Raw genomic sequence first — 466,223 nt, 5'->3', positions numbered from 1 at the left:
ATGCGCTGAGTGTGGTATTTTTTTTTTTACCAATACTTATATAATAATATTATAGCCTTGAGATACTATTTCAGCTTCTTCTTGCCGTGTAGGTGAGCTCACGGGGCTCAAACCGGAGTGTTGCTAACACTAGCCCTAGGAAGAGCAATGCTTCGCAAAATCTACCATCAGATCGGAAACGCGACCCATTGAGAAGATCCGGCGAGAAACTCAGCGGGCTGTGTCTATGGGTTAATTTACTCGTCGAGCCCTTCGTCGCAAGCGACGGGTCCGGCGAGAGCGGTGACCGGATTATCCTCTAGGTCACCGAAACAACAACTTAACATTGAAAACCACGACGAGCATTCTACCTTAGAGTACATACGGTTCGAAGGGTGGAGTAGCCGTTGTAACTATACTGAGACCTTAGAACTTATATCTCAAGGTGGGTGGCGCATTTACGTTGTAGATATCTATGGGCTCCAGTAACCACTTAACACCAGGTGGGCTGTGAGCTCGTCCACCCATCTAAGCAATAAAAAAAAAAAAACATAAATATTATTCAAAATACAATTTAAGTTAAATCGTTTAAAAAATAATATATAATAGGTATATTTTACTATTTAATTTTTTATAAACCTTCTTCTATAAACGCCACAAGTTTTAACTATGGTATCATGTGGTTACCGAAGCTTATGGACATAATTGGGCCAAAGCCGTGTCCACAGCAGACATACCGTAACGTAGCTTTATTCTATCTATTCCTGTTTGCTGAGATGGACTGGGACCTCATGTGTCAAGGTGAGCCGTGGTACTGGTACGGACCACAGCTGTACTAAAATACTCAACCGTTCAGTATCTTTCGTTTATTGATACTGTTACTCCGGTAAGATTAACGCCATCTATCGCCGAATAGTTGAACGAATATCGAAGGATAGTAGTACCTAGAAGGCTCGAAAAGTATCTAGTAGTACAACGCAAAATTGATGAAAAACACAGATTTTCTAAAATTATTCGAACACCACTAATCGTGCATTGAGGATAGTGTGACAAAAACCTTAACAGAAGTGCCTTAGCTTCGGTCATGTGGTGTCGGCATAGATTAGCACTACTCCATGAGGTACGCATGATGTTTTAAAATGACCAGCTACCACGAGACGTGAGGTTGAGCTCTCAATAAAATTACATATATTGTGTAACAGCTGTTTCTCCCTCCAAGCACGAACGTACGACTGATTCGAAGGAGAAGGAAGCAGGGCGTGCTGTTGCGTGCGGACGTATGAGTACCTTTTCAGACTCAGTTTTTAGTTCAGCGAATAAGTTATCATCAAATCGCTGAATTTCCACAACGTTATAAACAATTCTTGAATTAATAGAAAAGATTGGCTGCCACCGAAATAGACTAGAGCATGGCACTACCCGTCCATGGTCAAGAAAAGTGGTTGCCGCAGACTTTTTATTGACACAGAGGGCAGGTCAACTAACAACGGTCCTTTGGATGAAAATCGGCTATTGTTGTTCATACAATTTACTAATTTTTTAACTGCCAGGCGTATTTGTGTCAGCTGAACTCTTTCTTGCCTTAGACACCTTAGCACATGGTTATGCCCACTGAGTTTCTCGCTGGAATTTCTCAGTGTGTCGCGTTTCCGGTCTAATGGTAGATTCTGCGAAGCAAGCAAGAACATGCTAGGGCCAGTGTTAGCAACATTCCGGTTTGAGCCCCGTGAGTTCACCTACACGTCAATGAGAAGCTGAAATAGCCTCTCAAGGCTATCAGCATAGAGAGGAAAAAAAACCTGGCTGGCTGCTACCGAAACTAGTCTACATCACAATGTGAATGCCATATCCCATTTTACATAAGGTCCATATATCAATTACGTTGTTATAATTTCTGTAAGCTCTACCTAAAAGTCAAGCTTACGTTTCAAGTACATTTCCATTTACGACTTTCGTCTTTTATACTTCAAGTACTCCAAAAAGTAATGTATTTCAATAATGACTATTATTACTTCAAATAGGAATTATATATTATGTCTCCTTCGTGAGAGAAATAAGTAGGGTAGTAGCACCTACTCGAGCGGACTTACAATATGTCGTACCGCATTTCGTTGTTTGTTGTTGATTTCATGTTACTTCATCATATGAATTGTCCACGGAGTTACCAGTATTAGGTATTAGGCCTATTTGGAAAGAATTGGACCTACAAGTAAATTTTATTCTTGGCATATTCGCATCATTCGACACGAATACACCGGCCACAGACGCCTGTAAATATTTGTAGGGTTTCTTAATGACAAAGATGTATTCAAAGATAAATATGTAGTCTCACTGTTTCATTAACATAAAATGAATAACGTTGATAATGTAAAGCAATAAATACCTTTGGGTGATAAGATAAAGAGTGCAGCAAACAGATCAAAGCTATCATTTATTGTAGAAGTAGTTACTATATAGACTGATGTAGTTCTAGAGCATTCCGAATAAAATTGATGATAACACCAGGATGAACTTTGAACAGTTTATTATAAAATATTAATAATGCTTTTTTGTATTTTTGTCATTATAAACGTACTTAATAAATAAATAAATAATAATTTAAAAACACGCACAACGTGTGTTTTACAGTATATTTAATCTTACTTTAGTATGTACAGTCAAAGGTAGAAAGTTGTACAAAACAGTTGATATTATGTTGTTCGTATAAAAAAAGGGGTTTGTCCGTATCTAAGATGTTATACGGGATGTCGACGTGGCTGGGAGCGCGGGCTGGCTGCGGGCGCCACCGGAGGAACTTAGCCCTCCGCGGGCGCTTCCGGCGCCGGTTCCTCAGTCCCGGGCTTCGGTCTTTTAGGGTCCCAGCCATCGCACATTCGTCGCAGGAAAGCTGTCACAATTAAAACAATATTAACATCCAAAAAACAAATTTGGAACATCGCGTTATCGGCAAAATGAGTGAGTTAATAATATCGATTTTTGAAATCTGCTTGAAGATAAAGAAGCTTAGAATCTTGTCGATTGATAAATGATATCCGACTTAAAATCGCAAACATTAAAAGCTGGAAATAAGAATAAAAGATAAAGACAGAGAAGCGTAAGCATAAGTCAAACTTTGTACTACTGCCGCGTTCCGACGCACTTACTTACGATCTTATAACTAAAGATATGACGAGTTGTGATGTCTTCTACGCCATGACCTTCTTCAGGAATGCTGTAAACGTATAACAAGTGAATGAGGGAACACACAAACTAAGGACCGTGCCTCACAATACAAGTTCATAGGATTTTGTAAAGTATCGGGTAATCTTTGAATACTAGGGATTAGAGAATCGACAATACATTTTTGTTAATCAGTACAGGAGCAAGACAAGTGTCGTGATAAAGGAGCTTAGAATTCTCAGGGTTTTCACTCGTATTTAAATACAAGGGAAACATTACACTAACTACAAAGGGGCACATGACATAAAATGTATAATTATGCTTACGACTGGATTTCTGGGAGAATAAAATAAAACAAAAATTACCTGCGTAGGGGATCATGCCGTCATCGTCTTCAGGGTCCATGCAGTCCTTTGTGACTTCAGCGACTTCACTGTCGTCAAGCTTCTCACCTGGTTAATTGGTATTATATCTTTAAAACTACTACTTTTGTATTGATATACATATGTAAGTAATTGATATATTATGTTTAGCTTGTTTATGTTTTATTAAAATATAATAGCGTAACCTATAGGTCAGGAAACTGTACAGGGCTTATTACAGTTTTGAGCAAAAGCTGAATCTAATACTGGAATTAACAGTATCTCGAACTAAACTGCGACTTTGCTACCTTATTATAATTAATTTATAAATTACTAGCTGACCCGGCAGACTTCGTAGTGCCTCCTACAAAACCTAAACTTTTGTATAAAATAAACTTAAAACAAACAAAAGGAATCCGTCCGACGGGGGACACATCAAAGGAAAAACAAAATTGTTATTTTTATTTAATTCCGAGCATTTTCATATTTATTTACCTTTTAAACCTTCTATGGACTTCCACAACTAATTCAAGACCAAAATTAGCCAAATTGGTCGAGCCGTTCGCGAGTTTTAGCGAGACTAACGAACAGCAATTCATTTTTATATATATAGAAGATAGAAGATAAAGAACGTAGTTTAGAACAAAGTTTAAATATGTTGAAGTGTGACATGAATTTATGGTGAAAAATTAGTACCTAGTGCAAGAAGCGTGTGTGTGAGCTCAGCGCCAAGCATGAGACCGTTTTCGTTCTTGTCATACAGCTTCAGACATTCCAGGAAATCTTCATACGCTCCCTGGTCTTTGTCTTTCTTTGCTTGGCTGTAGATGGGAAGGAACTCTTCGAGCTGCAAGTTAATTTGATTTATAAAAAAAAATACAATGAACAGCTAAAATATAACCAAAAGTATGTATTTAATTTTGATTAACAAACGCTGGAAGGCGCGCCTTGTTATTAACTACACAAATAAGGTTTTTAACAAGCTAGTCTTGAGCACTCGTATCACGCTTCACGTTTGTGAGATTTTCAGAAAAAAAAAATTATATATTAATGATCATGTAACTTGGAATTATGTTGTATGTATTTGTAAGGTCATGGCTTGTTGTGGTAATCGGTTACGGTCAACAAACCGCGTGGCATTAGATAAGACGTTACTCATAGTCTAATTAAGCTAATATAAATAGATACACACCGCTCATGCTTTCATTTTCCAACCCAAAACCTCTTTGGGAAAAATGTGTCAAATGATAGCAACAGTGACAAGCGGAGCTAGGTAACTAATAAAAAAAAAAATTAGAACATACTGTGAGCAGCTTCTCGCCCTTCTTCTTTGTACCACCGAGTTTCTCGATGGTTGCCAGTGTGGGGTTTGAGTTGAGCGCTCTCAGGAGATCGCCAAGGTTGAAGGCATCGATCTTACCTTTGCCTTCAAAGTCGTAGATTGAGAAGGCGAAAGACGCCCCTGAATAAACAGATCAAATTAAGATAAGTTTTAATCCATTTCGGTAAAATGTCATTTTATAGATTAAGTGCTTTAATGTAACGATGATTGGTATCCGGGACATTCAATAAGATTTATTCTTTTCCATAGAGCAAGGAATAAAATTTTCAAAGTTCCAAAGTTTTCAAAAGCTCCAAAGAACAAATACAGTTTCAAATTCGATCGCTAAGCTATGCTTAGCATCAGGCGTTTTATGTTGAAACCCGTATTGAATAGCAACCGATAAAGTAAATTTTCTCAAACACTATAATCGATCAAATCATATAGGTATAAACTTTTAGTTTTGTAATTACCTTATCTATTGTTTGAGAATTAAGTGTAAGCTCCATGGATGTTCAAATTATAATTTGATTTTATAAATACACTTCTATCTTGTATAAATAATCCTCAAAAACCTCTCTCTATTGTTTATACGAAATCGAATCAGAATAATTCATTCACAGCGTATTCTGAATTATAGTATTTATGAAAACGTTCCAACGAATTCTCGAACATGTTCCTGAAAACGATTGCCAGGTGCTTCGGCGCCGTGTGGGAACGTGTGGGCGGACATTCTTGCCCAGAATAATACTTTTCCACGCTGTGTTTCAATATTCACTGTACAATGAGTCACAGTCTAATATTAGAACACGACTCTGCCCCAATTTAATTTGGGTGCCAAATCCGACTGATTTGTAGATCATTTATTTTCGTTTCATTTCTCAGTTATCTAAGTTAAACTGCTCGAAAATCTATCGACGGCACATAAATGGATAGAAGGGCGTTTAAAAAAAAATATATTGGAATCTTACAAAAGCCAATAGAAACCGACAATCTTACTTGATCAAATCTTATCATAAAGAAATAAGGGCAAATTAGAAAGGAGAGATGAGTCTTATTTGATTTTTTACCAAATTGATTGGTAACGTTAACGAACCCATCGAATGAAAATTAAAGCAATTAGATATTAGTGTTATGCAATTTATCAGTTTAAAAAGTGTTATTTGAGATTTAATAAAATATAGCCCGATATTGGTACCGTACGTACGTATTTGTAATGTGTATGTATCTATTTGCAAACCAAAACGCAGCTGATCCAAAATGACGACCTTGATAATGATAAATATTGTAGGAAACCTAAATTTACCAAATTATAATCAACGATATAAGATGTATAGAAATATATCGATAGATTTATTAATTGTTTTAGTTACTACGCCAAGAACGCCCAAATTTTTGTTTGCAGTGAAATCCGAGCACGGTTTCTCTGTTTGGGCGGACGGCGGTGCCGGATCACGTGACGCTTCGGTTTAAATTTGGAACGTTCCGCGCGCGTCGAATATGAACAGTTGCCGCCAACTTTGCTGACCCGTCTACCACCGCCAATAATTCTTTAATTTGATACCATTTGATAATCAATGATACCATTTCATTTCACAATAATACATATTTAAATGTGCAACATGTAGAGATTCCAAAAACTTTTATATTCACAATGATTTTGAAATAATAACGTCATTAGTGTACGTTATTGATAGTTGATTAACTTCCAGAAAAAAAAAAATTATAATAAATTCAAACAATCAAACAATACTCACTTTCAACGTCGTTCTTGCTGAGGTCGCTCTGAAAATGACCAAAAATGTTTGGTTATTCCATGTTAACAGATTTCTTAATAAAATAGTTGTGTGGTGAATATTAATCTGTGTGTTCTTTTACATATTTGCATGTGTTCGTGTTCGATGATTAAAATGAAAGAAGTCATCCTTGATCGTAGCAGAAGCACAACACTTTTGTACTGCATAATTTGTGAATTCTTCCGAGTCGCCCGCAAACATTCGGATCACGAGGATTTGATCCGCGTTATCCGTCACTGATCTCGTTTTACAGTCCATAGTTCACACTGTACACATTATCACGTTTCCACTGTCATCAGTAACTCACCATTTTGTGTGGTGTTTGTCGGTTCCCTCCCGGTCTTCACTGGCAGACGTTCAGACAAGAAGTGGGGCTCCGTAACTTTTCGCGGGACGGTTTTAACTCGCTTAGATGGCGCACTCGTCTGGATATTTGAGATTTAGCCCAGGAATCAGCCACCGTTCTATTTTCGGCGAAGTAGATCCGTTTCCATGGTGTCTTCGAGTATACGTTCTTGATGCGAGTCGGAGCGAGATAAGCGATTTTCCACCTGCGCTGTTGCGGGGTATCGGGCAACACCAATCCAAATCGTAAATCTACATATACGCTAAACTATTTCGATCAGATCTGAGAGGTGTGATCTCCCTATTATCAAAATGTCGTCTTTAGTGCCAGCTGATGCTTGAAAAATTGATTAATAGCAACAACAAAATTGAGACATAGCTTTATCGTTTTGAAAGTGAATACTGCGCAGATGTCACTGTATACGAATCTCAAAAGGCATTTGCATAACAGTACATTTTGATCAATACATTACAGTCATTCATTTGCTAAAAATATCTCTTCGTTCAAATTTATTTCCGCATACATAACAGTGTTAAGAAGTAGTCCAGCGTTATCTAATGAAAAAAATATTATTCAAAAGCAAAATCAGCCACAATCTTATATTATGCATCTTGAGTTATATGAGCTATGTTTTTGTAGTCCATTTCGAAGCCAAAATAAAAAGAAGTATGGTTCAGCTTGTGTTCATATTTGGGTACGTCGATGGGTATTTTTTTACTAATCTGCTATATGGACTAAGTAATGTTGTCATGGTCTTATTTCTAGATGTTAGTGTAAGAAAAGTCGTCGTGCCTTAAAGGATAAGACGATCGGTATATTTGTATCGAGCGGCCGTGGTGTTCAAATCCCAGAGGCAGGTATCAACATATGTAATGAAATATGTACTTAGCAAATGTTTATCAAAGACTTCCATGATGAAAGAGCATCGTGCAATAAAAATCAAACTCATGAAAACTATAACTTGCAACATTACTGGTGGTAGAAGGTCTTGAGCCCGCACGGGTCGGTACCACCACTTTTTTTAACGCTACGGAATGCGTCTACGGATACCCTGTCGAGGGGGTAACAAATCGAGAAATATCGGACTTTGGCACCTCAGGGCTGAAGAGGGAGAAGAGGAAGATCGATGTTCTTCTCTTGTTCGAATTCCTCGTAGAAGACTATGCCTTGAGAAAGGCGCGCGAGAACCCACCCCATGGTATCGACTAAGCTCCATAAAACTTATCGGCTAAAATAATACCGCATAGTGCGCGTCGAGAAATAAATATCGCCGTTATCCGTCTTGATGACAGGATTTCTTCTCAAGAGAAATCCCAAAAGACATCCGGAGATACACCGTGGCTGGCGCACAGATCACACCTTGCGCCGTCTCACCACTGAGTCAACAGCTTAGCCCCGGACGTCCCCGCACCAGGCACTCGTCAGTCTCTACGGGAGCTGAATGAGGAGTTCCCTTTCACGTTTCTTTTACCTCACGGAGCACACTGACCGGGTTGCAGAGCACCACCACGTCCTCCTACAAACTCCGGGCCTCTAACGTGCAGGCGACCACAGCTCGCAAGGAGAGGTATTTCCCCAGCACAAGCAACCTACGCCTTGAGGGCGTGCTGAGCGTCATCATTCAGGGGCTCGCACTGCTGCCACCACGGACTTGATGCCCTTGATGATTTCTGCCGTGAAGCAATTGAAAGGTGAATTGAAGTGAAGGATTGAATTTGATGGGTGGGGCAGCCGTTGTACTGCAAAACTGAGGTTTAGAACTCATGTCGCAAGGTGGATGGCGGCATTTACAATGTTTATGGTCTTTAGTAAACACTTAGCACCCGACGAAGAGTTCGACGAGCGAACTAACCAATAGAAACAGACCGCTGAGTTTCGAATTTCGGAGTTTCGGAGTAGCCGGTCTTCTCAATGGGTTGCGATTCCGATCCGGTGGTAGATTCTGCGAAGCACTGCTCTCAATAGGGCTAGTGTTAGCAAATTCTCTGAGGTTCAGCCCGTAAGCTCACCTACCCATCCGGGCGTATCTGGAATAGCTTCTTAGGCTACCAGCAAATAGGTAGAGAAAAATAAAGACAACACCAGGTGGAATAAGAGTTCTTCCTTCCATGTAAGCAATTGTTCATGGGCCGCAAAACCAGTTACCTCGTCTTCCGTCAATTGTACTTTAAGCACTGGTGATATAATATATAATGGAATCTATATATATAAATATAAATTGCTGTTCGTTAGTCTCTCTAAAACTCGAGAACGGCTGGACCGATTTGGCTAATTTTGATCTTGAATAATGTGTGGCAGTCCAGAGAAGGTTTAAAAGGTAGATAAATATGAAAATGCTCGGAATTAAATAAAAATAACAATTTTGTTTTCCCTTTGATGTGTCCCCCGACAGACGGATTCCTTTTGTTTGTTTTAAGTTTATTTTATACAAAAGCTTAGGTCTTTTATTTATCGATAGAGGCACTACGAAGTCTGCCGGGTCAGCTAGTTTATAATAAAAATCATAAGCTATGAACATTTTATTTAAAAACATAAAATTTAAAAGTAAGACTATGTTTTACAAAAAAATAATCACTAATATTCTGTGGAAATACTTTTTTATCAAGTTTTAAAGCTCGGAAGACATAGGAGCTCCAGATGTGTGTTCTATAATAGTGTGGTCGAGCGCAAGGTTCTGGGTTACACTACGGGTTGCACTTCGTTTCTTTCTTCCCCACCACCGTCTTAAAGAAGATAAAAGCTTCGAACTTTGAAGGCGGCATCGTCGAACTACGCTACCTCTCTGCAAACCTTTATTAACTTCGGAAGTTGTAAGAGTTGAAGCTCGATTTGTGCGTTCCTGTTCAAGATATTATAAAGCTTTGTACTCAGAGCTTTACAAAGTTTAATTGATTTGTTAACTAGCAACAATATAAATGCTTTTTTTTTGCTTAGATGGGTGAACGAGCTCACAGCCCACCTGGTGTTAAGTGGTTACTGGTGCCCATAGACATCCACAACGTAAATGCGCCACCCACCATGAGATATAAGTTCTAAGGTCTCAAGTATAGTAAGTATATAGTTGCAACGGCTGCCCCACCCTTCAAATCGAAACGCATTACTGCTTCACGGCAGAAATAGGCAGGGTGGTGGTACCTACCCGCGCGGACTCACAAGAGGTCCTACCACCAGTAATTACACAAATTAAAATTTTGCGGGTTCCATTTTTATTACACGATGTTATTCCCTCACCGTAGAAGTCAATCGTGAACATCTGCTGAGTACGTATTTCATTAGAAAATAGTGTTAGTATTTTGTTTTACATTGGATATTAATATCTTCTTTTTTTAAATATGCTAATAATCCATCTTAATAAATAAAATATCTTAATAATTTAATAAAATCTTTTTAGTTTTAAACATTTTTTTCGTGAACAACGAATAGCCCCCACTGTAAGTTTACTTTGGGACCATCCTACGACTAAACATTCAACGGACATTAAAATTAAATAGTCATAACTCCAATGAAGGCCACTGTTCACTGAAATAACTTCTGTATGAGTAATATTGCACGTAATAGAAATCTACCATGCAACTATGAAATCAATAAAAGAGGTTCTTAAAACACACGATCTTATGATTACCAGCTTTATCGTTACCCGCTCGTAATTTTAGTATAAAATATAATTATGGATACGGAACCTTAGCACTTGGATAAATATTTTCAACAGAACAAGCGGTGAGTAGCTCAACTTCCTGAAATGTTAATCCCCTTGTATCTTTCAGAAGGGGAAACAAACCATCAGCATCATCCTCAGAGAAATGTTCATAATCACCTAAGTGGAAATAAAATTAAAATGCTTAGTTTGATAGGCTTCTGACCATGCCGGCGAACATCGTCTTAAAACTGTGTACTGGGGGAAAGGAATCTTGCGTTCACACTGGAAGAGTAGCCTGCTGGTATTTTAGAACTATTGAGGATTCCGTGACCCATCTTAAAATAGCATTGCAATGTCAGTTGTGAGCTACGGCAACCGCTTAGTACGAGGTGGCCATAAATTCGCCTCCCCGTCTACGCCCATGGGCACAATCAAAAATATAATTTAATTTAAAAGACTTTTACTGCCGTCGAAGGCAGTCGTGGCGTTGAAAGGAAATGGATGGTTATGTCGTAGCGCTCGAAAAAAAACCGAACATATGAATTCTTCTAAAATCCTGTCGCTGCATAGTAAAAATTATATCTTAAGCATTGTGGGTCAACGGAGTCGTTCAAATAGGTAGTTTAATGATAAAAAAGAGGTGGGAGCAACACTTCGAAGAATCCATCACAGCGCTACCAACGCTCATAGTTTTGTATTTATAAACCTTTATTTTTCCTACCTAAGCTGGTAGCCTTGAGAGGCTATTCCAGCGTAACCTTAACTAGTAGGTGAGCTCACGGGGATTAAACCTGACGACGTTGCTAACACGAACCCTACCTAGCAAGAGCCGTGCTTCGCAGAATCTACCACCGGATCGGAAACGCGACCCACTGAGAAGATCCGGCGAGAAACTCTGTGAGCTGTGTCTGAGGGTTAATTTACTCGTCGAGCCCTTCGTCGCAAGCGACGGGTTCGACGACGGTGACGGGTGCTTGAGGTACCTAAAAGCACCGTTAGTGGATCGGGAGGATCCAAGATGACGTGTTTTGGGCGACGTCGACTGCTTTCCATTCTTTCCGCAGGATCGGGAATGTTTATAAACCACACACATAAGCAAAGTCCACAAAGTTCGAGATTCAAAATGTACCTAAAACGTGAATGAATTTAGTCTCTAAAATGAATGTGTTAAACTGAATTGAATGAATTTACGATTTAATGTTAAATACGTTTCTTCATAATTACAAACGTCGTCTTTCTTAGTGACAGTTGATGTTGCCTCGTCATGATTAATACTCTGTAATAAATAAATATACAATCATTAACAAATCACACACATATCAGCTCGTTCAAACTAGTTTCCAACTATTTCTGGCCAATAAACATCGACGCAAAGGTCATCATGCATCATGATTTCTATGAGTATACCTAGCGCATATTGATGATGGCCTAAAATATTTTTTAAGTGTCAATAAGTGAATCCGTTTGCGGGATACCTTCAATAAATGATTTCTCATAAGCTGATTCTTAATTATCTATAATAACAAATTAAGCTTTAGCACAGTAATACCTCTTTTCTATATCCGTCCTTGGTACTATAATAATGTCTTTGTTTTACTTACACTACTTTCGTTGTTATTCTGGAAGCATGATTCTATACTCGCTGCAATATCAGCAACATCGGTTAAGAATGAAAAATCCGACAGATTTATGCTTCCAGTTGAACCTTTAGACGCTTCATTCAATTGAATATCCAAAGCGTCAATCTTCGAAATTATCTCGGATACTTCAGCCGGTTGAATTCGTTCTGTCCCATCGAAAATAGCATCGTCACGGCAAATATTACAGTCGATTTGACTCATTTCAAAAAAATTGTTGATTAATCGCGAAGTCGAATTACTAAATTCATTTCTTCCCTAAAAGTTGATTTTGAACCATTTATGAATAACATTATTTTAATTTAATTTCTCAGATTCTATAAAAGAAGAATACGCACTGTATTAAATTCATCCCCTCTTTCAAGAAAACTTTGGTCTACGTTATCTAAAATTGTAAAAACATTATTATTTTAAAATTTTATGGCAGTTTCGATTTGATAGTCTGTATTACGGTAATGTGGGATTCCCATCCAGAAGGTGATGATGAGAAAAAAGTTATAGAAACACGCTGAATGTAGACTGCTTTGTAGTCTGAAAACTTACGATGTACATTAATGTTTAGCAGTGGATGTCGTTAAACTGTTATTGTGATTGATCAATAAAAACGCACTGGTAGAATTCTCATGATCCCAAACGCTTACCGTTTTCCTGACAATGACAAAACAAACTATCCAGATTTCCTAATATGTATACGGGTCAGAGGATACAACAATGAGATTAGCCTGCACGGCTATTCATCATGGGTACAACTTCAGCTATCTCTAGCTACTGCTACTCCGTTCTCTTAATTCGTTAATTTTAGCAATATTCTAATTATTCACTAATATTAGAGAGATGGAAGGCGTATGGTAATCCCATACGAGGGTATCACCATCTTGTCAGGCACCAGGCATGAAAAATCGGTCACATAAGTAGGTGTGATAGGATAGCGCGAACAGCCTAATTACAATAGTATTGAGACCTCCACCTCAATATGGGAAACTGGGTGGCATCAGTTGAGTTATGATCCCTGAAGTTATGATCATATTAATTCGCGGTAATCGTTTACAATGTAAAACAGGTTTAAATATAGAACTTATTTTCGGATGTACAAATTAATAGTACGTATCAAAACATATTATATTATAGAAACAAGCGTTTAGCTATTAGATAACAAGTTTCGTAAATCATCTTTTATAAATCGCATGAGGTCTTTGCACCTGTACCTTTTTGAGGAGTTGATGTGGCAAGAACGTTGGCAGACAGCTGTGTTTTATTTTCATTCGCGTAGCTGTCGTCTTTCAGAACTGCTAACGACGTTTCTTCATCATCAATATTATTTTTGCAACGTTTTAAACTTTTAATCATTGAAAAATAGAGCCACGGTTGACCTGCACACGATGTTTATCGTTTTGTCAGAGAAAACTCACACTACATTGCATTATTGTGACCAGTTTAATATACTTAAAAACCCAATAAATTAATGAATCTTTTCTAAATATTACTATCACTCCAAATACTACAAATTCGTCACATCGAATCGTGTTACATATCGCACCATGAGAAGAAGAGCCAGCCATCCTTTAAAAAAAACTGTATTGTCATTAGAGATATTCAAAGTTTTATATTAAACAGTAATTATTAGTTCAACACCAAAAATAATAAATAAAAATTTGAACTACAAAAACAGATCTGTTTGCAAAAAGCTGTTAGAATACTTCGCGCGTTATGAGTTGATATCACTATCATGAAAATAATATTATGTCGTATAATGACAGTCTTCTTAACAACGCGTGATATATATTTGTTGTGCTAATTTTGAGGATAATAAATCTAAAAATATTTGAAAAAAATTATTAAAAAACCTGAATCTTTGGCAGCATTTGCAATGCAATAGGCTTCATCTAATACTTGACTCACAAGATTAACAGCCGCTACGGCAGTCGCCTTTGATTTACCCCGATCTCCATCCTCTTAAGAAACATAATTTGGATCACTTACATCCAATTAACTTACAATAATACATTTGATTTAATTGAATTTAATCTTTATTTTCGTACCTTTATTCGTCATTTTTTATACTAAGCTTAAAGATGCTCTAGTAAATTAGAAAATCAGCAATTCAATAACTAAATGAACTTAGAGAGAAGAGAACTTAGAGAAGTCAAACGCGATATAATGCTGAGAAATGAGAACGCAACACAATCATAAGTTTTTTTTCTGATGTTAACTTATTAATGATTAACATACAGACAATCGAAATGTCAAACTACGGTTTTGTTGATATTTTTTCAGCCAGTATTTAAAAACAAAACCTTTTAGTTGCGAAGCAGTCATTGATAAGCTGATGCATCAATGACTGCTTCGAAATGCATGAATGAGGGTGCAGCATGTCATTTTTTAAAGGCAGCGGCTTGGCTCTGCCTCGGCATTGCTCACGTCCATGGGCGACGATAACCACTCACCATCAGGTAGGCCGTATGCTCCGTCTGCTTACATGGGCAAAAATGCACATTGTGATATCTGTTACCTACTTCGCACTAGAGGGTCCATGTTTTAATTCACAAGTAGATAATTAAAATATCATAGTTATTGGATATATACAAATTATATACCCATAAACGATCCGCATAACGTACTAGTCATTCGATAGTCTAGTGAAGATCAAAATTAAAAAAAGAAAATTTTAAAAGGACAGGAGATCAATGCATAATGTGTATTATCAAATTTAATAATATTTGAGAGCTATTTTTTCAGGGCAAACATAAACTTTTCATTAAAACAACTGTCTATTTTAGTAACGCCCAGTCAAGTTACGTATATTCTAAGTCTTCAACCTCGGGTTTATTTTCGTGGTTTCGCGATTGTATCCCACAATAATCGTTGCAGTACGAGAAATAAGAATAAGAAATAAATAAGAAGAGAAACTAATATAAATAAGTCGATTTATTGAAACCGGAAATTACTAAGTGAACATTGTCACTTACTTCCTCATTCCATCTTCAAAATTTTCAGTACAAATTCCTGAATTTCCATATTTTTATAATATGCGTTTTTTTACTGGCGGTAGGACGTCTTGTGAGGCTGCATAGGTAGCTACGACCCTGCCTATTTCTGCCGTGAAGCAGTAATGTAAAAACGGAGACCTTAGAACTCATATCTCAAGGTAGATGGCAGCATTTACGTTGAAGACGTCTATGAGCTCCGGTAACCACTTAACATCAGGTGGGCCGTAAGCTCTTCTACCCACCTAAGCAATGAAAAAAAATAGTTTACGGGAAATGAAACTTACCTGGTTAATTTTTAGATAAAAGATAAGTTTAGGTTTCTTCATTAAACCTGTTAGTAATTGTTATCGATTGAATAGAAACGCGTTGTATGCGGTCACTACCATAAAAAGAACAACATTTATCTATTAACGTCGTAACGTGTGCCACCACACCCTTAGTCTATTTACAAATTGGCTGTTAGTGTGAATGCTGATAATTATTACGATTCTGTTAAGTTAATTAAGATTCTTTGTATATACTATTGCAAAATACATACAGATTTGTGAGTAAATTAATTAAACTCTTTTTGACTTCTTCTAAAAGATAACTTCAACATAGAGTAACCAAGCTCAACAGTTTTGCCAAATCATATTCCTTTTTCGGTTTCCATGGTCCAAAAGATTTTATCCAAAAATTATGTAAAAATGTATTTTAATTGGCGGAAATGAGCGGATAAGCTCGTGAGCACAGCGTGAATATCACCCTCCTTGACACATGGGATCGAAATCTGAATTGCATCTAACTATTATCCACACTAACCTTCCAACGAGAACAGACAATTGGCTCGCCGTAGAAATAGAGAAAGCCTTTTAAAAGAGAGAAAAACAGATACAGGAATGGCGAGAGATTTAAAAAGAAAAATAGCTAAGGAATATATTATTACTCTCACACATCAATACTGGTATACTTTCACGTGTTTTTTACTTTCAATGATTTCATTATTAAGAAAGTTGCAGTTTTCAACTCAGTTCAGTAAATTAAAAAAAAAACGTTTTTTTTTTATGAAACCGTTATATCTATAAGGACCTATTGTTATGTGTATAATACACTGCTTTAATGCGTATTTTTCAAGGCTACATAGATCATTTATTTGAGAGAAAATTGTAATAACATTTAAGTACAAAACAAATGTAAGTTGCCATACAAATAAACGACAAGTACCTAAATAATCATTCCAAAACTTCTAGACTTAAAATAATATAGAAGCTGTGTACTCTGTGTCAGACATTTTGTCGTTACCATGGCAATCGGAGGCTGCCTCTTATTCAGAACCAGCGATCAATGTTTAATAAGGTTGCCTCATATATAACGAAACAAAATTATTAAGTTAAGTAAAATTTTCAAAAGATCTCCTTACTTCTTAGCATTCTGTGTAAAATATGCTATTATTGTATATAACAAATGAAAAACATCAAAAATTAAGACGTATTTACATAATACAACGAAAAATACAAAACAAAATCTTAAAACTAGTATCCAAAACGAAGTAAATCAACATTTATTTGTGTTTAAATAAAATTACTAAAAGAATCCACCAATATTTACTTAACATCGACAGCCCTGAATCTCGGCTCGACCTGAATGCGCAAAGGCTCACTCTCCGTCGAGCTTCCCTCCGGAAAAGTGCGCGTTTTCCCTCCGTCATCCGTCATAGCTGTACCTCAATATACTTTTGTTTCCAACCCCAGCCTTTAACGTAAACAGTGCTCTTCAAACAATATGACCACTAATGACAAATACATAGGTACGTTTTACAGATCTTATGTACTTAGTTATAAATACTTATCGAAAAGTGGTTTTGTCAATAATTTAAATTTAAGCTCTGTTTTATTTTGTATTTATTAATAAATTTATATTTTTCTAAATATATTTACTACTTGGAACATTAATTATTAATTTGAACCTGAGATAAAACTTTAACTGCGCAATAGACTTATTCGTATTTGACCTGTAAAAATCAACCCCTAAAATATTAAAAATACGTTTTTTATACAATTACGCAAGTGCCAATTGTATTATTTATAAATATAATTTTATTAGAATGAAATCAAAAGATATGACAGAAGATGAGTGCAACGGTGAGGAGGTGATTCCCATACCAGTTCAAATATTTCTATGGAGACAGACCACACCTTTTGTTCGACCACGTCTTGGAAAATTACATGACTCTTCATGCATGGTAAGCAAATAAATTTAAAAAAACAAATCAGTTTTGATGTTTCAATTTTACAGTTTTTAAATTCAACAAGTAAGTAATAATGATTTCGTTAAATTCAATGAAAAAAATTAAAGAAAACAAAGCATTACAGACAACCTTACTTGATCAACGGCATTTGTAAATACGCAATGTTTTTGTTAATATTGTGAAATAATAATTTTAATGAACGTTTATTAGAACTAAGATTCGTATCCGCTTGTCGAGTGTCAGCAAGCTTGAGTCTGAATCAAAGTGCTACGAGCTAAATTACGTTCACATTTCTTTTTGTACTCGCACCCTGTTGTAATGTGTTAAATATAAATTACTTATTTGTTCGTAAACAGTTCTGTCAACGCGCTCCAGGACATCATGTAAGTTCACGTTATGCATAGATGTTCAATAATGCACGTTAGTTAATTAAATGATGAGATCTATGAGGGCTAGTGTTTTTATTACTATATTTTTTTTTACAAACAACGCTCACGTCTGCTTTTATTTTACCAGTAGCAGTATGTTAGCTCTCCATCTACTTGTAATACGTCACTGTTATTTAAGAAAACTCTGTTTAAGTTTGAGACTTAGGTACAGTATAGTGGTTCTGCGGGCTAGATAATTGTTCTAGGCCGTGTTCTTCCACCGCGTTTCTGCTTTTTTTTTTTATTGCCTTGATGGGTGAACGAGCTCACAGCCCACCTGGTGTTAAGTAGTTACTGGAGCCCATAGACATCTACAACGTAAATGCGCCACTCACCTTGAGATATAAGTTCTAAGGTCTCAGTATAATTACAACGGCTGCCCCACCCTTCAAACCGAAACGCATTACTGCTTCGCGGCAGAAATAGGCAGGGTGGTGGTACCTACCCGTGCGGACTCACAAGAGGTCCTACCACCAGTAACAACGCAAATTATAATTTAGCGGATTTGATTTTTATTACACGATGTTATTCCTTCACCGTGAAAGTCAATCGTGAACATTTGTTGAGTACGTATTTCATTAGAAAAATTGGTACCCGCCTCGGATTCGAACACCGATGTATCGTTCAACACGAATGCACCGGACGTCTTATCCTTTAGGCCATGACGACTTCCAACGACCACAACTTCCACGACTGCTTTCATTTTTGCTATTGGTTTGCTTGACTATGCTATAGGTATTTTCGGAACTTTTATCTTATCCTTAATCTTAATCCATCAGTAGCATAGACAATGGTTGCAATTAACGGTAGCACATTCAATGGCGCATTAACACCTTACTGTGTATATAGGTACGAAGAAATTTCGATGTTTGTGAAACAAACGTTCTTTTGTTTTTTTTTTAAAGTAAAATAATTGGCAGTCGCTCTAGATGTCCCCTAACCTAACAAAGGTGGCGTCAAAAACGTCAAGCTACTTATATTGTCTGAATTGTTTTGTCATACTTAGGTAGACGGCCCATCTAGTGATTAGTGGTTACCGAATCCAATATACGCTATAATGATAACTACCATGAGTCTTGAAATTGAACTGTTGAAGTTTCAATTCAGTTGCAGTAAGCTTAAATTAAATTACTAAAACATACTCATGATTAAACTTACTCTGCTATTCTCGAACATATCGACGCTTGAAAGGCAAACGTGACTAAACGACAATAACTGCTTTATACATAAATGATAGGCAATAACCATATTCAATGCGCAAAAAAAATATATTTCTAGGTCTATTTAAATCATTTCAATCCTACAGCTAGATTCGTTTAAATTTTTTTTTTTCAGGTATTTCAACTTTAAATTAGTCTACTGTAAAGTTCACGCATTGTCGCTTAGTCACGTTTGCCTTTCAAGCGTCGATATTTTCAACGTTACCTCACCTAGTAGATAACTTCACTTTTGGTTCGTTATGTACTTAGTATTTATCATTATGAATCTGCACATGTATAGTTAGCATTTTGTTGCCTAAATAAAAACACAGTTTAACGCATCTGTACTTAGTGGTACCTTTTTTATGTAGTAATGCAAACACTGGTTTATGGTATTTTATGCGACAGCTGGAGAATTCAAGACTTAGGATAAAAAAATATTTGTTCAGATTTTAACGATTTTAACATGTGGTAAAAGAGTTTCCGAAAGAAAACTCCCATGTTGGTTAATAGAATAAAATCACTCTTATGTACCAGAGTTCTTAAAAATTATTCAGTTCTTAGGAGGTTTTTACGTTAACATTTAATTTCCGTCTATTTCATTTTATTCTAAGCCATATAGAAAACTAGGCTGAACGAGCTACGTTCTGTTTGCCGTTGCCTACCCAAGAGGACACAAATGTTAGGAGTGGGTGATATAAATCGTATATAGATTCAATATCTATATATCGCAGCAATATCGTTGAATCCGATATCGCCCCTCACGAAATCTATATATCGATATCAGCCGATACACGATATTGCTCGATGTGATGCGCATCGGCATATCGTACCGATTCGTGAATCGAAATCTATATAACGATATCAGCCGATACACGATATTGCTCGATGTGATGCGCATTGGCATGACGTACCGATTCGTGAATATCAGCAATATTCGTTTGGTTCGTATCGAATCGGCCAGAGTGAATGAGCGCACGATAGGGATATCATGTGATGAATGAAACAGAAACAGGCATTATCCATACAATTGTAAACCTTATATTTAAGTCCATATGTCTGTAGATTATTCTTAGCGTATCAGCAGGATACAATTTAGGAAAGAAGTTTCAACTTTCGACCCTAACTTGAATGCAGTATAGCCTATTTGCATCGTTGAATTTAATTTCACGCGCTTTGACCTTAAACTAGAATTTTTGGACAAGTGTTTATAAATACTTAAAAGTTTTTTGTGTTTGATTTTTAAAGTACACATTTTTCTATTTTTAGTTGAATCCAAATAATTGAGTTTATTTCTTGTGTTTGTATTAAACTTTTGAAATCTACACTCTTTTGGTATATTTTGTAATTTTAAATTAAGACACAAAATACTAAAAATAATGTAGCCAGTCCTAAGCCTGGTAAAAGCATGAAGGAAAGTTTTTTTGATATTTTTATTTTCATGTTCTTTTTATTACTTTAAAATCATATTATAAATTGATATCAGAAAACCAACCGTATAACGTTGACTTAAATCTATATCTACTACGATATTATATCAGCGTATCGTTTCAAATCTCAAATATCATGAATCGAGAAAATCTACTAGTATCCATCAATATATAGATTCAGAAAATATATAGATTCAATATCCGATATTGATACTCGATATATAGATACGATTCGATACGCGACAACACCGATATTACCCACTCCTAACAAATGTCATAATAAAAAAAAAAAGACAATGTTATTGTTTACATTGTAAACCATCTGTTTGATCAAAAATTATAGTTTTGTATATAGTGCATTTGTATGTTAGAGTCGACCTTTTAAATTTAAATAAATGGCTTTTGGGTACTATAGATAGGCACGATTTTTTTCATACATAATAATATGATTAAATAATAATTTTGCTTTTACAGGAACTGAAGGAAGCTTGTAAGGTAGGTTTAGTTGTATGTTAATAATATATAAGTAATATAAAGATATATAATAATAAGTATTTTAAAGCTTTACTAGTTTCAAAAGTAAAGAAAAGATTCTCAGTAAATATTAAATATTAACTGGGTCTCGTTGGATGCAGGTGGCAATGGACCGGTCGCACTGGAAATCTATTGGAGAGGCCTATGTTCAGCAGTGGACGGCGATAGGCTGAAATGATGATGATGATGATGATGAAATATTAAAGTGATTTTATCAATTTTTATTTTACAAAAACAGCTTTGCACATTTTTTTGTGTGCTGCTGCTAGTAGCTGCTACAAATAGTAGGAAATCTTTCTTTGATAAAAGAGCTGTTTTCCTACCTAACTCCTAATACTTAAGCCTCTAGTCCTACCTTAATTACAAACAATAGAGCATGTCGCAACCCCATACAAATGAGTACCACTATCCTAATAATTTGGAAGAGTAGAGCAGCAAATGCACTGATATAATTGAAACTTAAATTTTATGTCTCGATATACATAGCAGGAATAACTATGGACTCTGTGAGATTTACCTACTGCTTAACATCTGACCACATATGTTAGTGTAGTAAATAAAAATTCATCTAATGAAAAACTAAAATGCGAATAATGATAAAATATTTTTTAATATTCCAGTCGTTCGAAAAAGTACTAGTTCAAAATTTGAGATTAGGTCTCTCAAGCAGTCTCACTGAGGCTATTGAATCAATACCACGATGGCGCCTCATACAAGCAGCACTGCCTCATGTCATGCATTCCTTGGCATCAGTGCTTCACACAAGGTATGTGGATATTGACCCTTTGCACTCAAAAGGTGACTCTCACTTACGTAAATAAGTGGTAATCATTACCCTTGAGTGCAACATGCATACAATTTCTTAATGCTTCCCCTTAAATATACTTAGAAAATACTTTTATATATTTTTGGCTTTTTATATTTTTATATATATTTTTTATAAATATAAATAAGCTAAGATAAAATAGATAAGTAATATTTTCTCAAAAATTTATCAAAATTTTTTTTTAATGATTGTAGAAATATTACTGAAATTATTTTAGGAAATAGCAACTTTTTCAATAACAAACCAGTTGATTAAAAGTTTTCTCTGATATCTCAAGAATTACATAAATGAATAGAACATTTTTGAAGAAAATAATACAGTCATAGCATAATATACTATTAATACAATAATATTATGATACAGCTGGAAGTAATTACTGAGTATTTTGTAAAGCTATTAAAAAGTGAGTTTAAATTTAATTTATTCTTAATACAGTATTATACATTAATTACCATTTTCAGAGTAAAGGACAATATGCAGTCACTTGGAAATGTGGAAACAAAGCTGTTGTATACTCTTCACTGGATCCTTCTCGATGCTTCCGATGAATGTGCTGACAATGACTATGAAAATGGCGTATTTTATTCAAACCCATTTCACTATTTGTTTTCAGTACCAACAATGACGGTGTGTTGCAAATCTTGATTAAATTGAAACATTAGAATTTCTGACTGACACTAAATTAGTTTTTTTTTCCTATGTAATACAAAAGAAAAGCATGCCTTTGATTCTTATAAACCTATGTCAGTAGTGTGTTTATTTACTTGAATATCTTAGGTTAATTGATCAATTATTAACTATACATAATATGCTATAATTTTAATTTAATTAGCATACTCAATTGTATTGACTGATTAAATTAAGTATCTAAATTACCTTATAAGTAACACTAGTCTAACATCAAGTTATAGATTAAATAAGCTAAATATAACATGCAACATCACCATTAATATTTTATTATTAGTACTTGCGCAAATTTATTTTTATTTTTAAACTAACTTAAATAACTGTTTTCAGCTATTTGTATTTCTGTTTGCACCACTTTCGCACCACCTGAAAGAATCAGACTTCACCAATAACTATCGCTTAGAAAATGGTCTAAAGATGTGGCAAGCGATGTGGGAATTTCGGCATCCTGATGCGCCTTGTTTTACAACACTTGTGAAACCAAAACCGAAGCCTTTGGGTGGAAAATATTCGAAAAGGCCACAACACAGCGACGTATTTCTTGGAAGTAAGTATTTTGATTCGAGAGCTATTTTTATGTATTATATTGAGGAATTGCGTAATTACTGGTGGTAGGACCTCTTGTGAAACCGCATGGGTAGGTTTCTGCCCTGAAGCAGTAATGCGTTCGGTTTGAAGGGTGGGGCAGCCGTTGTAACTATAGGTACTTGAGACCTTAGAACTTATATCTCAAGGTGGGTGGCGCATTTACTTCGTAGATGTCTATGGGCTCCAGTAACCACTTAACACCGGGTGGGCTGTGAGCTCGTCCAGTCATCTAAGCAATAAAAAAAAACTGAATTTAAAATATTTATAAACATACGTATTTGTCAAGGGAAATTTTCAAAAGAAGAAGGCACGGTCAATGGTAGTCCACCAAGTCAGAATGTATCCCTATCACAGTCGGATGTGCCATCCAAACAAGCCAGCACTGAGGAGGAGCCGTGGCTATCATCACCTAAAGAAACTATTTTTCCAGAAACAATACCCGAAGAGAGTTCGAGCACCGAAGAAGAACATGTGGTATAAAAATGTTACTAATATTAGCAGTAAACAAGATTTTTTTTTTGATAACGCCATCTTGTTGTGACTTTAAAGCGGTTAGTTGCCCTCAATTAAGAAAAATAGTATTATTATTCACCAATAGATGTCGGGAAGAGTTCATTATTGAAAACACGAATAAAACAACATTTTCTGAAAATAAATAATTTTTTGTTTGTAGTTTATATACCGACTTCCCTCCGAACAAAATTTTGGTGGTTCCGTGAAAGAGGCGTATACAGTTTACGCAGCCGATCCAAGCATTTTCCAATTTCGAAGAACGGACACGTCTAAGCAGTCGTTACCAGGGATAAAACCACTGCCTCAAATAACTAAGATGAGGTACCTAATGATAATTATTAAAATTTACTATCTAAAGATTCTAGTTTTTTAATTATTTATATATTAAATTTCTAAATGACGGAAGAGTTCTATTATGCTCAGCCAATTAGTAATCACTTAATAAATTTACAACGTAAATCCTTTTCATTACTATTTATTTTTTGTTGTGAATACAGCTCATCAGACAAAGAGTCTCTTTCTGACAGTGGAGGTCCTGGCCCAAAGGATACATCAACAACAGCAGAAAAGCCGCAACCAACAAAAAAAGTACATGTAAGCGTTTTTTTTTTATTTATTGCTGAGATGGGTGGACGAGCTCACAGCCCACCTGGTGTTAAGTGGTTACTAGAGCCCATAGACATCCACAACGTAAATGCGCCACCCACTTTGAGATATAAGTTCTAAAGTCTCAGTATAGTTACAACGGCTGCCCCACCCTTCAAACCGAAACGCATTACTGCTTCACGGCAGAAATAGGCAGGGCGGTGGTACCTACCCGTGCGGACTCACAAGAGGTCCTATCACCAGTAATTACGCAAATTATAATTTTGCGGGTTTCATTTTTTATTACACGATGTTATTCCTTTACCGTGGAAGTCAATCGTTTTGCGATAACACCCAATATTGATAAATTTATTAAAAAAAAACACTACTCAATTTCGTACAACAAATTTGCCAAATATATCGCTCTAAAATGAAAACTTGCCTGTATTTTCAATTTGCTCTTATTGTTCAGCTATCTGCCGCTACATTTTTAGACATAGCCACGTTGCGATGCCTGTTTACTTCGCAATGGCAAGAGGAAGGCGTATATTGGGCGCTGCATTACCTGTATAACCGGTATGAATGAATCATTAAATTAATTTTAAACACAATAACAGAATGAGTATGTGTATTAACTGCAACTTATAATCATCAGGCTCCGGGACATATGTGACGACATGTCCAAACAGACTCAACCACGTAAAAGAAGCAATTCTCTTCCGATACCGAAAATAGAAGTATCAGTTTACCAAAGTCCGGACGTAAAAGAGCGAGATTCCTTGAAGAATTTCATAGAAGTCCCCGAACCTAAGGACATATCGCCAGTAACGGAGCTACCGTTTCCGGTACAGCCAAGAGTCGAGGAAGAAAACGTTATGAGCCGGAGGTCGAGTGAAAAGATAAAGCGTAAAATGAAAATGGCCGATCTGAAAGCGTTTGTCGAAACAAAATTGCTCTCGAAGTCCGAAAAGGCGTTAGAGAAAATCGGACAGGAAGATCAAAAGTTCACGTTTCACACAGCCGTGAGGATGATATCTGTATTTACTTTGTTGGAATTTAATGGGGAACATTCGGTCTTCAACACACGCTCAATAAACCGCGGTCTTACAGGAGTACCACAGGAGCTTGGACAACGCAGACGACAGGCCCAATTCCGCTTTGGCCAGCAATTTCCCTCGAGCCGGTCCGCGCCTTACCGGCGATATGTTTCCGTGCAATCTCATCAAAGGGAAAAGTATGCCGAGTCTGAGGTAAGCTAAACGTGTGTAAAATACTATATTTATTTATTTATTTTTACTATTTCATATATTATTCTAGTACGTACGTACCAAACTTAAATGTTGTTGCGTAGAAAAACTCGATCGATATTCGAATTGTTTACTAACGATTTTGATTCCTCTACATAGTTTCAATTTTGATTTTAGATTAATTAGGCAATCAATGAAGTCGTTCTAGATTAAAATAGAAGGCAGCCGTTTTTTATATTATTATAAAGTAACACTACTACTCGTAGTAACTCTTCGTCTGCTATTAGAAACACATGACAGAACAATACAATTATCAAGAAGACAAACTACAATTATGATTAAAATTACTATGATGGTTAAATCTCGACTTTATTATTATCATTTTATTATTTTGAACGCTTTACATTTATCGTGATCACGGAAGACTTATTAAGTCGTAATAAACTGTAAAAGTAGTTTTAATCATGTCTAGGACTCGCGGAAACCGTATAAAATATTATTAATCTACAAATATTTTTGTGATAGTATCTTTCAGCTAGTTGAATATTATATCTTAATGCAAGTATAGTATTATATTATTGTCTATTTTTTTATACTTAATAGGTACACATTTCCATTACAAATTTATAATATTTTAAAATATCGTCGCACAGCATGATTAATTTCTTTACACGTTTTCTAAGTGAAATATTATTCTATTTAAAAATTATATTTTCTCTTTCTCCCGTTTTTTTTAACGCTTATTCCCGTGCAATATTATAATGGATATACGATCGCTAGCTGTTTGATTGATGAGCTAGCGTCGAACGGGTAAGTTTAAAGGAATGTAAGAGGAGCAAATTAACTAGCTAGCTTTGTAACTTAGACGCTAGATAATCGTTTCGGACTTTACTTAATGGATATAATCGCATTGCACATGATATTATAAAGTATTAAACAGCTTATGAGATACTTTGAGATCAAGAAAATTTATTGTCGTACACCGATCTTTCGGCTTTTAGGTAATATTAACACGTTGACTGCCGTGTAGGTCACCGGTGCCCTACGTGGGGCACTAAAGTAACTATGTCGATTTTTGTTACTAAGGAGTCTGGATTGTCCAAATTTGCTTTCTTTTGTTTGTTAATTTATGCTTTACAAGACCTGGCTGTATGGACTAAAGTCCTTTACCTTTCACATTAGGGATAAATTAATATCATCATCATAATGTATGTTTTAGTCTTTTAAGTTTTAGAAGAAATAGATTTTTACTCGGCATCGTTCGAATTCGTCATTCCCAGAGTCTACTAGATATTCCGGCGCCTTAGTAAGACGATTGAAGAGACTTACTTTTCTTACTGGTGACAGGACCTCTTGTGAGTCCGCACGGGTAGGTACCACCACCCTGCCTATTTCTGCCATGAAGCAGTAATGCGTTTCGGTTTGAATGGTGGGGCAGCCGTTGTAACTATACTGAGACCTTAGAACTGATATCTCAAGGTGGGTGGCGCATTTACGTCGTAGATGTCTATGGGCTCCAGTAACCACTTAACACCAGGTGGGCTGTGAGCTCGTCCACCTATCTAAGCAATAAAAAAAAAAGTAGGACACCGGTGACCTACATGCCAGTTAACTTGTTAATGTACAGTATACCCACCGAACAAAACACATTCAAGCACACATATACAAACAAGTAGAAATGCACGCACGGGGCTCCTTAGACGTAACACGACATATACATAGGCAACTCAGCTTAAAACTCAATAATTTGTAATTAATGTAGAATTAGAATTATCGATTTTTACCATTTAATTATTGATTTGTTTGCTTCAGAGCCATTCGTAAAATTCGATTAATAAATATTTGTCATCTTAAATGTAGAATTTAAAGCAACATTCGCATAAAATGTATTATAATATTGAATAAATAGCGAGTCAAGTTTAATAGAAAATACGGTTTAAGGCATGTTTGTTTTTTTTTATTACTGATCCATTGTTTTCTAGTCATATATATACATGTAAACAAAAATATTCGTTACAAGTTAAAATTGTGAACGAAGTATCAATATTCCATTAGCCTGATTCAAAATACATAAGTATTCGTTTTATTTTAATTACTACCTAATTTAATGGTAATCAGTATACAGTTTGCAGATGTCATATTTAATTACGAATTTAAGTTTAAATAATAATTGTATAATTCGAAACATACATAGAAATAACAACTGATTATTAATATCTGGATGTTTTCTTTTTATATTATTTGGTGTATATTATTTCAAAGAATTTATTCAACAATCATCCATTTAAATAACAATAAATTACAGATATTAGGTATAATAATGCATTATTTTAGATATATCGGTGAAGTGAAAACTGAACGCGCTCAAGGCCCGTCGAACACAGTACCCTCTAACGTGCAAAAAAAGAAAAATCCCATAATAACAGTTACGGAACACACACCAACACCATCTCCCGATTATTTGTCGAAAACACAACAGGTCAGTGTGTTAATTCTTAAACGTAATAGTAATAACAAGTGCAACCCGATCTCGATCTGCTGTGTCTATCACTAATTGTATAAAAACATCGATATCTTCAAATTACTCACGCGTACGATGATGGTGCTGTAAGAAAAACCCTTTTCATGGATTGCGAACCAATACTATATCAACTAAGTTTCATCACAATCTTATGAGAGGTCTTTTTTTTTTCCTATGCTGATAGCCTTGAGAGGCTATTTCAGCTTCGCCCTAACGGTTGTAGGTGAGCTCACGGGGCTCAACCGAAGAGTTGCTAACACTGACCCTAGCAAGAGCAGTGCTTCGCAGAATCTACCGCCGCGCCGGATCGAAAACGCGACCCACTGAGAAGATCCGGCGAGAAACTCAGTGGGCTGTGTCTATGGGTTAGTTCGCTCGTCGAGCCCTTCGTCGCAAGCGACGGGTTCGACGAGGACGGTGATCGGTGCTTGTGGTGCCTAAAAGCACCGTTAATGGATCATGAGAGGTCTAAGAACGCCTAGTGAACAAACAGATATCGATTTTTTTTATAATAAATATAATTTTACAAACTTAAAATATTAGGAACATATTTTACATGTGTTTTACCTATCTTAATACAATACGATTAAAACTTCAACTTCTAGTATTAAGATGAGCATTGTCTATGTTATTTGTAAACTTATCTAATGGATTAATAACAGATGAAAAGATGTAACCGTGAGCCTATCTACCAGTTTACAGCAATATAAAACCTTTTACGTGTAGCAATGGGACCACTGCTTTAAAATTTTGACCTTTGCGATTTAGGGCTCGATGGAATCTCAAATAGATTCGGTAAGTATGCAAGGATCTCAACACATACCGACGCCTGAACGTAAGCCCAGTTTGACGAGATCTCAGACGGATTCGAACATCACTTACATAGTTGAAGAAATACAGGAGGCGCCCGGATCTGTGAACTACATCACTAAAGAGGGCGACATTAATTTCCAAGTTGTATTGAAAGTAAGTTGAGTCTACAAAAGTGCTACTCGCAAATTTTTTGTATTTACTTTAAATCGGACGACTTTGCGGTCCAACTATTAATCTTTAGCCGTTACCGGAGTTCATATACACCACAAAGTGATAACTCACCATGCGACAGCTCAGAATGAAACACTTTATAGTTTCGCGGTATATTCAGGAGTGTTACCATCCCAAGCAGACTGACAACACGTGCTTAGCAAGAGCAGAGGAAAGTAACGCACGGATATGAAATTCATAGAGCGACGTTTGTGACGATAGTGCAAGTTCATAGGTTCCTAGGTTCGTAATGTGGGCTGTAATTGCCCAAAGAAGAATAGATAATATAGGATAATAGGTAGAGAGAATAGATAATATATTAGGAAGAATAGATAATAGATAGAACCAACTATTAAAACTACCTATTTAAAACTAACTTTAAACAAGTTCTTGTGTTAGCTCCTTCAATTCCAATTGAATTTTAGGCCATTCATTCCGTATCGACGCTGGACAGCTATTACATAACGCTTCGAGTAATGGAGGTGATGCTAAACTTGGTTGACACGTTGATGGAAATCGGTGTTCATAAAAACTGGCAAAGCAATACTCCTGATGACCCGCAGCCCGGGACAGTCGATCCGATGTCGGACTTCAACAAAGAGAAGGAGAATAAGGTAGCGATAGAACTGAAAATTATTAGAGGGCTCAAGAGAAAAATTTATAATTAACTAAGAATCTGTTTGTTTTGCGAATCTAACAGGAGAGGGATTCCGGTATACCTTGCGCACACAGTCAAGAGTCGACGAACGTAGAAGGAGGTGAAAGTGCTAAAGAACGGGCAAAGGAAGAAGAGAACCTAGATTGTCCATATTTCATGATAATGCAAATAATTTTAAGGTAAAGGTTTCATGAAAAAAAATATGTATGGTGTCGTGGGACACCGGATAGAAACGAAGTTCCTTATTATAAAAATATCACTTTTAAGTTCTATTCGAGTTATAAAGAAAATAATTATTCGGGTATACATTTTTTATCATGATTTTTTATTGATTAAAAAAAACTTCTTTACAAATTTATCAACTTTATTTTATTCACAATGATTTATAAAAAAATATATAATAATAATATACAAAGAAACAGCTGTTTATTTGAATAATAATAATAACCGTCATCATGTAGACTATACATTAGTCACTGTATAGCCATCATACTAAGACTATGCATAAATAATAAAAATCTTACGTTATGGACGTTTTTTCCCAGTTAGGGTACCCCTCCGCATCGCCCCATAAGGAACTTCGTTCCAAAAAAATACATATAAAAATGGACTTTATAACATGCCAGTAATGTTACGTTTGACTAAAGCACCGTCTTATAGAAGCGTCGTTTTGATTTCGTTAGGATACTTCGTCAATTGGGATGTTCGCACGGCTGCACCACGGCGCTGCGCGGTCCGCAAGCCGAATGTCTCCGTGTTCAGGCCCGCAACTCGCTCCGTCAGCTTCGAGCGGCCTCGATACCAAAATTTACGATCCGACTAAAGGATATGACAAAATTCTCCCCGATCAGAGAAGTCCTGGACAATCTACATGCCGCTATAGGGTTCTGCGCTGAACCATCAGCAATGGTTTCGCCGATGAGTAAGTTGCGAATTTATTGTCTAGCCCCGTCCATATAAAAACTAGGTTTTTTAATTGTTCTTCAATATTTCGACCAAGCAGATAATGCGCTTCAACAAACGACAAATACTGATGAGCTCTATCGACCGTAACAGTAGTGAAAGTTAATTGAAACAAAATTAATTAATGCATTTACAAAATAGAACGAGTAAACTAAGTGACGAAATTGGGATAAGTTTTACAAACTCGTCGATTACAAAGAATAGTTCGACGAGCAAACTAACCCATAGACACAGTCCACTGGGTTTCTCGCCGATGCTTCTCAGTGGGTTCTGATTCTGATCAGGTGATAGATTGTGCGAAGCACTTCTCTTGCTAGGTCTAGTGTTAACAAATTCTCTCAGGTTGAATCCGTCAGCTCACCTACCCGTCCGGGCGTATTCTAATAGCTTCTTAGGCTACCAGCGAATAGATTGGGATTTTTTTTTATCACAAACAATGTAAGACACCATAAAAGTGTTTTCAACACATAATTTAATTCGACTTCACAATTTGAACAGATCAACAAAAGCGAAACTACGCGAAGTCGCCGGACATCGCTCAACTACAAAACGATTATGCGACGAATTTCGGCCAAGGGCAAGGTCCAAACAGAGCCATTGAGATCTTCATCATAGAGGCTACCTTTAGAGTGCTCGTCACTAGATTTGCAATGATGCACAAGGAGTTAAAGAATCTAGATAATTCGGTAAGAAAATTTTCATACTTGTCCATAACACACTTAATTAAGTCTTTCTTAATTTCAAATTGAGAATTAAAAAGTAATAAAGTACTAAAGTAGTAAAGTATATATGCCTAGCAATATTCATTATCTATCTATCTATATATATATATATAAAAATAAATTGCTGTTCGTTAGTCTCGCTAAAACTCGAGAACGGCTGGACCGATTTGGCTAATTTTGGTCTTGAATTATTTGTGGAAGGCCAGAGAATGTTTGAAAGGTAGATAATTATGAAAATGCTCGGAATTAAGTAAAAAAAAATAATTTTGTTTTTCCTTTGATGTGTCCCCCGTCGGACGGATTCCTTTTGTTTCTTTTAAGTTTATACAAAAGTTTAGGTTTTTTATTTATCGATTGAGACACTACGAAGTCTGGCGGGTCAGCTAGTATTGTATAAAAATACATTAAATAATTTTTGAACTGTACTTATAGACATTATACATGGAAGTGCGTCTACTTTTGAGTTATGTGAGAGAAGCCCACGGCACCGAGTATCGTGTGGTGGCCTTCAGCGCTTTGCTCGACACGGCAGAGAGACCAGACAATCAACAAAAGGACTCCAATATGCAGACCACTAGAGTTATACGGTGAGTCTATTTCACCTTGCTTAAAAAGAAAACTTAAACTGAAAAAAGTCCCATCAATCAAAAATACCGATTCACTTAAAAAAAAAAAAATTATTTGGGGCTTATTAAATCAGAATACATACTTGATATTGTGTATATCTAACGTGACCATTTTTTTTTCGTGTCAAAGCGGGACTCTTACCGTATTTTGTATATAAATAAATACATATATGTATAGGGTACTTCGGGGTAAGATGTAATATTTATGTGCAATATAAAAAATATGGTTTAAGAAATGACTTGAAATAATTTATTATGGTATCTTACCCTCATTGACATCTTAATTCTTACACCAACTTGCCCTTAAAATAATATTTATTAATAATTTCGCAACAAAAAAGTACTTTTCTACAGCAAAATTAGAGTTACTTTAGTATGTATTTTGTAATAGAATAAGGATTTGAGATAAGTAAGTATTCGGTAAGTTTCTAAAAAACACATGCATAACAGATAAATGAAAGCGGGACATTTTTGTTCTCGTTGAGGACAGCGGGACAGATAGCCTGAAAGCGGAACAATCCCGCCCTAAGCGGGACGTATGGTCACGTTATGTATATCGGACTTTATGCCTCTGTACATTGTATGTTTGTTGAGGAAGTCGCTGTAAGAACCCATAGACCGAATCAGTCGATTGGCGAGCACAACATGCTGGTATGTTACTCGGAGAGTACTGCTACCCGTCCTTTGGCGAATCCCTTAGTCACCACGGAGCGGTACTATTCTAAGCCATCACACAACCAAGAGTGGGTCGAAGTCTTTCTGGATAAGCTATAACAAATAAAATGATATAATTCCTACGATCTTATGCAGTTGTTAATGACTCTCATTTGGCTTCTATCATCACCCATGACCAACGAATATCAGTAGAAATGCGAGCTCCCCCTGAATTTCTCGTCGTATCTTCTCTATTGTTCGCGATTCCGATCCGCTTGTAGATACTGCAAAGCGCTGCTCTCGCTAGGGCCAGTGTTTGCAAATTCTCTTAGGTGGAGCCCGTGAACTCACCTACCCGTCTGGGCCTAGCTGGAATATAAGGGGCTATTCCACCAATAACATACAATGGCTACCAGCCAATATTTTTTACCTGATGGCAGGACCTTTAGTGAGTCCGCACGGGTGGGTACCATCGCCCTGCCTGTTTCTCGCGTGAAGCAGTAATGGGCTTCGGTTTGAAGGGTGGGGCAGCCGTTGTAACTATGCTTGAGACTTTGGAACTTAAGGTGGGTGGCGCATTTGCGTTGTAGATGTCTATGGGCTCCAGTGACCACTTAACACCCGGTGGGCTCCGAGCTCGCCCACCCATCTAAGCAATAAATAAAAAAAAGTAAGCGAGGGAAAAGCGCGCGTTATTTCAATACGAAATATTCAAACATAATATATAACCTAACGTGCGTCACAGCACCATTTAATTATTAGTGTATTTTCAGACATATCTCTCGTGCGTCTGAAGAAGAGCGCGGTTCGGATACAGGCGCGGACTCGGGTTGCGCTGCCGACGAGCGGCTACATAAGAAGTTCACCTTCAAGAAACGAAGCACGTCATCTACCGGCGCACATGTTAGTACCAGGACTATTTGAACATTATTATAGACATTAACAACCGTTGAAATAACGACAATGCCTCTCTTTTTATATTTTTTATGATAAACTCAAGTTTCCTTATAGTGTAAGTATGTAGTAAGTAGGTAAGTCTTTATATTCGAAAATAAATGATCTAAAAATTTCTTTTCGATGTTTTCTTAAATCCGCTTAATAATTTCAAATAACACATAAATACATATATAATGATTAAATTAATTAAAATGAAAATTTAAAAAACCCAAAAGTTTTCACTTTTTCAATATAATAACAAAAAGAAGTCAAATATTTTGTCATTGTCGAAAATAAAAACGGACCATATCATGCGTTGGTCTGAATAGACGTAGTGTGAACTATGCGTTCAGATACAAACACATAATGTTATTGTTCCAGAGCCTTCTCGACACGGAAGGAGGCGACGAGTCCGCTAGTCAGTCGCCACTGTCCACCCGCACCCGCCGCTACCAGCTGACTCCTCGACACTCAGAACGCACTATACCGGCCACCTCCTCAGCCGACATCACGCCTCATCACAAAATTCACCATTCGAAATCCATACCATCCAAATTTCACATCAGTGGAATCGGTAATTGTATTTTGATTTATGCTAGGTACACACACTGCTATTTAACTTGTAACTATTTAACTTGTTGTGTGCGCGGGGACCTCGTAGGAGGTTTGGCCTCAGGCTCGAAAAAAAAAAAAAAAAGACGGTGGCCCAGCTGATGGTGGATACATTGAACAGCGCCGATTCTCAGTCACCCCCGTTCCCCTTTAGTTTATTGCGGGGTTTAAGCATAGGCACGTGTGTAGAGACTTAAAACGTAAATAACAACAATCCAATCCTCTTATTTTTAGTGAACTGGTTCCGTCAGAAGCCACAGTCTCAAGCGAATCTCATACGCAACGGAGCGGGTTCGGGGGAGTCGCTGCCGATATCGGGCAGCATGGTGTCCCTGGCGCGCCCCGTGCACGTCGCGCAGCCGCACGTCAGCCGCCCCGTGCACGTCAAGCGCAGGGTCGGATACACTTTGAACAGGTGCCGCCTTCACTACACTCGGAAGCTAAGAGCTTTTGAACATGTGTTTTTTTTGTCCCTGTTAGCCTGTCCCGCCCAAAATGAAAGAAAGAGAGAGAGTATTCTTTATCGTACATCAAAAAACAAATAAACAGTGCGATACATTAAATACAAAAAAGTACAATTGGCGGTCGTATCGCTAAGAGCGATCTCTTGCGACAACCATCAGGTGGACAAGAATCATTTGGAAACGAATTACGCGCAAAGCCAATGAGCCGCCAAGTTTACAGGTGTAGATTGCTGACTTGGGCTGGCGGTGGCATTGTCAGTGTCCACCAGACTGATGCTCAGATCTCTGAGCTTCATGAGTCGTTTGAGGGCAATTGATTTCAGGTCTGACTCCCAAAAGGGCTTTTTCCACTTGGGTACCACTAGTATGTACCGAACTGAGGCTGAGTTGAGGTGGTCCAGCACTCTGGGTATCAGACTGAGCGGCGGAAACGGCTATGCTAGTCAGTAATGCCAAGATCTGCTGAACGCGTTGTAGAGGCAGGCGTTCGAGTTTTACTTAGATGGGTGGACGAGCTCACAGCCCACCTGGTGTCAAGTGGCTACTGGAGCCCATAGACATCTACAACGTAAATGCGCCACCCACCTCGAGATATAAGTTCTAATGTCTCAATATAGTTACAACGGCTGCCTCGCCCTTCAAATCGGAACCGTTCAAACTGCTTTACACGTAAATCGTTTCGCAGGGCTCGGAAACGTGTCGAAGATCGCTTGAACAGGTTCGGTCTCCGAAAAATGGGGAAGAAAAGAGACGGCAGTATTGAAGAGAGCAGTGGAGGATGTAAGTTGTTTGTCTTTGTGTTTTATATGAACAAGACGTAGCTCATATTAAGTGGTTACCGGAGCTGAAGCAGCAGTGAGATGGGTGGCGCATTTACGTTGTCGAGGTGGGTGGCGCATTTACGTTGTAGATGTCTATGGGCTTCAGTAACCACTTAACATCAGGTGGGCTGTGAGCTCGTCCATCCATCTAAGCAATAAAAAAAAAGTACACAGTGTACTGGTAAAAACTCGAAAAAAGCGAAAAAAAAGTATATTAAGATTTTTATTTAGATTATTCAAATCCTCGTTGTCAAACCAAAATCTGCTATGTGTACGTTTTGAGATTTTTACTTTTTGACCTTTTCGTAGTTCACAGCCCTATCTACCGTATGAAAAAAACTGCTATGTGTCTATAGCTTTAATATTTATCTATAGCTTTCATTTGATATAGTTCTTAAACTTTCACCTTCATATAAAATTTTATACAAAAATGTTTTTACTCGTTAATTCAAAATAGAATTTTTGCACATAGCAGATTTTGATTTGACAGCGACGAAATATTCGATGTCCTTACCTGGTCTGTCTGGCGACTGAACATAACATAAAGCTTAGTCCATCTCATTATCGGTACGTAACAATACTATTACTTATTAGAAAGAAGACTAATAAAACAAGCGATAAGTTGTAAAGCAATCACCATTTTTACACCTGATTTATCGTTCAATTGTTTAAAATGAACTTAATAAATGTTCAGACATGTCACGAAGATGCTCAGCGGAAGGCGGGTCGGGTGGTGGTGAGTCTGAAGTGGTGGTGCTGAAGCGGAGACGTCTGGTGGCGGCGGCGCCCCTGTACGCGGGGCTGGCGCGGTTCAGCTTCATGCTGGACGCCACGCAGCCGGGGGCCACGCCCGACGCGCTTTTCATGGCCGCACTCTTAGATTTAGTAAGTTCTATCACATTTGGTTTTTTTTTATTGCTTAGATGGGTGGACGAGCTCACAGCCTAGCCCTTAAGTGCTTACTGGAGCCTATAGACATCTACAACGTAAATGCGCCTCTCACCTTGAGATATAAGTTCTAAGGTCTCAAGTATAGTTACAACGGCTGCCCCACCCTTCAAACCGAAACGCATTACTGCTTCACGGCAGAAATAGGCAAGTGGTGGAACCAACACGTGCGGACTCACAAGAGGTACTACCACCAGTATTTTTCAACTGCAGTATCAACTGCAGTTGGCAGTAATAACAACGCATATAATATCCAAATCTTTATGATATATATATAATAATAATAATAATAATAATAAGCCTTTTATTTCCCATCACCTAAATATTACATGTAAATATTCTCAACCATATATAACTCCCACATTCAGATCCAATTACATTGCCGTTCAATTTTCCTCGACAGGAACCCCTATTTGGGTATAGGCCTCCTCCAGCTTAATCCAATTTTCTCTGTTCCGAGCCTGCCTCATCCACTCCTTCCCAGCGGTGACTATGATATCATCACTCCATCGTTTCATAGGTCGTCCTTTCCTTCTTTTCCCATTAGGCCCTTTCCATTTTGTCACTTCAATTGTCCATCGTTTGTCACTGTAGCGTGCTACGTGGCCAGCCCATCGCCACTTTAATCTTTTACTGAAGTTTAGGACATCAATTAATTTTGTCTTTTTTCGTATAAATTCACTTCTTACTTTATCTTTTATTTTTATTTTTAGAATGCTTCTTTCCATAGCTTTCTGGCAATTAACCATTTTTGTTTTTATGGTGGTGTTGAAAGTCCACGATTGGCAACCATATGTGAGAGTTGGTAAGATGCATGTATCCATAACTGTTTTCTTCAGGTGGAGTGGATAGTCTCCTTTCATTATCTCTTTGAGTGACCAATATTTTTTCCAACTCATATTTATTCTACGTTGTACCTCTTCTTCTTCGCTTCTGTCTTCAAATGATATTTCTTTTCCTAGATATATGTATTTGTTTACGAATTCTAATGTTTTTCCTTCAAGTTTTATTGGATGTTTGACGCTGTTTGTCATTACTTTTGTTTTGTCTTTATTCATTAATAGGCCTACTCTTTTACTTTGTACATTCAATTGGTTTATCATTTTTTCTAGTTTTCTACTGTTATCAGCTAAGAGGACTATATCATCTGCAAATCTGAGGTGACTCAAGTATTGGTTACATATTTTAAGGCCTTCGTTTTTCCATTTCAGCTCCTCAAAAATGTTATGCAGCACTGCTATAAAGATCTTCGGGGAAAGTGGGTCTCCTTGTCTCACTCCTCTTAGAATAGGTATTTCAGGTCCTCGGTTCTCTAGTTTCACACAACTGGTGCTCTTGTCGTAAATGTTCTTCAAGACATTTTTGTACTTGTCGTGGACCTGACATTTGTCCAGTGCCTCCCAGATGGCGTCATGTGAGATCGTATCAAATGCCTTAGCGTAATCGATAAAACCTATATATATTGGTCTGTTGAACTCCTTGTACTTTTCTATTATTTGCTCCATTACATGAATATGGTCTAATGTTGAAAAGCCTGACCGGAACCCCGCTTGTTCTTTTGGTTGTAGGTTTTCGATTTTGCTACTGATTCTGCTTAATAGTATAGAGGTAAAAAGTTTATATATGCTCTGGAGAAGGCTAATTGGTCGGTAGTTGCCTATATCTCGAGGGTCACCTTTTTTATATATCAAAATGATATCTGCTTTCTTCCACTGTTCTGGTATTAATCCTGTGCTTAGAATTTTGGTAAACAAGCATGAAAGTGAACGCGCTAGTAAAGTAGTCCCAAATATTAAAGCTTCATTGGATATACCGTCTGGCCCTGGGCTTTTTTCTGACTTTAATTTTTTAATATGCTTTATTACTTCCTTCGTGTTGATCTCTACAGGCTCGTCTTTTACGTCTTTACACTCTATGAAATGTTTACTTTTACTTATACTAGTTTTATACTTGCTATTATATAGCGCTTTGTAGAACTCTGTAGCACTATCTATAATATCTTTTCTAGTGTTAGGTCTTGTACTTCTCGACTTTAAATTTTGTATCCAACTTTTGTGAGTATTTAATTGTCTATATGCTCTTTTTGTGCTCCTGTACTGTTTTATGTTTGTTTCTATTATCTGTTTTCTGTAGTTTGCATAGTCTTGTTTAACGGCTTTATTAGTTTTTTTGAATAGCATACTTAGCTCTGCCTTCATTTCCGAAGTTTTTTGTTTTATTTTCAATAGTGTCGAGCGTCTGGTCATTAGTTTTATTGTTGATTGTGTAAGAATTTTGTTTGAATTACTTTGTTCCTCTTTGTGTTCGTTTGTTGATATGCTTTTTTTAATGACGTGTTCTATTTTGTTGTATAGGGTCTGGACATCGTCGTCTTCAAAAGGTTCAAGTTCTTTTATGTTGTTTTCTAAATTTCTAGTGTACATCATTATTTCTTTTTCAGTTTTGAATATATTTGGGGATGATTTGAACGATATCCTACATTTTTTAGTATTTTGTAAAGAATAAGTTGCTCTAACCAGTCTGTGATCGGAACTATACCCTAAGCCGTGCAGTACTTCTATTTTCCTTATACTTTTGGGCTGGTTTGATAGGATATAGTCTAATTCATTCTTTACTTTTCCATTTGGTGATTTCCAAGTCCATTTTCGATTTTGTCTCATTTTAAAATACGTATTCATAATCGACAGTTTGTGTTCGAAGGCAAATTCTATGAGCTTTTCACCTCTTTCGTTTCTTTTTCCATAACCAAATTTACCTAGAATCTTATCTTCTTTTGTTTTAGCTATCCCTACTTTGGCATTGAAGTCTCCCATTAACAGTACATCTCCGCTAGTCTGCGCTTGCGCTTCTTGCAGTGATTCGTAAAATTTTTCCATTTCTTCTTTAGAAGCCTTTTCAGTTGGTGCATACACTTGAATTATTGATATTATCTTTTTGTTGAACTCAAGTTGAAGTATTGCAACTCTTTCAGATAAGCCTGAAAAGCTTAATATATTGTTTTTGTATTCTTTTTTTATCAAAAATCCTACTCCATGCAGGCCAGGTGTTTCTCCTTTGAAGCAGAATATAAAGTCTTGATGCTCTTCGATGCCACTGCCCATTCGTCTAACTTCAGCTAAGCCTAATATATCAATTTTTATTTTTTCTAGTGAGTATACTAGTTCTATATATCTTGTTGTGGATGCTAACGATCTTACGTTAAATGTTCCAATTTGTAGTGATTTTTGAGGTAGTGTTTTGTTTACTGGAGGGTTATGGTCATTTTCCCCCACGGGGACCAGCCGGCTTGGGGGAGTGTTTTTCTTGGTTGTTTTTTGCAGGTTTGTATTAAAATGATTGTTATTATTCCGGTTTCGAGTGTACGGTGATTGCTATACATTTGTTTTCTCTCTTAATGAGTTTGATTTTACGCGTGCCATGTATTCGTACGCATTAGTTGTGTTTACTTTTTTCGGAGCTACGTACAATTCATTTTCTTTTTGTGGTGTGCTGATATTGGGCGGAGAAGGTGGGTCTCTTTTCCTTTTTTCTCGATTAGCATCCGTTTGGCTCTTGATTATTAGTTTATCTAATTTTAAGTATGCTATGTTACCCTTCCTTCGTTCCTCTTCAAGTTTTGGTTGTAATGTTTTGCGTGCTTCTAATATTTCTTTAGTATAATCTTCCTTCACATAAATACCCTGGGGTAGCTTATGTTTCGATCTCATTATTTCCATTTTTCTCCAGTACGATACAAGGGATATTAAAATAGGTCGAGGCGTATTTTTTATCTTTCCAATTCTATAGGTATTCATAATTTCGTGCTCTTGTATGTTTAATCCAAGATGACAATTAAGTTTTTCCGATATGTATTTTACCAAACTTAACTCTTCTTGTTTGTCTTCCTTTATTCCAAAGAGTAGTATGTTAGTTTTCTTTTTAGCCATTTCCAGACCTTTAATTTTCTCCTTAAGTTCTTTGACTGAATTTTTAAGTTGTTTGTTTTCGTCATCTATCTTTTTAAATCGCTCATTAATTTGTTGCACAACATTTTTGGTTACGGCTTCTGTTATAGTGATAGTCTGCTGTTTCATTTGCTCTTGAATTTTTTCTAATAATTTTTGCATTTGATTATCCATTTTTCAGTGAAAATTTTTATTTAACGTTTTTAGTAAATAGTTTTAAGATGATTCTGGTATAATTTTAGAGTAGATCTGTCAACCCCGACTGTATAGTAACTTATCGATTTCATAAAGTGGCAACACTTAAATTCTTATGTATCGATATTATTTCTTTAAGTTGCCTAGCTTGAATGTAAATTGTTAGATTGTCTGTGGTTTAAACTGTGACTTACTTCACTCTGTATTTATCATAATAAATACCCTCAAAATAAAAATATTAAAGTAATAATCTCAAGAGGTTATTTCTTCATTTCTCATTGTTAGATTGCACATTAACACTGTTCACAAACTTTCTTGATTTATTTTTGTATAAAGTATCTTCTATTATCTTGATTTGTGACTTTTTACACTTGACATATATGAGTATTAAGGTAAAACTTGATATTATTTTAAGAGCAAACGAGTACACGTCTATATTATTCTGTCACCGGAACCGGAACTCAGTTCAATCAGTTTATAGCGTGGTGAATCCGAACGTTTATGTACTTGATTTAAATAATGAAAAAAAATGATTTAAATCTTTATGATAGACGGCTGTAAATTATTAACAATGGTACTTTTTTTCAGCCACACACAGCGGTCGTAGGAAGAGCAGCTATTATGTTAGAATGTGCTCATTTAGTACACAACTGTAACAAAGGGCAATGGCCGTATTGGCTGAAATCTAACGTGAAGGGAGCAAGTAAGTTAATGTTTGACAAGTATCTTAATTATGTCATTATAAAACAATTATTTTTAAAAATATGTGTACATACATATATGTATTATCAGTTGCTATATTAGAGTTGTCTCGCTTAATTGTTAATAATAAAAGGCTTTTTTTTATTTATTTCAGCTTCATTAAGCCCCCAACTCAGAAGACAACGGCTCGCTGGTAAACTTTTCTATCAATGGGCTGAAGTAAGTACAGAAAATTATGGAATTTTCATAGGATTTACGTAACTATAAGCCTCGCGATTATTATTTTCATTTTATTTTTTCCTATGTTTTGAATACTTTACAGGTTTTTTATATGTTGAGTATTTTAAATGTCGACACGATTAACAACTTGGTCGTCCGTGACCCCGTAACCTGTAGCATTCGAGACTTCAGAATAATAAATAATTGGAAATAGTAAAAGTGAGATTAAACTTTAAAACTCATTTTAATTACAGGGAATACAAATTAGAAATGATATTTGAATATGGAATGTTTTATTAAATTTGCAGGCTATAGGAAACCGACTTGAAGAGATGTTGATTGAGGACAAGAAACACATCGAAACTGTCGTTAATTTGGTAAACGACCCGGATGGACAGCGCGAGCTTCTGCAGCAAGACGAGGAAGAAGACTTTCTAGACGAAGGTACAGTACAGTACAGAAGGTGCTTATGTTTTTTTTTTTAAGAGATTTTATGACCTGGTAACTAAGACCTTTAAGTCATGTCTCATTTTACTTTATATTCTTAATTTTGTGAAAAATGATAATATGGAGTGAAATGAAATGAAATGAAGATGATTAATTTGAGACATTAATCAACTGGGATGAATTTAATGAAATGAGATGATATGGGATGAAATATAATATAATCGCAGTAAAATGGTGGTCATTTACTGAGATTTTTTCAGTGGACTTTTTGGAGGAACCCGAGAAGTTACGTCCAGCAGCTTTGTTTCATTTTCCCACATTTGTGCACTTTCACAGATATTAAACAGTTAATAAACCACCATTATTACACATTTAAACCTGAAGAAACACTAAATAGACAAAATAAAACAAATCACACAACTTCACTCCTCGCGTTCCCGCCAAAAAGTCAGGTGCTTATGTTTATGTATATGTAACCTCTATATGATTTATGTTGTTTCTCTTTATAGAGCAACTCAGTTTGTGCTATAGTTTTACTAGGATATACTTTATTTTTATGTGAATAAAATAATACATTATAAAACAACATTTAAAGCTATTACTTCACCAGTTTTATGTTTTTTATATTTCACAATTCAAAAATGTTTTAATATTTCTAATGTTTCTTCTTCTAATGTTTCAATATTCAAATTAACAAATATGTCACCTGTATAACATATTAACCTCTTTTTAAGATATATCTCATAAATCATATCGAGGTTACATATATATTTTATATATTTCACTGGATTGGTACACCGCGCGTAATTGGTTTCCAAATGATTCTTGTCCACCTGATGGTTGTCTGAACGAGAGAAGATATCGCTCTTAGCGATAAGATCACCAATTGTACTTTTTTGTATTTAATGTTTCGCATCGTTTATTTATTTTTTGGTCTACAATAAAGAATACTCTCTCTCTCTCTCTCTCTCACTCTCTACAGTACCGGTTTCTGTAAGCAAACATACAATATATTTTTTTTCGGTCGAGTAAATATTTCAATGTCTTTACAGCCAGTATTCGTTTGCCTGGAAAACCGATTGGCGCCGATTGCCCTCGAGCGCTAAGAATCGTAGCCTGTGTGCTGTTGTTCGAAATCACTGCCTTTCTTCGCGAGACTTACCAAAGCTTGCCCAAGACATTCCGATCGTCTTTGAAAGAAAGAGGACCTTGGGACAGAGTCTACAGGTACTAAAATCCTATGTGATATATTTTCCTTATATGTTGGTAAGTAGTTGATATGTGTCTTGGTTGTATATCAATTTTTATTTTTTTTGTCATTATGTTATGCGAAGATGGATGGAAAAACGACGATTGTTTTGTAACAATAAGTGAGTTCATAATTTTCAGTTCACTTCATATATTGAATTTAAATGATTGTATTTGACACTGCTTTTGTTTTGACAGGGCTATTAGCAGTCAACACACATTAATGCCAGTCGAGTATGTTCTCTGTTAACATAATGCATGTATCCATATAAACGCACTACTCGTGCATGCTTCTAATGTTTTGTAGAAGAAATTATCTTATAACGACACTACATTCAATGTGGTGTTGTTTAAAAAAAACTTGGTGAAAGGTAGAAATATACGCACAATTATCGATAATATCACGTAAGGTTGAAAAAGTTAACATATCCTTTCTATAGATAAGTGTGACTGTATTTTGATACGACTACAAAGAAGCCGCCTCCATAATACGAGCGACATTACGCTCTCGCCCGCCAAACCGCATACGTACATTGTGTGCGTAATGGCGTATTGCCAACAGATAAAATTAAATGTTGTCATCAAAATTTTTGTTTCTACGATTATTTTAATAGTTAATTAAACTTTCATTCAAAAGTATTTGATCAGCATTTAAAAATGTTTTCTTTATTCTTATTTTAGAATCACTAAGGAAAAATCGTGTGTTAAAATTGAAATGTCATAAATTGGTGATTATCAATTAATTTTTGTTTTAATATCTTAAGTGTCTTACGGTCGAGCATAGGTAACATTTAGAATTCGCTTAGATCCGACTTTGCTTTATTCTGTGGTAGCGACGTGTGAATACATAAATTCACTGCAGTCATAAAAAAAATAAACAAAAAATCATCCAACTTTTAATACAAAATAAAGGATATGTTTCCTATTTGTTAAATTCACAAAGTGTAAAATAAGTTTAATATAATTTTTTTATTTAATTCAAAACAACAAGTACACAATTACTCTGCATGGAGTTTTAAAATCCACGCTAAAGTCAATATTGTAATAAAAACACGAATCTTAAATTTTACACATCAGAATATTAATAACGTAATCTCAAAATAGAGTTGATATCTGAATAGTTTAGTTCAAATAGTGTTTAAAATCGCTTTGCTACATTGGCATGTCGATACAACTTGATTTTTTATTTAAATTTAAAACTCGATAGAATCGATCGATAGAGCTCACTTAGTTTAAATCGGCCCCAATTAGTGAGTTCGATTTCCAAAATTGATTCTGTAAAAGCGTTTACATGTTTGTTAGGGAAGCGAATCGTCGATGGAGTATGGCTTTATCGAGCATGGGACACTCACAAGCGTCCGCACAAAGCCTCCAGTCGATTGCAGGAGCTGAGACTGAAAGGAAAATATCTTTTGTTCTACATGAACCCGAAAATGTCTCTGGAGGCAGTAATGTCACTGTAAGTATCTTCCCAAAAGAAGAAATAGAATGTTAGTACTTATATGAGGTATTAGCAAGTGTGGGCCATTGTTTTAATGTAAATATTTTAGTTGGCAGATGCCATACCACCGATACAGGATGAGAAACGAGGGAAACTAGGGTCGAGGGGGAAGGGGGGAATGCATCGTCGCAACACACAGCAGGCGCATTCCGCCTACGGATCCTTCAAGAGACGCTCTATCAAACTGAGGCAGAAGGACAACAGGGAGGTCGATGAATGTAAGTATCGCGTTTAAGGAATGTTGGCATGGAAAGTGACATTACTTCACAACAATGAGTACAGGTAATCCGTTTATAACACGGTATTTCTACAACACGACAAATTTTGTTTAAGAAAATTACATTATGCACTACGAACACACAGTATACGGGAATTATCGAAGTCTTACTGCTTATTTTTTATATATAACCAGCTGAACCGGCAGACTTCATAGTGCCCCAATCGGTAAATAAAAGACCTAAACTTTTGTATAAAATAAACAAAAGGAATCCGTCCAACGGGGGACACATTAAAGGAAAAACAAAATTGTTAATTTTAGTTAATTCCGAGCATTTTCATATTTACCTACCTTTTAAACCTTCTCTGAACTTCCACAAATAATTCAAGACAAAAATTAGCCAAATCGGTCCAGCCGTTCTCGAGTTTTACCAAGACTAACGAACAGCAATTTATTTTTATATATAGAGAAGATAAGTAAAAAAATAACATTCCGGCGTAGTTGAGATATTTCATTCAGAAAAATTACTCTCCTTTTTGTACTGGCTTCTAGTCTCATATAACACGGTTTCGCACAACACGGCACTTTGTGGGAACGTATCTACCGTGTTGTAGGAACGCTACCTGTACTACAATTACAATCTTGTACATTTAAGTAATATGAGTTTCAAGAAGTCTTTCATAATTTAGTAGTACCACTACAAAAACTTTTCAGTCTTAAATAACTTTTTTCGGAATAAATTAATCAGATTTGAATATATAATTTAAATAGAACACTTTAAAAATAGTTTATTTTCACGCGCAGTTATCACAAGAAGATCAGATTCCATACAAAGCAAACGTAAAGTATCGTCTCTCTCAGACCGGAGCGACACTTCAGAAGTCTATCCAGGAGCTGGTAAAGTATCAAAATTAATCGCTATTGTATTCCGTATGAGTGCAAGTATCATTTTCGTCCATATTAAAGAAATTCGTACATTATTAATTATGTGAAATATATGAGTTGAATTATCTGCAATAGTATTGTACTATTTAGGAGGTACTGTAATAATGCCCAACGAAGTGGATAGCGGTGGTGAAGAAAGTCCCGGGGTGTTATCTGATGATCACGATCACCCGCCCGACAGTCCCGACAGCAACTCCACTGATCCCCCGGATACTAACAAGGGCTTCCCCTGGCTTAAGGTACTTGCTACTCTTTCCAGTCCAGTATCTCGCAAATTCATTGTTATTTGGATTCAAAAAGTCGAATCGGTTTCTAAATCTTTTTAGAAGAAATCTGGTTGTAAAAGTTTTTGAAAGGTAATGAATGTGTTATTATAACCCTACAATCAGAAAAGAACACTTTTCAATCAATTTCCAAACCTATAATGTGTCTTTTTAAATTTTCCTAGGTGATGGTGAAATTTTTGAATTCCTTCAATTACGTTTGCTGCCATCAAAACTTCTGCCACCCGTATTGTTTCCGGCGCAACATGCGAGCGAGTACGAGACTTATGAAGTCAGTACTTAAGGTAATCATTTATAAAGTGTTAAATCACTACATTCCATGGACGATCAAGAGGACAAATAAGTCTATTCTAGATAAGTTTCGCATCCGAGTCAGGCTCTCGCTACCAGAGGATCCTCAGCTACTTCGGTCACATTGCCCACCGACAACCGGATAACTTAGACAAAATGATTGTGCGGGCAATGATTTGAGATTGTGACAGTTGTGACAAATTGTGACCAAGTAACCACCCTAACTGAGCTACCAGTTGCAACCGCCTACGAAAAGCTGAGGACAGGACGGATTGGAAACAGCTCACGAGACAGGCTATCGTCAAGTTTCAAGGACACGACCTTCAGAAATGAGGAAAGCGACGAAAAACAATAATAATGAGAGTTTGTGTTAATAGATTTACGGAGAGAAGTTTGGTCCAGAACAAAACGCGGCAAGTTCTGAAGAATGTGTCGGCGAAGCTCGTCGTGGTAGACGAACACGGAAACCATCCGAACATTGCACTGATAGGTGAGCTGGATACACAATAATATGGCAACATATGTACCTCACTATGAACTACGCCAATCTATGTTATTTATAACATTTTCACATTTTCAAATAAGTAAACGATTCTTGTTGCATTATTCCATGAGAAAGAATCCCGCTTCTGACACTGACTCAAAAATATCGAATTCAAATAATTATTCACAAGTATTACATTGAAAAAAGACAATCTTTGTAAGTTTATTGTCGCACTAGAGTATGTTTTGATTGTATTAATTAATTGTTATGACATACAGTTGTGTGTATAGACAATTGCTAATGTTACCATAGATAATTAAAAATGTAAATTTATTATAAATTATGAGGGTGGTCAGAATCACCGTTATATTCATACATAAATAAAAATACTAGCAGTACCCGTCCCCTTCGTTGGGCATTGAAAATTAAAATTATTATTTCTCACCCCCACAAAGATTCTCATCATTAACGCCCCCGCAACTGGTACAGGGAGTCCAACGTTCATATAAATATTAACCTATCCATTAAGTACATGTATTTTCTACATGGATTCCAAGTTTCAAGTCAATCGGATTCATGGTTCAGTAGTTATAACGGAACATCCGTAAAACATCTGTAGATTTATATATTAGTATAGATGTCACTTAATGTGTCTTCTAAAATGAGCATACGTTTGACAGGATTGACAGATCGGTAATAGAGAGCGCTGGTCTCGCGTACAGAGCGGCGGGGGGCGAGCACGCGCTCCCGCACGCAGACGCGCCGCCCGCCGCCAAGCCAGGAGCTGTGCCCTATCCCCCTGGCGACCCCCCAGCCATACTGAAGTATCTCAAGGGGCAGGTACGACGCTCTTTAAGACTTTATTTTTGAAATGAAACTTCTTTAGGCGCGTTGAGAGTAAAATTTAACCCGCGACACATTCGTTACGGCTAGAGAGAAAAGATAGAATTTAAGGCGAGCGAGAGTGAGAAAATAGACAAAGCGTTTCGCGAACCACTGGACCTTGGAGAGAAGGAGAAAGCTAGGTCGTTTCTCTTATACACATTCTATTTAAGGGCGTCGGCCACTAGATGGCTTGTTATTAGTTTCTCATTGCTCCTGTAGATGGCAGTAACATATTAACTATATTATATTTGTAATAAAGAGTTTAAAAAAAGTTTTTTTTAATTTTATTTATATGTCATTTAAAATATATATAAATGGTGAATAGGTCGTTATCTTATATACAGCATTCCCTATTAGAAGAGAAATTTGATTTATGTATGAAAAATGAATAAAACCACAATACTACACACCGTAAAAGAACCTTTACTTCTTTCACGTGTACCAATTTGCACGAAATTTTTTTTTTCAATAGCATCACACATGTAATATGTTAAATCTCTGACGATTTGACAAGTAACACTATGATCATCGCCTTACTATAACATAGTGTTGTTTAGGTTCGTGAAGCGTATCACACTCCACTTGCAACGCTAATCAAAGGAGCGACCACGATGAGTGAAGAAATGTTCGCCGAATCAGCTCGAGTGGCTTGGCAGCTGCTGTTAGAGTCGGACAGGGAACTGAGCTCGTGTGCGGCGGCGCTTTTTATATTGGCGGCCGTGAAAGCCCCTCAAGTTGCCACCGAGATAATGCATAATGATCTGAAGCACACCGAACCGGGGATAAGGTAAGAAAAATTGTATTATTGTTATTCGTATTTGATTTCACACAAAACAAGATAAATATGGGTAATAGTATACGGGCCTGACCATGTTGCTAATATTAACCCTAGCAAGAGCAGTGCTTCGCAAAATGGTAGATTCTAAGGTAGACCGGATCGCAAACGCGACCCACTGAGAAGATCCGGTGAAATACTCAGTGGACTGTGTCTGTGGGTTAATTTACTCGTCGAGCCCTTCGTCACAAGTGACATGTTTGACGAGAACGACGACCGGTGCTTGAGGTACCTAAAAGCACCATTAATGGATCGGGAGGATCGTGACGTATTTTGGGCGACGTCGACTGTTTACCATTCGGTCCGCAAGATCGGGAATGAGAATCTATCGCTAAGCTATTATTATACGCCAATCTATTATTCCTTTTGGATTTTAGGATCAACGCTATTCTAAGGTTCCAAGTAATATGGAAACTCCGTTATCAAGTCTGGCCTCGTATGGAAGAAGGAGCGTCCATGACGTTTAAAGTTCCACCACCCGGCATCGAGTTTACACTGCCTTCGCCGAAGATCGGTATAGAGTCTTTAGCCGTTGTTGACCCACCATGGAGTCCACTCGTCAAAGACAAGGATATGGAGATGACGCTAAATCAAGAAAGACATGTAAATACATTAGAATTTTATGCATATATTTCGGTGTTGGTAAATTAAACTGAAATTTTATGAATACCTATATGTTCCGGTGTTAGTAAACTAAACTTGTTATTTTGTAAGTCAAAATATTGTCTGAAAAAAAAAAACAATTTAATTTTATTTTGTTCTGTTCACGGCCGGATGTGCTTAGATATACTTGGTATTCAATAGTTTTCAGAGTCCATAATACGAATATATTACAGCATGACTGTCGTCAATGGATTGCATGATTAAAGTGGTAGTAGAACATATAGCCCATAGGACTAAGAAGTTTTCGATTGGCTACCGTGTACCGGGAAACGCAGCGAGGGTAGGACGACCACAAGGTGAATCGATGTATTGAAGGTCGTGGGACACCACTAGATACAGACAGGTCAGGACCGGTCGTTGTGTCAAGCCTTGGAAGAGGTCTATGTCCAGAGGTGGTCCGGAAAAGAGACAGTGAGACTATCGCCATCCACTTTGAGCATGGCAAATCTGCTTCGGAGGCGCTCGGGCGTATGATAACAAATCCCACCCCTCCTGTTGAGGAGCCTGTGTTTGTTTACTTGTTCTGGTGTAGCTGAAAAAGCCTCTGGGCCACCAGCAATCCGTCCGTTCCAAAACAAGTAGTGATACAATAAAAAAAAAATCGATGATTTTATTTTGGTAGCGTTCGTTAGTAACAGCAACGAAAACGCGCAAGAAACAACAGACCGAAGCGATGAAACTGGCACTACAGCAACAGAACGACAAGAAACGCGCCGAAAGAGAGAGCTTCCTCATCACCACCATACCCATCACGAGACAGGCCGCCAGGGAACCGGCTCTGGATCACGCGGCTGATGATCATATTGAACGTGAGTCAAATATTAATGGTGTATAGTCTACCATAAATAATATGTATTATACTAGTCAAACCCTGCCTATTAAGCTGGCCCTTTTTGAATTGACCTCGATCTGATCGCAAACGAATTTCACATATCTCACTCTAGACACACATCTATATATCACACTCTTTACTGGTGGTAAGACCTCTTATGAGTCCGCGCGGGTAGGCACCACCGCCCTGCCTATTTCTGCCGTGAAGCAGTAATGCGTTTCGGTTTGAAGGTTGGGGCAGCCGTTGTAACTACATATACTGAGATCTTAGAACTTATTTCTCAAGGTGGGTGGCGCATTTACGTTGTGGATGTCTGTGGGCTCCAGTATCCACTTAACATCAGGTGGGCTGTGAGCTCGTCCACCCATTTAAGCAATAAAAAAAATAAAAAATAAAACATATACCCATCGACTTTTATAAATAGACTAGTCATTTTTAACACGACATTTCTATTCGTTTACTCTGCTATGTAATTTAGATCGAGTCAACAAATACAACAGCTGGAAAAATTAATTCAATTTAACTTAAATTAAATGCTCTGCATTCAACGGCTCCGATTTGAGATTTGGTCCCATGTTGTTAGGTTTCTTACTCACGTATATCGAATCGAGGAATAAACCCAATTCTCGAGCTTAGTGTGAACTTCACTATCCCCTAGACCAGGGGTGGGCAAAAGCCGGCCCGCGGGCCGGATCCGGCCCTTTTGCTAATTTTATCCGGCCCGTTGAAAAATTCCGCACATAAATTTTTTTAAACTCTTTTATGAGATTTTGTTGACATCAGCATTAAAAAAGCATATGCGGTAAAAAAGCATATGCGGTATAGTCCTCCGGCCCGGGAGACATTTTGAAAATTTCATTTTGGCCCGCGCTTTAAAGTATTTGCCCACCCCTGCCCTAGACGAACGATGTCCATGTTTTAACATAACATAATTTTGAAATAAGTATTGCTGAGTACTTAATAAATCTCTAGAAACGTATCGAACGAATGAAGACCCTCGTGTCCATGGATGAGACAGAGAGAGAAATAAGGAGACATATGTACAAGTGCAAGTGAGACAGACACCAATAATAAATATTTTATTTTATTTTCTCTTTTTGAAAAGCACTAGTGAAATCCGGTACTATTGATAATTTCATTCAATTATTTCTTCACTACGTACTATATTATTTAGGTGCTATTCTGAAATGAAAGCTATAACATTGTAAAGTTTGATCTAAATTTGTCCAGTAATTTTACATGAAAGAGAAACTACCTAACATTCCGTTCTTATAATTTTTCATATATAATAAAACCGGGGTTCCATTGATCCAGCACCAGCCGACGAAGAGATAGTAGAAGGCGTGCGGGGCACTCACCACACTCAAGCGGCGTCAGCTCTGTTCCCTTCTACTCTGTGCTCGGCGGTGGCGGAGATAGTTGCATTGTTGGACGACGCGGCTGTGTCCAGAGATGGATGCTCCGTGTATGAAGTTGCTTATCAGGTACCAGCTTCGGGCACAAATCACATCACAATATTTCCAAATTAACAAAAAAATGTAAATAATCAATATTTTCGGCCATGGCCTTTAGTAGATTCGGCCCCTAAGCAGAAAATAAAATATAATTATATGGGATATATGGTGAGCGTTCGCATGTAGTTATCACTATCTTATCTATGTCTGCAGCATAGCAGCAATGTTTTACTACAACTGAGACTTCGACCTCTTGTTTCATTTTGAATTATCATTGAATTCTCGAGAATATTCCACACATCTCTAGTAGTAGTTTCCGCTATCTGTCAATAGATGTCGTTGTAGTTCTCGAGCGTTCTAGGCGCTTCTAAGTCCTGCGATATTCGTTCGACTATTCGACGATAGATGGCGTTACTCTTACCGGCGTAACAACAGCATTCACGTTCATACCTCTGTAGCTGTTTGGTACCCATTTAACACTTTATAAGAACATATTAAGAAGCGACCCCATTTGCTACTCTAATTGGCAGGTGATCTGGTGTTGTCTAGTGGAGGACTCTGCTTTATTCCTCCGTCATGTCCTCGAACGTCTAACGAGAGATCACCAGGACGAGATGTTCAAACTGCTCCGGCACCTGATAAGATTCATACCGCGCCTGCCGCAACAGGCGGCTTTCGCTCTCTATAACTACATCATTGGCTACGTCATGTTTTACGTGAGGAGTCCGCACGAGGAGGGACAGAGGCTGGTCGGTGCCGCGCTATCTATATTATGGATGGTAAGTGTTTATTAATATGGAACTCCACATTGGTCTACGATATATCTTTAATGACAGTATATATAGGACTATAATAATATGTATCGGCAGCTTTGTTTTTATATTATAGATTGATGAGCTCTCAGTCCTCATGGCCTTAATTGGTTACTGAAGCCCATAGACACCAACAACGCAAAAACTGTCACCTACCTTGAGATATGAGTTCTAAGTCTCCGTTCTATAGTACAACGGTTGCCCTACTTTAAGAACCAGAAAGCGTTACTGCTTCGCCGCAGAAATAGGCTTATCGATCAATAGCACTCGCTCGGTCAAAGATTTTTCTTTGTTGTTTTCTACATTTGACCGTTTGAAATCAACAGATGTATTGGAGAATGCTGATTTGAATGGTTTTATTTCCAACGTCTTTTTGCTCGATTATCTTTTCAGGTAGTACACAGCGTGCATGGTATAATGTTTAAGGATTTGAAGCAAATCTTACGTAAAGAACAATGTGACGCATCCATATTGCTAACGGCGAACGTGCCAGCTGCCAAGAAGATTATTGTTCATGGTCCATGTGAGCTTATTACTTAATATATAAATCACGTGTCACGTTGTTTGTCCGCGATGGACTCCTAAACTACTTAACCTATTTTAAACTAAATTTGCACACCGTGTGCAGTTTGATCCAACTTGAAAGATAGGATAGCTTACATCTTAATTTATAGCCGCAATATTATTTTATTGCAAATTATTTGTCTTATTTGACATTCACAATTATCTGTTAACTCCAAACGATTTTAACAGACGGCGATATCTGTTGACTGGATTGAGTAAATAATCAATAGATAGCGCTGCTATGTTAAACCTACAAATGTGGCATATAGGCTACAATTTAATAGCGTAACCACCACGTGTTATTGAGGCGAAATTATAAGTGATTATAAGTGATTTATTTCGTAGTAAACGCAATACAGTGAAATCCAATTGTTCTTACTTTTTTATTTTTTGGTATTAGCATAGCCGGCCACGTGTTATTTAGAAACAAAAACCTTAGCCACAGCAACGTGTGGCCGGATCTGCTAGCTACTTATATAAATTCGAAAAAGAAAGAACAAATCTTTCGCATAGCCTAACATAATCATTTTGACATTATCCTCAGAAAATGTTGAATTTTTAACTTTTATTAAAAAGCAAAAATGTACCGTAGCACCTATCCAGATATAAAAACTTCATATCACGATCCTTTGCTGCTTCAAATTTATTTTATATGAACATTTTACAGATACAAAAAGACACTTTAAATGTACAATAATTTAAACATTACAGCTGATAACGAAGGAAGCATCCCATCACAATTTCCTGTCCAAGAGGATACAGTGTTTGCTCAAATTTTGAAAGAATCCTTAGACTTCTTCAGTATACCAGAAAAATTGCACAAGGAACACTTTCTTGTTGATTTCAAAACGCGTAAGTGTTTTACACGTATGAAAAGATACAATATTAAAACAACGACATAATTCATACCTTGAACATCTATTTTAGGTCAAATCCACAACCCTCAGAATTACGTGCGTGATCACTATTTCTTCAAACGTTCGCAATATCCTCAGCTAGGCCTAGTCCACATGGAACCCGAGGAGGCGTTCAACAAACTGCAACAGCAAGAATTGCTTCTCAAGTTCATAGAAATAGGAAAAGTTTTGCTCACTTGGGCGATTCTCAAAAATGTTGATATGGTATGTAAAACCATTGAACTATGTGCTAGAATCGATCGACTATCACATCAATTTGTTTTTCTGTTTTTTTTTTGTTTTTTTTAATAAAGAAATAGTTTTGTAAATTATTAATAAGAGTTAATTTATGTCCGGCCCACCAAAAAAAATTTTAATTTAATTTAATTGGCCCATTGATTACATGGTTGCTCACCCCTATGCTAGAATGTTTTAATTCTAAAAATTCAATTATAATGCAACCATGCTCTAAATAAATGTCAGGCAAAGTTCCCGAAATATAAAAATCGCTGCAAATTTTCACAGGTGGTACAGAGAGTGGTATTCTTGCACGACGAACTTATGAAACTACCCTCGTTTCCTCGCAAAGCACTCGAAGCCGATCTAACGTTGTACAGTCGGGGACACCTTGGCACCACTTTATTGGGACTCGATGTATTACACAAATTTATGTTAGTATAATATTAATTAAATCAATAATAAAGCTTATTTTTTTTAAGTGGTCATTCAATTAAAAGTTTTAGTAATTTTATTTTTAGAAAACAAAGAAATTTTATTTTTCGTATAGATGGGCTGGCAAGTTCACAGCCCTTTGCCGATGTTTATTAATTACAAAAACAGACCTCTATATCTGAAGACATGAACTCAAAGCGACACTATCCTACTGTCCTGTTTCTCACCTTATCGGGATTTTTCAAATATATTTTTAATAAATCACGTTGTTCATTCGTTGATGGTATGGGCCATATGAAGTTATACAATAAATAAATACAAAAGAGTACCTCCCAAGATCGAAGTATAGCAAAACCAAACTACCAAGGACACATTATCTTCAAAATATTAATTTAAATTATCATTTTGTTATTAGGTGGGTTCGTTTGATCGCACGCATGTTCGAAGCGATGGCCGGAAACTTCACGTCTTCACGCGACATACATTTGTTTTTGAACGTATTGAACGGTGCATTAATGCTTCACAGTGAAGACGCATTAATATTAAGATACGTTATTGCTACGTACGTAAACGCTGCATCGAACTTCAAAAGTATATTCTCAACAAATGGGTAAGTTCCCGATATCTATTTACACCATTGTGTAACCATGCTGTGCTTTTATTTGTTTTTCAGATGTATGACCTACATATTATGTCAACTTCCTTGTGATTAGTAGGGCTGAGTGGGTATTAGTTTGGTGCAAGGATATGATTAAATAAGATTGTGGGAAGGTAAGAGCGCCACGACTATTGGGCCCCTAGGTCGCGCACTTAGACGGTGCATTCAACCCCATTGTTCTATCGCAAGACGCGTGTATAGAAACTTCCAGGTCATTTCAACTTGCAACCCTCGCCAGTCCCAATCCTGACACATAGAAATAACCTTTTGAGATCCACCCTCGGAGCTTTTAGACTTTACAAGCACCGGTCACCGTTCTGGTTCGAGTTCAACGTGCAACCTAATACAACCCACTAGTTTTCTCGTCGGATCTTTTTAGTGAGTCGTGATTCCGATCCGATGATAGATTCAGCGAAAAACTGCTCTTGCTAGGGCAGATGTTACCAAATTATTTTAAACTGAGCCCCTTGAGCGCGCTCACCAGTCAGGGTACAGCCAGAGTAACCCGTCCAGGCTACTGGCAAATAACTAGATAATTAGAGACGAATCGAAACACTTAAGGAGCGATATCCCTATCTCGAACCATATCTCGATAATGATGGGATGGTGCGCGGTGTCGCTTTCACACCCCAGACCCTGTTTCTGCAAGAATGCACTCGCAGAAATGGAGTATCACTCGTTACCACTTCGTACCGAATTGTGCGAAAACAGTTGCACCAAGTGGAAAGTGAGGCGTCAACAGTCGCCATTCACCCAGTATCTGAAAACCAAGCGAATGGCCTAGACAATTCACAGATCAGCCCGAAAATCAATCAATGCTTCAAGTAAATACTAAAATTATTTTTGGTTTCATTTTCAGGTATTTACTGATCATGCCAACACTACTTCAAATCTATTCAAATTTTCAAACAAACAAACTTGTAACAACTACAATTGAATACGCAGTGAAACAATTTTACTTATTGAATAGAAAACCATTTATACTACAAATGTTCGGATCAGTGTCGGCCATATTGGATACTGATGAAGAATCTATTTACGGGGACGCAAGCAAAGTAAGCTAAATACAAAACTGTAAATAAAAATCATTTGACACAGATACGTCGTAGGATCACTTGAGAAAATTTTGATCAATTTGATTCATTTTTTCGTTATAACGTAAATTTTTTTTAAAACCGCATCCAAATTGTCGATAGTCATAACAAAGCATGAACGGGCTTCGTTAGTTATAAAGTAAAAAAATTCACAAAATTAACATAGACGAGTTCATTGTTCTTGAGAAACATCTATACATTTTGCCTCATGATTTGTTTTAATAAAACTAAACACATAAACGGTAATGTACATGAAGCAATTTATATTACAATTATGTATTTTTGTTAAATGCTCCAAAAAGAATAATTTTTTTTTATCACCAACGAAACAAAACGTGCTTTGATCTTAACTTGTGACTGTAGCTGATGGACTTGACATAAAATTCCACAGAGAATTTTCAAAAGTGAATAAAAATCACTATTGAGTTTCTTTCCTTTTAAAAGTATATTTAATATTTGATATTAAACAATAAACTTAAACGGTATGGAGTTTGCACATCATTTCAAAGATGCTGCCTATGATTGCTCATTAATTCATCATGGAAGTAGTTTATAAACACCATGATAGGTACAGTGTATAGAAAAAATGGATATTTGGTACGGTACAGTCAGCTGATCACACTAAGCCCTTTCAATTATGAGCCCACAAAGAGTTCTCCAATAAAACAATTGTTTCATTTTCTCAGGTGCAGTCCAGTTGTTTGTTCAACTTGCTTCTCAGCTTAGAAACGCCGTCCCCGGATCCACTACACATAGCCGAACTAATCAAAGAGGACAAACCTTTGAAACCAATAGATTTTTGCTACCGTGACGAAGAGGAGATGGTCAACGTACTGGACTGCATCAGTTTGTGTGTGATGGTCGTATCATATTCAGCCGAGAGTTTCAGAGGGTATCAAATGTTGGTAAGTCTAACCTTGAACCCTAATTGCATAGAATATAACAATAAGGCCAGTTTAGACTAAACAACCGAACTTGATTCAATTTAGCTAAACTCTACTGATACGCTAAAATTCCTGTATACACAATAATAAAAAAAAAAATTAAGTCAATAATAAAATTTGCTCATAGTTATTGATCTGGGATCCTCAGTCGTACATCACACATTCCATGTTCGTGTCGTCGTATTTTAAACAGGCTGTGTTAATACAATAGAGAACCAAACAAAAAAACTATTGTAATAATATTCATTATTTTTATTAGATAATACTGGAAGCAATATTGCCTTGCTACGTCAAGCAAATAGAGTCTCCCACTTATAACAGAGAAGGTAAAACGGAGAAAGAGATTATTCAACAGCTCGCCATTGCCATTAAAACTCTGGTCAACAACTGCGAGGGATTATCCAAGTAAGATTAATAATTACAACAAATGTGAACTTAAATATAAATCAGGTCGAAGTCTTGTAAAACATAATAATTATCATCTATTGTTTATTTTTTTTCGATCCAAAGATCGTACAATGGGCCGTATCGGACATCGCCCGAACATAAGGGTTCGTCCCAGAGAGCCGGTCAACGTACCACGGCCGCCACGATCATAGCTTTTGAAGAATCGCATTCAAAATTCGACAACTCCAAGCTGCCAGTGCAAGAATACACTGGTACCGAAGACTCGGAAGTAAGTATTGCTGCTTAGTACGATTTTGGACAAATAAGAAATGGTTATTTAATTCGCTCAGACGTCTGAGAAAACGTCTTGAATGCAGTCGTAACGCGTGTATATTCTGTTTAATATTATTATAATGTAATTAATTTTACTTAAAATTTAATTACATTCACTTTTTATTAGTTTATGATATATTTACTGAACTAGCATTTAATTAAGCAATTGCTTATTTAACGGCCAACACGAAAGTAATATTTTTTTGTCTGTACGGTCACCATAACTATGGACATACCATATGAAATATACCATGTGAAAATACCGTGACTACATAGCTTCATGACCACATCTAGAGACGTCAAATTTAAAATTAAATTAGGCTGATTAATCTTAATTGGAGAATCCCATATTTTTATTCATCTGAGCTTGGATTCTAATGACAGACTAATAGACATTTTATTATTAAGATAATTGCGTACATACAGCTTACATACTTATACTAAATGTCGCTACTGCCACTTAGTATTAGTTTTTTTATACACCCTTAATAACTTAATAACACTTAATAACCCTTCCTGAAGATCACCATTGACTTTAACATTCTCCATGTCTACTAGCAGCAGTGACTAAAAAGATTGACTATTTGGCAGCTGGTGCGCGCAGAATACCGTCGTCCTAGAGACGTGCTGTTGTCGTTGGTCGGCAACTTCATAGGGCACGCCACCGCGCGCCTCATTGAACTGAACGGGTCCAAGGGCAGCGGCGGCAGCGAGGGCAAACCCGTCGAACTCTTGGACTGCAAGTCACACGCTGTAAGACGTCATAGAGTTAAATAATTTAAGAGTCGTGATCAGTGACGTCAAGTAAGAAACGAATATTGAGGAAGTTTTTTAAGTCGCCTAATAAAGTGCAGTGTGCTTAAAGCTATTCGTGGAGATAGAGATGAGATATTCTGTCTCTTTCCCGCAAATCGAATGCTGGAAGTTTTGGTATGACGCGCGGGAACATTGTCGCTCTTATCCAATATAGAGCGTACTCTGTCTAGCTAATAAAATAAAAACACTTTTAACTTATTTCTGAATTATATTTACGATCGCTTGTAATTATCGCTAGTTTTTGATGAATGAAAAAAATGTAGATTACAAATACATAATAAAATCGGTCCTTTTTACTAAATTGAAATGTATTATGTAACCTAGCGACGTGCTCTACCAACAGCAATAATGCAAGCTGAGTTATTTTTCAAGTGAAACCCATAGTATTTCGTGGTATGTGGAAAATAGCTCGCTCCCATTAAATATGGTATATAAAATAATTTCGTTCTTTGTCCTAACCTTTATACTAGATTTTTCCGGTTAATTATTCACAAAAACGAAAATAAAATGCCTTTTTTTGGTATAAAGTTTGCTTTTATCATAGTTATAGTAATAATACTCATATTTTTTTTTTTTTATAAACTTTAATTAATTTGTTTACGTTTACACAGTGCTCAGAGTAGTGTCAGTGTAGAGCTCAGTGTAGAGTCATAAACAACTATCAGGTGTTTTGTACAAGCCCAGAAAAACTTAAAATGTCATGAAAGTGTAAATACGATGCTGATGCATTTTGTTTCATATGTGGTCAATTTATTAAAGTTCAAAAGCAATCTGTTTTATGCCATGTATTTTTTTTTCGTCTAATTACGATTTAAAATATCGAAATTTTATGCTTTGCAATCAAAGTTAAATTTGGTGTTGTGCTCTATCCCGTGTTATGCTTTGATGTTGTACTATTCCAGCGCTTAGCCGAGATAGCCCACTCCCTGCTGAAGGTGTCGCCGTACGACCCCGAGTCGATGGGCTGCCGCGGGCTGCAGCGGTACATGATGGACGTGCTGCCCGCCGCCGACTGGGAGAACGACGCGCTGCGGCCCGCGCTCAACATGATCCTGCGCCGGCTCGATAAGGTCTTCCTGAAGATCGCCAAGAAACCGAGCATACGGGTGAGACGAAAGCTATTAAAGAAACGGACATCGCTCACTGAAACATCATTTAAAATGGATTTTTTTTTATTTCCAGAGGAATACAGCATGGGATTCAGCAGCGACATTACTGAAAGGCGTGTACGAAACGATGACGCGATGCACGTACATAATGCAGTGGCCACAAGTGAAGACTCTCCTCAATACGATCCAAGTACGTTAGCGTACTAAGCACTATCTACAGTGTGTCATAAACTCTATATCTTAATTAATAAAAAAATATTTAGTCCAAGGGTTCCTGAAAACAAAACGAGTTGTTTTTTTTTAAGGGATTTTATTACTTTGTAACTAAGACCTTTAGGTCAAGTCTTATTTTAATTTTAATGAAAACTTTTTTATATGTAAAATGATATTATGAAATGAAACGAAATAGAACGAAATGGTATGATATGATATGAAATATAATCTCAGTAAAATGATGGTCATTTACTGAGAATTTTCCAGTGGACTTTTTGGAGAATCCCGAGAAGCTATCTTCAGCGGCTTTGTTTCATTCTCCCACATTTGTGCACTTTCACAGATAATAAAAAGTTTATATACCACCGTTATAAGACATTTAAACCTGAAGAAACACTAAATAGACAAAATAAAACAAACCACACAACTTCACTCCCCGCGTTCCCGCCAAAAAGTTAAAACATGCTTAAACAACGTGTATGATACATTGTTTGAATAAAACTAATAGTATTAGTACAGTTATCAACAAAGTGTTTATGATATTCGACATTTCGCTCTTTGGTTTTAGTTAAACGATGTTTCTGTATACCATACATGTGTGAAAAGTAATGTTATAAATCAGAAAGATTCATTATAATAAGTTCCAGTTTTTTGGTACCGGGGTCACACAGTTGAACGGTCCACGGTAATGTCGATGTGGCGAGTAGACATCCCAGAAGACAAAATATTTGACAGATGCCTGAATCTCGCTTACGACATATTCAAGATAATCTTACATATATACAAGTTCCGTAGAACAACATTTGAACCGTCGGTCTAACGAGTAATATCACCCGCTCGATGGAAGATCTTTCCTTTGTCGAATAATTACATTGACGACGACAATTGACGATAAGATTGCACCAAACACGTGCAATCCCGTCGCGTTCACGAAACACAATGACAAATTTAATGCAATGTACCAACGAATGTCGCCATCAAATTTGCAGCTTATGCCAATTACGGCCATGTGAATGCCGTTGTTAGATTATCGCAATGAATCGTGGTTACAACTATGACTAACGTTCATCGTCGCTATAACGTGTGGTCCCCCATAAGGCCGTTCTTTAGCTTCCTTGTCCTTCTACAGGCGTTGATAGTGTCGGATAACAACAGCGGCGAGAACTTGTCTTCCGCGACTGCCGCGCTGATGTCTCAGCCGCCACCTCCACACTTTTGCAGCACCGTCGTCCGACTAATTGCACTGCAAGTCATTAACACCGGGGTAAACATTAATTTGGACATAACTGTTTTTTTTTAAAGACTACTTTAACTTTTATTTTTAATTAAATTCTAAATGTAAGTAATTCTATTTTGAGTCTTATGTTCCAGGATAGCTACTCTTTAGAACAAATGTGTGGTGGCAGCGCGATATTTCCTACAGCCGAGAAAACGGAGAATATGCTTATGAATCTATTCATGCCTCTGTGCTTAAGAGTCGGCAGTGGGAGAAAAGGTAAGATACAAATGAAAAAGTCATTATTTAATAGACAATACTATTCCACTAATTTCCGGAGCAAATAGAAGGCGGTTGCGGTCACTTACGAAGTCGATACTTTGGCAACGACTTAATACAAGGTTTGAGGTGGTAAACGGCGCAATTAAGAACTGTGAGGCGGTAAATGATGTCTATTTATTTCGTTTTTGAATATATATTTTTTTACGAAACCCTAATAGTTTGTATGATTTTTCAGACTGACATTTTGTTCTATGACGGCGACCACATGCTCGTGCATTTGTACTCTACGATTTGTACACATGATCACTCTCGCCTTCCGACTTCAATATTTTACTAGAATTATTTATGCAATCTATATATTTCAGGCTCAGGCCGGCACGTTAAGGTATACTACGAACTCGTCCGCCCACTTAGTTTGCTAAAATAATAATAGTAAACTTAACATAATAATCAATGAGGAAACTACCTTTATGAATAATTTAAAAAAAATTGCAGATTAAAATTTACAGGACAACCTATACGAACGTGCTTATAGGATGCAATAGAAAACTCATGAAAACATCCAAAACAAAAAGATCGCTATTCTTGTTGCGTCAAAAACCGTATTGGATGCAGACGTTCTTCCGCTGCGTCAGTCGGACGTGTACATGATAATTTACGAAAATAAAAACGCCAAAACAAAAAGATCGCTATTCCTGTTGTGTCAAGAACTGTATTTGACTGCAGACGTTCCTCCGTTGCGGCAGTCGGACGTGAGCTACTTGGTGTCGGTGGTGCTGAACGCGCTGTGCCCGCCGGCGCCGCCCGGGCAGCTCGCGGCCGTCAACGCCAAACTGAACGCGTCCGACGCGCGCGTCAACTCGCTCACCTTCACCGGCAGCAGGGACACCAGGAACACGACCAGGCTGTCCAACCAACTCTACCGGATCGCGTTCCTAGGTAACCTGGCCGGCTTCCTGTTTCGGGCCTAGTTATCCCACAGGCCCATCTGCAAAACCATCAATTTAAGAACCGATCGTTGCCTCCCAGGCTTCTTATAAAAAACTTTATTATGTTTTCGAACAGCTATCTTACATTTAGGTATTAACATCTATATCATTACGTCAATCTTATTCGAAAAAAATAAAAACATTTGTATTGGTGGTAGGACCTCTTGTGAGTCCGCAGGTAGGTAGGTACCACCACCCTGCCTATTTCTACCGTGAAGCAGTAATGCGTTTCGGTTTGAAGGATGGTGCAACCGCTGTAACTATTTTGAGACGTTGGAACTCATATCTCAGGGTGGGTAGCGGCATTTACGTTGTAGATGTCTATAGGCTCCGGTAACCATTTAACACCAGATGGGCCGTGAGCTCCTCCACAAACCTAAGCGAGCGAGCACAAATCGATCGCTTTGCTTAACTACAAAATTTTAAAAAAAAATTGAGACTCCTCCATTACTCCAGCGTTGAAGGTGTTGTGCGCGTGCTTCACGAGCGAGCTGTGCTCGGAGTGGGGGAGGATAGCGCGCGCCATGCGGGAGCTCGGCCGCCGGAACGAGGCAGCGCATCACTTGTGGGACTTCCTCGAGCACGTGGTCACCTACCGCACGCCGCTCTACATACTGCTACAGCCCTTCATCGTGCACAAAGTCAGTCCGATTACCGCAATAAAAAATAAAATTAAGACACGAGTGGACGAAGGGGATATGATACAATTTGTAAATTTTGAGAAAAGAAGAAAAGGGAGAGAAAAGATAAGGGCTAACAAACTTTTGTTACTTATTTTTGAGATATTATGCATTAGTGGCTGTTATCTATATATTAATACGTAAAGTAAAAACTTTGTAGCACTTTTTGTGAAATCTATCTTTAATTATGTTTATATTTGAGCGCGTCGAGTAGCTTCTGTTATCCCGTTGACTGCCAGCAGGTCACCGATACCATACGTGGCACACTGAAGTAATCGTCGATTTCTAGTACTAATCGCCTGGATTGCCGAACATCGACTTCTTTCTTTTTTTAAATCTATGTTTTAGTGTTTTAGGTGTCTCAAAAATAGGTTCATTCTCAGTATTTTCAGGTTCTTCTTTCCCACAATTTGTACTAGATACACCGGCGCTTTAGTAAAAACATCGTAAAGACATATATACTTAAGCGCGCCACGTAAGGCACCGGTGATTTACACGGCAGTCAAGGAGATAGATAACAGAAGCCACTCGACGCGCTCTAATATAAACATAATTAAGGATGGATTTCAGTTACTGAACGCATTAATTATTGAATATTGAATATCGAACATAGAATTGACTATATCGATCGATTATAGAATTGAATATAGAATTGACATTGAATATAGAATTATTGAATACTAGCGACCCGCCCTAGCTTCGCTTCGGAAACTGTAATTTATTATTGATTTTTCCCCTATTTAATGGATGTTACCTTATGAACCTTCCTCTTCAATCACTCTATCTATTAAAAAAATCGCATCAAAATCCGTTGCGTAGTTTTAAAGATTTAAGCATACACAGGGACAGAGAAAGCGACTTTGTTTTATACCATGTAATGATAAAATATTGAACGCACGTCGTGTGTGACTTGTCGGTACAGTTGTCCCAGCCGCCGATCGGCGACAACGAGCGTCACATGCAGTTCGTGGTCCGCGAGCGCGTCCGCGGCCTCAAGCTGCCCGCGGCCCGCGCGCGCGGCGCCCTACTCGCGGAACTCGCACGGGAACTCCGCAACATGAGAGAGACACACGACCAGTTTAAATTCGGTAACGGCACATGCCAAATTTCGTTCCGTATACAGGTCGTAATTAAATTGTCCCCGAAAGCGAAAACAAATGATAGTAGGTGATTCCCCTACCTGCTTTCACGTTACATTGCTAGCTCGAGTTACATTGCGGACTCTTAAAGTTTTAATTCCCTAAAATATCAGTGCTCCTTAAAGTGCTCAGTTTAGTAAACAGACAGATAGCATTTCCTGTTTATATCACGATAATAGTATATTGGCCTATCGGCATTGCAAGCAGTTTTTGTCACCCCCGTATATAGAATTTCATTTTTGTCTGCTCAAAAAGCCTCAAGAACAAACAATAGCAGTAGACGATTGGTGAGCCAATACTTACTTTTAAAAAAAATTTGTACAGACAATTTTCTCCTTTATTCTATGCACAAAAAATTTAATAAAAGTCTAAGCGAATAGGCGTTTAAAGTAGACTTAAGTAAAAATCGGTTTGACAGATCCAGGAGTTGGCCTGGATAAACAAATAGACGCAAATTTAAACAATGCATGTTTTCGATTTAGTCCAGTGCAAACAACTGCAGAAGTCACAACATCTAAAAAAACCTATATATTATATAAACCTAAATAGACACTTCAATTTTATTTATATGTATAGATCAACATTAGAGGCATACCTTGTATTTCTGATGTTGAGATACCCTCTCATTCAAAAATACTCAGATAGTTCTAGCATAATCAATTATTTCGCCCAGAACAAATAGCTGAAAATCTTGGACAAGCGGGGGGTAAGCGCGCGTCTGAAGTGTTCCCGCGGCCTCCAAACATGTCGGACAAACATCAACAGCACCGGCCCTCGTTGATCTCCATGCTGGTGGGGCGGACCGGCGCGAGCATTCCGCGCACCCCCGACCATCCCTCGGCACCCCTATCTGCCCAAAGAGGTACCTCCCTGTGCCGTTATATCGAAAGAACCACCCAAAAAATGTTCCGAATTGAACAAATGCAGTTCACTTTATATTCTTTGCGAAAGTAACAATCAGGAACGAATGAACGAAAGTAACAATCAATGTGGAATGTTCAGCGCCTCTGCTCATCTTACACTGTATATAACAACTGTATTATAGAAATTAAGACAGGTACAAATACAAAAAAATGTATTCGATAATTTAATGTACTGTAAAAACTGAGACCTTAGAACTCATGTCTCAGGGTGAGTGGCGGCATTTAGATGTTGATTGTTCACTCATTGAATCAATAAAAAATGTCGGTATTGTTGTATACATTTCCGCAGGGCATGTATTGAGGACATCAAACAATTCTAACCAAACCATAAGTACAGAAGTATCGTTGTGACATGGGATTTTCAACTTTATGTCAAGATTGATGGTAACTCGTTTAAATTCGCATAAACAGCGCCTAAGGTCAGGCGTAAAAATTGCTACATCAATTTTAGCCGTTCTTTCCAAATTTTTTTAAAATCTTTGTCATTCGTTGTAGATACAAAGCTCTAAATAGTCTCGCATTGTTTGCTTATTCCGATTAATAAAAAAGTGAATACTAAAAAAGTGAATACATGTTTTCTTTTTAAAATAAAACTTCTTTACGCACGCTAGATTTGCGGATTAAGCTGATGAATGCGTGACGAGTGCGTTACGATAATTGTGATCGAGCGAGACGTACGGAAGTTGAGAGGAAGATATGAGTTAGTGAAGATAGAAAGAGAGACACTTACGTTTCGTGTATCTACTAAAAACACTGCAGGCTTATTCTCTGTAGCACACTGTAGGAGCAAGAGAAAGCAGTGCGCGTGAGAGCTTATTATCTGTTATCTATATATATAAAAATGAATTGCTGTTCGTTAGTCTCGCTAAAAGTCGAGAACGGCTGGACCGATTTGGGTAATTTTGGTCTTGAATTATTTGTGGGAGTCCAGAGAAGGTTTAAAAGGTAAATAAATATGAAAATGGTCGGAGTTAAATAAAAATAACAATTTTGTTTTTCCTTTAGTGTGTCCCCAGTCGGACGGATTCCTTTCGTTTATTTTATACAAAAGTTTAGGTATTTTATTTATCGATTGAGGCACTACGAAATATGCCGGGTCAGCTAGTATTTATATAAATATATCTCTTTTTTATCACACAACTCACTAATTATGCCCAATATATTCCCGCAGACATTTGTTACCCAATGAAACTGCAATCGAATTCAAACGTATCACACAAGCACGATCGTAAATCATAAAATTTTCCAGCAGCTTTTGTATATTCAGAGTCACTGTCGAGCAGTTCAACGACCAGCCAACAGATGCCCACTTTCGACGTGCCTCTGATCAGTGGACGACTCAATGACAACGGCACGAACAACACGAGCAGCATCAACTCTAATATAGGTAAAGAATTTGAACGTCCATTATTTCAACGTCTATTATAAACACATTAATATTAGGTATATATGAGTCGTCTATTATCAAAGGTGGCAATCTGTGCATTTGGACAAAAAAAAATTATTGATATTTCAATACAGATTGATTTGAATATAATCGTCTCCTTCAAAGAATACGGTTCAAAACCTGCATTAAATAAAGGTTAATAGTTAACCTGTTATTTATCTAAGATGTCGTTCTGAAGAGTTTTGTGACTGCCGATGGAATACAAAGTCAATAATTCGTTTTTCTGATTTACCAATCATTGTCCAAAAGTCAGATTGCCGCCTTTGATAATAGTCGACTCATATAGAGACATATTACCACTTTTAATAGATATAGACCATTACTGTGTAGTATAAAGAAATGTTTTTTTTTATAAGGAATTTTATGACCTGGTAACTAAGACTTTAAGTCATGTCTTATTTTAATTTATATTCTTAGTTTTATGAAAAATGATAATATGGAGTGAAATGAAATGAAAATGATTAATTTGGAACATTGATCAAGTGGGATGAAATTAAATGAAATGAGATGATATGGGATGAAATATAATCTCAGTAAAATGGTGGTCATTTACTTAGATTTTTTCAGTGCACCTTTTGGAGGATCCCGAGAAGTTACGTCCAGCGGCTTTGTTTCATTTTCCCACATTTGTGCACTTCCACAGATATTAAACAGTTAATAAAACCATTTAAACCTGAAGAAACACTAAATAGACAAAATAAAACAAATCACACAACTTCACTGCTCGCGTTCCCGCCAAAAATTCTTAAAGATATATTAATTTTATATCATGTTGCCAATGCCTAAATGTGGTTTATAACTTTATGTGGCATTTAATGCACTATAAATCTAACGTGGTGGTAGCCATCATGGAATTATGGAGGGCGCAAGTAAGGATTGTAATCTGATTGTGTTAAAAAGTGTCCGCTGAAATAGGGCCAATCAAGGTGGCGCCACAGTAGCAAGTGGAATGATTTTGAAAACAGCACCATAAACTATGTACCACATTTAACTTCAATCCAAAACAATATAAAACTGCTATATTTATATCATTTCCACTTCTCACACTAGCGCAATTTCGGTAGGTCTTCCAACAATAACTTGCTATTTACAAGTATATTTGACAGATACCTGAATCTCGTAACGACATTTTCAAGATAATAATATTGTGTATACCTAAACAAGTTCCGAATAATAACATTTTGATCATCATTCGTCGGTACACTGTGTAATTACACCCGCTCAGTTTTCTCTTTGTCCATTAAACCTCAAGTCTTGATCACCTAGCATTGAATATTATTTTGCAATATTATTATTTGTTTATTAAAAAAATGATATTTTTTTTCTCGAACATATCACACAAAATTTATTAAATCGTTTAGGTTCGCTGAACAATTACGGCAGCGATACAAAGCTCGCGGTGAGCACACCGTCGTACACGAGCGCACCCGCCAAGTTACGGTTCGTTCCTTCCGTCGAGCTGAAGTTCACGTCGGGTGAGTCGTCGAATACGAGATACAGTCGAAATAATGATTCCCGAAATTTGTAATTTAATTTGAGATAGTATTTTCTCCAGTTTTCCTTAGTCGTAAATGTCTGTGATCAAATCCAATTTTAACGGGTTGATCTCGCCTTATTTCATTACATTATTTTCGACGACACGGAAATGATATAATAACAACAAAAAAAAAGTGTGTGTGTCCGCTCCGACGCACGACTGGAGTTTACTGGATATAAAAAATTAAACGAAACAATACAATAATATAGAAATAGTTCTATATTACGACAACACGATACACTACAGATTATTAACAAATTAACGAGACACAAAACAAACGACTAACAAATATATGAAAATACAATAATGAGAGAAACGCGCGATCAGTACGAGGCTTTGTGGCGGACTGCCGGCGCAGCAGCCCGGCGTCACCTGCGATAACGCGGCCGCGCGTTGGCTCCTGATTGGCGCGCGCACGCATCACGCAATCAGGAGCCAATCAGGCGCATAACGCATTTCGTGTGACATGCTAGTACGATTTTGGTCCCCATAATTTTCATACCCCGGGCCTATATATGTAAATCGATTCTAAAGGAGTAAACTCCAAAAATAATGCGGTACACATTAAACGAATCTCTTCATCCGTGCATTTTCCCGGGTATGTTCCCACATTTACACGATATTAATATGTCACTTAATTTATGTATTCCAAACTGTAGAAAAATAAAGAAAAAGTCAATAAAAGTATCTCTTTTTTACTGGTGGTAGGGACCTCTTATTAGTCCGCACGGGTAGGTATCACCGCCCTGCCTGTTCCTGCCGGGAAGCAGTAATGCGTTTCGGTTTGAAGGGTAGGGCAGCCGTTGTAACTACACTGAGATCTCAGAACTTATATCTCAAGGTGGGTGGTGTATTTACGTTGTAGATGTCCATGGGCTCCAGTAACCACTTAACACCAGGTGGGCTGTGAGCTCGTCCACCCATCTAAGCAATAAAAATATAAAAAAACAAGATGGCAACGTTCACATTAACAAAATTTTGTAACTATCTACCCTACAAATTGTCATAACCGTTTGAATCACTCATGAGCTAAGGTTGGCTACAACTTTGTGTTCGAATGAACAGAGCAAGGCGAAGGGTCCAGGCCGTTCTCGCCGCTGTCGCCCGGAGACACGTCGTGCGGGGAAGCGCGGGGAGGAGGAGGCACGGACAGCCCTGACGACCGGCCTCGTCTGCAACGGGCCCACGGGCCTTCAAAGAAAACATTCAAGTTCCGCCGCAGCCGACACACCAAGCCGGACGTGAGTATTAGAGCTTTCAGCGTGACGTCATCGGCTCGCATCGGTTCAGTACGATGCATATCACTCCCAATGTATTTTGGCCCGTTCAGTAAGTAAGGTTCTTGACTTTTCTTATCAACTCCCCCTAGTTAATGGCCAGTATATCTCAAAATTTTCCTTTACATATTATATGTCATCTTAACGCCTTAAGGATTGTTTCTGATTTTTTTGCGTCATTTCTATTATTCGTTTCGCGGTGTGATCAAATTATATTTTTCACGAAAATTAATCTTCTAGTGTCGACCGTTTACTATTTATCACCAAAAAAAATTTTCTAGTCTTTACTTTTGTCGAGCCCATGCAACATAACCACAAATGTTATCATGTTAGCATGTTAACAGTTGATATGTTTTTTCAACCTAATCGCCGGTAGCCTCAAGGGGCTATTCTGACTTCACCCTGATTGGCAGACGAGCTCACAGAGCTCAAGCTGAGAGACTTTACTAACAGACGCCCTAGCAAGAGCAGTGCTTCGCCGAATCTACCACTGGATCGGAATCGCGACCCACTGAGAAGTTCCGCGTATAAACTCGGTGGAAACGGTAAAATGGTATGATTTAACATATATGATGTGATGAATGCCAGCAGGCTCGTCTGGAATCTGACGAAGGTTCATCTCCCGGCGAGGGGAGACGGCTGAGCGTTGCGCCGTTACTGCAAGCCCAACCATTTCCGGATACGTCGTGTGACAGTGAACCTTCGCAAACTTCCTCTACGTCCGGATACAGGCAAGTCGAAGGAATATGACATTAGGAATGTTAATAATTGAATGTTGCAGATATGCTCTCCTTTCTTTTATTAACATGGAATCGTGAATATTCTATTAACATTATACTAAATAGCTTGTGGGATCGTGACACTAAATAAGACCAAAGAACTCTCTTTTCATATATTTGAAGTCATCGTGGCCTAAAGGATAAGACGTCCGGTGCATTCGTATCTAGCGATACACCGGTGTTCCAATCACGCTGGTAACCAATATTTCTAATGTAATACGTACTTAAACAAATGTTCACGATTGACTTCCACGACGAAGAAATAACATCGTGTAATAAAAATAAAACCCGCAAAATTATAATTGCGTAATTACTGATAGTAGGACGTCTTGTGAGTTCGCACGGGTAGGTACCACCATTATGCGTATTTCTACCGTGAGCAGTAATGCGTTTTGGTTTGAAAGGCGGGGTAGCCCTTGTACTGTTAAAAAAAGTGAGACCTTAGAACTCATGTCTCAGTGTGGGTGGCGGCATTTACGTTGTAGATGTCTATGGGATCTGGTAACCACTTAACACCAGGTGGGCAGTGAACTCGTCCATCTATATAAGCAATAAAAAAAATAAAAAAAATCTGTGGCGTCGTGGGACACCGGATAGGAACGAAGTTCCTTAGTATAAAAATATTAATTTTAGTTCTATTCGAGGTATAAAGAAAATAATTATCCGGGTATACATTTTACTGTGATTTTTTATTGATAAAAAAAAAATAAAAAATTAGAAATTATGTTAATCATCCAACATAAAACATGCTTATAATGTAACATTATAATACGATATAACGATGCATCGCAACTACAAGGCATCCGAACGAAGTGAATGATGACCGTAATCGTGAAGGCATTCCAGGGAGAGCTACAGCCTGCAGGCCAGCATGGCGGAGTCCCCGGGCGGCACGTGCCGAGCGGCGCCCCGCAGCGCCAGCACCACGCCGCACGCCAGCCCCGACGGTAATCTCCCCTTTGTATGTACTCGCGATTATATACCACTACCTAACTACCTTTCTTTCTTCTTCCTCTATTCCTTCTCCATCTACATATTGACTAGCTGACCCGGCAGACTTCGTAGTGCTTCAATCGATAAATAAAAGACCTAAACTTATGTATAAAATTAAAACAAACAAAAGAAATCCGTCCGAAATGTACACATCAAAGGAAAAACAAAATTACTATTTTTATCTAATTCCGAGCATTGATCTACCTTTTAAACCTTCTCTGGACTTCCACAAATAATTCAAGACCAAAATTAGCCAAATCGGTCCAGCCGTTCTCGAGTTTTAGCGAGACTAACGAACAGCAATTCATTTTTATATAAATATATCTATAGATACGTGAAGCAAAAACTTTGTACCCCTTTTTACGAAAATTGCGCGGACGGAGGACTATAAAATTTCTCACACTTATAGAGAATATAGAGAAGGAGTGCACAATCCTAATATTTTTTTAAATAATGTTATAAAAGATACTTTAAATCAATAAAGAAAACATTACACACACACTACCATGTATTTGACACAACACATATGTACATAAAAATATACTCTTTGCTTACTGTCAATTGGGAAACTTTTGTTATTGTTTAAAGTCTGTGGTCGAATTGAAAATAGATTAATATTGTTTGTCTTTAATATTATTGATCTATAGTGCAGTTTTGGCGAATACTGTGATTATATTATCGAAATATAATAGTGTTTAACAATGGAACCATAATAATGCTTAAACTTATAATTTCAATAATTTATAGTCGAATCTCGACTACTGCGGGGCCACTAGTCTATACTTCTATATTAATATATAAATCTACAGTGGTTTTTACGGATGTTCCGTTATAACTACTGAACCATGCGTCCGACTGACTTGAAACTTGGTATCCATGTAGAAAATACATGTACTCAATGGATAGGCTAATATTTATATGAGTGTTGGACTCCCTACACCAGTTGCGGGGGTGGAGAATCTTTGTGGGTGTGAGAAATGATAACGTTAATTTTAAATGCCCAGCGAAGAGCACGGGTGTCAGCTAGTCGTATATATAAGGACATAACCGGGAACGCTTACGCCTTGTCCATCATATTTAGCCCTGTCTTCCAAAATGTATATTAATGTATTTTCTTATTAGTAACAAAACAACGCACATTTCGGATCATGTGTAGAAAAAGAAAGATTTATTTATTTATTTTACATAAGTAACTTTTCGGTTGAACTTTCACAATTATCAGCGATCTTCAACACTAATAGTAGGGTAACCCTCCTATAACATTCAATTTTAAAAACACGGTCCGACTTTAACGCAAAAGAAATATATTGCCAAAACCCTCTTAAAATTCGTTTTTTTTTATTGCTTCGATGAGTGGACGAGCTCACAGCCCAGTTGGTGTTAAGTGGTTACTGGAGCCCATAGACGTCTACAACATAAATGCGCCACCTTGAGATATAAGTTCTAAGGTCTCAGTATTAACGGCTGCCTCGCCCTTCAAACCGAAACGCATTACTGCTTCACGGCAGACATAGGCAGGGTGGTGGTACCTACCCGCGCGGACTCACAAGAGGTGTAATTACGCAAATTATAATTTTGCGGGTTTCACTTTTATTACACGGTGTTATTCCTTCACCGTGGAAGTAAATCGTGAATATTTGTGAAGTACGTATTTCATTAGAAAAATTGTTACCCGCCTGCGGGATAACACGATAACAAGCTTTGTGTTTAAATTTATTTAGAAAATTATATTGTGTACTATTAACACACAATATATGTATGTGAATAAACGAAATTTTACTGCTTATTTTTCTATGTTTAATGGGGAAAAAATACATGTATGGAGGTATAGTTGAGATTTTTCATTTAGAAAAATTACTCTGCTTTTCGTACTGACTTCTAGTTATGTACCGTAACGTATCTACCGTGTTACAGGAGGGTTACCCGTATTAAATTACTAAAACCACAATTTGCAATTCACATGCGAATTCAAAAGTGTTCTATTTCATTCTCTATTCTCTGTCTATAAAAGTCTGTTTGTTGATTAAATCAAAAAGGTGCTAAATAAGTTTCTATTTACACAATTACGTGTATAACACTTGCGTAAATAACAGTTACTTTTGAAACAATAATAAGGCATGACTACGTTTTTCTATAATATATAATATACCTTGGACTTTTTTTTATTTATTTATTTAATAAGCCATCAAATACAAATGTTTTAAAGTTAGCAAAATTTACAAATTTCATTACCTACGAGTAATACAAATAGTACATTTGTAATTTAATTTACAAATATTATTTAAAATTCCAATTTAAAGCAGTATTTTAACAACCAAGTAGATTAGACATTGCATTATCTATACCTGCTAAAGTAGGTATTGGCACTGTCATATCTCAAATATATTAAGTGTATAATCTATGGTCATATCATAGTGACGACAATATGGGATAACCGCGAAATTTGAGAATATTTTTTAATAATCTAATTATCGCGTTTTTTAGTTGACTAAGTATCACGTATGCAATAAAATTAAATAAAGGAAGTAAAAATATTAACATTTTTAATTTCAATAAATCGAGTTTGCATTTTTTTTTGTATATTAAGTTTTAGTTACTATATTAATTATGTTTATTTATTAGTCGATTGTTTTCCAGCATCTCTAAGTTATGAATCTGGAACATCATCCGCTGAACGTACCGCGCTACTCGGAGCTGCTAGCCAGCGTTCCCTTTTGCTAAGTGGCGACTTAAGAGATGAAGATACTTTACTTTAAATTCATAAAAAAACAGATCATCATAGTCATTGTAGTATAAACTATAAAGCAAAACAATAGACATTTGCACTTTAACTATAAACAATATAAAATAGTATAAAGTAAAAAAAAGTGTGACGGTGTTAGTAAGCGCCACTGAGCAAGTAATCACTACGTTATAAGCGCCTGATTTACCTTAGAGCGAGCAGAAGTATAGTCATATTTTACTGGCAAACACTCCTTCAGACAGCTCACATTTAGGCGCCCTGGCTTTTAAAGCCGAACTGCTAAAGCCTGAAGTTCCACCAAAGCAGTTAAGCCTAAGCATAGGACTTTAAACGATAAGTGTATCCTACTTATCTGTTGATACAGAATTGCCAACTGATCACTTCAAACCATTACAGCAACATCTGTCATTTGCCAGTGGAATTATGACAAATTTTCTGCTGTATTTGTACCTTAACTTCATTTGAACCATTTCATTTTAGTGCTATTATGACTTAATTATATATTGAAAAAAAACTGCACAAGCAGACTGTGAGCTTGTCGGCACACCTATGCTACCAGTGAAGTGACCTAATGGTCTGGCTATCTACATTAAAAATAAAATGTATCATGTAATCAATTTAATAGTTTTATTTGATGTCATGACAATATAACATTAGTTTTGAAAGAATTGTTTTATTTTAATGAATTATAATACACTGTAGTTGAATTGTTAAATTAATAAAGAGATAAGTATAAAAACTCTGTACAATATCAAGCTTCTTTACATATTAAAAAAGGTTGTATTGCTATTTGCACATCAGGATCTAATGGAATTTCATGTATATACTTCGAAAAAGTTATCACTATCTTATAAATGCTTAATTTTACTGAAGATAACAAAGCTGATTTCATTTTTAAAGCAAAAGAATCATTCAAGATGTGTTTCCTTGGGACAAGACCAGGTTTTGTTAATTTATCTAAGTTTTGTTTTAAATTTATTAAAGTTGATATTACAATTGGCAAATCAGTTTGCACAACACCATATTTGTCTTCTTTCAGTGATGCAGCTGCAATAAAAGCAAGTCCCTCACAAGTCCACATCACTGGCTGTGCTTGCATCAATAAGAACTTTAATCTTGTATCAGTCAGCTCCCCAAATAAATAACTAATGCCTGGTTTTTGGCGAATTCTTTGTACTAGAATATTAAACTCCTCTTTTATAGCACTGAGGAGAGTATCTTCACTTTTATTTTTATTGTGTTCTTTCAATTCATGTAATTGTGGAGAATATGCCATATTTCTCAAGTTCCCGGTATACAATGTAGACTTTGGTGTGATGCTTGATCCTGGTCTTTTTGGCAACATTTCTATTTCAACTGGTTTCATATCACCATTTATGCTATCCAATTCTTTGCTAAAATCATTTACAATCTTCAAACATTCTTGTAGCAGGTTATTCCAATTTCGAGGGTGTCCTCCTGGTTGTGATAGTGTGAAAATCTCTTTCCTTCTCACAGTGTCAGTCAGAGACATAATTTTCAGATCTTGTGTCCCTAAATACCCATTAAATTGTGATTTCTGAGCAATTGCCTTGTGCAAAGTTAATTTTTTACTAGACTCTATTGGAAACTTCATTGGCTCCGTTAATACTATATTGAAAACAGTTCTCATGGCATACACAGATATCAAAAATAAGCTGGTGTAAAACCAAAGTCCAATCCATATACCAGATCCAAACAAGTTTAATATATTATCAAGAGGTTTATCTTCCAAGTACAAACCATAAACATCGCTGACTACATTTCTTGGTTTATGGCCCCAAAAGTAATAAAAAATGCAATAATAAACCACAGGAATAATAGAGTTTTTAAAACCACATGACAAAATACTGTGGATGGCTAATTTAATCTGTTGAAACTTGTCTTGATAAATATGTGGAAATGTCAGGGTTGTGGGGCTGAATATATGAGCGTTAAGAAAATAATACAAGCCCATCCACATGCCACCCATTTGTAGGAATAAGCTTTGTTCTAAGAGACATTGTCCATCATAATTCTCACATATTTTCTTTAATGTATTAAAATTACTTTTTGCCAATGAAGAATAGAGACTCATAGTGAAATAGCCACTCAGGGCGTACAGAATGCTAAATATAATATTTTGAGTGCAAAATAAACTCAGGAACATAGAGAACCTGGTAAAATACTTTGGTAGTGGCTTTACGTAATAGCAGCCGTAAATATAAGCCTGAAAAAAAGACACGAGTCCAAGCAATACGATATTTATGCTCATTTTCCAGCCAAATACATCATTTATAGATGACGATATCCAGGATACGGGATGAAGAATATCAATTTGTATGAAACCCACCAACATAACAGCAATAACAGCTTGCAGTCCTATATTCCACAAAACAGATATAATAAGTCTTTTTGAAAAAATATCACACGTTACATCCATTCTGTAGGTTATTGAATTTCATTACAAAGTTCAAATCTATGGAATAGGCCGGTAAGTACAAAGTTATCACGAAATGTTACTGTAATTTTTATATTAATTTATAAATCCTCAAACTACCGCTACTAATATTATTATCTCAACAAAGTATACATACATATTTTAAAAATTAACTGATTTATGTAGCATGTCATTTTGAATCATTTTATACTTGTTAGGACAAAATAGAAAGGCAAAAGGATTATAGTACATAAAACGCAATCTTTGAAGTAAAAGACTATAATAATGCTCTTTGTACGAAAACTAAAAGAAACTGAAATAAGGAATGAGACAAACATTGACACAATTAGATGCGATGAAATGCAATAATCTCTTCACAAAGTAATGAGAAGAGAAAACTAAAAAGGTTTAAAATTTCAACGTTTAACGTTTATTTCAATATTTTTCTAGAACCATAACATGCTACACCACTTTTTGTAAGTCTTGTGTAAAGTCAGAGTCCAGCTTAATCGAGTGCAGACTTCATGAATTTCATGAAATTTCAGGAAAATGAACTTCGTGCTTTTTGAGGCTGACGGTAATGAATTTTAATGTAGTCTAGGATAATCAATAAATAAAAATAAGTCCAATTAATTCTGTGAATCATAACAATTTTTTTTCATAAAAGATTATCTTGTAGTAACTTTTTCAATTTAAAAAACTTTTCAGTTAGGTAGGTAGGTACATCAACTCCTAGTCGATCCACGCTGGCAGCACTGAAGTGAATTTATTGGTATTGTTTGGCCTAAAGGTCTAGATTAGAGGCCATAAACTCAAAAAAAAATTATATTGGTGTTGTTGAGACGAAAGACGTGTTTGAAGTCTTGAATTGAAAATCAATTAAGTTATTAGTATGTCCAAGGAAGTGCAGACGATTCTAAAAAGTGAATTAATATGTTCTTTATGTAAACAAACAACTTAAAAGTGTATGTGTTGTGGACGTCTGCAGTGCCCTACATTTTAGACTAGTCAAATGGAAGAAAGTTGTATGCCAAGAGCGTTTCATTTCAAGGGAGTGACCTAATATTTAGCACATTTAAGATGCTACCTCCGTGATGGAGTAGTATTTCTGACTTAAAAAAAAAAAAGAACTCTTGTTATGTATACTATAGTAGAAATTTTTTTAAGTGTAGGGGTGCTAGTCACTCTTATAACAGCACTATCAGCCTGTGTCTGTGGATGCAAGAATTCTAATCAAAAGTAAGTGAAAATAAACGATAGAAATTTAACGTTATTTTTTTAACATACCACTCAATGTCATTTAAAACATAATGTTACTGAAATTCGTTTTTGTATAATTACTGTTAATATAAAAAAATACAATGTAAAAGGATTTACTCAAGATATAAATAAAATGATAATTTTATGAGTAGAGTGATAATTTTTTTACATTTAACAGAAATGAATTGCTTGGGACAGCTGGTGTTGTCAAAATACATTTTGATGAGGAGGCTCCGTCTCCAACACCTACCACTCCCGCCTCAATTAAACGGTTTGTCTTCAAAATTGGCATGCCCTAAACTAGAACTAAAACATGGGAATTGCAACTAAATGTTTTATAGTAACATTTTTATTTCATTTTAAAGTTTCATAATAGCATGCTAAATGTTAGAAAAAATATTTATTTTGTTTTTAACATTTCTATATGTAGTTTTTAGGGCAATTAATTGATATCCCATTTCGGGATTGTTTAGTGGTTTTCATTATCCACATATTATAATTTTGCTTGGAGACCTATAGTAGATGAAATACACACCTTATGGAAGGCTGGGCTGGTCAGGTAGGATGGACTTTCGACTGGGTGCAATAATTTTTTTGCCATGTAGTTAAATCTTTAATAATGGTCCTTAAGGTAAATGATTTGAATTCCTGACATTTCTCTAATCAACCAAACAGTTATGTTTCGTTAATTATAGATTTGATGGTGACTTGAATTTTTAGTAAGTAATGTGATAAAATTAATGAAGAATATTTTCATATTCATATTATTTCCTGACCCGTTTCCTAATTGGTTAAGTTGGTGCAACATGTATCCACATTGTAGTTTGATTTGTCTTATAGGTTAATTACCAACCACCCTAAAACAATATATATAGCCACGTTGATTACTGCAAGTTCTTCTACTATGATTTCAATCAAATGCCACTACTATTTTAAATTCCACTAAATATTCTTCTTTTTATTTAGAATGTTCGAAACATTCTTCTAAATATAAAACTTTTAAAAATAATATTATTGATAATAATTGTAAAAATATCGTGGATGTTTTAAAATTAATTTTTTTTTTTAATTATTTTATGGTTGGACGAGCTCACGGCCCGCTTGGCATTAAGTGGTTACTGGAGCCCGTACAAAGTAAATTCCGCATACTAGCTGCCCTGCCCTTCAAACTGAATCACATTAATGCTTCATGGCAGAAATATGTAGGGTGTTGATACCTACTGGATTACTCACAAAACGTCCTACCACCAGTAATATTATAATGCCTTTATTGAATAAATAAATATCAAGACAATCTAATCTACATTCAATACAGTGTTATGTATGCAAGAAACAATTTATGAGACAAGGACACTGGTCCATACCACACCAAAGTTGTATCTCAATTCTTGGTTTTCTTAAGTTCTCATCACTCATCTTTTATGTTGGAAATTATCTAATCTAATGACAAAAAGAAGTGAGATGAATGGTACAAATATCTTTAAAATGATAAAATGCTAGGTTTGGGCCATTGAATGTAGAATGTTCATTAAATTTAATTGATTATACTTCCAACTATGGGAGCTTGATTGGTCAGTTGATGACACACTACATTTAACCAGAATGTCAGTGACTAAATTGTTTGTTAAACTAATTAGACCTTTGAATATGGTATATACTGCATTGTACTGCTATTATTCTTGGGATTTTCAGTGTTTTTATAATTATAGTCTGTCTGCCTATCAATCAGATTTATATGAATATATTCTCATCACAAATACATATATAACGGCCGTCTGGTGTAGTGGTAAGAGACATGGTCACTAGACAAGGGGGTCACGGGTTCGAATCCCGCCAAGGGAAGATATTTGTATGATAAATATAAAATGTCTTTTCCAGGGCTATGGATGTATATTAAATATATGTATGTGTATAATAAAAATCTTATATTTATTTCCGTTATCTGGTACCTGTAACACAAGTTCTTTACAAACTTATCACAGGACCAGTTAACGTGGCGTGATTGTTAGTAGATATTTATTTATTTATATACACAAAGGTGCATTTATTGCAAATCAATGAAAAATGAACACTCCGGTGCCAATAGTTGGATAGTGCACAGTCACTGTGGATGCGACTTGGCTAGCCTGTCGCGGCTTGCCCGCATAGGGGAGCGCCGTGTATTCGTCGCGCAAATCACTACCGATTAATGACGAGCGATATTCGCAGAAGATTTACGAGAGATCTACGCTATCTTGCAGAAACAGGCAGTGCGGCGGAACATGAGAGAGAGAGAGAGAGCTCTTTTCTATCTGCACCAACTCGTCACTTATGGGCCTATATATTTAGGATATTTACGAGTATCTTTGGCTACCTTGGTTGGATACTGTCACACCCGAGACTCAGCCGCGATTTGTTGTCAGCTGAACTCCAATATACCGCTCATATCGCCCCCACCGCGCAGGTGCTATGCGACGATTTCATTATGACCGAATGAAAAGAGCACTTGAGTAGAAGAGTCAACAGTAAAAAATTTAATGTTTTCACTGTACCACCAATATTTATTTTTTGTTACTCCACAAGACTTCGAGCCCCGAGCTCTCCAGTTGTTAAGTCCTCATAGATATAAAAAGGTTATTGTATTTCTGGTGTCCAACTCCATCTAACAATGGTTAAAAAGAATTGGACAGAGTTGTATTTTTAAAAAAAATGATGGATCAACGAAGCTCGGCTGCAATCGCACTTGAGTTGAGTTACGAGAGGATCACGAATCACGATTGCAAAATCTCGAACATTGGGTCCCGGGATCGATGGGCAGGTGGTCCTAAAAACATCCTAGGGCTCGCGGTCTGCTCCTACCTAACATCCGGAGACCGTCGAGTCCCACATACCCCGCGTACCCCCTAGGCGCGGATACCTCGAAATCGGTTCTCGATACGAGTCTACGTGAGCTCCTAAGAACGAGCGACTGAATGAACTCACGAGTTCGGTCACTAGCAACAATTGAATGTCTCGGTTAAGTTACAGAGCGAACCGATTGTATTTTTGTACCAACTACGATTATTTCGCATCGAACTCGCCTATCACTCACTACATTTAACTCTGCCGTGAATAGATCCCGAAGGAAGTAGTGGTAAGGTCTAAGAAATTTCTTGGATACTTAAGAGGATCCAGATTAAAAGCCCCTTTTAGTGAGTGACTTAATTAATACATACAGTGAAAAAATAAAGTTGTAATATTTTTTCTATTGCAAATCAAGAAAACCTTTAAATCTGTTTAGTGTAATAAAATGATAAAATACATAATATTATGTATGTATCTATGCAGTATAGTGTATAATTTCACATTTGTTAAACCTGAAAGGTTGAAAAGAAATGAAAGTGCTCACTTTCATTATTACCTAAATCCAGTAGTTGATATCAATCTCTAGCTTTAGTTCAATTTTGGTTTTAATTAAGGATTCTTGTGAATGACCATCGTCTCTGGTCTGTCTTCTTTGAGTGATCAACCAGTTTTTATATAAAAATAATTTAAATTTTTATCATTTTTTATTCCCATAACAATAAAAATACATTAAATAAGCAAATGTGGTAAACTTTTATGTATTAAAGAAAATTCATAAAACTTTACCTTAATGACATTAGCTGCATACATACTAATTTTACCGCTCGAGTGCTTGCATATAATGTTATGTATTAATATATGTTAATATATAGTTAGTACATAAATAATATGTTATTAGACAAATAACTGCATAGAATCTCCTTATAGCTTTACGTATTTCAATTTCTAAACAAAATTTAAGTTCGGAATCTAATCAAGCTTTGTTAGTGGCGCCTACTAATGCATGCAATAATTATCTTACACTACGAAAGGATTAAGATTAATTTTACGTAATCAGTGCGGGGGAATAACGCCGCCGAATTTAAAATTATTCTTAAAGAAACAATCAATTCAGCTTTAGAAGATAACTCTTGATTACACGGCTATAAACAGTGATACATAATTATAAAATGTCGTAAGTAATTAGTACAAATGATAAACTTTAAGCAGAAAATCGCAGTTATCGATTCCATTTCCGCTATTAAAATTCCTCGTATGAGGTACTTATTAGGAATTTTGTATTCATGTTTCAAATTCAGAAATGAACATCCTTCATTTCGCCGTATATAATTTCTAGACAGTCTACGCGGAGACTATTCGCAATAACAGCTGTAATGGAAATATTTCATCAGTATAATAATTTTACGGTAAAACTTTGCGTGACCCATGCGAACTGTAACTGACAAGGTTATGACGTGACATGCTACAAAAACTAACTGACGCTAGAATGCTTTAGGAAAACCAATAATTCTTGAAATGCATACTTGTAGATTCTTTCTTGCAAATAATTCTCGTAGCAGGCTCGCGAGTAAAAATGTAATTAAGGCTGATACTACACGGGTGGTTCTCCTGCCGCGGGAATTCGCACTACAAAGCTGCCGCAGACCATCAAACTACACGGATTGTGGTTTTTAGCTGTCTTTTGTTCATTCCAACATGGATCCGCCAATGAAAACTGCCCTTGCAGCTCTATTATTAATAGAATTATTAGAAAATAAAGTAAAGCGCAATGTTTGGGTGGAATCCGTGTTAAATAATCGGTTAACTTCGGGAATATTTCATTCATTGTTTAGTGCACACCGCGATAACTCTCATAAGTTCTTCTCGTACTACAGAATGTCTGTGAACTCATTTGACGAACTTCTATCAATGTCCCGTGCAGAATGACGCAAATAGTGGGAAACCGCCCGTGTAGTTTCTGCATGCGGCAGTCGTATTTCGCCCACCTGTGAACCGCGGTGGGAAATGGCGCAGTGTAGTATGCAGCATACAACTTCTATATTAAACTGTGTCTAGTGCGGTTCAGAAGCGGATTCCCGCGGCGGGAGAAGCGCCCGTGTAGCATTAGCCTTATATTTTTATCGTACTTTTCAAAGTATTGGGCCGCACATAGCACACTGTTAACTTCATGTCAATATTTTATTTGAAGGGCATCGACGCAGAATAGTCAGCGGAGCCTACCAGAAATACCCCAGCCGGTCGGCAGGCACGACAGCGGAGACACGGCATCTGAAATCTATGCTACGGTGAATTTGGTGGCTGGTGAATAATTTCTTGTTTGAAATTCTAGGCTTGCTCTTTAAATTTTCTTAAAAAAACATGGTATTATTATTTTAACAGTTAGTAATGTTATTGAGAATTTTAGTGTGATTTTAATGTGGATACTAAAAATTGATTTATCCTTGTTCGACAGGGATAATTAGAAACTAATATATATTACAAATTGACGAAATATCGTACAGAAATTAGGGAGTTATAAGCATTCATATTGGCCGTTTAAAATAAATAGAAACGCTGCTTGTCCTATTGTTGTAAAGGATCTCAAAAAGTTATATTAAATTATATTAAGAAGTTTTCAAACATTTGGCACTTTCTATAGGCTTTGTTTTTAGGCAGTTTCCCGGCACCCCGAACACAGCTATTCTGCTTACAGAGAACCACTTTTCATTATACTCCAACGGCATTTCCTTTGCACGAGGCAATCGGCTTTTTTTTAAACTAATTGGTTCAATAGCGCACTATTATGAGTAAACTAACGTCAAACCTTGACGCCAATTCCCTGCCTAGTAAATGTTCAGTACAAAGACGATTAAATCATTTATATTGATATTGCGAACTCTGTGCTTGTCAAATGTGTGAGAATTATGAATTAAAAAAATAGTATATTACACCTTTTGGGAAGGAAAATAAGAAAAGCCTCAGACCACATGTAATTGTTGGCGGAGGCGAAGCCAAGGTCGACAAACATGTGATCTGAGGCTTACTTTTTTACTTGCCAAGGGCTGTATACAATTTTTTTGTCCGACAAAGGCGGAAAGCGCCAACTTTGTTTAGCGCAGCGGGACGAAAGATGCCACTTTCCGCCCGGAGGGGAAAAAAAAACAATTATGCAATATAATAAATATTTTAATTGTTCTATATTTTATCTTAATTGAAAGTGTGGTATCTTCACCTAAATCCTTAATAGTTTGTCCAATTCCAATTATTTACTATTCCAATTTCTTTAAGTTCATGTGTGCCTTAAACCAAACCAACTAATAAGTTTATTGTGCAGTACCTTCGGATAAATTGACGTAACACCTTAAAGGCCAAGGCAGTCATGACTCTGTTACTCCTTCGGACTTGATAAACGATTTTGTTGACGCATACAACGATGTTCGCCTCGAAACGAGTACAAAATTTACATCAACAACATTGTTAATCATTTGTTATGTCAATTTTACACTAGCGCCTTTATTCATCATATACATTATTCATGAGCCAGAAGAGAAATACTAAAACGCTCGTATCGAATTGTAGGTGAAATATTGTCCTCATAAAAATTTGCATTTTACCGAAAATTACAATTGCAATGTACAATTATGTACGGTTCGAGTACATGTGATAACTATCAAGATTTTAACGTTTTTCGTATCTGCAATATTTATTTTTTTGCTACCGTGTCACCCTTGAAATATGTTGATCAGATAAGAAGCATTCATGAATAAGATTTATTTCGATAGCATAATTACTCCAATCATGTAATAATATAAAAATTGCCGATACACAGAATTTAGTTCAATCGATCAATCGGCAGTTTCAATTACTTTTATTTTTCATAATCAGTCCTTTGTTATCAACAGCTAATAAGACAGTAGCGACGGCGTCGACAAGTCGGGATAATCCCTATGAACACGCATATGCCAAATTACAGAATGAAGCACAAAACGTGTAAGTATATTGAATTGAATTTTGAAGATATTACAGGTTGCAGGCATGCGTTCCTCCGCACGGATCGAATAGTGATGATGTACTCTTGCGTTCCGACATGATAGGATAGTTTTTATTCCAATGGTATTGAGAGTTAAATTAAAATGTCACGTATTAAGCATTTAATAAACACTAGAGATCCCGCAGTAGTCGAAATTCGACTATAATTAATTAGAATTGTAAGCTTGTACACTATTATGATTGTATTTTACTATAGAAAAATATTAATAAAGACAAACAATATTTAATTTATTCTCAATTTGACAACAGACGTCAAGAACAAAAGTTTGACAATAAATAAATAGTATGAATGCGTGTGTGCGTCAAATACATGGTAGTGTGTGTAATGTTTTCTTTATTGATTTAATGTATCTTTTATGCATTGTTTTAAAAAAATATTAGCATTGTACACTTCTTCTCTATATTCTCTATAAGTGTGGAAAATTTCATACTCCTTCGTCTGCGTAATTTTCGTATAAAGGGATACAAAATTTTTGCTTCACGTATTAATATATAGATTAAACATTCCGGAAAAACAAGGATGTGGATATTAGAGCACATCAATGACACGCGGGCCTCTGGTTCGTGTCAGTCGCGCAGGTGGAACTTGTTTGGGGTTCAAGAACAAACCAGTAGTAAACATCCAGCAGTTTATTGATGGTAATCAAGCGGACAGACAGTACAATAATATTAAATAGGAACTCAAAGTACAGCGTGCAGACCGTGCGACGGCACCGAGATGAAAGAGAAGAGCGAACCATAGACACCTGCATTTATACACAATGCAGGGCATTCAATATCAAGCCAAGATTTAATGCATACCTATTCAATAACATTCTTAATAGTGGAGAGGCTTTTTGGTGAGCCAAATATTCTGGGGGAGAAAAAGGCACGGAAGCTCGAATGGCTGGGGCATGTAGTGCGTATGGAGCAGGATCGTGCTGTGAAACGCGTGTACGTGAGTGTACCGAAGGGACGCCGCTCCGTAGGGAGACCTAAGTACCGCTGTAAGGAAATTTACATGAGCTCCAAGTGTCGGACTAGCAAGGTGTTGCGCAACGCCGGCATGAATGACAACGTTTATCGTCGGAGGTCAAGACCCACTTCGGGGTCATAGCGCCAACGTAGTAGTAGTATTAGGCATTCACGTTGTGATATCCATGATATTCATAAACTATTTAACGCCGTGTAGTTCAGTAAATAATATGTTACAACAAAATAACATTGGTTATAGTTTCATTGCAGTTTGTTCAAATCTGTCATTATTGAAAATCATTAAACGTCTTATACCGTCTCTGCGAGCAAAACGGTTTCAATAGGAATCGAACCAACTGCTTTCAACACGCATTGCAAAATGCAATGTGTGCATCAAAGAAAAAGACTGATAAAATGATTATTTTTCGTACCAGTCCGTTCATTCCCTACATATACGATTAATTGATCTTCCATTGCCACAAGAAACATATATTACTGTCTCGTAATATCTTACATTCGCATCGCAAGTAAAGTAGGCCGCTTGTACTGTCCAAAGTTCTCCGAAAATGCAGACGTGCTAATAAATTGAGTTAATATCGATTTTTTTTTCCAGAACTGTTGAAATAACCCCAGAACAGAGGTCTAATGATGAATTGCCAATAGACGAACGAGATGCGGCACAAAATACAGCTGGTGCGTTGACTATACATATAATACAGTTTTATTATATTCATTAAAGCTTTCTATCACTTAAGAAGAATCGCGTGTAGGCGAAATCGCGGCTCATCTAGTAGACGGTAAACGAAGCTCATATCGACAGCAAAGCAAACACAACTGCTCACGTCGAAATAAATATCGGATAAAACATGTATTGCACTGTCCCAACGCCTGCCCTAGACCTGAACGGATGATTACTTAGTCGCAAAAACAGGCATGGTGGAAGTACCTACCAGTGTGGTTTCTCAACATACCTTTAAAATGTCTCTCATTTCTTTAATAACGAACGAATCATATGCATACTAATGTTATAAATGCGAAAGTGAGTTTGTTTGTTTGTTACGCTTTCACGTTCTAACTACGTAACCGAATATAGTAGAGTTTTACATACACATTGCCAGGGGCACAGAAAAAATAGTTGGGGCGGGGTTGGAAGTGTTACTTCTCATCCGAAGGAAAGGGCTATTCTATCTATAACGTAAAAATACATATTTTATGAAATTTTTTTTACACGTATGGAAAACAAATGATAAATATTTACGTACTTCGATAAATCACAGAAATTGTCCAAAATACAAATCGCTTTGGCCATAATAAAATTAGCATGCGCAAATACACCAATGGACACGATATTATTATCTTGGATATATTAATTAATATGTATAAGACTTAATTAGATCAATACTGGTGACGCAGTAGCAGTACCTACTTGTCTCGTTTTCCATACTAATTATTAACTTATAAAATATAGTTAATTAACATTAATTCTAATGATATCAATTGTTTTGCTTAATATGCAACGCACAAATGATTATGCATGTTCTACTGAAACTTCGAATTCATGTCTCAATGTAGGTGGCGGTATTTACTTTGTTGATGACTACGGGCTCCGATGAACACTTAACAACAGACGGGCCGTGAACTGTTCACCCATCTAAGCAATATATATATCGAGAGGCTATTTGGTTTAAGATACATTTATGTAACTTTATAGGATAGCTTAAAATTTGGAAAAAATATCGTAACAAAAAGTTGGAAGTTCAATTAAAAACATCGAACCGTTGATGCTAATATCAAATAAAACGCAGCTTTAATTGCAAAGATAAATGTTGCGTGTTAACCGAAATATCGCTTAAGCCAAATAGCGTTTTATCCGTCTATATATTATTATAAACTATTGCAACGTTATCAATTTGAAGTTTTGTAACGTTTGCAGAATCCGTTGTGATATCGGCTTCGGTAGCTATTAGCGGACAGCTGCCGTCTAGTCAGGAACTGCCCTATATAACCCCGCCGTCGCCACGACCCAGCGCGGAAACGGCGACACACTTCAGTGGCGATTCAACCGATTCCGCAAGTAAGTAACAAGTGATCACGAAATACCACTAAGAAAGAAAGAGAAAGCAATAGTGTCGTTTCATTTGATTGAATTTGTACATTCTAATAGACGCTTTATTTATTTATGTACACACAAAAAAGAAAACATAGTACAGATTAATAGGAAAATTATGTACAAAGGCACTGCTTATTTAAGAAATCTCTTCCAGCAAACCTGCGAGAGGATTATGAGAATAATAATTAAAAGTGATGAGTGTGTAGAACAGCTAAAATAACAAATACAACATGAGAATTATAGTAATGCACATACACATAGCAAATATTGTTAAACTTGAATACAAAATATTATAAGTAACACAGTATATACGAAGAGTATAGAACAATGATCATTCTGTTGATGAGAGATAGAATTGTTTGACCTGTCGCTTTATGATTTTATGTTTTGTAGTTCAATAAAGTTATTAGTTACAACCGCATTGTGATTGATGTCAAACGAGACATCATTTATTATTGATAAATAAGTATCATTAGTGGATAAGTGGATTTAAGTGCAGGTGTAATGAAAAAATCTCTGTCTCTTTCTCGCATGCTGTCTTATATTAGCGGTAAAATCAAACACAATGTAAAAGCATCATTGATTGCTAATTTTTTTAAATATATGAGGCTACTTTACTTACTTCAAGATTAGATTTTGGAAAATTGATTACAGTGATGTAGTACACTACGCGTTAATACAGGTGGATGTCATACGAGCAAAACTGTGTAGCATCATCACTTTAGAAATTATTTTTAATATTGTTATTAATTGTAAACAGATTGTAATGAAACTACCGTAATATATTGTCTGATTAACAACCCAATTTTTTTATGCAAACGACATTCAAATTGGCCGAATAATTATGAGAATAAGTGTGCACAGAACCACAGACAAAAAGTCTTTTATTAATTTTTTGTGTATATATGTACAGATAAGATGCAAAAGTATAATAAACGTCCTCTAATGATAAGATCGATTCGATTCTAAACGATAATGTAGGCGGCATGTTTATGCATGTATACGCATCTATGTATATACGTATAAATATACAGAATTATAAATGAAATCAATTGTAATTCTCAGAAATCAGAAAATTGCATTTCAGATAAAAATCTGTATAATATGTGACCGGCGTGTTTATTGTACACATATCTTAATCTTTCGATCTCACTTATTGATTTATTTCGATTCGTAGATTTTTGTAAAAAAAAACTTTTAGTGTAAAAATATAGAGTGAACTAAAAGTTATGAATATTAATCTAGTATCTTTCTATTGCTATTGTAGGAATACGAGCATACGGCTCATCTCGTGGTGAGTAGTCGCCGTCGCCCGTGGACATCACCAATGCAAAGGGCACAGATAAGCCGCTGCCTAAAATTGCAGTAGTAATCTTTCTTATTATCCAATAACAAGAATGACTGTACTTAAATAAGAGAAATTGATAACATTATTGTTTGTGAATTTTTTTGTATTATCATATATTATGATGTAAAAAAATTATTTACTGAAAACTTCTAGCAAGACCGAACTGTAGCTAAGATGGTATAGAAAGTTTTTTTTTTTGTTTTTAAAACTCTATGGCCTGGTAACGAAACCTTTAAGCCAAGTCTTATATTTTCTTATATTCTATTATAATATTGACCGAAATGAGATGAAGTTGACTTTAATGAAATGGTATAAAATTAAATGAAACAAGATGAGATGTGATGAAATAAAGTCTCGGTAAAATGGTGGTTATTTATTGAGGCTTTTTCAGTGGACTTTTTGGAAGAACCCGAGAGGCTACGTTCAGCGGCTTTGATTCATTTTCCCACATTTGTGCATTTTCTCAGATGCTAGACAGTTAATAAACCACTGTTATTTTACACATTTAAACCTGATACTAAATTTAACAAAATAAAACAATTTACGCAACTTCGCTCCTCGCTCGCGTTCCCGCCAAATAGTCTCTATAGAAAGAGATATATCGTACATAATGGTACTTGATACGTAAGAATGCGTACAAATGACATTCAGGTAAGAGGCTAGCGATTGTGGTACCTAATTAGTATCGTACTCATGTCATTCTTACTGGTGGTAGGACCTCTTGTGAGTCCGGACGGGTTGGCACCAGAGCCTTGCCTATTTCTGCCGCGAAGCAGTAATGCGTTTCGGCTTAAAGGGTGGGGCAGCCGTTGTAACTATACTGAGAGCTTAGAACTTATATCTCAAGGTGGGTGGCGCATTTACGTTGTAGATGTCTATGGACTCCAGTAACCACTTAACATCAGGTGGGCTGTGAGCTCGTCCACACATCTAAGCAATAAAAAAAACACTTGTCGCATGTGGGCCACGATTGCTACGCGTAACATTTACAGTTTGTTTTTCGTTTTTGTTTTACAGAGGGATATACAAGCATATCAGTACGTGAACCATTAAGCAATATCAGAGCTCAGAGCACGAACAAGCCGCCAACACAGCCGCACTACGCCACAGTTTCTGATGATTCTGGTGGGTCTAATAGTAATTAAATAATTAATTAAAACTAAGCTTACGGTTTAATCTCGGGTTTGTTACTCTTGGTTACTATTGGTTTTGACGTTTCGTAGCTCTTTAAGGTTTTCGTGGCCACGAACATGTATCAGTCGTCTGTAGTATAATGACAATTAAAGTCGATACACGCAAACCGAAGACAATATTAATTAAAATATTTCCGATGAGTCGAATTTTTCTAATAGCAAAATACGATTTTTTTTTAGTTGCTGCTCGTATTGTGAACCCGCACGGGTAGGTACCACTGAGTCCTGTCTATTTTTGCCACTAAGTAAACATATCTTCCGGTTTCAAGTTTCGACTTCACGTTTCATTCACGAGTTTCTACCTAATTACTACCAGTATCTAGATCTACTTACTACTAGTCGGGCCGTGAGCTAGTTTACTCATCAACGAAATCAAGAAAAGTCATTACAATACGTAGGTAGTAGTTTAGTATTTCCTAATTTTTTCTTTGCTTTTATTTTATTAGATAAGGTCTGCGCAACATGTATTTAGTTATGTAATTTCATTTGACTTAGACTTGTATTGCCGGCAACTTGCTAGATCTCAACGCTTCTTGGAATTGGTCAAGGCAATGTCTGAAGGTGTATTTATTGTCTGTGCAGACGAGACGTACGCTGCCATCGAGGAGGCGAGCGTCGGTGAAGGTTCGGACACGTACGCGCAGATCGCGCCCGAGCCGCGCCGCCGGGGACTCGCTGCGCTCGACGCCGCGCACACCAGGTCGTACGCACGCACGACATGCACACGCGCACGAACTCAAACCCACGCGCACGCACTCACAGCCACGTTCACGCACTCACAGCCACGCGCACGCACTCACAGCCACGCGTACGCACTCTCAGACACGCTCACGCACTCCCAGACACGCGCCCGTACTCACAAACACGCACATGCACTCACACACACTCGCACGCACTCACACACGCGTACGCACTCACACCCACGTGCACGCACTCTCAGACACGCGCCCGCACTCACACACACGCGCATGCACTCACATCCGCGTGCTCGCACTCACACACACGCGCATGCACTCACATCCGCGTGCTCGCACTCACACACACGCGCATGCACTCACATCCGCGTGCTCGCACTCACACACACGCGCATGCACTCACATCCGCGTGCTCGCACTCACACACACGCGCATGCACTCACATCCGCGTGCTCGCACTCACACACACGCGCATGCACTCACATCCGCGTGCTCGCACTCACACACACGCGCACGCACTCCCGCGCACGCGCACGAACTCACACACGCGCACGCACTCCCACGCACGCGCACGGACTCACACACACGCGTACGCCACATCGGCGTCCCTAGTTAGGCATAGTCTGGACATGAGAGTCGCTTGGTTGAAAATATAAACTCGCTTTAGTGGGTTCAACTCCCACACTCCGCACTTAGATGTGATCATTCAAATAACGAACAAAAAATCGAAACCAAAATGGGAGCAGTGTTTTTTTGGTGGAAATAGTGTGAATAGAGATAGTTTCACAAATATGTCTTTAATTAAGCAATGCAATTTCAAACCTTAAAATTTTATCATTACTTGTAGCGCGGTATCGGGATTTTTGTCGGATCTCTTGTAGATAGACAAAAAATCGGAACGCGTTAACTCAACCTTGTTATTTTTTTCACTTCATAACAAATTTAATTAATACATTTCAGGCGAAGCGCACCGCCGGAAATCGGAGCGACGCCATCAAACGCTACACATTCCAGACAAGGTAAATACTCAATATCACTATACTAATAATAAATACAATAGACCTACTATTTCTTGTATTGTTTTCAAACTAGCATATCCGCTTGATCTCTGTCTGTATGTCTATTGTTTTCTTCGTAGTTTACAGACACAAAATGTTATGAGGTAAACAGTATAAAATCTAAGCGAATACAGTAATCCCCCCTGTAACGTGGTACTCTTATAACGCGTTTTCATATTACGCGATTTCAATCCCCCGTATAGTGTTATACGGGCATTACGGTAAATTTATAATGATTTTTACAGTTCATAATTAGCTTCGCGTAGCTTTGCACGTGTGTCAATTGTGTTATTACAAAATTAAATTATTTTTTGGATATTAAAAGATGCAGGCTAAATTTTATTTAAAATAAAAACCATTAAAAGTTAAACGTGATAAATCATTTATATGTAATGCGTTATACTGGAATACCCCTATAACCAGATTTACTATAACGCGGAACCAATATACCACGTTATAGGGGGGATTACTGTATTTTTTTAATCCTTACATTATGTAAGATAACCATTTAGCTCATTATATTATAATAGAACTCGCTACGGACTACGGTTATTGTAGGCCCCCAGGAAGCGTTTCGGTCATAGTGCTATCAACGTACGATAGGTGGCGCTCGACAACTCAAGCAATTTATATTTTTAATACAAATATGGAGTCACATCAAACGCGATCACAGCGTTTCCCGAACTATTAATATTTTTGCGACGCTGGTCACCCCGAGTAAGGACTGGCCACGGCATAAACTTCTCCGGTACGTGGTATCCTACTACTACTACTACTATTATTTAAATTGCCTCGATACGCAGATTGATGCGAACTTTCGATTGGAAAGACGCCGCAGTTACTCATTGACAGTGTCAATGTCAGAAGTTCAACCGCCTATCTAAAATTAATCGGTCGTCTTCTTCATTTAATTCTGCCGTATGAATTCACGTTTTACTGTCTAAAGATACAAGAGACCGTCCTATACGAGGAGTGTTGTATCCGCTCAGTTATGGTGTAGGTATAAAAAAAAGTTTAAAAAAACTAAACAAAATACGCTTTTATAGAAAATCCAACTAAAAAATAGAAAATAAAATTTCATAAATTTGAATTAAAAATAGTGTAAGAAATTTTTTTTTTATTGTATTAAAAGCGTGGGGTGCATGGTATCAGTAGTTATAAATATTTTATGAACAGATATGAGTAAAAGGGTTATTTTGATAATAACCTAAAAAGCACCGCACGCTTTTTTACAATAAAATCATTTTTTCTTACACTCACTATTTGTAATGCAAATTTGTTGAAATTTATTTTTCATTTTTTTATTGAATTTCAATTTTTCATTTTTTTTTAAATACTGAATTGTCATCGGTTCTTAATAAGTATACCAAATTTAGAGTTAATCCGACGTTTTGAAGGGGGTCAAAAATCATGTTCAAAGATTCCGTTACATACTAACATACATAGGTCTGAAGCTAATAAAAGCGTATTAATAAGTTAAATAACGAGAGCTGAAGTTAAATTAGTTTATGATTCCTCAGCTTCGTCGTCGTCGTGCTCGAACTCAACGGGCGCGCTCGGCTCCCCGAAGCCGGAGAAGCGACAGGCCAACTCCCCGCTCCCGCCGCCGCCGCACCCCCCCGCCGTCCAGCCACAGCGACACCACAGGATATCCAGCACCGGTAATCTGTTCTCGATATTCTAGAGGCTTGAATAAAATTAATACACGGAAAAAACAAACGGCTGAATCAAACCATCTAGGCTGCTTAATTGATTAATAGATAGAGACATGCTTACCTACGGAGCCGAAACGTGGACACTGACTGTGCGACTAGTCCACCAATTAAAAGTTACTCAGCGAGCTATGGAGCGAGCTATGCTCGGTTTGTTATTGCGAGACCGAATACGCATTGAGGTAATTCGGGCAAAAACCAAAGTGATCGATATAGCTCGCAGAGTTAGTAAGCTGAAGTGGCAGTGGGCTGGTCACATATGTCGCAGAACCGATAACCGTTGGGGTAGACGTGTTCTGGAGTGGAGACCGCGAACCGGCAAACGTAGTGTGGGACGCCCTCCTGCTAGATGGAGCGACGACCTGCGCAGGACAGCTGGCAGTAACTGGATGCGTAGAACCGAAGATCGGGTTCAGTGGCGAGCTTTGGGGGAGGCCTATGTCCAGCAGTGGACTGCCGCAGGCTGATGATGATGATGAGATAGAGAGAGAAAGGAACGAAGAAGAAAACTGAAAAGACAAATTTCTTGTTGAATCCGCCAAACTTACGTAACATACCCATATTTAAAATGTAAATTTTGGCATCATCTAAAAACGTTGATTAGATTTAAGATTTTATTAAATATTTTTACTGGCGGTAAGACCCCTTGTGAGTCCGCACGGGTCCGCACCACCACCCTTTTTTTTTTTTTTTTTTTTTAACGCTGGGGAATCCATTTACGGATACCCGGTCCGGGGGGTAACGAACCGGGTTATGTCGGACTCCGGCGCCTCCTGAGAGGAAGAGGGGGACGAGAAGGTCCTCCACCTCCCCGAATCCCTCGCAAGAGACTACGCCTTGAAAAAGGCGCGCGAAGCACTTGCCCCGCAGAACGACTACCGACTAAACCCCATCGAGCTCCACCACACCGGCTACACCAAACCTACGGTACCGCAGTGCGCGCCGAAAGTCCGCCTTCGCCGGTACCCGTCCTGATGATAAGACGGGATTTCATCTCCGGGAAAATCCCGAAGGACGTCATTTCGGGAGATACACCGTGAGCGGCGCACAGGAGCCACCTTGCCCCGCCCCACCACCGGACCGACAGTCGAGTACCGGGCGCCCCCGCACCCGCCACCTGATAGTCCCTACGGGGGCTGAGCGGGAGCTTCACGCCCGCGCCGGCCATCCCGCCTTCTGCGCTGAGGTGCTGAAGAGGGATCCCACTCCCTTTCACGCACCACCACCCTACTTATTTCTGTCGTGAAGCAGTAAGGCGTTCCAGTTTGAAGGGTGGGGCAGCCGTTGTAACTATACTGGGACCTTAGAACTCATATCTCAAGGTGGGTGGCGGCATTTACGTTGTAGATGCTATCTCCCGTAACCAATTAACAGATGGGCTGTGAGTTCGATAATCCATCTATGCAATAAAAAAATATAATAAAAAATATTTTCGTTATGACGTTTAAAAACTGGTGTGCTTCAAACCGGTGGATACGATTGCTTCCGTTTATGTACGGGTTACAGTCATAATTTAATAATTATACGCATTAATATGCAGACTCGGCCTACATAATCCTTATTATATCTCTGCAGGCGATCTCCACTTCAACCACGACAAACTTCGCCGCAGCCTAAACGAGAAGCACCAACGGAACAACAGCTGCGTCAGCTCGTCTGATTTCTACGGATGCAACTACCCAGTTGACAAGCACCGGTTTAGTTCCGGCGATCTCGTCCGACCGCTGGTGGCCAGGGAACTCAACTTCGACATCGACAAACAAGAAAACAATCCCGACAACTTGTACAACTCTATCGACACGCCCGCCTGCAGCGACTATTCGTCAGCCGAAGCTAATACTAGCCTGAACTCGGAACGGGTCACGGAGAGTCCCTCGCGTAATGTCGAGGAAATGTACGCGAAAGTCATGAAGAGAGCCAAAGCGAGGGAAGAAGCGAGACGATCCAAAGAGTTCCAGAACGTCGAAGGTGAACCGCACCCGTCTAAGTTCCGCGGAGATGATCCCGGGTACGAAACCATCGACCGCCAGAAGTCGGTCCACCACCAGAGCCACGGCTACGAGACAATAGCGCACAAGGACCGAAACAGTTCACACAATCAAGACCCCGGCTACGAAACCGTAAAGGATTTAAAGTTAAAGGAAAAGGCTGGACCGAGTCATAATTTATTGAAACTGAATCATTTGGTGCCTGATAGCGGTCCGGACAGCATCGTGAGCAGTGACATCGGCTACGAACATATCTCAAAGGCTGATGCCAACGCGTCGGATTCTGATCCTAATTATGAAGTATTAAGGAATCAACCCCCCACTCCACCGTACGCCACGATCACACCCAACTTCAAAAAGCAACCGACGTACTCCACTGTAAATAAGAAACCCGGGAAATACAGTAACTGGCCGGCCACTAACGAAGAACCGAACGCAGAACCCAATTACGAATCGATGCCTCACGAATCTATTTACAACACGGGCAGTGAATCTGATCCTAATTATGAGTCGGTTCGACCGAAGGATTCGAATTACGAAACTCAGGATTCGAATTACGAATCTTTGAGATGTAAGGATCCTAAATACGAATCGGTTAGATCGAGAGATTCGAAATATGACTCGGTCCGATCCAAAAAAGATCCAAATTACGAAAGTGTTAAATATTTCGAACTGCCCAAAAAAGATCCACCATATGAAAAAGTTGATAATGAGGCAACGGACCCTCCTAACAACGTGGAGAGATCGGATTCTTCCGCAGGATACGAAAGGATAAACGTGCCGACCAACAGGGGTCCAAAAAACAGTATTAACGGTACCGACGCCACTGTTAGTGATTACTTTCAAGTTTAAACAAGTCGTCAAGAGTATTCCAGTACGAATGGAGAGCTAGTATAAATTATTATGAATATAAATGTTCTGTAAACAGTATTCTTGTATTCGAGATTGTGTGCTTGATATTTATTTATTTAGGAGCTTAGAAAATGTCTAGGTGTATAATACCTCAACGAGAGATATGACCCATAATATCTTCCCTAGGTATCTGTGATATAAGAATATTACGAAATATTTTACGTTATTTTTTAATGAAAATTTTATATCCATATTTGTAGGCATTGAGTATTTGTGTTTTGTAATCTCCAGTTAAATTATAAGTGTGTTCAATTTGTAAGATTGTTTTACACTTGCCGTTGTATTATACAGCATAATGTTTATGCCTATTATAATGTGTACAAAATGTAGATTGTGCATAGTTTTAAGTAATTTATGATTTTATTTTAATTATTTTATTATAGAAAGAATGACGCGCAAAGACAAGTCAAGTAAATTAACATCGAAACTCTTGTCTCGTTATAGTCTGATCTCTTCTTCATGATTTATAAGACAATTAACCCGCTAAGGAACAGTCATAATTCTAATACAAAAATAAATAGTACAATGTGTTGAAATTTATTGTAAACACCAAACAATTACTATCTCTCTTGTAAACTGTAAACGGTAAAATTGAAGTGAAGACTGTTTTTTTGACTAATTTCTGTTATTGTTTTTGTTAAATAGGGTGCATGTTTTGATTAAAAAAACATCACATCTTTAAATGTTCATAAATATTGAATATGTTCAAACATACAAGATATGTTCATTTATGTAATTATTTTTTTCATTATTGCATTGTTTGTTATTTCAACGAACATTTTAGGTACTATAATTGTTTTGCTATTAACATGAACTTTAGGTTCATAATTACCTGAATACACTACCACTACCCTAAACATTAGTTTCAATACACAATAGTAACATTTTATTACCATTATTACTATGTATCCTAAAGTGATATTAATGAACACCATTTTAATATTAACATGTAATTAACTTTTATATAAATTGTTTAACATTATCCGTAAAAGCTTTAAGTGTTAACAATGTTTCTTAAAACAATTATGAAATTAACTAGTACTCTTTGTAACCATACATTCCTATGCCGACATATGATTCCGTATTTCATAAAATAAAGTACACACCTTAAAATGTTTGAACTATATACACTTAAAATTGTTTCATTATAATTACCCAAATTTTCTCAATACCGGGTACTGTCTCAAATTTATTTCTTAAAATCTAATGAACAAGTTCTTTGTTTAAATATTTTTGTTCAACGTCCCAAAGGGTTTCTCCTGCATTGTTTTTTGTGCTCGAAAGAAACTTACGAGACAGATTTTGATTTCGAAAGGGAACCGAAATAGGGTTCTATTTACCCTATTTAGGTACGAACCGAAATAGGGTTCTATTTCGGTTCGTACTTTTAACGCACGCTCGGTTCGAATACGAGAGTGTGGAAGTTTTGTAGTATCTCCTTATTACGGAGGAGCAGTTTTGAAATATAATTACCCCTTTGCTGCCTACCTAAATGCTGGTAGCATAAGCTCGGATGGGTACGAGAGTCTACCAAGGGTAAAGCGGCGCGACCGTGAATAAATCATAAGTGAGTATGGAAGGTCAAGTTATCTAAGATCACTCAGATACCTGACCTTGGACAGCTTGCAGCTTAGACTGACCAATGTGATGTTTCTGTGTTTAAAATGGGCGGAGTTTCACGTCGTATTCCACCGTGTAGCACAGTTGTGCTTTTCGCAGGTTTCACTTCGATGTGCTACTTGCTAAATCATTGTTCACGGCGTTCCGGTTGCAGTTTAAAGTAACTCTAAGTTAAACTATGTGTGATTTGTTTCTACTGAATTAGAAAACCTTGGTGAGGAGTTAGCTGGGTCCATGGTTGCCTTGGGTAAAATATCAAAACACTCAATGGTTGAATTTATTGTCTATTCTCTTCATAGCTTAAGTATAGCGATTGGCTTCTTGCGATGCATACGTATTCTGTTATATGAATAGGAAGCGAAATGAGATGAGGTTGATTTATTAGAAAACTGTCAAATCAATTGGGATGAAATTAAATGTACGAGATGAAACGAGACAAAATCAAGACGTAAAACAATTAATCTTTAACGTTCCTCCACAGACATAAGCTCAGAGAAGCTGCTGGTTAGTTTTTTTGGAATTGACGTCTGGCTTAAAAGTTTTATTACCAGGCTATAAAATTCTATAAAAAGTAATTGACGTTGACATCTCAATGACATATCAATGCCGTGTTGGTGAAGTTGTGGTTGAAACTTATTTTTGAAATATTATAAATAAATATTCAATAGAATTACACACAAACGAAATTAGCTAAGACAAGACTGTTTCACCGCTTCCTCATGGCTAACTATAACAATCCCAATGAATATGCATGGCAAACGCAAAGCGACAGTCAGAGTTATTCTTTTGATTCATCAAATACTTTTGGAACAACTGCCCAGACTTTAGGTAAGTAAATATAATACATTGGATAACATTCAAGAAGACAATATAAATTTTTAGCGCCAGTGAAATTAGTGTCTGTATAATTAAAAAAAAGTTTAAAATAATACATTCCCCTAGTTGTATATAAATCAAGTAGTTTTAAATTTGGATATAATCTAACTCATCTCGAAGGTTTCCTTTTTTTTTGTTATTTTGTCGTCCTAACTTACTTATACTATGTAGATGACAGTGGACAGATTTTTTTAATTATTGGTTTTACAGATTTTCAAACTTTTCCCACGGATCAACAGAACTATTCCTTTGATCAGACGCAAGGCACAATTCCAGCAAACAACAACCAATACTACAATCCAAATTTTTTTACACCTGCTCCCATACCTGGAGAAGCTACAAGTGAGCCGAATGAGTTTGATGAGCCACCCCTCTTGGACGAACTTGAAATATACCCTGATAGAATTCTGGAGAAAACATTAGCGGTTCTCAATCCTTTCCATGGACAATCCAAAGCCGATGATGCAAATTTTTTACTTAGGGATACTGACATTGCTGGTCCCATAGCATTCTGCCTAGCCTTGGCAGTTTGCCTTTTTCTATCAGGCAATAAAGCCCATTTTGGGTTTGTGTATGGACTGTCAATGATGTCTGTTATATTGATGTATTTTTTACTTTCACTAATGAGTCATACAGAAGGTGTTTTTACTATTCTTAGTGTTGCCAGTGTACTGGGTTATTGTATGCTTCCTATGGTTGTCTTAGCAGGTTTAGGAATATTTATCTCTTTAGAAGGTACTGTAGGCCTCAGTATATCAGCTGTTGCAGTAATTTGGTCTGCTTTGTCTGCAAGTCGACTATTTGTCACTATGTCCGGAGATGCAGAGCAAAGACCATTAATTGCATACCCTTGTGCGCTGATTAATGGGGTCTTTGCATTACTAGTTTTGTTTTAAATATAAAAAAAAATTGCATTCTAGTTAACATTTAAAATTTATTGTACAGAAATATATTTAATAAATGTTTGTATGTGAAAATTTTTACATGTGATTTTGTTTGACAATTTACTATCTAACTTATATCCTGATGTAGTGAGTAATCAATTTCTTCAAATACAAATATAATTCTTAGTGATGTGAGTGCTATAAGTAGCAATCAGTTTTTTTTTAAATTTTGCATGCTACATTTATTTGTGTAACAATAAAAAATTGTGTGATAGAGACAATGGCTACACAATTAATAAGGAAGTATTTAATAAAACTATTTAATAAATCAAATTCAAATAAACAGAAGAATTTTAATAAATTAACTATTTAATTACATTATTTACAATCGGTTGTATAGAGTAGGCTTGTCACTAAAGAAATTCTTTAGTATCATAACTTGTGTAAATGCAACACAAACAATAGCCAAGGTTTCACCCATAGACCACCAAAATACTTTTTCATTCAGATCTTCAGCTCTTTTACGTCCTTGAGCCTCTCTTAATCTATGATGAGTTTGATGATCAATGATTCTGTTGAGTGCAGAATGAATTTCTTCGGCAGATGTCTCCAACTAAAATTGAAAAAAATTATTATAATCAGTATAAAAAAACATTATTAAACTACATACTAGTGCTTTTTTTTTTTTTTTTTTTATTGCTTAGATGGGTGGACGAGCTCACAGCCCACCTGTTGTTAAGTGGTTACTGGAGCCCATAGACATCTACAACGTAAATGCGCCACCCACCTTGAGATATAAGTTGTAAGGTCTCAGTATAGTTACAACGGCTGCCCCACCCTTCAAACCGAAACGCATTACTGCTTCACGGCAGAAATAGGCAGGGCGGTGGTACATACTGTGGCGGGTACCTTCCCCAAACCTACCCGTGCGGACTCACAAGAGGTCCTACCACCAGTAAAATACAAAAAATATATATTTAATTATAATAAAAAAGCATAATGAAATGCTAATGCCAAAAAAGGTAGGTAGGTAACATCAAAATCTAAATAGTTTTAGATAATTGATACAATCCATTTGATTTCGATCATTGTTTTCTATGTTAATTTTTTTATGTTAGGGGTTAAATCAAATGTTAATTGGTAAGAGTTTGAGATTGATGTCATGAATGTCATAAATATGTTCAATTACTAATAAATTATAATTACTAGTTCATAAATGTATGATAATTATTTATTTATTACATAATTTAGATTTGAAAAGCCATTTCACAGGCATGTTGATCCAAATGTATTTGGAAACTGTAAGGTCAGCTCTTTTATTGCATTTTATAACTTATTTGCATGGGTGTGGGTCATTCTGAATTTTTTTGGCGTAGAGGGCTTGGGGTCAAGCTTCCTTGCTTGGACCTGATATAAATTGTAAGTATTTACCTGTGTAAGAACAGTTGCATGATCTCCTACACCAGGAAGAGGCTGCTCCGGTCCAACATTTAGTTCCATATACACAAGTTTATGTGAAAATGTACTAAACTCATTACTAAAACACACTTTGTAATCACCTGAAAAAAAAAAAATTTTAAATTATCACTTGCTTAAAATATTTAAATAGATAAAATAGATCAATTATCAAGATATTATTATAATCTTCATTATATCTGCTCTGAGTTATTGTTTAATAATAAGTGCTGCCTGAAATTTAACTCTGTTGAACAATGATTCTTAGTTACTTATTTCAATATTTCAAAGACCACTATCAATATAGGTACTCAATATAAGGCATTAATTATCTTTAGAAGAAAAAGAATGCTTAATTAGTATTACAATAATGAAGTTATATAAGAGTCATTCAGAGCTTTATATTGTTGTATGTGGTATATAAGATGCTTTCTTCTTCTTCTCAATCGTGTCACTGTTGACAGACTGATCGTGATTGTCATGTAGTGCTGGATGATTGGATGCTTAGATGATAGGATGCTTAGTTGTTACTATTAGCAGTTTTCTTTATAGCATACCAGACGCCAGAGCGGTGAACTGGTGTGAATCATATTGCATCTTCTCTTGCTGATATATAATTTGTCTGTTAGGAGCTTCTATTTTTACGCTTACGTCATACTGTCCTCCAGAAATTACCTGAGGATCAAAAGTACAAGAATATATTATTGTTGATAAAGTTTTATAGGTTAGAATGGAACGACAGAGTAAGATGATTTTTGAGTTTGTCTATAACTTGTTTAGAATTCATATAAACACGTTTGTTACAATATTGTAATTAGTACTAACTTGGTACTCCAATGAAGCAGCCGTATCCTTGTCCATTGTTTGATAAAAACATTCTTCGGCACTATCAGGAAGTTCAAACGTTAACTCGACACTTTTCGAAAGAACACCATTAATTATTGTAATTAATATTGTAAATAAAAGCGGAGCCGTAAACATTTTATCATTAATTAAAAAACCTTTAAAAGTACAAAAATATTTTATGATTCGCTACTGCATCGATTGACAAATGACAATTTGCCACAAATTTGTTATAAAACCACGTAATTGGCTGCGTTCAGAATTACAACCAAAAAGATTACACGGCCCTAACTGTGTCTACTTCTGCCAATGTTCATCTGAGAAAAACATAGGTACACATTTCTTAAATCCGATTAATTAAAATTCGAAATCACAATTTATTGTAACACGACAATTCTGAACGTGGACGGCTGTATGCCTAAAAAGGCAGTCTATGGTAGTTTTCCAATTACAGCACAAGAGCGCATTATGCGGCATAATGCTCAACTAAGCTTCAGCATAATTCGGCATTGTGCGTCACTGAGTCGCATTATGCTCTGTAATTGGAAAACTAAGGTACCTAATTTTCCAAAAAACTACCTTAGTTTTCCAATTACAGAGCATAATGCGAAAACTAAGGTAGTTTTCCAATTACAGAGCATAATGCGAAAACTAAGGTAGTTTTCCAATTACAGAGCATAATGCGACTCAGTGATGCACAATGCCGAATTATGCTGAAGCTTAGTTGAGCATTATGCCGCATAATGCGCTCTTGTGCTGTAATTGGAAAACTACCTATAACTCAGCTGATGATTTGGGCCGTCTCGCATCGTGACCAAGGATGCGTCATCCTCCGGATAATGCTAACAGACTATAATGGTTTCGAGAAATATCTGTATTGGATCGAAGCTGAGCTGGTGGCAGAGTGGCACCGCAGCGAAAGCGACTAGCAGACGCTCACGGCCTGCTGCACGAGAGGAATGATGTCGTGTGCTCATTGCACAAAATAGAGACTTTAGCGACGAAGTCGATCTAACTACAGTGTCTAGGTGAGATTTGGGTTTTTAATAGTCCGCTGCCGAAGAGACCCGGTGGTCATTGCGCCGATGACCGCCGGTTTAGTGTCCATGAATTAAGGCGGCCGAAGACGTACACAGTGTACATACGTTCCACGCGAAATGCGTTTTTTGCCGCTCGCCTGCCTCGGTTAAATTCATTCAAGGCTCAGACTTAGGTTATATATAATCTTACTCTATGGCTCAGACATGGGTCGTTGAACAAGTGAGTTCAACGTCGTCGCCTCGCTTATTTAATTTGCGCCTAACACATATTTACGTGAAAGTCCGACCATTTCTTCCCGATGGAAAAATATTATCTGTTTTGTGTCTGTAATTGCTGTCCAAGCAATCCGGTTCTCTTTCAACGTTTCTCTCAGGAACGTGTAGAGATAATAAACTTAGTACTGTGGTCTACAGCGGAATAATTATAGGACACGAAATAGAGATAAGACAGTAATAAATTGTAGACAGTAATAAAAATGCTAAATGTAACTTGTAGCAATTGCTTTATAGTTTAACGGAATTTGGTGATAAGCGGGCTACTATTTTATAATCTAAGTTGTACAAATATGCCATTTGGCAATAAAAAATAAAACAAAAGTTTAGGAATAACATTAATCGATTTATTAAAAAGAAGATGATTGATACAAGGAAAATTATATTTTCACATAAATATTTAACAATGTTTCGCTTAAATTCAAATAAAAAGCCATGATTTCAACACACAAAAAAATACTGTGATTACAATGTCTCTTATAAGTAAAGTTTACGTGCACAGGGATTAAATCGAAGTGTATAAAATGCAGACAATACGAATAAAATTACCCTAATGGTTTAATCTCGTGTCGTGATCTCACTGTACTGTAAAATGAAGGAAATAAATATTGGATTGAACCTCCGGTCGACTCTCGAATTCCTCAGAAAATACTATACAGACAATACTTTAAAATTGGTATTCAGTAAGTGAATTATTAGAAAGCTAGACCGGCATCGGCATACGTGGTGAATATCTTTTCGATGGAGTTCGCATACGCGGCTGTCCTCAGATCTAAACCGAGGTTGAACCTCATGGCTGTCTTCATGATGGCCTGCAAAAAAAAAGACAATTTGCAATACCGAATAAAAAACACAGATTATTTAAAAAAAATACAATTTTATGGCATTCATAGACATAGTGTTATTAATTATGCATAGTTAGTTCACATTGTGTAACAAAAATCATGGTTCATCCATGCATAACAGCGGTTTCTTTGCACTTGCAAGTGTAAGTAGTGTAATAATTTAAGTTTCTATCTTTCACATTAGAACGAAGAAGTTTTTCATAGAAGAAATAGGCAAGACTAATAATTAATAGTAGCCCCATGTGTGACTGATGACCTTGCTCAACAGCTAATTTTTAACTTTGTGTTACACTGCGTTACTGTGTTTTTTTACTGCTTAGATGGGTGGACGAGCTCACAGCCCACACAGTGTTAAGTGGTTACTGGAGCCCATAGATATTTACAACGTAAATGCGCCACCCACCTTGAGATATAGGTTTAAGGTCTCAAGTACAGTTACAACGGCTGCCCCACCCTTCAAACCGAAACGCATTACTGCTTCACGGCAGAAATAGGCAGGGCGGTGGTACCTACCCGTGCGGACTCACAAGAGGTCCTACCACCAGTAATTACGCAAATTATAAATTTGCGGGTTTGATTTTTGTTACACGATGTTATTCCTTCACCGTGGAAGTCAATCGTGAACATTTGTTGAGTACGTATTTCATTAGAAAAATTGGTACCCCGCCTGCGGGATTCGAACACCGGTGCATCGCTCCAACACGAATGCGGACCGGACGTCTTATCCTTTAGGCCACGACGAACTGTGTTACATTGCGATGGAAATTATTAGTAAATATAAACTAGATTATTTTAACGTAATCCTATCATCATTGTTTCCCCTACATTCTGTACTCGTACTAACAAAAGCTTTAAAAATGTCGCAAGGAAAATATGTTTTGAGGTTTACCCTAGCGGATCTCTCCATGGTGTAGTCGAGTCCGGAGTGCACGATGTCCTTCTCGGAGGCGCCGGAGATTCTCTTCTGGAAGGACTCTGAGGGAGTGACGGGGATGCGGCCTCCCACGCGACCGAACCGCCGCTCGAGAGACTCTTGGACCGATTCTGTTTCACAAAACATTGTATTATTTTTAATACGCTTTTATTAGCTTCAGACGTATGTATGTTAGTATGTAAAGGAATCTTTGTACATCATTTTGAATCCCTTCAAAACGTCGGATTAACTTGAAATATGGTATACTTATTAAGGACCGATGACAATTCAAAATAAATAAATAAATAAAAAATTGAAATTCAACTAAAAAATGAAAAATAAATAATAGTTTAGAAAAACTAACAAAATACGCCTTTATAGAAAATCCAACTAAAAAAAAGGAAATAAATTTTAATAAATTTGAATTAAAAATAGTGCAAGAAAAAATGATATTATTGTAAAAAAATTGTGGGGTGCATGGTATCAGTAGTTATAAATATTTTAAGAACAGATATGAGTAGAAAGGTTATTTTTATAATATCCCGAAAAGCACACCACGCTTTTTTTACAATAAAATAATTTTTTCTTAGACTATTTTTAATTCAAATTCATTAAAATTTTTTTTTTTTTTTTTACTTGGATTTTCTATAATAGCGTATTTTGTTAGTTTTTTTAAACTATTTTTTTAGACAAACCTCAGAGTATATTACCGGTTTAAAGATCGTCCCAAAGACAACAGGTATTTTAATTATCCCAACAAGTTAGGCACTATAGTATATATCGTTTGCCTTTTGCTATTAAAATATACAAAGGCTCGTTTTAAGACATACCCAGCAGATGGTAGTTAGATTCCCTCTCGTATTTGAATGTCAGACGTCCGTAAGACACGTGATTGAGGTTCTTGAGCCACTCGAAGAATGAGACGGTGACACCACCAGCGTTGATGTAGAGGTCGGGGATCACGAGAATGTTGCGATCGATGAGGATCTTGTCTGCAGCAGGTGTGGTGGGACCGTTGGCGGCCTCCGCAATGATCTGTCGACATTGTTCTTAATTACGTAAACAAGCAAAGAGACTGACATCCCGTAATGATTCACCAGAGCTCAAAAAAACATAAATACCGTTTTCCACATTCAAATTATTTATCAAATCGATATTTAATAAATTAAGAAGGTCGAAATATTTGTTGCGAACAGAAGATCGATCTTTATATCGATCCGAATTGAGGGCCCAAGTATCGGTTTACAAATAATCGAGAAGATAAATGTTTCAAATAGGTATTTCTTCGATTAATCATGACATTTTCGAATAATCATGACAAACGAGAGCATTCCCCGAATGACGCAATATCAATCAACTTAACATCATAAGGCAGAGATTATTCGCGGAAAGAAAAAAAAATGGTCCATCTACAAAACAATGAGCTCATTTTGTTCCCATATGGGCTGGCAACACCTCTCTAGAGGGCAATAAAGATGTAAAGATAAAACTAACAATAAAGCTAAGCCACAGTTTTTCCAAATAGGAGATTAGTCCGTTATAGTGTTGAGAAGGAGTTATAGGTACATATAAAGTTTGAATTTGACATATTTTAATTTTTAATTCAACATGTTTTTGATATGAACGTAATTCATCTTATCAGGTCGCGATAACGTAGCTTGCTGTTTACCATTATTGCCAAATAAATCATATATTTGGGGGAAAAGTAAACACTTCACAAAAATTAAGATAACAATTTCAAGATAAGGCAATTGAATTGCAATAATGCGTTGTTCGTGTAAAATACATTAGTTATTAGTGCACTTCTGAACTGTTATTGCTGATACGTAGTGCGTTCATAATGGACAATTTGTTAAATGTACGACTCAATTAAGATATTTTCGTTATTTAATTTTATTAAGCAATAAAAATAAAAAAAAACATACCTTAGCTTGGATCCTGTGAGCGTTGTCCTTGTTTATGACCTGTTCGATGGCGGCGGGTACAAGAATGTCGCACTTCTCGTAAAGCATGTTCTCGCCTTCGTAGGCCTTAGCGCCGGGGAAACCGACTACCGTACCGTTCTCGATTCTGTAGTCCTCCAAGGCCTGGATAAATTTGTCGATTTTAATATTGCATCGCGTGTGACTCGACTGGATTATATGGAGATCTTTAAAGGAGCTCGTGATGGGATTAAGCGATCAATACTCATCGACGATTGAGGCAAAGGTATCCACGATTTGAAAATTTCATTGTACAATTAATTCTGATGTATATTAAAGGTATCAACGTGACTATTGTTAGGATAAAATATCGATATATAACATATACAGCGTTAGAGGTCGTGACTACAAGATAACGAAAAAAGTATACGCCAATCAATGCAACTACATATTTAGTTTAATTTAATACCTAATAACCATAGATTGGGTTCTTGTTCTTTAAGCAACTAACTCTCTACTACTGGAGATTGGCCAGCAAAAAAGTAAAGTTGTTTTATTTTAGAAGTCGTAGCCTCAGTGTTGTGTCTCCCGCGTACCGGTACCAGTTTTCGTTGAGAAATACGTCACTAACATATTTTCTTCTTGAAAATCTATCTTTGTTAAGGCTCTATTTGCGAAATTGCAGATTATAGAGTCCAATTTAAGTCCGCACGGATAGGTATTGCCATCCTGCCTATTTCTGTTGTGAAGCAATCATGCGTTAAGGTTTGAAGTGTAAGATCAAGAAGAGTATCATCATTATACAACACAATGGATACTTCGATATCGTGTCTCAAGGCGGGTGGCGATATTCACGTTGTGATGTCTATGGGCTCCGGTACCCACTAAAATCAGGTGTAGTCTGTCTATTAAATTCATTTTCTCAAATGAAAATGGACCTCATATCTTAATTCTAGGGTCGGCAGACTAAAGCACATAAGTCAAAATTTTCAGTTTATTTTTTATTACATCATCGGTTTACATTTTGCTCAACACACAATCTGACTAAAGCACATAAATCAAACTCAAGTATTTCATGGCGTATTCAAGCGGCGTTCTGTATCAACCTTATCAAATCCTAATATAATCAAACGAACTAAAAAACATAACTGGACTTATGTTCTAAGGAACACCATAAGTACAAAGTTATTAACGTAAGAAGTCTGACTTATGTTATAAAGAACATCAAAATGTTACATTTCTTTAGAGAAAGTGGTTACTTAAAAATATTTATAACGTAAACAATACTTCGGTAAGTGGTTTTAATTTACTAATGTTGTCGATTGTGCACAGTTTATTGGTTAGTTGTGTTAGTTAGTTGTGTGTGAGTGCTTAAGTATTTTAATTATTTAAGATGAATATTCAAAGATGCAAGAAATTAGTTGAAATGGCGTTATCCACTCATCTGGAAAGCAATGAAGGTATATTTTCACATATCTTCAAAATTATGATTTGCAAATTACGTAATTATATCAATATTATATCATTATAAATAGATGATTGTCTTGTCCTTTTTTAGAAAATGTAAATCAACAGTCGATTTTGAACACAGAGAACCTAGTGGTAGACGATCCTATACCGTCGACATCATCAGATCAAGTCAGTAGTTTAACATACCATCCTGTACTTGACTTCTCTAGTGATGATTCTGTACGAGATCCATGTTATGAATTACCGAGAATTTCAACCACATCAAGTTCAAGTACTTGTGATGAAATTTCAATTAATCCTAATGTGTCTCCAAAAAAGAGTATACGTACTATAAAAAGAGAAAAAAAATTAAAACGTAACTTAGGACAGGCATACAAAACATTAAAAGGAAAATGTATATCAGATCGCACTATGAAAGAGCTACCTGTTTACAGAATGAAATGTAAAGAACGTATACCATTAACTGATAGGCATGCCATATTTACAGAATATTGGCAAATGGGGTCATATGCAAAAAGATCTGCATACATGGCGTCTTTAATGGAAATTAAAGATAAATACGAGCTATTGAACCTGAAAAGCAAAAGCTTAGAATGAAGACATATAAATACTTTTTTACTGTGCATGGTAAACGTGAACCTGTCTGCCAAGGATGTTTAATGAAAACGTTAGATGAAAGTGACAATTTTATAAAGACAGTTGCTATGAAAAGGAGATCATCCATAGGGGGTACTCAAACTGATGACATGCGAGGGAAAACAATTCCTAAGCATAAGATATCAAACGAAAAACGCCTAGAAATTAAGACACATATCATGTCATTTCCGTCATACGAAAGTCACTATACGAGAAAGTCTACATCAAAGAAGTATTTGCCATCTTGTTAAAGTTATTTTGTCAAGATCGGAATAGTCCACCTTCAATCAAAATCTATAGTCAGGAATTTCACAAATTAGGACTTTCATTTAAAAAACCGCGTGTCGATACTTGTTACACTTGTGATAAGTTTAAGATGCAGATACAGTTGTGTCAAGAGGAATCTGTTAAAATAGATCTCATACTTCAACATGATAACCACAAAACGCTAGCTGATCAAGCCTATGACATGAAACGAGCTGACACGCTAATGTGCAAGAATGATGACACGTTACAGGTGTACACATTTGATTTACAGCAGTGTTTGCCAACACCAACTCTAAGTTCTTCTGTAGCCTTTTATAAACGGCAATTATGGACGTTCAATTTAACTGTCCACGACAACAAAACTGGTAAAGCTGTTTGCTATGTGTGGCACGAGGCGGTAGCAGCTCGGGGAGCTAACCAAATCGCTTCTTGTATTTACAAGCACTTAGAAACATACGTATCTGATAATACGAAACATATAATTTTTTACTCGGATACATGCGGTGGGCAAAATAGGAATTCCCATGTCAGTTGTATGTTTACTTGGGTATTGCAAAAACATCGAGCTATCAAAACAATTGACCACAAATTTATGATACCTGGCCATAGCCATTTAGAAGTAGATACCGATCATGGCATCATAGAAAAAAAAAAGAAGAAAACGGAATTACAAGTATTTCATCCACATGATTGGATACAGTTGATCCGGTCTAGCAGCAAAAAGTTTAAGGTTGTTGAAATGAAAAATACAGACTTTTATGACTTTTCATCCCTCCTCAAAAGTGCTTTAGTTTTAAGAAATAAAGATACCGATGGGCGGCAGTTTAAATGGCTGGAAAAAAGATGGCTACGCTATGAGCAAGAATTTGGCATTCTCACTTATAAAGACACCCTGAATATAGATTCGCCTTTTTCTACCTTTAACTATAAAAGAAGAGGGTCCAGTGTTCCTGATCATATTCCTATAATATCTATACAGCCATTACCCATATCCATCGAGAAAAAAAATGATTTAATTTCGCTGCTCCCTTTAATACCGGATATTTTCCATGAATTTTACGTAAGTCTTCCCATGTTGGAAACTTTACGAAATACTGATCCAGATATTTTAGAACTCGATGAAGAAGTAGAATTTTAATTAAACATTGAGTTGTTATTTATATTTATGACTTATATTATTATAATATATATCTTAATTGTTGATCTTTTTCACTTAACTCATACTATTATTGTGTTCCTTATAACTTAAGTCATCTAAAGATTAAATAATCACATTTACTTTAAAATATTTAATTTTAATAATAAGTTAGTGTTATAGACTTATATAATTCAAATAAACATTATTAAGTTTGTTAATGTATAAGATTCTAAATAGTTTTTTTTAATTCCTGTAAAGTAGAGTTTTTTGACTTATGTGCTTTAGTCTGCTGACCCTAGAATTAGCGTACTGCTTCACATGTAAGTATTTATTATGACGTAATAGTTCAAAGGAAGTCGAAGAAGAACGAGTCATGATAATACATCATTTAAATTTCACGTGTGTAATATTTGCTGGAAGTTACAATTCAAAGAAACTAAGAGGAAATGCGTGTAAATTTTTGTACGATTAGATCTCGGGGCTTATTAGTGTCATATTATTTCTGACATTTCGAATCATTTACAGATTCCACGGTCACGGAGGCACGGCTAATTCGTCTACATTTGAATAATAATTTTCAAACTACCGTCTAATTTCCATTAAGAAATATTTCATGAAATTTTGTTTCATTTCGTAGAGATTAAGGTTACGTAAATACTAAGATGGAACGCTTTAAGTTTTATCTTCAAGTAAGCATGACAATGTAAACTTTTCAATGCCAATCGTATTATTGTCGTTCTGTGTGAATGAAGATAATTTGGCTTCATGATGCCGCCAAGTTTGTATACACATAGTGCATAGCAACATTAGCAACAGAAGCCGACATAATTATCTAAGCGCGCCACGCGGGGCACCCGTGACCTACGCTGCAGTCAAAGGGTTTAGCGTTAGGAGTAGCGAGTGTGATTACTTAATGCTATTTAAATAATTAATTAACTAGTTAAGAGGTACAGCTACTTTTGCCCCACACTACACTAGTTGAAAATACTTTATCAATAGGTGAAATATTTTTATCAGTCCAACACAAAATTATATTTTTGTTTGCACCTAGCTGATAAGACCTGATTTGGGTCGGTGGAGAATTTTAATGTAATAATGAAGACAAGTTTTTCATTTATTCACATATGAATGCAGTATGTTACAAGTGCGCGACCTCAAGATATAACATTGTTATGACACAGTCATATTAAAGTAACTGTTTTTTTTAAAGACAAGTTTTACATATTATGTACCTTATTCGAAGTTACGTTCAGGAATGTAGAATCTTGAATATTTTATTGAAAAAACAATTTACGTATTTCATATCTATATATTAATACGTGAAGCAAAAACTTTGTATCCCTTTTTACGAAAATTGCGCGGACGGAGGAGTATGAAATTTCTCACACGTATAGATAATATAGAGAAGGAGTGCAAAATGCTAATTTTTTTTTTAATAATGCATAAAAGATACTTTAAATCAATAAAGAAAACATTACACACACTACATACCATGTATTTGACGCACACACGCATGCATACTATTTATTGTCAAACTTTTGTTCTTGACGTCTGTGGTCAAATTGAAAATAGATTAAATATTGTTTGTCTTTATTAATATTTTTCTATAGTATAGTCTTGGCGAAATTTGTGATTACAGAAGTATAATAGTCTTTGAAAATAGAATCATAATAGTGTACAAACTTACAATTTCAATTAATTATAGTTGAATTTCGACTACTGCGGGACCTCTAGTATTGCTTATTACATGAGTATAATAATATATCTATTGTTGTATTTTATCTAAGTTGTTTTGTAATGTGAGCTTCTGCTTGATTGTTAAAAATGTTTTTTTTTGTTTGCTGAACTTTCAACTCCGTAATAAGAATAATTAAACATAATCACGCACAAATTATAAAATAACTAACTTTAAATATTAATATACTTTTTGAATAATTTTAATAAAAACAAAAAAAAAAGTTATTTTGACAATGCAATAATTTCATTATTTTGACCTATCCTGACCAGGGTCATCAGGAAAAAAATTAATTCAAATATTAGTTCGGTTTAGTTTATAAATTATATCATTATACAGCAGGAGACCTTTCAACCCTGCTGGTGTAAGCCACCAACACTTATCATCAGACATCAGGATGAAATTTCACTTATCTATTATTAGCTATTATCGTAAGTTCTAGAACGCGTGACTGCTTCGAGGAAGAAACATACATGATAGTTGTATAATATGTCCGTGAGAATTCATATTACGCCCCATTATTTGATTAGACAATCTTATTTACTTAACGAGGAAGTCATTTCTGATGTTCTAAGTATTTGGAGCTGTTGATGGGGATTGAGGGTCCTATTCGTCTCTTTCCTGCAAATCAAGTTTTGGTATTGGTATCGGTGGTCGTCCATTGCTTACCTTAGGGTTGATGCCATCAGGGTTGTAAATGGAGCCGTCGTGCTCGATAACTCCGATGCAAGTGGCGCCGGCGCGGACGAGGTAGCGGCAAGTGTGGAGTCCCACGTTACCGAAACCTTGGACGATGAACGTCTTGCCACCCCAACCGGGGGTTGTACCTTTTAAACAAAAAAATAAACTTCAATCTTATTCAATTTTAGGTCGTCGTGGCCTAAAGGATAAGACGTTCGGTGCATTCGTGTTGAGCGATGCATCGGTGTTCGAATCCCGCAGACGAGTACCAATTTTTCAAACAAAATACGTACTCAACAAATGTTCACGATAGACTTCCATGGTGAAGAAATAACATCGGGTAATAAAAATCAAACCCGCAAAATTATAATTTGCGTTATTACTGGTGGTAGGACCTCTTGCGAGTCCGCACGGGTAGGTACCATCGCCCTGCCTATTTCTGTCATGAAGCAGTAATGCGTTTCGGTTTGAAGGGCGGGGCAGCCGTTGTAACTATACTGAGACCTTAGGACTCATATCTCAAGGTGGGTGGCGGCATTTACGTTGTAGATGTCACACCAGGTGGGCTGTGAGCTCGTACATTCATGTAAGCAATAAATTAAAAAATTCTAACAAATACTCCTAAGTAGTGACTTCAAGGTCTATCTAGTGTTAAGTGGTAGCCGGACCCCATAGATAAATGGGTCTGGTTTCCTTTAGGCTATGACAAATTTCCATTGTATATTCTGTCCCTACACCTTTGGGTATTTCATAGTCAATGTAACACGAAATTAAAAAAAAAAACGCGATCATTAACACGAGGTAGATGATTACGTGACCTCATCACTTGTACTATTATCTAAAAACCCAAATATTTATGTCGTATGAATTCAGACCGGATAAATAAACAGCGGCATCGTATTTAATAAGTATTATATTAGTTCGTTTATTATCTCTTTATGACGCGACCTCGTTACGTAGAATTACTTTGTGTAGTATTCATTATACTTAATTTGTAACCGCCGATTTCGGGCTATTGTCAGCGTTAGGCGAAATTTAGAGAGCTTGGCATCATTCTAGTCTATTGGAGACGGACCACGAGGTAGTAAGAAGAATAAAAAGACCGTATAAGATCATGGCGAAACTAGTGCTGTGGCAAAAAAACATATGTAATGTAATTGTTATTTAAAGAGCCCGTTTAAGCCAATAAAGCAATTGTACTTACCGATCATGCTCATGTAGTTGGCTTCGTTGATGAAGTTCTCCAAGCCGTGGAATACGCCCCTGCCCGTGGCTGAAACTCTGCCGTGGATGCCACCCTTAAAACAAGCAATAGTTACGTCATTTGTTAGTAATTTTCCGATCACCGTCCTCACCGAACCCGTCGCTTGTGACGAAGGGCTCGACAAGTAAATTAGCCCTCAAACACAGCCCACTGAGTTTCTCGCCGGATCTTCTCAGTGGGTCGCGTTTCCGATCCGGTGGTAGATTCTGCGAAGCATGGGTCTTGCTAGGGTTCGTGTTAGCAACGTCCTCAAGTTTGAGCCCCGTGAGCTCACCTACTAGTTAAGGTTCCGCTGAAATAGCCTCTATCTAAGGCTATCAGCTTAGGTAGGAAAAAAAAACTGAATCTAAATGATTATCTTAAGACATGCGGTCGAAATAAAATTGGAATAACGGCTATACATTATTTAGACATTAAGAATAAGAAAGCTTGTATTTGTTCCAACTCCGAGACTAATACAACGGGCATCGTACTTATTAGGTCACGGACATTTACAAACGATTGCTGACTATTATCGAACTGTATCTCTACCATTTGGCTCTGTCTGATGGCAATTTATCCAAAATTATAGAGCGACGTTTGTGGCTAAGGCGATTGTGCGTAAATACTACAAAATCAAAAAATGTCAAATTGAGAGAAAGAGAGAGAGAGAGAGAGAGAGATAACATACTTTATTGCACACCAAAACGCAATTAACATCAGAAAATAGTCAACAAGCAGATATGTTTGTACAATTGGCGGCCTTATCGCTAAAAGCTATCTTTTCCAGCCAACCGTTTAGGTAATTACCCGAAATTCTGGACAGATATCAGCAGGTATGTTGCGGCGTATTATTAACAACACATTATTAAAGAAAATACATACATACAATAAATAAATATATACAAATTGATATTTAATTGAAATATTTTTAGTGCTATTTTTATTTACCTGGTTAATAGGTTTGCCAGTGACGCAGGCGTGAGCGTTGATGTCTTGAAAACCGACGGTCTTCGCATAAGTATCGGCGATCCAAGACATTTCTCGTTCGCCGGTACCCATGTCAGGAGCGGGGACATCCACGCCAGGCCCTTTAGTGTACAAATTAATTCAGTTAACAAATTATAGTATTACGTTTTAACTTGGGTTTTATAAAACTCAATACGTGGCCGGTAGAATGTTGAAAGATTATAATTAGTTTCTATTGAAAGTCATTGGAGTAATACGCACAAATACTTCATAAGTGGTGTTCAATTGGTTACTCCCCCCCCCCATTGTTGGTAGTCTAAAGGGCTATTACCCAACTACGCGGAGCGGTAGTTTTTATTTTTTATTTTTTTATTGCTTAAATGGGTGGACAAGCTCACAGCCCACCTGATGTTAAGTGGTTACTGGAGCTCATACACATCTACGACGTAAATGTGCCACCCACCTTGAGATATAAGTTCTAATATCTCAAGTATAGTTACAACGGCTGCCCCACCCTACAAACCGAAACGCATGACTACTTCACGGCAGAAATAGGCAGGGCGGTGGTAGCTATCTGCGCGGACTCACAAGAGATCCTACCACCAGTAAAATTCTATTGTTCTGATGTTCTCACAGGGCTCAACTTGGGTGGACGTGCGTACATTTGCTATAGTAATAGCAGTGCTTCGTCATCGATTCTACCGCCGGATCGGAATTTGTGTCGCAATTGATTCCAATCAGAGACGAAGGTTTTTTAAAACGCTATGCGAAAGTTATGTGATTTGACTTCAGACCAAATAAGACTTGAAGATTATTTCTTAAAGTTGTTCATTTTCATTTAGTAGCTACATCAAGATAATCATCAAATCAAAAAGAATGTTGACGTAAGATTTACATTATTATAAAAATGAGGATTACATTAAAAAAAATTGTGTTTTGCAAATTTAGTATTTTTAGAATTTCACATTTCATTCTGACAACTTCGAGTACATGTGTTAATCCTATCAGTTACCATGCGGTGTTTGTTTGAGCTTATCGCGTCACGTTTATTATTATTCAATTCCGATAACGTCTGTGCTCTAGATGAGTGGCATAACACAAAATATATATTAACATTATCTCGTGCTGATATCACCTTTGGACACCCCCTTTAAATTAATGATTATTATTCGGTTCCCAAATAGACTTCCGGGTACATGAAGTCTAATTTTACATTCCAACTGCAATAATTAAAGCGTTACGTATACAGACAGCCTACATCATTGATAATTATTAGCGTTTCCTCCGGTTTGATTAGAATGACCTATACCTAATATTTTTGTACGATGTTTTTTTATTACATTCCTTGGTAACATAGAAGGTAATGTACAGTAAAGTATTGAAATATTATCTAATCTATTAGGATTACTAATTATTATCGATCTAATTAAATCGACCAAGTTATCATTCGATCGAGTTATCGGTTATTAATACGAATGGACTTACGAAGTGCGAAAAGAATAACCAATAATTGTAAATAGACATTTTAACAAAAACTGACTTCAAATAGAAAAAAAAAAGATATTCCAAAACAAATTAATATACACTAAAAACAATAATCATCGAAATCGGTTGGCGTGATATTGAGTTATTGAGTTATTCATCTATTTGTCGCGCATGTACTTAATGCAAATTTAAGACTTATATGGTTTTCTTAAGTTATCAGAATTGGACTAAATTAAAATAGGACCACACGGGAAGCGTCAGCTTTCTAATAACAAAAGAATCATCAAAATCGATTCACCCAGTCAAAAGTCATAATACAGTCGAATTGAGAACCTCCTCCTTTTTTGAAGTCGGTTAAAAAAGAAATCATCTAAGACAAATAAACGTGAAGCGACATAGTAAACAAAATGATTTGCGAGGTATTCCGTGACGACACAGCGACTGACAGACGTATAGTTAGCTATTCTAGACTTGTCGTCATGTAATTTACAACACTTAGATGCAATTTACTCAGCACGGTCCACAACCCATGTATTTATAATAATGGTCAATATAGGGACAGAATGAGGCCGAAACGCGATCAGTCAATTAGCACATAGCCTCATATTATTTGTAATGAAAACAGTTTAAATGAAAACAAAACAAAATTTGACACGACTGTTAAGTAGAACCTTACAAAACATTTGTACGACAAATCGCTTCAGTGATTGAATAAATGAGATTGTACAATTAGAAAGCTTTAAGTTGATGATATTGACAAAAAGTAGTGGTGGCACAGTTACGTGAGCATTTGTGAATTTCAAAAGGTTTCAACAAATCTTAGTGGTGTCCAATTCTATCATAATTATCATAATCTAGTTCATAATTATCACAGATTTTTTTAAAACAAATAATATAAGGTGCATACTGTACATATTCGTATGTCATGTTAAAGATAGCTAATAGTAGTTGTAGTTCTAGCAAGCTTAATAAATCCGCTAACGAAAGCAAACTTGAGAGAAGACACTACTGCCTCACACCAAAGCAGCCTAGGTGTCAGCTGATCTTGAATTGTGGAGTTTAGATGGGTTTATTTTTTTTTATGTCGATTGCAATTTATTAGCAACATTAACATTTGTCTACTTCATTTATCTTATCTATACTATCTATACTAATATATAAAACTACAGTGGTTTTTGCGGATGTTCCGTTATAACTAACTACTGAACCGTGCACCCGATTGACTTGAAACTTGGTACCATGTAGAAAATACATGTACTTAATGGATAAGCTAATATTTGTATAAGTTTTGGACTCCTTACACCAGTTGCGGAGGCGTTAATGATGAGAATCTTTGTGGGGTTAGAAATAATAATGTTAATTTTAAATGCCCAGCGAAGCGGACGGGTACAGCTAGTCTTTTATATAGATGTCCTTCGCGAGTCCTCAATTTCGTTTCTATAGGTAATTTTCAAATCGATTAAAATAACTTACCAATGAATCCTTTTTTGGCAAGTTCAAGGGTGAAACGACGAGTGATCTTTTCCAGTTCATGCTCGGAGTATTCTTTGGGATTGATCTTGATACCGGCCTTAGCACCGCCGAAAGGCACGTCCACGCACGCGCACTTGAAGGTCATCAAAGCTGATAACGCCTTAACTTCATCTCTGGTTACGTCCGTTGAGAATCGAATACCTGAAAATAATGAGTCATAAAATCTACAATGTTTGATTTGTGCGTATTGTTTTTACCATTCATCGTATTCAGTCGATGTTTGATCAATTGGTATTCGTTTAACGGTACCGTTTTACACGTATCTGAAGCTTTTTGATTCAGTTGAATACGTCATTTTAGTATTTTATGGTACATTTACCATACTGAATCTCTAACATTTATTGCATAAATATCTATTTAAATATATTTTGTTGTTGTTTTAAACGTATTTTGGATTTCAGTTTGTTGACGTGGGGAAATTTGCTGCTGCAAATTCAATTATTGTATATCCTTAACATATCTTAAAATTTTATGATTAAAAAAGATAATGTATTGGCCTACAAATACATAATATATATCTATTATTCAAAGTACGTGTACAAAGTATATGCACGTTCAGTGATAAAATCGCTCTAACATTTATTTTCGTGATCCGGTTGGGGGGTTATGTAAACAGTGATAAGGGTGATGAAACTATCACAAAAATGCATATGATAAAATAAATAAACACCGACTCAAAGATTATTATAAAATATTATTTTAAACACAGATGATGTGACCTATTCCTACTTCCCCATAGAGTAGAAAGTCGTTGACGACTTTCATTTTCCAAGGGGACGGAATTTATGTCGTGGTGATCTTTAAAAATCAAATTGCCAAGAACTCGTTTGCTCATATATTTCATAAAAAAAACCAGTTCATTTATTACTAAGAAATCAATTTTACAAGAAACCAAATTTAAAATATTTGCTGGTATTCCATTGGTAGTGAACAAACACATCTAATCACAGTCAGACATTTCTGAACGGTCACGTGACAGTCAACCATCATCTGGTTCAAAAAATGTTTTACTTCTAATAATATTCGTACAACAGACAGTATTTTTAGGTGTAATCGAGTTCAGTGACGGCTTTTCACTGGCAATGTTCAGAGGGACATAAATAGACGGAGGCGCGACTCGTACTCATGGAAAAAATAGTGATATCACTAAAAGTAATATCTAAAGGAGATTTTTTTTTTGGTCAGGAGGAAATCGCCGGACTCCCACACTCCACTCCACGCGGGCCGGGTATGTCGTAGTTGAACCGACTAAAACCTCCTGTCGCTCAACAACCCACGTCTGAGCTTCGCATGAGACAGAACTCATGAAAAGGCAAAGGGGGGAGAGTGAAGCGTTTAGCACATCTCTCCTATCACCCTCCCCCTCGGGACGCTGGACCGGCGGTCGTCGGCGCCATGAACACCAACCCTCTCGGTCGGCAGGCTGTCCGAAGCCCGCTTAGATGGCGCCGGTTAGAGTAAGTTATCCTACGGGTTAGAACCAGCCTGTGTCGAGGATAGCTGGTCTTCCATCACTCGGATGCTCTTGCATAAAACGCGTGCAGAGCAGCTTGCACGTCGTCTTCTTAGGCCCCCTTCACCGGGCCCCAGATCGACATGTGAGGGGGACCCGAAGTCAAAAGACAAGTTCAAAAGTTCAAAAGCATGCATTCGCTAAGAAAAAAATCTATAGGAAAATTTCAGAATTCTAGAATTTGAAGATATTGCGTAATTGTATGACGGTTAGCACAACACCGAAGATTGTACGTCATGACCACGCCTCCCGTTGCCAACTCTCTAGAAACCTATTCTCTTTTATCTTATTTTCAATTTGAATTTAATCTTAAATGCCTACGTACCTACTAAACTTAAAAACAAGGCGAAAATGACATCATTTGATATCTTATGATTGATGTGACGTATTTTTAACAAAATTATACTTGTTTCTAACCTAACCCATTTCGTATGTAATAGATAACGACGAACTCCAGTACACACCTTCTTGTCGCTGTTTTTATCGGTACCAAATGTTCGACTAAGCTTTCAGCTTGCCTTTTTTAGAATTAATTTTCGCTTATTAACGGCCGCTAAGTAAGTTATAGTAGAAAAAAAGGGTTTTAAGATTGTTCTGTATTCGTACTTATTGTGTTTTTTAGAGGAATAGAGAAATCTAAAAATGAGGAATGAGGAGCATATCAAGATAATAAATTTCATTAATTTTTGCCTTACATTTTCAAAATAACAGTGGCGATTTCGAATAAATAATTTTCGTAAAAGACGTATTCTTCAATTTAACCAAAACAAAATTAAAAAAATCTGGATGAGAATCTGATCTGATGCAAAAATAAATTTTACGTGGTGGTGCGTGTAATCATTTCGCTATCTCTAGTAACAGAAGAACCACGTTCTTCAAATCGTTTACATTAACTTTGTTATGGTGAAGAATACGAATTTATGAATATTCTTACTTTACTGTCTCCATCTTTGGATGTAGAAAGGTGGATGACATCGTGGTCGCCTTTAGTTTGTTAAACAAACGAAAATTTTGTTTTATTGCGCGAGATGGACAGGCGAGGACTTAATTTGAAGTGGTTACGGGAATTCAGTTTTTTCTTCTTTCTCCTACCTATTTCTAGTACCTTGTGGGTGAGCTCACGGAGCTAACATTTGCTAACATCTGCCCTAGAAAGAGCAGTGCTGCGCTGAATCCACCGCCGGATCGGAATCGCAAGCCACTGAGAAGATCCGTTGAGAAACTCAGTGGCCTAGAGTTCAGAGACGTCTCGTTTCTCTTGTGTGAAGAATGGCTCACTTCAAACGAGAACACATGAGACACGTCGCGGCAGAATAGGAAGGATTTGGTTCCTGTAAACCTTCATCGGAATTGTTCGAGAGTCCGTGTTGCGGTAAGTACTTATTTGTAAAATTTTTACCTGCCTGCGATTTTTTGTATCGCGTTAGTATCAATACAGTGGGCGTTTTATTCATCAGTATATATACCTAAGCCTAGAGGAATGTATATTTTAATCGAATGTCAATGTGTCATATTAAAAAAGCTTTTACATAATTAATTTTTTTTAAAAACAATTGAGAATACACGTTGGTTTATTAGTTGTGTCTAACAGCAACTTATTAAAAATCTGATCTAAAAAGAAAATCATATCTTGTAATTAAAGAATACCTAATTTTTCTATTGATTTTACTATTTACTGGTAGTAGGACTACCACCGACTTTTTGGCGGGAAGGCGGGGAGTGTGAAGTTGTGTGATTTGTTTTATTTTGTCTATTTAGTGTTTCGTCGGGTTTAAATGTGTAATAACGGTGGTTTATTAACGGTTTAGTACCTGTGAAAGTGCACAAATGTGGGAAAATGAAACAAAAGCCGCTGAACGTAACTTCTCGGTGTCCTCCAAAAAGTCCACTAAAAAAAGTCTCAGTAAATGACCACCGTTTTACTGAGATTATATTCATCCCATATCATCTGATCTCATGTCATTTAATTTCATGACAATTGATTAAGTTTCCTTGGTTTTTTATTATTCATAAACTGTAAATAATTAAAACGGCGAATGGTAAAAATCTTATTACTTGACGCTGGCTAATGCACAAACCGTGCCGTAGCCAAAAACTAAAGAGGAAGAAGAAGGGCTAGCCCGTGCTAGGTACCACCGGTCGGAAGGCCTCGGCTTAGTACCGTCGTCCTGCCTATTTCTGTCCGTCAGGCGTACGACAGTCGATCTAACAATGCAACTGGGCCTTTGACCGGTCTCAACTCTCAAGGTCGACGGCCGCATTCACCTTGTAGTGTCTAAGGGTTTGATTGTACGATTTCTGGGCCCCTTTAATAAGTTAACCACGACAGATCTGTCGCGAATTCGTCTTGTCATCTATCATCAAAATCAAAATGGATTAATACCTACTTGAAATATTATTGTAATAGGTTATGAGTTTCTTCAATCGGATTTATAATCATTATGTTAACTGATACAGACTAACATTAGGTAGGTAGGTAGCCGCTTTTGATTGCAATTAAATTTTTAGATTAGTCTTTGTAGTTCAGTAATATTTTAATTACAAATTCACGGAAGGTACATTATTTCAAGTTCATTAGTGGCTGTATGTAATCACATATTTATTGAATCACTATTAAATAAATATATTTAGAAACAAACAGCACAACTAGAGGAAAATACATTTAAATAGCATTGAGAGTTAGGTAATCATATTCCTAATATTCATTCGACATCGAAACCATTCACAATATTTTTAGGTTAGAAATTATGTATAACACAACGAATCGATTTTGTCTCTATAAATTCACAATTATTCTGTGACGATTTGTGATAATTGGAAAAGATTATTAAAAACGTCACTGATTGTTTGTTTCTAATTAATAATGGTATCGAGGCCGTGTTCAGCATTGGGTCGGGTCGTTTACAAGATACGAAACAGTAGATCTATGTACGCTTGTCTTGTTAAAATACTTATCGACAATTTAATATTTATTAGCTTTAGTTAAATTGTCTGAGTTTAAGATACGTGTAATAATTCGTTTCTCGTACATACGTAACATTAACGTTCACAATGAACATCACGTGTCTCGGTAGCTAAAAATAAATTTACTAAAACAATAAATACTCAGTCGTCTTTGGTGATGTAAGCAACTGAAGACAAAAAAAAATGGCACCTACCTCCTTTGGTTGGAGTCCTGTGTGTGGAATGTTGTGCGCGATAGCCTAATATCATTTCGTAATCGCCAGAATCGCGCCTCAGAGGAAATTGAATCTCAAGAATGTGATCGCATGGTTCCATAAGTTTTAGAATACCGGCTACTTTCTTTTTCTTCTCTTCAATGGGTGTCCTTGACTTCAAATCTTCAACAAGCTTGTCTTCGACAACTTGACAGGCTCGGTGGAAAAAATATTCTACCATGTGGAAGAACTTCGGATTCGCACTTGTAGGAATATCTTTGAGCTTATCTGGAATCTCATGACTAGCGTATGTGCGGCAGCAGACATTCACTCCAGCTGGTATGATTCGGAACATTGTATTGAGGGCTTCATTTTGAACAGAATTCTTGAGCGGCGGAACCACTGACTTGGCGATATTCTTGAGATGCAGCATGGTGGCTTATTATGTTAAGTACGACAATCGGGTTAGGAATCGGGTCGCCCTACACTTATTGAATTTTTAAAATAAACTAATTATTTTTGTAAGTTTTATGTTAGATTGCAGTGACGACCCGCCCCGACGGAATCTGACTCACTGAATAAAGCGGCAGATGGCAAAAACTAGAATGACTGCAAGCCGTATTGCGCAGGCTCAGATATCTCGTTCACGCACGTTGCGCTAAACAAAGACGGCACATATGAACTGCGAAGTGAAGTTAGATAGAAAGTAATCAATCGATTTTGCTGTCTACATTTCACCCATCTTAGGGACAGCTTTTGTATTCACGGTAAGATTTAAATTATATTATAAGTATCAAATAAATGTCCGAATCTTAAACCACAAAGGCAAGTAATAAAAAGCTTCATTTCGATGTCCTTGAGTTCACACAACTTCATACCGATTTTATAACATTACAAAATTGAAATAGCTGTATCGCGCCTGAATGTGTACTGCAATAGAATGAATCGTTGAATTTGTTGTTTTGTACTGTACTACAAAGTTTGGAAGTTAAGGTTTTTACATGTAAACAGTATTTTATCATTGGGTTGAGTTTAACTATAGTTCGTATCGGACCGCAGTCGTGTAGTAAAGTCCGGCCCTTAGTCAAGTTCCTCTTTGTTTTCATTGAGGAGCTAAATACGCATATTCTTGTTTTCTATTTTATTTCTTTGTCTTTTTCTAAATTTAATATTAAAATGATTTGCATATTTGTAAATAGGTAGCAAACAATCTGCAATAATGTTCAGGTACATTTTTGTTTTATAAAATTTTGAATTAAACAAAAATTAAAAATCTGGTGAGATAACAAAATTAAATATTCGATCCAAAATTTGATCGACTTGCAGAGTGAAAGTTCATTCATAAGTGTAAACAGTGACGGCGCGTAAATAGGTCGCACCTATAAATGTGATGCTAGAATAATAAAAATCACGTTTCGTAATATTCTGTGAATTTTATCATGGAGCACATTTCGTGGATTTACGACACGAGAAGTACCAAAATTAATTTATCTGTTTAAAAATCTTAAACTGTTGCTTTCTCTTTAGGTACTCGAATACAGATTGGGACGGCATCGGCGAGTGGAGCTTCATCGAGATGTTGCCTGATGAAGTTTTAATAGCAATATTCAAATACCTACCGCTGGACTGTTTACTGGTATGCGAAAATGTATCTCAAAGATGGAAAAGACTCGCAAGAGACACCGCCGTCTGGAGATGTATCTACTTGACGTATTCTGCAAAACATGACAAAGTCAAGGAGAGTCAGAAGACCTTACAAGTTATCGGAACACATAGCGAATGCATACACAATTTGAAATTACAGTATATGCACACTTATTCAAGCATTAGAATGTTGTTGGAGAAGTGTGATAATATTTTTTCTCTTGATCTATGCATGTGTCGGATTGAAAAAGAATTCGAAAGGGATGTTGAGAAATGGTCAAATCTGAAGAAGCTCAGTTTAAAAAACTGTGTGTTCTATCCGTCAGATGGAGACTTAATTATTCAATATGATAAGTTTAAAGGCCTCAATACATTAGAACTTCCAGAATTCGGACTATCTCGTGCGAACTGTAACACTTTACTTGATTTGAAAAATTTGTGTCATATTGAAATAGAAAAAATAAATAATCTAGGCACGGAGTATATCATGCAGCTTATATTATCAAAGCAGAATATATTAGTCACATTCCACATTTACGGAGGCGACGACGTTAACGACGAATGTTTGATTTTGCTTTCAAAATGTCCATTGCTACAAGGCCTATCGATAATACATTGCGAGAATCTCAAAGACGAAGGCATACTGGCTTTAGGTAATCTCAAAGTGATCGAACAACTGCAAATCTCAAACAACGAACGTTTTTCCGAAGCAAGCTTATTGAAAACATTCGGTAGTCCCAGCATGGTTAAACTAAATAGACTGAGTCTTGCCAAAATAAAGAACGTCACTCCAGCCGTGGTAGATTGCATCTCGGAATACTACAAGAACCTAAAATGTTTGGCTTTATACCAGTGTCCTCGAATTGTCAACTCCGACTACGAAAAGCAATTAAGGGCCAAGTTCCGGAAAATAGGCGTCGTGTTGTACTGACACAACGCCTAAGCTGCCTTGAAATGTAAATTTCAAAAAACCACTCATATAAGTGGGCGAACAAATACGTGTTCTACCTTGAGGACCGTTGTTTATGGACAAATGTGATTTTTGTGATTATCTCTACGTAATTTAATATTTATGTATAATATATACTTTATCTCCAATGAAACGAACGCATATAGAAGTTTTTTCTGTCTAATTAAAGAGTCGGTTTTATTGATATTGTTTATATATCTCTCTACCTATTCTTAAAAACGGTATGTATATAAATTGTCTCTAATCATTTATGTATCTGTAAACGATGTTTTCGTCATATTTTTAAAGAATTATGTACCTACTATTTTTAGAATATATTATATGTGTAGTTGTGTGTAGTTTTCAATTAAAAATACGAGCAGGCCAGATATGATGTAATCGGTCAATGACCTCACCATGTTCCCTTCTCCATATTGCATTACGCAAGCCATGGCTGCTGTGCTCTATTGTTTATCTACCATTTTTACGTAATACGTGTCATTAATGGTTAGTCTCTAGTGATAACTATTATTAAAATAATTATGATACCAAAGATATTGTAGATTTTAATAAATAAACAACCAAGTCGAAACATTTGCTTTTATTTTGTTTCCTTAATGGGTCTACTTTTTAAAATTTTACAAAACAAATATTTTATAGATTGTGATTATCATCATTATCGATCGATTTAAAAAAAAAACTGACATTCATAAAGACTTCCCCACACTGCTAAAAGTACATTATCACAGCATTCCAAAAAAAATATGTCCTAAACTCAAGAAGTTTGAAAATCTATGAAAATAACAAATTCCATACAAACTGTATAAAACATACGTAATGTACAAAACATTGACACGCCGTACATAATTGTAACTTAAAAGCTAACAAACACAAGATACACACACATCGAAACAATAAAATTTGTTCTATTTTACATAAATTTTTGTACACCGCTTATTTTTTTTTGGTTTTAAAACAGGAACAAATTTCTTCAAATATAAATCGTAAAATGACAATGAACATTCATAATTATAGTTATAAAAAGAAATAATGAAATAAAGTATCAATAACGAGCGCTCACAAACAACATCCATACTCGCACAGCCACAAATGTCAAAGTCGATCGAGTACATGCATCACTAAAATTTCGTCAGTTCACCGCAGTGGTGATCACTTTCGAACCCCCCGTTGTTATTTTATATTAAATCAATCGGTGATGTCCAATATCAGAGGTATCCAAAGTACTAACGTAAAATGTTCCGGTAAATTCCGCTCGTGATGAATTTTAATGAAGTTCAACCTTGCTATTCACTTCCTTGTTTATTAACGAGCAATGTTTATTTGTAATATCCACATAGGAATTCTATGACACTGACACTAATTATTATTATTTCTTTATGACTTGAAATGAACTGAATGATTTTTTTCATCATTTTGTAAATTCAAATTCGATGGCGACTTACAAATCGTAACGTAACACATTCATTTAAATCGCGCCTCGATATATTATTTCTATTATTCTTTATTTCGGCAAGTTAAAATCATTATCCTAAAATAAAATTTATAATTTTGGTAATGCTTAAAAATCAAGATTAAATTGCTTTACAAGACAACTTCACATTACAATTTCGAAACGGCATTACTGTTTGAATCTGGTTCTGACACATTTAACAAGCTGACCTTCAGTGAACACTAGATATTATTTAGATATTATTTTGCGACCTCGCCTATACATCACATAATGAGACCACTCGCTCACTGCACGGATACAACTTTTACATAATCAGCTTCATCATCCACACATCATTAAATGATTATTGTTATAAGTTCAAAGTTCCTGTAGCTATTTATATTTATATACTTTAGTAATTATTTAAGAGCAATCGCTGGTAAAATATGGCGGTTTGGATATGTGGTTCATGAGGCTAAAAGCCCGTAAATGAATTCGTTGCCGTAGCTTTTTGCAAAACAACCGAACTCAATTCCAAGTACTGAAGTACAAGATGAAGGTCGATACAATATTGGCGGTAAATGAATCCAAAGCCTTTGTCTATTGGAAATTTTTTAAATTTGTATTCATGTCGATAAAGTACGCACTACCACATTTCTCGTATATTAGTATGCTGGTATCATTCGCCTTATAAGCATTTCGGTGTTTTCTGATTTCATTGTGATTGAAAGTTTAATATGTGCAAGTAAAGAACCATAGAGCAGTGAATTCCCAAAATGCTTATAGTGCTGTCGTGTTACGCGAGAGTACACTTCATTATCTATGAAACAAAAATGTTAATTCTACTTCATTTTTTTTTCTTAAACGTATAATATTAATTTTACTTATGACATTCGTAATATTTGTTACGATGCGAAATAAAAATTTTAAGTAACTGAATACATACCGTGAAATTAATTTACAGACTTTTGCCTCGTATACAGTTTTTTTAATGTTCTCCAAAAAGACCGGCTACTCTACTGGTTTACTATTAGTATACTTGTAAAGTTTCCACTACGTTACGTTAAAACGCTATATAATTATATCTATGAAATTTAAATCTAATACGTTATAAAGAAATAATTTTCTAAACAAATACAACACTAAGTTTATAGTGAATGTCAGAACGGGACTTTACACTTATGTTACTAATTTTAAAATTGTAATTAAAATTTTAAGTGCCGCTCCCAGAGGTTTCGAACGAATGAATAATAAAACCGATAATTAAAAAAAACATTTGTAGTCATCAGAGCTATATGAACACTAATTTTGACCTAAAGGTCTTAGTTACCAGGTCATAAAATCCCTTAAAAAAAAAAGAACACTAATTCATACATTTACACTACGACATATCCCGCAGCTGATCCGAAGAGAAACCTACTTACAAAATGTAGAAGAAACTAGACTAGCGGTAACGTTCATCATCGCTTGCGGCCTCGCATGAACTGCAGGGCCTTCTGCATCAGCGGCGCCTTCTTGGGCTTGTTGAGTGCGGAGGAGGCGACAGGCGCGGCGGGCGGGGGCCGCACGGCGCCCACCTTCATCACGTTGGCGGACGACGCCAGCGCGGCCACGCGCGCCGCCGGACTGGCGCTTGCCGTGCGCGCCGTGCCGTGCACCGCCTGCGGACACGCAACGTTGTACGGACACACGGACAGACGGAAAAGACTAACTATAATTGACTATACTTGAGACCTTAGAACTTATATCTCAAGGTGGGTGGCGCATTTACGTTGGGATGTCTAAGGGCTCTAGTAACCACTTAACACCAGGTGGGCTGTGAGCTCGTCCACCTATCTAAACTATAAAAAAATGACGATATTTTTTTATTGCTTAGACCTGGGCTGTCCAAACTACGTACCTTTGGGAGAACTACAAAAGCTGCAGAAAAAAATATTTCAAAAACAAACTACATACATACTTTCCAGACAAAAATATTTATTTTCAAAAAATAATAGTAAAAGATGGCTTCACTTTTAAATGATGTCAAGGGGAATGGAATATTACAAGAATAAAGTTAAATTATACCAAATATTTATTATCTATATCTTTTGACAAAATATTCTACTCGTATTATCCAAACTATTTTCTGATCAATAAATTCGTCAAGAGCCGCATGCGGCCCGTGAGCTTTTGTCTAGACAGCTCTGGCTTAGACAAATAAAGCTAAAGGCACACCTGGTGTTTAGTGTTTGCCAGAGTTCATAGATATCAACAACGTAAAAACTCTCATCTTGAGACACGAGTCGAAGGCAATCAGTTCGAGGTCAATTGCACTGTAATCGCTTCTTCAAATCAGATAAAGGCAAGATAGTGAGTGGTACGTTTTACCACCAATGGGCAGACTGATCTATAAACTTTACTATACGATGCTATTTCTTCAATGAAAGTAGCTCGTGAACTTTTGTTAGATACGGATTTACTCAATCACACCTGTTCCAGTCCAAGCATGGCTACATTACCCACACCGAGGTCACCGGGCATTTCACGGGCGGGACTACGCCAGCGATGCCGTGAGCAAAAGTTAATGTATAAATAATTAAAATTAGTACCCAGGCATTTTCATGGCGCATCAAATTTCAATTCAAATCATTATTCATTTGTGGTTTATCCCCACCCTATTCAACGAACTTTGATACTCAGTGATATAAATTATATACACAGCACGTGAAGAAAAAGTATAACACCCTATAGGTGTTTAAGACGGTATTCGTGAATAAAAAACAATAATATGACTTCCTCAGAATTTATAATTTCGAATTGTCTAGAATGATTTAAACCTGATCGGACTTACGGCTATCACACAATAACGTGTTCGTGGCTTTATTTTTACTTTGTGATATAGCAATTAACTTACTTGCTTTCTGGCAATATTTCGGGGAGGCTTAACGACGCTATCAACGTACGCCATTTTTGTCTGTTTAATCGGAGCCTTTTTCGCTTCCTGCGCTATTTTTATGTTTGCCGTCAGAGACTTCAATTTGTGTTCTTGTTCTTCTTGACATCTCTGTAAAAGAAAATTGTGTTATTTTTATATTATGCTTGACGATTTTCAAAAGCATCAAGAACCCTACTTATGTCAAATGAATTGCATTAGGGATTTTTTGCGTGGCCGCGGAAACGAGGCTAATTTTTTTTTTCTCCTTCCACAAGTCATATACTCGTAATATACGTAATGTTAGCAAAACATGTTATTTTTGTATTTTAATCGATCGTTAAAGTTCTTCAATTACTTAAAAAATTGTCGTTTGAAAAAAGATTTGACTTGTTACATAGAGCATGTTGTCGAATTTCGGCGTTTTAAGCACTAGTCCTGTAGGTGCGCTTTCTGTGACGTCACATGTGGGTGTTGCGAAAGTTATAATTTATCTGGTTGCACATTTACTTAAATCTACTAATAATAACGAAACCTTAGAATATGAGCGATGTGTGTGTGTACCAAATAAATTTAACTAAATAATAATGTTATAACAATTTTATTTGTCGTCTTACCATGAACATCTCTCTCCACGTCTCCATTTCTTGCCTCTTTTTGTTTCTGAATGTTTTCTCACAGAACTTCTGCCAGAGATGGTCCGTGTCCTCCATGAGGTAAGGATTATAATGTTCTAGTGTGAATAACTGCTGCGGAGTTGCTCTGTCTACCACAGGCTTTAATATTTCATATGGCACACCGCCTGTGTACTCCAGTGCTAAAAATATTAAGTGTTCTTAATTTCTCACTGATGACACTTTGTGTTGTTATGATATAAATTTAACTTAGGCACTTGCCCAGAAAATAGATTGACATAATATCGAATGTAAGGTTACTCGAAAATAAGGACAGGTGCTAAATGACATGATAAAATTAAAAAATCTTCGAAATGTTATACGATTTTGACAACATTTACCAGTTATGTTTTTCAGATTGTGTATTACCAAACTAATTAGGAAATACTAACTAACTTACTAAAAAAGGAAATATAAATTTCTGTAAGGTACATTTTGCTTAAGTTTCCCTTAATTATTTTCGTACACTTTATATATTAACACAGGTAAGTTGATTGATTAAACAAGTAACTAAGCGCAGTTAAATTATCGTAAGCCGTTGCAATTACTTCACAACACTGTTATTAGTAAAGCTATTGTATGGATGTCTTCACAGAATGATGTTAATCTGTGTTCTACATTTTGCAATTGAATACTAAAAATACATACCGTCAATGTGCTCTTGGAGAATGTTAACGCATATCTCATACAGAGTTGGTATTTTTCCTATGACCTTATTCCCGGAATACACTTTGGTTCTGAAAATATCAAAATCACAAACTCTTTATTCGAAATTAAGCATAATTTAAAAATATATTTTAATCGTAATATAATTCTTTTTATGTCCCATTTTCTAATTTTTTTTAACATTTTAGATTACCTTTGGTTTTTCGATGATATTCCTGCACTTAAGGCCTCCTCGTCTGTGAAATTGAACATAAATTTAGGAGGCGGTCGGGGCTTGTAGTTCGGCGATATCTCTGGTAGTGCAGATATTTCTAATGCCGGCAAAGGCGCCAATTTTGCAGTCGGAGCCAACATAGCCGCCGGACTCATCTAGAAAATATATTACAATTTCTGATTCTCATATTATAATACAGATAATTATTGTCTTTATAATCATTTGTGTACTTTTTCTGATTCTTATATTATAATACAGATAATTATTGTCTTTATAATCATTTGTGTACTTTTACAGATTCTATGTCATATTTAAAAAACGTAGTTTTAGTGGATTTCAAAATACGATATTCCAATTATTTGTTAAAGTGTACACGATTCGCATACTTACATCGTTACCGAATATGTTGTTAGGAGATATACTGTCTTTCAATTGTGACGATTTCTTTTTCGGTTTCGCTGGACTGATCATGCCCAATGCTTCAGCAAAACTCGCACCTGTTGAAATATAAGGTAGGTATGAAGGTATTCTATTTTATTCGAAGGTAAGTTTTGTGAGCGTATCTTCATTTACCTGATTCACAGTCGATGCCATCGTCACTGTCCTCGTCGGTTAAACGGGCCTTTTTCTTTGGTTCTGGTTCTTCTTTTCTTTTATTCTTACTACTTTTGTGATCCGACGAGGAACTTGACTTATGTTTAGATTTACTTTCACTACTCTTCTCTTCATTCTTTGACGATTTGCTTTCGCTCTTACTTGATTTGTGTTTATCACTTGAAGACGAATGCTTCTTATCATTACTATTGGTGCTCGATTTATCCTTAGAATTACTTTTTTCTCTTGACTTTTCCTTGCTAGAGGAACTATGTCTGTCTTTATCTTTACTACTAAATGTTTCTTTACTGCTACTTTTATCTTTTGATGATTTGTGTTTCGGAATATCTTTTTCAGACGAACTCTTATTCCTTTCTGCGCTTTTTGACTCACTGGAACTTCTGTGCTTGTCTGAATGACTGGAATGTCTTTCAGGTTTGATTTTCGGTTCTTCATTATGATGTTTTTGAGAGCTGGAACTAGACTTGTGTTTGTCTGAGCTATGATGCCTACTTGATGCCGATGAACTGTGATGACTGCTTGATGATTTGCCCGTTTTCGAATCTTTACTCTGTGAATGGTCTGAATGTTTATCTGTGTCTGATTTATGTTTTGCTTCTTTGCTGCTGCTTTCTTTTTCCTTAGAGCTTTTGTGTCTATGAGAGTGGTGTGATTTTTCATACGATGTTTCTGGCGAATGCCTGCGCTTCGACTTCGAGTTATGATGTTCGGTATGTTTGGGGTCAGCCTCGTGTTGCTTCTTTGAGCTTGAGGTTTCCCTTTTGTGGTCTACGTGGTTGTTGTGTGAAGAATGTTTTGATAGTTTGTTCTCGTCAGACCGTGTTTTATTAATTTCTTCTTTAACCTTTACTTCTTCAACAGAGGAATCCGAAGAGTCGGACTCGCTATCGTCACTTTCAGAATCGTCAGATTCGTAACTGTCGCTTTCGCTCTCATCATTTTGTTCTCGTGCATCAGAATGTTTCTTGTAATTATCATCACTATGACTTGTTTGTTTTGAACGTTTGTGGTCGGGCTCTTCTTCCTAAAATGAGATGGATATTATTAAAAAAAAATCAAGGTTTAATATCTTTTCAAAATATGTGACTTAATAGTTATAATTCTTCCATCATTTGAAAATGAACGTTATTTTTGGTGCGGTTGGTTAGCGTAGCCCGCAGATATCAAATATCGCTGATGTCAAAGGTATGCCTAATATGATGATCTTATTGAAGCCTATTCTTGGTGTACTGGAAAACCGAAGATTATAACATATGTTTTTTGTGTCAGGAAAAAAGTGCCGGACTTTCGCCTGATTATTGTGAGCCCACTTTTCTAGGGGTAGAGCATGTCGGAAAGGTAATGACTAAAATCCTCTTTCGATTACGAATCATCGCGGAGCGAATTTATCTACTAATCTGTTCCCACTTGAAGTCGAACTGGCGGGTCTTAGTGTCATGTATCTAGTCTCAAATGTAATTTAATAATAGTTGTCTAAATGTCATACATAATGTCGAATAAGAAACTAGATGGTGACTTGTTAATTACCATAGAAGTTCATAATAGGTCTATAATTCGTAATTGCTACCAAAATACTGGGATTCATATTCTGAACTGAGCCGAACCTACTATTCTTGATCTGAGGATAATAAACCGATATTAAATCGGTCAGAGGGTTATAAACAATAGTTGTCTCTGCCTCCGAATATTGGAAACCAGCCATATGGTTGCGCTCCCGGAATTGTACATGCATGGGTGGTGACCATTCTACACTAGTTAGGTTGCATGTTCGTTTGCCTTGAAGCAATAAAATAAAACTGATAAAGACTAAACGGTTCTTACGTAATGCACGTCCTATCTACCTATCATCATTAAATAAGCATTATGAGTTATACATATTTTTTTCAATATTTTACAAGTTAGTTTATGACCAATAAAAATCAAACGCAAGTCTGCATAGCAGCTAATTTGGACTGTGGATAATGTAGTGTCTTTATTCGTGTTCCTTCACACTCTTTATTTTCAGTTTTAAGTTATACGAATGTATCAAATTATATAGGCGCGTACCAATTTTTGATGTTAGAATACAACACCTTTGTATGTTATCAATGAAAATAGCGTGTTTTTTAATTTGCGTGATTTTGGTAGCAGGTAAGGTATACCTGCAGCTGGGCAATCGTGCGTTTCGGTCTGAAAGGCTGGGGAAATTCATTATATTTATCTTATTGATTTTTCGATTTTATTTCCCTAAGTGGCTCTCACGGTTGCGGTAACAATTCAACACCCGGTGTTAGTTCTACAAAAATGTGAAAATTAATGATAGCGTAGTTTTTATCAAAATACAAATAAAACGAGTTAGAAGAAAACAGACTTCAACTTATTTTATCTATATTACATTATATACCACAACATCCTGTTCTCTGATACACCAACCTCAAATTATTGGTTGGTCAAAAGTTGTAAGGTTGACTAAAAACTACATTAAATTGGAGTTTCATATTACATATAACTTCTCTAAGCATCCACTTGAGCAAATTAAATAAATTAAGTCCTTCATATACCTAATCTATTCTACACGACCAACACCAATGTTAATTTAAGCAAAATGAATTTAATTATGCAAATGGCATGGACGATTTTGTTTAAACAGTATTTTTGATGACACAAATCTACACAGAGTGAAAGTAGCTTTATTATATTTTATGGTCTAGGAAAGCCGATTTTATTATGAAATCAAGCTATATTATTATATTACTCTATTATATAAAGTAACCTACACTTGTAATTTTTCCTCCCTAATCCTATTTAACAATCTGATGTATTTAGTTTGATTCTGAAACTACTTCCACTTAAGACATGGAGTTATAAAAACTTTAGCATTTTAAAAATCATGTATGTGTAACCTAACAACTATGCAATGTTATGTTCTTTCACTAGAAACAACCGGATTTTCAAAAAATTAAAACTATGACGTTTACCATTGTTTTATATTCCATTAACCTTGCAATTTTATAAAATATCAATAATATTTACCTCACTGCTATGGCTTTTCCTCTTGCTGCCACCATGGTGGCCATTCATATCTCTGTGAACTTGTTGATTTGTTTTAGGCGCAGTTGAAATGCTTTCCCGATGTTCAGATTGGTTTTTAGTGTATTGACTATTATCAGGTTCTCTATCTTTATCATTTCTCTGCCCATTGTGAGTGTCTGCCAAATTAGATCATAGCAAGTTTTCAAGTAGTAATGTAACAAGGCTACAGGAAAAATCATTTCAAGCTATAAGCAAATATAATAATCTTCCAGTATCTTACTTTTATGAAATTAACTGATAGTATTAGAAGCTATTAATGATAAAAAAAAAATTTTTAGCACCATCACAAAAAGTGGTAATTCATGACAAGTTTTAAAGAATAACTTACTTTCTGTATTTGACTCCCCCTCATTATCGCTTGATTCAGCTGCTACCATTGCTTTCCACTTGTAAACAAGAGCCCTGGCTGCAGGACCAACATCTCCTGGTTCTTTTCGTAATGCATTGACAGTCCGGCCTATACCTGTTTCTTGTAAGTGTTGAACTGTCACATCTAAGTGACTCAGTTTGTCTATGCATTTTAAAATCTAAAAAATAAAGATTTTAAGGTATTATAATATACTATTATAAGGTATACAGGTACAATATCTGGTTTATCACAAGTAATTTATTAGAGGTACTAGGAATTTAATAAGACAATACAAAGTTGTCTGTCCCTCTACAAACACTATTTGTTTATGACAAAGATGTAACCATTTTCCTTTATTGAGTAGATTCTACTTTTCTTCTTTTTCTTTCTTTTCTATTAACCCTATTTTGGACTGGATGGAATGCTTTAAGGCAGCAGCCTTGTCAACAGCGTAAGTCACTATGGGCTAATGACCATTGTTTTGTTTTTTAGCACATAATTACCATGTCTAATTTTAACAGATGCCATAGTTGTTAGCTTTTAACTTCATGCTGTGATAATTGTCATCTCTACTAACAGATTAAAAGCATTGAGTGACAAAAAATAAATTTTGTGCTGTTACAGAAAGTCTCACAAAAACAATGTCTTCGTTGATGCAATAACATTCATTACAATAAATTTGACGAAAAACAGTTGACCACAAATCAGTGTCTAAATTTTGGATCATACAATGAAAACTATTTTCCAAAAATTATATTGCCAAAGTTAGCTAACTTAATTTGAATATTTATTCTTCAGGTTGTTATTCTTATATTTTTATTTCATTACTACAAAACAATACATTTAATTGAAGAATAAATACTTGATTTCAACCGTTCCACTAGGATATTCAAGCTTAATAACTAACGTAAAGGGTTTACTTCTGGTGAATGTTTGTGTTTCATTCAGTCAATTAGATTAATAACTTTTTCGTGATGTTTCACATTGAAATACGATAAGTTATTAATCATTTGTTGCACATTGCCTTTTTATTGTTGATTAATAAAAGTTCAGTAGGGTTATTGTATATTTTTGAGGTCGAGTGCTGATGAATTATATTATATCTGATATATGATTTGCGTTCTGATAGTTATTATAATTATACTTGTATCTTATCTTTATGATTTGTAACATTTATAGTTTATTTAACGTTTTCCTTGTAAAAACTTTAAAGTTTGTCGGAGGACTTTCGTCAGTTTTTTTTTTACTGTATTCAGTATTGATAGCGTTAAAAGTTTCGTTGTAAAACCGTATGTCACCTCACTGCATAATTTGGGTTCAGTAAATATTGAATATATTTCCAATCGACTTCCTATTGCTGTGAAATTCATTAGTCTTCAATATTTGAAAACTTCACTTACTTTCGGTTCGTCGTGAGAATTCTTTTCCAGACTATGTTGGTAGTATTTAACTAATTCTAAAACAGACGCCATTCCAAATGTATATTACAACAAAAGGGTTGATTTTTTTCATCAGACAATGATAGCCACTGCCAGCTGGTAAACGGGCACCATTTTTGTCACTTTTTCATGCGTCAATGACGTTGACTGGTTTTTACCTTTTAGACGGCTTTGGTTTAGGTACTAGTTTTTTTTTGATAATTTTATGACTTGATAACGAGCCCTTTCGCCAAAGCCATTTTTCTTCTTATTTTCTGTTACAATATGAAAAATGATATGAAACGAAATGAGATGAAATTGAATAATTTGAGATGAGATGAATTGAATAAGATGACATTGGATGAATTAAGGTAACAGTAAAATAGTGGTTATTTTCTGAGTTTTTTCATAGGCCTTTTTGAAAGAACCCGAGAAGCTACGACTAGCGGCTTTGTTTCATCGATCACTGGCTCGATGTATCGCTACATTCGAATGCATCGGACCTCTTATCCTTTAGACCACGGCGACTTTTTCCGCGTTTGTGCGCTTTTGCGGATGCTAAACAGTTATTAAACTATATAGCTATTAGACATTTAAACCTGAAAAAGCACTAATTGAACAAAATAAAGCAATTCACATAATTTCGCTCCTCGCATTCGTAGCCAAAAGCTTTTTGGCTTGCTAGTGTAATCTACCAAAGACATTTTTAAATGTTTATTTTCTCTTGAATAGGTACAGAGTACGTTGCTCATACGACAGATCTTTTAAATTGTTTTATTGGCAAAAAGTGTAAAGAAATAGCATATGTTTAAACAGATTTTAAAAAGTGTTTGCTCTTTGACCGCAATGTACCGTTAAATATTTATTTATTTATCGTTTAGGCCACAGACGTTTACTGCTGGACATAGGCCTTCCCCAGGCCTCGCCAGAACGACAGGTCGTTGGTTCCCTTTTTGTGAGGTCTACCTACGCTACGTGTAATATTGCAGCAACGTACAGCTAACATAAAATTAAAGACGTTAAAATTGGCATAAACTTTGGCAAAGCAAGACTATGTTCCGAAAATATTCTAAGCAATTTGAAGATGGAGTTATTCTTCTATGTAATTTGAATGAATTCAAAGTAATTTGTCTAGATTTTAGTCTAAATACGTCAATATTTAGTTCGAGACAAAATCACCTTCGTTTTAAAGATTTTAGGGCCAGGTAACGAGACCTTTAAGCCAAGCCTTATATTATTTTCTTCTTAGATTAAATTGGTAATATGAAAAATGATATGGAACGAATAGAAGTTAAAGTTGTTTTATTTGAGACTGTAATTAATTGGGATAAAATGAAATGAAACAAAATGAGATGGGATGCAATATAGTCTCAGAAAAAATGTGGTTAATTATTGAGCCTTTTTCAATGGACTTTTTGGAAGAATCCGAGAAGCTACGTAAATAAAACAATCCACACAACTTCGCTCTTCGTATTCCCGCTAAAGTGTCCTAAAGAAGTATATACGGTAGTTAAAATACATGCATAATACACTTATTTATTGTGAAAAAAGAACCTACGAATAGATACATATGGGTAATTGAAATCTGTAATGTAAGTTTAATATTAAATTTAGAATCAAGTATTGCAGATCCGAATCAAACCGGTCTAAAATTTATCGTTTTCTACCTATCTCAACAACTATGTGGGATGGAGTTTTTCAATTTTAAATTTTCACGCATACCTACTTACTGGATTGTTGAGACGATGTTTGCTTATGAAAATTTTATCATTTCTGCTGTTTCACAAAAGTGTAATTTAGGAAATCAATGTTGTTGGTCATTTTAAAATTTAATATAATTTTGCTTTAATTTCATTTTAAAACTTAACATATTTACGATTTGATGTTAAGCGGTTAACTGTTTATTTCACTTAAGCAAATAATTTGTTACGAATTGTTTTTGAAAATTTCGGGGCTATTTACTTCACGCGCACTATTGTTTTTAACAAGTTCTGATCGCGATTCTCATTAGGTCCTGATATTTCAGTGCAGCTGCCAATGCCATGATCACGGGTAGAGAGAATCAAAGCCTACCGTGTCTACCGAAAATCGTGGTAAAAACGCGTTGTAAAGGTACGTCTAAAGAGTAGTTTATTGTTCAGTGGGACCACAACAACATAGCAAAGCGGACGTTGACGTGATGTCTCTATCGACCTCTAACTTCTTCGGTATTGCGATGATGGTAAAATCTCAGAGCTTTGGTTGGAAATATTAGGATATCGATTTTTTTAATGTAATATAGTTGTTTTTTATTGTTACAGTAGATTGGGGTCAATGGGGACTATAGGTAGAATAGAGACAAATCTGGGTTGTCACAATACTTTTGTCGGGTTGTTAGAGATTTAACTTTGTTGAACTGAAAATGACTTTTATTTAGTGTTTAGGAATATTAAATAGTTTAATTTAGTCATCAGAGTTTTGTAACTCATTCAAGACTTTTAGTGCCAGCCCTATTGAAAAACTCTATTGTCTCCACACGTAGCCCGATTCACCCCAACGCTTGGGTGAATAGGGACAAAAGAAGCTTTTGTGACTTTTTATGATTATTCTTTAATAAACTATGAAATAAATGAAAATTTAAACTACTGGAACCATTATGATCTCTGTTTTATTACTATAACTACAAAAAAAACGATAAAAATCAATGTCGAACTTAAAAAGTGTCCCGATTCCCCCCATTTTACGGTAGTGATTTTCTCTTTCTTTTTCTACCTATCTGCCAGTAGCCTGGGTCTACTCGTTCAGGCTTCACTTTGATAGGCAAGCTCACGGGGCTCGGCCTGAGAGGATTTGCTAAGATCTGTCCTAGTTATAACAGTATTTCGCTGAACTAACACAGAATGAAAATCGCGACTCACTGAAGATGTTCCTTAAGAATTCCATAGATGGAGATTAATTGTATAGGTATCTCAAATTATTGTCTTGCATTTATGGATCAAAACGATTCCAATTTACTGCAATGCAACGCTGTTTAGACACTAAGACTTCACAGCATAACTTTATGTAAATATTGTGTTCACTAAGAAATCAGGTTAAGTTATTCGACTTTCAGGAAAGGGAACAACAAGATCTCAAAGTTTTTTTTATTTTATGATTGAAGGATTACTGGTGGCCCGGAGGCCTTTCCAGTTTCACCAGGACAGGTGGGCGAGCAAAGGCTCAGCCAGGAGGGGTGGGATTTGCTAACAGCTACCCGAGCGCCTCCGAAGGAGACCTAACAGCTCAAGAGTAGCTGCTTCGCGAATGAATCTATTACCGGATCGGAAACGCGACCCGCTGAGAAGATCCGGCGAGAAACTCAGCGAGCTGATTCATGGGTTAAGTTGCACGGCGAACTCTTTGTCGAGTTCGACGAGTACGGTTACCGAGGTCCCTAAACCTGCTCCTAGTGTTAGAGCTGAAGGCGTCTAATGCAAAGGTTATTGGATCTGATGGATCCGTAAGGACGTGTCTAGAGCGTCGACGGTGACTGGCTCCTGCGTGATCAGGATTCGATCTCTAAGTTGAATGACTTCTAATCAATGAACAAATTCAAAGAATAGTTCGAGTTAATGTATCTTAAATCAAAATCGATTTTATTTTTCCTGAATCCTTAAGGATACCTACAGTTTAGCATTAGTATGTTTTGGAAAACTTTGTTTTAATTCAAAACCATCAGAGTCAAGGTTGAAGCTAAACCTTTGTTTTGTATTTAAGCGATTATTACATTGTTGGTTAGAAATTAGAATGTTTGAAAGGAAAACTTGTTTCAATGCAACGAAATTGCTATTTGCACGTAACTATGTGCGACCTCCTAGTTTGTTGTCATCTACAACAATTTACGCAGTTGTTTGGCTGTGGGTCACCGGGGCACAGGTGACAGCCCCGGGCAGACGATCTCGAGTACGTGACCTTCCTTGCCCTCTCTTAACGATTATCTTAAAATTTACCTATAGCATTTATATATTCATCCTAAACTTCTGTCGAAAATCAGCAATACAATTCATCGATGGTATGTAATTTTAAATAAAGTCATTTTGATTTCTTTATGTTAAACGCGATTCCTTTTTTTAAATACAGCTTATAGGTAGGTATCCGATAGTGAAGTAGTGAGTTTTATGTAAAATGAACATATCTACCGAAGTTTAAGTTAAATTTTTTGTGGTTTCAATTTAAAATTAGGTAAATTATGTTTACAATACATAACTTCTAATTTTATTTTACAGTTCGACAATCTCGACAGATAAGCGCCTTGTGTTCACGTTTCTACTTGTAAATAGATCAATTCCCATTACAATTTCCTGGTTTATTTCATTCGTATTTCAAATTATCTCGTACAAGATGGCAAATCACGCGCATTCCCGGAAGCTTATCGATTCCTGCATGTAATGCAATCGAAGCTATTACACAGATGGAGAGCACCAGGCATGACAAGTTCTTACACATATAGTTAGTAGGTATCTAAAGGTCCTATACAATGTAGTTTATTCTATGCAACGTTATAAAGGTAACGTCCGCTTCCCACGCAACATTATTTGACCCTTGTGAGTACCTCGGATTCTCTAGTACAACGAACACTACACGGCCAACTCTGTGTATTTCGAGTTTGTAACAAGCTAAGCGCTAATGTCCCCGTTAGGTACCAGCATATCCTTGCAGTCTGGGAGCTGAGTAAGAGTTGCATTACTATAAAACGAAAAATCGACTTTTCAAAACTTTATATATCTAAGAATCTCTCTTTCATCATTTTTTTTTTAAGATCGATAACGCCTGTGTTTAGAAAATAATGTTATGGACAACAGTTATTGCTCTTCGTAAAGAAAAGGCGAAATTTCCCTTAGCACAGCATAGATCAACGACTCCTTTTTCCAGGGCTAAATTTAGATTAAATATTAGTAACTATTTTGAAATAGGAATATAGCTTTATTCTGAATATTATGTTCTTGGGTTTCCGTTACCTGTAATTTTTGGTATCTACCTACGACATTTTAGGTTCAGCAGTAAGTCGCCGGCTTTTAATCTACATGCTGGCGACGACCAATGCTGGACGAGGTACAATTCAAACCGCTACGACTGTTTTAACGTCACATCTATTGGGGCCTCTTGATAAAGGATTCTTTTTTTTTTTTTTTTTTATGATTGAAAGTTTACTGGTGGCCCGAAGGCCTTTCCAGTTTCACCAGGACAGGTGGGCGAGCAAAGGCTCAGCCAATAGGGGTGGGATTTGCTAACAACTGCCCGAGCGCCTCCGAAGGAGACCTAACAACTCAAGAGCAATTGTTTCGCGAATGAATCTACTACCGGATCGGAATCGCGACCCGCTGAGAAGATCCGGCGAGAAACTCAGCGGGCTGATGCATGGGTTAGGTTGCACGTCGACTTCTTTGTCGAGTTCGACGAGTACGGTTACCGGGGTCCCTAAGCCTGCCCCTAGTATTAGAGCTGAAGGCATCTAATGCAAAGGTTATTGGATCTGATGGATCCGTAAGGACGTGTCTAGGGCGTCGACGGTGACTGGCTCCTGCATGATCAGGATTCGGGGAGTAGTCAGCGGCGGCAACGATAAGGCGATTATCATGACGCATAGCCTTATCGAAGTATCGTTCCGACGCTGACTTCATGTATTTCCGAATTGATTCGAGGCCCAGGTCGTCGTGTAGGTCAACGTTCCTCACGAACCACGGAGCCCCGACAGCTAACCTGCAAAAGCGGGATTGTAGGGATTGGAGGGTGTCTATGTGTGTGCGGGCCGCGTGAGCGAACACCACACTCGCGTAAGTCATGACGGGCCTTATGCAAGTTTTGTAAAGTGTCACCTTGTTCCGAAGGGACATTTTACTCCGCTTACAGATCATGGGGTAGAGTCTACCGAGAATAAACGCGGCACGGTCACGGACTGATTTTATATGCGGGCGGAATGTCATCGATGCATCCAGGGTAACGCCCAGGTACTTGACCTTCCTGGCCCAGGGTATGGGTTGTCTAAAGAGAGTAATCGGGGGTGTGAGATTCCTCCTCCTAATCCGGGAGGAAATCCGTGTGGAGCTTCCCCTCTGAAATAGCACCGCAGTACTTTTCGCTGGGTTGATGTCTATGCGCCATTTTCGGAACCACTGTCCTAGGGCTAGGGCTGCGCTCTGAAGCTTCTTCGCGATTAGGGACTTATTTCTACTAGAATAGTAAACAGTCGTGTCGTCGGCGAATAAAGCTAAATGGGTCGGCGGCGACCGGGGAATATCGTTGACGAATAAGCTAAATAGGAGGGGTGAGAGGACAGAGCCTTGCGGGACTCCAGCTGTGAGAGGTCGTGGGGAGGAGCGGGTTCCCTCGACTCGATATCGAAAAGAGCGGTTCGACAAGAAGTCCCGTATGATGAGCACGAGACTATCCGGCACGCCCATGTTGAATAGTTTGAAAATCAAACCATTGTGCCAGACTTTGTCGAACGCTTTTGCGACGTCGAAGAAGAGAGCTCCCGTGTATAACGGTTTTGGTCGATTAAGCCCCACAAGAATGTGCTCCGTGAGGCGGTGCACCTGTTGAACGCATGAGTGATTTGTACGGAATCCAAATTGTTCATCGATAAGAATGCCCTTGGATGAGACGAAGTCTCTGAGGCGTTTGTAGAGCAGACGCTCATACAGTTTGCCTAGAGACATGAGGAGGCTAATCGGGCGGTAGCTCGTCGGATGATTTTTTGGTTTACCGGGTTTATGTATGCCGATAACGTCCGCTTCTTTCCACACCGCGGGAAAGATACAGTTCGCCATAGCGGCATTGAAAATAGATGCCAACATCACGATGAGTTGGACGGGTAGAAGTTTAATAACGCGGTTAGATATACAGTCGGAACCGGGAGCCTTGCGAGGACGTAGGTCTTTGATCAAGTCTTTAACTTCTATCGGGGTGACGGGTGGTAACGCATCCGATGGTGGCAAGGAGGCTCTGCGTTCTACCTCACTGTCTACTAATTCTACATGAACAGGGTCCACGGATTGAGTGCTGGGCGTGCACTGGGTTTGCAATGTATCGGCCAGCAGCTCTGCTTTTTCGTCATCATCGAACGCCGCGAGTCGGCCTGAGGGGCCTACGAGGGGGGGCATAGTTACTACCGTATCCGATTTGAGAGTACGAGCTAAACGGTAGTAAGACCTTTGGGAGGGCGCGAGTCCTTCTAAGAAATCAGACCATCTGGCATCTCGGACTTCGGCGATGCGAGACTTTACGTCGCGTTGTAGGGCACGCATTCGAATACGATTTTCCGCGGTAGGATACCTGTCGTAGGCGCGTATCGAGGCGTTCTTAGCTCTAAGGAGTTCCCTAATATCGTCGGACAATTTGAAGCGGTGAAGGAAGTCCTCCGCTACAACTTGTTTCGATGACCTATCTAATGTCGAGGTGATGTGTGACGTTAAGATGTCTATGGCTTCAGCGGTATCCTGAGGAGATGGGATAGAGTCCGGGTTAAACGGGAGCGATGGTGGATCAGATTCAGCCAGGCTGATGCCCAGCGTGTGCCAATCCACCACAGTCCTCGTGACGGGAACGGAATCGGGAGCGCGACCGAGCTTCATAACGACGGGACGGTGGTCTGAATCTAACTCTGAAACTACTTCGATCGAGTGTAAGCGCAGAGTTACGTTTTTTAATAACGCTATGTCGAGTATATCCGGGCGATGCGCGATATTTAGCGGGTAGTGAGTCGGGGTTAGCGGAGCGACGATATCGAAGGCGAGATCATCGACTAACGCGTCAAGCCGCCTGCCATTCGGGGTTGTGGTGTGTGAGTTCCACCTGATGTGTTTACAATTTAGGTCGCCCGCCAGAATGACAGAGCTCCCCATACCGAGCAGCGCCTCGATATCACTGCTTAGAACGATCTTATCCGGTGGAAGATAAACGGACGCGATAACGATCGGCGCGTGTCCCGTCAGTGAGATTCGGCACACTGATGCTTCGATATTAGCGAGCGCGGGAGGATCGAGCGGGACGCAGTGCAGGGCTCTTCTATAGTAAATGACGGTACCACCACCACGGGCAGAGAGCCTGTCGTTCCTGACCATGTTATAGTTCGCGATTTTAGGGTCACGGCGCGCGGGCTTAAGTAGGGTCTCCTGCACTAAAAAGATATCAATTTGGTGGTCACGCAAAAAGTCAGAAACCTGATCACGTTGATTTGCGAGACCGTAAGCGTTAAAAAATCCTATCGTTACGGATAGGGGCTTTATTCTACTTATATACGCCATTGATTACCGGCGGAGTGAGGGGAGGACGTACGTATTTAATGACGCGTATACGTCGGCGTATTCCTGCACAACGGCGATAAAGTGTTGTGCAGTGGAGGCAGCGCGAATGGCGTCGCCCAAAGCGTTAACGCGCTCAAAGTTGATCGACTGAAAGAAGTCGATCGCTAAAGCGAGATTGTCGGACGCGGTCGGAGGGCAAGTCGCGGGAGAGGGACGAGTCGCGGGGGCGGGACGAATCGCGGAGGAGGGAGTTGTAGCCGTGTTCGTGTACGGCAGCGGTTTTGCCCAGGCCGAGACACTGGGCACCGCCGCCGGAACGAACGCTGGCTTAGCCTGCGACGCAGAGGGTGCCGAGGCTTTGATGTCTGGGCCGGAAGCTCGGAGGCGGTTTTGGCGGGCGACGCGGCGATTTATTTTAGGGGCTCGGGGGCAACCACGGTAATTCGCGGGGTGACCCTGTGTTCGACACAGGACGCAGCTAGGCGGTTCCGTCGCGGTTTTTTGGTCGCGAGCGCAGAGGGCCGTGGCGTGATCGCCCAAACACTTAACACATCGGGGGCGCGCGTGACAGTTACGGGAAGAGTGCCCGTACAATTGACAGTTATGGCACTGGCTAGGAGTGCCTTTTTTATGGGGGGCTTCGACAGCGATACCAGAGAGCCTACAGACGGTCTGTGTGTTAAAGATTTTCTTACCCTCGGGGGTAGGCTGGAGAGCGACTAGAACCATATTATATGGCTCCCTACCGCGACCGGTGTGCATACGGTGCACAGAATTCACTGGTAGGCCTTGTTCTAACAGGTCGGCTTTTACGAGCTCTACATCTAACTCTTTAGGGATTCCGCGTATTACAACGCGGAGTTCGCGCTCCTCCTGGAGCGTATACGTATGGAAACTTATACGCTCCTTACGGAGGTAAGAAGAGAGGGCCCTATGGTCGTCGGGTGTTTGAACCTTAATTTGAATGCCGTTCGCGAGGTTACGGGCATTCGTGAAATTTATATTTTTGGCCTTAAGGGCCAGGCAAACTCGATCCCAAGCTGCCTTCTCCTGAAGGATAACCGGGGGAGGGGTCTGGGTTTTATTTTGTGCCACCGGACGCGGCGACGGAGTGGCACGGGCTGGGGGCGCAACGGGAGTCTGAGGGCGGGGGCGCGACGCGTTCACGGCTTTGCTAATTTTAGCGGCCGCGGGAGCTCGAGACTCCGCGGCACGCTTCTTACCCTTCTGTACCAGGGTGAATCCATCCGTCGATGAGGCGGGGGCGAGGTCGACCTCCATGTCCGAGTCAGAGTCGGAGCACGAGGAGGCGGGTGCAGGCGACCTACGAGCAAGTGTAGGTGTTTTAGAGGGCGCGACGGAGGCCGCGGATGATCGCTCAGCTGAAACGATGGTCACGGCGGACGACGCAGCAGCTTTTCTCGCCAGTATAGGCGACACGGGAGCGGCAGGCACGACAGAGGCTGCGGTGCTCAATGCAGAAGCTCTGCACGCAGGTACAGGCGACGCAGGAGCAGCGAGCGCGGCGGAGTCCTCGAGAGGGCTCGCAGTGTGATTGGCCTTGAAGGCCAAAAACTCCGAGGCGAGCTGTGGGTGGCGAAGTCGGAGGAATTCCGCGAATACAGCGTCCATGATCGCTGAGTACCCAGGTGGGGCGGCCCCGGGTCTTGAAAACACTCGCCTTGCGGCGAGGCCCCAACTTCTCGGACCTGAGCGGTTCTATTGAACACAGGTGGCAATGCGGCGCGATTACTACAGGACAAAGAAAAAGCACAACAAAACAGAAATTACGAAAAGAAACAAAACAAATAAATACTTGCAGGAAACCACTTTGTCGGCAGATGTACCACGAACACAGAAACAACAAAAGGAATCAAAACAAATAAAAACTTCCAGAAAGAGCACTTAGTCGGCAGATGTACCACGAACACAGGCCGCGCGAACAATGGCCGGGCTAACAAAAGCCGGGCAAACAAAGACCGGGCGATCGAGTGGACGATGAGCACGTCCGCACGTGACGGGTGCCTCTATCGGAATGATAAAGGATTCGGTAAATTTTGGTTACTATAGTGCCTCCTGCTATGCCTGTTCTAGCAGCGATCCAATAATGCGTTCTGGTTTGCAGGTTAGCAACTTTTTATATAAACTTTTTAACTTAACTGAGATTTGAATTTTATGACATGAGGAGAGCGCCTACAATCTCGTTGTTAAATTAAAAAAACAACTTCTAATAATTTAAAAGTTTCATATCGGAATAAATGAAAGACGTTAACTATAAAAAAATAATTATAAACACTACTGCACTAGTTGCTTAAACAAGTATTGTAATGAAAAAGACTATAGATATATTTACCTACAATGCAAAAACTAGTTAAAGTTAGAGACTGAAGAGATTTAATCGTAATTCAGTTCTGTAAGAGGAATAACGAGGAAACAGATTGTTTAGATATCTATTTAAAGATTTATAGATCTGCCGTGATTGTTATCATTCGAAAATGATAGTAACAAGGGGCCGAGAACGGTAATGGTCAATGTGGCAGGCTATTCGCGTTGCACACCGAATTCAATACAGTGCGGAAGCGTTGCCCGTCGGGACTATAGTAATCCACCGGCACAGCACCTACAGATCGAGATATTTGCTTATATGCAAATGGAGGCTCTTACCATGTTACCGTGATCGCAGCCTGATGTGATAATGCCCAACCGTGTCCATATAGAGTGATCTCTACAACAGATATAAGTACAGACAGAACTCCACCGGTTTGTAGTAAGCGCTATTTATCATATATTTCGTAATTATGGTAATGGTAACTAAAGCCGAATAGCATTGGTCTATTCTTAAAAGTAAATTAAGATTAACTTAGCGTTCGCGATAAAGGTACGAAAGAATCTTCGTCCCGCGTAAATAAGATTCAGGGAAATAGTAAAAATACATTGATTATCCGGTTTCACAGAAGCATGTTTAAACGTCGTTAGATTCCGTGCGTATCCTGATCGCAAAGATCATGTGCATTAAGCATAGTTAAACTTGATCCTATAGGCACAAACTACTGAGTTTCTCGCCGGATCTTCTCAGCGGGTTGCGATTCTGATTCGGTAGTAGATTCTGCGAAGCACTGCTCTTGCTAGGGCTAGCGTTAGCACACTCTCACAGGTTGAGCTTGTGAGCTCACCTACTACTCCGTGAGTAGCTGGAATAGATCGTTAGGTTACCAGCGATTAAGTAGGGGATTTTTTTTGTAAGAGATTAATGTTGGTGTGTTATAAATTAAATTAGCAAAATCCAGTAGGGTTGGCCAGCTGTATAATTACACTGGTCGTATGAAGCTATAATATGTAAATACCATATTGTGTGTGTTTTATTCCAATGGGAAAATAATAAAATAGTATATAATACACATAGGGATATCGGAGATATAAACGTCATTGCTGTCTATAAAATTTATAAGCACTTTCGTAGCTTCGTACAAACTCGTTGAACTCCGGAAATTTGTTTATAATAATAATAAACGTAATCGCTTTGAAATCATTTTACTCCAATTAAGACTGTGCTTTCTGATTTCATTTATATGATGAAAATTTCATTTACAATTAAATAATTGTTGTGGACATAATGGATTTCCATTGTTTATTTCGATAAATGTAAATAACGTACATATATTCTTTAACGCGTCCTTTAGAATGTACATTATTTTGCCTTATATTATCTGTACAAATAAATTGAAACTTATCCAATAAAAAAGGTTATTCTTTCTATCTCTTCATATTTTCTATTTCACTATAGACTCGGTTATTGTAATAGGAAAAACTTGAGTTATATTTTGTATTTACAAATAGGAGGGTAGTTATGTCGCAAAATTCCATGCCAAGTGCAATTTTCTGCTGCAGCCAGGCTCAGTTGTAATTTTCATTACCGAGCTCGAGAGTTCGTAACCTACTCTAATTAGCTTAGATGCTTATGATTAAACGGCTCAGTCACGACTCATCGATTTACCTAGAATTTCATTGCGCTTTTGTCTTGAGAACCTAACCATCCGTCAAGCTAACTAACTTCTCTGTTTGTATTTATTTCTAAACAGCAATCGTCTTATATGTACCGCCTCTATTATTTCATTAAAATTATTTCAAAGGGAAATTTAAAATAAGAAAGATGTAGAACAAAAACCAAAGAAAATTAAATCATGTTTGATTTTACGACGAAGATTTCAAAAGGTTTTTTTCTTTTTGTTAATGTTAACACTGAGTGGCGTATCAAGATTTCTAGAACTACAGGAATTTTATTTTCGTGTCGAAATAACCTTCTGTATCATCAGTTTTTTATTTATAATGATGACTACTAAAATAGCTTCTTAGCTGTGCCCATTCCGTCAAGTTTCGCTTTGCAAAAAATGAGCAAAACCGTGGTTGTGTTGATAAATGAGCACCGTTCATGGGTTATTTCAACATCACAATTATTACAATACAAAAACGACAATAGTTCGATATTGACAAGGTGTTGAGCAATAATAGGGAAAACGGTTTTTGCTGCATCCTTGGAAAAAAATATGAATGACGGCCAGTCACTTCAAATTTGGTCTTAGATGTTTTTTCCCCCGACGTACACGAGAAATCAACGTTCGATTGTAAGGCAAGTGTGCTTAATAAACAGACCGTTACCCCGAGACCCACGTCTTGTCCACAAATATTTTAATTAAGAAACATGTTTATTTTTCAACAAATCCGTGAAAACGAAATATAACTAAAATTATGAGGAGCACATAATTATAGAAAAACATAAATATCTTTGATGTGGTTCACTAATTAGCTATCTCATTGAAGATATTTTGGCAAATTGTAAATTTACAATATGTTACAATGCTTGCACTATTGTCAGTAAATGTCAAAAGTTTTCTGAAAGGTTTATAAGAGAAGACTGCTGTTAATGAGCGAATTCGCATATGATGATTAGGAGCTGATTTAGAGTGAAGGCTTTACTTTGTAATTTTGCCGGGGGTTTTGTATTTAAAATTTTTCTTTTTTTTTTGTGTTTCTCCCATAATTGCGAAAGACATCAAACCTCTTGGGTCAGAAGTTCGAATAAGGGATTTTTTCAGTACCCATACCATCTACTACCTACATGATGCGGATATTCTTGAGGTTTTGAATAAAAATAAAAATATGCAATGCTAATCAAAATTCATATCGCTAAAATTTATGTAAATGTGAATACTGTAATCATCCAAAAGACAAAACGAGAAAAAACAAAGGTGGAGCAAAGATGGCCGGTATTACGAGATTGAGAATAAAGCTTTTCTCGAGCATGTAACGGATTGTATTAATTTGCAATTGATTTTGCACGTCGACTAGCTGTTCTTTGTGTTCGGTTGCAAAGGCATTTTTCGATTTGTGAGCGAGACAATGTTGTCTAGGAATTGATGTAGGTTGTGGTCATCGTTTCTCGTGCCGTATCGTATCGTTATTACCGTGTCGCTATTTGAAGATTATCTTCGGAAACGGCTCGGCGTGTATTCGCATGACAATCATAAACGCCACAAACACACCTGTTAAATTAAGCCCGCTTCTAAATCCGACCGGTTTGAAATAATTACAGCTTAAACAGTGCAGTTGGCATTCACTGTAATTACGATTCCATGTTCAATTTGCGTGCCGTAATAAGTTCGCGTTATGTTGTTTTTGCGCGCCAAAAAAAAGAATACGAACAAAGTGCGAATACAGTTATTTTGTTTTGCATATCAGTTTCGCTGGTCCATCAGTAGATGTCAGCTTGAGGGTACAGGCTATTTCGAATCGGTTTGTCCATTAGATGAAAACAACCCGTCCATTGTAATGATGTTCGTTGCTTACATCCATCAAGATTCTGTCTTGATAAAGCAAACTATTAACAGAAACACACCTGTTGTTCGCGTAGGAAGGATCCGTGATAGTTAATAACATTGGTTTTCACACATAAAATCAAGGTTTTCGCGTCTTTTCGTTACGACAAAAACATAATAGTAATGAGTTGGAAACTTTTCTTTTTTATTTTGCGCACATTTTATTGTGTGGCGAGTTGCCATGTCGTGATGATTACGTTATTTATATGAAAGGGATGAAATCGTTGAGGTAATTGTACGCGTAATGCGGTTACCGCAACCGATGTGGTTTACTCCGGCGCGGTGAATCTTGGCTGCTTTGACTAATTGGCCATATTCTGTCATTACCGTCGTTATAATAGAGGAGGTCATTAGGCGAGCACGAGCGGTGGCGACCGACACGAGTCGACGGCGCGGCCTCTGTTAATTTACATACGAAATTGTACGTAAAACTGGAAGTGAAACTATATCGTATTACGCTACTTTCAATACGAAACAGAACGTTTATCTAGTTTTAGAAACATGTTTGTATTAGCCACACGCGGCATCTGTAAATTCGTCACTTGACCCGCAATACTCCCACGCGGACACGTCTATGTCTGCACCCAAGTATAGAATGAGTTATTGTTAGAGCTCTCCCCTCGGGTACCAGTATAATTGGAGAGACGGCCGGGTCAATGGGTGATGACCGAACTCGACCAGTAAAACCACACGTTAATAACTTCACCTGAATAAATCACGGGTAACGGTTGTATTTCTTCGCCAAATGAATGTTAATTTGACAAGTCTAGGATGAATGTGCGAACTTAATCATAACGCTTGAGCATTGAACTTCAATTGGTTCGAGCGAAAAAAAATCCATTACTACATTAAAAGGTAATTGACGAATAAAAACTCGTGTATTGTAATAACACATTTATTTTATACCGAATATACCTTTCGCAGAATAGAAAATATGACTAATACACATACTAGCGTGGAACTGGGTTTTGTGAGTGCCGTACCTTAAACACGCGATAGCGTCCTATAGTAAACGGACACAAATATATTATAAAAAAATATTAAAATAAACAGGCACAAATCTCAAAACCCGATTCAGTACAACTAATCATTATGCTTAAGTTTACTTACAACAGTCAATTAAGTCAAGTGTTTATCACTTCATGTTTATTACTAACACAGAGCCCTAAAATTACTCCACGTGATGCATTCTCAACAGCTAGCTGTCTTTATAAAGATCAAATTTTCATATTTACACTAAATTTACACAATTGAAAATAATGAAATGTGTGAATCAAATTTTTAAACACTTGGAATACAGCAGTTAATCAAAACTATTTATAAACATTTTTCGTTAATATGAAACATTTATTACCGCTTAATTACTAAACAAGGCACGTATTAATATTTAGACGCGGCTCTAATTCATTTAGTTAAAACTGGAAGGTGAGTTTATTTTATCACAAACTAAATATGAGTTACAATTTATCAAACAAATAATAAAATAAAGTATAAAGTAAATGGAAGCTATTTTAGGTTCACAGCAACATATTCTGGGTGCATTAGCATTAAAATAGCTTAAATGTGTCACATCAAAATACGGGACTCGTAGAAGATGATTAGATGGTGTTAAGAAAATAAACGCATATCATAATTTTTATTAAATTGTTTTCAAACTCGAATCGACAAACCAGAGCTATAAATTTTGCTAAATTACATTAAATAGCCCTTCGGTAATGTTAATACATTTCTCAAAAACTTTTAAATCTATTAACTTGTTAATCATGACTGGTTTGCGAAAAATATTTCAAATATTTATATATTTTTTTCCTCATTTATATTTAAAAAAAAAAAAGATACACCACTAACCGTTAAACGTAAACATATCGCACGAAATTTATCACACTCGTAAAGCAGTGAAAAAAAAAAACATCTCTCTTAGTTCGATAGTGACTAGTAACAAAATAAAATGTCAACGGCTTTTAATAGATGCGAGCTGCCGTTATGAGTGTTTGTGGAGCGGTCGACACTGGAAACGTGGATCTTATACGATAGTATGACACAATACCTGGCAAGAATCATCGTGGGCGTTAGAGAGACGAGGACATTGTTCAGCTCCAAATGCAAATCTACCTGAAAGGCACCTATTATTAGCGGGGCCGAAGGTTAATGAAGCGTGATTTAACAGCGGCGCCGGCACTTTTTTCTTTCACGAACACATTGCAGTACTGTCGTGTAATTAAGCGGCCTGCATATGTAATTATACGTGAAAATAGTATCGTGTTGGGGGTTCGTTGAACTTTCGTGTAAAAAAATGTGGTAAAAACAGACTGCTTACTGAGAAGTGGCACGGTCCGGCTGTCAAAACACACGTCACAGGATTATGGATGTGACGCCCGGGGCGGGATTTTTTTTTTTTTTTTTTGAAGTTTATGGCCTGGTATCTAGACCTTTAGGCCACCCGGGGCGGGAAAAATACTAACAGGGTTGCCAGATATTATAATGAAATATTTCAAAACAACTCCTTATGTTGCCAATTAAAAAAAAAAACTACTTCAAAATTACTTTAAAAGTCGTGATATTTTCTAGAGCTGAACAATGGTATGATCTAAAAGTTATTAACGATACATGTAAATTTTACTGGTTGCATAATTTTTGATGTTGCATGAATGATATGACAGCCCTGTGGTCGAGCCCAGGTTTTATCGGCTCAACAGTTTATTGATCGCGCGGCAGTCGGTGGTCGCCGAAGCCCGATCATTGTTTGCTAATGAGAGCCAAGCACAGGTGGCCTTATCCTGCACGCTCGAGGAAAAAGAATATCATGTCTTATTAACGATAAAATATTCTATTACATATTCTAAGATATTCGATCGATTGTGTTTTACTTAGCTTACGTTTATAAGGAGGAGCGGCTACTACTTCGGACTTGCCATCAATAATGTAAACAAATACATTACTAATGAGCAGCCAGCCGTCGTACCAGCACTCGTGAACACATTATACTGAATGTGTGATAACATAGGACCTCAAAACCGGAAACAATGATACTAGTGGAGGAGCTCAATGTTGAGTCTGCGACCTCTGGCATCAGAGTCACACATGTTATCGCTGCTATTCATGACTATTCATACATTTTAACCGCCCTTCTGCAAGTTATCTTAGTTACTAAGAGTGCGCAATAATTCATAATTTTATTATTCAACTTACACAGCATAACATATTTCTAAAACATCGTTTACGTTTAAAATATATAAATTTATAAATCGCACATATCCGTACATCAGTACTCATAATAAAATATAAGCAGGAATGACATTAAGCTATGCGCACAATTGACGGAAGGCCTATATGCTAAGTTGGTCTAAGCCCAAGCGCATACTGTGCGTTCATACCGGTCCGTAAATTTAGTTTTAAGGATATTTAAGACTGCATTCAGACGGAAACCAAAAAATGGTCACCACATTTGTTCATTATGTTCTTGGGCTTAATTTGTATTACAAAGTTCGTACGTGTTTATTTTTGTATCAAAATTCAGTAAGCAGACGTGAATCGCAACATTAATTTCTCACTAAAAAGGTCGTTCACATCTTAATGTTAAATGTTATTAGGCTATTGTTGCCATTTTTTCAATAAAAATACAGTCAAACTGTAGATCTTTTTGTAACTAACTATACTTGAGAACTTAGATATCTCAAGGTGGGTGGCGCATTTACGATGTATATATCTATGGGCTCCAGTAACCACTTAACACCAGGTGGGCTGTGAGCTCGTCCACCCATCTAAGCAATAAAAAAAAAGAAAGCTTACTGAGGACTTTGGGTTTCTACCTCACAAATAATACGTAAGTGGGGGTAATTAATAGCACCGAAGATGTTACCAAAATGTGACGTGATCATTCTACTAAAATTATCTGAAGCTTGGCAATTAATTATCAAAGTTTCACTAATAATTATTCAATACAAAGAGAAAAAAATTTAAAAAGAATATAGTTGTTGTTCGAAGCTATGAATGTGCGTCTACAACCAAACATGTGTTTACTTGTATTGTATGTATTTAAATCATACAACATTGTATTGTCAAACTCGTTACAGGAAAAATATTCGCCTTGTGCAGATTGAATTATATGGGGCTTGATACGACCGTTCTCAACAGCAAAGAGTTACACATGTATAGTAATGTATATAAAAATATTTATCGTTTTATTAAGGTGTCTACAAAAAATCATTCGTATTGCTATAGCAAAATTAATGGGAGTAGTATATGAGGAAGTGGATTAGGAGTCTGATGCAAAATATACCTCGGTGAAGAAACCATTCTTCGCCCAGCCTCTCAAATAGAAAAGAAAACAAGTTTACATTTTCTGAGCCCGCAATGGAAAGCGATAATAGTGAATTAATAGTGAACCTCCACCCTGCCTATTTCTGCCGTGAAGCAGTAATGAAGGGTGGGGAATTTGAAGTGCGGGGCAGCCGTTGTAACTGTTCTGAGACCTTAGAACTTATAGCTCAAGGTGGGTGGCGCATTTACGTTCTAGATGTCTAAGGCCTCCAGTTACTACTATTTTACAGGTGAGTTGTGAGCTCGTCCACCCATCTAAGCAATAATAATAATAAAAAATCGTAATGACTGAAGCTACCGCTCGTCACATTTTTGCGTTACACAAAGCATTGTTACCTGTAATTTTTTTATTAGGATTTTTTAGTATCCGTCTTCGCACGTTGGTCGAAATTCGATTTTAATCATTCATATCCCAATTGGAAACCGGGTTTTAGTTATATAGATTACTGTTTCTCGAGTAACTACTTCTAAGTACTCATTTTTGAGAACGGCACTTATACAGTCTGTATATTTATTTGTGAAATGTTAAGAGTGTGCATGGTGAGGTGAAACATAGTTCTCACCACGTTATAGCTCAAACGTCAAAGGCTTTTCACAAATCACAACACAGATTCGTTCATAGCTTGAAGACGCATGTTCATAGCAAACGGAATTTTTGATGCATCACTCTCACATTTATAACAGCTTAACGAAATGTTAAAAAAATGTGCATTTACAACATTTTCTTTGAGGACTTATACAATTAATAATATTTTACAAAAATATATATGAAAAATTGTCGTTACGTGAACCGATGGAATATGTCAGTGGTAAATCCACGTATTAAATCGAACACTTCCCCGCTGTCGTCTGTCGCAATCTTCTCTTGTTTACATGCCTGCAAAAATGGAAACACGAAATATTAAATAAATAATAATGAAAACATTGATGATGTGGTCATTTTTAAGTAAAAGGATCTTAATTTTTCCAGTCTGTTCTGCTATTCCTGTCTCATCTATTCGCAGTGGCTGGCAGCAAGCATGTTGCAAAGGCTACATACCATAATTCTGTCTATTTATTAAGCAAATCATTTCGATTTGAGGGTAGAACGTAACCCTCGTAACAACACGCAAAAACCTAATCAAAATTAATTCAATAAAATATAGTCAAGTTTTATCTATATTTTTTCCTCTATTCCATTATTCTTATTTTGAATTTAAAGATTTTGTGAACTATTGCACTGTCGTTTGAATTGAGGTGACATTTGTTAAGAACCTTACTGCCAAATTCGCCGATTTTCTGAATTAGTGATAACTTTGTAGCAAGTAATTAAATGGATAAATATAATTATAATATTGTATTATATCATAATTTAAGTTTTACGTTGTGGTGGGTTCTGGTAGCCACTTAATATCTGTTCTCTTCTGCCCGTCTAGTTAAAAAAAATCAAATTCCGTGACACTTTTATTGAACGTGAAAGTTAAAATCGCATTAAAAAATGAAATTATTAAAAACAGAAAAAACCCTATCGATGACTTCATAATGAGTCATCGTATATGTTCATTTGTGCCCAATTCGAGGTTTTTGTGTTAAAGATAACTTATGTTGACACGTTGTTTAATTTATCATGAACGTAACGGTTGTCAAGAGAAAAGCTTCATTTCTATATTATAATCTTATTAAAGATAAAGCTCGGGGCATATTTTTTGAACAGTTTAACTCAATAAAACTTCGTTCATCGTATCGATCTCAAAAATAAATTACCTATGCCTACCAATTTATTTATCTCAAATATAAATAAATTGGTAGGCAGCAGCTTGGCTCTGCCCCTGGCATTGCTGAAGTCCATGGGCGACGGTAACCACTCACCATCAGGTGGGCCGTATGCTCGTCTGCCTAAAAGGGCAATAAAAAAAAAAAAATTAATAGAAATGCTATAATAGCGAGACGAAAGTACTGCATACAGCATTAACTATTCAAGTTATTGTTTAGTGTATTATTTTATACTTTAATAGTGGCGGTGGCCTGAAAGGCGACCGGTGTACGTATAAATTATGGCTTAATTCAAATCCTAGAAATAGGGACACTTTTAAGACGACTAAACTAAACGACGCGACGAGCCTATAGACATCACAGCGTGTATCTTGCCACCTATATAATCAAAGCTTGCCACCCACTTTGAAATATGAGATCTGCGTCTTATTTATATAGTAACTCTACTCTTCAAACCGGAACGTATTAGTTCTATAATTATTAGTTATTAGTTAGCAGGTGTTTTTCAGAAATCGGCATGCGCCTGGTACCTAAATATTTTTTAATAGTGGGCTCACAGGATACTCCACTACTACTACTCTTTTTTAAGTACTTATATGCGTATCTAGCCTCGTGCAGGTAATAAAATTAAACATGCAGCCTTTGCAAATTTGCGTAATGATATGACAAATTGTGTGTACGCCGGTATCGTGCTTATTTCTGCCGCTAAGTGGTCATGTTTTCCGGTTTGAAGAGCGGCACAGCAATTATTCAAATATTAGAATTACCTATACTTTCATCATCATATCTGAACCAAGGTGGCATCACGTGTTATTATCATCTATAACTTATTTATCTATAATTAATTTAAATTACGGGTGGTAGGACCTCTTGTGAGTCCGCGCGGGTAGGTACCACCACCCTGTCTATGTCTGCCGTGAAGCAGTGATGCGTTTCGGTTTGAAGGGCGGGGGCAGTCGTTGTAACTATACTGAGACCTTAGAACTGATATCTCAAGGTGGGTGGCGCATTTACGTCGTAGATGTCTATGGGCTCCAGTAAACACTTAACATCAGATGGGCTGTAAGCTCGTCCACCCATCTAAGCAATAAAAAAAAAATATAACAAGAGAAGTACCTAAATCGAAAAAATACGGTAATGTGTTGTTAAGAAGCTGGAAAAATAATTTATTCGCATTTTTACACAATCATAACTAGTATCGCCTATAATTATCTATAGTCAAAATTGGATAAAGGCAAAATTAAGTACTTTAATTTATTCATCAAGCACGTATAATTTTTTTCTTACGTCTTACCTAACATTCTACAGAAATATAAGTATCATTCTCTTTCTTTATAGTTAATCGTGAATGACGTACTTCAAGTACGTTTTGTTTGTGTACCTACTGTTTTTTTATTTATTAGATAATGTAAGATGATAAATACATTTTTTATTAGAAACTAGCGACCCGCCCTCGCTTCGCTTTGGAAACATAAAATTTTATTATTAATAGCAGAGTTCCGCGATGTTACCTGCGGTTATTTTCGTATCGCGGGTGACGCCGCGGGGCGAAGCTAGTCTAAAAAAGTAGCCTAAGTTACTCTATAGATCATCAGCCATCTATCAATGAAAGTCTCGTCAAAATCGGTCTAGCCGTTCTAGAGAATAACCGGAACAAGCAGACAGACAGACAAAAATTAAAAAAAAGTTATTTTGGTGTATGTACCTTATATATATTCATATGCACGTAGTAAAAAGCGGTTATTTCAATGTTACAAACAGACACTCCAGTTTTATTTATATGTATAGATGCGACATGAACGCTGTAACCGGTGAGTGAAGGAGATGTTTTTTTTGTTAGTAGTAAGTTACGTACATACATTAACAAAACAAGACATACAATAATCCTTATCGTTTATCGCTTAAATACATTAAACTAATCCATTTCGACGTTTGAACAGTGATCAAAGAGTCGTTCTCTCGATAAATTTCAGTTCGTACACTCGAACATGACGATTCGTGATATGAATTTGTAAATAATACCGCTCTCCGCGTTTCACAGTCCAACGTTCGAGGGCATCAGATAACATCAATTAAGATATTAGTCAAGTGAAATGTACCGAGATTCAAACAGGTTAAGTGTTGCTAGACCGTTATTTTATAGGTCGTATATTCGTGCGTTACAGTGCGGTTCGACTGTAACGATATCGTATAATTGTATATCTACATAATATATATTATTGAGCTTGTTGTTGAAGCAGAACATGTTATAATAACCTAAAGATATCTCACGATCGATTCAAACAAACATCGAGTCGTAAATGTTACGTTGTTAATTTTATTCCTTTATTTATTATTCGTGCACTGTATTGGATTTGCTCTGAATTAATATTTCAAAATATTAGCTAAAGTACTTACTGACGAATTAACTGCATTTTGTAGAATTCCAAAAACTTATCTACAATACAAAATACTGCAACAGAAGTGAATCTGCACCTTATAAAAAAAAAAACTGTTTTTTCATGAAACTTATTGTATTTTAAAAAACATATATTTAAAATATTTCTGGTATCTTTATGGAAAGAACATATCGAAACTATAATTTAGCTTGGTAAGTTTTTAAAGTCAGTAAAGTTTTTCTGCTTTCAAATAGAGGCAGTTTATCGATGTTTTGAGAGAAGAGCTCCTTTGTGCCGATTATCAGAAGACAAGTATCAGCTTCCAAACCGCTGAACATCATAGTTACGATTTTCGGCAGCGGGAGGTCGGTCGGCTTTTAATTGGGGCACAAGGGAAAGATTCTTCATTATCTGTTCCCGTCTGGAGACGCGAATCAGTCAACATTGAACATGAGGCTTTTTTTTATTGCTTAGATCATAGCCCACCTGGTGTTAAGTGGTTACTGGAGCCCAAAGACTTTTACAACGTAAATGCGCCACCCACCTTGAGATATAAGTGCTAAGGTCTCAGTATAGTTACAACGGCTGCCCCACCCTTCAAACCGAAACGCATTACTGCTTTACGACAGAAATAGGTGGGGTGGCGGTACCTACCCGTGCGGACTCACAAGAGGTCCTACCACCAGTAATTACGCAAATTATAATTTTGCCAGTTTGATTTTTATTACACGGTGTTATTCACCGTGAATTCTCGGGATCGGTTAGAAGACCAGACCACGACGACGAATTCCTTATCGTGCTAGGGGAGCCGGACGCGGCTCTTGATCACCAAACAATTAACCAACATGTTCGGGCTGTCGGGTAGATAAGTAATACTTTTATTTACTAACTAAAACTAGCCTAATTTTCTTAAGGAATAAAATAATACATCAGTTCCAAAGAGTAACAATTCAAAGATATTATGTTCTTTTCAATAATTATGTTAGGGGAAATAATTGTAGCGGGCCTTAGCAGAGACCTATTTCTAACTGTGGATTTCTGTAGGCTTATCAGGATGAAGTTGAGTAATTAGGAAGTTATAACTCACGGTAGTTTATTTACAAATAATTATTCAATTGTTCTGATATAATTGAAATATACATATATTTTAATAATAATAATGAAAACGTCAATTTTTTTTAAGTTTGTTAGTTAGTCTTTAATTGCTTCTGTGTAGAACAGAAACATTTGTTAGCGTGAAAAAAAATGGGTGTGGTAAAAAAAAAACTATATAATTTACCGAATTTTCTTTAAGGAAATTTTAAGTTATAAATAATATTGTAACAAATTCTAATACTTTGGTTTCAAAACAAATTGTCAATGTTACAATATTACATGGTTTCAAAAATGATTCTGAGGTATTTATGGTACTTAAACAGCTATAAACAACTATCGCTTGATTATTCTTCATAGTTGATACTATCGCGCCGATTAAACTAATGTGTTAGTAATTTCGGTTCATTCGTTTTTGTTTCGAGACAATAAAAATCCTCTGTAATGATTCGAAAGTAACACAAATGGTACAGTGATAGCATATAAACGCGTCAAGATAATAATTTAATAACGATATTAGTCTCGCTCGGAGGCAAATCGCTCAGTTTACTTAAGAGAAAAGAAAAAAAAAGACTATATTCGGCACACATTTTTAAAACAAGAGATAGTATCGCAAAAACTGTAATGAATGGGACGAGGCAATGATCATATTTCGTGTTCATTGTTGCCGATTTCTCAGGTCGATTTGCTAATAACAGCTATTAGCCCGCCTCCGGTCGCCTCTCGTGACGTTGCGTGTTGACTACCGGCCTTGCCTCCCACAAAAAAATATAATTATTCGTAAAACGGTAACACTTAATTGATCCCCCTGTGTGTGGACTACCATACGGTAAAATACGTGTCACGTTTTTTCTCCTATACTACCGTACCGCCGGTGATCAGTGATCAAAAGAGAATTTATTGACGCGCTGTCAATATTTAGAGTTAATTCCAAGTGTAAAAGCTTAATTAGCTGTAAAAAATGACAGATACAGCTATCGTGTTAAATCAAGATTTATAATCCGTTTAAAATGTATTATTGTGATTTCGTTTTCATGAGTTAAACATTATACCTTTGTATCTACACTACTGAAGCTTCATTTGATTCGATACTGTACACTTATCCGCCAGCTGTCAGATGTGTGTATGAATTAAAATTAATTAAAGTTAAATTATTCACTAACCGTTTTGGGGAGTAAAAAATGAATGGTTTGGAAATTTTGTAACAAAAAAAAAACAACGAATTGTTGTGAAATTTTATTTCAAATGCAAACGTAATATAATTTGGATGCATTTTTTGTTCTAAATAAATTACAGTGTACAACTGTATCAGAGAAAAACCGCCGAAACCCACGCACCGTGAAATCGTTACAGTAATCTTCAATCGCTGTCAAAAGGTATGGTGGTGTGTTCGTAGTTAAAACAAACAATTCGTTTTTTTTTTGTTCGAAGTGAAAAAACGATGTTAGTACTTTTTAGCTTAATAGCACGTTAAAGATGTCCATATTTCGTATACTCTAAACTGCTTCACACGAAGCCGTTGACCTCACGCATCAGCTGATTTTAATAGTTATATAACATGCAGTACTTCAGTAAGATCTATTTATTTTTGTCATACTCGACGTTTTTTAACACAACAGTTCCATTACACACATTATATTAAAGAGTGAAGCGTGAACGGTCATCAATCCTACTCACTCGCTGTTACCAAAACCGAATATCGTTGCAATCGTTTCACTGTAGTACTGTTACAACTCTACTCTAGTTCTTGTAGAGATCCATTATAATTAGTTCGTGTAAAAAATGTAATTATCCTGCAACAGTGTCGTGCAGAGTACAGTTATACAAATTAAGCTACGTGACAAGTCGATCGGAATTCGGTGTGTTATAATGATTGGCGTGCTATGATGGAATGCGAAGTGCACAACACTACTGGGTATTATCAGGATCCGAAACACTTGACGTGTATTCAAATTTTTTATTTATATGATATGGATACGGGTTGTTACTAATTAGCGTAGCACACTTTTAGGGTTGACACTTTACTTTTCACATTTATTTATTTAATATAAGGTAGGTAATAGATTCCGTGAACCGCGCACCGTACCAACATTTCGATCGTGAAAGAGCTCAATATCAAGGAGAGACTATCGTCAACAGTCCAAATACGAATCCTCAAGTTCTTCAGGCACATCACTCGTAATGAGGACTCCATTGAGCGGTTGGTGGTGCAAGGGAAATTCGAGGGCAAAAGATCTTGCGGACGATCTCCAACACGATGGACCGACCTCATAAAGTCTGTGACTCACTCCAACATAAATGATTGCTCTCACTCTGCGAAACATCGTGCCACATGGCGTCGCATCGCGAGAGCATCGGTATCGTAGGATCCGACTAATGCATGACCACGAACACTCTGTCAAGAGTGTACGAATAGGAAGAAGAAGGTAATATATAGTTTGGTTTAACTCCTTTCTATTGTTAAGACTATTTATATACGTATAATGTACAGACACATTGGATTACACTGTTTTATTTATATGTTTTGATTTTTAATTTATTTCATATTTTTTTAGTTAATTATTATAATATTTTGAATTTAAAAAAAAATACGCTGACTATGTAAGTGCATATATTAAATATGTTTTACGAACATAGTCGTACAAAAATATTACGACCGCAATAGACGACTAAATAACATTATGTATAGATAATGCGAACAGAAGTTACAAAATACTAAAGTCTGATCGAATTAGACTCAGAGTCATGGTGTCCGCCGCGGAGACCGCAAAACAACGGTATCCCGCCGTGAAGTTAATGTTCTGAGACATATTTGACGTACGAATTTTTACTGAAAAAAAATGTTCGTACTAAGCTTTGACAGCAAAAAAAGAAAAATATTCAAGAAGCATTTAAAACTTTGTAAAACACATTACACAAATTCAATCTCAATCATCGCGATAAACAACGCGAACATCAGTCATTCACACTTCAAGATACCGATCGGACTAAATAAAGTTTTTGTTATTATTTTTATTAACCCAATAATCATAGTTATTGACCTTAATTGATGATTGAAATTTCTTTTCAACAAATCCATGTCAGTCCACAAGTGTTCACGTACTGGCGTAGATTGAAAAAAAAAAAGCAGACGGGACGTTCTAATACTATATTCTATGCACGGCTCTTAATTAAAATTTCTATGACAGGTTAGTATAAAAACACAATAGGTTCGAAGTAGCTCTCCTGATGGGAAATGAAAGTGTGCCATCAGTGTTACAACAAAAACAAAGATACTGATCACGTACAGAGCTGGAGTATTAAATTTTCCGCTTCGTTTTGGCGACAAACGGTTAGTGAACGGTCCATCGCCGATGCCAACTATTCCAACACGGAGACCGTACAACCGCGCTCTTACTAAACACTAATACCACTACAATTCCTTTTGATGTTCGCTTGTTTATTTTATGCACGATCGCTTTTTCACTGTTTTTGATGTCATTCAACTGTTTTGTTTACTTATATCGAGCGACCATCTAGATTTCGCTTTTAATCAAAAATTCAAATCGAATTACGCTGAACAATTCAAGCTTAAATCGTATTACGTTTTGCTTTGCGGTAAATAAATTTATAATTACATATGTATTAATACAGCATACAATTTCAGGTCGATGTGAATGTTTCTATGGTTGATTATAATGGTTAGCATCATTAAGTCGATTGGCAGCCAATAGACAACTGATGAATGACTGTCAAATAGCCACACACCGCACAATTATAGGCTGTGTCGAGCGCCCGCAGCGACACTAACGACCAAATGTTAAGGATCTTTATAATAATTATTACTGGCTATTTCTCTGTTCGTTTTTTGTTGGATCACCCTCATTTCTGCCATTTCCCATTGGCATTTCCTTGTTATTTAATTTGTACGTAAACTATAATATTTCCTCGTAATTTTGTTGTTGAGATTAATATTGTGAGCGCTCATCTACACTTCGCTTTAGATACATTGCCTTCAAACGAAAACATAAGGCTAGTCTGTAACGTCTCGTACTTAAGACCACTCCCGTGGTGTGGCAGTGTCACAACACATAAATGCTAAAACATAAATTAGTTTTTTAACGATTTTCTATAAAAACATTTTCAATAACTTGGTTTAAATTAGGTGTGTATTGTGGACACTTTTATTAACTTGAGCTGTATCTGTGTATCGGAATATTTTATCGTAATGTTAAGTAGCTTAAGACGGTCGATTAACCTAAAAATTGTACTCGAATCAAGGACTATTTCGACCTAATAAAATACTTTTAATATTATAAATAAAATTTTATTATTTTGACCTCATATCCTGACCGAGATAATGAAATAAGTATTTTAATTATTAGTTCGGTTTGTCAATAAAGGGTTTTACTTTATGAGCTAATTATACATTTATTGATATTTCACGTAGGAATACAGCTGATAAATAATTAGGTCTGTTTACGAGAAACGTATTGATGTCAATAGCGCTTTCAAGAAGTGTCATAAAATGGGTTTTACACTAATACAGTTTGAAAGCCATACAAAAATACTGTTGCTTGAAATTAACTGAAATAAAGTCATCAACTTTTACAAAAATACTTTAACTTCATATTCCATTAGATAGAACACTAAATATTTCAATTAGTCTTTGATCCACACTGTTGTTAATCGAAATACATATTCTTAAATAAGTCAGCGAGGTCAGTTTAAGGATTATTAAACCAAGTCAATATCTTTAATATTATAATTACAAGCATTTGAGACACGTAATTAATTTTAAATTATTTTCCTTATCTTCTTATCCTTTAGCCAAATGTTCATCCTAGCATTTACCCTCGGTTTCAATCGCTTTAATATGAAAACAAACAATCCCTCGGGCATAGTTTTTTTTAATTCTGGATGATAGGTACTTTATATCTTTTATTGTACCACTGACAACGTCACTGTTCTCGTCGAACCTGTCGCTTGCAACGAAGGGTTCCGCGAGTAAATTAACCAGACACAGCTCACTGAGTTTCTCGTCGAATCTTTTCAGTGGATCGCATTTCCGATCCGGTCGTAGATTCGGTGAAGCACTGCTCTTGTTAGGGCTAGTGTTAGGTTAGAGCCTCGTGAGCTCACCTACTCGCCCGGAGAATCTGGTATGACCCCCTGAGGTTACTAGAATAGGTAGGGAAAAAAAACGTGTGGCACTCGGTAACTGCCGCGGTAAAGCTATTGCATAGAATTTTTATTCTTCTTCTTCTTCTTCTTCCAGTGCCTCTTCAATCCTGAAGGTTGGCCGTTAGCTTTCTATATTCGTTTTTATCTGCAGCCAGCCGGAACAGCTGTTCGACGGAGGCAATACCGGTCCACTCCCGGATATTCCGGAGCCATGATTTCTTTCTACGCCCAGCACGTCTCTTTCCGTCCACTTTGCCCATAATTATCAGCTGCAGCAGCATGTATCGATCGTTCCTGAGCACGTGGCCGAGATACTCTATCTTGCGCTTTTTGATAGCAGGCAGCATTTTCCGGGACATATGAACGCGCTGAAGCACGGTTTCGTTCCTGACCCGTCTGCGTCCAACCAATGCGTAACATGCGACGGTAGCACCACATCTCGAATGCCTGTAGGCGTCTTGTAGTGTCCTCTTTCAGGGTCCACGTTTCGCAACCATACATGACGATAGGCCAGATATAGCACATGAGTAGCCTGACTCGGAGCTTTATATTCAGTTGACGACAGCAAAGAACTTTCCTCATTTTATTAAAAGAGGCTCGAGCAGTTTCTATCCGGGTCTTGATTTCTTGATCAGATTCCCATGCTTCGTTTACCCAAGCCCCTAAATACTTGTACTGTCGTACCCGCTCTAGTTGTTTCCCAGCTACAGATACGCTTGAACTCAAATCCGGGTTTCTTGAGACTACCATGAACTTGGTCTTACTTATGTTTATCGACAACCCGGCTTCTTCGCTGCACTCATTAACCTTATTCACAATTGCTTGCAAATCGGCTTCCGATGCTGCAATAAGGATAGTGTCGTCCGCATAACGCAAGTTGTTAACGACCCTGCCGTTGATTCCTATTCCCACTTCAAGGTTTTCAAGAGCTTTTGACATCACAGCCTCTGAGTAGATGTTAAAAAGCAACGGGGATAAGACACACCCCTGCCGGACCGCACGACAGATCTCAACTTGGTCGGTTTCCTCATTTTCGACTCTTATCGTAGCCACCTGCTTCTCGTACAGGTTGCGGATGATTCTGACGTCCTTACCATCCAGACCAATATCACATAAAAGGCTAAAAAGTTGATGATGTTTAACTCGGTCAAATGCCTTTTCGTAGTCTATGAAGCACAAAAAGACATCAGTTTGCATGTCTCTGCATTTCTGTACGAGAACGTTGAGAGCGAAAAGAGCTTCTCTGGTGCTAACACCAGATCGAAATCCAAATTGGCTATCGCCCAGTTGTTCATCACATTTTGGCCGTATTCTATTCTGTATGATGTTCAAGAATACTTTTAGGACATGGCTCATCAGACTAATCATACGATACTCTCCACATTTTTTGGCATTTTGCTTCTTGGGTATCGTGATGAATGTGGATTTTAGCCAGTCACTAGGAAGATTGCCTGTTTCGTAGATGTTGTTGAAGAACTGTGTGAGAACGTCCAGTTGATCTTCTTCCAGCAACTTTAGTATTTCGATCGGTATATTATCAGGACCCGGTAATTTACCTGTTTTAGCAGCTTTCAAGGCCCGCAAAACCTCAGATCGCAACATAGCTGGACCAGTCCGATCAGTGATCGGTGAAATGTTCCTTGATGAGTCCGCAAACATCTCTGCAACATAGTCACACCACACTCTCTTTTTGCCATCGGTGTCAAGAATGAGGTTCCCACCTGCATCGGTCAGAGTATTCATTGATTTCCGTCTATGACCAACCATTTCCTTGATGTGCTTGTGCGCATTGAAGCTGTCATGTTTACGAAGGAGATCTTCCAAGTGCGCGCACTTATTGCTGTAGTAATCATTCTTGGCTTTCGCAATCTCTTTTCGAATGGTGACATCGATTTGCTTATACATTACTGGATTTGTACCCTTAAATTGCCTCCTGTCTTCCATAAGCTGCAAAATTGAATCTGTCATCCAATCTTGTTTTTTGACCAGTTGTGATGGTTGGAGGTATTGGTGACATATATCTTTTACACTTCGCTTTAGACTAGTCCACGTGTCGAGGTCAGAGGCAGTGGTTTCAGTGCGACGATCGTTGGCCCATTGATTAATAGCGGTGTGGGTCTTCGCTCGTGTGTCGGGCTCAGCAAGCTTCCGTACGTTTGGCCTTCGATCCATTCTCTTTGGCTGCAACTTCTTCAGCTTGCATGCTACGTCTACCACCACTGGGTTATGATCTGACCCAATGTCTGCACCGGGGTAGGTTTGCGCCTTCTTGATACAATTTCTATACCTTCTGTTGATCATAACATAGTCAATTTGGTTTCTGACTACGCGGTCTGCTGTATGCATTAGTGATGTCCATGTGTATAGCCGACGTGGTGGTAGCTTAAAGAAGGTGTTCGCAATTATGAGGTTATTATCCTGGCAAAACTCAATAAGCGTATCACCTCTATCGTTTCTGTTTCCAAGGCCATAAGCACCAGTCACTCCAGGAGTAATGGTCGAACCCACCTTCGCATTCATGTCACCCATAACGATAACTAACTCGTGATTCTTAGTAGATTTTAATAAAGTATCAATAGCCCTATATAAGTCCTCTATCTGGCCCACTGGTTTATCCCCTGTAGGCGCATAAACTTGGACAATGTTGATGTTAAACGGTTTGGCTTCTAATTTAATCAACATGGCCCGGTTTGAGAGGGGAACAAAATTTATGACTGATTTGGAAATTTCCTTTGTGAGAAGAATTCCCACACCATATCTTTCCAATCGTTGGTCTCCTCCTGAATAATACAGGACGTAATCATCCGATATAAAATTTGTGCCTTGGTCTGGCCATTTGGTATCACTTATGCCAAGAATGTCGACATGCAACCGTTTAATTTCTTTTATAACATTGGGGAGCTTTCCATCTTGTTTTAAACTTCTCACGTTCCAAGTTCCTATTCTAAGAGTTTTCCACCCGGAGATTCTTAGCACCCCTGTCCCATTTAAGGAACGCCGGGTACTCGGGGCCGTGGCTATATTTGACTTTTCCATGAAGCTAACTACTAGGGAATTTAGTGCAGTGGTTTCCCGTTGCCTTCTGCACCAGACCTTTTTGAGATTATTTAGATCTCAAGGCTGCTGAGGCCTCTTCCAACCAGTTTCCTGATCAGGAGTATGGATATACCGCCATTGCTCGGAATTTTTATTAACTTATGCAATTATAATTAGACAATGATAATTTAATATTAAAACAATAATAAAACAAGACCACGCTATATTAAACATTAATAAAAGCAAAACCTTAACTGTCCTCTTCACACTCATAAGCTAGACCGCGCGAGAGAGAGATGGACAGACTTTTCATGATGCGCATGCAGTGTGACGTCACGCCACGCGCTTATTCACAAACACTACACAAGCGCAACGTGTGTTTTGCTGAACGCGAGCTACATGGTAGGCGGAGTGAGGGGTGTAAGGTTTTTTTCGTTACGGAATTTCATGATTCCGCTCTCAAGCCGCGCTCAAGGACCGCGATAAAATCTATGCAATAGCTTAAAAATCATCACGATCGACTGAGGAAATGAAAGCGTAATAAACAAATACAAAAACTCACTTTCGCATTTACAATATTAGTATGGATCCTTTATTATATCATGGGATAAAATGAAATGGGATTAAATAGTGGTTGGAATTTTCTGAGACGTTCATTAAAGTCTAAAAAGTCAATTGACTTCTTCAACTTATTCGAGAAGCCGCGTGTAGCGATTGTGTTTCATTTTCCCACACTTGGCAAATTCTTCAGATGTTAAACGATTTATTACCTAATATTTTATTACCTAAATTACCATGAATTTATATTTAAGCACTCCGCATAATTTCACTTCTCGTCTTTCCGCCTGGAGAGTCGTAACAATAGAAAGGGTGGCAAGCATTTACATGAATTACATTTTTTAGTCTCAAATCAACTTAACTTTTTTTTTAAACTTCATATTACTTGTCAGATTTAAGTTTTTTCTCCGCGGCAGGGAGTCGGTGGGACTATACGGTACTGTCGGTAATTACCTTAACAGCCCTTGCAATAAAAAAACCCTTCAAATTATTTTAGTATGGTCCAAACGTAAACAAGATGAATAATTAATCATTTGTTTTAAATATAACAATATTCCGGATCAAAGTTTATTAGCGAAATGAATATCTCAAGAGAGAGTTTTATAATTCAGCTAAATCTAGATTGGTTCTGTATTTTATAAAGTAGTTTTATTCTAAAGTAGAGCAAGCGCACACACATTTTAACTATTCAACAAAGATAACAAAATAAAATTTATATTTGAATGTTGTATCTATTTGAAGAAATGTGAATTGTTATTTTCATTATTATTAGGGATCAAGTTTACCGTTTAAATATAAGGGTGATAAAAATATTGAACGTCATAGTACGCATTGTCAACTATTAGTCAGAGTGCTGCAACTTTATCTGGAAAAAATCGTATTTAATTCATATACGCGAATGATTACCGCGGTAAAGTAAAGGCTAAATGTACCTGTGAGCTCGCATGGGTAGATACCATGATTCTATTATTTTTGCTGCTGTGTAGTACGTTTCAGTTTTCGGATGCGGGATATACAATCCAAATAAAATTTCAAAATCCTTTCTCAAGGTTGGCAGATGGCGTCAATAATATTGTGATCATTAACATTATTTAATCATGCGCGTTATTCTGCGGAGTTAATTTGTGTCTAAGTTTTTTTTTTCCTACTTAAGTTGAGAGCATTGAGAGGCTATTTCCTAAGCGTAACCTTAACTAGTAGGTGAGCTCACGGGGCTCACCCCTCAAACCTGACGACGTTGCTAACACGAACCCTAGCAAGAGCCGTGCTTCGCAGAATCTACCACCGGATCGAAAACGCGACCCACTGAGAAGATCCGGCGAGGAACTCAGTGGGCTGTGTCTGAGAGTTAATTTACTCGTGGAGCCCTTCGTGGTAAGCGACGGATTTGGCGAGAACGATGACCGGTGCTTGAGGCACCTAAAAGCACTGTTAGTGGATCAGGAGGATCCGAAATGACGTGTTTAGGGCGACGTCGACTGCTTTCCATTGTCCGCAGGATCTGAATGTAAGTTTGCGATAACGGTGGATATTATACATATATTTTAATAGATAAAAATGACTGAAGTTTTGATAAATACACTTAAACACTAATTTAAATAATTTTATTTATAGTCAAATTTCAAATTATAATATCGAAAGCGTCTGAACAGAATTATCGAAAGAATACAACTATTGAAAAGTAGCGCATAGTGAGAAATGAGTATTTGTGCAACACGTTAATGATGGAAGGAAATCCTTCTCCTACATTCGCCCTAAAGCAAGTAGCGCTTGTAATGCGAACTCGCTCGATAAACGATTGGTTTCCCTAGTATATAACAGATAAATGGGATTCCTTGCCTTTCTTGTAAGTTAAAGACAATTTTTAAATACTTGTACATGTTTTTTTTATTTTTATATTTATTTAAAGCAGTATTAATAGCAATCTCCTCCTTAGTGCTTAAATTCAGTACATCTTCATTCAAGTATACTTGCTATGTACTGTTGTATAGTATATAAGTTTATAGGGTTACGTATTTAAATTGTTATGTTAACATTCTTAGCGACTATATGTGTTTAGTTATGATTTTAATTTCTAAAACTCTTCCAAATGCACTCATTTTTAATTATTACTCTGATACTACTGTCGCTTATTAAACAATTACATATTAAAGAAATAGGCTATGCTTTGTATTATTATTCCTATTTTATTGAGTGTAGATAAATATGAAATAAATAAAAAAAGGTTGTAAGATTGGTTAGAATTATGCTAACCAGAGCCACTCGTGTGAGATTGGATCGCGTCATGTTACTTTAAGTATTAAAATTGCCACGCAAAAAGACTTTTGCTATTATCAAAAAACACTTTCTTCGTTCACCATTTTATTTCGAAAGTAAAAATCGAGCAAATACTTGGACCTCTTTATTCAGAATAGTACGGCAGTTTTATGTCGCAAGACAATATGGTTCGGCGTCGAGAACCATACATACACTTACACAAAAACTTAATGAAAGTCGAAAGTCACGCTTTCACTTGTCGGCACTATTGTATTTTAAAGCAATTGTATACAACTAATTTCAATTGTATTTCTACACCTGAAGCTTTTGAAACAGGGTGGTGGAGTTTTGAACGAAAGTCGTTCGTGACGAAACGAGGTGCCATCTATTCTTTTATATCCATGTAATACTTTAACTATGTGCTGGCCTAAAATGTACATAATAGCGATAAAAACTAGAAAACCTAAAAATCGTTGTAGAAAGCGCGATAAAATGAATATATGTATTTGGCAAAGTTGTTTAGCATTCAAAATTGCGATTCCATTTTTGGGTATGCTCACACACATACCTACGTATGTAAATATAAATGAGCTGTATCCGAATCTCTCCGCGAAATTATATGAGTAATAAATTCTCGATTAAATCAACAATGTGTAGCTGACACCTTTTTTAATATGTATATATCTTCTCTGTAAAACACACGGCACTATGAATGACTTATGATATAGCACACACATAAAGCGTGATCCGAGAACAAAAACTGAGGACCTAAAATGGCTAAGTTTTATGTTTATGACTGATATAAAAACGTCATAATACTGTTTAACTAAGTAATTCAGAAGGACAAATATGAATGCTTTATGGCGTGTGAAATTAGAAATAAAAGAGGGGCCACACACTAGGCAGCGAACACGAAAGCTGAACAGCGTGTTAAGGCTTCTCAATGTTGTAAACCTTTAACCTGCACGTTTTTGTCGCAAAATACCTAAAATATTCAAAATATGTGAAAGCAGATTTAACGTTTGCACTAATACGGAATATATTGTGTTAAACTAGAAACTGTGACATGTAATTTGCAAATTCAAATCACTGGAATTTGAAATCAATTCTTTTAACTTTTTATTATAATATTCTTGATTTTTAAGCTATTGCATAGCTTTTAGCGCCGGCCTTGAGCGCAGCGACCGAATTATGAAATTCCGTAACGAAAAAAACCTTACACCCCTCACTCCGCCTACCATGTAGCTCGCGTTCAACACATTCACACGTTGCGCTTGTGTAGTGTTTGTGAATAAGCGCGTGGCATGACGTCACACTGCATGCGCATCATGAAAAGTCTGCCCATCTCTCTCTCGCGCGGTCTAGCTTATGAGTGTGAAGGGGACAGTTAAGGTTTTGCTTTTATTAATGTTTAATATAGCGTGGTCTTGTTTTATTAAAACAATAATATTAAATTATCATTGTCTAATTATAATTGCATAAGTTGATAAAAAATGCTATGCAATAGCTTTACCGCGGCAGTTCCCGAGTGCCACACGTTTGTTTTTTAAGTGTTACCATTGTAAGCAGATGAGCATACGGCCCATCTGACTGTAAGTAGTCGTCGTCGCTCATAGCTATCAGCATAATATCTCGATTAATACTTATAATAAATCCTTCGCAATCCAGAATAATCAGAATCATTTATTGTTCCGAAATTTTGTTGTTAGTTTGATAGCATTTCTTTGAATTCAAATGTTTTAAATATGACTTTAAGCTTGAAAACATACATCTTACCTAATCGTGCTACACATTAAAATTTAAGTTCAGTCAAGTGCAGCTACGAACAGACGAAGAAAACTAATTTGTATTAAAATTAATTTTCGTTAGCATAGACGACCTTATTATATTATTATGTCTGTTGTTAAACGTACATTAGACACTGCGACGTGAATGCTGCCACTCATCTTGAGATATTCTGTGACTACTCCATAAAGTATTGTAGGTATACATTTCTGCCCAATACCATAAAAAGTAAATATAAAACACATGTTTTATTTGATAAATTCTTTAGCAGCAGTATAATATGGAATTCGATAAAATATATATTTGACTCGTGTCGACGAACGAGGAAGAAATAACATTGTTTAGTGAAAAATTAACTCATAGAATTTATAAATTAACGTAATTATTGGTAGTCTTGTAAGCCAGCACGAAACTGCCCTGCCCAATTCTGCCGCAGAGCACTCATGCGTTCCGGTTCCAAGGGTGGGACAGCCATTATAGAATACAATTTAAACTTCGGCCTCACGTCTTAAGGTGGGTGGCGGCATTTATGTTGTGATGTCTATGGGACCCGGTTTGACAGAGTCGAACTACTTAACCGTGTGCTCGTTCACATATACATATATGCAATAAAAAGTATATATGGGTATATTTCTTCTGTGCGTGTGTTTGCCACTGAACTCCTCCTAAACGGCTGGACCTTTTTTTTTTTTTTTTTTTTCCTACCTAAGCTGATAGCCCTAGCGGCTATTTCAGCGTAGCCTTAACTTTAGTAGGTGAGCTCACGGGGCTCAAACCTGACGATGTTGCTAACACGAACCCTAGCAAGAGTCGTGCTTCGCAGAATCTACCACCGGATCGGAAACGCGACCCACTGAGAAGATCCGGCGAGAAACTCAGTGGGCTGTGTCTGAGAGTTAATTTACTCGTCGAGCCCTTCGTCGCAAGCGACGGGTTCGACGAGAACGGTGACCGGTGCTTGAAGTACCTAAAAGCACCGTTAGTGGATCGGGAGGATCCGAGATGACGTGTTTTGGGCGACGTCGACTGCTTTCCATTCTGTCCGCAGGATCGGGAATGTAGTTACCGGCGGCTACGATGAGAGGGTTCTCGTGTCGTGCCGCTTTATCGAAGTGGCGCATGGACGCCGACTGAAGATACTTACTGATGGACTCTAAGTCCAGGTCGTCATGGAGGTCGACGTTCCTGACGAACCACGGGGCTCCGACGGCTATCCTGCAAAAACGGGATTGAATAATTTGAAAGGATTTTAAGTGTATGCGGGCCGCGTGAGCGAACACTACACTTGCATAGGTCATGACGGGGCGTATGCAAGTTTTGTAGAGTGTCACCTTATTTCTAAGGGACATTTTACTTCGCCTACATATCATCGGGTAGAGACGTCCTAGAATGAAGGCGGCACGGTCGCGTACCGTCTTGATGTGGGGGCGGAATGTCATCCTACTGTCGAGGGTGACGCCTAAATATTTGACCTTCGGGGCCCACGGTATGGGCTGGTCGTACATCGTGATTGGGCGAACGGCGGGGGCGGGGGTGTTGACGCGCCTAGTCGGGAGAGGGATGCTCAGCGTGGTGTTCGGAGGGCGACCCCTTTTGAAGAGCACCGCTGTGCTTTTCGTGGGGTTAATGTCGATGCGCCACTTCCGGAACCACTGTCCCATGGTGGTAGCTGCGGTCTGAAGTCGTCGATGGAGCAACGCCTTCTTCCTACACGAGTAGTAGATGGCGGTGTCATCGGCGAAGAGCGCCAGATGGGTCTCCGGAGACCGGGGTATATCATTGATATACAAACTGAATAGTAACGGGGAGAGGGCGGAGCCTTGCGGGACTCCGGCTGTGACGTGACGGGGCCGGGAACGCGTTCCCTCGACTCGATATCGGAACGACGGCTGGACCGATTTGAATGATTTTTTTTGTATGCGTTTGGGTGGCACCCTGGATGGTTTAGATTCACAGCCCGGCAGATGGCGCCGCAGTCGGTACCTAGGTCATTTATCTTTCCTAGAAATAATTTACGAGTATATGGCAAAACAACGTTTTCCGGGTCAGTTAGTGTATATATATAAAAGTGTGTAGTCATGTGTCATGTATACATAGCATCCAACATTATTTCATAACATAAAAACATATTTTTAGTGTGCCACAATTTGGAACTTAGATATTAAAATAGTAATAGTTTTTGAACCTGTTCGTTTGGTGGCGGAGGCCTTGGTGCCTCCCATGCTTGTCACAAGTCCCCCCATATGAGAGCACGTTTTCCTCGATCCACTGAGGCCAGTAGTCCAGACTGGGGGTGCCACGATACAGATGTCACCGCCGTCCTGAAAACATTACCACGTTCATTGTCCGATAACTGTAAGATGTAAATTGTAAAAGATATGCAGGTGAACTGGCCCACCTGAAGTCCATCGACATAATTTATTTATTTATTCATTTATTTAGTTGCATCAACAATATAAAATCACAAATAAATATTTTTTATTTATTTATTGCGTAGGTGGGTTCACGAGCAAATGGCGTGGAATGATCCGAAATAAACTCTTGTTACGAGAAGGTGGTCACGACCCTCAGTATTGAGGAAATCGAAGCAAGAAGATGAAGAAGGGTGGATGAGCTCACGGCCCACCTGTTGTTAAGTGGTTATCGGAGCCTATAGAAATTTACATAGTAAAAGCCGCCGCCTACCTTGAGACTTGAGTTTTAAGGTCTCAGTTTTTACAGTACAACAGCTGCCCCACCTTTCAAGCCGAAACGCATTACTGCTACCTCCACTAAATACATAATATAAAACATTGAGAAATTAAAGAAGTACATGACAGATGTCACCTCAATTATAGGTGCAATGGACAGTGCAATAGTTGACTCCATCTTGAAATTTGAAAAGTAAGAATAATTGAATAAAAACTCAATGAATGATTTTAAGAAATTTGAACTCCAGTATAATACCTTTTCATTAAGTAACAAAAGTTTTAATATCTACACTTATTATAAAAACTAATTAGAAATAACATAAAATAAATAAATGCCGTCATTCACGTTCAGACATGAGGTCGAGACCTCAAATTCTATTGTATAACGGCTGTCCCGCCCTACATAATTAATTCCCATCAACATTTAATTTACTATATTTCAGTTACGTAGCAATCCAACACGTCACATCCTCAGAGAAGAAATAATAATATAATTAACTTGATAAATAGCTCTCACTTTTGATAAAGTGTTATCGCCAGTTTGGATGGCATCTTCATCGGGTAAAGACTCACTTTTTCGTCATAAATGAGCGGCCCGCATTCCTAGACAAACATTTCGACAAAAATCTAAGTTCATCAGGTCGTAAAACAAAACTGCCCCAGACACTTAATTTTATTGTAAAACTGGAGCATTTTTGTTTCGAGTCTCTCGGACCGTTAGTCCGTTCTAAGAATATTGCATGAAGACACTGTGAACGGTATCCGCTTTATATGATGACCGTACATTACGAATATTATGTGGACTTTAAATCTGTGTCACGAGCACTTAAAAGATACTCATCATAGCCTTTATTAATACAAGTGAAGCGATACCGACAAAAAAGCTTCAACAAATGAAATAGTACGGCCACATTAAAAAAAAAAAGTCAATTGACCGGATGATAATATTTACGTTGCATTATCGAATATGGAAGGATTTGATTCAACTGGATATCGAGGCACAGAATTCAAATTCCGTTCGCGGCTTTGATTGTTGAAGACCGCTACGTTCTAGTGCATCGTATCTATGCAGGGCGGGACGCCTCATAAACAAGAATTAGCGTCGGGTTTGTTTGGCTCGTTTACACATACCGCTCCCGGTTTTATAACGAGCCTCCAAGCGGCCGAAGTTACATCTAATATGGAGTCTAGGAAGCAACGTAAACATGAACAAATCCGGTACCGTACGAGACCTAACAATCGTTTCCTCATATGTAATACGGCTTTCATAATAAACTTTTATTGAACAATTCGGTAGTGGTTTACACATTTATATCAATCAATCTATATATTAATACGTGAAGCAAAAATTTTGTATCTCTTTTTTACGAAAATTGCACGGACCGAGGAGTATCTAATTTTCCACATTTATAGAGAATATAGAGAAGAAGTGCACAATGCTAATATTTTTTTAAAATAATGCATAAAAGATACATTAAATCAATAAAGAAAACATTACACACACTACATACCATGTATTTGACGCACACATGCATGCATACTATTTATTGTCAAACTTTTGTTCTTGACGTCTGTGGTCAAATTGAGAATAGAATAAATATTGTTTGCCTTTATTTATATATTTTTATAGTGTAGCTTTGGCAAAATTTGTGATTATAGAAGTATAAAATACAATCATAATAGTGTACCAACTTGTTATACAATTCCAATTAATTATAGTCGAATTTCGACTACTGCGGGACCTCTAGTAACTAGTAATTTATGACCTATTATAGTGAACCGGTATACGATTAAGTTAAATGCTGAGATGGTTGTAAGGGTTCAAGCGCGTTGGATATCTTTAAAGCGGCCGTAAATTATAGTTAACGTATTCAAAAATACAAAAATTGAAGATTGTCCGTTGATCTCTGGTGTAGTAATAGTATGCGTATCGATGAGTTTTATATTCAGGTAAACTACAAGGTAATAAATATGTAATGGAGAGTGCGTATCTCATTCGCGTCGCTTCTTGATTCATACCTTATACCCGAGTTACACGCCTTCTATGTTCGAAAACAGGTTACCCAATAAAGTAATTTCAAGAATCTATCTACTTCGGTCGTTAGCCTTTCCGCTACAAAAAGCATGCACCGCGATTAGTTGGTACCAACGTTCGTACACATTGCCTATATAAATGAGCATTCGCAATGTTTACTGCTAAAGCTTTTATTTAGTGCTGTCCGTATAAGTCAGCAATACTACGATTCTGCTTTATACTGCCTGTAATCCTCAGAGATGTACAGCTTTTTCGGATACTGAAAATACGGTCACCGTTTATGACTGTGTGGGCGGTGTACTCGTTCGTTTAAGTTCGCAATAAAACTCGCACATGATAGCAGAGGCATGATGGGCGATCGGTCAAACGGCAATTTATATGATACTTATCGAGACAATGTTACGTATTTTAAATATCTACAAGCTAATAAAGCCGCTTTCAGACTACGCTATAATATAATAGTATATAGTATATAGCTCATAGCACAACAATATCGCACACCATACATTGTTATGGACACGTTCACACTGTACTGTACTAAATATTATTGGCTAAGTATGGGCTGCTATACTACATGGCACTATAGTATAGCGTAATCTGAAAGCAGCTTAAATTCGAGAAAATTTAATTTATCACATGATCTATCGCATGCTGCACTATCTGCTGTATAATTCTGGTCTGTTCGATATTATTTCAAACTAGCTGTACCGGTCCGTTTCGCTGGGCATTTAAAATTAACATTATTATTTCTCACCCCCACAAAGATTCTCATCATTAACGCCCCCCCAATTGGTGTAGGGAGTCCAACACTCACATAAATATTAGCCTATCCATTATAGTACATGTATTTTCTACATGGATACCAAATTTCAAGTCAATCGGATGCATGATTGAGTAGTTATAACGGAACATCCGTAAAAACCACTGTAGATTTTTATATATTAGTATAGATTTTATACTATGCTGCCAACAGTGTCTTATTCGTCAGAGCTTTACTTAAGCGAAACGAAAGTTCAGTAATAACGTTCAACATTTATTAGGTAATAATTTTCAAAACGTATAAATAAGTAAAATATAGCGTACACTTATTTATTAAACATCGACACGCGATGTCTTGTTTAGTCGAAGTACATGTTCTGAACAAAGCAAAAGCGGTCTACGGAGAGTCAGGCTAGCATGAAATACCAGTCTTTGTTTTCAAATTATCACTTTAGCCGGTAATTAATTTGGTACGCACATCAATGAAAATTTTGTGAATTGAGTACTGTTTTTTATACGTTTGACTTAATTTCGTTGACAGCTTTAAATTTTTTCAACATTTCTTTTGCTTTTTACATATATCTGTAACTTAAATTGACTTTTAAATAATATTATTCAATTATGAACTTCACTACATAGTATAAAACAAAGTCGCTTTCTCTGTCCCTATATCTGTCTGTCCCTATGTATGCTTAAATCTTTAAAACTACGCAACGGATTTTGATGCGTTTTTTTTAATAGATAGAGTGATTGAAGAGGAAGGTTTATATGTATAATAGCATCCATTAAATAGTGAAGAAATCAATAATAAATTACAGTTTCCGAAGCGAAGCGAGGGCGGGTCGCTAGTTTATATAAATATAAAATCTATACTAATATTATAAAGAGGAAAGATTTGTTTGTTTGTTTGTTTGTTTGTTTCGAATAGGCTCCGAAACTACTGGACCGATTTGAAAAATTATTTTTCCATTAGACGCCGACATTGTCCCTGATGAACATAGGCTACTTTTTTTAATTTTTTTTTTTTTGTTTCATGTGAGTTTTAATGTTTCCGAAGCGAAGCGAGGGCGGGTCGCTAGTAATAAATAAGCAGATTAGAATGATCGACAATTACGAAACGGAAAAAGATGATTTTTTTGTCCATTCATAACTAAGAGCTTTTATTTTCTGCGAATTATTATTCAATTTTAACTATTTAGAATTTAAATCTTAACAGTTATGCGAGTATAGTAAAGATCTATCAATAAATCAAACCGATATCTCATGTTGTTAACGTGTCGCCGATGTTTCGCTTAATTTTCCACGGACCTCCGGCCGCGAGCAATAGATTAGATAGCCAGATCTGCAGTATGTAGCATGCGACAGATTACACATCAAAGTGTGTTGTCATTACAAAAGCGAGAACATCACATTCGGAACAATCGGGTCTCGTTATGAACTGCGCACGTGATCTATATGCAAAACTGTTCCCATCATTACATTATCAAACAACCATGTAATCTAATAGCAGTCTAATAGAATATAATAACATATATTCTGTAAGATTATAGAGTATTTCGGCCACCCATGTAGAAACGGCTAGAGTACTTCAAATAATTACATGTCATAGGTTTTATTAAAGTACGAATTACAGAGAAAAAAAAAACTATACCTAACCATTTATTATGTCGAATATTAAATTCATAAATTGCAAGTATTACGTTTGTAAAAAAAAAAGAACTAACAGGAAAATGTCGTACTAGATAGGTATAATAGGATTTTATAATTTCAATCATTAATGAAACATTTCATTAATTTAAAACCACGATTGCAATTTAGTATTCAATTAGGAGCAACGTTTTGAGGTTTATCGTTTTCAAACTTAGTTAATCCTATAAAAGATCGCCCTCCAATACAATTATTAAACGCAAAACATTGTTCTAAGCAATCTTTATTGTTCATCTCGGTTCGTTTCGATATTGTTATTCTCAAATTGATTTCGACCGAAGATGATAAGAGTTTAATGTCGCAACGGTACATGTGGAAACCGAAGATACGTCTGTTTCAATATTGAATTAGACACGACTGTTTCCAGCAAGCGACCGCCTGTCTTTACCGTTCAGACTAACAACAAACACTAAATATAAATATGCAAGTACAAGTGGCATAGGAATGTTCCTTTTTTTTAACGTTTTATTTAATGCGAAAGGTATTACTTACACAATTTGCACGTCATGTCTGCTCACAAATTAAAACAGATCGCATTGAATCAGATTGAAGCCTGCAGTCATGGATATAACGTGTTTTATTTTCCATTAAAGATTCAATGCAATTGTATTTTGGTGTATAATCTCAATGCAGACAGAATAATTGTGTGCCTTGATCTTACAAAATACATTCGATTCTCTGGCGGCTGTGTCCCGGAGGCATTCCTCATTGTTTAGTTTAATGGAATCAGACAGGTGGAGAGATAGGCTTAATGCCAAATAAATATGCAGCGTACGGTATGGGAAAGAGAAATTTGCAATGGTGAGACAGCCCGAGCCAATGTTGACCTCACGATTTCAATTGTCCATGCGAATGTTACGGGGAACCGAACGATGTCACGAATAAGACAATTTCTTGTTTTAAATACAAGGTCAAATATCAATGTCTTACTTGATTTAAACGTTATGGTGGAAGATATAAATTTACTCTAGTTCGGAATGACACAAAGTCGGATAATCGTGATCTATAAACGGACAATTATCTGTTACCGACATTTTCCACTCAAACCGTATATTTGCCTGAATTATTTTCTATTAAAGTTTATTTTTCAGCAATATTACATATTTTTAAGCCATTATTTGTTTTATTAAAATTTTTGATTTAGTAAATAAAAACGAATTTTACAAACTATATACAGGATAACCTATATGTAATTATTTTTAATAACGTAGCTTTCTAGTTAACTTTAACTTTCTAGTTATTTTCGATCATGTATTGAGTATAATACATGTTACTAAAGTGGTACCATAAATATGGGCTCAACAGGTCGAGTGGTAATCAAGTTTATAATTGACATAGATTGAATTTTGTGTTCAACATACATAATTTAAGATACTGTATTTTATTTGTTTAGTGTTTCTCGATGTAGATTGACAGGCTCACGGGCACACATGCTATATTAAGTGATGAGCGGAACGTATGAAAATTAAAATGTGAAACCGCCATCCCCATAACGACCAATCTCTTACTTCTTGACACCCATTGGAATAGATAGGGGTAGTGCTATTTAGAATGTATACAGCCAGATTTTTTTTTTATTAAAAAATAATGTTGCCTTCTTAAAATTATAGTTTAAACTATTTTTACGGTTTAATCTCGTGTTTTTTTATTGTTATCCTAGTTTTTCCGATTCGTAATAATTGTATAATTACAGTTTTCGTGGTAATCAACGACGAGTAAGGTGTTATTCGTCGATATTTGAATAAGGTGCAAACTACCGCTGAGGTTCATTAAACAAATAACCTTTATGTTTCTTTGCACACAGAAAAAAACCAACAGTATCTTGAGGTCTTGCAGTTTGTTAGACTGAGATTTAATTTTCACGATACCAGCCAAATTCTCTATTAAAGTTAGGATGTTTATTTATTTCAACAACTCCGCGGACGATAAGTTATATTAGCTATTTTTCTTTTGGATTTTGTCAAAAATTGTAAATATTCATATAATAAAATAAAAATAGTTGACATTTAAAGTAAACATAGTTTAATTTAGACTTAAAGTTCTTAAATATTTGCTTGGGAACATCTTTCTGTACCCTACTAGTTTTGCGTTACCTTAAATAAATAATCAGACAAAACAGAAGACGAATAAATTGTGAGCCTGATATCGGAATTTCTGATTGATTTCATAAAATAATAAAAATTTCAAAAGTTGTTCCTCAAATCTATTTTGTTATTATATAATCGCTATTTATGAATGAAGTAGTTATCTGACAAATAATTTCTATTTTGGTTGGATATTTTTATTGAAATTGTCCTTAAATTTAGTTTTCAGTACCGGTAGCTGGTAACGATACTTTTGTCATTAAAAAATATTGTTGTATGCTCACGTGTGATCCTTCAGAGTGGTTTCAAGTCGTCCAGAATACGTGTTCCACACGAAGACTACGCCGTCCGCGGCTCCAACCGCCAGCAGACGTCCCCCGGGACCGAACGCAGCCCGAGACCAGTCACAGCCAACTTTGAACGCTTCGTTACTGTATAAATAATTAGTATTTTAGATAGAAGACGTCGTGGCCTAAAGGATAAGACGTCCGGTGCATGCGCATCTAGCGTGGTAACGGTGTTCGAATCCCGCAGGCGGGTACCAATTTTTCTAATGAAATACGTAACAAATACGTACGTACGTTGGCAAATGTTCACGATTGACTTCCACGGCGAAGGAATAACATCGTATAATAAAAATGAAATCCGCAAAATTCTAATTTCCGTAATTACAGGTGTTGGACGTCTTGTGAGTCAGCACGGGTAGGTACCACCACCCCGCCTATTTCTGCCGTGAAGCAGTAATGAGTTTCGGTTTGAGGGGCAGCCGTTGTAACTATACTTGAGACCTTAGAACTCATATCTCAAGGTGGGTGGCGGTATTTACGTGATAGATGTCTATGGGTGCCGGTAACCACTCAACACCAGGTCGGATGTGAGCTCGTCCACTAATCTATGCAAGAAAAAAATATGTGTAGACAAGTTCAGGACTAATCTGGTGTTAAGTGATTACCAAATCCCCAGAGCCCATAGACAACAACAACGTAAGCACCTTGAGTCATGAGTTCCAAGTCTAAGTTTCAATCAAGACAGGAACAGGCAGCGTGGTGGTACCTGCCTACAACCTCTGCCACCATTTACAGCAACAAAAATAACACGATATTTTCAATCGACTTAAAATTCGATTCAGCTTTAACACAAGTAGCTTGCAACTTGTAAATTACAAATAATTTACGAGGCATTACGACGGCGCTATAAATATATCAAATTCTAGTTTTCGATAAATATGGATCATTCATATTATTTTGTTCATGGATTTTGCAAGTCAAAGACATGATAACGTGGTTCGAGACAGATTTATTGATTTCATTTTAAGATTTCTGACGGTTCGAATACTTCGGTGATCACGAATGGCTGACATATATATTTAATGCAAATATAAATAAATACCTGAACGATCGCACGATGGTGTTCATTCGCAGATCTATGAGCTGTATTGTATCATCTCTTACACACGCTAAGAGATAATTACTGTCTGGAACAAGAAGAGTTACTGTTACAAAGTTCATTATTAAGATCAATAATATTTATGTATTTTCTTTAGGCAGACAGACCTCGCACCTGTTGTTGAGTGGTCAGCGTCACTCATGGGTTTCAAACAACCTAAGGCGCTGCCTACCTTTACAGACTGTTCAAATCTAGTCTGAAGTAGGACATGTCATGGTACCCAGGAATAACCGTGGAAGGAAGTTTATAATAAACTCGGATTCATAATTCAACTTTTTTTCTAATTCAATGATTAAATCATTATCAGTCAATGGTTGGTTAAAGAAAGATGTGTGGTACTGGTGGTAGGACTTCTTGTGAGTCCGCACGGGTAGGTACCACCACCCTGCCTATTTCTGCCGTGAAGCAGTAATGCGTTTTGGTTTGAAGGGTGGGGCAGCCGTTATAACTATACTTGAGACCTTAGAGCTTATATCTCAAGGTGGGTGGCGCATTTACGTTGTAGATGTCTATGGGCTCCAGTAGCCACTTAACACCAGGTGGGCTGTGAGTTCGTCCACCCATCTAAGCAATAAATAAAAAAAAGGTGTTATTAATGTCCATAGGTGGTTCCCATAGTAGGTATTCTCCTTTCCACATCCTCATATATCAACAGCCGTACAGTGTATTATAAACCCAATATATTATTAACAATTAAAAAAGCACTGGAAAGAAGTTAGACACAATTGTGTACTCCTGGCATCCTATCCGAAGTTTTTAAGTCTACCCGTGATCATGTCGATGAAATATCGGGACTACACTAAAACTGTAACTAGTTTAAGATTAAGCTAAGAACCCGTTAAGTAAATCAAATATATTAAAATTTATTTTTGTTCTTGACAATTTCTTTCCGGACCTTCTTCGATCTTCATGTATCCTAGTTTCAATTAGATCCACATTTAACATATGTACATCTAGTGACATGTCATTCCTAATTAGTACCAAATTAAACTAATCAATCTACGAATATCAAGTTATCGAGGGGAGGGATTCTAATTGGAGTCAGAGTTGTCATTAATGTTTTCAAGACCTTGCATTTAATTATCAAAAATCAATATCTTGAACAACATTACTTGGTCAACATTACTATCGAAATCGATTTAAAATTTTTAAAGAAGTCATAGCCGATTTATATTTTAATTTTAACCTTGGGTAGTTTGTTTTATATACAAGCTTCCAGGAATTCTAGAACTTACGAATTATCGTTTAGGTTAATAAAGCATTTTGAAGTTATATTGTCTTATATTTATATTTTTGCATTTTTTATATTATTATTGTATTGCTTATTTATTATATTTTAAGAAAGGTACAGTAACGAATGTTACACTTAAGCATATAGAAGATGTTCATATTTTAGTAAAGTAGTCATTGTCTGTGATTCCAATCTAAGTTTCCGTAAAATAGAGAAGTGATTTTAAGGATATTTGATAAGGATAGAGACATTTTATTTTGTATTTATAATAATATATAATTTTTTTGTGATGTAAAATAAATATTAACGAAACATTACATTTTGTGTACCTAAGACAAAACTGCGCAAATGTTCTATCTACTAGTTCACTTTGTAACCGAAGAATTTGCCCACTATGTTTCTCGCCGGATATTCTCAGTGGGTCGCGTTTCCGATCCGGTGGTAGATTCTGCGAAACGCGGCTATGCTAAGGTTCGAGTTAGCACAACGTCAGGAAGGAAAGAGAAGTCGAGGAAGATTGCCAATCAGGTGGACAGATATTATCAAGGAGGCCACAAACACTAGCGTCCCGGGTGCCATTAAGCAGGCCGAATGCAGGCAACATTGGAGGAAGCTGGTGCAAAAACTGGACCAAGGTGGTCACGACCCTCAGTAATGAGGAAACGACAAAGAAGAAGAAGAAGAAGAAAGACCATCAGCTTAGGTAGGGAAAAAAATATAATGAGGAATTATAATCATTCAGTAGTAATGTTATTAGGTATTTTTGTAGCAATCGCAAACCTCTTTATCATTAAGCTCTTCAAGTACTAACATTTCAAAAGTAGTAAGCATTTAACATTGTCACACTTCAAATGGATACCGCCATAGTTAATTACTAATGAAAACATTACTATTATATTTTAGTACGAGTATAGTTAAAATACGATTTCATTAAAATTATATTACTATTGGTTAACGCTACACGATAATGAAATGGTGTATACATTATATGTATAAATAGTTTGAAGTGCTGGCTTACATTATTTTACTATCGATTACTTTCGATACATTTATTAACAGTCCGGAACGAAAGTTAGTTATAGAGACCGAAGTCTCATTATATTGATTTAAAAAAAAGGAGCGGAGATGCTGTCGCCTGTGGAAGATCACAGAAAATAGAAGCCACACTAGAACAATCCAGTAAACTCATCACTTCTGCCATATTAGGTCCACCACCCATCTTGAAATATGATTTCTAAAGTCTCCGTATAGTTACAACGGCTGACCTCTCCTTTAAACCAAAACGCATTACTGCTTCACGGCAGAAATGGGTAGAACGGTGGTATCTACCTGTGCGGACTCGCAAGAGAACCTACCACCAGTAAAATATATACAACGACGTACACTATGACTTTGCCATAGAAATAGGCAGTGCGATGGTGCAAATTTGTCGTCACATTGGTACCACAATATGTCCTCGACCACTCAATGCGCTTGCAACAATATTGAAGGCATTTTCATTATATTTTCATTATGTTTTTGACGGAACAGTTCTACATAATATGTAGGTATGTACTATATCCCGGTCGTGGACGAGCTTGCAGCGCGCACTCTGCGTGCTGTGGGTCTCGTCTGCGGGGGAGTTGCTGGACTTCGACCGGGCGCGTCCGTAGGTGGCGGATCACGGGCCTCTGGGCAATAGTCACAGGGGCATCGCTCCTTCTCTCTCGTTGTGTTACGGCGGGAGAGATTGAGCGACGCGGACCAAAACCAGCATCGGGGGTTACACGCTCTCCTCCCCCTTCACTTGCTGAAGGGTGGTTCTCCTGGAGATGCGAGGGCCTCCACTTTTTCCCTCTTTTCCTTGTTGTTTTATTGTTTTGTTCACACTGTCCTTTGGTTATTTTTATTTATTTATTAATTTAATTTAAGTTTCAATCTGTCTCTTTCTCTTCTTTTGTTTCCGTTCATTGTTTTATTTTACACGCTTTTCTATTCTTCTTCTCCTGTGGTTTTATTTTGATTTTATTTGGTTTTATTTTTATCTTCTTTCCTTTTATACCCAATTCTAAGCTCTGACACCCGGCGAGAGAATGAATGGCTGGTGGGCGACCAGTCGCTAGGGTGTCCCAGGGAACCGAACCCTGGGTTAAAAAATATATAAAAAAGAAATAAATGTAATGGCTAGTTTTAAAAAGATACTACCCCAGGAGGGTACCTCCCGCTCCGCGGGGGGAGAATCCCTCCGTGCGTTCGACTCGTCGGACGCACGCTGCCCCACGTACTCTGGGGGGGGCAAAAACTGCCTAGACGTCAGGTCCGGGAAGGACGGAGTTCAGAGGAAGATGTCCGAGAAGGACCTTGAAGTAAGCTCCTTAAGAGCCAATGTCGTGTCAGACGATGACATGGCCACAGTCGGTTCGGCCCAATCGTCGACCCGCTCGTCGCCGACACGACGACAGCGGAAAAGGGTCCTTAATATAAGCTCAGACGGGTTGAGCAGCAGCTCCGGTTCGGAGGCTCAGGGCCCGTCAGTTGCGAAGCCCAGAGCCGTGACGCCATCAAAGCGTGGAAGGGGACGCCCTCCGACCACGAGGCAGTGCGTTGGCATGGCTGCTGCCAGGAAGGCGTGCCTTAGGGCCCAAAGAGAGGAGAGGGAGTTCACAGAGAGCGCGCGCACCACGCGCCAGAAGAAGAGAGCGGCTGAGGGATCTGTCCCTAAGCCTGATGCCGAGCGTAGGCTCCATCAGAGTGCTGAGGTGGCTCTGACGGTGGCCGCCAAATCTAGTAGCCCGAAGGGCACGTATGTGCGTGCATTGAAGGAGTTGGCGGCCACCGTCAAGGAGGCCACGGAGGACCTTGTGGGCCGCACCGCAACTGAAGAGGCTGAAAGACTGCGTGCGATCAACGCCAAGCAGGAGCAGGAGATCCTACAGCTTCGCAAGGAGCTTGATGAAATTAGGAGGGAGCTGGCTACGGTCTCGCAGGTGCTAGGAAATGCACCAGCCGCAGCCCCGGCCCCAAACACCGAAGAAGAAGAGGAGGAGTTGCGCCTCCAGCGCATTATGCGAGCTGTCGGCACGATGCTCGACGCTCGCTTTGCGGGGCTAGAGGGACGGCTTCTACCGGAGCCGCGAATGCGACCACCGCTAGCGGCGGACAGGCGGAAGAGCCGCGAAAAATCACCGGACCCTCCTATGGTCGTAGACGCTACACTGAATTCGGCGCCATTATTGAAACCAGTGCCATCTACAACATCGGCGAAAAAGAGGATACGAGGCCCCAGAAGAAAAGCCACTGCGCAAGTGGCTCCACCTGGAACGCCCACCCTCCTCCCGGCTCCAGCTTCCTTGATCGAGAGCTGGTCAACGGTCACCCGTAGGGGCACTCGGCCGAGGGAGGGAGCAGTGAGGACGGTTCCAGTGGTAGCACCCGCTGAAGCGGGAAAGAAAAACCCGTCCTCTGCAAAGAGGAAAGAGAAGAAGCTGCGTCCTCCGCGCTCTCAAGCTGTAGTGCTCAAGCTGCAGCCGGAGGCTGTAGAAAGAGGACTCACATACCGCAGCGTACTCGCCGAAGCGAGAGCCAAGGTGGACCCCGGGGCACTCGGAATCCCCATCCAGCGCATCCGGTCTGCAGTGACTGGGGCCAAGGTGTTGGTAGTGGAAGGTGCTGATCAGAGCGCCAAGGCTGATCTCCTGGCCCAAAAGCTTCGTGAGGTTCTGTCCGCGGAGGGGGTCATCGTGACCCGGCCAGTGACGACTGCAGCCATCCGCATCAGCGGGCTGGATGACTCCTTGACGCCGGAGGAAGTAGCCGCTGAGCTCGCCCGGATTGGCGAATGCACTCTTGAAGCGGTGAAGATCGGAGAGATCAAGTCTGGCCCAAGTGGGATGGGTCAGGTGTTGGTTCGGTTGCCCGTCGCTGCCGCGACGAAGGTCCTCGCCGTACCGAAATTGAGGGTCGGTTGGAGCGTGCTCCGCGCTCATCTGCTAGAGGCTAAGAAGCTACAGTGCTTCCGATGCCATGAGCTAGGGCACGTGAGCGCTCGATGTCCGTCGTCGGTCGACCGCAGCCGTGATTGTTACCGGTGCGGCCAGACCGGCCACGTAGCGTCCGGCTGCTCTCTGGCGCCACACTGTGCTGTATGTGCCTCTGCCGGCAGACCGGCGGATCACGTCTCCGGGAGCAAGGCTTGTGCCAAGTCCCCGAGACCGAGACCTAGAAGAGGAGCTTCCGCTGCGCTTGAGCATGCGCGGAGGCAGCCCGGTACGGCTATGGAGACATCGAATGACGCCCTGTTATGACAGGTGTCCTTCGATTCCTGCAGGGGAATCTCAATCACTCTGCCAGAGCTCAGGACCTTTTGTTCCAGAGCATGGCAGAGGGGTTGACCCATCTTGCGGTGGTCGCCGAGCCGTATCGGGTTCCTTCGAGCCCCGATTGGGCAGCCGATTTGGAGGGCCGAGTGGCTATCATCCGACGTTGTGGTGTAGGTGCTCCGCCCAGGTTCGACGTTGTCGAGAGAGGTTGCGGCTTTGTTGCTGTCCTCTGGGCCGAGGTATTCATATTGGGAGTGTACTTCTCCCCAAACAGGACGCTCGCCGAGTTTGAGGTTTTTCTCAGCGAGCTCAGCCGCGTCGTTGGGAGGTCGCACTCCCAACGGATACTCGTTCTCGGGGACCTCAACGCCAAGTCATTGGCTTGGGGATCCTCGAGGACGTGCCCCAGAGGTAGGGCGGTGGAGGAGTGGCTGGTCGGAAGCGGTCTTCTCGTCCTCAATCGTGGCGCAGAACTCACGTGCGTGCGACGTCTGGGCGGGTCCGTGGTTGACGTTACATTTGCCACGCCCGACGTGGCGAATCGCGTACGCGGTTGGGCCGTGATGGTCGGCGAGGAGACGCTCTCCGACCACCGCTACATTCGTTTCGGTGTCGCAGTGCCTCCGGCGGAGTCTATCCAGGGCTCTTCTTTGCTCTGCGGTGGCGGCGCGGGGGGTCCTCGTTGGGCCCAGAAGCGCCTCAACGTCGAGAGGTTGTGTGAGGCGGCTGTAGTCCAGGCATGGCGTCTTGACTCGCTTGGTGAGCCAGCAGACGTGTGCGAGGGGGTGGAGCATCTGCGCGAGGCGATGTCGCGGGTGTGCGACGCCGCTATGCCTCGCATTAGAGCTCTCGCTCCTAAACGCAGAGTCCACTGGTGGACTGAGGAGATCGCTAGCCAGCGCCGGTTGTGCGACGTCAGTCGTCGCGCATACCAACGGTATCGACGTCGAAGAAGGCACCGGGACCCCGATGAGGAGGACCGACTGTACGAGGTGTACAGGATGGCCATAAGGGCCCTGCGCGTGGCTATCGGGGAGGCGAAGGAGGCTGCTTGGAACGACCTACTAGCTTCGCTCGACTGTGATCCGTGGGGGCGGCCCTACAGGCTGGCGCGCAATGTGCTCCGCCCTTGGGCCCCCCCCGCAACCAGCACCCTGCCGCCGGAGACATTGCAGCGGGTAGTCGGGGGTCTGTTTCCGGATTTTACCGGGACGGCCTTCGTCCCCCCTGTGATGACGACGATGCGGGTTGCTGATGGCGGGGAGCCTGCGGACGTTTCGCAGGCGGAGTTTGAATCGGCTGTGCAGAGGATGCGGGCGAAGCGCACGGCTCCCGGTCCCGATGGGATCTCGTCCCGAGCGTGGGCGCTCGCCTTGACGGGCGATGGTTTGGGGCCTGCCCTCCGAAGGCTGTTCAGCCGGTGCCTCCGTGAGGGCAGGTTCCCAGAGCCATGGAGGACTGGTCGGCTCGTCCTTATTCCTAAGGAGGGTCGGCCACGTGACGAACCGAACGGGTACCGCCCAATCGTCGTGCTGGACGAGGCCGGTAAGCTCTTCGAGCGCGTCATCGCTAATCGCCTTGTCCAGCACCTGGAAAACGTTGGGCCTGATTTGGCTCCTAACCAATACGGTTTCCGGAGGGGTCGCTCGACCGTGGACGCGGTCTTGCGTGTCCGCCATCTCTCCGATTGTGCGTGCTCCGAGGGGGGCGTGTTGTTGGCTGTGTCGATTGACATCGCCAACGCCTTCAACACGATCCCCTGGAGCACGATCGTGGAATCACTTCGGTTTCACCGCATCCCCAATAGTCTCCGCACCCTGATAGAGGACTACCTCTCAGGGCGGAGCGTGATTTTCCCTGAGAGAAGAGGATGGGGACGAAAAACGGTGTCGTGCGGGGTCCCACAGGGGTCGGTATTGGGACCACTCCTGTGGGACATCGGTTTCGACTGGGTCCTCCGCGGTGCTGGCCTGCGTGGCGTCGACGTGGTGTGCTATGCCGACGACACGTTGGTGACGGCTCGCGGAGCTGACTACAGGACCGCAGCGATCCTTGCAACGGCGGCGGTCTCCACCGTCGTTAGCCGCATTCGGAGACTAGGTCTTGAGGTGGCCCTCCACAAGTCTGAGGCCGTATGCTTTCACCCGGTTCGGAGAGGACCCCCTCCGGGCGCGACGCTCATAGTCGGTGGAGTATCGATCGCTGTCCAGCCGAAGCTCAAATATTTGGGCATCGTGCTGGACAGTCGATGGCGCTTCGACCACCATTTTGGTGAGTTGATTCCGAGGCTACTGGGCATGGCAGGTGCGTTAGTCCGTCTTCTTCCCAACGTTGGTGGTTGCAGCGTCGGTGTCCGACGCCTGTACCTGGGGGTCGTGCGCAGTATGGCCTTGTATGGCGCTCCCGTGTGGTCGCCCACACTCTCCGCACGCAATGCGGCGCTGCTGCTCCGAGCTCAGCGGGCGCTCGCGGTGAGGGTCATCAGGGGGTACCGTACGATCTCCCGAGAGGTCGCCTGCGCCCTCGCTGGTTCCCTTCCTTGGGATCTCGAGGCCGAGGTATTGGCTACGGTATACCGGCGCAGGACACAGTCCCTGGGTCGGGGACGGACACCCGGCCTGTCGGCTGTCAGTCGGTGGAGGCGTGCTGCGCGTCATCTGGCGTACGCTAAATGGAGGGAGCGGTTGCTGGAGGAACTTCATCAAACCTCAGCCACCCGCCGGCGCACTCTCGAGGCCCTGGTGCCCGTGCTGGAGACATGGTCAGATCGGCGACACGGCGTGCTCTCCTTCCGCCTTACGCAGGTCCTCTCGGGGCATGGCTGCTTCGGGAGGTACCTGTGGAGGGTTTGCAGGAGAGAGCCACATCCGGGTTGTCACCAGTGCGGGCATCCGGATGATGACGCTCAGCACGCACTCGAAGCGTGCCCGCGTTGGGAGCACCCGCGGCGAGATCTCATCGCGGTGCTGGGGAGGGACCTCTCCTTGCGGGCTGTCATTGCCCGCATGCTAGAGGACGAGAGTTCGTGGGAGGCCATGGCCAGATTTTGCGACCTGGTCATGGCGTTCCGCGAGGCTGAGGAGCGCGAAAGGGAGTGGAATCCCTCTTCGGCTCCTCAGCGAAGAAGGCGGGGTGGGCGACGCGGGCACGATGCTCCCGTTAATCTCCCGTAGGGACTGTTGGGTACTGGGTGCGGGGGCGCCCGGTGCTCTGCTGTCGGTTCCGTGGTGAGGCGGCGCAAGGTGGCTCCTATGCGCCACTCACGGTGTCTCCTGAGACGACGTCCTGCGGGATCTTCCCGGGGATTGGATCCCGTCCTATTGTCAGGATGGGTACCGGCGACGGCGAGCCTGCGGCGCGCATTGTGCGGTACCGTAGGTTTCGTGCAGTCGGAGTGGTGGAGCTCGATGGGGTTTAGTCGGTAGTCGGTTTTGCGGGGCGGGTCCTGCGTGGTAGACGCCGCGCAGTGCCTCGCGCGCCTTTCTCAAGGCGTAGTCTCCCGGTAGGAATTGGAAGAAGAGGAGGACTTTGGTCTTCCTCTTCTCCCTCTTCTTCTCTGGAGAGCCGGAGTCCGACATAACCCGGTCTATTACCCCTCTCGACCGGGTATCCGTAAATGGATTCCCCAGCGTTAAAAAAAAAAAAAAAAAAAAAGGTATGTACTATATTTTATACGTTAATACTAAACGAACTGAGATTTTTTCCGGATTAAACCTGAATATTGAATTAGTTGAAAATTATTTTGATTTGAGTAGTTCATTCTTTTCAATATTTTCCAATATATTTATTTATTTTAGTTTTACACCGTGAAGGTAGGATTACGATTAATTTTGTACTAATTGGAACCCTTAGACATCATAACGAGAATGTCGCCATTCACATTGAGACATGAGGACAGAGTCTCGATTGTTTTTTTTTTAAATTATTTTGTTTATGTACCAAAATTTTAAATTTACTGTTTTATCAGAACGAATACACCGTATCTGTTACTGTTCATTGTCACACGCACACAATACGGGATGGCGTGATTCTACAAGTGGTTTCCCCGAGGAAAAACAGTTGTCGAGTTATATGCACCGATAGCGGCGATGTATCTGGATCGAGCGTGATGGCTAACTGTGAACTGGGGCTATTCATTTGTCTGTCGTCTGCGCGATTGCGGCGACGACGAAATCGACGTGATTTAATCAGTTTCCGAAGCACTGACGTCCCGACACTGTGATTGATTGAAAGTATCAATCTGAAAGTTTCGTGCAATGCGCAGACCGTTATTGACAAAAAAGGGATTGATCGAGACACGCGTAACGGAAATGGGTACCGAGCGAGCACCTATCACGTTGTGTGCTGACACGAATACCGATACCGAATGCTGTGTAGTCAATTACTTGTTAATGTAACTTTTGATTATAATAATACGGATATTAAGTGGCCGTTTATGGGATACGTAACCGTTTCTCGCATGATATATTGCCATATTTAAAGTGCGTCAATCTAAAATTAAGATTAATAGTTCATTTCCTCGATCGAGCTACAGATTATCTATTTCTAATAACGATTATTTTTATATCTTTAACATAATTTATTGTGAAATGAGGTGGGATGCGACTAACAAACAAAAACAAAATTACCTCTACTTAAATCGAGCGAAGTAACTTTTCCCTGAAGCATTATGTGGTTCGCCGACATCTCCGTTCGTATATCCCAGAATCGGATGCGTTTGTCGAAATGGCCGGATATTATCGTCGAGCCCGCGCCGTCAGATGTAACGAGATCATTACAGGAAGATCCTGCGAATTTTGTTTCTGTACCTGTTGACGTACGAAGTTTTAATACAGTTAACAAACAATTAACAGTTACAAAAAATACAGTTAAAATACAGTTAACAAGGGCAGACTGCATTTTGGATTCAGAGTTAAAAAAAAGTTTTGATACTCATAATTTTTCAAAAATATTTGAGGACTATTGGATAAGCAGTGAAGTAACATTTATTATGGGATTGGCACGACGCGACGGGGTGTCTCGTGCCCGTTTGCACCTGCGGGAGTCGCGTTGATAAATTGCGCATTCGTATTGAAAAACGACTCAACCAGATCACTTTCTGTCATATTTACGGAAGATATTTCACGAGGGCTTTCAAAACTGTATACTTATTAGTATTTGGTGTTTCCAACAATATTATTTATGGTATTTTCAGCAATTTTTTTAAAACATTTTTTATCGTCCGACTATTAAAAATGAAATGGGCATGTCCGAAATTTTTTCACTATTCTAATAAATTCAATATATGTAATTAAAAAAAATATGTTTAAATAAAGACATATAAATTAAGATAGTTATATTCAACAGAATTCAAGGGTGAACTTGCTGGAAATCCGGACTTAAAAGTTAGCTAAATGTGTAAATAGAAAACGTGAAAATATGTAAACAAAGAATGACATATTATGAAATTGACGTATTACTTCTATTAATTTCGCTATTTAATATTATAGAGGTGTGATCCTCATAGCGGATGCTACCGATAATAAACAAATCTTGTCTCATAAATGTCTATTTTTATTACATTCAATTTACTAAGACCAGTTCCATCACTTATATTTGCTTCCTTGTGTATAAGTCCACGAACTACTCGATGCAATGGGTTTTGATACAAAAACATGTTAGTTAGCCTATTCAGAACTTTCAACACTACTACTATATAATATAATATTGTTAAATAACAATATAGATGGAATATTAATAAAGGTACATACGTACACATTCTACTTCTAAGGTCCCATATTTTTAGCGTTCTGTCATGACTCCCTGTTATCACCTTTGTCGGTTCCCCGAGAAACTTGGCCGCCATTACTTTACCGCTATGTCCTGTTAATGTATGCTGAAACAATAACGAAACAATACATGAAAATTGGTCAAACTATAATTATGAAAAAAATTGTTGGTAAAAATATTTAAGACTGTTACGGCACGATTGTTATTACTGGTGGTAGGACCTCAAATGAGTCGGCGCGGGTAGGTACCACCACCCTGCCTATTTCTGCCGTGAAGCAGTAATGCGTTTCGGTTTGAAGGGTGGGGCAGCCGTTATAGCTATACTTGAGACCTTAGAACTTATATCTCAAGGTGGGTGGTGCATTTACGTCAATGGGCTCCAGTAACCACTTAACACCAGGTGGGCTGTGAGCTCGTCCATCGTCCACCCATCTAAGCAATAAATAAAAAAAAACTTTTTTGTTACATTTAGATTACATTATAATTCTCCAAGACAAGACATAGAAAATGTACAATCGAATCACAAAAACCAAATTTATTTCATAAAGATTTTGACCCTGTTGAGGAATTAATCTAAACCCCGAGGTACATTACTTACAAACAAAAATTAAACAAGAATTCCGATGTTAATTTGTGTAAAGTTCAGCTAATGATGTGGTCGGTAATAAAATGCAATGCTACTGACATGCTTCCGACTTAAGTTCTACTGATATTTACACGAAGTTCCCGCCGGAGCGCCACGAACTACGATAATTGTCTTCTGTTTATAGCGTCGTGATCGTTATACAGCTTTGGTGTTACATTTCGCGAAGAAAGTGCATTAGTCCGTCCTAGTGTCGGCTAATTAGTGTCTTACTCGAATTAGCATTGTAGTCTATTCAAATAAAAGTCATTAATAAAACAAAATTAGAGTTCATATAAAATTTTGTATGAAAGGCGATTGCATGCAGCAGAGATGCGAATATTGCGATGGATGTGTGGAGTAACGAGAATGGATAGAATACGGAATGAATATGTTAGAGGAAGTCTAAAAGTGGCACCTGTGACAGAGAAGCTGAGAAGCGCGCGTTTGGGATGGTATGGACATGTGATGAGACGAAATGAAAATGAGGTTGGTAAGAAAATGTTAACTATGAATGTGGAAGGATATAGCGGAAGAGGTAGACCTAAGAAGAAATGGATGGATTGCGTGAAAGACGATATGGGTAAGAGGGGAGTGAGCGAAGAAATGGTATATGATAGAAGAGTATGGAAAGAGAAAACATGTTGCGCCGACCCCAGGTAACTGGGAGAAGGGCAGGATAATGATGATAAAATTTTGTATGAAATCTATTTTAATGTACAGCTTATGTTTAATTTAAAATTGATTTTGTGTTCAGCGTCGATTACAGTGTCGTTGGTGATTGACCTTGGTAGTTCTGATACAAAATTTGAGTGGAGTAAACTTTACAACACACCAAAACTATTAAATTACAAATGAAATAATCAGACATTATGGATTAACATATAACAAAACTGAAGCTAATAAGAGCTATTATAGGTCTTATTTGATCTTTTCTAGACAACGACCTAGTAAAACCGGGAATATTACACTAGAATAGGCACGATAGGTTGTGCTACAACAATTTATTTTATTAATTTTGATTTATTACTTAGGTACCCAATCATTAGCATTGATAATAAACGTTTCACAGTTATATACACAAAACATAAACATGCAAAAGTAATTGACTAACAATTTTAATTCATATTTAATTATTATAACAATGTCTCCATAATACCAAATTACGACTCATTTATAACGTGAGTTCATTAATACACGCCGGGTTTACGGTTGTTTTAAACAATCCAACCACTCTGAAAATATGTCTATGACTTTCGAGGTAATGGACAAACAGCCGGTTGACTCTCTGTCCGCGTTCTTAATTACAAACAAAACACTCCATTATCGGACAGTGCAGTCGACAAGTCTCGTTCCATTTATGCGCAACGAACACTAACATTAACAAAGACTTGAGGACAAAACTAGGGGACAACGATACGCACTCGTTTGCCACGGACTCTTTGAATTAATTAAAGAGTGGCGGTGAGAACTAAGGATTAGGTTACGGAAATCACCGTCTCTGTTGTTGAATAACGATACAGTAACATTATATTTGTATTGTGTTTGGACGTCACGTACTTAATATAACACAATTTATTCCTTGAAAATACTATAACATTTAAATCTAGTATAAAAAAAATTGTGATCATTTCTTTTTAGAGAATACTAGACAAACAGAATCATCTCTAGTTGTAATGTGATATTTGGTGTTTGCCGTTGATATCGGACCCATTAAACTATTCAATCAACAGTAAAACTAAGCAGTCCTATTTAGATTGACCTTTATATATCATATACTTTTAATTTATCATAAACGTCTAAAGATAATAGATTGAATAATTAATGTCAATGTAGAAATAGCAGTTTCTGTGCAGTGATTTGAGCGGAATCACAACGGTACTGTACGCCTTTAATTTTATAGTATTAAAGCTAATTAAGAGTTAGCTCATTTACTGAGTTTAGTGTCACGAGTTTAATGCGCTCTTTCGTTCGCATTGAAATACGTGCTCGATTTTAATTAGAAGGATAAACGAATTTACACGGGGAAGGTTAGTCATTAAAAAGTTTATTCTAAATGCATGCTCAGGATTCCAGAACAGAAAACGGCACCTTACAAGCAAAATTTATGAACGAAAATCTAATCATAATATAGACGGGGTGCGTTCGAGTAACATTAAGTTAAGAATAATAATGCACTTAAGCGAATCTTAGTGATGACAAGAATGAACAATATGCCGACAAAAAGTGTGTACTTGAACAGGGAACTGGTGGCTGTTCCATTTATAATTTATATGTATCCGTTTATCCCGGTAATAGATTTGAATATTATCTAAGCGGCCGTTAGATTATAAATAAATAATATGTACGCAGCGGTCGGTGAAATAGCTCACTCCATATAAATCAGTTGATTTGAATTGCGCTCTCATTAGTGATTCTAGTTGTGGCGCGCTCTGGAGAAATACACAACTTATTACTTTGGCTACACGATTAAACCCTTATGCACAGCATCCATGTTTAGCTACTGAATACGAAACGTATCTAAAGCATACAAAGTAAGCGTTTTCGTGCCAAAATTATGTACAACATTGGATCGTGATTACATTAGTAGTTATTTTCAACACTTCTTTACGTCGCCTCTGAAATATTGTCTGAAACTAAAATTTTACAAGTTACAATAAGATTGTAGATATTTTTTTTATCGAGAATTTAATAAGTGCTGGGGTGCATCATTCAAATATCTGCGAATTTGGAAGATTTACTAACATATTCCACGATCACTATGTTTTTTTTTATTTTTTTTGTTGCAAGCCGCATTTCGGATCTGGGTCGCATTTTCATTTTTAATTTAGAAGGGCAAACAAGCACGTACCCAAAGAGTATTGTTGAACAGTAATAAGTTACGTGTACAAAGAGTGCCCACTACTGAAACAAAATTGTGGTGCATTTTGTTGCGCGACGCCGCGACGGTATTTCTAGATCTCGGGAGTTGCTCGTGTGCGGTTATCATAGCGCATAAACAACGACAGGTGGCGGGTAAATCACTGCTCTGCGCGAGATATGAAGTGCGACAACAAATATAATTGACTGCCCCTCGCCGAAGCGGTAAACTATTAGTTGCGATCATTGCTACTTCAAGTTGCCGATTAAAAATAAAATACTATTTCTTGAACAAAATTGTCAATGTTCCTGTAGCCAGATATAAGATTAGAATCGTAGTTCGGATTCCGACAACGCTACCTGTATTTCATAAACATAAATATCTATTCATCAAAAACGCGTTGATGATTAATTTTGATTCAAGCTGATGTTATAATTTAACGGAACCGAATTTATATGGTAATTTTATTTTCAATTTGAACGAAACGACTTGAGCTTTATCCAGCGTTAGTTATTAAGTGTAGGTATATTCTTAATTTGCATAATATCTTAAAGAGAAATGAATATTTTTAATGATAAATAACAGTAACGCCATGGTCAACGTGCCCCGTGAGAACAGTATTGTTAAGGACAAGAGTTTTGAAGTGTTCAAGATACTTCTATAGATATGCTCTTTAAATAATTACATATATCAGAGTCGTCGCTTCTTGGTCGTGAAATACAGTAAATGTTAATTATTCTATTTCGCGTTTTCGCGTTCTTTTTCTGGGAGTAAAAGTGTGTGCTGTAACTACTTTTGAAAAACTCCATTGTTTAAACGACCTTAATAATTATACCGCCAATTATAGACTATTTTCAGATGCCATTACGAAAAAGGCAACTATGACAATTTAAAGCAATGATATTTTTCAAATGCTTGCGCTAGGTGCGAAGCTATCATTAGCGTTTATTGACCGCGAGCCGTGCAGACCGTACGCTATTCACAAGTCAAGTTATAAAACAAAGTGGCCGGCTTCATCGCGGTTATCAATGGCATTCCCATATAATCTTCTGATTGGCCGCGTGGTTATGTCGCATTAGACAGCGAAAATTATCTGCCGTTTAGTTTCTTCTTAGATTTGTCACAGAGGATCGTGCATAAACGCGATCATGGTTGCTCCTTAAAATAATTGTTTATCATGCTTCAGTAGTAGTATTAGATATTTACTGCAGTTTTATTTTGACAGAAAAAAATTGCATTAATGGACCCCAATTGGCACTAACTAAATAAATATCCGGGCACTGTCAGCCCTGAAATCAAATAGTTCACAATAATTTAAATTCAGAAGTGGCTATCGCAATCATACACTTAATTATTTCCTTAAAGTGATTCTTTAAGATATGTTTAGAAGACTTGAATATTATCAGATTTCTGTACTATCAAAGATAATTTTTCATCAAGCTCTTGTGTATTCGTATAAGTTATTTAGGATTTTCTTTGCTTCCACAAAACGATTAGAAAATTAAACAACTCGTAGTGTCATCGAAATGTTTTCATGTAATGAAATCATTTGCGATTTTGTCTATTACTATACAACCGAATCATAAATACATATACTAACCGCAAATTAGTGTTTATCTGTAACTTTTTGTTGAGCGGTAATTTTGACTGTATAAATTTAATTTATTAGTAACAATCATCTTCAATTTATGGGTTAAATTAAACGTTATTTTGTATTATATTTTATAAAGCATGTAATCTAATACTTCGGGCGTTTTAGACGCTAATGAGATTTAGGTAATGTTATTCTTTTTTGTATCAGCATCTATTTAGAGTTTAAATGAAATTTGCACGCTTGCTTTCAATTATGCCATAAATTACATTTACTGCTTGAATTTGAAAATATGAAATTGCCAAAAGATCTGCAAATTCCTAAAAATCAAAAGATGATAACAAAATTTTTGTATAATAATTATGTATACAATTCACTTTACCAATCCTATTTCCCATATCATTTTAAGTTTATTGCAAAAAATATACATACAGATTGCGGCTGTCAAAGACAAAATTTTTGTAACCAAATGTTTTGTATCTTAAATTTCTTGTTAAATGAAATCCCGAGATCGCATTAATTAGTTCGTAATTTTAGCGTTTCCGTCGAAATGCGAATGAACAATATTTCACTGTTTATTTCATCTTTCAAAATGTTACACAGGAATACCTCGTGATATTTGAGATTTTTTGTCTCTGTTATCTTTCCAAAAATTAAAAGTTTACTTATTTTCTATGTTCACTTACAAGCTGCAGTATTAAACTCCATTTGGAGGCTGTACATTGAAAAATATTCAACTGAATTAATTGGTTGATCTATCTTCACTTTTAGGTTACTGTATCAGCTTGACGCTCAGCACGCACTCGAAGTTTGTGCGCGCTGGGAGCAGTCGCGATGAGATCTCATCGAGACCCTATGGCGGGAGCTCTCCTTGTCGGCTGTTATCGCCCACGAGTTTAGAGGACCACAGTTCTTGGAAGACCATGGCCAAGTTTTGCGACTTGGTTATGGCGTTCCGTGAGGCTGAGGATCGCGAAAGGGAGTGGGATCCCTTTTCGGCTCCTCAGCTAAGAAGGCGGAGAGGGCGGCGCATGCGCGAAGCCCCCGTTCAGCTCCTGTAGGAGCCTTCGGATGCCGGATGTGGGAGCACCCGGTGCTCGGCTTTCGGTCCGGTGGTAAGGCGGCGCAATGTGGCGCGCACTATGCTGTATCGTAGGTTTCGTGGAGTCGGAGTGGTGGAGCCCGATGAGTTTTAATCGGTAGTCGTTTCTGTGGGGCGGGTGCCTCGCACGCCGTTTACAAGGCTAGTCTCCTCGGAGGAATTGGGAGACCTCTGTCTTCTTCTTCTCCCTCTTCTTCTTTGGAGGCGCTGGAGTCCGACATAACGCGCTCTGTTATCTCCCTCGACCGCAAACCGTAAACGGATTTGCCCGCATTAAAAAACAAAAAAAAAGGTTACTATATACGTCGAAATTTATGAAATCAGTCTCACCCAATGCAATTCGTTACATCATTATAATAATATAATACATTACATCTTTGATACAGTGCAAATTTATTACAGATGTATTAAAGCGCATGTTTATAGTATACGACGGTAAGTTGTTGGCAACTAGACATATAGCATAGCATTTACTATTTAGAAAATGTTTCAAAGAAATCGAAAAACAAATCAAACAAAGCCACTGAACGTAACTTCTCGGGATCCTCCAAAAAGTCCACTAAAAAGTCTCAGTAAACGACCACCATTTTACTGAGATTATAATTCATCTCATCTCATCACATTAATCGATAAACGGTTATCATTCAGTAGAACCGCAAAACTTATAACGTTATTTATTGTGTGGCGAATTGTTGTAATCTTTTATTTTTTTAACCATAAATTATTTTTACGTCTCGATCATTAATTTTAAAAGCCATCCATTTAATTTTATGTCACTTAAGTTGTCACAAGACAAATTTCGCTAATAGGGAAACGAACATAACTTTCCGATGGCTAATTAAACCGAACGAGGAGATGTGTTTTTACAAGAATTCCAAATAAATTACGGTAATGACTTGACTTTATTTCGCTAGTGCTAAAATAAGCCATGAGAGATCCAATGACAGGGACAGTTGTAGCAATGCGATTAATGTCAACGTAAAGTGATCACATTAATCGTCATTCTGTTGATTAAATGTGTACGTAACTGTATTTTATTTGCGTTGTACAGTAAACCGATTAATGAATACGCGATATGTCGTGCAAAATTTTAACTGAGAGACTGTAAACTCTAAAGTGGGCCTTCGTTTAATATTCCCGGGAACAAATTCAAATTAAAACCTTCTATAAAACCTTAACTCACTTGTTGCAATTAGCGATGTTATATATTGCTTTAATTTAAGAGTAGAGCACGCTTTATTATATACCAATAAAAAATCAAAATAAACATAAAGCATTTAAGCCAAAAAAGTTCTTATCACTAAGACTGATCTCTTCCAGAAAAACATCAGGCGCATAAGAAGTCGTCGTGGCCTAACGGATAAGACGTCCGGTGCATTCGTGTTGAAGCGATGCACCGGTGTTCGAATCCCGCAGGCGGGTACCAATTTTTCTAATGAAATACGTACTCAACAAATGTTCACGATTGACTTCCACGGTGAAGGAATAACATCGTGTAATAAAAAATGAAACCCGCAAAATTATAATTTGCGTAATTACTGGTGGTAGGACCTCTTGTGAGTCCGCACGGGTAGGTACCACCGCCCCGCCTATTTCTGCCGTGAAGCAGTAATGCGTTTCGGTTTGAAGGGTGGGGCAGCCGTTGTGACTATACTGAGACCTTAGAACTATATATCTCAAGGTGTGTGGCGCATTTACGTTGTAGATGTCTATGGGCTCCAGTAACCACTTAACATCAGGTGGGCTGTGAGCTCGTCCACACAGCTAAGCAATAAAAAAAAAAAAAAAAAAAAAAAAAAATCATCTAATAAAAAAATGAAATTAATCGCGATGTAACCGATTGTAGAAAGAATAAATGTACATCAATTATTGTTAATAGAAATATCAAAGGAATGTTAATATATTACTATTTTATAAGTAAAAATAAACAACTTCTTTCCAGGCGTTTAGTTTTTTTTTTGAGTCAAATCTTCAACAGTAACGTGAAATTAATAATAAGGAATGTTCGCTGTGTTTTAAAAACAGGGTTGTGCTTTTTCCGGAATGTTCTCTCGTAAAGTCTCCCATGATTAATTACAGAGGTAAGAGTTAACAAGGTGGTTCCGGTAGTCGAGCCATTGCACATAGACGTGTGCTCACGATGCGACATCTACGTTCGATTTACGGCTGGGAGCCTAAGGTCGCGACCCGTACTTTCATTATTATTAACTCCTATCATTGTGTCGGGCCTTACTTTATGTTGAATGCTTAAAAGGTAAGAGTTTGCAAGGCTCTTTCCAAAAATTTAAATATGAATGTATCGAGTGTTCTCATCCGGCCGTCTGTCTAGACTACTCTAGACACTCGTCTGAAAGTGGTACGTACCTATTGAAGTGGCGTGCCAACATTATTTGCATGAAGTTGTTTCACGTTAAAATTTGGGACGCAAACGTGCCTAATCACTTTTGTCTTGCAATTCCATAAGGCGCCCAGATCTTTTTTGATTGAAAACGGTAAAATTCGATAACGCTAACGTCGACCGTCGTAACACCACGTATTGAGAAAACAAGCGAATCATTCGAGAAAAAAATTATTTCGCACGCTAGTGTAAAATTAAGACGAACTCGGTGTAAAAGTATGTTGTAAATACACAAACTGAACGGTCGAGAACGAAGTGACCGTGTTACGATGGTTGTAATGTGTTTATGGCGTGCCGCACCTTTTCTAATGTGGATATAATAGCATTATTCGATGGTGTTTAGTGCGCGCTCTAAGTAATTGATATGGCAACTGTAATATAGTTGGTAACATTATTAATATTGCATGCGAGATGTTTAATATGTTTTTTATTAGACTTTTTTCGTAAATTATATCTTCATTAGATGCGTATTAGGTAAAATTAACACTACTTTTACATTTTAATCTTGAGTTTATTTATTCATTGAGTTATTATTCTCGAAGTTTCGAATACCTTAATATAATAGTTTTCACGATCATGGACAGCTGGAACTTTATCTATTTGCTGATATCCTCTTATCATAACAAGGAAAACACAAGTCAATCAAACTATCACATCTCAACATACTGTTAGCTTTTTTAGCACGCAAAGAAACATGAATGTTAAGAAATATTTAAATACGAAAGAAATACGAAAAAATATTTAAATTACACTTTAAAGTTAAACACTTTAAATTAGTAAAGTGAGCAAAATTATATCTAATCATAATATCATCTATGCAATTAATAAAATTGAAATCTTATTTTTTTTGATTTACGCATTCTTTCAAGCATTGATTTGTGTGTGTGTGTGTGTTAATATTTGGTCTGTTATATAGTTAGCGATTCTAACTAATATGGTACGCGGCGTGAGTTAGATTTCCGGTCGAAGTCGGTATTTCTTAAAGATATTTCTCATTTAGGTTCTGGGTGTATGTACATATAGCTTGAGGCCATTCAATATGACAAGCTTCTTTCGTGAATTTTATGCAGGCTCTTGTGTCGTTCATAGTGAATCTGGTAGGTAGTTTATTGTTTTCTATTAAATTATAACAGTGATATTGTAAATAGCTTCTAGCTAGATGTAGCGGTTGTTCTTGTGTTCGCATAATTTTTTACACATTCAGACTTCAATACTGTACAGAATATGTGGTGAACAATTATTAGAAACAGCGTGATTTTCCCCCCTACTTATTCGCGGTAGCCTAATGGACTATTCCAGCTATGCGCGGACGGGTAGGTGAGTTCACGGGCTTAACCTGAGAATTTGCTAACACTACCCCTAGCAAGAGCAGTGCCTCGTAGAATCTACCACCGGATCAGAATCGCGACTCAGTGAGAAGACCCGGCGAGAAACTCAGTGAGCTACAGCGCAGATAACTAACGGACTCTGTTCCAGTATTGTTGAACTTGGTTCTCGCCTAAAACGGCCGATATATTCCTAATGTGAGAAAGTAACGCTCGGGATAAAATGCGTGATGCAAATCGTTTCCTCGCCGAGTGAAAGTCTGAATGGCATTTCGGCGTCTGTAATTCAATAACGGTCTGCAGGAAATAAACTATTATTTTTTTGTGTGCCATATAATTCGGCAGCGGCTAATATAATAAACAAACAAAAAAAAACATTTGAATCGCGTTACATTCTTAGTATTTTCATAGGTCGTTCTCAGCATCACGAACATAGTATACCGTTGAGTCTGGAATGAGGTTCGTATGCGTGAGCTTTAGGTTTGCGAGTGAGTGTTAAATGTGTCGATGGTGGTCGAGTTTACATTGTACACAAAGTGTAACGAACAAAGGATCATTCTCATTTTGTACGGCGTGAGAGACAATGACGGACCAGGAGGCTGTCTAGCGTAACGTGAGGTGAACGAATTCTAAAGCAGTTCACGATAACGTCGACGTATCGCAACAGTCTCCGTTGTAGGTTCAGTATTTCTTGCGTGAATCCTTTGCTTTATTTACATTGATGAACGAACCGAAATGAAAACCAACAAATAGTTCATCATCAAAACAAACCAAGTCTAATTTTATACAATCCTCTTCGGTGTACCGTATCCAATTTAGCTTACGAACGAGAATAAGAAACATTTTTCGTACGAAAGGTCTATGACTTTTATAACAGAACATTGATTGGTTATTTGCTGACTCAAATGTAACATACTATTTACAGTATGCTTACGTCATTATATACATTGAAATCTTTGGTTATCGAAATAGCATAACAATAAATAAATTACTTAATGACCTATTTCTTTAACTATAGTACTTTGATATTTATCTGTAAAGTGATTACACACTGTAATAATTAATTTAACCGCATATCATTCTGAAATAAAAAATTGCAGTACCATGATGAGCATAATATTGCCCAGTGTAGTGGATTTAAAGATCTCGGGCATATAAGCGTTATCTTGTCGTCCGTTACTGGATCTAGATGCAAATTAACTGACTACCCTGCACTAGACTTTCACTTCACTCGAGAATCTAAAGCTTAAGGCGTTCAGACTGTTTACATGCAAGAGCTGTTTAGTGCATTCCATCATGGCTATTTACATATAATTTTACTTTTATAATTCATTGTATTTACGATTAAAACTACTTTTACGGTTTGATCTTGTTTTTTTTTATTGTCCCTAGTTACTGCGTTTATTAGTTACTACGTTTCGAATACTTTTCAATTTTTATGTAAAGCCAACGCGACTTGCGATAGCCGATGATTTATTGTTTTTATTGACGTTATTCTTTTCTTTTATAATTTTAACACGGTCGACTATATATTAGACGCGAACATGTAAGTAAATCGCTACTTAAGATAACAAACACACTTGGGCTGTGATCAACATGAGGGTACCAGACTCCGTTCATCAAATTAACAGCGCGGAACCACTGTAGGGCTAACGACATAAAAAAAATCGCTTGCTCGGTCAGATTTGCGCAACAAGTTCTTTATATACAAACATAAGCAGGCTATCTTCACTCATCAGAACCAACGAGTTTTCGTTATGGGCAATCTTAAAACAAAGTTTGAGAAGCTATCAGTGAGAAAATACTTTGAATAGTTGTTGGTTGAAACAAACAGTTTTTAATAAAAAAAATATTTTCTTTTTCTTCACCTTATCCCACTAGGTGGTGTCGGCACAGCTAATTTTTCTCTTCTATTCTCTTCTATCAACCGTCACCTCAACACTCATACCTCTTTCTCTCATATCGTCATTCACACACTTTATCCATGTCTTCTTCGGTCGACCTCTTCCCCCTCTACCTTGCACTACCATTTTCATACATCTCCTAGTCACATGCATCTTCTCTCTACGCTACACATGTCCATACCACGCTAACCGTCCGCTCTTTAATTTGTTGATTAGCGGAACAACTTTCAAACTTCCTCTGATATACTCATTCTTTATCTTGTTCATTCTTGTCACTCCACACATCCATCTCAACATTCGCATCTCTGCCATAGAGCACGACAGGTCTAATGATCGTTTTGTAAATTCTTCCCTTGTTATAGATAAATTCTAATAAAAAAATATGATACAGTTAAATTAAATTCCAAGCGGATATTATACGTTAGAAGAGTTGATGAACAATTAACACCGTACCAGGATCCGAGCTGACAGTCGGTAGTCATAAATCTTTGCTAACTTAGTTCACACTGACGATAGAGCTGTGGGAAAAGCGACGATAAAATTCTACATAATTGTTTGACTATATGAACAGTCAGTGAATGAACTTGAGTTAGTACCAACCATGCATGTTTAGCAAGAAGTAGCGATTTACGTACGATGTACTTTTAAATACTGAGATTATAACCTCGAGAAATGTATTTGTTACGGATGGGAAATTAAGAATTGTTTTTAATAGATTTATAGTGTAAGCATGAGAAATTATCAGAAATCTAAAATTATGTAACGGTGATGTCGCCACGAAAAGATGTGGAAAAAGAGTGTCGTTTGTTGAATTATTTAATATGTTGTCCGAATATTTGTATATACAGGGTGTATACAGGGTTCTTATTATTAAAAAACGAATACAGGGTGTATTTTTCTCGTGAAACAAACATTTAATTTACTTTTAAAATTTCGACACATCTTTACTCAGTGCAACTCTTGCTGGTTTGATTTGAAAGCGTCTGTCTGTTCATTGAAAAGTTCTGTCCGAAAAAGATAACCACTGAGAAAAATTGATACCTGTTTTTAAATCTGTGTATAAGTGGTTGATCTTTTTCTTATTCTTCGCCTTCACTCATCCCAAGTTTTCGTAGATTAAGGTGGCTACAGAGAAGATGGTAAAAATGTATAAATTTACTAAGGTATATATATAGATATGTTAAAAAAAATTATTGACTCATTTTATTTTACAACGGAAAGATCAAGAAGTTCATTGTTCAATTATGATAAATTTTGCACGCTGTCACTGGAAAATAGACGGATAAACAAACAACTTACAAAAAGTTACTTATCGTGATTGATTTCAGCAAAAAAGACAATGAACTGACCGATAATACGGTTTTGTGGCTCCAAATCAGTTACCGGCGTCGCCCACCGGCGAGTTCGAAAGTCAAGGAACTATTCAGGATCATGTCAGTAATTTATCATTGTTTTTGTCGCGCAAAAATGAATGACCACGATTGTGTCTTTAGCCTTTCGTAACTGTATTTAACGATTTCGACTTTACGAATTAAAAGGGGTCAATTACGCTGCTTTCAATTTAATTGCTTCACACAATAATATTGATTGTAAGGATTTTAAGGTCTCCAATTAATGAAAGCAAAAAATCGATCTCAATGGTGGTAATGTTTAAATTTATAAAGCAGTCAATGGAAAAAACGGTTTCGTATTGCAATTAATACTGCGCTAAAACTGATTCAATAAATTATGAGTCTTAAAAAATAACGATTATTTAAAGCATGCCTGGAATGAACGGGTTAATTATATTTTATATAATATGTTTACTTTTCACTGTTTCAATTATACGTATTTAATTCAATAAATTAAGCATGTATATTAATTTTGATATTAGTTGACATTTATCTACCTTCACATGTATCAAAATTGTTGAAATGAAATACCTGATGCCTTAATAAATAATGTGTTTAATCAGGGGAATCTATCGTATAACGGGATCTGTTTCTGTTTGGGACCGGGACAGGCGATTACGATCGTGAGCGCGTTCGCACTTTGCGGGAAGGCCGAGTAGACAATGCGTTGGTTTGTGCGGTTTGTCTTGTATATCCGCGGAATTCCTGTTGCGATAGTGTTTGTAATTAGAGAAGGGCGGGCGCAGTTGAAACTTTATCGCGGCATCCGGCGCTTGCATCGGGCGTTATCATGTGAGAGATCTGGCTCCTGCACCACGTTGCTTGCAAACTTCTTCTATTTTATCCAATTTTTTGAAGCTGTTTGTCTATACTAATATTATAAAGAGGAAAGATTTGTTTGTTTGTTTCGAATAGGCTCCGAAACTACTGGACCGATTTGAAAAATTCTTTTTCCATTAGAAGCCGACATTGTCCCTGATGAACATAGGCTACTTTTTTTTTTTTTTGTTTCATGTGTGTTTTAATGTTTCCGAAGCGAAGCGAGGGCGGGTCGCTAGTCTAAAATAAACCACAAAGATTTCCATGTTATTTTACTAACTGTACTATGAAAGACGTCATCAGAGCGGCTTTATTCTACTTTTAAGATCTTTATTGAATTAAGTTGTTATAATGTTACATTTTATGCATGCAAATAACGTATGCGCGGTGATTGCACGCGTTTTATTGCTACTATATAAGTTTGTGATTGGAAAAGTGCCGAGGGTGGTGCGTCTGTTACGGTGCGGAGTTTCGCGTCACGGCCGAGCGATACGAGCGTAGTCTGCGGTAACTGTTGATAATTAAGAGTGGTCATTTAATGACCGTTGACGGTAACGGCGCGTGTGCCTACGCCAGTTGCTTCCGCGCTACGCCAACGGAGTGGACACACGGTCTGACTCGGATAATGACATTCCTTAATCTTATTCCGCTTAGGCGATAGATAGGCGATTAGTATTCTGAGCACGTAAGCACTTTTTTACAGAACAAAATTACCTGAAGATATTTAATTGAGAAGATTTATTATTTTTAAAATGTTTGTGTTTTATCTAATAAATAATAATGAATTGCTGTTCTTTAGTCCTTTAGTCTCGCTATAACTCGAGAACGGCTGGACCGATTTGGCTAATTTTGGTCTTAAATTATTTGTGGAAGTCCAGAGAAGGTTTAAAAGGTAGATAAATATAAAAATGCTCGGAGTTAAATAAAAATAACAATTTTGTTTTTCCTTTAATGTGTCTCCCATCGGATTCCTTTTCTTTGTTTCAAGTTTATTTTATACAAAAGCTTAGGTCTTTTATTTATCGATTGAGGCACTACTAAGTCTGCGGGGTTAGCTAGTTACTTATATAAATTTATATCATAAGAACATAGTTTTCGACTTTTAATCAGGAAATAGGTTTTTGTGAGTCGTACGCATATTAAAACTACTTTTGCTCTTTAAGCTTGTGTTTATTATTTTTAACGTTTTGAATACTTAACAGTTTTCGTGTTGACGGACCTTTGAGGTATTAAACGTCATCATGTAAATTTTGAGTTAACCTTCCTACCTACCTTCTTAACTTTATTAAAAAAAAAAAATGTATACTAGCTGTACCCCCGTCCGTTTCGCTGGGTATTTAAAACTAACATTATTATTTCTCACCCCCACAAAGATTCTCATCTTTAACGCCCCCGCAACTGGTGTAGGAAGTCCAACACTCATATAAATATTAGTCTATCCATTAAATCCATGTATTTTCTACATGGATACCAAGTTTTAAGTCAATCGGATGTATGGTTCAGTAGTTATAACGGAACATCCGTAAAAACCACTGTAGATTTATATATTAGTATAGATGTAGGTTTATAGAGGCACTAAAACGTGGTCTATTTAATGAAAAAAGGTCAGCGTTCTCCACGGACATCGACAATGTTTAGAACTAATTGCTTCTTGGTAAAATAAGTAAAATGTACTTCAGACTAATGGTGCGATGTAAGCAATATCTTTATTTAAAACCCGCAAAACCTTGTTGTGTTAAATTAAGTTTTTATTTTTATTTTTATTTTTTATTGCTTAGATGAGTGGACGAGCTCACAGCCCACCTGGTGTTAAGTGGTTACTGGAACCCATAGACATCTACAACGTAAATGCGCCACCCACCTTGAGATATAAGTTCTAAGGTCTCAATTATAGTTACAACGGCTGCCCCACCCTTCAAACCGAAACGCATTACTGCTTCACGGCAGAAATAGGCAGGGCGGTGGTACCTACCCGTGCGGACTCACAAGAGGTCCTACCACCAGTAAAAAGTTTTATTTATTTATTGCATAGATGTGTGTGCGAGCTCTATTGATGCTAGAAATGATATTATTATTCAATTTATACATTTAAGATTTATTATACATGTTTGTATTTCTGCTATGCTCAATCTAGCTATCGATGTTCTTTCTATGAATGTTTGCGTATTGGCGGCGTTCCGTTGACGATCCTATCTACAGATGTGAGATAGACCTTTTGTAATGTTGAATAGTTTTGAGTTAAGGCGATGAAACGCGTAGTCATAATAGTATCATGAGCAGCTTATGCGTTGATAAAACGGGTTAAAACCAAAATACTTATAATTCCGATATGTTTAAAGCGATTGACTTATAGGCCGGAACGGAAGATCCTCGTAGGCATTCTGTGATAAACGTACGTATAAATACAGCGATGTTAAATAAAACAAGTAGAGTTTACATATGGTACAACGGCAAGCGTTCTGTAATCAGCCCACTGAATTTCTCGCCGTATCTTCTCAGTGGGTCGCGTTTCCGATCCGGTGGTACATTCCGCGAAGCACTGCTCTTGCTAGGGCCAGTGTTAGCAACACAACTGATTTGAGCCCCGTGAGCTCACCTACACGTCAAGGAGAAGCTGATATAGCCTCTCAAGGTTATTAGTATAGGTAGGAAAAAAAAGTTCTGTAATGACAAATCCATAAACCAACACAGTTAATAAACGTGCCGTAAAATGTTGTTTCTGGATTTTGGAAGCCATTGAAAATAAACTAAATTAGGCGTGACACGCGGTTACAATCGCGATAAATTACTAATTATAATATTATGAAACGCATAACATTTACCTACTTAGAATAAAACTGGTCTATGTCACCATCTGGTGCACAAACTATCTTTTTACTTACGACGTGGTATCTTTTGCTCCTTAGCTGCGCGAAAGAAAGAGGAACTAACCAACTCACTTTTGCATTAGAAATTATTGTTATTAGATAACAATCATTAGAAAGAAAATGAAAACGTACATTCACAAACGTAATAGTAAACTAAGATGCATACTTTGTGTCCATTATCTCTAAGTACATCAATCAGTGAATACGACAGTCGTTTTGAATAGACAAACACTTTTGCAGTCGTCGTGACAAAGTAAAAGCCTTCGAACACTCATATTTGTATGTATTGAATACGGAGACGGTCTGATAATATCACAGTAATCAACACAGCCGTCAGCGCGTATAAAGAGTCTATCGATAAAATAATTTTATTACAGAAACATACATCAACAACGTGCATTACAATTACAAAAAATATATTAATGTCGACTAAGCGAGAACGCAGGAATAAGAGTTCAATTTCGAGGTACTTGACTCTGTGATGTATTCGCGAACAATGCCTTCAGACATGACTAACATAATTTGTTCTCCCGCTCTATAATCTAAGCAATATTACACATAATAATCAAGTTTTAAGTGCATTAGCCAGCCTGCGTTAGACATGTGAATGTTCTACGGTCGTCGTATTTAAAGTTTTTTCAACTGAGAATAATATGAGGATATGTAGACTTCAGTAGAGCACGGCAATTTGAATTTTTTTGTTCGCACTTCCCATTTTAGACAGTAATTTATATTTAGTACGTGTAAATACTTACGGAACGAATGTTCTCCGATTTAATACAGGACCGGCAAACTACGTGGCTTTTGATAATATTAAATTATAAAACAACTATTCATAATGACAGGTTCGCACTGAATTGAGATGGCAAGTAATATGTAACGGTACAAATCAACCAAATTCTTACATGCATCGATCTAGTCGTAGTTAGATACATCGGTCACGGTTACGATACGAAGTGAAAACATTATACGTGTGAACCCATAATTTTCTACAAATTTTGTGGTGCAATGAACTTCAAGTAATTGCTGCAAAAGGCGATCTTGCCACTTAAAACTCATTCCAGAGCATTATTGTATGCCGAACTTTACAAAGTGATGTGGTCTGCTAATGACGTGCTTCGACATTAGGTCAGCCCTTGGGCATAAAAGTTATTGCATTGCGAGAAATCTATTTTTGATTTAATAAGATATAATAATGAAATTGCCCACTGAGTTTCTCGCCAGATCTTCTTAGTGGGTCGCGTTTCCAATGTTTCCGATCCGGTGGTAGATTCTGCGAAGCACTGATCTTGCTAGGGCCAGTGTTAGTAACACTCCGGTTAAGGTCCTGTGAGCTCACCCACACGTCAAGGAGAAGCTAAAATAGCCTCTCAAGCCTCTCATAGGTAGGGGCAATAATTTAATGAAATTTAATCGAATGAATGTTATCAGACATACGACAAAGATGTTGAAGTTGATGTGGTGTTTTCTTCTGTATATTTGTATATATTTCAGAGTGGCGGAAGCTTAAGCACCCTTTAAAGTTTAAATGTTTCTATTTCAATGAAACATGTAAATAAACGTTATTAGTGTACACAAACGGTAATAAGCAAAATTTCTGAATCTCGTTTTCGTGTTAAAGATATACATTATATATTTAAGAAACATAAAACATTCTATGCATTACACCAGTATACTCCTTAACGTGAAATTCGTATTAATAAAAAGTAAATAAGTCCCGTTAAGTCAGTTAGTCAGAAAATCTACTAATGAAATATTTTTGCAAGTCGCCCGGGGGAAAACAATCGGATTGTTTTTAGTTGCAGACGGACTGGGCGCGCCCGATGAAACCTCTCGATATGTAGCATTATATTCTAACATAAATTAGGTATAACAGAATCGGATATTATTATTCAATCGTCCGATCGAAGTTTGCGCGGGAGGCATAAGTCAATGCGAGGAGAGCGCCGCCGGCCACCGTGAGCGGAGGCGCACGAGTACGATGCCATCGAAGCCTTCGTCTCTTGTACAGCTTGGCGTACGTCGCCGCGCCCGCTCTCGCTTCCGCTTCCGCTATACTTCCGTTGTGCAGCCCACAAATGAAAACATCAATCATGTGTTGCGACAATTAACGATGGACGTTGCTTTTAAAACGTTTAAATATATACTCGTAATACATACGAAATTATTTAATATAGCAATAATATTTTAAAACATTATTCTTATATAAGAGTAAATAATTATACTAAATAAATAAAATAAAAAGCCTTTTATTTATTTACTTTTAGTTACTGGTGGTAGGACCTCTTGAGTCCGGGCGGGTAGGTACCACCACCCCGCCTATTTCTGCCGTGAAGCAGTAATGCGTTTCGGCTTGAAGGGTGGGGGCAGCCGTTGTAATTATACTGAGAACTTAGAACTTATATCTCTAGGTGGGTGGCGCATTTACGTTGTAGATGTCTATGGGCTCCAGTAATCACTTAACAGCAGGTGGGCTGTGAGCTCGTCCACCCATCTAAGCAATAAAAAAATCTAATAAATTAAAAAATTAAATACGTATTTAATGTTTATTTATCTTCACTAATGTTTGGCAGGAACCCATTAAAAATGGTGAAGGCCTCCTCCAAGTCCTTCCATTTGGTTCTATTTTTGGCTACCTGTATCCATCGAGGGCCAGCAATACCAGCTTTTATATCGTCCTTTCATTTTGATAGAAATAATTATATTATTTACTCTTATGTTGGATGGGATAAATTTAATCCCTCGAGGATTCCTAGCGCTGTTTGCAATGATATATTTCAGTTCTGTTGGAAGAGCTATAGGTTAATGCAACTTCATAATTTTCCACTACACAATTGTCAAAGATACCTCAAAGATACTTTGTATTATTTAAAAAAATAACTCAAGCTAACTGCTTTTATTTATTACGCTACGTGGTTGCCCTAAATACGTCATTACGGATCCTTCCGGTCCATTAACGGTGCTTTTAAGTACCACAAGCACCGGTTACCGTCCTCGTCAAACCCGTCGCTTGCGACGAAGGGCTCGACGAGTGAATTAACCCATAGACACAGCCCACTGAGTTTCTCGCCGGATCTTCTCAGTGAGTCGCGTTTCCGATCCGGTGGTAGATTCTGCGAAGCACTGCTCTTGCTAGGGCCACTGTTAGCAACACTCCTGGTTTGAGCCCCGTGAGCTTACCTACACGTCAAGGAGAAGCTGAAATAGCCTCTCAAGGTTATCAGCATAGGTAGGAAAAAAAACATTGCATTGTATGATGACAATCATACCTATTTATTTAGAATGCACAAACCTGCTGGTCTCATTTCTAATCATAGCTATTATCATGTTCACTATAAAACTCTGATTTTTTGATCATCATTACCATAAAACTTCAGGTATAGACTTTAATAATAGCTCGAGCAAAAATCTACATCTAAAGTAACTAACAACATTCATAACAATTCATCATCAGACACCACATTATTTTCCGAATGAAACAGAGTGGTTATCTTAATGACATCAATAAGCAATAATAAACTTGAGTATCGGACTTTGAAACTTAATTTGAGCACGTTTATTTTAAAATCGCACTTAGGTCAAGACCGTTTCTTTTAAGATCGCAAAAGAAATAAGTCAGACTTGGACCTTAATTGATGTTACTGCTGCATGCCGAGGACTATAATTAAGTAATGGACTCATGAAATATTCATTAATCCATTGTTTTCTTCACTGTGCGTTTAGTTTTACAACATCAAAACCGCCCATTAAAACACGTAGGTATGGTCCAGCAATGATATTCAATTACCTACAAAAAAAAACTGCATTATTTCTAGATCTATTTGAATTGGTTAATGGTTTGGTTTTAGGATAAACATTGTATTGTAAATTAATAATAAAAATGTCAGTACAGTACAATTACATGTACTATTTCGTAATATCGTGTACATACATACATATTTTGAAGAAAAACAAAAACCCGAAAATATTCATTTTATAGTTTGCTGAAATAATTCTCAGTATTACGGAGAGATAGATGCCTGATTTCCACTTTTCAATTTTTTGTTCGCTATTATAACGTGTTAAATAAATATTTTTATGCAACTCTTTTTAAGAAAACAATAGTTAGCTACTGTAAATGCTCTTTATTCGCGGGGTATGTTCCGTAAATATGTCGCGAATACAGAAACCATGACATGGTAGGTAATTTATATATGTATGAGATAAGGGATTCGTTCGTAGGTGACAAAATAATAAAAAAAGTGCGTGCGTACAAAGTACACATGTCAGAAGTGAAACTTTTTTGGCGAACTAATTTATAAGTCTTGCTTATATTTATACAAATCTAAAACTTTAGATTTCCGAGACTTAGAGGAAGGGGAAAAGGAAGATATGTTCCCGTCTGTCAAATGTCAATCTCAAAACTCAGTGTTGACAGTCACATTATGTTTAGATTTCTAAATTGTAAATGACTAATATTTTGCCAATTGAATTGACTAAATTAATTTCATGCTATTTGATTAATGTTCCAAATTCTTTTCATTTCATTTCAATTCCTATTAACATTTTTCACAAAAAAATTATAAAATATTATGCTGTATGGTACGATACATTTGCCTTTCCAGTTGGAAAAATACAACAACTACTACTACTGACATTTGACAAGTACTTAATTTCAATAGTAGTTTGATGTCACTTCCGTTGCATACCTGCGTGACGTTCTGTAAAAATTTTACCCTCATGCACCTAAAGAAGTTTCACTTCAACAAGTACATTTAATTTAAAAAAATGAACGTTGAACGCGGCGAAGGCGGCTTGTATCAAAGGCGGAACCAATACAGCGGCGATATCATTTAACAACATACTTTAGGCATAGTTGTAATAAAGTCTATTTTACCTTTTTATTAGTGCATTTGACGACGCGTTTACAAGTATCCGGTTGGATCAATGTGTATGTATCGATACAGCCGCGAATAAATAAATATTTAGCCACGATTACTTTCTGAATTAGAAGCTTACTGGTGGTAGGACCTCTTGTGAGTCCGCGCGGGTGGGTACCACCACCCTGCCTATTTCTGCCGTGAAACAGTAATGCGTTTCGGTTTGAAGGGTGGGGCAGCCCTTGTAACTTACTTGAGACCTTAGAAATTATATCTCAAGGTGGGTGGCGCATTTACGTTGTGGATGTCTATGGGCTCCAGTAACCACTTAACACCAGGTGGGCTGTGAGCTCGTCCACCTATCAAAGCAATAAAAAAAAATGATTATAGTAATAGGACCGCATTTTTTTTTATCCGCGTATAGTGAAAACGCGAATATGGAGCTTTTACTATTATTGTTCTAAAAAGTATCGTTTGAAGACTCCAAGAAAAAGACAAAAAACTAGATAATATAAATAGGTTTCTAAAAGCGTTTTTTGAATAAAGTAGTTCCAAGCACATGCCTCTAATGTCGAAGAATACAAATTAAGCAATTAAATACCACTGAATAACAATTCTATTAAAAGGCTTAATTATCAGTCCTCGCGATAACGCGCGAATATTAGCATCATTTCGGTATTACCTACTCCTTGCTTTATATATTTTTTACATACTTTTGCATCTCACCAATGGAGTGTGTAATAATAAAATTAGTATCCACATTTGATGCATTAATCTATATTTAATACCATTAAATTACAATTACATTTATTTTAGGCTACTCACGCTGTCTATTAACTGTTTACGAGAATGTATTGAAACACGACATTTTGCACGATGTAGAGACGGTCGATATGTACGTATGTCACAGATTTTAAGCTGTAAAGTTTTATGTAACATTAAGCAACTTTTTTTTTTTATTGCTTAAATGGATGGACGAGCTCACAGCCCACCTGGTGTTAAGTGGTTACTGGAGCCCATAGACATCTACAACGTAAATGCGCCACCCACCTCGAGATATAAGTTCTAAGGTCTCAGTATAGTTACAACGGCTACTCCATCCTTCGAACCGAAACGCATAACTGCTTCACGGCGGAAATAGGCGGGGTGGTGGTACCTACCCGTGCGGACTCCCAAGAGGTCCTACCACCAGTGTTATATCAATATTCTGATACGAACGAAAAAATGATGTTAGTTTTATTGCATAACAGTTCTCGTTAAATCACACGAAAAAACTATCAAGAAACCACCATTAAGGAGGATTATATTTCACTTAAAATGTTTGCGATATTATGTTACGTTGGTTTGCATTATTTTATTATTTAAAAAAAAATCTATGTTGTATTATAATAATATGCTATTGTAATATTTTTATTCTCCATACACAAAATTTTCACGGTCTTTGATATCGTGGCCTAGTTAAAAAATAACTGTGATGATCGCGCCGTTATTATTTCATTTGAGTTTCGTTTCATGTATAGGGGTCATAAAATTTAGACTATTTAATAGCGTTTGCTCATCAATGTAAATGAGCTATACATTATATTATGTATAATTTTGTAATTCATACAATTCAAATTACTTGGATATTATAATACAAATTTCACAAATAAAACTTTAATACTGTCTTGATATGAATAAGATGATATTATTTTAAAAGTATTTTATAAATAGTAGATGAACACGTATGGAAATGTAGTTTATGTATCAAATGCTTCTTCAGGCCTGAGGCCAAGCAAAGAATGATAATATCAGAAAGTGTCATACATATGAAAGTCAAGAAAACATACTACCTACGTAATAAACGTTACTTGAATGTTTCTGAGGACCTCGGGCTATGCAAAAAATGGAGAAAAAAATAGTGGTATATGTGGCAGCGTGCTGACAGAGCTATTAGAGCAGTTGACTGTGATGGCAAGTCATTTGGTGGCAGTGGGTAGCGTGAGAAATACGCCTCAGGACGATACCGAAGCGTGCGCACCCAATTCCTTATGCAAATTTGCATATGCAGGCGCGTACTGGGAAGACAGCTGATATATATTACAGCAAAATAATTATATAGTTTGCAATTTTTGCAAGATTAGATTTAAATGATTTTATGACGGGTATTCTTTTCGTTTTTCTTTCATGCGCGTAATATTACCGAGACTGCGAATAATTTTATGACTTGCAGAATAAAGAGGAGAAAAAAAAATTAGTAATTTGTTACTTTTATTTTTATTTTTACAGCTAAAGAACTGGAAAAATTGAGAATAATTTATGGGTTAGTGGGACGGCAGTTGAATAATTAGTACTAAAATTTAATATTTTAAAATTTAAAATTATGAATTTGAAATGTTTATTTTTTTTTCAAACTCCATTGTGTTTTTGTTTTGGTTGCCAGTATACGAGTAGGTAAGTATTAAGTATAATTAAATCAAACCATTAAAAGTGGATTATTTCTGTGGAATGAAATAAATCAATCGTTACTTTTTTAACAGAACTTGCATTAGTCAATATCTGTGAGGGCTCATCTGGCGTCCTCTTTCCCTTGAGACGCCACCCAGCGCCCATCGTGCGCTGCCTACTTTTATTAACAGTCGATAATAGAGTTCACCATCAGATTGCTAGGGCTGCTAGTCGCTAAGGTCACAGTCATGATCTTCGTGGCACGTTTAATGTTCGACTAAATGTCGAATAGTGAATTTAGATTGTGATACAAAGGTAAAAAATAAAGTTTGGTACACATGTTGTGTAGTAACGATTTTTTTGTATTCATTCATATTTTAAAAAAAAGTGATTTAATGTACAGTGATATACATTTTCTATCTCTTTTTATAGCAGACAGCCCTGAGCTTTTGCACGCAAAGCCTGTTTTAGTATTTATTAGAGCATTAGAAGAAGGCCAGGTTTAGGCTTTATACGGAGTATAAAAACAATGGGGTTTAATAATGACAATGTTCCACTCGTTACCAACCGAACATCCTATATCCCGAGAAATCGTCCACCTATTATTGTCCAGTGGGCCGTAAGTGGAGAATAAAAACAAAAATCGTGCACAGTGCTCTTTGTCTCATATACCTGTGCGTTCACACTTTTAAGGCGAATGGTTAAAATGATTAAAATATTCCAAGAGATAATAAATACTTTTTTAAGGTAAATATCAATGTTAAATATGCTTCGAATGGTATGATTATGGAAATTAAAAATCAACTTTTCATTATCTATTATCTATTATCTATATATATAAAAATGAATTGCTGTTCGTTAGTCTCGCTAAAACTCGAGAACGGCTGGACCGATTTGGCTAATTTTGGTCTTGAATTATTTGTGGAAGTCCAGGGAATTAAATAAATATGAAAATGTTTGGAATTAAATAAAAACAACAATTTTGTTTTCTCTTTGATGTGTCCTTTTGTTTGTTTTAAGTTTATTTTATACAAAAGTTTAGGTCTTTTATTTATCGATTGAGGCACTACGAATAAAATTATGGGTTTGTGCAATATATTTATTTCTTGTTAAAGCTCGGCGCCGGTTGCGAGCGTAGCAGATGACATAAGCCTCGTGTCGGTAGTCTGGCGTTGAGCGTAGATTGAATTGGACAGTTGCGATGATATTGTTGGAATTACAAGCGTTTAATCACGAAGAATGCGCTCGCGTCGCGGTGCGAGCTGTGGTCGGCTCCGACAATGGCTGCACTGTCACGCCGAACGTTGAATTCCGCGCCCGATCACGACCGCGACATTGGAAATCAATAATCGAATGATTTAGCCACCGCGCCGCGTGCGAACCTGATTAGATACGATAATGCCTGCCGCCTCTCGACTCTCTGCCGAGGTTACGGCCGATAGGTTATCGTAGTTCCGAACTTCATACAACTGTATTGTGATTCTGATATCGGCTAACGGGCCGAGATATTTTTTTAAAGACTTTGATTTGATGAAACTGCGCACGACAATTTGATTTACAGTAAGACACTCGATATTTTCGGCAACAAGTCAGAAATTCACGCGCTTCGACGGTTATAGAGATTGTACGGAAGGTATGTGTATGCATTACCTTCCTTTTTTTAACAGTAAATAACAATCACATTGATTAAATTGGCTAAGCATATTGCAATAATAGGGAATGTTGAAAAGGCGAGGGTTGAAAGTACTTTGTTCATTACTTGCTTGTTTTTCTGGCCTAAGAATTCCGATCGATGTTCACCCGAGGATACCCACAACGCATTATTTAGTTAATGCGCTGCTGAAATTGCGGAATGAGAGCGAATCTCCGTGCAGATCTAAGCGGGAACAAAGTCTAATTACATTTCGTGAGGTATCAATGAGCGGTGCAATTACGAGTGGGCAATGTATAATAGGTACTCCGGGCGTATTTCCCGGGTCTTTCGCAGGCGTAGCTAGAACAATCTACTATTACCATGATTTATATTGGACCAATCATGGGCTGGGGAGGGTTAATGACAGGCTAAATCGCCCCCGCGAGCTACACATGTGGCTCGAATGGGAGGTTTTGGTAAAAGAGTGTGCCACCCCGAACGTCTGCCCTTACTATTCTTTCTTGTTCAATTAATATATGGCATTACTTGACCTAAGCGTTACCGAAAAATCCGCGAACAATGAACCACAATGTAATTTGCAATTCAAATCGGAAATGTCGCACCTATATAACGGTTCATAGACAAATTGTATCTTTACATTGATATACTAATATTGAATCAAATAATCAAAGATTCAATATTGATGCTTGATGAATAAATTATAATTATTATCTTAAAAACAACATGTGAGGACATTCAACCAAGCCAAAAAGAATAAACGAAATAAAACTTTGATTCGCGGTTAAGTTATCAGAGATATGGTCGACCTGCCACGCTAAGAAACTATCATGTATTTATCTTTGTTTATACATGATAATGATACTATTATGTTAATTATTCAATTGCTATTTCTATTTTAAACATAATTGTTTTGCATAATTTATGGTGATAAATTACAGTACATCAGTACAGTGGAGTAGATAATTTTAAACGATCGTATGCTTTTAAATTTTAACTTACCATACAAACTGTGTGAAGTTTTATTTAAATAATGTCATTATTCAATTCAAATCTACTATGCCATGTCTTTAATATTCGAACCCGTTATACGAATCTAAATTTGAGATTTTTTCTTAGAAGGATACACCAAATCACGGTCCAAGTAATATTATTAGGCAACGTGCCATGCGTTACAAATACAGTACTAATTAATATATAATCTCGGGAGTTAGAAGGTTAGATTGGAAGATAGATGACGACACAGCCACTATTGAATGTTGGTCAAGAAGGAGTCAATATTAATCACTATTTAGTAATAACCACTTTTTTACAAATCACGCACGGTCGTCCGGCGCCAATTTAAGATACGCTGTGTTATGGGTGCCAGAGACTGACAAACATACTCATATACATATATAGAAAATAAGCACCTCGACAAGGAGCAAAGAAATTTGCTCATCAGACAATATTTGGCCGATGTAGGAATCGAGCCCACGACTCTCGGCATAACAGTCAGGGGCACCACTGCACAGCATTAATAACAAATCTCGTTAAATATAGGTTCATACGATTTTTTATTATATTCTCCATGCACTTTTGCAGCTCACTGTAACATATCCAAAGAATGCACGAGTACCTACCCAAGGGCTACCCAGATGTGTACAATGATAAGTAATTCGATAAATTGGCTATACATGATTGTATAAAAGTTTAAGATCTGACTTAAGAATCGAATTAAGGATGCCAAGTGTTACACAGTGCTGTCGAAAAATTCATCGCCCACATTATAGGTAAAAATAACTTGGTTTATTATATCCACTCTCAGTGTCAATGTAGAAATAATGCATAAGCATTTTGTTAAATAAATCGTATTCTTCTCTATGAGAAGTTGGCTGGAGCTACAAAAATAACTTGCATGAGTTTCCTGAAACTATTTTTTGCAAAAAACTATAATATAATGTAATTGTTGCAGAATACGTTAAGAAACGCGTGTAATTTATTATATATAATTCTCAACCAATATCTAACAAAATTACGTGACATAACATTCGTATCATTCCATCATCATCATCCGACATCATCATGAAGTCGTCGTGGCTTAAAAGATAACGACGTCCGGTGCATTCGTGTTGAAGCGATGCACCGGTGTTCGAATCCCGCAGGCGGGTACCAATTTTTCTAATGAAATACGTACTCAACAAATGTTCACGATTGACTTCCACGGTGAAATAATAACATCTTGTAATAAAAGTGAACCCCGCAAAATTATAATTTGCGTAATTACGAGTGGTAGGACCTGTTGTGAGTCCGTGCGGGTAGGTACCACCGCTCTGCCTGTTTCTGCCGTGAAGCAGTAATGCGTTTCGATTTGAAGGGTGGGGCAGCCGTTGTAACTATACTGAGACCTTACAATTTATATCTCAAGGTGGGTGGCGCATTTACGTTGTAGGGGGTCTATGGGCTCCAGTAACCGCTTAACACCAGGCGGGCTGTGAGTTCGTCCACTCATCTAAGCAATAAAAAAATATAAAAAAAACATCACCTAATAAAAATATTTTACTGTAAATTAAATGCGATTACGAGCCGATGAATTAAAATGTAAGTGCCGTAACTATAAACCGTTATTGTATAAAATTGTTCGCTGTTTTGCAATGTAAAATACCTCTATTACATGTCGCGTGTTATAATATTTTGGCGCAGTTATAAATCAGGTGGCTGGCGCCTTAACTTCGTGACATGCAAGTAATGCATATGGTGCGTAACTAAGCGAGGTGTTTTATTTTCAAATATTTTTATAATACGTAAATAATTATTACTATAGAACAATTCATATTAATATATTTTTTAACGCGTAAGCATTCGCTAAAGATGTTTGACTGACAAACTAAATATGTAATTGAAACTGACATGGGCTATATGCCTAAGCAAAGATGAAAATACGATAAATTGAAATATATCTCTTTAGATTTATAATATGTATTGACGCCTATAATCGGGATTCATGATTTAAAGACTGTCAGGGTCGTCGCGACCCCTTACGGAGCGCAGGACGGGCCTCGGGGTTGATATTTTTTCAGTTTGTTTTATCGCTCCGCTCGTGACTGTGTTTTGCCAGGGCGCGCTACACACGTTATATGTCTGAATTTAAAATTTTCTTCTATTAAAACTCCATGACGACCTGGAGTTTGATTCGACTAGCAAATATATATACAGTCGGCATCAGTGCGCGACTTTGAGAATGCGGCACGACACGAAAACCCTCTTGTCGTGGCCGCTGGAAACTACATACCCGATCCTGTGGACCGAATGGTAAACAGTCGACGTTGCTCTAAGCACGTCATTACGGACCCTCCCGATCCATTAACGTTACTTTTAGGTATCCCAAGTATCGGCAACGTTCTCGTCGAACCCGTCGCTTGCGGCGAAGGGTTCGGTGAGTAAACTAACCCATAGACACAACCCACTGAGTTTGTCGCTGGATCTTCCCAGTGAGTCGCGTTTCCGATCCGGTGGTAGATTCTGGAAGCACTGCTTTTGCTGGGGTCAGTGTCAGCAACACCTCCTGGTTTGAGCCCCGAGAGCTCATCTATACGCTAGCGTTACGCTAACATAGTCTCTCAAGGCTATCAGCTTAAGTGGGGAAAAACCTTCTTTTAACTCTTCTAAAGCCTTATTCTATTAATTGCTGAAGTGTTTTGCAGGTCGTAACCTAATTTGAATTTCAAAGAAATCTCATTTTCCTATTAATTTATGAGATATTTTAAAGCCATCCATTTTTTCTTTATTATAATGTTAAATGTACGTAGTTAAATTAATTGGTTAAGAAGCTAATATCATGGTATAAATTATTTCATTACTAATGGCAAAGTTCGTGTTTGCGTAATAAAACAAACTACATATTTTAACTTCTTTCTATATACGACAAGGCTGCACTAAAAATAACTTATTATTTTCAAATTACCAAGAATGTAGTAGTTGATTACCAGGTGGCTTTTACAACTTTTTTAAACAGCAGCATCATTATGTTATTCTTTTTTAGACAAGCCATTTGTATGAAGATATTTAAGGATTGAACTTAAGATGTTTATTTTTATAGCAGCGCTACAGATCACGAGTTAAAAGCAGTGAATTGATTAGCTTATATAGTTTTATAAATTATTCAGTGAAGTGCCGATAGTCAGTCTTGAGCATTGGAATTGAGAGTGGTCACAAATAGTCATAAAGTTTATACAAAAGTATTTTAAGTTTGCAAAATGCAACTATGCGTAATATCGTTGAAAAAAAAACCTAGAATACACATTTGTTATTTATAAATCTTATTTTTTTTTTTACGTAATAATCATTGAACTAAAACGGAAGGTTTTAGTTTTTAGTTATCTACTAATTGTAATAATACCGAGATATAAACGAGATACCAGATTTATAGTCAAGTTTAATAAATGAATAGAAAACTGGAACAGAAGTGTGTCGGTATTAAAATATGTACCTACTTAAAAAACGAGATATTGAGATTTTAATTTGTCTGACATTTTTCTGTTTCAATTTTCACTAGGCGTAATGCGCGGTTTCGCTCGCGTTAAATTTGTAATCCAGAAAGAATGAAACACGACGCATTTTTTTCGGAACAAGTGTTGCTGGTGTCACTCTCTCGTGCATAAATTAACAGTTGGTTTGTATATACGTTGGTATGTAGAATAAGGAATTATCGAATGTACTGTCGTTTTTTTTTTAGATTAGATGGTTGGGCGAAGTCAAGGTCACCTGGTGTAAAGTAATTATCGGAGCTCACAGCATCAAAAACGTAGATACCGCCGCCACCTTGAGACATGAGTTCTAAATCTCGGTTTTTACCCTACAACGGCTGCCCGACCCTTCAAACCGAAAGTCATCACTGCTTTACCGCAGAAACAGGCGAGGCGGTGCTACCCGTGCGTGCTCACAAGACCCCCTGTCACCAGTCAATTAGAATTCCATTAAAAGTACCCGGCGTTGTCCGGATCATGTCTCTTATTAGGGTAAAAGGTACCTTTTGTTACTAGAAGTTATATCTTTTATCAATCAAATTATTAAATCAATATGTTTCTTGTAAGCTCTCATTATAAGCTCATGGTCCACCTGGGGTTAAATAGATACCGGAGCTTCTTCGGTAATAGCTGTCTTGTCCTTCAAACGTAAAGTATGATTGCTTCGTTCCAGAAATTAGCAGGATGATGCTACCTACACCCCAGTCATTATTCTACTCTGCTATAATGCTGCTGCTGCTATTCATGTACTCACCGAAAAATCTCTGAGTTACTTTAAGCCGCCTCGTAAAAATTATTTCTTTTTGTAATTCTTTACAATCGTTCCAAGACTATAAAATAAATGAAGTTTTTTTAATGGAACTACTTTTATCGTAAAATTGCGTGAGTTTTTTTTACAGTACAACCTTTTAGATGTAAATATACATATATGTTAATCCTAATGTTGATAGCTGTTATTAATCTTATTGTTATCGAGAGGTAAAAAATTATAGGTAGTTAATTGATTGAATTCCGTTTATTCCGTTATGTTTTTTTCTAGAACTTTTTATTGATGATTACTTGTATTATAATGTGGAGTACGGCATTTTAAATGTTATTGGCTTATCATTATTATGTTATTGGCTTTTTTATGACTTAAAATGGAGAGACAAGCTCCCAACTCACCTGGTGTTAAGCGGAGACCGTACCCGATAGAAATCACAATCGTATATGCCATGCCACTCATACCAAGAAATTAAGTATACGCCTCAATTATTTAGTATACCGGTTTGAAGGAAGGAACTCCTCCCTTCAAACTGGAAGGCTTTACTTACGCGGAAGCAATAGGCAAAGTGTGGTAACATTCCCGCGGGGGCCACAATACGCCCTTTCACCAGTAATGAGCCAATTTATAATTGATGCGGTTTGGTTATTTAATTACAAAAAAAATGTACTCGGAATTTCAAGACCGCTAAATTTATAATTGATGCGGTTTTGTTATTTAATTACAAAAAAAATGTACTCGGGATTTCAAGACCGCTACTATTGCATCGTTCAATACGAGTAGACCAAGCGTCTTATTCTTTAGGCCACATCGACTTCACAGTCCGATTAGAGGAATTCCAGGAGTCCATAGACAACACAACGTTACCGCAACGCAATTTAAAATATAGGGCGCTTAGGTAAGCCCTAATTTACTAATACTTAACTACCATTACATTGTTATAACCGCTATTTTAGCATCAAGCCGGATCGCGTGATTCCTTCGAGTCAAAAATAGGCACAAGATGTGGGCTCTAAAATGCACTCTAGTCATGTGATATTAACTAAGTCATGGATGTTCCATAGCTTCAGTAAAAATGCATTGAAACTTGATCACACATTCCTGATATCACATATTCCAATTTTATGTTTTTAGATACATTTTACGGTCTTCGGCGCGTCGTGGTTATGACACGCACTGCCCAGTATTGTCATCGCCAGGACAACATGTGGATGCACTTAAACGCGGTTTATTGAGTGGTCCTTTATAGCCACCGACGGCAGTTCTTATATTTTGCACGATATTTTGAATGCTAGTGAAGCAGCAACACATAAATTGCATATTAAAAAAAAATATAGCACCTATGCTTTTAACAACATTGTAATTAAATGGAATTTGTAATTCAAGACCCCTAACGAGATAATTAAACGGGATCGACGGATCTTGTCTCATCTTGTCAATTTAAATTCGGGTTATAAAATTGTGTGTCGTAAAAGACGTTTTGTTAGTACTGAAATGTAATTACTTACTTATTACTGGTCGGCTTATTAAATCAACTGGTGGCATATCCCTGGTACGAGTATACGAAGTTAAAGATACGAAGTCGCGGAGTAGAAAACGTGAAACACGATTCTGAGTAAGTCATCGAAAGAATGTCGATTCACAATTTTTATTTATCAAGTAACCAGACACCTAGTCGAAGAAAAGACGAACAAAAATCTCAATGAAATTTCTCATTTATTCAAGAGATGAGCACATTCTGTGTTTTATTTTATGATCGATTGCGTCGTCACGTATCAAATAAAACGTCCACATTAACATCAGAACAAAGTTCGAAAGTTATAATACGTTGTTTCATATTCATGACTGGAAATACCGTTAATAACACATCTTAAGGAATGTTTAGATAGTAGAATATATATTTGTTGGTGCAATAAGACACGGTGAGCTGTTTCCTGAATCTAAATAAGTCCTGGAGCACCCTCAACGCCATAAGTTAAGCTGAAGGCAGCACTCGACGGCGCCTGATATAAATTGGTTCTATTATAAAGCGACAAGTTTACATGCGGATAGCTACCGAACGCCGCGCCATTTCTGTACACAATCTGTGCCTACCTAGTCCACCTTCTGCTACTTGTTAGGGTATCTTATCGGTTAAAATCCTGTCCAAGTGGCTTATTATGCGTTTCATAATTGACTCTTATAGTAAGAGTGCCGACAACAATTCTGGTAAATATATCGTAATAGAAGTACGTGCTATTTTGAGAAGTATGAATCTTTTAACGGAACCGCGTTAGTATTCACGGAAGTAATTGATTTTCGCGAAACATTTAGCAAGAAAACGATTTTTACCTTTACTGACGTAAATAATACTAGAACGAATTGAAATTATTTGGCGATTTGTTTTTTGTTTCAAGAAAAAAAAAAGATGATAGCTTTAAAATTCGTGTTTGAGCAAAGAAATATTTTAAGAACATTCTGTTAGTGAATTAGAAATTTGTCAAGCGTACTATCCGATTTCAAACTAAATACAGTATTATGCATTTACTGAAATTTACTTGCACGCACGTTTGCACGCAACCCATCTCGCATCTATTACAATGTGACAAAATAAACATCAGCACTCGATGCCACGCGCATCTTGTACAAAACTGGTCTTGATCTTTGTTTGTTCTTGTTTATGTAATTTGCGAAGTTTCAATGTTTAATAATAGTTGAAGGTTTACTTAAAACACATTATTGCTACAGTCAAACGATCATTCGAAAATGAACTGTATTTCAATTATTTTAAATGTATATTTGCGTAATAGATTCTGGGGAGTGCGATATGTGTCTTCCCAATTCAGAAGAAATTTCGACGCCGTCTTTCGAGGTGATCGACGGTGTTGCTTCTGTGTCCTCCAGTGAACTTTTGACGTAAAAAAAACCGTATCCGGAGAATGAAACGCGAAAATAAACGGTTATTAACATTTATTACCGAGAGGAATATTGCAACGAAGCCTATTCCAGCGCAGCTTTGGAAATATTTAATAAACCAGTTACATTAAAATTCAACTGGGCAGATATTATACGTTTGAATTTACGAAAAGATATTGACCCCAGATTGAAGTGGATGACAGATGATCGATGATCGAATTAAATGTAGTTCGATTATAGTGATGTTTGGTGGCGCTTACAACTATACGGTGATTTAGTTGCCTTGACTAGAATCAAGTTTTGCAAAGCATAAGGTCAGAATACGCCCTTCCGTCAGTCAGTACTTTAGATAATAATGTGGATTAATGTGAATAGAGGAAGTCAAAAGAATTATTCGAGGAAATTACTGCCACAGATCGCTGATGGAAAAGTAGTATATAGATCGAGCAGATCAGGGTTACAGTCGTGTTTCATCTGGTTCGGTCTGGGCGGACAGACTTTTATCACATTGTCGGATGGCTACAAAATCCGTCAAGCAACGGCATTAAGCAAGGAAATCGTAATGTGTTTTATAACTGTTTTGAATTGTAACGCGGATGTCATTACGAACAGTGACCATTATATATAGATTCTTTACGAAATTTTATTGCAGCATTTGATGATAACAAAATTTTCAAATAATTTAATTCGAAAAGAAAAACGTATTACTTGCAAATTAAACAGCATGATATAAATCAAAAAACGAAACTAGACATCTAGACGGAGGCGAGTAAAAGTGTGGCGCCGGATCGAAAGCTATCCAGTAAGTATTTCTATTTATAAATGTGAGTCTCGCAAACCTTTTTTTCAGTGAACCCCACTAAGACATGCAAATGGTATTTAAGTAATAGCAGCGTGGGGTCCACAACTAGAGAATATCTGTGAAAAAAAAAACATTAAATTATGGAATGGCCCGACATTTTTTACCTAGACTTAACAACTCAACTTCGATGTACACAAACGCTCACAATGATATTTCGTGGCCAATCTACGAGTCTATATTCGAATTTTAAGATTAGAGTTTGATAACCAATATGACTAGTATTTTTAACTTGATTAATCATTATAAAAGGCTTATTTACATTAACAAACATGGTTTTTTATAGGGGGCGCGGGATGAGATGACCGATAACGGACTAAGGCGCCGAAGCAACAAGTTCCTCATTAAGACGATCAATATAGGAACCGATCGCTGTATGGATTCCATTGGCGAATTAATTCGGCGGACGCGAGATCGAGTAACGGTGCCGCGTGCCATTGACATTCGTCAGTGATGGAAGCGCGGACGCGGCCGCTGCGACGCGCACCGGACGTCACTCAACTTGACCGTTCCCTGTGCGACTAGTTCATAAAATATGCGGTCCAATAATTTATTTCACATTAAATCTTATTTAAATTATATCGTCATATTAATTCAAGATACAATTTTAAATTAAGTCTTTTAGTACAGATTGTTTTTATACGGATTCGTGAGCAGTGTGCTTAGTGCGAGTTTTTTAACGTTCTCGATAGCGTAAAAGTTAACTCATATTTGTATGGAATGGGATCGTTTGCGTACGTTTGCCGCTAGGGGCGCTGTTCCAACTGCATACAAAATTGGGTTAACTTTTACGCTATCGAGAACGTTATGAAACTCACACTAAGCACACATTTTTGTTCTTATAATTTTCGTGGGTTCTCTACCTCTTCACTGTACTCTGTAGATTAATCATTTAAGTACCTACATTAGAAATTTTACTACTGGAAATGTTCGATTAAAAAATGAATACGACTTTATGCCTCTAATTTCTCAATTCTTAAATAAATCTGTTCTCAGTACCTTATGTGCTTCGTGATATTTGTTACGCATTGTATGAAAATTGTTGATATTTAGAAATAATGTCAAATTTTTCATCATGAAATAAGTATTGATGAGATATATGTATGTAAGATTTATGTTTTAGGTAGAAGATGTACTGATGGTACCTTGCTTATTTCTGCCGTAAAGCAGTAATGCGTTTCGGTTTGAAGCTGGGACAGACGTTCTACTGTAAAAACGGAGAGCTTAGAACTGATATCTCAAGTTAAGTGGCGGCATTTACGTTGTAGATGTCTATGGGCTCTGGTAACCACTTAACATCAGGTGGGCCGTGAGCTCCTTCATCCTCTTAGTAATAAAAATGTATCTGCTTATCAGTAAGCAATATGTAAAAACAATGTGGCGTCTTTTTAGATATTTCCAGTGGACTATTCCTAATTGCTGACTGTTTTTAACGCTTATTTATTATCGTTTAGTTAATTAATTATCATTTGCATAAAGCATTAGCGTTAGTGGTGCGGATCTGCAAACTAATAAACAAATCACTTATCGGTGAAATTTAGAAACGTAGCCCCGCATTGAATTTTGATAGCGAAACGAATCGAAGCATGTCTATTGAATTTTTAAAATGACTTAAATATTTTATTAATACATTTAATCGTTATTGAATTCTAAATTCAAGAGTAACTTTCCTTTTCGCTATCGAGCTTTATGTTATCATTAATTTTAATTTCACCACAGCAAGTGTCTCTGATTTCATACGCGCAAATTGGACTCTCCTTATTTTACTATTTTATTCTTGGTTTATTCATAGTAGCTACATATACATATTTATCGTAATAATAGTTTTAATAATTTGTCCACATTATAATGACAATATTCAGGTACACTTTATAACAGTTTTATGAAGAAGTTATATAGAAGTATTTGCGCATTGCGCGTATTTGCGTCCTCGTTCAGATATAAAGCTGATGGGTACTGGCAATTCTGAATAAGTCGAGCACACCATTAGCCTAGATTAAATTCTTCCTACAGTGCGGACCGTGATTGTTTTGATGTTGCATTACGCGGGCGTTGATTGAATATAGTTGTTATTCCCGAAAACAATGTGGTCAGCCCCGTTCTTGATGTGGTCTCCCAGACTAGAATAACGTTTTATTGAATAACAAAACCGCACGGCTTCTCGGTAATGAATGAGTCGACGTTCCAGCAGCCAGTTCGGTTAGCGGTTTTTTTGCCGACCGCTCTCCTTATATTAGATTGATTTCTATTATTGCCTGCCATCGAACTGTGAACACTATCGAAATAGATTAATTGGCACCTGCCGATAGACTTGATATAATAACATGTACGTATCAAGTATCTACTTTCTCATTAATATAAATTAAAACGAACAAAACGAAATATTTTCAAAACGTAAATAAAAACTTGAATAGTGTTCGCATCTGAAAAGTATTGCAGAAGATATGCTGATTTGGTGTTCGTAATTCAACGTTTCTTTTTTATAAATTGATCTATTAAATTTTCTTTTTAAAGAGTTAATGAAAATTTTGACACGATTTCGTTTCAGTTCTAGTAAAAACAAAGCTTAACCTAAGCACGGGGAGTGTATATTCTTTTTTTTATTGCTTAGACGGGTGGACGAGCTCACAGCCCACCTGGTGTTAAGTGGTAACTGGAGCCCATAGACATCTACAACGTAAATGCGCCACCTATCTTGAGATATAAGTTCTAAGGTCTCAAGTATAGTTACAACGGCTGCCCTACCCTTTAAACCGAAACGCATTACTGCTTCACGGCAGAAATAGACAGGGTGGTGGTACCTACCCGTGCGGACTCACAAGAGGTCCTACTACCAGTAATTACGCAAATTATAATTTTGCGGGTTTGATTTTTATTACACGATGTTATTCCTTCACCGTGGAAGTCAATCGTGAACATTTGTCGAGTAAGTATTTCATTAGAAAAATTGGTACCCGCCTCGGATTCGAAAACCGGTGCATCGCTTCAACACGAATGCACCGGACGTCTTATCCTTTACGCCACGACGACTTCAAGCGGACTTTACGGACGCTGTCGACCATTTTTCTATTGTAGGGACAATTTACCATTGACAATGTCACTAAGCCGTTCGTTTATATCCTTGAGTTTTAGCACTTAAAATTCAGTTTACGTAAACGCAAGTGACACGAAAGCATTTTATTTGACAAGTCTCTCCGGCTGTCACAATTTATGGGTGTGCGAGAGTGATCACTCCTGGCTACTGTTACTGTTTTTGATTATACTATAGATACCGTTCTAATTTAGTTTAAGATTATATCGGTATTTACTTTTTACCTTTGCATCACTCCCCACGGAAGTAAACTTCATCCGCACCAAACAGTACGATTTATGTGAAATTTTTCTGTGCGTGTCATTCAGCTTTATAATGAATTTCTCTGCAGTTTTCCCACAGCGCATTAATTTGTCTTTTAAAAAATGAGTTTTGAAAGGATTACTCATGAATAGGTCTGCCTAGCTGTACCATTGGAATTGGTGAACACTGGATTTGTTAAAGTTCTATCGATACATCTAGATGTCGTGTTAGTAAAGGTGTTGAATTTTAATTATCTAAAGCACGTCTGTTTGTAAGTACGGCGTAACGTAATGTTATAAGTAAAATTGACAAGCCATATCCGACAAACCACTGGTTTTTAAAACCAATTTGTAATTCATTAAATTTCATGTATAAGTCATACTGAGACATCTTTATCGTGCTAACAATTAAGTTATTATTATTTAAACCGGTAGTCGGCTTTTCATAATGATTTTAACATGAGATGTAAAATAAAGTTGTATCGCAATTTACAGCAAAAAATAAATTTATTATGTAGATGCACGACCCGTACTCAATATGAATAAATATTAATGAAAGCAGCACGCGAGTTTTCGTTGTATTTAAGTTTTGGGAACGTACGTGAATAAACGTTGAAAAACGTAGAACTACTCAAATGCATTAATGGTGTTCATTGTTGGTTTAACGGATGAAAATATTTAATTTGATAAGTATGCAGCTTCCGAAGCCGATAAATTATTCGTTGCGACTCTGCCATCGTGACACGAATTTCTAAGTCAATATTTTTTAAATCGTATTATTGTTAAAGCGAAATCAACAAAAATGTGGTTTTGAAACTGAAAGTATTATGTTCGTAGTATGAATCGTTTCCAGAATTTAAAACTAATTTATCTATACTTTATATAAAAATGAATTGCTGTTCGTTAGTCTCGTTAAAACTCGAGAACGGCTGGACCGATTTGGCTAATTTTGCTCTTGATTTATTTGTGAAAGTCCAGAGAAGGTTTAAAAGGTAGATAAATGTGAAAATCCTGGGAATTAAATAAAAATAACTATTTTGTTTTTCCTTTGATGTTTCCCCCGTCGGACGGATTCCTTTTGTTTGTTTTAAGTTTATTTTATACAAAAGTTTAGGTCTCGAAGTCTGCCGGGTCAGCTAATCTTATATCTTGCATTCTTTTTTGCTTAACTTCTTTGATTTTTTGAAACTTAACTATAAGTTATATCGTGGTGGTACATTACCTTCAAAGAGAGGGGACAGTTTTGAGATTGCTCATAAAAATAACAAGCGGTATTGATTTTCTTTTTTTCTACCTAATCGTCGGCAGCCTTGAGGGGCTTTTTCGACTTCTCCGGATTGGTAGCTCATGGAGCGAGAGACTAGCAAGAGCAGTGTTTCGCTGAATCTACCTTAAAGAGGTGAGAGGTGTAGTAAGGGTGCGACACTAGTAGTATGCAATAGTTAGACAGTAGAAGTTAGCGATAAGGAAAAAAAAAGATGACGACATCACGAAGCCTGGGAGGGGTCTCCACCTTGCGTCGTATTCCTCATTGCTGAGGGTCGTGACCACCCTTTTGTATCACCTTCGCACGCACGATCTTGGGAGGGGTCTACCGTCGGACATTTTACCCAGCCTCGAAGCCTCACATTATTAGGCAAGCATGACGACTCTATCGATCCACTGAGAAGAGCCGGCGAGACACTCAGCGGGTTGTGTCTGCGGGTTAAGTTACATGTCGAACTTTTTCGATGAGTCAATTGACGAGATCGGTGACCGGTGATTGTGAAGCCTATAAGTACCGGGAGTGGTTCGGGAGGAACGGAATGACGTGTTTAGTGCTGATGGCTATCCTGCAGAAAAGGGATTTAATAACCTAGATGGGGTTTATATGGGTGCGAGTCGCTTTATAGAGAACACAACCCTTGCATTCGTCCGGGCGTAACCGAAATAGCCCCTTAAACTAGCAGAAAATAGGCGGGAAAAAAAACTCACTTGCATAAATCCTGACCGTACGGTAGCACTGAAGAGCTTGGATAGACTTGAAACCAAAATCCAAATGAAATTTCCTAAATTTCTTCAGTGACTCATCAAAGCCCGCACCTTGTCTGCATGTAAAACTACTACTATATTTTCTTCGCGACATTTCACACTTTCTTTTGTTTCCGTGTCATGTTAAAGAAATCTCGTATTGGGATCCGTTTGAAGATTGCGATTCAAGATAACATCGTTATTATTATTCTTTAAAATCTTTGCATTACCAAGCATTTTTACCAGTTTTAAAAATACGAATTTTCAAATCATTATCTCAGTAAACATTAAAATCAATGAGGCCAACCTCCGATATAATGTATGCAGTTAAGAGAGAGTGTACATATAAAATGCTTTTTAAACGAATATTGAATCAGATGTCCGATTACCTGAAGGTTTTCTGTACGACTATAATATTCCAAATTTTTTTAATATTATTATTGCTAACGCCTTTTTTGCGCAGCTTGAAATATCATTCGACCATATTCACTGCAGACGGTAACCATAAAGGATTTTTTGGACAATACCTGATAATTGTGATGGTTATATAAAGTCAGAATGAACTCTTAAGAACTCTTGAGGCGGTAAGGTAGTAGATTACGAAATGATTAGCGAAACGGTGGCTACAAGATTGTAATGCTAAATTTGAGTATTCATTTTATTGCTTAATACGATGGACGATGTTGCGGCCCTCCTGGTATTAAGTGATTACCGGAGCCCATAGACATCAGCCCCGTGCGGGTTCACGAGATGCTCTACTAACCAGTTTTTTTTTTATTAATTTTAAAAAACTTTTGCTGAATGATGTCTTGTTTTGACTATCACCGACTAATCTGGTCGGAGACTGGATCGACGAAAATGCGATCGGTGTAATATTCGCTTGCCTTGCAAAAATATTCCACTTCATGTCACGTAAACAATTGAGGCTTCGCGTCAATCTAAAACACTCAAGGGTTACAAAGTTTTTTTTGCCTTTGTAGGCAGACGAGCATACGGCCCACCTGATGGTGAGTGGTTACCGTCGCCCATGGACTTCAGCAATGCCAGGGGCAGAGCCAAGCCGCTGCCTACCGCTTAATACTCTCCACAAGCCTCGTTTGAAGAAGGACATGTCATAGCGCTCGGGAAACACCGTGGAGGGGAGCTCATTCCATAGCCGGATGGTACGTGGCAGAAAAGATCTCTGGAAACGCACTGTGGATGACCGCAGTGGCTCCAGGTAGTATGGATGAACTCTACTCCGGTGGCGGGCGGTGCGATGGTAAAAACGAGATGCTGGTATCATCTCGAACAATTCCTCAGAGCACTCCCCATGGAACATACGGTACAAAATACAGAGGGAACCGAAGTCCCTCCGCAGACCCAGAGGTTCCAAAACTCACTAAAAAAAGTTCAAAAAAAGTCAAAGTTCACTAGAAGATGTTTCATTTTGTAGAATTCCTAGTGTCATGAAATAAAAGGAAGAGTAGGGCTAGATTTCCTATATTTCACATAAAAACACAATACAACCGTTTTATCGGCAAAAATAGACACGACGGTGGGACACACTTCGTCGAGCTGTAACTCTGTCACCTCGTAAAATAATTTCGAATTACTTCAGACAAAGCGGATTTCAACCGGTAACGTTGCCTCCGTAAGTAGGCACGTCTGTCAAGTGGTTGCGAAGAATGTTTTGTTACACGACTTGTAAGAACATTTTATATGAGCATGACTTATAACGAGTTAAAAGTAGGCAGCGTGGAAGTCAGCCTTGGTGCTCCACATTACGTTCCGCGAAACCACCTGCATTCACGACGTCTGCATGTGTATCCAAGAAAATGGTCAGCGAAAAATGGAAAGTGGAGTGAATTTGTCTAGCTCAGTGTGTTAGTGTCCGCAGAATAACGGTGCACGTTACTCGAATAAAGGCATCTGCATACTGGCAGCAAAAGTCATTCCACAGATACAATAATGTAAATGCTAAGAGCTCGGTGGGGCGTGAGAAAACCGTTCGTCTGTTAATATTTGCAATTGGTTGAATATTCTGTGCCTTTATGATCGTCATGAACAATTCCAATTGTTTAGTGCGTTGTTGAATACGTTCCTAACGAACACAATACGCTAATTTTATATTAAATTATACAGTTAACTTGTTGTATCTGTAACTTTCTCAAAATGTGATCGACAACAAATAACCAGTGGATAGAAAAATTAACAAAGCATTTTTGGTTGATTTTCGGTGTGTCGCTGATACGGATGATCTTCGATAGTTGTTATAACAACTTATGATCACATGGACTATAAATATTTCTTCGTTCAGTAGCAGTTAAAAATATTTATTGACTTACCTTAATTTTCGCAAACTGAACATTTAAATAATTATGTACTTCTGGGAAATATTTGCATTAGTTAATGTCTCAACATAAATTTAATTTTACTTTTACACTTACGGAAGAAATTATCGTTAAGATTATGCCCGTTCAACTTACCTGTAAAAGAAAAAGACAAACTTTTTACTAATGAGATACAATAAGAGATGAGAATTAATTGCTATAAAAAGAGAATTTTATGAAAGTTGATATTTCATGAGCAAAATCATAAAATTTACATTTTTAACCATAATTGCAATCTTTGAAAAATAATATTATTTTATAAATCATGGTCGACAAATTACGAATAATCATTAGTGCATAGTGTATTTATATTTCATGGCAGCTAAGAACACTCACGTCTGTCACCGCTTTACGGAAGAAAGCTTATTAAAATGAAATTTTAAAATGAATATGAAATTTTCATACATGTGGTCGGGTTCGTTGTAGAATTTTTATTAATAAGTTGAGGGGATGGGAATGGGAAGGACAGCGGTGGGCGTCTGGTTGGTAGGCATGATAGGACCCTCAGTTTTCCCTGCGTGTGGTCACAGAGTTAGAATAGATTCATCATGGGATGACGAAGGGGTCGTTTCCCGAGGCGGAGTTAAGTAGTCTGCCGGGTTCGGATTATTTAGTTGACGGGGGCGGCATCGCAGGCGGCCGAGTCTTTTCGGGGTTTCACGGCAACTTATCACGCCCGATGTGTTCTCCTTGCTATTTACAAATCGTTGAGCTTCACTAGAGCTCCAAAGGGTAGAATTGGCAGTTGTTTTTTTTTTATTGCATAGAAATGTGAATAAGCTCACGGCTCACCTGGTATTAAGCGGTTACTAGAGTACATAGATATCACAACTGAATGAGAAATTAAGTGTAAGTCGCAATTATATAGTTATTAAGGGTGTCGCCCATCAAACCAGGACACATTACTGCTTCGCGCCAGATATAGGCAGGGTGGTTATGGAACATACCCGTGTGGTATGTAGTCAGCTTTTCTGTCCTTTACACCGGAAAACATATATACTTTTATAGTGCCAGATATAGAGAGGACGGATTGTCTTAAATATCAGTTCGCTGGACTTAAGCTCTTTATTTATTTATTTTAGGTTAAGCCCTGCAACGTATTCCATATCGTATTCGTATTTATTTTATTACTAAGGAAATTAATATTATTGTTTCTAATAAAAATAAACGCACATTTATTTAAAAAAAAAAACAGTTAAAGCAATACAAAATCCTTTCCATCGGAAATTACTGAAATATCGCGGCCAAATCGCAATTTCCATTTAAAAATGTACATCAAGATACTTTAGCATGTGAGCATTTATAAATTGTCGTCACTGGGAATGAGAGCGGGCGGCATAAGAGCAGCGAACACTTGTGCCTCTGTGATATATGTACATATATATGTACCCTTTGCGTATGGTAATTCAACTTCACGTTACAAAGCGTGGAAATGCTTTGCGAGTTTCTACTCGCTCGCGTTGTAATTAATGAGATTTTTTGTTAAAATTGAATTAATTATTTCTACTTTAATTTTTTATTCTAAAGTATTACTCTCGTGAAATACCTCAAGTGCCACGATTATAGTCGCTCATAAAGTTGAGATCCTGTCTTTTATATGATTCCTCTTGTTCGTACTACATAAAACCCTGGAATGTTGGTGTTCATTTTATTTATGATTTGTGAACCTGAACAAACTATAAACCACCAATATTAAACGTTTTTGTGAATTTATTAGAAAGGATATAATTTAGTTTCTATGCTAACATTGACTACAAGAATTTTTGGTGGATTAAACTATCTCTTTATTGACTGTAATAAATAGTATAAATATAAATTTATTATATTATAGCGAAGTCACAAACTGTATTTTTTCATTCCTAGACACGAAGGAAAATCAGTTTTGCACACATATCGAGACAGTTAACACGCGCGACCCCGATCGTGAGTCGAATATGGCCATTTGGAAATAAGGGAAAAGTGAAACTGATGTGTGTTTCCCTCTTTGTATGAACCAAGGATACTTTCAACAGGATTTTGAGTCAGACAGAAGTATGATAAATTATTTATAGTACACCGCGGCACTAAATTACTGCAAATTAGACTAAGCACTGGACGCTTCTAACAACTTCCTACGATTGTCGAAATGTTAGTTAAAATTGCTAGAGTAACGGTTAAGCGAATTTACTCAACTGAATTAGGACGATTATGAGAATTGGTTATTTCGAGAATAATTTGTTTGAAAGGATATCTATATATATATATATATTTTATTGCTTAGATGGGTGGACGAGCTCACAGCCCACCTGGTGTTAAGTGGTTACTGGAGCCCATAGACATCTACAACGTAAATGCGCCACCCACCTTGAGATACAAGTTCTAAAGTCTCAGTATAGTTATAACGGCTGCCCCACCCTTCAAACCGAAACGCATTACTGCTTCACGGCAGAAATAGACAGGGCGGTGGTACCTATCCGCGCGGACTCACCCAATGTAGACAAAATCTTTCGCAATTACGAACAGTAATAAATACAATTGCAGAATACTTTTTGAATACGCCAGACTGTTCGCTTGAATATATGCGTTCAACAAGCTTGTCGAAGAGAGATACCGTGAAAATCGGCTTTAAAACGTTTATTGTGTGTACAAAAATAATTTACATTATAAACTAGTACGCGTTTGAAAACTTGACAACAGTCATAAAGTATGAATAGCTACAATAATAATAATATTGTGTGAATTTAAATTGTAATCCGTGTTTTGTGTCCGCGATTCCTGCGATAACAAGTCTTGAAACCTTACGAAATGGTACAGTCGTTGTGTTCGGTCGGTATAAGTACTTTACGACACGTCACACATTACACGAATTGTCAATTAATTTAACAATTTACATCCTTTAGTTAAGTAGTGTAAACGTATTGGAACTTAATGTTATAATCAATAGAAGCGGTTGTAGCATGTAAACAAACCTAAAAGTTTTCGTAGCAATGTTTGGAAGCAAGAAATAAAAATATAAAAAAAACACGTTCATTATTTTTGCCTGTATTATGTTCATCGGATTCCGACAATCTGAACACATCCATAAGTAACAAAGCATTTTTAACAAATCTATTTTTGAATGAAGTATAAGATTTTTTTAAGAGATTTTATGACCTGGTAACTAAGACCTTTAGGTCAAGTCTTATTTTAATTTTAATGATACGTAACTTTTTTAAATGAAAATGATATTATGAAATGAAATGAAGTTGATTATGATGAAACATGGCATGTAGTGAAATGAAAACGAAATGAAATGACATGAGATGAGATGATATGGGATGAAGTATAATCTCAGTAAAATGGTGGTCATTTACTGAGACTTTTTCAGTGGACTTTTTGGAAGATCCCGAGAAGTTATGTTCAGTGGCTTTTTTTTATTTTCCCAAATTTGTGCACTTTCACAGATACTAAACAGTTAATAAACCACCGCTATTACACATTTAAATCTGAAAAAAAAACACTAACTAGACAAAATAAAACAAATCACACAACTTCACTCCTCGCGTTCCCGCCAAAAGTCCGAAGTATAAGAAATCTAATTATAGCCACAGATTAAACTTTTGTAGACGTCTTAATGAAATTTTCCAGACAACTTTTTTTAGACATAGATTTAGAAACTTTAAGTATGATTATGTTAAACGATCGATAGTGTAACGGTACATTATTAGGTAAACCGGCAGACAAAAAATATTATAGAGCGTGGATTTTATTCGTGTTATTATGAACAAGATTATTATGATAGATTTATATCAATAATCATCGTTAATCAAATTAACATCGGAATCAATTAGGGGAAAGGCTGTTGATCTTTAAATCTATCATCCTGTCACATTAAAATTTCATATTAACAGGCAACGGAGCTTTATTTCTAAGTATATCCAACTTTAGGGCAATATTAAAAAGAGTTCTGTGTCTTTAAATTAATAATTTATTTTGTATCGATTATGAGTGAAAGCCCGTGTGGTGCCAGGTATTGGGAAGGGCTCACTATGTTTATTTGTCTTTTCATATTATTTTATTTTATTGCTTAGGTGGGTGGACGAGTTCACGACCAACCTGGTGTTAAGTGGTTACCGGAGCCCATAGACATCTACAACGTAAATGCCGCGCCCCATCTTGAGATATGAGCTCTAAGGTCTCAGTATAGTTACAACGGCTGCCCCACCCTTCAAACCGAAACGCATTAGTGCTTCAAGACAGAAATAGGCCTTCACCGTAAATCGTGAACAATTGTTAAGTACGTATTTCATTAGAAAAATCGGTACTTGCCAGCGGGACTCGAATCACGGTGCATCACTAGATATGAATGCACCGGACGTCTTATCCTTTAGGCCACGATGACTATTTAAACTTTATAACGTTACATACACTTTCATTATATTTTTGGTTTAAAAGTCATAGTCATGAACACGATGTGAGTTGACGAGTGCTCATTGTTGGCAGCCGGCGTAATAAAAAACTGAATACGTTGAAGATTTATAGAATTTTATACGACACAATAAAACGCTTTCTATTAACTATATCAGAAAGTCTGATACCAGAAATGGTTAATCCTTTAAGAACAGATTATATTTAAACTATTCTACATTTCAATTTACTGGTTAAATGCGTTGGATCAAGAATACTAAAAACTTATTTAAAATGATTACAATAAATTTTAGATTTTTTGTGCTTAAATAACATTGTTTTTGTTTCTCTATGTCTAACTTTAGAACTTGAGGGTTCCACGAAATTATTGTAATATTTTTGAGAATCTTTTCTCTAATCTACTTTTCTGAATTTCGCGAGTCTTTCAATAACTAAAACCATTTTTATTGCATTTTAGTTATTTTGTATACTTTGCATTTTTATAAACCCACCCACAGTGGAACGGCAACACTATTCTTGCCGTATGTGAAGGGAGTTGCAGATAATTTTGGCAACATATATAGGTCTACTGCTATAAAATTTATAAATATACAACAAGAAAAAGTCCCAGTACCTAAAATTAGATCTTCTAAGTGTAAACTGTAAAAGATAAAAGCTAGATTAAGCCGTACACGGAAGTTTATCCGACTCATAAATCATGATAAACGTTGGCCGTTGCAATTTGTTGCTTTTTTATTGGTGATCTAAATTATTCAAATCATTGATAATTAGCTTTAAATTAAAGTAGTATGTAATTGCATTTCGCATTTAAGTTTTACGTGAATATTCTTCTGTAACCAAGTGATGGATTTTACTATCGTAGAGTTCTCGTTTGCAGCCATACATTTCCTGGATGCATTAAGAGCATTTTGTTTTGAAAAGTAAAAATCAAATCAAGCTTTTTTTAATCCTCTAATAATTTTTTTCATCAATCTTCATTTAAAAAATGTAGTGTAGTGTATTGTGTACGGTGAAGTGTATACATTAAACATGGTGCACTGTTCACCGCGCGCCGCATTAAATTGACGATAATTACATAGCAATTATGCGTATTGAACGCATTCCCATTTTAGTGAACCCCGTTTCTGCATTTGTAGATTCCTTTTATGAGAAAACTTTGTCGGTTAGTTAATGTTGAAAACAGATAATAGTTATGTACATAGGTGAACAATGAGTTAGATTGCACATTTTACTGGTGTTAGGACATCTTGTGAGTTCGCGCGGGTGGGTACCACCGCCCTGCCTATTTCTGCCGTGAAACAGTAATGCGTTTCGGTTTGAAGGGTGGGGCAGCCGTTGCAACTATACTGAGATCTTAGAACTCATATCTTAAGGTGGGTGGCGCATTTACGTTGTAGATGTCTATGGGCTCCGGTAACCACTTAACAGCAGGTGGGCTGTGAGCTCGTCCACCCATCTAGCATTAAAAAAAAACATTTGCTTTTATGTTTTCGTTGACCTAAATTCCCTGTGGACACTTCCAAGGTTTTTGGACTCTTCACAATTGGCTGGGGCTTAGAATCATTTCATAGAGATGGATTTTTAATATCCGATTTAATGTAATCGTATTAAATCCTGCAGAACAGACTAATTGATAGGGCTATGTATTTGTAATGTTCTTTAATTTTCTATGTTAATTGAATTTTGCATTAATCGTCTGGCTCGTAACATAAAGTTTTAGTATGGAATGTTCCTATAATTATTCGAGTACCTACACATAATTTAATGTGAGCATTAATTTCTACCTAATGTCTATTTCATCATTTTGTATCTTTTATCTATCTATACATATAAATAAAATTGGAGTGTCTGTTTGTAATATTGAAATAACCGCTTTTTACTACATGTCTCTGAATATATGTACGGTAATACACCAAAATAACACTTTTTACAATTTTTGTCTGTCTGCCTGTCGGTCTGTCTGTCTGTCTGTCTGTTTGTTCCGGCTAATCTCTGGATCTTTTGACGAGACCTTCACTGATAGGTAGCTAGATGATATAAGGAGTAACTTAGGCTACTTTTTTTTATACTACGACAACAACCGCGAGTAACATCGCGAGACTCAGCTATTAATAATAAAATTTAATGTTTCCGAAGCGAAGCGAGGGCGTGTCGCTAGTATTGCAATAAATCCTGATTGTATAAAAATTGGTAGTAGGTGGTAAATGGTTGTTTTATTAATAAGTTGATTAATTTTCATCGTTATGCGGACGCACACGCTGTTGCTCAATTAGGTTTTCGTCTCAAGTACCTCGAAACTAATTCTATTATAATAAGCATTTTATTCTATTAAAAGTGTTTCTCTTTAATTAGAATTAAGAAATAAGAAAACTAATTTAGGTCACAACAAATTTTATTTACAACTATTAAAAACATGTGCTGCTATAAATCGGTAAGATTATAATTAATTTATGAGGTCGAGTTAAACTTAACGCCCGTTGATTACAATACGGTAATTTAGAGCGTCTGAAAACTAGTATTCCCAAGGAAGGCATAGGATAGGTATACATATGTTCGCAAGATGCAAGAACAAAACTTTTTTACTAAACAAGATAATGTTCCTCAGTAAAGAAGTTGATTTAATGAACATAGAGAACTTGTTTGGAACACTTTAAGGTTCACGCATATTTTATGTGAAGTAGTTCATTTTTGACAACCTTGTTAATTTTAAATAACTAGGTTATATTTAATGAACTTATGACATTGACGCACTTGCTCGTATATGTGATGTGACATATGGATTGTTTACGATTTGTTTTCTTTGTGCTAAAAAATGGGACTAGCACGATTACGGGACTATAACATCTGCCTTGGCTGCACTAGGAAGAATATTACAGATTATAATTAAATAGGCCTTGCTATGATGTGGCCGAATATGTAGGTTACAAATGTTAGTTACGCCTTGAAATTAGTTGGAATTCGTATTTTGTGCGAGGAAAAAATCTTCAGCTATTTTATTGTGAATTATTTATTTATGGTTTTTTTTATTGCTTAGATGGATGGACGAGCTCACAGCCCACCTGGTGTTAAGTGGTTACTGGAGCCCATAGACATTCACAACGTAAATGTGCCACCCACCTTGAGATATAAGTTCTAAGGTCTCACGTATAGTTACAACGGCTGCCCCACCCTTCAAACCGAAACGCATTACTGCTTCACGGCAGAAATAGGCAGGGTGGTGGTACCCACCCGCGCGGACTCACAAGAGGTCCTACCACCAGTAATTACGCAAATTATAATTTTGCGGGTTTCATTTTTATTACAGAATGTTATTCCTTCACCGTGGAAATCAAGCGTGAACATTTGTTGAGTACGTATTTCATTAGAAAAATTGGTACCCGCCTGAGATTCGAACACCGGTGCATCGCTCAACACGAATGCACCGAACGTCTTATCCATTAGGCCACGACGACTTCATGGTATATCCGTTGCTTAGAAGATTACTTAATTTGGGTGCGCTATCATTATTTGTAACACAGCGGCGCGTTTATTGGCTTTCAATTCACCACCACGGCTACTACAAACCAGACCACTATTCGCTAGCGTTTTTTAGAACTTCTTATTTTCTCTAGTTCTTTAGGTAGGTAAGTCTATTTTTTTTTGTTAAACTAATTTTTAATTATTTCATCCATAGATCTCAGCATTTCCATTGTGAAATTTATTCCGCTGAAAGTGCTGAGTATAAAATGGTAACAGCTTCGGTGGCGTGCCTAACACGAAAAGTTTAATGTTTGTGATACACATTAAAAAACCGTATAAAAATTATTGTTCAAGATAACATCTGTCTTAACATTTTTCAAACCTGTTCTGAGAGAAATTTCTCAGTTTCTGTAAGCACTAATTCACCGTGATCGCCATTTTTTTTTAACTTTTCACTTACCATTATTTTGTATTTTTAAATATAAATAATCGGAAAAAAAATCGGATAGCTGTTTTTTGTCGAATTCTCATTTGTTTTTAAAAGAATCATTATTCTTTGATCACAGTTGCTGCTTTCCCGTGACGTTCATTAAAATCGGAAATCATTCTCTTTACAATCAAACATTCCGCGCATATACTACTGATACTTTATACCATTAAAAACTCTAATTAAAATAATTTGTGCGACTCGAACATAATAAACAATGAGATCTGTTTCGTAGTCCTCTATAAATGAAACAGAGGTATCCCGGGGCTAATAAGCACTCCGCCGGGAAACAGGAAACAAGAACTGTTCCGTGCAAGATTGCCATGGGAATCTTGTTTTATGATGTAATAATTGACAGCCATGCTTAATGAATGCACGCGCAGATGAAATATAATGATGCATAAATGATAGCTAGACTTTCATTAAAACTTTTACGATACATAAGTAATACTGTTACAAGATACTTACCTATGCGACTGCATATTCTCATTGTTTATAGCACTATTATTTTATATATGTATGTAGGTATAGAGGCGCCCTTATTGGAATACATTTTTTTAAACTCAGAACTCATCTGTTACTTTAACTTTTTTTTTTATTGCTTAGATGGGTGGACGAGCTTACAGCCCACCTGGTGTTAAGTGGTTACTGGAGCCCATAGACATCTACAATGTAAATGCGCCACCCACCTTGAGATATAAGTTGTAAGGTCTCAATTATAGTTACAACGGCTGCCCCATCCTTCAAACCGAAACGCATTACTGCTTCACGGCAGAAGTAGGCAGGGCGGTGGTACCTACACGCGCAGACTCACAAGAGGTCCTACCACCAGTAACTAATTACCATCAGTAAATAAGTTTTGATCTTTCAATTTCACTTGAGGGTGAAAAGTAAATATTACAGTGAAAGCGTTCGGTTACAGAATAAAGAAAAACAAACAATAATTCAGCTGATGACCCGTAGAAAGCTCCGGTCAACGACATAATCGATTCATTGTTAGGAAACATGTCATTAGGCAAAAACGTCGCCATCTCAATTGTTCCATTTAAAAGTGAAATGCTTTTACATTTTCATTCACGTACGCGAAGACGAGAGTAAAAGATTGGGCAATTAGGGATAACAATTGAACGTGTCAGTATATTGACATCTTACATTTATCTCTATTGAGTCGGCAATAATCTACAATGTGTTTATTTATTCCCATTGTTAATATTTACATATCGATATAGTGTTATTATACAGTTAAGAGAACGCTTATTGAGGCACAAGCAAAATTATTCCTGTCGTAAAGTAATCATGCCTTCTGGTTTGAAGGGTACAAAAGCAGGGAAACCATGCTATTGAGACAGTTTAACATTGTGATCGCACCAAATAGATAAACCTTAATGGTGAATGGTCACTGTGGCTGAAGAACATCAGCTCAGTGAAGCCTCTGCCTACCATACTACCGTCGGATCGTACTGTCTGCTGCAAAAACGCATAGTAACTAAGTAATATAGTAATATTTTCCTGAGAACACTTGAAACCAAGTCAGTAAAAATCACTTGCTATTTATTTAACAGTAGCAAACCTTCATTCAAGTAATAAAACAATAAATTTAACTCTTTTATAGAAAAAGTGTAAATCAAGAAGATATTTTACAAATTGAACCGATAGTTATATAGAATAGTCAATATCATTGACAATAACACACTTACAGCTAATATAACAATACCTTTCGATATAATATATCGGTTTCTAGCAAAAAAAAATACTACGAGTAATGTGTACCAGTTTATTAATAAGATATATCGTTAATTATCGTAGATTCATACGATTTTTACTGTGTTGTCTATGCACTTTTGCACCCCATTGTAGATGAATCCAGCGAGGTCTGGCAGAGAGGTAAGTGGTAGTAAAAGGTTTTAAAAAAAAAAAAGAAGGTTAACTTATATACAGTATGCGGGTATTTACATGTTCTAAATCTGTATTAGATTTTATATTATTTTCTAATTTAAGAATCAAATCGCTTTTCTTTTTTTAAACAAGTTTGAACGAACATTGATATCTACTTTCCTTGAAAATTATAATGTAAAATTTACTTTTAGTAATTAGTACAGGAAACGCATAATCGTACAATCGATAAGGTGGCACCGGCGGCGGTGAGCGTCGCAAGCGCATCCGCACGTCGAGCCGCCGCGACGTCCGTGCTTCTGTTCACCGACCGCAACCTTCTCTCCCTTTCTCTCGGACGTATCGCTCTCTCTCTCCGTCCTTCGGTTGATCGTTCCTCTTCTTCTTGCAAGGTTAAGGTTACGTCAGACGTGTTATGTTATAACCGTTGGGGCGCACTCCACCAAGTTCAGTGTCTCGTCGAGAGTGGCCGCGACACTACTCTCGCGACCATTGCTGCGTTTGCGTCACTACGAGGACTGTGCGACCGTCTGTGATATACGAACAGTGAAAAGTTCATGAACTACGTGTTGATATTTGTTTGAACTATATCACGTGGCGCTTCCTATCGAAATAAACGCGACAAGACCGTCTCAAGGTAGGTAGTGAATTTAAATGCATTAATTTTTCAGTGTCGGAGATATCGCTAATGGATGAAAATATATGTCATGTTTTTAGTTAGTCTGGAGTCACTTGTGGCCATATAGACGCAGCCTGCTCAATAAACTGGTTTATTTAATATTTTATGTCGGTTTGGTGGTTCTCCGACTCTGCAGGAGATGAGATAACTATAATAAACTTGCATTCTTCACACCATAATTTTACTGTATAAACTTATATGTATTTTACGAAGCCAGCGGGGTTCTTATACTCGTATTAATTAATTAAATATCTGCAGTTTTACGCGTATAAAAATGTTGATTATAACGTATTTGTCAAGTATTCTTATCATTGTAAAATGATCGACATTTTCCCACGCAATAGAACTCGTTTACACAACATTTTAATTGCCGTACACACGTACGTACGTACACCGCTAAGATTTATACGGAGTACTCTCATACACTTCTAAAGAGTAGTTACGACATAATCAAAATCAATGTTAACGAAGAAAAATGATGAGTGTGAGCTGCGTACCGTTAGGGCGGTATAGACGAAGGTTTTTGCTTTAAGCGCACGCTCGCTTCGTTCGTGTATAGACCGATAAGCTCTGATGCGTATACTAATAATGATGGGTTCGTCTCGTTCCGGGCCTTTTTACAATATAAATCATTTTTGGTCGAACAATGTATCAAAAAAATATTTGAAAAATCCCTTCGTTTGAAAACCAGAGCATAAGTACATTAATAGTAATCTTCGAGCAAATTTACGTATAATTTGGTTCAATAATAAAATCCAAATCAAATAAGGGTTCTAATGAAAATGAAATATAGATAAAAATAAAAATAATTTTTGTGAGTTAATTCGTGGAAAAAGGTAAAAAAACATTCGATTAACTAGACCATACACTTTGAAAATAAAAAAAGTACTTTAAATTAAATAAGATAACGTATAAAACACCAAAGAAAATTATCGCAATTACGTATTAACTAAGAAAAGTAACTAAAAGAACGAATGAGTAGAAAACTCAATTTCAAACTCATTATAGTAAAGCGCCCAAACAAAAGAGTTCAACGAGAGGGATATACATATGTCCATATATGCCCTTGGAATTGAATTTTTATCACGCCATTCAAAAGCTATTTGAGATTCTGAATTTTTTGAAAATGTATATCAAAAGTTGATTTACAAACTTAATTCCCCTAAAATTTGTAAGATAGTTCTCTTTGTTTTATTAATTCCCAGTGGATTTTGTGATCCGGTGGTAGGTAAAGTCAGGAACCACAATCACCAGCAATCACATTTTTTATAAGTAATGTGTGGTCAATGTTGTCTAGATATGATAATTCAGGATTTAAACTACCTTTCTGCGAAATTTAATTCAAATCCTTTAAGTAATTTTGTTTAGTGTTGAGCAACAAACATCAAAACTTATCTAAAATTTTAAAACCAACAAAAAACCATTAATTACTTAGTTAATTTATAAATTCTGATTCTCGTTACTTAGAAGAACGAAAAAAAACAACAACCTGTAAACAGACTTGAACAAAGAAATCCGATTAACATTGAATTCTTGAAGTTGAACGAATTTTATTTATAGAGTTCGTGTAAAATCGCGGATCGTGTATTCCCAAGTCATAATCGTTTCTGTATATGGGTACATTGAACTTTTTGAGGAGCAAGCAAAAAGTCGGTATCTTTTAAAAATATTTTTACTCTTTTAATTAAATTAACTACTAACAAAAAAAGAAATATAATAATAATTGAACTAGGAATCGCAACAGGTACATCTAGAGTTACGTTAAATATTCGTCCTTGGATTAAAGCTGTATACTTAAAATGTTTAAGTCAGAATTATTTCTGTAATTCTACCGTAAGTGTATCTATTTGACAAATTAAATGATTTACGAGTAAAAATAGGTTGTTTTAAAGGATTCAAATTCTTATATGGAGATATTTTCACGCGTTTTGTGCTGTGCAGTAAGTAACGAAGCCAACACGAGTGGAATCCATTTTAGTCATTACACTTTTTTATTGCTTCTATGAGTATACGATCTAACAGGTTGAAAGTGTCAAGTCAGGCAATGCTAGAGGGACAACTATGCTGTCTAGTGTAAAGCACTCCGGGTATTAAATATATGCAGTTATCATTAGTGCTCTAAATAAATGCCTAGCTCAAGGCGGATATTACTAAAATAACATTTTGTTTGTCAAGAAAGACAGAAGAGAAAGAAGAGAAATAGAAATTACCGTAGACCATAGACTTCTAAGACACAAGTTTTAAATATATTTTATTGTACTAGATGGATAAACGAGCTCATCAAGTTGGCTGGTAATAAATGGTTACCGAAGACAGTATACAACATGAACTTCGCTACGTACCTATATGAGGTAGAACGTATTGCAATGCATTCCTGTCCTGCTCATACTAAGGCTAGAAAGTCTGAGCCCCGTGAGCTTGCCTACACGTTAGGTGGAGCTAACATTACCCCTAAAAGTTATAATAAAATTACTGTCCACCCAACCCAGAAACCCAGAGCGTGATAGAAAGCAAAGTACTGAGCATAAGCTGAAAATCTTTATTTATTTATTTTCGTAATTACTAAGTACGGTTACATACCTACGTATTGATGGCTCAAGAAAAAATATATTCCCATTAAATATCGAGTTTAGTATTAAAATTGTGAAATTGAAACACCTGTTCTAGTGATAATAGAAAATAAATTAAAATTAGGTACATGCTAATTTAAATGCTATTAAAAACAATTGTTTTACAGTGTAATTGCACAGATTAGCTCACGGTATACGTTTTGTTAATCTTCTGAGAACCTATGGACATTAAAACACGAATGCGCCGCCCACCTTGAGACATTAGGTCGTAGTCCTATGATTAAAAACGTAACGAACATCAGCCCCGCGGTAGGAATAAGCAAGTCAGTTGTAACGACCCACGATATAAAAGGGTTTATTATGAGTTATTAAAGTATTACTTTCATCGCTATTTGTAATGGTTTCTTATTACAAAGCTCATGAGATTTTTTAGTACTGGAAAATAATATACAAGCTTAATTAAATGAAATTTCCAAATATAGATTTTATGGACGCTGGTAAATTAGTAATAATCGAAATGAGATGTAGAGAAAATGTCTCGGGCCGTCGGTGTGAGTGGAAGAGCTGACACATTTTTTTTCTTCTTCTAATCAATAAAAAACACATTACAAAACGACTAATTTAAATTGAAATGAAATTCCATCTTTAACAACAAACGACGCCAATTAATGTTCAAAACTTTCTCCATTATAATAAAAAAAAATAAAAAAAATGAACGTAGTCCTAATTCGAACGCCTTACGAGCACGTTGTTGGTTTACAAATTGGATCTTTTCAAATCAACGGTGAATAGACGTTTTCGGAAGAGCTGTACCACTACATTATTAGAGAAATCATTCTGTTGACGAACCTACTACTAGATGTAAAAGGTTTATTACGGATTCAACTTTTTTTTTTAAATAAGGATGCAGCACCACATTTATTTTCTGCTAAATTTGTTTTCGGAGTTGTGGAATTTAACGAACCTAGTTATTAGGAATGTTTACGTAGATATCGATTATACAGGTCAACGGCCCTTTACGTAATATAGAAGTTGAGCGGTTGCAAGGTTTTTTTACTAAATTCTTTTAAATTCAACAGAACCATCATTCATATATTTATTTAGGTAGCAAAATAGTTTTCTGCAAGTTTAACGCAAATTACTAAGCTTAGAAGTCATAAAGGGAACCGAGATATTCCCACGGTTAAACTACACGTTAATGTTATTAAATCTAGGTCTGCAATTGTAGTCGGAACAGCCGGTGACGGTAGCAAGCCACAAAACTGTTACAAACTGTAACGCTTGCATGTTAAAACAAAGATTTTCCTGGTGGAATAGGTCCATTAAGAAAAACGGCAAATAAATCCAAAATTGTAATTTGCAATTTTTAGAAATGTAGTAAAAAAAGTGCCGAAAAAACAGTTAGTTACTGACGTTAATAAGAGATGACTATTTAAAGAAGTCAAATTGAATACGTTTTTGCGATGTTAATCTAGAAAGCGGCAGTTGAGAAAACCGTCTTAGTGGGACATTTTCTAGTAAAAACATAAATTACAATCATCGTGAAATGGAACTAAGGCGTTTTATGATCGGTTCATCTCACAACGTCTTTCTTTCCGTATTCGTAACGTGTAAATTAAGTTTTCCATTTGCGGAAGATTGAGTCATTCGTTATTTGAATATAGTTCGGCACTCAAATTTTTAATAAGTCGTTTCAAATGGTTTTGGTGAGTCATAATTTTAATTTTCACTGTCGATATACTGCCTAGCTTTAAGAAGATACCGCTGAGCTTGTAGGTCATGATTATAATTAAGAGGGTCACGTGAGAACAGCGATGGATCGTCGCTGGTTCGTGACTGCAAACTAGAAGGTGACACGCCATCTCCACTCGCGATTATCCAGTACAAGGCGATACCGCGTTCCGATTTCCTGATTAGTTCGATACTGATTAAGGGGTATTGTACACTCGGTAGCAGATTGGAGATGATTTACAGAGATAAAGTTGACTTGGTCCGTTAGTTAATTGATCATTATTAAATTCTTAACAAGTTTATCAGATTTCATTTGTGAAGGCCTGTTAAACGAAAAATTTACTTCCGAATGATCGAGATAATAGGTGCATACCAATAACAATTTCATATTTTCTTTCATTATCTTTTATTGATTCATTGAGCCTAATAGTCTCATTATAGTGTAAATATTATGGATTTACAACAAGTTTTCTCATTGATTTATTGAACTATTTGGTACCCGGAGGGCAGAGTGATCGTGCACGAGGTCAGGACAGATTCCACTAGACGCACTTTCCGTGTAGGATTTTAATTACGAAGCTATGAGTTGAATGAACTCACGTACGCCGCAATTGCGCCTGTCTATTGTCACCTTTGACAATAAAAGTTAATAGATTTTACATACCTCGAGGTATTGGTTACATATACTTTCAATTCACTGAGGGACGGACGTATATTATTAAATTTATTATTATTTTTATTAAACATAAACTCGATCTTCTAATAAGCTGTGTAAGACTTTCTGTAATTTTTTTTGGTAAAGCTATGAGATAAGAAACGTTTTTTCTATTTATTTTTAATTTCTTAACACCTGATCTATTACTGTAAATGTGTACATTAAACAATAATTTAAAATTTACAAAGTAAGATGTCGTAAATTTGCTCTATTTGTCTTATTATTCAGCCACGATTGAATATCCCGAAAGTTGTTTGTTTTTCTTGAATTTTATTATATATTCTAAAAAGAATTTTTTTTTTTCATTTTTAATGATCCTAAAATATATGATGTATAAGCTCTTTCGAGACGAAAAATAAACGAAACAACCATCGGATTTTAGTATGCTAATGAGAATATAAAATATGGAAATAAAGGAGTGTGCCATTGCGTTTTGGACATAATAAAATACAAACGTGGGAGTAGTCGGTGAGTCATTTTCGATACAGCACATACAAAAAGATATATGGCTCCTTTTAGAAGTTGTTTCCTGATGTCACTGTCTTAATCATGGCTTTTTATAAAGAATTTATTTATGAAAATGCAAAATACACCAGAGTAAAAACACAATGAACCAAGGATTCAATCATCTCAAATTTTTTATTTAATAAATCTTCAAAAATTAACTGTGTTATTTTGAGCAAAAACTAGTATCCGACCAGCCGGGTGTCGTTTGTCCACTGAAAGCTATAAAAAACAAAATAAAAGACCAAACTGAAAATTCGTCGGCGAGATACCGTTGCGCAGTTCGCGGTCAACGCTGACAATAAGAAGAATATTCCTGAGCTAAAAACCTGTATCGGTTTGTGCCCAATTCGTGTCCGAGGAAGCACCGAGAGAAATACCAACAAATACTCGTTCCAAATTTATTATTCTCAATAACACCAATTTTATATACGTCTTGTAATCTCTATTGAACGTGACCGATATTAATACATGCATGACCCCAATAAAACAAGTTATCCACCGACCTTTACAGTTAATTTAAGAATTATCCATAAAATTGACGAACTAGAAACCGCGTCCTAAATATGCTTACAAACAAAACAAAATTATATCCGCCTAGATTCAAATTACATTGCGTGCGGTTAAAATATGTACGTGGGACTATCTTAATTATGAGAACGTAAAACATTTTGAGTTCGTTTATAGTTATCGATACACAAGACTCGTCTCATATAATCAGTATCGAAACGGTATCGGTAGCGTGCGACGCATAGCTGTGCAACTTTGTAGTCTCACGATTTGTAGTTGAAACATTGAAAGACTGTTCAGATGTCACAGGCTAAAGAGGAAATAAATATATCAATCATGCACACAAGTGAATTCTTGATGAACGTATGCGTTTGTTACGAATTGCTTTGGTCATACATTTATAGTATTTTTCCACAGAGCCTTTTTGCCATATACCCGCCGGATCTATAATAAGCTTTCTTCCCAGTGTTTCATCGGTGTTCATTAACACCGCTTGTACTATGTTTATCTTAAAATTATGTTTGAAAATTTCTTTAGAAAAGAAGTGCCTCACTTGCCGAAAATACTTTACGGTGAAAGTTTAATTTTATTTCATAAGAGACTATAGATTTACACCAGGTATATCTAGAGTAAAGTTAAATATACTTTGAACTTTAATACTAGGTGCGATCCACCTAGATTGACTATTCATAGAGAAAAAAAAAGTGGCGTAGTAATCTTTTAATACACGACTTAACGACCGGGGCGTTTAATATCATATATTTGTAAATACAATGTGTTGATAATCGCAGAAAAATTACACACCGGGAAATTAATGATCCTTAAAGCTCGAGGGAATAATTCCATTATATTGCATCATTGGTACTTTTAAATTATGAAAGGAGTAAAAACTATGATTTGTTTGGATTAATACTAAACATTCTTAGTACTAGATTTGACCTTCGTAAAGCCGTAATTAGTATTCTTCAAATAAGATCTCAATTTATACATATGTATTAGTTCCTATGGGTTTTGATATGGTTCAATATTTATTGTTGTTTAGCTGCCACTATAGTAGTGAGGTAAAATAAATATCACATTTACGATTGATCTTAGGCTTTTTAAAGTTATCATCAAAATTAAGCTTCCAGTTTTTGCTTTGATTAAGAAAAAACAGTGTTTAAATCTGTGCTCAAGTTGATATCACATTGTAAACTTTTTATAGTTTTCTCGAAACACAATTTTGTATTTAATTTTTAAAACTTACAGTTTCATTGATCTGAACCGTGAACGATCCATTCTGATTACGAAACCCTCAACTGTGCGTTTTAGACGCGCACTTCTCCGGGTTTTTGTATCTTTAATGTACGGACATTACGATTACAGTTTTAAATAATTTAGAAGGTTCTAAATTTCGATATACACAAAAAAACGTTTGTATAAAATTTAAAACGTTAATGTAAATAAATTTATCTACGAATTCATGAAAATTAATGTGGTACCATTTTAATTTGTTGTGGCATACGTGTTATAAAACGCATGGCTAGACTGGTTAGAGTGTTTCTCACATACGTAACGAGGAGGAATCCACAGGTCTTTAACACGAATGTAATCGTGTGCTGTGAATATGAAAACTTACAATACTTAATATGGCTGTTTAATCTGTTACCAAAACATGTAGTAAGTGAAGTTCATGAATCGAGTAGGTAATTGAAAGTATTACCGAAATATTTTAATTGTCAAATTGAATTGCGTAATAAGTCTATACATTATGTTCTTGACTTGAGATATGATAACTTATGGATTATGTACATAGGCATAATTCTGCGAAAGGCATTTCGGCTGTTTTACTGAGACATTGAAAACTATTCTCACTGGTGGTAGGACCTCTTGTGAGTCCGCGCGGGTAGGTACCACCGCCTTGCCTATTTCTGCCGTGAAGCAGTAATGCGTTTCGGTTTGAAGGGTGGGGCAGCCGTTGTAACTATACTGAGATCTTAGAACTTATATCTCAAGGTGGGTGGCGCATTTACGTTGTAGATGTCCATGGGCTCCAGTTACCACTTAGCACCAGGTGGGCTGTGAGCTCGTCCATCCATCTAAGCAATAAAAATTAAAATAAAAAAAATATTTTCTGCCAATTCGATACTCGGATTTAGTTAAATGAAAGCGGTCGTGGCACGTTCGATCAGCGAGTTCATCTAGAGTTGGCACGCGCGTGACCGCAGCTCGCAACGCACGGTTCGCAAATTAGCAAACGCTTCTTAGTGTCCTCTTATTACTTGCGGTAAGTCCGCAGTTTAACGCACAGCACTCTATTACCGAGAAACAGTGTGTGACCCAAATACGTTTCACGTTCCACACTTATTTGGTGTGGTATGAATGTGGAATGTCATTTGCGTGCGCCGCTACTTCACACCGCATCTGTGCGGTCATTTATGATTTGTGTTAATTTTGTTTGCATTTTCTACTACTGTTTCAGGTTATCTGTAACAGTAACAAAACAATGGTCACGATCGTATCTTAACGTATTTCTCTGTGCCGTAACTACGCCATGCACAGCGTATGTAAAACATCGAACATTGTTCTTATCTTTGCATTAAATTACTAATCTTATTCGTGTTCAGCAAATGCGGTTGCGACAAATGTGCTTTCGTGTATTCAGAATTTATCTCGTTGATTTATTGTTTAATAGATACGAAGATCGGTCGTGCTGTCGTTGTCTCGGGTACATCTTATCAATGAGATATGGGCTTGTTTCATTTAAACCGACCAAGGTTTTTATTGGTTAAATTTAATGAATTGATAACGCTCTAAAATTTAGCGTGCTAATTATACGTCTGATAGACAAGTCACAGTAAATGTCAAAATCAGGTAAATAACAAATTGGAAATAAGATGGAGAATATACAGCTACAGTAGCCATTCGTCGAGTGGGCGGTCGTCACGTCATACTGAATGTAAATTAACTAGATCTGCTTCGAAAACCATTTCCATCAATTAACGTTAAACTCTCTAAAACTAGGTCGGGTAGCTTGTCAGTAACAATGAATCCCTTTATTTCCTTGCCGGAGTAAAATGTGTTGGCGGACATCAATATTCTACTTCATTTATTCTCATCATTATTCAATCATAAAACCGTTGTAAAGTTATAGTGTAATGTTCATATTTAACGATAGCCTTAATAACTAGAAAACGTAAAGTTAATCTCGTAGCAGATAAGTAGGTTTGGTAGCGGATGTTGAGCTTAATGCGAAGCTCAAGAAGTGACAATAATTTTAACTCAAATGAGGTTTATTAATGGAAATGCCACAAATTAGTAATAATGCAATTGTAATTTTTTTTTCTCTTACGATTTGTGTTTGATAACTACTGCAAATTTGTAGGCTACAGTCTTAGTTATTAAATACAAGATGAATGTCTGCAGTAATCAAAGTGCTTTCAAAAGTAAACAGCGGACTAAGATCAATGGGCGATCATAATTATTATGAACTTGCTTGTTGCTCCACCGTGTGTGAATGCTATATTTTTTACAAATTTAAAATTCTCCGACGCCCTCCATAACAGATGAGACGCCCGATGCTCTAGTATTAATCGTAGTCAAGCAATTATGCCGTAGTTCAAAAATCCCGAAATTCAATTTCTTTAATTACATATCTAGCTTATGTTCATGAAAAATATAACTGTGGTATAAAATAAAAACCTTAAAATATATATATTAATGGTAGCAGCATGTTGAGAGCCGAAGCTCCTTCTATTTTTGGAACGTAGCATTTATACGTTTCAATTCGAATGGTTGTATATTTTTTAATGCAATTAAGACTGCGCCTCGATGTTTATGGGTTCCGATAAGCAAGTATCAATTTACTCATATAAAAGTCGATTTGAGTATATGTGTATATTCCGTTTGGATGCCAAAACGGCTGACGATCCTATAAAGTTCGGTAGCGATCGGATCAAAGTGAATCAGGTTTGGCTAGTCACTACATAGTTATAAAACAAAGTCGCTTTCTCTGTCCCTATATCCCTATGTGTGCTTAAATCTTTAAAACTACGCAACGGATTTGGATGCGGTTTTTTTAATAGATAGAGTGATTGAAGAAGAAGGTTTATATGCATAATAACATCCATTAAATAGTAGAGAAATCAATAAAAAAATACAGTTTCCGAAGCGAAGCGAGGGCGGGTCGCGAGTCGCCAATAAAACAAATAGGTCTTTACTAAAATGTTCAATGTAAAAAATGTATATAAATATTTTTGGTAAGCCACTATCAAGTCACAGTACAGTACATTTGGGACTAAGTTGTTTACTGCTCACAAGGAAGACTTACTTTTTAGCTTCGTTTAATTTGGGTTGCCTCATGAGTCAGTTTCTTGACGTTTTTATGTGGCCGGTACGCTGGGTATTGTCGCGCAGGCCGTGCTCGACCCAAACAGTAATCAAGGGCACCCAGCCGAGTGCTTTATTTATGCTAATCAAGACGATGGATTGTGCGTGAAGTTAAAATCAAATGTTTTTCGAAAGGGATACACCTAAACTAAAGCGATTTACCGAACACGGCCGTTTATTATCGTGAATGCTTGTTTTTGTAATGCGAAACTTGTATTTTTTTTTCTTCTATTAACGAAATGAGTTCCTCGACACTTGTTTTTTCAATACGACGTCTTTAACAACAAGAATATATAAAAAGCCAAAACAAAATATCCTGCGAGGTATTTACGAAACATTTTCCTTTACATTATGTTAATTATTGTTGATGTGTATAGATTTACATTGCCTCGTATAAACAGTGTTAGTGATCGTAATGCTACCAGAAAGGAGCCGTGTAACTAACGAGACTGTTTTATGGGTTTCGAGATGGCTCCCGCAGATGGTCCCGGGGAGCAGACAATCTACAACTGGGAGGTGTCGCCGAGGGTCGGGGTGTAGGGCCAGACTATCTAATCGTGCGTCGCCTCGTCGCCGGTGGGCGGCGGTTATTCCGATAACGCGCACCAGCCGCCGCGCCCACATGCCAATTATGTGGGAAGAGGTTACGATTGCCCGCGCGATATTAGGCAATAACGCAAACGGGCCCACCCCGGCGGAGTCGCGTGCATTAAACGCTGGCCCCTGATGCCATTCCAATTACTGAGCGTCGATAAATTCCCTGATTTCGTTAATAGTTCTATGAAAATATTTAATTGGTCAGCGGCTTGTTATTAGTAAAGGAACCGACACGTTAATGTAAATAATGGCTCTACGTGGTACTGAATTAAAACGTTATAAAATCGTAAGCGGGCCGTAGATAATGAAGTGCTCACACGACGTTATCGAGCGTTCGTCGATGCGCTCCCGTCTCATCCACCGCCGATCAACCAACGTAATTACAATAAATATAGTTTACATGAGAGAACAGGAACCCAACGACGAGTCTGAAGACGTTCACCTCCATTATTACAATTATGTAACAGATAGCAATTATAGCAACAAAGTACTATAAGAGTTAAAACAAAACTTCTACCAGCTTTGAACTTTACGGTTTGCTGGATGTAAATCTCGTCTTCAAAAATACTTTACGAATATTTAAACTTTCACACAAATATGATACAACGCAATAAGTAATATGTGGGTATTGGTAATTACCATTAAAACACAGAAAGTAGGAATATGTAAAATTTACTTAAAATGAAGACAATTGTCCGACCTAACTGTATAAGGTTATATTTTATGGTTTCTAAAAATAAAAATGAGTTTTTAAACTACAATTGTATTTCAGAAATTGCGTCATTTACATAATTTCGTTAAAAAGTACTTTACAAAAAAAGTTTTAATTCCAAACGCAACGCACACGGTTTAACGCCGACGGCTGCCTTATTAAACCAGTTTTCACACGCATTGATACCTCTCTTCGCATTCACGTGTTAATACAGTCATAATCAGAAACCATTTTTAAATTAACTTTATTAATTGTAAATATTTACTCAATAAATTTTCTTTAAGCGGTCAGCGACAAATAGGTGTGTGACGTCATCGACTCATTTGATGCACGATCACGTTATAGCCATTCTAGAATTTATCACAAAAAAAAACCTTAACATCCGTAACTTTTATACGGCAGATTTAAAATCGTGCTTCATAGAAATAAAAGAGTTTTGTGTTTAGGTACCCGAGGAAAGTGTACAGAATAATGACAGCAGGGGCGGTTCGGCGTTATTACTGTAATACCAGGTTGTTTCGTCTTCGTTCGCGAGCATTACATAGCATTTCTCCGCAGCGATGGAAACTAAAAAAAATAATACAAATAACCAGCTTGCCGCAAACTCTATTAGATTTCCAACTTACTTTTTGCAGAGGCTGTCGTCTCCTAACTCGATCTCGATGCGGACGTGAGAAAATTGTTAATCTTATTTTAGACTGGCAGTTCGCGAAGATTGATGATAGAGTAACTTTCAAATAAAGCACTTATTTAAAATATATCTATTGACTCGTGCCATTCATAAGATTTATAGCATAATCGAAACAGTAGACTCTGTTAATGGAACATAAATGATAGCATTGTTTTTGGAACGAAGTTCCTTATGGACCAACGCGGAGGGGTGGGTACTCTAACCGGGGAAAAACGTCCGTTACGTAAGATTTTTATTAGTAATGCACACAGTGTACGACTTAACTTTGACAAAAAATAACATATTTGTTTATCATTCATTGACCACGATCTCGGAGCACTCGTTTGCGCAATACACTAACTCTTATGCAAACAACCGTGAATGAAGTGTACCACAATAAGTTCGCACGTTACCGAATGACCGTGGGTTATTGCGAAACCTCCAATTTTATTTTCTTTATACCTCGAATAAAACTTAAAGGAACCTTGTTCCTATCCGGTGTCCCACGACACCACACGTCTTTTTTATTTTAGAATGTAAACGTTGACAATATTTGGAATACTGAAGGCACAAAGTGCGTTCCACAGATTTTCTTCACTTTTCTATAATCATAACTTTACTTAGTATGTCTTATAATTGTGTACCTAATTAAATGATTAAATATGACAACGGTCTATGATTTCGATGTCGAAAGGAAGAGTGTAAACGCCGGAGCGCAGAATCGCGACAGCGAAAGCAAATTGCAACGTTACGAAAGGGAACTTCAAATCTTAATTTAACATTGAATTCACACACAGAATACCTCGTTCGATCGCCGATGAGATTACACATATGTACGTACGAGTAAGGGCACTTTCTTCTCGTATTCCACTTTTTTAATAGCAGTGGACATGGCCAGCTTGTTTGCGTGGCCAATAAGCATCCAGTTTGCATACTGCATGTTTCTATGAAACTCGTTTGTCTCCCGGCCGTTGTGGACACCGGATGTTGTGCGGAATGTTCTCTGTGTATTCTCACTTTATATGTTTGTCAATTTTCAATGACCATCAAGTCTCTTTGGCCAATCTATACTAACATTATAAAGCTAAAGAGTTTGTTTGAACGCGCTAATCTCAGGAACTACTGGTCCGATTTGAGAAATTCTTTCAGTGTTAGAAAGCCCATTTATAAGGAAGGCAATACAAGCGGAGCACCGATAAAGAACGTTTCAAAATCGGGGTTATTTTTACTATTTGTAAGCTTCCGCTGCGTGCGCTGCAGAAACGGTTAAAGTTTCGCTAAAATAATGTATGATAGAATTGTTCCCCTTTAAAAGATCTAAAAAAAAAATAGCGACAGCATAAGTCTATATGTTAAGGTTAGCTAGCTCAATATAACGTTTTTAATGCTAACCAAATTTGTTCTAAAATAAAGCATTATTTGTGAACTATTTCACGTGGACGAAGTCGCGGGCAAAAGCTAGTTATTAATATAGGTGATACATTTGCACATAAAACTTAATAATGTGTTTGTTAACGCATTTGTATACAACGTGTAAAGACTATTGCCTATTTTTCAAATTATCATGAAGTCGTAACGTGATTTGTTTTATTGACCCGTTACAATCTTAACACACGCTCTTGATCTAATTTAGTGTTTAAATCTTCATGCTTTATATTTATTAATTATCGAATCAGAAATTGTGTCACATAGACAATTTTTCGAATGGCCGCTACAGTTCAAGGCTTTTATCATTTAAGTAAGTCAGCAAATATGTTCACGAATGTCAAGTGCGATTGTGTGATAAGTCTCACTTGTATATTACATTCCACTTACGATGCTAAGCCGCTTATTCGGCTCGCGACGACCGTTATACGGCGCACGCACGCCGCCTGCATCAATGGCATATTTTTCCCGAGCGAAACTCAGACGCGCATTTACCATTCAAGGTTAACCCGGTCAGTGTAGCGCTTTGTTTACACGAGTGTCGCCATGTCCGACATCACACGGAACTGCAAGGGCAGTAATCTCAGTCGCTCAACTTCTAATACTTTCCATAATATTTGTTTATTTGACATTACACTTACTTATCTGACATTAGAGAAATCGACGTGATTATAGTGTAAATACTCTAGGGGATAATTACTATCATCTGCCAGGACTGGAAATTTAGCAGACTGATGTTGACTAGTAACACTAAGCAAAAAATGCAATTGAGACAATATTTTTCTGAGCTTATAACATATTTGTCCCATTAAGTGTTGGTTCAAAATTTGATTTAATTTTATATTCTCAAAAAATGGTCCACTTTGTTTTACATTTCATACACACTACTAATTCGAATGTTTGTATATATATATTTATTTAATTTTGACCGTTTTAACTTTGTATGAAAATTGTAGATGTCGAATATAAATTATTTTAATAACTATCAGAGTGATTTTTGAAGAGAGATTTTTGCAAAACCTAATTTTAAAAAAACAAACGCTATAAATGCAGTATTTATGAAACTAATTTAAAATTTTATTGTTACAGGTGCATTCCGTACATTCAGCGAGGTCTACATAACGCAAAACGTCAGGTATGTTTATTTTGATTTTTAATATTAACAGTTTAGTATACACTGCAGGCACAAGTCGCAAATTGTAATGTATTTTATAAGACATATTGCCGCCAATATGATATTCTAGAATTAGTCAGGATATGTCGAACGGGATATGTGCTCATTAGGATTGAAAGTATACCGCATCCGCGAGTTTATGTCATGTGCGGAGCTGATAAACCTGTCTTTAAGAGAACTACCAGTTGCTTACAAACTGGTAGAACAAACTAGATTTTTAATAAGGATCTGCTTTGCTAATGGGCTCTCTCCACCGCATTTGAGGAATTCCGTTCCGAGTTAAGAATGCGCCTGTCTATTTATGATGTGTATAGTATGCGCGGTGGTTTAATGTGGCATTGGTCTCATTTATCTCTTCGTTGTTAAGTCGGTAACCGAAGAAAAAAAACACGAAAATGAATTTAATATGCATTACGTTACGAATACGGGAGGCGTTTCACTGAAACAGCTCGATATCTTGTTTAAGGGAGTAGAGTGAAAATGCATAATACTGCAACGAGAATTTAGTGATGATAGTATGTGCGATAGACGAGGGCTCGCGTGCCCGTCCAATACGAGCACCCGTCATGCCATCCGTACATTTTAACGAGAGCGCGATCCCCCGCGCCGATAGCGATTGTCTAATGAAAGCCCCGTTGAATAATGCATTAATAGTAGCGTTAAATCGTGAGCACACACTATCGAGTCTCCGACGTGAGTATAGCAGATGCAAATTTAAGTCAACTCCGACACCGATAAGCTTCCGCATTAATTCAAGAAAGTCTACAGAGCTAATGGGAGAATGTTGTCGAATTAATCTTGTTCGAACGAAAGGACCGCTTATTTATTGGAAATAGTATAGACATTTCACGCTATCACATTGAAGGTGAAATACGTTTTCTTTTGTTGTTGAACTGATGCTGTATTGGAAACATGGCTACGTTCAAAATAGTTGAACGAAAACATATGATAACGGAAACGAAACTCGTGTGAAATTAGAAATGGGAACAGCAAGAGCATTAGCTCTAAGACGCAGGGCGGTTGCGGGCGTGGCGGTGTAAGAGTCAGCTTGTATCGTGCTTGGTCTCACGCCGCGACCCGTGCTCACCTTCCCTATTCAAATGTCAGCGTACAAGCCCGTGATGAAACAATCGTAAAGCACAACGTAAAGTTCACAATATGACTTCAATAAACAACTCTTGACGTGAAACGTGACGTCGTGGTTGTAGGTGAGACATCTTGAGGTATTACTATTACGAGTAGGTACTACTATACAAAGCTAATCTTCAAATTGTTCCAGTTTGCCCGATCGCCCTTAATGAGGGATATATTTATCTGTATATTTGCGTATATATTCCGTATTTAAATATTTAATTTAAAAAAAAAAAAAAAAGATTCAAAGAAATTTTTTTTGATACGACATCTTCAAATATGAAGAGATGTTGTATAATATAAAAAGAGAAATATTTTAGGTATCAAATGAAAACTTAATAAACAACAGATAATCAGTTAACAATAAAATATATTTATAGTAAATGAATAATCACCATTTTTTATTTTACTGCTCAGCTTTTACATTAAACATTGCCCGATGATTTCAAACTACAGTTATAAAATGTAAGTCGATCTGTTTAGCATTAATAGAAGTGTGCTATATGAATTGCAAACATGCAAGGGCATCATCGGGTCAACACGGAACCGGGTAACATACCGTCCACTGTTGCCCTGCCGTTCCCGCGCTCCACATAAACAAGAATATCTGAGAACTAGAGTGTAATAAGGTCACTAGAAATGTCACCGCGTTCTAATTTGTTTGTTAGTACCATGTATTAAAGTTGCTATTAAATAAATTTAACATTGTGCAGCGTTTAATTTTCGAAAGAAATTGTGAAATATAATTGATTCCTCTCTTTAAATGTTACACTGGAGCACGATAAGTTGTTTTGTATGTTAACAGGACACAAGACGAGCCACAAGATAGTGGATTTTACTTTCTTAGGGTGACCTGAAGAAACCAGACGAGAGAAAGTAGGAGCACTGCCTATACTGCACTTTTACAGTTAAACAACTTATACCGATCAAGTTTATTTGTTGGTAATTGATAATATAAATACAGATAAGTGCATAGAATTCCCTTAATACTTAATAATCATAATTAATTTCTTTGTGACATACAAACACAAATAAGGAATTCCCGTCGGACTGAAGCAAATTCGCGCCTACAGACGTCCAATTAGGTCGACGGTATCGTGCGTATCCACCGGCCCACGTGGAAAATAGGCACTTCCTCATAAATATTTATAGCGTGTACAAAGCCGTCTTTGTATACTTCCACATTCGCTCAGAATTATAATGGCTGTCACAGTAGGATCTCGAACAAGAGCCGAAACGACTCGCGTTAAGGAGAATAAAAGCTTCTCGCGACGTTTTCACTTAGCAACCGACACGGTAAATGTTTAGGATAGAGATGACACAGATAGAAGTTTTACGGTAGGATATATTTTGTCGTTAGTAATAGAAACATTTTTTTTTAGAAAATTTTGTTCCGTATTTAATCGATGTCCAACTTTAGAATAGAATATAAAACCAGACCGATGTCATATAAACATTGATGATTGATTCCTACAGGAAGTTGATTGGTTACCGATAAGGCGGTTCTTTGTGGACAACGATTGTCGCCATTTCCCGTTGTGGTGGTGGTTACGATTTAGTTGACTGACAGACTGTTCGTGTCCTATGGTAGCGATGCTTCGAGATATACGATTATTATGTTAGTCATTTCACTTCGTCACACAAAAGTTGTTTACCGTTTATCGGACTTTTAGCACAATAATAACTTTATACAGTACAATAAAAAAAAATAAAAAAAAACATTGCATTATATTGTATTGGATTAAAAATGTTTTATTTTATTGGATAACATCACACTTTTTAGGTTAGTGTTAATTTAATTGATTGTTACTTTCACACGTACATATTAGCGAGAACGATAAAGTTTTTATTGGCTAATATTTTTGTATATATTGTAATAAAAAAACGCTATTGTTATACGAAAACGGAATTATTCTTACGAAGCAAAACCATTCCATGAAATTAGGAAATGCGAGTGGCTCGAGACACAATCACGTTTTCCATCACTGTGAAATTTACCAATGGTAATGCAGTCCAGTGGAACGGTGGCTGCAAAAGGTGCGTGGCGTCACGTAGATTAGTATCAAATAAAGTCGTGCTTGTTGTTCGTACCACCACAGGTCGACGGCCGAATTACGAAATTTAATCGAATTACGCTAAATCATCTTCAAATAGAGACTTCTAGAACGACGCCGGTTTGTTTTATTCACATTAAACACATTGATTTTACGTATTCAATCGAATAAGACGAAACATGCGAAATACGTACTCGAGAGTGTCTTTGAGCGAAGAATGTTTGAGATTGAGTTATGCGGAGGTGGGAAACGGAACATGGTTTATTTCTCTATTGTTTGCAACTTGATTGTGTATGGACAATTCCGGATAGCCGTGTACCAAAGCAGGGCTGTTTAGCTGCCAATATTGTCGTCAAGTTATCGAGTTTCCAGTATTTGGACACGCACCGTGATATAAACTCACGCGATTCCATGTAACGCGTGGGTGAATTATTGATGTATTGTCAATGCAAATTTCCTTATATCCCAGTTTCGAGATAAAGAGAAAATGGCAAGTATGCTTACTACTGGTAGATGGTACCGTCCTGTATATTTTGGTGGCAAAGCAGTCATGTATTCCGACTTGAAGGGTAGAACTGCTCCTATGCGACACAATTGAGTTTTCAACCACATATCTCAAGACTGTATTCACGTTGTGATATCTATGGGCCTCAGTAATCAATTAATAGCCGCTGGACCGCCGTGACCTCGTCTAGTCATCAACAGAATTAAAAAAACACGTGTGGCACTCGGGAACTGCTGCGGTAAAGCTATTGCATAGCATTATTTATCAACTTATGCAGTTATAATTAGACAATGATAATTTAATAATAAAACAAGACCACGCAATATTAAACATTAATAAAAGCAAAACCTTAACTGTCCTCTTCACACTCATAAGCTAGACCGCGCGAGAGAGAGATGGGCAGACTTTTCATGATGCGCATGCAGTGTGACGTCACGCCACGCGCTTATTCACAAACACTACACAAGCGCAACGTGTGAATGTGTTGAACGCGAGCTACATGGTAGGCGGAGTGAGGGGTGTAAGGTTTTTTTCGTTACGGAATTTAATGATTCCGCTCTCAAGCCGCGCTCAAGGCCCGCGATAAAATCTATGCAATAGCTAAATATGCGAGACTGTTCGATTAGTCTGCCGTTTATTTAAGTTCCTGTTCACGAATGGAACTTCTTCATGAAAGGAGATACGCATGACACACGCACGTACTGTTTGGATAGGCGCATGCCTTAGTGAGATGAGTCAATATTTACAGGTCTTTGACCTGACTTCCTTTCGTCGATCGCTGGAAAGGATATTGGTAACAGTAATAAATATTGATTCTATACACTGAATTAGTTTCAAATATGTTTTTTAAATTGTAAATGATTATAATCGTACCTACACGATTATTAGTGCGGTAATCAAACTATTAATATTTGTAATCTAAATAATTTGAAACATAAAACGAAGCTTACGATTTAACGATATTAAAAATAAGTGCTAGCAAATCATGACCGGCAAAGTTTTAACTGCCAAATCGCTATATTATTCATACTTTAATCTTGATAATGAGGCTGTGTCAGAAACAACGTCTTCCTCGACACATATAGTGATAAAAACTTCTGCTGATCAATCAGTTCATATGTCTAAACAAATAAGAACAAACGTTGGCAAAAAAATGCATTGAACCCGTCGCAGAATTCGCTACTGGCTCTTGAGATGATAAAAACAATACGATGTCTGTTTCTGTCTCGAAATTAATTTGATCTGTCAAGCGCAAAATTATTTGTAGCGGTTAAGTGTGAACCGATTTTAATTACGAGTATATCCAATACATATATAAATTTATTTATTGCGTAGTTGTACTCTAGCTGGGGATGGCCTTAAGTCAAAACTGGCTTTTACTAGTCATAAAGAATAATATATAATATTATAATATAAATTAATCTATTTTTTTACTTTTCAAACAATATTAATTATTAAAAATCATTACGGGTTTGAGCTTGAAATCGTACTTCACACAGCAACAGCCTACGATTGCTGTGATCTTTGTTCAGGGTTCTGTTTAGTTCGTCTTCATTCTTATTTCTTATCATATTTGATTACAGTGAGTTGAGTGAGTGATATTTTTTTCCGATTAGTCTCAATTGAGATTTACAGCCTCTGTGAAGATCTCCTTACATGAATATAATAACATATTTTTAATTGGAATACCTAGGTAAATATAATTATTAAAAAGAGAGTTAACTGATTTTATTTTTAAGAAAATTGGCCCGAACAGCAACATTTAGTAGGGCTTTCTTAGAAATAGGTCACGGACATCGTCTGACTGACTGACGAAGGTACCTAACTGACACTTTCGTATCCACACTGAATGAGAACTTATATTGCTATTATAGAATGGTATTTTCGTCGATTTGCTTTTAACATTTATAGGTTCTATAATTAGACGCAGGCTAACGGTGTAATTCAACGATTATTGAGTGTGCCAGCTTTCTAAGCGTAAATAAAATAATTTTATACGTAATTATAAAATTACTGTAGCAAATTAAAGATAAGCTAAGCTATATAGGCAGTAAAACTTTCTGAAATATGATATTTTAATGAAAGAATTTAACGAAATTGAATAGAATCTGCAAGAAGATAACTAAATGGTTGTTAAGCGTTTAACACCTTATACATACATTTCAGAAATATATCGATTTCTTAATTATTCGACAACGTTTTAATTAGGTATTTCTCTTTGCTCATGACTAAAAGACTCTGGATTATCTGCTTTTATTTATTTATTAATCGAGAAATTTATTTCACTAAAATACTTGAATGCATATTTTGCTTGCATATTTTTCTTTAAAATAATACGATGCAATTTTTCTCTAAAATAATATGATGCAATTGTTTCACGTCATACGCGATTTTAAATGCCTTTGTTGCCTGTTTATTGCTCTGGATGTATAGACGAAACTCATGGTTTACCCGGTTTTCAATAGACATAGGAGCGTGTCAAGTTCAGACATGAGGTCGAATTTTCAATTGCTTTGGAATAAAATGCCTTGCCCTTCTAGCCGGGACACATGTGCATTTTTCTGTGAGTTACGGCTAGTCGAGCGTATTTACGTAGATAGGTGTACGAGATTTCATTTTAGGTTCACTGATCATTCGAATCAGTCAATTTTGTACTGACGGACTGGATACTTTTTTTCTCGGCTTGCGTTTCGTCCGATCAACCGTGGGATAGTGATGAGCGAACCGACAATGACGTAACGTACGTGGGTGCTGTGATTTGATTAATGGAAGAGATTGAGAAAATTGAGTTGGCATAAGATAAGCTCCTATATTAGTTCGCGTGGACGAAATGCGATTGATCTAAAACGACAAGTACAAATAACTTTTTTTTGATAGGTTACTGTACTTTAATTATGATTGAAGCGGAAACGGTACAAAAAACCTGGACAATTTGTATGTCGTAATATTTTTGTATGTATTAATAATGCTTAATTTTTTTATGTTCAGGCATGTATTTCATACGTAAATAAATATTTAGATATTATCGAAAACTTTAATAAAAAGGCAGGAACATCAAAACTCATGTCGGGAACAAAAAACTTCTGAAACAGAATTTAAAAAAAACCATCTTAAATTCTAAAATCGTGCAACAGCGGGTCATTTCAGGTACAGTTAATATTTAAATCGCAAACTACTCTTATTCTACGTCTCTATCCGGAATACGTAAGCGATGAATTTGAATAACTGAGGAGAAACGGTTCCAGATACTGTCTTGAATATAAAAATTTACGTACTGGGGCTCCCAAGTATCAGATTTTTTCGTCCATTTGAGTCCGTACAAAAAAAAAGGCTGTAATAACTCGTATTGTCATTAAATGTTTAGAATATTTCGGTTATGGAGAGAACCTTTGATTTCCTCTTTCAGATAACTACAGTTTGAATTTTCTTAGGTTTTTTGTCTTTTTGAAAAATATGAAGCTAATTATTTTTGGGTAGATAGGCGAACGAGCCAACGACTCGTCTGATGTTAAGTGACACCATAGCGTACGTGTCATCACCCATCTTGTGATATGAGGATAAAATCAAATGCATATTTATTTCGTTCTATCTGTATCACCAGTCCTTTTTTTTTTTTATTTGATGCTTTTTTATTTCCAAAAATGTTATGAAATCCTTCATCGTAGAAGTTGTTCGTGAAAAAGTTTTACTATGATTTTCTTTTCTTTTTTTAAGTTATGTTTGGTGATTTGCATCAGTGAAATTATAATATAAGATCGTAAATACACTGAGCGAATTTCTCTTAAAACTCAAGCTCTAAAGCAGCCTCACGTTCCTTTTCGCAGTTATAGATTTACTCAAAGTAAACACAAAGGAACAGCTTATGTACATAGTAGCGCATACCGGGAAAGTTTTTAGCGGGAAAATCTGGCAATTACAAGCAGATACGGAGAACTTCATTTTGTTTCTGAACTCAGAGGCACGATTGAATAAACATATAATTTTAGGTTCGCGACTAGACGTTCAGTGACTATTTCCGTAGTTATAACTAAATGACAGTATTCGTTTTTCGGTTGGATCTAGTAGAGCAGTAGCTGTTAACGGGAAGCGATTGAGGTATTCTCGGGTCAATGACCTGACGACTTAATTTACTATATTGGAATTTGTGAGTCTTCTTGAAGTAGACGTCGTTATGTCTTATTAGCCGTTGAGGAAGCAATTATGAAGGAATATAATAACAATCCCTTCGGAATACGGGCTACAGGTAATCAACGTCGCTCATAAAATTAGTGCTCATGTTATTTGTATTAAAACCAAGTAATTTACATTCTACGAGATAAGCGTAACGGTAGTCTAACAAAGTGTGTACCTTAGCACATTGCTAATAAAACAAAAGCTTTGAAGTTAACGAAGTGCAAACAAAAATACAGTTAGGTTTTCTGGTGATTCGTACCCAGCGTAATGACTCGTCGATATAGTCGAGCAAGTGAGCGTGTACGGTAATCACACATTCGGCCCATTACCAAAATTGTGTAACTCACATTTCATTTTACACGCTGTGGATTCGTCGAGTTTGAAATTGTTTGTTGAAAGAAAAGTATTTTCTTCACTTCAAGCTCACTCCCTATCCTATGTTAAGCTGTGCCAAATTCTGTAGAAGGAACACAACGACAAACTCACTGTACTCCTTGAGACATAATTTTGATGTCTCAAATGCGTGGAAGAACGCTGGTGCTATCTTGGAGCTGGATAGCAATTTTATTTAGTAAAAAGCATTAGAGAGACAATGTTACGTAAATTTAGAATAGAATATAATAATATACTCTTTTCTGTTTCTCCATGTATAAAAAACGAAGGTTCTCTTCATTACAATTAGCCAGAGTGTTGCAATGTTATTTTATTTTAATAAATAAAGGGAGTCAAAAATAATTTTGCTCCAGTTTGAAGTGTGTTATTAAAAATACGGCGGAATTATCGAATTTACGTGTAACGGATCGATTTCTCGGTCTGGTGAACCTCAATTAAATAAGCTCACTGAATTTTGTGACAATAATACAAATCGAATTACCGACATAATGCCACGAACGGAATCCGCAGAAGCACTAAGTGAGTGTAAATTCGCGAAACCTCAATATGCCGCGGATATTTTCTAAAAATAAAAATAAAAAGTTTCGCCCTGATCTCGATTTACAAATTGAATGAACCGGTTCATGTTTAACATTATCCTGTTACTTTTACCGTTTCGCTCGCTAGGTGTGATTAAATTCAAATTCACACAAATTCACACACTCCGTGTAAGACGTTAAAATATTTTGAAGGAAGATTGGGCTGTACTTATTCGTATCTTGATCAAGGTTCAAATTATTCTCAAGTCAATTTAGAAATTAGAAAATATGTATAACAATTGTTTTTATTTATGTCGATCAATGTTAAAAACGAACCGGCGCGTTGGATTCCCACAATTCATACGACTGTTATTGTATCAGTTAAAAGGTACAGTTTATTTTTATCTGCCGTTCAACTGTTTATGTTTAATATAAATTTTCTATCGCTAGTTGATGATAAGTTATCTACAATTTTACGCATTCATGATTCAACATAACACTCGCTTCTCGAGTGTAATTCGTTATGAAATGAGTGCTAATTTAATTATCTAGACAGCCGCTTAGTGATTTATTATCGCAAAATCACTTTCTTTGAAGCTCGACTGCTAAGTGGATACACGTGTCATTCCGACGTTAAGATCAAATCATTTTAAACGCAGAAGGTTATTTTGAGACGAATTAAAACCGTATTTTGTTATATCCTTCGTTTTTTGAAACAACAAGCGTCCTTTTGAGATTTTAACTTGTTTTGTAAATTCATCTTGATCGTGATCGAGCGAAAACGATTTATATCGAAATAGAATTTATGCTAATTTGAAGAGCAATCAGATTAAAGATTAGTACAATACAAGCGGCAATACAGGAAACGTCTTGCGATATCCACCCCGAGGCACCGGGAGTGCAGCGGAAAGCAATCCTTGTTCATGTTACAGTATACAAGCAAAAGGCGGTCGCAATCTAAGCCTTAAGATTTTAATTGACAATATATACCGTTCATATTGCCTGAGACTACGTGATATAGATTTGCCTTTGACCATCTTTATTTAGTATAACCATTTATTTCTATAAACGTTCTATTATTTTATTGATTAGGGATCATGCTTTGTTATAACTAAAGAATCTGTGTGATTTTTTTATTAGACCTATCTAATAAAAAAATCACACAGATTCTTCGAATCGACACGAAATCGATTTCAAATAGAGTTTTAATAATAAATATAATATCGATAAAATATGATTACTCTACAGAATTTTCTAGCGAACGTAATAAAACGTAGATTGAATATTTTTTATGAATATTTATGTAGGACGTACCTCGGATTATTGGTTTTCAATATTACACACGATGTGAACTACAAAAAAAAGGAAAGGCGTTGAAGCTAACGGGTGGTTATTGCTCGGGAATATACCTTGTCACTATTATAATACATTGTATCATAAATGTATCTTATAGTTTATGACCCCGACGATGATTCCGCACATTGAATCCCTGTTAGTTTTAAGTTTGCGGTTCGTTTACTTGCTTGTTCTCGAATGCAGTATCATGACAGCACTGTGAAAAACGTGTAGACGACAAGGCGTACAAACATCATACTATGAAATCGGGATCTTCAAAGACCCGTGCTAGTTAACTGTAGTTATAATGCGGCATTAAAATTTATATAACGTAAAAATGTTACTGGTCAGTAAAAGCTGCCGCCTCCGAGTTTTCTACATTCACGTTTGTTTTACGACCACTGTTAAGAGGCTGGTAACATTGACGTGTCGTCAAGTTGGTCACCTTGCGTTCAAACTTGTCGGGATAGGTTGCATTATAAATAAGATCTCACGTCGGGATCTGCGAGAGTATAATTGGTTTTTCGCGGTAAATCCCATTTTGGAAGATATGATGTTTATGTCGGCGAGGGGGCGGCGTTGTCAAGTATCCGTCTGATCTGTCGGCGACATCTTTATGCTGGGGTCGTTTTTTCTATGCGTACGCATTGCGGTGGGCGGTAATAGCGTCCGCCCCAACGGGATTCGCGCGTCGACATCGTTTCATGTCCCATCGAGAAGCTTTAATGCATTGCTCCACTTAAATTACGTTGAAGTTATTCATTAAATGGTTAGGCTAATAATGTACATATATTATAATTTTTGTTATATGTATTCTTTAGCTTGTTTAAACGTACCTACTACAACTTAATTTACAATTTAATCTTATGTTTACAGTTTACATTTTTTTATTTCCGATATTTAGAATATATTAACGAATTCTTAAAAATTTGAGTATACATATATATTAAATTTAGTTTAGTGGTGGAAGAGTTGACGGTCAACGCTTTCGTGGCCGATCATCCACAAGGTGGACAGACTTGGTTAAGTTATCTACGAAGTGTTCCCTTACTGAGTGTACACGTACCGCCACAAATAGAGAAAGATGGAGAAGTCTCTCAAAAGCTGCAACCAAACATTAAGACTTACGTAACCACGACCACTCCACCAGGAGTGAACGACTAAGAAGAAGAATATATTAAATATTATGAACAAAAATACATAAGGCTTATATATGTACATAACACAGTAACAAGTATTGCGCTTTTCAGACGATTAAATACGTTTTAAAAGACGCTTTAAATAGCTGAGTTTAGTAAATTAAATTGGTTTTCACGACAATATAAATTTTTAATTGCCTGTGAAAATTGCAGCTGTTAGCAAAGTTTCAAAGCCCCGTTAGCTCGCCTACACGTTCTGCGAAGCTAGCATAACTCCTGGAGGATGTAGACAAAAAAATGCCACAAAAATCTTAATTTTATATTTCAAAATTTTTCAAATATAGTCATAGTTCATCAGAGATACCGGAGAACAATGACAATCTTCAATGAGAGCCTCCCACGTACAACGGAACCTCTTCCGTCACTTATATCGTGCAGCGTCAAATAATGTGTTAAAAAATTTAAACGACCATTATTACGCTAAATATTAAAGTTATTTTCTGATCCCAATCAAGTACATAATATGGATTGAAGTTCCCTCCATTATTTTTGTTTAGTTTTTACTTATAATATTAACTTTGGTATTCGGGAGGGGAATACAAATTTGAACTACATTTTGAATATTTTTGAAATGATGTTTGGAAACGCATAAATATCGACCTTATTCTATAGTAGGATAAGAAATATACCTTATTCAATAACATTTCATTGCTAAAACATATTTTTCCTTTCACAGACAATGGAATAGGGTTGCTACATTAGTGTTTCAATTTGAACTTTTTAACCTGGTACAATTTGATGATAAGATGACCTATTGAATGGGAAATTAGTTTCAGGATCCATTTTTTATATCTCTTAAGCCATTCAACAACGATCTGTACTTACGTAGACTACAGGTCATTACAATAACGCGTTTAGGGTGCTGGTGGTGCTGCCCCGCTTTTGTAGCGCATCAGGGATGTTTGCAGACGCGCACATAGATTGTTTTTACGCTACCATGCGTAAGAGGTGTGCATCTCTGGTAAACAGAGTGAGGGCCAGCTCCAACAGTATCCTGAGCATGATCGCAAGCAGGCTGGACTGTATATACATGGGTCGCTGTGGTGCCATCTCCCATGGGATGTTACCACAGTAATTCATTGTGATGTAAATATAAATACTAACATAGGTCTAAGTCTTATTAACAATTTATATGAGTCATGGATACTTGAAATAAAAACATTATTATTATTATTATTATTACTTGCGCATTTTAAAGGTCTTTAAATATAGTAGTGATTGAATACGAAATGTATTGAAACAACCAAAGCGTATTGGTGCCCAGCCCATTACACATCGGTGCGATAATAATTTCATTAAAAATATAATTTATATATGTTGTTGTCTCACACGTTATACCATTTAACTATTAATTAATCGATTATACCGTGAAGAAAATTCGAGAATTAGTAACGTTTGGAATGTGATAAAATCGCAAAATAATATTGATTGGTTTCCCATCGATTTTCATTGGTGAATAGCACCTTATGTTACAATCTGCAAAGCTTTCAGTTTTATATTGTTTGCTAGATCATTAAAATTTAAATGACGTGCATAATCCAATAAAGATAACTTTAGGGGCGGAACCCTTCATTTGTCTTAACTCGAAATTTAGAAAAACTATATTAACCAATAACCGATCACGGTAGCAATCCTACACCCGCTAGGCAAAGTCGTTGTTAAATTTGGTGACGGGCCTCCATCGACTTGTTAAAAAAAAAAGGCCATCTTGCATGGAAGTTTACTGGCTGCTCTACTACCACGAATACCTAATTGACGGCTAGTAATATATACGCGAGGACCTGTAAATGTAATTAGGTAGGTAATTATTCTTTAAATAATAATAACGTTTCGCTCGAACCAACACCAAGAGGGGTAACTGTTTATTATTATGTTTATGCACAAGAACATTATCTGTCGATCGTGGCCCAGTTTACAGTTGTAGTACCACCTTTAACTTGCAGTGTTCTCGTTCCGAAGTCGAGTACGGAGGAGAGAAAAAGATCAAAGCAAGATTAATCTTACGTATGTTTATTAACCACATACAATATTTTGAAAGTGCGAACGTCAATTGGTCGAATATCTGGGACATGGAACCGCTGGCGCCTTAATTGAACCGTTCAATTTTGTTTAAGATTTAAAACTAGTGTGAGAGCTCAGTGTACCGTGTGCCGGACGAACCGATGCACCGTTATAGCATTAGTGCTTTTGCATCCGCCATCAGCGATACAGGACAGAAGTACCTCATCCGTGTGCAGCCGCAACCAATTACGTTGTTTTTATCATAGTTTAGCGGAGTTCAAAAGCCAGCTGATTCAGGATAAACTAAACCCGTTGACATCACGTAGATACGGTCGCTCAAATAAATTAGAAACGCATATTTTTCTAATATAATTGTTAATTTTACGAATGAAGTATATAATAACAGTAAAACAAACAGTATAGAATTGTATTTGCATGATGTTGAATACGAAATTTCGAGTTGTTGGCGGCATCTAATATAACGGCGCATCGTACAGAATAATCGAGCTATGATTGTTGTTTATAGCTCATGTTTTCATGACATCAGAGGTCATCTTATAGATCATGTCGTCGATTACAATAATCGGTCGTTGTAGTTATGAAATCGTGCGTGTAGCTGTTTTATGCTGGACGATGGAATTGAGAAAAAAAAAAAACGATGTGTGGTGGGACACCGGATAGTAACGAAGTTCCTTATTATAAAAAATATTAATTTTAAGTTCTATTCGAGGTATAAAGAAAATAAAACTTGAGGTTTCGCAATAACCCACGGTCATTCGATAACGTGCGAACTTATTGTGGTACACTTCATTCACGGTTGTTTGCATAAGAGTTAGTGTATTGCGAAAACGAACGCTCTGAGATCATGAATGATAAAAAAATACGTTATTTTTTGGACGTTATTACAAAGTTAAGTCGTACACTGTGTGCATTACTAATAAAAATCTTACGTTACGGACGTTTTTTTCCCGGTTAGGGTTACCCCTCCGCGTTGTCCCATAAGGAACTTCGTTCCAAAAAAGGTTAGTTAGCTGTTAATACGTAGGTGAGCATGTACCGGAATATCGTGTGTTTTACAAAATACAAACGGACATGAATTCAGTCGACAATAGCTACGTGCTCAGTAGGCGGGTGCGACTGACATCACGTCGTGGTTGCCAGAGGCCGCTGTGCCGCCTGTGCTCTTTATATCGCGCCCCACAACAAACGCGGTCCCGCCCTCTGCTTCGAACTAAATGTTTTCACTGCAATCTACTTCTTAGTTCAGTGAATCCTTAAAACTTTATTTAACAGAACGGCCAGCTCCGGCTCCGCTCGGGTCTTTAACAAAAATTTCAACGATATTTAACGTTGATTTATTTTTTAAAATCAAAGAACACTTATTGCGGCATAACTATAATAGTTAGACATATGCTGTCGCGACACTTTTTTTAAATAACGATGTGTTCTACAAAGTCGTAGTACATTATTTTATTTTTTTCAAAAAAAGATTATAATAGCCTATGTCATTTAGGAATAGTGTAGTTTGCAAACAGTGAAAGATTTTTTCAAATCGGTTCAGTAGTTTTGGAGCCTATTCAATACAAACAAACAAATCTTTCCTCTTTATCTAATATATAAAGTTCTCGTGTCACAATGTTTGTTCCCATACTCCTCCGAAACCGCTAGACCGATTCTTATGAAATTTTTTATGCATATTCAGTAAGCCTGAGAATCGGCTACTATTTATTTTTCATACCCTTAAGTGATAAGGGTTGTCCACCCCTAAGATTAATTTTTTATTTTTTGGACAGTTTTTTTTTGAGAAATGAGACATTATGTGGTTGAATGAGGTATTGTTATTTTTATATTCACTTATCGTTCACAGCGCTATGTTTGCCGGGTCAGCTAGTAATATTATAGTAATAGTATAGATATTGGATTAGTATTTCCTTGTGATTATTTACAATAGATTGAGGATGAGAGGGAGAGAATATCTACGCTATTATCATACTTGTATTTCACGTGGTCAAGGTATAAAAATTAATTAATGTATTGTTCCTGACATTGAATACATAAAATTCGAAGTCATAAATGTTATCTGCCCAATGTGAAGTTTCATGTAGAGTTAAATCTAACAGAAACTTTGCTATAAGTATACGAATAGATTTTAGAAGCATAAAATTCGCGACCGTAGCTATAAACATGGCACCTTATATGATCCCAATACAGATACCTATTTGCGTATTACGGAGACTTGACTGCTCATTACTTTGGTAATCCTGAGTCGATTTTAAGTGCATAAGTTATGAGTGTTAACTACTTGTTACTCGTTAGGGAGGATAGTTTATGGGTGCACAATAAATTGTGTCTTACAGCGCTATTTTGATGGTATGACTTTACGACTAACAGAATCGAGGCCTCTATTATTATGACGTATTAATAAACTGAATATTGAACGTTTGTTTGTTTAATAAATCACGTTACATTAATAAAGTGAATGTTGCTACAAAAATATATTACCGCTGCATCGATTAACATTTAAAAGCATACTAATAAATGACATCAAAACAGCGTTGCAAATTCTATAACAGTAAGAAGTTGGTAATTAAATATGAATAATCAAAAAAAAATCGTATAAATATCATTTTTATAAAATTACTTACATAGCATCTATTTAAAAAAAATTAGGTATAAAATTAAATTTAAAAATACATCCATACTTTTTGTGTTTCTAGCACATTACAATTTCGCAGTCGCATGATCGGCAACGTATCGAGTTTCAGAGAATTTTATTGAATGGTTTTTATGGCTTAAAGATAACAAATGTACTGTATTTGTTTATCTTAAAATCTCATACTGCTTTGACTAGGACAGTCAAAATACATAAGTAGCTTGCAAAGGAACCTCATTATTATATACTAAGAAACGAATAAGTGAAATGTATGTATGTATTCGTGGTCTGATCGTATCAGTGCCCGTGAATTGTGGTACGTAGCAGGAGTCCGTTAGAGCTTGTACCGGTGCCACCACTGTCCACTTATCAATTAGTAAGCACCGACATATTACGTAATTTCAGCATTACAACCGCACCACAAGATTGCATCTAACTAGTTCGATGTACGTTTAAGATGAATGTCGCATGAGATACATTGGACTGGTTTCAACGGTCCGGGCGATTAGTAACAGAATCAGTGCATTCGATTTTTTTTTTTTTGCGGTACGAAACTAAATCTTTTTAAGCGGTTTTTATTTCAGTATTTTTATTTTTGTACGGTGATTTCTAATTATTACATAGTTTTTCATTGTATAGGAAAAATAATAATGAGAGCGGTAAACTTTTGAGTTTAAAGCTAAATCTATAGTAGATTTTGTAATATTACATTATTCTACGCTTTGAGTCACATATTTCGATACATTTTTTAAATTTTGTTTCTAAAAAGTGATGGTTTACGATTACATAACCTTTAGTAATTCCAAATTATTCAACTTATGTTTTCATTATCAATCTCTTTCAAAACTTAAACATTCTATTGGCATCGCAACGGTAATTTAACGGTTATCTTGAAGGCGATCCGATTGAATAAGACACGGAAATATGAGTGATAAATATATTTCGATCCAGCTCGCAGTTCGTTGAGCAATCATTATCGATAATTGGAAATGTTACGATAAAACAAACCGCCGCATAATTTAAATGATGCGCTTCGTATCGTATTGTGATGAATGAAAGCGGGTGTTTGTTTACTACTACAAAACAATAAAAAGATAAGTTTTTATTCACGCTTTTACAACCATTAATCACGGCAGAATCACAAACAGACATAAACAAATCGCGTTACAGATTAATCTCTACTCGTCAATGACAAATCGCGCGCTACAGTACAATGGCCGTTCGATCTATTTATTGTATACAAATTGTTACGCACGTGCTTTCCGTGATTCAATCGCACGGTTTATATTGAGGTGTTAACTAACTAACCATCATAACGTTGCGCGCTGCTAATTATGTCAGTTGTTGATATGTCATTTATATTTCTAGATTTGAACTATGAAAGGTTCGACGCAGGTCAATTGTAATATAATTTTATTATACACTGCCAGTCGGTGTATGTTGTGGCTTTAAATTGAATTAATATGCACTATCACACACTTATAAATGTTCTTAGGATATATTATGATTTAGTACAGAAAATAATAGAATAAAATTAACTGTAACTGCCCACGGCTTGTAAAAGTGAAACAGACGTTCTAAATTCAGTCACGAATATCGACGAAAATGGTAAATACCTATATCTGTGTTAATGAGTTGTCATTTTTGGTGTTTTGGGCATTCTAAATTCACGGCACACTTTCTACTTTTGTTTGCTAAAACGTGTGCAAATATTATAAAAGTTTTAGTCGAAAGCTCAGCCGAGAATTTTGTCGGATCAGTGGCAGTCGTGACAGGCGCGCGTGCGCTATCGTCACAATGGTAGCTACTCGTCATTATCGCATCCGTCAACTTGGTCACGGAATTCGATTGAACTAAAATCGAGACCTAGCAATTTTTTTTTTGTTCACCGATTTCGGAAGTAGTTCAGACAAAAAAAAGCGAAGTGGTCCAAAGAAACAAAAAAAAAAAAGATCCGAAACAGCTATTTTGATTTTGATAGCTAATAAAAACGCATCTATTTTATTGTGCACTAGAAAATTTCCCTAACAATCAATAACCCAAGCAAGGATTTTTTGTTACATCAATTTGAGAGTAAATGAATAATTCGTGTTTCCTTGAAATTGACTGGACCGTTACGATCTTTGTTCAATGTTTACACGAAATTCGCGATGTAGTTATATTGATATTATGCACGGTTAATCGCAAGTGAAGAATATTCCACCTCGGCCACAGAGAAACGTAATAATTGAGCATAGAAATCAAATTACAGTTGATTGACGATGCCGTTACTGCACGACCAAAGCCGCAATGACGCTAGCCAAGACGGACAGTATCATTTTCCTAATAGAAATTCAATGAAATATATTACTCTACCTTTACTTTTTTTATAACAAAAAAAAAACTATTACTCACATCAACCAATATGCATATACACATTGTAGACGTATAAGCATATTGGTTATTTATGGGTAGTAAAGGTAAATGTTTGTTATAAAGCTTGAATTATAAATTGAAGCTGCAATAAATTATTATAGAGCTCAACTACTAATTAGAATTAATAATTAGATATTAGGGTTTATGCATTTTTTTTCTTTCTTTTAAAAAAAATTACGGTAAATATAGTCTAGTCGTAAATTTATAGTTACGGTTACAGTTATTAAGTTTCATACAGTTGTTCTATGCTTCAAAAAATTATATTACTAATAAGTAAGTAAATAAATTACTAAAACATGTTCTAGGAATTTTGTAGAAATCGCTTCTTAAAATAGCAGATAAAGTCAATGAACTCACATACTGTTACAGTTATAAAGTAGCTAAATGACTTGAATTTATTTTTAAACGATTTTTTTTGGGGTCTCGTATATTACGATAAAATAACGGACTGGTCGTAATTATCGTGACACAGCGAATAGAGGTTTCAATCATTCAATTACATACTATGTATGTTACGTGAAAAGTATTATAAAAATTATGTCTTCTATAGTGACACTTGAATGGGAACTACTTACAGTACTTTTAATATTAGCTAGATACTAGGAGTGGGTAATATCGGTTTTGCCGCGTATCGAATCGTATCTATATATCGAGGATCAATATCGGATATTGAATCTATATATTTTCTGAATCTATATATTGATGGATGCTAGTAGATTTTCTCGATTCATGATATTTGAGATTTGAAACGATACGCTGATATAATATCGTAGTAGATATAGATTTAAGTCAACGTTATACGGTTGATTTTCTGATATCAATTTATAATATGATCTTAAAGTAATAAAAATAACATGAAAATAAAAATATCAAAAAAACTTTCCTTCATGCTTTTACCAGGTTTAGGACTGGTTACATTATGTTCAGTTTTTAGTATTTTGTGTCTTAATTTAAAATTACAAAATATACCAAAAAAGTGTAGATTTCAAAAGTTTAATACAAACACAAGAAATAAACTCAATTATTTGGATTCAACTAAAAATAGAAAAATGTGTACTTTAAAAATCAAACACAAAAAACTTTTAAGTATTTATAAACACTTGTCCAAAAATTCTAGTTCAAGGTCAAAGCGCGTGAAATTAAATTCAACGATGCAAATAGGCTATACTGCATTCAAGTTAGGGTCGAAAGTTGAAACTTCTTTCCTTAATTGTATCCTGCTGATACGCTAAGAATAATCTACAGACATATGGACTTAAACATAAGGTTTACAATTGTATGGATAATGCCTGTTTCTGTTTCATTCATCACATGATATCCCTATCGTGCGCTCACTCACTCTGGCCGATTCGATACGAACCAAACAAATATTGCTGATATTAACGAATCGGTACGATATGCCGATGCGCATCACATCGAGCAATATCGTGTATCGGCTGATATCGAAATATAGATTTCGATTCACGAATCGGTACGATATGGCGATGCGCATCACATCGAGCAATATTGTGTATCGGCTGATATCGATATATAGATATCGTGCGGGGCGATATCGGATTCAACGATATTGCTGCGATATATAGATATTGAATCTATATACGATTTATATCACCCACTCCTACTAGATACGGTTCAAACCGGTAGCGTTGGATTGCGGAACAGGTGGCAAACGGATCCTTACATAGTTCCGACAGGATATAAACTAGTATTGGGCAATATTTACGAACCTAGTTCGACAAAATCGACTATAAAATACTTTTAACGGCTCAAATCGATGTTATCAAACATATGAATCGTTCTACACCTAGTCCAGATAAATTGAATATCCATGATTCAGTTAATCTTATTCCAAATGATTTTAGTCTCGACAATACTTTTTTCGTTTATGCAAGATAAAACGTTATTATTATCTAAAATAGAATTATGTTTAGAGAAAGTTGTTTACAACTACATATATTTCGTTAAATTTAAAACTGAAGATGGCTATTATTGTCTTTAGCTGTCAATATGGGGTCTGAGGGCCGACAGTTAGGCAATTTGCGTAAGTCCAAAATCAACTTTCACATCAACTAATATTTCTTTTTTTGTATAATAGCTATAAAACTACAAATGAAGAAGCTTCGACTCAGTAATTGAGGTAGTCAGTGCATTTCGCAGGATGTGATTAGAGGGATCTGATTTTTTATATTTATTTGGGTCAATATCGAGTCACTACAGGCACAATATGAAGAAATTACACGCATTATGTATCTGCACCGCCGTGAATGATACATTACCTTATCTGCTGCACGACTGTTCTATTGTACTATAACGATACCTTAAAGCTCTAACTACGTGTTACATTACGTTTGTCTTCATTGTTCCCTTACGGCGTATTAAAATTTATATTTACATTTTGGTTATTAAGGATTTAGCTTTTAGTAATAAATCAGTTTAGTATTATAACAAAGTTCTGCTGGGAAGCAGTAATGCGTTTCGGTTTGAAAGGCTGCCGTTGTACTGTAAAACTGAGTCTCTATATGGCAACTAGTAACCACTTAACACCTAGGCCGTGAGTTAGGTCACCCATCTAGGTAGTAAACAAAATTAAATCCTAAGAGAATCATGGTTGCAGTGGTTCAAAGTTTTTAATACTTGAATATACAGACACGTCTGATTTTGCTTCTTGCGGTTGAAACATAATCACAATGACTTAAGATCATAAATAAGATAAATGAACGCATAATAAAACGAGGAATTGTTCACCTGCCGACCGCAGGACGTTGGTCTGAACTAAAGCATAGAAAGTGGTTCTATTACTCAATCGTACGTAATAATGAGGGATTGTTTGTTGCGAATTAAAGTTAATTTTCAAATAATGGAATCCTATTATAACTTCAAAAGCATTCCATTTTAACGTTTTAAAGCGAAACGACAACAGATAAAAATCGAAGTACCAAGAACGAGACGCATCAAGCCAATGTAACTCGAAACTTTTGCAATTTAACAGTTTGATTGTGCACGCAGATTTGCACTCGTATGAGAATATCTTTTAAATTTTCAAGGAGCCTTAAAAATGATAATGAAGATTACTAAACTCGCTGCTGCTCGTAGTTCAGTAAGTAATGAGCCAATTATGTGAGTTATACGGCGTCAGCCATGCGAGTTGCGCATATCTCGCTAACGTTATTCTAATGATGTGACGTTAAAATGTATACTGGTTTTTGTAGACTCTATGCTAACTCGTTACATGATAGGGTCTCAGTCAAGTGCAGATTCGTACCTGGATGCAATTTAAAACATCATTCTCACGTTTTGTATTCATTGAGAAAAACAAGCAAAAGTTTGGTCGCAAATTCGTAACAACATTGCTTTTGTTAAGTTTAATACAACTAAAACCGATAAATGTTAGCAGTTAGAAATAAAATGCAGTTTATATGACTATGATTACAAATAATAAAGATAACATTTTATATGAGGCCAATGTTGTCCGTAGTTGGTCAATATATTAAGAAAGTGTGATGCAGATTATCCTGGCGTGTATTCATTTAACTGCCATGCGCTTGTAATCATTAAAGCCTATGGATCGCCTTAAGGAGTAAAAGTACATTGTAAATAATCGCGGGCTTGTCGTTGCGACTTATATTAATGATCTTGGATGTTTTATCATTTAGTATAATTTTATTAAGCCTTATGGGACCGTAAGTAATAATAATAAATAATAAAACCGTAAGTATCTTCCTGCTTTTGCTGAAGCATAGTGCATAGCTATTTCAATCTAGTTTTTTCGTCAGGCGTTCCTCTTTTTATGTTCAATGACAAACTTTACATTCTTCTCTATACAAGGTCCTCTATTCAAAAAAAAAACTAGGCATCCGTTTTAAAATCTTGTCTAGTAAAAGAACGGTGACGAATCGTTGGCGATAGTTTATTCGCAGTGTGTCTAAAGACATAATTATTTTCATTTTCAATAAAAGCAAAAATTTTAATAGCGCCAGTGCCGTACAATGCGGTCCAATTCGCGACTTCATTATTTTCTTTGCAAAAATACAAGACATCGGAATTTGCTGGCAAAAAAATTAATACTCAACGTTGCACTTCTTTTAACTACTTACAACACAAAATGAACGACATGAAAATGAATGACATATTTCAGTGCCTATCTTTGGTATATATTTTAAGAGTCAATAAATTCGCTCCGTTCCGTTCCGTGGCCGTTTTGATTAAATTAATTAAATTTTTATTTAATTTTTTATTGCTTAGATGGGTGGAGGAGCTCACATCCCACCTAGTGTTTAGTGGTTACCGGAGCCCATAGACATTTCCAACGCAAATGCGCCACCCACCTTGAGATATAAGTTCTAAGGTCTCAGTATAGTTACAACGTCTGCTCCACCCTTCAAACCGCAATGCATTACTGCTTCACGGCAAAAAATAGGCAGGGCGGTGGTCCTACCTGGTGTAGATCCTATCACCAGTAAAATGAGGCGAGTTTTTGCATTGGCACGGTTTATTTCACAAACAGGCATTACACAATGAGGGATTTTGATGCCGGCCACGACAGCAAAGCCTAGTATGGATAGTGTACCTGCCAACATCCTTCTCGTCAGTTTCAGCGCATAAGGAAATTGCGCGTCCCATTAGAGCGACAAAACAAATTACATTTTCATTCAATGTAAATCAGCGGGGCGTTCTCGTGGCGATGTTAATGGCTGAACTTAGACACGCCTAATAGTTTATAGACAAGTAGATTAAGCTGTTCGGTTTCCCTATTATGGTCCGACAGGCGTATCAATTTATGTCGCAGTACTTGGAAATGTATTTAATAGCTTCTGCAATTCTGCTGTTATTGTAACAACTAATATTAGTAACATATAATATAACAGTAACTAGTTTTATATAAGCTATATTTTGTTTTATCACAGCTATATTTTTACTGCACCATAAATCCTAAAACACATTTTACAGAAATGTTATGCAAAAAATCAGCATGTACATATAATGCAAAGTTTATATATATGTAGTTATACGCTTTTTTTTTTCTATAACATGTATGTATATCTATATATTTCTATATATTAATACGTGAAGCAAAAACTTTGTATCCCTTTTTACGAAAATTGCGCGGACGGAGGAGTATGAAATTTTCCACACTTATAGAGAATATAGTGAAGAAGTGCATAATGCTAAATTTTTTTTTTAAATAATGCGTAAAAGGTACATTAAATCAATAAAAAAAACATTACACACACTACATACCATGTATTTGACGCACACACGCATGCAGACTATTTATTGTCAAACTTTTGTTCCTGACGTCTGTGGTCAAATTGAGAATAGATTAAATATTGTTTGTCTTTGTTAATATTTTTTATAGTGTAGTCTTGGCGAAATTTGTGATTATAGAAGTATAAAATACAATCATAATAGTGTACAAACTTACAATTCCAATTAATTATAGTCGAATTTCGACTACTGCAGGACCTCTAGTTCTTAATAAAATAAATAGTACGCGAATGGTATGTACACTAGAAACGTGTCCTAAATGTCAATTTTGTTTGCGAACGCGTCGTGAGATACGATCAACACTTTAAATAGGTCTATATCTTGTGATTGCAATAAGAAAACGAAGACGATACCCATAGTGTGCCAACCAGTACAGGTATAGTGAAACGTAAATAGCAGGTTGGAGGCATCCGGCTCATTGAATGCGCTGACCCCATCTGATCGAGGCTTGGGGCTAGCTCTCCCAGCCCGCACATTCGTATTGCCGGCGTTGTCCACCGTGCTTTATCGATAGTAAACTTACTTTCTTTTTGCAACAAAATGGATATTCAGAAACGTTAATCCGATATACGAAATAAACAGAACTAGTGGTCCCCTGGTAGTCGAAATTCGACTGTAATTAATTGAAATTCAAAGTTTTTACACTATTATGATTCTATCGTCAAATATTATTATACTTCTATAATTACAGATTTCGCCAAGACTACACATCAGACAAATATTAATAAAGACAAACAATATTTAATATATTCTCAATTTGATCAATAACAAACATTTGAGAATAAAGAAATATGTAAGCATGTTTGTGTTTGTGTCAAATACATGGTAGTGTGTGTAATGTGTTTTTTAGGTAATTTAATGTATTTTTTATGCATAATTTAAAAAAAAAATTAACATTCTGCACTACTTCTCTATACTGTCTATAAGTGTGGGAAATTTCATAATCCTCCGTCCGCGCAATTTTCGTAAAAAGGGGTACAAAGTTTTTGCTTCACGTAATAATATATAGATTGAAAATTACTTAAAGTAACAATCTTGAATGCAAGACGAAAATAAATATTTTTAGGTTTGGTTCGTGTGTGCATATTCTTTAAGTTCGAGTGTCTTTTATCCGATTGAGCTTTTTACAGTTGTAGTTGGCATTTCAGAACAGAACTGTGTTATATATAGTATTGTAGTCTGACGGTGACCGCGAGATGTTTCAACAATTTTTTTTTTATATATTTCGGATCACAGCGTATCCTTGCCAAGATACAATCTGTGAGTTGAAGTGTTTAAGTCGTTGAGAAAATGTTTGTCTTTAGCAGTAATTTCTCTTGTTTCGCATTTTACCGCTTATTCTATGTTATTAGTGAGCTATTCAACTTTTCTAGGTTAAATGCAAACCAAGGAACGTCGTAGAATTGTTAGAGCATTAGCATACGGATCTTGGAACATCTTCGAACGTGTTAAATTGAATATGTGCATGGAATGAGACCCTTTTATTACTAGTTTTATTGTTTTCTTTAAACAAAGTATATTAATAAATCGGTACTTTTTTGTAAACTATTTTGAAATATTATTTTTAACTGTTCTCATGGAAAGATTAAATTGTTTATTTTTATTGAAATTTATAGCTTACTATTCATTTATATAAACTAAAATCTATTGCTTATTTAAGTCGGTAATAAAAGTGCAGAGTTCACTTGTCTTTTCAATTCTATTGTATTAGATTTTTTTTAACGTTCATTTATTCTCAGTTGATGTTTATTTTTTAATAGTGCACACAAATTCTTTTATGATTATCAAGACTTAATTAAAACTGTTTTCACGGTTTTAATCTCTTGTGTTTGAATATTATTATATCGAAGGTCGATTCGTCCATTTTAATATTAAACTAATCACCGTCTAATTATCTGTAAGAAAACACAAGACACCGAAAAACTACTAAAAGTTATGATTGCAAAGTATCTAGTGTTAGATAATCTTATCTTCATAGTAAAGATTAGTAGACGGCCAGATCGAATCACTATCAAGCCGTGAGCGACACGAGACTAAAGCATGAAATGAATTAGGTTTCCATCGGATGGTCTATTCAGTCTTGCACTTCATCTAAATGTGAAAATTTACCCAACGACAGCCGTGTAATAATATATATTATTAGCGAAATAACATAGTCTTCTGTTCTTTATTTTGTCAATTGTTTTTTTTTTTACGCAACGTTTCCGTTTCATGATGACCAATTCTGGTTTAATAAAGCGGGTTTTTTTTCCGCAAAATTCACTTATATTTCCCACAATGTTCGTGAGGATTTATTTAGCAAGCTTTTAATTACAGACACATCCGTGAGATCCGAAAACTGGATACATTTTTTTTATTTTGTATAAACAGTGAGTCATCCGCTTTTAAATTATTTGCAAAAACAAGTTTGTAACAAATCAAATATGCTGCAAAGTTTATAAACAAATAAGGACCATACATATGCAATTTGTTATAGTATATTAAAAAACAGAGCCCATTTTTTTAATTCAATTAATTAGTCGTTTAACTCGTATTAGACTTTGCGGTTCTAAGCAAAAATTAAGCACAAAATACACAAAAATTTGCAACTGAGTCAGAGTTCGGTTTTATTAAAAGTACTATATTTAGAGCGATTATATAGAGAGATTTTAAACAATGAATGGGTATTATGAAATTTGTGTTTTATAAGTAATTTTGTGCAATGATAATTTTATGCGGTAGGCAGCGGCTTGGCTCTACCCCTGGCATTGCTGAAGTCCATGGGCGACGGTAACCACTCACCATCAGGGGGGCCGTATGGTCGTCTGCATACGAGCGCAATAAAAAAAATAAAAAAAAAATTAATTTTTTTGGCGATAGCTTCTATTACATTAAATATGAACACATTTTTATAACGCATCCAAATGTTTTTTAATTGTTATTTCTCTAACAGTAATTACTGGAACGTTACTTCCTTATTCGACTTTTGTTTATGATTGCACGACCTTATTCTGGCTAGGTTTTAACTGAAGTCCAATTAAATCGAAAAATATGTAGGAAATTCAATGTTTTGTCCAGTACGAGCTAGAGAATCCCATTAAACAAATAGGTATCGCTGGAACACATCGTTTGCGGCGGCGGAGTTTTCGATGCGGTCGTAAGATATTAAACGATTTCAGTGTATCCACAAAGAATGTTTGCGTGCGTTGTAGAATAGGTTTACATACGATAAATAGTTCAACGGCTTCCCATGCAATTAAGCGCTTTTAAACTGACATAAAAGTTTTTTTTTTTAATCAACACCTTTCCTTTTGTTACAGATAACAAATGTTGCCACGGCCCCTCTCAGCGAGTACAATGCGGATTTTATTCAGTTTAGTGCTGGTAGCGTGCGCGGTCGACGCCGCAAAAAAGTTCGAGGGAACTTTGAGATCGGCAGCCGAGGCCCCACAAGAGGACAACTTAGCTATCGAATCTGCTTCTGCCGAACCGGCGGTTGTTGCTGCACCTCAAGACTATCAAAATCCTGGCGCTCCACCTCCTCCTAAAGATGAATTAGAATCTGAAGAACCCGCTGAAGAGCCTGCTGCTGTTCCCGAAACCGCATCCGAAGGAATACCACCGTCAGCTCCCAGTGGCGCTTCTGCACCATCGGCACCAGCTAATTCATTAGAAGAATGTGACCCCGAAATGATTGGCTTCGAATTAGTGACGGGGTTAGTACGAAATACAACTTTTAATTAATAGCTGCGAGTTCCATTATTGCATTAAAAAGCACCTACTTGACATTTTAATAACATTAAATATTTCTACAAAATTATCAATCACTTCACACACATATTGTACACTTTTCCCCTCTTATACATCGTATTTCTCTCTGCTAATGGTTTGCTGGAAGAAAACTCATGAATGAGTTAAGCTCGCCTTTGTACATAGTAGGTATATTTAGACATTCTTTTAAATCTGTTTTTATTGTATTTTATTTTTCGTGTACAATAAGTATAAATAAATAAATCAGTATTTAAAAACAACACAACAAAGCATCTTACAAAAAATGCTAATCGAACTATAACTACGCATGTGCAGGTACGTGTTCTCGGCGCCATCGCAAATTTTAGATGACATCCCCGGCACGCTGATGCTGACCGACTGCCTCGAGCAATGCCATGCTAACGACACCTGTCGCGCCGTAAATTACGAGACGGGACTTTGTGTGCTTTTCAGTTCTGATGCCGACCAACTGCCTGGTGAGTTTTATGAGATTAAAAATAACTGAACGGCTTTAAATCATATTAAGGAGTCTGTCTTTTTTGCAAACTTTATATCGAGATGGTTTGCGTGTGCTATATAATTTTTTTTCATTGAGTTTAACTAATAATACTTACTCAACATACAGGCATAGTTTACATGAAGGTATTTTAAGGACACACCAATATCATGATGTGTGATCTAGCTACTTTGTTATGGTAGTTATTGATTTGTATTGGCAATAGCCTGCTGTCCATTTAATAGTAAAATAAAGTTCAGTAGTTATTGAGGAAAAGAGGTTTAAAAAAATATCGCCATTATTTTACTTTTGTGTATTTCTTCCCATACCGGCTATTGACACGATTACGTAAGGAAGATTGATATCGAATCTTATACTGTGAAAATGATAGAAACAATAACGTAAATCAACGAAGTGTGCTAATTTATCTTCATACCTTATTTGATGATTATTACCCCAATAAGGGTGAAAGATTTCACCAGTTTCTGCTTGGATCAATTTATTCGATACAGAATTGTAATAAGTGTTCGTTTAAACGTAAACTAGATGATGACCGGTTTTTTTTTTTTGATAACGCCATCTTGTTGTGTCTTTAAAGCGGTCAGTTGCCCTCAATTAAGAAAAATAGTATTATTATTCGCCAATAGATGTCGGGAAGAGTTGATTATTGAAAACACGAATAAAACAACATTTTCTGAAAATAAATCGTAGCTAGATCGATTTATCGCCCCCGAAATCCCCTGTATACTAAATTTTATGAAAATCGTCGGAGCCGTTTCCGATATTCAGATTATATATATACAAGAAATGCTCGTTTAAAGGTATAAGATAAATACACTTACTCGCATTTTAACGATTAATCGGAACACGCAAAGCAAGTTGGCACAATAACGTCAGTACTCTTGATTGTCCGACATACCTACTATAATGTGAACACACTATTGAAGCGTACTCTTTTTTTTTTGCTTCATACCAATGTTTGAATACCAATAACGGCATAACGAAGCTTACTCATCAAGCCGTATTGGGCAAAAATACTCTCGCCGCGAATCTCGAAAACTTGATTTGCAAGTGTTTAAAGTGAACCGAGCCTTGACCTTGTTGTGAAAAAAATCATGACCTCCAAATACCAAATATACACATCAGTTTTAATTTGAATGCGCGTATTAAATTTAAAAAAAAACTTAAGTTACAACCACAAAACACTTTGAAAGCTATTAATGTAAAAAAGTAAAAATGATCAATCTGTTAAATGCGTATAAAGTCTACTAAATTTCAGAATTCAATTTTTTATCTCAAGGTAGGTTGGCAATACGTTGTGGCTTTCGTGAACCCCGGTAACTACTTAACACAAGGTCAAATCAGTAAGCTCTTTTGTCTCATCAAGTGCTAATAAAAAGACGAATTAAACATAAGTCCAATCATTAGGGCAGATGGTATAGTCATAAATAGTGGAAATTATTACATACGTAAAGTATCAAATATTTTTAGGTTCCGTTAACGACACGACCCAACAAAATGTTTAATAAATCATTCTCTTGATCATAACAGTATTTTTGGAACAATGATTTGAAAACTCATATTTTCGTGCCACCCACAAGAATTTTGTTAAGAGTAAATAATGAGTCATGACTTTTAATAACATCGGACTTTGTCAAAATGCTTTTTACTAAAATAAATGGAAAAAAGATTATGATATGATAACAGGTATGTTTTGTTGCAGGTGCATTGACGAAATCGCAGTTCCCCGTATTCACTATATACGCTCAAAAATCTTGTTTGGGAGTTCGTCCGTGCGAACGCGCCTGGTGCTTCGATAGAGTGCGAGGCTACCACCTCAAGGGGCACGGCAAGAAAACACACACCGTTGGATCTCGGCAGATGTGCCTTGACCTTTGTCTCGGCGAAAACGAATTTGTTTGCAGGTTAGATATATTACCTAAGCTAACTGAAATAATTAAAATGACGGAGAACGTACAAAGAATAGATATTTGGATGGTTTAAGGTACGCGAGATTTTAGACAAACAATGATAAATTTAAAAGCTTCCAAAACCATTTTCTGTCTAATTTAATTTTTTTTCGTTGACGATGACGAAACATTGGTTCTAACGGTGAAATACTAAAAAAATTGTTCGTATTTTCTCATGGACGTGAATACAGAATTTATCAAACCGCGATAAACCGCAACACAGAAGGAAGTGGCAAGCTTTTATTGAAATCGCCTCCATTGAAACGTAACTGCATATTACATTAAACTTTTATGTGATAAAAATATTTTTAAAATAAAACCATCACGTTGCTTACACGTTGTTTTCTGTAATAGAATGTTATTACAGAAAAACATAACCAGTACATTTTAATGACTACAGTCTTCTTGCTGCCTGTGTAGGTCGCGTCGAAATCAACAACGCTTTACGGGTCATTCATGTCTCAATGCGCTCACAGTTCGCTCAACTCTGCCCGTTACATTATGCAAATTGCAGCGCAAAACCTAATTTACTTCGCTATTTAATTAAATTAATAATATTATTAATTACACTAGATATAATATAAGTACTAAGCTTGCTTGAGTTTCTAATTAATTTTTGTTCTTAATATAAGCGAGATAACATGATGCTTTCATTTCAAAATATATGTTATGAGACGAACCTTAACGTAACGTTACAACGGAAGCAATTTTAATAAAATAAAACTCTGTAATAAGTAAACTCAGTCAACAGTTTTCTTAAAATACGTTAGTATTACAGATAAATGTATCAAGCTTTATTGTAGAGAAATAAGTTAGCAAACCAAAATCATGTAGTTTCTAGAACTTTGATCGTATATAAAATATTGTTTTTTGTCCGCCACTCATACTTCTATTACCTATCGACTTTACAATTTACTGCGTAACTGTTTTAACTACTGGCATATAAGGTCGCAAATTTCTTCGAATCGATAATTCTTGTCTTGATCCTTGATTCGCAACTTTCTATCCATTAAATTATTTATCCATTACAGTTACCTATGAAATATTAATAAGCAAGATCTTAAGTATATTAAACGTTATGTTGGAGCCTCATTAAATAGGCACACAAGTAAGCTAATTTATACACGATAAGTTCGATAACGAAGTCAATCAGACTTCACCAAGTTTCCTTAGATGGTGGTGCATCTTAGCCGCCAAGTTCAGTGGATAAGTCACGGCTTCTTCCTGGTAGTCATTCCGTTTCTAAATCTTACAAACGAGCATTATATACAAAGCAGGGGAGGCCAATTGCACAGCCCGCGTCTCAGGCGTCTAATGTACTAAAGACACGACTGTCCTATTGTGTTTATTTCCTTGTAAGGTTTTTGATATCATTAACATAAATAGTGTGCAGTGTCTGATGCTCACATTCGATGCACGTATTCACTGGCGTGTTTGGGTCAAGTATGTATGGATTTTATTTGTGTTCTGATCTGGAGTCATTAAAATAAATTTGCGGATGTTTGTCCGAAAACGATTCAAACGTTTGCAAATTTTTATAAAACAACGATTGTAAAGTCTTTAGTAGTAGTAATATTTTTTATTGAAAAGTTCAATACCTTTAAGAGTATCAAGTTAACTGTAAAATTGATATTTTTAGCACGTTGTGCAGCGTAACCCGTTTCACGATACAACGGTCCCTCGGTAATAAATTCCACGACTTCGCGCCGTCATCTCAGGGTTTTTCGCTTGAGCTGAGCGGAGAGACGAAGATTAGGGGATTAAATGCGCGATTCAGCTCGGGCGAGGTTTGTCCGACACGTGTACCGTTGGAAACAAATCGTCGTATCTCCATTGAGTGTGGCGAGCGGCGTCGGCACTCCCCGGGCGGCGCACATCGCGATCTTCGACAGTCACGACATTTGGCAAATATTCCCTGGACTGACTATGGTGTACCATACGATGTGGGAGCGCCCTGCCCTATCACTTCCTACTTTCACGATACAATAACCGATAGAGCGAACATGTTATTTTCTGAACTTTTCGTAAAAGTATGAAATGAAATTCACAAAAAAAATACAAATTCACATCCGGCTAGGAATGAATATAGCTCAAGTGGGATCAAGTGAATTAAGATAATTAATTGTAAAAAGCATCAGTGTCCAGTATGTACCAAATTTTCTCAAGTTTAATCTTATTATGTTCCTAATATGTAGTGTGATCAATGAAAATTAAGTCGATCACGAGGTCATCTGCCTATTCATAAAAACGCAAAAAAGAACATCTTTACTTTCATAAATTTAAACCAGGTCACGAGTTCGTTTTTCAATAACCCAATTCAAACTTAGAGCAAGCCACGGTGTTTTATGAATGAGAAGCGATGCATTTTAGAAATGTTCCCACAGTTTTATAGCAGAGGTCATCTGATCAGGATCGGCTGTGCATCGAGAGAAAATATAGTGTTAGATGAACAAAGATAATGAACAAAACGCTCATTCGATAGCAAAGATCGAGAGCTTCGGAACTATTAAAGGCCATAAGCCCCACTATATTTAATGTTCTGTGATTTGATTAAATACAACAAAAAGTATGTACTTCTTTTTTGCATTTGAAAAAAACAAAACCTTTAACGCACGGGTATTTACTGCAATCCTGCCGATTTCTTGATGCGTTCCGGTTTTTAAAGATTCTGTTCAATTAAGACTTCGAACTCTTATCACAAATTGAGTGGCGACATTAATTTTGTGATGTCCATGAGATCTAGAAACCAGTTATCACGAGACGGACCATAAGCTCAACTACCCACTTGGAACAATAAAAAAAAACTTTGGTATTCCTACATTACAGCATTTGGTTACAAATTATTGTATTACATGAAGTTAAATGTAGATAAGTCGCGACGGAGCAACAGAAAGTAAAAGTTATATTAACATGGGTTCAAACGATTTAATCGAAACAGCACGTACTCTGATAAAAGCTCATTACAATAAAATTACAATAAACGGATAATAATGTAACGTTCGCATTGATTATATTAAGTTAGTATTTTCAATATTTATTAGTCAACAATCATAGGAGCCGTGCTCTTACGAAAACAGGTTCTGTAAGAAGTGCAACTTCATCGAGGAATTCTTAGGTCATGATATTAGCATGAACCTGGTAGTATTTACAATAGCCGTAATTGATCATACTGAATCAAACATATACGCAAATACTAATTAGTTATAAATATGTTATAGAAAACCTAAAACCAATCATGGTTAAACCATTCATGACACGAAATATTCCCATGGCAAAGATGCAAAAAGCGTACGTACAGTTAATTTAATGTGTGAAACTTTGTTGCAGATCTGCGAACTATAACAATAAAACCGGCGAGTGTGTGCTCTCTAACATGGACCGTATCACCTTGGCGGGAACCAACGCTTTTCAATCAAACGAAGGCAAGTAATCTAACGTAGTTTCATCAACTATATTACTAGCGAATAATAGTATAAAACTTTATTACATACTAGCTGACCCGGCAGACTTCGTAGTGCCTCAATCGATAAATAAAAGACCTAAACTTTTGTATAAAATAAACTTAAAACAAACAAAAGGAATCCGTTCGACGGGGGAAACATCATAGGGAAAACAAAATTGTTTTTTTTATTTAATTCCGAGCATTTTCACATTTATCTACCTTTTAAACCTTCTCTGGACTTCCACAAATAATTTAAAACCAAAATTAGCCAAATCGGTCCAGCCGTTCTCGAGTTTTAGCGAGACTAACTAACAGCAATCATTTTTATATATATCGATATTGCTCTATTTTTAGACACCGACTATTTGGAGAACAACTGCGTTGAAGAGCCAACAAAATTGTGCGAGTTTAAAAAAATGGGTGGACGTATTCTTAAGACTGTTGATTCCGTATATCAAGACGTGCAGACTATTGAAGAATGCCGAGAACTTTGTCTAAATTCGCCTTTCCGTTGTCACTCATATGATCACGGTGATACTGGTGACCACGTCTGTCGTCTCTCTCATCACTCTCGGGCTACACTCGCTGATATCCAGGTATATACTCTTCTATAACTATACCTAGCTGCTAATGATATGTAAGTATAGGAGTTAACCAATGAGTATTTTTTTAGGATCCTTATTTGGAAGTTCCCGAAGCAGCCACTTACGAACTGTCATCCTGTTACAACGTATCCATTGACTGTCGTGCTGGTGACATGGTTGCCAAAATTCAAACATCCAAATTGTTTGACGGCAAAATCTATGCTAAAGGAAGTCCAAACTCTTGCGTCGTAGATGTCAAACAGAGTCTTGAGTTTGAACTGCACATGGGTTATAACAATATCGAATGTAATGTTAAACAAAACGGACTTGGAAGGTAACGATATTTTTGAATAAAAGATGGTTATAAGTTATTTTATTAAAAGTGAATTTCTTGTAATAAATCATCGATTTCAATCGACAGGTATTTAAATGACGTTGTTATTCAACACCACGACACAATCGTAACTTCGTCTGATCTTGGTTTAGCGGTTACTTGTCAGTATGATTTGACAAACAAGACTGTTGCCAATGAAGTCGATCTTGGAATTCACGGAGACATTCAAACTGGTCTGTCCGAGGAAGTTATTGTAGACTCACCCAACGTAGCGATGAGAATCACAGACAGGAGTGGTGACGATACTATTGCTTCCGCTGAAGTTGGAGATCCATTGGTAATTTTAATTCATCTTTACTCAGTCTTTTGATTGATTTTTTACAACGGAAGCGTCTTACTAACCTTTTATTAAAATTTTAGGCTCTCCGATTTGAAATTATGGATCCCAACTCACCATTCGAGATCTTCGTGCGAGAACTTGTTGCCATGGATGGTGTTGACTCCAGCGAAATCACGCTTATCGACAGCGATGGTTGCCCTACAGAACATTTTATCATGGGGCCACTATTCAAGTCCACTTTAAGCGGAAAGGTAAATTAAAATTCCTTCAACTTCAACTTTACCTTGAAGTGTCTAATTAATATTCATTTTAATTTTTACATTGGAAATGTTTTTTTGATTGTAATACTGATTAATTTTTTACAGACGCTGCTATCACATTTCGACGCCTTCAAATTCCCTTCGTCAGAAGTTGTGCAATTCCGTGCCTTGGTGACTCCTTGTATGCCTACTTGCGAACCAGTGCAATGTGATGGCGGTCCGAATGAATTACGTTCAGTAATGTCATACGGTCGTAGGAAGAGGCGTTCTACATCTGCTACACCTACAGATGATATGCTTCTCGTGCAGACCATCCAGATTACTGATAAATTCGGATTCGACAAACAACGTGCTAAGAATGTCACAGAGGATGCAGTATATGTAAGAGAGACCGACGGAACTTGTGTGAATGCTTCAGGAGCCATGCTAGCTGCGGCCGCTTTCTTGGCAGCTCAACTAGTAGTACTTGCAGCGTGGACCTGCAGTTGGCAACGAAGACGTGCTGCTGCAAAAGCTGCCGAACTTCTTCCAGGCCCTAACGCACCCTCATCGCTGTGCAAGGTCTACGATGCGAGCTTCCCTCGTGCACATCAGAGGCACTTTTGAAGAATCGCTAAACATGTCGACGTGATCAACGTTCGCAATAGTAGTTTATTTTGTTATTGTAAAACCCCCGTCGTGTCCCGGCTCTCGGATACAAAAGTGACATACTCTCTGTTTGAAGAGTACAGGACCACGACAGCGGTTATTTATTAATAGTGTCCGAGCACTTCCGCGTCATACGCTATGTGCGGGCGAAAGATGTGAGAGTGCACGACACGGAGAAGGGGACGACCACAAAAGCGTGCGCAAATGTGGACGAATGTTAGGGCCGGCGCGTTATGTGATCGTAGTGCAAGTTTTTGATTTTTGTAAGGACGCTTACTTGTCCCCATCTCTGATGTCGTTTGCGGGACCGCGGCCGTGAGTCGTAATCGAGATCACGTCGCTCATTCGTTCTTCTCATTTAAAAACGCAGAAAGCTGTTCGCGGTAATCTGTTTAGTATTGTACCATATATATTAAATGTAGAATAAGCCTGAAGTTAATCATAGAGATAGATAAAAGTAAAATTGCAGTACCTTAAGTAGATTAGCGAACGTGCGACCTAAGTCAAGCAACGATGGATTGACGGCCGTCCCGACATCGTATTTATTTGAATTTAGGATAATTTTATTTACATAGTTTATGACCGATTTATATCTATTTAATAAATTTCTAACATAACTATCTAAATTAAGCTAAAGAAAGCTTAAGAGTAAACACAGGTAGAATTATGTAGACTTAATTATTAAAAATGCATCTTAAACATAATATAAAGAAATCGTTTACGCTTTTAAAGAGCGTCTTATTTCATCCGTCCGATTGTCATCAGGTCATTTATTTGGAATAAATATTTTTAAATATCTGTGTTTTTTATTTGAAAGAAATAAACCACGAACCTTTTCAAATTTTAAATGTTAAAATTTTTAAATCGCTCATTGAAATACTACATCTGTGATTTAAATTATTACCTTATGTTAGTACATTCGGAGTTTGTTTGCTACAGGTCTGTTTATATTTTACGTTAGCTTAAATGGACAGATGAGCTCATTCACACGATAAATCTGATGTTAAGCGATTACTGGAGTATACAACTACTATAACAAAATGATATCTTCACCAACTTTGAGATACGAGTTCGAAATCTTCATTGCATTTGTTTCCATATTCATAATCTTACATACTAATAAAGTTAGAGGGTAAAAAATATATTGGATTATTACAAACAAAATAGACCACGGCGTACAATTACCAGACACAATCTCTAAAATAAATTTAGTTTACCATATTGAGTAAGACATTATAAAAAAAGATAATGTTACAGAAACACCTTAGAGGCAATGATCTGGATAGTTCTCGGACCGGCAACGGCACACATCAATAAGATGTGATCTCAAAGTCAAGGTTCGCGCGGCATTATCACGTCTAAAGGGGCAGGTCTCGACTCTCGAGTACACATTCGTGCATGAGATTAAATCGCCTTACGCTGACGACGGCACGCGACAAACAGACACGTGCCGCCTTCCTTGCTGAGTTAGTGTTGAATATTAGCGGTCTGCTAAATGTTCTTCGCATATCTAGATGAAAGCAGCAAGTGCACAAAGCACGTGCATTCTTGTTCATATAGGTACACTTAGTATGCCAACAATAATATTAGGTATTAGTGATTTAGATTTTTATTTGAGAATTTATTTGATTCGATACAGATCACTTAACATGGCAAAACATCCAAAAAAATCTGTTCTCGATAACGTCGTATTTAAATATTTTTGGGAAAAAAAATCTAATTAAAAATAATCTAATCTTAGCACGCGTTTACGTAAGGAACAAAAGGTCTGAAGCCGAGTTTAATCCGTTTTAAATGTGCAAAGTAAGGACGTTATGATGATGCTAATTTCTTAATGCATTGCATTGCTATAATTTTGGATTAAACGGCTTGCTACTAGACGTATACAGATTATAACTGCTTATATACGCAATTTTGTTGTTGACGACAATGGGCCCAGTACTTTCATAGGACTATAAAATTTAAATGTTGAATGTAACATTGTTGTCAGAGATAAAGTTGTTCAGAATAATATGAAATATTCATAGAAAGGAATCGACTGTGACCACCGGAATCGCAACATGCGTAAAAATAAAACGAATGGATGCTTGACAACGATTTATGTGAGACGATGGGCAATAACTTCTTCAATGGGCATGTCGACTCAGTCGTAATGCGTTTTCAAAATCACATATTTCTGCATTTAAAAAAGTCTGCTTTACCCGGTTTTCATATTTGTATCATGTTTCGGAATAGATCCAATTTTTTTCTTATTTGCTTTTGTTACCAGTTTTTATTTAAACAAACTAATTAAACTAAGGAACGAGATAGTGATGTTTTTTAACATACTTTATCATAACTTGTAACTGATACAGGTTAATACATATTTAGTGAGTCCATTGTGTGAAAATAATATAAACATAAACCTTGAATTTTGTTAGGTTATATTAATTTTATTTTAAATTGAATTATATTAATTTATACTTTTGTATTTTCCTGCAAAAACCAAACTTACGAGTCGTAAAGGAACTTTCTTATTAAAACATTTCCAATTGAATACAATTATGTCGTGACAAATATGCATTTAAAACTGACTGTTTAATAAGAATCAGGACACTTTCGTTTGGAAAGGAAAGTAAGCGACGACAATAGCCTCTTCACTTCTTGAATATTTAAGAGAAAGGTCTGAAGCCCGTGTTCCTATGAGCATACAAACATAGGAATGTGCGGAACGATCGATGAGATTCAGAGGTCACAACACCGTTTCGGAATTACCTGGGTTGCATGCAATCGTAACAATTCCTTTGGCATAGATACATGAGATAATGCTGAGGGTATTTATTTTTTACTAGTTTTTTTACTCGCGGCTTCACACCCAGTAATGTATTTTTTAATTTTTTCAACCACAAAATATACATTATTTGAGGATGCTGCTATATGTTAGGTTGCATGTTCTTCTCTTTGGCGTTAATAGGTACAAATTCTGGGCATTGGACACAAGCAATGCTGTATATAGCTGACCATGGTACTGGGAAGACTTGCTTATGTACTGTTTGTTTTAATGTCATTTTACTAGGATGTATTGTAAGTCTGTATAGATAGCCCCGGTCTGCCTATTCCAGCCGCGAAGCAGTCATGCGTTCCGGTTAGAAGGGTACGGTCGTTTTACAATATAATCCAGAATTAGACCTTATATCTTAAAGTGGGATATATTTGGGCTGCAATAGCCACTTTCCACTAGGTGGGCCATGAGATTGTTCTCCAATCTACGCAATTAAATAATGTAGGCCTGCCCTACTTACTATGCATTTTTTTTATATCCCGGGGTATCACAGGAGCCTTTCCCGTGAATGTATGCAAGTTGTCTTGTTGCGATTTTAGATATCTAATACATATATTAAGTTGTCATGCCGGACCCTCTAAAAGTTATTTTGCCATTCCTCGAGAATATTACAATACTTTTTTTAAAATGCAAAATACTCTATACTGTTTTCTGGGCCTTTGATAACGTGTATGCCAAAAAAAAAAAACCGCTTGAGTAGTAAAAGGCGTAATTTTTGGATGTTATAATATTAAGTATGGATTATTTTTACCCGAAAATTTTAGAAAGTTGGCCGAATCTTGTGTTAAATTGCAACTAACTAATAAATATTTATAATAATAAAGTATTATAAAATAGGGCCGAGATTTTACAATAGTATTAGAAACTTGCGAATGGGTAATCAACAATGCAATTTATCAACTTATCAAAATCATTACCTACTACATAAATATATTTTTTTAGTATTTTGTAGAACATTTAAAACTTTAAAATTGAGATTATTTATTTTTATTGCTTAGATGGATGGACGAGCTCACAGCCCACCTGGTTACTGGAGCCCATAGACATCTACAACGTAAATGCGCCACCCACCTCGAGATACAAGTTCTAAGGTCTCAAGTATAGTTACAACGGCTACCCCACCCTTCGAACCGAAACGCATTGCTGCTTCACGGCGGAAATAGGCGGGGTGGTGGTACCTACCCGTGCGGACTCCCAAGAGGTCCTACCACCAGTGCAAACGAAATATGCTTGAATGTCTATATCATTATAAATTTGACACCCCACTTCCAGAAATGTATTAGATTTAAGATCAATATACATATGTATTTTTGTGTTGACATTACTTTACATATAAATTTACTTTCCAGCTACGATACAAAATTAGCTTATTAAATTTCTTGGTAATTAATATTCGAAAGTTATATTATTAATTAAGGCTTAATGATTGTGCGAAAGACGTAAGAATTCGTTGGAAAGTTATTTTGTTCCTTTTACTTAATATTTAAGTGCACTCGACACTGAAATCTGGTTCTGAGAAAATAACGGATAATTTCATTTCACTCAATTAACAACCGAATCTGCAACTTGGCACTTTAATTTCGCCGTGTGCCAGTCGCCCGAATACTCGGGTGACCTCCATCTCTTTTTTGATCCTATTTTTATACTGCCCATGGTATTTAAATTGCAATGAACATTTCACTCGTTTGTTTTTAAGTAAAACAGGTATCGTTTTTTCAGTGGAAGCTTAACGAATGTACACCATACCGGAGCTGGACCATATTTAATAAAGCACTAAAAACGTAAATAGAGGATGTTTTTACGTTAGTGAATTTTGAATTGCTGTTTTTGTAAAGCGTTTGAATCGCTGTTTTTTTTAAATACATTACTACTATTACAAATTGTTTTTAAAGCTATGAAATTGTATATTTTGGTTTCAAATGTCCTGACTGGGTTTAGTTGAGCTAATAAATTTTGCACGGCAATTTTGAAATACGTTATATTTTTTTACTTGAAATATATTCGTAATATTTATATGTAAGCAATAGTTTAAAAAACCATAACCGTATTTTATAAGTCGTAAGTGATCGATAAGACAAATCTAATGAGCCCAAACTTTACCATGTGATACGTATTCGAAGATTTTCTCACCCGGCTTTCAGATTAATCATCAGACCAGCCTTATACCACATCGTGTCATATTGTTACCATATACGTTTTGAGTTACGTTTACTAGAAAAATTTCAAGGAGTTAGAAATTGATTTCCAATTGTCTTTTGATTATGCTTTCTTCATTCATCAAGCTACTAAAAATATATAAAGTAAATACTCGACGTCACCCAAAACACGTCATTTCGGTGCTTTTAGGTACGACAAGCTCCGGTCATCGTTCTCGAATCTGTGGACCGAATGGTAAACAGTCGACGTTGCCCTAAACACGTATTTATGGATCCTCCCAATCGATTAACAGTGCTTTCAGGTACCTCAAGCACCGGTCACCGTCCTCGCCGAACCCTTCGTCGCAAGCGACGGGTTAATTAATCCACAGATGCAGCCCACTAAGTTTCTCGCCTGAGCTTCTCGGTGTGTCGCGATCGGGTGGTAGATTCTGCGAAGCACTGCTCTTGCTAGGATTAATATTAGTAACGTCCTCAGATTAGAATCCCGTGAGCTAGCCTACTCGCCCGGTTACGGTGACATGGCCTCTAGGTTACCAGCTTAGACAGAAAAAAAAGTTTTATTACGGGCTACATTCATTAAAGCAAATTTTAGTGCAATGATCCAAATTTAGATGTCATTCCTCTGTAACCATCACAGGCAATAATATAAACAAAGCAATCGAGATGTACCATAAATTATTTATGATCGTAAATCCACGAAGCTTTGAGAGCACTAGCGTAATCGATTTGGTTCATTATTTAATGATTGTACAGCATCGGTTAGTGGTATTCAATGTGCAATTTGTGAATTTATTTACAACGAGATAGTCCTATCCGCACTCACGCAGACGGTCTTGCGATGTAGAAATAAATAAATATTCACGCCCATACAGCACTCATGAATATAGGGATGGCTTTTTAAAAATAAAGCATTTACGAGTTAAAGTAATCAAGAAGAAACTGTTATACTACTCTGTCAAGAAAGTACCGGGAAAAGATTAATAGTAGACAAAATGTTAGTAATTTAAATTATTATTTTCAATGCATACTTCTTCAGAAACAAGACGCTTACACCAATAAATAAAATCCAATCATTATAATATCTTTTAAAGGTTTTTCCGGAATTGAGGTCAATTCTTACCGCTAATTCACTTTTATGTCTCCTACCGCATGTCAATAGTTGCCAGGAACAGGTAATTTGAATTAGGAAAAAAAAGAAGTCGGTTAGAGCTGTATCTGGTGAATAAAGTCATTGCTCGATAGTATTTGTAAAGTGTTTTGTAAAAAAATCGTTTATAATGATGGTCTTGTGAGAATGCGCATTATAAAAACGAAAATGCAAAAGATGCAAAATCCAAGAATTTTCTTTCCACAAAACTGGCATTTTTGTCGATTTTCCTCTCTTAAACGCCACATAACGCTCAAATAATATACAGTGTTTACAAATACGAGACGCGAATGTGAAATATTCAAAATTCTCCGAGAACGTCCGATTTTTGTCTTGTATACCGATATATTCCTTGTTTCTAGAATAATCTAACATATAATACTAGTAGAGCTCAGTGTACCGTAGGAAACAAACATACCTAAAGACCATAAACAAAGAAACAAATACCGTCTTACGAACGAGTTAACAGAAAATGGATACGTGGTTAGTTTATAAGCTGTCGAATTGGGAGCGAGAGTATGCTAGCGAAATCTGTATCTCTGTAATCTACTAAAAGACCTTGGTTTGTGGAGAACATCCGTAAATTCTATATTTGAAAAAGCCGCACTAGTAGGTTCTTACCAGATTTGGCAAGGCAGGGAGGGAAATGCGGAGAATTGTGGTGAGCGTAATTCGTATTGACAATTCCCCTTAAACCTATACTACACCCGTGACAGGTCCGCTGGCATTCTTTGTGTAAATTCCTCATTCTCTGCAACATGCTGGACCCGGGACCCGCACGGTGAATGTATCCATCCATGGATTTTTAAGTAGTTTGTCTAATTTTTTTACGGTTAAGGGTTTTGTTAGATTAAGCTACGATTTTCCATCATTCACATACTTTTCATGGTCACCGGCCGATTGTAGTAGCAGTTTTAGTCATCTCGCGAAAGCCTTAGAGAATAATAAAAAGTGTTTATAGTCGATTACTTAGCACTGTAATGTATCCGAAACGTCAAATTCGAAATTATAATATATCATAGACCTTTAAAGTAATATTTTTAATAAAGATGACACATCAGCCATTTGTAAGTTTTGTGTAACAAAATCAGTTTTAAATTCTTTGCAAAAAATGTATTTAGTTTTTATACTTATATTTTTTTTCTCGATTGTGATGCCTAAAACAAAAAAAATCAATCTAAAGCTACTAACTACTATAGTTTCAGTGTTATTCTAATCGCCTTTAAAATAATTCTAATTTTGTTATTTGTTCTCGGTAAATGCGAATTAATCGGTGCAATAAAATATCACCGTATATTCTTTAAGCAATATTAATTGAGCAATAAATCTAAGTACGTATGGTACATTAATAAATATGCAACTATAATGGTATACAATGTAAAAGTATTGGATTCAATTCGATACGCGATCGAATAATCGATCGGTCAGTAAACGAGTGGGCGTACTCGATAATTTGTTGACGTTCGTGCTGACTCGTGTGTTTGAATAAGGGTTTGATGAGAAAGCAAGCACTCATTTATTTTCGCACGAAAACTTCCGCAATATGGGTGGGCGAAAGGGTAATATACCTTTAGAGTACTTTACGGCTAACATATAAAGTGTAATGTGAATTATGTCTTCCCATAATTAGATAAAGGTCTTGAGTTCCACGATATAAATATATTTATCTCATTCTTGCGATTTATGTCAGGTAAAGAAGTACAAGATTCTCTTAGACGATCAACGATCTCGGAACAAATAGAAGATAGTCAAGTTGAGGCCTGACTGACACGAAATTTATGATGAAAATCAAGCTAGTACGTATAAAATTAAGTTAATCTGTTCGGCCTTTATTAAACTACTGTGTCCAACGATAAATTATTGTGGTTGTCCTCGTAAACAATTCAGATTTATAATGTATACTTAAACAAATTGCCTGGCCGGCTTAATGCTGTTATACCTATACAAATCAAAAATGAAGAATCGGTATCAAAGTGTAATGTCGGAAGTGATCAGCGAGGGATCACGAAGCGCAGACGCGGACTAACAATCCGTTAATAGATGATCGTGTTCGTGACCCCGCCTTCCGAGCTCAATACTAACATCCAAACTGACGTACACCATTATTGTTCAACTAACTTATTATTAGACTGCAGTTTTGATAAACGTTTAACAGTTCATAGGCGACCACTGTTTCTCAAATTTATCGATTATTAAATTTTTTTTACATCAAAATATTTTACTATCACATCCGAACTCCGTAATTTTCACAATAGATGCTATATGAAAATGTTACTTTAATAACATCTTTAGGTCGACAATGTTTACATAAATTAAATTTAAATATATACCAAATAAGGCAATCATAGGAAAATCAATAGGTTCTTCATAAAAAAAAAAAATACATTATGATCTATATTTTTCCAAGCCATGTTTAATTGGATGTCAAAATGTGAAAGCCAATTGTTTTGAAATTACATTGAAGTTTCGTTTTTTTTTATACGATCTGTTCCAACGTCAAGCTAGAACATATAACTGCTTTACGGCAGAAAGAGACAGGCTGGTGCTAAATGTAACATTAATTATACTTGAACTATCATGCTCAACGTAAGTGGAACACGAAACGCCATTTCTTTTAAGCTAAGCCTAATTAGTTCTGCTATGTATAAACATAACGAATTTAGCCTAATACTCTTTAGTTATGACCTAGACCTGTCATCTTTCGGTCACTGATTAGATCGTAACCCGACAATGCTCACGAAATAGCAATCAACATTCTTGTTCGCATATTCCTGTCAGGTACTGAAAAGCAGCGGTCTGATGAAAGTCACATTTTTTATGTTATCTCTTATTTTATTATTGGAGAACCAATAACACGAAAGATCATTGATTTCTTTTGTGAATTTAATAACGACTCGAATGTTATATGAGCTGATATGAGTCAATTAACATTACGTTGTTGGTTTTTTTTTTTTTAATTGTACGTATGGACCTCTGTTGTTTAAGGTTACCAGCCTGCGACAATGTATTTACACTGCAGTAAATGACAAAAGTATCGTAGGACACTTTTTATACATTTTAGAATTCTGATATTGGTACCGATTGATATTATGTTGTAGGTATTGAAAAATCTATTAATCGATCGAATCGATTAATCGTTTTAATCGATTATATATCGACGCTTGAAAGGCAAACGTGACTAAGCGACAATGCGTGAACTTTACAGTAGACTAATTTAAAGTTGAAATACCTGAAAACAATATTTATTTTAACGAATCTAGCTGTAGTAGAAATGATTTTAATAGACCTAGAAATATATTTTTTTGCACATCGAATATGGTTATTGCCTATCATTTATGTACAAAGCAGTTATTGTCGTTTAGTCATGTTTGCCTTTCAAGCGTCGATATGATAAGTAATTCGTAGTGGTTTGAGGCATCGAGTGATTTTGTCCAGCTATCTCTAGGACTATAGCAGCGTCCGATAAATGAGCCGAATTGACACAGTGCGTGTACAAATCCTTTTTGCCATGTATGACTCCGCTCTGAAATGAACTCTTTTCCAAGATGTTTGCGAGTACTACGTTCAAACGTCGTTTAATAGTCCTAAGCGATAGTCCTAAGCTGATGTCCATGAGCGTACATTGTCTGCTTTAAATTTCATGCGTCATTATAATTTCAATGGATTGTTTATGTATGCGTGCGTAAGGGCTGTGTGCGTATGTATTAATTAATGTGCTTAGAAGAAAATAAATCACTTCGAAAATTAAACATTTATCTTGAACGTTGCTAGAAGCTAATCTGGAATATCTTGTTTCTGTATATTAATAATAAAATATCAATGTAATTTTATGATTCAAGTGCAACTTACCCTTAACCTCTGATCGGCGACCGTCCATACGCGACTCGCGAAGTCATTGGAAGCGCCCACAATGTACGCGCCCGTGGAATCAAAGTCCACAGACATGACACCCGCATTCGAACCAACTAATGTACCCTTGTTTTCAACAATACCTGTAAGGAAGGGGTGAATTGAAAAGTTGTATGTAGCCGATTTAGATTAGTCCGTGTTTTTTTTTATATTGCTTAGATGGATGGACGAGCTCACAGCCCACCTGGTGCTAAGTGATTACTGGAGCCCATAGACATCTATAACGTAAGTGTGCCACCGACCTTGAGATATAATACACACGCTCCAGATATAAACACAGACATAAAATTGTATTTTACACCCAATAATGTTAACTTTACTTATTTATATGTAAATGCCTAAATTAATAAATCGCTCTATGTCAATCCATACTCTCATACTGCATTCTGGCCTGGGGCGGAGCAGCCACTTCTCATCTAATTACCCTTGAAAGAGCTCAGAGAGCAGTATTGAAAACTATTTTAAAGGAACAATTTCGGTATCCCACAGACACTCTCTTTAAAGAATTTGGGGTCCTGAGCGTGAGAAGAATATTTATCCTTAGGGCAGCCCTTGATTACCACAGAGAAGTTCCTAAAATTACCAACTTCAAAGTTCTTGTTACAAAACGTACTCCTATAATCCCGACGCCCTCAGTTAGGACGGCTTTTGCTCGCCGTTTTAGCTCCTACATAAACCATACTTATATAACAGACTCAACAAAAAATACAAAATTCTTAACCTAAATTACGAAGAAGTTAAAAGAAAGTTAACAAAAGAACTGCTTAATTGGTCTTACTCTTTTTCGGAGGAGTTTCTGAAATGCATTAAGTAACCCTAAACACGTACCTATGGTAAAAATCATTACACCTGTTCCTTTTCTTTTTATATATATGTGTATGTGTGTGTATGTGTATGTATGTAAATATATATATATATGTGTGTGTATATATAAATGTATAATATTCGCTTACCTATTTTGATTTACTCGTATATTCAGCACCGTTATTACTAGTTTTAAGATACTCCTGTAAAAAACTCCACGAGACAGGCAGTGCCTAGTGTGGAGAGTTTTTAGCAAACTGTTATGTGTAAATGTTTTCAAGGTTAATAAATAAATTATTATATTATTATTATTATTATTTTTACCCAAACATTTTTATTTTAACTAAAAAAGTAAATTGATTGAGGTATTACTTTTTTAACTTTAGCACCAATTCATATTGATATTTACGGTCATTGTTTACTACTAGAATATAAAATTATGTCCGATGACGTCACTGCCATTAGATGCTCATTCATCTACATTTTAAATTCCTAATCCCTTAAAAAACTTCGAGTCTTAACAAAACTGTAATAGGGTATATATCGGCGTACATATATTCAAGAATTTTGATTTCCATTTCAGGCTTAAGAAATTCCTGGTAAGATATAAATCTTGATTACTTAATATGCCTTGTAGCTAAGAGACGTAGTGAAAATTTACTAAAAAGTTTCACGTAACACTTTTTTTTTTATTTCAACGTTCCGAATCATTCTGCAGTGAAATATTGACCGTTTAATGTTAGGTTTGTTTGATAAATTGCCTTTTCTTAACATTAATTATTTCAAATATTGTCTTTGTCGAATACATATTCTGTACATATTTTTGGGTTACTTTTTTTTAGTTTCCATGGTTGAATGTGTTTACGAACCATCCGGTGAAGTGGTTACGGGAGAACCCATAAATATTACAATACATTTATTGTACCTGGAGACATGAGGTCGAGGTGTCAACTATAAAGGCTGTACCACTCTACAAACTGGAACTGGGTGCTTAGTGCGAGTTTTTTAACGTTCTCGATAGCGTAAAAGTTAACTCAAATTTGTATACAGTTGGAACAGCGCCGCTCGAGGCACACGTAGACAAACGTTCCAACTGAGTTAACTTTTACGCTATCTAGAACGTTAAAAACTCGCACTAAGCACCCTAATAGCACTCATGGCAGGAATAGGCAGATTGGTGTTACCCGTGCAGGCTTAAAATACACGCTACCACAACGTAGTATCGTAACGACTCTTTTCAAACATCTTTAGAACAAGGACGAGTCACAGCGCTTGGTTATAACTTCGGAATTGGAAAACTACATCTTTGATAATCACGAACCCGACAACAATGTTTTTTTTTTATTTTTATTGCCCTTGTAGGCAGACGAGCATACGGCCCACCTGATGGTGAGTGGTTATCGTCGCCCATGGACTTCAGCAATGCCAGGGGCAGAGCCAAGCCGCTGCCTACCGTTAAAAGCCGCTGCCTACCGGTAATGTACTATCAAATATTCCTTTTTTATTTTAGGTATATTATTAAAACGCTATTTCACTCACTTTTCGAAACATCCCATAACTTTACTTTTCTGTCCGCGCCGCCGGTCGCCACCAGTCGATCTGTCGGACTCCATTTTACGGCATACACTTCTCCATCGTGCGCGTCCTAAAATCAGTCAATTTGTTTAAGTATTATTATTTTTTAAATTCCATACACACTTTATTATTCGATATATTATAACCTAGTCGCGTATCCTGAACTCAAAGAAAATTTTCAATTTCAGGTATATTTTTAACAACATAAGCACGTTTTTAAAAATATTCGTAAATAAGTAGTAATAATAATGTTTTATTACATTCTGATCTATAATAGTTTTTTTTATTGTACGAGATTTTTGGACTCAAAAATAGTACACACATATATGAGTCCTAGAACTAGACCTAGGTATTTACTGGTACCCACTACCAATTTGCCTGTTCCCACTGCAAAGTATTCATGCATTCTAGTTTCAAGGTGAAACAGTGTCCTTACAGTTACATTCAAACTTTGACATTATATCACGACTAGATTATGCTTGTTGTGATGTCTGTGATCTCTAGTAACTGCTTAACATTAGGTGGTCGGTAAGCATATCTGCATATCGACGCCAGTAAAATAATGTTACGCTGGTAAGTGTAACGCCATCTATCGCCGAATAGCCCAACGAATATCGAAGTATCTAGTAACATCTAGAAGACTCGAGAAGTATAACGCTCTCTATTGTCAGATAGCGGAAACTCACTTCGAATGTACTCGACGATTCTAGAAATGTATCGACTATAAAAGCGTTGCAGAGATGTGCATGTGAGCGAGTGTTCTAAGTGTTAAATACAGTTTTAAATTGTACTTTGGTGGAACATTTATTTATGCCGAACCCCACCGCGTAACAATAATAAGAAAACGTGAACACATTTTTAATTAACAAAAAAAACATTCTTACAAATCGAATAGCAACTTTGGAGGGCAAAGCCGTCGCATAGTAAGGCAAGGAATCCATTATCTTGTCGTCTGTGCTTCCCGCTGAGCCGCCACTGCTTCGACTTCCGCCCTCCCTTGCGGCCTCTTCCAATTCCTTCCGTAGTTTGTCGCTTTTCTTTCTGAAATCAATGGATCCATCACTGTGGATTTTCTTCGACGTTTCTTGAAATTATTTAGGACTTATAGTTCGTACAAATTGCTGCGTTGTTCCCTGACATAACTAAGAGTTTAAAGTACATTAATAAAAAAACATTCCATCATGACGTACGAGAGTTTCTTTGGAGAATACGTTTAACGTTTAGCGCGCGTGTGTCTTCTATCGACATTTATGTATTCTTTACGATGTTACATTTCATCGTAAATGTTCTATTTCCTCACAACGCAACAATCTGCATCCATGGCTTCCCACATTTACGACTGTTCGAACCGTAAAGCTATTATTGTTCAAGCGATGTAATATATAATTTAGGTAAATTGATCAATGAGTAATTTAAAAAAAAAAATGTATTAATTTTGTACAGCATGCAAAAAAGGTTGTTGTTACATTGGTTAAATTCAACCGCGACCCAAACGTATCCATTGACCAGAATTGATTTTAAATCGAATGATGATAATCAAATTGCATTTTCACCAATATTTTTTTCCAACCTGACCTGACCTCCAACATGACCTAATTTTTTTGAAGCCATTACCTTTCTCACTTAGTAAATCATTATACTTTCAATGAACGCCGCAACATAGTCTATAATACAGTTGACATGCAATATAATGGAATTAAAAACTATATACAAATTTTAAGAGTAAAACGATTGAATGCATAATGCGTGATAAATCAAGTTTCTGCTGAGAACAAGCATACTAAAAGAAATTATAATAAAGACCAATGAATGATCAGTACTCAACTAAATTACAATTCAAAAATACCTCAAAACATTCCTTATGATGGAATTATTAAGGTTGATATCAGTTTTGCAATTGGTTAGATAGTTATTCTGGTGGTAGACGAAAAACACAATCATAGTAGGTACCTACACCGAAATCGTTCATTCATACGAACCTATTTTTACACATGTGTTGACGCAAACGAATAATCTCACAGCTCATTAAACGATTGCTACGTATATGAGCCGCGTTTAATTACTTACATTAATAGAACATGAATTCACGATACTTTATTAACTGAAGATATTTTTTTTTAATATTACACAGACAAAACTCATGCACATATCACACGCTATAATGTTTTAGGTAAATAGAATGATATAAGGACGTTTGTACAACAACAAAATGAAAAGATCCCAGTTAAATATAATATAAGTGCCAGGGTATGTACACACGTCATAAACACCAAAAGAAAATCAACCAGATTAAGTTCCTTTACTGTACATTCATAACAATAAAAATAATAAAAGAAGAAAAATATATTATGAGTCAGTTTCAGAGTGCAGTTAAGACATAAATATAATGGGCCATTTTATGGAGAAGTATAAAATGTTCAATATGAACGCCACAATGCCTTCAAACCACCACATCTCTTTTCACGTTATGTCAAACTCACCCGAAACTAACTCTACCGAATGTGTTGAAGAAAAACGCGGTAGGGTTGCTTGACCTGTTGAAGAAATTAAACAAAAAAAAGCAAACAAATATCATGGGTACTTTTGCAAGCTATCGAAGCTGCGTCGCACACACAGCGCCCTCTGTATTTACTCTATGGCCTCTACAAAATGTCAACACAAACTTCACAGCTTTTGTGCAGTTAATTATTATAACGACTTGTGCCATACAAAATAAACTTTCTAAAATACTGGTACTCCAGATCGAACTTTGTATGAGACAAATCGTTTCTCTTCGAGTGCACATAAAACTAAAGACAGCAGCGACATTCACTATGATTCATTGCAACTAAAATACTTCCAGCCACGAAAACATTGCTACCAAATTCCCAAAAATATTGCATTCAAACTTTCCTACGAAAAATATTTAAAAGAAGTCACAAAGGTATCGTTGATTAAAATTTGACATGACTATGGATTCAATCACATGTGCGTGGGCAACGACAAGTGAATGAAAACATGACCTATGAAACTGCAAAAAACATGCTTAATATTTTAGTTATCAAATCACAGATAAATAAATTCACACTACAATTACTACTTACTTTAAATAATGTTCATTTTCTTCGTTCATTTTATCGGCATCTTTTGATTTATACTTTATAAGTCTTTCAACCAGTGATCGATTTTCGTCCTAAAATAACAAAAATAAACACTAAAACAAAATGAAGATGAATTTAAATGATTCACACAAAATATACGTCAATGGATGGTCTACCGATTTAAAGGATTTCCGCATTTTATTACGACAAATTGAAATTTAAATTCACTAATTTCACAATTTCGTTGATTTTTTAAAAAATTAAACTCAACGCTAAAGCTTATATGAAACAAGTGACACACTTCCATGAAACGTTCTAACCGACTGAATCTGTAAGTGATGTTACTTGTAACATAGCTATATGAGTTTTCCGTATACAAAACTTTTATCACGTGAGGTGCCGTAAAAGATATAGTGTGTTACAATTTACGAGCCACAGGGATTATTACTTGAGGTCGTTAATTTAAGTAAGTAACAATATTTTCGTTAAATAAATAGTCTAGCGTGACTTCGGACACTCAGCAACTAATTAGTACGTATGGCTTTTGCAAGGTATCGTATAGGTATGTTTTCGTCCATTTAGATTTTCGTTTGACGTTTTATTTCGGATTAAATTTGAATTTATTTATATAACTAAAATTAAAGATAACACACTGAATATTATGAAACGTCAACCTCGCCCCGGCTTGGACGAACGCCAAATTTAAAATGATGCTATAAAAATCTAAAGTTCCACTGGAATAAATTGTTCGTACTAACAAGCAACATAACTATGCCAAGAATATTGTACTCAATATAAACAATAGCACGCATCAAACGCAGTGGTTATTTTTTAATTTTTTAATAGCCTACCAAAGCGTCTTACACAAACAACCATTGAGTTACGATTTGATTTTATTTATTCATCTTGACTCTTAGAAGTGCCTAGATGAAAGAATAAAGTATTTAGGAAAACCGAAAAATATTCACAATTTCGTTCGTGTTAACGATCATTAAACAGCTGACATACAGGGAGGCAAGAGTGCTCATTAAGAAGCAGAAAAGATAATAAATTGATATAAGTTCCATAATAGTGAACGGTATATTGGATGCGGAAGGCAGAGGATCGTTCATTTGGCGGACTATGGGAGAGGCCTACATCCAGCATTGGAGAGATACAGGCTGATGATGATGATTATGAACGGTATATACTTATGATTTATTATTTTTTGTAATTCATAATTCTGGAAGTTGCAGAATTAGTAAACTATAGTTTGTACTGTTGTTTTTGGTATTTCATCGTGAGAGACTGACCAATACTCAATAACAATTTGTTTTTTCTAAATATATTTTATGATTTGTATTCAAGATGGATATTTTTTTGTACATTCATGACAAATAACCAAATATTTTGCAGTTTGTTTATGTAAAAATTTTATGAATAATGCCATCTAGCGGCTGGCTGTCGCACTAATATTAACTGCTTGCGTTTGTTTTTGTAACGGTAGCGTTTGATAAGGTTTTCGGTCGACGACTCCGACGAAGAGTTCGACATACAAACTAGCTCATAGACCCAACCCAAAGAGTTTCTCGCTGGATCTTTTCATTGGGTCGCGATTCCGATCCGGTAGTAGATTCAGCGAAGCATTGCTCTTGCTAGAGCTAGTGTTAGCAATTCTCTCAAGTTGAGCCCGTGAACTCTCCTACCAGTCCGCACGAAGTTGGAATAGCCCCTTAGGCTACCAACGATTAAGTAGGGAAAAAAAAGAATAATAAACACTAATAATCGGTATAGTGCGTGTTATGCTAAATATATTTTTATTCATACACGAATGAATGATCTTACGACACATTAATTTGGTGCTAAATGGTTACCAGAACCTATATACAACATTCCCAGAGAATGCTTCAAATCGTTTCGCGACAGAAACAGACGGCGGCTCCCAATGCAATCACCACCAGTAATTTTGCAATTTATATTGTGAGATTTTGATTACACGATGTTATTTTTTCATTATAGAAGTTATTCGTGAATATGGAATAACTATACAATTCAAAAGAAAAGAAAAAATACTTGCATGCGTGATTTCAACAAAGCCTTTAGGCCAAGATGACATAAAAGTCTGACAAGTTAATTTATTTCAAAGAGAAACTAAGAGAAAATTTTATTCAAGGTATTTCAGAGTACAAACTTGGAATTTGTTATTTGCTAAACATACTGAAATCATCGATGTGCCTATTTAATTCTAACACTGGAAATTCTACCTATGATTTCATGGTTAATAAGTATAATGGCAACATTTCAGACTATATAATATACCGTTTCGAAAGATCTTGTTTCTTTTAAAACATGAATTTAAATAATGACAAATTAAGTTACCTGGGCCTTCCTCAGTTTTTCTTCAATAGATGCAAATGCTATCTGTAAGGCTTGATGTTCATCGCGTAGCACTTGATTTAAACCTTGCAATTCTGACATATTTGTTTCATACATTTGTATTTCAGCTCGTAAGGAAGCAATTAATGCTGTGTTTTCTGAAATTCTAAAAAATGATATTCCAAATTTAAGTGTCATAACGGTTATTAACAATATAAATATAATAATATTACTGAGTTCACTGACAGATGAGTACACCTACAAACTTTAAAAAATTAAATGCACATTTGCATTTTATACATAAGTGTACATAAAAATAGTCTTGCGTGAAAATTCTGTGATATAACAAGCATAATTAATGTAAAATCTGTTAGTAATTACAAGCAAACCCGGCCACACGTTGCTGTGGCTAAGGTTTTTGGTTCTAAATAGCACGTGGCCGCCTATGCTCATACCAAAAATTCACAAAGTAAGAACAATTGGGTTTCACATTTACTACGAAATAAATTTCTAATAAACTTTAGCCTCAGCAACACGTGGTGTTTATACCATTAAATTAAAGTTTATGTGAAACGTTGGTATTTTTAACAAAGCGCCATCTATGAGATATTAATGTCAAACAGTATTACAATTGTCTGTAAAAACTTAATTAAGGCGCCATCTTTTTTAGACTTATGAAACTTACAATTAGTAACTATAATCAACATAACAATTCATTTTATTGTTAATTAATAAAAACTATCCTATGGCCTAGGTTGGAACAAAACACATATTAAAAAAAAAGTTAAAAACCGGTTCAGTAGTTTAAGTGTCCATCGCAGACAAAGAACGTGACACGTAATTTATATATATTAAGAAGATTAATCAAGTCTTCTTATTAATGTTGAACACAGAAGAGAGAGCAGCTTGTTGATGGTAAGTGGTCATTTGGTCCATAAGCACAAAATATACCAGGAGTACAGCCACTGCCTATGGTAAAGTAATTTCTTACAATTATAAGATATCACATTATTTTTGTTAATTTGATATATTAAAAGATTATTACATCACATCCTTTGCTTGAAGCTGTTTCTCTAAGTCATGTACTTTTTCATTGAGACTCATTATTTGCTGTGCATTCTCCCCCCTTCGTCTGTGTAATGATGTTAGCTCTTCCTGTTGTACAAGAATTTTTTGCTCCATAGCCTGTATCCTTTCATTGCTGGCACTTGCTGTAAAAATTGGATGACTGTACTGTACTGTATTTAGTACACTTTTTTAATTGCGGAAGCTAATCTGTTTAATTGTTCTGTTACAATTTGCAGCTCTATTTTAAAGAAATTAAGACTGAATGCACATTTGAATTTGATGATTATACACATTATAGGTCTTGTGGGCTCTAGTAGACAGTCAGAATTTTTGTGTATGTCAGGGATCTAGATTTTTAATCAACATTACTGGATATAATACATATTTATTACATTAAAATCAAACTATTTAAAGGCACATGACGTAACTAATTTCAAATAGCTGCAGCAGTGAGAGGTTTGCTTATAGCTTTATGGCAATTTTATATTTATAGTTTCGAAATCTTACCTCCGCTGGGTGACCCATCAGTGCTTGAAAATCTAATCCTTTCATTTAATAAGGTTAGCTGCAGATTTTCATTTTTTAAGGTATTGACATTGTCAAAGAGTCTACTCTCTGGAAACATAAGTATTGTAAATTGAGTGTGAGCACATCATTTTTTTACATTTAAACATTATCTTGAACTTGACTTATTTTTTTTCTTTATGCTGTTTATATTTTTCAATCATAAAAAATATAACAGAGTATTCCAGATTAACAGTTGAACTTTATATAAATTAAAAAATTAATAATTTCTGCTCATTCAATGATTTTGAGCTGGAATTATTTATGGGTTATGTTTTTTTGTATTGCAGACAGTTATAAGAAACAGGCACTAGTCCACCTAGAAACAATATACAAACATCTTTTAGTTTTCTGATACACACTTTGACTAGTAATTAAATTTGGACACTTTGATATAGACAGCATTATTAGCTATGCTACTAATGAATTACTAAATGGTTTCCGATTAACATCAACATCAAAGTTATTGTGAAAACTATGTAATGTATTATGTATAGTAAAAATGCTCTGCTGTGATAAGTAATTTTAGATACTCTAATTATTTGATGGAACAAAACTATGAAATATATTTTAACCACATTCAGTTAATTATTTGAAGTTACAAAGTACGCTTTATGGTTATAATCATTAAAATGACGCACGTTTAAAAATACGTACATTTATGGTAATTAAAATTTTATCTACACATCCATTAATTATTAAGATGTTTACTTTCGTGTTGAAAGTGATTAGCATAAAATTAAATGAATTTATTATAGGATTAGATTAATTATTCTGAAAATTTCAAAATACTCGGTTGCTAATTGACAATAAACAAAGGATCACTAGTTCGCAATAGGTTAGGTAACTTACGAAAACTGATTATATCTTGAAATGCTGCTGTTTCATATTTATTCCTTGTTTGCAACTTGCTGATAATGTTATTTCTCCACTCTCGACTTTCCATTATTTCATGCAATGTTTTTGCAGATATGTATTAAAATTAATTAGTACAATAAAGTATTAAAATCAAAACAAACAGATGTCATGCTGTTTCATGGAAGATTTGTAGACAGTTCACTTGTTTTTATATTAAAAAAATAGAAGTATATGGGCTAGTCCATTTGTAAGAATGTTTATCAACCACTTGGTTAGAAAATATTGATAGATGAATTATAAAATTTAAATAATTTTAGTACCACACAATTCAATATTAAATAGTTCCATTCAATATGTTTTGAAGTTTTCATAAGTGACAAATTGAAATTTGACAGTATAGTTAAGTTTTTCTAATCTAGTAGACGAAAGTATTATACCATACAGCCAAGCTTTTCGTTTAACCCTAAAGTGCAACTGGAAGTAGTCTGCTGTTGTGAATAGTGAAATGGATCGAAATGAAATTGATGTGGCATGTTTGAGCAAAGAAGATGGAAGAAGAAAATGAAATAAGGTCTTAGCAAAGTATTGGAGATTTCTTGTAACTGCAATGGACCAGTTGTAATAAATCAAAAAGCTACATCGAGCACGTAGAGTTTTTATATGTAGATATTGAATAGGTGGGTATTCATTTGGATTCCTTTTCTTCGGCGGAGAGTCCTCAAGTAGCATGTTTCTATAATATATTTGAAAATTGCCAACATGCTTAGGAGTGGGTTATATTAATTTAATAGACATGAAATACCAATACTTAAAATCTGTCAAGTGTATACCTAGATTTGCCATAAATACTGAGACAAAGGAAAAAAAAGTTTCTATCGCAAATAACATTTATTACTTTTACAGTGTGTTAGCTTAATACATAAATATAAAACAATTAAAAGTATAAAAAGCTTATTCGAAGTGGTCTCCATTAGCTGCAACACAGTCCTTTAAACGTTGAGGCCAGTTATCAATAGAAGCACGCACTCTTTCCATGGGAAAATTTTTCACTGCCAATCTTATTGATTGTTTTAGGGACTCCAAATTATCATGGCGTTTAGAGCAAGCCGTACTCTCTAAAACTGACCATAAATCATAATCCAGCGGATTAAGATCGGAACGAGATGACGGCCAGTCTTCAGCTCTGATGAAGTCCGAAACGTTCTTTTCAAACCCAGACTGCGTACACCGAGCTTTATGACCTGGCGCCGAGTCTTGCTGGAAGGACCATTCTTGATTATTGAACATGGTGTTGTTAAAGGGCTTCACTACCTTCTCAAGAATGGTATCTTGATACACTTGTGCCGATGCTTTGATACCTTTTTCACAAAAGTATGGCTCAGTCACTCCTTCATAGCTAATACCCCACCAAACCATCACTGAAGTCGGATAGTGCCCACGTTGCACTCAGTCGACTAATTGGGAAGCTTCCTTAGAGCTTTGAGCATAAATACGGTCATTTTGTTTGTTAAAATGTTGCTCAATTGTAAAAATTTTCTCATCTGTAAACAATTTTTTTTATGACCTCCCTTTGCGTACCGCGTCAGTAGATGTTTCGATTTTACCACCCTATTCTCTTTTAAATTATCAGTTATGAAATAACCAGTACGTATCTTACAGGCTGCAAGTCCTAAGTCATCTTTTAAAATACGCGACATGGTTCTAGGTGCTATCTTCATCTCCCGATATAAAATATTTTGCTTTCGGATGGATTTCTTCGAATTCTTTCCCTTACTTTGATGGGCTTTTTCGTACGAACACTACGTGGACGGCCAGATCTTTTTCTGTCACCAACAGAGGAGGTCTCATTGCACCTATTAATAGCCCGGTACACAAACATTTTACTAATATCAAGCGTATGGAGAGTTTTAAAAATTGCATTTGGCTCCATATCTACTTTGTGTAATGCAATCACAGCGATTCGGTTCTCTTTATAACCCCACTCCATTTTAATATCGCAAAATATTGTACAATGTATTGGCGCCAAAATGAGAAAACTCAGCAACTGAGCAATCATTTATCAATGACAGATTCCAAATTCAAATGTAATATTTTGTTTATTTTTACTTGTAACAGTATTTATGGCCAGACTAAGCATTTAAAGGCATGTTACGTATAAACTGGACTGTGACTCTGTGTGTGACTGTGACTAGAGTCTCATACATAAGATAGAACAAAGAGATACAGTTAATAAGCAATTCGCGAATGTTAAAAAAACTTTTTAAAAAAATTAAGGAAAAAATTAAGACCAAAAGTTGTAACGAAACTTTTTGCTATAGTTGTAAGCCGTGCGGCGTGCGCGTGTTTCTCTGTCTGTCTCTCTCTCTGTCTGTCATAGAAAGCAAGCCAGTTATTTTCGTTTTTCGTTTCCTCTTTGTATTTCGCATTGAACAGTGTGGTAACGCGACGATTATTTTTGTTGAATGTATACAGGTTTTTTGTACATAAAAATATTATTATTACTTAAAAAATTTTTTTTTTATCACAATTCCTTCACTAATAAATCGAAAGGAACTTCGTTCGATCCGGGTGTGCCTTTATACCTCTCAAGTTTCGATTTTTTTATTACTAGGTTTGTGGACGTCGATAACGTGTGAAGCAGTTATCAGAGCCCATAGACACCTACAACGTAAATGTTGCCACCCAGTTTGAGAAATGAGTTCTAAGGTCTCCGTTTTTACAGTACAACGGCTGCTCCACCCTTCATACGGAAACGTATTACTGCTCCACTGCAGAAATAGTGCCTACCTCTACTCGTACGGACTCACAAGACGTCCTTCCACCAGTAATTATGCAAATTGTAATTTTTCGGGTTTGATTTTTACACGATGTTATTCCTTCACCGTGGAAGCTAATCGTGTACATTTTTAAAATACGTATTCGTTAGAAAAATTGGTTCCTGGTACATGCCTGGGGGATTCGAACACCTTTGAATTGCTTGATACTAACGGCTTCATAAGTTTTTTTTTTTATTGCTTTGAAGGGTGGACGATCTCACAGCCCACCTGGTGTTAAGTGGTTACCGGAGCCCATAGACATCTACAACGTAAATGCGCCACCCACCTTGAGATATAAGTTCCAAGGTCTCAGTATAGTTACAACGACCGCCCCGCCCTTCAAACCAAAACGCATTACTGCTTCACGGCAGAGATAGGCAGGGCGGTGGTACCTATCCACGCGGACTCACAAGAGGTCCTATCACCAGTAATTACACAAATTGTAATTTTGCGGGTTTGATTTTTATTACACGATGTTATTCCTTCACTGTGGAAGTCAAACGTGAACATTTATTGAGTACATATTTCATTAGAAAAATTGGCACTCGCCTGAGATTCGAATACTGGTGCATCGCTCAACACGAATGCACCGGACTTCTTATCCTTTAGACCACGACGAATTCAAAAAGTTTACACAAGTATCCATTCAGTCAACATGCACTGCACCGCGTTGAAAACTGTTTTATTAGATTTGAAATAGTCCAAACGCTTGTTATACAAAACAGGTTAATTCCGCAGAATGAGCACGAGAATGCTCTTAGATATAAATAATGAATTAATGGATGCTTCTCCGGATGGGGGATATGGGAAATCCCGCCCCACATAGTCTGTCCGTGACTTCCCCGCGTTGATCCTCGGCAGACTGCACCCCATGTTAAGCAAGCGGAGCAAAAGGCCCTTCGTAATAAAGTAATAGTATACAAAACTTGCATGCGGACTATAACGATTTATGAGTGTGGTGTTCGGTTAGACGGCTGAGTAGGTCGCGATTCCAATCCAGCGGTAGAAGCTTTCGCAAAGCCACCTCTGGGGGCGCCTGGGCAGTTGTTAGCAAAATTTCCCCTCCTGGCTGAGCCCTTAAGTCCACCCACCTCTCCTGGTGAAACTGTAAATGCCTCCGAGAGAAGAGCTTCCATAAAAAAATAAGCCTGCATACTGTTTAATATTTCTGTGTGCAAAGTAAGTTTTATTGCAAAAAAAATTTTTAGTGAAAATTTTTATAGTTAGCACATAATTTAACTGGCGACAAATTAGTCTCTTGTGACCACAAATACTGTTAATGTACATATCTGTTTTTCAAATCTAATAGATAGTTTTAATAAGTGCTTGAGTAAAACCTAAGCAATAAAAAAAAAAAAAAGAAGTTACTTAAGAAAATAAGATCACGATACTTCCTACTAATGAAGATATGAAAGGTATATTCCATATCGTATGATATGGAAGTAATGTAGAACTAGAACTAGCTTTTTATCGCATACCCACTAGCTATATTTTATGAAGATAAGTTTATGTATTTATACCTAGTAGGTACCTTGCGTATAGAAAATTAATGAGTATGTAAGTTTACAAGAAATTGTTTTCAAACGAACCAAAAATAATGCTGACAATCTATGACTGTAACAAAAACTGAAAAATCTCAATTGTTTAAAGGGGCTACCGGATGATCATATCTCAAAGTAAGAATTAATTTAGACGCCGCCTTCGAAGCGCATACCTTCACTTCTCAGCTTTGACTCTCTAAACTTATAATTGAATTTCGAATCCTTAATTGAATAGTAACAGTCGAAGTCCTGATGAATGAGGAATTAACTCCAACGAACGATATTATGGTAATAATGTTCCCACTAAGTTAGGAAGTCACGAGATGAGATTGACCATTCATGCTTAAAATTTGAGAGATAAGCACGAAGCGTCGTCGTAAAATGCTAGAACTAATCATTTTTGTTTATACGAGCATGTAGGGGTCAATTTTAATCACGAATTTTAATTTTCATAGTGCTAACTAACAACTTAGGTACTCCAATTATTTTCCACTTGAAAGCAGATGATACAGCTGTAATCCACGTGCTCTAGATTCTATTTTACTTTTGATCTCACCTATAGTTGGGAACTTCTGGGCCTACGTAGACTTTAGTGCTCTTTTTATGTTTAGCTGTGTATTTCACGCAGAATACTTTGAGGATATTTTATTTTATTTTAGTGTCTGGTTTTTTAAATGTGGTTTAAAAAAAATTTAGAGTCGTTCTAAGACTCATCACAATTGTCGTGATTACTTAAACTAAAGCAATTACAAATTTAGAAATTATCCTGTGTTTTAATCTTGTCATTAGTACCGTGTAAGAATACAAATAATGGCTTTATAAATAATATCATAAATATCTTGGAAACTAAATTCCTAATTTTATTATAGAAATATATACCTGGTAAAATTCGGAAAAAGCATGTTTTGGTTTCTGTCTAGCCTGGCTGTTAAAAGTGCGTTTTTTTAAATGGCAATTTTTTTACCTGCCTATTCTACTGACCTCGAGGGGTCATACTAGATTTACCGAACGAGTAGGTGAGCTAACCGGGCTCTAAGCTGGAGATGGCAAACAGACACCTCAACTTTGTTTATATAAGGTGGTGTAACTCAGTAGGTATTATATTAAGTAGATATACCTAGCGGTAATAAAAATTGGAAATTAAGGGGAATGTAAAATTATAAAAACAGTTACGCTTCGGTTAGCTTGAGAACCTTTTTGCGTAGTGTTGTAGTGATTTGTTATAAACACATAGATACTTATTTCAATCAACGATGAAGTTCATATCTCATAAAAACGTAGGAGGTATTTTGAGTACCTATTGTTCTGACGAACTCAAAGTTCCCATTGAACATTTATTGAAATATAAAAAAAAAAAAATATTCAGTTATGATTTCAGTTCCGTTAATAAGATCACACACGATATACTCTGGAATACCAACGTTATGTGACTGGTGCAATAAAATGCAACGTACGAAACAATTTAGATTGATGATAAATTTCTACGTACGTACCTATTCATAGATGTCGTATCAGCAATAAAAGGTCGTGATTTTCGATTCCAACACATACATTATTTATATGGGGTTCCAACGACAATAGCTTCTAAAATCAATATAGGAAAACGGTATAAAAAGCTTGAGCCTAGTCAAATAAAAAGACTACGTTCAAGTAGAAATTGAGAAATGTTTCATGTTAATTCGTTCTTTCCTGAATTTTCTATTAATTTGTTCTCAATTACTTCTTTTAAGCTCAAATAATATGGTACAACGAAAAACACAAATAATCAGTTTAGTTATTTGTAAATTAAAAACAAGTTTATTGGATCCAAACAGTTTACAAATCAATAACGATTATAGTTTTCTGCATAGACTCTGAAAAATAAAACGTAAATTGCAAATTATTATACCTTGTATTATATCTAGTATCCATGTTATCGGATATTTAAGCATTTGATTTTTTTGATCATAAGTTTCCGTTCTTCAAGTTTTATGTTTCATGAGGCATCAGCCTGAACAATTACATCAGACTTTAAGTGTCCATGGTCTAAATGGCAAGACACTTAAAAATTCTATGGCAGGTCTTAATTTAATAGTTTGCATATGTCCAAAACATACGACTTCCACGATAAGGAATAAAATAGTTAAATAAAAATGAAACCCTCAAATATTTTATGCTCGTGATATGGTCATTACTGGTGATAGATATTCTGAGCTCGTACAGTGCCACCAACCTGCCCATATTATGCTGCGAAGCGTTCCTGTAGTCCGGCTTGTAAGGTAAGACATTTGTTATACAATACATTCAGTCGATTTCGACTTCATGTCTCAGGACAGGTTGGGGAATTCACCTTGTTAAATGTCTAGAAGCTTCTGTTACCAATTAATACCATTGGCTGTGAGTTCTAACCATCAAAACTTAGAACTGAACAACTTTAATTCGGAGATTATATACCTAAATATTAACTTAAAAATATTATAAATTAGTGAGGTAGCACAGAATAAATAATTATGAGTTTTCCAGACTTTTCCAAAGTGCATTCATTTGCTTCTGCGCTTTAATTTGTTTAGCAACGTGGAACTTCAAGACTGACAGAACGCAGAGCTACGTGAAATACATAATGACTGTAAGTGATGTAGTTATTTAAATAGAAAGAAAGGGCAATCTATGTTTCATAAAATTAAATACAATCGCATACCGTCCTTGCTTGTTTTTAGAAATTCACTTTGGTAATGACAAGTTAGCTTCTAATATTGCGTTTACGCCGTTTCCTACTCTCTGAAAGAGGTAAACATTAATATTCTCAATAAATCGTCTCTTTCTTATTTTCTACTTTACATTTATATTCATATAAAACAAAGAAACCCACCGTCCTCTGATGAACGGGGTTGATGTCTTCCAAAATGTTTCGGTTTATCTATTATAAGAAATAAAACTTTATTATGGTGCTGTTAAACTAATCATCTAGGTTCAGTACATAGTATTGTAATAAGAATAATTACTGATAATAAAATAATATAGTCAAAATACTATCATTTGTTACCTTCAGGTTCAAAATCAGCAGCCTTTAAAGCCCTTGTCACTCTACTTTTGTCTTCGGAGTCATCATCTAAAACATCATAAAAAGTATAGTAAAAAGCAACCTGCAGATTTGCTCGTAAATGTTAATAATGTGATGCTTATTTTTCAAACCATACATGTCGGTCGGGTGGAAACTATGTCGTTTAGGTACGCTAATTAAAAAAATATAATATGATCAATTTACTTGCCATCATCATTATTACGATCGGAATCGCTTTCACCTCTTGTCTCTTGGCTGGCTTCGTCTTTGTTGAGGTCGTGATCTTTGTTTGTTTTCCCAAAATCTACCAGAGAGCCTCCAACTCTTGCTACAGAACTGAACGTATCTTCGTCGACGTCGTCACTATCATCTTCTGCTCTACGACGGTAGTTCGTAGTATCCAATGAATCTGGAACTTTATAGCTAAATAAAACAGCTGCAAAATAATATTCTGACTAGGTACTACTAAAATGGTTTTCATTCAGATTAAAACCTATTTTTTAAATCAAATTAAGTACGCGCATAATATATTTAAATTATGAAATTAACCTATCGCAGTACGTCTCAAATTAACTTACTTGTCGCACCAGTGGTTTCATAAATAAGATGAAACCATGACATCGTGATCTGAAATTAAGATTAGTTACTTAATTTTTTTCATTTGATAAATCATTATTTTATCTTAAATTTATACTAACCATAAAGTATAAGCAAGTTTTTAGCATGTTTTCATGAACAAACATTTTGAAAATAGATTAAAAACATTGAAAACGTATTGGAAATTAAATTTTGTCGCCTTGCTTTTAATAATTTTATCGCAATGTAAATTTTACGGCTTCATGATTTTTAAAAGCGCGCAATTGTATCGTGATAAATTAAATCAAACAAAGCGTTACATTTTATTAATTGTAGTTTCAGTATGGCGCGAGGATGTGGTGTTGTATTACTTTAAATAGGTATACGAGACTATCTCAAGGTAAAGGTAATCAAGGTAAGAAAGGTAATCAAGGGTTACTTGCATTAAAAATAACATTTTTTTCGGGCCTAAGGCCGAACTTCATACGAGTTGTCCACGCCTAGGGGTATGTGGACCTTGACGGTCTCCAGAAATTATAAGCAGAGCGCGTTCCTAAGGATGTTTTTAGGGCCCTAACCACCCTACCTACCCACCTCTCAACCGACGTCCAATCTCTGCCCGGGGTCGAGCAGAGTAGGGGCTTTCCCGCGGTCAACATTACAACCAGCCTGGCGCGTCCACCCCGGGAATGCCCAAACGACCGGTCGTCGAGGCTATCGTCGACGATCAACATGAATACGCTACAACCTTTCTCAAATGCATTGAAGTTGGCTATACTATTGTCAGTTCCCATTAATATCATTTTCATCTTTGACACTTTTTTTAACAAATAATTAATATAAAAAAGGCAAGAAGTTCTCAGATATTGGTTTAAGTTATTTTCTCCGGCCAAAATACTATATCGCATTGTAATAGGTTAATTTTTTATTAATATCATTTTAAAATGATTATATACTAATAGAAATACAACAAATTCGGTTACCGAACTTTGCACAGAGAGTGAGTTTGGCTGTCCAACGTGGCAACGTAGCCAATATCTTGGGAACTGTGCCTTCTTCAAGCGCATTGGAAGATCTGTTCTACTGTGTGAGTTGATTTATGTTAAATTATTTTGATTTGACTCTTTGTTAATAATAAAATCTTTATTTTAATAAAAAATAAAATAAAACTTAACAAATAGCAATTTAATGACACGCTTCTGCAGTTTTAGATTTGTTAGTAGCAGAGTTTAGTTTAAGTGTTAAGTTTACCCCATTGCGTATGAGGTAAGTAGGTTAGTAACAGAATGATTGCATAGAAAAGTAGCGACAGTAACTAGAATGGGGAAAGGAGGGGGTGTTATCTGAACTTTATCACTGGTGTGGATGCACGTAATGTTATCTTAATACACTTTTATTTATTTGTTGATAATAATAAATAAAACTGCGAAAGTGTGACAAACACTTTTCCTACTCACTTTAGAAATTACAACAACTTTTGTTAAATCTCAACCATTTATAATGCAATACGAGCAGAGATAATGTGTGCCTCGGGCAAGACAAATTTGCTAACTTTTTCAGTTGAACAATCTCTTTATATGTAATGGTTCGCGTGAATTTCCGTGCAAAGTATTATTAGTAAAGTTAAACGTTATTAATGTTGGTGATTCATTTTTAAGTGTTTTTGTGTTATAACTGAAATTCAAATATTTTTAGTTCGCGTCCTGTAGGTGACCTACCGGTTTTACAAATGTTATATAACTCTAATATTTTAGTTGAAATTTTGATGATTTCGCATATCGGTTGTAAATATAACGACATATAGCATATATCGCGGAACGCCTTCACTGTCCATTTGGCGTTAAGTATGTATTGCTATCACAGAACACAGGATATTTGACAGATGCCTGAGTTTCGCTAACGGCATTTTCAAGATAGGGTTGATTAAATTCAACTTGCGAACAATAACATCAGGGTCGTCGGTTACCGAGTAATTTTACCTAACCGGGGGAAGATCTCTCCTTTGCCGCTATCTCCAAAAGTAGTTACCGGAGTCCATAGACATTACATGCAAAATGAGAAACGAGGCCGTAGTCTCAATTGTATTATATTACAGCCCACCCTTCAAACCAAAAATCATGGCTACTTCGCGGCAGAATTTGTCTTTGCCTATTGGCATATAGATATCGTGAAGAGCAACTTTATCCTATTAATATGACAGCTTAGCGTCTTCAGCTTCGCCTCGGCATTAGTACCGAAAACTTAATCAAAATATTATATAAATTTTGACTTTTGCCCGCTGAAGGGCTCGCAATAAAAAGGATGCGCTCCACATGAAGTTATGATAATTTGTTCAGATTCTACCAACGCCGGTAGAAGGATCAATGACGTAGTGGATGATATGTTTTACGAAGCGGAACGGGCGTCTATGAGTTCAAAAATCCATTATAGCCCTTTATTGCGCCATTTCGGTACTATCTATTCTACTATCGCATAAAGATGCAAGTTGCTCTAAAAACTATCTATCTATCCACTGCTGGACATAGACCTCTCCCAAGCCTCGCCACGACGACCGGCCTTGAGACAATGTGGCATTTGTGATGAGAAGATTTTACGTAGTTTTCCGTCTGCCCACCTGAGTTAGATTCGACGATTCACCTCTTTTTCGAAACTGGATCTACCTGTACCGAAGCTGGACAGCTTGTCCCAGGTAAATATATTCGTCAACAACTTCGAGCGTAGAGCATCCGATCTTCACTATGTTAAGCAAAACAGCAGTTTATATTCCTCGGTCTTTTGTACACGCTGTTGCAGCGTATGAATGTGGTCTATGATACGTACAAACAGTAGGTTGTAATTACTTACCTAGTGGGCCGTGATTTCGTTTGGAAACCTACAGCACGGATGAAAAGAAAAAATGAAGACCAGGTGAGGGCGATACGTGAATACCGCACCTTTATACTGGTGCGATAAGGATGCGACGGTTTACATTGCCGTCGCTACTATACTACCACTACTACGCTACGATACCATTATCCGTTCTTGGTACTTATATTCTTGCCTAATTTTCCAACCAAACCCTTATCATGATTCCGTAAAAGGTAGATAACTAGTAATGGTCGACTGCAGCAGTAGGCGTTTAGAGATTGAAATGATGATGACCTAATGATGATTAAGGCATCAGTTTACCAACAGTAACAAGTTGGTATTACACAAGTATTTTTTAATTTTTTATTGCTTAGATGGGTAGACGAGCTCACAGCCCACCTGGTGTTAAGTGGTTACTGGAGCCCATAGTCATCTACAACGTAGACGCGCCACCCACCTTGAGATATAAGTTCTAAAGTCTCAGTATTGTTACAGCGGCTGCCCCACCCTTCAAACCGAAACGCATTACTGCTTCACGGCAGAAATAGGCAGGGCGGTGGTACCTATCCGCGCGGACTCACAAGTGGTCCTACCACCAGTAAAGATTAATGAAGTAGATTAATGAAGGCTTAAAGTAAATTTGTTACCAATTAACTACACCATGAAACATTCTTTCTGTGAATATTTTCGTTTTTCGTGAGTAGGTAACATACGTGTACCTACTAGGTATTTGTACATACGAAATATAGCGTGACCCAGTGTCGCTACGAATGAAACTATTGCATGACTTTCATAGTTCATGAAGTTTCCGTTTATGAATGTCTTTTCAAACTTTTTGTTGTGAAAGTTTAGATCGTAATAATCATAAAGTCATGAATAGCTCAGCGTTGTTTTGCTGCTAGCGACCATTAACGTCAATGAGACCGTTTTTCAGAGACGTCATTGAATGTAAAAAATGTCCAGACAAGTTTTAAGCTGTCCATTTTTGCTAATTTATAAAACCTAAAGAAAAAACTAAAAACAGCTGAAGTCTAGTGAGGGTTAAAAAGATTACTCGTAATTAAAATTATTTTACCCAAAAATTTATTAAAATTGTGATATATTATTATTGTGATATATTACTTATTATTTCATCCACAATACTTTATACGTAAGCCAATCACTGTTACACTTACATTATCAATCTTAAATATTCAAATTACATTTTGTGATGTTTGAACAACATACACTCTATATAATAAATAGCGTGAATCAAAAATAATTAAAAACAAATGAAAAAATAACAGTAGTAACTCAACTCAATAACCATTTATTCATTTTGAAGCCGTCGTGGCCTAAAGGATAAAACGTCCGGTGCATTCGTATGTAGCGATGCACCGGTGTTCGAATCCCGCAGGCGCGTACCAATTTTTCTAATGAAATACGTACTCAACAAATGTTCACGATTGACTTCCACGGTGAAGGAATAACATCGTGTAATAAAAATCAAACCCGCAAAATTATAATTAGCGTAATCATTGGTGGTAGGACCTCTTGGGAATCCGCACGGGTAGGTACCACCACTCCGCCTATTTCCGCCGTGAAGCAGTAATGCGTTTCGGTTCGAAGGGTGGGGTAGCCGTTGTAACTATACTAAGACCTCAGAACTTATATCTCAAGGTGGGTGGCGCGTTTACGTTGTAGATGTCTATGGGCTCCAGTAACCACTTAACATCAGGTGGGCTGTGAGCTCGTCCATCCATCTAAGCAATAAAAAAAATCTTCGTAAAAAAACAGGTGAATCAGTAAATATGTTAAAGATTTCAGTTTTATTAGTTAAGGTTAGCCAGACAGGCGAATGTTTGCCTGAATTGGTTCTAATAAAGCACAGCCTAAAATCATCAATGGGGTCACTATTCATATAAGGAAATAGTTAACAATATGATGTTAAGCAATATTCTAGCCAATAATTAAAACTAGTTAGTTTTATGATTTAGCCTTGTATTTTTTAATGTCACTATATTATTTTCAAAATTTTGAATACTGCGAGTCTGCATTTCTGTGAGTCTGCATTTTTGAGTTTTCTTAAACTTACTTTAAAATGACTCTGGGTTTTCTATTAACATATTTTTGAAGTGAAAACTTCTTTAGCATCGTTGTGATTTGAAAGTCGATGTAACAAAAAAACGACAGTAAAAAGAGACAGACACATAAATTCACAATACTTAACGTAGGAGAAAATGAGATAGGAAGCATTTTATACAATGTTTCATATTCGTGGTTTTCTTTGTGCTCTGCTTCGTACCTAAATTCATACTTAATACATTCTGAATGTAATCTAATATATAAAATTCTCGTGTCACAATGTGCGTTCACATCAAAAAATTTTTTTAATTTTTTTGGTAATTTTTTTTTTTTAATGTTTGATGTTTTGTTATTTTTAAACAACATTCCCTCATCGTTCACAGCGCTCCAGGCCTTTTTCACTCATATTCCACATCCTTATACACTTCCAATAAGTTAGTAATTTTTTTCTACACTAGAAATTCTCTAGAAATCTTATATATGGCAAGACAACGTTTGTCGGGTCAGCTAGTCTAATATATAAAATTCTCGTGTCACAATGTTCGTTCCCATACTCCTCGGAAACCGCTTGACCGATTCTCATGAAATTTTTTATGCATATTCAGTATGCAGTATATTCAGCCTGAGAATCGGCTACTATCTATTTTTCATACCCCTAAGTGATTAGGGTTGTCCACCCCTAACATTATTTTTTTATTTGGACATATTTTTTTTTATAATGAGGTATTATGTGGTTGAATGAGGTTTTGTTATTTTTATTATATATTCCCTCATCTTTCACTACATACCTCTTTCTCCCAGTAACCACATCCTTACACACTTACAATAAGTTAGTTTTTTTTTTGTGTGTGTGTGTGTATTATATATATTTATATATGTGTATTTATATATGGCAAAACAATGTTTGCTCGGTCAGCTAGTATATTATATAATAATATGAATAAAAAGTAAAATAATTATCAAACTTTGTATCACTGATCATTACTAAAACCTACAATTATCCTCTTTCTGAAATTTTACATTTGTCTCATTATCCCGAATCCATTTTTTTTAAGGTTTCACTTTTCATGTGGTAGACATGTGAACTGCACACTTATTTTTTATTATTATGTTGAAATACATTTATACCAAAGCAAACGATTGATGAGTGATTCTTCAAAAACAGAAGAGGGGTCTTAAGATTATTAGCACAGTTAGCACTACTTCATTGTGGTAAAATGAGAATTCCATAGCCGGATGGTACAGGGCAAAAAAGACCTCTGGAAACGCACTGTGGATGACCGCAGTGGCTCCAGGTAGTACGGATGAACTCTACTCCGGTGGCGGACGGTGCGATGCGGAAAACGATATGATGGTATCATCTCGAATAATTCCTCAGAGCACTCCCCATGGAATATACGGTACAAATTACTATTGTAATTCGTTCACACTCCGCAGGGACTACAGTTAATTATTGTTATAAAAAAAAAATTATGTCTTCAAACCACTCACGCGTCACGCACGGTGTATTGATGGTATCGCGACAGAAACCATTTCCGAAGCGCCAACATAATATAAAGAAGACAGATGTACATATTTAAACGTATTACCATTATCGCCAATTCAGAATGTACCGACTAGTTTATATCGCAAATGTTCATTTCCATTTTTGTGTCCATATTTTTGTTAGGTTGCGCATCGTATTTGTGAAGTGTCACCAGTGTGTCTATTGTTCACAAAGCCGTGCCGAGGCACCTAATTGCTGTGGCTGTCTCTGCTCCGACTGAATAATTGCATTGTTCCGTTGCAGTTGAAAATAAGTTTAAAGTAGCTTAAAGCGGCACGTGTTACAATATGCGCTTGAATTTTGTTTTGCACTCTCATATCTCCGTCTTTTATGTTGTGATAGAATCATAAGAAGCAGTAGGCAGCGGCTTGGATCTGCCCCTGGCATTGCTGTAGTCCATGGGCGACGGTAACCACTCACCATCAGGTGGGCCGTATACTCGTCTGCCTACAAGGGCAATAAAAAAAGCAAACATATACCTATGTTTGGAATGCTGGTAGATTATAGTTCGTAATATTAAAATGGTTTATTCAAAATATTAAGATCTGTTTAAAAATAACAAATTTATCAGTTGTTTACTTACTTACTTACTAATTAACTATACGCCAAATTCATTTTACTTACTTACTTACTAATTAACTATACGCCAAATTCATTAAACTTACTGAGATGATCCAATTTGATTTCAGCTTCATTGCTATGAAACTTAAAAAAAATGTTATAGGGATTTTCGAATCACGCTTGCATTAAAAGACATTAGCCAGACACAGTTCCATAAAGGCACAGAACATTTTACCGTAAGATCTTTATTTCAAGAATTTTAACAATGATTTCCCGACAAATTTAAAACATCAGAATAGATTGTTACTATATAGTTCAAGAGATCCAGGCTGCGATTTGCTCTTTTGTTATGAGTGCTAAAAACAAGAATACGTTCACTTAGGTTCCGAATATCAAATACACAAAGACACGCAGACAACTTATTCCGATAGGCAATAGAACCTAGAACTCATAGTAGTCAATGCCAATACGGCAGTCGCAACTATATCTACAATTTACTTTGTTTATAACCATGCTTGCGTTCCGTAACACATCTCAATATTTATTATGTTCGCTCATAAAACTAAGTGCTTTGTAACAAAAAGGTCTCTCCTTCTTGACTTTGGCAACACTTCAAAGTTTTTGAAACCTACAAATGGAATCTTGTTAGTGAAGGAAAAGGGACAAAACGGAAGTGATATGTACTTTGGAACACTTTTTTGTTTATTTGTTAATACTATACGTGCTCCGCGGTGGCACCTGCATTATATTTGTAATGAAGAACGAATGGGCATGTTGCATTATCCTGAGACAATGAGTGTATATTGTTCTCTGGTCCATAAACTATCAGTCGATTCGTAGATTCTTTGGCACATAAAACCGCGGACCACCGGTCGGAGTGTTGTATTTAGTGTAACAGATATACTGGTGTTGCCCGGATCGTATAGTTTAGCATGATAAAAGTAAATTGTGTGTCAATGTAGACTGTAGTTTATAAACTAGTTTTGCGCAACATTTTGTTCAAATTATTCAGTCGTTTTGCGGAGATGGTAACAAACATCCAATATTTCACATGTATAATATAATATCATTACATCGCAGATTAGATCTGTATTACTTTCAGTTGAACAAATAGTATTATTAATATCAAATTCGTGGTAACAGACTTCTAATATGTTGTATGTAAATAGTAAAAAATTGCAACTTAAATATATAGATACTAATTTAATTTTTTAAATAATAAAAACTTTACATTTATTTTCCAAAAGTTTAAAACTATATAGATTTTTGTTTATTGCCCGTGTAAGCAGTTGAACCACCTGGTGGTAAGTGGTTACCGTTGCTCATGGACATATGTAATGCCAGGGGCAGTGCTAAGACGCTGCCTACCATTAAAAAACATAAGCGCAAGATTAAACCATAATAGTAATTTAATTATTTTTTTTATGATCGAGGGACTACATGTGGCCCGGAGGTCTTTCTAGTTTCACCAGGACAGGTAGACGAGCAAAGGCTCTGCCAGGATGAGTGGGATTTGCTAACAGCTGCTCGAGCGCCTTCAAAGGAGACCTAACAATTCAAGAGCAGCTGCTTCGCGAATGAATCTACTACCGAATCGAAATCGCGACACGCTGAAAAGATCCGGTGAGAAACTCAGCGGACTGGTGCTTGGGCTAGGTTGCGAGTTCAACGAGTACGGTTACCGGGGTTCCTAAGCCTGCTCCTAGTGTTAGAGCTGTAGGCGTCTAATGCAAAGGTTATTGGATCTGATGAATGATGATGACGTGTTTATGGCGTCCACGGGTCCTGGACTAGCTCCTGCGTGATCAGGATTCGGCGAGTAGTCAGCGGCGGCAACAATAAGGCGATTATCATGACGCATTGCCTTATCGAAGTACTGTTCTGACGCTGAATTCATGTGTTTTTGGATCGATTCGAGGCCCAGGTCGTCGTGTACCTAAGTGGACGCTCCTCACGAACCATTTAGATCCAAACGCTTTTGCAACGTCGAAGAAGAGGGCTCCCGTGTAGAACGGTTTTAGTAAGTTAAGCCCTACGAGAAAGTGCTTGCGCGGAATTGGTAATTGTTCATCGATGAGGGTGCCCTTGGATTATACCTGAGGCGTTTGTAGAGCAGACGCTCGTACAGTTTGCCTTGAGACATGAGGAGGCTAATCGGGCGGTAACTCGTCGGATGATTTTTTGGTTTACGGGGCTATGTATGCCGATAACGTCCGCTTCTTTCCAGACCGCGGGAAAGATACTGTTCGTCATAGCGGCATTGAAAATATGTAGATGCCAACATCACGATGAGTTGGGCGGATAGAAGATTTAAGATTTAGAAGATTTAATAACGCGGATACACTGTCGGAACTGGGAGCCTTACGAGGACGTAGGTCTTTGCTTAGGTCTTTAACTTCCATCGGGGTGAAATTTAATTGTGTTTAGGATTCGCGGATTTTTGTTCAAAGCATCATCAGCATACACATTTCAAATAAAATTTCAGTATATTATAATTTCACAAATTTTTTTTCTATTGCTTAGATGGGTGGACGAGCTCACAGCCCACCCGGTGTTAAGTGGTAACTGGAGCCCATAAACAACATAACATACAACGTAAATGCCGCCACCCATCTTGAGATATGAGTTCTAAGGTCTCAGTATAGTTACAACGGCTGCCCCACCCTTCAAACCGAAACGCATTACTGCTTCACAGCAGAAATAGGTGGGGTGGTGTTACCTACCTGTGCGGGCTCACAAGAAATCCTGTAATTAGGCAAATTAGAATTTACCCGCCTGCGGGATTCGAACACCGGTGCATCGCTCGACTCGAATGCACTGGACGTCGTATCCTTTAGGCCACAAAGACTTACAAATAATGATAATAGCGACCCGCCCTCGCTTCGCTTCGGAAACTGTAATTTATTATTGATTTCTCCACTATTTAATGGATGTTATTATACATATAAACCTTCCTCTTCAATCACTCTATCTATTAAAAAAACCGCATAAAAATCCGTTGCGTAGTTTTAAACATTTAAGCATACATAGGGATATAGGGACAAAGAAAGCGACTTTGTTTTATACTATGTAGTAATTATGAAATAATGAAATTATTATAATAATTTAGGAACCTAATATGTACTTCTTTACTGAAAAAGAATATACTACTCTGCATATTATATATGCGTCTACTTAGCGTTAGTAATTAGTAGCTAGATCTTATTATTAGACCTGAAGTATAAGATGTCTATCATTCAGTGGTCAACGTTTTCTTAAAAGCTAAATTTTGGGTCTGTAATATTTTTTGGAATCTGCAATATTTTTATATGTAACGGGTGAAAATATTTGGAATACCAACCGCATTTTTGAGTAAAGAACGGAGGTTCTCAAAGAAGCAAATATTTGCGGCTTTACACCGGCCCTCTATACAATTTACGTTTATACCTACACCTATGGTATACTATGTAGGTACGAGTTTTTGTTTTTGTTACACTTGTTGTGATTTTTCCTATTTCGTTTGTAGTTAGTACATTGATATACCTATGGGTACTTCGAAAAACTCATTTCATTTCGTAATATTGTTATTTACTAGCATTTAATATGCAAAGAATTTTTTCGTTAAAGGAATAGTTACTTCCTTACTTTTTTATTTTATACGAATCTACATGGACTGAGGGTAAAAAAAGTAAAAAAAAAAACTAAAGTAAAAATTGAATTGAACTTATATCGATATTGAAGCCCAATTTTTTTTTTATTTTTGTCCACTTAAAGACAATAGCTTCTTTGGGCTAGTTAATGGATTATAAATTTATATATTTGCTTAAATTATTGTAGCTTATGCTTTCAGATTTAGATAGTTTTTTCAACATCTCATTGTATGATGTAGGATATATCGAGGAATTCAGAAGTGAATAGACATAAAATAACATATCAAATTTACTCTGAATGTTTATTCTATTCAGATTTAGTAAGTCGTGGACAATCAAAACCACTTTCACGATTTTAACCTCGGTTTTGATATTTTCCCTTATTATTATTATTAGTAATAGCGATTGAGAAGAAGAAGAAGAATTATTAGTATGTTCAAATAATTAGTATATGAACTTTGGATAAAAAAATTAGCTCAGTAATTATATTAGAAAGCTCACCGCAAAATTTATCACAATAACGATATTCTCTGCAATTAATTAGTGTCGCCCTGTTTCCCGTGTGTGGGTGTGACCATTCTTTGTGTTTGCAAGCTAAGGAAAAGAAAGTTAGATTAAACAGGGCCCATTGTTCCACCATTGTGGGGACTAAGTACATCAACATCAGCAATTGGAACAAAAGAATGATTATCTGATATTACAACGCGGTGTATGTACGAATTTTCCGATTGAGCATGGGACTACGAAGGTTTTGCAATGTGTGGAATTCGATACAGTTGTCTAGGTACTCAAGAATACTGTTTTATATCTATCTATCTATCTAACTAGATATTATTAAAAGTTACGAGTTTGACGACAAGTAGATTTTGTTTGGTTTTATTACTTTGATAGATAAGCTATCTCACGGCCCACCTTATATTAAATGGTTATTGGAGCTCATAGAGAAGACAACATGAGTGCCGCCACCCCCTTTGACACATGAGGTCGAACTCTCAGTATCGTATAACGGCCCTCCTTTTAAGCTGGAATGCAATACAGCGTCGCTGCAGATATAGACAGGTTGGAAGTTTCTACTCATGCAGGATCACAAGACGCCCTACTGTCAATAATCCCGCTGAGTTTCTCGCCGTATCTTCTAAGCGATGCATAAGCGGAGTAACTGCCCTGGATCTATCTAATCTCTTCCGGTAGAGTGGGGTATTATTCGCAAATTCTATCTCTCCTGGTTGTGCCCGTACTCGTCCACCCATGCAGGCGAAGCTGAAAGCTATCATTTCATTCCAAAATATAATTTTTCTTCCATTCTAGAAAACATCAATATTTACACAAATTATAACTTTTGCGGGTTTGATAATGTTTCGACGATGATGTTCTTTCGTTGCATTGTGGAAGTTATTATTGAACATTTGTTAAGTATGTATATATTTTATTAGGAAAATTGGTACTTGTGTGTACGATTTAAACATCGGCATAGTCGCATCACTTGATACAAGTACACCGCACGTCTTATGCTTGAGAATTATAACAATATTTGTGTTCTGCCTAGGCTATTTGAGATTAAAGTAATATTTATTCTAAATTCATTAAAATATACTCTTATTTGGCCTAATAAGAATAACGTTGTAGGGTCCACTCAGGTACGAACGATTAGGCATTTTCCAGGAGCGAAGCAAGCTGTAATACAATATAATTGAGACACGGCTGTCTTGTCTCAAGTTGGATGACGGTATTCATGTTTTGGTGTTTATTACCTTAAGTCAACATTAAGCACCACGTAGATCGTTATATCATCCATCGATAGAGTGCAAAAAAAAACTACGGTAGGAGGATTGCATTTAATGACCGCACGAAACCGCTAGTCTACCAGTACTAGGTAATAAGTTATGAAGATTTCAATTGCAACCAACTTCATATTATTAGTTATTATCAAATAATGTTTTGTACATAATTTTCACACTAAACATAATTTCAACTTTACTATTTCCGATTAATACGTTTTGAGTGAAGCAAGTCGTTCCTACTCGGTAAAAAGCAATTTATAATGAACCACTCATTCAAAGGACTAAATCACGGAACGAACCGCGGCGTTTCTATTAAAATTTGAAACTTCATTTAAACGACTAAATTGCTTCTGGACTTTGACTATCCGTAAGATAAACACCAAACCGTAATCTTGGGCCAGGTGAATAAATAAAATTCCAGGAGAAATGATGCCTCGTTATTTGTTTTTTGAAATTTTGATTTTCTTATTAATACATAATCTTATCTGAGATGTTTTTTAATGTTGTTTCGTGAATTACAAATATTATATAAATATTAATAAGAATTATTAATTATTAAACACTTACATTATGTGTTAAATTTATTCTAAGCATGCTACGCTACAATTACCTGCATAACATTGGCTTAATAGATCTAATTTGTCTGTAGTTTGGCGACTATTTAAAATAACGTAATTGTTATTTGCATATTAGTACGCATACTTTGATAAATTATATCAATTTGTATATATATTGGTATTATAATATAGTAGTTTAAGGAAACATTGTTAATTACTAAATTCATTTTACAATACTTAGGTACTATCTAATTAAACAAGGACAATTCTGCTTAACAACGCTTAAAATATTAATATTTTGATTTTCACCGCCATTTTGAGCGAAGATCAGTTTGAAACATAACTCAAAGACAGAAAAAAAATGTGTTTTTGTATCTTTTTAGATGAGATTGCTGTATGTGTACCTAAATAAAATAGTGAAGACATAATTGCAGCCAGAAGTTTTACTTCGAAAGAAGGGAATTTCTTGCGATAACAATTCAGATTTGTAACATGCCCGATAAATAAATTATAAATACATTTGGCGGCGCACGTTTCGAACCATTTCTCTTCTTACTCGACTAGGCCATTTGCAGATCTCCAAACGGTGCCATTACTCAGCAATAAATTGGCATTTGCGCCGTCATACATAAATTACGCGAAAGCACACAGAAAACCAAGTTCCCTCAGTCAGTTTTATTCTGTAGGTACTTACGTAATTTATTTTAATCTTTTAGAACCTGCAAAACTTCGTACGAACGTGTCGTAGGTAAACGTTTTAGTGAGAATAAAGAAAGCATTCCCACAAACTGAATTTATGTGGTTAATCCACTATATTTCAAGCTTGATAGATTTATGTTTCGGTCTTCAAGGCTTGGTTGTCTGTTGGAAATCGTTGGTCGGTTACTTTGTACTTGGCTAACGAAAAGTCAATAAATTGACTTTTATAAATAAAACCCAAAAAAAATGTTTTTGGTCTACCGATACGTACTTAATTATTGTATTCGTTATACAAATGTATTAAAATATTCACGTATTGTCTTACTTTTGTTATAGACGCTGTGTAATTTCATTAGCTAAAACTCTGTTTTCCACTTTCTGACAAAAGTGTCACACAAAGTTCGACTATTCCACCTTACCTTCCTCTGAATATTATGTGATGAGGTATTGAGCAATTAACAAAACAATCACGTCGCTTATAATAAAGGCACGTACTTACATGAATCTTTCGCGGCTTCGGCACTAATGAAACTCATAAGCATGGGTCTAATACCGGGTCATTAACAGTTCCCAATTGCTGTTTAACGGGAAAAACTCCCCCTTCATGTCTTAAGCCCTCATTAAACTTAACATACAAATTAAGTTAAACAACGGTTGTATGTGGCGAACAAAGAGGAATGATGTTTGTAATTATTTACTTAGAACGAGTAATTCGGTTAGCCGAGTCGTATTTCATTAAAAACATGTATTTTGGTTTGTCAAAGTCATCCTCAAAATGATAAACTGCTTGCTTTATTGTGGTTACGGTACCCTCGTAAAATCAAGTGGGCCGTGAGCTTGTATCCCATCTTCTAAAGAATAAAAATAACAGTTCAGGCTATATTTGCATGTTTTATTTGTTTAAGTTTTGTGCCTTAAGGAAAATACATAAATGAAGCTGTTGAAAAGTACCGTTTTCAAGAAGTGTTGCGCTATTCATCCACTCAGTTTCTCAAGTATAATTGCCGGTACCGGTGTAGCGCTTCGGTATGCTACTGAACGAGATTTATTACGAAATAAATAAAGCAATCGTTTCTCGTTTACTTACTGAAAATAAAAGCAAGTTTAGCATATGGAAATATAAAGGGTAGACCTTCTACGGATTGATGTATGTATATAGTTGTCACAGAACAGAAGAGATCGCTGCTTTGAAACGCGCAGCCTTGACCTTTTTATCCGGCTCCGCTTGTCTATCCAGCGCGTTCTTTGCGGATGTAAAAGACTTTCTCAAAGATCCTAGGTTGCTAAAGTTTCACCTCAATTACCCAGTTATTCAGCCTCTTTACTAACATTATGTACAGACGTTAGAGATATACGAACGAAGCTTATTGTTTATTTTTGCAAATTTTCATAAATAAAAATAATATGATTTGTATTTGATCCTTTAAAAAGTTGCATTTTCGTCACTTTAATAACAGGGTAGCCTTGAGTTATTTTCAGGAAACAAAAGTTGAGTTCGCGATACTCCCGATATACATTTAAAGGAAATTGGAATGAAACTTATCTTCTTAATGTTTACGTTCTACAATTCAAGAGTAGGTACTGTACATAGCACTCGACCAGTTAAATCTGTAAGACGTCTTCCAGCTGCAAAGTTTGCTTAATACTTTAAACTGGTAATGAAGGCATTAAAGCGCGCTGAATGCATAAGAAATGAGGTTCTGCGGCGACCCTGTATATTATTAGCACTAATTATGGGCTTCCACTACACTTTTAGACCATTTTTGTTGAATGTTTTTGTTTGATTTTAAATTTCGAAAATGACTGTAATCCGTGAATGTTTAAATCTAAAAGGTACGGATTTTTTGATAATATGGTCTTCCTGTGTTTCGCATTCGCATTAATTCGATTAAGTTGAAGCTTTGAATTGATATTCAAGAGAAATTACCTGCAAAGTGAATCGAAATGCATTTAGCAGTACGCGTATCCTTTGGAGCAAACGTAAGGTGTTTCATCAATTTGATGATATTAAAAATCGCCTAGCTGACATTCGTTAGCAATAGAAGTTGCTTACTTCTTTGTAGAAGGCAGTTTTTTTTTCTACCCAATTGTTGGTAGTCTGAAGGCATATTCCAATTAAGCGCGGTCTGGTCTGTCAACCGGCGCACAATCGGAGAGGACTTGCTAATACTAGTCTTAGCAAGAGAAGTGCTTCGCTGAATTTACCACCGAGTTGAATCATGATCCACTGAGAAGATCCAGCAAAAAACCTACTGGTTAGAGAAAGTACCGCTCTGACCAAACATCTGTTTTGTCACGCAAAATTTGAAAGATGACAAAAACACTCAACTACAATTTTTTTGTAATTTTTTTATCTGATATTCTTTTCGTAACTCATGTACACCAGCAAATCGCTTCTATCTTAAATGTTCCATCAAAACCTAATAAATAGCACATCGAATTGCCCCAAGCAAGGTTTTCTACTGTGTGTTAGATGCCGGATAAAAACGAGACAAGAATAAACATACCTGACTGTCAAACATTTCTAAAAAAGATACTGACTCCGAAAATCGAACCCAGCTTGGACAGTTTTATCTACAGGGATTCCGTTTTGGATAACATTACATATACATAATGTGTAAACATAGGCAAGCGATGCTTACAATAGGAGAGCAGTCACAAACAATGTAACAAAAGCAATCCACTCCAAATTATTAGTGTACTCGTACCATGGGGCGGTGAAAATGTCATGTTGTATGGAGGCAATAAAACAATCTTGTTAATCTTTTTATAGACACTTACATATATTAACATGGCTGTGTTTAGACAAAGCTAGTACTGAAAACTATTTTTTCATAACTGGGTTTCAATTATTGAAACAGATTTATTCTTTCATTTATTAGAACGCGGGCCCGGCATTGTTGGGGCACTTGACGTATTTATACAAATATCAGTGCTACTTACTAAAAAAAACTAATTAATCTTTGGTCTTAAATAAAGTTATTTTTATTTCAACCTTCGTTTTTGTCACGTAAGCTGTGGAGCTGGAACAGCTTTGTTATAAATATATGACGGTAGTAGAGTATGTGAGCAAATAGGACTTTTTAGGTAAACCTATAATAGAACTTATGCAGGTTAGCAAGCGGGTAATCGAAACCATAACCCTCTTTAATAATCGGTTTTGGTGCAGCGTCACTTCAATAACCATACTATTAAGTTATAGTTCTGTGGTCTAATTAGTAATGAGTTTAGTGTTTTTTAGGACATTTTGACACTCACCAGAAGTTTCATTGTATAATAGACTATGCAATCTGCACCCAGATATTAGTCAAGCCCGCGATGTTTGGAAACACTTCCTCTGAAACTAATTCCATAAAGTAATTGAGAAGGTTAGCTGGTTTGCGTATCGTCTTGTTTAATCTTCATTCATTGCCCTCCCTTCTCGTTAAGCAGCAATTTTGACGTGTTAATAGCCAAAGTTTATTTACGCGCCTATCGAACAAGCAAAATTAACGCATTGAATTTTCGCCTTTATGTGAAGCTTTCCTCTGTTTAGTTCTAGTAATTTCACGTTGTATTCAGTTAAATGACGATGTTTGTTTTTCATTAAGAGTGTTTTCGTTTTTATTGACTTTTGTATTTTAGTTATGTTACGATCAAAGGCCAAAACAAAATCCAGAACGTATCAATATCCACATAGTGAATTCTTTGCATTCACAAAAATATCACATAATGAAATTTGTTTCGGGGCTTATTATCTTAGACGACTAAAACGCATTGGGGCAGTGAACTAAAATTTTACAATTACAGATTTTGTAACTTTTCATTTACATATTATGTAATTTTTTTTCTGTTTGATAATGATTCCTTTAAAAGTAACAAACGTGGCAAGACAGATATGACATATTATAAAGACATTTTCACATACATCTATGTACGTGAAAGAAGTTAAGCAAACAGAATGCGAAAGCTCCTGTAAAATCAATATTACCACGTTCGAAGACAATAAAACACACACGATACGTAAACACACGCGAGTGTCGTCCGAAACAACAGCGAAAAACGATAAATAACCTCATTTTGATCTGATCGTGTGTTCGCGCGTTGTGGGGTTGGCCCCAATATATAAACAAAAGTGTATAGAGATTTTACCATCATGTAACGGAACAGAACCTTGCGTATTTTAAATCGATCAAAAAAGAGATTTGTTGGAAGGGAATGACGTAAATCCTTCGTTGGGTTCATACAAGGATCAACCAGTAGCGCCGTCACAAGATCTCGCCTGTTAGCCGTGCGTTAATAGGATCAAACCGGGCTTTATTTGGGACGTATCCACGCTCTTTCACCTAACTTATCGAATTTACAAATCGGCTTACAGTTCGTTAATAATATTCTATAAGCTTTGTTAGAAATAAAAATGAAATTGTTCGCAATGGTCTATGATTTTTTTTTTTTTGAAAGTAAAATCATTTTGAGGACAAGACTAGCTGATTAAAGAAAACTCTTTTTGATAGCCGTCGGAGCCCTGTGGTTCATCAGGAACGTCGACCTGCACGACGACCTGGACCTAGAGTCCATCAGTAAGTATCTACAGTCGGCATCAATGCGCCACTTCGATAAAGCGGCACGACACGACAATCCTCTCATCGTGGCCGCCGGAAACTATATAGACGATCCGGCGGACCAAATGGTAAACAGTCGACGTCACCCAAAACACGTCATTTTGGATCCTTCCGATCCACTAACGGTGCTTTTAGGTACCCCAAGCACCGGTCATCGTCCTCGTAGTACCCGTCGCTTGCGACGAAGGGCTCGGCGAGTACATTAACCCTTAGACACAGCCCACTGAGTTTCTGGCCGGATCTTCTCAGTGGGTTGCGTTTCTGACCCGGTGGTAGATTCTTCGAAGTACAGCTCTTGCTAGGGTTCGTGTTAGCAACGTCATCAGGTTTAAGCCCCGTAAGCTGACCTACTAACTTGGCGAATCTAGAATAATCCCTCGAGGTTACTAGAATAGGTAGGAATAAAAAAAAAGAAAAAGAAAACCAATTTGTAACGAAAAATAATCTATAGGTACCACAAATATTTAACACTTTTATTACCAATATTTATAATCAAATATGTTTAACCTTTGCTTATCTAGTTAAGTTAATTTAGCTTATATTTTTATATACTCTGTGTACGAGTCAAAAGTCAGTTTTGTTATGATCTTATTGATAACCTCAAAACACTTATCTAATTTCAATTCAAAGCCTGACTTGAACACTTTTGAGACTTATTTATCAATAAGTTGTATAGAAATACGAAGATGTTTTCAGAGATAGAGTGCTTTGGTCGTAGAAAATAAATAAATTATTTAGTTCCATAAATTAGTCTATGCTTTAGAAAAAATAATTGAAATCGTAATTTTTTTAAATCAGTCCATTAAAACTTTTCGAGGCAAAAACGCAAGTGGAACGGAATAAATTAATTTGTGTTAAGAGGATGGCGGCAATAAGATTTTCGTAGAATGATAAGGAACCCGATAACCGCTTCACATATACTACTAGCTCGTGAGCCTTTGCGCATGCATGCTCAGAAAATATATCATTTACACTTTTCGTTTTCAATGATGAATTTATTATAATCAAATGATAGATAAAATTTCAGTAATATTATACTACAATTATAATATACATTCAATAATACTTAACTTATAATAATAATAAACATTTATTCCAAGCCTAAATTACAAAAAATAAAAAATAAATAGAAAGAAAAATAACGAGGCTGGGAAAGGGTTATTAGAAGAAGAAAGAAGAATACTGAAAGGGATAACAAATAGAAATATAATAAACAATAATTAATAAAATAAAAATTACAGTTGCAATATACTTAAATAATATTATCAGGTACTTGACATCTGCAAGCGCCATCAGCGCCTGTAGATATCCCATAGTAAGAACAAGTTAAAATGTAGTGTTTACAGTGTAGATAGCAGCGAAATTAAAAAAAATCCTATTAACTTACTGTTGGCTACTGCAACAAGAACTATTGCATTAATTTATTTACTTTTATATCTTTTAAGCCTATGTTTAAATTTTATAACTAGTCTCGTGGAAATTAAGACAATTAGTGAACTTTTACTTATTACTTTTCACACAACTAGATTTTTGTGTAATCATGCCACTTCTATATTTTAAGGAATTCAAAAGGATTACTGTGTTGATGGAATAAAACCATTTTAGTTTAAGTGGAAAATAGGCGGGAAACGTCTCCCGCTTAGTCTCTTAAATTATTAACCTTTGTTGGGGCGATACGCAGAAAGGTTCTGTCTTGTTTACTCGTTAAGGGAGACAGGGAAGGGAACTTAATACCCTATATCACTGTCGGGGTAATACAAACTAGCGGGGTCGCAACCTTTTCCACTAAATTACATATCGGCGCACGGATAATCCCAACTAAGTTGAATTACAATGAAGATATCGCGTAATTCTTTAATAATTGCACCGAATCACATTGTTCTTAAAATATTTTATTGAAATTAAGAAATAAGGCTTTTTGGATGTTTAAATCGGTTTAAACATTGCAAAATTGGGGAAAATTTTACTGTCGACCTATATAATATACATTATGAAATTATATTAGCACCGCTGCTTATGAACTATATCGATTACAAGAACACAATCATTTTGTAGTCAACTATTTCATATCACCCAATCTTTCGTTCTTAAAATTCCGAAATATTGCACACAAAACACTATATTACGTAATTAACGTGTCGCGTAAAATTTTATAGTATAAACAAAATCTACTTTCGTAAATAGAACTATGCAAGGATTGTTTACAAGCGTTACTGCCCTGCATAAATTATGCGCTTATCTATCTCTGAAACTCGCTTAAGGGATGTTGCCGAGAGACACTATGTCTACGTTTGGCAATATATTGTTTATGTTAATAGTCTATCATCGTGAATAGTTAGTGAACTTAGCGTTGGTGATAAAGATTTATAGTACAGAAACAATTTTATGTTAGACGTTAAAATTTAAATGGCATTTTTAGTTAATTGACCAACCGTTGTAACGGATAAGATTAATAATAATAATTGAATAAAGGCCGAAAAGGTAAAGTACTCTCTTCGCAAATTACTATTCAGGTTACAAATGTACGTTGTGCATAATAATTCCCTAAAGGTAAGCCTTTTTATTGTACGTTGTAAGTACATTATGTTTCTGTAGGAATTCTGATGCAAAGAAGTTTTTTTTTTTTTATTGCTTAGATGGGCGGACGAGCTCACAGCACACATGGTGTTAAGTGGTTACTGGAGCCCATAGACATCTACAGCGCAAATGCGCCACCTACCCTGAGATATAAGTTCTAAGGTCTCAAGTATAGATACGATATATAGTATAAGAATTTTTATTTGTTTTGTAAATACAAAGAAGATTTTTGTTTTATTTGGAAATCATCCAGCCTTAACTAGCATAATTAAAGTTACGTGACGACGGCTTCCTAAGGCTACTAACTACCACTTTCTCATTAGTCATTTGTCTAACTGAAATTCTCATCTTTGTAACTAAACTATCTCACGAATTCTCACTTTGATTGCCTATCCAAGACCTATTATTCTTAAGGGTTAATATTTGTCAATCAGCTGATCGTACAATTTTAAGTGAAATTAAAATCACTCTGGATGCGTGTTTTGCATTCTCCTTTCAGAAGGATAGGTGTAAGATGGTTTTAGTCACCATTTTATTGAGCCAAACTAAATAACTAGGTTGTATTATAGTTTTGAATGGGTGTTTAATTATCCATATGACGTAATTTATTGTAAATTAAACAAAATAAAATAGTATTTTCTTTGGGTTTTGCGAGTCGTAGACGTTAACCACCAAAGTTGTAAAGTATTGGAAGCTTCGCAAATAATAGACAATGACAATAAAAAATGCGACATTAAACTGGAAAAGTAGTTTTAAAATGAATCACTTTGATTGAATCAATTTTCTACATTCTACAACTAACTAAAGCAAAAAAAATATCATGCAACATTCATATTATGAGGCGAAAAAGGAAAATAAGATACCCGTTGTCGTCCATGTGATTTCTTAAAGTATCTACAAATTAAAAATTAATTTGGTAAAATAAGTCTGCTATCTGATTCACCCTCGTGAGTGGTGGAAGCGGATTTCTCCGGCTCTCAGGGCGACCGTAACGCGCGAATGCCACTTACCTGTTACAACTTATTGAATAATTTATGAGACTATCCTATTATTGGATTGAAATATAGCGACCTCAAGACTTATTTGGAGAAACGATATCGTCACGAAAAATCTGGACACCGACAGACTGAAAAACCATTAATTACAATTACTAACTTTTGTAGCTATAACTGTTTCATAATGTTTCCAGTGTAATTAAGCATGTCGTTGGACGGTCGACCTGTTATTCGGTGTCCAATTACCGTACTGAATGGACATAGTTATGTATCAATTGGACCGAGCGAGTTGAAAATATAATGAGTCAAATTACCGTTGCCGTCTTCTACGAATAGTTGGGAAATAAAGTTTTATCGGCCAATGTGTAAGAATACTTATTCGAGTTTATTGCTCTTCGTCCAGTCATCTCTAGACCTATTAAATTCGTCGGAAACGTCTCATAAAATGCTCGGATCGATTTCACATAAACGATAGACGTGACCAACAAAAGTATACCTTTCGTCTAATTTAACTATGATGTTCGTCAAAATAGTCGTGTGTATGTATATTAATATAAAAAATATGTAGTTTGTAAACTTTTCAATAAAATATAATTCGACGCTTGAAAGGCAAACATGACTAAGCGACAATAACTGCTTTGTACATAAATGATAGGCAATAACCATATTCGATGCGCAAAAAATATATATTTCTAGGTCTATTAAAATCATTTCAATCCTACAGCTACTAAATCAAAATCAATGTTGCCAAAAAGAAAATAGCTAAAAAATCACCCTTTAGTTAGATTCTAATACAGCTAGATTTGTTCAAATAATTTTTGTTTTCAGCTATTTCAACTATAAATTAGTCTACTGTAAAGTTCACGCATTGTCGCTTAGTCATGTTTGCCTTTCAAGCGTCGAATTATGGTATTTGATTGTTTGGGAAAAAAACATTATTACAGTTTCGCAAACTATTACGACGAAAAACAATGAAGTTTTCTTAATAATAATAATAAAAGAATTACGTAAGTTCTTGTTTTTAAATCAGCTATTGTTATATAAAGTTAAACAGGCGTCATTACCGTTGTTCGTTCGCGATTTTAAGTTAGGCCATTGTCCTAGAAGGCTAGGATCAATTATGTAAAGTTAGGATGGTAAAGTTACTGAATATTCCTAAACTGAAATTCAATTACAAGTTTCGGGCGCGACTGACCATCAGATTAAGGGCCTACCCCTAGATCGAAATTAATTGGCTCATCCAGATATTGTTGTAGCAGCGAACCCAGCCTCATCTTTAAGGATTTATGTCTTGCTAAGTGACTGTGAGACCTCGTAGTAAAATCATTATTTACCTTCAAAATAACGATTCACATACCTTATGTTTATGTTATATTTTGGTTGTCTAAAGGCTTAAAAAGAATGGTATTGCACCATACGTTTTTATTCTGTGTACTTAATAAGTAAGTATTTTTTTGTAAAATGTTAGTGTATAATATAATGTACCATAGATATATACTTATTTTTAATATTTAATATGTTAACATTTTACTAGACTTGACGTGAAATGAGTCAAGGATTGTCTTTGATTGCGCAGATGGGTGTACAAACTTAAAGCTTACATGGCTTTAAGTGGCTAAAGAAGCTCCTTCATATCATAAAATTAAAGGTGTCACTTACCTTGAGACATTTGTATTCTCAATTGCATACCATTCTTTCCACCTTTCAAACTGTACCCACATAGTGTGAAATTGACTATCGAGCAACAGTTAACTTATTAGATGTGTTATCTAAAGCATTCTGCTAAATGATTCATTCTCACCTTAATCAGTAATGTTTCGATACGAAAAAAGGTGAATATTGCAAACTCTTCATTTGTTTCTCATCTGCTCCACCAGTAAAATTACCTTTTCGTGGTCGAATAACTATTATAACTACTGATAATATAGGTACTGTAGAAAGTACGTTCGTTCTTTCAGGAATACCACAAAGGAGAACTTTGTCCGCGGACAGTAAAATCGATAAACATCGATCGCTTAAGTACTAAACTACTTATTATCTCAACCCAGCTTGTTTTGATATCTTAGCCGTTTTACTTTTTTACACATTGGGCCACAATCTCACGGCCCGCCTAAAGTTAAGGGGTCCTCAAAGATCATAGATATCGCAATCTGAATACCGCCATCCGCCTTTTAATAGGAAGTCTGTATTGTCTAGTATAAAAGCTATCCCGAGGTCCTGCTTATATCTGCGTGTTAGGTAACATACATTCTTATTCAAGGAGAGCTCAACCGCTATACTCAACAGGAACGGTTTGAATTTCAGTGGCTGTGACTTCATTATTATAACAAAAAAAAATTTTTTTTGTCATTTCCCAATCATACCATGCAACAATATGTTGATATACGCCATCCAATACGGTACACGAATATTATTCATTCATTAAACTATCGCAAACTAGATCTGCACAGCGATTTCACCAGCGTGAAATTTAGTAATTCCTAAAAAATTAAACGCGGTTATTTTTTTATGATGAAAAAGTATTTAAAAAAAATCTAAAGGATTGTTGTGAAAGAACGGTAAATCTACAAGTATCATTTCACATTTACACTATTGTTAAATTAGTAAAATAGTAACAGCAGAAGCCTATTTAATGTTCAAAAATAAAATTGATTTTGACAAATCAGAAGAATTACTCGTACAACCTTATCCTTTATTTGTCAATGAATAGACAATATATCATACTATTTCACCCTGCAATTTCCAAAGCAACACAAAGGTAGGTATATGTCCAAAAACACTTGATAAACTAAGGGAGCCCTTTAATTATAGTGGGAACAAACAGGTCTTTTGTCAAACAATTAGCTCTGATGTTATCGCTTGCGGTGCCATCACTCACCTTCCCTACTCAATTGTCGACTATGTTTAGATGTACAGTAATATTGATCGAAGAAAAAAGAGGCTTTGTCTGGATGTTTGCACTTGAAATCATAGCAATTTTTTTTCTTATTTTTGATTGGGTTTACAATTGATAAGATGTTTTGTGCATTTGCTTTTTTCCGGAGCTGATTTTTTAGAACTAGTTTCTGGTGAACTGCATCGATCCTCTAAATTGACTGAATTAAACGGGTCAAGGGCGAATGAAGTATGCCTAATGGCAAGTGAATGTCGTCATCCACCCTGAAACATCTCCCACTTTTCAAGCTGGAATGTATGCTTTTGTGGGGCCAAAAATATCCAGCATGGTAGCTAATCGTGCTGGCTTACAATAACTCTACCACAAGTGATACTGGTGGTAGGGCCTCTTGGGAGTCTGCGTGGGTGGGTACCACCACCCTGCCTATTTCTGCCGTGAAGCAGTAATGCGTTTCGGTTTAAAGGGTGGGGCAGCCGTTGTAACTATACTTGAGACCTTAGAACTTATATCTCAAGGTGAGTGGCGCATTTACGCTGTGGATGTCTTCTCCAGTAACCACTTAACACCAGGTGGGCTGTGAGCTCGTCCACCAATCTAAACAATAAAAAAAAGTGGACTTTCATTCATGCATTTATATCTTAATTTTTTTCAAATTTTCTATCTCCCTATGTTCGACGCAGGAATCAGCCGAAGTATATTTTTGGAAATAAAGGCAATTAACATTACTGGATACTTGAAAACATGACCTTGATGTTGTGATAGATTGTGTTGGATTGTTGTTTAATCGTGAACTGAAATGTTCGTTTTGTTCGTTTTGTGATCACAATGCGCCTTAATGAAAAATCGCAAATTCTTAGTACCTACAACACCGACGCGGTGATCGATGCTACCGTTTTGTTTTAACGTACCTACGCGATGAAGATACGGAATGACGGCAGAGTGCCACCGTTTATATTGTTACCGTTCACGCGATCGTATTTATAGTTACGTTAAAAATCTTAGCGATGAATTTTGTTGCATGTGAATGTATAGAATTCGATAGTTTTGTCCTGCGCGTGAATTCCATATATACAAATCTATTTTTTAATTTACCGGTGGTTGAGCGCTTTTAATCCCGCACGGATAGATTCTATTATCTAGTAAATCATCCGTATTTCTGATCTGAAGCTAATATTAATTTCGACTCGAAAAGTGGGTAAACCGTGACAGTATATAGTTAAGATTTTGACTTCATTTTTGACTTCAAATTTTGATGTGGAGCCACATAACGTGACGTCAGCTCGTTCATTCAAATACGTATAAAAAAAAGGAGTAATCGTGACGAAATTATCAACGACTAGCTGACCCAGCAAACTTCGTAGTGCCTCAATCGACAAATAAAAGACCTAAACTTTTGTATAAAATAAACATAAAACAAACAAAAGAAATTCGTCCGACGAGGGAGACATCAAAGGACAAACAAAATTGTTATTTTTATTTAATTCCGAGCATTTTCATATTTATCTACCTTTTAAACCTTCTCTGGACTTCCACAAATAATTCAAGACCAAAATTAGCTGAATCGGTCCAGCCGTTCTCGAGTTTTAGCGAGACTAACGAACAGCAATTCCTTTTTATATATATAGATTGTATATAGATGATACACATATGGATGGATGATAAAGATTTCTCCGTGCATGACCAATTTTATTTTAAGATCGTTTTATTTCTTGAGATCTTTCTTTAAATCTGCAACGCAAGATTCGAACTATTCTCTCTAATTGAGCTACCGAGAAAAATTAACGACGCTGAAGTCCTTTAAAAATCCTTAGTCGTGCAGATTCACGAGTGGAGTGGCACATCTGTTACCGGTCCGTTCGCTCCTCTGACTTGTAATAATAGAATTAACGAGCTGGTTATGAACAAACGGCGTCTTCATTTCCAGGGTCCGCGTTTATACGTCCTTTGCCCTATTTCACTGCCACACCATTACACTGAATGAAATAATGGACTTAATATTGCGCTCGTTTCAAGGGTCTACACTACGTCTCGGGAATATTTCCGAGGTGTTTATGATGGAATGATAATGGGGATAAATTATTTGGGAAACTTTAAAAAATATTCAGAGTTTGATCGCTTATAAACTGTTAAATAAAATAAATTTACGGTGTGCTACGATCGTCGGATCTATTCTGTGAACCGCTCTCCTCTCTTCTCTCTATAATGGGTTAGGATGTGTAATCCAATTAATTAGTGACAGGATGAAACTATGTACATACTGTTGTAGGAATAGTTCACCCTTATTGGGACTAGTGGTTCTTGCGGTCACCGTTCCTTACATTATTTTCTACATACGTATATAAGTAAATACAAACGCGGTTCGAATGACAATAGACTATCCCTGTTTGGCATTTAAATTATAACATTTAGTTAACAGGTACATATTACAATCAAGAAAAGCTATTTACATGAATATACACTTGTGTATATTGTGAATTTAAGTCGTGTGGCGCTTTTAAAATATTGATTAAATTTCTTTGGAAACCCGTAAACAACTAGTTTGATACAACTGACTGGAGATCGGATCTCGCTGCTAGTCGCGTTGCCCAGCTATGAATCACTGACCCTCGTCTATAAATACACAATGGACACCGTGTCAAAACATCGGGCCGATCCCGCTGAGATTCGCCGAGAGAAAGACCGGAGTAAGACTAATCAATACACGTTAAATTCTTCAAGCTAATAATAAATTTTATAATATGTTTTAAAAGGCCAATTGTATTCTGATTAATATTTTTTGACGTGACAACGTCTTATAGTTCGATGGAGCCGGCTGCACGTACGAAAAAACATGACTCATGCGGCGTTACCTCGCTCTGAGGCGTACTTTCTTATGACATTGTCACGTTCAACTATCGTCAGTAAACCGACTTTACAGACAACCGATTTTTTTTTGGGTAGAAAAGCGCATAGCTCATCTGGTGAGCGATACCTAGAGCCTACAGATCATACAATGTAAATGCCATCACTGATCTTGAGTAACAAGATCGAAGTCGCTATTGTATTGTATTGTAAAACGTTTGTCAACCCCTAAAATCTAAACTAATAGTTGCTTTAGATTTAGCAGGGTAGTGGTACATAGCCGTGCAGACACACAAAACGCCTAACCATCCGATTGTGCAAAGCGTCATAGAACTTTACTAGAGGTCCCGCAGTAGTCGAAATTCGACTATAATTAATTGGAATTGTAAGTTTGTACACTATTATGATTGTATTTTATACTTCTATAATCACAAATTTCGCCAAGACTATACTATAAAAAATATTAACAAAGACAAACCATATTCTATTCTCAATTTGAAAACAGACGTCAAGAACAAAAGTTTGACAATAAATAGTATGCATGCGTGTGTACATCAAATACACGGTATGTAGTGTGTGTAATGTTTTCTTTATTGATTTAATGGATCATTTATGCATTATTTAAAAAAAAAAATTGGCATTGTGCACTTCTCCTCTATATTCTCTGTAAGTTTGGAAAATTACATACTCCTCCGTCCGCGCAATTTTCGTAAAAAGGGATACAAAGTTTTTGCTTCACTTATTAATATATTATAGATACTGTGTTAAACTAAAATTTAATTTCAGAAACTGAACGTTTTAAACTTCGTATAATTTAATATTTTTCCATGCTAATAGCTCTTAATTATATATTATTAACAAAGAAACTCAAAACAATTTTGAAAAATAACGGGCAAGTTTTAGAAACGCTTAAAACTTCCATATTATTTTAATATTTTATAACGAAACTGACCTGCTTGGTTTAATAAAACCTCGTTATTTTAACAAGACGGGAACTATTTGATGGATGACTTATCTTAGCGGAGACTTTCGTTCCTAAGTTTTGCCCGAGGTTAAGCTGAATTTCACTGGCTCGAGCGAAATATATTTTATGGACAATTATTGTTCAATACAAAAATGAACTTAAAATCATTAACAATATATTACAGTATTGCTTAAAATTAATAAATGGTTGAACTTTTCAAATAACCGACATTTTACAAAACATTAAATTATAAAAATATTTTTAGTAGAAATATTTTCAGACCGATATAACTCCGATAATAATCTATGTTCAATGAAAGTACAATCAACAAATTAAGGTATAATATAAGTGAAATAGAAATACGTAATTGTTTTACTGTTGTGTATTACAATAAATAGTGTAATTATATTATTACTACGTTATTTAATCGTCATATGACTGTACAAATAATGAGATTTAAATTGAACTTTATAAAAAAGAAATGAAAATGCCTTAACCAAATCGAAAGGACGTAACGTAGAATTTTGAAAATCGAATATTATCTCGGAGTCGTTTGTCGGGTTGCGTCTTCTCTTTTAGAGTTCCTTTTTTTTTTTTTTTTTGTGATTGAAGTATTACTGGTGGCCCGGAGGCCTTTCCAGTTTCACCAGGACAGGTGGGCGAGCAAAGGCTCAGCCAGGAGGGGTGGGATTTGCTAACAGCTACCCGAGCGCCTCCGAAGGAGACCTAACAACTCAAGAGTAGCTGCTTCGCGAATGAATCTACTACCGGATCGGAATCGCGACCCGCTGAGAAGATCCGGCGAGAAACTCAGCGAGCTGATTCATGGGTTAGGTTGCACGGCGAACTCTTTGTCGAGTTCGACGAGTACGGTTACCGAGGTCCCTAAGCCTGCTCCTAGAGCTGAAGGCGTCTAGTGCAAAGGTTATTGGATCTGATGGATCCGTAAGGACGTGTCTAGGGCGTCGACGGTGACTGGCTCCTGCATGATCAGGATTCGGGGAGTAGTCAGCGGCGGCTACGATAAGGCGATTATCATGACGCATAGCCTTATCGAAGTACCGTTCCGACGCTGACTTCATGTATTTCTGTATAGATTCGAGGCCCAGGTCGTCGTGTAGGTCAACGTTCCTCACGAACCACGGAGCTCCGACGGCTAACCTGCAAAAGCGGGATTGTAGAGATTGAAGGGTGTCTATGTGTGTGCGGGCCGCGTGAGCGAACACCACACTCGCGTAAGTCATGACGGGCCTTATGAAAGTTTTGTAAAGTGTCACCTTGTTCCGAAGGGACATTTTACTCCGCTTACAGATCATGGGGTAGAGTCTACCGAGAATAAACGCGGCACGGTCACGGACTGATTTTATATGCGGGCGGAATGTCATCGATGCATCCAGGGTAACGCCCAGGTACTTGACCTTCCTGACCCAGGGTATGGATTGACTAAAGAGAGTAATCGGGGGTGTGAGATTCCTCCTCCTAATACGGGAGGAAATCCGTGTGGAGCTTCCCCTCTGAAATAGCACCGCAGTACTTTTCGCTGGGTTGATGTCTATGCGCCATTTTCGGAACCACTGTCCTAGGGCTAGGGCTGCGCTCTGAAGCTTCTTCGCGATTAGGGACTTGTTTCTACTGGAATAGTAAACAGTCGTGTCGTCGGCGAATAAAGCTAAATGGGTCGGCGGCGACCGGGGAATATCGTTAACGAATAAGCTAAATAGGAGGGGTGAGAGGACAGAGCCTTGCGGGACTCCAGCTGTGAGAGGTCGTGGGGAGGAGCGGGTTCCCTCGACTCGATATCGAAAAGAGCGGTTCGACAAGAAGTCCCGTATGATGAGCACGAGACTATCCGGCACACCCATGTTGAATAGTTTGAAAATCAAACCGTTGTGCCAGACTTTGTCGAACGCTTTTGCGACGTCGAAGAAGAGAGCTCCCGTGTATAACGGTTTAGAGTTCCTCTCGACTAATCGATTAGAAGTATTCAACAAGCACAATTTTAGTAAATAAGTAGTCCAAAAATTTCAAGTTGACATAATCAAAGTGTTGTTCATTAAAATAAACTTGCAGAATAAACTTTTTGGAGTTTATTGAGAAATGTTTTTGGACAAATCCAAACTGAAGGAATGACTTTAAGCGATAGGCTTAAATATACATTTCGGCGCTAATTTTCCGGTATTGTAGGTTTCTTCGCTCCGGAGTGGTGGAGCTCGATGGGGCTCAGTCGGTAGTCGGTTTTTCGGGCGCTTTCCTCAACATTGCTGGTGGTAGGACCTCTTGTGAGTCCGCATGGGTGAGTACCACCACCCTGGCTATTTCTGCCGTGAAGCAGTAATGAATTTCGGTTTGAAGGGTGGGGCAGCCGTTGTAACCATACTTGAGACCTTAGAACTTATAACTTATAACTCACGGTGGGTGGCGCATTTACGTTGTAGATATCTATGGGCTCCAATAACCACTTAACACCAGGTAGGCTTTGAGCTCGTCCACCCATCTAAGCAATAAAAAAAGGCTAAGAGGAATTGGAAGAAGAGGAGGACCACAGACTTGCTCTTCTCCTTCTTCTTCTCTGGAGGCGCGAGGGTCCGACATAACTCGGTCATTACTGATAATACCCCCTCGAGCGGGTATCCGTAAACAGATTCCACAGAATTAAAAAAAGCCTTATAAACTATAGAAGCGATGGAAACAGTTTAATTTATCAGGTTCTAACTCAGTCTAAGCAGTGTAAGATGACATATAGTAAAATGTTCTTCTTCAGTGTGACAGGAGCTTAATATTGAACGGACAAACTTTATCCACACTTAAAGTTCCCCAGTGTTAATCGATCATCGTTGGCCAATGATCTGTGAACATTGTGTTATGTTCCACTATGTGGACATTACAAGACAAACATACATACATAGCTTATTTTTTTTCTGACAAATATACCTAATAGATTTTTTAACACCGACTGCCTACTAAAGTTCATTCTCTGGAACAACTTTTACTTCAAGAATTTACCATTACTGATGTCGTTTGTGAAGTTTGTTAAATTATTCATAAGTTCGTTCACAAATTACCTTTGTGACGACGTTATTATACGGCACTTTACTTGTAGGCTGTACAAATAAATTTTATATCACAAGTTCATAAATTTTGGATACTTCTCGCTAGACCGAGCGCGTGTTTTTCGGCCTCTATGTCTCTAACGCTCGCTCGACAAAACAGGATGAGTAAGCCATCAAGTACAGTTTGCGGGGTCTCGGAAAAAACGTCATGTAATGTATGTCATGTATGTCATAGACTTTCAGTAATGGATATTAATATACAAAGTAATATTGATATCCTCGAGACTGTAGCGTTCGGTTCATTAAACTTGATGCTCCATAATTGCTCGAAGTTTGCACCATCAACGAACACGTAACCTTTCAACTTTATCATAATACTGCATACAGCAAGCGATTACTGAACCCGATATGCTTAAACAGTAACAGTTTATGTCAAACGATCAAGTGCTGGCCATTTAAAAATTGACATAATTTGAATGTTAAGTAATAGTACAAACGACGTCAAATTTTATGTCAATTTCTCAGTAACCACCAAATTCAGATTGTATTATCAATGTTATGGAAACGCGTACAAATAATACATATAAAGAAAACTGTATCTTTATTGTAACATTATAAATATATGGCAGTTGATAATGTACATAGGTATTATCACCAACTCAATAGTGGCTATTCTCATGAAATCAAGACTTTAGTTTGATGTCTCAGACGTAACAGCGGTCTTTTTTTGGGTTTTTTATGGTTATCACTTAAAATGAGGTTGACAGTGACAACGAAATAAGCAACATATATATTTTGTTCTACTTAAAAATAAATAAATGTGAGTAACTACATTCAGTCGAACATCATTAAAAAACATTTTTTTACAAAATCGACCTTCATATTTATAATAATATCCTGTCTCTTATGACAATACGAAAGGCGTACGGAGAGGCGTTTTGCAACCTTTGTAAGCGTCTGTAAGCCATGTTAAATCCGAGGCGTTATGGCGGCTTTGCGGATTTATTTTATTACATTTACTTATTCAGGCGTCGGGCAGTGGGGTGTGATGACCGTCTCAACTCTCACCACGTTTAGGGGCTACTTAGTTAATTAAACGGCAACGCAGACGATCAGTAACGTCTTTGTTTCTCTGTTAATTGTAATAGACAAGATGACGACGCTTCGTCGAATCATAATAGATGACATTTATTACACGGTTTTTGTTCTGGTCCTACAGAGCAGAGCATGTTAATTGATGTTTTTCGAAGCGTGGTGTTATTGTATTTGTTTCAGTAGCGTAATGTAATCTTTCTTAATTTGTGCAGCTGGAAATTATCTATTTATCGTATACAAAGTATGTTATGGAGAAGAATATCTTTTCAATTGGTAAATTAGTAAGAGAATGTTTCTCTTTTTCTACTTGAGTTCTTTCACTGCTGGAATCGATGAAACGTATCGGTCATGAAATCGATTCATAAAACCCAAAGATCTGTTAATGGATTATCCGGTTTTTATTAGCTAGATAAAAAGTCCGTTTTACAAACTGAACTTCACTGGTGTGTGAAATATGAAATTCTTCCAGGTTTTCGGGATATTAGAATTCATTCACTAGCTAGAATGACACGCGGTAACAAATTTGGCCGTATTTGGCAAACAGCAATATTCCTGAAGTTCAAAAATAGATTGATTATTTTGTAGGCGTTCATAATATTTTTTTACGACTCTGAAATATGGAATTTCATAAGTATTCAATCTCTATCTGTTTTTTTCTTGTCGCTGCCCATAGATAGCTATTACGGCATACTGTACAAAAGTGTATTTGGCCTAACTATCGCATGTATCTAATAAATAAAAATCGTAAAAAGGAACACTGGAAATGATTACTGCGTGTACCGTAGATAAAGGGTTGCGACAATACATCCATACTTCGAGGCCTAAATATTACATAAGAAATCGAAAAGCTACGAAACCATATATTGAAACGGCCAGGTTTGAGTCAATCTCGAAAACTGTTTCTTATTTTACTCACGCTGATATAAATCTTGATTAATGTCAGTAAATGGTCCACGCTGAAGTTAAGATCACAGCTTTTGACACGCAGACTTACCTACGCTAGGACATTTAAATATATTTTTTTTTTTTTTTATTGCCTTTGTAGGCAGACGGGCATACGGCCCACCTGATGGTGAGTGGTTACCGTCGCCCATGGACTTCAGCAATGCCAGGGGCAGAGCCAAGCCGCTGCCTACCGCAGCTAATACTTGGAATAATGGTGTACAGCTTCATAAAACAAGCAAATTTTGATAAAGCTCTTCGAATTTACTATTCATTACGCATGCACGTACACGAGCAATATATTAAATTTATAATTGTCTAACCGGAAAATCTAATTAATTCTTCGTCGTAAAAGTTTAATCGTTACTCTGTTTGTAAAGTGGGGGAGTGCGGTCACATTGAAAAGTACTATTTGATGCAAATTTCGAGCTTGAGAACAATAAATATATTATGTAACAACAAGGCCTTTCATATTTTCTGGAAAAAAAAAACAAAGGAGACTGGCGTGATAACGTAAGAAAAAGCAAAACAACAAGAACGGTGTTTTATGTAAATCGGTTCAAATCGACTTTTTATTTTGTATAAATTATCTACCTTGCCTAAATTTGCTTAAATCTCACTTATGTAGTTTTAATAAATAAATAAAACTATTCTTCTATTACAATTATAGAGTATTAAATTGTTTGATTAAAGCATGATTAGTTGTATATAATTATTGTACATAAAAGTAAAATGGAGTTTTTTCTTGATAATAACATCCGACAAAATATATTTTAGTTTCTTGTAGTTATTTTAAATTTTTATAAAAAGACGAGTTGGTGATCAAAATTTACCAAGGATATTCTAGGTTTGGCGTAGTCCGCAGTAACATCAAAGCTCAGTAAATAAGCTGCGATAGCTTGCTACGTAGTATACTTATCCATAAGTCTATAGACTAAATGGTTACGTCGCAACTCAAAGGAAACGTTTTTGAGCTATATTATGGTAAGTTACATTAGGAGCTAACACAAGTAACAACATTTTGTAATACTGCCTGGTAAAACGTTCAACGGTTTTGGGTGTAATTATCATATTTTTGCATAGTTGGCAGATGAGCATATCCGTTTTTTCTAGCTTTGTGGAGGATCCTAGTTTAAACTTAACTTTCCTCTAGAGCATTTCGTAATTATAGTCGAACATAAAACTACAATACAGGTTGTATTCTTTAAGAGTTATGGTAGTCTCTTAAAACCAGGTGGGCCGTGAGTTCATTATCCCATCTAAGCAATAATACAAAAAGTGGGTTTATAAAGAAATCAATAAACTTTTATACACTCACTTTAATATCATCAGTAGTGTCACAATATGTCATTAAATCACAATTACTAGTTTAATTATATATAATTGCGGCCACTTTGTTAGTGTATATTGTAAAACATAGTGCATACAATGGGTCAGGCAATAAAAAATCAAAGCAAACACTCGAGCTCAAGGGACTTAATTGCTCTATTTCCACACGGTATCAAAGGTACTCCGACGTAATTACGGGCACCCCGCCAATGTGTTCTCGCTTATTCTGCCCTGCCGCTACGATTAAACGATTCAATTCTCCAAGTGGCAGCGACTAATGAAGACTTTCTAGTCCAATTTCATTAAAAAAAATCACCGCGGTAAAGTTGTTTCCAATTGAAAACGTATTAATGAAAGTAGATGTTTTTTTTTTTTTTGATAACGCCATCTTGTTGTGTCTTTAAAGCGGTTAGTTGCCCTCAATTAAAAAAAATAGTATTATTATTCGCCAATAGATGTCGGGAAGAGTCAATTATTGAAAACACGAATAAAACAACATCATTATCATCATTATCCTGCCCTTCTCCCAGTCACCGGGGGTCGGCGCAACATGTTTTCTCCTTCCATACTCTTCTATCATATACCATTTCTTCGCTCACTCCCCTCCTACCCATATCGTCTTTCACACAATCCATCCATTTCTTCTTAGGTCTACCTCTTCCTCTAAATCCTTCCACATTCATAGTTAACACTCTCTTAACAACCTCATTTTCATTCCGTCTCATCACATGTCCTTACCATCCCCAACGTGCACTCCTCAGCTTCTCTGTCACAGGTGCCACTTTCAGACTTCCTCTAACATATTCATTCCGTATTCTATCCATTCTCGTTACTCCACACATCCATCGCAACATTCGCATCTCTGCTGCATGCAATCGCCTTTCATCCGCCACTTTCGTTGTCCAACACGCTGATCCATACAAGACGGCAGGCCTTATTAAGGTCTTATATATCTTCCCTTTTAGGGGAAGAGGGATGTGCGAGTCACATATGGTGCCCGTGACCTGCCGCCATTTCATCCATCCTGCGTCAATTCTGTGCCTGACAGTACGATCCAGTTCACCGTCGCTTTGGATAACAGACCCTAGGTAGCGGAAGTCTTGACATACTGGCAAAGGTGTTCCGTCGAGGGAAATGGGTGCAAAATTGGAGAGACCGCCAAAATCACAGAACAGATGTTCGGTTTTCGATCTGCTGATTTTTAGGCCAACACTCTCCAACTTGCATCGCCATTTCTCCAGTATGTTTTGGACCTCGAGCCCGTTTTCTCCGACGAGCACTATGTCATCGGCAAACAGCATACACCAAGGGGGCTCTTCCTGTATCTCCGATGTCAAGGCATCCATCACAAGCAGGAAGAGATAGGGACTTAGTGCAGACCCTTGGTGTAAGCCCACTGCCACATTGAACTCGTCGGAATTCCCCGCGGCAGTTCGTACATACGTCCTGGCTCGACTGTACATGGCACAGATTAACCTCACATACTTACCAGGTATACCTTTCTCATTCAATGCCCACCACAAAACTGCTCTAGGTACTCGGTCGTACGCTTTCTCTAGATCAACGAACACCATATGCAGATTCCTGTGCACGTCGCGATGTTTTTCGCACACTTGGCGGAGTGCAAATATGGCGTCCGTTGTCCCGCGACCAGGCATGAACCCGAACTGGTTTTGGGTGATCTCACTTTCATCTCCCAATCGCTTTTCTATCACTTTCTCCCAAACTTTCATACTATGAGACATAAGCTTTATTCCCCGATAGCTGCCACAGTCTTGCACATCCCCTTTATTTTTGTATATGGGCACCAGCGTACTGATGCTCCATTCCGTAGGGATCACTTCTTCTTGCAGCAGCTTATTGAAGAATAAAGTCAGCCACTTATATCCGTCTTCTCCCAGTATCTTCCATACTTCCACTGGTATACCGTCTGGTCCTTCCGATTTTCCGCTTTTCATACTTCTCACTGCTTCTCTAACTTCATACATACTAATCTCATTCACAAGTCCGACGTTCTCTGGCTTCCTATTAATCACTCTATTCCAGTCGTTCTCCTCATTCATTAATTTTTCAAAATATATCTTCCAGCGCTCTTTTATTTCGTCATCTCTCATTAAAACTTTACCTGTCTCATTTTTCATACATCTGACATGCTTAATATCTTTCGCTCTTTCTTCTCTAGCTCTTGTAATACGGTAAAGTTCCTTTTGTCCACGAGGTCCATCTAAAGCGGCATACAACCGTTTCTGAGCGTCAGACCTGGCTATAGCAACTGCTTTAGTGGCCTTTTTCTTACATTCTCTATACTCATTCTTCCTAGCTTGCCTCTCACTTTCATTACCTCTTTCTAGTTGCCACTTTTTGAATGCATTCTTCTTTTCTTTCAATTCTCTCTGTACATTCTCATTCCACCACCATGTATCCTTGTCAATTATACCTTTCCCTTTTGATTCGCCGAGCACAGCCTTAGCTGTCTTCCTGACACTATTTGCCATTTCATCCCAACAATCATTCGCAGATTTCTCTTTCATATCCTTCATTTCCAAGATGTTTTCTATCATTATTTCCCTAAATCGACCAGCATACTCATCTGTCTCTAGCATACGCCATCTAATTTTTGACGAGAGACGGTTTTTCCTCCTTAGGTACTTGTAACTGATTGTAATGTCCATTAGTAACAGTCTATGCTGCGTCACCAATGCTTCACCCGGCAGTACTTTGCAGTTTTTGACACATACCAACTTACTTCTCTTAATCAGAAAGTAGTCGATCTGTGTCGCGTGTTTACCACTCTTATAGGTGATAAGGTGTTCAGGCCGTTTCTGGAACCACGTATTCGCCACTGCCAGGTTAAAGGTGGTCGCAGCTTGGAGCAACTGGTCTCCATCATCATTACGATTGCCATACCCCCACCCTCCATGCACCCTTTCATAGCCCTCATTTGTAGCTCCTACATGTCCATTAAAATCACCTCCTATACAAATCTCTTCACTCTCTGGAATGCGAATCATAACACTATCAAAATCCTGCCAAAATTTCTCTTTCACGTGCTCCTTGCACCCGGACTGAGGCGCGTACACACTTATAACATTCAAAATAACACTTTCACAAACTATTTTTACGGTTATTATCCTATCACTCGTTCTTATGACATGCGCCACACAATCTTTCAAATCCTTATCTAACACTACTCCCACGCCATTCCTTCTTCCATCACTTCCACTATAATACAGCTTATATCCTTCACCAATTTCTCTAGCTTTCGCTCCTTTCCACCTAGTCTCTTGCAGACATGCTATATTTATTCTTCTCCTCTTTAACACATCTACTAGCTCCCTTCCTTTCCCAGTCATACTGCCCACATTCCAGCTTGCATACCTCAATCTCATCTCTCTCACATTTTGGGCTTGCGTCTTACGTCGCACCCGCCCGTGATGCGACAACCCTCGTCCACTTTCCACAGAGACCGGGTGCTGTCCCTGCGCGTCGCCTGCGGGGGACGCCCTAGCCCTGGTGCTCTTCTTTTTATTCCGTCTCATGTTGCTCTAAGTTTTGGCAAAGTTTTTATGACCGGCCGCCTGCCTGACGTCAACCCTCCTTGGGAATGCTTTTGTTGACCTTGGGCCGAGGTTTTATTGGCTTTGGTCTGGCTTTGGCTCTTAGTCGCCTTCTACGACACCCATGAGCTAAGTTTGGGTTGGGGGTATTCTTAGGCGCCCACCACACGCTACCGAATAAAACAACATTTTCTGAAAATAAATCGTAGCTAGATCGATTTATCGCCCCCGAAATCCCCTGTATACTAAATTTTATGAATATAGTTGGAGCCGTTTCCGAGATTCAGATTATATATATATTAATATACAAGAATTGCTCGTTTAAAGTATATAAGATATCTACGTATAAGATTCTACACGAAATTTTTAAAGCCAACGATACCTCTTGCTTATAGCGGATATTCTCCCTTCGATTAATGATTTACAAGAAAGAGTAATTACGGTCAAAGGCAAGAATAACAAAAACTATTTATGACTTTACGCATAGTAATCTGTCAATCTAAAATTGATTGTTAAAATTTTAATAAATACAAATTGGAGGCTGCGTAATGACACGTAAAGTAATCTGCTTAGATAACGCAGGCTGCGGTGCGATTCTTTAATCTTGGGGAAGCAGGCTTTTCCACAATTAAGTCAATCACGCCTGCTTAACTCGATTTTCTTTAAAGAAAGCTATTACAGCCCACAGAGACCATTCCGGGGAAGAATCTACAAGCTAAATTACCCCGAGGTGGAACCAGTCAATTTAAATGGTAAAAGAGTTTCATTTTTGTAGAAAGCCTCAATGCAAATGGCTTTGTTCTCGAATGTTCCTTTTTCTTGTTTGTGCTTTATTGTGTAGGCAATAGTTTAGGCTAAACACTAAAATTTCCATCGTACCTTTTAAAGTATGTTAATAGAATGAAAACAATTTGTCGAATTAATAAACAAAACTTTATTGAATCAATTTCTTTCAAGATAGAAAAAAAATTAAGATATTTAATTAATGGGGTAAATATAGAGGTACACACTATATAGAGGTATGTGTTGTATATACCAATGTTATATGTAAATACGATAAGTAAAAATTTAAAGGACTTATTTACTGAATAACAGTTAAATATCTATTTTTACTGTTCTTTCAAAAGCATATCGCGAAGAGTTCTTCTTAATATTTTGCCTCTAGGGTTTCTTGGTAATTCATTTATAAATCGAATACCACCTTTTAATTCCATATATGGTGGAACCTGAAAAAGGCAAATTATCTATAATAAGCTGAAGAGTTTGTTTCATCCTGATGATTACAGGACTGTTCGGGAAGTCTATCCTTTCGAACAAAAAAAAAAGGAAATAAGAATTATCAGAATCGGTTCAAGCATTCTCGAGAAATCGGTGAACATACATAGATAAAAAATTGTGGTCGAATTGATAACCTCCTCTTTTGAAGTTGGTTAAAAAGCGTGATTTTGGTACCTTAAATAGCTCCTTAACATTCTTTTATTCAAAAATATTTTCACTTTCTATGTCTCTTCATTTACGTAGAAAGTATGAAATTTAGCGTTATCCCAAAGTAACTACGTATTCCACGCGGACGAAGTCGCGGGCAAAACCTAATATATATATATATAATAGGTACGTACTTCTGCAACCACAAAATCAATTAACTCCTGTTCGGTAACATTAAATCCTGGGCGCTTTACTATAAAAGCTGTTGGCAGTTCATCGTCCTCTGGATGAGGTTTTCCGACCACACCCGCCTCTTTCACTGCAGGATGGAGTAACAGGACAGTCTCTAGTTCCGTGGGTGGAACCTATAAAGCAATAAGATTTAAAAAAAGAATCGAGAAAGCTACTTGTTTTAAGTATCGGTTTTAAATTCTGAATCTTACTTAGAATTAAGTTATGACAAATCAGTATCCCAATAGCTATACTCTTTATTATGGTTTTCAGAAATATTGACCCTTAGATACCATGATATACCATGATATAGGTATTGACCAATTGCCATTGATAATTACAGTGTTTAGTTTTAGTAAGTTTAATAAGTAAAAGGTACAAAAAATTACTCACAATGAAAAAAGAAAATCTAAAAATAAAAAAGACACGCTTTAGTAAGGAACCGAGATAAAAGTTAAAATAATCAAACTAATAAAATTATTGTTTTGTCATTGGTCTTTGACACGTGTGCAAAATTTTAAGTTAATCTAACTTCACAAATTTCGTTACATATATAGACCAAATTAGTGAAAGAGTGCTAAATATGGGGAACGTACTGGATTGACCTACCTGGTGTCCTTGATATGAAATAATTTCCTTTAATCTATCGACAATGTAAAAGTATTTGTCTTCGTCGTAATAACCTAAGTCCCCCGTTCTGAAGAAACCTTCCTCGTCTAGGTAAATTGAAGGGTCTACTCCTATGTAACCCTTCATAAAAACAGGTCCTTTAAGGCAAATTTCGCCACGACGATTTGCGCCCAGTACTTGACGGGTTTCGGGATCTACAACCTTAGAATAAAATATTCTATTTCAGATACTATATCAATATCACGAAGTGGCTGTGAATGTAGCAAAGATTTAACATAAAATATCGCAAGGACTGATCGAGCGCATTCAAGGTACATAAAATATTTCTCAAAACCTACGTAAAACGGGCTTGTAATGGTATCTACAGTGTGATTACAGTAATTGAGTTCGGATTGGATTCGGATCGATACTCGATGCGTTCGGATTGTCGATAATCCTAATCTTTCGAATTGTTTAGAATCTCTGCGTCTACAGATGAAACTTTGGTTGTCTTTGTCTTTTATACCTTAAATTAGGATTATTATTAGCATTAGGATTAGGTATATTAGAGGTTGAATAAGTACAGATTTTTGATAGGTGATTCCAACATATCCATTTTGTCATTCCATCAGCTTATAAGACCCTACTTCATTTTCATCTTTTTTTAAAAACCTTTGCGCTCAACAACAGTTCGTTTTCAGAAATCTTTTTTCAACGTATTATTTGTCTCTGGAATGAACTCGCATCCACAAACCTTCCCGAGTTCTACAGGTCCGTTACTTAAAAGAGATTTTAAAAGAGTCTTCCGCAGTAGCCGGCAGTATGCCTATGCCCGTAACAATTATTGATGACCATGAACAGGGGTGCCCACTTTCCATTAGACGGGTCGTATACTCGTCTGGCTTCGAAATATAAGTTATAAGTTGAAGTTTAGGAGACTTAAAATGATTCAATTAAAGTGTTTATAGTTGCTTCGCATCGCTCTTTTATACATAGTTTTTAGTTGAAGCTATAGTGAAAAATACATATAGGTCTCTGACGCCGCGCCGGCATGATCATGGCCGTATCACAGTAATTTTGATGTATCTGGAACCTATTTTTTATATTGTTTAGATTGATGGACGATCTCACAGCCCACTTGGTGTTAAGTGGTTACTGGAGCCCATAGACATCTACAACGTAAATGCGCCACCCACCTTGAGATATAAGTTCTAAGGTCTCAAGTATAGTTACAACGGCTGCCCCACCCTTCAAACCGAAACGCATTACTGCTTCACGGCAGAAATAGGCAGGGTGGTGGTACCTACCCACGCGGACGCACAAGAGGTCCTACCACCAGTAATGACCGTAAGCACAAATACTTTTTAAATAGTTAAGCTTATTACCTTTAGTATAAGGCCAGGTGTAGTCTTGCCAACACTCCCGAGTTTAGTTCCTTTATCGCCCCAGCACTCTGAACTTAATTCTCCAGCTTCTGTCATCCCATATCCTTGAATTATGTAATTTAATTTCGGTAATCTAAAATACCGAAATTAAGTAAAATATATTAATATAATTATCAAACTCTTGGGTCTCTACGCTAACTATAATAATGTATTTTTAATTTAGTTACAATGTTACATTATTTACTTCATTGGAAACTAAATAAATTAATTTAATTCTCACCTTTCTTTCACTTTTTCCATGGTCTTAATATGAAGAGGGCTTGCGCGTGAATAAATTATTTTCAGAGAATCTAAATTGTAATTTTTTACTTCATCATTTTTCGAAATATAATGGAAAAAAGATGGCACGACAAATCCAATGTTAACCTTCAATAATAAATATTCCAGATATAATAATATTTCGATTGAGTCTTTTAATGTCAAATAGTTTAATGTAGGAACATTTTTGTCTTACCTTCATAAGTTCAATGGTTTTAAGAATCGCAATTGGGGTCGGATTATCCACGTAAACAATTTTCTTCCCCTTCGTTAAAAATTTATACGTCATAAATGTATCGTAATTATGATACCATACACCAAAAATGAAAACAGTCTGCAGAGATTCGTAGCTGAAACTGAATATGTGCATTGTAAATAGTTACAAGCGAGCATTGTTGCAAATAGAGAATGCAGAAAGAAGTCGTCGAGGCCAAACATTTTATGTATGGAAAAAATGCTTCATCATCGTCATCATCAGCTTTTATCTGCCCACTGCTGGACATAGACCTTCCCCAATGCTTTCCATATAATGCAGTCTTCCGCCTTCCGCATCCAACGACTTCCCGCCGTGCGCACTAAGTCATCGATCCACCTGCTTGCTAGCACACAATCTTCTCATCAGCCTATGGACGTCCACTGCTGGACATAGGCCTCCCCCAAGCCTCACCACAAAGATCGGTCCTGCGCTGCCTGCATCCAGCGGATCCCCGCGAACCTCAATAGATCGTCGACCCACCTTGTGGGAGGCCTACCGTCGCTAGGTCTTCCAGTACGCGGTCGCCACTCAAGAACTTTCTGGCCCCAACGGCCATCCGTTCTGCGAACAATGTGTCCTGCCCACTGCCACTTTAATGTCGCAATCCTTTGGGCTATGTCGGTTACCATGGTTTTCCTGCGAATCTCCTCATTTCTGATTTGATCTAACAGGGAAACCCGAGCATAGCCCTCTCCATTGCTCTTTGGGTGACCTTGAGCCTTCTCATAAGGCCCATTGTGAGCGATTATTGGGATTATCCAGAGAATAGGCAGCAGCGTTTTCCGAGTATCATAACAGCACACTGCGATCGCCAACCCGCATGCCAAGCGTGGCGATTATGGCAACCCTCCCCCCCCACATGGCTGACACAAATAGCACACAATACGATATCATTATTGCACATATTACTTACTTAGAAGGTAGACTGCTTAGTATACAATTCAAGTGAGTTAATTGAACTCCTTTCGGCATACCAGTAGTTCCTGATGAATATAATACAGCTGCTGTATCTATTTGTCCTTGAACCGGCGTCGGTTCAAACAGATCCACATCGACATATTTGGATGCTAAGCTTTTTATGGAAACCACACCCTCGCTGTTGTCTTCCAGAGTGAAGTACGTTTGTATGCAGTCAAAACTCTTTAAGACGTCGCTGTACGTCAACCAAAACTTATTTGAATAAATAAAATATTTAGGTTTCACTACACTTAGTTTGTGTTTTAACGAGGCTGCAAGAAATTTGTAAGGATTAGTGAAAGTGTTTTTGTTACTTGAAAATATAATTACGCGTTTGTTAATGGAAAGATGTAGCAATTATTTTCTATTATGGTGGAGTTTAATTAATAGGTAAAAGCTGAAAAATGAGTTCTAATAGAACTTTAATTTGATTTCCTCCTTAAAAATAGCATTAATTCTATCCTTTATGAATTACTGATTTTTAAGGACTTATAACTTTACCCAGAACACCATAAAATATGAAAGAGCTATGAAATTCTATTAATTCAAAATTATTTAGTTCTAGATGGGGAAATTATATTTGCCCCAGTGATAACATTCCAGAATAATTAAGATCATAGTGATTTAATTATTTCCTGGCGATACTGGTACAAAATGCAAATATACGGCTAGACGATTTTTGCTTGATAAAATGTCTTTCCAACTATCAATCAAAACATGATGCACTTATGATGTTCTGCTCACACCTACTACCACTTCATCCCATCATTTATCTACTTAACACTGCCCTTGATTTCAATCATGAGTCCTAAGAATACTGTGTGTGATGTACCTACCAGCTTAGATGGTGTTCTGGCGTATTCGCTAGTTCAATACTTGGTTAAATTTTATCAGTGCAGATGGATAGACGAACTCACGACCCGTTTGGTTGTAGCCAGGTTCCGAAGCCCATAGATGTAGCAAACTGATTGCCGTCATCCTCTTTCATACATAAGGTTGAAATCTTAATTATTGTATTGTATATATGGTAGGCAGCGGCTTGGCTCTGCCTCTGGCATTGCTGACGTCCATGAGCGACGGTGACCACTTACCATCAGGTGGGCCGTATGCTCGTCTGCCAACAAAGGCAATAAAAAAAAACTATTGTAAGATATTTGGCTCAGCATCAACTATGGCGTAAGCTTGGGAAACGCTCATCTACAATTAGCTGAGATGGTGTGGTGCGATTACTTGTTCTTTTTCAAAATACTTGCTTAGCGAGCCTTAAGCGGCAGGTTGCGCTTTAGCTGTACCTGTGGTATTGGTTACGCTCATGGGCGACCGTTGGGTGGACCGTGCTCGATGTCATGAACACCAGTAAAAATGTCGGATTAAAAGGTGAAGAATGATGCTTAATGCTGATGCATAATAATGATTTCCTCAGCTCGTGACAAATTATTCACGAAATACTATTTCATCATGTAACCGTCTGGTCTGAATTTACCTTTTCCAACTTTCAAATCGTAAGGTGTATAGGTGGCTCCAGTCAATACAATTGCAAGCAAAGTCGGAACAAATTCATTGTGTTTTTCCGACCCGAGTGCCACTGTATCACCTCTTCCGACCCCAAGGCTCGTCAAAGACGCGGAAAGGTTCACAACATACTGTGCGATTTCTTTGTACGATAGTTTTTCACCTGTATCAGCATTTTCCTGAAGAAAACACACACTGTTAGTTGTTTGTATTGTTTACGAGTGTCGTCTCTTGCTAAATAGGCGAGTTTGCTCAGCTAAGCTAAGAAAAATAATCGCATGAAGCAGTAAAAAAAATACTGATATTTAATTTAAGGAAGCTTTTAGATACTCACTATTGCAATTTGGTCATTCCACTGTCGGATATGCTCCAACATGAATTGCCCAAAATTTAAATGTGCCGGTACTTGAACGTTTTTATCACCAAACACAAAATTATAATTATACGGCATTTTAATGTAGATTTTAAATTACAGAGAAGAGAAATAGAACACTGGTAATTTTTTTCCAATTAGAAACAGTTTGAAACAAGTTATTGACGTAGAAAATAAAACGTGACTCCACACTTGCGAAAGGCGACTGTTTTTAATATACAATTGTGAATTGTAAATAATGTTTCTTGAGTAATTTAAACAAAGTGTTTATCTATGATAATCTTATATTTATTTAACATACATACATTACGCAGTAATTGTTCTTTTCTGAATGTATATTTTAAATCAACACTCTTTTAATTTGCATGTTAAATATCATATAACATGTATTATTTATTACTTTTGGAATAAATTTATAGCACGATTCTTAAGTCGTCTTAACTACACAGCAAACTGAGCTGAGAATTTTTTTTAGCTGCGGGATTATGAAGTTGTCTAAAAATATCTTGTCGTTATGCTTTTTTTTTTTTGTTAACCTAAACTGGTAGCCTGGAGCGGCTATTCCAGGGTAACCGTAATTAGTAGGTGAGCTCACGGGGCTCAAATCTGACGACGATGCTAACACGAACCCTAGCAAGAGTCGTGCTTCGCAGAATCTACCACCGGATCGGAAACGCGACCCACTGAGAAGATCCGGCGAGAAACTCAGTGGGCTGTGTCTGAGAGTTAATTTACTCGTCGAGCCCTTCGTCGCAAGCGACGGGTTCGACGAGATCGGTGACCGGTGCTTGAAGTACCTAGAAGCACCGTTAGTGGATCGGGAGGATCCAAGATGACGTGTTTTGGGCGACGTCGACTGCTTTCTATTCGTCCGCAGGATCGGGAATGTAGTTACCGGCGGCCACGATGAGAGGGTTCTCGTGTCGTGCCGCTTTATCGAAGTGGCGCATCGTCGCCGACTGTAGATACTTACTGATGGACTCTAAGTCCAGGTGGTCATGGAGGTCGACGTTCCTGACGAACCACGGGGCTCCGACGGCTATCCTGCAAAAACGGGATAGAATAATTTGGAAGGATTTTAAGTGAGTGCAGGCCGCGTGAGCGAACACTACACTTGCATAGGTCATGACGGGGCGTATGCAAGTTTTGTAGAGTGTCACCTTATTTCTAAGGGACATTTTACTTCGCCTGCATATCATCGGGTAGAGACGTCCTAGAATGAAGGCGGCACGATCGCGTACCGTCTTAATATGGGGGCGGAATGTCATCCTTCTGTCGAGGGTGACGCCTAAATAATTGACACATCAATGATACAATCGGTGGAATTTTTTTCTCTAGCCTTACTTTAAATGAATTTCAGAATAATGAGTTTCGGTTTGAAGGGTGGGGCAGCCGTTGTAACTATACTGAGACTTTAGAACTCTTATCTCAGGATGGATGGCGGCATTTACGTTGTAGATGTTTTTTTTTTTTATGATTGATACTTTACTGGTGGCCCGAAGGCCTTTCCAGTTTCACCAGGACAGGTGGGCGAGCAAAGGCTCAGCCAAGAGGGGCGGGATTAGCTAACAACTGCCCGAGCGCCTCCGAAGGAGACCTAACAACTCAAGAGCAATTGCTTCGCGAATGAATCTACTACCGGATCGGAATCGCGACCCGCTGAGAAGATCCGGCGAGAAACTCAGCGAGCTGATTCATGCGTTAGGTTGCACGGCGAACTCTATGTCGAGTTCGACGAGTACGGTTACCGAGGTCCCTAAGCCTGCTCCTAGTGTTAGAGCTGAAGGCGTCTAATGCAAAGGTTATTGGATCTGATGGATCCGTAAGAACGTGTCTAGGGCGTCGACGGTGACTGGCTCCTGCGTGATCAGGATTCGGGGAGTAGTCAGCGGCGGCAACGATAAGGCGATTATCATGACGCATAGCCTTATCGAAGTACCGTTCCGACGCTGACTTCATGTATTTCTGAATAGATTCGAGGCCCAGGTCGTCGTGTAGGTCAACGTTCCTCACGAACCACGGAGCTCCGACGGCTAACCTGCAAAAGCGGGATTGTAGAGATTGGAGGGTGTCTATGTGTGTGCGGGCCGCGTGAGCGAACACCACACTCGCGTAAGTCATGACGGGCCTTATGCAAGTTTTGTAAAGTGTCACCTTGTTCCGAAGGGACATTTTACTCCGCTTACAGATCATGGGGTAGAGTCTACCGAGAATAAACGCGGCACGGTCACGGACTGATTTTATATGCGGGCGGAATGTCATCGATGCATCCAGGGTAACGCCCAGGTACTTGACCTTCCTGGCCCAGGGTATGGGTTGTCTAAAGAGAGTAATCGGGGGTGTGAGATTCCTCCTCCTAATTCGGGAGGAAATCCGTGTGGAGCTTCCCCTCTGAAATAGCACCGCAGTACTTTTCGCTGGGTTGATGTCTATGCGCCATTTTCGGAACCACTGTCCTAGGGCTAGGGCTGCGCTCTGAAGCTTCTTCGTGATTAGAGACTTTTTTCTACTGGAATAGTAAACAGTCGTGTCGTCGGCGAATAAAGCTAAATGGGTCGGTGGCGACCGGGGAATATCGTTAACGAATAAGCTAAATAGGAGGGGTGAGAGGACAGAGCCTTGCGGGACTCCGGCTGTGAGAGGTCGTGGGGAGGAGCGGGTTCCCTCGACTCGATATCGAAAAGAGCGGTTCGACAAGAAGTCCCGTATGATGAGCACGAGACTATCCGGCACGCCCATGTTGAATAGTTTGAAAATCAAACCGTTGTGCCAGACTTTGTCGAACGCTTTTGCGACGTCGAAGAAGAGAGCTCCCGTGTATAACGGTTTTGGTCGATTAAGCCCCACAAGAATATGCTCCGTGAGGCGGTGCACCTGTTGAACGCATGAGTGATTTGTACGGAATCCGAATTGTTCATCGATGAGAATGCCCTTTGATAAAACGAAGTCTCTGAGGCGTTTGTAGAGCAAACGCTCATACAGTTTGCCTAGAGACATGAGGAGGCTAATCGGGCGATAGCTCGTCGGATGATTTTTTGGTTTACCGGGTTTATGTATGCCGATAACGTCCGCTTCTTTCCACACCGCGGGAAAGATACAGTTCGCCATAGCGGCATTGAAAATAGATGCCAACATCACGATGAGTTGGACGGGTAGAAGTTTAATAACGCGGTTGGATATACCGTCGGGACCGGGAGCCTTGCGGGGACGTAGGTCTTTGATCAAGTCTTTAACTTCCATCGGGGTGACGGGTGGTAACGCATCCGAGGGTGGCAAGGAGGCTTTGCGTTCTACCTCACTGTCTACTAATTCTACATGAACAGGGTCCACGGATTGAGTGCTGGGCGTGCAATGGGTTTGCAATGTATCGGCCAGCAGCTCTGCTTTTTCGTCATCATCGAACGCCGCGGGTCGGCCTAAGGGGCCTACGAGGGGGGGCATAGTTACTACCGTATCCGATTTGAGAGTACGACCTTTGGGAGGGCGCGAGTCCTTCTAAGAAATCAGACCATCTGGCATCTCGGACTTCAGCGATGCGAGACTTTACGTCGCGTTGTAGGGCACGCATTCGAATACGATTTTCCGCGGTAAGATACCTGTCGTAGGCGCGTATCGAGGCGTTCTTAGCTCTAAGGAGTTCCCTAATATCGTCGGACAATTTAAAGCGGTGAAGGAAGTCCTCCGCTACAACTTGCTTCGATGACCTATCTACTGTCGAGGTGATGTGTGACGTTAAGATGTCTATGGCTTCAGCGGTATCCTGGGGAGACGGGGTAGAGTCCGGGCTAAACGGGAGCGATGGTGGATCAGATTCAGCCAGGCTGATGCCCAGCGTGTGCCAATCCACCACAGTCCTCGTGACGGGAACGGAATCGGGAGCGCGACCGAGCTTCATAACGACGGGACGGTGGTCTGAATCTAACTCTGAAACTACTTCGATCGAGTGTAGATGTCTATGAGCTCAGGTAGCCACTTTACACCAGGTGGGCCGTGAGCTCGTCCACTCAAACAAGCAATAAAAAAAAATTAAGATCCACAATGCACACTGATGTTTAGAGTTGATGTTCGTTTTTATAAATTCTTTTTATAGAGTTTTTTGTTTTTAATCATGTATTTATAATAAAATAAAATAAAATCCCTTTTCGGGGCAGACGAGCTTACGGCCAGATACTCACCAGATGGTGAGAGGCTACCGTCACTCACGGACGACAGTAATGCCATGAAAGTTGCAGGGATACTCCTCGGGATTGCTGCAACATGCAAACCTTTCTCTTCAATGCGTGTCAGCTCAGCACAAGCGCGTTTCCAACTGACAACTTTAAGATAACATATTTTGTGATGGTAGTGTTTACACCTTGAAGGGTGACTTCTATAACTTTTTTGTTAATATTTATGTTGAATTTTAATATGAGTAATTTTTTTCCAGCTGCGTAAACCAAATAAATAAAAACGATGGGTGTCAACTTACTAACGTCGTCTACCGTCATTCTGTCCATTACTGCACCGATAAACAGTCATGCATTGAAGGGCATAGTTACGATGACCATGGATTTTGGTAATCACCGATGAGACCGCTAACAGCATATCTAGTCGTGCTGGACTACTGAAGGCTCAAAGACTATTTCAACTATTTACTGATTAAATTTATTGATTAAAATTAGAAACTAGTTTGAAGTGCTAGTCAATTTCAAATTGTATCCATTTGATTTTATGAGAAATCTTAGAGCATTGAAGTTTTGTACGATGTACGCTCAAGTCATTGGAAATTCAACTCGAAAGCAGTAAATTACTAAGTGAGGTATCGATTGTTCTCGGACAATAAAGGGCACTGCACCGAGATTCATTGCGTCGGATATTTATTGGAATAGTTTTTAATGTACGTAACATTTATTGTTTCTTGCTTGTTAAAAATAAATGAGTTGCTCACTGCTGTAATATGAAAAATGCTTCATATTTTAGTACGTCTCACAGCTTTTGTGTACCGATATTTTATGATCACTAGTATTTTTTTCGTATTTCACTGTCAAAAATATCAGAATTTTGTGCACAGAATCTAACATATTTCCAATTATTCGGTCTAGGGAATAGTCCAAAAGCATAATGTCTGTGGTATTTGGATATACAGTGTTTAATATTTAGCTATTTAGCTAGAGAACTCTAAATTGTTATATGTTAAAAGTCGTCGAGGCCTAAATGATAAGACGTCCGGTGCATTCGTATCTTGCGTTTAATCTGAAATGTCATCTACCCAACAACTAAGAAGAGTTTTAGTCGAGAGAACTATAACTATAACTACTAACTATAGAATTTTGAGAGTCATATTATGTTAGGTATGTAAGCATCGGCGGCTGCGTCCGCCGTCAATATAATAAAGTAGTGCGTAAACAACCGGCTTTGTCATTACACGCGTCCTCGGACACACTACTGGCGACGAGCTTTACGTATACCCACACGTGACGGAAAAAAAATGTTCGGGACGTCTTCTTTAAGTGTTTTGTCGAGTTTTGATCATCAAAATCAAGATTGGAAGACATATAAAAGTAGATTGCAGCAATGGTGCATAGCTAACGGCATCGATGAGCAGTCTGATAAAGCCGGAATCAAGAGAAGAGCAGTACTTCTCAGCGCACTCACAGAGAGTACCTACCAGCTCGCAAGCAACTTAGCGTTACCCGACGATATTGCGACAAAGAGCTATGAAAGCATTTTAGGTATTTTAGATGAACACTTTATTCCAAAGCGGTGCGGATTCGCAGAGCGGTATAATTTTTACGCAGCGATGCAGCAAAATGGTGAAACTCATGGGCAATGGGCCGCACGCTTGCGAGGTCTGGCCGCACACTGCGCTTTCAAAAACCTAGAAGAATCTCTGCTAGATAAATTCGTCATGGGAATGTTGCGAGGACCCGAGCGAGAAAGGCTTTTTGCACAAGAAATCAGAGAGCTGACGTTGAGTAAAGCTGTGGAGCTGGCAGAGAGCGTGCGGTGCGCACGAGAAGGTGCAGCTGCAGCGTTAGTGCCGGAAACATCCGGTCGGGAAGGCGTTTTCAAGATTGCCCAACAAGCAAAAGGGAGCGCGGACCGAACAGCCGGCGAAAAATGCTTAGTATGTGGTTACAAAAATCACAAAACGTCAGAGTGCCGATTTTCTAAATTTAAGTGCAGAATATGTGATCGTAAAGGTCATCTCCGTAGAATGTGCCCCAGGAACAAAGTGAAGCACTTGGAGCAAGGTAACGACGATGACGAGGGCGATGCCGGTGAGTTTTTGAAAAATATAAGTTGTCCAAATGGTGAGCCTTTGTACGAGACCGTGTGTTTAGAAGGTCGTAAATTTAGATGCGAAATTGACAGTGGTTCCCCTGTGTCTGTTATATCCGAAAAGACATACAAGCGTTGGTTTTCCGGGGTTCCGTTGTCACCACCAGCGAAAAAATTATTTACGTATGATGGGGGTACCTTGAACATAATAGGGGTACTTAATATGAATGTCGAGTATTTGAAACACTTAGCGTTATTGAGTATCTACGTTGTTCGGGATGGGGGACCTCCCTTACTAGGCCGCGACTTTATGCGTGAATTTAAATTAGAACTCATTTCAACCATTGGTTATTGCAAAAACGTTGATGTTACTACGGTAATGGAACTGACAAAACTATTTCCAAAGTTATTTTCAAACGAACTAGGTTGCTTTAACAAATTCGAGATCAGTTTAACATTAAAAGATAACGCGAAACCGGTTTTTATAAAGTCGCGACCGGTACCTTTTGCATTAAAAGATAGAATTAATGCAGAACTCGAACGGTTGGTTTCCTTGGATATTTTAGAACCAGTAAAGTACTCAGACTATGCCTCACCAATAGTCCCGGTTCTAAAAAATGACGGCAGCGTTCGTATTTGTGCGGATTATTCTTGTACAATCAACAAACAACTACTCGTGGAGAGATATCCTCTACCATCTGTTCAAGAACTGTTTACTAAACTTCATAACGGTGAGGAGTACAGTAAGCTAGACTTGTCTATGGCGTATATGCAATTTAGAATTAATAAAAAATCACAAAAATTAACATGCATTAACACCCCGCGTGGCCTATTTAATTATACTCGGTTAGTGTTCGGTTTGTCGAGCGCGCCAGCTATCTTTCAACGGGCCATGGAATCGTTGGTAGGGGACATGGAGGGCGTGTATTGTTACTTGGACGACCTGGTACTCACTGCTGAAAATAGGGTTCTGCACGAACGAAAATTAAAAGAAGTTTTGTGTCGTCTACAGGATGCGGGTTTGACCCTGCGTAAGGACAAGTGCGCATTTTTCCAAAACGAAGTATCATACTTAGGCTACACCATAGATAAAAACGGGATAAGAAAAAACCCAGACAAAGTAAAAGCAATTTTAGATGCCGCTATTTATTTTTAGGGCTTATAAACTACTATAGGAATTTTGTCCCAAACGCATCGTCTATATTAAGCCCATTACACTTCTTATTACAAAAAGGCGTCAAATGGCATTGGAACTATGAGCAAGACGCGGCTTTCACTTGCGTAAAGAAAATGTTAGCATCGGAACAGGTGTTAGCACATTTTATTACTGATGCAAAAACAATCGTGACTGTAGATGCGTCCCCGGTCGGGTTAGGTGCTATCCTGTCACAGGAGGATCGGAACGGGGTCGAGAGACCGGTGTTGTACGCATCTCGCTCGCTAACGCCCGCAGAAAAAAAATATTCACAAATCCAAAAGGAGGCGACTGCTATAATATTTGGTGTGAAAAAGTTCCACCAATTCCTTTATGGTAGGTCGGAACCTTTTACTTTGCGTACGGACCATAAGCCGCTTACGGTAATTTTCGGAAATAATAGAGGTATACCAGAAGTAACAGCTAATCGATTACAACGTTATGCAATATTCTTAAGCGCATATAACTATAATATAGAATATGTAAACAGCGCATCGAACACAGCTGACTTCTTATCGCGGGCCCTACCCGTAGCAAAACCGGGTTCCGAAGGTGAGGAAGGCGTGCGGGACGAGGTAGCAGCGTACGAGCATATCAGTTTCGCAGTGGAGGGATGCCTGCCAGTCACGAGGCAAGATCTGCAGCGAGAGACGGCGTGCGACCCCATACTAAAGAGCGTAGCTAAGTATGTAGCTAACGGCTGGCCACGTAAGTTATCGATGCTATCAAATCAGAGTCTTAAGCCTTATTACTTATGTCGAAACGATATCGTACTAGAAAATGGTATTCTCATGCGTGGTCACAAAGTAATTATTCCACAAAGTGTACGCGGCAGAATATTGGAAGAACTACATAGCTCGCACTTTGGTATCGTTAAAATGAAGGCAGACGCTCGCAGTAGATTGTGGTTTCCGGGTATAGACGCTGAGCTAGAGAAACTGGCAGGGACGTGCCGGGTGTGCGCACAACTGCGCCCGTCACCACCGCGCGCGGCCCTTGCACCTTGGCCCTATCCTGATGCCGCTTTTCATAGGATTCATTTAGATTTTTTCGGTCCATTAAATAACAAAGTTTACTTAATAATAGTAGATGCATACTCTAAGTGGATAGAATGCTATGACATGAATAGCAATAGCTCCTCTAAAGCCGTAATCGCGAAATTATGCGAATTCATGTCAAGGTTTGGGGTACCTAAAACTATAGTGAGTGACAACGGAACCGCTTTTGCTTCCCAGGAGTTTAGCAATTTTTGTATGTTAAATGACATAACACAATTATTTTCTCCAGTATACCATCCGTCGAGTAATGGACAGGCGGAATCATTTGTTAAAATTGTTAAAAAAGGTATCAAAACTATTTTTTCGTCTGGGTGTAGAACTGATGAAATTCCGATACGATTAGTGAAATTCCTTTTTGATTATCGTAATTCGGTAAATAGTACCACGGGAACGTCTCCGGCTCAGTTGGTTTTTGGTCATCCACTCCGCTCGCGGTTAGACTTGTTAACGGTAAACACATCGCCCTCGCAATCCGAGTTACCCTTGCTAATCAGTAACAAACAGTCCTCACAGGCTAAGAATTATGGTGGCAAAATTACCAGAGACTTAGAGCCGGGGGAACAAGTATGGTTCAAACAATATATTAATAAGTCGAAAAGTTACTGGGCAAAAGGGGTTGTGATAAAAAAGACAGGCAAAGTTATGTACGACATCAGTTTTCCAGATCAAAATAAGATTATTAAAAGGCATAAAAATCAACTATACGTGTTTAAAGGGGAGAGTGGACCTTCAGAAAACTCTCACACATTCAACGTATGGGATATACCAGATCCACGGAACAGCGACTGCGGGAGCGAGGCAACAACAGCTGGATCTAAAGGGGCTTTAGTGACAGCAACAGGATCAGCTCCACCAGCAGAAGTAGGGTCATCGTCATCATCGCATACCTGCCAGCCAGCAGGAACGACGCAGTCTGTGGAAGCGGAGACTATGGGCAGTGCTGACCAAGATCAAATTACTGCCACTATAAGCCCACAATCAGCAGAGCCCGTAACTCCCACCAGCTGCTCACCTTCCAGTGGAAGAAATAGCCCACAGTTTAGTACGCCACAGCCAATATCACCGACACTAGATAAACCGGCTCCCGGCCGACCACGCCGGAATAAGCCACCCATTGATTTCAGGAAGTTCTTTTAGGATAAGGGGGACATTTGGGAGGGAGAAATTGTTAGGTATGTAAGCATCGGCGGCTGCGTCCGCCGTCAATATAATAAAGTAGTGCGTAAACAACCGGCTTTGTCATTACACGCGTCCTCGGACACACTATATTATTTATTGCTATTAAGAATTTCTAATATCACAGATTTCGGTAACGTTTCCAATACGCCCTGTATACTACTATACTTTGTGTAGCTATTTGTAAGTCATAGAAACATAAAACAAAATGAAATATAAAATTGCTTTCCAACACACACGTACTACTTAAATCTCAGTTATTGGTTTCCACCGAAATGTACTTATGTTCATTACTTATCTATTGCCAACGGCAAGAATAATAATTCGCTAATCGAATCATTAAGATTGAACATCAAACGGCATTAATTTTAACGCACGTAATCTGTTCATAGCGAAATAATATATTAATAACAAACTCTATGTCTATTGATATATGTATATAAATAAATCTCCACTGTCTTGTTCATCAATACAACATGTACATCTTGTCGCGGAATAACGATTTAAAATTGTAACTACATGTTTTTTTATAGGTTTATTGTAACGATGTGTTCTTAATAATTTATTTATAATAATGAATTGATTATATTATATTGAAATTAAAGTGGCTATGGTCTGTCAGTCTAGAGTGGCATCACCTACATCTTCCCCTGGGTGTCATAAAAGGCGACTGAGAGAGTCATCAGAGAAAGCCCAACAGCGAGCATAGGCAGTTAGTTGTTCTAATAAATATTAAGCCCCGAACATCATATTCACGAATACTTATAACATTTTAATTGAAGTATTAAAAAAAATCCGACCGTGTGCAAATCTATACCGGGGGACAGAAAAAAAGACTTCTTTTTTAGATAAAGTGGCTACCCGGATAAGGACACCCGGTCTACGGACGCGGACCCTTTGAGGCGAATCGAACGTTTTGGACGTTGGCCGTCTCGGTACGGCAGCCCGACAGGCCGCGACAGGTCCTCTCCTATGACGGCGACAACGGCGACACGCTGTTCCTGGAATCCAGAACCGCTTCATCATCATCATCCGCGGTGTCGTCTTCGTCATGGTCGTTGCAACGCGCTTTTGCGGATCAGGGCGTGGCACCAGACAGGAGCAGTATACAGTGCCATTGACTGCACCACCCCCACGTAGAAGCAGCGCACGATTAGGTCGGCACCCCCGCCGGTGGCGGCGCTTGCCTACACATAGTTATTCCTGCTGTCTAATATCTATTAGAAAATATATTTTCATTGATTATTCGCATTATTTGCCTTTCATGCATCGTCAAACTATCTGGACCGCAGCGGGTAGAAGAAAGATATACTGTGAGCGGGCACGAATTTGTAGAACAACCTTAGGCCTTACCTTCGACGGAGGGATGACACTCGGTCCTCACATTAAGTCGGTAAGCGACCGAGCCGAGTTCTTACTCGGTCGACTCTACCCTATGATCTGCAAGCGAAGCAAATTGTCCCTTCATAACTAGGTCACACTCTACAAAACTTGCATACGTTCTGTCATAACCTATGAAAGTGCAATCTTCTTATTGTGGCCACCGCTAACTACTTATCCGACCCAGGCGGGCAGGCAAAGCAAAGCCTTTTTTTTTTTGGTCAGGAGGAAATCGCTGGACTTCCGCCCTCCACTGGGGATGGAGGGCGGGGCATGTCGTAGTTGAACCGACTAAAACCTCTGTCGCTCAACAACCAGCATCCAAACCTCGCATGAGACAGAACTCATGAAAATGCAAAGGGGGGAAAGTGAAGCGTTTAGTGCGGAGCACATCTCTCCCATCACCCCCCCCCCTCGGGACGCCGGACTGGCGGTCGTCGGTGCCACGACCACCAGTCCTCTCGGTCGGCAGGCTATTCGAAGCCCGCCCAGATGGCACCGGTTAGAATGGTCTATCCTACGGAATACCCCGCTGGGTCAGAACCAGCGTGGGTCGAGGATAGCCGGCCTTCCATCACCCGGATGCTCTTGCATAAAACGCGTGCAGAGCAGATTGCACGTCGTCTTCTTAGGCCCCCTTCGCCTGTCTCCAGGCCGACATATGAGGGAGACCCGAAACACTTAGAGGGCCAGGGCTTGGGCGAAATCCGCGTCCCTGGCCCCCGCTCGACGGCGATGGGCCTGTGCGTCTCTCACGCGCCCCGCCACCTCCTTCTGCGAGATGGTGCACTCGCAGAAGTCGAGCATCGCCTTCCACGACTCGTCGTGACCGAGCATTGATGCCACAACACTCGGCAACGACAAGTCGTTTCCTATTTTTGCGACGAGGACACGGCGCCACCCCTCCAATGCGGGGCAGGCGACGAGCGTGTGCTCCGCCGTGTCCAAGTCGCAACCACAATGGTGGCACTCTGCTGTCGGCTCGGCTCCGATCCGGTGCAGGAACTCACCGAAGCAACCATGCCCAGTGAGCACCTGCGTGAGCCGGAAAGTGAGGCGTCCTCTGTCATGATTCACCCAATTCACAAGAACCGGGCGAATCGCCTCGACGGTCCTACGACCAGTCGAAGGATCGGCCAGCCGTCTGGACCATGACTCCAGCACGGACCGCCGAGATTGGGCCCTCCGCGCTCTGACCACACTGGGTTGGGACGTGCCACGCCCCGGACACAAAGGTCAGCCCGTTACTGATAGTCAGCAGCGAGCGCCTCCGCCTCCAGGACCCGAGGCGGCGTCCCAGCCAGTACACACGCCGCCTCGAAAGAGATGGTGCGATAACCACGGATCACCCTGACCGGGATGGTGCGTTGCGGCCGTTGCAGCAGCTTCGCTACCCCCACGGCCAGAGACTGGCCCCACACGGGTGCCCCGTATAGGGCCATTGATCGCACCACCCCTGTATAGAGACGGCTCGTCACCTGGTCAGGCCCCCCGACGTTGGGAAGGAGCCAGCTTAACGCGCCGGCCACCGCCAACAAACGAGGGACCAGATTCTGAAAGTGAGCACGGAAGGTCCAACGACTGTCCAGAATGAGGCCGAGGTACTTCAACTGCACCCCGACCCCGATACGGACGCCTCCAGCCACGACATGGGCATCGACAGGTGGCACTCTCCGGGGCCTGTGGAACCACATGGCCTCGGATTTACTGAGCGCCACGTCGAGGCCCAATCTCCTGAGGTTGAGCCCGTGAGCTCACCTAAATTTTAATAAATACAAATTGGAGGCTGCGTAATGACAGTAAGAGAGTTTCATTTTTGTAGAAAGCCTCAATGCAAATGGCCTTGTTCTCGTATGTTCTTTTTTCTTGTTTGTGCTTTATTGTGTAGGCTAAAAAAATCTATCGCACCTTAAAGTATGTTAATAGAATGAAAACAAATTGTCTAATTAATAAACAAACCTTTATTGAATTGATTTCTTTCAAGACAGAAAAAAAAATTAAGATATTTTATTAATGGGGTAAAAGTACACGCTATGTTGTATAAATACCAATATTATATGTAAATACGATAAGTAAAAATTGAAAAGACTTATTTCCTGAATAACTGTTAAATATCTATTTTTACTGTTCTTTTAAAAGCATATCGCGAAGAGTTCTTCTTAATATTTTGCCTCTAGGATTTCTTGGTAATTCATTTATAAACCGAATACCACCTTTCAATTCCATATATGGTGGAACCTGAAAAAGGCAAATTATCTATACTAATATTATAAAGCTGAAGAGTTTGTTTGATCCTGATAATTACAGGACCATTCTGGAAGGCTACACTTTCGAACAAAAAAAAAGAAACAAGAATTATCAGAATCGGTTCAAGCATTCTCGAGAAATCGGTGAACATCTATCTATATATATATATATAAATGAATTGCTGTTCGTTAGTCTCGCTAAAACTCGAGAACGGCTCGACCAATTTGGCTAATTTTGGTCTTGAATTATTTATGGAAGCCCAGAGAAGGTTAAAAGGTAGATAAATATGAAAATACTCGGAATTAAATAAAAATAACAATTTTGTTTTCCCTTTGATGTGTCTGTCCCCCGTCGGACGGATTCCTTTTGTTTGTTTTAACTTTATTTTATACAAAAGTTTAGGTCTTTTATTTATCGGTTGAGGCACTACGAAGTCTGCTGGGTCAACTAGTACATAGATAAAAATTGTGGTCGAATTGATAACCTCCTCTTTTGAAGCTGGTTAAAAAGCGTGATTTCGGTACCTTAAATAACTTCTTAACATTCTTTTATTCAAAAATATTTTCATTTTCTACGTCTCTTCATTTACTTAGAAAGTATCAAATTTAGCGTTATCCCAAAGTAACTACCTAGTCTTGCCATAAATACTGAGACAAAGGAAAAAAAATCTATTGCAAATAACATTTATTACTTTTACAGTGTGTTAGTTTAATACATAAATATAAAACAATTTAAAGTATAAAAAGCTTATTCGAAGTTGTCTCCATTGGCTGCAATACAGTCCTTTAAACGTTGAGGCCAGTTATCAATAGAAGCACGCACTCTTTCCATGGAAAAAATTTTCACTGCCAATCGTACGGATTGTTTTAGGGACTCCAAATTAAGATGACGTTTAGAGCAAGCCGTACGTACTCTCTAAAACAGACCATAAATCATAATCCAACGGATTAAGATCGGGACTAGACGACGACCAGTCTTCAGCTCTGATGAAATCCGAAACGTTCGTTTCCAAACAAGACTGCGTAGACCGAGCTTTATGACCTGGCGCCGAGTCTTGCTGGAAGGACCATTCTTGATTATTGAACATGGTATTGTTAAGGGGCTTCACTACCTTCTCAAGAATGGTATCTTGATACACTTGTGCCGATGTTTTGATAACTTTTTCACAAATTTCGATTTCACCAAACTATTCTCTTTTAAATTATCAGTTGAGAAATTACCAGTACGTCTCTTATAGCTGCAAGTCTAAGTCATCTTTTAAAATACGCGACATGGTTCTAGGTGCTATCTTCATCTCCCGAGATAAAATCTTTTGCTATCGGACAGGATTTCTTCGAATACTTTCCCTTACTGCTTTGACCACCTTTTTTGTACGAACACTACGTGGACGGCCAGATCTTTTTCTGTCACAAACAGAGGAGGTCTCATTGCACCTATTATTAGCCCGGTACACAAACATTTTACTAATACCAAGCGTATGGAGGGTTTTAAAAATTTCATTTGGCTCCATACCTACTTTGTGTAATGCAATTACAGCGATTCGGTTCTCTTTATCACCCCACTCCATTTTAATATCGCAAAATATTGTACAATGTATTGGCGCCAAAATGAGAAAACTCAATGAGAAATCATATAAAAATGACAGATTCCACTTTCAAATGTAATATTTTGTTTATTTTTAATTGTAACAGTATTTATGGCCAGACTAAGTATTCCACGCGGACGAAGTCGCGGGCAAAACCTAGTATATATGTTGGAGTATTTCTACTTTCGGGTAGCGACATGGTAAGCGGGCGGTCTTCGTAAGTCAATAAAACCAGAAATGTTAACTCAGAGCGTATATTACGCAGGAGCGTTCCGTCTGATACGGCGACTCGCTCGCTTCTGAGCTCGAGAGACAACAACGGAGCGTTTTTATAGCAAGGTATCGTGGTGGGACGATGTTGTTTACGATTCTTATCTTGCACGTGTTGTTTTCGATGAATGCTTGCACGTGTTGTTTGTCGTCCCATCTTTATTAGTCATGAACTAATGGTTTATTAAAACACGCGCCGACATATATACCTAGTCAGGTCATAAATTCTGTAACATGTTTAATGTAAAATAATTGAAACAAGTTTATTCATTATGTAACCATTCATATACCAAAATTAACTTAATAAAACATAGATTCTTATGACACTAAAGTTTATTTTTTGAATACAGGCCTTCAATCTGCGCGGCCAGTCGTCTATCGCAGCACGAAAGAGGTCCATGTTAATATCGGCAGCTGCCTTAATCAAGGATGTCTTGAGTGACTCCAAATTGGGATGAGGCTTTTGAGCACGCCTTTTCCTCCAAGTGTTGCCATATCTTGTAATCTAACAGATTCAAATCTGGACTGGAGGAGGGCCAGTCTTCGGGCCGGATGAAGTCGATTTCACGCGCCGCCAGCCAGTCTTGTGTGCTCTTCGCTCTATGAGCTGGCGCCGAATCTTGTTGGAATACCCAGTGCCTGTTATTGAACATGGTATGAGAAACAGGTTCCACAAGGTTCGTCAGGACTGTATTTTGATACACAACTGCATTCGTTTTTACACCTTTCTCACAAAAATGTACCTCTGTTAAGCCCCAATAAGAAACTCCCAACCATACCATGAGCGAGGATGGAAAATGACCTCGTTGGACACGCGAAATACGGTTGCTCGCTTCTTCACTACTGTGTGCGTACACCTTATCATTTTGTTTGTTGTAGCTCTCTTCTACGGTAAAATTTTTTTCATCCGAAAAAATAATTTCCCGATATTTTTTTCCCGCGTACCGCTTCAACAAAGCGCGGCATCTCTTCAGTCTCAGGTCCATTAGACGAACATTCAAACGATGTCCTGTTTTTCTTCGATATGCCCGAAGCCCTAAGTCTTCATTTAACACCCTTTTCACCGTGGTTCTGCTTAACCCCTTGTGAAGGGCCAAAAGTTTCTGCTTACGTTTGGGATTTCTTTGAATTCGCGCCTTCACAGCTTTTATCACTGCTGGAGTCCTAACAGACCAAGGGCGACCACTTCTTGACCTGTCATTTACACTAGAGTCTTCACTGTATCGTTTGATGGTACGATAAACGAATCTTTTGGTTATATTCAAAATTTTCAGTATGTTAAAAATTTGAATTGGCGCGTAACCGCAACGATGCAACGCAATAACTGCAACACGGTCTTCTTTAAGCGTCCACTCCATATTTAAAAATGAGTAAAATTCTAAAAGTATACATTTTTATTTTCATGAACAATTCGAAATTCGAATTCAATGAACTTTTTTGTGGCCAGCATTCTAAAAGAAAAGTTTTTACTGTGTGACAATACTTATGACCTGACTAGTTATATACGTACTTATGTATATAATATGTACGTACTTCTGAAACCACAAAATCAATTAATTCCTGTTCGGTAACATTAAATCCTGGGCGCTTTACTATAAAGGCTGTTGGCAGTTCATCGTACTCTGGATTAGGTTTTCCGACCACACCCGCCTCTTTCACTGCAGGATGGAGTAACAGGATAGTCTCTAGTTGCGTGGGTGGAACCTATAAAGCAATAAGGTTAAAAAAAAAATCTAGAAAGCAACCTGTTTTAAATATCAGTTTTAATTTCTGAATCTTACTTAGAATTAAGTTATTACAAATCAGTAAGTATCCCGATAGCTATACTCTTTATTATGGTTTTTAGAAATATTGACCTTTATATTATATACCATCATCTAAATTTGACCAATATTTGCCATTGATAATTAAAATGTTTAGTTTTAGTAAGTTTAATAAGTAAAATGTTTAATTTGTACATGTCAGAATGAAAAAAGAAAATCTAAAAATAAAAAAAGCACGCTTTAGTAAGGAACCGAGATAAAAGTTAAAATAATCAAACTAATAAAATTATTGTTTTGTCATCGGTCTTTGACACGTGTGCAAAATTTCAAGTTAATCTAACGTTACAAATTTCGTTACATATATAGACCAAATTAGTGAAAGAGTGCTAAAAATGGGGAAAGTACTGGATTGACCTACCTGGTCTCCTTGATATGAAATAATTTCCTTTAATCTATCGACAATGTAAAAGTATTTGTCTTCGTCGTAATAACCTAAGTCCCCCGTTTTGAAGAAACCTTCCTCGTCTAGGTAAATTGAAGGGTCTACTCCTATGTAACCCTTCATAAAAACAGGTCCTTTAAGGCAAATTTCGCCACGACGATTTGCGCCCAGTACTTGACGGGTTTCGGGATCTACAACCTTCGAATAAAATATTCTATTTCAGATATTATATCAATATCACGAAGTGGCTGTGAATGTAGCAAAGACTTAACATAAAATATCGCAAGGACTGATCGAGCGCATTCAAGGTACATAAAATATTTCTCAAAACCTACGTTAAACGGGCTTGTAATGGTATCTACAGTGTGATTACAGTAATTGAGTTCGGATTGGATTCGGATCGATACTCGATGCGTTCGGATTGTCGATAATCCTAATCTTTCGAATTGTTTAGAATCTCTGCGTCTACAGATTAAACTTTGGTTCTCTTTGTATTTTATACCTTATAGGTATAAGGATTACTATTAGGATTAGGATTAGGTATATTAGAGGTTGAATAAGCACAGGTTTTTGATAGGTGATTCCGATATGGCCATTTTGTCATTCCATCAGCTTATCATACCTTAAATCATTTTCATTCTTTTTCAGAAAACTCTGCGCTCATTTAATTATTCGTCAATTATTATTTCTCTCTGGAATAAACTCGCCTTCACAATCCTTCCCAAGTTCTACAGGCCCGTTACATAAAAGAGGTTTTAAAAGAGTATTCCGCAAGAGTAACCAGCAGCATGCCTATGCCCGTAACAATTATTGATGACCATGAACAGGGGTGGCCACTCTCCATTAGATGCGTCGTATACTCGTCTGGTTTCGAAATATAAGTCATAAGTTACAATTTAGGAGATTTAAAATTATTCAATCAAAGTGTTTATAGTTGCTTTGCGTCGCTCTTTTATACATAGTTTTTAGTTGAAGCTATAGTGAAAAATACATAGTACAATATATGTCTCTGAAGCCGCGCCGGCATGATCATGGCCGTATCACAGTAATTTTGATGTATCTGGAACCTTTTTTTTATATTACTTAGATTGGTGGACGAGCTCACAGCCCGCCTGGTGTTAAGCGGTTTTTTTTTTTTTTTAATTAGTCACCCTTCATCACAGGGCGTTACTGTTTCCCCTAACATAGGTCAGAGTCTTTTTACATCCGATTCGTATTTAGATTTTAACTTACACCCTATCCATTCTACTCCTTCTTTGGGAGATCCTACTTTGGCCTACTATTATTTATTTTATCTTTATTAATATTTCGTTACTGACTACTAACAATATTTCATCTTATTCTAATAAACCCCACCTGTCTTATATATATTTTATTATTAATCTATGTCCATTGTTGCCATATCCTTATTTCTCTTACTATTTCATTAACCTACTTATATCTATTACATGTTTTCTTGTTCTTTTTGCACATCTTACGTTTTTATTGTTACTAATAATATATACTATTTTATTATATATTTTAGTAATCATTTACTGCTTATTTCTATTTATTACTATTCTAATTACTTTTTTACAATATTCGATCAATTTGCTTCTATTTTTCTTATCTGCTAATATCAATGGTAGGTTTCTTACTTCTATATTTAAATCTATATGTTGTTCGGTGTCAAATCTTTCTTTTGCATGCACTGGACATTCTATCAGCACATGCACAATGCTTTCTTGGTTTACAGGATCACAAACACACGCCGGGCTCTCTTTGCACCTAAATCGATGTAGACACTGTGAGAGCCCGCCGTGTCCCGTGAAAACCTGTGTGAGTGTGGAGTCTACCTCAAGCCTTCTTATTATGCTATAGGAGCTTTTTACATTCGGAAAGAAAATCTTTGTGACCGATGCCGTACTTTCGGTTGTGTAACGTAAGTCCCATTCGTCAACAGACCCCTGTCGGATGGTTCTCTTGGCGAACGAGACCGGGCAGCGATCATAATGCGGCTTGCATTTTAAGGATAGAGCCGCTTCCTTTGCAAGTACATCCGCCCTTTCATTTCCTTCCAACCCAATGTGCGCTTTAATCCAAAAAAGTCTAATTTCTTAGTTGCGTTCTGTTATGGTCTTTAAATTTTTAATGATTTTGAACGCTAATGGGTGGAGAGATTCGCCACTGGCGATGACATCAAGGGCGGATCTTGCGTCGCAGAAAATGTTATATGTAGCAGCCCCACCGCTCAATACCTCCTCAGTGGCTTTAAGGAGCGCCAGTAGTTCCGCCTGGTAGACGGTGCAGTACGACCCCAGCTTCAGTTTTTTTGTTTTGATCTCGCCGGTTCCCTCCCATATGGAGAGCGCCGCTCCGACTTTGCCCTCAATTTTGCTTCCATCCGTGAATATGCTATGGCACTCACGGATGTGACTCTCGAGCTCTGCACCATCTGTCAGGCTTCTGTACTCCCAGCGCTTCCGCCGAGCCGGATGATCCAGGTTGGCAAAAGCCACAGGACGCTCCATCCCTCGATCCCCTACCACAGCCTGGGAGTGCCCCCTCTTTGTCTCATACAGCATCGCTGCTTCTCTGACCCTTATATCAAGAGGGAGCACTCCGGCGAGCAGCAAGGTCGAGTTCAGAGATACCGTCCTGTAGGCCTTCGTCATCCTCTGCACAAAGCCGCGCTGCACCGAATTGAGTCGCCTCCGCACACACTTCTTTCTTGTTGCAGGCGCCCATGCGCTTGCCGCGTACAGCATAATCGGTTCAACTACTGCGTTATAAAGAGTCCTAAGAATTTCTGAATTTAAGCCCCAGTGTACTTTGGCGACTCTACTGAGACGCCTGTAGAATCCAATGGCCTTTTTGGAAATTTCCGCCACATGCCTGTTAAAGGTGAGCTTATTATCTATTATAAGTCCCAACACTTTTAGCTCGTTGGTCAGATCAATGTCCACCCCTCCCATATGCAGGATTGGGGAGTCGTACTTCAGTCTCCGTGTTATGACCATCGCTTTGGTTTTATGAGGTGCGAATTTCAATTTATTTCTTACTCCCCAGTCCCGTACATAGGAGAGGGCTTCATTATCTCTACGCTGAATGTTCGCTGTTTCTCCATCGAAGACCAGGATGATGTCGTCGGCAAAGGCCTGGCAGTAGAGTACCGGGTCGAGGAGCAGATGGGACCTCCAATGGATCCTTGTACACATCCTTTGGTAGTCCCTTTCAAGTGCTCTCTCCCGGCGAAGCGAACCCTAACTGTGCGACTCTCGAAGTAGCTATCTACCATCCGTCTGAGGTTTTTCGGGCATTCTTCCTCCGACAGTCTGACCCTGATAGCTGGCTACCATGCGCTATCGAAGGCCCCCTCTATATCCAAGGAGATGGCTGTGACAATAGTCTTCTCTTTCAAACGATCTCGGATGTAATTTACAAGGGTATAGAGGGAGTCCTCGGTGCCCCTCTGTGGCATAAAACCAAACTGTCGGGTACTCATCCTAGGGAGCAGATACCACTTCACTCTCCCCACGACCATTTTCTCCAGAATCTTCCCCATCACCGGCAATAAGCCTATCGGTCTATATTATTTTACGTCTGTGTAGTCTTCTTTCCCGGGCTTCCGGAGGACCACGACCGTGGCTTCCTTCCAGATGGTCGGGAAGTGGCCGAGTTGAAGACATCTGTTTGCCAGTGACAGGTACAGCTTCGGATTTTTCTGGATCGCTTGCTTGCAGATGTCAGCAGTCAAACCATCCGCTCCAGGGGCTTTCTTTGGATTAAAGCTTTCTGCCGCCGTTAAAACTTCATGTACTGTGAATGGCGGATCCTGATAGTCATCATCCTGTCCTCCATTTATACGGTCGGCTGCTTTCCTAATCGATTGATGTTCTGCGTTGTCTTCTTCTGACTTGTCTTCTGGGTAAAAGTTTTCTGCCAGGTGCTTCGCTGACTCCTCCTCACTTAGGGTTTGTCCTCGGTAGATTAGTGGCAGGTCTTCCTTCTTCACTGACACTTTTCCTATCATTCTGTAGACGCCGTTCCAGATGGTTTCTTTGGTCTGCTTCTTACAGAACTCCTTCCAGCTGTCTATCTTTGCTTTCTTCGCTTCATTCTCATATAATTCTTTTGATTCCAGGTACTCCCGGACGACCTTGGCTCTTCGTACTGGCGCTGCACATCGGATTCTTCTCCTTCTGGTGGCGACTCCCTGCTTCATTTTGGCAAGTTTCTCGGACCACCACGGTAAGTTCATGCTGTTTTTAATCTTTATTAATGGTATGGCACTATTACTAGCCTCTGTGACTACTTCTGTATATTTATTTATTACTTCGTCTAGCTTTGTTTTTTCCTTGATATTTCTTATTTCTGTGTTTGTTAGATTATTATTTTCTATTAATTCTTCGAGTTTTTCGTTAAAATATGTCCAGTTAGCTTTATTTGTATTATATTTCCTAGTTGTTTTTGATTTTGCTTGTGTATACTTATCTTTGCTTTTCTTAATTACGAACGTTATTGCGTTGTGATCCGAGCTCGCCATGGTGTCATCCACCTTCCAGTCGCTTATCAGACCAATGATATCCTCCGAGCAGGCTGTTATGTCGATGTGACTGGTGAGGAGCTTACCTCCTCTAACTGTCTCGAATGTTGGAGTTTGGCCATCGTTGAGCAACTGCAATCCCCATTCTCCTAGCATGCCTAACACTTCCTCTCCCCTGGCGTCGGTGCCTACACTGCCCCACCACACGCTTTTCGCATTGGTGTCGCCCCCTATAAGGATTCCGCGAGATCCCAGTGTTTCAACCACTTTCCCCAGCTGCTCTAAGTGTGGCCCAATGGGCTTATCCGACTCAAAGTAGAACGATACGACCACTAAATTGCGTATTCCAGTGTAGATCTTCACCACTGTGATGTTGGTCGTGGTTAGGGATGGACAAGGAGTCACTACCCAACCGTCATTGAACACAGCAATGGCTGACTTGATAACAGCCCCCTGCCCGTTGATCCCCTGGAAGATCCTCACACCCCGATGGTCCCTCACTCTACCCTGGCTTCCCACATACGGCTCCTGGAGCAACGCTACGTCAACCCTCCTCTTCTTTGCTTCCAAAAGAAATTCACTAGTCGCTAGATGTTTGCGCTGTAGATTGGATTGTGCAACGAGGGTCGACACAGCGCCTCTTGGGGGGATGATCTGATCTGGGTTCCTGGAGTCCACCTTAGCAATAAGTCACGGTAGATCTTGCCAAGGTCTTCCGTACTGGACACTCTGGGCTAAAGGCATTATGCTCGGCTTCACCGATTTTAGCCTTCAAGCAGTTACAGCACGACGGAGGCACCCTCGCCATCCAGTCAGCGCATTCCGACCTATGATGCGCCTCTCCGCAGTGACTGCAGGCATCAATTTTTTCCCGGCAGAACCGCTTCCCGTGGCCATATCCCAAGCACCGCGAGCACTGAATCAGGGGAGACTGATCCTCTACCCTGACCCTTTGCACATCTATATGTACTAGCCCCGCCTCCGTGAGCCGCTTCCATAGTTTTGGTGGCACTTGTATTGCCACATGGGATGTTCAAAGTTGAGCTGTCCACACTCACATCCCCCAGAAGATGTTTGTTCTGGTTAATTAGTGCTCGCACTATATCTTCGTCCTTATTATAATTCAGGACATCCTTCAATTGTACCATGGGTTCCTTATTTTTTATCTCCTGGAGGTGTAAGTCCTTTCCCTTTGTTTTAATTGTTTCTCTTATTTTTACTAATTCTTCTTTCGATTCACAGCCGACTATAACTTTTCTATCTTTCACCTTTCTTATCCTGTCTATTTTTATCCCTTCCTCTTTAGCGTTGAGGGTTGACCTGATCTTATTAAATACGTCTTCCCCTGTGGCATTCTGGTCGTCTGAGGAGATCACGACGGAATGCCTCTCCGCATTTCCGCGTTCTTTCTCCTTTGTGCCACTGACAACGCTTGCGTAGCTCCTATTTTCTTTCCATTCTGTCCTTTGCTTTTTTATTTCTTCACTTAGTTTTTCTATTTCTTCTTTGTTTTCCTTTAAGAGTTGGCTGTGTTCGTCTAATGACCCATGTCCTGCGGCGTAGAGAGGGGTTTGCTCCAGCTGTTCCGACAGAGCTCGAGTATGCCATTTGCATTCCTCTAACGCAACGTGGTGCTGTTTGAGGCCGCCTATTAGCTGTTTCATGAGCTCTGTCGGCGCTTCTGGGCCCGGTGATATGTCACCCTCGTTACCAGTCCGAGTGACCATGCTACAGGCTTCTGTCGGCCACTTGTTGGTGGCTTGGGAAGCCTTTTCGCCTTCGGCTTCTTTCACCAGCTGGTAGAGCCGTTCGATTGACCTAAAAACTTCTTCTTTTATCTCCCGTTTTAGGTTTTTGGAGATTTCGAGCTCCGCCTTGCTTTTCATAAGGCACGCTTTAGCCTCTGCGGTTTTGCTCGGAAATCTCGACGGGACTGTAATTGGCGGGCTGTCACTGACTCTTGCCGCCTGTTTCCGTGGGTCAGCTTTTGCTTCCTGGGCGATCAACGCTTTGGTCTTAGGCCTAGGAGGGAGCGGCTGAGGCACAGCTTTTGGTGGAGATGGTGTTTTTGGCCTTTGCTGCTCTTTTTCGACTATGGGGGGCCAATCACCAATGCTGCGCCTTACAGACGGACCTGGCTGTCCTTCGAATTCAGACTTGTCCTCACTGCCGTTTGGTTTTTTAACTGGTGTTCTGATGCCGAACATTTTACGGTGAGGGTACGAGGGTCGACGGGTACTCAAAGTCAAATTGATATTTTGGGATCCCTGTATAGGGGGGATCCAGTCAAGTCAAACTATCTAAATCAAGTCAAAACTATTTAAACATTTTGTTGAATAAATATGGTAAAATAAAAATAAAAACTGAAAAATAAAATAAATGTAGGGGGTTAGTTACATATATTGTTATAATATATGCAGTCTGGCCTAAAATTTCCCAACTCACGCTGTTTCCAAGAAACAAGCGTTTTTTGTCTTTTTGCGGTTGGTAACTTAGTTCTGAATTATCGCGCACGGAAACCGCTCGTCCTAAAAATCTAATTTTTCTACAAAAATATTTAACAGCATAGGGCCAGCAAATATACAAAAAATTGACTTATGTTGTCACTGAAAAATTTAAATAAAAACACTTATAATAAAAAACAAAACTGCGCTAAACTTTCCGAGTCTCTATCTCCGTCAACACTTGTCAGATTTTCAATCTGAAGGTGCCTCCCAGCTGCTCTCCTTGGTGTCTCCAAAGCCTCGTTCAGAAAAATGGTCTGGCGGTACAGAGTCAATGACCACGTTGCCACGTGGTTTTTGTTTTTCTGGCTGTCTCTCTGTGATCCTACACAAGAGAAATCTGAAAGTTGGCAGGATTGTAGAGCACCAGGATGCCCTCCGTTCCACAGTTCAAAAAATGTGGGTCGTCGCTGAAAATCGCGAGATAGACAACTTTTTATTTTCCAAATTTCACAAAAAATCACTTTTTTGCCGATTATTTTTTGTGGCCACAACACTAAAAGTCATGAGATTTTCACAGGCATGTGCGCCTTCACTTTCCGCTTCTTTTGATGTATAGCACGTCAATATCCGAGAACTTTTCACTATTTTTACGATTTTTCGAACGCGGAGCGTCGTATTTTCGTGGCGCTTGGACTCGCGGTTGCGCTGCATGGGTGTTAAGTGGTTACTGGAGCCCATAGACATCGCATTAACGCAGAAACGCATTACTGCTTCACGACAGAAATAGGCAGGGTGGTGGTACCTACCCGCGCGGACTCACAAGAGGTCCTACCACCAGTAATGACCATAAGCACAAATACTTTTTAAATAGTTAAGCTTTATTACTTTTTTTTGCCCTGGCCCTCTAAGTGTTTCGGGTCTCCCTCACATGTCGGCCTGGGGACCGGCGAAGGGGGCCCAAGAAGACGACGTGCAATCTGCTCTGCACGCGTTTTATGCAAGAGCATCCGGGTGAAGGAAGGCTGGCTATCCTCGACCCACGCTGGTTCTGACCCAGCTGGGTATTTCGTAGGATAACCCATTCAAACCGGCGCCATCTAGGCGGGCTTCGGACAGCCTGCCGACCGAGAGGGCTGGCGGTCGTGGCGCCGACGATCGCTGGCCCGGCGTCCCGAGGGGGAGGGTGATGGGAGAGATGTGCTCCGCACTAAACGCTTCACTTTCCCCCTTTGCCTTTTCATGGGTTCTGTCTCATGCGAGGTTCGGACGCGGGTTGTTGAGCGACAGGAGGTTTTAGTCGGTTCGACTCCGACATGCCCCGCCCTCCATCCCTAGTGGAGGGTGGGTGTCCGGCGATTTCCTCCTGACCAAAAAAAAAAAGCTTTATTACTTTTAGTATAATGCCAGGTGTAGCCTTGCCAACGCTCCCGAGTTTAGTTCCTTTATCGCCCCAGCACTCTGAACTTAATTCTCCAGCTTCTGTCATCCCATATCCTTGAATTATATAATTTACTTTCGGTAATCTAAAATATCGAAATTAAGTAAAATAGTATAATTATTCAAACTTTAGGGTCTCTACGCTAACTATAATAATGTATTTTTAATTTAATATCTATATTACAATAATTACTTCATTGGAAACTAAATAAATTAAGTTAATTCTCACCTTTCTTTCACTTTTTCCATGGTCTTAATATGAAGAGGGCTTGCGCGTGAATAAATTATTTTTAGAGAATCTAAATTGTGATTTTTTACTTCATCATTTTTCGAAATATAATGGACAAAAGATGGCACGAGAAATCCAATGTTAACCTACAATAATAAATATTCCAGATATAATAATATTTTTTCGATTGATTGTTTTAATGTGAAATAGTTTAATGAAGAAACATTTTTATCTTACCTTCATAAGTTCAATTGTTTTAAGCATTGCAGCTGGGGTCGGATTATCCACGTAAACAATTTTCTTCCCCTTCGTTAAAAATTTATACGTCATAAATGTATCGTAATTATGATACCATTCACCAAAAACGAAAACAGTCTGCAGAGATTCGTAGCTGAAACTGAATATGTGCATTGTAAATAGTTACAAGCGAGCATTGTTGCAAATAGAGAATGCAGAAAGAAGTCGTCGAGGCCAAACATTTTATGTAGGGAAAAAATGCTTCATCATCGTCATCATCATCATTAGCCTTTATCTGCCCACTGCTGGACATAAACCTTCCCCAATGCCTTCCATATAACGCAGTCCTCCGCCTTCCGCATCCAACGACTTCTCGCCGTGCGCACTAAGTCATCGATCCACCTGTTTGCTAGCACACAATCTTCTTATCAGCCCATGGACGTACACTGCTGGACATAGGCCTCCCCAAGCCTCACCACAAAGACCGGTCCTGCGCTGCCTGCATCCAGCGGATCCCCGCGAACCTCAATAGATCGTCGGCCCATCTTGTGGGAGGCCTACCGACGCTACGTCTTCCAGTACGCGGTCGCCACTCAAGAACTTTCTGGCCCCAACGGCCATCCGTTCTGCGAACAATGTGTCCTGCCCACTGCCACTTCAATGTCGCAATCCTTTGGGCTATGTCGGTTACCATGGTTTTCGTGCGAATCTCCTCATTTCTGATTTGATCTCGCAGGGAAACTCCGAGCATAGTCCTCTCCATTGCTCTTTGGGGGACCTTGAGCTTTCTCATAAGGCCCATTGTGAGCGATTATTGGGATTATCCAGAGAATAGGCAGCAGCGTTCTCCGAGTATCATAACAGCACACTGCGATCGCCAACCCGCATGCCAAGCGTGGCGATTTTGGCAACCCTCCCCCCCCACATGGCTGACACAAATAGCACACAATACGATATAATAATTGCACATATTACTTACTTAGAAGGTAGACTGCTTAGTATACAATTCATGTGACTTAATTGAACTCCTTTCGGCATACCAGTAGTGCCTGATGAATATAATACAGCTGCTGTATCTATTTGTCCTTGAACCGGCGTCGGTTCAAACAGATCCACATCGACATATTTGGAAGCTAATTTTTTTATGGAAACCACACCCTCGCTGTTGTCTTCCAGAGTGAAGTACGTTTGTATGCAGTCAAAACTTTTTAAGACGTCGCTGTATGTCAACCAAAACTTATTTGAATAAATAAAATATTTAGGTTTCACTACGCTTAGTTTGTGTTTTAACGAGGCTGCAAGAAAATTGTAAGGATTAGTGAAAGTGTTTTTGTTACTTGACAATATAATTACGCGTTTGTTAATGGATAGATGTAGCAATTACTTTCTATTATGGTGTATAGGTGGCTCCAGTCAATACAATTGCAAGCAAAGTCGGAACAAATTCATTGTGTTTTTGCGACCCGAGTGCCACTGTATCTCCTCTTCCGACTCCAAGGCTCGTCAAAGACGCGGAAAGGTTCACAACATACTGTGCGATTTCTTTGTACGATAGTTTTTCACCTGTATCAGCATTTTCCTGAAGAAAAAACACACTGTTAGTTGTTTGTATAGTACATGAGTGTCGTCTCTTGCTAAATAGGCGAGTTTGCTCAGCTAATCTAAGAAAAATAATCGCATGAAACAGTAAGAAAAATACTAATATTTAATATAAGGAAGCTTTTAGATACTCACTATTGCAATTTCGTCATTCCACTGTCGGATATGTTCCAACATGAATTGCCCAAAATTTAAATGTGCCGGTACTTGAACGTTTTTATCACCAAACACAAAATTATAATTATACGGCATTTTCATGTAGATTTTAAACTATAGAGAAAAGAAATAGAATACTGGTAATTTTTTTCCAATTAGAAACGACTTGAAACAAGTTATTGACGTAGAAAACAAAACATGTCTCCACACTTGCAAAAGAAGCGTGTTTCTAATGCACAACTGTAAATTGCAAATAATGTTTCACGAGTAATTTAAACAAAATTTTTATCTATGATAATCTTATATTTATTTAACATACATACATTACCCAGTAATAGTTCTTTTCTGAATATATATTTCAAACCAACAATCTTTTAATTTGCATGTCAAATATCACATAATCATTTTGAATTAAACACAGCAAACTGAGCTACTGAATTTTATTTTATTTAACCGCGGGATTGTGAAATTGTCTAAAAATCTCTTGTTGCTATGCATGTCCAAATTTAGTTTTCTGGTATAATTATTTTCTTTTATATACTAGCCACTGATCTTCTAAGCATAGTATAACCATTCTTATGTACAATACCGTTATACTGTACTAGACGATAAATATTGCGCATCGCTCTTTCGGACGAGACAAATTTCAGTTTAGTAGAGTTAACTTTGCCGCATGAAGCACTAACAGTCCGGTATTAAGACCACACGGTATTGCAATTATACAACGACTGATCAATATCACTTAAGTAATGTACGACAGAGATAACGCTTTCCGAAACCGAAATTAGGCCAGTATATTAGCGGTAGGCAGCGGCTTGGCTCTGCCTCTGGCATTGTTGAAGTCCATGGGCGACGGTAACCACTCACCATCAGGTAGGCCGTATGCTCGTCTGCCTACGAGGGCAATAAAAAAAAAGTCTTTTTCTACAGACCAATGTACAAAATTTATCACCGGGTACTGTACGAGGTATTCTAGAATGTTCCAATATAGAGCTTGGGCTATCAAGAACAAGGATTGAATGAAACAGTTTCTTTACTATGTAGACTTTAATAATAATTGTGTCAAGAATTAAAATCAAATGGTGAACTTTTCTCATTTTATGGGACGGAGTCATCAGGGATACGACGCAAATTAGCTGACATTATATGCTTACGTAGCTTGTTTATAATATAATAGATTTTTTTGATATAGTTGAACTGTTATAGATAAATATATGCACCGAGTTTGGGCAACAGTTTATTTAAATGGTATATTTTGAAAGCATCAATCTTGACCCCCGCCCGCTCCTGCATATCACACGACTTCCACAGTCAATATACTATTCGTTAAAAAATCGGTGGAATCATTTTCCCTAAATGAATTATATTTGAAATTAATTTAAGGTCCACAATGCACACTGATTTTTAGAGTTGATATTCGTTTTTATAAATTCTTTTTATACAGTTTTTTGTTTTTAATATTGTATTTTTATATTATAAGTTTTTTTTAATTACCCTTTCTGTGCAGACGACTCTACGGCCCAACTGATGGTGAGAGGCTACTGTCGCTCATGGACGACAGTTATGCCATGAAAGTTGTAAGGATATTCCTTGAAATAGCGGCAACACGCAAACCTGTGTCTTCAGTGACAGCTCAGCTCAAGCACGCTTCCAACTGATGACTTTTAATATATCACATTTTATGAAGTATTCACACCTAGAAGGGTGACTTTCATAATATTCTTTGATGAGATTTATGTTGAATTTTAATATAAGTAATTTTTTTCCAGCTGTAAGCCAAATAAATAAAAACGATGGGTGTCAACTTACTAAGGTCGTCTACCGTCATCATGTCCGTCACTGCACCGATAAATAGTCATGCATTGAAGGGCATAACCGTCATACAATAAAATTAAGACTTTGACCTCAAGGTCTCAAGATACGTCATAGCATAGTTACGATGACCAGGGATTTTGGTAATCACTGATGAGACCGCTAACAGCATATCTAGTCGTGCTGGACTACTGAAGGCTCAAAGACTATTTCAACTATTTACAGATTAAATTTATTGATTAAAATTAGAAACTAGTTTGAAGTGCTAGTCAACTTCAAATTGTATCCATTTAATTTTATGAGAAATCTTAGAGCATTGAAGTTTTGTACGATGTACGCTCAAGTCATTGGAAATTCAACTCGAAAGCAGTAAATTACTAAGTGAGGTATCGATTGTTCTCGGACAATAAAGGGCACTGCACCGAGATTCATTGCGTCGGATATTTATTGGAATAGTTTTTAATGTACGTAACATTTATTGTTTCTTGCTTGTTAAAAATAAATGAGTTGCTCACTGCTGTAATATGAAAAAGTTTCATATTTTAGTACGTCTCACAGCTTTTGGGTACAGATATTTTATGAACACTAGTATTTTTTTCGTATTTCACTGTCTAAATTTTCAGCATTTTGTACACAGAATCTAACATATTCCAATTATTCGGTCTAGGGAATAGTCCATAAGCATAATGTCTGTGGTATTTGGATATACAGCGTTTTATGTTTAGCTGTTTAGCTAGAGAACTCTAAATTGCACCTTCCTTTAGGATAAGACCTCCGGTGCATTCGTATCTTGCGATGCGGTGTTCGAATCCCGCTGGCAGGTACCAACTTTTAAAAAAAATATACTTCACAAATGTTCACGATTGACTTCAACGGTGAAAGAATAACATCGTGTAATAATAATCGAAACCCGCAAAGTTATAATTTGCGTATTTACTGGTGGTAGGACGTCTTGTGTGTCCGCACGGGTAGGCACCACCGCCGTGCCTATTTCTGCCGTGAAGCAGTAATGCCTTTCGGTTTGAAGGGTGGAGCAGCCATTGTAAGTGCTCCGCTGAACACATAACATCGGGTGGGTTGTGAGCTCGTCCACCCATTTAAGCAATAATTTTTTTTCTTAAATAATTTTGCTAAAAATATTATTGAAATGTTTTCGTGTTATGAATTATTTTCAAATCATTAAAATATTCTTCTTCTCAAACTTAATTTGAAATGACCTGCCAAACAACTAAGAAGAGGTCGAGAGAACTACAAAGCAAAACCGACAATTTTAAGACTCATATTATTTATTCATGCTAGCATTTCTAATACTATAGATTTCGGTAACGTTTCCTATACGCCCTGTATACTACTATACTTTGTCTAGCTATTTTTAAGTCTTAAAAACATACAAAATAAAATAAAAATTGCTTTCCAACACACACGTAATACTTAAATCTCAGTTATTGGTTTCCACCGAAATGTACTTATGTTCATTACTTATCTATTGCCAACGGCAATAATTATAATTCGCTAATCGAATCATTAAGATTGAACATCAAACGGCATTAATTTTAACGTACGTAATCTGTTCATTGAGAAACATATTTATCACAAACTGTATATCTATTGATATAATAATATGTCGACGCTTGAAAGGCAAACGTGACTAAGCGACAATGCGTGAACTTTACAGTAGACTAATTTAAAGTTGAAATTATACCTGAAAACAAAATTTATTTTAACGAATCTAGCTGTAGTCAGTAGAATCTAGCTAGTAGCTATAGGATTGAAATGATTTTAATAGACCTAGAAATATATATATACCTAGTCAGGTCATAAATTCTGTCACATGTTTAATGTAAAATAATTGAAACAAGTTTATTTATTATGTAACTATTCATATACCAAAATGAACTAAACAAAACATAGATTCTTATGACACTAAAGTTTATTCAAAGTGACCTCCGTGATTTTGAATACAGGCCTTCAATCTGCGCGGCCAGTCGTCTATCGCAGCACGAACGAGGTCCATGTCAATATCGGCGGCTGCCTAAATCAAGGATGTCTTGAGTGACTCCAAATTGGGATGAGGCTTTGAGCACGCCTTTTCCTCCAAGTGTTGCCATATCTTGTAATCTAACGGATTCAAATCTGGACTGGAGGAGGGCCAGTCTTCGTGCCGGATGAAGTCGATTTCACGCGCCGCCAGCCAGTCTTGTGTGCTCTTCGCTCTATGAGCTGGCGCCGAATCTTGTTGGAATACCCAGTGCCTGTTATTGAACATGGTATGAGAAACAGGTTCCACAAGGTTCGTCAGGACTGTATTTTGATACACAACTGCATTGGTTTTTACACCTTTCTCACAAAAATGTACCTCTGTTAAGCCCCAATAAGAAACTCCCAACCATACCATGAGCGAGGATGGAAAATGACCTCGTTGGACACGCGAAATACGGTTGCTCGCTTCTTCACTACTGTGTGCGTACACCTTATCATTTTGTTTGTTGTAGCTCTCTTCTACGGTAAAATTTTTTTCATCCGAAAAAATAATTTCCCGATATTTTTTTCCCGCGTACCGCTTCAACAAAGCGCGGCATCTCTTCAGTCTCAGGTCCATTAGACGAACATTCAAACGATGTCCTGTTTTTCTTCGATATGCCCGAAGCCCTAAGTCTTCATTTAACACCCTTTTCACCGTGGTTCTGCTTAACCTCATCTGAAGGGCCAACAGTTTCTGCTTACGTTTGGGATTTCTTTGAATTCGCGCCTTCACAGCTTTTATCACTGCTGGAGTCCTAACAGACCGAGGGCGACCACTTCTTGACCTGTCATCTACACTAGAGTCTTCATTGTATCGTTTGATGGTACGATAAACGAATATTTTGGTTATATTCAAATTTTTCAGTATGTTAAAAATTTGAATTGGCGCGTAACCGCAACGATGCAACGCAATAACTGCAACACGGTCTTCTTTAAGCGTCCACTCCATATTTAAAAAATGAGTAAAATTCTAAAAGTATACATTTTTATTTTCATGAACAATTCGAAATTGGAATTCAATAAACTTTTTTGTGGCCAGCATTCTAAAAGAAAAGTTTTTACTGTGTGACAATACTTATGACCTGACTAGTTATTTTCGCATCGAATATGGTTATTGCCTATCATTTATGTACAAAGCAGTTATTGTCGCTTAGTCACGTTTGCCTTTCAAGCGTCGATGTATGTAAATAAATATCTTCTCTCTTGTTCATCAATACAACTTATATATCTTTTCGCGAAATAACGATTTAAAATTGTAACCGCATGTTTTGGAACGAAGTTCCTTATGGGACGATACGGAGGGATACCCTAACCGGGAAAAAACGTCCGTAACGTAAGATTTTTATTAGTAATCCACACAGTGTACAACTTAACTTTGTAATAACGTACAAATAATAACATATTTTTTTAACATTCATTGACCACGATCTCAGAGCGTTCGTTTGCGCAATACACTAACTCTTATGCAAACAACCGTGAATGAAGTGTACGACAATAAGTTCGCACGTTACCGAATGACCGTGGGTGTTGTGAAACCTCCAGTTTTATTTTCTCTATACCTCGAATAGAACTTACAATTAATATTTTTATAATAAGGAACTTCGTTACTTTTTTTGCCACGTACCATCCGGCTTTGGAATGAACTCCCCTCCACGGTGTTTTCCGAGCGCTATGACATGTCCTTCTTCATACGAGGCTTGCGGAGAGTACTTTATGGTAGGCAGTGGCTTGGCTCTGCCCCTGGCATTGCTGACGTCCATGAGCGACGGTGACCACTTACCATCAGGTGGGCCGTATGCTCGTCTGCCTACAAAGGCAATAAAAAACGAAAAAACAAAAAAAAAAAAACATAACCCACTGAGTTTCTCGCAGGATTTTCTCAGTGAGTCGCGAATCCAATACGGTAGTAGATTTTAGGAGTAGCTAGCAATTCTCTCAAGTTGAGCCCGTGAGCTGACCTAATAGTCCACGTGAACTTGAAATAGCCCCTTAGGCTACCAACGATTAGGTAGGGAAAAAAACGTATGACAATTCTACCGTTCCCGCTTCAATAGAATTAAAACTATGACCCCGATCTCGTTTCCCAAAGTTGGCGATGCCAGTTATGTTACGTTGTGATCCCAGCGGTTATATTGCCTCTTCTTCTCAATCGTGTCACTTTTGATAGAATGGTCGTAACCGTTATGCAGTGTTGGAGGGAGCAGACTTGATGCGTTTCACGATCTCCCGCCATCTCTCACTACTCGAGGCCAATCTGCTGCTCTCATTTAGAGGACCTCCCACTGCAGTTTTAATTTGGTCGGTCCACCGCATTTGTGACCTCTCGCGCGGTCTTGTACCATCCACCCTTCCCTGTACAACGAGGCGCTCTATGGACTACGGCCATCTCCTCGCCAAACTGGTCCAAAGAAATCCACCGTTTGAGACTGTACTATGGCAAACTGACGCTTGTACTATAGTTACTATACTTATACTATATAGCAAACGCGCTTGATGCCGATGCCTATGAGCTCTGATATACTGGTAGCGCCGTGAGCTCGTCAGAATATTTACAAAAATAAATAAAATACAAGCTTCACAGATTGCCATAACAGGTACTGTTTCAGATAAAATATTGGGTCTCTGGAATACGGCGAGGTAAGAATAAAGAAAAAAACATTTTTTAAGCTTTATTTCTGTAATTTTCACATTCATTTGGCAGTTCATTTCGTAGCAATACTATTTAGAAATATTACAAAAACCATCTAAACCTCTAATACAAAGTGACACCCTATTCTCATTTTAGCAAATAAGCTATTTGTTTAACATAAAGAATCAATGGTACAAAACATTTATCATGAGTTTATGATCATAACGCCCATGCTACTGCATCGATTTTTACATATTGTATTTGTGAGCATATTTACTTTTTTTGTTTTATAAATACTAGTTTATTAGGTACTACAAAATGTTAGTATTTCATTCTTACTAGCGATGTACATATTTATCATGGCGGACTCATCATTTTAATTTCTATTAGTATAAATATGAAAATCATAATCATGTTATTCTTATACATAGATAGTTCAGAGATATTATACCTGAAACTATAACAATCTCATACGCGCTTTGATATTAAAATGTCTTTTTAATTTTAGGATTCCAATGAAACTAAGTGGTTATTTATTTTCTCAGGGAGAGTTTATTAAATACGAACAGACAAGAATACCGTTCCCGACCGCAATTTGAACTGTGTACCTGGTAAAACTCGTATCGATCCGGCGATAATTAGGAAGACATTAGAATACAACACGCGTAACGTTCTTTCCTTATATTCTTGTGTGTCAGCCTTAAATGTTATTCTGTCTGATTACGATATTAACATACGTATTGTAGTCATAAAATTAAATGGAAACTAAGAATTTGAAATAGAATTAAGCAAATTGAATGATAAGTAATACAATTTAGCACAGTAAATAAAATAGTTGGTGCTATAACATTTTTAAACTCACTAAGACACTTGACATGTAAAAATGTATGTAATTAGGTACGTGTAGCGGCCGGACGTTGATGTAAATATAGTGCAATTTGATAATAATTGTTACCCATAAACATAACAAAAATGTATATATATAACACTTTAATTTCTCCTGGACACTATGCCGATAGGATGGCCCGGCATTTGGCAGCAGCGGTTATTATAAAACAAACAAAATATATAAACGCAATATTTATCCGTAAATTTATAATAATGTATAATAATATTCGCGAAAAAATAACACCATTCTTTTACTTTATTTTTAATTTTTAAACATGATCATGAATTCAGTTTATTTTACTCTGACTCACAGCGCAATTATCTGTTTCATAATTGCAGTATTGTAATTTCAAAGTGCATGTAAAGAAAACTGTTAACATTAAATTAAATATTTGTATAAAAACGTTTTTTTTTTCATAACATTTCATGTGAAAATGTCGTGCAAGATGTTTTATTAGTCAATAAAAAATTGTCTGACATTTGGATGATCATATAGGACGCTGGTCGCACATTTAAGCCTTAACTCTGTTCCCAATTTATTATCAGTTTATTGGAAACGCTGCGTATTCGAATCAATTCCTGACACGATTTCATTAAAAAACGTTCGTTTTAATTTATTTACCAACGTTTTTGACACAGCGCGCAGTGTAATACAATTTCTTTCAACGCGCGGAGCCTACGGTCTCGAGGGAACGGGAATGGCGGTTGACAGTCCTCGCGTTTTATGTGATTCACGAAACACTTGCCAGACACTGACCACGTGTTTCATGATAGGCCATGGTGTTCATGGTCTCTATGGAATCCGACCAAACGAACACCGGGTGGGTCGTCCCACCTATTTGTGTAAAGAAATTTAATGTGAAATTACGAAACCAATAAATAGTTTTACCTTACTAAGTTAATTATGTTTTTCCTTCACGTTAAAGTAGCCGGTAATACCACCGGTCGTTGCCAGTCGGACGTCTTCGGGTTAGCGCCGCGAGTTTGGTTATAGTGTTGACAGAACGAACGCGGGAACCCCCCTACTCTATTCGTGTTTTGATCGCGAGCGGAGATCGGACGTCAGTTGAGAGAGTGCAAGTGGAGTCGTTTATTCTGGTCTTTTGGTACCGACATCCTCGGGCCGGTGGCCCGCCATCAAAATCTGCGGACTGCCAATACCTCGCTCACCTCCTAAGCGCGAAATCCTCATATTAGAGGCTCAGCTTCCCCCTCCCGATAAAAAAATCGGTTGTCTGTAAAATCGGCTTACTGACGATAGTTGTACGTGACAACGTCATAAGAAAATAGTGATGGAATGGTTTCTTTTTTCAATTATCGCAATTATCGTTGCTATAAACAATTGACACCACATTCACTTTTCACTGAACTTCATACTTGACGAAAATATGTAAATGTTATTATTGTATAGCAGCTGTCCACGCGGATGCATCTCTCACTCAAGTAGGAGAGAGACAGATGTCGAACGCTGCCAAACGCGGAGGCCGATTGTGCCTCTTTGTCGCTCGTTGCGCGCTCTCGCTTGCACTTCAAGCCTCAAATGGAACGCCTCAATGAGTCATGTTTTTTCGTGCGTGCAGCCGGCTCCATCGAATTTTAAGACGTTGTCACGTCAAAAAAGCCATTAATTCCATACAGTGAGCTACACCCGGTTACGGTACGACTATGGTGCTCGGTAACCACTTTACGCCAAGTGAAATGTGAGTACGTTACCCCATCTTTGCAATAAAAAACTCCGTTCCAAAAATCGTCTTACACCCTATGGGTAATGCTAGAATGAGATTTGATATATTGAAAATAGTATTGTCAATTTACGCAAATAATTGAAGATTATCACGTTGTGCTAAAAGTAATTTAAATGTGAATTGTGAAATAATATACGTGAATAGCAGCAGAATAACTTTGTTATCAACGTATACTAATTCCAACAATATAAAAAAAAAAACAATGGCTTGGAAATGTAAAATATTTTACAGCTTCACACTTTAAATTACCATCACAAAATTAAATATTCTTACTACTCACAGAAGTTTATAAAATTGTTTTTATCAAGAAAGTATACTTTGCCTAAAAACTTTGAGTAATACAAGTCCAACTATTAGGGTAAATAATAGGCTGTTTGAATGGAGATCGTTGCTTGCGCTGTCGTCGTCATCAAAATCTGAGGAAAAAAAAAAACGATTGTATGCAATGTGAAAATCAGAATAGACCAACTGAAAAGGCTTGAACGTGAATAGCAGCAAGGCTAGATATTTTCATAAAAATGTGTCAGTGCTAGTACTGCTTACATGAAATGTAATGAACATGCCCGTACTATGCACGAAAGTTTAGAAATTTTTAACACTGAACTAAAGAAAAGCGTATTAAAATAGTAAATTTCGTGGCCCACTGTGATCCACAGTTAAGGAAGAACCGTGATAAAAAATATATTTGATTGAATAATTTCATTTCGTAGCATTTTGGCCGTTTACTCACCAAAGTCCCTAATTTGCTCTCCATAAGCCTCCCCTTGAAAATTTGAAGTGATTGCGTCACTGTTTTGAATGATTTGTGCATCGCCTGTTAAAGCAGCAATGTTAATGTTACATATTCACTACATAAAATAATAAAACAACTGAACGAACAAAACACCACAATACCTTTTTTCCTTATTGTTTGATTATCTAACACAGTTCTTTGTGTTGTAAACGCTGACGGCGGCGCTGGAATTTCTGCAAACATAAATTGTCCGCTGAGAGACCTACAAATCTACAAACAACACTTAATATCTAAAGTCAATACTTTTAAAATACACGAACGTTTTATCTTCGAATCCCCAAGACTCGTAAAATAAAAAAAAGGTTGTTTTTAGAGACTGCGTCCTTCTCTTTAATGAGGTCACGATTTCAATACCTACTGTGATGTTTATAAGTCTTACCATCCAGCTTAATGATGCCATCGGTCTCTCCTAGTGAATTCTTTGCAATACATTTGTAGAATCCAAAATCTTCCTTAGTTATGTTTCGTATTTTAAGCATCATAAATTTGCTGTAACCGTTGTCCATCGGGAACGCTTCGTATTTTCCACCTACAATTTCCATTTCTGCTTAAATATAAAACCTGAACTATTTGGGATTAGAACTAAAGAGCGAAGTATGATGTATAAAGAAAAAAAAATTAACCATTTCGAAACTTATAACAGTTTCCAGTGAGAAGAAGTAATTATCTATAGTTGCTTAATTAGACTAAATTTTTTTGCGCAATTCCTATTTTTCACCTCTAAAAAGTTTGATTTAAAATGTACGTTGCTATATGTTCATAAAACTTATTTAAATAACAGGGAATTATAATGAGTATTTCATATTTGTATATGTTAATATATCTTTTTGAATTACACAGGGCACATTTATTTCTATGTATTTCCATTACGGTATCATAAATCAAAGATACAATCAATGGATGTCTCCCTTGACATGAACACGTGTTATTTATGATTTTATGATAAATGTTATTGTTATGTATTCTGAAGCCAGAGGTTGAAAATGGAATTTTAGTAAATTTAGTATCGGTTAATGTACGCACGTAACCTTAATTTTTAACTATATATTTCAAATTTCTATTTAAAAAAAAAAATATTAAATTATCTGATACTTGAAAATTATTTAAAAATTAAATTTGTCTGCTTTGTTTACCGGAAAGTAAAAGTAGGTAGCTTTATGGCATAATTAGCTCAAGATCAATATAGTGAGTGACATGCTACTATCAAAGTATATTGACACCACATCGTAAATGCTGCCATCCACCGTGTGACATGAGGTCTAAAATTATAATTGTTTTTATTTATTGCCTTGATGGGTGAACGAATTTGTGGCTCACCTAGTGCTATGTGGTTAATATGGTCCTTAAACATCACAAAGTGGACTGAAATTCGGAACGGTAGTCCTAGATCGTATGATCACAACACGCCTTACCATCCGTGCTCAGCTTAAGTATATGATAAGAGTTCTTCATTTTTAACTTTTACTAAATTAAGCACAAAAATTTAGCTTCCTTTTTCATCGAACACGATTATTTTACGTATCTTTCGTATGGCCTCTTTGTCACTGAATAAATTATATTAATATACATTATTTATATTTGCGACAGTTTGCTTTAGACGTTTATTTTTTCTTTACATTTTTCGTGATTCATGTGCTATAAAAAGCCTTTTATATTTCTTGCGACCAATAATAGCAATTCTTTACATAATATGCGTATAAACACATACGTAAATACTTTTTTTCTTTTACTTCATGAGCTAATGGAAAGTATTTTTTTTTTTATTTTATTGCCCTTGTAGGCAGACGAGCATACGGCCCACCTGATGGTGAGTGGTTACCGTTGCTCATGGACTTCAGCAATGCCAGGGGCAGAGCCAAGCCGCTGCCTACCGCTTAATACTCTTCACAAGTCTCGTTTGAAGAAGGACATGTCAAATATACTAAATATCAACAGTTTCCATTATATCAGAAAAAATATTAAAACTCTATTAAAGTTGAACTAACTGGCATTTTGTTATGTTTCAATTAACATTGATATATTACAAATTGTCTCACCAGAAATGATCATATCCCCTCGATCTGTTGTCCAATAGTTAATTGAAGATGGATACGCTTCTGTGTGGCATTCTAACGTTACATCCTGGCCTATGTACGCTCCTTCCAGTTGATTGGGAATCGAAAGCATCGGCGGAACTGTGAAAGTAGGGCAATTTGTCATAATTGGCATAACTGTGACGTAACAACTACAAATTTAAAATTCCGAATTCGACCTTTTCTGTATCGAAAAACATATTTTCTTATTGTTTTCGGTACAGCATACTGTGTAGCACAATTAAAGACGCGGTCCATTATCATGTGCGAAACATGAGGAGGTAGGTATTCTCAGTTTTTGTGGTTTCAAATCGAGAGCAGGTATTGCGAAGCTAGCAACTAAGCAATAACCTATAATGCCTCGTATAATAAATTAACATTATTTTTCGCTTTCATTTTTTTTATTGCCTTTGTAGGAAGACGAGCATACGGCCCACCTGATGGTAAGTGGTCACCGTCGCTAATGGTCGTCAACAATGCCAGGGGCAGAGCTAAGCCGCTGCCTACCATTAAGTACTCTCCGCAAGCCTCGTTTAAGGAAGGACATGTCATAGCGCTCTGGAAACACCGTGGAGGAGGGTTTATTCTAAAGCCGGATGGTATGTGGCAAAAAAGATATTTGGAAACGCACTGTGGATGAACGCAGCGGTTCCAGATAATATGGATGAACTCTGCTGCGATGGCGGGAGGTGCGATGATAAAAAGGAGATGAGGGGATCATCTCGAATAATTCCTCAGAGCATTTCCCATGGAACATACGGTATAAAACACAAAGAGAACCGAAGTCCCTCTGTAGACCCAGAGGTTCCAAGTGATCCGCGAGAGCGGGATATCGACAATCCGAACAGCCCGTTTCTGTATGGAGTGAAATGGAAGTAGCTTGTATTTTGGGACCCTCGGCCCATAAGTGAGAGCAGTACTCCACGCGAGGTCGGACTTGTGCTTTATAAAGCGCAAGTTTCTGTCCAGGCGTGAAATACCGCTTCGCTCTGTTGAGTACTCCCAATATTTTAGAGGAAAATTTGGCTTTACCTTCCAAATTACTCCAAAATTGGACATCGCTCGAAATATCGACCCCTAGAATCCCTATACTCGCGGAAAGCTGCAGGGGTACTCCTTGGAATTGCAACGCTATGACAAAAGGGTCCTTCATCCTAGTAAACGTGGTCACGTTATTCAAATATTTTTCATGGGAAAATTATGCCTAAAATGTCAACGAATTATGTATGTTAATAGTATAATACTCACATTGTACCATGAGCATAATTCTCTTGCTAATTGAAGGTGGCACGCCATTAGAGGCGATGCACAGGTAGGCGCCCATATGTAATCGAGACACCTTCGTTATTGTCAACGTTTCTCCGTCAACAACACTTACTGTCAAAAAAGATACTGCATTATTATATTATAATTAGAACTAGTTTTACGGTTGCCAACTGAATAACACAATATTTAAATGTTGATGAATAATTATTTAGTCGTCCGTGACCACGAAAACAATATGTATAATGATAGTAAAAAACGCGAGATAATACCGTAAAAATAATTTTAACCATGACTACGACTTGTAGAAGCCGTAGAAAATATTATAATACTATCTTCTTTTTTTTTATTGCCCTTGTAGGCAGACGAGCATACGGCCCACCTGATGGTGAGTGGTTACCGTCGCCCATGGACTTCAGCAATGCCAGGGGCAGAGCCAAGCCGCTGCCTACCATAACGTAATCTTGCATTATCATTTCATTGTTTTTATTATAAGTTAATAGGCGATGTATTCGCATTGTTTTATCATAATACGAGTACATAAGATTTATTATTTAGTTATTGATAAAAATTTACCAAAAGTAATTAAAAGTGATAATATTTAGTGTCTTAAAATATTTGTAAGAAACATATATTTTTTTACTTTTTATGATTCCAACATAGAATGTTATCAACTTTTAAAAGAAATGAATTACTAACTCACAGACGCTGATTCGATATGCCTGAAGGAAACGAGAAATATTTATGAGGTTAAAAGTAGACGAAGGAACAAAAATAACATTTCCTTTGTAAATGAAAGCACGGTTACGTACTTTATACAACGAAAACCGCGTTATATATCAAGCAGATTTAGTTGGCAGTCAACAGAATTGCCGAGTAAACTTCGCTACGAGACTTTATGGATTTGAAACGTTAGTTTCAAAACTATCTCCGCGTTATAGAAAATAACGAAGCTGTCTAGAGCAAAGTTACTTCTGGAAATCTATGACACAAAAGTGGTGTAAAACAGAATAAAATTGTATTCTCGAAGTGTGAATATCGAGTTTGGATTTGATACGAATCATAGTTTTAACCTTTTGTATTTATTTAATAGGGGTTAAGGTAATTTATTAATTTTACCTGATTCTCCGTTGTAAGTGAAATCTTGTCCATCTTCCCTCCTCCACATGACGTAAGGCTCCGGATACCCGGATGCACGACAAACTAAGGTCACGTCTGAACTCTCCCGGACCACCATATCCGTTGACGTCATATTATCGATGATTGATGGTGGAACTAAGTAAACCGATAGAAGGCGCCTTAAAATTATTGTGTTTACAGCCATTGTAAGCTACATTAAATTAATTGAATCGACTTTGATTGATTACCATATTGTTCGTGTGTCTTATTGTTTTCGAGAAAAGTAATTCAATTTTATTAATTATATAGGTAGGCAGTGGCCTGGCTCTGCCCCTGGCATTATCGTAGTCCATGGGCGACGGTAACTCCTCACCATCAGGTGGGCCGTATGCTTATCTGCCTAAAAGGGCAAAAAAAACCATAAAATCAAAATTGTGCGAAAAATGGCTTTGGCATAATTCTCACTCAATTCATCAACACATAGTCTCTAGAATTGTACTATGGATTCAATTTTTTTTTTACTTTTCTTATCATTACTATTATAAAAATTACTATGATTAGTTATCTTCCAGCAGAACCAAACAGAAAATAATGAGTAATTATCTGTAGGACATGAAATTTTTCCGTTTTAATTGTCAGTATCAAATAAGATAAGTATGTGTAACTGATAATGCTCTACTATTGTCTAATACGTATACGTACCTACGACTTGCAAGTAGCCTTTTCTAAAATGCATCGGGTCCGTGTTAACCTGGCACATGTACCAACCGCGATCGACCTCCTGAACGTTTTTAATGTGCAGGTACCACGAACGGTGGTCGTTATAAGACAGGCTGATGCGAGAATTCTGCGTTATTATATTGTGATGAATACTTAGAATAGTTTGGGTGTCCATTCGCACCCATGCCACCTACGAAAATCCAAAAAAAAACATGAATTAATGAATCACGAAAATCATTATTGTTTCTTATTTTCATGTCCGTGTCGTTTTGAAATTCAACCAAACGAAATAATATACTGTTTGGACAATTGTTTCTCCATTCGTTATAGTTGTCTTTATTTAGAATCTTGGCATAGGAATATCTATATATAAAAATGAATTGCTGTTCGTTAGTCTCGCTAAAACTCGAGAACGGCTCGACCGATTTGGCTAATTTTGGTCTTGAATTATTCGTGGAAGTCCAGGGAAGGTTTAAAAGGTGAGAAAATATAAAAAAGCTCGGAATTATATAAAAACAAAAAATTTTGTTTTTCTTTTGATGTATCCCCTTGATGTTTCTTTTATTTATCGATTGAGGCATTACGAAGTCTGCCGGGTCAGCTAGTGTAATATAAAACAAAAGTGTCATTATGATTTTTAAATACCTTAAAACCTCTCAGGTTCTCAACGACGCACGCCAACAGAGCGTCGCGGCCAATAGTGACCGTGACATTCGGTATGGGCTCCGCGAATCTTGGGTACATTGATTCTGAAAGAAGCAGTTCAATGAAATATTCCATGGACGACTGGTAAACATGTTTGTTCTAAAAGTTTGATGGCAGCGTTATAGGGAGACGGTGCCGGCGCGTCTGCGAGCCGATCTCTGTCGCGCAGCCAGGGCTGCCAAATAAGTTGGTCGTAACGCAACCAAAAGTTCCGGTAAGTGCCTACTTTGTATTAATTAGCTGAATAACGTTTATTGCTTTCACATACCTACGTTTAATATGAGACAAATTATATCGCTTTTGCCTCTCCTCTCTCTCGAGAGAGAGCTCCTCGGTGTTTTGTTCATAATACAATATTTGTAGTTAAAATTAAATTAAATCCAATATATATAGTCACACTTTAATTCTACAAATTTTTAATTTTTTATTTTTCATCGATTACTAATTTGCGATTAATCATAAATATAGGCGAGTTATAAAATCAACATTTTCTGCAGTGAGATAGTGTTTGGTAATAAATATAATGTGGAGTCTGTGCTGATGTCACTTTATTTTCATTTTAGATCGCCCGACCGCTCTTACGGTGATCTGCCCTGTAGACCTAATCACAGAATCCTTTGGAGTGTTTTTACTGTTTTACTTCTTTAGTTACACGTAAATACCTAAAAAATGTCATAAAGCTTGTAATTCCGCACTCAAAAATCTAAGTGTACGTAAATTATTTCAAGAAAATGTTTAAAAACCTTATAAGACAGCTTAACGATCAGTGGCGGGCTGACATTTCTTCTGTCTGTTCTGTCTTATGCAAAATTCGGATGTGGGTTGTTGAGCGACAGGAATGAATGTAAACAGGATGGAATGTAAATAATTTGACGTTAATTTTTTTAGGCTTAGAAGCTTATAATGGATTTCGTCAGTTTTTATAAATACTCAAGTATTTCTGTGCATTTCCCACCTTCATACAATAACGCCACAATAACGCAGCATCAAGCTTGAACACTTTTTTATATAAGAAAATGCGTAATACCTATCTTAATTTTTTATATTTGGTTTTGATATTTCAAGTTAGCCTTAAAATATAAGGAAGTAACAACCCTTAAATTAGGGTCACGTGATTTATCCTCAGTCTGCCAACGACAAATAGCGGTTTGTCGCACTTTTGTTGCTTCAATAAAAAAACAATAGGACATACATCTAACAACACACATTCGACTATCTGAGAAAACTATAAGTATTTTAAAACTATGTTAGGGACATTTTTAAAAACTAGTGGTCCCGCAGTAGTCGAAATTTGACTTTAATCAATTGAAATTTAATGTTTAAACATTATTATGGTTCTATTGTCATAGTATATACTTATATAATATAATCACAGATTTCGCCAAAACTACACTATACGTAAATAATAATAAAGACAAACAATATTCATCTATTTTCAATTTGACCACAGACTTAAAACACTAACAAAAGTTTGACAATTGACAATAAACAAAGAGTATATTTATGTATATGTGTTGTGTCAAATACATGGTAGTGTGTGTAATGTTTTCTTTATTGATTTAATGTATATTTTATGCATTATTTAAAAAAAATATTAGCACTGTGCACTTTTTCTCTATATTCTCTATAAGTGTGGAAAATTTCATACTCCTCCGTCCGCGCAATTTTCGTAAAAAGGGATACAAAGTTTTTCCTTCATGTATTAATATATAGATTATATATTAAAATTAAAGTTCTGAAAATTAAAGACTTCTACAATGTCGAAAACTGTGAAACATTGTGGTTCATGGTCCATTTTTTTTCTTGCACTTTAGTATTGGTGGACGAAGTCGACTGTCGACATAGTGGTAAGTGGTAGCTGGAACTCGTAACATCACACTTTTTTATTTTCATGTATACATCGGTCATTATCCGGAGTGTTGATCAAATTACAAGTCATTGCAGATTTGTTTAACTACATTGTACATGTAATTAAAAATCCCTTCTTATAGTGCCTGCCAGGTAGCTGTTCTATTAATATTTTTATTTTTTTTGTCCACCACATTGATTGATCTGTGTGTTATTTATTAATAAAACGATTTACTCTATTACCAGGATAGAAGGGCGTTTTTTTTTTCAAGAAAAAATATATTTTCAGATTCCTTGAGTTTCGATCATTTTTGCAATTAAAACTTTTATAAAACACACTTACCGTCTGGAACTTCTATAGGTGCTACTGAGACAACATTCTGCCCACTAGGTAACTCACGACCTGCAATTCAGACAGACAGTTTCGCAAAATTTCAAAAAAGGGCTGTTGTTTTAGAAGTTGACAAAGACATCGTTAATTATTATTAACAAAACGAATGTCAAATTCAGATGATAAAAATATCAGAAGTAAATATTATGTTGAAATGATAAAATACTGATAAGTTATAGATTATTGTAATACTGTATGAAAAGAGCAAAGTGAACGTACCGTATTTGCTCATATGGTTTGACATGTCATTATTTTTTTAGAACAAACCATATTATAGAATATCACGTAATTAATAACAGGAAAAGAAGCAGGAGAAGCTAAAACATTCATAATACTAATAAAGTTATAACTTTACTACTAGTGTTTTTCAAACAGCCTATTTATTGTAATTCTGAATAACATTTATTCAGTATAAATTAAGCTGTTATACTCATATAACATTTATCTGATATTGAAAAATCGGTTTCGCCTCTTGACATTCTTGTTATATAATCGCTTAAAACTCGGAAGTCGACAAGCACCCTTGACAGCTGCGTGTATTCGCCGATTGTAAAGCCAATATCTATTTTTTATTGAAGTCCTAGATAGACGAGAATAGGTCCATATTCTCCATACCTCACGATGTGTGTTCGCTGTCGCTAATGGAATAGATAATGATAGGATCGCAGTCAGGCTGCTGCCCGTCGCTGACGATTATTTCTATACCTCGTTTCTAGAAGGACATGTCGTAGTGTTAAAAAAATGTCGTGGTCGTTTCAAACCATTCCTCAGAACACTCCCAACGGACATGCGTTACGAAGTCGTCGTGGCCTAAAGGATAAGACGTCCGGTGCATTCGTATCGAGCGATGCAACGGTGTTCGAATCCCGGCAGGCGGGTACAAATTTTTCTAATGAAATACGTACTTAACAGATGTTCTCGATTGACTTCCACGGTGAAGGAATAATATCGTGTAATAAAAATCAAACCTGCAAAATTATAATTTGTGTATTTACTGGTGGTAGGACCTCTTGTGAGTCCGCACAGGTAGGTACCACCACCCTACCTATTTCAGCCGTGAAGCAGTAATGCGTTTTGGTTTGAAGGGTGTGGCAGCCGTTGTAACCATACTGAGACCTTAGAACTCATATCTCAAGGTAGGTGGCGGCATTTACGTCGTATATGTCTATGGGCTCCGGTAACCACTTAACTCCAGATGGGCTGTGAGCTTTTCTAACTATCTATGTAATAAAAAAAAGACAGAAAGAGCTAAAGTCCCACCTTATACCCAGATATTCCAAACAATCAGTCTTAATAAAAAATGTATTTTAAGTAAAAAACTTAATCCTTTTGACTGCCATTTATGTCAGCGGTGCCCTACACGGTGCACTGGAGTAATTATGTCGATTTCTGTTACTAAGTCATCCGGAATATCTAATAGACTCTGGGAAAGACGAATCCGAAAATACTGGGAATGAATCTATTTCTAACAGACTTAAACATACATCAACAAACAAAAGGAGGCAAAGTCAGGCAATCCAGGTACCCTAGTAACAGAAATCGACATAATTAGTTCAGTGCACCACGTAAGGCACCGGTGACCTAAACGGAAGTCAAAGGGTTAAGTTTCTCGAGGTCTGTTTTAATGCTTTACATTTTTTTTTTTTTTATGTTTGAAGGATTACTGGTGGCCCGGAGGCCTTTCCAGTTTCACCAGGACAGGTGGGCGAGCAAAGGCTCAGCCAGGAGGGATGGGATTTGCTAACAGCTACCCGAGCGCCTCCGAAGGAGACCTAACAACTCAAGAGTAGCTGCTTCGCGAATGAATCTACTACCGAATCGGAATCGCGACCCGCTGAGAAGATCCGGCGAGAAACTCAGCGAGCTGATTCATGGGTTAGGATGCACGGCGAACTCTTTGTCGAGTTCGACGAGTACGGTTGCCGAGGTCCCTAAGCCTGCTCCTAGAGCTGAAGGCGTCTAGTGCAAAGGTTATTGGATCTGATGGATCCGTAAGGACGTGTTGCTTTACATTGTAGGTTCGCTCTTCCACACGTTGTTGTTTTGTTTCTTCCAACCTAAATTATCTATTTGATAAGATAAAGCATTTGCTTAAACAAACATAATACCAGAATTCGTTAACTATAAATTCGGCGTTCTAGAATCATTTTGTGCTAATTGGAGCGAACAATTTGTTTATTCTATATCGTAGTTACCTATATAAACAAAGATAATAGGGAGCTCGTGAATTATTCAGCTGATATCGTAAATTTAAACAAGCTTAGACCTGAATGAGTTACTCCTATTATTAAATATCAGATATCTAATTATGGTGAGACGATGATTAATAGACTGCTCTACTTTCCTCATCGGATAAATAATATTCAAAGGCCGCATTTTCGATGCATGACCAAAAAAGAAATCCATTACAGCGTCGCACCGCTGCGTTCATCGACAGTGCGTTTCCAAAGATCTTTTTTGCCACGTACCATCCGGCTTTGGAATGAACTCCCCTCCACGGTGTTTTCCGAGCAATATGACATGTCCGTCTTCAAACGAGGTTTGCGGAGAGTACTTGATGGTAGGCAGCGGCTTGGCTCCGCCCCTGGCATTTCTGACGTCCATGAGCGACGGTGACCACTTACCATCAGGTGGGCCGTATGCTCGTCTGTCTACAAAGGCAATTAAAACAGAACTTTCATTTTCGTTTGGTTTTAATATTGGTTTCGTAAAGTTTAAAATTATCGCAGTTTATATTTCGCTCTTCGGCTATTTGGGCCGGTGCCTCGACGCATTAAACGGTGATAGATTTCGTCGAAGGGTTTGTATATACCATTACGTCTAGCGTTGACAGACTCACGCCGTAGCGACGACAGGATTGTTCCATTATCGACGTTGAGATGAATAATTGACACTGCGCTCTATGGATGTGGCGATATTGTATCGACTTTATGGTACGCTTTTTCCGTAATTAAACGTGTCGAAAGTTTTATGACTTTAAAAATAAATATTGAATTAAAAGAATGGTTACAGCATTGTATTAGAGGTGAACAAAAAAATTCGAATTTGCATGATTACAAATATTATAATTTAAAAGACTTTAATTTAAAAAGACTATAATTTAAAAGAATTGTATTATTAAAAATTTATACACTGTTTCTCTTAACATAGGCTATTCTGTAGTTTATCTCAGAAAACAACACAGTTTAGTGAATACTAGTGTTTCAGATATTATTGTCATGTATTTGTGTAGTACCCATAAGAACTTAAAGTTATTACTTTTTCAAGTATAAATGACACAAAAAGTTGCATAGTTTCCCAATTTCAATAATTAGTTTGGCCTAAACACTCGTATGGTACACGCCAATACTGTTCGCCCATAAAACATTCAGTTTTTAATAAGAACAGTCAATTATTAGTTTCGTAGCTCACAGTGTGTGGGTGCTCGTAACTTCTCAAGCCCCGTTGACACGGGGTCACTGCCGGGGTAAACATGCCGCTTCCAGCCCAATTGCTAACTTAGCCATAAGTGGATTGAATTCCGGGGAAATTCAGTCTCATCCTTTGCTAATGCCTCTCAGTGGACCACTATTATTGTTATATTCATTTACTAAAGGATATTTTTCTGATGCATTACTTTATTGCTATTTCTAATTGAATATATAATTACATTTAATCTTTTAATTAAAATATACGTTGGACTCAAAAACTTAAATTTCAAATTAGAAAACGTTTTGTAAGATATAAGTGGACGCATATATTTTTAGTTTGTATTTCGCATATTATAATATTTCAACGGCAACGGCTGCTTTTTAATTACCTGTAAAGGCAAAGAGCAACCCGTCAATTATAATTTAAACTCAATGTTGGTAATTACAAAGGCGGAACATATCATTACTCAATATTGAATTCATAAAGGTTTGAGTATGATACAAATTCTATTTACAAGTTATTGATCTCCGCTTTTCATGAGTTTCATTTAGACAGTTATAAATCAGAAAAAAATCAGCCAAATATAATTGTCTACAAACTAAGGAAATCCAAATTGAAACTAGGTCACGAAATTTCAATGTGTTTTAATTTATTTCGACACATCATTAACACAATGAGCTCATATTCATGGATATCAAAATTAATCACGTAAATGTTCGCATCCGCCACACAAATACGATACCAAAAAATTCACGATATTTCAGAGCACTATGTTATGTCCATTTTCAAATGAAGCTTAAAAGAATTCACAGAAACGGACAGCAGTTTGATTATTTCCTTTGCATATATTCATGACCCATCGTGGCCAGTCACCATCAGGTATGTCATGTGCATTTGAAGACAGCAAAACGATGATTTAAATGATTACTTCAAAACAGGTAAGATATTAAAATCCATCATTCATCTATAGATTTTAATAAACAAGACGTCAATCAACTTGATTGCTATTATTTAACATACAATACGCTTCATGAAATAGCGATCCCAATGCCTATTTTGAAAACAAAGCTGTGCATTATAAATATAACAGTAAAAATCAAATAAAGGATTCCCAAAATAACATTCGATTTTAAACCCGATAATTTGATGGTAAAAAGTTATTGTCAAGGTTTGAACAATATTTTATTCTGATATTCCGTGATTCCCAGATAATTATTAAAGCTTAATTTATTATAATTAAAGCTTTCACTCCTGACCGCTTTTACGAGTATATGGAATTCAGAGACTGTAGATATAAAATAAAATTAGTTTTAAATTTTAAGCTTTGTTTACGTCATGTTTCCGTGTAAATGGGCCTAAGTTATTCCTCTTTATTGAGATTTTATTAGAATAATTCCACAAGTACTAATAAAAAAGGTCATTGACATTTATGTTTCATTAAATATTGGTATTTTCAAATAGTATAGTATAGTTTGTGATAATTTAAAGCGTCTAGTAAACTCATGTAAGGACTCATGTCCTTCTTTGCAGTAAGCGAGAAGGATTCATTTGTCGTGGTATCGCAAAGAGTTTCCCTGCAAATTCCGGGGTGTAATGGTAATTTGGAGTCAATGTTCCAAGCGGCGTCGTCGCTTAGAAGGTAAAACCTGGATATGTAACTTCTAAAATGTTGATTATCTTCAACAAAGCGAGGAGTTACTTCACTTCTGGTCAAAGACTTCATTGTCTAGTACTACTCGTGTGCTTGGACTGGGGGTCTAAAGAAACACTTCTGGAGAAGTTAATAGTGATGCTTAATGGTCTTTAATTTTAAGTAGCTTTGAGTTCATAGAGACGAGGTCCGTTATGACCTGAGTTTCTTTCACGGAGAATGTTCTGAATAATTGTCTGAGATGATTTGGCCTTTTCCTTTTATGATCGCACCACCCTACGTTTTTAAATAATATTTTTGCAACATACCGCAGACGGTATGTGTTGTGTTTCTTTGAATGAAGATTTAAAGGAGTCGTGAGCGGTAGATTACGGCATGGATGCACCAATGACCTGCTGCTGTCCATGAGCGTCGTTGACTACTCAAAATCAGGAGGATCATGTGTTTATGTACTATTGAAGGCAAGAAATCTCTCTCTAGATTCAGCGGCTCAAAACGATGTGTGAAGTGGATTATCAACATATAATGGATACAACAACTATACAACTATACTGGTGGTAGGACCTCTTGTGAGTCCGCACGGGTAGGTACCATCACCCTTCCTATTTCTGCAGCAGTGGGGAGCGTGAAGCAGTAATGCGTTTCGGTTTGAAGGGTGGGGTAGCCGTTGTAACTATACTGAGACCTTAGAACGTATATCTCAAGGTGGGTGGCGCATTTACCTTGTCTATGGGCTCCAGTAACCATTTAACACCAGGTGGGCTGCGAGATCGTCTATCCATCTAAGCAATAAAATATAAATAAAAAAAGAGCGCTCTCTATCTTTATGGAACCTAATTAAGGCAGGTTTTGAAACCTCGTTAATAGAAGGACATAACGCTCAGAGAATAACGTGGATTTTATTTTAGAACCCGATAGTATATGAGTGATCTTTGAATACGGGTCAAATCAAATAATTCCTTATATAATTATTAGTAATATAAAATAGAGACACAAGCAATGACTGGTCTCAGAAGTTGTTTACAATGGATCCAGTTATATCTTTAGCGCACTACCCGTCTCCGGACCAAATTTCAACAGATCGTTATAACTACGTAACATTCAGCTCTGGTATGACCTCCAGTCCTCTTATGTTATCATATAAAAACGAGGCTTGAAAAGAGTCTGGCAAGCTGCGGCTTGATTGTGCTTTTGGCAATGCTGAAGTTACCCTTTTGTGGGCAGCAAAATCCCAGGCAGTAAACTCTATTTCCTACTTATGTTGCTTGCTCTTGAACTGTACATTTTTCATTTTTATTATTATTCAAGAACAATCGCAGTTTCCTTGTGTTAGTTTTAGCCTCTATGCCATTCACGTCAAATACAAAATGTATTCGGAGCGTAAGTAATCAATCTTTGTCAAAGAGGTTATTTGTATACATCGAATTCTGATTTTTCGGTGTTCATCAATACTTTCTTCTATTTCAACTGTATTCGGTAATATTTATATTATACATACATAATGTTCATAGAAAATATTATGTTCTATTCCATCTTAAGTAGGGATTATATCTAGTATATATTTATTTGATTTTCTTATGAAGTTTTGGTTACTTATCACATTTTAATACTATTAAACTATACTAGATGATGATCAAGCTTAGCTCGGTTTTTTTTTTATAACGCCATCTTGTTGTGTCTTTAAAGCAGTTACTTGCCCTCAATTAAGAAAAATAATATTATTATTCGCCAATAGATGTCGGGAAGAGTTGATTATGGAAAACACGAATAAATTTTTTTTTCTGAAAATAAATCGTAGCTAGATCGATTTATCGCCCCCGAAATCCCCTGTATACTAAATTTTATGAAAATTGTTGGAGCCGTTTCCGAGATTCAGATTATATAATAATATATATATACAAGAATTGCTCGTTTAAAGGTATATGATAAAATAATAAGATACAAGAATAAAAAATGACAGTTTGAATTCAAATGCTGGTTAAATACAGCTTAAATCACCACCAACCGTTATGAAATATTTTCATTTAATACGGTTAGTCCTAATTTATACGGAGACAAAATACATCGATAACTGTCAGGGTTGGTCGGAAGATGGCCTGGACTGCGGAAATCCGTCGATGCGTCACTGACGACGGGGTCGTGTTTGTTTGTGATTCTTTCCCCTTAAGTGAATTATGTTATAGAGACACAAGTCCTCGTCAGGGAGACCGCCCTCTGAATACATCTCGCATTTGAAGGAGCTTACGATTTCTTGATGCAAGTGGCCGATTCGATCTGTTTATACAAACATACAGATTTCTCTGACCGCTTTTGTTTATCGTTTGTATTTGGTCAATTTACGTGACCTAATTTTCAATAAATAGCGGTTTACGATTCAACGAAATAAAAGCGATTCATTAACAAATCGTTAAAAGATTTATTCGATAAAAGAGTAGTTTAAAAATTTACGAATAAATTAATTATATAGAACTAAAATGTTTAAATCGATGTTGTTTGTTAATTTTTTATTTATTGGTAAGTACTGGTGTTGGCCTTACTGGTGGTAGGACCTCTTGTGAGTCCGCGCGGGTAGATACCACCGCCCTGCCTATTTCTGCCGTGAAGCAGTAATGCGTTTCGGTTTGAAGGGTGGGGCAGCCGTTGTAACAACTATACATGAGACTATAAACTTATATCTCAAGGCGGGTAGCGCATTTACGTTGTAGATATCTATGGGCTTCAGTAACCACTTAAAACCAGGTGGGCTGTGAGCTCGTCCACCCATCTAAGCAATAAAAAAAAAAGTAATACAGATACATAAAATCAGTACCAATGCTTTGCGTTTTACCGTCAAAACCATAATAAATTCGTAAATATGTATATTACATTAGGTATGTATTTATATTTATATTGAAGAGAGTTACTACACTTAATTCTAAATTTGTAGCGAAAAATTATGGGCTTCGATAATTAGAAGAAGTATCATATAAAAGTAACTCAATTTAATACTACATACCTACACATATTGTTGTTTTTTTCGTTTCTTTCAATTTACAAGTAATGGTTCTAGCTTTTAATTAAAAATGTTTGTGTATGTATTATTAAAAAGTTAAAAGTAGAATTTACAATGTTCAAATGGTTTCATGGTTGGTGTTTTCTTAGTTCGTGGGTATTTGAAAAAAATAGTGTTTAAACCTCAACAAAACTTGTCTGTTTAGATTACGCAAATGAATTTGAATTTATGTAATTCTTTTGAGAATAAATAATAAATAAATAAATAAATAAATATTTACTAACAATCACGCCACGTTAACTGGTCCCGTGGTAAGTTCGTAAAGAACTTGTGTTACAGGTACCAGATAACGGAAATAAATGTAAGATTTTTATTATACACATACATATATTTTAATATACATCCATTACCCTGGAAAAGACATTTATATTTATCATACAAATATCTTCCCTTGGCGGGATTCGAACCCGCGACCCTCTTGTGTAGTGACCATGTCACTTACCACTACACCAGACGGCCGTTAAAGAATAAAGAATATCTTTAACCCGAATTTTGAATCGCAAATTGAAAATATTTAATTTATGTTATAAAATCATTTTTACAACAACACTCCAAGATTTATTCATGATCGTTTTCCGTTGTATTATTAGCATAACGTCCAATTATGGTTATTAATGTTAATGTGCAAGTTCAGTCGATGAGTAAATAAATAATTTATAATATTATGATGTTCCATAATAATCCTAATTTAGTTTTTTAGTAGAAATTAGTAGTTAATTATCTTGTGTTTAGTTTTTATGTAAATATTAATTAGATCACTACATGAAAATGAATACGGAAATGTAATATATCTATTGAGGACTTATAACTATTAATAGGATATATTTTAATTGTGATGTACCATATCTGACTCCTGAAATTCATATCAAGTATCTATAGCTGTATTTTAGTTATTCTAAATCTAAAACGGCTGTAATTAATTAATCAAATTTGTTATTATAGTTTTTAAGAGTAGAATCTCTATGAAAACTATAGTTTTTACACTTTCTCACGATATTCTGTGTGTACGGTATGGTACATACTTAACACCTATATTCATTTGTAATATAAGATTTGATGCTTTTCACCTCTTTTTACTTCAGCACGGTGCTTCTGTCTGTGATTTTAATTGGCTTTCGTCGCTTATGGACATCAGCAATAACAAGGGAAGCGAAACGGCACAAAATGATGTCTTAATTTATCTATCCAAGAATATTGATAATGGTTTCTAAGTTCGGAGCATTATCAATGTTTTATAACGTAATAACAAAGCGATCATGCAAGTCAATTTTTAAACAAAAAAACTTTTACTTAGTTTCGATCGAACTCAATAAAAATGCTAATTGCACTATCAACTCACCTGTCGTTCCGCAGCAAGCGGTCAATAACGCTATCCATACGACACAGTAAAAATGTATAAAAAATGTCATTTTGTCAGATTACATAAATTACTTAGGAATGTTCGTAAGGTTACGTAGGTACGGGTTTAAGTTCATTTATCGTAGAACGCGTGTAGCGGTTTTGTTGGTTGTGATCGGCGTCCCATCGCGGGGTCGGCTACGGAGCCACTGCCGCGGGGCGCCGCCAATGCGCGCCTCCCTAGCGAGATAAACAAGGGCGAGAAAACCGGGAACAGACAGACAAGCAGTCTCGATATACGCTAGCCTTTTTGGGCGGACTCCATTGCATCGTAATAATTGGATTGGAACAAGGACTGTGTTTAATATTGAAAAATATTTGTAGAATGAAATGATCAGTCAACTTTTCGTCGAAATATACACGCCGTAGTTCAATTGCATAATAATATTACGTATAAACCAGACTACGTAATAAGTTCTCGGTATGCTCGTGTGTACCCAGTGCAATTTGCTTTAAGATTAATTTCAAAAACATATTAATAAATACGTAAACATATTATGTAACGGAGTGAATTGAAATGAATGAATCCTTTCCCAAATTAATTGGACTCTTTAGATTTCAATATTCTATTGACAGATGGATGTTATTTAAGGTGAACCTTGACCTCTTAAAGATACCTTTACATAGCCCAAATTATGGTGAGTAGCCGTTGACGCTCATGGATGTCCGTAAAATCAAAGATAAAACTACATCGCTGCACTCACTAATGTCTCTTTTCTAAGGCTTAGTATTTTGCACGGCAACGACAATTTATTTTAAACCATCACTCCGTTCTCTCATATTTCGTAGACCCTTACACGCTGTATTATAAAGACCAATTTCGGAGTCATTGATCTACACATTCAGTCGTCGCTATTGTCATTGTAAATGAAACTATAAAATGAACGAATAAAATTCTAGTTTTATCATATTCTCGTATCGGTGATCTTAAATCTACAAACCACGAACTACGACAATAACATGTCTGAGAGCGGAATGTGTATTGTTACGGGCGTTTCATATACGATATGCGATAGTGTCACGACACCCCCACGCTGCACTCTCGGTCGCATCGCAATAATGTACTTCTTAAGTGTGGCTTGCCTTTTACGACTAAGAGCTTTAACACTAAGTTATCAACATTTGTGTGTTGATCTAAACTCCTGAAATATCTGTTTCTCTGTACAAGTAATGTTGTATGGAATATACCTGGTGCCATTTTATTCTCCGCCTAGAGTTTTTGTCCTAATAGCCGAAACAATGAAAAAAAAGATGTGTTGTGTCGTGGGACATCGGATAGGAATGAAGTGCCTTATTATAAAAATATTAATTTTAAGTTCCATTCGAGGTATAAAGAAAATAATTATTCGGGTATACATTTTTTATTATGATTTTTTTATTGATAAAAATAATAAAAAACTATTTTACAAAGTTATCAACTATGTAGTTTTATTCACAATGATTTATAAAAAATATAAAATAAAAAAATATGTTATTTTTTGTACGTTATTACAAAGTTAAGCCGTACACTGTGCGCATTACTAATAAAAATCTTACGTTACGGACGTTTTTTCCCGGTTAGGGTACCCCTCCACATCGTCCCATAAGGAACTTCGTTCCAAAATTATGTTTGAAACTTTGTCTCGATCCTCTACGGATATTATTACTGTAAAGAAATTACGTTCAATAATAAGCCAATTTGTTGAAACTGCGTACGTACACACGTCCCATGTAACCGGATTACCATTAAATGGGCCGTGAGTTAAAATAAAACTTTTAAAATTCGTTTGAGTGAAAAAGTTTTGATGTCTCATTTAATGTTTGAACGGAAAATACCGTTACTTGTCGTACCTAATTACTGACCCAGTCCACAGTTTAGCTCGTACGCACAATAGCATGAAAATTTATGAGGAAACCTACATATTCTTCTGAAACGCGTTTGTTCAGATCAAGTAATGGCGCGGAGGTCAGCCGGCGCGTCGCCGTCGCGCCGTTGAGCCGTAGTTTCGCAGTTTGTTCACCCCGAAATATAGGATAACGACATTTGTTACGACTGCTTGGATCAGTTCTTTAACATGCTCTTGTTCTATCGGACCCCTTTATAATTGAATTGCCGATATAATGTATCCACTACAATGTCCACAAGGCACAGTCTATCGATTCTGCATACAAATGTTGGTAATGGACTAAGTTTGAACTCAACGCTGTGTTGGGTTCTTGTATTCATGAGATATCTAAGTAAATTATTTAAGCTCTGTCATTATGAACGAATCAGCATTTTCATGTAACTATTATTGCTACCGCATTTAGAAAAATGAACTAAACTATAATGGATGAAATCACATAATTTTCAGATGACATTAAAAAGATTATTGTCTCATACTATTGTTCCTGATCTTGTGATGAACATGAATGTTAAATGACTTAGTATTTTCTTCGATATTCACGAGTCGCAGACATAATTTATTACTACTTTTACGGTTATTCATCAAAATTTGAATGTTTGAATTGAACATTGAATTAGCACGCATAGAACGTTTTCCGTCAATGACCACGATAATAATTACTTAAGTTCAAAACATCGAAAATAATACAATGACCATAGAAAACGCAAAATTAATGCTAAATGACTTGGGTTCACAGTTTTTTTGGCGTTTTACAATATTATCGAAAATAAACTGAAGATAATGAAGACGCCTGTTCTACACATTATTTTAAAAATGTTCAATGACTGAAACTGTTTCTATTTTGATCAAATGTCGAGGGAAATCACTTCACATTGTTGAGGAATTGGCAACGCAGACATGGCTTAGCCACGTAAGAGAGGTAGGATTAATTCGAACTAACATCTAAACTTAATGGAATTTACATAAATAGAATTGAAAATTGAACGCATACAATGTATTGACGCTGTAGGTAGATAATGTAATGATATCAAATTTCGGTACATTTTTATTGATTTATGACATAATTTATTTTTATTTTTTATTGCTTAGATGTGTGGACGAGCTCACAGCCCACCTGGTGCTAAGTGGTTACTGGAGCCCATAGACATCTACAACGTAAATGCGCCACACACCTTGAGATATGAGTTCTAATGTCACAGTATAGTAAAACGGCTGCCCCGCCCTTCGAACCGAAACGCATTACTGCTTCACGGCAGAAATAGGCAGGGTGGTGGTACCTGCCCGTGCGGACTCAAAAGAGGTCTTACCACCAGTAAATAATAATAAATTTACATTATAATTTAAAATAACTTACCTATATTAAACGGAATATAACACAAGAATAACACAAGTGATGTATTTATTTACATACAATTTATTTTCCAACAAACAAGGCCGCCAATTTATATCACCTATTATTTGTTTTATTAGCTTACTCTGTACATATGGTGTTAAATAAAGTGTTATATTATTATTATTTTCATATGTTTCCCCTTTCTCAGTTCAGTCTGTCGACAGAGCCAGTGGAACTGTATATACGGGCTTTTGGCCAAGTAATATACATTAGTTATGACATAATAATTATGCTAGTTTTTATTGCGTGTAGTAAGTTTGGTTTACTCAAGCTGCAGGAACTTTCTCACTATTCTGCATGTATTTAGGATAGCTGCCTTTTGTAGTGAAATAAATATGTTATCTTTTAAATCTAGAAGCTTTAAGCTATTGTGGATGTGGTTTGGGACAACTCCAGTGGCTGAGATTATTATTGGGACTATGTAAACTTTTTTCTGTTTCCGAATTCTAACTATTTCTTCTTTAAGTTCTGTGTATTTTGTCATCTTTTCTGTAAAAGTTATTATTATTATTATTATTATGTATAAACTTATGAATTGCAAAGTTTCTATTTTTGCAAATTAATTAGTGGGCTTATGTTATTGTAACTTAAGATTGATACCTGTTGATCGCCTACCAAAGTAATTTGTCTCGTCGAACTTAATTTTCATACTCATCGGTTTTTCCTCGGGGGCGTCACAGATTCGCGTCACGTTCACTCCATTAGCTGATTTACCATGGGAAGAGGCTGCAGTCAAAGCTCGGAAGAAATGTAATACTTCCTTTTATTTTATTTTCTATTATGATTTGATATTTAAATGTAGCTGGTCCTAAGTGGCACATTGAAATACTTTCATGTTCGTCCACTGGTCTTGATTTAATAGCATTCATTGCAACTTTAAAACGAATTATTTTATTAGTTTTATGAAATCATATTGTAATCTATACTAATAATATAAAGAGGAAAGATTTGTTTGTTTGTTTGTATTGAATAGGCTCTGAAACTACTGAACCGATTTGAAAAATTCTTTCACTCTTTGGAAGCCACGTTATTCCCAAGTGACATAGGCTATAATATTTTTTGAATAATATTAGGGATCTTTACTAAAACTCCAATAATGTAACCCGAGGTGTAAAAAATTACCTAAAATATTATTTATATCGCGTGCGCTGCGAAAACTATTGATGATAGAATAAAATAATGTACTATGACTTTGTAGAACATATAAGTATCGCGCAAGTGTCGCGACAGCATATGTCTAACTATTATAGTTATGCAACAATGTATTCTTTTATTTAGAAAAATAAAACAACGTCGAATATGGTTGAATTTTTTGTTAAAGACCCGAGCGGAGCCGGAGCGGGCCGCTAGTTAATTTTATAAATTGATATAATCAATGTTTAATTTAAAATATGGGCATAACATCTGCCCACAGTAATGATGCTGAATAACGACCACGACCGCTCCGACAAGGGCGATACGACAAAGGAAAAATTAAAATTTTACAGGATATTACCATATCTAAATAGTAAACATATACTTTTTAAATCAACTTAGAGGCAAAGAAACATGATTTAGGATCCAAGCCATGCTAGTCCAACTGCAGTAGTTTTCTTAAAAATATTCTTGTCACGAATGTCCGGGTCAGTTTGTAGTTAATTCAGTGCGAGTTCGTGTGTGTAATCGAGCCGTAGACTTTATGAAGACTCAATATGTGAGTTCACAGCATACCAATGCCAATAAGTAATATAAGAATTCAGTTTACCTTAATACTGTTAATTTCTGTTAAGTTTCATTCAAACTTAAAATCCGAACTATGCACGTAGATATTTTTGACAGCTCGGCTAACTACTTTTTTCTTTCCCTACCTATTGGGTGTTAGCCTAAAGGGGTATTCCAGCTTCGCGCGGATGGGTAGGAAATTTTTAACGAAACAACATAAAACTGTTTCAATAACATACAGTTTTTAACGAAACAACATAAAACTGTTTCAATAACATACATTTTTTACTGGTGGTAGGACCTCTTGTGAGTCCGCGCGGGTAGGTACCACCGCCCTGCCTATTTTCTGCCGTGAAGCAGTAATGCGTTTCGGTTTGAAGGGTAGGGCAGACGTTGTAACTATACTGAGATCTTAGAACTTATATCTCAAGGTGGGTGGCGCATTTACGTTGTAGATGTCTATGGGCTCCAGTAACCACTTAACACTAGGTGGGCTGTGAGCTCGTCCACTCATCTAAGCAATAAAAAAAAATACAAAATAAACAAAGACGTTTTCATAATTTGAAAGCTAATTCTAAAAATATGAAAAAATGGTGATTGGTTATGTTCATAAACAAATAATAAATAAATCGACAGCATATTTATGATACATTATGTAGTTCTCAGGCTGCTTCTTCATACATAATTCTTCATACAGCAGCTTATAATTAAGTAACCAAATAACAAATAATTAGTAATAAAAAAGTAGCTCTTCAGACAGTTCTGTTTATAAAATAATTGTAGAATTTTAAATATTTGTATGTAAATATTAGCTTGCTCTACAAATATTTAGAATTAATTAGGCACAAACGATACGTAAATCAACAATATTTGGTTTGTGAAATAAAAATTGGTGGTTCGCAAAAAAAAACGTAGAAGCTATGTATTTTTGGGATATTATGAAGTAAATTTTATTATGCTACTAGATTAAATGCATTTTTGTTAAACTAAAAAGCGCTCGATCAAATGTATATAATTATAAATATATAAATATAAGTTGATTGTTAACCATGATACTACTGTCTACGGGAATGTCTATATTACACAAAAAGTATATTTTATTACTTGATTTGTACCCGTTTGCAATACCGTGAGGTAAATTCCCTTATCATTTAAAGAAATGCGGTAGGCAGCGGCTTGGCTCTGTCCCTGGCATTGCTGAAGTCCATGGGCGACGGTAACCACTCACCATCAGGTGGGCCGTATGCTCGTCTACCTACAAGGGCAATAAAAAAAATAAAAAAAAAAAAAAATTAAAATTGATGATTTTCTTAATACTTTCAGATTTCTACCTAATCTTTGTAAATCTCTTAAATTATACAAATATAATCCTCAATTAAATGAAATTATAATAATATGTATTATTTGTTATTTTGATCGCCCTGTACATAATCACATTATTTTTTGTTATTATCGTAAACTCTGTAGAATTGTTGGTATTTCGAAATTAACTCGTACTGTGGGTTCCAGTAACCGTTGGTACTATCGACTGCTTATCATTCATTCAGACCAATGAAACAACAACTAATGTATAATAGACAGCGCTCGGATTCTTTGACTCTTTCGTGGGTTTCAAATGTCATTATAATCCTCTTCCTCCTCCGTGCGTCGTATTCCTCAGTTCTGAGGGTCGTGACCTTTACTGAGCACTTTTGTCAGGACCATGTTCCTCCATTAGCGACATTGATGCTGGATTCCAAAGTCGTCTTAATCTGATCGGACCAGCGCATGGGACTACGCCCCCTAGGCCTCTTTCCTTCCACTTTGCCGGTGATGAGAAGTCACCCTTTCGAAATTGTCACCCTTTTTCCTCGCAACGTGACCGAAAAACTCGAAAATCCTACGTAAGCAAAGAGTTGTAATATTCAAGTATTATTGTTAATATTTGGCTATGTGCTCACCGAATGTTAAACTTTCCGTAGTTTTTTTTATTAGTAATGATTTCACTGAAGCACACTGCTAGCAATCGGTTAACTGTGCCACTCTACATCAAATTAAATTGTGTGTGTGTTGTTAAATTTGTATAAGAGTAAACACCATAAACATTACGTAATCGTAAACACAGAAAAAGTACTTTAAGTCCAAGAATGAATAATAACGCTTATCGAAACTTTTTAGTAACAAAGATTAACATCGCATTTAAATAATAATTGAATGTGTAGACTGTGCCCAAGTTAGGCCCGTTAGGTATCTCGCGAAAACTTCTCGCTGTGTATGAAAGTTGGTAAATCAGCAAGAAAATGCAGATTGAAGGAAAGCTATTTTCAACGAAACGCTCCGCATCGGCTCAGAAATTGGTTCCTCTTGCCGGTCCGCTGCCCGGAGAAACTTGCTACGCTATAACCTATTTTTATTATTTCCTTTCTTCTTTTTGTTTCGTAATCGATGTTTTAATCTGTATTGCAATTTATATTGCAAAGTTTTATTTTATATATTAAAATCGATGTACGTTATGTGACACAAATCGTTAAAAATTACACATTCATCATTAACGAAATATAAAATTAACGAATTTAAAAATACGCATGATCCACAGACATTTAATATTACTACAAATATATTTATACAATCTCTGAAATATGTATACAAAACAAATCTCATTTAAGGCTTGTACAATTCACTTGATTACACGTGCTTAAATTGAGCAATAAATCTGCAAATATTATTATTCAAACACTTATAATTCTTTCGTGTTTGAGGAAAATGAAAAATGAAATTGTCCCGACTCAATTCGAGCATTCCACTTGGAACAGACCTTATCTTTCCACTTTTATTATTTTCCAAGTCCACCCGTAATATTATGCGAGATGGCAGTACGGCAGATGGATCAAAATATATAAATCTGACGTCGCATATTTGCGTCAAACCTAGATTAGAGATACTAGCAGATAATTTTTGTAGCAGTCAATCGTCATAAGCACGATTGTGTTATACTTTAGCGTGAAGTGTATAAATGTACATCGTATAAAGTATGAATACAGATGCGGGTGGGTGTAATAGGCGCTTTGTTTCGTCACCTCCCTCGCATACGAATTTATTAGCCTTTACGGTTATCACGGAGAGCCTCTCACTCGGTGGGCTTTTGTGAAATTTTCCGCATTCCGTTCCCGCGCCATGCATAGCTCGCCGCGCTTCCGCCGGCGGCGGAGCAATCCCGACGTACCTACATGTTGGAAACACAACTACGCCTCTATTTGCCAACCTATCTACTTTTATTGGTTATTTTTTACAATTGGTTATATTTTTAGTATTCGTCTGAAAACTTGAATCATTTGAAAATATAATTTAAAAAAATGTACTAATCATGTAATGGAACTGTAAACGTCTAAATAAGAACATTTTACTGTTAGGAATTATTAAATTGTGAAATCAACTATAAACTGGATTTTTCGAGTATTCATCACATTTAGCTGCCTCGTTATAAAGCGTTAAGAGCAGAGTTAACAGAGTTGTACTTTTACAAATAGCCGAAGTATCAGCGCCCCATCCACGTGCGGTTTCCGAGTACTAACATTCTGGATTCATGAATGTTTTATTGCTAAGGCGACGTGGAGTTAGCAAGAAAAATGCGATGTCATTCATTCACGCTCGTCACGGACACTAACTGCGTGTCCTCTGTTGTTTGGATTTAGTTGGGGGAAAATGTGAAGTCCCCTTTGTGTATGTAGCACCAACAATGTTAATTCAAGATATTTGTATTCTCTGCGCTTTTTTTGCATAATTTCTTGATTTTTTTTTTCAAGTTCTGTACAAGTGATTGACTTGTGTCTGACTTGATCATCATCATAATCACTTCGTTTGAAGTCTTCACATTTTTATTACACGATGCCATTCCTTCATTGTCTGTATTTCATTAGAAAAATTGGTGGTGCCTGATTCTGGGATTTGAACATTCGCATCGCTCAATATGAGAAAACCAATATTATAATACCAACACCATAGGCAGTCCTAAATATTAACAGATTTGCTGATCAGCGAAATCGTACTTAATAGCTACAAAATGTATCACAAAGGGCAAAATACCAAAAGTCCGAATAGAAAAATGAAAGCAACCAAAAATATATTTCACAAAAAAATTATATTGTTCTAGTAAGGGTATTGTAAAAAGGAAATATTTTATACCACCTGCCAGGTAGGAATGTAATATACCTAGCTATTAAAAAAAAAATTGTGGTATATTTGTGGAAATTCTACACAAATATATTATTTTTTCTATATTTTGTCCAAATAATCTTTTTTTCCTAATCGCTGATAGCCTCAAGGGACTATTCCAGCAACGCGCAGCTTTGGTAGGGTCATTCTGAGAGAAATTACTAACACTAGCCCCAACAAGAGCAATGCTTCACTGAATTTACCACCGAATCGGATTCGCGACCCACTGAGAAGATCCGGCGAGAAACTCAGTGGGCTGTGTATGTGTGTAGGCTAAGTTGCGAGTCGAGCTCTTCGTATCCGACGAGTTTGGCGAGAACGATGACCGGCGGATATATTTTAATACCTTAAACAATTTATGGATGTCTTGTGAGTCCGCACGGGTAGGTACTAACACCCTGCCTATTTTTGCCGTGAAGCAGTAATGCAATTCGGTTTGAGGAGTGGGGCAATCTTTGTACCGTAAAAACTGAGACCTTCGAACTCATATCTCAATGTAGGTGACGGCATTTACGTTGTAGATGTCTATGGGCTCCGGTAACCACTTAACATCAGGTGGGCCGTAAGCTCGTCCATCCATCTAAGCTATAAAAAAATAAAAAATAAATTGAAATTTGAATCTAAATTAAAAGTACCTTATAAATAACACCAACTGTTCATTATGGAAATGATTTTAAATGAATATTTGATTTTCATCATTTTATAAAATTTAATATTATAACATATCCACATACAAGCCAACCTAACTATAAATTTATTTAATGTTTCATCAGATTTCTCCGCTAATTTAATATGTTTACTAATATCTTTCCCCAGAGAATAGCTAGTCGAAATTATTTCAGCAAATGCTCAGGTATTATTTTAGGTCGCCAACGAATTCAATGAAATACGAAAGCTTCGATGACAATTTAACACATCCATTATTGTTTTTTGTTCCATATTTATTTTTCATTCGTTGAGAATACATTAAAATTCCAGCAGCATAATGTCTATTTGTTTTGAAAGCAAGTAAAGTGGACGAATTCAGGAAACATAACGAAGGAGCCTCTCCTCCGTTCCTGGCCACTGTTCACTTGGCCGACCTCCAGAGCCTTGATTTAAATGCGCTATTTATCGGGACTACTAAAACACAGTTTGGTTTGACCTCATTACATGTAATACTGGGCTCTTACCGATACATTTACTGGTATTAGTATTCATGACGTAAAGGAAATTAATTGATATTAAGCGGTTTTGTATTTAAATCTGTAAGCGAATTCTGGATAAGTATTTGCCACAAACTCATTAGAATCAGCCCGTCGAAATCTAATCGAAAATTATTTTGTCTATTGTTTTATATTACAAATCTTACACTATGTAATATTTACATATGTAATAGTACATTGTCTCTAGTACGTCTTGTTTTTTAACATTAATTTGTTCAGAGGATTTTTTTTGGATTTGGCAACGTATTTGGCATAAAAATAAAACTGAGGGCGAAAATTTATTAAGGAGATCAAGCAACAAAGTCGATTACAAACCTCGCTCTTTCAAGATTTTTATTCCTGAAAATGAATAAAATTAGCTTCGTAAAGTTATTTCATAAATAACGTTGGATTTACATTTAACTAAACGTGCTCCGCGATTCCACCCGCTTTTACCTAGAATGAAATAATATTTTATTTTAATTTTTTTTATTGCTTAGATAGGTAGACGAGCTCACAGCCCACCTGGTGTTAACTGGTTACTGGAGCCCATAAACATCTACAACATAAATGCGCCACCCACCTTGAGATACAAGTTCTAAAGTCTCAGTATAGTTACAACGGCTGCCCCACCCTTCAAACCGAAACGCATTACTGCTTCACGGCAGAAATAGGCAGGGCGGTGGTACCTATCCGCGCGGACTCACAAGTGGTCCTACCACCAGTAATTACGCAAATTATAATTTTGCGGGTTTGATTTTTATTACACGATGTTATTCCTTCACCGTGGAAGTCAATCGTGAACATTTGTTGAGTACGTATTTCATTAGAAAAATTGGTACCCGCCTGCGGGATTCGAACACCGGTGCATCGCTTCAACACGAATGCACCAGACGTCTTATTCTTTCGGCCACGATGACTTAAATATTCTTTGTACCTGAAAATAGAAAAGTTTTATCAGATTCGGTTTTGGAAATAATATGATTTATTGTCTTATTTATATGTCCAGTGCTCGAAACGAAATTACAATCATAATATAAACACATTTCCAATAATAACGCTCAGTATTAAATCAGTAGAGTAAATGTAGTGCTAAAGTCAAACTAACAAAGATCAATACAATCAATGTATATTTCAAAACTATCAAGTCTCTGATTTAGGGACACTTTAATACCAAGTAACCATTCTTCTTATTGTAACTCAGTTCAATGTACAAACACAGATTTCTTATATTATTATGTAGTAGTGATTCTGATACAAAAATAGATTGACTTATAATAACAATTTTAGACTTACGAAATCCTCTCGTGTACATTGTTGTGAAAATTTTCTCGCTAATATAATGAGAAAATATTTACAGTGCAATATTTCATGAATTTGTTATTCTATTGTACAATTGATGATCGCGTTGGCTGAGATTACATGAGATTTAATATCTTATTTTAAAATGTGTACACACACACATTGTTTTAAAGAGCACATTAAATTTAATGACCAAAACGACCAAAGGATCTAAGATCATAAGTAATGTCTTTAAGTAAGATTTTATTGCTTTCCTAGAAGGGAATCGTCTCAATTACTCATCGATATCAGCAATTTATTGGCCACAGCTAAGCTTGTGATCTCTATGCTATTCGATAACCACTCATTTCTAGGTTAGCCGGAAGCTCTAATGCAATACAACAAAAACAAAAAACTATTGAAATATAGCTTATTATTATTTTCATTTACCGTTTTAAACTTTGGTTTTTTTTATTGCCTTTGTAGGCAGACGAGCATACGGTCCATCTGATGGTAAGTGGTCACCGTCGCTCATGGACGTCAGCAATGCCAGAGGCAGAGCCAAGCCGGTGTCTTTAACAAATCATCACTTTTCGATTTTTGCATGTGTGTTTTTTCATTGCCAATTCGTGTTTCCCACTGGTAGAAGTAGAGGATTAGAAAGTTATTCAGAAGAAGCCATTAACAGGGAACTGTTAAAACAGCCGTAATCATACACAAAGTCGATGGTAGAATATTATGAACCGTGAACCGATCGGCTCCCAGGAATCGCATTAACTTCGGCAACCGTCAATAACGTCCGCTCTTAAAGTTTACGAAGTCCTTAAATTATTTTAACACCGTTATGTTAACAACACTAACAAATTTCTTTATAAGGAAAATCGTTTGCGGCCGAACCCTATGAACTTTGCTCGTAATATTAAATGCTCCCATAATTTAGGGATCTTAATGTTTTCTATGTTCAAAAACATTCATTTTTTTATCTTTCAGAGCGAATTGTTATTGTTTAAGAATTTTAGAGGTTGCACAGGAGAAAAAAACTAAATTTGTTGTTGAATATACTATCCGATCGCAAGGAACTTTTTTTTAATTTTTTTTATTGCATAGATGATCGAGCTCACAGCCCACCTGGTGTTAAGTGGTTACCAGAGCCCATAGACATCTACAACGTAAATGTTGTGTGCATCAGATAATTCACCTTAATAACACCTTCACAAACACACCTATATTAATTACTCGAGTTTATTTTTAAATTGTAAATCGTATATTTAAGGGAAATAGCGATCTATTAGATCAAAGAAAAAATTAATTATATTATTCAACTAGGTTTCACTAATTTCAAAATTCATAACATCTAAATAGTATTAAAACGATTTATTATTGCTACGAAATACAATTGGTACAATCCCACCAAAGCTCAATTGAATCAGCGTATAATCCGCTTTTGACTGGATCCGTTTTTATTAAAGCAAACAACGAAATAGTTGAAAAGTTTCCTGCATAGTCAATTGATATATAAAATATTATTATTTATTTATCAAACACGTTAATCCCTTCACTGCACGATATTTAAAAAAGCTATGAATTTCCTAACGTTCATTTTGGTTTAATGTTTCATTTTAGGTCCCCATTAGCAATCATTGTCATTGTTTCCATCGATTGCATTTCATCCAACCGTCACATAAAGTGTCAATTAATTACCGAAATCATTTGATTGGGAATTCCGCAGCCAATTTTAAAGTCTTAGTTTAATCTTAATACATGAGGTCTTAATTGTATATTTGCAACAACTGTGTCTTAACTTAGCCTAGGTTTAGCCTAAATTTCAAAAGTATAGCTATAGCGGCTGGCGGTATATATTTCTAAAAATATTAACTTCAATTTTGTAATTTCAGTAATTGTCTCAAAATTGAACAAAACGTCTTTGTAAATTAAGAATCTATTAAGTTTTTAAACTTGAAACAAATTCAGAGTGAACATTAATAGCTAGCATGTAGGGGATGATACAAATAATGAGACTATGAATTTATAGGTAAAATAATTCTAACTGACTAGTGAAGGTTTCAATAAAGTTGACTCGTCCCGACCAACGCTAAAAGTGTCTTTGAATAACGAAGGGGTTCTTTTATGTGAAAGCGGGCCTGAAAGGAAAACCATTTTTAAATGATGGGCCGGTACTATCTTGAATATGCGGAGACTGTCGCATCATACAACATCATTAGACTACGAAAAGAGAGCATTGGTTTGAATAAGACTTTTAATCTACCTATGAAGGTGGTTTGATATTTCAAGCTTACTATACGGAACTTTTACGGCGCTCCATCGGCTTCATTAAATATTACGTCGAAGAAACTTTGATGTGGAATACAGGTTAGTTTTGAAGAGTTAATTTTAAGTCTCGTATAATTAACTTGGGCATAGGCAAAAGGCTCTTTTGGTTTATTAGTTCTATTGCATAAATGGCTATTCCTTTGGCCATTTACGCCTAGTGTAAAGTGGTCATGAAGCCCATGGACATCAACCCACTTAGAGGCATGAGGTCAAAGTCTCGATTGTATTGAATAATTGCTGTTCCGACTTTAAAACCGAAATACATGACTGCATCACAATAAAAATGTACAGGATGGTGTTACCCATCTCTACAGGCTTATAATACCTACCCTACCATTAGTAAAAGCCAGTTGGTCGGCACAGAACGCTTTTATAATATTCAGAGAACCTTGCTGCCCATTCTCTGGTAAATGCTTTAGTCGACTTTTAGGACCCCCACAGATAGATTTCCAGATATTACCTAAATGCCGACACCATACCGATATAATTAAATGGAATCTACGAACAAATGTAGTTGTCCACAAAATGTCTGACATGGAACTGATTCCCACTATATTTTAATCCGGCAAAATACAAAAGAAGCCAATTTACATAAAACGAGGCTGTTTGTTCATACGAGATCTATATCCGCTTTAACATTTAAATTTTAGGATTCAGTATATCTGTTGGTTCCGGATAGTTTTGTTTTATACTTTTCCAATTCAGATTTCAATTACAATTCGAGTTACTCAATTCGATCACACTTGCATACATATAAAATTATTTTCTACAACATTTAACCTGTAACTCTTAATGCTCGTTGCTTAACGTCTTCTGGGGATTTAGTGTCATCAAATAATTAGATTTTTTTTTTTATTGCTAATATATTATATTATATATTTTAATGCTTTTTATTGCCACCCACCTTGAGATATAAGTTCTAAGATATCAGTATAGCTACAATAGCTGCCCTACCCTTCAGACCGAAACGCATTAGTGCTTCACGGCAGAAATAGGCAGGGTGGTGGTACCTACCCGCGCGGACTCAGACGAGGTCCTACCACCAGTAAAAATGCCTCATACATAAACTGCTTTGAAATGAAGAAGTCTATTCTTCGAAGTGCGACCTAAAAACAAAGAACATGCTTCTTCCTAAGCGGCACTTAGCATGCTATTAAAAGAGTTTCAGCACGTAAGGAATCCCGAGGCGTTTGTGAATATTCATAATGCTGTTCAACAAAGTTGGCTAAACTTGCACGAAGTTTTGGCTATGCTCGTTCTGTTATATCACTCATGACTCGCTGAAATAACTAATTCTAAATCTCTTGCCTTTGTGGCATTGTCCATTTGCATTTCGATAGTATAAATTTTGTATCGAGTTCTTTTTAATACGCTTTTATTAGCTTCAGACGTATATAATATGTATATAGGTATATGTTTGTAACGGAATCTTTGAACATGATTTTGACCCCCTTCAAAACGTCGGAATAACCCGAAATTAGGAATACTTATTAAGGACCGATGACAATTCAATATTTAAAAAAGAATATTGAAAAAATTTAAATTCAACTAAAAAATAAAAAATTAATAATAGTTTAAAAAAAATACGTTTTTATAGAAAATCCAACTAAAAAATAGAAAACTAATTTTAATAAATTTGAATTAAGAATAGTGTAAGAAAAAATGATTTTGGATTAGTGTAAGAAAGCGTGGGGTGCTTCTCAGGATATTATCAAAATAACTTTTCTACTCATATCTGTTCATAAAATATTTATAAGTACTTATTTTTTCTATGAGCGTATTTTGTTAGTTTTTTTTAAACTATTATTTATTTCTATTATATAAATAAGAATTCCGTATTCCGTTAGCGCATTTCTTGAGTTTCAAATAAGGTAAGATTAGAACGAAACATGAGCACGTGAAGGAATATAACGTTTCTCCAAGAAAGAGCGGTACCGGGATGGAATATTTCTCGTCGTACAGCTGGCTACACGCTGCAATAGTGGAGGAACATTCTGCGCGCATCGATAATTGGAAATTGCATACAGTTTTCATCTGTGATTTTATTCATACTGCAGCAACATAAATTGAAAAGTACGAAAATATTTATGAATATATGTTAAGCTAGGTATCTTGATTCTATATTCTTTTTGTGGGTGAAGTAACAAATATTTTGTTCTTTTTTACGTTTTATATTTTTTAAACTATTAAATAATCACAAACTGTTGTTTTGGTCAAAGAATCTGCAGTAAAATTCGCATAAATATCTATCTATATACATAAAAATGAATTGCTGTTCGTTAGTCTCGCTAAAACTCGAGAACGACTGGACCGATTTGGCTAATTTTGGTCTTAAATTATTCGTGGAAGTCCAGAGAAGGTTTAAAAGGTTTCGATAAATATGAAAATGATCGGAATTAAATAAAAATAACAATTTTGATGTTCCTTTGATGTGTCCCCCGACGGACGGATTTCTTTTATTAGTTTTAAGTTTATATCACACAACAGTTTAGGTCTTTTATTTATAGATTGAGGTACTACGAAGTCTGCCGGATCAGCTAGTTATAAATAAATGTTATTAACCACACTGTTATTATACAGTAAATAAATACATATTTATTTATACAGTGGAAGATAATAAGTGGGAGAAATTACATTAACATTAAAACATACATCATATAGTAGTTACTAAACCTTTTTTGTTAATTTGATTCAAAATAAATTATTGCGGCGAAACGTTAATTAAATTAATTAATTAAATATTATTAAAGGTCACCTTTATTTAACCTTGTTTTTCAAATAAGATGTTTAAGTGTTATTTCCTGCAAATCTTAAGCCATATTCTAAAATTAAATGCTCATAATCAGTATTTAATTAATACCTAATTACAGGCGCTTTTCAATAAGATTCAAAATATTTCGTAATATTTATGTTGAATTTAAATTCAACAATTTTGAATCTTAAAGCATACGTTGGTCCCAAGAAAACCGCAAATTTATCAAGCTACCATTGAGGGATATTCGCAATTATTCAAGTTTAATACCTCCCGATTCTCGACATACAAGCAAATAAATTGTTTGCGTTATAAGAGCACTATTTGTAACAACCTACAATGTTGTGTAAGCGTCTTAAAGCCATCAATGATTCAGTCATTTTTTAATTATTTCATTCTCATACTTTGCCATACTTTGCTTGCTAATTGGTTACATCAGTTCACAAGTCTCTGTTACCACTCACCATCAAACAGGCAAATGTTGGCCTGTTTTAAGAGCAAAAAATCATATTTATCGGACATATTGTGAATCCGCACTGGTAACATCATTCGGCCCTTACCTGAAGCATGGAACAATGTTACTGCTAAAATGAATGTTTGTTGACAATCAATGAACGTTTTAACTTTTTGCAAAACACTAGCGTTTGTACTTATACAGCCCATTTTTTTACCTAACTACATTATTGTGAAAAAGTATTGAACTAAATGTATTTTTAAAATACTTAAGATAAAAGAGATTTTAAAAAATATATATGACTATTTTAAGTTATTTTTATTGAATAATTCATTTTAAAAATCTAAATATATTAGCTTGACGAAGTATGGAGGAGACCTGTGTCCAACAGTGGCCGTTTGTATGCTGAAAGAAGAAAGCAAACATATAAAAACTAGTTTAAGCTAAATATAAACCAAAAACCATTTAAATTAAGAAGAGAAAAAAAAAACAATTATAAATAAATAATACTAAATTAGGTATGTTCCAAAAACGTCCTCTGATACCATTGGGATTCTAATTGAGTTAGTATTCTCCTGTATATTGCATTTATCAGAATTGCACTTCAACCGCTAACAAGATTTAGGGGCAACGTGGACGCCGTAACATTTCTACCTATAGGATAATTAGTATCGCTACCTCGCGGCGTCTCATTTATCGTACTCCAAGGGGAGGTGGGCCAGCCAGTAAATCTACCAACCTAAGAGCTCTTGTCTTTGTAAACTTGAAAATCTAATTACATTTACAGCTCTGCTTAAGTTCGCCTTTCCTGTTGAATTTGCATTTCTTCTTGATTTTTGTTTTCAGACATAGATAAGACTCTGTTTGTTTAGGTGAATTTTATCAACGCTTTAGTGTAAATTTTCATTAGAGTTTCTTCAGTATCCTGTGAAGCAGCGCAGTGGGGTGTACATTAGAGGTGTGTTGAAAGCGAATGTTTGCCAAACCGGTTTATATGCTCGAATAGGCCCAATAAAGAGCGTCTCAATGTTGTAAAGGCGTTTCTAATGCTTATTTGCATTCAAGAAGGCTCCCAGAACGGGCAAGCAAGTATACGGGAACGACTCTGAAACGTCGGTACCCGGTTCAGAGCGTTAGACAGAGAGCTCCCTTGGTAGTGATTAGACGATGCTAATACCATTTACTTTCCAACTTTCCTGACTCACCGACCGTTACGGGAACGTCTACCATTTATTTTTGAATGTTTTAAAATTATCTCAAACGGGAATATTTCTTCGAGTTCCGAACTTATATTTTTGGAATTTGAGTTGATTAATTTTTATTTTTTATTTTATGTAATTTATACCATACCTGAACTGCGAGCTTCTTTGTTATTGTTGTTTTGTTATCTAGTTGACCGTATGAGTGAGGAAAAGGAACATTGCCGAAATGTGCAGCTCCTAAGGATGAATTAAATGGAATGGGGGTCCATTCGTAATTAACGTAAAACTTCACACTCATCATTTCTGGGAGAAGTGTAAATGCAATCTGCATAAAGACCATAGCCTTAACGAGCACAAATTATCCCTTTTTTTTTTTTTTTTTTTTTTTTTATGATTGAAAGTTTACTGGTGGCCCGAAGGCCTTTCCAGTTTCACCAGGACAGGTGGGCGAGCAAAGGCTCAGCCAAGAGGGGTGGGATTTGCTAACAACTGCCCGTGCGCCTCCGAAGGAGACCTAACAACTCAAGAGCAATTGTTTCGCGAATGAATCTACTACCGGATCGGAATCGCGACCCGCTGAGAAAATCCGGCGAGAAACTCAGCGGGCTGATGCATGGGTTAGGTTGCACGTCGACCTCTTTGTCGAGTTCGACGAGTACGGTTACCGGGGTCCCTAAGCCTGCCCCTAGTATTAGAGCTGAAGGCATCTAATGCAAAGGTTATTGGATCTGATGGATCCGTAAGGACGTGTCTAGGGCGTCGACGGTGACTGGCTCCTGCATGATCAGGATTCGGGGAGCCATTCCGATAGAGGCACCCGTCACGTGCGGACGTGCTCATCGTCCACTCGATCGCCCGGTCTTTGTTCGCCCGGCTTTTGTTAGCCCGGCCATTGTTCGCGCGGCCTGTGTTTGTGGTACATCTGCCGACTAAGTGCTCTTTCTGGAAGTTTTTATTTGTTTTGTTTCCTTTTGTTGTTTCTGTGTTCGTGGTACATCTGCCGACAAAGTGGTTTCCTGCAAGTATTTATTTGTTTTGTTTCTTTTCGTAATTTCTGTTTTGTTGTGCTTTTTCTTTGTCCTGTAGTAATCGCGCCGCATTGCCACCTGTGTTCAATAGAACCGCTCAGGTCCGAGAAGTTGGGGCCTCGCCGCAAGGCGAGTGTTTTCAAGACCCGGGGCCGCCCCACCTGGGTACTCAGCGATCATGGACGCTGTATTCGCGGAATTCCTCCGACTTCGCCACCCACAGCTCGCCTCGGAGTTTTTGGCCTTCAAGGCCAATCACACTGCGAGCCCTCTCGAGGACTCCGCCGCGCTCGCTGCTCCTGCGTCGCCTGTACCTGCGTGCAGAGCTTCTGCATTGAGCACCGCAGCCTCTGTCGTGCCTGCCGCTCCCGTGTCGCCTATACTGGCGAGAAAAGCTGCTGCGTCGTCCGCCGTGACCATCGTTTCAGCTGAGCGATCATCCGCGGCCTCCGTCGCGCCCTCTAAAACACCTACACTTGCTCGTAGGTCGCCTGCACCCGCCTCCTCGTGCTCCGACTCTGACTCGGACATGGAGGTCGACCTCGCCCCCGCCTCATCGACGGATGGATTCACCCTGGTACAGAAGGGTAAGAAGCGTGCCGCGGAGTCTCGAGCTCCCGCGGCCGCTAAAATTAGCAAAGCCGTGAACGCGTCGCGCCCCCGCCCTCAGACTCCCGTTGCGCCCCCAGCCCGTGCCACTCCGTCGCCGCGTCCGGTGGCACAAAATAAAACCCAGACCCCTCCCCCGGTTATCCTTCAGGAGAAGGCAGCTTGGGATCGAGTTTGCCTGGCCCTTAAGGCCAAAAATATAAATTTCACGAATGCCCGTAACCTCGCGAACGGCATTCAAATTAAGGTTCAAACACCCGACGACCATAGGGCCCTCTCTTCTTACCTCCGTAAGGAGCGTATAAGTTTCCATACGTATACGCTCCAGGAGGAGCGCGAACTCCGCGTTGTAATACGCGGAATCCCTAAAGAGTTAGATGTAGAGCTCGTAAAAGCCGACCTGTTAGAACAAGGCCTACCAGTGAATTCTGTGCACCGTATGCACACCGGTCGCGGTAGGGAGCCATATAATATGGTTCTAGTCGCTCTCCAGCCTACCCCCGAGGGTAAGAAAATCTTTAACACACAGACCGTCTGTAGGCTCTCTGGTATCGCTGTCGAAGCCCCCCATAAAAAAGGCACTCCTAGCCAGTGCCATAACTGTCAATTGTACGGGCACTCTTCCCGTAACTGTCACGCGCGGCCCCGATGTGTTAAGTGTTTGGGCGATCACGCCACGGCCCTCTGCGCTCGCGACCAAAAAACCGCGACGGAACCGCCTAGCTGCGTCCTGTGTCGAACACAGGGTCACCCCGCGAATTACCGTGGTTGCCCCCGAGCCCCTAAAATAAATCGCCGCGTCGCCCGCCAAAACCGCCTCCGAGCTTCCGGCCCAGACATCAAAGCCTCGGCACCCTCTGCGTCGCAGGCCAAGCCAGCGTTCGTTCCGGCGGCGGTGCCCAGTGTCTCGGCCTGGGCAAAACCGCTGCCGTACACGAACACGGCTACAACTCCCTCCTCCGCGATTCGTCCCGCCCCCGCGACTCGTCCCTCTCCCGCGACTTGCCCTCCGACCGCGTCCGACAATCTCGCTTTAGCGATCGACTTCTTTCAGTCGATCAACTTTGAGCGCGTTAACGCTTTGGGCGACGCCATTCGCGCTGCCTCCACTGCACAACACTTTATCGCCGTTGTGCAGGAATACGCCGACGTATACGCGTCATTAAATACGTACGTCCTCCCCTCACTCCGCCGGTAATCAATGGCGTATATAAGTAGAATAAAGCCCCTATCCGTAACGATAGGATTTTTTAACGCTTACGGTCTCGCAAATCAACGTGATCAGGTTTCTGACTTTTTGCGTGACCACCAAATTGATATCTTTTTAGTGCAGGAGACCCTACTTAAGCCCGCGCGCCGTGACCCTAAAATCGCGAACTATAACATGGTCAGGAACGACAGGCTCTCTGCCCGTGGTGGTGGTACCGTCATTTACTATAGAAGAGCCCTGCATTGCGTCCCGCTCGATCCTCCCGCGCTCGCTAATATCGAAGCATCAGTGTGCCGAATCTCACTGACGGGACACGCGCCGATCGTTATCGCGTCCGTTTATCTTCCACCGGATAAGATCGTTCTAAGCAGTGATATCGAGGCGCTGCTCGGTATGGGGAGCTCTGTCATTCTGGCGGGCGACCTAAATTGTAAACACATCAGGTGGAACTCACACACCACAACCCCGAATGGCAGGCGGCTTGACGCGTTAGTCGATGATCTCGCCTTCGATATCGTCGCTCCGCTAACCCCGACTCACTACCCGCTAAATATCGCGCATCGCCCGGATATACTCGACATAGCGTTATTAAAAAACGTAACTCTGCGCTTACACTCGATCGAAGTAGTTTCAGAGTTAGATTCAGACCACCGTCCCGTCGTTATGAAGCTCGGTCGCGCTCCCGATTCCGTTCCCGTCACGAGGACTGTGGTGGATTGGCACACGCTGGGCATCAGCCTGGCTGAATCTGATCCACCATCGCTCCCATTTAACCCGGACTCTATCCCGTCTCCTCAGGATACCGCTGAAGCCATAGACATCTTAACGTCACACATCACCTCGACATTAGATAGGTCATCGAAACAAGTTGTAGCGGAGGACTTCCTTCACCGCTTCAAATTGTCCGACGATATTAGGGAACTCCTTAGAGCTAAGAACGCCTCGATACGCGCCTACGACAGGTATCCTACCGCGGAAAATCGTATTCGAATGCGTGCCCTACAACGCGACGTAAAGTCTCGCATCGCCGAAGTCCGAGATGCCAGATGGTCTGATTTCTTAGAAGGACTCGCGCCCTCCCAAAGGTCTTACTACCGCTTAGCTCGTACTCTCAAATCGGATACGGTAGTAACTATGCCCCCCCTCGTAGGCCCCTCAGGCCGACTCGCGGCGTTCGATGATGACGAAAAAGCAGAGCTGCTGGCCGATACATTGCAAACCCAGTGCACGCCCAGCACTCAATCCGTGGACCCTGTTCATGTAGAATTAGTAGACAGTGAGGTAGAACGCAGAGCCTCCTTGCCACCCTCTGATGCGTTACCACCCGTCACCCCGATGGAAGTTAAAGACTTGATCAAAGACCTACGTCCTCGCAAGGCTCCCGGTTCCGACGGTATATCCAACCGCGTTATTAAACTTCTACCCGTCCAACTCATCGTGATGTTGGCATCTATTTTCAATGCCGCTATGGCGAACTGTATCTTTCCCGCGGTGTGGAAAGAAGCGGACGTTATCGGCATACATAAACCCGGTAAACCAAAAAATCATCCGACGAGCTACCGCCCGATTAGCCTCCTCATGTCTCTAGGCAAACTGTATGAGCGTCTGCTCTACAAACGCCTCAGAGACTTCGTCTCATCCAAGGGCATTCTTATCGATGAACAATTCGGATTCCGTACAAATCACTCATGCGTTCAACAGGTGCACCGCCTCACGGAGCACATTCTTGTGGGGCTTAATCGACCAAAACCGTTATACACGGGAGCTCTCTTCTTCGACGTCGCAAAAGCGTTCGACAAAGTCTGGCACAATGGTTTGATTTTCAAACTATTCAACATGGGCGTGCCGGATAGTCTCGTGCTCATCATACGGGACTTCTTGTCGAACCGCTCTTTTCGATATCGAGTCGAGGGAACCCGCTCCTCCCCACGACCTCTCACAGCTGGAGTCCCGCAAGGCTCTGTCCTCTCACCCCTCCTATTTAGCTTATTCGTCAACGATGTTCCCCGGTCGCCGCCGACCCATTTAGCTTTATTCGCCGACGACACGACTGTTTACTATTCTAGTAGAAATAAGTCCCTAATCGCGAAGAAGCTTCAGAGCGCAGCCCTAGCCCTAGGACAGTGGTTCCGAAAATGGCGCATAGACATCAACCCAGCGAAAAGTACTGCGGTGCTATTTCAGAGGGGAAGCTCCACACGGATTTCCTCCCGGATTAGGAGGAGGAATCTCACACCCCCGATTACTCTCTTTAGACAACCCATACCCTGGGCCAGGAAAGTCAAGTACCTGGGCGTTACCCTGGATGCATCGATGACATTCCGCCCGCATATAAAATCAGTCCGTGACCGTGCCGCGTTTATTCTCGGTAGACTCTACCCCATGATCTGTAAGCGGAGTAAAATGTCCCTTCGGAACAAGGTGACACTTTACAAAACTTGCATAAGGCCCGTCATGACTTACGCGAGTGTGGTGTTCGCTCACGCGGCCCGCACACACATAGACACCCTCCAATCCCTACAATCCCGCTTTTGCAGGTTAGCTGTCGGGGCTCCGTGGTTCGTGAGGAACGTTGACCTACACGACGACCTGGGCCTCGAATCAATTCGGAAATACATGAAGTCAGCGTCGGAACGATACTTCGATAAGGCTATGCGTCATGATAATCGCCTTATCGTTGCCGCCGCTGACTACTCCCCGAATCCTGATCATGCAGGAGCCAGTCACCGTCGACGCCCTAGACACGTCCTTACGGATCCATCAGATCCAATAACCTTTGCATTAGATGCCTTCAGCTCTAATACTAGGGGCAGGCTTAGGGACCCCGGTAACCGTACTCGTCGAACTCGACAAAGAGGTCGACGTGCAACCTAACCCATGCATCAGCCCGCTGAGTTTCTCGCCGGATCTTCTCAGCGGGTCGCGATTCCGATCCGGTAGTAGATTCATTCGCGAAACAATTGCTCTTGAGTTGTTAGGTCTCCTTCGGAGGCGCTCGGGCAGTTGTTAGCAAATCCCACCCCTCTTGGCTGAGCCTTTGCTCGCCCACCTGTCCTGGTGAAACTGGAAAGGCCTTCGGGCCACCAGTAAACTTTCAATCATAAAAAAAAAAAAAAAAAAAAAAAAAAGATTCGGGGAGTAGTCAGCGGCGGCAACGATAAGGCGATTATCATGACGCATAGCCTTATCGAAGTATCGTTCCGACGCTGACTTCATGTATTTCCGAATTGATTCGAGGCCCAGGTCGTCGTGTAGGTCAACGTTCCTCACGAACCACGGAGCCCCGACAGCTAACCTGCAAAAGCGGGATTGTAGGGATTGGAGGGTGTCTATGTGTGTGCGGGCCGCGTGAGCGAACACCACACTCGCGTAAGTCATGACGGGCCTTATGCAAGTTTTGTAAAGTGTCACCTTGTTCCGAAGGGACATTTTACTCCGCTTACAGATCATGGGGTAGAGTCTACCGAGAATAAACGCGGCACGGTCACGGACTGATTTTATATGCGGGCGGAATGTCATCGATGCATCCAGAGTAACGCCCAGGTACTTGACCTTCCTGGCCCAGGGTATGGGTTGTCTAAAGAGAGTAATCGGGGGTGTGAGATTCCTCCTCCTAATCCGGGAGGAAATCCGTGTGGAGCTTCCCCTCTGAAATAGCACCGCAGTACTTTTCGCTGGGTTGATGTCTATGCGCCATTTTCGGAACCACTGTCCTAGGGCTAGGGCTGCGCTCTGAAGCTTCTTCGCGATTAGGGACTTATTTCTACTAGAATAGTAAACAGTCGTGTCGTCGGCGAATAAAGCTAAATGGGTCGGCGGCGACCGGGGAATATCGTTGACGAATAAGCTAAATAGGAGGGGTGAGAGGACAGAGCCTTGCGGGACTCCAGCTGTGAGAGGTCGTGGGGAGGAGCGGGTTCCCTCGACTCGATATCGAAAAGAGCGGTTCGACAAGAAGTCCCGTATGATGAGCACGAGACTATCCGGCACGCCCATGTTGAATAGTTTGAAAATCAAACCATTGTGCCAGACTTTGTCGAACGCTTTTGCGACGTCGAAGAAGAGAGCTCCCGTGTATAACGGTTTTGGTCGATTAAGCCCCACAAGAATGTGCTCCGTGAGGCGGTGCACCTGTTGAACGCATGAGTGATTTGTACGGAATCCGAATTGTTCATCGATAAGAATGCCCTTGGATGAGACGAAGTCTCTGAGGCGTTTGTAGAGCAGACGCTCATACAGTTTGCCTAGAGACATGAGGAGGCTAATCGGGCGGTAGCTCGTCGGATGATTTTTTGGTTTACCGGGTTTATGTATGCCGATAACGTCCGCTTCTTTCCACACCGCGGGAAAGATACAGTTCGCCATAGCGGCATTGAAAATAGATGCCAACATCACGATGAGTTGGACGGGTAGAAGTTTAATAACGCGGTTGGATATACCGTCGGAACCGGGAGCCTTGCGAGGACGTAGGTCTTTGATCAAGTCTTTAACTTCCATCGGGGTGACGGGTGGTAACGCATCAGAGGGTGGCAAGGAGGCTCTGCGTTCTACCTCACTGTCTACTAATTCTACATGAACAGGGTCCACGGATTGAGTGCTGGGCGTGCACTGGGTTTGCAATGTATCGGCCAGCAGCTCTGCTTTTTCGTCATCATCGAACGCCGCGAGTCGGCCTGAGGGGCCTACGAGGGGGGGCATAGTTACTACCGTATCCGATTTGAGAGTACGAGCTAAGCGGTAGTAAGACCTTTGGGAGGGCGCGAGTCCTTCTAAGAAATCAGACCATCTGGCATCTCGGACTTCGGCGATGCGAGACTTTACGTCGCGTTGTAGGGCACGCATTCGAATACGATTTTCCGCGGTAGGATACCTGTCGTAGGCGCGTATCGAGGCGTTCTTAGCTCTAAGGAGTTCCCTAATATCGTCGGACAATTTGAAGCGGTGAAGGAAGCCCTCCGCTACAACTTGTTTCGATGACCTATCTAATGTCGAGGTGATGTGTGACGTTAAGATGTCTATGGCTTCAGCGGTATCCTGAGGAGACGGGATAGAGTCCGGGTTAAACGGGAGCGATGGTGGATCAGATTCAGCCAGGCTGATGCCCAGCGTGTGCCAATCCACCACAGTCCTCGTGACGGGAACGGAATCGGGAGCGCGACCGAGCTTCATAACGACGGGACGGTGGTCTGAATCTAACTCTGAAACTACTTCGATCGAGTGTAAGCGCAGAGTTACGTTTTTTAATAACGCTATGTCGAGTATATCCGGGCGATGCGCGATATTTAGCGGGTAGTGAGTCGGGGTTAGCGGAGCGACGATATCGAAGGCGAGATCATCGACTAACGCGTCAAGCCGCCTGCCATTCGGGGTTGTGGTGTGTGAGTTCCACCTGATGTGTTTACAATTTAGGTCGCCCGCCAGAATGACAGAGCTCCCCATACCGAGCAGCGCCTCTATATCACTGCTTAGAACGATCTTATCCGGTGGAAGATAAACGGACGCGATAACGATCGGCGCGTGTCCCGTCAGTGAGATTCGGCACACTGATGCTTCGATATTAGCGAGCGCGGGAGGATCGAGCGGGACGCAATGCAGGGCTCTTCTATAGTAAATGACGGTACCACCACCACGGGCAGAGAGCCTGTCGTTCCTGACCATGTTATAGTTCGCGATTTTAGGGTCACGGCGCGCGGGCTTAAGTAGGGTCTCCTGCACTAAAAAGATATCAATTTGGTGGTCACGCAAAAAGTCAGAAACCTGATCACGTTGATTTGCGAGACCGTAAGCGTTAAAAAATCCTATCGTTACGGATAGGGGCTTTATTCTACTTATATACGCCATTGATTACCGGCGGAGTGAGGGGAGGACGTACGTATTTAATGACGCGTATACGTCGGCGTATTCCTGCACAACGGCGATAAAGTGTTGTGCAGTGGAGGCAGCGCGAATGGCGTCGCCCAAAGCGTTAACGCGCTCAAAGTTGATCGACTGAAAGAAGTCGATCGCTAAAGCGAGATTGTCGGACGCGGTCGGAGGGCAAGTCGCGGGAGAGGGACGAGTCGCGGGGGCGGGACGAATCGCGGAGGAGGGAGTTGTAGCCGTGTTCGTGTACGGCAGCGGTTTTGCCCAGGCCGAGACACTGGGCACCGCCGCCGGAACGAACGCTGGCTTAGCCTGCGACGCAGAGGGTGCCGAGGCTTTGATGTCTGGGCCGGAAGCTCGGAGGCGGTTTTGGCGGGCGACGCGGCGATTTATTTTAGGGGCTCGGGGGCAACCACGGTAATTCGCGGGGTGACCCTGTGTTCGACACAGGACGCAGCTAGGCGGTTCCGTCGCGGTTTTTTGGTCGCGAGCGCAGAGGGCCGTGGCGTGATCGCCCAAACACTTAACACATCGGGGGCGCGCGTGACAGTTACGGGAAGAGTGCCCGTACAATTGACAGTTATGGCACTGGCTAGGAGTGCCTTTTTTATGGGGGGCTTCGACAGCGATACCAGAGAGCCTACAGACGGTCTGTGTGTTAAAGATTTTCTTACCCTCGGGGGTAGGCTGGAGAGCGACTAGAACCATATTATATGGCTCCCTACCGCGACCGGTGTGCATACGGTGCACAGAATTCACTGGTAGGCCTTGTTCTAACAGGTCGGCTTTTACGAGCTCTACATCTAACTCTTTAGGGATTCCGCGTATTACAACGCGGAGTTCGCGCTCCTCCTGGAGCGTATACGTATGGAAACTTATACGCTCCTTACGGAGGTAAGAAGAGAGGGCCCTATGGTCGTCGGGTGTTTGAACCTTAATTTGAATGCCGTTCGCGAGGTTACGGGCATTCGTGAAATTTATATTTTTGGCCTTAAGGGCCAGGCAAACTCGATCCCAAGCTGCCTTCTCCTGAAGGATAACCGGGGGAGGGGTCTGGGTTTTATTTTGTGCCACCGGACGCGGCGACGGAGTGGCACGGGCTGGGGGCGCAACGGGAGTCTGAGGGCGGGGGCGCGACGCGTTCACGGCTTTGCTAATTTTAGCGGCCGCGGGAGCTCGAGACTCCGCGGCACGCTTCTTACCCTTCTGTACCAGGGTGAATCCATCCGTCGATGAGGCGGGGGCGAGGTCGACCTCCATGTCCGAGTCAGAGTCAGAGCACGAGGAGGCGGGTCCAGGCGACCTACGAGCAAGTGTAGGTGTTTTAGAGGGCGCGACGGAGGCCGCGGATGATCGCTCAGCTGAAACGATGGTCACGGCGGACGACGCAGCAGCTTTTCTCGCCAGTATAGGCGACACGGGAGCGGCAGGCACGACAGAGGCTGCGGTGCTCAATGCAGAAGCTCTGCACGCAGGTACAGGCGACGCAGGAGCAGCGAGCGCGGCGGAGTCCTCGAGAGGGCTCGCAGTGTGATTGGCCTTGAAGGCAAAAAACTCCGAGGCGAGCTGTGGGTGGCGAAGTCGGAGGAATTCCGCGAATACAGCGTCCATGATCGCTGAGTACCCAGGTGGGGCGGCCCCGGGTCTTGAAAACACTCGCCTTGCGGCGAGGCCCCAACTTCTCGGACCTGAGCGGTTCTATTGAACACAGGTGGCAATGCGGCGCGGTTACTACAGGACAAAGAAAAAGCACAACAAAACAGAAATTACGAAAAGAAACAAAACAAATAAATACTTGCAGGAAACCACTTTGTCGGCAGATGTACCACGAACACAGAAACAACAAAAGGAAACAAAACAAATAAAAACTTCCAGAAAGAGCACTTAGTCGGCAGATGTACCACAAACACAGGCCGCGCGAACAATGGCCGGGCTAACAAAAGCCGGGCGAACAAAGACCGGGCGATCGAGTGGACGATGAGCACGTCCGCACGTGACGGGTGCCTCTATCGGAATGACAAATTATCCATCTCACCATCCGCTCTATTATTTTCGAAGTGATCATAGTAAGATCCATGATTCTACCACGCCGCTGTCCTGTCTGGCGCATTACTAACATAGACTTGATTGATTAACAGAATAGTGTATGAAGTTGTCGTGGCCTGAAGGATAAGAAACCTGCTGCATTTGTATCAAGCGATGCAACTGTGCCGGTGTTCGAATCCCGCAGACACCCGAGTAAAAATGAAATTAATTTTTTTTGATAAAAATAATAATTTCAAGTCTATCGCCGAACCACCTCTGCACGGTGTCCGCACCACAACGCTGAACCACCGCCGCACCACCGTCATTTGGCGGAAAATTCCGCCGCACGCTTCGAAAGAAATCTCCCAGCACCGCCGCACCACAGCCGAAGCATAGCCGAACGTTTCGAATTTTTTACGTTTACATTTAACAAACACTGGACGTAAAAAACGTTTACATTCACACACACACATATGTATGTATATGAGAATGATATGTCACTGCTGTAGTGCAGCGGTGGTGCGGCGGTAGTGCAGCGAACCCACTCTTATTAAACAGTCGCGGCTATGGTGCGGCGGTGCTTCGGCGATTAAAATGCCGTGCAGCGGTGTTTCGGCGGTAGAGCAGCGAACCCACTTTTACGTAAGCAGTCGCGGCTATGGCCCGGCGGTGCTTCGGCGACCATAAAAAAATTCAAATCGTCACAGTCATAGTGCGGCGGCGCTTCGGCGATTAGAATGCCGTGCGGCGGCGCTTCGGCGGTGATTCGGCTAAATTCTGTTTTTGCTCGGGCAGTTACCAAAACTTTTAATGAAATACGTTTTTAGCAAATGTTGACAATTGATTTCTACGGTGAAGGAACAAAATCGCGTAATAAAATGAAGCCCGCAAAAATTAAATTATAATTTGCACAATTACTGGTGGAAGGACGTCTTGTGAGCTCGCACGAGTAAGTGGTAGTACTTACCCTGCCTATTTATACAGTGAAGCAGTTAAGGGCGGGGCATTCGTTTAACTGTAAAAACGGAGACTTTAGAACTCATATATATTAAGATATTACTGTGAATTGTCAATTGATGTTTGCAACTATGAAAATAAATGCGCTCACCGGAGCATAGTTCGCGTTAAAACTGCAGCTATAAAACTTAGGAGGGTAGTGGAGTTCGTGGTCGGACACGCGGTGAAACTTGCACGGCGTTACGACAAGTAAACCTGCAGTTAAGTGTTTACTTCGCACATTCCGAGGCATTGTTCCGGCAACTTCAGCACATAAAATCAGTGTGACCTCTCTATTCGTGCTAACGTAGTGAACTGATGCGTTTCGTTATTATCATTAAAATATATCTATCTATCTATCCTCTATCTATCTATCTATACTTATATTTATAAAAATGAATTGCTGTTCGTTAATCTCGCTAAAACTCGAGAACGGCTGGACCGATTTGGCTAATTTTGGTCTTGAATTATTTGTGGAAGTCCAGAAAAGGTTTAAATAAATATGAATATACTCGGAATTAAATCAAAATAACAATTTTCTTTTCCCTTTGATGTGTCCCCCGTCGGACGGATTCCTTTTGTTTGTTTTAAGTTTATTTTATACAAAAGTTTAGGTCTTTTATTTATCGATTGAGGCACTACGAAGTCTGCCGGGTCGGCTAGTACTTAATAAATTCTATAATACTCAATAAATAAATTATTAAATTCTTCTAACAAAATAATAAAGTTTAATAAAACTAAAATAATACGTTAAAAATAAAACAAGCTTAAAAAAATTTTACGAGAAACATATCGTTATATATGACATATATGAAGTCGTCGTGGCCTGAAGGATAAGACGTCCGGTGCATCCGTATGTAGCGATGCACTGGTGTTCGAATCCCGCAGGCGGGTACCAATTTTTCTAATGAAATACGTACTTAACAAATGTTCACGATTGACTTCCACGGTGAAGGAATAACATCGTGTAATAAAAACCAAACCCGCAAAATTATAATTTGCGTAATCACTGGTGGTAGGACCTCTTGGGAGTCCGCACGGGTAGGTACCACCACCCCGCCTATTTCTGCCGTGAAGCAGTAATGCGTTTCGGTTCGAAGGGTGGGGTAGCCGTTGTAACTATACTGAGACCTTAGAACTTATATCTCTAGGTGGGTGGCGCATTTACGCTGTAGATGTCTATGGGCTCCAGTAACCACTTAACACCAGGTGGGCTGTGAGCTCGTCCATCCATCTAAGCAATAAAAAAAAAAAATGATATCTATATCATTTTTTTGATATCTATATCGTTTCTCTAGAAACGTATTATTTGAAGAAAATTGCCTGATTTAAATTCTCCATAACATAAACATAAACTGTTAAGTAGCGAAGGAAAATTTGATTGTAACAAGAGGCGAGTTGCTTATGAAATTTGTATTAAATAACTTCCTTTTAATAATAAAGTAACAAAGTTACCGCATTTTATTAAGATTATCTCTTCCTAACAAGGAAACCAATACGTGCGATCACGTCAGACAAAATTGTGAATCTGTGCGATCTTACTTAGACCTAACTACTAGGCTGCACTAAAAGTATCGGGAATGGAATATTTCCACTGTTCCTGTCATATTAAAATCTTTTTAATTGAAAACTCCTTGGTTTTAAAAATCGAATACCATTTATTTATTTAAAAAAAGATTCTCGGTCTTGTCACGAGGTTTTGTCAAACTTGTTTAGTCGTTGAGAAAATGGAATTGACTCGAGAAAATTCAAGAGCGATGATTTATTATGACTTTCGAAGCGGTTTAACACAAAAACAGTGTGTTGACCGGATGATTTCTGCCTTTGGTGATGAAGTCCCATCCAAAACCACAATTTATCGCTGGTTTGCTGAGTTTCAACGTGGACGTGTCAAGCTCAGTGATGATCCCCGTCAAGGTCGTCCAAAAACTGCAGTCACCCAAGAAAACGTTGATGCTGTGCGTAAGCTGATTGTGGAAGATCGACATGTGACATACCGCGAAATTCAGGCAACTTTAGACATTGGCATGAGTCAAATACAAATAATCTTGCATGAACAATTAGGTGTAAAAAAGTTGTTTTCCCGATGGATACCGCATTCGCTCAGTGAAGAGCAAAAAGCGGCTCGCGTTACTTGGTACGTCAGAACTCCCGAAAGATTCCACGCAGGATCCTCAAATGCTGTATACAACATTGTATCAGGTGACGAATCCTGGATATACGCGTACGAACCCGAAACAAAAAACCGGTCACGAGTTTGGGTGTTCGAAAATGAGTTAAAGCCAACAAAAATTGTTCGTTCACGGAGTGTTGCAAAAAAAATGGTGGCCACGTTTGTCTCCAAAACCGACCATGTTACGACTATTCCTCTTGAGGGACAAAAAATGGTTAATGCAGAATGGTATGCTAGCATTTGTTTGCCACAGGTCGTTTCTGAACTCCGTAAAGAGAACTGCAACCGCCGCATCATCCTCCATCACGACAATGCGAGTTCTCACACCGCGCACAGAACAAAAGAGTTTTTAGAGCAAGAAAACATAGAATTATTAGACCATCCGCCGTACAGCCCCGACCTAAGCCCTAATGATTTTTATACTTTCCCTAAAATAAAGAATAAATTGCGTGGACAGAGATTTTCATCACCTGAAGAAGCTGTGGACGCCTACAAAACGGCCATTTTGGAGACCCCAACTTCCGAATGGAATGGTTGTTTCAATGATTGGTTCCATCGTATGGAAAAATGTGTCAAATTTCGCGGAGAATACTTCGAAAAGCATTAAATACGTTTTTAAATAGTAATGTTGTGCCACTTCGTTAATTCCCGAAATTTTCAGTGCCGCCCTCGTAACCTAAATTCCAGAAATTAATCTCTCGTCTGCTTCTAACATCTGATTTCAATTATTTCAATATACTACAGATATTCCACAATTAAGACTAATTTCTGGAAGATTACAGAGGTGGGTGGTTTTAAGTGGGTGTGGAGTGGGAAATCTGGAACTTCGAAGAATAAGGTGATCAAGGATGTGGCATTGACAATGTCTATGAGTTGCGAAAAACACTTGACACCAGGTGGGTGGTCCATGAGTACGCTCACTTGTGGTATTAATTAAATCTAAAAAAATATATAAGAAATATGTGGAATAAGAACGTGGGAATAATGTTGCTGAAACTAAAGCTACAAATTTTCTCCTCCTGAGTGGCCTAATCTAGTCATAACACAAATACTGTCGCAAGGGCCATCTATTAGATGTGGTACTCCTAAAACTTGCATAACTCACTTCAGAAACTCTGTTCTTGTCTAGTATTATTAATTAAATAGATTTTTTTAAATAAACGAGTATTATAAATTCGTTTCATTGACTATTGAAAATATTTTTTAATAATTTATTTCATTACGAAAACTACAATACATTCTATCCAGTTGATACTACTTTATGTTCCAAAATTTCACTAACTTTGTATTCTTTTGATTACAATGAATTATTCTGTGTGGAATAATAAAAACTTTTTTTTTTATTGCTTAGATGAGTGGACGAGCTCACAGCCCACCTGGTGTTAAGCGGTTACTGGAGCTCATAGACATCCACAACGTAAATGCGCCACCCACCTATGAGGTATAAGTTGTAAGGTTTCCAGTATAGTTAAAACGGCTGCCCAACCCTTCAAACCGAAACGCATTACTGCCTCACGGCAGGAATAGGCAGGGCGGTGGTACCCACCTACGCGGACTCACAAGAGGTCCTACCACCAGTAATTACGCTAATTATAATTTTGCGGGTTTCATTTTTATGACACGATATTATTCCTTCACCGTGGAAGTCAACCATGAACATTTGTTGAGTACGTATTTCATTAGAAAAATTGATACCCGCCTGAGATTCGAACACCGGTGCATCGCTCAACACGAATACATCGGACGTCTTATCCGTTAGGCCACGACGACTTCAACTATATTTTAAAGCTTAGATGGGTGGACGAGCTCACAGCCCACCTGGTGTTAAGTAGTTACTGGAGCCCAAAGACAACGTAAATGCGCGACCCACCTTGAGACATAAGTTTTAAGATCTCAGTATAGTACAACGGCTGCACCACCCTTCTAGCCGAAACGCATTACTGCTTCACGGCAGAAATAGGCGGGGTGGTGGTACCCACCCACGTGGACTCACAAGAGGTCCTACCACCAGTGGTAGTGGTATATTCATTGTTCCTTTTTTTATTCATTTTAAAATTATTTAATTTTTTTTTACGTTATAGACTGATAATGTTAATGGTCGTTTGAAGGTTTATTTGCCTGATCACTTACTTAGCTTGCCAATGATTGCTACAATTATTCACGTTGCCGCCTCCTCCCTCCATGTTCCGGTCTCGGTCACTCCTGTAACGGCCCCACTTAATCCTGGCACCCTTAAACGACATTTTTACCCTCACTAATAATAAATCATGGATCCTTTAAGACCTTAAGTCGCTGTTCTGAAGATCAAACTTTATTAGAACTGCAAGATTTAAAAGCAAGCATCGAATACATGAAGATGGGAAGTGCATAATTTTTTTTATTGCACAGATGTGTGCACTGTCAGATCAATCAGAAATACTAAAATAAAGTAAATCAACTCTTCGAAGATATGATGTTCGGTATGTATGTTTCGTATTCCACAAATCGTTCGCAGAGAAACAACATTTACGCATTCAGTGAACTATTTGTACTCACAACAACACTAAACCATTTGCTTCCAACGAACTCTCGGCTAAGCTTTCTCTGAACAGAAGGCCGCCTTCTGAGTCCGCAAGGGCTGGTACCTATTCTGCCCATTTCTACCGGGAGTAAGTGATGCGTTCCGATTCAAAACTTTACACTTGCGTCTTAGACCTCATATCTCAAGCTGGGCGGCGGCATTCACGCTACGATTTCTATAGGCACCGTCAACTATTTAATACCATGTGAACTCTGACCTCGTTTAGCCCTCTACGTAATAAAAAAGATCGCGATGGCCTAGATTTACAATAAGGATAGTAGTGCTTTAATCAACTGAACCTCTAACTGATTCTTTGTTAGGTTTGTTTGCATTTTCATTCCAGAAGGCGGCATCAAGACATTCGTCAAATCGCTTAGTTCATCATTGTTACGGTACATACATACTTGGACCGAACCGTGAACTCAGAATTTCATTTAGCAAATGGATTTCGTCAAAACAACAAATTGGAGCCAAGATATTAATCCATAAAGCCACTAACACTTTCAAGGGAAGTGAACAATGTACGGTAAAGTTCTGAAACAACGCAGGCTACCTCCAAAGCAACGAAATAAGCTCTTTTATACAAATTATATCCCTTTGTTTCAAACATTTGTATTTTTTTTAAATCAAAATGTTAGCTCAAGTTTATATTTATGTATATTGCTTATGTTGCAATTGTATATTGCATATATGTAGCTATATTGTCGTAGACTAGAGCTGACCGTTGGAAAGCATTGAATAATTGAAATTGTCAATAATGTTTTATTAATTTAACATGACAAATTTTAACGTGTACATTCTAGAGTACACACACTTACATGCATTGGGTAATTAATAAGACTTTTAACATCTTATTTTTTAACCTAAATGTGTACAATATGTTATAAAACTAATATTAACAAAAGAAAAAAATACAAATATAAAGAATGAACCTTAATTTTGTCGTAAAAAAATACAATTTTTTTGTTTTTTCTATTTAATTATTCATGACGGAAAAAAAATTTCGTATAATTTTTTGTGAAACCTAATTATGCCTAAGATTTCAATAGATTAGCAAATTATTAGCTCAATAGATTAACAAAAATAAGAAAATGCAAACCAATTACAAAAAGCGACTGTGCAAAATATAAATAAATTCAAAACGGGAAATAAGTAGGAAAAGACGCTGGGTGTTATTGATTGAACTCGGTTTGGCCGCAATATGGAAAAGATTTGTTGAGAATAACGCTTGAGCAGATAGCTCGAGTGGCCATTACAGATATCTTGAGCTCTCAGGAATGGAAGGAGAACGCTCTCACCTACGCGGTGTCTTGGTGCAACGTTCGCTACACAGTGATGGCTGTGCTCAACCGACCAGAAATATTAAGGGGTGTGGGAATGCACTATGCTTTTAGAAGACTATCATTGAAGTGAGTAGTTTCCTTTCCTCTCATTTTATTACAGTTTGAAAGATGTTTAATTTAAATTTGCTTTTCAATGTATTCGTAATGGACGGCATTTATTTTAATTATTGCTTACGAATTGATCTAAATATTAATTTCTTTGTACAAGATAAATTTTGTACTTATCTCACGTCTTGTACAAAAGCGTTTTTTGCCTTCTCCGAACTACAAAACAAACTGCAGTCTCATAAATGTAATGTTAAAAATGATTATACATTCTTTTGTTTACATAATATTATTAAGCGCCAATTTTGAAAGTCTTGTTTTTTTTTTCATAAATTGAAAAATCGAAATTCTGAATTAATAGTATACATATATAGCTAAGCAAGATACATAGGACTGTGTTTGTATAGAACAGAACTGACTATAATTATAATTTGCGTAATTACTGGTGGGAGGACCTCTTGTGAGTCCGCACGGGTAGGTACCAATGCCCCGCCTATTTCTGCCGTGAAGCAGTAATGCGTTTCGGTTTGAAGGGTGGGGCAGCCGTTGTAACTATACTGAGACCTTAGAACTTATATCTCAAGGTGTGTGGCGCATTTACGCTGTAGATGTCTATGGGCTCCAGTAACCACTTAACACCAGGTGGGCTGTGAGGTCGTTCACACATATAAGCAATAAAAAAAAATTTTTTGGCTACAAATGCAAATTTAATACAAATAAATATTTGTGGACAACAAATTTTTTCTTGAATTTAGCATGGCACAAAAAGGGTATTGGTAATAAGTGGCCCACAATGACATCACTCGATTTGGAATAACAGCTTCTATGTTTTGAACACATGAAGTTCCTTCGCAAAACTAGGTACGAAATGCAGTCTGTAGCACTAGAAAAACCTATTACAGTAGATATTTTGTAAGGCAATAAATACTTTCACATGTAAGTAGGGTGTAGTGTGGGCTCGCACGGGTAGGCAAACGATATATGAGTCGTCTATTATCAAAGGTGGCAATCTGTGCATTTGGACAAAAAAATGTTATTGATATGTCAATACAGATTGATTTGAATATAATCGTCTCCTTCAAAGAATACGGTTCAAAA

At 37.4% G+C, this 466,223-nt stretch overlaps 14 protein-coding genes and 4 long non-coding RNA genes across 46 annotated transcripts; 7 read left to right on the top strand and 11 right to left on the bottom strand.

Annotated features, from left to right (window-relative positions):
• Positions 1–2,486: 2,486 nt before the first annotated feature.
• Positions 2,487–7,548, bottom strand: LOC101745298 (myosin light chain 1). 4 transcript variants are annotated; one of them, XM_012694217.3, is made up of 7 exons: positions 6,925–7,548; positions 6,579–6,606; positions 4,805–4,962; positions 4,197–4,347; positions 3,504–3,590; positions 3,127–3,190; positions 2,487–2,866 (listed from the first exon to the last, which is right to left on the bottom strand). In XM_012694217.3, the coding sequence occupies exons 1-6, from the start codon at positions 6,925–6,927 to the stop codon at positions 3,165–3,167; spliced, it is 453 nt and encodes a 150-aa protein (XP_012549671.2). In that variant the 5' UTR covers positions 6,928–7,548; the 3' UTR covers positions 2,487–2,866; positions 3,127–3,164. The 4 variants fall into 4 exon arrangements, with proteins under 4 accessions (XP_012549671.2, XP_012549672.2, XP_062525072.1 ...); XM_012694218.3 differs by having other exon boundaries at positions 3,123–3,190; positions 6,925–7,514; XM_062669088.1 differs by having other exon boundaries at positions 2,487–3,190; positions 6,925–7,406.
• A 1,919-nt stretch (positions 7,549–9,467) lies between these two features.
• On the bottom strand, positions 9,468–14,456 carry LOC101745148 (uncharacterized). Of its 2 annotated transcripts, none has more exons than XR_002431236.3 (8): positions 14,277–14,456; positions 14,082–14,189; positions 13,443–13,607; positions 12,576–12,622; positions 12,202–12,495; positions 11,825–11,876; positions 10,644–10,777; positions 9,468–9,802 (listed from the first exon to the last, which is right to left on the bottom strand). It is a non-coding gene; the product is annotated as an uncharacterized LOC101745148 (long non-coding RNA). The 2 variants fall into 2 exon arrangements; XR_002431235.3 differs by having other exon boundaries at positions 11,792–11,876; positions 14,277–14,455.
• Positions 14,457–16,515: 2,059 nt separating this feature from the next.
• Positions 16,516–74,753, top strand: LOC101744956 (protein unc-80 homolog). 21 transcript variants are annotated; one of them, XM_062669000.1, is made up of 66 exons: positions 16,517–17,010; positions 17,307–17,445; positions 17,808–17,834; positions 20,983–21,003; positions 21,663–21,808; positions 22,330–22,495; positions 22,886–23,102; positions 23,430–23,617; positions 23,817–23,977; positions 24,154–24,250; positions 24,714–24,817; positions 24,897–25,278; positions 25,352–25,491; positions 26,269–26,298; positions 27,823–27,967; positions 28,778–28,975; positions 29,458–29,646; positions 29,733–29,869; positions 30,374–30,612; positions 31,152–31,339; positions 31,808–31,962; positions 33,429–33,558; positions 33,973–34,165; positions 34,438–34,618; positions 35,353–35,447; positions 36,183–36,373; positions 41,164–41,278; positions 41,432–41,496; positions 41,805–41,940; positions 42,996–43,170; positions 44,494–44,650; positions 44,742–44,910; positions 45,714–45,806; positions 45,945–46,093; positions 46,303–46,422; positions 46,807–46,919; positions 47,594–47,753; positions 48,356–48,585; positions 49,011–49,236; positions 49,919–50,105; positions 51,443–51,612; positions 52,113–52,361; positions 52,788–52,917; positions 53,670–53,810; positions 53,886–54,079; positions 54,380–54,525; positions 54,942–55,136; positions 56,044–56,239; positions 56,965–57,183; positions 57,482–57,627; positions 57,733–57,898; positions 58,534–58,695; positions 59,661–59,864; positions 59,941–60,057; positions 61,210–61,344; positions 61,452–61,575; positions 62,305–62,517; positions 63,024–63,208; positions 64,170–64,335; positions 65,060–65,248; positions 66,559–66,696; positions 68,118–68,231; positions 69,359–69,534; positions 70,159–70,301; positions 71,187–71,296; positions 73,980–74,753. In XM_062669000.1, the coding sequence occupies exons 2-66, from the start codon at positions 17,308–17,310 to the stop codon at positions 74,096–74,098; spliced, it is 10,200 nt and encodes a 3,399-aa protein (XP_062524984.1). In that variant the 5' UTR covers positions 16,517–17,010; position 17,307; the 3' UTR covers positions 74,099–74,753. The 21 variants fall into 21 exon arrangements, with proteins under 21 accessions (XP_062525002.1, XP_062524984.1, XP_062524999.1 ...); XM_062669015.1 differs by having other exon boundaries at positions 71,187–71,310; XM_062669005.1 differs by having other exon boundaries at positions 70,159–70,305; positions 71,200–71,296.
• Positions 74,696–76,730, bottom strand: LOC101745001 (nucleoporin NDC1). Its single transcript, XM_062669069.1, has one exon. It carries the CDS (start codon positions 76,523–76,525, stop codon positions 74,837–74,839), a length of 1,689 nt encoding a protein of 562 aa, XP_062525053.1. The 5' UTR covers positions 76,526–76,730; the 3' UTR covers positions 74,696–74,836.
• A 571-nt stretch (positions 76,731–77,301) lies between these two features.
• On the top strand, positions 77,302–97,741 carry LOC101744810 (nucleolar protein dao-5). Of its 2 annotated transcripts, XM_004930610.5 has the most exons (11): positions 77,307–77,761; positions 77,961–78,053; positions 82,794–82,906; positions 84,487–84,574; positions 86,202–86,281; positions 87,522–87,662; positions 90,064–90,171; positions 90,822–90,939; positions 91,895–91,953; positions 93,513–93,653; positions 95,280–97,741. In XM_004930610.5, the coding sequence occupies exons 1-11, from the start codon at positions 77,661–77,663 to the stop codon at positions 96,542–96,544; spliced, it is 2,307 nt and encodes a 768-aa protein (XP_004930667.2). In that variant the 5' UTR covers positions 77,307–77,660; the 3' UTR covers positions 96,545–97,741. The 2 variants fall into 2 exon arrangements, with proteins under 2 accessions (XP_012549664.1, XP_004930667.2); XM_012694210.4 differs by lacking the exon at positions 77,961–78,053 and having other exon boundaries at positions 77,302–77,761.
• A 1,037-nt stretch (positions 97,742–98,778) lies between these two features.
• Positions 98,779–100,083, top strand: LOC101744716 (protein YIPF5). Its single transcript, XM_004930545.5, has 2 exons — positions 98,779–99,052; positions 99,311–100,083. The coding sequence occupies exons 1-2, from the start codon at positions 98,944–98,946 to the stop codon at positions 99,994–99,996; spliced, it is 795 nt and encodes a 264-aa protein (XP_004930602.1). The 5' UTR covers positions 98,779–98,943; the 3' UTR covers positions 99,997–100,083.
• A 240-nt stretch (positions 100,084–100,323) lies between these two features.
• LOC101744862 (transmembrane emp24 domain-containing protein 3) lies at positions 100,324–102,566 on the bottom strand. Its single transcript, XM_004930546.5, has 4 exons — positions 102,265–102,566; positions 101,997–102,114; positions 101,416–101,543; positions 100,324–100,597 (listed from the first exon to the last, which is right to left on the bottom strand). The coding sequence occupies exons 1-4, from the start codon at positions 102,418–102,420 to the stop codon at positions 100,367–100,369; spliced, it is 633 nt and encodes a 210-aa protein (XP_004930603.1). The 5' UTR covers positions 102,421–102,566; the 3' UTR covers positions 100,324–100,366.
• Positions 102,567–103,923: 1,357 nt separating this feature from the next.
• Positions 103,924–123,668, bottom strand: LOC692939 (glutamate dehydrogenase). Its single transcript, NM_001046780.1, has 9 exons — positions 123,104–123,668; positions 118,373–118,573; positions 115,397–115,536; positions 114,407–114,500; positions 113,191–113,348; positions 107,279–107,440; positions 106,184–106,388; positions 105,330–105,484; positions 103,924–104,407 (listed from the first exon to the last, which is right to left on the bottom strand). Exons 1-9 carry the CDS (start codon positions 123,534–123,536, stop codon positions 104,291–104,293), a joined length of 1,665 nt encoding a protein of 554 aa, NP_001040245.1. The 5' UTR covers positions 123,537–123,668; the 3' UTR covers positions 103,924–104,290.
• LOC110385958 (uncharacterized) lies at positions 106,885–111,405 on the top strand. The gene is made up of 2 exons (XR_002431215.3): positions 106,885–107,561; positions 111,312–111,405. It is a non-coding gene; the product is annotated as an uncharacterized LOC110385958 (long non-coding RNA).
• Positions 123,641–126,288, top strand: LOC101744475 (S-phase kinase-associated protein 2). Of its 2 annotated transcripts, none has more exons than XM_004930544.5 (2): positions 123,641–123,870; positions 124,631–126,288. In XM_004930544.5, the coding sequence occupies exon 2, from the start codon at positions 124,680–124,682 to the stop codon at positions 125,676–125,678; it is 999 nt and encodes a 332-aa protein (XP_004930601.1). In that variant the 5' UTR covers positions 123,641–123,870; positions 124,631–124,679; the 3' UTR covers positions 125,679–126,288. The 2 variants fall into 2 exon arrangements, with proteins under 2 accessions (XP_004930601.1, XP_004930600.1); XM_004930543.5 differs by lacking the exon at positions 123,641–123,870 and adding an exon at positions 124,042–124,330.
• On the bottom strand, positions 126,283–137,467 carry LOC101744331 (transcription elongation factor B polypeptide 3). Its single transcript, XM_062669064.1, has 10 exons — positions 137,051–137,467; positions 135,630–135,828; positions 135,242–135,417; positions 132,188–133,253; positions 132,005–132,111; positions 131,594–131,769; positions 131,383–131,471; positions 130,678–130,877; positions 130,043–130,192; positions 126,283–128,807 (listed from the first exon to the last, which is right to left on the bottom strand). Exons 1-10 carry the CDS (start codon positions 137,120–137,122, stop codon positions 128,607–128,609), a joined length of 2,436 nt encoding a protein of 811 aa, XP_062525048.1. The 5' UTR covers positions 137,123–137,467; the 3' UTR covers positions 126,283–128,606.
• A 959-nt stretch (positions 137,468–138,426) lies between these two features.
• Positions 138,427–139,701, top strand: LOC110385942 (uncharacterized). The gene is made up of 2 exons (XR_002431196.3): positions 138,427–138,660; positions 139,095–139,701. It is a non-coding gene; the product is annotated as an uncharacterized LOC110385942 (long non-coding RNA).
• Positions 139,702–152,086: 12,385 nt separating this feature from the next.
• On the bottom strand, positions 152,087–320,178 carry LOC101744668 (autophagy-related protein 16-1). 2 transcript variants are annotated; one of them, XM_038011746.2, is made up of 15 exons: positions 319,798–320,178; positions 318,889–318,996; positions 318,359–318,524; positions 317,317–317,479; positions 314,962–315,050; positions 314,359–314,412; positions 312,763–312,919; positions 311,843–311,948; positions 309,440–309,582; positions 195,550–195,670; positions 194,424–194,603; positions 184,210–184,294; positions 183,105–183,251; positions 175,731–175,866; positions 152,087–156,402 (listed from the first exon to the last, which is right to left on the bottom strand). In XM_038011746.2, the coding sequence occupies exons 1-14, from the start codon at positions 319,889–319,891 to the stop codon at positions 175,773–175,775; spliced, it is 1,707 nt and encodes a 568-aa protein (XP_037867674.1). In that variant the 5' UTR covers positions 319,892–320,178; the 3' UTR covers positions 152,087–156,402; positions 175,731–175,772. The 2 variants fall into 2 exon arrangements, with proteins under 2 accessions (XP_037867674.1, XP_037867675.1); XM_038011747.2 differs by lacking the exon at positions 314,359–314,412.
• Positions 248,754–300,259, top strand: LOC101744039 (uncharacterized). Its single transcript, XM_004930540.5, has 11 exons — positions 248,754–248,979; positions 263,913–263,958; positions 290,939–291,334; positions 291,705–291,865; positions 293,609–293,810; positions 297,183–297,277; positions 297,652–297,893; positions 297,971–298,215; positions 298,303–298,552; positions 298,636–298,806; positions 298,921–300,259. Exons 3-11 carry the CDS (start codon positions 290,946–290,948, stop codon positions 299,419–299,421), a joined length of 2,256 nt encoding a protein of 751 aa, XP_004930597.1. The 5' UTR covers positions 248,754–248,979; positions 263,913–263,958; positions 290,939–290,945; the 3' UTR covers positions 299,422–300,259.
• A 22,157-nt stretch (positions 320,179–342,335) lies between the features above and the next one.
• Positions 342,336–345,265, bottom strand: LOC134199091 (uncharacterized). Its single transcript, XR_009973451.1, has 2 exons — positions 344,719–345,265; positions 342,336–342,546 (listed from the first exon to the last, which is right to left on the bottom strand). It is a non-coding gene; the product is annotated as an uncharacterized LOC134199091 (long non-coding RNA).
• A 21,952-nt stretch (positions 345,266–367,217) lies between these two features.
• Positions 367,218–373,825, bottom strand: LOC101740569 (luciferin 4-monooxygenase). Its single transcript, XM_004934298.5, has 9 exons — positions 373,335–373,825; positions 372,972–373,179; positions 371,445–371,760; positions 370,472–370,631; positions 370,238–370,383; positions 369,958–370,090; positions 368,573–368,794; positions 367,927–368,097; positions 367,218–367,533 (listed from the first exon to the last, which is right to left on the bottom strand). Exons 1-9 carry the CDS (start codon positions 373,449–373,451, stop codon positions 367,417–367,419), a joined length of 1,590 nt encoding a protein of 529 aa, XP_004934355.1. The 5' UTR covers positions 373,452–373,825; the 3' UTR covers positions 367,218–367,416.
• Positions 373,826–386,386: 12,561 nt separating this feature from the next.
• LOC105841660 (uncharacterized) lies at positions 386,387–401,005 on the bottom strand (the record flags this gene model as incomplete). Its single annotated transcript, XM_038011515.2, has 7 exons — positions 386,387–386,681; positions 390,079–390,249; positions 390,727–390,948; positions 399,113–399,245; positions 399,389–399,534; positions 399,626–399,785; positions 400,605–401,005. Coding segments are annotated over 7 exons (1,350 nt in total), but the record flags the coding sequence as incomplete, so codon positions are not given.
• A 6,865-nt stretch (positions 401,006–407,870) lies between these two features.
• LOC101744523 (lachesin) lies at positions 407,871–429,058 on the bottom strand. Of its 2 annotated transcripts, none has more exons than XM_062669075.1 (11): positions 428,841–429,058; positions 419,340–419,399; positions 417,089–417,192; positions 416,426–416,633; positions 415,724–415,879; positions 414,590–414,718; positions 413,306–413,443; positions 411,649–411,813; positions 411,371–411,442; positions 411,207–411,290; positions 407,871–410,892 (listed from the first exon to the last, which is right to left on the bottom strand). In XM_062669075.1, the coding sequence occupies exons 1-11, from the start codon at positions 428,908–428,910 to the stop codon at positions 410,780–410,782; spliced, it is 1,299 nt and encodes a 432-aa protein (XP_062525059.1). In that variant the 5' UTR covers positions 428,911–429,058; the 3' UTR covers positions 407,871–410,779. The 2 variants fall into 2 exon arrangements, with proteins under 2 accessions (XP_062525059.1, XP_062525060.1); XM_062669076.1 differs by having other exon boundaries at positions 411,649–411,798; positions 428,841–429,057.
• Positions 429,059–466,223: the final 37,165 nt, after the last annotated feature.

The sequence above is a fragment of the Bombyx mori genome, chromosome 6 (genome assembly GCF_030269925.1).
Source record: "Bombyx mori chromosome 6, ASM3026992v2".
NCBI lineage: Eukaryota > Metazoa > Arthropoda > Insecta > Lepidoptera > Bombycidae > Bombyx > Bombyx mori.
This window is presented reverse-complemented; position numbering and strand designations above follow the sequence as displayed.

Bases quoted from the DNA above. Each gene is read 5' to 3' on its own strand.
- LOC101744956 (XM_062669000.1), top strand. From the start codon at position 17,308: ATGAAATCAAAAGATATGACAGAAGATGAGTGCAACGGTGAGGAGGTG. The intron at 66,697-68,117 runs GTAAAGAATTTG...TAAATCGTTTAG, and splicing joins CAGCATCAACTCTAATATAG to GTTCGCTGAACAATTACGGC. The intron at 68,232-69,358 runs GTGAGTCGTCGA...TCGAATGAACAG, and splicing joins CGAGCTGAAGTTCACGTCGG to AGCAAGGCGAAGGGTCCAGG.
- LOC101744039 (XM_004930540.5), top strand. From the start codon at position 290,946: ATGTTGCCACGGCCCCTCTCAGCGAGTACAATGCGGATTTTATTCAGT. The intron at 293,811-297,182 runs GTTAGATATATT...ACTTTGTTGCAG, and splicing joins GAAAACGAATTTGTTTGCAG to ATCTGCGAACTATAACAATA. The intron at 298,553-298,635 runs GTAATTTTAATT...TTAAAATTTTAG, and splicing joins CTGAAGTTGGAGATCCATTG to GCTCTCCGATTTGAAATTAT.
- LOC101744862 (XM_004930546.5), bottom strand. From the start codon at position 102,420: ATGTTTACGGCTCCGCTTTTATTTACAATATTAATTACAATAATTAAT. The intron at 102,115-102,264 runs GTTAGTACTAAT...TTTGATCCTCAG, and splicing joins CTGCTTCATTGGAGTACCAA to GTAATTTCTGGAGGACAGTA. The intron at 100,598-101,415 runs GTAAATACTTAC...TTTCAATTTTAG, and splicing joins ATGCAACTGTTCTTACACAG to TTGGAGACATCTGCCGAAGA.
- LOC101744810 (XM_004930610.5), top strand. From the start codon at position 77,661: ATGTATACTATAGTAGAAATTTTTTTAAGTGTAGGGGTGCTAGTCACT. The intron at 77,762-77,960 runs GTAAGTGAAAAT...TACATTTAACAG, and splicing joins TGCAAGAATTCTAATCAAAA to AAATGAATTGCTTGGGACAG. The intron at 84,575-86,201 runs GTAAGTATATTG...TTTTTTTTCCAG, and splicing joins CAGAATGAAGCACAAAACGT to AACTGTTGAAATAACCCCAG.
- LOC101744523 (XM_062669075.1), bottom strand. From the start codon at position 428,910: ATGACATTTTTTATACATTTTTACTGTGTCGTATGGATAGCGTTATTG. The intron at 417,193-419,339 runs GTAAGTGTGTTT...TGCTTCTTTCAG, and splicing joins ACCTATAGAAGTTCCAGACG to AATCAATGTACCCAAGATTC. The intron at 411,443-411,648 runs GTAAGACTTATA...TTATGTTTGCAG, and splicing joins TGGCATCATTAAGCTGGATG to AAATTCCAGCGCCGCCGTCA.
- LOC692939 (NM_001046780.1), bottom strand. From the start codon at position 123,536: ATGCTGCATCTCAAGAATATCGCCAAGTCAGTGGTTCCGCCGCTCAAG. The intron at 118,574-123,103 runs GTAGGTGCCATT...CATTATTTTCAG, and splicing joins CAGGACTCCAACCAAAGGAG to GTATTCGATTCTCAACGGAC. The intron at 104,408-105,329 runs GTAAACCTCAAA...TTTTTTTTGCAG, and splicing joins CCATGGAGAGATCCGCTAGG to GCCATCATGAAGACAGCCAT.
- LOC101744668 (XM_038011746.2), bottom strand. From the start codon at position 319,891: ATGGAAAGTCGAGAGTGGAGAAATAACATTATCAGCAAGTTGCAAACA. The intron at 318,997-319,797 runs GTAAGTTACCTA...TTATGTTTCCAG, and splicing joins TCAAGATATAATCAGTTTTC to AGAGTAGACTCTTTGACAAT. The intron at 183,252-184,209 runs GTATTTATTTAT...TTATTTATACAG, and splicing joins ACCATCGTGCGATCGTTCAG to TAACGAAGCGTTCAAAGTTG.
- LOC101745001 (XM_062669069.1), bottom strand. From the start codon at position 76,525: ATGGATGTAACGTGTGATATTTTTTCAAAAAGACTTATTATATCTGTT.
- LOC101744331 (XM_062669064.1), bottom strand. From the start codon at position 137,122: ATGGCGTCTGTTTTAGAATTAGTTAAATACTACCAACATAGTCTGGAA. The intron at 135,418-135,629 runs GTAAGTTATTCT...CTAATTTGGCAG, and splicing joins GGGGGAGTCAAATACAGAAA to ACACTCACAATGGGCAGAGA. The intron at 131,472-131,593 runs GTAATCTAAAAT...TGATATTTTCAG, and splicing joins ATATCATCGAAAAACCAAAG to AACCAAAGTGTATTCCGGGA.
- LOC101744716 (XM_004930545.5), top strand. From the start codon at position 98,944: ATGGCTAACTATAACAATCCCAATGAATATGCATGGCAAACGCAAAGC. The intron at 99,053-99,310 runs GTAAGTAAATAT...TTGGTTTTACAG, and splicing joins AACAACTGCCCAGACTTTAG to ATTTTCAAACTTTTCCCACG.
- LOC101740569 (XM_004934298.5), bottom strand. From the start codon at position 373,451: ATGCCGTATAATTATAATTTTGTGTTTGGTGATAAAAACGTTCAAGTA. The intron at 371,761-372,971 runs GTAAATTCAGAC...AATTTCTTGCAG, and splicing joins CGATTTGAAAGTTGGAAAAG to CCTCGTTAAAACACAAACTA. The intron at 370,384-370,471 runs GTAAGACAAAAA...TTATTATTGAAG, and splicing joins AAACCATTGAACTTATGAAG to GTTAACATTGGATTTGTCGT.
- LOC101745298 (XM_062669087.1), bottom strand. The intron at 4,963-6,578 runs GTGAGTATTGTT...CTGTTTATTCAG, and splicing joins CAGCAAGAACGACGTTGAAA to GGGCGTCTTTCGCCTTCTCA. The intron at 4,348-4,804 runs GTATGTTCTAAT...ATTAACTTGCAG, and splicing joins AGGGCGAGAAGCTGCTCACA to CTCGAAGAGTTCCTTCCCAT.